General features: G+C 43.6%; 4 protein-coding genes across 11 annotated transcripts in view; 1 reads left to right on the forward strand and 3 right to left on the reverse strand.

The window, feature by feature from the left end:
• The window catches only part of afap1 (actin filament associated protein 1), a 90,377-nt gene extending 46,365 nt beyond the window's left edge, over positions 1-44,012 (forward strand). Inside the window, exons 4-18 of one of the 4 annotated variants that reach the window (XM_060939193.1) lie at positions 9,800-9,908; positions 10,803-11,014; positions 11,115-11,294; positions 16,844-16,936; positions 18,649-18,724; positions 27,292-27,441; positions 31,297-31,508; positions 31,589-31,734; positions 32,055-32,190; positions 32,505-32,696; positions 34,900-35,020; positions 38,203-38,367; positions 41,200-41,390; positions 42,208-42,372; positions 43,556-44,012. In XM_060939193.1, the coding sequence (XP_060795176.1) occupies positions 9,800-9,908; positions 10,803-11,014; positions 11,115-11,294; positions 16,844-16,936; positions 18,649-18,724; positions 27,292-27,441; positions 31,297-31,508; positions 31,589-31,734; positions 32,055-32,190; positions 32,505-32,696; positions 34,900-35,020; positions 38,203-38,367; positions 41,200-41,390; positions 42,208-42,372; positions 43,556-43,582 (2,175 nt within the window). In that variant the 3' untranslated portion in view covers positions 43,583-44,012. Of the gene's footprint in view, positions 1-9,799; positions 9,909-10,802; positions 11,015-11,114; positions 11,295-16,843; positions 16,937-18,648; positions 18,725-27,291; positions 27,442-31,296; positions 31,509-31,588; positions 31,735-32,054; positions 32,191-32,504; positions 32,697-34,899; positions 35,021-38,199; positions 38,368-41,199; positions 41,391-42,207; positions 42,373-43,555 lie in introns of all 4 variants that reach the window. The other 3 variants (XM_060939189.1, XM_060939191.1, XM_060939190.1) reach the window with 3 other exon arrangements.
• Positions 44,013-126,991: 82,979 nt separating this feature from the next.
• mkxa (mohawk homeobox a) lies at positions 126,992-213,751 on the reverse strand. 2 transcript variants are annotated; one of them, XM_060939195.1, is made up of 8 exons: positions 213,175-213,751; positions 212,929-213,072; positions 189,135-189,409; positions 185,587-185,746; positions 178,678-178,831; positions 172,803-173,132; positions 131,554-131,587; positions 126,992-127,842 (listed from the first exon to the last, which is right to left on the reverse strand). In XM_060939195.1, exons 3-8 carry the CDS (start codon positions 189,308-189,310, stop codon positions 127,647-127,649), a joined length of 1,050 nt encoding a protein of 349 aa, XP_060795178.1. In that variant the 5' UTR covers positions 189,311-189,409; positions 212,929-213,072; positions 213,175-213,751; the 3' UTR covers positions 126,992-127,646. The 2 variants fall into 2 exon arrangements, with proteins under 2 accessions (XP_060795178.1, XP_060795177.1); XM_060939194.1 differs by lacking the exons at positions 212,929-213,072; positions 213,175-213,751 and adding an exon at positions 189,972-190,250.
• Positions 213,752-219,856: 6,105 nt separating this feature from the next.
• odad2 (outer dynein arm docking complex subunit 2) lies at positions 219,857-398,400 on the reverse strand. Its single transcript, XM_060938718.1, has 19 exons — positions 398,174-398,400; positions 392,981-393,138; positions 392,356-392,503; positions 392,124-392,224; positions 384,383-384,519; positions 377,335-377,451; positions 362,081-362,271; positions 355,729-355,833; positions 355,103-355,253; positions 338,767-338,913; positions 338,462-338,671; positions 321,912-322,145; positions 313,974-314,084; positions 313,657-313,811; positions 292,201-292,443; positions 256,698-256,812; positions 244,555-244,743; positions 241,935-242,156; positions 219,857-220,063 (listed from the first exon to the last, which is right to left on the reverse strand). Exons 1-19 carry the CDS (start codon positions 398,398-398,400, stop codon positions 219,950-219,952), a joined length of 3,075 nt encoding a protein of 1,024 aa, XP_060794701.1. The 3' UTR covers positions 219,857-219,949.
• A 59,917-nt stretch (positions 398,401-458,317) lies between these two features.
• The window catches only part of mpp7a (MAGUK p55 scaffold protein 7a), a 314,814-nt gene continuing 196,415 nt past the window's right edge, over positions 458,318-576,716 (reverse strand). For all 4 annotated transcript variants that reach the window (XM_060939197.1, XM_060939196.1, XM_060939198.1 and 1 more), the window contains 11 exons: positions 548,397-548,478; positions 546,481-546,566; positions 546,240-546,314; positions 545,966-546,162; positions 542,644-542,705; positions 511,185-511,355; positions 493,505-493,585; positions 488,875-488,968; positions 481,302-481,410; positions 475,059-475,202; positions 458,318-462,221 (listed from right to left, as the gene is read on the reverse strand). In XM_060939197.1, the coding sequence (XP_060795180.1) occupies positions 462,042-462,221; positions 475,059-475,202; positions 481,302-481,410; positions 488,875-488,968; positions 493,505-493,585; positions 511,185-511,355; positions 542,644-542,705; positions 545,966-546,162; positions 546,240-546,314; positions 546,481-546,566; positions 548,397-548,478 (1,281 nt within the window). In that variant the 3' untranslated portion in view covers positions 458,318-462,041. The remainder of the gene's footprint in view (positions 462,222-475,058; positions 475,203-481,301; positions 481,411-488,874; positions 488,969-493,504; positions 493,586-511,184; positions 511,356-542,643; positions 542,706-545,965; positions 546,163-546,239; positions 546,315-546,480; positions 546,567-548,396; positions 548,479-576,716) is intronic.

Here is a 576,716-nt window from a genome sequence, read left to right on the forward strand (position 1 = left end):
TAACATAGCATGACATAACAGCTTGTGATAACATCGTGTAATGTAACATAACAACAAATAATATAACAGTATGTCATAATGTAATGTAACAGCATGTAACGTAACAACATGATAGCATGTCATAATAGAGAGTAATGTAACACATCATGACATAAAACATAGAGTAACATAGCATAATGTAACAAAAAAGTGTGACATAACAGTGTAATGTAACATAGCATAACATAACAGCATGCTATAACATAGTATAATTTCACATAATAATAATAATAAGTTAAATTTATATAGCGCCTTTCAAGAAACCCAAGGATGCTTTACAATAGTAGACAAAAAAAGAAAAATAAATAAATAAAAAATATTTTAAAAAAAAGTAACAAGTCCACCAAGTAGGGGTCAGGATGTAATTCCCGTGGTGTAGCAGCCACAGTCCCACCAAAAGGCGCACCAAAATGAGTCCCACATCTCCAGCACCGCCGCCGCGATGCCGTGGATCCACAAAGTGAGCAGAGAAGCTACGCCACGCAGAGCGCTGGTATGTCCCAAACCGCCTGCACAGCCGCCGCGACACCACCAAGCAACATCGCTCGGAACATCACGCCAAGTGTTAAAGCACAGAGCGCTGGACAACCACGATGTAAAATGAGCAACGAGCTCACTGCAGTCCACAGCTGGGAGCGCAGGCATCACCCACAGCGAACCAAGGCCTGGAGGGAACCGACGCCCAAAACTAGGTCCGGAGCTACACCACAACCGGTGGACAAAACATTCAAACAAACATCAAACTACACAAACACAAAGAAAAAAAATAGAAAAAGAAATAAAACAAAAAAGCTCTGGTGAGAAGTGGCAGCCAGAACGCGCACGACGTACTCTCAACCGGAAACTGAAACAAACAAAAAAAAAACATATTGTGACAAAACATAGAGAAACATCACATGTGGTAACAAAGAGTAATGTAACATAAGGGTGATATAACATAACAGCATGTCATAACATGGTGCAATGTAACATGTCATGATGATCACAACAGAGTAACAGAATAACAGTGTGACATAACATAGCATAATGTAACATAACTGTGAAATAACATAGCGTAATGTAGCATAACAGTGTGACATAACATGGCATAATGTAGCATAACAGTGTGACATAACATAATGTGACATAACATAGTGTAATATAGCATAACAGTGTGACATAACAGTGTAATGTAGCATAACAGTGTGACATAACAGTGTAATGTAACATAACAGTCTGACATAACAGAGTGTAATGTAACATAACAGTGTGACATAACAGAGTAATGTAGCATAACAGTGTGACATAACATAACGTAATGCAACATAACAGTGTGACATAACAGTGTAATGTAGCATAACAGTGTGACATAACATAGCGAAATGTAGCATAACAGTGTGACATAACGTAATGTAACATAACAGTGTGACATAACATAGCGTAATATAGCATAACAGTTTGACATAACATAGCGTAATATAGCATAACAGTGTGACATAACATAGTGTAATATAGCATAACAGTGTGACATAACATAGCGTAATGTAACATAACAGTGTGACATAACAGAGTAATGTAGCATAACAGTGTGACATAACATAACGTAATGCAACATAACAGTGTGACATAACAGCATAATGTAGCATAACAGTGTGACATAACATAGCGAAATGTAGCATAACAGTGTGACATATAATGTAATGTAACATAACAGTGTGACATAACATAGCGTAATATAGCATAACAGTGTGACATAACATAGTGTAATGTAACATAACAGTGTGACATAACATAGCATAATATAGCATAACAGTGTGACATAACATAGCGTAATGTAACATAACAGTGTGACATAACGTAATGTAACATAACAGTGTGACATAACAGTGTAATGTAGCATAACAGTGTGACATAACAGTGTGACATAACATAGCGAAATGTAGCATAACAGTGTGACATAACATAGCATAATGTAACATAACAGTGTGACATAACATAACATAATGTAACGTAACAGTGTGACATAACGTAGCGTAATGTAACATAAAAGTGTGACATAACATAACGTAATGTAAGGCCCTTGTCACACTCCAGCTCGCAACGGGTTTGCGAATACTTGGCAGTGAAAAATTGGTAGCATCGCTACCAATCGTATGATGCACGGCGAATGTTCTCTGAGCTTCGCGAGTTGTTTTTTGGCGTGTCTTCGCCTCATTAATGGCCAAAAATGTCACAAAAAATGTCAGTATATGCACTGAAATCTGGTGGTGATGTTTTCATCAGCAGACTAAGCAGTGAATACTCGCAGGTGGGTTTGGGAAAACTTTCCGAAGCTCAGGGAAGCTTCCATATGCTACCATATCGTAGCATAGCATAATATAAGATAGCGTAACATAACATAGCATGATATTACATAACAGTGTAATGTAACAATGTGAAATAACAACGTCACGTAATGTTACAGTGTAACGCAGTGTAATATAGCGAAACATAAGACCATATAACATAACGTAAGGAAGGAATAACACAGACTTTGCCATTATACGATAATAGCTCACGCAGCACATAATCCCTACAACCAACCAGCGCTAATGAAGAACAAAGCAATCAGTGTGTGTCGTACACATTGGATGAGCATCAGGACACACCCATTACTGACACGCCCGCCAGAAACATCACTAATCCTGTCTGCATGGCACTCACTTTTTACGAGCGCGCAGAATGAACTAGCGCATTAAATCTGACTGTTTAATCTAATTAACCTTTAGAAAAGACTTAACCAACTAAACGAGGATAAACGTTGGTGCCAGGTGGCGACTGTGATCTGCCCTCTGCTCTCTGAAAGTCAGAGTTTCCCTCTCCTCAAGGCAGGGGAAAATAACTAGCGTGTCTGTAAACCAAATGAAAGAAAAGGAAAGTATAGACAGAGTTTTCCATGTGAAAGCCGCAGCAGGAGGAGGGGGGGGGATTAATAGCATGTGTGAGTTAGCCTCGAGCGGGGCTTGATTGCATGAGCTCTGTGGAACAGCTGGACTCCGGTGTCATCATCACAGCAGCAGGTTGTCCCATGCGCCACATATAAACGTCCCGAACGCCAACGTTCTCCACACTGCTCAGCGAAAGCGCTTGGTCCTCTCTCACACACTCTCTCTCGCTATGAGCATGAGCTCCCAGTAACGTCGCTTTGAGTGAGTGCAGATGTTCTCTAACTGGCAGCAGGTGTCTGCTCTGAGTCACTTACCAGCAGAGATAATGAGGCCTATAACGGCGAGGTTCGGATGCCAAGCCGCGCCCTGCTCCACTATTCAACTTTAGTTCTCTCAGTACTTCCTGTATACACGCTACACAACTTGCTAGTGAACTGCATCCCGCCTGCAAGACTGTTCCTGTCGTTGTATTATCGTTCAATTCTGCCACAGTGTTGTTCACGGAATCCAGGGACACATGTCTGCCCGGGGGCATTTTGAGTTATTGACAGATGCAGAAAGTACAGTTTCTAAGCTTTCCAATGATGCCTTCCATGTGGAGATCTGACAATATTTGAAGAATGTGTGGCCTTTTGAAAGTGTATACTTCTTAAAACAGGAAAGGGAGAAAATCGCCCTCAAAGTTTTCCATCTCAGCTACTCTGGGTGCAGGACGGGCACATAATGGTGCTCATTTGCATGACATTAAGGAAAGCCCCACCCCCTACTAGCTAGCACGATGCTACTTTCATGTAAACAAAGATCACCACGTCAATTTTCCTTCCATGTAAAGTATGCCCAACACAATTATGAAGTACAAAAATAAGTCCTAAAGTATACTTTAACGTTTTGTGGTTGAAAAATTACTCACACCGTAAGAAAGAAAGATAGCACGATGATGACACAACTAACACAACGCTAGTTTCATGTAACCAAACCACAACACTCTCCGTTACATGCAAAAATAACCACACAGCCTTAGATTAATAAACTCACCCCATCAGAAAGATAAACGTCGCCTTGCACACACCAATGCCTCCGATGGAATATGTAGTCCTAGAACACTTCCTTTTGGATACGTTTTTTTTGCTAGAAATGGTTATCTCCGATGTAACTACCGTGCGTCTGTTTGCTTCGCAGTGTTTCAGCTCCTCTGCACTCTGTTTAGCTTGCTCCATATTCATTCAATGGTGAAATTACACGCCTGTATGCAGCTTAAGTAGCCATGAGCTCAGCTCGTATCATACAGCTGATTGGCGAAAAAAAAAAAAAAAGACTTAAATCATCATGTGAATGGCCCATATGGTAATTTACCCACACCCCCCAGCAGGCTACAGTCCCGACAAAAACGAGACAATTTGCAACAAAAATATGTATGCTTTTCCAACAAAACAATCTATTATCTGAAATACTGATTGCATTCTTCAAGATCTCAACTTGCACATGATGGAAAAAACTGAAAATCACAAATTTGGAAAAAAAAATGCTTCTTTTGCGATTTTCTCGGATTCGTTTTGGCCAACGTGTCCCTGGATTCCGTGAAGTGACGTCATCTGGTGTAGATTTACCTTCTACAACAGTGACAGTAAAGCGCTTGTTCAAATACGTTATCGTTTCTATAGTAACCGCTCATTCACATGGTTTCATCAAGCAGCCACTTCGCGTAATCTAAAAAAGATTTTAAAAAAAGTCTGGATGTAAAAATGCATGACACTGTATATTAATGCTTGCATTCTAATACGTTACCGTTTCTATAGTAACAGCTCGTTCACAGGGATGTACAGCGGACGCTTCACATCAGCAGATTAAAAAAAAAGTTTTGTTGACAGAACAACTAGCTGTTGTAACATTAAATGTAACCATAAATGGATAAAAAGTAAGACATCATTCTTTAAAAAATAAAAATTTGTAATTGGCAAATTGCTGTGGTGTAAGACGAGTAAAGCACCTAAGACGTGTTTGTTATCAGAAATTATCATCCATACACGACACTTTTTCGATGGAGTAAAAACACGTGTTCTATTCCCTTCTAGCAGGTTTCATTCATTTGGTTTGTTAGCATATCGCTTATCCTACGTATATTACATCACTCTACCCAATGGAGAATTAGCGTTGAATATGGTTTACGATATTGCACGGTTGTCAAGACAACATGACGTCACACGTCGGAGATGTAAAACTTCCACACTCGCGAGTGCGCGACTGGGACAATTTGTAAACAAACAAACATGGCCGCAAGATTTGCTTCATTAAATACGGAAGACTTTGAGAGAATTTTGAAAGAGAAAGACGCGTTGAACACCTGAAAGGAATGGGTATGTAAATTAATAATAATAATAATAATAATAATAATAACGTCTGGCTTTTTTCATTGTCTATCAGCTATATTCCATTCAGCTAGTATGAGCTTGAAGTCGTAACAATTATTTTTAAATTTTTACCCAATTTTACTTTTACATTAGTAACACAACCACAGAGTTACACCGCACGATCAGATGGTTCTTCATTTATTATTTGTTTGTTTATAATCTTCACTTATTGTTTTGGTTTGTTTATGCTCTTCTCTTACTTATTCCTTTATTACCTTCACTTAATTATTTGTTTGTTTGTTTATCTGTGATCATCATGTATTTATTTATTTATTTGTTTATTGTCCATGCAACTTATTATATTCATCTTTACTTAGTCTTTATTTACTTATCTTCACTTATTTATTTGTTTGTTTGTTTGTTTGTTTATCCATGTATTATCTTAACTTATCTTTATTTAGTATTTATTTACTACATTCTTCACATATTTATTTATTTATTTATTTATTTGGTTGGTTGGTTTTTCTTTTACAAGCTTCTATTTATTCCATTATTAACTTCACTTATTTGTTTGTTTGCTTGTTTGTTTATTATTTATCTATATATTATCCTAACTTATTACCTTCATCTTTCTTTAATATTTATTTACTTCTTATCTTCACTTATTTATTTATTTCCTTACTTACTTACCTACCTATTTATTTATTTATTTATTTATCCATGTATATACTCGTCTTGGAGTCAGTCAGTATCATGCTAGCTGAATGGACTCTATTTGATAGACCACTCAACGCCAGACAATATTATTTAAATAATCAACGTCTGGATGGTAACAGTAGCTCCGCCTCATCACACCAATACGTCGTTGATTATTTTCCTCTAGAGTGTGTTAGTCCTTATGTTTTCGCCGTCATGCTACGATTGACGGAGAAGGTAGTTACGTATATTCGTAATGTACGCTTTAATTTAACAATGCAGCGATTTTCAAGTTTTAAAAAAGCAAACAAAGCATGACAGGAAAAGAGAAGTTATGACAAAGTTATTCTGAAAAGCAATGCACAAATATCAAGCATGTCCAGAGTTAGCTTAATATTCATTTCTGTTATTGTGCTAGCTAGCTAGTTTACGAATTCATCATTCTTTTTTCCCTCAGTGCTGTTAATCATTTAATTTCTTAAACCCTATGGATTCGGTACTGGATCCAAAAGAACACGACTATAATTGACTTCCAGTAAACTTTTTTTGAATGCTGTTTTGGTCAGTTATATGCTTAGTAAAACTTTTGTAGTATTTATATACAGGGTGTTTAAAAAAATGTGATATTATTTGAGATGATATTATTTGAGATCCCAGAAACTCCATAGTCGAGGCAGATGAAACTGAACAGGCTTAATGTTGAGTGATATAAGATTTATTCCTCAAAATCTCATCTCATTCTCATCTCATTATCTGTAGCCGCTTTATCCTGTTCTACAGGGTCGCAGGCAAGCTGGAGCCTATCCCAGCTGACTACGGGCGAAAGGCGGGGTACACCCTGGACAAGTCGCCAGGTCATCACAGGGCTGACACATAGACACAGACAACCATTCACACTCACATTCACACCTACGCTCAATTTAGAGTCACCAGTTAACCTAACCTGCATGTCTTTGGACTGTGGGGGAAACCGGAGCACCCGGAGGAAACCCACGTGGACACGGGGAGAACATGCAAACTCCGCACAGAAAGGCCCTCGCCGGCCACGGGGCTCGAACCCGGACCTTCTTGCTGTGAGGCGACAGCGCTAACCACTACACCACCGTGCTGCCTCTTTGGATATTTTTACTCTTAAAAAAAAAAGGAGTAAACAACAGTATTAGAACATTTTATTCATGATAAAGTGCGTATCCAGTGTCTCCTGAAATCCAGCGATCCTTACGGTTACTCCTGACATCAGAACTCGTAATTACATCATATTGAACTTCTGTGAAATTAAGCTACAACGTGGGAAGAAAACACAAAGCCTCCATTTTTGTCTTTTTAAGAAACAATCCAGCCAGGAAGCATCGTCAAGAGATTCGTAAACCACAGTGTATTATTATGATGAGAGTTGTGATATTTATGACCGAGTGATTGTAGTTATTAACCTATTAGACTGGGCGCTTATTAATAACTCCAGAGTGAACAGAGCTATCAGTAATATAAACCTGGACCTACTGAGATCTGTTGGCAGACATTTCGAGAATAAGTGTGTGTGTGTGTGTGTGTGTGTGTGTGTGTGTGTGTGTGTGTGTGTGTGTGTGTGTGTGAGAATCTAATCCAGAAATGTCCATAAAATGTTTTGCACAACAAGGTTATTGTGAAAGAAAACAGAAGGCACAGAAAACATAGACTGAAGTCAGACACAAAACACCTTCAATAATTATTTTAAATGTTTTACCCAGTTTTACTTTTAGATTTTTAATGTAACCGGAGAGACGCCGCATCATCAGATACGGCTTCATTTATTAATGTATTACATTTACATATATATCTCCATGTATTAAATTATTGCTTTCATCTTTCCTGAGTATTTATTTCCTTCTTGTCTTAATGTATTCATTTATCTGCTTGTTATCTTTGTTTATTATTTATTTTGACTCATGCGTGACTTTAGCTGCAGTAAAACCCTCAGCTCATTTGCTCTCTCAGTCGTAAATATCATGAACTCCTGAGTGCCGGATGTGTTTATAACAGCAGTAACGAGATTACGGAGAATTACGGTGAAGTGATGTTCTGTAGACGTCACCAGATGGACATGGCTCCGTTATCTGATTGGCTGTTTGAGTTAAAAAATAAACATCATTTCATCACTGACATCATCATCATCACAAACCCTGACCCAGTTTAATTTATTTACAGTTCAGCTGATTAATGATGAAAAGTTTACGAGAAGACGTTAAGCTCAGATGAACTTTACTGATGCTGAAAGATCAGTTCACGCTGCTCGATCAAAACAAAATCGGGACTGAGATCGAGATCAGGCCTTTTGGACCGAGTCCAGTTTGAGGTGTCGGTACTTTGTGCTGTGAAAAAAAAAGGTACATTATCATTGTCTTACTTATCTCTCTCTCTCTCTCTCTCCCTCTCCCCATCCTTTCTCCCCCCTCTCTCTCTCCCCCACCTCCCTCTGCCCCCTCTCTCCCCCCTCTCTCCCCCCTACCCCCCCTCTCTCTCCCCCTCTATCTCCCTCTCCCCATCCTCTCTCCCCCTCTCTCTCTCCCCCTCTATCTCCCTCTCCCCATCCTCTCTCCCCCTCTCTCTCTCCCCCTCTATCTCCCTCTCCCCATCCTCTCGCCCCCCTCTCTCTCTCCCCCTCTATCTCCCTCTCCCCATCCTCTCTCCCCCTCTCTCTCTCCCCCTCTATCTCCCTCTCCCCATCCTCTCTCCCCCTCTCTCTCTCCCCCTCTATCTCCCTCTCCCCATCCTCTCTCCCCCTCTCTCTCTCCCCCTCTATCTCCCTCTCCCCATCCTCTCGCCCCCCTCTCTCTCTCCCCCTCTATCTCCCTCTCCCCATCCTCTCTCCCCCCCTCTCTCTCCCCCTCTATCTCCCTCTCCCCATCCTCTCGCCCCCCTCTCTCTCTCCCCCTCTATCTCCCTCTCCCCATCCTCTCTCCCCCTCTCTCTCTCTTTCTCTCCCCCTCTATCTCCCTCTCCCCATCCTCTCTCCCCCCTCTCTCTCTGTCTCTCTCCCCCTCTATCTCCCTCTCCCCATCCTCTCTCCCCCCTCTCTCTCTCCCCCTCTATCTCCCTCTCCCCATCCTCTCTCCCCCCCCCTCTCTCTCTCTCTTTCTCTCCCCCTCTATCTCCCTCTCCCCATCCTCTCTCCCCCCCTCTCTCTCTGTCTCTCTCCCCCTCTATCTCCCTCTCCCCATCCTCTCCCCCATCTCCCTCTCCCCCTCTCTCTCTCTCTCCCCCCTCTCTCCCCCCCTCTCTCTCTCTCCCTCTATCTCCCTCTCCCCATCCTCTCCCCCATCTCCCTCTCCCCCTCTCTCTCCCCCTCTCTCTCTCTCCCCCCTCTCTCTCCCCCCTCTCTCTCCCCCCCTCTCTCCCCCCTCTCTCCCCCCCATTTCCCTCTCCCCATCCTCTCTCCCCCCTCTATCTCCCTCTCCCCATCCTCTCTCCCCTCTCTCTCCCCCCCTCTATCTCCCTCTCCCCATCCTCTCTCCCCCTCTCTCTCCCCTCTATCTCCCTCTCCCCATCCTCTCTCCCCCTCTCTCTCCCCCCTCTATCTCCCTCTCCCCATCCTCTCTCCCCCTCTCTCTCTCCCCCTCTATCTCCCTCTCCCCATCCTCTCTCCCCCTCTCTCTCCCCTCTATCTCCCTCTCCCCATCCTCTCTCCCCCTCTCTCTCCCCCCCTCTATCTCCCTCTCCCCATCCTCTCTCCCCCTCTCTCTCCCCCCTCTCTATCTCCCTCTCCCCATCCTCTCTCCCCTCTCTCTTCCCCCCTCTCTCCCCATCCCTCTCTCCCTCCCCCTCTCTCTGCAGCCTCCTGATAACGGTCCTCCTCCTTTGCCCAGTTCCTCTCTTCCTGAAGGCTACTACGAGGAAGCCGTGCCTCTGGGTCCTGGGAAAGCTCCGGAATACATCACCTCCCGTGAGAATACACACACACACACGGAACTCTTAACACAAACCCTCTGAACAAAAGAACAGAGTTTACAGATCACAGATCTTTCAGATAGAAAAGTGTGTTTGTATTTCCCACGTGTGCATAAACATTACTGGTGCGTTCATGTGCTATGGGAATTATGGTAAATACCAAACGCCGACATGGAAAGCACACATGAACGCCCCCTCTTGTGGTATTTTCCACTGGGCAACTCGTAGAAAATTTTGATACACGAGTTGCCGAGATGAGATGAACTTTAACCTTTTCAACATGGCGGCGAGCGGTACAAGACTAGCTTATGAACCAAGAAAGAAGTGGTTTTCACCTACAGAAAGCTGACTCTCACCTTTTAAACGAGTCATGTTATGTATATTATATTATTATAATATGTATATTATAGCCTAATACAAAATATTCTGTGGCTGTCCAAAGAACGCCAACAATGATCTAGATACCGGCTACTCTCATTGTGGCTACAGCCAAATTTCCAAAAACTGCGTGGCATTCAATGTGTTAAGAAAATCTCTACTTGTCATGATCAGGAAATATTCAGCATTATTTACCTTTTGACTTTTGATAACTCCTATTCCTGCTGCAGCTGATGAACAAGGCAATCTATAATTGTTTTAGCCAAATAACAGGCCTGATTCTGATTCTGGTCCACCATCTTTAATTTGTCAACAACAACAAAAGTGAACACAACACACTGGTAAATACCACTTCCCAACTGGAAAATATCATCTTCCCATAGCACATGAACGCAGTATTAGTGTTGATCAGGAGTACACAGTGACGTGGCACATGAATGAATGAGCGAACAGCGTGTTATCCACTACAGCAGGGTCTCGTTTCAATCTGACTTCTCTTTTCTCATCTCAGAGTATGACTCGGACGCCATGAGCAGCTCGTACGAGTCGTACGACGAGGAAGAGGAGGATGGGAAGGGACAGAAGATGCGGCACCAGTGGCCCTCGGAGGAGGCGTCAATGGACTTAGTGAAGGACGCACGAATCTGCGCTTTCCTCCTGCGCAAGAAACGCTTTGGACAGTGGACCAAACTGCTCTGCGTCATCAAGGACAATAAACTCCTCGTGAGCATTAAAAAATAATGATCCTCTAGCATTAAATAAATCAGAAAACATCTCAAACTCTCTCTCTCTCTCTCTCTCTCTCTCTCTCCACGTGTCTCAGTGCTATAAATCCTCTAAAGACCAGACTCCTCAGATGGAGCTCCTGCTGTCCGGCTGCAGCATCACTCACATCCCCAAAGACAGCAAGAAGAAGAAGCACGAGCTGAAGATCGTCCACCAGGGAGCAGACGCTCTGGTGCTCGCCGTGCACAGCAAAGAGCAGGCCGAGGAGTGGCTCAAGGTAAAGACACCAAGAAAAAAATGTAACCAGTAACTCGCACGAGGGGAACTGAAACTTCAAACGTGAGGCGTTGGATGGGTTTGAAACGGGGAAACGCTGCCTCAGGAGGATCAAGACCTCTTGAGGCATCACGGACCGTTCAGAACTCATTTCCTGTCTTCTCACATGCCTTCAGACTGCCCCTTGTGAAGGTAGCATCGCTGTATCTGTACCCTTGATGCTGCCTGTTACCCATAAATCTGCGCGGCAGCTTCCTCAAGCGACGAAAAACTGAAAAGTGATATTTTGGGGCTTTTTTACTTATATTTTTGAAAAGTTACCAAGAAATAAATCTTGTGTCTGTAACCAAATTAATTTGATATGATTTGTGAGGCATCTCTTAGCCAACTAGCTTCCTCTCTGGTTCAGTTACACGGCGTCCTGACGTCACAAACGAGATCCTCAAACGTCATTCGAGAAGATGCCTTCAGCTGAAAGTCCTGCCTTCCTGGCCACTTTAATAGGAACGTGTTCTTGATTCGAAGAGCCCTGTTCTTGGCTGCAGGAGTGGAACCCACTGTGTTCTTCTGTTTTTCTGTTGCATGCTGAGATGCTTTTCTGCTCACCACGGTTGTAAAGAGTGATTATACGAGTTACTGTATCCTTCCTGGCAACAAAGCTCAAACCAATCTGGCCACCAGCCACTTAATTAGGAACACCCATACTGTACACCCACCTGCTGTTTTATTTTCTGCAGGTCTCTAATCAGCCGATCGCTTGATGCATCGAATCACACAAACACAAATCAAGAGCTTCAGTTATTGTTCACAATGTTCAAACATCAGAACGGGAAAAATTGTGATCTCACAAAGAAGTGTGACTTTCTTTCTTTCACCGTGGTATGGGTGTTGGTTTGAGCCAGATGAGTATGAGGTTTGGGTATTTCAGAAACTCCTGGGGTTTTCACACACAACAGTCTCTAGAGTTTACACAGGAAGGATGGCGCCAAAAACAGTGAGTGAGCGACAGTTCTGTGGATGGAAACAAACACCTTGTTGATGAGAGAGGTCAGAGGAAAATGGACAGATTCGAGGTGGTTTGAGATTTTTTGCCAGGAAGGATATAGCGACTCATATAATCACTCTTTACAACCGTGGTGAGCAGAAAAGCATCTCAGCATGCAACAGTAAAAGACAAGGACACATTGGGTTCCATTCCCATGAAGAACAGGAATCTTAGAATCAACAAGAAGTTGCTATTATTATTAGTGGCCGGGAAAAGGAATAAAACACTTTATTCCATGAAATAAGTGGAATAACGAATGATCCGTCTGCGAAACAAGTTCAGCTCCAGCAAGGTATCCTCAGCTTTTTTTTTTTTTGTAATGACGCCGAGTGTCTGTTCCTCATCTGCATGTGGTAATGAGGGTGTGTTTATTGATCTGTGGGTGTGAACGCCTCCCTTGGCACAATCCGTGTTTAGGAAAAAGGAAAACCCGGACACTTTGTGTATCGAAAGCATATTGGAGCAATAAACGTCAGCGCTTTTACAGTCCCACAGAAATCCATCCTGTGCGTCGCTGCGCTGTCGCGTTTCGTTGATATTTACGTATCCGGTGATCCACACCATCAGTGAGGACACGCATGTTCTCTGCACATCACTGCCCGTGGGTGTGTGAGTGTGCTGGGACGGAGCTTGCATGTTCTTCTCCACCCCTCCTTTGCTGTCGCCCTCAGTCTCTTTTGCAATGCACTACAACATAACCGCTTTCATATGAGAGCCATCAGGGGGAGGGTTCGCTGTCCGGAGGGAAACATTCTCACTCTTTAACAACAGAGTGCTTAAAATCACGCAGAAGTGAAGTCAGAGCCTCTGTAGAGGACGAAGCCGGGGTGGGGGTGGGCTTTAAAGTACTTTGGTACTTTATTGAAGCCAGTAAGTGTTCACTAATGTCCTGTTCATGGAAAATGTTACCCTTTCTTTTCTTTTCTTTTCCTGGTTCAGCTTTTTGTTCTGTTTACAGCTCCTCTGGTCCAGGGCTCTGCTCAGGAACATGGATTTCCTAACTTTCTTCTTCTTCTCCTTCTCTCTTTCTCTCTCTATATTTGTTCTTCCTGAAAGTGTCACCTCTCTCTCCTCTGGTTGATGTGGTAAGACGTTGCCGTGTGTGTTTGCTGTGTTTCTATAATGAGCTGCCGATTCAGAGCTGTGTACTGTAGATGTCTGCTCCTGCATTGTTTTGGTTTGCCTGGCTATTTACCACGTGTGTGTGTGTGTGTGTGTGTGTGTGTGTGTGTGTGTGTCAAAGAAAATGCTGACGCTAATCATCACCGTAGTTAAATGCTGATGAATTACATCCCAATTTGTCCATAAAAAGGCTTTTTATCATCAACTATGGTTCGTAGCTCTGTTAATTAGATTAGGTCCCCATGAAAGAGCCGTTACTATAGAAACCATACTGTACATTAATATAAGCTGTGCTATTGTAAAAGCTGCTGTTACGGAAAATTAAATTTCCAAAAACAAACGTTCGTTATTATCTGACAGTATTTACAGCATCTCAAGTTTTTAATACAGCTTCCTTTTCCAATTTGCCATCCACTGAAGTATATATTGAGTGCGTTTCCATAGAAACGGCTCCTTTCTGAGTCTAAGGTGATGAACATCTCTTAGGGTCTCAGAGACGTAATTTCGGTTAAAAAATAAATAAATGAACACAGTGCTGAAGGTGGTGCCAGTGATGTTCAGATCTGCTAAGAGGAGAAGTTCTCATCTCCCCAGAGTGGCGCCACGACCAATCAGGACAAAGGGGGCGTTTCTAATCACCTGGCAATGATTAGTATGAGTTTTAGCGGCGTGGCTAAACTATCCAAAGGGTTGTCATGGTAAACAGGTGTGTGCATTCAGTCTGCACTGTGACAAATTGCAGTTAGCGCTGTCGCCTCACAGCAAGAAGGTCCGGGTTCGAGCCCCGTGGCCGGCGAGGGCCTTTCTGTGCGGAGTTTGCATGTTCTCCCCGTGTCTGCGTGGGTTTCCTCCGGGTGCTCCGGTTTCCCCCACAGTCCAAAGACATGCAGGTTAGGTTAACTGGTGACTCTAAATTGAGCGTAGGTGTGAATGTGAGTGTGAATGGTTGTCTGTGTCTATGTGTCAGCCCTGCGATGACCTGGCGACTTGTCCAGGGTGTACCCCGCCTTTCGCCCGTAGTCAGCTGGGATAGGCTCCAGCTTGCCTGCAACCCTGTAGAACAGGATAAAGCGGCTACAGATAATGAGATGAGATATATATATATTTTTTCCTTTTTTTAAGTCTTGCAATTCTTGCATCTGGAGATTTTTTTTATCTTCCACAATTCCGTGATCAGAGAGAACCATCCCTATTGGCTAATCCAGTGACTCTAAGAAAGAAAGAAAGAAAGAAAGAAAGAAAGAAAGAAAGAAAGAAAGAAAGAAAGAAAGAACATGGAGAGCGTGGCCCTGTGCCTTTCCATTCTATAGACACGAAGCCAAAATTCTTCAGCCATCTTGTCAAAGCTGAAACCAGAGTCTGTGCAGTAGAGATGAGAGCCGAAGTCAGGTACACCTACTCCTTTGGTAGGCCCCGCCCCCTTCTCCAAATATCAAGGTCTGGCATATCCCCACGGCTGTCAATCACTTCATTCCTAAGTACAGCTGCGCCTTCTTGTAATACACTCGAATAATGAAAATAAACTGAAAAATAATTGTTGAAATGAAACGTAAAGATGCTTTAGATGAGAAAAGTGACGTGGAGAGCAGGCGATTTTGTTCGTCGAAACATATGAGGATGGGCGGAGCTAAAATCATACACCAGCCAGCCAGCAGGGGCGCTAGACCTGCGTTTACTTCACATTTTAGGGGCATTACACTGTCCATGTTTTCTCACCCAGGGATGACCCTGCTAAAAACACGCACACCTCCACGTCCATCTCCGTTTAGTTTAGCAACAATCTGGCCAGCTGTCTATAATGAGAAATGAATATTCACCTCATTAAACTGTATCTGTTTAATTAAACTGTGTTATAGGTGTAAGAAGTGAACGTGTGTGTGTGTGTGTGTGTGTGTGTGTTGACTGATGTAAAGTAAATACTTGTATATTCAGTGTAAGTCCTTTAAAGATAAAGAAGTGGTTCTGTGTTCGCTGCTCTGTCTGTGAGCAGCCATGTTGGTCTGATGTCACCCGCGGGACTCTGGGTCGAGGAGATCTTCCTGACTGTCTGAGTTGAAGGGCATCTGTGTGGCTTCTGGCTCTGTTCGTATGAAGTGAGGTTCTGACCGTGTGTGGATTTCTGTCTGAATGTGTCCTTCATGCAGACTGCAGGAGATCCACATGCTGCTGCATGGAGCAGCTCCGAGTGCATGACCTGCCGCTGCTGCTGTGTGTCGCATGCTGCAGTGGTGAAGCTGTTGGGCCGCTGTGAATAAGGCTTTCATTAGAGATTTGTTCCTCCTGTGTTTTTACTTTGTCTTCCACAGAAAAATAATAATCATAGGCACAAATAATCAGTTGAGTTGTTGTTTAAAGTGAAGTATTACGCAAAATTCATTATTTAAAAAAAAACCCTCGAAATCCATTATTAAACCCTTCATGATTAATTATTTAAAAATTCTAAGTTCTTTATTAAAAACCCTTGAAACTCATTATTTAAAAACTCAATAGTTATTGTTAAAAAACTTTGAAATTCATCCACTAATGAAATACAGTATTCAGTAATTTATTATTTTTATAAACCTTCAAAATCCATTATTTTTTAACAAAAAATAATAATTTCTTATTAAAATTACTTTGAAATCTGTTATTAAAAAAAGTTTCAAAATTCATTATCTTAAAAAACTCAGAAATCCATTATTTTTTTTAAAAAAACCTTCAAAATCCATTATTTTTTAACAAAAATTCAGAAATGTATTATTAAAAACACTTTCAAATCCATTATTAAAAATAATTTCAAAATCCATTATTTAAAAAAAAAACCCTTTGAAATCCATGATTTAAAAAAAAAAAAAAACCTTCAAAATCCATTATTATTTTTAATCGAAATTATTATTGATAACACTTTGGAATCCATTATTAAAAAGAATTTTGAAATCCATTATTAAAAACAACATGATAAAAAAATCTCAGAATTCATGATTAAAGAAAACTGTCAAAATGTATTATTAAAAAAGCAGACGAGTTTTTGTTTTGTTTTATTGGTTTGTTTTGTTTGTTTGTTTTTCATTACATCAGTGTTGTGTGCCTCACTGAGCTCCGACTGAGCACATAGAACTTGTTGTAATGGCAGCAACCAGCCTAAATAGCCAGGGTGCCAATACTTTTAGTCTTTGTGATGAGAAGGGGAATATTGAATGCAAACATTGTTAAAAGTAGCTATAAATCGTTCTCCATACCCTGAGTAGTGAGACTTTAGTGAGAATGTAGTGATCGTGTACAGTACATGCAGTGAGTAGGACTCGACTAAACGCTCATCACTACTCAGTACGATCCTGAGCAGCGTGTGTGTGTGTGTGTGTGTGATCCAGCCCCCTGAGTGTGTGTTCTGTTTTCTGTGTAAGGTGATGAGAGAGGTGTGTGCTCACGGGAACGGAGCAGTGGACTCTGACGGAGCCGTGTCCGGATCTTCCGTGAACAAAGCCGAGCTGGAAAAGGTAAATGTGAAGCATTTCATATACCTGAGTGTGATTGTGGATCCATACATTATACACATCATATACTGAATTATAAAATGCATGCCATACATGTGTGTCATGGTTTCCTTAAAAAAAACGTCTGACTGTTCCAAACTAATCTCAAATAATCTTAAAAATATTACTTTTAAATAAAGACAGTGCTGTTCTGCCTTCATTATTACTGTCTCTCTAAACAAACTCAACCTGATCGTTATGTTTTATTGTGTTTTAGTTCACTGGTGCACAAGTGTGTGTGTGTGTGTGTGTGTGTGTGTGTGTGTGTGTGTGAGAGAGAGAGAGAGAGAGAGAGAGAGTTCTACTGCTCTTTTAATACTTTTAATTACACACAACTCTTAAACTACCACAGTGTGTCAAAGCCATAATTATCCACACTTAATACCAAACAGATGCTCTTTAATCTTATCTCTGTAAAAAAAAAAAACACATTTAACTCATACACATGGTTGAACAAATTCAAGGAAAAAGTGTGTTAGTAAGGCGTCAAGCCACAATTAGCCGCAAAAACAGTTTAAGTATTTCTTTACATCGAGTAAACACATCTCTGAAACTTTACTGGACTGATGAACATTTGGGTTGAGGTGCGGTCAGAGTGAAGACCATAGCATGTGATTTATATCGTTTTTGTAGCATGTTGTAAAGTGGTACCATTTTGTCGTGTGTTGTAAAGCTCTCAGGTTTGTAGTATAATGTAAAGTTTTGTAGTATGTTGTAAAATTCCCAGGTTTTGTAGTTTGTTGTAAAATTCTCTAGTACACTGTATAGTTGTCATGTTTTGTACTGTTGTAAAGTTCTCAGGTTTGTAGTACGCTGTAACGTTTTGTAGTATGTTGTACAGTATGCTCTGAAGTTGTAATGTTTTGTAATATATTGTAAAGTTCCCAGGTTTGTAAAGTTGTAATAATGTGTAAAATGTTGAAGTATATTGTACAGTTGTAACATTTTGTAATATATTCCATAAATGTCTCACGTTTTGTAGTATGTTGTAAAGTTTTGTAGTATTGTGTAAAGTTCCCAGGTTTGTAGAGTTTTACTGTTATGTAGCATGTTATAAAGGTTTGTAGTAAATTGTAAAGTTGTAATGTTTTATACTATTCTATCAATGTCTCAGGTTTTGTGGTATACTGTAAAGTTTGGTAGTATGTTGTAAAATTCTTGGGTTTGTAGTGTGTTGTAAAGTTTGTCATATGTTGTATATTTCCTGCTTTTACAGTTTGTTATAAAGGTTTGTAGTATGTTGTGAAAGTCTCAGGTTTTGTAGTATGTGGTAACTTTTGTGGCATGTGGTAAAGGTGTAAGGCTTTTTAGTGTGTTTACAACTTTACAACATAATACAACAAATTTACAGCATATTGCAAAACTACACTCACTTTGGTAGTGGAAATTGTTACAAAAATAACTCTTAAAATGCATTCTGGTAATAATTCATTAACCGTTTATAAACATCGCTATAAACTATTTCGTAAAGCATTGTAACAATGTTCAACTGTACGAATATATCCATAGGTTATACCAGCCATCCTAGACAGTGTGACACCATCATGTGTTCTGTCATTTGTCACCCATCTGTATATTCACACTTTTTTTTTTAACACAGTTGAAAGCCACTGGCTGGGTGGTATTTATGTATCTGGATTTGACATTTTACACTTCTGGATTTTTGACTCTTGCAGAAGTTGTCCTGTGACAGACCGAGTTCTGATGGAGAGCCCAATCATGAAAATGGCATCTCAGATGGAAAAGATTCAGGTAAATCCCATTACATCAGTAAATGTGTCTATCCAGAATATAGAGTCATGTACAACATGCAGAAAACATTTCTATACTTTGTGTTTGTTGCACTCTGATGCAGTTTGCACTTTTGCTACTGTGTATTGTGCCGTTACACCGTGGTGTCTACTCGTAAAAAAGATTAAGGTTCTGCTATGTTGCTAAATCAATGCAACTAATTACATTACTAAGTGATATATATATTACACGTGTTGTATAATTATAAATGAAATTGCAGTCAAGCATCTTAAACAAATTTACAACATATTACATAACTTTGAAACTTCAAAATATACTACAAAACTCTACAAGCTTACAACATAGTACAAAACTTTACAGCATACTACAAAATCTTATACTCAAAAGGTGTAAATCTTTACAGTATATTCCAAAACTCTACAAGCTTACAACATAGTACAAAACTTTACAGCATACTACAAAACCTTATAGCATACTCAAAAGTGTAAAACTTTACAACATACTCCAAAACTCTACAACTTTACAACATAGTACAAGACTTTACAGCATACTACAAAACCTTATAGCATACTCAAAAGTGTAAAACTTTACAATATATTCAAAAACTGTACAACCTTACAACATAGCACAAAACTTTACAGTAAAATACAAGCCCTTATAATATAATATAAAACTGTATAACCTTATACCATAGTACATTTTACAGCATACTACAAAATATTACAAGTTTACAACATACTATAAATTGTTACAGCTTTACAACCTGCTACAAAACTTTACAGTATGCGATAAAATATTACAACTTTACAACTCACTAAATCTTACAACATACTACAAAACTTAAAACATAGTACAAAAACTTACAACATGCTACAAAATATTAAAACTTTACAACATACTACAAAATCTTACAACATGCAACAAAAATTACAACTTAATGCAAAATCTTACAACATGCTACGAAATCTTATAACTCGCTATAACACATTACAACATAATACAAAATCTTACATGTTGCAAAAAATTACAACTTTACAACACACTGCAAACTCTTCCAACTTTACAACATCCACCTAAACTTTTACAACTTACTAAAATAATGTTAAAACTTACTACAAAATCTTACAACTTCACGACATACTTTAAAACATTACAACTTTACAATATACCACAAACGTTACGACTTTTTATAACTTTACACTTTGCAGTGTGACAAACACACAGTATAGTAAAGACACCCCGGTCCTCACAAAAGTGGTGCAAGTGGTAACATCATTAGAAAAAGAGCCACAGGGCGGAAAATATTCACATGAACAGCCAAAAATAAAATTCTACCATTAACTGTTAGACCAAAAATAAAGTGTGCTGTCTGGAAAAAAAAAATGAGGAGTACGAACAGAGGGTGAAGAATCGCTGCTGAAAAACAGACGCACATCTCTATCTCAACCTGACAGAGCATTTAGAAGAGCAACTTACAGAAGTACTGTAGAGTCTGAGTTAAAAAAAAAACATATCCTCATGCGAGGTCATCACTTGGTCAGGGACTAAGAATAAATAAAGCTGGAACCCTATTAGAGGACGTGAGTCAAGATGAAAAAATATGATAAAGGATTATTATTATTATTATTATTATTATTATTATTATTATTTTAAAATAGAAGTCTCAAGTGCTTGGTGAAGAGGAAATGTGTTTGTTTGAAGTCTGAAGTTTTCTGGCCCAGCGTGCCTGGGGTGGTGCTTACAAGATGGTGGTAACAGCTCAGCTAGCTCTCCATGTTATTGTTTTGTTATTTTATGGTTAATTTGCACTATTTTTTTAATAAAACCATAAATAATCTGTCTATTCTGCACTTTACATTCCTGAACACTGTAAAGGCCAAATCATTACATCATAGGCATTTATCAGACGCTTTTATCCAGAGCAGCCCAGGGGTTCGGTGCCTTGCTCAAGGGTACTTCAGCCATTCCTGCTGGTCCAGGGACTCGAACTGGTGACCTTTTGGTCCCAAAGCTGCTTCTCTAACCATTAGGCCATGACTTCCCCAGATCATACTAACCCCTATGTACATACAATGGCAATAGAAATTGCTGAATGAGGAAGTGTGATGTATTCCAAGCCAAACTGCATCTAGGTGGAAATGCCATCTACATCATCATCTTCTTCTTTTGGCTGCTCCCGATTAGGGGTCCCCACAGCGGATCTTTCATCTCCATTATCTTCCGCATCCTTCTCTACCACACCTGCCACTTTCATGTCCTCTCTCACCACATCCATGTATCTCCTCTTTGGCCTTCCTCGTTTTCGTGTGCCTGGCAGCTCCATCCTCAACATTCTCCTTCCCACATGCTCTGCATCTCTTCTCAGGATGTGCCCATACCATCTCAGTCTCATCTCTCTTAGCTTCATTCCCAAGCTCTCCACATGTGCTGTCCCTCTGATGTGCTCGTTCCTTATCCTGTCCAACCTCCCATCGCAAACCTTAACATCCTCAACTCCACCACCTCCAACTTTGCCTCCTGTCTCTTCGTTAAGGGTACGGTCTCCAATCCATACATCACAGCTGGTCTCACTACTGTCTTATACATCTTACCTTTCACTTTTGCTGGGACTTTCCGATCACAAATGACTCCCGAAATCCTTCTCCAACTGCTCCACCCTGCCTGCACTCTCTTTCTCACCTCACTATCGCAGCCCCCATTTTCCTGCACAGTTGACCCCAGGTACTTGAATTCACCAACTTTCTTTACGTCTACTCCTTGCATCTTCACTACACTCTCACTCTCAGCTGCATGTTTACACTTAATGTTCAGAAGCATTGACATTCACTATAACGCTACAACAATTTAATATTAGCTGATCATCTGCTGTTTCTGGACTGAACTTGGAGTCTTGGAGTAAGTAACTCCTTCCTAGTGTTTGTTTGGCTTCTTGCACGTTGTCATTTAGTCGAAAACCCAGCATTTCTTTGGTCTGACCAGAAAGAGGTCATGTTCCTGGTGGACTTCACCACTGACTTGTTGCAATGCTGCTGAAATGTACTGGCTATGTGGCCACTCTTCATGTATCTTCTCAGTGATAGGGGTTATACGTTTACAACATCCTTAGTACCTGCCTGGTCCGGTTTGCAGTGCTTTATTTGTTTATTTATAGTTGACACCAGTTATGAACTCAAGCAATGTAGATAATATGAAGGAACTGTCAGAGCTGAAATTCACAGAGCGTACTGATACTGATGGCATTTCTACCTCTTTTCTTTCCCCACTTCTCTGGAGATGTAGTGGTATGGTTCATATTTAATTACAAGGGGAAAAAAAAGGCTTTCCAGTTTAGGCCATGAACACGTCAAGGTTTAAATCTGAATACAGATACAGATATTTGGTGCCGTAAATAGATACAGATACAGAAACGGGTACAGATACAGACAGTACCATTGCATTGACAAGTGTCAGTAACATGGACTGAGGTGTTAATGAAAGGCCTTGACTCTTGAGTGAGTGCTAGTTGAATAACAATAAAAATGTCAAGTTTACTCATTTTTACACAGCTGGGAGGGATCGTATGCCGTTCTGTGTTAATGCATGGTTGAACACCTACAACTGGGCCCAATGTTTAAAGAAGCAGCTTTGGGACCAAAAGGTTGCTGGTTTGATTCCCTGGACCAGCAGGAATGGCTGAAGTGCCCTTGAGCAAGGCACCGAACCCCCAACCGCTCCCAGGCTGCTCTGGGTATGTTGGATAAGAGCGTCTGCTACGGTAAATACCTGTGATATGATGTAATGTAATGTAATGATAGGGACCACGCCCATGATCTTCATTTCCATTACGTAGAGCACCTATTTGTGTTCCTGAGTCCTGGGCCAGCACTTACATAATTCTGCCATAAGTAACTAGTTTAGTCACAGCCAAGAGTCGAGCGAAAGCCTGTAAATCTTGTTTGTTTGTCCAACATTAAACCACCACCCTAAATTTAAACTATGTCATAAATCCTTGAGCCACTCTCCAGCCTGTCTCTTTAGTGAAATACTGTACATACGAGCTGATTTTGATGAACTCCATGTTCATTTGATTGGACTCGAACGCTTCGTCCTTTCTCCAGATGAGCGATGCCATAGACAAGACTGGGGGATGCTCTTTACAGAAGATAATTGGATTGTTTTTATCCAGTCTTCACTCAGGCGGGGATTAAACCTTCGTCTGTTTCAGGCCTGTGGAATTTCATCCTGTGGACTTTTGGGAAGAATTGTCTAATGGTGATGAATTCCAGTACAGTTAGATCTGTGCAGCTAGCATGATTTGTATGATTGATTTTCTTGTCTCGTAGCCACAAACCGATATTAATGCTGTATTATTTTTAAAGTGAGTGCAGATGAACGGCTACAAGTGGAGGGGATGGATCAAAAAACCAACCAGGAATTGTGCTGTTTTTAACTCTTTCACAGATGTGGGTAGAGTTTTGAAATCTTCCTGAGACCCTCTTTGTAAACTTCTGAATAGAACACGAACCAGCACCCTCTAGTTCATTTGATCACCGGCGTGCAACCTGGTAGTCGTTGTAACGTTATCTAACCAAAGAACTCACCCTGCAGCTTTATCTAATCTCACGTCTGTGAGTGTAATGACTGCTCCAGATGTGCCGACGTCACTCCGGTGCCCTGCCACCGCCCTCACTTTGACGAGGAAAAGAAGAAGGACAAGGAGGAGGCATAAAGAAACGGCTCACCGCATGGATTCATTCAATTAACCGCATTCTTTCCAGCTCGTGCAACTGCTCGGACCACGTGGAATCAAATTATTCTGATCTCTGGATTTTTCCCTCATGTTCAAACAGAGAGAAATGCAATAGACGTCCTATAAAAGAGGCTGAATTGCTTTTGCATCTGCGTCTCTGGTTTCTGCCCTCAGGCCTGGATCTGCTGCAGCGGCATCAGCGCACACATGAGCTTAGCTTTAATTAAAGAAGTCGCCAGCACAGATGTAATCATCTTCAGTCAAATGTCTCGATGGTTTCCGTGTCCCAGCCTCGTCCTCCTTCTTCTTCTCTATTTTTGTCTCCGTGCGCTCTCTCCAGCTATCTATTTTATTTTCTCTCAGGCAGCGAAGGACACGTTTTTCTCTAAAGTGTACCGTCAGAGAATTTACACCACAGTGCTGTTAAATCCCGGATTGTGATTGGTCAGAAGGGAAGGTGTTGATTAATTATCTATAACAGCAGCTCTGACAGTAGTGCAGCTGCTAATTAATGCGCTCGTTCGAACCCGTTATCGTTTCTATAGTAACAGCTCGTTCACAGGGACTTCACGATATTAATCTAATACTAACAAAGGAAAATGTTTAATCGTTGAAATGGTGATGTTTCCTTTAAGGAGGCATTTATTAAACATTTATGGAAGGAGTCTCCAGTGTCAGAACTTTGTAACAGTCAGAAGTAGCTCCACATAGTCACCAGCTCCATAGCCAAGAAAGCCCAGCAGCGTCTCTACTTCCTATGGAGGCTGAGGAAAACCCATCACCCGTCCTCACAGTATTCTACAGACGGACTGTTGAGAGCATTCTGAGCAGCTGCATCATGGTCTGTTTAGGAACTGCACCATCTCGGCTTGCAAGACCCTACGGCGGATAGTGAGGACAGCTGAGAAGATCATCAGAGTCTCTCTTCCCTCCATCGAGGACGTTTACACCACACGGAAAGCTACCGGCATCGTGGCCGACCCCACACACCCCTCACACAATCTCTTCACCTTCCTGCCGTCTGGAAAACGGTACCGAAGCATTCGGGCCTTCACAGCCAGACTCTGTAAGAGATTCTTCCCTCCGTCATGCCATCAGACTCCTCAACTCTGAGGGATCAGATTGATACTCACAGCAGGCTTGTAGTACTCGAATCCAGGACTCGGACTCGAGTCCGACTCGTGCCCTAATTTTAAAGACTCGTGACTCGACTTGGACTTGAGCACTGATGACTCGGATTTGGGCTCGGACTCGTGCATTAACTGCATTCGGACTCGCAAGCTGGAGACAAGGACTTGGATTTTTTTCTTTATTTTTTGAAACACGCCATAATAATTTGGCATAAGATATGTATATCTACTTTAATTTTGTACTAATTTTGTGCGAACGTGTCAGACCTGCGCGCCTTAGCGCATGCATCAGATAGACTCTGGCGCGTGCGCCGTAAACGACTCGCACCTGCACAGGATTAAGGCGCGATCAGTGCGCCGATATAAAAACTGTGAAAACACACTTACTTTGCGAAGTATTGAGTTGCTTTGCTGATACGTTACCGAGCCTTATTTCCTTGTTTGGGTTCCTGATCCCTGATTTCCTGTTTCTCGTCTTTGATCCTGCCGAGTCTACGATAGCCTGTTTGTGCCTCGCTCGACCGATCGCCTGTTTCACCGTTTTACGATTTTGCCTGCCGTTCTGAATTGTTTACCGTCTTCACTTGTATTAATAAACACACCTTCTGCACTTACATCCGTCTCCCAACCGTCTCTGACCGAATACTTCACACTCCCTGATAAAGAGACGCACATTCACCTGTTCAGGAACAAACTAATGTTAATGGCGCTGAAACAGACACCGTCACATGGTGCGGGTGGAGTCTGGTTCTCGGACTCGACTCAAAATTTTCTTTAATGACTCAGACTTGAACACTGGGGACTTGAGACTGGATTCAGACTCGAGGTTTAGTGACTCGATGACAACTCTGACTCACAGACTGTTGAACACAACACTCACACTGTAATCTGCACAGTGAAGAACAATAATGCACTATCACTTTTTGACAGTGTTTACAATACCTATCACATGCACAATGTTTACGTCTATTTATTTAGTTTATATGCGCTACCTCAAAACGCACACTCAACTCGCACTCCTTGTGCTCGTTGTCGTTTTTGCGCTGTCCTTCTTGTCCGTACTTTATGTTGTTTGTGTCGTTTATTGTCTGCAGCGTTGCACTCGCTGCACTTTTACCCTTGATGTTCTCATCTCATCTCATCTCATTATCTGTAGCCGCTTTATCCTGTTCTACAGGGTCGCAGGCGAGCTGGAGCCTATCCCAGCTGACTACGGGCGAAAGGCGGGGTACACCCTGGACAAGTCGCCAGGTCATCACAGGGCTGACACATAGACACAGACAACCATTCACACTCACATTCACACCTACGCTCAATTTAGAGTCACCAGTTAACCTAACCTGCATGTCTTTGGACTGTGGGGGAAACCGGAGCACCCGGAGGAAACCCACGCGGACACGGGGAGAACATGCAAACTCCGCACAGAAAGGCCCTCACCGGCCACGGGGCTCGAACCCGGACCTTCTTGCTGTGAGGCGACAGCGCTAACCACTACACCACCGTGCCGCCACCCTTGATGTTGGATTGTAGATTGTAGTCCTGTGATGTTTAATGTAGCACCATGGTCCTGGAGAAACGTTCTTTGGTTTTAACCATGTACTGTACCAACTGTATAGGGTTGAAATGACATAAAAAAGCCTTGACCTTGACGTAAAACTGTAAAGTTTAAGTTTTACAGCATCTTCAGGACAGAAGAGTCTACGGTGCCTGGTTTCTCGGTAACATTAGAAGCTGCGTTTTTGTTTGTTTGTTTAATCAGTGAGGGAACGACTGTTTATAGCTGCTATAACATAAGTGAGAGCAGGAGCTAACTTGTGGGTAGTTCTTCAGTAACGGAATTACATTCACAGCAAAATGTGGTAACTTCTTCTTTTTTAGTTGCAGTACTCAAGATAATGGTATTAAATACAAATTTCACACTGTATGGAGTCTTTTGACCTGAAAAAAGCATGGCTGTTTAACTCAAAACGCAAAATCTTTTCTGGGGAAAGAAAAGTCAGTAACAGAATTATGGTACGTCAGAAAAAAAAAAAAAAAACTGAAATTTAATTTCTTGAAATTCAAACCAAGATTTCTCGGAAGCGACGTTGCTGTAACTGGGGTGTGGTGATGATTTTTAAATCTGGTTTTCAGTACATTTTGACGTGGATTCCGTATTTTAGCGACGTCACTGAGCTGAGAAGTCAAGGTGATCGTAATCGTTTCATAATTCTGGCCTTTCTGCTGATGTCACAGACATTCCACAACATTAACTCTAACTATAAACTGATAAAAAAGCATTGTGTTTTAATAAATAAAACATGTAATTGTTGGTTTAAGAGGAAGAAAACATGCCATTAAAGGAAAATAATCAACTTTGGAGTGATACCCGGATCTCTGCTTCATTATTCCACTCTGTTGTTGATAATTTTCCTATAACAGCATGACGAGGCGTGTTTACGCCTTATAGAGATAGTATAGTATTCACAGAAAGTATGTTTTCCATTTAAACTTGTCCGGTTCCTCACCAGCGTTCAAATCAAACTGAACTGGAAATCACTTTCCGTTCAACACGTGTATCCTTACAAGATCAGAGGTGATTTAAAACCGAACAAAACTTCATAATGGATTCTATCACGCATCACAGTTCTAGCAATCGTGAATAAGACGTGAATAAGGAGTGCACTTGAGGCAGGAGCACTCACACACCCTGTGTGTTTTTGCCGCAGCGAAAGGGAAGAAGAGCTCGAAGACTGAACAGAAAGGCACAGTGGGGAAGGGAGCAGGGAAGAAAATCACCAAGATCATCAGCCTGGGGAAGAAGAAACCGTCCACGGATGAACAGACGTCATCGGCCGAGGAGGACGTCCCGACCAGCGGTAAGACCACAGATCATGATGATGATGATGATGATGATTTGAAATGAAAATGAAAGGGCTTTCTCAAATATCTCTCAAAAACATTGTTCTCTTTTTAACAAGCAGTTTATTTTATAGGAAGGTGTGTGGCAGATATTGAAGCCTAATAATAATTAGATAAACAATTTAACAAAGAAAAATGTATGAGCTTTTCTCTGATGAAGTTTTTACTATGATGAAGGAGTCTCCAGTGTCAGCGCTGACAGGACGCTTTACGGTTTCATACTGTAGGAACATGACAAGCTGCACCTTTTTTTTAAATAATAATATGAACAAAAGAAGAGAAAATAAAAAGAGATGAACGCTACCGTATGATGTGATAAATCGTCATGCAGATGTTCCACAATGTTAAATGTAACTACGAATAGATTTTTTTTTTTTTTTAAAGTAAGACATTGTTCTTTAATAAATAAAACATTGTAATATACACTCGCTGGCCACTTTATTAGGAACACCCATACATCCATCTGCTGTTTTATCGTCATCTCAAAGTGTGACTTTCTTTCTTCCTTTCACTGTGGTATGGGTGTTGGTTTGAGCCAGATGTGTACGAGGTTTGAGTATTTCAGAAACTGCTGATCTGATCTCCTGGGGTTTTCACACACAGCAGTCTCTAGAGTTTACACAGAATGGTGCGGAAAACAAAAAACATCGAGTGAGTGAGTGATGATAGTTCTGTGCGTGGAAAAAAAAAACCCAAACGCCTTGTTGATAAGAGAGGTCAGAGGAAAATGCAGATTGGGTCAACGTTTTTTTGTTTTTTTGCCAGGAAGGATACAGTAACTCATATAATCACTCTTTACAACCGTGGTGAGCAGAAAAGCATCTCAGCATGCAACAGCAGAACAGAAGAACACATTGGGTTCCACTCCTGCAGCCAAGAACAGGGATCTTAGACTACGTTCAGACTGCACCCTGAAACGACCCATATCCGATTTTTTTGCCCATATGCAACCTGTATCCGATTTGTTATTGACAATCTGAACAACACAGATCCGATTTTTTCACATGCGACCCAGGCCGCTTGGATATGTGGTCCAAATTCCGATGCATATCCATTATTTTCACATGCGACTGCAGTCTGACCGGACAGGTCGCATTTATGCGACCTACACGTCATCAACAAGAGACAAACGTCACTATTCTGCGTTGGCTAATCCCGCCTCTTTGGTGGAAAACAACAACATTTGTACAGTTTTCAGAATTTAAATAGACTTTTATAGAATTGATCAAGCTAATGGTGGATTTTGTAGGGACCTGGATGTTGATCTGTTAGCCTGATTAAATAAAACAGTTTCTATAACTGATTTATAACTTAAACCATCCTGTATTACAAGATTATAAGATTGTTCTGGAAATTTCCAGTAATTTGACACCTTTGGTCTCATTAGTCTGCTGCCCACATTAATCAGATTATTGTGCGAGTTCCGCCGTCGCCACAAAAACCACATCGCCAGGTCTCGCCTCATCTCCATCGCAAACTGCACTGGTGTTTCTGCACTTTGAGCCAGCGCTGAGAGAAGTTGCAGAATTCAGCTGGCTATAAACAATCTAAATGTTTATAGCCATTTATAAAAATGTAGAAAAAGTTTATTAATATGACGAAATAAATATGTGCAAATTATTAAGCCTGAATTAAGAGTTTGGTAATACAGCGGCCGTATCCCAAATGACTGCCTACTGAAGCTCGAGTGCACTATATAGAGTTTAAAAATCCATTACTTCCTAGTAACATGTAGTGCACTTATATAGAAATTAGAGAGACATTTAGGAGTCAGCCCTCGTTACCAGGCTACACGTTTTCATTTCAGTTCAGAAACAAAAACACACACGAGACCTCACACTTTAACACTAAGCAGATAATTAAACAAACAACAAAAAAAAAGAAATCATTAAACTTGAAGAGTGCGCTTTTTTTGGTTTACGTATTACGTGGATGTGCTTATTACGTGTCAATTTGCGCATGCGGGACACTTTTGGGTCGTTTTCCGTTCATATTGGAGATCGCATACAAGTCTCATATAATTGGTAATGTGAACGGTCTAACAAAAAAATCGGATTTCACAACAAATCGGATATGGGTCGTTTCAGGTTGCAGTCTGAACGGAGTGTTAGAATCAAGAACGAGTTCCTATTAAAGTGGCCACTGAGTGTAATTGTTGTGGTGTAAGAGGAATAAAACACTTGAGAACGTTCTGGTATAGTTTTTATTCTGTTTATTTATTCTTAAACATTTGCTCTCAGCTGCTGCTGTCAGAATGAATTTCAAACGCTATTTCAGTATCTATATCGATTTATAAGTCCAGTATATAACAGTGTTTTAGTTATTGTCCAGTGTAAGTCTGTTTAAACACACATTTTCTAAACTTTTTGTATAAATCACCTCTGTGCTGTTTAACGTAGGGAAATCAGTCGTAACGTTCCCAGCAGTTGTTGTTATTATTGTAGAGTGAATCACAGATGTTCTTTTGGACCTATCGAGCACTATATGAGCGCTGTGTAGGGATTAAAACACACCTACTGTATGTACAGTATGTAGTACAGTATTGGCCGTGCTGTCTGGGTCTGACGAGCTCACTGTCGATCTCATGTCCGTCACACTGGCGTTATGCGGATGTACACTACCGTTCAAAAGTTTGGGGTCACTTTGAAATGTCCTTATTTTTGAAAGAAAAGCACTGTTCTTTTCAATGAAGATCACTTTAAACTAATCAGAAATCCACTCTATACATTGCTAATGTGGTAAATGACTATTCTAGCTGCAAATGTCTGGTTTTTGGTGCAATATCTCCATAGGTGTATAGAGGCCCATTTCCAGCAACTCTCACTCCAGTGTTCTAATGGTACAATGTGTTTGCTCATTGCCTCAGAAGGCTAATGGATGATTAGAAAACCCTTGTACAATCATGTTAGCACAGCTGAAAACAGTTGAGCTCTTTAGAGAAGCTATAAAACTGACCTTCCTTTGAGCACATTGAGTTTCTGGAGCATCACATTTGTGGGGTTGATTAAATGCTCAAAATGGCCAGAAAAATGTCTCGACTATATTTTCTATTCATTTTACAACTTACGGTGGGAAATAAAAGTGTGACTTTTCATGGAAAACACAAAATTGTCTGGGTGACCCCAAACTTTTGAACGGTAGTGTATGCGGAAGAGGGTCGATAGCGCTGCTGTTCCTGAAGTGTGTTCCGCCGTCCTGTGACACGGCACGAGCAGCAGCTTGAAAAGATGTGTGTTTGGCTGATTTCATGTGTTTCAGATGAAGCACACGATAGCCTTCATCCTCCCCGGGTGTTTGGTAGCGGAGATATGATAGTGGAGTGCTGGCCTAATTTTAAATTTGGACTCAAATTAGGATGGAAAATGGTGATTGATTGATTGATTGATTGATTGATTGATTGATTGATTGATTGATTGATTGATTGATTGATTGATTGATTGATTGATTGATTGATTGATTGATGGGATGACAGGATTCAGCCTGGCTGTGTGTTGGAAAAAATAAAATGCTGCCTAAGGATGAGTTGAAAATGATTTTTTTTTTTCTCATGGATCCTGAGTCACTGAAGAAATGTAATCTTGAATTAATATCATTTTAAAAAAGAAGCATTAGTACAGACAAATAAATAATACATCTAGAACAAGAAATGAACAGTGTTCACCAGAAACGCTCTTAACGTTCACGCTGTGTGTGGACGGATAACAGTTTTCAGCAAATTGACATTTCTAAAAGAATAGCTAGCTTTTAAATACATGATGAAAAAAGTACTGAACTCTTGACATATGTATTTTCTCCCTCTCCGTGACTGCCAGGCTATCTGAACGTGCTGTCCAACAACCGCTGGAGAGAGAGGTGGTGTCGGCTGAAGGATAACCAGCTGTTGCTACATAAGGACCGGGAGGATCTGAAAACGCACATGGCCTCGCTGCCCCTGCGTGGGTGTGAGGTCATCCCCGGGCTCGACTCCAAACACCCGTTTGCTTTTAGGCTGCTGAGGAATGGACAGGAAGTGGCTGTGCTGGAGGTGAGAGCTCAGTTCTATCTGTTCTTCACTCTGCTGATGAGTTATAAGGGCTGACGTTAACCTGTGTGTGTGTGTGTCAGGCCTCGTCCTCTGAGAGTATGGGTCGGTGGTTGGGGGTGTTGCTGGCAGAGACGGGCTCTACGACAGACCCTGCCACTCTACACTACGACTACATCGACGTAGAGACCACCGCCAACGTCATCCAGCTGGCCAAGCAGTCCTTCTGGTGAGGAGCAGAACTCTGTCCCAAATCTCTCCGTTTGATTTATTATATTATACATCAGTTACACCGTTTATATTCCATCATACACACTCTATACGTGTAAAAGAGACTTACATTTTAAAACAGAAGTACATTTTGCTTTTTTCACGGGGGTATAAACTTTTGCACTCAGGGTTTCTAGCTCTGTAAGAGTTTGCATTATAACACCGAGGTATAAAATCAGTCAGATATTTTACATCTAAAATAGAAACTCCTGGTGTATAGTGTGTGTCTGAGTGTTCACACTCGTCCTGTTAGAACGTGACAGTGCTGTGTGTTCTCAGTTTCACCAGTAAGCGCGCCATTTCTCCCAACCCGTACCTGGATAACCCGGTGAACGGGTACGCCCGGCCCTCGGGCGTGGCCCTGCACTATGATGATGTTCCCTGCATTAACGGATCGGTATGGTTTCACACACATGTACGTGTTTTTGTTTTCTCTCTCTCTCTCTCTCTCTGTCTGTCTTTGTCGTTCTCTCTCTGTCTCTCTCTCTCTCACACACACACAGATACAAAAATCATAATTGTCTGCTGTCCTCTCCTCTCTCCCTCTCTTTCTTTGCCCTCTCTCCCAATTTCACTTCTCTTCCTTTCCTCTTTCCTTAATTTCTCCCCCTTCTCCTCTTTCTTTCTCTCTCTTTTTTCTCTTCCAATTTCACCTCTCTTCCCTTCCTCTCCCCTCACTCCTCTCCCCTCACTCCCTCTCTCCTCTCCCCTCGTCCTCTTGCCCCTCAGAAGGACCCACAGCCCGGTTCTCTCGAGGCTCACTATGAGAACACTGAGCTCTATGAGAACGTGCCTTCCCCCAAACTCGAGACTCGCTCCTCGTCCAAACCCAGCTGGCCACCAGCTTCCTCTGGCCATTACAAAACGCCCGTCTCTTCTTCCTCAGCTTCCTCTTCCTCCGCTGCTAACACTCCCTCTCAGGTGACTAACACACTCTCTCTGCTTTATAACACTTTATAACTGTCTCTGTTTCTATCGCTGTCTGCTCAGGAGACGTTCGGATACAGGACCTCGTTAAATAATCAGGACTCTTAAATGTTCATCCGAGAAGTTTTTGTTTTAATGTATTTACTAAAGGCAGGTGAGTGTTAGAGCAGTGCAGGGACGGGTTATCTATTGAGATACCATACCAGCATGGGCACAACAGAAAGGTCCAACAGAGCCCTCTGTGAGTGGGAGGGGCATACTCTGTCTTCCCTGTCAATCAGAACACCAGTAAGGAATGCTACACATTATACTAGTGCATCTCAAAAAATTAGAATACCATGAAAAAGTTCCTTTTTTTTCCATAATTTAATTCAAAAAGGTAAACTTTCATATATTCTATATTCATTACATGTAAAGTGAAATATTTAAAGCCTTTTTTGTTTTAATTTTGATGATTATGGCTTATAGCTCATGAAAATCAGAAATCCAGTATCTCAAATTATTAGAATATTCCCTAAGATCAATCAAAAAAAGGATTTACAATACAGAAATGTCCAACTTCTGAAAAGTATATTCATTTATACACTCAATACTTGGTTGGGGCTCCTTTACCATGAATTACTGTATCAGTGCGGTGTGGCATGGAGGTGATCAGTCTGTGGCACTGCTGAGGTGTTATTGAAGCCCAGGTTGCTTTGATAGTGGCCTTCAGCGTATCTGTATTTTTGGGTCGGGTGTTTCTCATCTTCCTCTTGACAATACCCCATAGATTCTCTATGGGGTTCAGGTCAGGCAAGTTGGCTGCCCAATCAGACACAGTAATATCATGGTCAGCAAACCATTTGGTAGTAGTTTTGGCACTGTGGGTAGGTGCCAAGTCCTGCTGGAAAAGGAAATCAGCATCTCCAAAAAGCTTGTCAGCAGATGGAAGCATGAAGTGCTCTAAAATCTCCTGGTAGATGGCTGTGTTGACTTAGGACTTGATAAAATACAGTGGACCAACACCAGCAGATGACATGGCACCCCAAATCATCACAGACTGTGGAAACTTCACACTGGGCTTCAAACACCTTGGATTCTATGCCTCTCCACTCTTCCTCCAGACTCTAGAACCGTGATTTCCAAATTAAATGCAAAATGTACTTTCATCTGAAAAGAGGACTTTGGACCACTGAGCAACAGTCCATGTCTTTCTCTCCTTAGCCCAGATAAGACACTTCTGACATTGTCTCTGGCTCAGGAGTAGCTTAATATTAGGAATGCGAAAGTTGTATCCCCTTTCTTGACGATGCCTGTTCGTGATGGGTCTTGATACACTGACACCAGCCTCAGTCCACTCCTTGTGAAGCTCTCCCAAGTTCTTGAATCAACTTTTCTTGACAATCCTCTCAAGACTGCGGCCATCCCTGTTGCTTGTGCACCTTTTCCAGCCACCCTTTTCAGCAATGACCTTTTGTGGCTTACCCTCCTTGTGGAGGGCATCAGTGATCATCTTCTGGACAACAGTCAAGTCAGCAGGTTTCCCCATGATTGTGGTTGTGCGTACTGAACTAGGCCGAGAGATACACTGTGTTCATACTGTTTTACTCAAACTCGAAATGAAATATTCTAATATTTTGAGATGGGTTTTTTTATGTTTTTGTACTGTATGCCATACTGATTAAAATTAAAAGAGAAAAATGCTTGAAACATTTTAGTTTATGTGTAATGAGTCTATAATATATAACATTTTCACTTTCTTAAATAACTGATGGAAAATATTGAACTTTTTCACAATATTCAAATTTTTTGAGATGCACTAGTAGAGCTCATAGAGTATGCAGAAGAGGGCAGATAGCGCTTTCCTCCGAGTGTGTTACGCTGCCCTGGGATGCAACATGAGCAGCAGGTTGAAAAAGTGCAATGTAAGCAAAAGCTAGTGGGTGGGCACTGGGAGAAATCCGGGGATAAATGCAGAATTAAGTTCGTTTAATAACTGGATTTTGATTAAGTGAAAGATTTTGGGTGATCCAGGGTGTGTTCCTGCCTCAAGCCCTGTGTTCCAAGATACTAAACATTCATTCGTCCATTCATTTGTTCATCTTCAGTAAACGCTTTATCCTGGTCAGGGTTGCAGTGGATCCGGAGTCTGTCTCCTGCTTGTTCTGAGGAAAAAAGGTTTTCTGAATGATCACTTACAGTTTTTATGTTCAATCAGATGAAGGGAAAGAAAGCCACGACTGTCAACGGTTTAGCTGCCAAACAGAAACTGGACAAGAACCAACCCAAGAAGACCAACGGAACCAACGGCTCTGTTCCAGTGAAACGCAACGATTCAAGTAAGTGAACAACATTCCTGAAGAATAAAAGAATAAAGATTGTTGTTAACGTCGAGGATATTTTGCTTACGCTTACCCCGAGCAGACTTCATGTCTCGGCGCGTGACCCCACTTATTCAACCAACGGCTTCTTTCTAGGAAAGCCTGTGTGGAAAAATGATAATTGCGGTTGTGGGTTAATGTTGTCAAGTGTAGTGTAACGCTGCTTAGTAAACTCACTCACCCTGAACTCACCACCAGAGACGGGCACTGAGTCACACGGCTCCACATCCGCATCCACACAAACACTCACAACTGTTCACGGGCCACTCAGTGGCCACGTTTATCACGACTCTCGTAAAAATACTCAGTCAGACTTTCTGTAAAACATATCACTCCAAAACAACAAACTCCTGCTCAAACGTCTGACGTGCTGCATTTTTAGTCCTGATATAAAAGGGACACGTCATTAAAGTTTGGTCACCCAAGTTAAACTTTTCAGAGAAGCACAGAGTGACGTCAAGCGAGCGAGGGGAAACGAACATGGAGGACAAAGAGCTGGGGAAATATGAGACTCGTTACTGTGTGATGTAACATTAAAGAGATTCACGAAGTGTTGAATCGTAATTATTTTATTAACGGTGCATAATACCTAATGTCACGTCTCACTTTAAAAGTAACTGCACACTATGGAATCAATTTTGTGCCAAAATGTTCATACAATACTTTTGAAATATCAAACAAAAATGACAAATCAAAATACTAAAAAAAAAAAAAAAAAAAAGTCATTTTTTTTAGACTGGCAAACAAATTATTCGTGTAATCGTGCAAAATATCAGTCTATTACTCTTCAGAAACCTTTTATTTTTGTTCCGCATTTTTCTCAGTTTTGTTTGACGTAATTTATTTTGGTTGCGATTCCAGCTTTCTCGTTTGCGCTCCCTGACTTTTTGCTTGCAGTTTTGGCACAAACTTCACGTGTGGGCGGGCTGTCCAGGAACGCATTCCCATTGGCTAACTTGTGTTTGACTGACAGCTACACTCAGCCATTCCCTACTCGGATTCTGGCGGACTGTTTGACGAGTAACCAACCCATTGACGGTAAACAAGGATCGAGTGGACTTCAGTGGCGACTAGGATACTGAATTTACACTTTGTTGAATTAATTCAGTATCATAGTCGCCACTGAAGTCCACTCCATCCTTGTTTACCGTCAATGGATCGGCCACTCGTCAAACAGTCCGCCAGAATCCGAGTAGGGAATGGCTGAGCGTAGCTGTCAGTCAAACACAAGTTAGCCAATGGGAATGCATTCCTGGACAGCCCGCCCACACGTGAAGTTTGTGCCAAAACTGCAAGCAAAAAGTCAGGGAGCGCAAACGAGAAAGCTGGAATCGCAACCAAAATAAATTACGCCAAACAAAACTGAGAAAGACGCGGAACAAAAATAAAAGGTTTCTGAAGAGTAATAGACTGATATTTTGCACAATTACACGAATAATTTGTTTGCCAGTCTAAAAAAAATTGACTTTTTTTTTTGTATTTTGATTTGTCGTTTTTGTTTGATATTTCAAAAGTAAATATGAATATTATAATGAATAAATATGAATATTTTGGCACAAAATTGATTCCATACACACTGTCACGTCACATGTGCAGTTCAAATCCCCCTGAGTTTCTTCCTCTGAAGATACAGTGAAGACAAATGACTCGAATATCGCAAAAAAAAAAGTTTACACGCTCGCATGAGGCGGGTTTTCAGACGATTTGAGAAAGCAATATTTTGCAAAATTGAAATGGAAACAAGTTTTTCGCATTTAAGTCACATGATATGACATGAAGAGGAACAAAACGAACGTAAATCACCGTGCTAACACTGATCAAGTTGGAGATTTGTCGCCATGTTTAATTGGAGGAATGACGATCGCAAGAGGAAAAGTCCAGTTTTAACTGGACCAGTCACATTTAAAAAAAAAAAAAAGCTTCTATTTTGCACAAAACTGCAATGGAAACCTGCCCAGTAAAAAAAATAATAATAATTAATTAATTTTTTTTTTAAAGCTTACAGACAGACTGTTTTTGCAAAAATAATAAATAAATAAATGCATGGGGGGGAAATGCCTGTGCTGTTTGGGTGGGAGGAGTATATTCTCTCTCCTTTGTCAATCACAGCACTGCACATTTATATGCACCTGTGAGCTCATGTATGTAGAAGAGGGTAGATAGCACTTTGCTATTCATGGCTTCACGCGTCTGACAGGAAAAGCACGATAGTCTTCACTTTCCCCGGCTGGTCATGTTTTCTGAATTTAAAATGAATTGTAGCACCAAAACAAATTGAAATCATATTTTATATAATGTTAGATTCGATGAACCCGTCCACACGAACTCAATCCACGGAATAAAATTTCAACTTTCTGTGCTTCGGCTGCAAAACTAAACTTAACAGTTCACAAGAAAGCACTGAAAATAAAAATGTGTACATTTAAAAGTTTTGGAAGCCATGGCCTAATGGTTAGAGAAGCAGCTTTGGGACCAAAAGGTTGCTGGTTCGATTCCCTGGACTAGCAGGAATGGTTGACGTGCCCTTGAGCAAGGCACCGAACCTCCAGCTGCTCCTCAGGCTGTTGTACGTCGCTCTGGATAAGAGTGTCTGCTAAATACCGTTGATGATGTAATATTTCAACCATGTGAAAAAAATCAAACATTCACCTGGTCGAAATCTCATCCGAGTCTGGTGCTCGATCCTTCAGATATTCTGCTGCTGAATTATTCAACAGTCTGGATTCTATAGTTATAAACTCTGTGTTTTAAATCATTTTGTCAAACTGTGGGTTCTGTATAAAACTAAAAATGTTCTAGATTAACTCTGAACTGTCCAACGTACTCAAACCTCGATGTTGTTATAATTTTCACACTATTTCTTAAAGTGTCAGTTGCCAATACAAATTATAAGTTTTAATATTTTTATCCTCATTATTATATTTTATTTTATTCGTTAGTATATATTTATATTATGCACAGCTTTCATGGATGTGTCAACTTTTGAAATGCTGTGCCTCAGAAAGATTATTATTATTATTATTATTATTATTAAAAGCAGCCTTATTCAGGAACTCGAGTGAAGCTCAACTTTGTGCAGTTTTAGAGGATAAAAGCTGGAAGTCTGAAGTGTTACTGTAAATATTTTTCCCAACCAGCAGGTGTGGATCAGTATAAATACGGGAAGAACCGAGTGGAAGCGGACGCGAAGAGGCTCCAGGCGAAAGAGGACGAGCTGATGAAAAGAAAGCAGGAGATTCGTAACCGTCTCATACAGCTGAAGAAAGACAGGAGAGACCTGCGCACGGCCATCGAGAACAGCACCGGTGAGGACAACAACCGGCATCACAGCCCGATTCAACAGGAGACAGGAAGTGGAAATGAACAAACAAACAAACAAACAAATAATATTAGCCTCTCAGAATGAAAGATAAATCCTAACAGTCTGTCAGGAGAATCTGTAAAATCCAAATCAATGCCTCCAGCGAGAGCATACTGTATACTATAGTGGCAAAAGTTTGTGCCCCCCCCCCACTATGATTTCTATATCAAGACAAAAGGAAATTATTTATATTTATCTACAAATTAGAACTGCGTGATGTTAAAAACACAAGGTCGGAGCAAGTCGAGAAGATATCCAGATATCCCGAGATATTAATTTCTTCCCAGGATGTAAAAGAGTAAACGGGCGTGGTTATGAAGGCAGTGATAAACGCTGGATGTACAAATTATTACAGAGCATTTATTTATTTATTTATTAATCTGCATTCAAAAATAAAATGTGGAATTAATTTGATATATACGTAAACTTTAACTATTTCTTTTCCCTTTGATAATGTAAGAGCGTCTGTATAAATTTGTCCTCTTTGCTTTATGCCTAAGGGGATGAAAACTTTTGCACTCAGCTATACATAAGTGAAAAATAATCTCAAATAAAAAGAACATGAATTGATCTATCCTGAAAATAAAAACAGTAGTGTCTAAACTTTTTTTTTTGTAATTTAAGTGACCATAACTGGCCTTGACGTTTTAATGTGATGTGATGTGATGTGAGCTGTTTCACAACCAGGGTTGTGTTTCTGAAGAACACCAGCTATCTCCTGCAGCTCCAGTACTGTATAAATACACTGGAGTTTCTTCTACCTTACTGTACAGGGACACGCCTACAGCCCCGCCTACAGCCCCGCCTACAGCCCCGCCTACAGCACTAATGTCTCTTATAAATATGTTTAAGAGTCAAACGCAGCCAGTTTTGACCTTGTGCTCATTTCATTTAATGTGATTTTAATTATTACACTTAGACTCTTTTCCTGGTTCAGTTCAGAATCATGTTGTAGCACTAACTCGGTTTTACTGTGGGACGTATTCAGTACTTTCACCCACTTTCAGTAGAAAGATATTTAAGTGGAAGTTACAGGTTTTTGCAAACTAAGTTCCTCTGACAGACAGGATCCTTCATCCGTCAGAAACGTCCTCTCGGGAAATCACTCCCCATATGATGAGGTTGTAAATTATTTTTGAAGAAAATATTTGTCTTTTTGAAGCAGAATACTGTATTCTGTTGTTGCACAAATTAAAACAAAAAACAAACAAAACAGTACTTGAGACAGAAGTGAGAGCCGTATCTGCAGCGGAGCTTCACATGCGGTTGAAATGTGAATCTGTCAGAAAGTGTCCTCTCCGGAAAACCACGAGGGTCATCACCACTGCAGGTGTTACTACAGTCACTGCAGTGTCCGCACATCGCTGCACAGGACGGGGAAATTTGTCTTTAACACACATCACAGACTTTTCAACAGTTTTTCACTTTGTATATCTGACTCTTGTGGACTGTAAGGAAGGTGGTCAGGGTTAGAAATTCACTCTACGCCTCTTCTTACCACAGTACCACGCCCAGTACCGCGCCCAGTACCACGCCCAGTACACGACCTGCAGCTCTGCACAGTTCATTTACAGCTCTAAGGGTTGATTTTTGGACTACTGTGGTCCTGAAAAGTTTCCCCTGATTGTGAAACAGCTCATATCCGACTCCATATCCCACCTCCTGACAATATTCCAGAAGGAGATAGAAATTCCCATAAACTCAGTTTCAGAAACTGTTGAGACAGTGAGGATCTGGAAAGTGAGAGTTCATTTTCATTATCTATCTATCTATCTATCTATCTATCTATCTATCTATCTATCTATCTATCTATCTATGTATTATACTGTACATACCAAATCCAAATCAACTTCCTGAAATATCACTAAAATACTCAAAACTATTCATATACATTTAATAATAATAATAATAATAACAATAATAATAATAATAATAATAATAATAATAATAATATTATTATTATTATTATTATTATTATTATTATTATTATTATAGATACATACAAATCCAAATCAACTTCCTGAAATATCACTTAAATACTCTAAACTATTAATATAAATTTAATAATAAGAAGAAGAAGAGGAATAGTAGTAGTAGTTGTTGTTGTTGTTGTTGTTGTAGTAGGTATTATTTATTTATTTAATCCATTTAATCCTATTTATTTATTTATTTATTTGTTTGTTTGTACATACCAAATCCAAATAAGTGTCCTCAGATTACACTAAAATACTCAAAATATTAATATACATTTTATAATAATAAGTAATAAGAATAGTAGTAGTTGTTGTTGTTGTTGTTGTAGGTATTATTTATTTACTTATTTATTTATATTATACATACCAAATCCAAATAAGTGTCGTCAGATTACACTAAAATACTCAAAACTATTAATATACATTTATTATTATTATTATTATTATTATTATTATTATTATTGTAGTAGCAGGTATTTTTTCCCAGCATTTTCGTGTCTCATTTTGCAAAATTTTTGTCAATTATTATGAAAATTCCCAAGACCTACCAGGATGAAAACCACACGATAATTTTGAGCTGGTGCTGGTACACGAGCGCCACCTAGAGGTCCTCAGGATTATTTTTTCCATCCCAGTGAGAGATGGTTCGTGTCCTCTGGGCAGAACCTCGGCATTGTGTATCAGGAACGCAGCACCAGAAAGTCAAATAGTTTGTCGGGGGGCTCAGGGAGCTGGGGGTGTGGTGATATCATGCAGCACAGTATAAGTGTTTATCAGGAACCTGGTTTTGTGTGTGTGCGTAGGTAAGCGCTCTCAGGCCTCGCTGACGGAGCGGCTGAAGAAAGTGGAGGAGGAGTGTAAGCTGAAAGAGGAGGAGCGGGTGAATTTGGAGCTGGAGCTGACGGAGGTGAAGGAGAGTCTGAAGAAGGCCCTGAGTGGAGGAGTCACCCTCGGACTGACCATCGAACCCAAGACCAGCAGCTCCAGTCCACAGGTCTGTACTGGCTTGAAAGTACAGATAATAATAATATATATTTATTTTTTCACGGTCCGGCTTCCATCAAATCCTGCGCTCTGATTGGCTGGCGAGTGGGTCTGTATCCTACAATACGGACCCCGGTTACGGACCTCTGGCGACTCGTTCGTTCACAACAACAACAAACATCATAGCATTTTTTGTCAACATTTATTTTCACATTTCTCAGGAGAACAGCATTAATTTTACAGCATGGATAGCGATAACGACAGTGTTCACAGCGAAAGCGAGTTTTACTCCCCTGAGGAAGAAGAAATAAAAGAAAACATTTCAGGAGAAAGCTAAAAACCTCTAACTGCTGCCAACGCCGAGCAAAAACATGGCTGAATCCTGAATGACTCCTATTTGTATAAATAGGGGACTAGATAGGCGGCAAAATGTAGTTTTTTTCCTGCCATGGAAGTGCACTTGTATACCGAGGAGGAAGCCATTTGCATTACAGCCGTGAATGAGGATTCAAAATGGCGGCTCGGCTCGGTTTTCCCTTTCGGGCGCTCTCGTTTTCTGTTAGAATTTGGTAAAGAAAAAAATAAATATATTATTTACCAGCTTAAGGTTGGTCCGTGTGGTGAAATACCGTGACCTCGGCCTTGAATACTGGGGTCAGTACTTTCAAGACCTCGGTCACGGTATTTCACCATACGGACCAACCTTAAGCTGGTAAATAACATATGTATTTAAAGTGTTGTGTATCGCTGGTGCAAAATCTGGATTGTTGTGTGTGTGTGTGTGTGTGTGTGTGTGTGTGTGTGTGTGTGTGTGTGTGTGTGTGAAGTCTCCAGTGCTGGTCAGGCGTACGGTGGATAACTCGCCCATCTCCAGCTGTGACACCAGCGACACTGAGACCTGCTCACTGCCAGTCAACAGCGCCTCCTTACTGCGACGCCAGGCACTGCAGAAAAACCCTCCAGTACGGGGCCACGTGCTCAGGAAGGCCAAGGTCACTTCTGTCTCTCTCTCTCTCTCTCGCTCTCTCACACACACACACACACACACACACACACACACACACACACACGCGTCATGCCCAGGAAATGACTGAAACATCTGCACTTTCACCCTCATTAAATACTCATTAAAATTCAGACATACATAAATATGCATGAGTATTCAGATGAGGGCGGGTCCATGTCCTGCTGCCATCTTTGTTCCAACAGTGAGGAAAGTGAGACAGTCAGACTGTGAAAACTCTTCACACGGTCTTTCCTCAACTGAGATACGTTTGTCTTTTACAGAAATAAAATTAGAGCATTCTAAAATCCTCCAAAAGGAAAAAAATGGAGAAAATCACATTTTAAGATTTAAATCCAATTCCACTGACACACTCCAGCACGCTGATTGTCTAAAACAGCCTTTCTCAACCGGGGTGCCGTCTGGCTTCGTTAGGGGTGCCGTTAAAAAATTATATATTCTAACAGTGAAATAAATAAAATGAATTAAAATTCCAAAAAATGATAGTTACACTAGTGGCGGCATGGTGGTGTAGTGGTTAGCGCTGTCGCCTCACAGCAAGAAGGTCCGGGTTCGAGCCCCGTGGCCGGCGAGGGCCTTTCTGTGTGGAGTTTGCATGTTCTCCCCGTGTCCGCGTGGGTTTCCTCCGGGTGCTCCGGTTTCCCCCACAGTCCAAAGACATGCAGGTTAGGTTAACTGGTGACTCTAAATTGACCGTAGGTGTGAATGGTTGTCTGTGTCTATGTGTCAGCCCTGTGATGACCTGGCGACTTGTCCAGGGTGTACCCCGCCTTTCGCCCGTAGTCAGCTGGGATAGGCTCCAGCTCGCCTGCGACCCTGTAGAAGGATAAAGCGGCTACAGATAATGAGATGAGATGAGATAGTTACACTAATGCAGATCATCGCTGCTTCATGCATCATCAAAATTTGTCTCACGGCCCCCTTTCCCATGTCACAGCGTGACTGCGTTTGTTTTATATGGGGGTGCCTTGAGAATTTGCATACTTCTGAAGGGTGCCGTGACTGAAAAAAGGTTGAGAAACGCTGGTCTAAAACATGCTCACACGTCTGATCTTAATCAGTGTATTACATTCTCCTGTGTGTGTGTGTGTGTGTGTGTGTGTGTGTGTGTGTGTGTGTGTGTTAATGGATGATTTATTTTTGTCTTGCAGGAATGGGAGATGAAATCCGGCACCTAAACTCTCACTTTCAGCTTCTTTATTATTGTTATAGTTTTTGTTTTCCTGTTTGTATTTATTTAAATTTGCATATAGAAGCGATCGAAAGCAAATCGATTGAAGCAGAGACACATCACGATGCAGAAAACATCTGAGTGTGAGGACAGGACAGGACAGGACAGGACAGGACAGGACAGGTCCCAGGAGCTCACCGTCCTGCAGTGAGTGTGAGTTACACCACTAAAGGGGCGTCATCGGGCGGAAACGGCTAGTTGTTGTTGTTGTTGCTGTTGTTGTTAGTTTTTTTTCCCGGTTGATCGTTCTGGGTTCTGCTAGAAACCACCATCTGATGTTTTAAAGAAAAAAGAAAAAAAAAACACTTTGAAAGTATTTATTTGTAAATGTTCAAGTGCAGGCCTTTCTCTGTGTGTTTGTGTTTATACTGTATTTAAAGCTTTATACAGCATTTTATTTGGCCTCATGCCAGGTCTTTATTTTTATTTTTTTTTTCCTTTGTTATTGAGGGGTTTTTTAATATAAAATTGAACCAAATGTACAAATAGCAATGAAAATCTGAGCTTTCGATCATTAGGGTGGTGTTTAATTTAACCACATGGAAGAGGACAGCACGGGCGGGGCAGCGGGGCGGGGCGGGGCAGCAGACAGGCCAAGGCAGTGGGGCGAAGCACTTTCTATAAAACAACTTACTTGGAAGAATTTTTAGAAACTTGTACCTTTTAAAGGAGCAGTTTGTAATCTTTAGAACCCCTGTTTAAAGCATGCAGCTGTTAAAACTCCTGTTCAGTAAAAAGGGTCACATGTAATGAATAACACCCTCCATGTTGTGCTGTTGTAGGAAAATCATCAGTGATGGGGTGGACTGATGAAGCAGGGTTACTGCTACAAGCCCAACATTGATTAGTTTCCTATAACAGCACGTCCTGAAGTGTTTTATAACCCTTACACCACAGCAGTACCAACACTAATATTGCTTTTTTAGAAGAACGACACTTCATACGTTTTTTATCCATTTATTGTTACATTTAATGCTGTGGAAACGAGTTCTCACTTCGCTCCTGTTCTCACGTTACAGCAGCTATAAACGCTCTTTCCCCTTTTACCAGCCCTTTCTTTTTTCTGTCCGTTGACGTAATAAGATTTTTAAAAAATTAAACATTAAAGCTCGTCACGTGACTGAGAATCTGTAAAGCGTAAAGGGTAAACTCCTCTGTGCTTAAAGTTCCAGCTTCACTTCTGACTGTTACACTGGAGACTCCTTCCTTCCAGAAACATTAAATTAACATAAGCATCTCTTTACTGGAAGAAAACGTCGTCATATCAGTGATACTTTTTTTTTTTGTTAAATCTGTTCATTATTAGTCGAGATATAAACTGTCAGAGCTGCTGCTATGGAAAATAAATAAATAAATAAATAAAGACCTTCTGACCAATCAGAATTCAACAGTCTAATGTGACCCTGTTTAGTGACGGGTTAAACACGTACATGTGTATGTGGGGGCGGAGCCAATTTCTGCACCACATGAAATGGAAACAAAACTAAAACATTGATTGTGTTGGTAATATCACAGTTTCTTTGTGTCCCTTTAAAAACGCGCGCGCACACACACACACACACACTTGTTGATTCCAAGATCCCTGTTCTTGGCTGCAGGAGTGGAACCCACTGTGGTGTTCTGTTTTTCTGTTGTATGCTGAGTTCCACCCACAGAACCGTCGCTCACTCACTCGATGATGTTTTTTGTTTTCCGCACCATCCTGTGTAAACTCTAGAGACTGTTGTGAGTGAAAACCCCAGGAGGAGATCAGCAGCTCCTGAAATACGCAAACCTCACACTCCAACACCCAGGGGTGTTCCTAATAAAATGACCTGTGAGTCACTTTACCAGTGGCTGGTGAGTCGTGGCACCTGCACACGTTTAAAGACACTTTAAAGAAAAAAAAAAAAGACAAACTGCACCTTTAAACACTATGAAAGCCCAGCATGTGACCTTGTTGCTATGGAGATGTTGTAGCGTTAAGATGGCTGTCCTCTGTCCCGTCCGTGTTGCTGTGCGCTCTTAAAGCAGGATGTACAGGATTCTCCCGTACGATGGTGTCAGAACTGTAGTGGGTTTTTTCTTTCACTGGTGCTTTTGTTTCAGTTCTTGCTTTTGCTCGTGAGTCTTAAACGCGCTGAGGTTACCCGAGCGACACTTGGTGCTTCGTATAGAAATCAGAAATAAGCGACTTGTAGAGACTACTGCCAGCGTACTCACATCCCAGGCACATTAGGATTATTCTCCACACAGCTGGTTTCTTGCGCTTTGCATTTTTTTTTAATTTAACAAACATATTTTAATCTGTTGAAGCTTGTGTAAATATACTCTGTTTGTGTGTTTGTTTGTGTGTTTGTTTGTTTCATTTTCACTGATGTCAGTCCCGTGAGTCTGCAGTCTGATTGTGTGAGGGGGAAAGAGTTCAGACTCTCAGAGGGATCTCAGTCTATTCGAGTCATGTTTCTTTCAGCCTTACAGACAAGAAAACGTGTTCTCTCTCTCTCTCTCTCTCTCTCTCTTGCTCTCCCTCCCTCTCTCTCTCCCCCTGTGTCTCTCCCTGTCTCTCTCTCGCTCTCCCTCCCTCTCTCGCCCTCCCTCCCTCTCTCTCTCCCCCTGTGTCTCTCCCTGTCTCTCTCTCGCTCTCCCTCCCTCTCTCGCCCTCCCTCCCTCTCTCTCTCCCCCTGTCTCCCTCCTTCTCTCTCTCCCCCCTGTCTCTCTCCCTGTCTCTCTCCCTGTCTCGCTCTCCCTCCCTCTCTCTCTCTCCCCCTGTCTCTCTCCCTCTCTCTCTCTCGCTCTCCCTCCCTCTCTCGCCCTCCCTCCCTCTCTCGCCCTCCCTCCCTCTCTCTCTCCCCCTGTCTCCCTCCCTCTCTCTCTCCCCCTGTCTCCCTCCTTCTCTCTCTCCCCCTGTCTCTCTCCCTGTCTCTCTCCCTGTCTCGCTCTCCCTCCCTCTCTCTCCCCCTGTCTCTCTCCCTCTCTCTCTCTCGCTCTCCCTCCCTCCCTCTCTCGCTCTCCCTCCCTCTCTCTCCCCCTGTCTCTCTCTCTCTCGCTCTCCCTCCCTCTCTCATTCTCCCTCCCTCTCTCTCTCCCCCTGTCTCTCTCCCTGTCTCTCTCTCTCTCCCTGTCTCTCTCCCTCTCTCTCTCTTGCTCTCCCTCCCTCATTCTCCCTCCCTCTCTCTCCCCCTGTCTCTCTCTCTTGCTCTCTCTCCCTCTCTCTCTCTTGCTCTCCCTCCCTCTCTCTCGCCCCCTGTCTCTCTCCCTCTCTCCCTCTCTCTCTTGCTCTCGCTCCCTCTCTCTCTCCCTGTGTCTCTCCCTCTCTCTCTCTCCCCCCCTCTGCCTCTGTCTCTCTCTGTCACTCTCCCTCCCTCTCTCTCCCGCTTCTCCCTCTCTCTCACTCACTCCCTCTCTCTCTCCCTCTGTCTCTCTCTCCCACTCTGTCTCTCTCTTGCTCTGTCTCTCCCTCTCTCTCTCCCCCTCCCTCCCGCTCTCTCCCCCTGCCTCTGTCTCTCTCTCTCCCTCTCTGTCACTCTCCATCCCTCTCTCTCTCCCCCCCTTTCTTTCTTTCTCCCTCTCTCTTTCTCCCTCTCTCTTTCTCCCTCTCTCTCTCACTCCCTCTCTCTCTCTCCCCTCTCTCTCCCTCTGTCTCTCTTGCTCTGTCTCTCTCTCTCTCTCTCTCCCACTGTCTCTCCCTCTCTCTCCCTCTCTCTCCCCCCTCCTTCTGTCTCTCTCTCTCGTTCTGTCTCTCTCCCTCTGTCTCTCCCTCTCTCTCCCTCTCTCTCCCCCCTCCTTCTGTCTCTCTCTCTCGTTCTGTCTCTCTCCCTCTCTCTCCCCCCTCCTTCTCTCTCTCTCTCTCTCTCTCTGAAATGTCTTTACTGTCCCTCAGTACGAGTCCAGCGTCTCTCCATCTCACCATCGCACGCATTAAGAGACCAATGATGTTATAAATGTGAACTGTAGTGAGTATTGTTTCAGTGGGAAGGGTCAGAGGTCAGGGTTCAGGGGTGGGTGGGTTCAGGATTTTTATTTTTTTTAAACAGCTTTGTTTTTTGCACCTTAAAGACTTTTTCTACTCTGTTGTTACTTTGCTTACTGACTGTTGCTGACTCGGCAACAAAAAAATGTTGTACACAGAAATAAAAACTGCATTCAAATGTGATGTGTTTGTGGGTTTTTTGGGGTTTTTTTTAATATCTGCACCACACACACACACACACACACACACACACACACACGTATACATACCTGTGAAAAGTTTGGACACGCCTTCAAATTCATGTTTTTTTATTTTTATTTATTGAACATCACTTCGTGTCTTACAGTAATGATGGACGTTGTTTCTCTTTATTTAGTTGTTCAGTTCTTGACGTAATACTCTCTGGATTACTACAGTTATGGAACAGGGTTATTTATTTATTCATTTAGTATGTTTATTATTTACTGTTTGATCTCAAATGCATTAAGAAGGTAAAAAGCTCATCCGCTAATTACCTTTTGACGATGCAGACCTGTTAATTAAAAAGCGTTCCAGGTGACTCCCTCAGGAAGCTGGTGAAGAGAACGCCAACAGTGTGCAAAGCGTCATCAAGAGAAACGCTGGATACGCTGAAGAATCTAATATATCAAACATTTTGATTTTTTTAACACTTTTTTGTTTACCACACAATCCCAGATGTTATTTCAGAGTTTTGATGTCGTCAGTTTTGTTCTACAGTGTATGAACACAGCGGCGCGCCGTTATAACACCGGAGTTGGGATCCAAAGAATCCGACCGTGTTATGAGTGAATCCGTGTCATAACAGTCTGGAAAATCTGGCAGGCTCAAGTAGAAAACATTCTATGAGATTTATTTTTTAGATAAACCAGTTCCCTGAAGATATCTGATGAAGAAATTGGAAGAGCTACGCTTGCTTTTACCGTGCTGATAACTCTTTTTAAATGTTGACTGTCAATGTAACAAATAATATGTAATAAAATATTTTGCGAGCGGCACGGTGGTAGAGCGGTTAGCACCGACACCTCACAGCAAGAAGGTTCTGGGTTCAAGTCCAGCAGCCGGCGAGGGCCTTTCTGTGCGGAGTTTGCATGTTGTCTGTGTGGGTTTCCTCCGGGTGCTCCGGTTTCCCCCACAGTCCAAAGACATGCAGGTTAGGTTAACTGGTGACTCTAAATTGGCCGTAGGTGTGAATGTGAGTGTGAATGGTTGTCTGTGTCTATGTGTCAGCCCTGTGATGACCTGGCGACTTGTCCAGGGTGTACCCCGCCTTTCGCCCGTAGTCAGCTGGGATAGGCTCCAGCCCGCCCGCGACCCTGTACAGGATAAGCGGTTACGGATAATGGATGGATGAAAAGCTGTGTCATTTAGATAATTAAATTCAGTGCTGTAGTCGAGTCACTAAACCTCCAGTCCCCAGTGTTCCAGTCCGAGTCATTAAAGAAAATTTTGAGTCGAGTCCGAGAACAAGACTCCATTTGGCGGTGTCTGTTGCTGCCTTTATATGAAAGCGTCTCTGCTACTGTGCCGGACTAACGTTCCTGCTCGACTGCCTCGTTTTAGTTAACAGGCTCCAGATAAAAAGCTTGTTCATCGCTCAGCAAGCCCCGCCCACTATCAACAGGGAAAATAACATGAGAGAGGGTTAACAGTAGCTAGTTCATCGCTCAGCAAGCAAGCCCCACCCACTATCAACAGAGCAATGATCATAGCATATCACTTCCTTCTCTGGGTGGAGTCTCGCCAAATGACGACTGAAGTTCGAGGTCATTCCCGTCGTCTCCTCGATAGTTCTTCTACATATGGAACACACAGCAGTGCATTTTTTCCCACTGCACGAGAAGTCTGTAGAAGCAAAGCAGACAATCCTAGCGGTGTCTCTCCAGGCGTTTTAGCGCTGTTAACATTAGTTTGTTCCTGAACATGACGTATGAACAGGTGAATGTGCATTCTCTTGCACAAAATTAGTATAAAAATGAATGCAGACATAAATATAAATATCTTATGCCAAATTATTATGGCATGTTACAAAAAATAAAGAAAAAATCCAATTTATGACTCCGAATGCAGTTAAGTCAAGTCACAAATCCTTAAAATTAGGGCACGAGTCAGACTCAAGTACTTCAAACCTGGTTAAATTTACTAGCTAGTTTTAAAAAAATCTTTAAAAAATGTAAAGGGTTGCTAAATTATTAGTAGTAACCAGGGCTTTGAACCGGAATTTTTTTCCTGTTGGTTCGTTCCGAACAGAAACGGAATTTTAACGTTTCTGGTTTTGGGTTCCACCATTAAATAGCCGTTCCCGAACCGGTTAGAACAAAAAAATTTCGTTCCCGGAACGGTTAATTACGTTCCCTGTCAGCTGTTTAACAAATGGCTATAAAATTATGTCTCTGTCTCATCCAGCTTAAGCCAAATGTAGGCTAATTCTATTACACCCTTCATTAAATAAGACAAGAAATAATTCAAAACAATTATTATTTCAAATGTTGGCGATTTGGATTCTCAGTATGTGTTCCCATCTACACAAACAGAAAAAGTGCCAAAAATGAAAGAGAATTCGTTTAGTGTGTTACCAAAGGCTAGTCAGGCCCTATAGAGGGCTACCGCATGACGTCACCGCGCCGCGAGATTTTGTTAGGCGCCATATTGGAAGACCAAGTACACATCTATGCAAGTACATACATACATAAAACAAACTACACCTGAAATGTAGCCAGGGCCGGTTCTGCCCTAATCTGGACCCGGGTGCAACATCGCGCAAACCCCCCCCCCAAAAAAACACCAGTCTAAATCAGGACAACCATCACATAACTATAACTATAAACATTTTAGATCAACTATTTTAACTAAATGGGCTATAATAAATAAGCCTGCAGGCAGCCACGGCGGGCTGCCTCAGAAAAGTAACCATTCAATGACAACTGAAAGCCTGCAGCCACGGCGGGCTGCCTCAGAAAAGCAACCATTTGTCCTACCTTAAAACTCGTTTTGCATTTTCTGCCTCCTTTTTTGTATTTTCGACCCTCCGTTTATTTTCTTTCCTTTTCTGAAAACCCGATTTGTGTCCAGACATTTTGTTCTGCTACCAACGAACTAACTCGTCAGGTCTCGTCTCTCGAGCCCGCGATGATTCCCGTGGGAAGGGCAACAATTGATACATTTTTACAAACAGCCAATAGGGAGGTTGCATCGTTCAGGCTCTTCTTTGCTCAGACACTCAGTAATGGAGACGTGATAGTAGTCCACCTTCCCGCTCTCTCCATTCAATCAGCGAACGTCACACAGGAAGTGAACCCCAGCGGGTCATAGAAACTTGCGCAGGAGAAGAATGACTATTTGTAGGCTACGGAAACTTTGAGGAACGAAATAAAAACCGGTATTAACCGGTTACCATTATTTTTAATAAGCGTTTCTGTTCCGGAACATAAAAAATAATAAAGTTTCTGGTTTCGTTTCTGTTCCATGTGAAATAGAAAAAGTTCCCGGTTTTCATTTTCGTTCCTTGAACCGGTTCAAAGCCCTGGTAGTAACTTTGGTTTTTGTTTGTTTGTTCTTTCCTCATTGCGAACGTTCTTGAGCATTTATTCTAAAATTGTTATTAATTGGGGTGGCACGGTGGTGTAGTGGTTAGCGCTGTCACCTCACAGCAAGAAGGTCCGGGTTTGAGCCCTGTGGCCGGCGAGGGCCTTTCTGTGCGGAGTTTGCATGTTCTCCCCGTGTCCGCGTGGGTTTCCTCCGGGTGCTCCGGTTTCCCCCACAGTCCAAAGACATGCAGGTTAGGTTAACTGGTGACTCTAAATTGAGCGTAGGTGTGAGTGTGAATGTGAATGGTTGTCTGTGTCTATGTGTCAGCCCTGTGATGACCTGGCGACTTGTCCAGGGTGTACCCCGCCTTTCACCCGTAGTCAGCTGGGATAGGATCCAGCTTGTCTGCGACCCTGTAGAACAGGATAAAGCGGCTAGAGTTAATGAGATGAGATGTTATTAATTGTTGTTCTTGATCTATTCATTTAATCAGATTGTGGGTTGCTCTGTGTTCCCTGAACGCTCTCTTTATGACTGTTGGATCAGACATCATGAAGCTTGTGTCAGGTTCTCGTCATCAGTTAGAAATATTTACCTTGTAGATAATGTTTTTTGACTTCCAGTAGATTTTTCGTTCCATACTTCGACTTTTATTTGAGTAAAATTTGAACACTGAAGCTATACGTTTACTTTTTCCACCTCTAAACTTATTAACATGACCTGAGTCACTATTTCATATCCATGTAATGACCAGAGAGCTCCACTAGGGGGCAGGTCAGAGCTGGAGCCTGGTCTCCATGTCCACCTGGTTAAAATGGTTAAAAATGTCCTGCTGCTGATCTGTGAAATGTGTTTATCAGCTTATTCGAGGTAACTCTGTGTTTTTCTGACATCACAGGAATGTAAACTTTTACTCAAACTGATAATCACGATTCGTTTTTGCATTAAAGTGTGACTCTCAGGCACAAAACATCATTTTACACACATCGCTAATGAGTGATAGGTGATAATAAATGTACATATTACTCCCCAAAAGGACTGATATGACGATGATGAAAATGAAATGACATGTTTTGATTTTATTTTCAATTCTGCATGTATACTTACTGTACGTGGGCAGAGAGTTAAAGCATATGCGCAGAACCACGGCCTCACTTTTGTTTATAAATGCCTTGAGACCTCAAGAATGGCGCAGGAATAGTTTTAAGTGCTAACAATAAATCTAATATAGTAATTTTTATGATTAAAGTCATTTATATCGGTAGCGGTCTGAGCAAATGACGTTGACGTCCATAACGTCACAGCAGGAAGTCTATCGGTCTCATCGCCATTTCCGCTATACTGAAACACAGCGCTGACTGCAACTCCGATCCTCCATTTTGAGCTAATTTATCGCCATGCCACGTAGATGTGTTGCTGGTGGGTGCAGCAACACAACAGAAGGTGGATTTATGTTGCATTCATGGCCCAAGAATGTTCAAACTGCAAAGATTTGGACGCGTTTTGTGAGAAATTCACAGATTTGGCGCCTACGAAGTGGTCTCTCCTCTGCTCTGCACATTTTACTGATGACTCGTACGAGACCTCTGATCTGTTGAAGAGCGTTGGCTATAAGCCCAGATTGAAAGAGGGTGCAGTATCAACAATTAAAGGAAAAGAAAACTACAAGAAAATGAAAGTAAGTTCAGTCGCACCGGTTTTCCCGGAGCGTGAGCCGAGCAGTAATGGCGGAGTACTCAGTATGGAGAAAATGGAGAATGAGTGGACCAGTCGTCTGATTTCTCCTCTGGATATGCTCACCTCAGCAGTAATATCTCGCCATTAAAGCAAGAACACAGACGGGTAAGATGCAACTCTCATTTGATTACATAACAACAACACTCGTTGTTTAGCTGCATTTAGATTAATACATGTAACTTGTATTGTTTGTTTAAGTTACCGGTATAAGATTATTTAATTTGCTTCAGAATGTGATTGTCTCAGTTCATCTGATTATTTAATGAGCCTTTTACGTTTTATCAGTGAAAATGTATGCATGTACATGTATGTTGCATAAGTTTTAACACCCATCCTGTTTTAATGAGAGTCACATGAGACTGTCAGCTCAATTCCATCCAATTCTCTAGACGGCTTTGTTCTCTGGCTTTATTTCGTAAGGTGGGGGCCTCCGTGGCTGACATGTTGCTATCGGATTCACTTTCTGACGGTTCGAACTGATACGGTTCTACATGTATAGCAGTAGCATGTACACACACTCCAATTTCAGGACTATCGCAGTCAGATGTATTACTATCTGAGGGATCCGAAGAATCTTCAATAAATCTGAACGAAGAGGCCACTGCAACCTCTCTCGCCTGCCGAGTCTGGCTTTGGTCTATAGCTGTAGAAGGCCTCGGCCTTAAAACCGGTTCCTGCTGTGACGTCATGCGCTCAGGGCTGGCTGGTTCAGCAGGGCAGCTCCAATGCCAACTTTGCAGTCAATTTTAACTCATCTCATCTCATCATATCTAGCCGCTTTATCCTGTTCTACAGGGTCGCAGGCAAGCTGGAGCCTATCCCAGCTGACTACGGGCGAAAGGCGGGGTACACCCTGGACAAGTCGCCAGGTCATCACAGGGCTGACACATAGACACAGACAACCATTCACACTCACATTCACACCTACGCTCAATTTAGAGTCACCAGTTAACCTAACCTGCATGTCTTTGGACTGTGGGGGAAACCGGAGCACCCGGAGGAAACCCACACGGACACGGGGAGAACATGCAAACTCCGCACAGAAAGGCCCTCGCCGGCCACGGGGCTCGAACCCGGACCTTCTTGCTGTGAGGCGACAGCGCTAACTACTACACCACCGTGCCACCCCAATTTTAACTCTCAAAAATATATTTTCTTAATTCCAATTTATGTAGCATACAAGAGTCAAGAATGGAGATACTATCCACTCAGAAATGCATTTTAAAATAAAAGTTCTGAGTATCTCCTTTAAAGTGCGTGTGATACAGATCTGGGAAAAGAACCAACACGTGGAGGTTTGCACTTGGACATATAGTTTATATTCTTCTTGAAAGAAAGTTTCTGTTGACTTCACAAATTGACTTCACTTACGGTACTTCAGTGTCCTTCATTTCCTCAGAAGACTTCTGTACTGAGACAACACGCACATTTTATCTCTTATTATATTTCATCATTTTCTACTGAATTTGTTGATGTTTATTTTTGTTATTCTGAGCACTCTTGCTTCTATCTATCTGAATTTTCACATTTAGCTTTGAAATTCTTTTGAGGGACCTCTCATGTCCCTCAAACCTGTTCCCTGAACACATGATTTGGAATACTGAACACGTCACAAGTTCAACAGGAAGGTGCATCACCAGAATTTCCCGTACAGCACGAGATGAAAATGAAGTTCTCTCATTTCTTTTTTCTTTTATTCTTAAAGACAAAGCTGCTACCTAAAATATAGCTTTGAACTACATTATTATTATTATTATTATTATTAATCTCGGGTCGGCACGGTGGTGTAGTGGTTAGCGCTGTCGCCTCACAGCAAGAAGGTCCGGGTTCGAGCCCCGTGGCCGGCGAGGGCCTTTCTGTGCGGAGTTTGCATGTTCTCCCCGTGTCCGCGTGGGTTTCCTCCGGGTGCTCCGGTTTCCCCCACAGTCCAAAGACATGCAGGTTAGGTTAACTGGTGACTCTAAATTGAGCGTAGGTGTGAATGTGAGTGTGAATGGTTGTCTGTGTCTATGTGTCAGCCCTGTGATGACCTGGCGACTTGTCCAGGGTGTACCCCGCCTCTTGCCCGTAGTCAGCTGGGATAGGCTCCGGCTTGCCTGCGACCCTGTAGAACAGGATAAAGCGGCTACAGATAATGAGATGAGATGAGATTTATGGAAGGAGTCTCCGGTGTCAGCGCTTTGTAGCAGCTGAATTTTTTTTAAAAAAACTTCAGGACAGATGAGTTTACACTCTGCGGTTTTTCAATAACATGACATTTTGTTTTGTTTTGTTTTTTTCTCCTTAATAAAAAAAAAAAAGCAGGCCAGCGAGGAAATGAATGTTTACAGCTCGTACAGTATGAGTAAGAATATGAACTGACTTGTTTCTTGGACTTTCCATAACATCAGATGTATCTACAAAAGGATTAATTGTATTCAGGTTAGTCGGGTCTCTGTGTGTAGAATATCGTGACACTGTGTTTAGCTGCTGATGAGCAGGACGATGGGAAGGAGGAGGGATGGGAGTGAACCCCCTGCTGGCCAAACAATTCACAAACCTGCTACAGAGAGAAAACACACAGCACCACTTCATTAGGAACACCCCTACATCCACCTGACGTTTGTTTTCAGCATCAAATCACGCAGATCCAAATCAAGAGCTTCGGTTAATGTTCACAATGTTCAAATATCAGAACGGGAAAAATTGTGATGTCATAAAGAAGTGTGACTTTCTTTCTTTCACTGTGGTATGGGTGTTGGTTCGAGCCAGATGAGTATGAGGTTTGAGTATTTCAGAAACTGCTGATCTCCTCCTGGGGTTTTCACACACAACCGTCTCTAGAGTTTACACAGAATGGTGCAGAAAACAAAAAACATCATCAAGTTAAGTGAGCAACAGTTCTGTGGGTGGGAAGTAAACAAGCGCCTTGTTGATAAGAGAGGGTCAGAGAGCAGAAAACGGACACATTTGAGATGGTCCAAGCTTCTTCTTTCTTTTTTTTTTTGCCAGGAAGGATATAGTAACTCATATAATCACTCTTTACAACCGTGGTGAGCAGAAAAGCATCTCAGCATGTAACAGAAGAAAGAAGAACACATTGGGTTCCACTCCTGCAGCCAAGAACAGGGATCTTAGACTCAACAACAAGTTCCTATTAAAGTGGCCGGTGAACACCTGTGGAGGAAAAAAAGAGTATCGGAGGAAGAATATACTTTGGTACGTGCTGTTTGAGGAAACTAGTTCAGAGTAAGTTCAGTAACTCTGCTTCATCATTTTTATTCCTGATTTAATGTATAGTACGTCAGTTAGTCTGTAAAATGTGAAAATTCATGCGTTAGAGATTACATTTTGGGATTAATTAAGCAAAAATACACATTTGCCTCATGCATTGACAAGTTTGTTCATTTTTGTTTACTGTAATGAGCAGTTGATTGGATATTATCAGTATGTTTGTACCAAATGACTTCCCTCCCTTTTCTGTGTAAAATACTTTGTGTTTGTAGACATCTCATCTCATTATCTGTAGCCGCTTTATCCTGTTCTACAGGGTCGCAGGCAAGCTGGAGCCTATCCCAGCTGACTACGGGCGAAAGGCGGGGTACACCCTGGACAAGTCGCCAGGTCATCACAGGGCTGACACATAGACACAGACAACCATTCACACTCACATTCACACCTACGCTCAATTTAGAGTCACCAGTTAACCTAACCTGCATGTCTTTGGACTGTGGGGGAAACCGGAGCACCCGGAGGAAACCCACGCGGACACGGGGAGAACATGCAAACTCCGCACAGAAAGGCCCTCGCCGGCCACGGGGCTCGAACCCGGACCTTCTTGCTGTGAGGCGACAGCGCTAACCACTACACCACCGTGCCACCTGTTTGTAGACATTAAAGAACAAAAATGGTGAAATGATGAATATCTCCCACCTTTTTTTTTTGGGACAGTTCCACCAGTAGAGGGCGGTATTCCTACACAGCTCCTGCCCACATGGATGGACTGGTTTGTGTGTGAGATATGAGACCAGGCTGTAACTGGAGCCTCCATATGTTAGACTCGATTTATTTTAATACGCAGTGATTTGGCTGTTCCAAAGTATTGAGTTTTATCATGTGAGAATTAATAACTGCGTGTGTTTTTGTAGACAGGACACAGCGGGTCGGGAACGTTTTCACTCGAGCTGTTAAAGAAGAGCTCAGGGTCAGACTGGGGAAGCTTTATAATCTTCACACCATGTGTCCTGATTAGTGTGTGTCCCTGTGTGTGGTGTAAATGTGCCATCACTGATGCACAACACGTAACACTTGACTGTTAATCTCAGAATAACGATGTGTTTAGCGAGTCCAGAGCTAATGGTTGGTGCTGTATTTTTGTTAGTGGGTGTATGTTACTCTGACGTTACATTAACATTAATGCTAGCGCAGTTTCAGTCCTGTTTGAGACGAGGAAAAGTTTTAAAGAATGACGCGACGATGAGCGACATCGCATTCTCGGCGCGGCTAGTTAGCGATAAAGCACTAAAGCGCCGCTGCATCGTTCTCTTTCTTTCAGTAGACACGCTGTAAATGAATAAAGCGAGGGTGGAATCTGACAGCGCCACGATCCATCCGTAGGTCATCAAACAGCATTGTGGGTAATGTAGGAAACCGTTCACCAAATTAAAAATAAACCAACCTTATCATTTTTTTCATAATAATACAATTTCATCTTGATTTTAATTCATTATCTTACAGAATAGCTGCTACTGGTATTTAACTTGACTTTACATTTCTTGTCTTCATGGAGGAATAATTTACACAGTAAGCTTGATTCCTAAATTGAGTCTTATTTAGTATTTACGCTCACTACTAAGTGTATAACTTAAAGCAAGACGGCCTTTCAATTTAATAAAATCGGTGAAATTTAGTTCCGTCTGAAATGTGGTGATTGTGATATCTGTTTATTTCTGTAATATCTCACAAAATATCAGGCCATTCTGTGGCTGGGAAGTTATTTAATTTGAGGGGATTAAAGCAAATAATGTGCATGAAATCGCTCGCTTCGCGCAGTCAAGCAGACAGAGGAAGTCCGTGTGCGCATGCGCAGGTTTACCTTCTTCTTCTTCTTTTGGGTTTTACAGCAGCTGGCATCCACAGTGTTGCATTACTGCCATCTACAGGTTTACCTTTGAGCGTGCACTGACAGTTCCATCATTCTGTCGCTAAACGAACAGCTGATCACACCGAGGTGCTCGCTGAGCGCCAATATTTATTAGTTTGGTCCTGCGTTTCCTTTCCTTCGTATAGAACATAACATCTTTTCTTCTCGCTTTCTTTCCATTACTGTAGTCGCTCTTTCACGTTTCATTCGCACACTCGCGTCCTCCATTTTTCTCTCCTGTTTCAAATTTGTATCCCACAATGCCTTGCGTGAACGGGGAAAGCCCACCACGGGATGTGATGCATGGCGTAGTATCTTGTATTGGGTCATGGTGAAGCAGGAAAAAATAGTGGAGAATTTAGGGCCACGTGGAGATAAATTCATTAATTGTTCTATTTTTTTCTTAAAAACTAATAAAATTGGACCTCTGTGATTCAAATTCAGTAGCTTTCAGTCACTAAACAAAAATAATTGGGTGTTGGGGAAATTCTTATGACCTACACTTGAAAAATCTGAAAGGCAGTACAGCTTTAATACTTCAAACTTCGAGAACCTGTGTAGTGTTGAATAAAGTGTTGTTTGAGATTTATCTACAGAAAAGCATGACGTAGAGAAGTGTCTTATGGAAATGAACAGAGAGCATGAAGCCTGGTGTTAGTTTTTAGTTTTTGGGTACTTTTTTTTTGTTTGAAACGTAATAATTTTTGAAAAAAAAAGAAGAATTATAACATAATACCATACTGTCTTTATTCAGACTCCATGTACATCAAGGAATACATCATTTACCCTTAAAAAAAAGACACTTTTAAATATTAATTAGGTAACTAAAAGTGCAACATTGGATATTAAATATTCAAATAGGGTTTTTTTATTCTTTATTAATAAATTAGTAAATATTGTGAAAATCTGACGAGCGTTTCTGTTGCCAGCTTTAATGTAAATATTGCTATTTATTTGTATTCATTAAAAGTCACTTCATGTCTTAAAGTAATGATGGTTGCTGTTTGTCTTTACTTAGTTGTTCAGTTCTTGGTGTAATACTGTATGGATTAATACAGTTGTGGATGGAATAGGGCTATTTTATTATTATTTGTATGTTTATTATTTACTGTTTGATCTCAAGCGCATTAAGAAGGCAAAAAACTCGTCCAATAATTACCTTTTATTAATTGGAAAGTATTCCAGATGACTGCATAGTGAAGCTGGTCAAGATAATGCCGATAGTGTACAAAGCGTCATCAAGGTAAACGCTGGATACACTGAAGAATCTAAAATATTTGTTTACGACATCATTCCAGATGTTATTCCATAGTTTTGATGGTTTCAGTAATGTAGAAAATGGTCACAGCATTCATTTTGAAAAACCTGTGAATGAGTAGAGTAGGGGTGTACAAACTTTTGGCTGGTACCGTATGGAAACAATGCTGTTTTAAAAGCAGGAAAACATACAGTATAATGTAGGCTGTAGAAATAAAAACCATGCTTAAAAAAAAAAAGAATCGTATGATGGAGACTTGAGTTGAGATGGAAGTGAGCAGCGAGAGCAGTGGAGATTTCCACTCCGATCCACGCGACGGTCGTGTCCGTCAGTATCTGCTGAGCTTCAACATAAACTTCAAACTGCATCTTGGACTGTTTCTCGACTTTCTTCCATATTTACAGTTCCTGTCTTTCAGCTGTCCTTTTCCCAGGCCAACCTGTCCGTCTGTCCCTCAGCCAAGCTTTCCATGGAACCGAAATGTCACAGACCTGCCAGTGTTTTGTCTTTTTTCGCCGTTTTTTTTTTTATTCCCGGAATATTCCAGAGCTTTTTCATACTGACACAGGGCGCTGCTTGGAAGCGCGATGGACATTTGCACCTTAAATCTTTGTCGGATTTTGGATAAGAAAAGAGCAGACTGAAATGCACACAGACACTTTTCATCTTTTAGAATAAATGCGAGTGGATTACTCCGAGCTTACACAAATCGGTCTTTTTATCACGTGTGCTGCGTTTTATTCCTGCGATGTCTTTCTGTGAGATCACAGCTCGCACATCACCTCTTGGTTAGGATGAAATAAGCAATGGTCCTTCTTATACTTGTCTGATTTAACCTTTAACCGAAGAAAGGTGACGAATTAAACTGAAAGGCACGTTAGTAAGGTCTCAAGGCATCATGAGTCACCAGAACGATCCATGAGCTCGGCGATACACGTCTCGGGAACTGTACAGGAGCAACAATGAACACCCTTCTTCCAAAAGACTTTCCCTCGCTTGGTGTTTTCATGACGGCGAATCTCAACTCCTATCTGAGACGTCGCTCCAAAATCTCCACTAAGTGGACTGATCTGGAGCGTGAAGGCCATAGCATGTGATTTACATCATTCTCATCCACCCTCAGCGTAGGATGGGGGCGGAGTCATACAGAAAGAGACCACGCCCATTAGAATGTCCAGCAGGATGAAGAGTCAGAAGAGCTTTGGATTGATTTGCAGTGTTGCTTCTCTTTAAGAGGACAAATTGAGACACACCATGCAAGCCGAAATAAATAAATAAATAAATAAATGCCCCCCTGTACCACGTATCAGAGTTTTCCTTTAATCTGTCAGGGGTCTGTATGTCGTTATATCGGTTTAAACGAAGGGTTTTATAGATTAGACTTTTCTGAGTCGTCTCCATGTGATCAGCACTAACTCGTGAGAGCGAGCGGAAAATATGTCCCAACCTACGAGGGATCTTATGATTCAATAAAACATTTTATGGAAAAAAATGGAACGAGGGAACGCTCTGAAACTATTTTTAGTTTGCAGGTTTGCTTGGAATGGAGTGGAGTGGAAGGATTTTTAACTATCAGTAAAATAATCACAAAAGAAGAACAGCACGTAGTTCAGAAACACAGTGTCCACAACACACATTCTCTCTCTCTCTCTCTCTCGGACTCTTTCACTTATTCTTTTCCACTTTTCTTTAACTGTTATAGTGTACAGAAACATATCTGAGTTTATGACGAAACATTTATAGAAGTTTGTTTTAGTACAGTTTCATCACTATCAGTGCTCGAGACAAACCAGGACAGAACGGTTCTTAAATATCATTTTCTTTTGAATGCTACAGATGCATTAAAGCTGCTCTCTGGTTCTAAAAGATGTTTTATTAAAGACGGTGTGTAAAGCAGTTAAACCTGGAGCTCAGGCCTGGAATTTCGTCATTTTAGGGGCAAGGCCACTTGGCCTTTTGTGCTGTCAATTTTTTGAGGGCACGAAGGCCAAAAGCCAGGGCACCAAGGCTATAAAATAAAACAATGATTTTAAGTTCACGTCTATAATGAATTTAATTTAAAGACTAATGACTCTTCTGGGGCGGCACGGTGGTGTAGTGGTCAGTGCTGTCGCCTCACAGCAAGAAGGTCCGGGTTCGAGCCCCGTGGCCGGCGAGGGCCTTTCTGTGCGGAGTTTGCATGTTCTCCCCGTGTCCGCGTGGGTTTCCTCCGGGTGCTCCGGTTTCCTCCACAGTCCAAAGACATGCAGGTTAGGTTAACTGGTGACTCTAAATTGAGCGTAGGTGTGAATGTGAGTGTGAATGGTTGTCTGTGTCTATGTGTCAGCCCTGTGATGACCTGGCGACTTGTCCAGGGTGAACCCCGCCTTTCGCCCGTAGTCAGCTGGGATAGGATCCAGCTCGCCTGCGACCCTGTAGAAGGATAAAGCGGCTAGAGATAATGAGATGAGATGAGATGACTCTTCTGAGGAAGATTGGAGCCTCAGTCGAAACTATCGAGCAGGTAAAGAAACATCTCCTACACTATTGTGTCTGAAGATAAGAAAATATTGAACACATCTAAACTTATCAATCCATCACTCACTTCAAAAATTGTAAAACTTATTAAACCTATATCCTCCCATAATTTTTGTTCAATTGACACCGAATGTGCGAGAGCATCTTCAGACTGTACTACTACGCAGATTTTTGATTAATCAAAATTGAGCCCGGAGTCCATCAAAATGTTTGACTGTAAATGGAACATATACTAGCATGCAGGCTACTGATTAACCCATAAGAGCCCAGACCGATTTCTCAATCAAGGAAAATTATTGAGGAAATAAAATGAACTAAATAGACGACAAAGAAAACATTTCTGACCTTTTATTTTTTAAAATAGCACTTTCATGTCTCAAGATCTGAAATATTAAGGCCCACTTTACACGGGGACGGTCTGAAACAAAAATGCAAAAGTCCGTTTTCGTTCTCACTTTTTTCCGCGTGTACACGACCGTTTTCAAGGAGGAAATCTGCGTCTATATGGTGACGCATAAATGTGTGGAATTCAATTGGATGTGCATGCCAGGCGGCTAGGTGGTGCTGTGAAAGACCTCCGCTATGTCTGCACGCATGCGCAACGTCTTCCGTCTTGTCTGATCTGCACATCTGCGCCGCGAAAACTTTGACTACTCTGGCTATGGTAAGTAAGAAAGTAAGTAAAAAAGTAAGAACATACTATACCCGCCTCTGTTCATTAACGGTATATGTGCAGATTCGGTATAGATGTTCGAAGGACTCCTGGACGTTTCTTAAAGCTGCCAGAGCAGCTTGAAGGTCCGTTGGATCGATGTAATCAGACATGCTCTTACTTTCTTACTTACTTTCTTACTTCCCGGGCCGGCATGTACAGTATATGACATGTATGACGTAAACGCGTACCCGACGTGAGCAGATCCGAGCAGAGTTTCGCGTATTGGGTAGTTTAGACGGATATGCAACGGGGGCTGTTTTTAACTTATCCACTCTGGAAGGCGTTTTCAATTTTTTTCCGTTTTTCAGCCTCGGAAACGCCGTCCCCGTGTGGACGAAAGGCACTTCCGATAAAATATTTAGTCGTTTTTACCCGACAGCGTCCTCGTGTAAACGGGCCCTTAATTGCAAATTTGCAGAACACTGCATTACACTGTTAACCCCAAAGTTCATTCTACGCAAACAGTTTGAGTAAATTCCACTTTTAAAGATTAGTTTTATTGCATTACTTAAACAGTATGAGTATATGAAGAGTATATGAGACAGTCATTGGGTTACTCATTTTTGTAATTTAAACAAACTTAAACTATCATGTTTTACCTCAGGCCGCAGTGCTGCCCTGCTGTGATTGGCTCAAAACTCAAGACAAGTCTGTGCTTGTCCGTTGACGGCTACGGAGGAAGTTGCGCCATTTTCTAATTTACACAGAGCAATTTAAGGTCTTTGCACTTTTGACAGCAAGTTAATTAGCATTTGTTAGCGGCTACAGTCGGTACTCGGCACGTTAAAAGTGGGTCAACGTTGTAACGACATAACGTTACTGTACAAGCAATGCTTATTTAACAGTAACAAACTTAAGCCCTATATGTTGAAATTCCTCTCTTATTCGCTCGTTAATTTATCACACAGTCTTATCTCAGTCAACTTCTTCCCTCCTTCTGTGAAAATTCAACGTCTCAGACACGGACACGAGTGGGCGGGAGATGTGTTTGATTAAGTCTCCTGATTGGCTGGTGATAGATTGGTGTCATTATAGCATGTCGGAGCGGTTCATGCCAGGCTCGAGTCCGATCCACCACTGATGAGTTGCCCAATAAGAATCCAGAATGTCATCAAAAGACGTATTTTTTTCTCAATAGACGCAGGTGACGTTAAAGCCTATTGGCAGTCACGAGGCAGACTACAAAACCGCAGGGCATCAAGGCCACTGTGGCCTTACGGCAGATATTTTTTTTCCAAGGGCACAAGGCCAAATTGAGAGGGCACGAGGGAAATTCCTGCCCTGCTGGAGATAAATAAAACCTCAAATCAGTACAAGGATCACAAGTGCCTGAGTACAGTCATGATCACGCGTTTCTCAATCCTTTCTCGATTCTTTAGTTAGTTTTTTTTTTTCTTTTTTAATTAAACTTTAATCCAATCTTAAAGCTGCTGTTTGCAGTGTTTAACAAGTGTTTCTGGACCTGTAACAATCATATAGTTTTAAGGAAACATTAGAAATCGTATCTGCACAGCTTATCTGTAAAAGTTTTGTTGACATTTTTTCTGGCCCTGAAATTAGCTCCACCCCCAGCTGAAACAGAGCCCAGCTGTCCCACTTTTTTTTGTTCTTGTTGTTGTTTTGTTTTGTTTTAAAGGCAACTACTGAGAGGTTGGGGTCAGATCGGGAAAGCAAAGGTTTATCAATGCTTTATTGCAAATGCAGTTCATTTTACAGACACCAGAGAATTCTGTACATGACACATTACATACTGCTGCTTTAATGAGAAATCTTTAAAGAATTTTGACTGACACTGGAGCAGTGGACAGTCTCTCTCTCTCTCTCTCTCTCCCTTTCTCTTGCTTTCTTCTCTCTCTCTCGCTTCCCTTTCTCTATCTTTCTTCTCTCTCTCTCTCTCCCTTTCTCTTGCTTCTCTTTCTTCCCTTTCTCTATCTTCTCTCTCTTTCTTCTCACTCTCTCTCTCTCTCTCTCTCTCCTTTCTCTTGCTTCTCTCTCTTCCCTTTCTCTCATCTTTCTTCTCTCACTCTCTCTCTCTCTCTCTCTCTCTGTGTGGATGAGGTCTGGCAGTCCCTGTCTGTACCCCTCAGGGTGTACGCCCAGGCCCGTACCCTGGTTGACCTATGGCATGAGGACCATGAGTACATCTTTCCTGGACTAAGCGTCAGACCTGCGACTGAAGAGTGTTGAGAGGAGGGAGGGCTGCTTCTGTCCCTGAAAACACCAGTGCTGGGCAATTTCAGCTCATGCGGGAAGAAGCAGCTCTACTACAGCTGTGTAAAGGTACTGAACTTCCGCTCTTTGGTCGAAGTCAGGGAGTCGAGGTGGACCTGGGTTTTTGCTCCAGAATGCACCCCTAAAGGCTGCTGGAGGACTCTGTACAAGCTGCCCATTGAGAAACAGACGGTTGACCTCCAGTGGAGGATCATACACGGAGCGATAGCCACAGACAGACACAGGGCTCACCTGGATCCCAGCACTGTCCCTTCTGTCACCAACAGGAAACCCTAGAGCACTTGTTGACCACTTGTCCTCGGCTAGCGGGGCTATTTAAGATACTGTGAGAGTGGGAGGAACATCTAGAGGAGAAATTTTCCGTCCCTCTGTTTGTCTTTGGGCCGAAATACACAGTCAGGAAAAGACAGACTCAGGTTTTAATTAATTTTTTAATTGGAACTTCAAAACTGGCAATGTGGAAGACCAGAAAGACTCAGATGCTGGGCCTGGGATGGACTGATGCGGTTCAGAGCCTGAAAGGTTTGGTTGCATCTCGTCTTAAGGTAGAACATGCTTTTTACAGACTAACCAATAACCTGGACACTTTTATAGATCTGTGGGGTTTTAGACAGGTTTTTTGTTCACCTGAAGAGGATGCTGCACTAACTCTCAACTTTTAATGTACAATTGTGTGTATGAGAGAACGTTTAATAGAGAAGGGTTTTTATGGACTGAGGCCCACTTTACACGGGGACGGTCTGAAACAAAAACGCAAAAGTCTGTTTTCGTTCTCACTTTTTTCCGCGTCTACACGACCGTTTTCAAGGAGGAAATCTGCGTCTATATGGTGACACATAAATGTGTGGAATTCAATTGGATGTGCATGCCAGGCGGCTAGGTGGTGCTGTGAAAGACCTCCGCTATGTCTGCACGCATGCGCAACGTCTTCCATCTTGTCTGATCTGCACATCTGCGCCGCAAAAACTTTGACTACTCTGGCTATGGTAAGTAAGAAAGTAAGTAAAAAAGTAAGAGCATACTATACCCGCCTCTGTTCATTAACAGTATATGTGCAGATTCGGTATAGATGTTCGAAGGACTCCTGGATGTTTATTAAAGCTGCCAGAGCAGCTTGAAGGTCCGTTGGATCGATGTAATCAGACATGCTCTTACTTTTTTACTTACTTTCTTACTTCCCGGGCTGGCATGTACAGTATATGACATACGTATGACGTAAACGCGTACCCGACGTGAGCAGATCCGAGCAGAGTTTGGCGTATTGGGTAGTTTAGACGGATATGCAACGGGGGCCGTTTTTAACTTATCCACTCTGGAAGGCGTTTTCAATTTTTTCCATTTTTCAGCCTCGGAAACGCCGTCCCCGTGTAGACGAAAGGCACTTCCGATAAAATATTTAGTCGTTTTTACCCGACAGCGTCCTCGTGTAAACGGGCCCTTAATTTGATGATTTTTCTAGCAATGACTTTTTATGTACCTTTTATTTTCTCCATTATTTTTTTTCTTGTGAAAGAAAATATACACATGGAACAATGGCGTAATTAAAGGTGTTTTTAAAAAGTTAAAAAAAAGTCTCTGTCTCCCCTTTCTCTGTGTTGCTTCTCTCTCGTCCCTTTCTCTATCTTTCTTCTCTCTCTCTCTCTGTCCCCCCCTTTCTCTTGCTTCTCTGTCTCTCTCTGTCCCTCTCTCTCTTCCGTCTCTCTTTCCCCTTTCTTTCTTTCTCTCTCTCCCTCTCTTCTCTCTCTCTCTCTCTTCTCTTACTCTCTCTCTCACTCTGTCCCTCTCTTCTCTCTCCTCTTTCCCTTTCTTCCCCCCCAGAGGTAGTATGAAGAAGAGCTGATAGAGTACCGTAAATCCAGCAGACTCGGGGACGGTGGGAGAGCGAGGGATGGAGCGGAGGAGTGCACCTGTCTGAGCTCACACGCCACTGCACTCATCCTCTTTTCACCAACAGAATAGTGAACCACTTCCTGTGTGTTCACACTGCACAGTTCCCCACTTCATCCCGCCTACTGTTGTGGTGAAAGTTATTAAAATGTCTTGGCACTTTACTGACATCACCATGTTCCCTAAATAATGACCCAGTCCTTTCGAGTTTATTCAGCACACTTGCCTGGTAAATACCTTGAAGTCAGAGACTGTAAAACAAACATGTTATCAAATATTATCCTGAATTGGAGGTATTTACGTTAAAAATTAGTGCTGTCAAGCGATTAAAATATTTAATCGTGATTAATGTCGCGACTGTCATAGTTAACTCGTGATTAATCGCAATTTAATCGCACATTTTTGTCACATAAAAAAACATTGTAATTCTCTTATCAGCATAAAAAAAGTGAATGGGCTTGCTTTGTACCAATGTTTTTTGTTTTTTTTTTTATTGCAAAGCATAACACGTCTTGACACAGCCACTGCAAAGTGAAACTTAAGCCGAGCACCGGCGCAAGGCTAGCAAGAGAACCATGAGTGAAATGATCTACTATTTGAGTTAGTCTACAACTAAAGAGAAATAGGTTACACAGTGACGGTAGGCTTGACATGCTTGATTATAATATAAAGTACACTATTATATTGTTTAAGTTGTTCATTGATAAATATTGCATTGAATCTGATCTTTACTGTTTCAGCTCACTTAACACATTTTGTACTTTTACACTTTCTGCCTGTTGATGCGTCGCACTGTCCAATCATCTCATCTCATCTCATTATCTCTAGCCGCTTTATCCTGTTCTACAGGGTCGCAGGCAAGCTGGAGCCTATCCCAGCTGACTACGGGCGAAAGGCGGGGTACACCCTGGACAAGTCGCCAGGTCATCACAGGGCTGACACATAGACACAGACAACCATTCACACTCACATTCACACCTACGCTCAATTTAGAGTCACCAGTTAACCTAACCTGCATGTCTTTGGACTGTGGGGGAAACCGGAGCACCCGGAGGAAACCCACGCGGACACGGGGAGAACATGCAAACTCCACACAGAAAGACCCTCGCCGGCCACGGGGCTCGAACCCGGACCTTCTTGCTGTGAGGCGACAGCGCTAACCACTACACCACTGTGCCGCCCGCTGTCCAATCAGAGGCGGCCAAATTTGCATATTACAGGAAGGATTTCTGGGATAGCATTGAGTTTACAGTTCAGAGGGATCTGGCTTCTTTAGACGCTGTCTTCTTAAAACTGAATAAATATTTAAAAAGAGCCAAATGAGCCAGTCTTTTGAACGGCTCTTTTCAAAGAACGGATCACAAAGATGCGGATCCCATCAAAGAGCCATAAATCCCATCTCTACTAGCGCGCCCTGCCCGCGCTGATTCTTTGGGCGAGGAGGGCAGAGGACTCTGGCTGTGCGGGGCGCGTTATTACAGTCTAGCTGCTGGGTTTCTAAGCAAAGTCTCTGTTCCAAGTTCCTGGCAGTTTCAAAAGCTGATGAAAAACCTACATCATGTCACAGAGCGTTAGGCCCAATCCCAATTCTAATTTCTACCCCTCCGCCTTCCCCTCCGCCTTCCCCTTGGCCCTTCCCCTTGAAACTGAGCTACAAGGGATAGGGCTTGAAATTCAACCCTTACGTATTGGGATAGCCCTTCAACGATCGCATACGTCATCGCGTACCTCCGTCAGCGTTTACGTTAGCAAAACGCGACCAAATGCGTCATTGGCTGCGACCAGCCGCTACAGTCAGAGCCAGAACCAGAAATCTCTGCTGGCAGGGTGTGATTTGTTAACTAACACCACTGAATGGGATATCTTTGGCGCTTCGTGCACCACATCCGACAGAATGAGGTGTCAGAACACTCATGTAAACAATAAAAGCGAGAATAACAGAACAAAACATACGCAGTCAAGCAACCGAAAACAATACTCACTCCCAAAGCTTTTTAGCAGCAGCTTGGATTTCAGAAATCGCTGCTCATTCTCAGCTCGAAAGCGAATCAAGCGGCGTGTTTCCTCTGGATAACAACTTAAAACACGTAAATAATGGAGAAAATACATTTATGATAATCTTTCGCCGCGGGAACCGCCATCTTTCTGAAATCCGCATGAAATCTCGCTGAAATCCGCATGGCATTGTGGGAAATCACTCAAACCCCTTCGTTCGGAGTCAGCTCCAGGAAAATCTCCGTTTGGAGGGGTACAGAAGCCCTACCCCTTCCCCTACCCCTCCGCGTTAACTGGGATTGGGATACCCCTACCCCTTCACGTGAACGCGCAAAATGGAGGGGAAGGGCCAAGGGGTTGGTCCAAGGGGTGAAATGGGATTCGGCCTTAATCTCGCGATAAAAAAATTATCGCCGTTAAAATTGAGTCAAGTTAACGCGTTAATAACGCGACATTTTTGACAGCACTATTAAAAATATAAACCTGCGTTTTCTGGGTCATGTGACTTTACGCTCCACCCGGCCGGGCCGTGATGAGCAGAGCAGGTGCACGTGCTCAGTGGCCGAGTGTCTCTCATGACTGTTGTTATGGAGCGAGAAAGTAAACACTGAAGTGAGGCCTTGAACGAGTGGCACATTTTTGGGCGAGAAAATAAAACCGATCCAACTGTGAATCCTTTTCACAGACGTGACCATGACCATCGAGTGGAATTATACGTACATATGTGTGTAAAATAAAGTCAGCTGATTTAGCTCGAGCTGATGTGCTTCACAATTATGTGCTTTCCACTGTGTGTTTTATTTTAAGTGTCTTTACGTCCCTGTGTGTGTGTTTCTCATTTGCAGAGTGTTAAATGCTCATCGGTGACACATTGACACACTGTTTGTTTGAACGAGACGTTGCTGGAACATAATTTTGTCCTCAGCAATTATTCACAATGTGCTCCTCTTTTCTCTCTTCATCTCTCTTTTCACTCGTCTCCTTCTCGCCATCTTGGACAGTCCATGGTTTTTTTTTTTGGTGTTTGTTTTAAATCTGCCTTTGCTTGAATCCCCTTCCCCATTTTTCCATCTCTTTCCTGTATTTCTATTATCCTGTCTTGCCTTTTTTTTTTGAATAATAGAATCATGAAACATTTTGGCCCTCTGCTTTCCTGAGTTTATTGACTTGGACTGCCTGGCGAAAAACATGTGGTTGAAGGGTTTATAAATCAAGCAGATTGGCACCGAAGATATTTTTTACCATGCATGTAAAGAAAAAAACAGAGTCTGGGAGAGGAAAAGAGTGAGGAAAGAAAAACGTGAATGTCTGCATGTCTTTACCTTAAACAGCCGTGCAGAACTTGTTGAATTCACGACTGAGTTTTTCATATTTTTCAGACACATTTCAGGCACAAGGTCGTCATGTTTTGGTGTTTTATCATTGTGTGTAAAATATTATAATTCCTTTTTTTCTGAGCTTGAACTCTATCAGTAGTAAGTGACAGCTGAAGGAAATGATAACGGATGAAGGTTTGCCTCCTGTGAGCCTTTAACATTTCCTGTTTATTTGTTTTCATGACTTTAATTTTTTTTTGAGATTTTAAATTTTATACAGTACTGTAGAAAATTCTTAGGCGCCTTATTTTTTTCATACAAACTTTGTTATAGATTTCTATTTTATGACTTCTACATTATCGAGTCAAAACATTTACAAAAACATTTTAGAATCCAAACGTTCGTATTTTCCCTGGCACAAAATTAAATGTTACAGAAAAATGTTTGTATCTGAGCAGCATATTCCATAAGAGCACACTTTTCAGATGAAAAAAGAAAACATAATGAAGGCTGCTGGGTTTTGGTGTAAAATGAAGAAGTGAGTGTGACAGTCAAAGTGTCCAGAAGAACTGTGGCTGGTTCTGTAAGATGCTCAGGAAAACCTACAGATCATTTCCACATAAAACTGACCTCACTGGACCTCAGACTGTTTTGTTTTTAAAGCAAAGGGTCGTCTCATCTCATTATCTCTAGCCACTTTATCCTGTTCTACAGGGTCGCAGGCGAGCTGGAGCCTATCCCAGCTGACTACGGGTGAAAGGCGGGGTACACCCTGGACAAGTCGCCAGGTCATCACAGGGCTGACACATAGACACAGACAACCATTCACACTCACATTCACACCTACGCTCAATTTAGAGTCACCAGTTAACCTAACCTGCATGTCTTTGGACTGTGGGGGAAACCGGAGCACCCGGAGGAAACCCACGCGGACACGGGGAGAACATGCAAACTCCGCACAGAAAGGCCCTCGCCGGCCACGGGGCTCGAACCCGGACCTTCTTGCTGTGAGGCGACAGCGCTAACCACTACACCACCATGCAGCCCGGTAAAGAATATATTTATTTTTTTCTTTACCAAATTCTAACAGAAAATGAGGGCGCCCGAAAGGGAAAACCGAGCCGCCATTTTGAATCCTCATTCACGGCTGTAATGCAAATAGCTTCCTCCTCGGTATACAAGTGCACTTCCATGGCAGGAAAAAAACTACATTTTGCTACCTATGTAGTCCCCTATTTATACAAATAGGAGTCATTCAGGATTCAGCCATGTTTTTGCTCGGCGTTAGCAACAGTTACAGGTTTTAGCTTTCTCCTGAAATGTTTTCTTTTATTTCTTCTTCCTCAGGGTAGTAAAACTCGCTTTCGCTGTGAACACTGTCGTTATCGATATCCATGCTGTAAAATTAATGCTGTTCTCCTGAGAAATGTGAAAATAAATGTTGACAAAAATTGCTACGATGTTTGTTGTTGTTGTGAACGAGCGAGTCGCCAGAGGTCCGTAACCGGGGTCCGTGCCGTAGGATACAGACCCGCTCGCCAGCCAATCAGAGCGCAGGATTTGATGGAAACCACACTGCGAAAAAAAAAAGGCAGGGTACACCCTGGACAAGTCGCCAGGTCATCACAGGGCTGACACATAGACACAGACAACCATTCACACTCACATTCACACCTACGCTCAATTTAGAGTCACCAGTTAACCTAACCTGCATGTCTTTGGACTGTGGGGGAAACCGGAGCACCCGGAGGAAACCCACGCGGACACGGGGAGAACATGCAAACTCCGCACAGAAAGGCCCTCGCCAGCCACGGGGCTCGAACCCGGACCGTCTTGCTGTGAGGCGACAGCGCTAACCACTACACCACCATGCCGCCCGGTAAAGAATATATTTATTTTTTTCTTTACCAAATTCTAACAGAAAATGAGGGCGCCCGAAAGGGAAAACCGAGCCGCCATTTTGAATCCTCATTCACGGCTGTAATGCAAATAGCTTCCTCCTCGGTATACAAGTGCACTTCCATGGCAGGAAAAAAACTACATTTTGCTGCCTATGTAGTCCCCTATTTATACAAATAGGAGTCATTCAGGATTCAGCCATGTTTTTGCTCGGCGTTAGCAACAGTTACAGGTTTTAGCTTTCTCCTGAAATGTTTTCTTTTATTTCTTCTTCCTCAGGGTAGTAAAACTCGCTTTCGCTGTGAACACTGTCGTTATCGCTATCCATGCTGTAAAATTAATGCTGTTCTCCTGAGAAATGTGAAAATAAATGTTGACAAAAATTGCTACGATGTTTGTTGTTGTTGTGAACGAGCGAGTCGCCAGAGGTCCGTAACCGGGGTCCGTGCCGTAGGATACAGACCCGCTCGCCAGCCAATCAGAGCGCAGGATTTGATGGAAACCACACTGCGAAAAAAAAAGGCAGGGTACACCCTGGACAAGTCGCCAGGTCATCACAGGGCTGACACATAGACACAGACAACCATTCACACTCACATTCACACCTACACTCAATTTAGAGTCACCAGTTAACCTAACCTGCATGTCTTTGGACTGTGGGGGAAACCGGAGCACCCGGAGGAAACCCACGCGGACACGGGGAGAACATGCAAACTCCGCACAGAAAGGCCCTCGCCAGCCACGGGGCTCGAACCCGGACCGTCTTGCTGTGAGGCGACAGCGCTAACCACTACACCACCATGCCGTCCGGTAAAGAATATATTTATTTTTTTCTTTACCAAATTCTAACAGAAAATGAGGGCGCCCGAAAGGGAAAACCGAGCCGCCATTTTGAATCCTCATTCATGGCTGTAATGCAAATAGCTTCCTCCTCGGTATACAAGTGCACTTCCATGGCAGGAAAAAAACTACATTTTGCTGCCTATGTAGTCCCCTATTTATACAAATAGGAGTCATTCAGGATTCAGCCATGTTTTTGCTCGGCGTTAGCAACAGTTACAGGTTTTAGCTTTCTCCTGAAATGTTTTCTTTTATTTCTTCTTCCTCAGGGTAGTAAAACTCGCTTTCGCTGTGAACACTGTCGTTATCGCTATCCATGCTGTAAAATTAATGCTGTTCTCCTGAGAAATGTGAAAATAAATGTTGACAAAAATTGCTACGATGTTTGTTGTTGTTGTGAACGAGCGAGTCGCCAGAGGTCCGTAACCGGGGTCCGTGCCGTAGGATACAGACCCGCTCGCCAGCCAATCAGAGCGCAGGATTTGATGGAAACCACACTGCGAAAAAAAAAAGGCAGGGTACACCCTGGACAAGTCGCCAGGTCATCACAGGGCTGACACATAGACACAGACAACCATTCACACTCACATTCACACCTACACTCAATTTAGAGTCACCAGTTAACCTAACCTGCATGTCTTTGGACTGTGGGGGAAACCGGAGCACCCGGAGGAAACCCACGCGGACACGGGGAGAACATGCAAACTCCGCACAGAAAGGCCCTCGCCAGCCACGGGGCTCGAACCCGGACCGTCTTGCTGTGAGGCGACAGCGCTAACCACTACACCACCATGCCGCCCGGTAAAGAATATATTTATTTTTTTCTTTACCAAATTCTAACAGAAAATGAGGGCGCCCGAAAGGGAAAACCGAGCCGCCATTTTGAATCCTCATTCATGGCTGTAATGCAAATAGCTTCCTCCTCGGTATACAAGTGCACTTCCATGGCAGGAAAAAAACTACATTTTGCTGCCTATGTAGTCCCCTATTTATACAAATAGGAGTCATTCAGGATTCAGCCATGTTTTTGCTCGGCGTTAGCAACAGTTACAGGTTTTAGCTTTCTCCTGAAATGTTTTCTTTTATTTCTTCTTCCTCAGGGTAGTAAAACTCGCTTTCGCTGTGAACACTGTCGTTATCGCTATCCATGCTGTAAAATTAATGCTGTTCTCCTGAGAAATGTGAAAATAAATGTTGACAAAAATTGCTACGATGTTTGTTGTTGTTGTGAACGAGCGAGTCGCCAGAGGTCCGTAACCGGGGTCCGTGCCGTAGGATACAGACCCGCTCGCCAGCCAATCAGAGCGCAGGATTTGATGGAAACCACACTGCGAAAAAAAAAAGGCAGGGTACACCCTGGACAAGTCGCCAGGTCATCACAGGGCTGACACATAGACACAGACAACCATTCACACTCACATTCACACCTACGCTCAATTTAGAGTCACCAGTTAACCTAACCTGCATGTCTTTGGACTGTGGGGGAAACCGGAGCACCCGGAGGAAACCCACGGGGAGAACATGCAAACTCCGCACAGAAAGGCCCTCGCCAGCCACGGGGCTCGAACCCGGACCGTCTTGCTGTGAGGCGACAGCGCTAACCACTACACCACCATGCCGCCCGGTAAAGAATATATTTATTTTTTTCTTTACCAAATTCTAACAGAAAATGAGGGCGCCCGAAAGGGAAAACCGAGCCGCCATTTTGAATCCTCATTCACGGCTGTAATGCAAATAGCTTCCTCCTCGGTATACAAGTGCACTTCCATGGCAGGAAAAAAACTACATTTTGCTGCCTATGTAGTCCCCTATTTATACAAATAGGAGTCATTCAGGATTCAGCCATGTTTTTGCTCGGCGTTAGCAACAGTTACAGGTTTTAGCTTTCTCCTGAAATGTTTTCTTTTATTTCTTCTTCCTCAGGGTAGTAAAACTCGCTTTCGCTGTGAACACTGTCGTTATCGCTATCCATGCTGTAAAATTAATGCTGTTCTCCTGAGAAATGTGAAAATAAATGTTGACAAAAATTGCTACGATGTTTGTTGTTGTTGTGAACGAGCGAGTCGCCAGAGGTCCGTAACCGGGGTCCGTGCCGTAGGATACAGACCCGCTCGCCAGCCAATCAGAGCGCAGGATTTGATGGAAACCACACTGCGAAAAAAAAAAGGCAGGGTACACCCTGGACAAGTCGCCAGGTCATCACAGGGCTGACACATAGACACAGACAACCATTCACACTCACATTCACACCTACGCTCAATTTAGAGTCACCAGTTAACCTAACCTGCATGTCTTTGGACTGTGGGGGAAACCGGAGCACCCGGAGGAAACCCACGCGGACACGGGGAGAACATGCAAACTCCGCACAGAAAGGCCCTCGCCGGCCACGGGGCTCGAACCCGGACCTTCTTGCTGTGAGGCGACAGCGCTAACCACTACGCCACCGTGATGCCCACACATAGACATATTGGTTTTAAATTCGACCTAAACATGATTATAGATGTTTGTGTCAACTTTTTACTCTATTATATTTCAAAAGCAAATGACTGTTTTTAGTCTGATAGAATGACCCTGTTTTTACTGAAACATTAACAGCACATGTGCATAATCAGTATTTTAAATTTCCCTGCTGTTCGATCACCAGAACGACTCTTCAGAACTGCGAGTCGGTTCCCGTTGTTCACCCGTTAGGAATGAATCAAAGATCCGATCCCGATGAGTCGACTCGCTCGTGAACGAAACACTGCTATTAACCTGTTACCTCATCAGAAAAGGCGCCAAAGGTGACTGGGTAAGAAAGTTGATTAAAAATGGTTATTATTAGTATTTTACTCTTTCCTACTGCTCATAAAACACGTCTAGATGGCGAAAAACTTAGTTAACGTCCATTAATTAGCTTTTCCACCGACATATTTTGTCCAAACGTCGTCTGACAAACTAGAGTAGATTAGCATCTGTGCTAACTAGATTAGACTAGCGTCTGTGCTAACCAGCGGCACCTGCACTGTACATTCAGTGCCGGAAATGAACTGCTGAATCATTAATTATGATTATTTTCATTATTAGGGTTTGTTGTTGTTTACAGTGCTCATTTTAATGCTTCAGAAACCTCTCCCTTCGGCCAACATTAGTTAAAGCAGGCGAGCCGCTTCCGGGGTCTGTGTGGCGAGCAGTCAGCAGAGGATGGCGAGCTCATTTACATATTCATTACCTCGACATGCTGATTTGCATAGCAAGCCGTTTTATTTGAAGAAGTTAGATTTTGAAAAGACACTTGGAATAAATTGAACGAGTTTTATGAGTATAGATACCATTTGTTACAGAAAGAGATTGTCTTTGGTCACAGCCCCAAAAAGTATTTATGTATTTTTTAACATATAATTTTTTAAATTAATAATAAACAATAAAGCAGTATTAGTGAGGAGTCAGGAAACCGACTCCAAGGAAAGCCTACAGATGGAATAACTGTATTTTATTTATTTTTTTCACCGTCCAGATTCTGCGCTCTGATTGGCTGGCGAACGGGTCCGTATTCTACGGTACAGACCCCAGTTACAGACCTCTGGCGACTCGCTCGTTCACTTTTTTTTTTTTTAAACTTGAATTTTTATTGGATTTTTTCATTCAAATACAATAATACACAAAAAACAAACAACAAAAAAGAAAAAAACCCTTCCATTAACAGCTTATAGATCCTTCCATTCGGTCACAATGCAACAATTCTGTCTTGTTCAGTTGTCATGACTAGACTCGCTCGTTCACAACAACAACAAGCACAGTAGCATTTTTTGTCAACATGTATTTTTTTAATAAGATTTATTTATAAGATTATCAAAAATCTGATAAATTTTAGCTAGCATTTAACAGGAGAATAGCATTAATTTTACAGCATGGATAGCGATAACGACAGTCTTCACAGCGAAAGCGAGTTTTACTACCCTGAGGAGGAAGAAATAAAAGAAAACATTTCAGGAGAAAGCTAAAACCTCTAACTGCTGCCAACGCCGAGCAAAAACATGGCTGAATCCTGAATGACTCCTATTTGTATAAATAGGGGACTAGATAGGCGGCAAAATGTAGTTTTTTTTTTTTTTTTCCTGCCATGGAAGTGCACTTGTATACCGAGGAGGAAACCATTTGCATTACAGCCGTGAATGAGGATTCAAAATGGCGGCTCGGCTCGGTTTTCCCTTTCGGGCGCTCTCATTTTTTGTTAGAATTAAAAAAAAAAAAAATATATATATATATATATATATATATATATATATATATATATATATATATATGGTGGCACGGTGGTGTAGTGGTTAGCGCTGTCGCCTCACAGCAAGAAGGTCCTGGGTTCAAGCCCCTGGGGCCGGCGAGGGCCTTTCTGTGTGGAGTTTGCATGTTCTCCCCGTGTCCGTGTGGGTTTCCTCCGGGTGCTCCGGTTTCCCCCACAGTCCAAAGACATGCAGGTTAGGTTAACTGGTGACTCTAAATTGACCGTGAGTGTGAATGGTTATCTGTGTCTATTGTCTATGTGTCAGCCCTGTGATGACCTGGCGACTTGTCCAGGGTGTACCCCGCCTTTCGCCCGTAGTCAGCTGGGATAGGCTCCAGCTTGCCTGCGACCCTGTAGAAGGATAAAGCGGCTAGAGATAATGAGATGATATATATATATATATATATATATATATATATAATTATTTACCAGCTTAAGGTCGGTCCGTATGGTGAAATACCGTGAGTGACCTCGGCCTTGAATACTGACCTCGGCCCAGAGGGCCTCGCTCAGTACTTTCAAGACCTCGGTCACGGTATTTCACCATACGGACCTCCCAGCTGGTAAATAACATATATTTACTGCAAATATCACCAAGAAGAGCACAAAAAAGTGTGATCAAAATGGTGATTAGTGATTGGAGGATTTGTTGGTCAGGTGGCCTGGCTAATGAAATTATTTGTCCAGCTGTGACATGGTTCACGATACAATACTATCAGAAACGATTGATTGACTCTCTGTTAACGCAGATGTAACGACAGACGCATTATTTATAAAAAAAAAAAATACACCATGGAACTATGGCACACAATCCATATTTCATAATGAACAGAATAATACTGAGAATATTTTAATATTGAAAGTTATTTATAATATAAATGTAAAACAGTTTGGTTTGTCCATATCCCAGGGTTCTAACGAGGCCTTTTCAATGTATCGGGCCAATACGCAATGTTTCCTTACCGCTACACCCATAGTATTGCTGACACACCTGTAAAATACACACCGTGAGGCGACACAGTGGTGTAGTGGTTATCACTGTCGCCTCACAGCAAGAAGGTTCTGGGTTCAAGCCCAGTGGCAGATGGGGGCCTTTCTGTGTGGAGCTTGCATGTTCTCCCCATGGGTTTCCTCCGGGTGCTCCAGTTTCCCCCACAGTCCAAAGATATGCAGGTTAGGTTAACATGGGGTAACCTTGGGCTGAAGTGCCCTTGAGCAAGGCACCTAACCCCAATTGCTCCCCGGCGCTGTAGCATAGCTGCCCACTGCTCTGTGTGTGTGTGTTCACTGTGCTTAAATGTATGTGTGATAAGTAAAGTTGTTCTTTTTCTTAAAAAAATTGCCACAACACTAATAAAAAGGCTTGTGAATCTTGAAAATGTGGTCTTTTAAAAAAAAAAAAAAATCTTGTTATCCTCATGCGACAGCGTGCTGCCATGCTAATGTTCTCCACTCGGTCATACTCCGCTCCTCGTCCATATAAGCGCCCAGTGCATCGCTGCCCGAGTTGTTCCATGTGGAGCTTGTCACTGATCATGTGAGTCCAGTTTACTTCCTTCCTTATGCTGTTTGTGAATGAAAACAAACCATAAGTGAGTTCGGCACTGTTGTAAAATTCTCCTGAAATATTTTACCACATTTGTGATGGTTAATGTGAACCATACAAAAGAAAAATACAGTGAAAGTCGGAATGAAATGAAGATTCACCACAGATATTTATTTTACTGAGGTATTTGATCGCCATTTCTCCAACTTCGATGAAGTCTAACAACAGTGTAGGAAATGGGTGCCCGCCCCACCGCTCGTTGCGGTCAGTTTGCAGCAAGGGCGGAATGAATTTATAAGTTGCCAGCCCCACGGGCGGTCCCTCTTTGAGGGGGTTCATCGTTCTCTCTATATTTCATCATATTGAAGGACTTCAAGACATTTTCACTAGATTCTGTTGGTTTGTTTACCGACGCGGGTGCGGCCATATTGTTTTCGCTTAGAAATGAAACGAGCGCTCTGATTGGCTGTTGCTTCGGAGGTTCAGCCAATCAGAGAGCTCGATACACACAGCTCAGTGAAGTCCACCCCAAGTCTCCCCAAGTCACGTCTATGTCTGTGACTTTGAAAACCAGCGTCCGACCACATGAGTTTTGTCAAAATATCACATAAAATTGATTATTAATTGTTCCAAATATCTGAAAATGTTGTATGACTATCTTGGGATAAAACCACCTGAACCAAAGACCTCTCAAAAACGAAAACAAACTGAAGAAGAGAGAAAGAAAGCACAACAAAAATATGATAAAGATAAGAGAAGGAGAACTGTTGTGGACAGTTGGAAGCAAGAGTTTGACTGGCTGGTATCCGATGACAACAAACAAACTATCTACTGTAAGGTGTGTAGAGCTGCATATGGGCCCTTGTCTAAACAAAATTACATGCATGATACAACATTACATGCATTGCCTCTTTTACAATTTTTCAAAAATTATGCGATATTACGGCGGATTATAGTTGAAATTGGGGCAGGCAACTTTTGAGCAGGGCAGGCAACTTTTCAGAGTTGCCTGCCCTGTGGTCTGGCTATTTTCCCTGAATTTCCTACACTGCTAACAATCTGTAATTAGATATTACGCCGTGGTTATTTTTACACACACCTACTGTACTCGACTTCCCCGGAATTTCATAAACAATAACACGTCTGGATCACTGAGGGGAATGAACTGGTTTTGTTGGAACTTTATTGACGTAACCAGGGATGTGATTTTTTTTTTCCGCGAATTCGCGGAATTCCGCTTTTTTCACCTCAAAACTTGAAAAAAAAAGTTTCCGATTTTTCCCTCAAATCCACATTCGTATCCTATTCGTTCCAACTTTGTTTGAAAGATGTCAGCCTCGGATTTGCATCTTTACGCCTCGATCACGGAGGCTGCCATCTTTCAACTCTTTGTTTGAAGCGAGCGCATTCATTGGTTGTTACAGAGCGATGGGCCAATCATATACCTCGTTTCATCTCATTGACGTAATTACGTCATTTACGCAATTACGTCATTGAGATGAAACGAGGTACGTGATTGGCCCATCGCTCTGGAACAACCAATGAATGCGCTTGTTAGATAGCTGTACGTAAGCTCGCTTCAAACAGAGTTGAAAGATGGCAGCCTCCGTGATCGAGCGTAAAGATGCAAATCGAGTTAAAGAAATCGACAGAATAGTGAAAAACAAGTTCCGCTGGGAATGGTTGGAGAAAGAGGTTGCTACAGACGTTGGACATGAGACTGTGAGACATTTGTTCAGCGATTCCGTTCTTTGGGGAGAGGGCAGAGGTCTCTGGCTGTCAAGTTTGGGGATACTGGGACCTCCCCTGCCCGAGCTACGAGCGTCCAAAGTCGGGCTGGAGCCTGGGATAGAAACGAAACCTAAGCGGAGCGCTGTGGCTCGCCTCGGGGCGAATTACGTCCCAAGGCGCGGGGCTAGCGGGCCCTGCCGCGCTGGTTCTTTGGGGTGTGAGTGAGAGTGTGTGTGTGTGTGTGTGTGTGTGTGTGTGAGAGAGCGAGCGTGAGGGAGAGCGAGCGTGAGGGAGAGCGAGCGTGAGGGAGAGCGAGCGCGCGAGCGAGAGTGAGCGAGTGTGTGTGTGTCAGAGTTGCATGTTGACCATTAAATTGGCTTGAATTTGTTAATCATGACAAGTTTTTTCTTGTGTGTTTGCTTGCCATTTTAGTACAATTTTTAAGTCAGAAAACCCCAAAACCCAGGAGCTTCGGGGGGCTTCCCCCCTTGTCCCCCCACCAGGGTGCTGCCCTGGACCAGCTGGGGGCCTGCGGCCCCCAGACCCCCGGCTAAAATTTTCAGATAATTTCACCAGCCCCAAATCACATCCCTGCGTAACTCTGGAGTAATTCCTATAAAAATGGTGATTTTCAACAAATATTCAACTCGTCCCATCGGACAGGCAGATGCGGATTTGACCAAACACTTGGTCGTCCCGGACAGTCGGACTACCCTTAATGTGGAGCCCTGGTGTCAGTGACTGGATCGAGTTCTCTCACTCTTCTTGAGCTATACATATATAATTTCTTAAACCCTTCTTTACTTCTTGTCTGTTCGTGAATATCCTTTCGTCTTTCTTTTTTGCAGATGGATGGATTTGTGTTCTTGCAGCATCTCAATGGGCTCGTTATCACGTACCACACACCATTGTTACAAGACGAGATGACAGCTGAGATTTGGGGATGCGATCAGGTTCCCCAGACTTCACTGAAGCTTGGCTGATCGTTTCAGCAGGGAACGTGGGCTGACAACAACTCGGGTAAGTTGATTACTTGGAGAGAGAGGAATATTTTTACAAGTGAAACACTTGTACTAGCAACACACACACACTGTTATATCAGTGTGTTTCAGTAGTGTGTAAGTGACCTGAATGGTTTCTAATAAATAAAACAGGAAAAAAGCGTTTCCACTGGAAATTGCTGAGGTAGAAGAACAATAGAACACTCCAGGTTTATCTAGGACTGCAGTACACCACCCTGCCTTGATTTATTTTCTTTTGATATCATGTCCCCAAGCATTTTATTCCTTCCTTAATATAACTTCAATACTATATATAACCTGGCAAGGTATAGCAGATACAGGAACGTGACACCTGACCAGAAGCAGAAAACCCCTGAGTGCTGGAGCAGATTGTCAGCGTTATTCTCCATTTTTACACCAAGTGTTACATATGATCTTTTAAAACCATCACAAGCATTCTGTTCTTATCCATGGATGTATATTGCGTTTGCGTTTTCTTTCTTTTTGTAAATGTTATTTAGTGATGTAAAGAACTTTTGCATAGCTGTAGGTGAAAAGCACTGTATATCAGAACTGTAACGGTAATGTACAGTTGCGGTCAGAATGTCATGGTAATATCGTGCTTTCAGTGGTTTCTTTGAACTGTTCTTTTGCTGTGACAGAATGATCTTACAACATACACCTGCAATAGGAAAAAAATAATAATTTGGTGCACAAGTTGAATTTATTTTGGGTTTTCTGAAATCAATACAGGACCAAAGTATCTTCTTGCCAAGGCCTTTTACCTTCCTGTTAGTGATGATCATTGACTACAGCTGGTAGCTTCTCTGTCCACAACATAAGAGCTTTTTTGATGACACACAGCACAGTGGGAAAGTCCAAGGAGCTCAGTGCAGATCTGAGAAAGAGGATCATAGGTTTACACACTCAGGAACATCTCCTGGAGCCATTTCTAAATAAATGCAGGTTCCAAGATCATCAGTTCAAACAGTTGTAAGTACAAGTTATTGGAGGTGTAGCTACTTTGCCAAGCTGCTTTGCTGGATAAAGACCCAAACTGTCCTCCTGAGCTGAGAGGAAGCTGGTTCGGATGGTCAGGAACAACCTGTGCGCAATTAAGTTTGCAGCTGACCACATGGACAAAGAAAAAGCCTTCAATAGGAATGTTTTATGGTCATATGAGACAAAGATTGAGTTGTTTGGCCACACAATGACTAGAGGTACAGAAGAGCGCTGTACTAGCTGTTAAGTGTGGTGGTGGTAGCATCAGGCTCTGGGGCTGTTTTCCTGCCAGTGGAACTGGTTCATTGCACAAAGTGGATGGAATAATGAAGAGCCTCAGAATTCTTCAGCACAAACCTCAAACCACAGAAACTTGGACACAATTCTGTGTTCCAACAGGACAATGACCCCAAAAGCGTCTGGTGAAGACGAAGCATTCTAATGGACATTTAACCAAATAGTAGATGGCTGTGTGCAGGGCTCGAAATTAACTTTTTTTCTTTGTGTCCCCCAGTGGTCCCGAATTCTGTGTTGTATTGTCCCGAATGGAAGCAATAGTGTCCCCATTTTTTTCCTCTCTGAAATAACCAGTGGTTAATATTATCATATGAAGTTACTATTATATTTGTAACTATGTGATTTTGAACCCTTTATATCATTTAAGACACAAGCGACACATGTCCTATACATCATCTACTTCAAAATTACAGTTATTGCATTTTCAGTTTATTAAACTTTGGCGATCTCACTGTATGAATAGATACCCGTTTATTTAAAGGGGCCAACTAGCTCATTCAGAAAATGTTTCAACTCCTTACATCTGCAGTACACTTTAGTTGAAAATAAGACCCCTTTTATGTTCATTTCATCTACTTATACCTTGAATATCTGTTGGCACTTATAAGGCCAACTTATAATTTTCACCATTACCGTTATCCATAGCCCTGTGATGACCTGGCGACTTGTCCAGGGTGTACCCCGCCTTTCGCCCGTAGTCAGCTGGGATAGGCTCCAGCTTGCCTGCGACCCTGTAGAACAGGATAAAGCGGCTACAGATAATGAGATGAGATGAGACCGTTATCCATTTTTATGAACTTTCCGTTATCCATTACCGTTATCCATTTTTATGAACTTTCCGTTACCCATTTTTATGAACTTTCCGTTATCCATTACCGTTATCCATTTTTATGAACTTTCCGTTATCCATTTTATGAACTTTCGCTGCCGAAACGTGGGTGCAAATGTTAGCAACATCAGCAGTTGTGCTGCTGACTGACTAAACTTTCTGAACTAGAAAGACACCAAGAAAACTCACTTATTCTGTTGAACGGTATCTTCCGTCAATATCATCCACATCATTCCTGTTGTATTTCATAACGTGTCTAACAGTGTTCATTCAGTTCATTCAGTTGCTAGCGTTGCCTGCAGACCAGGCGATGACACTTTGGATCCTGAAGGTCCCGGAGACGTTATGTCTGGGCTTTCAGTTTCTTCCCCGCGGTCGGTCCGCTTCAACCACTTAAGCATTTTTGTTCTGGCAAGAGTCGGCTCAGCGTGTGCGGTAGCAGTTCCATTCCAAGTCCATATAATGCGGACTCCGGCCGAAGATTCTAGAACAGAATGCGCTGCTCTGTAGCCTCCGGATGCAGGTGCATCGAAAGTGTAGCTACTATGTATTTTTCGCTGTTAACGTTTTAAAATTAAAATTGACAAATTAGGTAAATGTCTACGTATGTGTTACGGCTTTGTAAATAATATTAATGTAGAACTTTTTTTCTAGATCTATTTTTTTCCATTGTCCCGGGATTGTCCCAGATATGATAATTTTGTGTCCCGATGACATTTTTTATGGTCTCCGGGACGTCGGGACACCGTTAGTTTCGAGCGCTGGCTGTGTGTATGTTTTTGACCTTGGGTTGATTTCAGGAGACCCAAAGTAAATTAACTTGTGCACCAACTTCTTTTTTTTTTCTCTATTTTCCTTGTAAAGATGGATGTTGTACAATCATTTTGCCACAGAAAAAGAACCGTTCAAAGAAATCACTTAAAGCCTGATCTTACTGTGACATTCATGTCCCTGATGGCATTTATTATCTCTGTATGTGAATTTCTGACCTCAGCTGTATATTATTCCAGCTTTAAGAGAGAATTTGTTTATCAGGATTATGAAATTATAAAATAAATGCTGTGATGTGATGGTGCAGAGATACTTTAACCAACAGGATGTTTAGGTGTAATGTTTTCCCCCGCCCGGACAGAGTTTGCTGGTGGATATAGAAACGGGTTCTGGCCGTCCGGTTATGTTTTCGTTTCCAGGCCATATCGTTAAAACTACTGAAGATATCTTCATGAAACTCTTATACATATCAAGCAACATGTGAACTGGTGCCTTTTGCCATTTTGGATTTTTGAAAAAAAAAAATTTTTTTTTTCAAATTTTTACTTAAAAAATAGATTTTGACTTAGTTTCTAAGAGCGATGTTGGTTTCCGGAGCATATATCCAAAACTATTCATGATACGGATTTGACACTCGGTATACATGTTAACATGGTGATGTAGATTTGCATTTTCATACTAAAAAATTTGAGAAATTTTTATTTTTCATGTTTCCATGGAAACAATTTCAGACTCATTCTCTCAGGTTAGTCGTAGGGGCAGGTTTTGTTTCTGGAGCAGAACTTGAAAACTATGAGTGGTTTGGTCTTGGAAGTTGGTAAATGTGTTGATTCAGTAATGTATTTGTGCCTTTTGATACTAAGAAATGTGAGAAATGTTAAATTTTAGCTCCCCTGGACCAAAGGCCCGGTGGGTTTATGCCATGGGCTGCTGAGGTCAGTGTAAAGAGGTCGGGCTGGGTTCCTGCAGCAGAACTTGAAAAATGTGACAAATAATATCTGGAGACTTGGTATATAGTTGGTATACAGGGCGGGGGATATAGAATTCTCTGTCTTCTTGTTGCCTTGGTGAGGTGATGAGACATGAATTCATGTTAAGGAATTGCTACTAAATGCAGTGAAATGCCCACACGAGGGGGAAAAACATCTTCAGGGCTTTCACTGACATTTCAGCAACTTGTCAAACATCTGATATACTGTTTTGGTTTTGTCAGTTTCTTCATTATGAAAATTGTACCTCAGTAACAGCAGTGCTTTTATACATTATGTTGAAATAATAACAATATAGCTGGTTTTACTTTCAGTTCAAGTGATTATACATATAAAAGATCAGAAGGGCAAAATAACGTGTTTGTTAACATGTTAATGAATCAGTTTACAAACTAACGACTGTGTGTATGAGTGGACAGCATGGCAACACTGACTCCCGTTGAAGCCTAACATTTGATCAAAATGAAAATCGCCATCTGTGATAGTCTGTTAGGCCTGTCGCGATATTTGATATACCGACTTATTGTACGGTAAATTAAAATGAACTCAGTAATTTTGTTTACCGCGATTTTGGCATTTACGTGCTGTACATCTACATAGGGAAGTCGCTGAAGTATTAGCTTGACTGAATAAAACATGCTCTCTGTCAGAGGCGGGGCCTTCCAGCATGCAACAGTTATCCAGCCAGGGGATCCACTGAATGGGGAAAAGACAACAACACGTTGCTCCGTTGTACAGACCGTAGGCGTAGAATTGGGTTTGGACGTGTCCCTACCAATATCAAACAATGGCTCATATGTCCCTACCAATATTTCTGATTGAAGAAAAAAAAAATCACGCTCTGTGCGCGGTACACAAATGGTTACTGTAGGTTTCCACTGGGCGGAACCACAGAAAATTCACTCATGATTATTTGTTCTGTGGGCGTGGTCACGAAAACAGCAAGCAGTTAGGCTACTGTGTCAGTTAGCAAGTGCGGTTGCAGTGCAGTGACTGGCTGCCAGCTAGCAAACTAGCAAACTGTCCTTGAGGAATGTAACATTAGATTAGCTCGTCAAGTCAAGTTTATTTGTATAGCGCTTTTAACAATAAACATTGTCGCAAAGCAGCTTTACAGAATTTGAACGACTTAAAACATGAGCTAATTTTATCCCTAATCTATCCCCAATGAGCAAGCCTGTGGTGACGGTGGCAAGGAAAAACTCCCTCAGACGACATGAGGAAGAAACCTCGAGAGGAACCAGACTCAAAAGGGAACCCATCCTCATTTGGGCAACAACAGACAGCATGACTATAACATTAACAGTTTTAACATGAAGTCAGTTTCGTTGATGTTATAAACTCTTCATTGATGGAAACTTGAGTGCAAAACTGTTCATGATAACTGCAGTCCTAAAGTTAGCAAGTCAACTGTAGTCCCCAGCCATAAACGCATTACTGTAAGAGTCCAGAGCGTCCTCCAGGTGTGACTTTCAGCTGTCCACATGGGGCCGTCCTCCACAGGAGCGATGTGATGAGACTCCAACCAGACACAGGGCACCAGGATGGATCAGGCAGGTCCGAGGAGCAAAAGAGGTTCAGCATCTCGATCCCAGGACCAACATGTAACTCAGAGGGACAGATTTTTTTTTTTGGGGGGGGGACTTTTCTCTATAGAACCCTGTCACTCCCTCCCCTCCCCACTCTGGGCTCAAGAAGACAACAAAAGGGCAATAATATAACGACAACCAATCAGAATTCAGATACAACAACCAATCAGAATTCAGATACATTCTGTTGCCAAGTAAAATTGTAACTTTTCAACGTGTCAAAGTTCTCGAGCCCTCGTGCTGTTTTACCGTTCGATCAATCACATATCAGCTTAAACTGGCATTCTAAAACCAGTTACAGATCCCACAGAAGAGAGCGACTCCCCCTGCCAGCCTCGTGGAACGCAGTGTTTAAGGCTCCGGATGGGTTTTACTTCCATTTATGAGGGAAAGGAACATACACCCTCCCGACAGTCAGTGCGGTATTCGCTTGGAAAACACATTTGCAGATTGGTAGAATGAGTTCATCACCACATACAAGATTTGCAGTTAATCAAATGAATTGCATATTATTATTATTATTATTATTATTATTATTATTATTATTGATGAATTACTACAGTTCTGAACTTCAGATGTTAAAAGTCTGGCCTTTGGAGAGATGATGGAGACTCTTTTGGTGGAACACAACGGAGCAAAATATTGTGACCCTCTAATGTTGACCTGAAGTTGGCACCACTGGGGGTCGGCACTGGGTTTTTGTCCCCACCAGTGTTAATACCAAACCTACGCCCTTGCCTACATGTTATCTCGTTCTAATTGTTGTGACTTTTATCCAAATGACAGCTGGCAACACGTTGTTACTTTGCACGTTTTGTTTATCTGGGTACGAATCTTTGAGAAACTGGATTGGCAGAATGTTGCCTGTGAAGAAAAGAATGTCTTTGTTACCCTGTGCTGAGTTAATATTTACTTAAGTGCAATTTTCAAGAGCAGTAGATTGTGTTTTATTTATTGTTTTTGTTGTGAGTGGTTTTGTTTGATTGTTTTAGGTTATTTATTTATATAATTTTTACGTTCCACTGTTGAATTGAATAAGTTGACTTAAAGTTTACTGTTCTTTGAAAGGGTGTATTTGCATGATCATTATTATTTTACTAGTGGCATAAAATTGTCTTGAAAAGACGTCAACAATAATATAGTTTATCGCAATAATTTCTGAAACAATATATCGTCCAACAAAATTTGTTATGGTGACAGGCCTAGAGTCTGTGCAGTAGGTGGAAATTGTAGATAGCCTGTGCAATAAAGACCACTGAAGCCAGAGTCTACACAGTAGATTCACCCAGTCACACAGCCCATATTAGGCATGGACACGCCCCTTCTTCATGCTGGGACTGTGCACGGCGACAGACAAAATCTAATTTGATAAAATTAAAGGTTAAGAAGTAATTGTTTGTCTGAGCTTATTACTTCACAACTTGGTTCCAGTTTTAAAATATTGTCCTCAGCTCTGTGTTCATACAGTATATTTCAGAAATGCGTAATGCAGCATGCTGCTTGTGTTCTGTGTGAGACTTAAAGCATGCGTTTTATTCATATCAGCATTTAGAGAGTTTCTGAGGAATCAGGACTCACAGAAATGTGGTATGCATTTTCTCTATACATGTGGCTCTAATTACGGTGCAAACTGCAACGGATTGTAAAACAGTCTGGCGTCGTATAAACAGCGATAAGGTTTTGATAGTGTTTACACCCAAAACTTAAAATGCTAAGTAACATGATGTAATGAATGAAAGTGTCAGCTTCGCTTTCAGTTAAAGGTTCTGGTTTTGTGCCAAATTAAGCTTAATTTTATGGTTTAATGTAAGCAAAGTTTTTGCTAATTTGGTTGGCCGTAATCCAATTATAAATGTTATTCCCTGTTCGGAAATGATCATTCCTGCTCTGAAGTTAGTGACATTTGGATTGGGTTTTTTAAAGGGGTATAAATACATGGAATGTGATGAGGTATTGTTGAAGATGAGGCCTTTGATTTGATCCATGAGATGTAATAAAAACTTAATCAAGCGTGCATTCCGTCTTCTGTAAAACATAGTTTCTCTTTTTTATCAAATCAAGAGAGGCTACAGGGTTCACTAAAAAATAAAGCTTGTATAGTGTTGCATGCTGTTAGGTGAATGGTTAGTATATTAGTTCGTGCATAACAGCAATGGATACGGCCATCAGCAAGCACAAGCTGAAAGATTTCCCCCAATCATCAAGATCTGATCTTTGCGAGCACTTAGACTTCCCGGTAAGTTGCGACATTGACAGGAGCGAAATTTTACAGTGTGCCGATTTGCATTGAGGCATCATTTATATTGAATCAGATTCTGTGTATCGCTACCCTTTTGTTTTTTACACCCACTTTGTCCAAAATAGTGCTTGCGTTACCCCCTCCTGAGACCCTGTCATAGTGCAAATAAAATGTCACGATGATATTTTCCTCACTTCAAGCACAGATTTAAGTGTTACGTCTCAGGGGTTTATGAGTCCAAGCTGGGCCAGATCTTAGAACCTAAATGACTGTGTAACCGGTGCGGTGTTAAATCTGGCATGAACATTAAAGATTCCACGATGCATAAAGGCTCACAGGTTTAAAGATTTCATATCAAGACTGTTTCACATGTCCGTGCCGGGTATTGCATGTTCCAGAGATGATCTGATGCAGGATGACAGCATGTGCAAGATCACACCTACTGGAATGTGAACAATTTGGCACATCATGACAAAGTCAAATGTTGGACGGATCACACTGTCGGTGTGAGATCCTGCATCTGACATGTATGAGGCTATGCCTCCAGGTGGGGAGGTTCTTGGGTCCAAGCCCAGGCAGGAAGTCATAAAATTTAGAAACAAAAGCTGTACTATGAAGGGTGGCTGGCACGAGGAACCCAAACGGAGGAGAGGTAACACAGGGCTGCATTGCTGTTCAATCAGAAAGCAAGGCAGAGTCCTCATTAGTGTTTTACAAACATTACTGCTGGTGCTGATGATCACGCATCCTCAGCTGTTGGGTTTTATCCGTAGCTGCCTGGCAGATAAGCTGGATCAGTAGGATAGCAGATTCTCATTAACACGAGATCTCAATCGAATGCTAGAATGTTTTTAGGATTTATATAAAAATCTCATTGCCATCAGTAGATGAACTGATTCGATTTTTGAATTGATCCAAACAGGGTCAAGGTCACACTTACTTCAATATCTCAACACCACTGGCTTCAAGTTCAACTTGTTTATTTAGGGTTGCATCTAATGATTATTTTTGATAAGCAATTAATCTGTCACAGCACGAGAATATTATCGAGCTCTCATGTCAAGCAAACAAGACACTCAAACCAACGCAAGGTAATGGTATTATGTGCATCTTTTACTGTCTCACTTATCACGCATTTGTTTTTTGTTGTTGTTGCAATTGTCTCATCTGTATTTTGAACCCTGATTTATTAAATTATGAACAGACCTATTTAAAAATAAAGACAAAATAAATATCTGCTACCTGTTTCACTAAGTGAAACTCTCCAGTGTGAATTTTATTAGCTCATCTGGCCGACAGGTGATGAGTTTATGCCATCATGTGTTGCCTGTCATCATCCACATTTCACGAAAATCACAACTTCTCTCTCAATTCTTCACCGATTTTCATTCTTTTTGGCAGGAAGGTAGGTCTGCCTGGGGTGCATATGGGTCTGTCTCAGAAACTGGGTACTGTGGGGGTCCCCCACTAAATATACTCAGTCAATAAACTATACGGTTTTGAATGGTGATGTTGGTTTTAATTTGAAATAAAATGATGAAAGAAATAATACAGATATAAAACTAAATCTTTGATGTGAATACTCTATTCAGAATTTGGCAAAAATTCTGCAAATTTGTGGAAAAATGGCGGCTTGATCTGGGACATGACAAATGGTCGACTACATCGCATTCCCTTAAAAAGGTTGTAGTCCACTGAAAAGTCTACAGTTATCACTAATTGTATTTTAAGTTGTAACTTTATACACCTAAGGATTGGTGCACTCACAGAATAATCATAACCGTAATAAAACATCATGCAAAATATTTGATCACCGTTGTAACTCCATTTTCCGCAAAACCAATACGATCGCGTGTTTTTGATCTAAACGGAAAGCCTCAGGGTCGAGGTCACGACCTCACCCAAAGTAGTAACTTAAAATCACTACGCCGTATAAAAATTTAGTTATAAATCTGCGATTTTGTTTTTTAAACCGAAAGCTGAAAGTTAGGTATAGAACATGTTTCTTACAGAATATGTTACGATGGTAGCTGGTCTTGTATGAATTTCTGAGCTATAAAATGAGTTGTGGTCTATTTTTTACCGTAGCGTGTTATTTGTGTGCGGGGGAGGACACACATTAACAATTTGCATGTGTAGAATGGAATTTTCCACTCCAACAGTTAGAAGTTGATCGTGCTTCCGTTTGCGGTCTTTCTGTTACGCGGGTGATCTGTTCGGACGTTATCGCTGAAAAGGTGAGTTTTGACAGTTTTATTTTGGTTTAGTCTTGCAGTATAAGGCAATAGAATGTTTCTTTTTCATCTGACTTTCATATTTCGTAGTGTTTGCGTATTTTTGGCCAATATTTTGCAACCATGGTCAATTTAGATCGAACTTTTGGATAGAATCTACGGCTAGTCATTTTGCCCCGCCCCCGCCTCGCGCTCTGTCCGGTGCGGTAGTGATGTCCCGTTGCTCGCGCGCCGCAGCAGAGACCCGCGCGACCTTCAGCCGGTACAGTCGCTGTTCTTTTACCACCGCCGTTATTCTCATCTTTCCAGTGTGTTCTTGATTTTTCCATTGTGTCCTATTTCGCCATATCAAATCCCCAAAATGTATCATATTATTCATATTTAAGTGAATAATCAATTCAGTCACCATTGCTTGGGTTAAAAATGTCAAGTTATCAAAAAGAAGAAATTTATTCAGTATTTTCACTCATCTGTGAAGGAGGGCTTTAATTCTTCATGATGTAGTTATTTTATATGGAAATCAATTTTACAAAAGCATTTGAATTGTAATCAAAACATTTTTCCACAGTGGAGGCCAGATAAAGCAAGATACTATATTTATTCTTATTAAACACGACAAAAGAAATATTGAGTGTTAGGTAAATGCAAAAAAAAAAAAAAAAGTAAAATTAGAAAATTTATTTTTTGACCATAATGTCCCAAATGAGAGACCGGTTTCTGAGACGGACCCATCTAGCTTCTACCCACGTTTGCATAATTGCAATTAATAATGAAGTTATGGACTAATTAAGCCTTAATGCTCTCTGCTGCTGTATGGTCCCAGTCATCTCTGCTGATGGGGAACTCTCGCATGACGTCTGTCACGGCGCCTTTCTCGTCGCAGGGTTTGTTGTGCCTCGAACAGGACATGACTTCTTTAGTCTGAGCACGCCAGGCATCTCAGTCGGCAGTAAGTTGGTACCAGGAGGCTGGATCGAAGCCGAATGTCTTTAGGTCTTGCTTGACACAGTCCTTCCAGCGTTTTTTGGGTCTGCCTCTCTTTCCTTCAGCAAGTTCCCCGAACAACATCTGTTTTGGTATGCGGGTGTCCTCCATTCGACACACATGCCTGAGCCACCTTAGTCTGTTGTTGCTAACCATTGTTTCAGTGGTAGTGGTCTGGGCAAATTGTAGTACTTCTGTGTTGGTCTTTTTGTGCCACCATTTGATGTTGAGGATTTGACGTAGGGAGCGCTGGTGGAAGGCTTCTAGGCTGCGGCTCTGGTAAGCAAGAGTGGGCCATGTCTCACTGCCATAGAGTAGAGATGGAAGCACAATGGACTTGTATATAGTGAGTTTGGTTGATATTGAGAAACCTTGGTGGTTCCACACTCTTGAGCTGAGGGTGTGGAATGCTGCTGCGCCTCTTGATATACACCTCTTGATCTCTGAGTCCAGTGTCGAATCATCCGTTAGATCACCACCAAGGTATGTAAAGGTCTTAGCATGCTTGAGAGTGTAGTTGTCTATATTTATTGGAGGAGGGTCAGGGCGGTTGACATGCATCACCACTGTCTTTGGTTTGCTCACAGTTAATTGCAAGTGTTATTTAGTGTGGTTGCTGCATTCTGCAGAGATGTGGTGGTGGTATGCCATAGAAGCATCATCTGCATACAGGAAGTCATAGCCTTGAGGTAGTTGTCGACTTGGTCTTTAATCGACGTAGATTGAAGAGATTGCCATCGAGTTTGTATCTAAGGTTAACACCAAATTCGGGCATGGATTTGTGAGCATGGCGTAAGACAAATGTGAAGAACAGCACAAAGAGAGTAGGTCCCAATATGCAGCCCTGGCAGAGACCGTTGGATACCTCAAAATCCTCTGTGAGCTTACTGCTGACTGATACTCTAGCCTGCATACCATCATGAAAGCTTTGTATGATGTTAACAAGCTTCTGTGGTATATCAATCTTGAGCAGGAGATGATGCACAATCTCCCTGTTGACCATGTCAAAGGCCTTCACTAAGTCTGTGAAGATAATCTGAAGTTCTTGATGTTGTTCACGGCATTTCTCAAGAAGTTGGTGCAGAGCAAACATCATGTCATTGGTGGATCTACTTCCACGGAAGCTATATTGGGCCTCTGGTAGAAACTTCTCAACTGCAGGCCAGATCCTGTTGAGTATGACCTTGGCAAATAGTTTCCCTGTGATGGAAAGCAAGATAATGTCCTGGTAATTTCCGCATGTAAAGCAGCAATTTTTCTTGAACAAGGTTATGATGGTACCATCCTTGAAGTTTTGAGGCACATGCTCTTCTTGCCAGACTGCTAACAGCAGGTTTAAAAGTTCTTCTTGAAGGTCATTACCTTCAGCTTTTAGGACTTCAGCTGGGACGCAGTCTTGACCAGGGGCTTTGTTGGATGCCAGTCAGTTCAAGGTTTTCTTAAGCTCCTCTATGGTAGGTGGCTCTTCTAGTTCCGTAAGGGTTTCCTCTTGGGGGATGTCATCCAGTATGGATGGATTGATGTCACTATGCTGGTTGAGAAGGGTGGAGAAATGCTCTTTCCAGCGTTTAAGAATGTCATCCTTTTCAGTAAGAGGCTCACCCTCTGTACTGTTTATGGGCGCTAGACCAGTTGATCGCCAATTTGAGATGAACTTGATTGCCTCGAAGCTTTTTGGGCCATGGCGTTCTGCATACTGCTCAATTTCCTTAGTGCGGTCTAACCACCACTGGTTCTGCATAGCTCACAACTCCGTTTGGCACTTGTTTCTAAGAGCATGGTATCGCCGACGGTTTTCTGCAGGGTCATCCTGGAGAACTGCCTGGAAACTTGCATGTTTCTGTTTCAGCAGGTCCATGATCGCATTGTTGTTTTCATCAAACCAGTCTTTATGGCGTCTCTTTTGAAGGCCAACTGTGTCTTTAGTAGTGCTGTAGAGAACATCAAGCAGAGACTGGCAATGCTCATCAAGAGATGATGCATCAACTCTTTCCAGATTCTCTGAGATGTTGTTCTGAAGCTGCCCTTTTACTTTAGGTACTTTCAAGCGATTGATGTTAAGCCGCTTTGGACCAGGGTTATGCCTGCACTGGGTGGATTTGTGGAAGCATAGCTTAAATCTGGCGCAAACCATTTTATGGTCCGTCCAACAGTCAACGCTACGGCGAACACGCGAGTCTAGAATATCAGATTTATAGTGGTGCCGCACAATGATGTAATCTATTTGGTGCCATCTTTGTGACCTGGGGTGCTTCCATGTACCCTTGTGGATATCCGGGTGGCAGAACATGGTGTTGGTGATGATCAGGCCAAATCGGGTGCACAGCTTCAAGAGGACTAAACCTTGTTCATTGGCTACACCAAGAACATGGGGGCCAATGACATCTGGCCAGGCTGAGTTGTCGGATCCTACTCTGGCGTTAAAATCACCAAGCAGGAACAGCCGATCGCCAAGTGGAACAGTAGACAGTAGGTCTGAAAGCTGGTCATAAAATCGGGTTCTTTCCTCCAGTGGTCATTTGAAGGTCGGCGCGTATATACTGATTACTGTAGCATGGCAGATGTTGTCCAGCTTAATGTGCATTGATATCATCCTGGAGTTGGTCCCCTTCCAGTTTACAACTGATGGACGCAGGATAGACTTGATAGCAATAGCCACACCCTCAAACTTTGATCACTTGGTCGTCCAGAGTGGAGGAAGGTATAATTACCATCCACAAATTCGCCCTCATCCAGGATTTGACATCCACTCAAGCAGGCTACATCGATGTCAGAACGTTTCAGCTCAGCTGCTACCAGTGCAGATGTTTGTTCTGGTGCCTGTCATTTGGATGTTGTAGTTGCAGTGTCATTGTTCATACATTCCAAGCTACTAACTTCACCTGCTTCACGTAGTTGCGGGCTTGTCTGGGCAAATCAGAGCCATGGGGTCCTTGTGGCTTTGCCCTTGGTTCATCATGCTTGCTGTTAAGCTGCACAGACATGCCGTAGCAAGCTGATGTCTAAAAGTTCTTCTTTGAGAGTTCGTAGTGGGTGTAAAAAATCACAAGAGGTTGAATCACAACAAGCCTTAATGAGCAGTTCAACAAAAATTGCTTCTTCTCGGTTAATTACTCGCCGTTTTGGATTCTTTCTGGTAAATAGGTCGGTATTCCTAGGGTGGATATCGCTTCTACAGTGCCTTGCAAAAGTATTCATCCCCCTTGGTGTTTGTCCTGTTTTGCCGCATTACAAGCTGGAATTAAAATGGATTTTTGGAGGGTTAGCGCCATTTGATTTACACAACACTTTAAAGGTGAAAATTATTATTATTATTTTTTTTTTACTGTGACACAAACAAAAATTAAGATGAAAAAACAGAAATCTGGAGTGTGCATAAGTATTCACCCCCTTTCATATGAAACCCCTAAATAAGGGCTGGTCCAACCAATTCACTTCATAAGTCACAGAATCAGTTGATTTGATTAAGATCCACCTGTGAACAAAGTGTCACATGATGTCTGTATAAATCAACCTGTTCTGGAAGGACCCTGACTCTGCAACACTACTAAGCAAGCGACATGAAAACCAAGGAGCCTCCAAACAGGTCAGAGACAAAGTTGTGGAGAAGTATAGATCAGGGTTGGGTTATAAAAAAATATCCCAAACTTTGAATATCTCAGGGAGCTCCATTAAATCCATTATAGCAAAATGGAAAGAATATGACACCACGACGAACCTGACAAGAGAAGGCCCCGCCCACCAAAACTCACAGATCGGGCAAGGAGGGCATTAATTAGAGATGCAACAAAGACACCAACGATAACGCTGAGGGAGCTGCAAAGATCCATAGCGGAGATGGGAGTATCTGTCCATAGGACCACTTTAAGCTGTACACTCCACAGAGTGAGGCTTTATGGAAGAATGGGCAGAAAAAAAAGTAATTGCTTAAGAAACCACGTTTGGAGTTTGCCCAACAGCATGTGGCAGACTCCCCAAACACATGGAAGATTATTATCTGGTCAAATGGGAAATGCCATGTGTGGCGCAAACCCAACACCCTGAGAACACCATTCCTACAGTGAAGCCTGGTGGTGGCAGTATCATGCTGTGGGGATGTTTTTCATCTGCAGGGACAGGAAAGCTGGTCAGGACTGAAAGAAAGATGGATGGCACTAAATACAGGGCAATTCTGGAGGAAAACCTGTTTGAGTCGGCCAGAGGTTTGAGACTGGGACGAAGGTTTATGGTCCAGCAGGACAATGACCCTAAACATACTGCTAAAGCTATGCTGAAGTGGTTTAAAGGGAAACATTTAAATGTCTTGGAATGGCCCAATCAAAGCCCAGACCTCAATCCAATTGAGAATCTGTGGCATAACTTGAAGATTGCTGTACACCAACACAACCCATCTAACTTGAAGGAGTTGGAGCAGTTTTTCCTTGAGGAATGAGCAAAAATCCCAGTGGCTAGATGTGCTAAGCTAATAGAGACACACCCCAAGAGACTTGCAGCTGTAATTGTAGCAAAAGGTGGCTCTTTCAAGTATTGACCTAGGGGGTACTTAGGCACACTCCAGAGTTCTGTTTTTTCATCTTAATTTTTGTTTGTGTCACAATAAAAAAAAAAAGTGCACCTTTAAAGTGGTCGGCATGTTGCGTAAATCAAATGGTGCTAATCTTCCAAAAATCCATTTTAATTCCAGCTTTTAATGCGACAAAACAGGACAAACACCAAGGGGGATGAATACTTTTGCAAGACACTGTGTATATATAGCTTGTACCTGTATATAGATTGCAACATTTATTGTGCAAGGTGGCCCACTTTAGATCGTTCCTTCTGGCCTAGATGGAGCTGGAGTGAGCTGCGCCATCACTGACCGTCTTGTTTCACTTGCTGTGTGTGTGTGTGTGCTTTTTTTCCCGCTGGAATCAGGGAATCAACTCTCTTTAGGATCGACTTCAATGTGAATCAAAAGCAGGATGGAGACTTGATGCCTTGACACACAAGACCTTTTAGAAATGTATCCTCTGTATGCTAAGAATATCCAACCATTTATCAGCACTGCTGGGTCGGAAAAATAGTTTAACTTCTTACAAGCTGATTGGTTCAAATAGCATCGCTGCTTGCTGACCAGTTGGGTTTAGAAGTGAGAAAATGTAATCGTTCATTTGAGACCATGTTCATTTTCAACCCATCGAGTTGTCATATAATCTACTAGATTTAATGAAAGACGAGGAAAATTATACGTAGATGCAACCATAAATGTGTAATGCAGCTACAACACCGGATAAGGTTGGAAAACGCACTTCCACCACTTCTCACATTCCCACAAACAAATGATATTACTGAAATAAAAACACAAGGTGCATCACGAGGCCAGCAGGATGGACTTTTCTACAGAAGAGAAGGTTGGACAGTGTTCTATGTGCTCCACCTTTTCAGTCAAATGTGTTTTTATGAAGTGACGCATCCCACGCTAACTCCTCAATAATTAAGTGCTATTTTTATTATTGATTTGTCGATTAGTTCTTGCAGCCCTAGTTGTATTTTTCTTCTCTTGTTTAACAACCAGAGAAAGCATCACAGCTCATAGCCAAATGTTGGTCAAAATGTGGCTCTTTTGTCATTGAATGCGCTCCCTCAGGCACTTATTACAGTCCCAAATCAGAAAAAGTTGGGATGGTATGTTGAAATTGAAATTAAAACTGAAAACAATTATTTGTAAATAATCCTAGACCTCTATTTCACTCAACACAATACATCACACTATTTGTTTTACTTCATGATTTTTTTTTTTTTTTTATTAAATAAACACATTTCAAAAAAAGTTGGGACAGTAAAGCATCTCCCACTTTATAACGTTCCCATTCCTTCTCCCAACACTTAAAAGCTGTTTATGGACTGAAGACACCAAGTGATGAAGTGTTTCAGGTGTTATTTTGTCCCATTCTCCCTGTAAACAGGTCACAAGGTGTGTAACAGTATGGGGTCATATTTTTCATTTCTAAATTCTCCACACATTCTCTATTGGGGACAGAGAGGACGCGCCCTCTTTTTCCACAGCCACGCCTTTGTAACGTGTGCAGATTGTGGTTTTGCATTGTCTTGTTGAAATCTCCCTGGAAAAGACGTCGTCTTGAAGGCAGCAGATGTTGCTCCAAAATCTCACTGGACTTTTCTGGATTAATGCTCCATCACAGAGGTGTAAGTTACCTTTGCCAAGGGCACTGACCCAAGCCCATACCATGACACACCCTGGTAGGGATCGACCGATAATCGGCCTGGCCGATATATCGGGCCGATATTCTGCATTTTTAGGGTTATCGGTATCGGCCATAATTTCCACCGATATGCCGATAACATGCCTTTTTGCAGCCATTTCGTTCCTAACGCGACTGTCACTGCACGTCCTTTCCTGCACTCGCCTCTCTGAGTTCAAGAACACGGTCCCGCCCACCACAACATCTGATTTGTTTGGCACAAGAGATATAGCCAATCGACACGTGTAGCTAAACGCTGTGAACTGTTTCAAGGCGGCCGTACGGGCACTCGGGCAGAAGCGGCACAAGGGATACAGCCAATCAACACGCGTAGCTAAACGCTGTGAACTGTTTCAAGGCGGCCGTACGGGCACTCGGGCAGAAGCAGATCCCACTTCAAGGTAAGGACATGCTGCTTTTGCCGCAATAAGTCACAAACACACAAGTTGCAAAAGCACAACATCATTATATGTTTACATTCTTCATCTACTACTCGTTAAAATTGTCCATTTGCATCTGTGTAGCCAGGCAAACTTAGCTTACGGAAGGAAGCACTTGAATTAGCCTACAACCAACTAGTCTCGCTGAAACTACATGTAATGTTGTCCATAGTAAGCAGTCCCCAGCATAACGTAGGCTGCAGTCATTTTTAAATCCCCGTCTGGAAACGTTGTGAATGTGTCAGTAGTTCTACTCGAACAGTAGAATGACAGCCATACAGAGAGGTGGTCAAGGGAAGACGAAATAAAACGTAGTGTTTGTGTTCTGTAGGCTAGCGCAAGCCTACTGGTTATTTGTTATGGTGATGAGTAAACTTCATGACGTGACTCGTGCTCAGAAAGCGCATTGCACTTGTATACGTTAGGGAACTTTATAAAGCGCTATTTGAACATTTAAACACGCCAGGTGTGATATGGTGCTAGTAGGGTATGTAATAGTCTGGCTAACCCGACTTCAAAGCTCTGCGAGCCCTCGTGTTGCGTCACGCTTAGGATGGGCGGGCCCAGGCTAGCTATGCAATACTGTAGGGAGTTTGTCAGGACGCTTGTTGTGGGCTCAGTAATTAATTGTGTCGTGGATGCACACTTGCTTGGATAAACGCTAATGAACGAAATACATCAATTAAACTCTTGACTTAAATGTTCTTATGCTACTTCACATTGCGCTGTAATGTACTCCACTAGTATTTATAATTCTTGCGCAAGTGATTCTCCTCGCTAGCGCTTCTGATTCGGAAAGCGATATACTCTTAAAGGAGCAGCCGCTCCTTTTTTTTTTTTTTAAAAGATTTTTTTTTGGGCTTTTTGCACCTTTATTGGATAGGACAGTGTAGAGACAGGAAATGAGCGGGAGAGAGAGAGACGGGAAGGGATCGGGAAATGACCTCGGGCCGGAATCGAACCCGGGTCGCCCGCATTCATGGTATGGCGCCTTAACCACCTGAGCCACGACGCCCCCAGCAGCCGCTCCTTTTAACCAGAGCTTTTAACGCTCCGTTCTCACTTTCTCTATCCAGAATCCAGAGCGTATTTTCATTTATTTTCCACTGAAAATGGGGAGCTGTAATATAGTAGGGAGTGATTTATTTTTTTATTGGTGAATATTTATTTTATTTCTCATTTTATTCTAACTAATGTTTGACTTTATTGTACAAATGCTGCTGGCATCTCCCTGCACAAAATTTCATGTTCAATTTTACAATTAAACATACATTTCATGCATATGAAGGTCTGTGTCAGTGTGTGCTATGTTTAATTTCATGTGAATTATAATGTTTACATTTATCGGTTGCACATATCGGTTATTGGCATCCCAATTCCATAATAATCCGTATCGGCCCTGAAAAAAAACATATCGGTCGATCCCTACACCCTGGTTTTTGGACTTGCTCCTGGTGACAGTCTGGATGGTCCTTTTCGTCTTTGGTCTGGAGCACACGGCGTCCATTTCTTCCAAAAAAGACCTGGAACACTGATTTATCTGACCACAATACCTGTCCCCACTGTTGTGATGGTCCATCCCAGACGCCTCCAAGCCCAGAGAAGTCGATGGCGCTTCTGGGCACGGTTAACATAAGGCTTCCTTTTTGCACAGTAAAGTTTTAACTGGTGTTTGTGGATGTAATTCTGTATTGTAGCTTGATAAAGGTTTGTCAAAGTAATCCAGAGCCCATGTGGTTCTGTCAGCTGTAAGATGAATGACGGTTCTTGATGCCGTCTGAGGGATCGGAGATCACAGGGGTTCAGATTAGGCTTGAACCCTTTACACACCGAAATGCCTCCAGAGTCCTTGAATCATTTAATGATATGTACTGTAGAGGGTGAAATATCCAAATCCCTTTGTATCGTTCTGTGAGGAACATTTCAGTATTTTCCCCCACATTTGTAGACAAACTGGAGAGCCTCGGCCCATCTTTACTCGGCCTTTCCTAGATACTGATTTTGTACCAAATCATAATTGCAGTCACCTGTTGTCATCACCTGTTTCACATCACATCATTATTCAATTGTTTTACCTCATTACTCGCCCTAAATTTCCACCGTCCCGACTTTTTTTGGAATGTGTTGCAGGTCTGAAACGCAAGAATGGATATAAATTAACAAGTGAAGTTGACCAACAAAACACGTAATGGCTTGGGTTCATTCTGTCTGCAATGAAATACAAGTCAAAGTACATTTACAAATCGCTGCTTTCTTTTTTTATTTGCACTTTCCATGCCATCCCAATGTTTTTCTTATATGGGGTTGTAGAAAATGATTATGGCCATGTTGTCCCCTATACAGAGATTTATAAACTCATTTGTGTTCATTTCACTCTGCTAGTTAAGTCGCTAATCTCAGTTTAGCCTTGTCTGTTAGGTTTCCGGATTGGGCGTCACGTTGAAACTTCTGTTTGCCCAATGAGCTCCTTAATGGACTTATTATTTGTCCACCCTGCTTCCAGTTTGTTTCCACTGTGTCTTTGTACAGTAGATCTCATGAGAACTCGGCTGTCCTTCCAGTTCTCACTGTACTGTAACACTTGACATCCAGATTGTTCCCCTTTACCTCCTGACTACACTTGTAACATCAAGAGCTCCTAGACGTGAAGCTGTTAGAAAAAGGTTCTTTCGAGCAGCTCAACAGAAAAGCAGAAGAGAAAACAACATCTGCAATTCAATTTAATCAGGTTCACAAATAAACATGTAGAATTTGGTCAACAAATATGAAAAATGAACACGTCTGGTGCTTTTCCTTTCCGTGTCCATGGTTTCACAACACAGTGCACCGTCCCTCCTCAATAATAAAGCTCTTTTCCACCAGGAATGTTTACACGACTTTCACTGTCTTGTTTTAGAGCATAACGTTGTGGTTGTTCTGCGTTGCCATACCTTTTTTTTTTTTTTAAAACCATCAACATGCCAGGGTTGTCAAAATGTTCATGGTGAAGGGTTTTTGCAGGATTTTTTACCATGCAAAGACAGAAATCACCTCTTGGACAGCGTCTTGTAACTGTATCGAATCTTCTCATTTCCATGGTGTGATTGTATTCCATTTCGATGTAATTATGGAAAACCTGGCAACTGAGATGAGATAATTAGCTTAGAAAGCTGCGTCTCCAGTCCCTCTAATTGCTGGTCACGCTAACTAAGCTTTATTCCTCATTGTAGATGAATGTTACTTTTGCAATTTGATATGAAAACATTACGAAGATGCTGGAAATCCCCATAAATCTCTGTGTCATAGTCGGCGCGTACAAAACAGTTGTTTATGCAAAGCCCCGAGTTAAATGCCGTCGGGTTTTTTATAACCTGAGATAAGGAATTGAATCGGATGTAGGAAAGTTTGCAGTTTGGGCTGAACGGTCTAAACTAAGAGCGTTATCTCATGCTCCAGGCCTGATCCTGATCAGCATGCCGTCATGGCCTATGAACAGCTGGAATAGGTGAAATTCAAATAAACAGATATTCTCAGAGCTATAAATCTGTAGCATCTGACAAAATCTGGAGAGTGAGGTTTGGTGTTCCTTAAGGATCCATTCTCGGACCACTGCTTTTCCTCTTATATGTTGCCACTGGGTACAATTATTTGTAAAAAAAAATTCTAGGAAGGAACAGTGGAAAATAAAACAAGGGCAAGCCAGGTATTACACAGGAGACCTCATTGTACCTTTTAGCCGTGAGGCCGAAGGGCCAGAGTGCACGAGTAAAAGAGGATCAGTACGGCCATATTTAACTTTCATTACACAATTCCCAGACACGTCTCATGCGCTTTTATTCTCTTTTTATTGCTTTGGATAGGAGATAAGAAGCAGGAGCTGTGTTTTGTAGTTTAATGCATATGAAGATGTATTCAGCATTGATTCAATTACTTCAGGCGATCCATCATGCACTCCAGGAGCGAAACAGTGGAAGAACCGTAAAAGCTTCAATCTGACTCGCCTCCAGAGAAAATACTTCTGCTCCACGGTCGAGTCCCGATAAGAAGTCAGAACAATGTTTGACTGCCTGACAGAACCCTTCAAATAAGATAACAGAACTTTTTAAATGGATTGCGATTCTTTTGTTTGGACTCTTCTTCTCTGCTGATGTTTTAAAAGAATGACCCCATTTCCAATCTGTTATAGATAAAGACCATCTGTAGGTAGAGCAGCTCCTGAAAACAGACAGGAGGACTAATTCAGACCTTTCAAAACGTAAACACACACAGAGAACTGAATGAACGTGTAGGTATAGGGTTTGCCCTCGAGTCGAGTGTGTCCACAGGTGTTCAGATTTATGGCAGAGGGCATTGTCTGCCAAGTCCACTCCGTCTGCTCCACAGTACTCTCTCGCTGAAGCTCCTGCCTGCCAGCCCTTACACTACATGTCCTGCCAAGCCTTGATGAGACATTGCGGATTCCAAGAGAAAATACTGCACAAAAACTTTTTTTTTTAAAAAGTGTATGTGGGTTAGAAGTATTGAAACAGAGCACGACTGCACTGGCCTGCAGGATCAACATGAGCTGTCTTGATTTGCAGATGATAAACCCTATTTAGTCTGCTCTGTGAGCTCTAAACACATACAAACCTTAGTGTGATGTCGTGTAATTTCCTGAAATACACTCACCTTTACTACACTTTAATACATGGGTGTCAAACTCTGGCCCGCGGGCCAAATTTGGCCCGCAGTGTAATTATATTTGGCCCGCGAGGCAATCCCAAATGACTACTCGTCGGATTTGTGTATACAGTGCATTCACCGCTAATACTACAAATCCCATAATGCTCTGCTGTTGTTTTGGCGCGTCAATCAGGACAGGACCCAGAAACGCAGTAGGACGTCCAAACGTTCAACAACAAACGGACAGTTGCCATAGCGACTTCACGCTAGGGATGTTAACCGATGACCGTTTGACCGGTTGTTGACCGAATCAACGTCAACCGGTTAATTTTTTTTTTTTGGTTGTTGGTTAAAAAAAAAAAAAATCAATCGTTTTGAAGCTGCCAATTTTGGAGCGGAGAACCTGGAATTCTGTGTTGTAAACGCTTGGGGCATGCCATGCGGTGTAAAGGCCAATTTATGCTGACAACGCAGTCCTTGCAGATGGCGTCGCAGATGGCGTCTGCGTAGCCCCCCCACCTTCGCAGACGCTCTGCGCGCACCTCCCAAAAATTGTGAATACCGCAGAAGCCTCGCAGACGAGGGCTCTGATTGGTCCACTCCAGGTCCACTTTACATCCGCTGTACACGCACTTCCGCTTCCCTACTTTCCCGGTTTGTTTTTTTTTTTCACTACCGCCATTTTTAAAAACACGAGCGAAGATGGAGCAGCACGAAGAGCGGTTGATCGAGGAAGTGAGGAAGTACGTACATCTATACGACTCCAGTTCTAGTCATTATAAGTAACCAGAGGATAAACACTCCACTAACCACACCCACCAACTACTCCTAGCGATTTCGTGACTTCGCGCCCCCTTGCGTTGTAGCGGTGAATAACATCGCGCACGCCTGTTACTCCCTGCTCAATGATAAATTACAACTGTCTGCGAAAAGCTATCTGCGAAAGCCTTGTCGCAAGAGCATGCAGAGGCCCTAAGGACGACAGCTGACAAATCAGAAACACCCATTCGGTCATGTCCCGCCCTCCCGCCCCAGTTAAAGACAGCTGACAAATCAGAAACACCCATTCGGTCATGTCCCGCCCCAGTTGAACACAGCTGCCACTCGGCGAGAGAAAAGTGTAGACGCAGGCTTTTTAGCTTACAAATTACTATTCTGTTGTTGTTTTTTTAAATTATTATTAGAAGGCACATGGAGTTTAGTCCTGCCTTGGCCAGTGCATTCTGAAAGTATGTTTCGGTCTGTAGCCAACAATGCATGTTATTGCAGATCATATCTCTCCACACAAACTAAAGGCGCAGATGCCGACTTTTTCACGGCTGAATCGTGCAGATCCGATTTTTTTTTAAGGGGGGGGGGCGTTGGAGTGTCTGAATAATTTCATCAGAGTAAATTCTGTATTAAAATTACTAAATGTAACGTGCGCAGCTTTCTGATTTACTGTTTTCTTCTCATACTTCCTATGTTTCATGGACTGTAACGGCATTTGCTTATGTAGTAATTTTAATACAGAATTTACTCTGATGAAATTATTCAGACACTCCAACCCCCCCCCCCCCCCCCCAAAAAAAAAAAATCGGATCTGCACGATTCAGCCGTGAAAAAGGCGCATCCGCCAAAAGGCGCGCCGTTTGCATCCCTGTTTAAACTCATAGGTTAACCGACTGTAACCGGCTAATGAGGCTCGGTGGCCGGTCAAGATTTTTTTTTAGTTTTCGCCATCCCTACTTCACGCTACAACTTTCACCGTGCTACCCCTTCCCAAAAATGGCGAAAAGAAAGGCAGAAAACCGGAGCTTTCTGGACAGGTGGGAGGAAGAATACCTTCGCTCGATACTGAGGATTTCCTCAGCTCAGAGCCTGAGCCCAGACATTGATGAACTAGCATCCAAGAAGAGATGCCAGGTATCTGGCTTGGGCACATCAGATTAGATCAGTGTGTAGCAAACTGAGCAATAATTAACCTTTTCTTTATGCACTTTTTCTTGCTACTCCAAGGCATGGGCTTGAATGGTTGATTGATTTATTATTGTTGTTTTATTTTTAAAATTATTAGCCTGTGGAAAGAGTTTATTTTGATATTTAAATCAGAAGGCTGCAAATAGAAAAGAGGCATACGATTTTTATTTAAATTTCATTTAATACATTAATGCCATTGATGTGTTTTTTTTAAATTTGAAATTCGATTTAGCATGTCTGCACTATCGTTATATATTGTATAGTAATAAGCGTTGCTTGTTCCATATTCAATGTTAAAGCAAAACTTGTTTGGGTCCATATTAAAAGGTTCATTTGTTCAATGTTGGCCCGCGAAGTTTTAAATTTTGGCCCACTGTATATTTTAATTTGACACCCCTGCTTTAATAGGAACTTGTTGTTGATTCTAAGCTCCCTGCTCTTGGCTGCAGGAGTGGAACCCAGTGTGGTGGTCTGTTTTTCTGTTGCATGCTGAGCTGCTTTTCTGCTCACTACGGTTGTAAAGAGTGATTATATGAGGAGTTGTATCCTTCCTGGCAAAAAAGCTCGAACCAGTCTGTCCATTTTCCTCTGACCCTGTCCTTTCAACAAGGGGTTTGTTTCCACCCACAGACCTGTCGCTCGCTCACTCAGGGTTTTGTTTTTGCTTTTTTAATACTCCTGCTCTGAAGGAGGGGGGTATATTGGTTTACCTCTGTCTGTCCAAAACACACTTTTTCTCAGCAACCACAAATCGTAGCCACTTGGTACCAAACTTCAGCTTGGGGTTCTATATCGCGTTTATTGTTTTCAGGTCTGTCACACATCGACTTCCTGTTAACCGACTGAATGTATTTACGACACACACACACGGTGGATTTTGACGCTATTTCAAGAAGCAAAATGCTATTTCAGAATGACCGTTTAGCAGGATGCTGTTTGAAATCCCTGGGGAGAGACGCTGCTCTTTACTTACTTGTTTCAGGGTTCATTATTTGTTGAAGTCAAGATTCGTAATAAGTGTCCCAGGGTTTTTTCTAGAAAAATTTAGTATGAGGGCGCTCACCATGGCGAGGGAGCGAAGCGGGGGTGGTGCCGGTTGTCCGTCCGTCCTCTCCGCCGTGCGAAGCCTTTGAAAAATTGAGGCTACAATGGGACATTCTGAGGCTATCTGAGAGGGAAATTGTAACAAATTGTCAACATTGAAGAAGAAAGACGTAATCATCTTCTGCCCCGGACAGTCTTTGGCTTTCTTCCGTTTCGTGCCGCAGGATGACATCTTTAAATGCCCAAGTGTCAACAAAAACAACTCGCGAACTACTTCTGTCAAAAGCTCCCGCGCCGGTGGGTGAAGGGTCATTCAGTCTCGAGAAATCTCGCTCTACAAGTCAGCTGACCTTGTATGTAACCCATGTCAAATCTCGCGAGAGCAGCCGCAACAAGTAAACAACTAAACAACATGGCGCCTCAGTCTGGAAAACGCCAATTCGGATTGTTTTTGCACCGTCTGGCGGTGTATCTACTATGATTGGAATATTTTTGGAGTAATTATAACGTATTTGATGATCAGACACATTGTCACGTGGTGTTGCTGGGATGTTTTCACGGAGAAAAGATCGTTTTGAGAAAGACTGCATGTTGTGCAGTAGCATATACCGTAAGTGCATGGCCTAATGCCACTTTTCCACTACAGACGCGGCTGAGTCGGGCTGAGCCGTGCCGTGCTGAGTCGGGCTGAGCGGGGCTGTTGGAGTTGCATTTCGACGACAACCGCGCTGAACCGTGCTGGCTGGAAGTGGGTGGACACATTGGGTGGAGTTAGCGAAAGTGGGTGGACGTCAGGTGATGTCGTTAAGCAGCGCAAACAGTGACATCAGTGATCTTTTAAGCGGTAGTCTCACGACCCGGATAGTAAACAATAAACATGGAGGACATGGAGTCGTTAGTGTTGCTGGTCTTGGTGCTGTGGCTTGTTGTCACCGACAACGCGGACAGATACTGGCAAGAGCGTATAGATGAGGCGAGGCGCATAAGGCTTCAGAAATTCTCGTAATTCGTAATTATTCTTCTTCCGGGTTTGCGGTGTTTACAGATCCCAGCGCGCTCGCATGTGTGGGCATGTGAGGACACTCCTCCTCACCAATCAGTGCACAGGGGAGTGTCTGCTCACGCCCCCAACCTCACTCGGCTCAGTTTGGCTCGCTTCAGCCCCACTCCAAAACGGTGCGAGTTTTAGGGGCTAAGCAGGGCTGAAGCAAGCCGAGTCGTGCTGGTTTTTGGTAGTCGAAACGCGAGCCGTGTCGGGCTGAAGCGAGCTGAAGTGAGCTGAAAAAGGGTAGTGGAAAAGGGCCATAAGTGTGACTTGGGGTTCAATCGGCATTTCGGTAAGGGGGCGCACGCCGAGAGTAAGAGGGCGCAGCGCCCCTGTTCCCCGGTTTATACGAAAGCCTGTGTCCTATTCCTTCGATCGCTTGCATTCTGATGTAAGTGAGCAGTAGCTCACAGTTGATCTTGTTTGTTTTCTGTGTAAACTCTGGAGACTGTTGTGAGCGAAAACCCCAGGAGATCAGCCGTTTCTGAAATACTCAAACCAGCAGTCCATCTGGCTCAAACCAACACTCATGCCACAGTGACAGAAAGTCACATGTTCATTTTGAGATCACAGTTTTTCCCATTCTTTTTTTTTTTTTTTTAAAGATTTTTTTTGGGCTTTTTTCACCTTTATTGGATAGGACAGTGTAGAGACAGGACAGGAAATGAGCGGGAGAGAGACGGGGAGGGATCGGGAAATGACCTCGGGTCGGAATCGAACCTGGGTCCCTGGATTTATGGTATGGCGCCTTAGCCACCTGAGCCACGACGCCCCAGTTTTTCCCATTCTGATGTTTAAACACTGTGAACATTACGGTAAGTGAAGCTCTTGATTCGTATCTGCGTGATTTGGTGCCTTGTGATTTTATGCTGTCAAGCGATTGGCTGATTAGAGAACTGCATCAAACAGCAGGTGGACCTCATGGGTGTTCCTAATACAGTGGCCAGTGAGTGTGTCTGATTGTCCATCATGCGTTTCCAGTCTAAAATAGTAAACGGCAACAGTTTTATTACTGAGAACATTGATTTTAGTTATCAGTTCTTTTCTTTAGATTGGAAAAAAACAAACCATAAAACCAACAAATCGTAGGAATGTTTCGTTTTCTGGAGTCCACAGAAAGCTGCAGTAGGTTTTTATTCCCCCCCCCCCCTTTTTCTTTTTTCTTTTTGCATACTAGTAGGCCACACAACATAGAAATGAATATTTGTTCAAGTTATGGCATCAGCATGCGTTTATTATGTGGCTGACAAAGAAAGACGTGCAAAGACACTCTTGAGCGTTCTCGGAGCAGAAAGTCCAGCGTATGCGCTCATGGGATTTTAGCTGTCGGTATTGGTCTTAGTTAATTAGCACTGATAACTGCGCAGGAGCTGTGTAATGATGCTCATTAGCGAACACCAGTAATTCACGAAAGTGCATCATGAAGCAAAACCGGACAGTGAAGGCACTCCTGACCGTTCTCATAAAACCAGTACAAGCTGAATTTTATGTGTTTGTGGTGTTATAACTTCTATAAAACAGCAAAACACCCCCAGGTCAAGCTGACACCAGGAGAGAGAGAGAGAGAGAGAAGTTCGATGCTTGCTCTGGCAAAAGCGCAGTATATTGTGGCTTTGTGTACATGGCTGGGAATCGGAGGCTGGTTCAAGGAGTAGAAAAATCATTCCAGTGTTGTTGAACTCCACCTTCTTCACCTCTAGAGTCCTGATCTTGACGAGTGCACCTTTTAATACTGTATATACTGACGTTTTGGGAATTTCAACCACTTCATGTGTACATCTGAGATTAAAATAAAAGAGAATCAGAATTAACATAAGTCTAAGTTTTGTCAGGAACTTAAGCAATCATGAAAACTCCATCGGATGTTGGGTTTTGAGGTTATTCTGTAGTAATGCTCAGAAAAAAAATACGTTTTGATATAATCCTTCTTTACAGGTCAGTTGTCTGACGTCTACATGGCCTGTGTTTTCAGTTCACTTCAATTTTATTTGTACAGCGCTTTTAACAATAGACATCGTCATAAAGCAGCTTTACAGAAATAGATCAATTCTGGATATGTTTTTAAGCATATGAATTTGGGTTATAAAGTTATACCTAATGAGCAAGCCTGAGGCGGCTGCGGCAAAGGAAAAACTCCCTGAGAAGTCACGAGGAAGCAACCTTGAGAGGAACCAGACGCAAAAATTTCCACTGTTGATGCTCAAAGTCTTTTGGTGCACAAGGAGGGTAGGGGGGCACTGTGGCGTTTTTTTTTTTTTTTTAAATCATGTTCTAATTTGCATCATCATTAAAGTTATTTGTAAAATGTTAGTCTTGACATTTCCTTTTAGACCTATTTAACCTCCTAAGACCCAAGCTGTTTTTTTTACATGCATTTTTTATTTCTCTTTGCTATTTGGGCTTATTAGAACCTGATTAGAATAAAAACTAAGCATCATCTTTGAGAAGATGTACTTTTTGAGAAAAAGTATGTCCACATATGTGGATTCTTGTTCTGAATTTCTAAAAAGTGCTGTCCACGTATGTGACCGCTAGGCCCTAGGAGGTTAATTTTTGGGGTCAATATTTCCATCTCACTTGTCCAGGGCGTACCCCGCCTCTCGCCCGTAGTCAGCTGGGATAGGCTCCAGCTTGCCTGCGACCCTGTAGAACAGGATAAAGCGGCTACAGATAATGGATGGATGGATGGATGGATGGATGGATTTCCATCTCGGGCGGCACGGTGGTATAGTGGTTAGAAATTGGAAGAGCTACGATTGTTTTTACCGTGCTGATAACTCCTTTTTAAATGTTGACTGTCAATGTAACAAATAATATGTAATAAAATATTTTGCGAGCGGCACAGTGGTATAATGGTTAGCACTGTCGCCTCACAGCAAGAAGGTCCTGGGTTCGAGCCCCGTGGCCGGCGAGGGCCTTTCTGTGCGGAGTTTGCATGTTCTCCCCGTGTCCGCGTGGGTTTCCTCCGGGTGCTCCGGTTTCCCCCACAGTCCAAAGACATGCAGGTTAGGTTAACTGGTGACTCTAAATTGACCGTAGGTGTGAATGGTTGTGTGTCGCCCTGTGATGGTCTGGCGACTTGTCCAGGGTGTACCCCGCCTCCCACCCATAGTCAGCTGGGATAGGTTCCAGCTTGCCCGTGACCCTGCACAGGATAAGCGGCTAGAGATAATGGATGGATGGATACTGTATTTCCATCTCTTGTGTGTCAACCAAGTGCTATTTTTTTTTTTTTAACATTTTTGGTTGGAACTTTGGGTGGCATCCCTAATAAATAGGGTTGTAATGATAGCGCACTGCCACGCTATCACAGTTATCACATAGAGATGGTAATATCACTATGTTACACAAGCCTAATCACAAGTTGGCCTAGTGGTTAGCATGTCTGCCTCTTGACCGGGAGATCGCATGTTCTATTGGGTCATACCAAAGGCCATCATAAAAATACTGCCAGCAAAAATACGCTACAATACAGATGTGAATAGGGAATCGAACTATCGCGGTTATCCCCACTGTAATCCTCGCTGTAATAGGCGAGAGGCCGAGGGCTACCAGGGATCATTTTAATGCAGACATTGTGCAGTTTTACACACAAAAATGCCAAAAAGCATATTTATATATATTTGGGACCCACAAAAATTGCCAGTCTGGGGCCCAGAACGAAAAAGTCCTAGCTCTATCTCTGGGCTACTGAAGCTGGGATCGGCACCGCACGATGTGCCTTGATGCAAGCCTAGTTGCCAGGTCTTTAGCAGACACTCTGATCCAGAGCGTTGTACAGCATACCCAGATTAGCCTGGGGAGCAGTTGGGGGTGCCTTGCTCACTTCAGCCATTCCTGCTGGTCTAGGGAATCAAACCAGCAACCTTTTGGTCCCAGAGCTGCTTCTCTAACCATCTTTTACATGCAATCTGAGAACAAAACATCACCCATGATAGCCAAAAGGTTCCCTGAGAACTTGCTGACTTTTGGTCAAAGGTATAAAACATGACATGCTGCATTAGAAACTTTCTTTGATGAAGATAAGGACTACAGAGCGTCTCCCAGGAGTTCATACTGTACACTCATTCATCCATTTCCCTCTGACTGTATTAGTGCACTGAAGTATAGAACTAACTCGCTGTACTTTATTGCATTATGCTAGCCACCACTTTTTAGCCTCATGACTACAAAACACAGAACTGGAACGTTTACATACCCAGTGGGCTTGATGTAAATGTTATCATTAGTCCACCCAGGCAGTGCTCGAAACTAACGGTGTCCCGGGTACCATAAAAAATGTCATCGGGACACAAAATTATCATATCTGGGACAATCCCGGGACAATGGAAAAAAATAGATCTAGAAAAAAAAAGTTCTACATTAATATTATTTACAAAGCCGTAACACATACGTAGACATTCACCCAATTTGTCAATTTTAATTTTAAAACGTTAACAGCGAAAAATACATAGTAGCTACACTTTCGATGCACCTGCATCCGTAGGCTACAGAGCAGCGCATTCTGTTCTAGAATCTTCGGCCGGAGTCCGCATTATATGGGCTTGGAATGGAATTGCTACCGCACACGCTGCGCCGACTCTTGCCAGAACAAAAACGCTTAAGTGGTTGAAGCGGACCGACCGCGGGGAAGAAACTGAAAGCCCAGACATAACGTCTCCGGGACCTTCAGGATCCAAAGTGTCCTCGCCTGGTCTGCAGGCAACGCTAGCAACTGAATGAACTGAATGAGCACTGTTAGACACGTTATAAAATACAACAGGAATGATGTGGATGATATTGACGGAAGATACCGTTCAACAGAATAAGTGAGTTTTCTTGGTGTCTTTCTAGTTCAAAAAGTTTAGTCAGTCAGCAGCACAACTAGGCTCGGACCTGCCACTATGCTGATGTTGCTAACATTTGCACCCACGTTTCGGCAGCGAAAGTTCATAAAATGGATAACGGAAAGTTCATAAAATGGATAACGGAAAGTTCATAAAAAGGGATAACGGTAATGGTGAAAATTATAAGTTGGCCTTATAAATGCCAACAGATATTCAAGGTATAAGTAGATGAAATGAACATAAAAGGGGTCTTATTTTCAACTAAAGTGTACTGCAGATGTAAGGAGTTGAAACATTTTCTGAATGAGCTAGTTGGCCCCTTTAAATAAACGGGTATCTATTCATACAGTGAGATCGCCAAAGTTTAATAAACTGAAAATGCAATAACTGTAATTTTGAAGTAGATGATGTATAGGACATGTGTCGCTTGTGTCTTGTGACTTATTGTAAAAATGATATAAAGGGTTCAAAATCGCATAGTTACAAATATAATAGTAACTTCATATGATAATATTAACCACTGGTTATTTCAGAGAGGAAAAAAATGGGGACGCTATTGCTTCCATTCGGGACAATACAACACAGAATTCGGGACCACTGGGGGACACAAAGAAAAAAAGTTAATTTCGAGCCCTGCACCCAGGATGTTTGAGTTAACGCGGATTAAAGGTTAATGTTTCATGGTGCAGACGAGTCGTATTGTTACAATCATCAGGAAGTCTAACTTTCTTCTAACGGCTCTGGAAGCTGACGGAGCCAGACAATCTTACCTTTACAGGATAATCTTTGAGCATATAAAAGAATATCGACAAAGGTGGAACAGAATCGTTAAAAATGGCAAACAGAACATAGAGATGTGTGCGCGCACACGTACGGTACAGTGCACCGATGCAGAATGGTACATAGTGTGTGTATGTGAGTGATAAATGTGTGAGCAGGCTGCTACCTCGACGCACTCTTCTGTCTCTGAGCCAACCACATTCCTGCAGCAGCTGCCATCATCACCATCTGCACCACTGACGCTGTTCCACTACGTTCAGCCGAAGAATTTATTTAACTTTCGCTTTAGAAATATTAGACCGAGAAACACGGACTCTGAGGTTTGCGTCTGCCTTGCTCCTCTCTGCTCTTTTACAATTGATCATTATGCGCAGTGGTTTGGGGCTTCTGATTTGTGATGTTTTTCTGCTGTTCTTAATGCTCTTGTGGAACGCTGCGTGTGCCCTGGCATGGCCTGATCTGGCTGCCTGAAATGGACACGAAAGCCAGATATTTCTAGACACACTGCAAGGAGAGATAAAGCAGGGGGAAAAAAAGCTTAGCTTCCTATAAGAAAGATGTGACAGAACTTCTGGAGGAAAGAGTCAGGACAGCATAAATACACACACTGCTATGAAAACATACCATGGGGACATGCAGGAAAATAAATTTTTCACCCAAACTTAGATAGCATCTAGAACAAGATAGCGATTGATAGAATGGAGGCATTCCCGCCTATAAAAATACGTCTATGATTTTATGATTCGAGGTGATGACTTCTAGCTGGACAGTGACTGGCGTGGACGAGGGAAGTTCAGGACAGATGCATTTCTCATCTTTTTCTCCAAATCTCCAAAATGCATTCTTGCATGAGAGTTATGCTTTCTCTCTGTTTGCCTTGGTCGTGAAACATCCTTTTTCCAGTGGACTGAATGGCAATGTCCGTGTCTTTGATCAAACCCAGTTGGACAGCGAGTGCTTATCAGTCCATCTAAAGAAAGCCATTCTGTGTCCACTGTTTGTTTTTTATCCGCAGAAAACCCAGTTTCTAAGAGACGTAGCAAAACTTCACAAAAGGAAATGGTCTCGGTGATGGACGGCGCTCACGGTTGTACCTTTTTTTTTCTTCTTTCTTTGGGTGGCCTTAGTTTTCGGTGAATTCGGGTCTGATCTCACCACGTGTAAATCTGACACTGACCATGGTTACATGAATTAAAATGATTAGAGAAGTGATCCACTCTCAAGCCCAGCCATCCAGTGACATGATTGGTTAAACCTTCTCTACAGATGAAGCATAATGGCCTCAGTGTATGAATTCAAGCTCCGGTGACTCCCACAGCTGCATTAGTTTTATGCTTTTGTTCTACTTGTCGTATACAAGAAAGCAGCTTCACGGAATCCTCCAAAATATTCAGTGTCAAGCAAGCATACAGTTTTTCTTTAAATATACTGTATATAAAACAAACAAACACTATTAATGATAAAGGGATTATCTGTGACCTCCCTTTCAGCAAAAATAAAGTTGTGTAATCAGTCCACATATCTGTAAGAATGATATATAATCTATCCTGGATCCAGACCCAAGCGTTCAGGCCGACTGAGAAGACGCCCAAAGCTTGCGGTTAAATCTGCAGCTTTGTCTGTTAACACTTTCAGTAATTCATTACACTGTGAGAGTAAAATACATGATTATATCACAACGAGACATCAGGCGTGCTTTAGCAGAAGTCAGGGAAATGCAGCAGAAGAGAGAAAAGACAGAAACTGAGAAGAAAGAGGGGAGAGAGAGAGAGACAGACAGAAACGTCTGTCTAAACAGAAGAGTGAGATGAAGACAAAGCCAAGGAAAGAGAAAGAAGAGAGGAGCGAGACCAGTGGAGACAGAGTAGAACAGAGAAACAAAGACAAAACCGAGGAGGAGGACACAAAAACAGAATAGAGGAGAGATGGAGACAAAGCTGGAGAGAGAGAAAGATGGGAACAGAGTAGAAGAGAGGGAGAAAGCCGAGGAGAGAGACAGACAGAAACATAATAGAAGAGAGAGAGAGAGAGAGACAAAGACAAGGAAAGAGACAGATGGAAACAGAATAGGGGTGAAAGAGAGACAGAGACAGGCAGAAACAGAATAGGAAAGAGAGAGAGACAGACGGAATCAGAATAGAAGAGAGACAGACAAACAGAATAGGAGAGAAAGTGACAGAAAAGAAGGAAGAGAGAAGGTGAGCGAGAGAAAGCCAAGGAGAGAGACAGACAGAAAGAATAGGGGAGAGACAGAAAGGGGAAAGAGAGAGAGACAGAATAGAAGAGAGAGAGAGACAAAGCCAAGGAGACTGATGGAAACCGAATAGAAGAGAGGGACAGAATAGAAGAAAGAGAAAAAAGAGAGAGACAAAGACCAGGAGAGAGACTGACGGAAACAGAATAGAAGAGAGAGACTGACAGAAACAATAGAAGAAAGAGAGAGAGACAGACAGACAGAAACATAATAGAAAAAAGAGAAGAGAGAGAGAGAGAGAGACACAAAGACCAGGAAAGAGACAGACGGAAACAGAATGGGGGGGAGAGACAAGGAGAGAGACTGACGGAAACAGAATAGAAGAGAGAGAGACTGACAGAAACAGAATAGAAGAGAAAAAAAGAGAGAGACGGAAACAGAATGGGGGGAGAGACGAGGAGAGAGACTGAAGGAAACAATAGAAGAAAGAGAAAAGAGAGAGAGAGAGACACAAAGACCAGGAAAGAGACAGATGGAAACAGAATGGGGGGGAGAGACAAGGAGAGAGACTGATGGAAACAGAATAGAAGAGAGAGAGACTGACAGAAACAATAGAAGAAAGAGAGAGACAGACAGAAACAGAATAGAAGAAAGAGAAAAAAGAGAGAGACACAAAGACCAGGAAAGAGACAGACGGAAACAGAATGGGGAGAGAGACAGACGGAAACAGAATGGGGGGGAGAGACGAGGAGAGAGACTGACGGAAACAGAATGGGGGGAGAGACGAGGAGAGAGACTGACGGAAACAATAGAAGAGAGAGAGAGACTGACAGGAACAGTAGAAGAAAGAGGGAGACAGACAGACACAAATGGAAACAGAATAGAAGAAAAAGAGAGAACGAGAGAGACAGACGGACGGATGGAAACAGAGTAGGAGAGAGAGAGAGAGAAAGCTGAAGAGTGGGAGCGATGGAACCAGAGTAGAAGAGAGACGAAAAAAAATCTGAAAGAAGAAAAAGCAGATGAATTACAGCTTCCTGCATCCTTATTACAGAGAACACTTTGAAGACTTGGCATTCATATTGTCCCCTTTTCCCTGGCTATGAGTTTCTTCAGACTCCTCCTCGTCATCTTTCACAGCTTAGCATTGCAAACATCCAGCCATAACATCGCTCCTGTTGTACGGAGGTCTTGTTTTTGTTTACGCGAGCCTGTTTTCTGTTCTCGCTGATTGATTTCCTTTAATCGCACGGCTATCATTAGAAGATCACAAAGACCTACAGAAATCTCCCAAACTTGCTTATGTTTTTGTTCATGGAACCTTCAACATCACATTTGATTTCGTCACATCACTAGAACAAAAAATCCAAGCCCATGCAGAACACGTACTGATGGGAGGCGTGAGTAATGTGCTATCAGTCGCCCATCTAGGACTTTAATGTGTGTCTGTGGAAGCCATTCATTAGAAATGTTAATAATACATCAGGCTTATCGTCTGTGACCCAGACGATGGGCTCCATTAGTCCACATAAAAGATATTACAAGATTTATTAAAAATCCATATTGCTGTAAGCTCAGTTTGGGGGGGGGGAATTCCATGTGTGTGTTTGAACGGATCATCACTTGAACAGCATGAGGTTCTCCATCAGCACGGGTCAGTTTCATAGATGAGGAAAACGTTTTTTTTAATGTTTGCACGGCTCATAATCAACGCTCGGCTTGAGGAATGTGTGTCTCACAAACTGCGCATGGTCTGCTGCTAAATAATGACCTACTGGAGCATCTATGCAAGTCAACTAATTATTCCAATATGGAGCAGAAGGTAGATTTCATCATCACAAAGGAAATACCTTCTTTGTTCTTTGGTTTTGTCCTGCGTGTTTCTTACTGACGGTAACTTGGATTTCTTACTGTGCTCGAACCGAGGTCATGAGACAGAATTGAAGCCTTGTCAGATGCTGGGCCAAAGCATCATCTCGCTATGATCGTGCTTCCCAACTAGATGACACCGAGCTTCACGAGTGCTCCTCAGCGAAGACTGAGCTTCAGATCTGAATGGAGAGAAAAGAAAATAGCATGATGGAACATCGCTTAGGCTACAGTGGAAACATTTACTCAGTGCAAGTTTTTGCCAGTCCACTTATAGATGAGGAAAGAGTGCAGGACCTGATGATGGGCTTTGTCATGCAGGACGGTGGAGGTTCCCAGTAAGATGTCATGACTAGCCTGAACACGGGGACGTTTATTGAATTATATTGAAGCCAGCGTTGGCAGGTCCTTACTGGAGAGCCGGTTGATTACCATAACTACGTGATATTCGCAGAGTATGTAATTTTGCAATGCTTCTTTTGTCTTTTCTCCAGACAGCAAAGTACAGCTCGGTAAATTAGCCTCGGTAAATCTTTAATAGAAAAAAATAAAATGATTTGGTTGACAAGTCTTAACTTGTTTTTTTCTATCAAAGATGTGTGTTGTATAATCATTCTGCCACAGAAAAATAACATTTCAAAGAAATCACCGAAAGCCTGATATTGCCATGAAATTGTCTGTCTGGAAACTTCTGACTGCAAAGTTTTTATTTTTAGCTCATCCGGCTGTAGGCCAGGCCAGACCGGATGAGCTGCTGCGATCACGCGTCGTCCGTCCATCATTGTCCGTCCACAATTTACAAAAATCGCTACTCCTACAGGATTGATCGGATTTCGATCAAACTCGCATACAATGTTCCCCAGGTGGGTGTGCATAAAAGTTGTCGAGACGGTGGCGCCACATGTCATATTTACTGTATGATTTTATGGGTGTTTGAAAATTTTGGGTGACTCGTCACATTAAACGCTACTCTTCGTAAACTGTTGGGAAGTTTTCACTGAAACTCACCCAGAAGACTCTAAAGACATGTACCAGTTGTTCACCAGGTGGCGCCACCTGCCATGGATGAGGCTACACAGGGGTCACATGCAATTTCACGAAAATCGCTACTCCTCCTACAGGAGTGATCAGATTTTGATCAAACTCGTATGGAATGTTCCCCAGGCTGGTATGGATAAAATTTGTCAAGACGGTGGCGCCACCTGTCATATTTAACATTTTATTGGCGTCTGAAAATTTTGGGTGACTCATCACACCGAACATCATAAACTGCTAGGATGTTTTCACCGAAACTCGACCAGAAGACTCTAAAGACATCAACAAAAAGTGTTCACCAGGTGGCGCCACCTGCCACGGATGAGGCTACACAGGGGTCATATGCAATTTCACGAAAATCGCTGCTACTCCTACAGGACCAATCGGATTTTAAACTCGCACACAGCAACAGTGGCCGGTATGAGAGACTGCCTCATTGAGCCTATTTTTGTTGACTTTAAAGCTGTAGACACCACACTTTCTAACCGACATTTTAAATCGTCCAGCTTGCTCAGCATCACGAAAGATGGAAGCTGTCTGCTATTCCCAGTTCTATCATCAATCGTATGAAGCCTAACAGTATTTACATCTATAAGTTGCAGTCCATGACAGTGCTGCTCTCCATCAAATTACTGCCAGATGTGGACTGATTGTCATAAACATAAAGAAAAGTGGATTTCCGTAATTCAATACTGGTGCCTCGAACAAAAAGTTGACTTGCTATTTGAATGCCCGTGCATACCCCTAGCGGCTTGTTGGTTGTGATGTCATAATATCAGCATCCACCATTTGGTTAGCAACTCTTGGAATCGACCAAATTGAAGGAAGCCATCGGTTACAGGACCCTTTGTGGCTACTTCTTTCGAAGATAGATTAGTATGCAGAATATACAGCAAGGCTGCCTTCTCTTTGGCACAGTCTCTCTTGGATATTTGGTATGCTAGTTCATGGGCTTTGTGCAGATTTTGTGGGAAGCCAAGCAGAATGGTAGAGTCATTAACCAAAGAGGAAGGGGGTGAAGGGCAAAAATGATGGAGGCAAAAGAAGATTTGCAACCTAGTGGACAAGTACATGGAGAAGGATTTTGTAGTCGGTTGTGCGTTTTGGCATTAAATTATAAAGGCAAACTAGAAAGTCCAAAAAGTTAAAGTGTCTTTTAACATGTCTGAGCTGCTGCTTTCATCAGAGTTCAGGCAGCATGTAAGCCTGCGCTACTTATATCCACTCTGTAAATAGTACAATTCTGAAAAGGGATTTGACTGATTTGTTTGTTTAACTGGTCAAGTAGTAAACGTTCCTCTGTACACACGGAGCAGAGGCCATATGGGCATGACATCCAGTGTTCGTTTGGATGGAATTAAGAACTTATTACACACACATCTGTCTACCGTCTTTTTTTTCCTCCTTAAACTTCCATTATTATAGCTGCGGTTATATTTACGAAGCAGAATAAAGTATTATACTGGCACAGTGGGTAGCATTTTTACCTCGTAGCGCCAGCCTTCCTGGTTCAGTTTTGAGCTGGGGTTTGTGTCTGTGTGGAGTTACGCATGTTCTCCCAGTGTTCCCTTGGGTTCCCTCCAGCTTTTCCAGGTCTGAAAACATGCAGGTAGGTGGATTGACGACACTAAATAACCCCTAGGTGTGAGTGTGTGCGCGCGCATGGTGTGCTGTGTTGGACTGACATCATACCCGGTGAGAATTTTCACACCTTGTGCCCAGTGTTGCCACGATTGGCTGTGTGAACCTGACCAGGTTAAAGCGCTTATTGAAGATGAACCGGTTTTAGGCCCTTTAATGTTGGGGTATTACAGTATATCCACACACTTCTACGTCCAACATAATGCAAGCTTCTATAAAAACTACATACATGTCAGAGGCAAGGTGGCCAAGTGGTTAGAGCGCTTGACCACTAAGCGAACGGTCCCCGGTTCGAGCCTCGCCTCTGACGGTGATCTGGGGCTCGCCTCCTGTCCACCCAGCAGTGAATGGGGACCTGGTGGAAACACTGGGGAAGTTAAGGCGGCGAGGAAAGGAACTGGCCACCCTACCTCACCATGCCGACGGCCCAGGACAAGTGTGCTCTCTAACAGGCACTCCCCAGCGTACGAAATCGTATACGGGACTCTTTAACTTGACATACATGTCAGTTCAGCCAGATTCAGCAGCACCTCTACGGTATATCGCCAAAAGTATGTTGACACCTGACCATCACGCTCATGTGTTTTTTGAACCGTGGCCCTTTTTTTGCCGTCATAATACCCTCCACTCTTCTGGGAAGGCTTTCTACTAGTGTGGCTGTGGGGATTTCTGTCCGTTCAAACACAAGAGCACTAGTAAGATTAGGCATCGATGTCAGGCGAGGAGGCCTGGGGCAAATTCATCATCCCAGAGTTGTGCAGTGGGGTTGAGTTCAGTCAGGGCTCTGTGCAGGACACTTGAGATCACATCAACCTGTGCAATCCGTGTCTTTCTCGACTTTGCTTTATGCACAGGAGCATTGCCATGCTGGAACAGGTTTGGGCCTCTTGGTTCCAGTGAACGGAAATCTTAATATTACAGCATACAAAGTTGTCATATACAGTTGTATGCTTCCAGCGTTGTGGAAGCAGTGTAGGAAAGCTCCGTTATGGGTGTGATGGTCATGTGTCCATATACTTTTTGCCATATAGTGTAGTTGGACTCGCTTCACGCAGTCAAGCAGACAGAGGAAGTCCGTGTGCACACGCGCACGCTTACAGTACCTTAGTTGTCGTCTTCTTCTTTTGGGTTTTACGGCAGCTGGCATCCACAGTGTTGCATTACTGCCATCTACAGGTTTCCCTTTGAGCGTGCACTGACAGTTCCATCATTCTGTCGCTAAACGAACAGCTGATCACACCGAGGTGCTCGCTGAGCGCCCATATTTATTAGTTTGGTCTTGCGTTTCCTTTCCTTCGTATAGAACATAACGTCTTTTCTTCTCGCTTTCTTTCCGTTACTGTAGTCACACTCTCACGTTTCATTCGCACACTCACGCCCTCCATTTTTCTCTCCTGTTTCAAATTTGTATCCCACAATGAATACGCGAACGGGGAAAGCCCACCACGGGATGTGATGCATGGCATAGTATCTTGTATTGGGTCATGGTGAAGCAGGAAAAAATAGCGGAGAATTTCGGGCCACGTGGAGATAAATTCATTAACTGCTCTATTAAAAAATCTAATAAAATTGTACGTCTGTGATTCGAATTCAGTAGCTTTCGGTCACTAAACAAAAATAATTAGGTGTTGGGAAAATTCTTTTTATGACCTACATTTGAAAAATCTGAAAGGCAGTACAGCTTTAAGAAGGTTGGCGTAACCCTACATGCTGGTTTATCGTTTGATTCCAATATAAGCAACAACTCCTAGATCTGTATACCTGATGGTGAGAAACTAGCCAATAAGCGTATAACCTTTACAGTGAGCTCTGTAGGAGTTTTAAAATCCAGATTTAAAAAAAACCAAACAAACATGTTTAACTTGGTTTATTGATCATTACTGAGTCTTTGATCTTTGCTTTTCATGATTGTAGTAATTTTAATGGAAGTAACTCGTGAGTGATTGTAAATATTATTACACTGCAACCCCGCTATAACGAACTCTCTTACTACCAACTTTTGCATATAGTGAAATGTTTGTCCCCCCTGTCACTGAGCCGTGTGCTCCTCTTCCCCAGAGACAAACAGTACGTCAAGTCTGCAGTCAAGTTAACAATATGTGTTAACACCATAAAACAAAGGTTTAACGAGCTTCACTTAGGTCTCGATCACTAACAATTATCAACAACGGCGATCATTGACTTTGAAAAATCCCTTCAAAGGACTTTTTTTTTTTTTTAATGAGCTAAATGCAGTTTTCATTGAGTCTTTACTCTGTAAGAATTTTGTTGTGATGGTTACTTATAAGTGTAAGATACTCTCCGTCTGTCAGAAAATGCAGGTGATTGATAGATATAATCGCTGGAAGAGTTTTATTTAAGAACACACTCGCCAACAGATCCAAATCAGTCGTCAAAAATCAGAGTCGAGAAACAGGCAATGATCAAGCAAGGTTCCAAATTTGATATCAAAGGTGGAGGATATCAGGATATCAAAGGTGGAGAGAGGGCAAAATGCAAAACGGAGTCAGAAACCAGAGTATCAACACAGGGCTGCAAAAAGGCTTGGTAATGTGAGACACTCGGCACAACATGTATACTTCGCAAAGTCTGTGGCTACGTTTACATTACGTCGAATCAGCGGATCATCAGATTAACATTCTTAAAACGATTCGCGTTTACACTAAAACCGTTAGCCATGCACACAGCAACACCAATACACGGATACGCTCGGCTCCGCAGGCATCCTGCGCTCCAAATCACTCTGCCCTGAACAGCGAGTGCCCTCTGGAGGGTGCGCACTCCGGCCCTGCGCAGCTCACAGAGCGCGCGAGTGAAGCGCACAAGCAGTGATTCGGGACTGAGCCGCTGTGTGTGTGATCCCAGCGCATATCACTTACTACTTGCAAGTGGAAGGATGGCAAGCCTAAAGACAATCATAACTACACAATGGGCAGTATTTGCATCAGTATTTGCAGTATTTTCATACTTTTATACTCTTTAGTGAAAGGTGATACAAGGCGGAAGTCCGCGCCGTTTTTCAGCAGTCGCGTCACATGACCAACGCCAGCGAATCAGGAAGGTGGATGTCACAGTGACGTTGTCCAATGAGGACGCCAGCTAGAGCTCAGCACAGCGTATCCGCGTATCTCAATGTTTACACAGCACCGGAACGGATACGATCTAGATTGAATACGTGGACGCTGGCGGATTCCCGTTTCCTGGCTTTTCCAGGTGGTTTAATGTAAACGGACAGTGCATCCGCGAAGAAAACGAGACAGATACGGTCTAATGTAAACGTAGCCTGTGTGTTTAGACAGTCCTTATGAGCGTGACGCTGTGATTGCGCTCTAATCTGGAACAAGTGCATGGTAATTAGTCCTAATGGCACTGCATGCGTGTTTGTAAGTAGCAGTTCAAGGTATGCCGATGTGACACCGTTGAAGACAAACTTCATATCCTGGACTGTCTAAAGTATGGTGAGAAAGCAACGAATTTGTCTAAGGTACTGATGGTATCAAGAAAAATCCAATTTCAACTTTTAAAGCAAATGAAAAAGAGCTCCGAGACTTTGTCCATAGCTGCAATCAACATGACGGGCTGAAAACAAAGAAGCAGCTGCAAGTAAACGACAGCGAGTGTGATTTATTTCCTTTACTTCATAAATATGTAAGTGAATTAAGCGTAAATGTAACACAGTTGGTCTTGTTTTATGTCGGAGTGAGTGAGTGAGTGAGTGGTATGACAAGTGGCTCCGTTTCAGCATTATGAACTTTTCAGTATAGTGAACCATGTGGACGTCCCCAAGGGGTTTGTTATAGCGGAGTTGCTGCACTGTAGTGTATAGTCCAAAAAAAAGTCACAAAAAAGGGGTCACATCTTCAAATGTTTATTCATTGTTCAGTGAAAGTAAACATAGTTCCTGGGGAAGGAGGGGAGCAATAGAAAACCAGAGAATAAATGAGATATTATGCATTTGGTCATTGGATAAACATCCAGTCTCTGAAGAAACAAAAGGAAAAAATATATATATATTTATATATAACTTAACGATTTAAGAAAAATTAGGCCATCGTCGCCAGTTACTGTTTTTTTTTTTACAGTCCATAATAATTTAAAGATGTTATTATTAAGTATGAACGCAACAGTTGCCTTTTGTCCGTCATCACCTTTCGAAAGCAAATATTGTCCAGGGGAATAATTAAACCGGACCCGAAACAAATTACAGTACAAAAACTGGCAAATAAAAGGTTTGGGTTTAAAACTGATCCATTCTGGATGATGGATGTCTTTGCTTGCAACATCTTCCTTTCACCTTGGTCCATAAAGTTCATTATAGATTCAAAGCATCACAGAATTCCCTCCTGAATAAAGAGGGAGGATGTAGGCTTTCAAATAGTCTTCTGACTCAGAGGTGAGACACTCTTACCAGCAGCATCAGTGAATGGACTGGAATGTTAAATTTTACCAAAAAAAGAAGAAAAAAAAAAAAGGCATGCACGTTTGACTGTATCGTGTGTTTTCGAACACCAGCGTCTGTAGAGTTCCAGGCTGTGAAGTGACCGTGTGAAAAGCCTTGATCACCGGACGTGAGACGAAGTGCATGCGGCTTTTACAACTCGATCTCTTTGGCCGCCTCCCCATGACACTGGTCAGGTCTGTCAAACATAAGGCCAGAAGACATGAAGGAAAAAAAAAAAATACATGCAACAGTACCATAGGATATACATGTACACCTTTCTGATATACACACAACCTTCATCTTCTACTGCTGTCTTTCATAAAGTGGCCCTGCATCCGTACTGTCTGCATACTTTACGTAAACACGTATGGAGATTATTCCCGTTCAAGGCAGTACTGTATGATCTTAGTAAACAGCGTCTTTGCTATAACAGATAAATCACAAAACATTTATACTTTCATTCAGTCACAAACTGAAATAACACTGAAGTGGTGTTTCTTTTCAGAAAACATACATGTCTGTTTCTTACATCTTGTAAACATCAATTTGAGCCTTAATTCTCACCAGCTGCAGGTTTGTGTATAATGTGGGCCAAGATTTCTGCTTCTAAGCAGGAACATCTGAGAAGACAACACATTATTACAGTATAATACTAATAACAAGGTGAACGTCCCTTTTAGTCATGACTCTCACTGTTTGATAAAAGAAACCTCGCCAAACATTGAAACTCTGGAAATTTTAGTTTCAGAGAGAGACGTTGGTTTTCTGCATTGTGGCAAATTTTATGTCTGGAAATGGACTTGGGATTGGTCCATCTTTACGTAGAACTTGACTCGAGGGTTGCCATGTCTTTACTTGGAACCTGTTTTTGGACTTGTGCGTCTTCTGGACTTTACATGAAATTTGTCCTTCAGACTTGTCCAACTTGACTTGAGGCTTGTTAATCTGTACTTGGGATATGACACGAGACTTCTCTGTCTTTACTTGTCTCTTCACTGGTAAGTGACTGTGTGCTTCTGTTTTTAATTAGGACGACTTGAGACTTTCTGGACTTGGGAATTGTCCATCTTTACTTAGGATGTTATTTAGTGCTTGCCTGTTTTTAATTAGGATGGGACTTGAGAATTGTACTTCAGCCTTGGCAGTCTTCACTTGGGACCTTAGACTTTTTTTTTTTTGACTTGAGGCATGTCAGTCTTTATTCAGGATTAGACTATACTGGGGAAGTGACTTTGTGTTTATCTGTCTTTACTCTGGGCTTGTGAATTGTCTGTCTTTACTCAGGACTTGGGACTCACTTGTTACTTGGAAAATCATGTGTTGGGGCGGCACTGTTGCCTTACGGCAAGAAGGTTCTGGGTTCGAGCCCAGTGGCTGACGGGCCTTTCCGTGTGGAGTTTGCATGTTCTCGCCGTGGGTTTCCTCCACTAGGTTAACACAGGGTGGCCTCAGGCTGAAGTGCCGTTGAGCCAAGTTACTTAACCCCAACTGCTCCCGATGGGTTAAATGCAGAGGATGAATTTCACTGTGCTTGAGACAAATAAAGGCTTCTTCATCTGGTTCCACATCAACTACTGAATTTAACATTAAACACAAAGTAGTTTTCGTGTTTTGTCAGCTAGTTGCTAGAATGGGAGGACACCGTGTCGGTCAGAATAATAATGGCTGGTACATGTGATTGTTGAACAGTACCATGTGTGTCTGTAGGAATCAGGCTCACATTGCATTAAAGCACCACTACATTAAACAGTTGACGTGGACAGAACTTTCCCTGGTGTTGGCAGATGATGGATAAAGAGACTAAGCGGAAGGTCTAAGGCAGTTCGTCTTTTCTTCGAGGCACTTAAGGTGCTTTTGAATCTGCGTCCTGGAGCGTCCGAGAGCCTGGTTGGCTCTTAAATAGGAAATTTCATATAAATCCTAATGTGACGAATGGCAGTGTTGTTCAGCATTAGTTAGCAAGCATGGATTGTAATGATTTGATGTGCAGAAGCAAAACTACATGCTCAGTTATTGCTGATCCCTGTTGGAACAGCACTTTACATGCCAAAGTAGGTTAGTGTCTTATTATTTACATTTATTATTAGGCACTTACTTATTATTAAATGCAGAGTCTAAATTTTAAAGCATATCTGGCTAACTAAACTGTTCTGCCCTACTAAAGCCGAGGAAAAATGTTTAATATTTACTTGACGTTCAGCCAAATGTGAAGTCATTTAGATATGGGTACTGCATGGCAGTTATTTCCAAAAAGTGAAACAGTAAATCTTGACAAACTATGAAAACACAGATGCTGTATCGTAGGGCAACTCTAGCCAAGTCCAATCTCTCAATTCACAGAGGAAGCAATGCAATCCTGACGTACTGTACTACCTACTAGTTTAGAAAACTTGACTTCCGTAAAGCATAAACCGGGTCTTCACGTGCTCGCCTGCGTATCAGAGAGATTAAAAGCTGCAGCCACTAGGTCCACGCTGAATATTTCATGCACAGCGATGTTAAATGCTGATAAACTCTGACCTTACGTACAGAAATATTTTATACTCTATAAAATCTGGAAGACTGGGAAGGTCTGAATGCAACAGGAGAGCTAGCCATAATAGGGAAACTGGTCAATTGTCTAGAATAGCAATTTGAGACACAACGCTAGATTAGTCAGTTCTGGACACAGTTACAGAATATTTATTTTTGTATTTCTGAGGATGTGTATAAGCAACCGCAGGATACGTGCAGCAGCCATATTGCATAGACATTTATTAAAAAAAAAAAAAAAACGTTTTCAGTGTGTATTTATGAATGCTTGCTTATGCTGTGGGTAGAAAATGCTTTAGGATTATCTGAAAGGTCAATAACCTTGGAAGTAATGCTTAAGTTATTAAAGGAACACGTATCTGATAGGACGAGTTCAATCATGTAAACGTGACACGATTGATATATATAATGATAATTCTGAACGGTGGGCACTATATAAATATTGTGAAGCAAAAATACGTATAGAATCTTTGCAAAAACTCCAGGAGGGCATGTAAAAGATGTGCACTTTTTTTTTTTGTTAGTTTACACGAAGGCACTTTAGCATGATAGAATAGTTTCAGAGTATTAAAAAAAGACATCAAAATAAGTTAACAATGCAAAAGTGTCTCGTTCTGCAATACTGTCATCATCAACACTTATTATGAAAAGGACTTGTGCATCAAAAAAGGCACAAACAATGACGTGCTGCATTTCAGGGCACTCGACTTAAAGTACAAAAAAAAAAAAAAAAACCGTAAGTCTACTTCATATAAGTACAAAAAACAAAAATATGCAGATTCCAAACGTAAAGAAAGTCACGTTGTGTTGTTTTCCAGATGAGGAGGTTGCTAGTACTTGTGCATGATGGGCACTTTGACAGTTTTGATTTCAGCTATATGAGAAGATTTCTGGATGATGCAGCTGGTGGTGCCTGCAGGAGCACCGTCTTTAGGCTTGGCCAGGTTGGTCAGGGCCATAGCTGCATTGATCTCACGCCAGTACGTTTCATCTTTTCCACGTCCTTTTTCCTTCAGCATGACGCTGCTGTAGACACACACACACATTTCAATGGGTGTTAAACATGGGTCCTACACTTTGAATTATTTCAGCAGCTCAATGCAAAGTGTGTCTATTCCATACCATTGTCTCTACCAGTAATCTTACGCACAAAGGGTTGGTGTGGCTGCAGGCATTCGAGCCAAGCAGGAGCCACGTCTGATTCCACATGTTTAATCAATTCATCTTGGTGTCCTGCCAGTTTGGCTGGAATAAAAGCCTACAGCCTCATCGTTCCTTTGCAGATACAGTTGAAGACTTAAACGTCATGATTCTACATTAAATACTCCGAGTCGCTACATGTCATAATCCTCCTCGGTCTTGTTTTCCTACAGGTTATGACATGGAAAAGTTCGCCGCCTCCGTCGCCATGATTAAAAATCATGTGACTGCATTCCTGCATATTGATTGGCCAAAGCTTGGAACAGTGAACCTTACGGGCCATGCTGCTTTACCTATCAGTATCCCTGACTCAGTGTGCAGGAATGCAAATCACATGATTTTTCAATCGCACCGGCGGAGGAGACAAATTTTTCGGCTTGATTCAGGAAACCTGTATTGTTTTGTGATCAAACGGAGACCAACAGATTGTATGTGGAGTGGACTGCTCATGAATTACAGCTTTGGGATTTTTCTGTCTCATAACTTGTAGGAAAAGAAGACCAAGGAGGATTGTGACATGACTTGGGTTCAATATAGTTTGTAATTTTTTTTTTTTTTTTTATAAAACACAAAGATATGACTGCATAGGTATCTATCCCCAGTTCTCTGAAACACCTAAATTAGCTACAGTGCAACCAATTTGCTATCAGAAGTCAACCTGTGTGCAATTAAATTGTCACGTCATCCAACTATAAGTACATCTGCCGAGCTTCAGGAAAGTATTCCCAAACCCATCTGCGAGTATTCACCACCAAATTTCACTGCCTGCACTGAAATTTTTCGTGACATTTTTGGCCACTCATGAGGTGGAGACACACCAAAAAAAAAAAACAGCTCGTAAAGCTTGGAACATTCCACCGTGCATCACACGATTGGTGGCAAAGCTACCAATTTTTTATTGCCAAGTATTCGCAAACCCATCGCGAGCAGTAGTGAGACCATAGCCTTATAGAACAAACCTGAACCAACACCGTGATGATCACCACTGAGATATCAAAATTTAGGGAGAAACATGGATGCAAACGGCGTGCCTTTTGGCGGATGCCGCCTTTTTCACGGCTGTCTGGGGGACTTGTGTGAATCGTGCAGATCTGATGAGTTTTTTTTTTTGGGGGGGGGCGTTGGCGTGTCTGATTATAATTTCATCAAAGTAAATTCTGTATTAAAATTACTAAATAAGCAAATGCCGTTACAGTCCATGAAACAGGAAGTATAAGTATGAGAAGAAAACAGTAAATCAGAAAGCTGCGCACGTAAAGCCAATTACGTAACTTGCGTTGGACTGATGGAAATCCTTGCGCGTGAAGTGCAGCCAGCAGCAGATAATGGCACGCAGCCAATTGGCTTTACGTGTGCAGCTTTCTGATTTACTGTTTTCTTCTCATACTTCCCATGTTTCATGGACTGTAACGGCATTTACTTTGATGAAATTATAATCAGACACTCCAACGCCTGCCCCCCCCCCAAAAAAAAACAAAAAAACAACTCATCGGATCTGCACGATTCACACAAGTCCCCCAGACAGCCATGAAAAAGGCGGCATCCGCCAAAAGGCGCGCCGTTTGCATCCATGGAGAAAGATCTAGAAAAGGATCAATCAGGGCTTGATCATTTGAAGAAAAATTCCAAACTTTGAATATCCTGCAGAGTGACACCGAAATCCTTTATTAAAGATGGTGGTGGCACAGTGGTGTAGTAGTTAGCACTGTCCCCTCACAACAAGAAGGTTCTAGGTTTGAGCCCAGTGGCTGACAGGGGCCTTTCTGTGTGGAGTTTACATGTTCGGCTAATTGGTGACTCTAGTTTGACCGTAGGTGTGAATGGTTGTTTGTCTCTGTGTCAGCCCTGCGATGACCTGGCGGACTTGCCCGCGCCCCTGTGCAGGATAAGCAGTAATGGATGGATGTAAAGACAGCACAATCAAGAAACCAAGGGTAACTCTGAAGGAGCGCCACAGCTCCTAAATTGAAGGTTTTGGCCAACGTTTGACACAAACCCAACATTGCTCAGCATCCCTACAGAAGTATGGAGATGCTTTGTAAGGACTGGTAAACTTGCCAGGGTTGAGCAACATGGATGACACCAAATATTAGAGGAAAATCTTTACACCTGAGAGCTTCACGACCGAAAATCTGCAGCAAGACTTGATGGATGCTGTTCACCAGTGGTCTCCATCCACCTGACAGACCTTGTGCAATTTTGGCAAGAAGAGTGGGCAGATCCAGACATTAAGGGCAGTGGCAGCTCAGAAGGTCAGGGGTTCAAGCCCTAGCACTGCCACTGTTGAGCACTTAGGAAAAGGCTTTAACCCTATCTGCTCCAGGGGTGCCATTTCATGGCTGACCCTGTACTCTAACCCTAGGTTCCTAAGAAGCTGAGGTAGACATGACACAGACTTCTGCACCGTCAACCATTAGACATCTTGTGTAAAATCAATCAATCAATCAAAGACCATTTCAGTTCCAGGTTGTAACACTGGAAAAGTTAAAGGAGGGGAGATTGGAATGGAAAGCACATGAACAAATGACTGGTTTGGACCCAAATAGCTCTTCAAGGAAAACTTTGATTTTTAATCTGGGCCCTGTTTTCCCCATCTCTTTGGGTCCAAATATTTACTAGGGACCAAAACAATTGAAATCAGTCCAATATTGAGTTAGAACGTTATGACTGGCAACCATGAAAAGGCTATCCAATGTAATTCTATGGGGCAATCATCCATGTCAAAGTAAATCACTTGATTTTTGTCCGTAGTAAATATCTGGACCCAAAGAGACGGGAAAATGGGGCCCAGGTTTTTAAAAATAAATAAATAAATCCTGGAGTTTTCCTTTAAATTACAAAAAAATGAAAGACCCCAAAAACAGGTTATATGCATGGATAGGCTTGAATCCACGAGAATTTTGCTTTCAGTGGAGTTCAAGTCAGGAATTCTATCGTTTTTAAAGGCGACATACTTATATACACACACGTGACCCTTTTCTACAATTTGACGCGGTTTCCTGAGATCTTAAAGAAATGCCTATGACCCACTCTCTCTAAACAACCCTGCTCAAACCAGCCAATTTGAATGCCTGTTTCTTTAAATGATAGAGCCCCCCCAATAACATTGGCTCAGTAGCACGTTCCTCATGAATATTAATTTGCAAAGGCAGTTCTCTTCTCAAACTGTGAGACTCAGATGAGGGAGTGGCATAATTCTAATGAGCTCCACTTGTGACAGAGAGCAGAGCCAAATCTGAACGGCTTATTGAAATGTTTTTTGAAATCGGCAGCACAAAAAGAAACTGACTGAGTGTCTTATTTCAGACTGTGCGGGTTGGCAGGCACTCCGGATACCCAACTGTATGTGCAAAGGTTTAAAAAAAAAAAATGGAGGCTTTCCATACCATGTCCCCTTTAAACATGAGAGCAGATGGGTAGTTTGTTCATCATAACCATGGGCAATTTTGGAGAAAATTAACAACTATTAATGTCGGTGCTTAAATTGTACTAACAGTTCTAATACTAGCAGTGCAATCAGCAAAATATGCTACTTACTTGTCACATTTAGTTGATCCATGATCCACAGCCTCTGCAAACACAACATCAGAACAAAGCTAAGTGTTAAGTGCAGTTCACCTCAGGTTAATGGTGATGGATAGCATAATAAAAGTCATTTGGAGGATGTGTGTGTGGGACAGAGGGAGGAAAAGATGAAAGGTGTCGATGCAGAGAGGGGAAAAAAGACTATTGTTCAAACTTGGATTCTGAGAAGTTCATCACAGGAGACGCACCATATGGATTCATCTTCTACATGGACCAACAATAATAGCTGACTCCACCCACTGAGATTGACCAGTACAAGGTCTGACCGCTGGAACATATTTAATTTGTATACTTTTCCATAGCTTACTCTGTAGAGGACCAAACACTGAAAGGATGTATGGCTGAGGCTTTATCCACAGCTGTTCCAACGTCTCGCATCCCGAGCCGAAAAGGTCTGCTGAAAAATCCGAACGAGTCCTCTCTGGAGACCTCCGTTCTCGCCTTCTCATTCATCCCTTCTCTTTTCTCTTGGATCAGGACTGCAGCACAGCATTCGAATCCTGGCCAGACTCTGGAAGAGCCAAACAGCACCTAATCATCCCCAAAGCTTGGCTAGCACTGCTGCTAATCTCGTTCTTCTCCCCATTTCTCCTCCAAAAAGACGGCACATGTGCAGAGCCTGCGTCTGAGCGTACACCGATACCAGGCCAAGTCTCCCTCGGGTCAATATGAGGCTGATTACCAAATATCCTGTTGTTTCCAGTGCCTTAGAGGTCATGGTTTTACAGCATTGGGAAAGATTGTTGTAGCCAAAACACCTATTAACTAACCTCTCTAAATATCTCCACTTAAAAAATAAAAACAACAAGGTATAACAAGATATCTGGTGAACACTTGTACCGTACATTCCTCTGAAATCCTTGTTGAGATTTCCTGCTGCCTGGATGGAAACCTTTGATTCTCTTTCACACCGTCTCGCTTTGTCTTTCAGCAGGTGACTTAGTGACCGAGCTTGCATTCAGGTTCCAGTTTAAAAGCTCCGAGTCCAAGGATTGTTAACAACAATCATCATCAGCCGTTTTGTCTCCAAACCGTTGGAGAATTCAGAATCCTTTTCAAATCCTAGATAATCCAAACCATATTTTAGTATATATAAAAGGTTGCAAAATTAAACTCGTTCACGGTGCACTGAAGAGCAGTGCAAACATTAGCATCAGTTATGAGCTGGTTCTGAACAAAGACACTGTGTTCTAGTTTGGAGAAGAACGGTATTCAGGAGAGAGAGTGGGGACATACTGTAACAGACCACAGTCCACTCTACGCTCTCTCCAACAGCCTCAGCTCATCTCCATTCAAAACACTCATTTAAATACCGTGCTAGATCAACGTCTGTGAAGGACCTGAAGATAAATGAAGCTCTCAACTGAAAATAAACACGGGGCTCATAATTATCTAAAACGTCAGAGCATGTATAAACATTTTTGTTCTAACGCTTTAACTTTTCATCAGAATACAAACCCCTTTTCTACCCGTATTTGAATGGCAAGAAACTAATTGCCATTCTCGAAATCAGTAATAAGAAAAACTCCCTCCTGATGACACATCATGGCAGCGGAAGACTACCATTCATCTGCTTTCCTTTTGGGTTTGTGTATAAACATCCATCCGCAAAAGGGCTGTAAAGAAAGCTGCTGACTGATTCTCCAAAGGCGGCATGTTTATGTCTGCCAGGCGTTCTCTTACTACTGAATCTGACCGGTTCAGCACAGTGTTTGGCAGACGCCGCTATCCAGAGCAACTTACTGTACAGAAGGGTCGTGTAGTGTCCATCAGTGCCATATCCTCATGCTAAAACCCTGTTAGGAGTTAGTACAAATTACATGCTAATTTTATGGCAGAGTGCTTTGTTAAAGTCAGGGCTTTGAACCGGTTCAAGGAACGAAAACCGGGAACTTTTTCTATTTCACATGGAACAGAAACGCTTATTAAAAATAATGGTAACCGGTTAATACCGGTTTTTATTTCGTTCCTCAAAGTTTCCGTAGCCTACAAAAAAAAGTCATTCTTCTCCTGCGCGACGTTCGCTGACTGAATGGAGAGAGCGGGAGGGTGGACTACTATCACGTCTCCACGTCTTATTTAAGAGGTAAATATTGCAGTCTATCGTTATTCAAAAACGTCAATTTCAAACACGATATCAGTATATTTGTCCACGTTAATGAGAGGCTCGCGAACATTAAATGACGTTAACCTCTGTTAGCCTATCGATGCATAGGGCCTGACTAGCCTTTGGTAACACACTAAACGAATTCTCTTTCATTTTTGGCACTTTTTCTGTTTGTGTAGATGGGAAGACATACTGAGAATCCAAATCGCCAACATTTGAAATAATTGTTTTGAATTATTTCTTGTCTTATTTAATGAAGGTTGTAATAGAATTAGCCTACATTTGGCTTAAGCTGGATGAGACAGAGACATAATTTTATAGCCATTTGTTAAACAGCTGACAGGGAACGTAATTAACCGTTCCGGGAACGAAATTTTTTTGTTCTAACCGGTTCGGGAACGGCTATTTAATGGTGGAACCCAAAACCGGAAACGTTAAAATTCCGTTTCTGTTCGGAACGAACCAATAGGAAAAAAATTCTGGTTCAAAACCCTGATTAAAGTTAATTAAGACTTTGCTTTATTATCTCTCCATGATCAGCTGACTGTAGCACAAATGGCATTAAATTATTCCAGAAATGCCTGGAAGCAAATTTCACCTCAAAAACAAAAACAATGCAAGTGCAGTCCGCAGATCTTTGAGATTTTGCCTTAATTTATTTTATAGACAGACATTTTAAGCGTCATCTATCTGTTACAGGTCAAAAAATTTCAACCGAGGTGGATTATCTAAGATTCTTTAAAGGGATTTTCCATCACTTCCTCTCCGTCTACCTAATTAGCATTTTTTAAAAAATATCTTTTTTCATACTTACCTGGGATTCGAACTCAGAACCTTCTGATTCTTAACCCAACACTTTAACCACTAGCCCAGCAGTACAGTAATTGCAATGGAAGGAGCGATCTACATTTTGAATTAATGAATGATTCGAGTCTTATTACGTCAAATAGAAAGTCTTCCCTCAACCCGAGTCTCCTTAATACAAGTAGCAAATTGTGAACTGGGTTAAAAATTCTAAACAGGTTGAAAAATTCCACTCAACCTGTAACACGTCCAAAACAACGGCCAGGGTGGAATCGGATTTTACAAAGAGGAGATTTCTTGTCTTTTTTTTTTAAACTGAAGGGATCCCCTCATAAATCGAACCCATGTCAGCTCTCAAAAATTGACATTTGCAGCTCTCACACTGTACAGCCAAAATAAATTCAGTCGTTTCTCTTTCACTGAAACTGGACATCCAAAACCTGTTCTCCGTCAGAAACAAAACAATTCGCTTCGCAGTTTCACAGGCCATTTACAGCCCTTAAAATACTCATGATCATTTCTTTCTCTTTTTTTAAGGCATACTTTCCAAGCAGCCTTGACTAAGTTAGATGTTTCTGTATTCACAAAGACAATGTCATTTTTCAGCTATAAATAGCGAAATACAGTAGTAATAATTTATTATGCTGGCCAATGTACACTACCGTTCAAAAGTTTGGGGTCACTTTGAAATGTCCTTATTTTTGAAAGAAAAGCACTGTTCTTTTCAATGAAGATCACTTTAAACTAATCAGAAATCCACTCTATACATTGCTAATGTGCTAAATGACTATTCTAGCTGCAAATGTCTGGTTTTTGGTGCAATATCTCCATAGGTGTATAGAGGCCCGTTTCCAGCAACTAGGGGAGAGTGGGGAGGAGTGAGCCGCTTTTTTTATTTTTGGACCCCTAGCCAAAATAAAAGGGCTGAAGTTAAAATGATCCTATGCAAATGAAAGGTATTCAGAGTAGTTGCAACACGAACCAAGTTGTACAACTAATCGTGCAACCATCAGTTCTACAGATGGGAGAAAAAGCCTGTTAATTTTATGGCTCACTCCTCCCGATCTAAGGGAGGTGTGAACCACCCCATGGGGAGGACTGGACCACCGGCTTGAAATCATGAACAAATGACATTTGTCATGAAATACAAACTTTTATTTGAACTGTAACAAATGAAACGTATTAAAAAAAAAACAAATCAGACTGTAAAACTTGTAAAACAGTAAAGATATCAAAAAAATCTAAAATCTTAACAAAAAAAGTCCAGCTATTATAATTTTTTTTTTGTAGGAACACGTGTTTGCACAGCAGCATTACAGTCTATAAAACATAATTAAACCTGAGGCCTGTCTTTAGCCGAAACACCAAAATAATCTGAAATGAGATACTAGTAATGGGCACGCTTAGCCAAATAACCAACTAACCTGAAATTGGAACTCAAGGCTTCTTAAAGCCTACAACAGAAGTATAGGTACCTCGTATGCCATCCCAGCATACAAAAATGAACGTGTTAAAAGACCACATCAAACATGAACTGGTCTAAAGTACGTTTGATGCCAACGACTGGTTGGTAGGATTATTGGTAATCTGTGGATTATAGCCCCATACCTTAATTACATGTAAAAGTATTAGTACGGTAATGTATCACCATGACACAAGATTAGTTAAGGGAGGAGTGGGCCACTGAAGGGAGGAGTGAGCCTAGGCTCACTCCTCCCATGCACTGTGTGGCTCACTCCTCCCAAAACGACCCGCCATTGCTTCTGATGTCGACCTACATTTGAACGGAAGGATGTGGCCCAGGTTATGTCATCACACAATACCATAGTACATGCCTAATAAACAACAACAACAATGTGATTGTTATCTTGGTTTATTAGACAGTAGGATGAAAAAACATGTTAAGTGAAATATTTACTTACTACCTTGAATTTTAGACTTTTGTTCTCCTATTGTGAGCAGGGTGCCAGGCTTCCATCCACTGTGGGTTGAAGTCAGGGGAATTCCCTGGTGACTTCATATGACAAGTTAACTGGGATAAACCCTGGCTAAATTTAGAACAATTTTAAGTGGTTCACTTCTCCCCATGGTTCACTCCTCCCCACTCTCCCCTATCACTCCAGTGTTCTAATGGTACAATGTGTTTGCTCATTGCCTCAGAAGGCTAAAGGCCTCTGCATGCTTTTGCGACAAGGCTTTCGCAGATAGCTTTTCGCAGACAGTTGTAATTTATCGTTGAGCGGGGAGTAATAGGCGTGCGCGATGTTATTCACCGCTACAACGCAAGGGGGCGCGAAATCGCTAGGAGTAGTTGGTGGGTGTGGTTAGTGGAGTGTTTATCCTCCGGTTACTTATAATGACTAGAACTGGAGTCGTATAGATGTACGTACTTCCTCACTTCCTCGATCAACCGTGCTGCTCCATCTTCGCTCGTGTTTTTAAAAATGGCGGTCGTGAAAACAAAACAAACCGGGAAAGTAGGGAAGCGGAAGTGCGTGTACAGTGGATGCAGAGTGGACCAATCAGAGCCCTCTTGTCTGCGACGCTGTCTGCGAGGCTTCTGCGGTGGTCACAATTTTTGGGAGGTGCGCGCAGAGCGTCTGCGAAGGTGGGGGGGCTACGCAGACGCCATCTGCGAGGACTGCGTTGTCAGCATAAATTGGCCATAATGGATGATTAGAAAACCCTTGTAGAATCATGTTAGCACAGCTGAAAACAGTTGAGCTCTTTAGAGAAGCTATAAAACTGACCTTCCTTTGAGCAGATTGAGTTTCTGGAGCATCACATTTGTGGGGTCGATTAAATGCTCAAAATGGCCAGAAAAATGTCTCGACTATATTTTCGATTCATTTTACAACTTATGGTGGTAAATAAAAGTGTGATTTTTCATGGAAAACACAAAATTGTCTGGGTGACCCCAAACTTTTGAACGGTAGTGTATACCAGCACCAGGTAGTAAGAAGACTTTTATTAGGTTGTGACTGGAAAAGATCATTATGATTTTCTTCTCCACTAATTTGGCTCCTGGATCAGTAACACGGTCTGTATTTAGGACAGTAAATACCAAGTTTGCTGTCATTCATAAAACAAAGGAAGCATCGATACACCATTCTGCACTGCGCTGAGCATAAAGCCTGTGTTTCCAAATCATTAACACTTAGTGTGTAAAAGTAAATAGTCATTTATTAATACAATTACTTTTAAACTTGTCCTAATTCAGTCAGCCACACCTAGCATGCAATAAATTTGTAGTAGTTTTCAGGTAGAAGCCTATAGGCCCTTTTCCACTACCCTTTTTCAGCTCACTTCAGCTCGCTTCAGCTCACTTCAGCCCGACACGGCTCGCGTTTCGACTACCAAAAACCAGCACGACTCAGCTCGCTTCAGCCCTGCTTAGCCCCTAAAACTCGCACCGTTTTGGAGTGGGGCTGAAGCGAGCCGAGTGAGGCTGGGGGCGTGAGCAGACACTCCCCTGTGCACTGATTGGTGAGGAGGAGTGTCCTCACATGCCCCCACACGCCCCGCGAGCGCGCTGGGATCTGTAAACACTGCAAACCCGGAAGAAGAATTACGAATTACGAGAATTTCTGAAGCCTTATGCGCCTCGCCTCATCTATACGCTCTTGCCAGTATCTGTCCGCGTTGTCAGTGACAACAAGCCACAGCACCAAGACCAGCAACACTAACGACTCCATGTCCTCCATGTTTATTGTTTACTATTCGGGTCGTGAGACTACCGCTTAAAAGATCACTGATGTCACTGTTTGCGCTGCTTAACGACATCACCTGATGTCCACCCAATGTGTCCACCCACTTCCAGCCAGCACGGTTCAGCGCGGTTGTAGTCGAAATGCAACTCCAACAGCCCCGCTCAGCCCGACTCAGCACGGCACGGCTCAGCCCGACTCAGCCGCGTTTGTAGTGGAAAAGCGGCATAAGTGGACTATGCACTCATCATATGAGACAAAGAGTAAATAATTATATTAACTAATAGTTTGATCAGTGGCGAACCGTTACTATTAGAGCTGGGATTTGAGCTCAGACAAAACTTAGCCAGACACTAAAAAAGCAACAGGGCAAAGGATTTTGCAAGAGATTAGCGCCAGGGAGCTCCACTGCGTGTAGTTGTCGATGTTTATTAGTTAAGTAAGTTACATTGTTTTGGAGCTCACCATAGCTTGCAGATGTGCAGCTGAATTTTGATGACAGTGGGCTGACTCTGTTAGGTTAGTAAGGCAAACAAATCCAGCACATGCCCAGGCAGATGACTTGGTCTGTTGGGGAGGAACGGGCAACTCCAGCAATATAGCCTGTTTTTTTTTTTTTTTTTTTAAATAAATGGGTAGCATTGATAATTGTTGACTTTTAAATGCCTTTTAACAGTTTTTCCCTTTTCTCTGAAGTCCAGTGCTGGTCCCTTGTGCATTATAAGTTGTTTCCTCGCAAAAGCCCACCTTGAAAAAGGCAGCGCTATTAAGCTAGCCACATCCACCTCCTCTGCCATAGCTGCGGACGTAACGATCTTACTTCACTGCTGCGCTGACGGTGCCGGCTCACGTTGGCCTTCGAGAAGGCCTAGGGCGATACATTTTTGGTCCCTCCCACAAGTCAAAATCTGATTGGTTAATTAATTCATCCGTCACTTCCTACATAAACATACGCTGCCGTGGCCTTCTGTCCCGGCAGTGAAGTCCGAACCAATGAGTGAGCAGCTCTAAACTCTTCTCAGCCCAGACACAACAAACAGAACGATCTCATGCCCCTTTTCCACCAAAGCAGTTCCAGGGCTGGTTCGGGGCCAGTGCTTAGTTTGGAACCGGGTTTTCTGTTTCCACTGACAAAGAACTGGCTCTGGGGCCAGAAAAACCGGTTCCAGGCTAGCACCAACTCTCTGCTGGGCCAGAGGAAAGAACCGCTTACGTCAGCGGGGGGGCGGAGTTGTTAAGACCAACAACAATAACAAGACCGTGAAAGATCGCCATTTTTAAGCGACGAGAAGCCACAGCTGTACAAACGCGAAGTCATCCATTATTATTATTGTTGCTTCGATATTCGCACCAAGGTTTATGCAAACGTAGCGACGTAACTGACGTGACTTCCCTTAGCACCGCGAGCTATGGAAAAGCAAACTGGTTCTCAGCTGGCTCGCAAGTTGAACGTGTTGTGAACCAGCACTGGAACTGATTTGGTGGAAAAGGGTACTCAGTGGATAACTCGATTGTCATGTTTTCAGGACAGTAACCCTTTGATAGAAAATGAGGCCAAATTAGAAGAGAATAATTATAATGAAATTATAAAAGAACGAAAGAAATTAAATATGACATGTTTGGGCTTCTCTGAACCCCTAGAAGGCCCTGACGGTTCCACCCGGAGTTTGATCAGTAGTCTTGTGGAAGTCCAACCAATCACACACAGCAAACAATGACAACAGCTGGTTAAAAGATATGCAGGCTCGAGTTTATTTAATGTGCCCATCAATACGCACTCATTTCTACACTTTTGCCCTCCTATCAATGAGGGGGAAAAAAGGGCCATAAAAATTGAACACAGACTCTCTGTGCAATTTCCAAACTCTGTTGCCTAAAACATCTAAAACGGAGATTTTTCAAAACAGCAGCCATGCCAAAGAAATTACAAACTCGTCATAAATCACCTGACTCGCTCTTTTACTATTGTGCTGGTTCTGTCTTTCTTCTTTTCTGCAGCGCGTGTTCGTTGCTACTGGCTGCGAGTGTGTGTGTCAGCACTCGGGCTGCGTTATACGGACGCTGGGGGATTTGGAAGCTGCTCTGTAAACCTGCTGAGCGGGAGAAGAGAGATGGACCACGGTTTTTCGTTAAAGCAAGTCCAAAATGCTCATGCACTCTTACACCATCACCATGGGAGAGAGACTGAGGGAAAGATGAAGTGTGTGTGTGTGGGGGGGCATTTTAACAAATTTTACTAGCGGGACAATAATGTACATTTGTGACCCCAAAAACAACCTGCTCTGAACATTTCACCTAAACGAACAGCCACGCTTTCAGCCTCGTAGGACTGAAACAAACATTAGAAATCTTAAAAATTAAAAAGAAGAAAATAAGATCACCGGGACTGAACATCTGGGAACAGGCCTTATGGCCCATCATGGACCTACAGAAGTGAACATGACGACTCTGTGCATGTTCATCAGCACATGATTCGAGCCCATGATGCTGGCAGCACTGTTTATTCTTGTAGCTGTTTTTAAACCTCACACTGAATCCTGGATCAACACCGTGATGAAGTGACGCTGAAGATTCAGAGGAAGAGGCGAGTCAGCAATTACTCAAAGATGAAAAATGGACCAGTGTCTTACTCATACGGTATTTTTGTCTTCTAAACCCATAAAAAACAGATTTGAGAGCTTTACTGCCAACAGTCAAAATGGTGGTTCTTTTGAAACAGCAGACATTTCCAGGTACCTTTTTTTAAGTTGATATTAGCTTAATGACAGATATTCGGAATCGATCCGTGTCTCATCCACTGAATCTATATCGCTTTTGAAATAAATAAAACTTTTTTTTTTTTCCAATTTACAGTAAGTGGACAGTCTAGACCCTGAATATTATCGTTGGTCTATAGCCTAGATTTTAGGTGCATAATTTTGACCTTTTGTCTGTTTGACGTGAATGACAGAAGTGTCCAGGTTGGTAAATTTGTTTTTGTCCACATCATCCTCCGACTATCCTTTCCTTCTTAAGTTGTGATCTTGGAAAAACCTGTGGACGCTCGTGGCCGAGCATTTCTCTACATGGATTTGAGCCAGCTTACCGTAGCACATCACCATCATCTACCAACGACGCCAGCTTTCTGATGTCTTTCAGCTATTTTCTTGTTCAAACCCTCATTTTTCCCCCGATGGTGACCTTTGCGCGTGTGGATGAAAAGTTTTAAAAGGCCGCCTTTTAAAATATTTCATCTAAATGGGACAGAAGAAGCTTCAAAATTTGCATGCTTGCTTTACACGCAACAACCCGTGTTTTGATTTCAAAACAGATATGAATTTGAAGAATGGTGCACAGACTACAATCACTTGGAACTTCAAGAAGTGCATGAGCTCACACGGTACCAGGTGATCTCTGAGCAGTCACATACCTGTTCTTACCGTCAAGGCTGAGATGACATGGCATTAAGACTGGACTTGCCCAGGACTGGAAATGTACTCGCTCATACCCACCCATTCATCTTTCCAGGAGATCAGAGAGGAGTGGTGACTGGTGTAATCTGGACAGGATGTGGAGTCATAGTTGGGAATGTCTAAGTTTAAGCATTGAAAAATTGAGACGTACCTCAGTCCTGTCCAGTCCACTACTCTCTGACGTGAAGGGTCCAAATCTGACACCTTCTCAACTTAAGAATAAAAAAAACAGCGCGAAAGAAGCACACATTGGGCGTCGCCACAAAATAAGTCCGTGTCACAAAAGTGCATTATGAGATACAGCAATTTGAAACAGGAATGCGTCAAAAACGACAGTTTTTTTTTCTAATTTTGCCATAAATACATTGATTGTTTAGTACATTTAAAAATGTATCTGCCACCAAAACAGTACACTATTATATTCCAATATTACAACCTATAAATATGACTTTTTAGGCCAAATAAATGTGTGCTATGAATTAATTTCAGTTTACACATCACAGCGTTTACAGCTGATTTTCTCCAAACTTGACTTTCTGTTAAGATGATACCTTAAACATGTTCACTAATTTCTCTGCATTGACTGCACCAAATTTAACAAATAACCCCTTATTTTAAAGATAATTAATTTTTTTTTTTGACCAACTGGACTCATTTTGTGGTGACACGCCCCATATGATGTCATCTAAGGTACAGCTTTACAGATTAGTAGTACAGTAAGTGGGCAGGTAATGTCATATGAATTTAGTCATAACGTGAAGATTAACATTTATTTTCACTTGTTCCAATGATTTGTGCTATACTTATTAACTTGACCAAAAAAAGTTACAAGAGAACACTTGATTTATGGCTACATATAACTTGCTGTGATTACTATATTATTACTTTTGTAAGTAATTACTAATTGTTTCATTAGGAATGACGAAGGAAATGTGTGAAATTATTACATCTGAATTAATTGTTAGGTTTATAGCGCAATGAAATTATTATAAAGTTATTTACTGGCAATTACCTTTAATGCTTGCAAGAACATTCATATTTTTGGTGTAGTTATAATGTTTAACAGTTAATACACCATTTGATTAACCCTCTGGGGTCTGACGGTGTTTTCTGGCACTCTAATGATTATGGTATGCTCTGATTTTGTTGTCAATTTCAACAAATCTAAGCAGTATTTTCAAAGTCATGTGACGTTTTTGTATTCAGCACAAGTTCAGCTACAATAGTAGTCTGGATGTCATAATTGTACTTAAAAAAAAAAAACAGATAAATGATGGTGTTGTAAAAAGCAGTTTTAGAACTGTGCTGGAATGTGTGAAAAAAAACATGACCTTACCCATTGTGTCGAACCGTTTTGGTCACTTGAGGTGGTTCTGTTCAGTCTTAGGAATGGATCAAACACACAAACTTAAATCTGCTCCATTGATTTGGGGTAAAGGATTGGCAGTGGGAGGGGTATTCAGTGAGAAGGGTAAAAAAAAAATTCCATTCCATGAGAAGAGTGAAAACCCCTCCTACCGCCAACTCTTAATCCCCATCAGGTCAGGTTAGGTCATGTTTTGTTTTGTTTTTTTCCACACATTCTAACAGTTCTAAAACTGCTTTTTACAACACCTTCATTTATCTGGTATTTTACTTTATTTTGGTATTGGACTCGATTCAGTGAGTCTTGAAATTAACTCTCGCACTACAGTATTTTACTCAGTTCAGAGCCACAGTCAACTCTGTTACACAATTACTCTGTAATTTTGCTCCAACTCCAAATTTTACTCTTTAAACTCAAAATAGAGCAAAATTAACTAGTTTTGAGGAAAATACTTTTAACTCGGGGGATCGCTCAGTCATTTTTTGTGTCTCTGCACTACAGCGCACAAATCAACTGATCTGCTCATCAGAAATAGAAGAAATATTTACACTTACTCGAGTTGATCTTCGACTGGATTGAGTCAAAGTTTAAAAAAAAAACAAAAAAACTCATCATCAGCGTCGCAGTTGTCAAGCCGTCCTGAATCATCCGAAGCGCATAGAATCCGCGTGCCATCTCGCAACAGGTTTTACCTCCAAACTACGTCTGACAAATTTGATCCTGTTTACAGTCGGTGTCCCCACCGCAAAAGAGAAACCAACCGCAACCGAAAGAGTGAAAGTGATCATCATGTCGTTACCATGGGAACAGTCTTTTATGAACGTGTAAGTGGGCGCTCAGCGCTCCGACTCTGGTGTGACTGAGGAAGGCGACAAGTTTTAGGTTTCATCTAATTTAGGTAATTTAAAAACTATAATATTTGGCAGTGGACACATAGGAAAGTGTAAAGTTTGTCAATATGTTTATCGTACTAGTATGATTTTAAAAAACTCCAAAGATATTTATCTAAATACATGAACTACTCATTCTAAACCTGTCTGGCTTCGCCAGCGAAGCTCTCGACCCCAAAGGGTTAACAGTGTTCCTGCTACATTTAAAACAGACACATCATGCATAAGTACAATTTGCTACCATACAGTAACATTACCATGCCATTATATATTTATTATGTTTTTCTTTTTGTAAAGTGCCACTTTAACAGATGGGACTCAGAAGCAGGGAATATTCAGACTCCGGTTTTTCCCTCTGGTCTTCCATTAAGTGGGAATTCCAGTTATTGCCAATATCACCGAGTCTCTGAAACTACTACCAGGTTTCTCTCGACACCACATTCCAGGAGCTCAATGTGACTCACTGTTTTTACATTTTTTTTTAAACATGCTCACATCCTTCACTATTCAAATAAAGAAGGAAAAATGTGGAAGATACCTTCAGCAGACAGACACTCATTTTTTACTTGATGCGAGTGTTTAAAAAAACAACGCTCTGTGTTCTTTAATAATGCCAGGAAGCGTCTGTGAATGAAGTTAAGATGTTGGCTTTTGCCCATCACTTCTCCGCTGCCAAGTTGTCGTGCCAACCTGCTCCACCCACGATCAATCTCTCCAGCTCGCACCTTTTTTTCTCATCCATTCTCTGTCCGGTTAACCCCACCTTTCATTCTGTCTTTCTCATTTTCGCCAGAATCGACGACTCCTGGCCTTTTTTTCCCTCTATGGCCTTGTTTCCATTTTTTCCCTCCAGACTGCCTCACTTCCTCACTCATCCCACCACTTCTTTTTCTGCCGCATCTCTCTTCAACTCTTTTGTTTCCTTTTAATCTGTCTGTAGTCATTTCCAAACTAATCGGTCTCTTATTCTTTCTACCCTTTTCTTCCCCTCGTTCCTTTGTTTCTCTCTGTCTTCCTCTCATCATGTTGGCTTTATTACAAGAGCGAAGACTGCGGTCGCGGTAATGACACTCGGGCTTATCAATAACGACTCTGAGCACACAGAGAGAAGTCACGACCTCAGTCTCGGGACAGTTTGGACCGCATTCGGACAACAAACCACAAGGCTCTACAAGACTACAGACCCCAGAACAGTGCCCACACGACATTTTCTGAAGATGTTTATATAAAAATGTATGTGATCTGTCACACCCAGTCAAAAACTCAACGCTGTCTGGTTTCTGTAGCTCTAAATTGTGCCGCCTTGTCCTCGTTTAATCCTGCAGAGGCCCGCTCTCGACACATTCATCTCTCCTGTCTTTAACCGTGTCGACGGCGGTGACATGTTCTGGGCTCTGGCGTTTGCTGGAAAGCACCAAGCGCAAGCAAACAGTGGCAGCATTGTGAGGGAAAGAGAAAAGAAAAGAGCAAAGGAAATTGCAGATTTGCCCTGGTGCGAATATTGATCTCTCTGTCTCTCAGTGGCTTTTAGAATAAAGAACATGCAGGGCTTATGGGAATGAAGATTTGCTTTTAGATTTATTTAAGGAAGAATTACAGCCCTCATCCACTAAATACACATGCAGTACGTGCTCTCTGTATTGTGGGTGTCAGGACGCATTTCACTGTTAATTTGGAATTCAGGAAGGCAAAGGATCCACAATCTTTTTAATTAACTCCTGTAATTCTGTCAATAATAACCTTTTGGCTAAAGGACCCACGCTGCTTTAGAAAGGACGAAAAGGTTTGACAGAAATTAGAGATCACTTTATGCCAGTCTGAGTCCAATCCCAGGCTCCTACAGCTTTTCTAACATGGACACTAAAAGGTACGGTAGGTCTCTGGCCATTCAGGCTTATTGTTGAATTTGTTAGTACGGTAGAAGCCATAGTGAAAGTCCCACCACTCTGAGCCGCACAATAAGAGCAAGGGCTCGTCAATAAATTAAGTTGCTTGTATTCATTCCAAGCTTGAAATTTTATTCAGGACATTGTAGGTTTAAAAAAAAAAAGTTCCGGCTCGTACAGCTTTTCTAACATGGACACTAAAAGGTACGGTAGGTCTCTGGCCATTCAGGCTTATTGTTGAATTTGTTAGTACGGTAGAAACCATAGTGAAAGTCCCACCACTCTGAGCTGCACAATAAGAGCAAGGGCTCGTCAATAAATTAAGTTGCTTGTATTCATTCCAAGCTTGAAATTTTATTCAGGACATTGTAGGTTTAAAAAAAAAAAAAGTTGCAGGGTAATATTCTGAGGAAGGAAAAAAATAACCTCAATTTCCAAGTTGTACAAGTTTTTTTTTTTTTTTTCCCATGCAAATTGATGACTTTATAATCTTGGAGAATAGCTGAGGTCTCTCCCCACCAATAAATGTACAATTTTAGTCTTAGAAATTCTGAGGGCTTCCCCCCCAGAACATTACCCCCACCCGCCTCAGGTCAGTATTATTATTATTTTAACCCACAGTGGTCCTCATCCCTCATATGCCATTGTCAGTTCATTCTTTTTCTTTTTTAAACAAATGCATACTTAAAATTCTGCCAATATAACTGTCATTTTCAAACTTGACATTAGCGAAAAATGTCTAAAAATAGGTTGAAAATTATACAAGATTTTCACTTACAGAGATGTCATTTTGCAGTGTCTACTGTAATTGCAAATGTGTGACTTAAATCAGTAAAAAAAAAAAAAAATGGGCTGAATTGGGAGCTCTACAGTATATGGTTTATGCAAACAGGTTGCTGAATGAACAGATTTCTGATTGGAACTGAATAAGAAAACACGTTTGGTCGAAGGCTCGTTTGTCAGCTGTGGGCCTGCTGTGTCTGCGTATAGGACAAAACAGGACAGGAAATGCATTTAAAAAAAATACAAAACTTTATGTATAGTTATTTATCTGAACCAAAAAAAGGGCTTAATTTATTCCCTCTGAAAAGCATGGGTCTCTGCTACAAAATGCAGTTTAAAGTTAACATCACCTAACAATCCCTAAATGATAAATACTGCGACACGTGTCTTAATTAAAGAAGTAACTTAAAAGCTGTACCGCCTTTTTGCAAGTGTAGGTCATGAAAAGAGTTTTCCCGACACCCAGTTATTTTTGTTTAGTGACCAAAAGCTACTGAATTCAAATCACAGACTTAGAATTTTTTAAATAGAACAATTAATGACTTTATCTCCACGTGGCACGAAATTCTCCGCTATTTTTTCCTGCTTCACCATGACCCAATACAAGATACTATGTCATGTGTCACGTGGTGGGCTTTCCCCGTTCACGCAAGGCATTGTGGGATACAAATTTGAAACAGGAGAGAAAAATGGAGGACGCGAGTGTGCGAATGAAACGTGAAAGAGCGACTACAGTAACGGAAAGAAAGTGAGAAGAAAAAATGTTATGTTCTATACGAAGGAAAGGAAACGCAGGACCAAACTAATAAATATGGGCGCTCAGCGAGCACCTCGGTGTGATCAGCTGTTCGTTTAGCGACAGAATGATGGAACTGTCAGTGCACGCTCAAAGGGAAACCTGTAGATGGCAGTAATGCAACACTGTGGATGCCAGCTGCCGTAAAACCCAAAAGAAGAAGAAGGTAAACCTGCGCATGCGCACACGGACTTCCTCTGTCTGCTTGACTGCATGAAGCGAGCGATTTCATGCACATTATTTGCTTTAATCCCCTCAAATTAAATAACTTCCCAGCCACAGAATGGCCTGATATTTTGTGAGATATTACAGAAATAAACAGATATCACACATTTCAGACGGAACTAAATTTCATCGATTTTATGAACTGGAAAGGCCGTCTCGCTTTACTGCATGAGGATGAACTGAAGATGAGGGATCTTGGGTCATCTCCAAAATGTTAAATCTGGCTTTTAAGATGATTAATGTGCTGAACAGTTTTCAGTACATTTTGCAGTGGGGTTGCGGAGTCCGTCCCAGGAAAACTGGGCGCAAAACAGGGATAGACCCTGGATGGGACACCAGTTCGTTGCAGGATGCCGTGTGCATACACAGTATGAGGGAAGCTAAGGACAGCTACAGGAGAAAGGTGGAGCAGAAGCTGAAGGAGAACAGCATGAGGGAGGTCTGGGAAGGTGTGAAAACCATCACAGGCCACAATACAAAGACCAGAGTCGTTGAGGGGACAGTGGAGAGGGCGAACGAGTTGAATGACTTCTTCAACCGGTTCGACCAGCCCACGTCCCCCCCCTCCCCCTCACTGCAGCCATCTCTCCTTCCTCCCTCAATACACCTCCCCCCAGTCATCGCAGCAGCCCCCTCCTCCCCCACCTCAACACAGACTCCTCCATGCATTACTGCAGACCAGGTCAGAGGTCAACTGAGGAAGCTTCACCCCAGGAAAGCAGCAGGCCCGGACAAGGTGTGTCCCCAATTACTGAAGACCTGCGCTGCTGAACTGGGTGAACCACTAAAACGCATTTTCAACCTCAGCCTGCAGCTGGGGAGAGTGCCAACCCTCTGGAAGACATCATGTATTGTTCCAGTTCCCAAAAAGAATCGGCCCAGTGAGCTGAACGACTTCTGACCCGTGGCACTCACTTCACATCTGATGAATACGTTGGAGCGGCTCTTCCTCAGCCTCCTCAGACCCCAAGTGCAACATGCCCAGGACTGTCTGCAGTTTGCGTACCGGGCAGGTGTTGGTGTGGAAGACGCCATCCTCTACCTGCTACACCTAGCCCACTCGCATCTGGATAAGGGAAATGGCACAGTGAGGATCCTCTTCTTAGACTTCTCGAGTGCCTTCAACACCATCCAGCCCCTACTGCTTCAGGACAAACTGAACAGGATGCGAGTGGACCCCTGCCTGGTCACCTGGATCTCCAGCTACCTCACCAACAGGCCGCAGTACATCAGGCTGAAGGACATCACGTCTGACACTGTGATTAGCAGCACCGGAGCACCCCAGGGAACGGTGCTGGCCCCTCTTCTCTTCACCCTGTACACCGCAGACTTCTGCTACAACTCGGAGCTGTGTCACATTCAGAAGTTCGCTGATGACACAGCCATCGTTGGGTGTATCAGTGACGACAGAGAGGAGGAGTATAGGCACCTGGTGAGGGACTTTGCTGTGTGGTGCAACAGGAACCATCTGCAGCTCAACACCTCAAAGACCAAGGAGCTGGTCATTGACTTTGGGAGGTCCAGACCAAGGTCACGACCAGTTCTGATCGAGGGAGTCGAGGTGGAGGCTGTGGATTCCTACAAGTACCTCGGGCTGTGGCTGGACAGCAAGCTGGACTGGACTTGCAACACCAATCACTTATACAGGAAGGGACAGAGCAGGCTGTACTTCCTTAGGAGGCTGCGGTCCTTTAACATCTGCAAGAAACTCCTGTGGATGTTCTATCAGTCTGTGGTTGCCAATGTCCTGTTTTACACCGTGGTGTGCTGGGGGGGCAGCACATCCAAGGAGGACACATCCAGACTGGACAAACTGATCAGGCGGGCCGGCTCTGTGGTTGGCATGAAGCTGGACTCTCTGGTGAAGGTGGCAGAGGTCTATGGACAAACTAATGAGCATCATGGGTGATGCCAGTCACCCTCTTGCACACCGTCATCAGCAACCAGAGGAGCCTGTTCAGTGACAGAATGCTCCTTCCCAAGTGCAGGATGAACAGACTCAAAAACTCCTTTGTCCCTCACGCCATCAGACTGTACAACTCCTCTCTGGGGGGGAGGAGGGGTAACAGGAGGGCAGAGGATGGGAAGGAGCAGTAGCCTAGCCTGACAATAAGCAATACCGGACAATGTGCAATACCTCTCCTGCTGGTTCCCCCTTCCCCATATCTTTTCTTTTTATATTTGTATACTTCTAGATAAATAAATTTTTTTTCTCTATTTTCTATTCTCTATTTATCCGGTAATGATGCTGCCAGGAATCTTAATTTCCCTGAGGGAACCCTCCCAAAGGGATCAATAAAGTTTAATCTAATCTAATCTAGTACCACACTCATTCTAACCGAAAGGCAGTTGAGAATAACTAGTGTCCCCCTCTGAGTTGCATGTCGATCCTGAGACACCAGTGACGCTGAACCTCTTCTGCTCCTCGGACCTGCCTGATCCATCCTGATGCCCTACTTCTGGCTGGAGTCTCATCACATCGCTCCGGTGGAGGACGGCCCCATATGGACAGTTGAAAGTCGCGCTTGGAAGACGCTCTGGACACTTACAGTAATACATTAATGTCTGAGGACTACAGTTGTCATGAACAGTTTTATACTCAAGTCTCCATCAATGAAGAGTTTATAACATCAGCCAAACAGACTTCCTGTTAATGAATTTCCTGGTTACACAAGTGAGTTATTTATAATCACACTATCTGTTATCACCCAGATGAGGATGGGTTCCCTTTGGAGTCTGGTTTTCCTCATGCCATCTGAGGGAGTTTTTCCTTGCCACAGTCGCCACACGCTTGCTCATTGGGGATAGATTAGCTTATGTTTAAAGCCTTTAATTTCCTGTAAAGTTGCTTTGCGACAACGTCTATTGTTAAAAGCGCGATACAAATAAACTTGACTTCCATATTTTTTGGGAAACGGGAGGAAATCCCCACGCGGCAATCCGAGCTCACGATCGACCCTGAAGCTGTGAGGTGGCAGCAACACTGCCTGCCCACTGCCCCATCATGCCTCTGTGCCCGTTATAAATAGCAGAGCATGTTATTAACAGCCACGAACTTCTCATCGCTTCAGCATGTCAGGATTCCTCCACGACACGCAATGACATCCATTTCAGATCCATGCAGATCACAGGCTTTGCCAGTGCGGTCACAGGCTGAAGAGAAGTTAATGTGGAAAGATCGGAGAATAATAAGTGGATTTGAGCTTTTTAAACATCCTCTCATCTTGGTGTTTATCAGCGACAGTAAACATACTAATCAGCATCGCGCACACCATGCCATGACCGCATACTTTCAAACTGGCAGGAAATGACAACACAAACTCACTTATAATCCAAGTATAAGTGCAGCTGCTGAACTCGGTCAGTAAACATTTATGTAAAGCATCTAGTTTTTGGATTTGTAGAACACTTTAATGAATTCCTCAATCCAAAATTGCTTGTAACTGAAAATCTAAATCTGGATAATGCATACTCGTACCTTGAGGAATGGCACTGTTTTTCTTTACTAAACCCAAGTAAATACCGTATTTTTCGGACTATAAGTCGCACTTTTTTTCATGGTTCAGCTGGCCATGCGACTTATACTCCGGTGCGACGCATATATGTTTTTTTTTTTTCACCGCGGAATAACTGGAGCTGATGCCGAGTCTGACGACAGCCACGCAGAAGAAGAGGAATTCAATGGATTTGCAGTGAACTCGTCAGCTTGATGAACTTGATTGACCTGTGTTTTATTATTAATGATAGGCCTATAGTTATTTAAATAAGTTATGTAATGATTTTCGGCCTATAGGCTATTGAATAACTTGATGTTACGGTACATATTCAGCCAGTTTTTCTCTGGGCTATTATAAATGATTTTGTTTTGCATTTTTAAAAATAACTCTCCTTCCAAGATGAACTTTATTCTTCGTCTCTGATGTTATGGTGTTAATGGGGTGAATAACGTTTAATGTTTTTATCTGATATGACGTTAACTGGCAGGCGCACTTTCTGCCTGTTTTTTTCTCTGAGCGGTTGTTGTTGTTTTTACTACCGTACCTGTCTTTGGAGATGATATACCTGTAGCCTACTTGGCCTCTGATTTGATGAAATAAAATTCGACAGAAATGAAGAATGACACTCCTCGATGATGACTACAGCTTTAATAACAAAGAGCCATGGGGCGATAATAAGCCCTACCGGTAAAAATATTCTAAAAGAAAACTGATTAATGCATCAGTAATAGGCTACTAATATTGGTTATAATAATAATATAGGCTGTTAGTAATAACGATAGTGATAGTATTAAAGATAGTAGTAGATATTTAAAATAATCAGACTAGGCTACTTACAGGGCAAAGGGCGCGTTATCACTGCTCAGCTGTTCGTTTATTAAATAAACAATGCAGTCGCGCAGTAACCACGCGCCGCTTATCAGATACAATCACACATTCTATGGATAGAATAACCCTTCAAAAAAGTGCAACGTATATATGTTTTTTTCGTCTTCATAATGCATTTTTTGGCTGATGCGACTTAAACTCCGGAGCGACGTATAGTCCGGAAAATACGGTAAATGCTTTTTACCGTTGGAAGGTCGGACCGCAAGTACAGGTTTGGTAAGACCTTTAGTCATATCTCCTTCAACTTCATGTTGTCGGATTGTCATGGTTTTAATTTTAGAAGTGTTACCAAGTTGTTGTTCTACATCTGTTAAGCATTTTGAGTGAGTATGGAGTAAACAGGTTGTAGAGAAACCCAGTTAACCCTGACTGTCACACAAGTGTGTGTGTGCACGTACTCTCACTAAGGCCCTCTCTAGCCATCTTCAATGACAATCTGGAGCGTTAGATTAGCGTTGTAGACGGGTCACTGTTATTGGTGCAGGAATAAGGCCGTATCACAGCCATCAGTACGTGCAGACTTCAAACAGCAGCCTAATGCTACCAGGAGAGCAGCTCATGACTCAGCCAGATATCTGTACACACTCTGGTCTGAGAACATGAGACAAAGACAGAGAGAGGCACAGAGTCATGTTGAAAGCATTTTCCCTGATGTGTTATCACTTAAATCCCTTTCAGACTGTACACAGGTAACGCTAAATCTCTGGCACATCACGAGCCCGATACGGTGCCAGCTCCACTCGAGCTTGGTGCAGTTCAGCCGTGGAGAAACCTTGGAGTGATTAGAAGTAAACAACTTCATAATCACAGTCTTCTAATTAGTAATCTTCTCCTGAGCCAAATGGAAACGCTTTGTGTCTGTGGTAATCTAGTGTGAGTGCATCTCATCATCTGTTCACTTTTTTTTTCTTTCACAGGACAGAACAGTACAACGACACGGTGCAGTTAGGAAAACCGAACCCAGAACTCTGCATACCCTGGTCAAGTACCTGTGTCTGTTTCCCATCACGTAATGGTACCCGAGACGGTAGGAGTTCTCTGGAGGTTGTGAGGTGGTTACGTCATTTCCCAAGTGACGCTTGTGTTAAAAGCAGAGACGACACTAGAGAGCTTCAAGGTCTGCTTTAACTTTTACTCACTATTCAACCAGGAGTAATCTGACCAAATTAAACCGACCCTGTGGAGGTGCAGGAAAATGAGTTTGCCTCTGTTAGTGTTTATACAGATCATCTAGGGACCTTGATCAACTTCCTGGGTTCCTGAAAACGTTCCTGATTACCTGACAAAAGTTCCTGGATTCTGGAAAAGGTGCCCACAGTGACAATGTATCTACAGTTCCTGATAACGAGCACGGGTTTGATAAAAAGGTTTCTGCAGTTGAGACACACAATAGTTCCTGGGTTCTTGAAAACAACTGTGCAGCATGACAGTTCTCAGGTTCTGGGACCTTAAAGAATTCCAACAGTGGAAACACACCCAAGGTCCCAGGGTTCAGGAAATACGTGTAAGGTTTGTAGAAAAAAAAAAAATAGTGTGTTTCCGGTAACATGAAATACTAAAATAAGGTCGGTAGGTAGGAAAGGTTTTTTTTTTCTTAATTTTTTTTTATTTTGTTCGAAAAAATTAACACAAGTAAACATCTTACAAAATAGTATTTTGGCACAGAATCCTTTATACCACACATCATAATAAAATAAGTGTTTTAAATCTTTAAACGAATAAAAAAAAATATCGCGAGAGTTCGAGTTATGATCTACGGAAGCGATATTTCATGATATTTTCATGTAATAACATGAAAATAACGTCCTAGGCTACTTCCATTAAAAGCAGACGGCCTCACTTGGAAAAGATCAAATTTGCTATAAGGTGCTCAGACAAATTTCAATCTGTTTGGGAACCCTTTCTATCATACTTTAGTGGTCTCCGAGAGCTCCCACAGGCATTGCAATAAATTAAAAGATTCTATGGGTTTAGCCTTACAACTTGAGCACACACAAAGGTACACTTTGTTTGTTGGCCATAAAGACCTTTGAAGTCAGTTTGTCCCTTGATTAAACTATTTATTTACTGTTTTAATTTGTTTATTTTGACATCTACCTAGGTCTACCAAACATAAAACTAAGGTCTGTTATTGTTATTGGTATGGTTTCTGTTATTTTATTATCACTATTATTTTGGTCCAGTCGGGGTGGGGGGAGGGAAGGGAGGGGGGTGGTTTTGAATGTGTTCAAAAAAAAGTAAAAAAAAAAAAAAGAAAAATCTTTTGTAACCATGGTGATGATTTATCGCTGCTATCTCTGATTTTTCAATAAAAAGATATATATAAAAAAAAAAGCAGACGGCCTAGCCTAGCCTACTGTAGAACTTGGGTCGAGCAAAAACATGGCTGAATGACTCCTATTTGTATAAATAGGGGACTACATAGGCGGCAAAATGTAGTGTTTTTCCCTGCCATGGAAGTGCACTTGTATACCGAGGAGGAAGCCATTTGCATTACAGCCTTGAATGAGGATTCAAAATGGCAGCTCGGCTCAGTTTTCCTTCCTCCTTCAGTATATAAGTGCGCTTCCATGTTTATGCAGGAGGGCTGATAGAAGTGGCGAAACATTTTACTTTTTATCGTTTCTTTCACAACTTGAATGTGTTGAAACAAAAAATTATGACAAACTAACGCCGCTTACACTAAAATATCGAGGGAAATTTGTAATAAAAACTTTACGGTCGGCAATTTCGACGCGGAAATTCTCGATCGGTCGGGTTACCGGAAACACACAATTTTTTTTTATTTGGCCTTAGGTTCCTGAAAACACTCCTGCAGTAAAATAGCCAAGTTCCTGAAAAGGTTTCAGCAATGGAAATGCATCTAAGGTTCCCGAGCTTTTGGGAGGAAGGGAAGAAAAAAAAAATTCCTGAAATGATTCCCACAGTGGAAACGCATATTAAGATCCTGGAAAAGTTTCCTGCAGAAGACTGTGGGTCTTGAAAAGGTTCCTGTAGTGCAAGTATGCAGAAAAGTACCCAGGTTCTTGAAAATTAAATGTTTTTAGCAATGGAAACGCACCTAAGCTTCCTGAAAACCCGTATAAAGTTTCTGAAAAGCTTCCTGGGTTCCTGACAAAAAGTTCCCAGATTCTGGAAAAGCTGCCTGCAATGGCGATGTATCTCCAGTTCCTGATAACGAGCATGGGTTTGATTTAAAAAAAAAAAAAATCTTCTGCAGTGGAGACACACAAAGTTCCTGGGTGCTGCAAAAGTTCTTGCAGTGCAGGTGTGCAGAAAAGTAGCCAAGAGCCTGAAAAGTCGTCAGTGATGGAAATACACCTAAAGGTTCCTGGGTTCCTAAAAAATGTTCCCGATTTCGTGACAAGGTGTCTACAGTGGCAATGTATCTAAAGTTCTTGATGATGTTCCTGGATTCCTGCAAAGGTTCCTGCTGTAGAAATCATCAGAGGAAAAGCAGAGCGCCTCGACAGTAATGATGGCTGATCTCACACTTCCTCCTGAAGCCCTGGCTTGCGGAAGGTTCCTGTACTGAGGCTCGGGCGAGCTCACCTGCACTGGCCTGAGCTGAGAGCTTGGCTACTCTGTGTGCTGGCTGTCACCAAACCGCTGCGATCTACCAGAAGAGACTTTTAAAGTGTTTTCTCTTTTTATGTCTGAGTGAAACTCGACTCTGGTATTCAATAAGTGACTGGCACGTATGGGTCTCCGAGGTCTTGTCAGACATTACTGTTTTTATTTAACATATTTCTGCCTCCAGTCTCTGCTTAATGTCGACCGACCTTGGGAAAGAAAAAAAGAGAACCTCTTTTCATGTTGTAAAACACATCACATTCTTGGTTAAGTAAAAAAAAAAAAGTCCTACGGTGCACAAGTGAGAGCCGGAGAAATGAGAAAACCCTGCTGGAAACTCAAGCGATATTAATGCAGGATATTATGTTATGGCCTTCTTTTCTGTTTTCTTTCTTCCCAATTCTCATCACAGCTCATAAAGCCGGCATTTATTTCTCTATTTAACTTTAAGGCAAGAAAGGGAATTCCTAATAACGGAAAAATGATTCTGAATTTCAAATGAAGCAAAAATCGCAAGACAATAAGAGTAATTGCGCCAGTCGTTTCATTTCAAACGAATCACTCTCGTTAAGACCTAACGGTGCTCTATAAATAGTGTGCTTTTTATCGAGGAAAATCGCTCACTGCTGTTGGCTCAAACGGACGTCCCATCAATATTTCTGGCCACTAAATAATGATGGATGGACGAAGCCATTATGATTCATTTACACATAACAGGTGGCGAATGGCAACGCTTAAATCTCAGACTCCCCAAGAAGCCATTTTACGCAAGGGGTCAGTTTCAGCTACTAAATTTCCTTTTAAGAAAATCGCAGAGTGCTTTTACACATCTGTCTTCCATCTGAAGCATTTCATTCTTCCTCAAGCATGATGGTATTTATAATGACGTCCACCGTATTAACTCGCACATTCATGGAAATTCAAACACACATAACGTGTTCTGGTGACGAGTAAAAGCAGAGGGTAAACATCACATCTCCAGTACGATCCACACGACACCAGGGTTTAGAACATTTCCCCGTGAACAGTCCTCGAACTGGACGATGCAGATCAGACAGGACGTCCTGAAATCTACCGCGCATAAAAGATAAACACCGAGCGAAATTCCAACAATTTAATATCCCGTTAAAGTGCCATTTAAAAGAAAATCCCTGGCATGTACTCTGGAATTCTCCTGCTCCTTGTTTTCAATGACATTCCCACCAGGGTTCTCTTTTCGTTTTATTTCATATGTATTTTTTTCCTCTTCATACAGTGGCCTTTAAATTTCCTCCATATGGTGCATTCAGTTAAGCTGGATACACTGACCGAGCTTTCAGCTTTGCAAACGTAAAAGGTTTAAAAATGGAATTAGTATGCCGTTTCAGATCTTTTTAAATCATTGGGAAGACATTTGCCAAGTGGTGCAGCAGGTGAAGTGGCAACACTACAGATTCCCATTTCTGTTCCTGAACTCAGGTTATCTCACTAATACCCTGTCCACACTAGGGATTTTGTACCGATACGAAACTACTTTCGTACCGCAACACCTGTCCACACTAGCAACTATACCGGCAGGGTTTTTTCTAGAAAAATTTAGTATGAGGGCGCTCACCATGGCGAGGGAGCGAAGCGGGGGGGGGGGTGCCGGTTGTCCCCCCCCGCTGTGCAAAGCCTTTGAAAAATGCTCCAATGGGACATTCTGAGGCTATCTGAGAGGGAAATTGTAGCAAATTGTCTGTCAACATTGAAAAAGAAAGAAGTAATCTTCTTCTGCCCCGGACAGTCTTTGGCTTTCTTCCGCTTCGTGCCGCGGGATGACATCTTTAAATGCCCAAGTGTCAACAAAAAACAACTCGCAAACAACTTCTGTCAAAAGCTCCCGCGCTGCTGGGTGAAAGGTCATTCAGTCTCGAGAAATCTCGCTCTACAAGTCAGCTGACCTTGTATGTAACCCATGTCAAATCTCGCGAGAGCAGCCGCGACAAGTAAACAACATGGCGCCTCGGTCTGGAAAACGCCAATTCGGATTGTTTTTGCACCGTCTGGCGGTGTATCTACTATGATTGGAATACTTTTGGAGCAATTATAATGTATTTGATGATCAGACACATTGTCACGTGGTGTTGCTGGGATGTTTTCACGGAGTCGGTAAGGGGGTGCACGCCGAGAGTAAGAGGGCGCAGCGCCCCTGTTCCCCCGTTTAGACGAAAGCCTGATACCGGTACTGTAGCGGTATAACTGTATCGGTACGAAACCCACAAATGTATGGGTTTCGTACCGGTACAGTATCGGTACTGTAGTGCTTCGCTGTAGTGTGGACAGATGAAGCGGTTCTGTATCGATACAAATAATGCGCATGCGCAATGAACCATTCCTACGTCTTCCGGGTTATTCATACAATACAATACGCACGCGCTTTCCAGCTGTAAATAAAACGTCAAAATGGCTCAAAACGACCGTGGAGCTACATGGCGCAAAGACGAAGTAATGTGTTTGTTGGAGCTTTGGGGAGACGAGCGATGCCAGGAACAGTGGAGGGGTACACGTCGAAATATCGACGTGTACAGACAACTGTCGAGTGATCTCCGCCGCTTCATGGGCGAAGATGCGGCCGGTCGCACTCCGGAGCAGTGCCGACAGACTGTACATTGACAACAAAAAGCGCACACGCTGTTTCATCCGCCATATTCTCGGAAGGAAGTTACTCGGTAACCACGGAAACATTTCGCGCACGCGCATTTCAACTACCGTTAAAGAAAACCGCAAACATTTCTCGCTAGTGTGGACAGATGCACTAAACTGTACCGGTATACTTTGTATCGATACAGTTATACCACTTTCGTACCGGTATAAGTGTGAACACAGCATAAGTTTCATGTGTTCATGTCGTGTCTATGCAGGTTTTCGCCAGTTCTGTGGTTTGGTTTTCTTCTCGCCTCTCACCAACACGCCCCCAAGTGTGAAAGAACTTGGTGTGGATGGTGTATTCTCACCTCGTGCCCAGTGATCCTGGGATTGGTGGGGTGGTGATTTTTTTTTTTCTACTTCTATAAAGCTGATTAGGACGGAGCTAAAAACATGGTTCCAGTTGGCCCCCTGAAATTGTTGAACCTTTTGGGGTCGACAGCTTCTCCGGTGACGCTCGGCAGGTTTAGAATGAGTAGGTCATGTGTTTCGGGGTTTTTTTTATTCATACAAGCATGATAAACATGTTGACAGAAACTTTACACTCTCCTGTGTCCATGGCCAAATATTATATTTTTAAATTACTTAAATTAGAAGAAACATAAAACCTGTCACCTTCCTCAGTCAGCGCGCTGAGCACCCACTTACAGTACGCATTCATAAAAGACTATTCCCATGGTAACGACATGATAATCGCTTTCACTCTTTCGGTTTCTCTTTTGCAGTGCGAATGCCCACCGTGAACAGGATAAAATCTGTCAGCTATAGTTTAGGCCCCCTGTTTGGAGGTCAGAGCGATTTTATGCTCAGGAGGCGCTTCAATTCAGTCGGTCTTGAGAACCGCGACACCGATGATGAGCCGAGTCATTTTGAACTTGGACTCGATCCAGCCAAAGATCAACTCGAGTAAGTGTAAATATTTCTTCTCCTCCTTATGAGCAGATGGGTTGATGTGCGTGCGCTGTAGTGCATAATCTCTGCATGCTTCTGGAGTAAATAAAATGTGGACCGTCACTTGTTTGCTCTCGCTTCATCTTTGTCTTTTTCCGGCGCTCTAATGATTATGGTACGGTATGCTCCGATGCTGTTGTCAATTTCAACAAATCTAAGCAGTTTCTCGATTATGTTCATCGTGTCTTATATTAGATTTGGTTAGTTTTTTTCTTTTTTATCAGACATCTAGTTTTAGGTTTGTTTACCTGACATGTTTCGACGTACGTAACTGTCGTCTTCCTCAGAGTGTCACCGGATGTTGTTGGTGACGCATCTTATCAGCTGATGTTTCCAAAGGCGTGGCCTTCCTGTCTGGTTTGACAGGTCGGTCACGCCTTCTACTGTCTGTTCGTCCCCTGCAAAATGGCAATCCAGGAAACATCAGCTGATAAGATGCGTCACCAACAACATCCGGTGACACTCTGAGGAAGACGACAGTTACGTACGTCGAAACATGTCAGGTAAACAAACCTAAAACTAGATGTCTGATAAAAAAGAAAAAAACTAACCAAATCTAAGCAGTATTTTCAAAGCCATGTGACGTTTTTGTATTCAGCACAAGTTCAGCTACAATAAAATCTCTGTAGTCTGGATGTCATGATTGATTGTACTTTAAAAAAAAAAAAAAAAAGATAAATGAAGGTGCTGTAAAAATCAGTTTTAGAACGTGTGGAAAAACATGACCTTACCCATTGGGACTTGACCTGAGGGGATTTAAGGCTACATCCACACGACAACGGCAACGAGATGTTATTTAAAAAATTATCCAAAAAAAAAAAAAAAATTGTCCAAATGGGCAACTATCAGTAAAATATCAGGTCCATATGGCAACGCAATGCTTGCTGAAAACAATGCAATACACATGCCACACCTCTAGGGGCGCTGTAAGACGGTCCCTTCAGAGACACCAGAACAATAGAAGTAAGGACGCATGCGCATAAACTATTATGCGCGAGACTTCATATTAGCCACAAAGTCAGAAAAATCTGTTCGTAAAATTACGTTAGGGCGGCACGGTGGTGTAGTGGTTAGCGCTGTCGCCTCACAGCAAGAAGGTCCTGGGTTCGAGCCCCGGGGCCGGCGAGGGCCTTTCTGTGTGGAGTTTGCATGTTCTCCCCGTGTCCGCGTGGGTTTCCTCCGGGTGCTCCGGTTTCCCCCACAGTCCAAAGACATGCAGGTTAGGTTAACTGGTGACTCTAAATTGAGCGTAGGTGTGAATGTGAGTGTGAATGGTTGTCTGTGTCTATGTGTCAGCCCTGTGATGACCTGGCGACTTGTCCAGGGTGTACCCCGCCTTTCGCCCGTAGTCAGCTGGGATAGGCTCCAGCTCGCCTGCGACCCTGTAGAAGGATAAAGCGGCTAGAGATAATGAGATGAGATGAAATTACGTTATAATGACCAAATACAATGAAAAGTATTTTTCCAGTCTCACCTGTGAAAGGTAATCCCATGTGATCGCGTTTGGACGGCAAACCTGTTGGTACAGTTAAACGCAGCACATGAATGAGGCATCTTTATTCTCCGCTTTGACCCATCCAATATGGCGGCGAGGATGACGTATGATTCTACGCGGAAGGCGGCGTCTTTAATGGTCCGGAATAAATTGAATGCTACATGTTGATGGATTAATTTGTTGTTCTACGCCCTTTTTGAGGAATGTATTGTAGGACTTAAACCAACATCTGAAGAGGTGAGATCGCTCCTTTTTTTCCCTATTTTTGCTGGCGGGATTGACTCTGCCCTAAGGGCTATTCTTTCTCTCTCTCTCTCTCTCTCTCTCTCTCTCTCACTTTGCACCATTACACAATAAATATTCACAGTGAAAATATTTTGTAAGCGCGTTTCATGAACCAAGTTATAGGATTTGTTGACAACTCGCATCGAGTTCATTACACTTCTACCCGGCGTGAAGCACTCACAGTCATGTGGTTGTGACGTCATCGTAAACAAATCCGTTCTACTCATCCAGACGACTTCGCAACGGCACCGTTGCCAGATCTTTCCACTCTGGAACCCGTTCTCAAAAGATTGCGTTTTGGGCACCCAAAACGCCGGTGCCGTGTGGACGCCAGGCTGAAACGATAAACAATTGTATCAGATTCACCTGAATCCGTTGCCATGTGGACAGGGCCTAAGAGTCGGCAGTGGGAGGGGTTTTCACTTTTCTCGCTGAATAACCCTTTATCCCAAAACAATACTGTAGGATATCCAAATCAGTGGAGCAGATTTAAGTTTTTGTGCTGGATCCATTCCTCAGACTGAACAGAACCACCTCAAGTGACCAAAAACGGTAATTTTTTTTTTTCAATCAGTAATTGAAAAATCACAAAAAATAAAATTGACAAGAACTAGTTAGTTATCTAGCTCTGCTACTACTAATATATATTAGTGCACTAGACTGGCTAATGTAATACATCATAATTTAAATAATGCAAATGAAATGTAAACCACTCCCACCAGTATTCCAAATCTCTGTGTTCTTGGTGAACATTCGGTATTCTCAGATCTGTTTATTTCTTGTTTACAGACACTCAGCAGATCTTGGAGTCTACAAGGGTGAGTCAATCCAGACACTTAAGTATTAAAAACAAAATGGAGATTATGTTTATTTAAAAAAAATAATAATAGATTTGGGACAGTTTATATTCCCATAAATTAATTTCACCCAATCAGGTTTGAGATTCCATCAGAGGTTCGACGTGGCCCTGAGAGTAACCGACTTCCTGTGGAGCCGAAGCGAGCTTTGTGCAGTTTGATATTTTATCAACTAAAACTTGAAAGTATTTTCTCCTCCACCTCCATTCTGTGGTGTAATCTTTTCTGGTGAATTGAGGATTTGTTAGGAATTAAAGTCTGCAGCCTCAAGTTACCATTTATAGTATTATTTATTAAACTTAAATTCTGGGGAAAAACATTTAAGGATTTTTTCTTTTCTCCTCCAGTTGGGACAGGTCATCTTGTTACAGGTTTTTTTCTTATGGTTCACAAATTTAAAAATGTGGGCGTGTCCCTGCATGAGGATTAATCTTCTTTCATTCCTTCTTGAGAATGGAACTGTTTTGTCGAGTCAGGTTTTGGGTAAACGGACATTTTTCTCTCGCTGTACCAGCATCGTGTGTTCATACGGGACAGGACTTGATCATAAATAAAAATTAAACATGTCGGATCAAGCGAGGGATTTTATTTTTGTCCCATGTCTCCCTGAAAAAAAAAAATAATGAGAGAAAAAGTGATCCCGAAGGTGAGTATATGTGACGAGCTGAGAGACTGATGTTGTGGTAAGTAAATACAACCCCAATTCCAAAAAAGTTGGGACAAAGTACAAATTGTAAATAAAAACGGAATGCAATAATTTACAAATCTCAAAAACCGATATTGTATTCACATAGACAACATATCAAATGTCGAAAGTGAGACATTTTGAAATTTCATGCCAAATTATTGGCTCATTTGAAATTTCATGACAGCAACACATCTCAAAAAAGTTGGGACGGGGCAATAAGAGGCTGGAAAAGTTAAAGGGACAAAAAAGGAACAGCTGAAGGACCAAATTGCAACTCATTAGGTCAATTGGCAATAGGTCATTAACATGACTGGGTATAAAAAGAGCATCTTGGAGTGGCAGCGGCTCTCAGAAGTAAAGATGGGAAGAGGATCACCAATCCCCCTAATTCTGCGCCGACAAATAGTGGAGCAATATCAGAAAGGAGTTCGACAGTGTAAAATTGCAAAGAGTTTGAACATATCATCATCTACAGTGCATAATATCATCAAAAGATTCAGAGAATCTGGAAGAATCTCTGTGCGTAAGGGTCAAGGCCGGAAAACCATACTGGGTGCCCGTGATCTTCGGGCCCTTAGACAGCACTGCATCACATACAAAGAATCTCACACAGTCTACAAAAGCTGTCCCAAGTCTCCCCCTGCTCTCCTCTACTTTAGTGACACCTATTCACAATAAACAATACGGTTTATTTTTTGGTGGTTGTGGAGGAAATAATGTTTCACTCAGCCTTGTACATCATGACGATTTTGCTGCTGCTGTTTTCACCCGGGCAAATCCACAGAACTGCAGATAGAAGAGCATCCCTTACCCGTTGCACTGCGTTACAGTGAAGCGCTAGAGCTCACACTAGCTGGCTCTGTGACGAAGCGAACACGAGAGCTCTGCGCTAACACAGCTCGCAGACAGAGACACAGCGGAGGATGGAGAAAGCCACACTGTTCACGTCTGAAACTTAAGCCTCCTGCTGTAATCGTCTGAATGCCTGCAGTATGAAAATCCTCTGGAATGCAGCGAGAGAGAGAATGCGATATCTTTAAAGGAAATGATGCAAGTCCCTGAAGCTGAACACATCTCCTGTTCTCCTCATCACACCAGGAGTAAATAGTGAACTTAATGTTCATTTAATATTCTAGCATTTTCTCTCTCAGCTGGCCGTGTGGATCGAGCAGGTGTCTCGCCAGCTCTCACTGTGGAAATATTTTTCCGTTGCGTCGTGTTCACACGCTCGGCGTTCAACAAACTATTAACGTGATCAAGCTTGAGCTCTCAGAAGGTCACAGAGAAATCAATCATCACATTTTATTCAACGCTGGATCAAAGTCTGGTGAACAAGCGTCACTAGACGTGTCAGACCCATTATTTCAGATTAGTTTTCTTAATTACAGTTAAGTAGAGATGCTGATAATTTATCTAGTTTAAATATTCACTTAATGTAGCTTTATATACACACACAGCTTAGCAATATTTTGTGTTTTTTATATCATTATTAGGATATCATTTGTATTCTTATTTTATGTACGATATTTTAAATGCATTTGATCGTATATGCAGGAAAAATCCACTATATAAGTAATAAACATTATTATTGCTATTAATAGCTCAGTCATTGCTTCGAGGTGGATCTCATCAAAAATTTTAAAAATGATACATCAAAGAACCGATTAATTTCTCAATCACTATTCATTGGTTCATCATTAGCCTTTGCGTCATCGTAATTATTTTGTTAATAGCACAGTGTAAAACATTTCAGAATTACTTTTCTACCCTCGTACCCAGATGACCTAATGAACGTCTCTGCAGCTTGATCAGATCATCAGCGCTCACCACGGTTCAGGCTCCACGTCCGAGCAGAATTTCACATTCTTTCTGTTTCCCCAAGATAACGCAAACCACATTTTGTGACGAACTGAACCTGAGCAGCAGGGTCTCGCTCACACCATAGCGGAGACGTTATTATCGGTTCTGAGCTGCTCTCGGAACAAAGACACCGTGTTCTGATGTGGAGGACAACAGGCTGCCTTAAAGACAGGAAACGCACACGGTGTAGACAGCCACAGTATACCATACACACTTCAGCAACCTCAGATCAACGTCCATTAATGACCTGAGGATAAATTGATCTCTCAACTGAAAATAAGCACGTAGTGATCAGTGCATGATGGTCCTTCCTCACTGCCTTTCTTTCTTTGCATGTACATGATAAAGTACACTACCGTTCAAAAGTTTGGGGTCACTTTGAAATGTCCTTATTTTTGAAAGAAAAGCACTGTTCTTTTCAATGAAGATCACTTTAAACTAATCAGAAATCCACTCTATACATTGCTAATGTGCTAAATGTGTGGTTTTTGGTGCAATATCTCCATAGGTGTATAGAGGCCCATTTCCAGCAACTCTCACTCCAGTGTTCTAATGGTACAATGTGTTTGCTCATTGCCTCAGAAGGCTAATGGATGATTAGAAAACCCTTGTACAATCATGTTAGCACAGCTGAAAACAGTTGAGCTCTTTAGAGAAGCTATAAAACTGACCTTCCTTTGAGCAGATTGAGTTTCTGGAGCATCACATTTGTGGGGTCGATTAAATGCTCAAAATGGCCAGAAAAATGTCTCGACTATATTTTCTATTCATTTTACAACTTATGGTGGGAAATAAAAGTGTGACTTTTCATGGAAAACACAAAATTGTCTGGGTGACCCCAAACTTTTGAATGGTAGTGTATGGATGTTATACGAGCAGTGGAAGCTCAGAGGTTGGCGTTCGAGCTGTCGGATCTCGAGACTATTGACTGATTGAGTTTAAATCCTGGCACTGCCACTGCTGGGTCTTTATCGATGATTGTAACCTAACTTGCTCATAACCCTGAAGGCTGATGATACACAGGGCGACTTTCTGGGCAGTGTTGCTGGGCGATTACGCGTCGACACGTTCCCATTGAGATTGGGCAACGTCATTTCTATCTGAACTAGTTCAAGCTTTCGTTACCTCCAGGTTGGATTACTGTAATGCCTTACTGTCTGGATGGTCCAATAAGTGCATAAACAAGCTCCAGTTAGTTCAAAATGCAGCAGCAAGAGTCCTTACTAGAACTAGAAAATATGACCCCATCACCCCTGTCTTATCCACACTGCATTGGCTCCCAATCAAATTTCGTATTGATTATAAAATACTACTGTTGACCTTTAAAGCACTGAATGGTCTCGCACCACAGTACCTGAGTGAACTTCTGCTCCTCTATGACCTGCCACGCCTACTTAGATCAAAAGGTGCAGGCTATCTGCTGGTACCTCGTATAGTGAAGGCTATATCAGGGGGCGGAGCCTTTTCTTACAAAGCCCCACAGTTATGGAACAGCCTTCCAAGTAGTGTTCGGGAATCAGACACAGTCTCAGTGTTTAAGTCTCAGCTGAAAACATACCTGTTTAGTCAAGCCTTGTGTTAATGGTGTTTGAGGTAAAGGAGTAGATCTGGAGGGTCCTCAGACAGAGTGTTTTGGTAAACTGGGATGTATGGATGCTGTCAGTCCCCACTCGCTCGCTCACTCGAGTTTGTTGACGGTGTAGTAGCTGCTGCTTTATGTCCCGGGGCCCCTCATGCCTGTGTTACCTTCCGGCTCTCCCCTTTTAGTTATGCTGTCATAGCTAGTTGCCGGAGTCCCTGCTTGTACTCAGTGCAATATGTATACTGTTCCTACTCATCAGGTGACACTGGGCATACCTAACAACCTGTGTTTTCTCTCTCTTCCTCCTCCCCCCATCTGTCCCTCTGAGTTACATGTTGGTCCTGGGATCGAGATGCTGAACCTCTTCTGCTCCTCGGACCTGCCTGATCCATCCTGGTGCCCTGTGTCTGGTTGGAGTCTCATCACATCGCTCCTGTGGAGGACGGCCCCATGTGGACAGTTGGGTGTCACGCCTGGAGGACGCTCTGGACTCTTACAGTAATGCTTTTATGGTTGAGGACTGCAGTTGTCATGAACAGTTTTGCACTCAAGTTTCCATCAGTGAAGAGTTTATAACATCAACGAAGCTGACTTCATGTTAAAGTTGTTAATGTTATAGTCATGCTGTCTGTTGTTGCCCAAATGAGGATGGGTTCCCTTTTGAGTCTGGTTCCTCTTGAGGTTTCCTCATGTCGTCTGAGGGAGTTTTTCCTTGCCACCGTCGCCACAGGCTTGCTCATTGGGGATAGATTAGGGATAAAATTAGCTCATGTTTTAAGTCGTTCAAATTCTGTAAAGCTGCTTTGCGACAATGTTTATTGTTAAAAGCGCTATACAAATAAACCTGACTGAACGATTTTGATTGTTCTGGGCAATTTTTTAAGATCATCCAATCAGAGTACTAGCAGCAAATCACATGACCACCTGAGTGAGAGCTTCTGAAATTTAACAAAAGATGGCAGCGGAGCGAAGAAAAAAAAAAAAAGGCCAACGTATATCTTTTTATGGCGGTAAGTTGTTCTGTGTAAACCCAAAGTGCTGAATTTACCTCATCAAATGTTTATAAAACCAACAGACATCTATATTTTTTTTTCCAGCTAAGTGTAAACTGCTGTTAGCTACAGTAACTAGTGGTGGTTTTTGCCAACAAAGCTAGTGATAACTTTGAGCTAACTATGTCTGGATAACGTTAGCTCTCTTACGTCAAGTTAAAAGTGATGGACAGCTCATGATTTCTTTTTTTTTTGAGAGTTGTAACAGAGATTGTGGAACTTATTGTCTGATTTAATTCACATACGGAGCACGACTGCTTGTGAACCCGAGGGCGAAACAGTACAAACTTCAGGAGCTCTGCCACGCCCTTTTCCTCCTCAGCAGCGTCTCCTGCTCCATGTCCTTTTTTCGTTGAGATGAGAATTAAACGACGATGTTTTTGTGATGTGTCAGTTATTAGTTTTAGCATCTGTGATTTGAGGCTACTAGCATTTTTAAAGAGATTTAAAAAGGTGTTTAACAGAATGTGGTTATTTTGACTTACAAATGTTCAAATTCTCTTTTGACCAGGAGTGATTGATACTTGAGCCAATTAAAGGCTGAAGCCGAGACAAAAGTGACGCTGCAAATGTTTCAGTGTCCATCTTTGCGGTGTGTCTGTCTGTCTCTCCCTGGCAATAGATTTGCTGTTATCTGATTGGTTATTGCCCCGTGTATCATCAGCCTTAGCCCTCGCTTCATCTCTACATAAAGATGTAGTGGTGCTTTAGTCCTTTACTTAAGCAGATCAGCTTTCACATCATCATCTCGTAGATCGCAGACTAGCCGAGTCTCTGCAGTAACTCGCCGTTGTAGAGCTGCATTGCATCCTGGGACTTTGACCAACGTCTCCACGAGCCCTATGCTGGATTTCTCATTATGATGCGAGCATTGCCAGAAAACAGTGGGTGAGAAAAGAAACTCTTATGCTTTTGTTTTTTGAAGCTAACAATCACATTTATAAAAAAAAAAGTCCCCCCCCCCCCAGACATATTTGTATATTAAAATATTTAATGTTTTTTTTTAATGTCACTGGATAGAAGTGCAAAAGGTTTTTCTAGAAGGCTAAAACATCACCCCAGGGTAGAGGAAGGCTGCGGAGTTTGTCACGTTTGCACTGAACGATGCGGACACGTTGCATGCTGGGAGCTGTGGGTTCCTCTGTGGCTCAGGTGCAAAACTACAAAACGAAACGTCTCACACTCAACATGGCTGAGAGTTAGAGAAGACCATTTACACCAGGTAGGACGGAAACAAGGTTTATTTTTAGCAGCAAAATAAACATTGTGTTTTAAAGCTGACTTATCCTCTCATAATATTCTCAAAATTTTAACACGTGAAGACCAGGCTATGCAAGACGTAAAAATAAAGTGCCCTTTTTAATCTTGTGCAGAACAAATGCTTCTTTAAAGATTACTCAGGAGTTAGGACATTTTAAATATAAAAGATTGAAGAAAAAAAAAAATCAGTCACTGTTTTGGTATTCCAAGTCAAAAACTTTCCAATTCAACAATCGTTTAAAAATGTTCATAAAATAATTCCATATTTTGAGAAAAGTAATCATTTTTAAATGAACTGACGAATTTAACCTCAGAGAAAAAGTTATTTTAAAAAAGTCAGAATTTTGAGATAAATCAGACCTTTGAGAAGTCAAACATGAGAGAAGTTAATATTTTAAGTAGGCAGACGTGTGAGATAATAAACCAGTTTTGAGACGAGTCAGAAGTTTGAGATAAATGATAATTTTGAGAAAAGTCAGACATGAGATACTGAGTCAATATTCTGAGAGATAAATCCAATTATTGAGAAGTCAGAGTTTCAATATATTGCTGCTGTCAAAATTATGTTATGCAAGTTTTTTTTTTTTTTGTTTATAGCTGGTGGAAATGGCCTTCCATATATAGAGCACACACATGAGCAGAGCGAGTGCTACTGTAACGCACAGAGTAACTACCGTCACCAAGCACGACTCTCACAGCACGCACCGCGAGACGCTACACGAACTCTCTGACCCCAACACACGCCTTCTCCGGCCTTGACAGCTATCTCCTGTTCAGAGCACCGCGGCCGGTGTGAAGGCGTGTAACTCGAGACAGTGTTGTGTCTCTGTCTCCACTCCTCAGATTAGACAAGACAGACAGAGATAAGGAGAAAAAGATGTTTAAGAGAAAGTAAGAGCGCAAGACGATGAGTGGGTGAGGAAGGACTGATATCAGTGTGAGGTCTGTAACGCTGCAAGACAAAATATGAACTTACATAACCTTAAACAGCTGTAGGTCGATTTGTAGAAAAACACGTGCTCGTTTCAAACATGAACCTACTCAATACACACGCACACACGACGTCTCAAATATCACAAGGATAAACTCAGCAACAAATCACACCAGCTGCATTAATAACCGTCTCAGAGTCCTCATAAGGATAGGTGTGCGCGCGCGCACATTTAGACAACATTAGGTCAAAACGCTGAGAAAATGGAACCATTATTACCAGAGTACATCTGTGATTTTCGTCCTGTCTGAATCATTAATGCAAATCTTTACAAAATGTGTGTGTTGGTGTCAGAAAACATTCCACCGTAATTTACACACTAGAACGTCTCTCGAGTATTATACATACACACACCGACCCGACGTGTTGGTAAAGATCCACTTTTATGCTGTGGGAAATGACTTTTCATGATATTTCTGAAGTATGTTGATGTTCTAGGAAGCGCATGCTGTACTGATTTAGGCCCAAACCAAGCCAAAATTACTGACTGAGCTCAAAAACACCAAACCATAAAACATCGAAAACGTCCAAAACAGACTTCTCAGAAGAGTGACACTTCTTGTGGTCTGAACCAAGTTATTGTTTTGGGAACATGTGTACGCACTTAGAAAAATTTTCACAAATTTAGAGTTCTTCAGTTGGCTGTCTGCTGTTGGAGGAGAATGCTTAAAACTGAACGGTTCCTCATCAGAAGGTTCTCCAAGTAGAACCATTTAGAAGGATCAGAATCCTTAATTAACTAACATTTTTTACCAAGAGTTTACCAAGCTGATGTTGACAGGTTCTAAGCATTAAGAAGAAAATGATGACAAATAATTTGAAGCTCGTACTACTGTACACATTTGGAGTCGTGTAGTGGTTAGCACTGTCGCCTCACAGCAAGAAGGCTCCGGGTTCGAACCTCATGGCCGAGTAGGGCCCTTTCGGTGTGGAGTTTGCATGTTCTCCTTGTGTCTGTGTGGGTTTCCTCAGAGTGCTGTGGTTCCCCCACAGTCCAAAGACATGCAGTTGGGCTAACTGGCTACTCTATATTGTCTGTTGATCAAGCTTGGAGAAGGATGGGCTCCACCAAGTTTAAATGCCCTAGACACACCAGTGACGGACTGTTAAAATGTGCCCTTACAGCCCTTGCTTGCAAAGAAGTTGTTTTACTTGGCGTACTTTCTGATAATAGGGTTCTTCATACAACCTTTAAGGTTTCCTCAAGAGGGAAAACCAAAGAATTCTAAACGACTCCATGTACGGTATATTCATATGCACATGCAGCCTATCAATTATTAACCCCAACTTGTACAAACACAAACCCTACAATAAGATCAGTGCAAACAAATTGCATTAAAAAAGATGGATCCATGCCTATACAGCTCTTCTAGTAACGGACATCCAGAAAACCTAGTTTGGGTGTCGAGTTCAGATTCCACCACCAAAACACCAACTAGCCTGACCCTTGAACCCCAAGCCCTTAACCCAGAACTACTCACAGACTGACCGTAGCTTCTTCACAACCTTCAGGACATTTAAAAAAAACACTGTAGTGTGGAGATGTACTGTATACATCTGACAGTAATGGCTTGATTTTTCTTCCTGGTAGCTCCTGGAAAACTGAAAATGGCTGCATCATCAGAAAAAAAAGAATCAGTGTCTAACGATGTCTTCAAGCGAATCAATCAAAGACCAGTTCTAGATATGACACCGTTATTTCAGTCAACACAAGAGAATCACCAACCTTGGAAGAAGGATAATGGCACACGCTCTTCCAAGATCTGTAAAACCACAGCACCACACTGAACAGCTGCATGGAGTAGAAGCACTAACTGCTCTTTCCTGCATCTATGACAGTCATTAATAATTAGACAAAGTTGCTCGGACGGACTCCTTTCTCGGATTCCTGGTCAAGGATACTTGTAACTTATGACTTGCCAACTTATGATGGAGCGAAACTAGGAGATTTTTCAACCAACTACTCCACAAACGGCAATGTCTGCTATGTATGGCGGTTTAAGAGAGATCAAGCTGTCTTGATTCCGTCTTGCCCCTGGATGAGGGAGTGAGGCTGATGGCTGCACAACTCTCCCTCACTCTAATCCAAGTCACGGCTTCAAATTCAGGTCCTGTGGCGATGGGCAAGTGGTGAAGCAGCAGGTGTGGAAACACTGGAAGCTGTGGTCACGAACCTGCATACAGGTGCCCCAGGGCATGGGGTCAGTCTCTGCTGGAACGAAGCAGCAGTGGAGTTCGGCAGCCCCCTGGGTGTCTGAGCAGCCCTGTTTAGGATTCGCTCTGCTCACCTCCATGGAGGAAGGAGCTAGAAAAGGTGCCTCAAACATAGCCTGCTTCACCTCACCCTGACCAGCACACTGCGGCTGGCGGGGATCCCTCAAATACAACAAAAAGATCATGAAGGTCCTCAACCTTGGCACGTGGAACGTCGACATGTGGATGTACTGTACCTTCAAAGCCCAGACCGGCCTCAGTCACCTCTGGACCCACAACCGCCACCCACCAAATTGAAGTCATGGTCATCTTTGACCCCGAAGGACGAGCATCATCAAGAGAGATCATCTACAACATGCACTAATTTTTTTGGCCATGTTTCAACGAAATTTTCAGCAAATTAATTGTTGGTCAAGACACATCTTTAAAAGTAGAGAACTCAAGTCTGTCCTAATTTTGGGAAAACGAAGACCAAAGATGGCTCTCTTGCCCCTTTTCCACCAAAGCAGTTCCAGGGCTGGTTCGGGGCCAGTGCTTAGTTTGGAACCGGGTTTTCTGTTTCCACTGACAAAGAACTGGCTCTGGGGCCAGAAAAACCGGTTCCAGGCTAGCACCAACTCTCTGCTGGGCCAGAGGAAAGAACCGCTTACGTCAGCGGGAGGGGGCGGAGTTGTTAAGACCAACAACAATAAGACCGCGAAAGATCGCCATTTTTAAGCGACGAGAAGCAGCAGCTATACAAACGCAAAGTCATCCATTATTATTGTTGTTGTTGTTGCTGCTGCTTCTTCCGCGTTGTTTTTGCTTCGATATTCGCGCCAAGGTTTATGCAGACGTAGCGACGTAACTGACGTATACAATGACGTAATGACGTATACAGCGACGTAATGACGTGGCTCCCCTTAGCACTGCGAGCTATGGAAAAGCAAACTGGTTCTCAGCTGGCTCGCAAGTTGAACGAGTTGTGAACCAGCACCAGCCCTGGCCCCGAACCAGCCCTGGAACTGATTTGGTGGAAAAGGTGCATCAGTCTCACTGAAAATAAACATGTGATCATCACCGACTTCCTAGGTCAATTTGGCCAATTACTTACGGTCCCCTAATATTGAAGCCCTTTGCATGGAAAGGGCTGCCATTTAAATCTCATAGTTGCCGTTTTATTTCAAATACCGTACGTTTGAATGCCGAAAAGAAAGGACAAACCTACAGCATCTACCCAACAAAACACCAACCTCAGAGGCAACACGTGCACCGCTGACGTTCCACAGTCAGACCACACTTCCATACAGCTACACCCAGAGAAGACATCTGTGATTATGGCTCACCTGTACGGTAGACGAAGTTGGCCTCTGTTTCTGAGCAGGACGGCGAAAGGAGATCCTCGTCATATTCGTTGGAGCTGAAGGAGCCAGAGTGGTTCCTTCTACGGGCGTCTGTCACACCGTTGGCCACCATCACGTGGCGCAGCGAGTCGTTCAGGTAGCGGTGTAGCAGGCTGCTCTTGTATTTTGGTGGAGACACATAGTCCTCAGCCAGCGAGGCATCTGCGGCCGCCCGAAGGCCCGCCCCCATGCCGCTGCCCTCTTTTTTGATGACGCTCTGGTACATGGGCTTGCTGAACTCACCCGTCTGGGCTCGAGCAGCTGGGTCACCATCTGAGGATGGCAGAGAGAAGGGGAACCCAAGTGGTACAGTGTTTAAGCATCAAGTACTGTAGCAACAACAGTCAGAAATAAATGTGTTAATGTAATCATCAAGGAAAGGATGGTAGGATGGAGCATTCAACAATTAATACTACAAAAAATAAAAATTTTTTAAAAAATGGGGACTGAAAAGATTAGGAATTTTAGGAAAGATAACTTCAGTTAAATGAGGGGTTCCTCAAGAGTTCTGCAGATAGCTAGATGTTCTTGAACTTCATAGGGTTCAACTTGAACTATGTATGGTACTTGATGGGATTTTTCTATCCGTGTAGTTTTCTGAAAGGGATTTGATAGAGAAATCCACCAGTTCACAGTTCTACATAGATCCTTTAGGGACTCCCCCAGAGGGACAGACTGAATAACCCTTCAGGGTTCCCCCCCCCAATGATGTAGCTTTCTAAAGGCTTCAATTTGAAATCTGTTATAAAAGAGAACCCTACCAATTCAAGGTTCTAGATTTCCAAGAGTGTAGCTTTCTAAAAGGGTTTCAAGGTTCAACTTAAATGAGAAACCCAACAGTGCAGTGTTATCTCTAGCTGCTATAAGGGTTCCCCCAGTGATGAACCATTACAGTGCTAGATGGAACAGGTCTCTAATAATGTAGCTTTTTATAGGGGTTCAATCTGAACTCTTTATAAAAGAGAAACCCACCAGTCCAGGATGCTACATACAGTAGATCCTTTAAAGGTTTCCCCAGTGGGACAAACTGAAGAACTCTTGAGAGTTCTAGATGGGTCCTTTGTCTACAGGTGTAGCCTTCTCTGGAGCTTCAATTTGAAAGCATTTGTCAAAACAGTGGAGATTTTTTCCCCCCTTTTTAAAAAATTTAATTCAGTCTGAATAAGAACCCCACCAATTCAATGTTCTACACAGACCCTTTAAGGGTTGTCCCAGATAGATGAAAGAAATCTTTCACATGCCAGATGGAACCTCATCCTCCAAGGGTGTATCTTTCTAAAATGTCTTGAACTTGAATCAGAAGTTCAGGTCTCTGATTAGATGCTTGAAAGGTTTTCCCAGTGGGACAAACTGAAGAACCAATTTTTTTTTTTTTTGGTCTAAAGGTGGAAACTTTTATAAGGGGTTCAACCCATTACCCCCAACCCCCTAATGATCGAAGAAACCCTTACAACACTAGATAAACATCATTTTTTTAGAAAGCTGTACCCTTAGAAAGGTGTTCAACTTGATATCTTTTGTAAAAGAGAAAGCCCTCAGTTCCAGGTTCTACATACGGTACAGTGGTGCTTGAAAGTTTGTGAACCTTTTAGAATTGTCAATATTTCGACATAAACATGACCTAAAACAATCAGATTTTCACACAAATCCTCAAAGTAGATAAAGAGAATCAAATTAGACAAAGGACACAAAAAAATATTGTAACTGGCAATTTATTTACCTTGGAAAGTTATCCAACATTACATATCCATGAGTAGGAAAACTATGTGAACCTCTAGGATTAGCAGTTAATTTGAAGGTGAAATGAGGTGGGGTTTACATTAGACCGTATCAGCGGATCATCAGATTAACGTTTTTAAAACGATTTGCGTGCACACAGCAACACCAATACACGGATACGCTCGGCTCCGCAGGCATCCTGCGCTCCAAATCACTCCGCCCTGAACAGCGAGTGCCCTCTGGAGGGTGCGCACTCTGGCCCTGCGCAGCTCACAGAGCGCACGAGTGAAGCGCACGAGCAGTGATTCGGGACTGAGCCGCTGTGTGTGTGATCCCAGCGCATATCACTTACCACTTGCAAGTGGAAGGATGGCAAGCCTAAAGACAATCATAACTACACAATGGGCAGTATTTGCATCAGTATTTGCAGTATTTTCATACTTTTATACTTTTTAATGAAAGGTGATACAAGGCGGAAGTCCGCGCCGTTTTTCAGCAGTCGCGTCACATGACCAACGCCAGCGAATCAGGAAGGTGGATGTCACAGTGACGTTGTCCAATGACGACGCCAGCTAGAGCTCAGCACAGCGTATCCGCGTATTCTCAATGTTTACACAGCACCGGACCAGACACGATCTGGATTGAATACGTGCATGCTGGCGGATTCCCGTTTCCCGGCGTTTCCAGGCGTTTTAATGTAAACGGACAGTGCAGCCGCGAAGAAAACGAAACAGATACGGTCTAATGTAAACTTGGCCTGAGAGTCAGGTGTTTAGCTAAGCAATTGGATGACAGTCAGGTGTGAGTGGGTTCTGTGGTTTATTTAAAGAATAGGGATCTATCAAAGTCTGATTGTGGACAAATGGGGGAAATTGAAGACCATTATTACCCTCGTCAGGAGTTTTCAAACAAGGATCGCTCCAAGGGTAAGGCGTATTATCGTCCATGAGGTCACAAAGGAACCCAGGGTAACTTCTAAACAACTAAAGGCCTGTCTCACATTGGCTAATGTTCACGAGTCCACGGTCAGGAGAACTGAATACTGAACAACAATGGTGTACATGTCAGGGTTGGAAGGAGAAAGCTACTGCTCTCCAAAAAGAACACTGTTTCCAGTCTGACAGCCAGAAGGCTATTGGAAGGCTATTTGTGGACGGACGAGAACAAAATATAACTTTTTTGTTTGTTTGTTTACACGAGAAGGGTTATGTCTGGAGAAAGGAAAACACTGCATTCCAGCATGATCTCATCTGTGAAACATGGTGGTGGTAGTATCATGGTCTGTGGCCGTTTTGCTGCATCTGGACCAGGATGATTTGCTGTCATTGATGGCGCAATGAATTCTGAATTGTTCCAGCAAATTATAAAATAAAATATCAGGACATCTGTCTGTGATGTGAATCTCAAGAGAAAATCTGTCCTGCAGCAGAGCAACGATCCAAAGCACAGTCGTCGTTCTACCAAAGATGGTTAAAGAATTGTAAAGTTAATGTTTTGGAATGGCCAAGTCAAAGTCCTGACCTTAATCCAATAGAAATGTGAGGAAACACGCCAACATCCCACAGAGCTGAAGCTGCTCTGTACAAAAGAACGGGCTGAACTTCCTCCACACTGATGTTCAGGGTCATCTGATCAACAGTTACAGGAAACGTTTATATCCTGCCCTGAAAGCAAAGGTTCACATACTTTTGCCACTCGCTGATGTGTAATATTGGATCATTTTCCTCATCCAAGCATAATATTTTGTCTCATTTCTTTAACTGGGTTCTCTTTATCTACTTTTAGGACTTGTGTGACGAGCTAATGTTGTTTTAGGTCACATTTATGCAGAAATATAGAAAATTCTAAAGGGTTCACAAACTTTCAAGCACCACTGTAGATCCCTTCAGGGTTCCCACAGAGAGACAAACCGAAGAATGCTTCAGTGCGCTAGATGGAATCGCTCCTATTCTCATCATGCAGCTTTCTAAAGAGTGCAATTTGAAATCTTTTGTGAAAGAGAAATAAAGCAGCTCAGGGTTTGACATGGATTCTTTCAGGGTTCCTTTCTGGACGGAACCTCTTTCTCCTAGAGTGCACTCACACCCTGAAACAGTCAGAGACATTTTTGCGTGGATTAGATCGTGCGGAATTAAAACCATCTGGATTAGCTTGTGCCGAATTAAAACGAAAAGTCCACACGTGGAGGACACGCTGTAAGTGAGACAGACAAGCAGGACACGGTGCTGAAAGACCGAGTGCCTCCAGCGAGGCCGAGTCAGAACCAGACCAAAGCACAGATCACTTCCATGCCAGGTCTCCTACGGCCTTTGTTTGGGACACAACACCATGTCGTCCTGCCAGAACCCAATTATAATCCCAGCCTCTGCTTATCAGAACCACATGCACATATCAGAGCTCCTCAAACAGCAGCTTTATGCAGCTCCTCAACGAGCAGCTCCAAGAGCCTGGGTTCAACGGAACCACACTGGAGAGTACACGTGTCCTGTCCTGTTTGTCCAGAGTCCAGTAAAATGTAGCGATTTCCCATGATTCAACTCAAGCAGCTCGTGTCCAAGAACCAGCAGAACTTAAAGTATTCCCTGAACATGTCAGAATAAATCATTTAAAAATAATCACTGGATTATAATTGATATGAAAATATTTTATATTTAATGCATGCCAAAGGAACACAGGAACTTTTCCACACAGGCACCATCATGGACTAAATTCGCTTAGTTTTAATATTAAAAAACAAACATAAATAAATAAATAAAAATATCACTCCAGGCCATGATAAATCTGAAGATCTCCTCGTAGGAAGAGCGATAGGAAAAGTTCAGCTCCTATTCCTACCTGCATGTTCATGCTTGAATTCTTTGGGATAGAAATACGTCACGGATGGAACTACAAGAGTTGTGCCGTGTTCTTTTTACCTCGGAAGTCAGAGCTGGGAATGACGTCACACCCAAATTGCCGTGTTCCAGCACAAGTTGGAAAACCAAGGTTAGCCACTGTTAGCAATACGAGTCGTGCGATATTTTGTACACATTAATATGTATATAATGAGACACAAATGACACTGAAGTGTATTCATACATGTCAACCTATACAGAATATACGGATTTGATTCAATAAACGTAGTATACGGGCGTATAAATAAAGTTACACGGATTCTTTAAAAAAACTTCAATATTTATTTAGAGCTATAATCAATTCCCACGATGATAAAAGAGCGCATAACATTTACAAACGTACTGTACAACACACACAGCCAGTAAAGAGTCTTATGAAATCGTGCGTTATCTTGTGTTAGCGAGACTTCGTTCCACTTTTGATCATGCGCACACCGCATTGTGAGAATCCCGCCAACCGTGAAGTCATAGACATATAAACATAGACGCCGCATTCTGCGTAGAATCATACGTCATCCTCGCCGCCATATTGGATGTGGCAAAGTGGAGATTCTTCAACCGTCTCTGGTATAGCGTCTAGACAGTAGCCGAGAATAAAGATGCCTCATTCATGTGCTGCGTTTAACTGTACCAACAGATTTACCGTCCAAACGAGATCACATGGGATTACCTTTCACAGGCGAGACTGGAAAAATAATTTTCATTGTGTTTGGTCATTATAACGTAATTTTACGAACAGATTTTCCTGACTTTGTGGCTAATATGAAGTCTCGCGCATAATAGCCGCTCGGTGAAACCTGTCTCCAAACAACGAAGTATTTCCTTCGTAACTACGCTGAGAACACTTTGTGTTTTTGTCAAACATTGGAGCTTTGTATTCATTCTGAAGGTTTATTGTTATTAATATTGAATAAAAAGTAACTGGGATATATCATTGTTAATTATCATTCAAATTTGCATCATACGGATTTTGGAGGTTGGTTATACAGGTTTGATTGACCAAAGGTTGACATGTATGTGTATTACTGCAGATTTGTACTGCTGATGAGTGGAGCAGCCATCTTGGATTTTGAGGCCGGGGTTGGGGAGGCGCTTCTGACTTCCAGTTGAAATTCCGACTTCCCAGTTCAAATGGAACACACCGTTATTTTTGTGTGTGTGAGATGCGTGTGTGTGTGAGAGAGAGAGAGAGAGAGAGTCCACACCTTCTGAGCAGGAGTCATCACTGCTGATGCTGAGCCTTTCAGCGTTGCCCTGTACGTATTTGTTGTAGAGTTTAATCCTGAGAGCCCAGCTGAGGTCCGGCTGCCGCACCGTGTTCTTCAACCGCCGTCGTGCATTCGCAAACCAGTTAGACACCTGATCATCACAGAGAGAGATTTATTCAAGTACCATGTTGACATTATCATATGACTCTTTGCAGTCACCAGCGCTCAGATTAATGTGTGTGGAGTTTCTGTGCATGCTCTCCACAGCTCCCAGCTTCATCCAGGTTCTCGGGTTTCCTCCCACATCCCAAAAACATGACAGTAGGCGGATCAACGACACTACATTACACCTAGTTGTGAATGTCCGTGCCCATGGTGCCCTGCACTGGACTGGTGTCCCATCCATGGTGCCCCTCTCACACACACACACACACACACACACACACACACACACACTCCCCAGGACAGACTCTGGATCCACTGCGTCCTTGACCAGGAAAAATTACATCACGACATCTGATATCATACCAGCCATCATAACAATCACTGACAATTATACACCACCAAAAACAGGCAGGTCTTTCAGTCCATCACGTCTCCAAGTCCCTCAAGCAGCACTGCCAATAAACATCTCACCAGAAGTCACTACTGGTTCTCTGAAACGTCACTAAAAGCCGCTAGATTGCATCATTCACAAAATCGGTGAAAGGTGATTTTTGATGTTGCTCAACAATGAGAACAGAGGTTGCAAAAGTTGTGGAAAGTCGCCAAATATGTTGCAAGATCGCATTTTTAGTCACTAGAGAAGGGAAAAATGTCGCTAAATCAAGTGACAGTCATTAAATCGTCAATGAAGTAAGCACGCGTATCGGAGGAGATAAAATAGAAGGTAGATAAATAAATGTTAACACTGTCATAGTTTTATACATGCGTATAGATTTTCCAGTTGGATTACATCATTCAGCTCGCTGGCTTTAGACATGGAGATTGTTCAGTGTTAGTTTTTTTTTTTTAATAGGACTCAGGAATCAATCTGAATGTCCACAAATGCATACAAATCAAAACGATCCACACACTGCTTTATTCATGAAATGTTTAAAAAGGTCACTGAATGTCATTTATCACACACCAAACTCCCAGTGAACGCCACAAACTCCTCGATCCTCCGTTAACGCTTCTCCGATGGAGACACAGACTGAGACACTGGGTGCTTATTCTGGCCTCCACTGTCCCCTGCCTCATAACAATCCTTCTCTTTGTCCACATGCTGTCTGTCTTCATGCAATAAAAGGCGCTATTTGACCTGGCCTTCTCCATTTCATAGAGACCAGAGGCCATTAGATGTTATACTAGAATAACTTTTCATGCCCAATAGACTTCAAGTGACTTATGACAGGCCTTGCACTGGGACCCTTCTTCATGCTAAAGTACTTATTCCTGCTATGTCCTGAACTTTCTGATCTTAGCTTTATTTAGAGATCATATTCTGCTTCAAAAAAAAAAAAGGAAAAAGAAAAAGGCGCATACTAGACAGCCTTCAGCTTTAATCGGCGAGATGGAAGGCAGTGGCGTGTAGAGAAAACAAATGATGCAGTGTGAAGCGGGTCTGGACGTGGTACGGGATCAAGGATCGCTAAAAAGCGCACGGCCTCCAAACATTAGTCAATTGGCGCTGAACTGGAACGCAGTGAAAAACACCACAGATTTCTCAGAGCTTTTTGTCAGCATGAATCTAGATCCGAGTGAGTGTTAACACGTGGTATGACATATTTGCTAAGCTTCCTGATGTGTGCTGCATCTATCCTGGAGCAGTGTGAACAGTGGTGTTACCGGATCTGCGTCACAAACTATCTGAAATTCAAATTCTCACACACCCTGTAATAAACTCCAAAATCCATTCCGTGATCAAGCTTGTTGTAAATTATAAGGATTAAAATGCTCAAGTGTCGTGCCGTGATGGGAAAATAACCAACGAAAGGTGGTGTGATTGATGTAACTGTCACTATTACCAGCCGAAAATTAATTATTTTCCCCTAACAGCATGACTTGAAGTGTTTTATTCCGCTTATGCTACAGCAACATGCAATTACAATTTTTAGTTTATTAAATTAAAGAATGACAATGCAGTTTTAACCATTTATATAATATTTATTTATTTAATATAATATATAGCAACAGTTGTTCCCTCACCAGCTTCACTTTTTTCTTTCTTGAATTTAAAACAAAAAGCCCACAGCGTGTTGAGTCACTGAAAAAACAACAAAGAAGAATAAACTCCTCTGTCCTGAAGATGTATAACTTAAAGTTACAGCTTTAACTCTGACTGTTACGAAGCACTGATGCTCGTATGACAGCGTATTAGGACCATTTTAGGGAAGAAAGTGCGGAGCTGAGTCACGGAGTAACATTTAGAGAAAAAACTCAGAATTTCCAAGATTAAAGTCGTAAATTTACAAGAAAAAACAAAACAAAAACAACTCTATTCTGAGACAATTGCATGCTTCCTGGCTGCAGTGCACTCTGAGAAATGGAGTTAATCTCTCTCAGCACTTTGTTACTTTTTATTGCACACTTACAGAGGAAAGACCCCATTTCCTATAATTCTTGACTCAGCCGTGGCATCGGTGTTGTGATAACATTAATCTGACCTTGCAACCTGAATCAGTCTGTTTTTTAAACAAAAATGCACCAAATATTTCAAACGGGAGACAGATCTAGACTGCAGTAGGCCAGTTTAGCACCCAGACTCTTACTACGGAGCTATGCAGTTTTAATATGTGCAGAAAGCGGTTTGGCGTTGTCTTTCTTGTTGAAAGAAGGAATGGTTTTCTGAAGTGTTTCTGAGCCCATACAGTGATTTCCACTACAGACACGTGTCTGCTTTTAATGCAGTGTCTCCTGAGGGCCTGAAGATCACAGACATCCAATGTCAGTGTTCAGCCTTGTCTCTTGCGTACAGAGATTTCTCCAGATTCTCTGAATCTTTTAATGATATTATGGACCATAGATGATGTGATCCACAAATTCTTTGCAGTTTTACATTGAGAATGTTCCGTTATTCTTAAATTGTTGCACTGTTTGCCCACGCAGTCTTTCACAGAGCGGTGAACCCCGCCCCATCTTTACTTCTGAGAGACTCCGCCTCTCTGCGATGCTCTTTTTATACCCATCATCTTACTGATCTGTTGACAATTAACCTAATTAGGTTTTTCTTTTAGCATTACACAAGTTTTTGTTGCCCCGTACAAATATTTTTCAAAAAAAAAAAATTCTCAGTTTCAACATTCGATATGTTGTCTTTGTCCTACTTTCAACAAAATATCGAGTTTCCATGATTTGCAAATTCCGTTTTTATTTACATTTTATACAGCGTCCCAACATTTTTGGAATGACACTTTAGATTTTGATTAAAGCCATGCAGTTTCTCTAAACATTCTAAAATTCGTGTTGTTACTTGTCTCACATTATTACTGATATAATCATAAATAATGAACAGCTAGGAGAATTAATAAATCAACTCCTGCACAATGAGTAAACTGTATTGAGAAAAAGTAGGCGATTATTTTTATTTCCATTCCACATGAGTGTGTTCCCTCGTAACCACAAGCTGCGTAGATTTGTATATATTTACCACAAACACTGATAGAAGTCATCGAGCCTGGTGGTAAACCCGACAGTGTATTAAATCAAGCTAAAAGACTGAAAGCAGGTCTGCGAGCAGATTTCTGACCATCCAGAGACAAAGATCCAAATATGACCTGTGTGTCTGTGCACGTTATTAACCCTGATAGAGATACGCAAGTCCACACACATCTGCTAACACTCACGCCTGCTGCATATTAATACCACATTAAACCGTCTGAGGTCGAGCAGAGCCACAGCGCCTCATTTTCACGCTGAGCTTTGTGTTTGTGTGTGTTGTGTAATCAGTGAAATACGCACAATTTAACACAGATTGGGTCACTGGGAGTTTTTAGAGAATGACAAAAGACTCTAAAGCTCTGAAGTGATGATCAACTGAACACAAACTCCAGCACACACACACACATTATACAGCCGTAATATCAAAAAGTGTGAAATACACACTGTATAACGACACTCGCTCAGAAATCACTTCCTATAAATCCTGGATTCATAATGCATTATAACCACAACTATGATGCGTAATAAAGCTTAAATAGCACAAAGCCTCATATTTACACGCATATACAGTAAGCATGAATATCACATCACTTGCAGTGAGGTGACATAATGCATTATATCTCTTCATAACACAATGCCTTATAAAGACTTAAGGTCATGTTATGAATAATCATTCATCACGTTATAATGCCTTCACTTATGATATTAATAAAAATGCAGTGCAGTTTATAATTATGATCATAAATTGTTAAAAGAATGTATTATACAGTAAGTGATGCTTATAGCGCGTTATAACATCTCACAGTGCACTAAGAAAAGCAGGGCTTGGTGATGTAATCAGGGATGAGAATTTTCCGCGGATCTGCGGAATTCCGAGTTTTTCCCGCTGAAAATGTCATTTTTGTGAAACGTGTAAATCCGTTGAGAAAATTTCGGGGGGTTGGGGTCGGCGCGAGGCGAAGCTTGTGGTGGCACAAGCAGGCAGGACTGACTGACCGACCGACCGCCCACCAGCATCTTTCGGCAGCGCTCATCGCAAAATTAGTTGCAGCTGTGATAACGGAAATCGTCATTGCTTTCTTCGACATTTATGCTAACGACAACTCACGACGATTTCCGGCAACGTTTTGGCACTAGTTTCATCTCACTTCTACAATTCATGGAGGAACAAGCTACACGTACACGGTTTTGATCACTTCTTAAGTTCTAGTTATTTTGGCTAGTTTTCAAAGTTACTTCGCCAATATGGCGAAAGTTTTGAACCACAAAAATGAGGATCGCGCCAGGGAAATTGATAAATCGAACGGGATAAAGAACTGTTTCCGATGGGCATGGCTCGATAGTAGCGTTACTGTGCAGATAGGGACACAAACTGACGACGTGCCTGACGGAACATATCCGAAAAGTGGACGTGCCGGGAAAGGTTCTGTGTATTCTGTGCTCAGATACGATCAATTATGGAAACAGAGGAGCTAGAAACACCCAGGAGCACATCGAAACAAAAAAGCACAAAGGTACGTTTTACTTAAATTGTCAAAGATAGAGTCAGGAGGAATCTAATATCGTTACGGTTACCTCCATTATCGCTCACGATATATATATATATATATATATATATATATATATATATATATATATAAATAAATGATATCTGTAGGGATTTGTTATCTTAAAGTTTATAAACATTTTAAACCATCATTGAATTTGAAAACATTCATATATATATATATATATATATATATTAGTGCTGTCAAAAATGTCGCGTTATTAACGCATTAACTTGACTCAATTTTAACGGTGATAATTTTTTTATCGCGAGATTAACGCTCTGTGACATGATGCCACGCCCCACACAGTCAGAGTCCTCTGCCCTCCCCCAAAGAGCCACGGTGCTCGGCTTAGGTTTCGTTTTCCCATCGGCAGCTCCAGCCCCACTTTGCAGTGGCTGTGACAAGATGTGTTATGGTCTGCAATAAAAAAAAAAAAAAAACATTGGTACAACCAGTGTTCGAACTATGCCGATATTTTCGGGGGGTCCCTTTTTTTCCCTTGGGGGGTGCTTGCGCTTGTCTCAGAGCGCGGATCTCCATCGCGCGCTCACTTCAGATATGCAAATGCTTCCCGTTACACACGATTGCTATGTCAATAAACATCATTTTGCCAATATTTTAGAGACCCCCCAACATTTCCCAAATCATGTTTTCAAGGGATCTCATGTCTGTTTCAGGGGATCTCGGATCCCCCGAGTACCCCTGTAGTTCGAACGGTGAGCAAGCCCATTCACTTTTTTATGCTGATAAGAGAATTACATGGTTTTTCATGTGACAAAAATGTGCGATTAAATTGCGATTAATCGCGAGTTAACTATGACAGTTGCGACATTAATCGCGATTAAATATTTTAATCGCTTGACAGCACTAATATATATATATATATATATATATATATAAATAATGTGGGAAAGTTGGCAGACATTTCAGATTTTTTTTAAATGTCCCATTTAAATGTAATGAATCACGTTAATTTATAATGTGTAATGAAGATAGCTATGAAATAAAATGCATTTTCACGTATGTGCGTGCGCACGCAGTGCCTTACGAATGCATAACATGATAGGAATGTGTTCATAGTCAAACTTCACATCTATAGTGCATTATAAAAGCATGTACTGTATAACAACTCTTTAAATCATTAAACTCCTTTACAGTGCGTTATGTAGTGTATATAATAATAATGCTGAATATAAAAAGTGTTCATAAGAAGCTTAAAACCCGTGCGTATGATTTCCTAACAGGGTTTAAAACGCACGTCTGTCCCGAGGTGCTTTATTCCTCTTATACCACAGCGACTTGCCTGTGCTAGGAAATATTTTTGATGAACTAATGACACATTTTATCCATTTACAGCTGCGTTTCATTTTACGGAGAAACCGTAGCAGAGTAAACGCACGCTTCTGTCCTGAAGATGTCGGAAAACGTAAAGTTACAGCTTTACAAAACGCCGACACTGGAGACTCCTTCCATTAACATCTCCTCAGAAGAAGAGATCTTTAATCTGTTAATGTTGAGCGTCCATATAAAGAGTGCATTCATATAGACCCGCGCTGCTCTTACAGGAAATCAATCAGCACCTGAAGACCAATCAGAATCCGACATGTGTGTGTGTAAACAGATTTATTTATTATTTATGCTTTACAGGTAACTATACCGTACGTCCAAGCTGTTATACTAAGTGTGTGTTTGGGGGGTTTGTACACTCCCTCACCTGCACCAGCGTCATCTGGGAGCCGAGCGCGAGGAGGATCTTCTCCGTTTTGGTGGGATAGGGATTGTCACGGTGTTTATAGAGCCACTGTTTGAGCGGTCGAGCCATGTCCTGAAGAGCCTGACGCTTATGACGAACTTTCCCTCCGCTCTGACGAGACCTGGGCGAGGAAAACATCCCATAATATCCGACATCACTGTTAAATTGGTTTATTACACAACACAGAGCAGCACAAATCGACAAAAACCTCATTACACTTTAATTAATTCCTTGTTCGGTTATCACACTGGACCTAAACAGGTTATTTCAGTTCATTTAGTGAAGGGGTCTTAATTAGGTTGATCAAACAAACAAACAATAACATGAAGCATGATTTGCAGTTGTGTATCAACGGGTCAGCTTTTTAATCCTGGACGCCTCGCACCTTCAGACAACATTTTCTATCTAGTTTTATTAAAACTGCAGTTAAATTCAAGTGGAAGTGATTTGCCCAGGTTATTGTTGTTGTTTGTTCATTCAATTAAACTCATTAGTGCATTCAGGCTTATAAAGATAATTACGTCATAGTAACAAACAACTCGAATAACTTTCAGAAGTAGGAGGAGCGATACACTCCGATCACGGGTCGATTCATGATCCTGGAGTCACGATTTCAATTTGAATGAAGAAAAATTATTAACTAAAAAAATAAAAAAAAACCCACCACATTTCTGAATCATAAACAATGTACATTCTTGTCTGTACAGCACTAATTAAAAATGGACGTGAACAGATGTTTAATATCGTAAACAAAGTGGTTCGCCGTATCTGAACTATAAATCCATCAGCGTATAAATTCTCCCCTTACTGCGATTGAATAAACAGTGGAGATGAATCTTTACACCCCCGATCAGCAGGTAAACGCCGTCATAAATAAAAGAGAGTTCGGGGAATAATGTGGATTCTTGGAGGCCTGGAGGTTCCCCGGTTCCTCTCTCAACAGCAAGAAACGATTTCGTTTAAACACAAAGAAATCCAATGTTCTCTTTATATTAAATGAGGGCGTTTAAAAAAACGTCGTGAATAATCAGAAACCCGATGCTTTCGTCTCGTCGTTCCTAACTCGGTGTGATCTGTTAATTCTGATCTCCTCAGGGTTGCACCGAGTTGTGAGATGAGAACTGAGAGCTTCCCGGCACAGCCGTCCTAATGAACTCCTCCGAGTCACTCTGCGACATTAATGCTTTCTTTTCATGCGTGCGTACTGAAACAGAAGCCCACGTCAGAACAGCTCACCCGGATACCTGCCACACAGGTGTGATGTTTTGTACGTCGCTCTGGAGACGATCTCCAGCCAGAGAAACGGCCTGAAACTGAATTAATTCATGATCGTAATCCGGGTATACTGGATAACGCTCGGAGAGGTTTATTCCTGGTCCAGGTTGTCGTTGATCAGAAGTGAATAATGACTTTATAGTAAGAACGTTGATGACGGTTGTGATTTTCATCAGTGGAACAAAATTAAACACGTCCTGGCTGTGCGTGTATAAATATTCAACATCTTTAAATTAAAGCCAGGACGCTGTTCAGTTTAAAGCTGGTGGAGCGAGCGTGCGTCTGCGTTATGAAGCTGTCAGGCCGGTCGGAGCTCAGACGCGGTTCTGAAAGGAGGTCCAGGGACCAGCAGGAGCGTCTCAGATTATTAATGTCACTCCAGCATCGGAGACTCATCACCGAATTGAATAAAACACAAAAACTGGACAAGAAATTGAAATGATTTTAAACATGGGCATCGATTAAACATTTTGTTAAGTCCACAACATAATTAAATAATTTAAAAAATACTTCTGGAGGTTCAGCAGTTTGTCTGTGAAAGACCCACGAGATTTAACGGAGTTAATGAGCAGGAGCAGAAATCCGTCTGTCGAGATTTTGCTCCTTAAATGACCGAAAAACAAACAAACCAGCATCATATTGTTTGTTTGTCTATGGATTTATTTTTAGAAGAAGGATTCTGCAATGTGGTGCGTCACCATTCGGTTTTCTTTTCACCCAGGAGAACATAAATGAAATTTATCATCATCATCTGCATTTTTACTAAAACACAGCGCTGTTAATGCGACGACGCGACGCGACCCAGCGACATTCGAACAGCAGGTTTTGTGGTTTGAAATGTTCAGGAATAAAAACCACTTTGTATTATTTTCCCTGATATTAATTTATAAAATAAACCCGCGCTCCACTTATACGACAGGGATTTTTTTTCTTCCCGAGCCTGCTGGTTTTTGCACTAAGCTACCCCACAAACAAACAGGGAACGCCTCGGCATTTCCAGAGAATGCTGCACCGTAAATATTTCCTGTATTAAACTGATCTCAGCTCGTCGTGAAGATTACTACACACGCAGATCTCGACCTGTAAGCACAGAGACTTCCTTCTACCAGGTGATGGTTTGAACCTGTAGATGTCACTATGGCACCGCGCTGTCCGTCCACTCATCTTTCACCGAAAACCTCCACTGCACGTGTAACACATTTCCTGGAGCCCAAATCCTCCAAGATCATGTTCGGCAAAATAATATTTTGCTTGTAACTCATATGTATGAACAAGCTGAAAAAGAAGCGCTTGCCCTTTCTGTTCTCAGTATCAGTGACCCACGCACACACGGCTCATGTTTGTATTAATTTCCTTCATTAACTCTGATCTGCCCCTGGAGCTTTCACCGCTGGACGTGTCGAAATGCGCACACCGCTGAACAGCGTGTCGAAGTGCGTGACGTGTAATGACACCTGGTGGAGATCTATCTGCTCCTGTCCTGTAGAACACGAAGCATTTGCGACGCGACATACGAAACACAGAGTAAATATGCTAAGACACGGTTAAACGGCGATGGATCCGGAGGATACGGGGGTTAAAGTAAAAGTTTTCACTCCCTCATGATAAAAGGGGCTTTGATCGACTGGGCCATGTTTGTTTATTAGAAACAGGCAAGTGCGTCATGTTGTTTTTTTTTTTTTGAATATGCCACTGAGAGGAGATTCTAAGGATGCCAACAAGGCCAAGTTGGTTTAATTTGTGCATGACCTTGGTGTTAGGGAATTGTCCCCTCCTCCCCTCCAAGACGAGGTATTTTCATTTAAGGTCCAATTCAAAGCACAAATCAGTTCCACAAATCTACAGTGTCTCAGCGTCTCACTGAAGGACAACTGAGATTAAACACACACACACACCCGTCCGCAGGCTGTTTAAACTCTTATTTAGGCGTGATGTTTAAATAAACACATCACATCCTGAGGATTAACTCTCAGACCTGCATGTCATCATGACGAGCCACAAATAAAGGACCTGAGATTTCTCCTGATCTCAAGTCCGTCAGGAGAGAGGACGGCGTCCGTCGAGTCTGTTAACCAAATCATCACTTCTACACCTTTTCCTACAGATCGACTGATTCGTGCAAAAGTGCGAAGATGTACGGGTACAAGTCTTGATTTAATTTAAGTTTTTTTTTTTTTTAAAAACTCCAGACCTATTTGCATTGCTGACCCGTAGCAGTTGTCCCCGGGACTCACCCTGGTCTCCTGTGCCTCATCACAGAGCTGTCAGTGATCTGGTGGCTCCTGGAGAGGAGATCCGCATGCTGCTCGTCAATCACCTCCAGATAATTCCGGCTGCTCCTCTCCACCTCGCTGCCCTTCTCCTCAAACAACACGGGGCTGCTCAGCTTATTAAACACCACGGGGTTCATCTCGGCTCCAGCAGTCCTCGTCCTTTAAAGAGTCCCGTGTGTGTGCGTGTCCTGCGTAAAAGGCGTCTGAAACACAGCTCCGTTACGCGCAGTCTGGATCTGCGGAGAGACAAAGCGCACAGGATCAACTTCAGCACACACACACACAGGAGATTTTTTTTTTTTTATGTTTCAGAGAACCTGCTCTGATCAAAACCCTGCTGCGGAGAATAAAGTGTGTGAGACCTACCGTACCACAACATTTCCACACTGTGTCCACGCGAGATCTCACAGCACACACAGTCAGGAACCTGAACATGTCCTAACCGGACCATCAGGTGTGTGTGAGATGTGATTCAGTGCTCCTGAATTTTTTTTTTTAAAGTTTCAGAACACGTTGAGGAAAAAAGTTCAGCTTGGTTTTGGTACTGAGAGTGTATCCTGGTCTCTCTCTCTCTCATGGCACTTTATTTACACTGGCTCTCTGTTCATCACAAAGCAAACACCAGAAGTGTAAAATGGACGCCAGTGAAAATTCATTCCCAGTTAATAATAAAACTACAAACAGAGGAGCTGCTAAAGGAGGAGAAGGAGAAGGTCCCTGGAGGATTTTAAGACTCCAGCACTCTTGTGTTTTGATCAGTTTAACTCTGTTTGGTGTTTAAAAGTGATCCATACTCACAGAGAGCGCGCAGTTTCCCACAGACGCGGAATAACAGACGGAATATAATCCACATGTAGAGCGCAGGAAGAGTCACCAAAACTAAAGCGGAAAATAACAACAACTTCTTTAAAAATAAACCGCTCGAGCTGGTTCACCTAATGTGCATCACCTGTGCAGTGGCGTGCGTCCTCGTGCGTCCGTGCGGAGGAAATCTGGTCGGCAAGTTCCCGTTCCATTCCATTCCATTCCACCCCTCTCTCTCTCTCTCTCTCTCTCTGTACACAGAGCCGCTCCGAGCCAAGCGCGCGCTCTCCTGCCTGTGCGCTTTATCCGCGCGCGCCCCGGAACATGAATACCGCAGCCGTGTCGTGTTTCCCGGCCCGCGCGCTCACACGGTGAACATAAGGCGCATGCGTTATGCCGTTACTCACAGCCCTGCTGGAGGAAGAGGAGGAGATGATGATGACCGACACGCAGGAGAAGCGCGAGACCGAGTGCGCGTTTGTTTGTTTTAAATCCGAAACCACACAAAGCCAAACTAAATACTGTGTCAAAATAGTGCAGCGTCAGGGGCAGCGCGCACACATGCGAGAGAGAGAGAGAGAGTTCCATCGCCATCATCACCAATCCCTGTTTTTAATCTCCTGCATGTCAGAGATTTGACTGAGTTAAAGTTACATCTTGATTTCAGTCTCCATAAAATCTGCCACAGTGTCCGAGAACTTTTCTTCCCCAAAATTCTTTAAAGCGACACCATCCGAACTGCCACGGCATTAAAGGAGCACAGGGGTCTGATTATACCAGGGTCAGACTGCAACAGAGTTTATATTGAACAGTTATTCCCCGAAATCGAGTCGTACAGGAGCTGATCGCCGACGAGGCGCGTAGCACCGAGTTCTCAATAATCCGTGTATGGCGAGGTGGAGCGGAATAACTGTTTTATTCGATCCACATTCACTGGATTTTTGAGAAACGGAGCATTTTTATCTTTATTTTTTTGCAAATTCGATAAATAAAAACTTTATACAAAACGTCCGACAACATCATTTCCACTTAGAATGTAAACAAACCGGCGAAATGACAGGAGCAATTTGTGAAAAATGTGATAATAATAATTCTTGAAAAAGATACGCTCTTACCATCAAATAATTTTATTCCTTTTTTTTTGTATTTTTGGGGTTTTGTTTTCGAGTAGAGTTTTTTATTTCGTCCTCAGTTGCTTCAGTAACGCGCACCACCATTTGGTTTTTCTTCTTCTTTCGGGTTTTTTGGCGGTTGGGAAACCAACTTAAAGGTGCATTACTGCCACACACTGGGCTGGAGTGTGGAACAGGCGCTACTGGGGGGAAAAACAATATTCTTTTAGCTATTTCTTTTAAATACTTGATAAAGTGATGTATCTGACTTGATGCACACCACCATTTTGTTTTTCTCTCCTCACCGTATATGAGCTGATATCCTAGTAGTAGAGTCACCAATCAGAGCACGCGATTGCTCATATCCACTGAATGTGGATAGAATAAACTTAATTTTTTTCGCGGTCCAGTTTCCATCAAATCCTGCGCTCTGATTGGCTGGCGAGCGGGTCTGTATCCTATGATACGGACCCCGGTTACGGACCTCTGGCGACTCGCTCATTCACAACAACAACAAACATCGTAGCAATTTTTGTCAACATTTATTTTCGCATTTCTCAGGAGAACAGCATTAATTTTACAGCATGGATAGCGATAACGACAGTGTTCACAGCGAAAGCGAGTTTTACTACCCTGAGGAAGAAGAAATTAAAGAAAACATTTCAGGAGAAAGCTAAAACCTGTAACTGTTGCTAACGCCGAGCAGAAACATGGCTGAATCCTGAATGACTCCTATTTGTATAAATAGGGGACTACATAGGCGGCAAAATGTAGTTTTTTTCCTGCCATGGAAGTGCACTTGTATACCGAGGAGGAAGCCATTTGCATTACAGCCTCGTTTTCTGTTAGAATTTGGTAAAGAAAAAAATAAATATATTATTTACCAGCTTAAGGTCGGTCCGTATGGTGAAATACCGTGACCTCGGCCCAGAGGGCCTCACTCAGTACTTTCAAGACCTCGGTCACGGTATTTCACCATACGGACCTCCCAGCTGGGAAATAACACACATGCGCATATATATATATATATATATATATATATATATATACGGTATATATATATATATTTTTTTTTTACACAGATACGAGTGTGTTACTGGGAAATACACCACTCATATTGTTCATCCGAGCTCCATCCGGGACATGGAGAACCAAAACCGTGACATAAATCTCTATCTGTCACTCGTGAGGAAATCGATGATAAATTTGTTTTGATAAATTTGGGGACTTTTTGTTTGTGTTGATATAATAAAAATAAAATCATACGTTGGCTTGAAGTTTATCTTCTCGTGTCGATAAACTCACATTTTTCATACGAAATACATCGCGGGTCTGAGCGACATATTTAAATAATATTGGCTGGCGTTGAGTGGTCTATCAGATATATTCCATTCAGCGAGCATGATACTAAACGAGTCGAAGACGAGGAGCTGAATGGAATATATCTGATATACCATGAAAAAAGCCAGCAATTATTATTATTATTATAAATACACATTCCTTTCGGGTGTTCAACGCGTCTTTCTCTTTCAAAATTCTCTCAAAATCTTCTGTATTTAACAAAGCAAACCTGGCGGCCATGTTTGTTTACAAATTGTTCCAGTTGCTCACTCGCTAGCGCAGAAGTTTTACGTGTCCAACGTGTGACGTCACGTTGTCTTGACAACCGTGCAATATCGCAAACCATATTCAACGCTCATTCTCCATTGGGTAGAGCGACGTAATACACGTAGGATAAGCGATACGCTAACAATATTGCATGCTATCGAACCAAATGAATGAAACCTGCTAGAAGGGAATAGAACACGTTTTTATTCCATCGAAAAAGTGTCCTGTATGGATAATAATTCCCGATATTTCACTCCGATGATGTCACTCCCAGTGTTTTCCTACTGCGTTGTCATAATAGCGAACCGGTTCACAATTAAAATTCTTTTGATTAACTTGTGTATTTTCTTCGTGGATGTGTCCATATAATATAAAGAACATTACACGGTGGTGCGAAGATATGAAGTTTATCTTCTCATGTTGAAAATATTTTCCCTCGTTTGTGATATATACTGTACATTCACCACTCGAAAATAAACTTCATATCTTCGTGCACCCCTGTAATATCCGCTATATACTTATTCATACATATTTCTTTCTCTTTCTTTCATGATGGCCACCCCATGTCAGATTAGACCATCACAGTGCGGTAAATTCTTGCTGTGTCTCAGATGGCACATTGGCAACATTTATGTGTCTTTTTACACCAAACCCACCAGTTTAATCCCCATTCCCTGACTGATGAAGGTCAACACACTTCTCCCTCACTGGGTTTGCGTGTCTCTTATCTTTCCCATGTTGATGTTGAGGGAATTTGGCCTCTGTGTCGCCTCATATTTGTTCCCCAGTTAATCAGGAAGTCACGGATTACAGTTTGAAAGTTTCTACACACTCGAGCATGGACAGTTTACACGGGAAACACGCTTCAGGTACATTGTGTTCATGATCATTTCCAGGGGGCCAATACTAGTGGAGGGCAGTGTACTGTACCTTTTACCTGGTAAGGTGTTCAAATAATGGCAGTCCAAATATATAGCTTAAATCATTTTTAAGGGTAGCAACTGAACAAATGCTCTGATGATAAACAAAGACAAATCCATCACATGCGGTAGTCACAGGGCTGTAAAAAGCTCGTCTAGTCATTTTATTCTGTGGGCTCTCTGCCTGTACACGCCTTGCGCATGACCGGAGTCTTCTACAAGGCTAGTAAATGGCCTAAAGCTAGCGAGCTGGTCAACGTCTGAGGTGGGGTTTACATTAGACCGTATCAGCGGATCATCAGATTAACGTTTTTAAAACGATTAGCGTGCACACAGCAACGCCAATACACGGATACGCTCGGCTCCGCAGGCATCCTGCGCTCCAAATCACTCCGCCCTGAACAGCGAGTGCCCTCTGGAGGGTGCGCACTCCGGCCCTGTGCAGCTCACAGAGCACGCGAGTGAAGCGCACGAGCAGTGATTCGGGACTGAGCCGCTGTGTGTGTGATCCCAGCGCAGATCACTTACCACTTGCAAGTGGAAGGATGGCAAGCCTAAAGACAATCATAACTACACAATGGGCAGTATTTGCATCAGTATTTGCAGTATTTTCATACTTTTATACTCTTTAATGAAAGGTGATACAAGGCGGAAGTCCGTGCCGTTTTTCAGCAGTCGCGTCACATGAACAACGCCAGCGAATCAGGAAGGTGGATGTCACAGTGACGTTGTCCAATGACGACACCAGCTAGAGCTCAGCACAGCGTATCCACGTATTCTCAATGTTTACACAGCACCGGACCAGACACGATCTGGATTGAATACGTGGACCCTGGCGGATTCGCGTTTCCAGGCGTTTTAATGTAAACGGACAGTGCAGCCGCGAAGAAAACGAGACAGATACGGTCTAATGTAAACTTGGCCTGAGAGTTATAACTATCACTGCGTTCACTGTTTACATTCGTCGTAATATTAGGCGTTTTCTTACATGTGAATGAAACATGAGGTAATTGGATATGCCATGACCATACTGCACTAAGCTCCTCCCCCAGTGGTGTCTCTCACAGACTCGTCCTCCAGCAGGGGTCAGGCAGTGCGCGTTCATGGGTTTTGGAGGGAGGGCTGAATGGAAGGGGGTGGGATTTATCACTTGGATACTTTTAAGATCTTGCTGATTTCTCCAAAATTACCTTTAATTCTCATCTCATCTCATTATCTGTAGCCGCTTTATCCTTCTACAGGGTCGCAGGCAAGCTGGAGCCTATCCCAGCTGACTACGGGCGAAAGGCGGGGTACACCCTGGACAAGTCACCAGGTCATCACAGGGCTGACACATAGACACAGACAACCATTCACACTCACATTCACACCTACGCTCAATTTAGAGTCACCAGTTAACCTAACCTGCATGTCTTTGGACTGTGGGGGAAACCGAAGCACCCGGAGGAAACCCATGCAGACACGGGGAGAACATGCAAACTCCGCACAGAAAGGCCCTCGCCGGCCCCGGGGCTCGAACCCAGGACCTTCTTGCTGTGAGGCGACAGCGCTAACCACTACACCACCGTGCCGCCCACCTTTAATTCTGACACAGATTTTAAAATCCAGCCTCAGGACCATTACTGCAGAATGGATTATTATAATAAGGACAGAGGGTTCTGCAGAACCAGGCTTAGCAACCTGCACTCTCAGAAAAAGGGTACTAAATGGGACTTTTCCTTATCAGTACGAGTGCGCAGAAAGGAACTGGCCACCCTACCACTGTAATTCTGGCAGTCAACCAAAAACATGATTCTCCTCAAGCCTGGTTCAGCAGTGACGATGACAACGATTGTCCTCTCGCTGCTCGTTTCTGTTTAAACGCTCGGTGATTCCGGTGATTCGGCGGTAAATCCAACTGTCACTTCCAGAAAACTGACTCACTCCGAGTGATGAGTCGTTCAGGGAACAAATCGACTCTTTGAGTCGGTTCTCATTCTCATTATCTGTAGCCGCTTTATCCTCTTCTACAGGGTTGCAGGCATACCTGTCAACCCTCCCGTTTTTCCCGGGAAATCCCTTATTTTGACTTATTTCCCGCTGTCTTCCCGTTTTTTTATTTTCCCGAAAATATCCCGTATTTTCACATTATATAAAAGTCCCGTATTTTCACAATATAAAAAAGTCAGTAGGTCCAGAATTCATGACGCGCCTCTGACAGGAGTTTACAGCAGGAAGTCGGGCCATGAATTCACGTCCCCGCCCTCTCAGGCATCAGTAATTACAGAACTCCGTCCGGAGGCGAGGCTGAACAAGTGATTAGGTCCAGTGTTGCCAGATTGGGCGGTTTCCCGTGCATTTTGGCGGGTTTTGAACATAATTTGGGCTGGAAAACGTCAGCAGTATCTGGCAACACTGATTAGGTCTGAGGTGAAGATGGCGATGCTAATAGCTAAGAAAAGCATTAGCCTCTCTTTCTTTGATGATTTCAACAAGTGCGTGGCTGGAATGTTCCCAGACTCTTCCATCGCAAAGAAATTTTCCATGGGGGAAACGAAAGCCTCCCAAATAATCAAAGGTAAGCTACACATGTTTACATTAAGTATGTCCTGGCTAAGACCTCATAAATAGCCTAGTGTAAACTAATTGGTGTATTAACTGTTTTATCCACTCATTGTCTATTTTATTTTCTATCTGAAACTTACCCATTTTACATCACTCTTGGTTTAATATCTTATATTACTCTTTATCTATCTATCTATCTATCTATCTATCTATCTATCTATCTATCTATCTATCTATCTATCTATCTATCTAGTGTTCCGAGGCCATGACTATGATAAAACCATAATAAATTGCAATGGAATTGAATTTATTGACTGGTTATATAATGACCTTTCTTATTTTAACATAAGATACGTATTTTAGCCCTTAATTTGGGAAATAACTGGTACCACTGAAAGCAAATAAAAATAAATGTATAGTTTATTCACAAATGCACTCTATAAACCATAAGCATATTGAGTTTGTGTCTTGGCTATCACCAACATGCACCAGAGTACAGGAAATCACAAATACTAGATAGAAAATTGCCCCCCATTCAACTACACACCCACTTTTGGTGAAGGGTATGACTTTCCAAAATTTTCCTTTATTTTGAGTTAAAAATCTGGGAAATATCCCTTTTTTTCAAACCTCAAAGTTGACAGGTATGGTTGCAGGCAAGCTGGAGCCTATCCCAGCTGACTACGGGCGAAAGGCGGGGTACACCCTGGACAAGTCGCCAGACCATCACAGGGCTGACACATAGACACAGACAACCATTCACACTCACATTCACACCTACGCTCAATTTAGAGTCACCAGTTAACCTAACCTGCATGTCTTTGGACTGTGGGGGAAACCGGAGCACCCGGAGGAAACCCACGCGGACACGGGGAGAACATGCAAACTCCGCACAGAAAGGCCCTCGCCGGCCACGGGGCTCGAACCCGGACCTTCTTGCTGTGAGGCGACAGCGCTAACCACTACACCACCGTGCCGCCCTGAGTCGGTTCTTTTTAGATTAATTTGAAATTGCAAAACTAAACAATGATCTGCGTCTCCACACAGCTGGATGGGGATACAAACTTCGTCTTTAGTCCGTTTGTAACTGCGATTGGTTTGGGAATTGCTCGACTCCATCATATAAACGTGGAGAAGTTCAACAAGGAAAAGCACTCGAGAAGAACTGACGACTGAATTTACCACGAAGCGGTTTTGTTCGGATGATAACTGACCCGGACGAACGCTACCATGCACGTGTAAACTCTCCAGCTTACCACTGATTGTGTTTACATGGTAAGCGGGAACAGGTTTCACCTGGAACAAGATGTTCCTGAACAAGTTGTAAAGTGGAGCAAGTTGCACCCACCGGGTCAAATTGTTCTGGAACAAATCGTGTTTAGATGGGCACTTGAGCCAGGGCAACTTGTTCCAGCCCAAGTTCCTGTGTAAAAGCAGCTTTTGAGATATTGACTTGGACAGAGATAATAAACCTAATCACCAACCCATTGTGGATGCACAGTGATGGTTAAAATCCCAGACCTGGTCCAGAACGTCAGATCTGAAATCTGATCCAGAGGTAATCCATGAAGCTGAGACAGCTGTGTAAATGTTTCCACCTCGCTTTGAGTTTGACAGCAGGAGGAAATCGTGATGCGTTTCACATCATATCTGTGTTGGAGGTAAATCACATCTTTCCTCTCTCTGCGTTTAGTCCACACCCCTGTAGGTTCCCCTTGACCCAACGTTCCACTATGAAGGATGTGATAATTACACGAGCTAAATCAGGTCTATTATAGAATGAAATATGAAAAAACTGGAACCTCAGGATTGAACAGGACCTAAAGCAGAAGAAAGGAATAAATCACTCTGTGTTGTGCTGTTGTTGGAAAACAATCAATCGGTAACTGCATGGTGTGTACTGGAGATAAGTGGAGACACTGTTATCACTCGAAAGCTGATTATTTTCCTTCATGTTGTGTTTTATTCCTCTTACACCACAGCAATTTGCCAATGATTACACTTTAAAGCGAGACGGCCTTTCGATTTCATAAAATGGGTGAAATTTAGTTCCGTCTGAAATGTGGTGATTGTGATATATGATTATTTCTGCAATATCTCACAAAATATCAGGCCATTCTGTTCTGTGGCTGGGAAGTTATTTAATTTGAGGGGATTAAAGCAAATAATGTGCATGAAATCACTCGCTTCACACAGTCGAGCAGACAGAGGAAGTCCGTGTGCGCATGCGCAGGTTTACCTTCTTCTTCTTTTGGGTTTTACAGTAGCTGGCATCCACAGTGTTGCATTACTGCCATCTACAGGTTTCCCTTTGAGCGTGCACTGACAGTTCCATCATTCTGTCGCTAAACGAACAGCTGATCACACCGAGGTGCTCGCTGAGCGCCCATATTTATTAGTTTGGTCCTGCGTTTCCTTTCCTTCGTATAGAACATAACGTCTTTTCTTCTCGCTTTCTTTCCGTTACTGTAGTCGCTCTTTCACGTTTCATTTGCACACTCGCATCCTCCATTTTTCTCTCTTGTTTCAAATTTGTATCCCACAATGCCTTGCGTGAATGGGGAAAGCCTACCACGGGATGCATGACGTAGTATCTTGTATTGCGTCATGGTGAAGCAGGAAAAAATAGCGGAGAATTTCAGGCCACGTGGAGATAAATTCATTATTTGTTCTATTTAATAAAATAATAAAATTGTAAGTCTGTGATTTGACTTCAGTAGCTTTCGGTCACTAAACAAAAATAACTGGGCGTCGGGAAAATTCTTTTTATGACCTACACTTGCAAAATCTGAAAGGCAGTACAGCTTTAATATTTCCCCCCCCCCCAAGACTGATGACTTTTTTATCTGTTTGCTGTTACGCTGAACGTCTGAGATGAGTCAGTTATCACTCACTTTTTTTTAGCCTCTTTTTCGCTCTCTTCACATTAAAAAAAAGCAGCATGTCATGTTAACGAGAAATTGCAAAGATTTTCCCTGACACTGGAGACTCCTTCCTTAAATGTTAGTTTTTTTTAAAAATCTGTTCCTTATTCGACCTCTTTATTAGACTATTAAATTATATCCAGCGTTGACTGTACAAGTCCCTGTGACTGAGCCGTTACTATAGAAACGATAATGTATTAGAAAGAGTGCATTAATATAATCCTGCATTACTGTCAGATCTGCTGTTACAGAAAACTAATCAACACCTTCTGACCAATCAGAATCCAACAGCGCTGTCGTATGCACATGCATGTGTGTGTATGTGTATATATATATACTGGGTGCGATTTGCTGGGGGGGATGGTGGGGATCATCCCCCCCTCTGGTTTTTATCTCTGCAGAAAAAAAATCCTCGGGGACAACCCCGTCAATAAAACAAACAAACCAAAAAAAAAGTTGACATGACAGGCATGTTGTGACACAGTTTTCTATGGTCTACATTGCACTCACTTTCAAAATGACCCGAAGTGACAGCTTTGATGTTCGCGAACGTGTAGGGTTGCCAACCGTCCCGTATTGGGCGGGACATCCTGTTTTTTGGGTAATTTTAATTTGTCCCGTCAGGGAGAGATCCTGCCCCTCACTCCAATGCTGTGGTGTAAATCGCATAATTGCCGTGAGAAGCGCTATTACTGCGAGTCGCGGTCATCTGCGATTTAAAACCATTCACTGTTGCCATATCCTGAATTTTTAAGCTATACTGACAAAATAGGCATCAAATTAAACTAGAGCAGATGGTGCAGCCAGTGGCTACAGCCTAACTGTTCGATAAGGATAGCAGATAGCTTAAAAAAACCTTCCGAAACAGGATAGACCTCAGCCTATAGAAGGGGAGCTTTTCTGCCTCACTCCTGCCTTTGTGAGGTCTTTCTCTCTTCTTCTTCTGCTATGAAGCATTGCAGAAGGTTCTTAGGGTTTTCAAATGGACAATTAAGCAAATATCAGGGTTTTACAGCTACAGCAAATCATTTTTCAGTTTATGACATTGCCTTCATAAATATGGCCTGATGAATTATTTGGCCAAAGTTTAAAAGAGAAAAATGAGACAATAATATTAGAATTGTTTGTTATTTTGCATTAAGTTACTTAAAAATATCCATTAATTGGTCTATTAATTTTTAAAAGCTCTATTTTAGAAATGAATTTGTAGTGGCCTACATTTGAAACCCTCACCTAAAGGCGATTCGGTACTGTAACTATTTTGGGGCGCTGGGGTGCGTGTACAGGGCCTGTACCGGTACTTGTCCGCACCCGGAACAAAGTGTCCCTCATTTGGATATGAGAAAGTTGGCAACCCTACGAACATCCCCAGCAAATAGATACATTGTAGATAATCAGAGTGTGAACGTGGATTTAGCGCCATGAATCACATCCTTACTGATGAGCGCAACAGAATGACTGTATCCACACTGACAGCCTTCTTTTCCTCGCTGTCAATGGGCCAGACGTGCGTTCCTTCCCTGCTGAGAAATTCGCAGAAATGTGGATTAAAGAAGGGTGAAACGCAGCGGAGAGCGCACCGACGGGAAAGCAGAAAAGGCCACATCAGAGCAAACTGTTCATTTAGTATTCATGTATTTTAGTGATTTTCGAGTCACTGTCCATTTAATCCGGAGGGAGAGAAACATCACAGCAACGCGACAAGCAATACAAACTTTGTTGTGTGTTAGTGTTCGTGTATTTAGTCAGAGAGATAGGAAGATGAATTTACTATCTCTGGTTTAGTGTTCGTTTTCATTTAGTGTTATTCATTTGATATCATCGGATGTTATTGAGCTGTTAGCCTATTGTTACCTTAATTTTGTGACGTTTCATGATAAAAAAAAAAACCCATCCCCCCTTCTGGTTTTTTGACAAATATCGCACCCTATATATATATATAAAATTAATTTTTTTTTCAAGAATTTTAAAATCCTAAGCTTGGATCATTTCCGTCAGAATAAAACAAGACCCAAAACACACGGGTTTGAAGTCGGAATTCCCTTCTCTGACCAAAAATGCCTGTCACTAAGATAGAAAATCCCTCAAGAGCTAACTTTTACTGTCTTAACATTTTGAAAGCAACCATCAATCCACTGAACAATCTAAATCCACCCCAAACATCGTTACCGCAGCCTGCAATTACATTCTATTCCAGTAGAGTTTAAGAACAACACGAAACCGATAAAATCCAATTAATTATATCAACACCATATGTGATGCTTTATCTGGAGATCAGGCGTGTGGAGGGAAAAAACGATGATTCTGGAAACCTCTCATTTTCCGAAATTACGCTGCGTGCTGATTGGAGAGGTGAAATGACTAAGTAAAGAGGCGCATACACGCTTTCCTCACGCCCCATGTAATTGGCGCGTTGCTTTTTTATTTGTGTTTATTTTTGCCAATTTAATGAAGAAAACATCAGACGCATGACTCACGCTCGTCCTGAATTCAAATTTTGGGAGAGAGGGGGAAAAAAAAAGAATGAAGAGACCACTAAGTACCCCTGTTTTTATGCCCTGTTCTCTGGATTCTCTGGGTGGCTACACGACAGTGGTGTCCACGGTGTCAGGACCCGTCCTCACGTGACCCGCGACGGGGAACAGAACGACCGGTTCCTTTAACAACTGAAAAAAACTCGGTTAACTCCACTGTGGTGGTGCGCTGAAGGCAGACAGTTTATCGATGGAGGTTATGGAAGTATGCATACAAAGGTGTGAAGCGAGCTGTTCTTGACAAATGTAGCGTCTCACACAGAAACACACAGAGTTTATTGCACAGTAAGCCAAGCACACTGTCTGTACTCTGTGTTCCTCAGTGGCTGTTCTCGGGTTATCTCTTGAAAAACACGTCTGAGCTCCTGTTGTGTTGGAGCAGGAACGAGTTCATAAACACCATCAGGAATCAGTCTATAACTCTTTCACTCATCTGCAGCGTGTGTGTGCGGTACATGGTATTACTCATTAAGCTCTGCGTCATCACTCGCGATGTTCTCATGCTGGTTTATGTGCACTTCTGCCTTAACAGTGTTTTCTTACCAGCGACAATTAAGTGTTTATGTGAAATAAATAAAGCGCCGTTTACAGGACGAGATTTAACACCAACGTAAAGGGTGGATTCAATTAAACAGCTAAATTCAAGCTACATAAACTTTAAATATGGATTAACGAATCTCTCCTCCGATTTATAAACTTTAAACTGGGATTAATTAAGACTTAAAGAGCGACAGATTCTCCAGAGTCCACGCCGTGAACATCATCATCACTTTCAACAGTTTGAGTGCAAGCTGGAAAGAATATCCCACAATCCCTCAAATAAAGGCTGCTTTTAATTATGTAAATTAATCTTACCCGTCAGTCCTGGGTATGACTTTAAACTGCAACCAGTGGTGAGGCTCAGGTCCAGGACGACTTCAGTACTGGGGAAAGTGGAGTTACCCCTTAATCCCCATTGCTCCCAGGTCCGCTCTGACCCGGAGTGGTAGCACCTGCCTGGGTTCCAGCTATGGGTTAAACAGTCCATCATCCATAAGGTGCTGGCAGCAGGGAGCTTTTTGGTGCAGTGTGGCAGATGAACCCAACAGGGTCAATGGCGCACCACCTGATGGCATGCGGAAGAGCCACTCAAATGGCCAACGGATGGCGTCACTGCGGGGAAACTTCCATACCCGTCAGATCTGTGGCACTTTTGTGCACCGCTTGGCATCAGGTCTGGAGGTCCAGAGAGACAACACGATGGGGCCACGACATTGTTTGTGCAAGGCGTTCATTAGGAGAGGAGATCAGCCACCACTGCTGGCGACTCTGTCACAGGGCTCGCGGCCCATCTGCGCATCCTAATGAAGCCGTCGTCATCGCTAACGATGGACAGCCGACACACACAAATTAATCTTCATCCTGAAAGAGTAATTATGTATTATACTGTACATATATGAAGGAAGAGGATTAAAGTTAGTCAAACTCTAACGACTAAATCTTGGCTCATCAGTGAAGAAAGTTGGAGTTAGCACTGTTAGCATTCTGAAGTGCATTATTAGCTCATCCGGCCAACAGGTGATGAGTTTAATGCCGTATTGTGTTGTTCGTCGTCGTTCACACTTCTTCTCTCTCAATTCTTCACTGATTTTTATTCTTTTTGGCAGGAAGGTGGGTCTGCCTGAAGTGCATATAGCGCCTACCCTAATTTAATAATAATAAAATAATAATAAGTTTAATTTATATAGCGCCTTTCAAGAAACCCAAGGACGCTTTACAATTATAGACAAAGAAAATAAATAAATAAATAAAGGGGGAAAAAAATAATAAAAAGTAAAAAGTCCACCACGTAGGGGTCAGGATGTAATTCCCGTGGTGAAGCAGCCACCATCCCACCAAAAGGCGCACGAAAACAAGTCCCACATCTCCAGCACAGCCGCCGTGACGCCGCCAGCCACATCGCCCGAACACCACGCCGTGGATCCACAAAGCGAGCAGAGAAGCTCCGCCACGCAGAGCGCTGGTGTGTCCCAAACCGCCTGCACAGCCGCCACGACGCCACCGAGCAACATCGCTCGGAACATCACGCCAAGCGTTCAAGCACAGAGCGCCGGACAACCACGAATGTTAAATGAGCAACGAGCTCACTGCAGTCCACAGCTGGGAGCGCAGGCATCGCCTACAGCGAACCAAGGCCTGGAAGGAACCGACACCCAAAACTGGGTTCGGAGCTACACCACAACCGGCAGACAAAACACTCAAACATCAAACTACACAAACACACAGAGAAAAAAAAAAGAAAATTGAAAAAGAAAGAAAAAAAATATATATACAAAAAGCTCTGGTGAGAAGCGGCAGCCAGAATGCGCACGACGTACTCTCAACCGGAAACGGAAACGTTTAATTAATTTGCATAATTGCAATTAATAATGACAATATGGAGTAATTAATCAATTCCTAATGAGCAGTTTCCACACAAATCACTTCTTCTCGGTCAATTCCTCGCCATTTTGGATTCTTTCTGGTAAATAGGTCGGGATTCCTAGGGTGGATATCGCTTCTATATATAACCTGTATATAGCTTGCAACATTTATAGCACAAGGTGACTCACGCTAGATCGTTCCTTCTGGACTAGACGGGGCTGGAGTGAGCTACGCCGTCACTGACCGTCTCGTTATAACTATAACAGCACTTCCACAAGTGTCTTTATTTCTCTTATACCACAGCGAGTCACCAATGATTAAAACTGTTTATTTATTAAACAACATGACGGAAAAAAATGCAAACAAATTGACTGAGACCATAATATTACACACTATAGTCTCGCTGTCACAACAGAAGGACTCTGAGGTGCGCTCTGGACAGCACGCGCTCCAAACTGACTCACACGCGCCGGGAATGACGCACACCTATACGGGATCAAGGCGCAATCAGCGCGCCTATATAAGGACTCAGAATGCAGACTTACTTTGCGAAGTATTGTGTTGTTGTGACACATTACAAGAGGGCCGTGTTTCCTGACTGATTTCTGTTTCCTGTCCCTCATTTTTGACCCTGCTTCTGTCTACGGAATCCGCCTGTCGATTTGGATTGTTTGCCTGTTTGCACTTTTCTTTATAATAAAGATCTTCTGCACTTACGTCCGTCTCCAACCATCCCCGACGCACTACTTCACCCTGCAGACACGAGTACAGCATGAACTTGTACACCTCTGCTGTGCTCACGGAAAATGACATCACGCACGATGGCGTTATGGCGGCCTCCCTGACAAACAACAGTCCTGGCTATTTTCATCACTTTAGTGGTTATATCGTTAAGAACAAATTCAACATGCAGCTTTTTTTTTTTTTTAAATCTTTTTTTGGGGGGGGCTTTTTTCACCTTTATTGGATAGGACAGTGTAGAGACAGGACAGGAAATGAGCGGGAGAGAGAGACGGGGAGGGATCGGGAAATGACCTCGGGTCGGAATTGAACCCAGGTCCCCGGATTTATGGTATGGCGCCTTAGCCACCTGAGCCACGACACCCCCAGCTTTTTTTTTTTTTTAAATAAAGGACGGACATAAAGACAGACTTTTAGCTCAATTTGTTTATTTGTGGTATATTTCCTTTAACTTCCAGTGAAATATGATTAAAAGAGCTAAGCTTACGTGTACTACTGAATATTAAACATTTACATTTGTCTATATTTAAAGTCAAAAGATTGTCGCCTTGAGATTGTCATTACCGTCAATAGTTCCTATTCTCACTTACGTTATAGCAGCTATAAACACTCGTTCCTGGAAAGATTCCCGATTTAAACGTCACGTCCGAGTGTTACACAGCGCTGACGCTGGAGACTCCTTCCATAAACGTTACACACACACATTTCTCCTTCCAGAAAACTTTACTCATATAAACGTGATTCGTGTTAGAGTTAAAACTAGTGTTAGAGCGCGGATGTTCTCGAACCTTAACATTTCCTAACCAATCAGAATCGAGAATCCAGCAGCTCTGGGGTACAGAGGGCAGATCCAGCGATCTATCTTTATTTATTTGTCAGATCTGTTACACCATTTCACTCATTTTTCCGACAGCGTTTTCAAGAAGTGCTGTACATGTGCTAAATTTCGGCCTGTTTTTCCTGTGCTGCCAGTAATACAGTCTCTCTCTCTCTCTGCAAATGGGGTCAAAGGGTGCTCATTTCCTGTAATTACTGCCATGTCTACACCTCTTCTCATTAAAAAAACTCAAAGAATCCTTGATTGCCACCTTTATTTTTTCTTTTTCTCCCCCCCGGAGTTTTTATACCTCCCTCGTTTAAAGTGACATTTACGCACCAGCCGCACGCCTTTAATGGGGACGGCAGGAGAAAGTGAAGGTTACACTCTGAGGGCCACTTATTTTTAAAAGAGCCACAGATTTGTTAAAATCGTTGGCCTCGTCGCGGCAAAACCAGAGCCGGCGCTGATATCCTGTCGGACACGCCGCGAGGAGACTTTGGCGCGTGTTGCCTCCTCTTTCCGCTTCCCTGAAGTTTGCATGTTTGTGTTTGGGCTGGAGTAATCCGCCGCTCCTCTCTGCAGCTCGCTCCCCGAGTGGACGGATTGGCTTTCACGGCTGCGGAGTTCGTGAGCTTCCGCGTTAGCAGGCGGGTTTAGTTTGAGCCCAGAGCTGAGTCACAGGACAAAAACCCGGGAGGGGCGGGGCTTATTCATCCTCCTCACTTAGAACCTGGAGAGCCACAGATTAACAATCCTCACTGAAAACTTTAATTACAGCGCATTCTCTCTCTCTCTATCTCTCTCTCCATCTCATTCTCTTTCCATCTCTCTCTCATTCTCTTTCTCTCTCATTCCCTTTCTCTTTCCATCTCTCTCATTCTCTTTCCATCTCTCTTATTCCCTTTCCATCTCTCTCTCTCATTCTCTTTCTCATTCACTCTCTCATTCTCTTTCCATCTCTCTCTCACATTCTCTCTCTCATTCTCTTTCCATATCTCTCTCTCATTCCCTTTCCATCTCTCTCTCTCTCATTCCCTTTCCATATCTCTCTCTCATTCTCTTTCCATCTTTTTTTCACCCTTTCCATCTGTCTCTCACACATTCTTTTTCCATGTCTTTTACACCGTCTTGCTCTTTCCATCTTTCTCTTTCTCACACATTCTCTTTTACACTGTCTTGCTCTTTTCATCTTTCTCTCTCTTTCTTCCTTCATCTCCCTCTCTCATTCTCTTTCCATCTCTCTCTCATTCTCTTTCCATCTCTCTCTTGCTCTCTTCCTCCATCTCTCTCGCTCTCTTCCTCCATCTCTCTCGCTCTCTTCCTCCATCTCTCTTGTTCCATTTCCATCTCTGTCTCTCATTCTCTTTCCATATCTCTCTCATTCTCTTTCCATCTCTTTTTCACCCTTTCTTGCTCTTTCCATCTCTCTCTCTCACACACTCTTTCATATCTCTTTTACACCGTCTTGCTCTTTCCATCTTTCTCTCACTCTCTCTTCCTTCATCTCCCTCTCTCGTTCTCTTTCCATCTCTCTCTCATTCTCTTTCCATCTCTCTCTTGCTCTCTTCCTCCATCTCTCTTGTTCCATTTCCATCTCTCTCTGTCTCACATTCTCTTTCCATCTCTCTCATTCTCTTTCCATCTCTCTCATTCTCTTTCCATCTCTCTCATTCTCTTTCCATCTCTCTCTCTCTCATTCTCTTTTCATCTCTAATTCTCTTTCCATCTCTGTCTCGTTCTCTTTCCATCTCTCTCTCATTCTTTTTCCATCTCTTTTTCACCCTTTCTTGCTCTTTCCATCTCTCTCTCACACATTCTTTTTCCATATCTCTTTTTCACCGTCTTGCTCTTTCCATCTCTCTCGTTCCCTTTCCATCTCTCTCTTTCTCACACATTCTCTTTTACACCGTCTTGCTCTTTCCATCTTCCTCTCTTGTTCTCTTTCCATCTCTCTGTTCCTCTCTCTTTCCATCTTGCTCTCTCTCTCACTCTTTCCAGCTCCCTCTCTCGCTCAATCTTTCTCTCTGTCTCTCTTTCCATCTCTCAGTCTCTCTCTCTCTCTCTAATGTCCCATGCAACCTGTAAAAATAGAAGGAAAAAGTCAAGATAATCCTCAACACTCAGTCATCTCTCTTTTTCTTTCTTTTTTTTTGGACTCTCCTCCCGAATCCCATCCGAAACCCCTCCTGTTCGTGCTGATGAACACATCCTGATGGAAGCTCAACAATAATATGATGATTGGTTCAGCGCCACGGAGCAGGAGCGAGACGGAAAGCCGTTCCTGTGTGATCTGCGAATAGCGGCGTGTCTTTTATTCAGAGAGGTATAGAGAGAGCGTGTGGAAGGTATTGAACGTTAATCCGTGCCAAACTGAAATCCGACGTAACGCTCTCCCGTGTCGGCCCCTCGTATGAGTCGTCTAGACAGTGAGGTTCATCCCATCCTGAGCCGCATGCCTGAGTCTGAAATAAAGAAAGTGAAAAGAGATATTTTACTCATCTTGGCGTCTGTGTGGCTAAAACGATTCCCGCGAACTGAACAGTGTGAAATCACGCAACACATCACGACTGGCAGCTTTGCGCGCGCGCGTTAGTTTTCATCCTGGAATAAACTGTATAACGTACACAGCATGGCCGCATCAGAACCAGTGCAGGCTTCATTAACATCTCATAAGGAACAGAATTCTCAATTCTGATTGGTCAGATGTTGATTAACTGTAACGGCAGTGTTATTGTTTCTATAGCAACAGCTCATACACAGGGACTGTACAGCGGTCACTCCACATAAAAACATTTTACAAAGAAAATATAATCGCTGATGCAGTCAAGTTTTCTACAAGGCGATGTTTATTTGATATTTATGGAAGGAGTCTCCAGTGTCGGTGCGTTATAACAGTCAGAGGTGAAGCTGGAACTTTAACATCGAGACGGACGAGTTTGCAGTTTCTCTCCGACACGACGAGCCGCAGGAGAGGAAATCTGAGCAGCTGCTGAGGTCACATTCAGAACATCAACCAGAACACAAAGCAACTTGTTTCATGGATGTTTCGTAACGTTAAACGTAACCGTAAATGGTTAAAAACTGTTGTTCTTTAATAAAAATAAAAGCACTTGGGGATGTGCAGCTGTTGAACAATTATTCGCTGAAGGTGAGGTGAATATCAGTGAATCATAAGCAGTGATGGGAATAACGGCGTTAGAAATAAACAGCGTTACTTTTTTTAGTAACGAGTAATCTAACTAATTACTTTTTACATCGTTATAACGCCGTTCCCGTTACTTACAATAAAATGCTCTGCGTTACTTTATTAAAGCTGTTTTCATCTGGCACGCTGCTCGTTCAGCCTTTCTTTACTCTGCTTTAGTGTGGGGCGGGGAGACGCGAGACAACGGCACAGTCAGCCAGAGTAGATTTGGACAACATACGTAGGTAGGCTCCGCCTACTGCGCTTTCACATTGGAAATACAGCATTACTTGAAATAAAAGGCAAAAATGTGTACGTGCAATGCACAGTATGTCGAGGAACAAAGCGTTTGTCCTCGTCAGTGGCCAGTAATTAGTAACAATTTTAATAACTACAAAAATATATTACATTTGATATATGTCTTATCTCACATTGTCCCACAAAAATATTAATATAGTGTAGATAACATTACTAACTGGTTCTGTTAAGTGTCCATTTCAGTCATTAAACACATTTAACATTCACTTTTATTGTGATTACACTAATTGAATTTGATTTTGTTTTTTTGGGGGGGCGGGAACAAAATGTAATGTAATAATTACTTTCCCTGGTAATTAGTTACTTTTATGACAAAGTAACTCCGTTACTAACTCAGTTACTTTTTGGGAAAAGTAACTAGTAACTATAACTAATTACTTTTTGAAAGTAACGTGCCCAACACTGATCATAAGCGAGATGATGTCGAGGTGGATAACTGATTTAGTATAAATACACAGGTGATTATTTTATTCATATTCACTGGATATGAGCAATCGTGCGCTCTGATTGGCTACTCTACTACTAGGCTATTAGCTCATATACCGTGAGTAGAGAAAAACAAAAATGGCGGAGCGCGTTGCTGAACCAACCGAGGACGAAATAAAAACTCAAAAAGTACAAAAAAAAGCAACAAAATATGGAATAAAAGTATTTGATGGTAAGAATGTACTTAAAAAAAAAAATTAAAGCATTATCATCATCACCACATTTTTCACAAATTGCTGCTGTCATTTCGCCGGTTTGTTTACATTCTAAGCGGAAATTATTTTGTCGGATTTGCAAAAAATAAAAATAAAAATGCTCCGTTTCTCAAAATCCAGTGAACGTCGATAGACTAAAACAGTTATTCCACTCAATCTCGTCGTACATGACTTATAGACAACTTGGTGCTACGCGACTCGTCACCTATCAGCTCATGGACGACTCGATTTCGTGGAATAAATATTTCAAAAAACAAGAAAAAAAATCCTATTAAAAATCTTTTTTTTCAAACTTCAAAATCTTCATGTAAATGTAATAACCTTGCGGCGCAGACTCGTGCCACTTATCAACGCCGACTCACATAAAACCCTTTGTTTTGAAATCGATAAAATAAATCCCAACCCCACCTTCACTTTAAATAGTTTTAGACCAAACTTCAGAGCGTCTTTAGCGCTTTTATTCAGGAACAGCATTCTTTCATCATCTGTAATTCTCCCTCACTTACAGTGACGAAGCGATCGGACGCCGTTTTGCCGAGTCGCTCGAGGTGGTTATCGAGAAACAGTCTGAATCTCTCGACCAATCAGAGCGCACGATTTCCTATAATCACCTGCGTGTCGATACTATTGGGAATTAATCACCATCAGGGTGGTATGAGTAACTCTGCTTCGTCACACCACCCCATCGGTGATTAGTTTTCAGTAACAGCACGGCACGGCGTTTTATTCCTAAGCACGTAAGCAAGCTTCTTATTTACATTTTATGGATGGGAAAGTCAGAATTAATTAGAGCTAATAAAACCACGGTGCAAGAGAGAGAGAGAATAAGTGCAAGAGATAGAGAGACAAAATCAAACAACACTAAGTGTGTGTAGGTGCCGAGTGTGTGAGATTAGAAAACTGGTGAGATATGGGGGTGGAGTGAGAGCTCTTGGGCCCTGATCAGTTTAATAATAATAATAATAATAAGTTACGGTTTGCCTAAGCTCGTGTGTGTGTGTTTAATGACTACGATGCAGCGTGCTCTTTTTGGAGTTTAGTAACACACCGCCCTCTCTGACTCTGGTGAGGAAAAGCCACTTCTGATATTTGGACCAGATTTTTACTAGCCGTGAGCTTTTTTATAAAATATTTCAACCCTATTGAGGAGCTGTGGGATCCTGCCACATTAAAAAAAAAACAACATGTTTTTATTTTCAGGACTAATCATGTGCTAGCGCGCACACAAAATCTTAAAATCGAAGAGGAAAGCATTCACTCTTGGATTCGTTCTTCCAACACGTTCTTGATGAGGATGAAAGATGAGACTCTTACACTGCAAAAAATAAAAATCTTAGGAAGTTTATTTGTCTATTTTCAAGTCAAAACATCTCGCCACCCTTATTATAAGACATAATTGTCCAACAAGCAAAACCTCATTTAGCTAGAAAGGCTAGTTTTTAGACAGTCCATCTTGAAAATCTTGTCTAGACAAAATGTCGTGAAAAAGTCTTGTTTGGAGCACCTTTGAAAATAAAACAAGGGTTTTTTAAAACAAGTAAGACATTCTGGACATTTGTCAAATGCGGTTCATCTTGTTTCAAGAAAAAAAAAACCCAAAGTACCGTATGCTTGTTTTGGGAATAAATGAACTTTACTGAAATCTTTGAATCTAGTGCCCCTAAAATGCACTGTCGTGGCTCAGGTGGATAGGGCGCCATACCATAAATCCAGGGACCCGGGTTCGATTCCGACCTGAGGTCATTTCCCAATCTCTCTCCCGCTCATTTCCTGTCTCTACACTGTCCTATCCAATAAAGGTGGAAAAGGCCCAAAAAAATCTTTAAAAAAAAAATGGCTAAATGTAAGAAGTACGATCTTGTTATAAGAACTATTTTGATTATTTTGAGTTAATCAGATCTCGCATAATAAGTTCCCCAATCTTATTTTGGAATTATTTCATCTAAAAACAGGTTAGATTTTTCATCTTACTTTAAGAAATCTTACCAAGTCAAATTTGACTCGTTCCATTGGCAGATTTTTTTTCACCTGATTCAAGCAAGTATGCTTTGTTTTAATCTTTTATTTCTTATTTTTGAAAGGCCATTTTTTGCAATGTAAAGTTGGCTCTGTATCAAGTCGGGCCGTCTTCTTTCCTTCTCTTTCACTTTTTTAAATTTACAATTCAGGTTTCGTATTTATATCAAGGTTATTCATATTTCTCGTCTTCATCTCGTCTCGTCTTCTTCCGCTTGCTGTCCCGGAGGCAGCAGTCTAAGCATGGAAGCCCAAACTTCCCTTTCCCCAGACGCCTCGGCCAGCTCCTCGGGAAGAACACCGAGGCGTTCCCAGGCCAGCCGAGAGACATAGTCCCTCCAGCGTGTCCTGGGTCTTCCCCGGGGCCTCCTCCCGGGGGGGCATGCCTGGAACACCTCCCCAGGGTGGCGTCCAGGAGGCATCCGAAAGAGATGCCCGAGCCACCTCAGCTGATTCCTCTCGATGTGGAGGAGCAGCGGCTCTACTCCGAGCTCCTCCCGAGTGACTGTGCTTCTCACCCTATCTCTAAGGGAGCGCCCAGCCACCCTGCGAAGGAAACTCATTTCGGCCGCTTGTATCCGCGATCTTGTTCTTTCGGTCATTACCCAAAGCTCATGACCATAGGTGAGAGTCGGAACGTAGATCGACCGGTAAATTGAGAGCTTCGCCTTTTGGCTCAGCTCCTTCTTCACCACGACGGACCGGTAAAGCGACCGCATCACTGCAGAGGCTGCACCGATCCACCTGTCGATCTCACGCTCCATCCTTCCCTCACTCGTGAACAAGATCCCGAGATACTTAAACTCCTCCGCTTGAGGCAGGACTTCTCCACCAACCTGGAGAGGGCAAGCCACCCTTTTCCGGTCGAGAACCATGGCCTCGGACTTGGAGGTGCTGATTCTCATCCCAGCCGCTTCACACTCGACTGCAAACCGCCCCCGTGCATGCTGGAGGTCATATTTCTTTCAAATGGAAATATATTTATGAGCCTAGATGATTTGTCACATGAACTCAGTAACTTAAAAAACATTTAAATTATAAGCATCATTTTGAATCGAATTACATTTTGAATAAAACTAGTGAAAGTTTTTGGAAAATAATGATTGTTTTAAGATTTTTAGCACACCTTTGCTACTTCCCCCAACTCTCACCCCAAGTCAGGTGGGATTGGCTGCAGTTTCTCCTGTGATCCTGAAGGATAAGCGGTATCGATGATGGATGGATGGATGGATGGATGGATGGACTGATGTTGCTGGTTCAGGTTCTGTAACTGAAAACACAGACAAAGCTGTAACTTTACTGATAGTTTGATTTTTTTTTTGTTTGTTTATAGCTGCTATAATGTAAGTAAGTGAGAAGGTAAAGGAGCTACCCAGCCATAGCAAAAACATCCCCGTCTGTACAACTCGTCTTCTTCTCCTGGCATCTTCTCCCACGTCTCTGTGGGGTCGATGGATTTGACAAGTCTCTTCCGTCCTGCATGATTGTTCACTTCTTGTCCAAACAAGTCTTTTTCTCTTAACTCCATTCGAATACTTTCTAACCATCTTTGTTTCAGTCTTCCTCTTTTTCTTTTTCCTTCCACCTCCATGTCAATCTTCTCCCAACATACTCCTCATCACATGACCATACCACTACAACCTCCTTTCCTGTACTTTCTCGGATATCTTCCCCACTTTCGTTGTCCCTCGTGTAATTTTTCGTTTCTAAACCTGTCTCTTCTCGCCACTCTGCACATCCACATTTCCATGGTATCCAGCTTCTTCTCACGAACCTTCTTCACAGGCCATGTTTCTGCTGAATACAGCATCGCTGGTCTAACCACTGTCCTTTCACGCTCGCACTTATTCTCCGGTCACACAACACTCCTGACACTCTTTTCCAATTTCTCTTGTCTGTACAACTGGTTCCATGATGCAGTACACAAGAGGAAAGTTCACGAATCCAGATTTCCCAGTACACTCTCAGATTTGTGATAAAAGGGGACGATAAGAGAGAAGCCAGCAGTCACTGGGAAAATGGAAAAGAGTTGCAGGATGACCTGAAAGCAGCAGCAGCTACAGGTACAGAGAGGACAATAAACTAATAATAATAATAATAATAATAATTGTAGCACAATTTTCTCATTTATTAGATCTCACACTAAAAAAGTAGCTCATGTCTCAAGGCAAGCAGACAAATCAGAACTCTTTTGGAACAATATATAGACAGTAAGTTCTGTGCAAAAGTCTGAGGCACGTAAAGAAATTCTGTCGAACAAAAAGAACTTAAAAAAATAATGAAATGAAATGGTCCAACATTAAAAAAATCCTATAAACAGTAATCAGTAAGCCATAATAAATGAAAAAAGTCAATATTTGGTGTAAGATGACCCTTTGCTTTAAAATAATATTTTTTTTTTTTTCACGGTCCGGTTTCCATCAAATCCTGCGCTCTGATTGGCTGGCGAGCGGGTCTGTATCCTACGGTACGGACCCCGGTTACGGACCTCTGGCGACTCGCTCGTTCACAACAACAACAAACATAGTAGCATTTTTTGTCAACATTTATCTTTTTTTAATAAGATTTATTTATAAGATTATCAAAAATCTGATAAATTTTTGCCAGCATTTCTCAGGAGAATAGCATTAATTTTACAGCATGGATAGCGATAACGACAGTGTTCACAGCGAAAGCGAGTTTTACTCCCCTGAGGAAGAAGAAATAAAAGAAAACATTTCAGGAGAAAGCTAAAAACCTCTAACTGTTGCTAACGCCGAGCAAAAACATGGCTGAATCCTGAATGACTCCTATTTGTATAAATAGGGGACTACATAGGCGGCAAAATGTAGTTTTTTTCCTGCCATGGAAGTGCACTTGTATACCGAGGAGGAAGCCATTTGCATTACAGCCATGAATGAGGATTCAAAATGGCGGCTCGGCTCGGTTTTCCCTTTCGAGCACTCTTGTTTTCTGTTAGAATTTGGTAAAGAAAAAAATAAATATATTATTTACCAGCTTAAGGTCGGTCCGTATGGTGAAATACCGTGAGTGACCTCGGCCTTGAATACTGACCTCGGCCCAGAGGGCCTCGCTCAGTACTTTCAAGACCTCGGTCACGGTATTTCACCATACGGACCTCCCAGCTGGTAAATAACACACACATATATATATATATATATATATCCGTCTCAGGTCCAGTGAGTGCAGTTTTATGCGGAAATGATCTGTAGGTTTTCCTGAGCATCTTATGCCTCGGTCACAACCGGCCGTACATGCTCCTACGGCCGGTCTACGTGCAAAAAACGCAAGAAATGCACGGAGGGCGCGCGTGCGACGTGCTGATTTTCAAGCCATAGACCGGCCGCAGAGGTTCTTTGTCATGTCAAACAAACTCTACGGGCGCTTACGGTTTTTTCAGGTTGCAAGACAAACTTACGGCCAACGTGCGTCTTTCTCCACGAACAAAAAAACCGCAGCGATTTGGGAAACGCCAAAAATCGCACAGCCAAAAAATCGTACGTCCGGTTGTAACCTAGGCTTTACAGAACCAGCCACAATTCTTCTGGACACTTTGACTGTCACACTCACTTCTTCATTTTACACCAAAACCCAGCAGCCTTCATTATGTTTTCTTTTTTCATGTGAAAAGTGCGCTCTTGAAAAGTGTAATACGCTGCTCAGGTACATTTTTTTTTTCTGTAACATTTAATTTTGTGCTGGGAAAAACCCTGAACATTTGGAACTCTAAAATGTTTTTGTAATGAATTGAAAATAGAAATCTATAACAAAGTTTGTACGAAAAAAATAATAGAGGGCCTAAGACTTTTGTACAGTACTGTACATATATAAACACACACACACACACACACAGGTCAGACGAAATAAAAACACAAAACCTCTTTGGTAATAATTCATCTCGTCATGTTTGGAGAAAGAAGGCTTGCGCGCATGTTGCATGTTTAGGTGCTGTGGAGAACCGAGAGCGAGCAGACAGCGAGCAGACAAACCATCGTGTTAACGTTCGCAGTCCCGATGACTAAAACATGCCCACACACTCCACTCAGCATCTCATAAATTCCTGTCCTTCAGTCAAACATGCTACATTTGTTTGATGATGGTAGTTAGGCATGTCCTTCCAGTCACTAACCTCAAAACAGAGAAGTGAAGAGAGACAAAGAACAAATGAGAGAGAGAGACGAGACGAGGGAGGAATATAACATCTGTGCTGACTGTTTTGAAAGCGTCTGATTTATTGTACAGTCAGAATCATATTCACTGGAAATGATTTGCAGTGATTTACTTTCGGATCTGTACTGCTTAAACAAGATATTTTCAGTCCAGGAAATGAAAACACTACCGAAACTGTTGCTATATTCAGACAGGGTTATACATTTCTTTGGACAGACTTGAAAACAACACACTTAGCATCGATGGAGAGTCTTTAAAGCCAAAAAAAAAAACAAAAAGCAACACGGCGTCCCACAAGGTTCTGTTTTAGGCCCCCTGGTTTATTCTCTAATTATGGACATGCAATTTGCGAACTTAATGTTAGCTTTCAGTTTTATGCTAATAATACACTCTCCTTATCAGCTTGGCCTCATTCAGGACTCGGCACTCAGCAGCACCGCGACGCTAAATGGAACACTGTAAAAGCTGTAAAAAGTTTGGACGAAGAGAAACTTACGTCTCCTAAGTTCCGCGAACAGGAACCCTGACGTTTGGTGCGAAGTCTTGCCGCAGCAGGGTTGCTGATTGCAGCCTGTAAAACTAAAAGCTACAGTTAGGAAAATTCAGTTACTGGTCTATCATTTAATGATTTGGGAGGTGGTTTATTTTCAATACAGCTGACGCTGGCATGGTTTAGAGTGCGTGTGTGTGTGGGGTGGATCAGCTCCAGCAGTATTATTGGAAAAGATCAGTGATTGGTTGTTGGGAACAGTCAGTACATTCACATGCACACTAATATTCCACATTCATTATTATTATTCCCAATATGACAATATTGGGAATTTGATACAGGTCGTGTAAACAGCACAGTCCACTTGGATATTCAGAATTTGGCCTTATTCCAAGTTTAGCCTTTTCCGATTGAGTGAGTTGTGCTGATATTGGGGTTTTCGGAGCATTCTTTGGACACGGATACAGCACATTTGGAATATGCGCCTCAGTGGAGGTTTTTATGGCAGTTTGCGACACACAGCCTCTTACCTGTTTACACTCAGTGCGGTGTGTCGCACACAAACCAAGTAGACAGAGAATGCACAGCTGCAGGGAAATGTTAATTAGCCATGTAAGAATAATGTAAGCCATGTCCTTACATGTAAGAATATTGTCTTTTTTAGAATAAGGACAAAAAAATGATTTTTTTGCACATTTAATTGTAGTCACTGGATATCAGTGGTTGGTTGTTGGGAACAGTGGTGACAGGTGATTGGGAACATTGGTGACCAGTGATTGGCTGTTGGGAACAATGGTGATCAGTGGTTGGTTTTTGGGAACAACGGTGGTCAGTCATTGGTTGTTGGGAACAATGAACAGTGGTTGGTTGTTGGGAACAATGGTGATCAGCAGGGGCGCAGATACGTTTTTTGAACTGGGGGGGACAAAGCTGCCAGCAAACCAACCCCAACCCCACCCTGTGTTGAAATTATGGCAGGGAACGCCAGATTAAACATTAAAACTGCCTTCTGAGCACTGTATCTACAGGCTACCACCGGAAGAAAGAGGCTACCATCTCTACTCCGTACGATTTTACTTTCACTACGACATTACTTTGAACAGACTATCAAAAAATTGCAAGGTGATATGATAAAGTAAGGCACAGTTTACTTACAGTCGTTGTTTTTTGAAAAAACGATACAATCGTTTTTTGCCTTTTCGGTTTGGCACCCTTCATCATGCCGTGTTGGGGTCCTGAACTAGGAGCCGTCCCCGATATGCCTGTCAAACTTGTTGTGGGTAACCATAGCAACCAAGCTCGAGCTCGCAACCTGTGCAGTCTGCGCAGCTCAACCAACTGAATATTAGCCTTTGTTTTGTTTTATGTGAGTTGTTGCAACTATGTCTGTACTGCTGTGCACCTCAATAAACCGAATGGTAATTAGTCTTTTGATTTTTCCGTGAGGTTTGCCTTATGCAAAGAAAGACAGCATAGACGTTTTTTCCTCCCTATAAGTGGGGGGGACCGAGCGAGGTGAATTTAAATACGGGTGGGACGAATCCCACCCGTCCCCCCCTCTATCTGCGCCCGTGGTGATCAGTGGTTGGTTATTGAACATTGATTGGTTGTTGGGAACAATGGTGACCAGTGGTTGTTTTTTGGGAACACTGGTGATCAGTCATTAGTTGCTGTCTTCACACACTAACGGTGAGTCATGTGATCCTGCCCTCTCAACTCTCATAACCTGCAGCTGTGATGTGAGCTGTAAAGCTGCATCAGGTCCAGGACGGTCACCAACTTGTGCTCAAAAAATCACCGGATTTGTTTCTAGAAGTGAAATACAGGTTGGTTGTTTGGCTCCAGTTTTAACCTTCACTGTGATTGAACAATAAAGGCGTGTCTAATGGAGTGCGCTGCATTAAAACTGCATTAAATACTCGACTGAGAACGAGTCACCACCCAATTAAAAGTGCTCCGTGGTGGTTTCATGGTGATCCCTTTGCAGTGATGAACAGACCAGAAGGGTGCCAATACATTAAAGAACTCCAGTCAGGAAGTGCCTATTCCTGTGTGTGGTATGGGGACTGAATGATGGCTCCATGTTATATCAGTATTTGTTGGAGATATATCCGAGTCCATTCTTCACAGTTTCCATTTGGGGTTTTATTTATTCTACACGCGTTATGTTTACTGCAGTCTGTTCTGGGAAAGCAGGGACACTGTGGACGCGTGATGGACGCGCACAGATCGTCAGGGTGGAGTTTTCTGTGTGGTGTGGAGATGCTCTACCTGGCCTTCGACTGTGTGGACATTCAGGAGCTTCCATCACTCTACTTCAACTAACGACGCTGTGATACTGTAACATGCTCATCTGCTCGACTCCTCACGGTTAAGGTCACAGTTAAGGTCACGCTCGCTGGTGTTTGGGTTGTGCTGCGGTGTTTCTCTGAAGGAAATCGTGCTCATGCACAACAACAGTGAAGGAGTTTATGAGCAGCAGTTAAAAATGAACAAGAACATCTCTAGAACACACCCAGCACACACACACACACACGCAAAAGTGTGTTTATGTGCTACTGGAGCTGCTTATGTGTCTCACCCTGTGTGAACAAGGCATGTGAGCCGGGGGGGATTTAATTGAGACAGGGAGGAGTAGAACAAGAAAAAGAGAAAACAAGAGAGGGAGAAAGACAGAGGGAAACTGAACTGAGAGAGAAGTAGAGTGAGACAGAAAGAGAGAAACAGAGCGAGAGACAGAAAAAAAGAGAAATGGTGAGAATGACAGAGAAGCAGAGAGAAATAATGAGAGAGACCGAGGAATGGAGAGAATAAGAGTGAAATAAAAGAGATTGAGAGACAGTGATAAACAGCGAAAAAGAGAAACAGGGGAAAGAGAGATGAATTGAATTGAGAGAGAAGTAGAGCAAGACAGAGAAAAACATTATGAGAGACCGAGTGAGAGAAAAAGAGAAATAATGAGAGAGAGAGAAGAAAATAGTAATGGAGAGAATGAGAAAACAGAAACAGAATGAGAGAGGCAGAGTAAGGGAGACAGAACCAGAGAGATAAAGTCTGTGTGTAAGAGGAATGAACATTAGGAGACAAACCTAAAAGAACAGAACACACTCTCTCTCTCTCTCTCTCTCCACTCAGACACTCTGCAATCAATCAGCTACGATATTTTTGTAAATGAGACTCAAACCACATCCAGATGTTCGCTGATGTCACACAGAGGTGCTGATGTGGTTGAACACACAGTGGCACTTCCTGCTATCTGTACACAAGAAAATGAGCAAGTCCTGGTGTGTGTGTGTGTGTGTGTGTTTCAGATTAAAGAAAGAACTGAACCCTTGATACGATCACAAGCTGCAGAAGTGTTCAATTTTATTTATTCACTCCAACGAGGCGACACTGAAAGATGAATATTTTCACATCAGTCAGATTTATCCATTCACAGCTCGCGCTGTAGCGGCTCTGCAGGAACAGACGCGCGTGCTGGTGTTTATTACCCGTACCTGGCCTTGTCATAGGCCAGCGCCAGGCGCCGGATGTTCGCCACACAGCTGGCTGCCGCCTCCTGCAGCGCCTCGTCTGTCGATCCCATCATGCGGAGGAGGGGCTGCGACACAAACCGACATGTCAGAACCATAACCGCTGCTTCCTCATAGCACACATCACACACGCAGCACTACACTAAAGCCCTGGGGTTCTGTATCGACGTTTACACCACGGCGCTGCTGAATTCTGGATTCTGATTGGTCAGAAGGCGGCGATTCATTTTCTCTAACCACAGATTACAGGATTATATTAAATGTGCTTGCTCTAATGCTGTCGTTTCCGTAGTAACAGCTCATTCACAGGGACGAAAGCGTGCGTAATTATTGATGTGAATATTTCTGTAAGACGAGGCTTATTTAACATTTACAGAAGGAGTCTCCGGGAGCAGTCAGAGGTAAAGCTGGAACTTCAAGTTTTTAGATATTTTAAAGACAGAAGGGAGAAAGAACAATCCTCAGGATGTGCGGTTGGAGGAAAGTGATCAACGTTTGGGCAAAATTTTGTCTAATAATCTACAAGGATTAAGGCCCGGTCCCACAATACCGATAACTATAAATAAATCGGTCCCCTGCAGTTTATGTGGTCGGCGCTCACACCAGAGTGATAACGATCCCTGTAGCCCATGCCCGGGTTTATCCGTATCGCTGAGGTCGCTTCTGGACCTGATCCCATAAACATCTGACCAATCAGGTAATCGTTTACATGTGACGTTGTCTGAGCACGTGCTGTTTTTCCCCGGGCGTCTTTGTACATCCTTGTTGCATCACGAAGTCACGGAAAAGAGAAACTATAAAACACAAAGCACGGATCTTTTATTCATGGATGGATGTGTGATATTCTTCTGCGAAATATCAATCGTAAATTAATAAAGTAAATCAAAGTCCTTCTTGCACCGTTCAATGGTGCGCTTGGCGGCGCTGATCTCCGTTTCGTAGCCCTCGGCCTCTCGCCTATATTACATCGCTAGGGTTACAGTAGGGGCGTGTCCTCTGGTAACCGCGAGAGTTTGACTCCACACTCGCATCTGTATTGCAGCGTGCCTTGCCAGATGGCAGTAGGCACCATTTTCATGATGGTCTTTGGTATGACCTGACCGTGAGTAGAACTCGCAATCTCCCGATCGAGAGGCGGACCACGTGGTTTTAGACTTCTTAATTTCTTATCCAATTTATATGAAATCTGTAACAAATCTATAATATCCTGAAACGTCCGTGACCGATCCGCAAATTATTAGCATCCGTGACGCGTCCGTATTAAAATCCGTAACCACTCTGTATTTTTATCCTTTTTTATTATATTTCTGTAATCCGTGACCTATCCGTATTTTATCAACCACTGGAGTGTGTACATGGGTTGTTTTGAAGTCCGAGCTGTACAGTACGACCCGGAATAATGTGCTACTACTTGGAAAAAACTTCCATGACAATTCCTAAGTTGCATGCGTTTATTTCCCCGAGTGTCAGGACCGAGTGATATTATAGTCGGGATTATATTCGTGGTGTTTCTGCTCCAGACGGGAACTAAACTCAGCCAGAGGTAGCTGTAGTTATATGGTAGGTATAGTTAGAGTTATCAGTGTTGTGGAACCGGGCCCTTATTCAAGTGCATTACGGCTTCTCCATGTGTGTGTGTGTAAAAATGCCTTCTACACACACACTCTACAAGCGTCTAAATTTATTCCAAACAAGCATATTACACGCTCAGTGAGTGTGTATAAATATTTCTCAAACCTCTGACCTTCCTTTTTTTGGTCCTTGTGTAATAATGGATAATTTATAGCAGTAAAAATAGCCTCCCTTTAAAAGCTATAAAATATAAAAGGGAAAGCGGTGGCTAGCGGTAAGTAGCTACAGTAAGTGAACATCTTGATGTTGACAATATACCAATTACACATTGTAATGTTTTCTATTTCCATCCAGCAGCTGCATTAATGTCCAGGATTAAAAACACCAACAACAAAACAAACCATCCCTGACTCCGCGCCTTTCGAAGCGCACGAGTCAAATCGGACCCTTCCATTTTGGCATGATTATAAGCCGTGCGTGTTTGATCGCTCCTCTCCACACCCGGCCAGCTAAACTCCAGAAGAGACCACTTTCCGGAACAGTCTGGCTACGTAAAATAACACATTAAAAGCTTTTGCTTTTTACTGTGCAGAAACGGTTACTTATTATACTGTCAGATGATGTGAACGTTAAAGGAGACGAGTGGGTGCCAATGCCACACTGTGGCTATGCAACATGGCACGGTATAATATACTTGTCTTTCGTTCTTATTTGCATGCGCGGTGAGGAGAGGAGGCCGTGCTCACGGATCTAAATAAACACAAATTACTGAAAAAAGCAACACTGGCACCACAGACCTTTTAAATGTCATCGTCTACACAGGCCCAGTGGCAGGCAGCAGATTGTGGTGAAATACAAACTCTCTCTTCATTCTTCTTGACCTTTTCATGACCCGAACGACTGTTTTCCCCCCAAAGGTCGATAACCTTAGATGGATTTTCACTGGAGGATCCTTTTCAGGAATTTGGATGCATTTTCAGTGCAGGATTCCCCCCCCAGCTTTTTAATCGGCATGGAGAACGTGGAAGAAATTTTTCAGAAATAAATTTAAAAACTTCAAGTGCAGGAATACCATGAGAATTTTTTTTTTTAGAAAACTAGGTACATGGGTACTTTTCTGCACACTGCAGGAACTTCTTAAGGAACCTACGAGGAAAAAAAAAAAATCAGGAACTTGGACCTGTGGATCCGTTTATGAATCAGAGACTGCACGTGTAAATATGTGTAGTGTGTGAAATACAGTGCTTTTATCATCTCTATTTCTTTTTTTGGGATCAGTAAAATCCATCCTTCCATCCCATCATCGCACTGATCCATCCCATCAACCCATTCCATCCAAACTTCCCATCCGATCATTCTTCCATCCACCCTATCCACCGATCCCACTATTTCCATCCTTCTTATCAAATCCCAGTCATCCTACCAATCATCCTATCCTATACATCCCAACAATCCCTACCACCCATCAATCCATCCCACCATCCATACTATTCTATACATCCATCCATATCATCTATCCATCCTACATATCCATCAAAGGTTAATCCATCCAATCCATCCCACCACTCATACAATCCTATACATCCATCTCAAAGGTCAATCCATCCAATCCCTATCACCCAGCTATCCATTCCACCATTCATACTATCCTATACATCCATTCATATCGTCTGTCTATCCTACTTATCTGTCCAATCCATCTCAAAGGTTGATCCATCCAATCCATGCCACCCATCCCACCACTCATACCATCCTATACGTCCATCTCAAAGGTCAATCCATCTGATCCCTATCACCCATCCATCCATCCCACTTTTCATATCATCCTCTCTCTCTCTCTGCATATATATATATATATATATATATATATATATATATATATATATATATATAAAAATGTGTGGGACATGACATTCCACCGAATGGGTGCCATTTGCTTGTTGTACCACTCCCAAATTAAACTTAATTTGTTATATCTTTTCAACACTGATTATAATAACACACATATTTAACTATTCAAAATGTGTATTGGTCAACCTCAGGCTACGTTATTTATTTTTTAACAAGGCTTGGAAGTCAAAGATGGCTGCATACTCTTTATATGAGTAACAGGACTGAAAGTAACAGGACTGAGTTTTTAGCCTAGGATTAGCTAATACATATATATATATATATATATATATATATATATATATACACATACACACACACACACACACATACATACATACCATCTAGCCATCCATCCAACCCATCTCAAAAGGTCAATCCATTCAATCCCTATCACCCACCCAGCCATCCATCCCACCATTCATACCATCCTATCCATCTCTCATCTACCCATCCTACCTATCCATCCAATCCATGCCACCCATCCATCCTACCATCCTGTCCATCCATCTCATCTACCCATCCTACCTATCCATCCAATCCATGCCATCCATCCATCCATCCATCCATCCTACCATTCATACCATCCTATCCATCCATCTCAAAGGTTGATCCATCCCATCCATGCAACCCATACATCCAACACTCTATCCATCTATCTTCCCATCCCATCCTATTGATACCATCATTCCCATCCCATCATTCCCACACTCTTCTTGCCCAATCCCAAGCAGGAAATTTTAATCTGACTTTGCCTGAATCAGTGTCACCACTGTATTCGGTCCTTGAGGAGATTTAGTGTACACTATCAAATCAGGTTCTGTCTTTAATCTGAGAATCAAGAAATAACATTTTCACACAGCTGTTCTAGAACCTACGACAGGCTTTCTATAAACATCTCTATACCCACACACACTATAAGATTTGAAATAGCCGTCTCAGGAGGCCTGATTCGTTCATGAAATCAGTCGTGTTATAGCTGACTGGTTGATGAATCCTGCAGGGAATGAGAAACTCCATGTGTTTGTGTGTATGTAATTGAGAGCTTCTGTGCTCTGTGTTATCTTTGCGTTCACGTCATTCGTGTGAGGGCAAGGCTCGGGGCTGAACTCTGACTGCTTCTGCGTTAGGCACACATTCGCTGAGCTGCTGCACGCATTTATGCGGTCGACACGGTGCCAAGGCAGAGAGAGAGGTGAGACATTCCCAGAATTCCCTGCTCAAAGATAAATAGTGAAAGGAAAGCGTAAGCGTTGGAAGTCAAATCTTCTATCTTGTGAGCCTGAACCAGATTCCTGGATTTAATCAAGAGAAAATAATAGACTTGAGCCGGGAACTTTTTTGGGCTGCTTTATTTAGAAACGCTACTGCCAGCTTCTTTGTGTCTGCTCCGAAGCACTGTGGATCGGTTAACGGTTTCAGCTGGAGTCATTTCCAGATCGAGTGTAAAATAGCATCGAGAGCATGTCAGAGAGGCAATCGGACGTGAACACACGAGGCTGCGGAGACGTGCCGGCCAGCTCAGACAGGCTTCTTTTGTGAGTGGCTGGAGGATGCCAGGGCCTGCGTGCCAGCGTTCAGAGTGTGTTATTCAGCCGGAGCCAAACAGGGGGCTCCCTCAGCGGGTCGCTCGGGGCCTCTCCAGAACACACGACTTATACAACACAAACACAACACCTCTTCTGATCTTATTTCCCTTATCTCCTCCGTCTTGTGTTTGCTGGAGTTGGCTGAAAGAGCCTGACCTCTGTGTAAATGCAGACATGTTTCCCCAAGCCCTGTGTGAACATGTGTGCACACACACACACACACACACACACACACACACACACATTCTGTCACGCATAGAGGTGTCATGGTGTTAAGTGCGAGGGTGGTATGTTGCTGTTTCCTGGAGAGAGGGGCTTAAATCGCTCTAAAGCCTTCTGGGGTACACCTGAGAGCCATTAGGGCAACTTCCCATACTCGAGCCCTCATCACTCTGTACAAGCCTGCAGTCAACACCCTTACACTCCATCCCCCTCTCCTCTCCATACCTCCTTTACTGCTCCCTTCAGCACAGCTCTGCTATTTTTAACTCCCTTCAGGACCGTAGCCCCGCCTACACAGCCCACACGCCTTATACATTTCTACTGCAAGAACCTTTTCAGAAACCTTTCAAGGAACAGAGGAACCTTTGCAGGAATTTCCGCAGTTTCACTGCAGGATTTTTTTCATGAAGCTAACAACTTTTTCTGGAACCCAGGTGGGCTTCTGGTACAGCAAGGAAAATATATATATATTAGTGCTGTCAAAAATGTCGCGTTATTAACACGTTAACTTGACTCAATTTTAACGGCGATAATTTTTTTATCGCGAGATTAACGCTCTGTGACATGATGCCACGCCCCGCACAGCCAGAGTCCTCTGCCCTCCCCCGAAGAGCCACGGTGCTCGGCTTAGGTTTCGTTTTCCCATTGGCGGCTCCAGCCCCACTTTGCAGTGGCTGTGACAAGACGTGTTATGCTCTGCAATAAAAAAAAAAAACATTGGTACAACCAGTGTTCGAACTATGCCGATATTTTCGAGGGGTCCCTTTTTTTTCCCTTGGGGGGGTGCTTGCGCTTGTCTCAGAGTGCGGATCTCCATCGCGCGCTCACTTCGGATATGCAAATGCTTCCTGTTACACACGATTGCTATGTCAATAAACATCATTTTGCCAATATTTTAGAGACCCCCCAACATTTCCCAAATCATGTTTTCAAGGGATCTCATGTCTGTTTCAGGGGATCTCGGCTCCTCCGTGTACCCCCGTAGTTCGAACGGTGAGCAAGCCCATTCACTTTTTTATGCTGATAAGAGAATTACATGGTTTTTCATGTGACAAAAATGTGCGATTAAATTGCGATTAATCGCGAGTTAACTATGACAGTCGCGACATTAATTATGATTAAATATTTTAATCGCTTGACAGCACTAATATATATATATATATATATATATATATATATATATATATATATATAAGGAACCCAGGAACTTTAGATTGCTTTCACTCTTAGGACCTTTTCAGAAATCTAGGAGTTTTTCCAGGAACCTGAACTTTGTGCACTGAAGAAAGAAAACAAACCAAAATTATGCTCTCTGGGTGGGAGGGGCATACTCTCTCTCCCCTGTCAATCATAATTACATTAGTCAATTGTGGGCATCTGTGAGCTTATGTATGTGGAGGAGGGGAGACAGCGCTTTCGTTAGCGTGCGATATAGCTGGTTGGTGGGTGGGATTTAGCAGGTGACCGAATGGGGGATAACATTTTGGAAATTAACAACATGCAGATGTCCTCTGGCATTGCTTAATATATCAACAGCTGGATAACTAACTAAGGCCAAGTTTACATTAGACCGTATCTGTCTCGTTTTCTTCGCGGATGCACTGTCCGTTTACATTAAAACGCCCGGAAACGCCGGGAAACGGGAATCCGCCAGCGTCCACGTATTCAATCCAGATCGTGTCTGGTCCGGTGCTGTGTAAACATCGAGAATACGCTGTGCTGAGCTCTAGCTGGCGTCGTCATTGGACAACGTCACTGTGACATCCACCTTCCTGATTCGCTGGCGTTGGTCATGTGACGCGACTGCTGAAAAACGGCGCGGACTTCCGCCTTGTATCACCTTTCATTAAAGAGTATAAAAGTATGAAAATACTGCAAATACTGATGCAAATACTGCCCATTGTGTAGTTATGATGGTCTTTAGGCTTGCCATCCTTCCACTTGCAAGTGGTAAGTGATATGCGCTGGGATCACACACACAGCGGCTCAGTCCCGAATCACAGCTCGTGCGCTTCACTCGCGCGCTCTGTGAGCTGCGCAGGCAGGGCCGGAGTGCGCACCCTCCAGAGGGCACTCACTGTCCAGGGCGGAGTGATTTGGAGCGCAGGATGCCTGCGGAGCCGAGCGTATCCGTGTATTGGCGTTGCTGTGTGCACGCGAATCGTGTATTGGTGTTGCTGTGTGCACACTAATCGTTTTAAAAACGTTAATCTGATGATCCGCTGATACGGTCTAATGTAAACCCCACCTAAAATAGCTAACTAACTAGCTGTACAACTAGCTAGACACAAACTACATGGATGTTCTTTGGCTATTTTGGCTACATAAATAATTAGTGAGATAACTAGCCAGAGGGGGAAAACAAAAAACACCCAAACACTGAGATGCAATACTTACTATCGGACAAAAACCATATGCAGATGACCTCTAGTTTTTGGCCATACAAATAGCTAGCTACAAAACTAGCCAGATAAAAAGATTTAGATATCCAGAACTGTTACCCAACCAAGGAACCACCGAGGAACCTTTTGTTTTTCTCTTTCTAAAAATGTAGACGTTCTCCTGTAAAATGGTACACACATGTGGACACACCTGAGAAGCTCCACATTCCTCATTCCTCTCAGTGTGAGAGAGAGAGAGGATCGTAAACAGCCCGAGTGTGTGTTAGTGTGTCATCTGTTCTTCATAATCCAACAGTCTGAACCTGCTCTCCACTCAGCATGAGCAAGAGAAACAACACAGAACCTGAACATGCCTCATGCTTTACATCGACTCTGTGTCTAGCCATCGCCATCCATCTCTCTCTCTCTCTCTCATAACGAAAGCCTGTTTTGAGTTCTCAACATGAACACAACAGTGAAAACAAACAGACTCTGAAAAACAGAAGTAGTATCAACGTTCAGAAGTTCGCAAGGCAGCGCTGGGCCTCTGCAATCTTTTTCTCATTAATTCTTTCAAACCACCACAAAATACACAGCAGAACACAGGATCTGGCAACCGGCACTGCTGAAATCCCCTCACATGGAAATGCCTGAGCATTACCATCTGCATTGTGTAATTTACTTCCATTCAATTCCCTAAAAAAATGCTTTGGTTCTATTCTACAGAACGTTGAGTGAAGCTGTCTCTGAGGATTTATGGGTTGAGCAAATAATCTGCAGCGCCGCAGTAGCAACAGGCGGAGAACTTGTTTCTGTGCTCCATCTGAATGAAACCGAGAGATTCCAATTACTTCATATAAATATGACAAATTTCATTCAAACGTTCGAATATTTTTCATTCCAGCTTTTACAAACTAAATGAGCTTCTGAGTGTAGAGTAAATGGGGCTTCTAGAAAGCTTTTCTTGTTTTCTAAAAACTAAAATCAGAACATGATTTCATGACATGTTTACAGCCTGGAGTCAAAACCAAAATGTCAAAAACACTGTAGTCAGACTGGAGCTTCCTCAGACAAGCCCAGAGTTTCCTGTGTCCAGCCAGAGGCTTTCTACATCAAGCATAAGGCTTCCTCCTTCTAACATGAGGCTTAGTACAGCTCCATGTACCTGGAGTTTCATTCTCCCAACTGAGGGCTTGATCTTTTGGCCTTCCTCAACCTGGCCCAAGGTTTCTTCACTCTGACCTGGGACTTCTTCCCTCCATGGTTTAAGCCATGCACCCCAGTAGTTCCTCTGTCTGGCCCAAGGTTCATCCTGGGGCTTCATCTGTCCAGCCCACAGCATAATCCATCTGTCCAGCATGGGGCTTGTACTGTCTATCCCAGGGCTTCTTCTGTCCAGCATAGGCTTCAACCTGGGGCTTCTTCTGTCCAGCATGGGCTTCAACCTGGGGTTTCTTCTGTCCAGCATGGGCTTCAACCTGGGGCTTCTTTTGTCCATCACAGGGCTTCAACCTGGGGCTTCTTCTGTCCATCACAGGGCTTCAACCTGGGGCTTCTTTTGTCCATCACAGGGCTTCAACCTGGGGCTTCTTCTGTCCATCACAGGGCTTCAACCTGGGGCTTCTTCTGTCCATCACAGGGCTTCAACCTGGGGCTTCTTCTGTCCAGCATGGGCTTCAACCTGGGCTTCTTCTGTCCAGCATGGGCTTCAACCTGGGGCTTCTTCTGTCCAGCATGGGCTTCAACCTGGGCTTCTTCTGTCCAGCATGGGCTTCAACCTGGGGCTTCTTCTGTCCATCACAGGGCTTCAACCTGGGGCTTCTTCTATCCTACATGGGGCTATTTCTATGGGTCCCACAGCTTGCTTCATCCAATCTGGGGATTCATTTGCCCAGGCTTGTGCTTCCTCCATCCAGCCTATCCATCCACCCTGAGGCTTAAACTGTCTGGTCCGGCGTTTCCTCTGTCTGGCAGGACTTCCTGGGTATTGTCTTATCCATATTACTTCTCAATATCCTAACCATTGTACTGTACATTTTATTGTAATAAAAGCAATGTGCAAAGTGTGCCTTCAGCATTGACCATAGTTCTGAAAAATCCTTTTAATTAACGGTTCAGCAGAAAAAGCACCGGGCACAAATAAAACACTTTTATGAAAAAAAAAAAGGACTAACAGTCTGCTTTTGAACATACAGACGCTCGTAAAAATATAATACTGGGCTGAACCGATCGTTCGACGTGCTTTCATATTTTTATGAAATATTCTAATAAATATTACAAGTTCCTTTCTTGGTTGGAATAAATAGTGTACAAAATATTGTACGAGGGCCGTATTTGTTGCTTGTAAAGCCGATGAGGACAGGAGCAAAGCTCAGACTGGTCTCTAATGGCTTTTCCAGGGTAAAATACTTTCTTCTCAACGCTTAATTTCCTCTGCTCAAGTGTAGGGGACTGGGTTCTACACCATTAACACCAGGCAGCAAGAGTTAGTGTCTGAACACACGTCTCAGATAGAGCCCAGCATGCAGACAGAGACAGACACACAGAGAGAGAGAGATTATTATGACTTAAGCTGCTACATGTTCTTCGTGAAAGCTTCGAGATTTGAAATACGGCTACAATAATATCAGGAGACAGTCCTGAGTTTTACACCCCTTCATAAATTAGACTGGAGCGCAGACATCGTTCCCTGATAAACGCTCTCCAAACCCATTTACAACGTTTGGAAATATTGTTTTAACACGTTTTCTGCCACACTGACGCATATATCATGTGTAAAATGCAGACAAGTGGACTTGCCCTCCCTCGTGCTCTCGGTGATGTGTCCTGGGGCGAGTCAGGTATACTGGAGGCGAAGACAAATTGAACTGAGTGTGTGTGTGTGTGTGCTATAGAGTGAAAATGCGCGAGTACAATAAGTGTAATTGTTAGTAATGGTGCAGTACTGGTGCAAAATCTATGTATATGCACACACCACTGAACTGAATAAATGCATGGATAAATTGGACAGAAAAATAAATAAATAAATAAACAAATAAATAAATAAACTGAGCTTAATGACTTTTGCAAATTGGACTTTACTCCTTTGGAACAGCCGATGTTGAGCCCGGTCTCTAATTACGGGCTGTGCTAAACCACAGCAGCACATCAGCCTGGTGCTCGCCATTAAAGCAAAAAGAACATGGGAAAAAACGACTTGGCTGCAACGTTGCGACCGCGTTCGTAATTTATCCGCCTGTTCCTATTGGGGAAGCGTTTTACCACGCCGTGTTTGCAAACACTTTTCTCATGTGAAAATATTTAACAGTGGAAATGCTGAAGTTATACATCTGCTACTAAACAGTGGAGCACAACACCACTCTGTCTGGATTGAAACCCAAAGTGGGTGTGGCCTATTTTTAAAAATTAACTATGAACCCGACCACTCTACCTCCGGAAACACTGAAAAAACCCGTCTGGATTAGAAATGATGGCAGCGTTTAGGTCCGAGTTTCTCAACCTGAGCTACGCTTCAGCCTCATCTGAAGCCACCGTGACCCTGACCAGGCAGGTACGAAGGATGCATCACACAGCCACATTTTATTTAGATATATAATTCATATTTTATTATGAGATATTTCCATCATATTCTGATTTTCTTTTTTTGAAACATTTTATTAATTGGTTTTGCAACTGTGATATTTACATGAAGATAAAGATAAATCAAGATACATTATTTTAGATAATACGCAATATAAATTTGTTTAGCTTTAGATATTTTATGTTTTGTATCCGAGGGCTTGCTAGTAGCCTGTAAGTGTGTGAGTTTTTTTTTTTTCGTTTCCGTTTCCGGTTGAGAGTACATCGTGCGCATTCTGGCTGCCGCTTCTCACCAGAGCTTTTTTTTTTTTAATTTTATTTTCTTTCTTTTTCAATTTTCATTTTTTGTTTTTTGTGTGTGTGTTTGTGTGGTTTGATGTTTGTTTGAGTGTTTTGTCTGCCAGTTGTGGTGTAGCTCCGGACCCAGTTTTGGGCGTCGGTTCCCTCCAGGCCTTGGTTTGCTGTGGGCGATGCCTGCGCTCCCAGCTGTGGATTGCAGTGAGCTCGTTGCTCATTTTACATTCGTGGTTGTCCGGCGCTCTGTGCTTTAACGCTTGGCGTGATGTTCCAAGCGATGTTGCTCGGTGGCGTCGCGGCGGCTGTGCAGGCGGTTTGGGACACACCAGCGCTCTGCATGGCGGAGCTTCTCTGCTCGCTTTGTGGATCCACGGCGTGGTGTTCGAGCGATGTGGCTGACGGCGTCACGGCGGCTGTGCTGGAGATGTGGGACTCGTTTTCATGCGCCTTTTGGTGGGACTGTGGCTGCTACACCACGGGAATTACATCTTGACCTCTACTTGGTGGACTTTTTACTTTTATTTTTTATTATTATTTATTCATTTATTTATTTATTTTTATTGTTTTTTTTTTCTTTGTTTATAATTGTAAAGCGTCCTTGGGTTTCTTGAAAGGCGCTATATAAATCTAACTTATTATTATTATTATTGTATCGGAATTTTAATATACGTTTTGTAATTTACCTATTTATTATCTCATCCGGCCGACAGGTGATGATCTTATAGCATCATGCGTCGTCTGCCCAGCGTTCATCTGGTGTCGTCTACATTTCATGAAAATCACTTCTCCTCTCTCAGTTCTTCACTGATTTTTATTCTTTTTGGCAGGAAGGTGGGTCTGCCTGGGGTGCATATGGCTTCTACCCACATTTGCATAATTGCAATTAATAATGAAGATATGGAGTAATTAATCAATCCCTAACGAGCAGTTTCTACACAAATCGCTTCTTCTCCCTCAGTTCTTCACTGATTTTGATTCTTTCTGGCATGAAGGTAGGGGAACCGAGGGTGCATAGAACTTCTACACAGATTTGCTTCATTACAATTATTAATGAAGTTATGGACTAATTAAGCCTTAATGAGTTCAACAAAAATCGCTTCTTCTCAGTCAGTTCCTCACCATTCTGGATTCTTTCTGGTAAATAGGTCGGTATTCCGAGGGTGGATATCGCTTCTATATATAACCTGTATATAGTGTATATAGCTTACAACATTTATTGTGCAAGGTGGCCCACTTTAGATCGTTCCTTCTGGACTAGACGGGGCCGGAGTGAGCTACGCCGTTATTGGTGGTTTCGTTAACGTCTGTAATCATATTTAAATTTTTTTTTAAGATTTTTTTTGGGCTTTTTTCACCTTTATTGGATAGAACAGTGTAGAGACAGGAAATGAGCGGGAGAGAGAGAGAGACGGGGAGGGATCGGGAAATGGCCTCGGGTCGGAATCAAACCCGGGTCCCCAGATTTATGGTATGGCGCCTTATCCACCTGAGCCACGACGCCCCCAATCATATTTAAATGTTAATCTGTGCAAAATAAGTATTAAATTATTATTATAGTGCCAAACGTCTAGGAAAATAATCGAAGCAGTCTTTCAAATATTCGTCTTTTCAGCTTTTACACACTAAAGGAGCTTCTGAGTGTAGAGTACATGGAGCTTCTAGAATGCCATGTTTTCTAAAAACTAAAATCAGACCATGGTTTCATGGCAAGTTTCGAGCCTGGGATCAAAACCAAGATGTTAAAAACACTGTAGTCAAAAACATGTGACCTTTTGTCCTGCTTGGAGCTTCTTCTGACCAACCTAGGGCTTCCATCATCCAGCCTGGGGCTCCATCTGTCCAATATGGGGCTTCCTCCCCAATCCAGATTTAACCCACTGCATCCCTGACCAGGCTGTTCCTAAGGATGCATTACACACTTCACGTTAACACGTGGCCTTTCTTTGCTCACTGAGCTTCATATCCGAATGCTCACTCAACCGTGCATGAAAGTAAAAACCAACTTGTGTTGCGCGAGATCCTAGTCCTGATGCACACCTCCGGTCTCAACCAGATGCTCTGTGAAACCAGATTTATATCTGTTTAAAATACATTAACACACAATGGCACCAGTGTTCATGTCTCAGCTGAAGGCATCTAAGAATAAACCTCACTCACTGCTGACATTTATACACACAGAAGCACCCAGTGACCCGACAGTATATAATGCATAGCTACACAATCCAGCATGTTTATTTATTCACATCTGCACTGTTCTGCGTATTGGTTAACACGTCCTCGTACTATACTTACGCTATACTGTTTTTCCATATATTTATAGCAGTTTGGGAAAAGTGGTAGCACAGTGGTTAACGTTCTAAGCTCGTGATTGGAAGATTGGACAATTCTGGGTTCAAATCCCAGGAGTTCTACCCTCAGCTGCTCAGCTCTATACTTTGTATCCTGTAAGTCATTATATACAAATAGGGAAGCACTTTAGTGACTGATGGGTTAACAACACCACCACCACTACATACAGTAAGTTCTGTGCAGAAGTCTTAGACGCATGCAAAGAAATGCTGTGGACCAAAAATGGCTTAAAAAATAATGAAATGTTTCAAGATTTAAAAAAAAAATACTATCAACAGTAATCAGTAAGCTATAATAAATTAAGCAAAGTCGATATTTGGTGCGAGATGAAATTCCCTTTGCTTCAAAAAAAAAAAGTGTTCTCAGGCCCAGTGAGGTCAGTTTTATGCGGAAATGAGCTGTAGGTTTTACTGAGCATCTTACAGAACCAGCCGCAGTTCCTCTGGACACTGTCACACTCGCTTCTTCATTTTACACCAAAAGTTTTCCAGTAGCCTTCATTGTTACCCCTTTTCCACCAAAGCAGTTCCAGGGCTGGTTCGGGGCCAGTGCTTAGTTTGGAACCGGGTTTTCTGTTTCCACTGACAAAGAACTGGCTCTGGGGCCAGAAAAAACGGTTCCAGGCTAGCACCAACTCTCTTACCCCTTTTCCACCAAATCAGTTCCAGTGCTGGTGCTGGTTCACACCTCGTTCAACTTGCGAGCCAGCTGAGAACCAGTTTGCTTTTCCATAGCTCGCGGTGCTAAGGGAAGCCACGTCAGTTACGTCGCTGTATACATCAGTTACGTCGCTACGTTTGCATAAACCTTGGCGCGAATATCGAAGCAAAAACAACACGGAAGAAGCAGCAGCAGCAACAACAACAATAATAATAATGGATGACTTCGCGTTTGTACAGCTGCGGCTTCTCGTCGCTTAAAAATGGCGATCTTTCGCGGTCTTGTTATTGTTGTTGGTCTTAACAACTCCGCCCCCCCGCTGACGTAAGCGGTTCTTTCCTCTGGCCCAGCAGAGAGTTGGTGCTAGCCTGGAACCGGTTTTTCTGGCCCCAGAGCCAGTTCTTTGTCAGTGGAAACAGAAAACCCGGTTCCAAACTAAGCACTGGCCCCGAACCAGCCCTGGAACTGCTTTGGTGGAAAAGGGGCATGTGTTTTTTCATCTGAAAAGTGCTCTCTTATGGAATATGCTGCTTTAATTTTGCGCTGGAAAACGAACGTTTGGAACTCTAAAATGTTTTTGTCATGTTTTGACTCGAAGTCTGTATGAAAAAAAGTAGGGGGCCAAGACTTTTGCACAGTACTGTATATTTAACAGTTATTCCACAAAATCGAGTCGTACATGAGCTGATAGCGCTATAATCCACGTACAACGAGATTGAGTGGAATAACCGTTTTATTCGATCCACAGTCACTGGATTTTGAGAAACGGAACTTTTTTTTTTATTGCAAATTCATTAATTAAAAACTTTATACAAAACGTACAACAAAATAATTTCCGCTTAGAATGTAAACAAACCGGCAAAATGACAGGCGCAATTTGTGAAAAATGCAATAATAATAATAATTCTTGAAAATTAAAAAAATAATAAAATACTTCTATTCCATATTTTGTTGCTTTTTGTTTTTTGTTTTTTTTTTGGGGGGGGGGGGGGGGGGGGGTTGTTTTCAAGTAGAGTTTTTCTTTCATCCTCGGTTGGTTCAGCAAAATGCGCCGCCATTTTTGTTTTTCTCTACTCATGGTATATGAGCTGATATCCTAGTAGTAGAGTAGCCAATCAGAGTGTGCGATTGCTCATATCCAGTGAATGTGGCTAGAATAACACTAATTATGCATATAAAACATGTTAATAATACAGTAATAGGTATGTAATAACTAAAGTCCTCATTACAGCGCAAATGACATATTTAGGAGTAAAATATTTGTTCTTTCATATTATTAATGGGGCAGCACGGTGGTGTAGTGGTTAGCACTGTCGCCTCACAGCAAGAAGGTCCGGGTTCGAGCCCCGTGGCCGGCGAGGGCCTTTCTGTGCGGAGTTTGCATGTTCTCCCCGTGTCCGTGTGGGTTTCCTCCGGGTGCTCCGGTTTCCCCCACAGTCCAAAGACATGCAGGTTAGGTTAACTGGTGACTCTAAATTGACCGTAGGTGTGAATGTGAGTGTGAATGGTTGTCTGTGTCTATGTGTCAGCCCTGTGATGACCTGGCGACTTGTCCAGGGTGTACCCCGCCTTTCGCCCGTAGTCAGCTGGGATAGGCTCCAGCTCGCCTGCGACCCTGTAGAACAGGATAAAGCGGCTACAGATAATGAGATGAGATATTATTAATGACACTACCCAATTTAAATGCCTATTGAGGTATTTCACCTGACGTCACAGGGTCACGTGACGCCCCGGTATCCGCCATTTTGGACGGCAAGCTAGCTAATGTCAACAACAGTAGCTGGTATGTTACTGTAGCAATGTTTACGTTCAGTCATTTGGATGACTGTTAAAACCTTTCAGCCTCAAGTTTTTCCTTTACTGTATTTACTAGTTTACTGAGCTAGCACGCGCTGGCTCCCGGCTTGCCAGCTAGCGCGCGTTGGCTCAGTAAACCAGTAAATCCAGTAAAGGAAAAACTTGAGGCTGAAAGGTTTTAACAGTCATCCAAATGACTGAACGTAAACATTGCTACAGTAACATACCAGCTATGATGTTGTTGACATTAGCTAGTGCTAACAGCTAGTTGCTAATACACTGCTACAGCACAGACACCGACCCTAATAATACAGTTCTTGGTCATTGCCTGGTAACAGCAAATTTATAACGGGCCATGTCTCAACAGACTAAGAAGTTATTTCAATGACATTTAATAACATTTTGTTTATCCTGAGGACCGAAAGTAAATGAAAATGTGAACAAACCTTAGCTGTAATAAGATGGCGACCACCGGCTCCAGGGACGACCCGCTGATGTAGGCATGTTACCCAGCCTGACATAAAATATTTGTAGGCATCCAAACTCTTATACGCTTTCAGATCAATACCTGTGTATGGCGATGGGTTTTTAACGACATAGGTATACAGATCATGTGGGCCGAAGTCAGGTAAAGACGAGGGCTTCGTGTACTTCCGTACGTCAGTGAACAATCCTGGTGGAAGCAGGTAAACGTCGTTCTCTAAGCCTGCTAACCTCAATTTTTGCAAATACCTCTCCCTCTGCTCGCCCTGTAAATGCCCTACGTCGCTGGATAGTGAAGGTGTTTTCTGCATCTCGCTCCTTTTTCTTTTATGTTTTTCGTTTGTCACCTTCCTCGCATTCAAACTGATTTGAGCCGTGACGTCCAAAATGGCAGCATCACATGACTTGGTCACATGAGTGAAATACCTCAATAGGGTATATGTGGTAAAATACTAATTTGTTTCTTTCCCCTAAAAATTTCACTCTTTTTACTTGCTCTGGTGAAATATTAAAGACGGTGCATCGTGTTAATCAATGCTGAGGAACATTTTCTCAAAAAAAAAAAAAAATCAGCATTTATGGCTAAATATAACTTCTGTACTATAAAGTTCTGTCCAGGATCGTCAAATAAATAAAGTAATGGCACTGAGGATGAAAATATTTCAGCACGAATCCCCTGCTGACATGATGGAATTGAGCGTCTGAGTGGCGCGTCTCAGAGATTCACGCATGTATTACTGACTAATTATTATAACATGCAGCGGTGCTTTCTACAAAGCCTTCAGTCTTACATTTACACACACTGGCATACACATCCCACAAATCCTAAAGCTTTTCTTCGTGCCAGGTTTTTGCCCAGCAGTGCCTATAAACCCTCTGCGTGTTCGTACATGACGTACAGAACATTACACGGTTTACAGCCTCGTGCTTGTTACTGGAGAACTCGTATTAATATTTATATGGCATCCAGACATCGCAGCCGCTTCAAATAGCTGTCACTCAGAGGTTAAGCGTCTCGCGACTTTGCGTTCTTACAGCCTTCTGAGATCCAGACACACACCACGCTGCCATTCCACCCTGTCCCGCTCCAGGCGCTCGCTTAGCAACCGTTCCCCAAGCGACAGCGTTTGCGTGCTCTTCTGCCCTGGCATCCTGGGAGCGGTGGGACTGGCGGAGAAAAGCGGCACTCAGCACACACAAACTTCTGTTTGCTCAGCCCAATTCCCATGACGGTTAGAAAACGCGCTCACGCTTCCGCTGGACGGGAAAGAAAACGAAGCCTTGTTCTGTCTGCCCTCGTCGCTCCACAAGGCCTCTGAAAACAGTTTGCAGCCTTTCGAGATTTATTAGTGATGTTTTCACACGTCACAAAAAAAAAAAAAAAAAATAGTAGTAGTAGTAGTAGTGGGAGGGGGGGCTGGAACAGTTCTCTAGAGAGGCCCAGGCTGGAAATAACATATATATGTGTGTGTGTGTGTGTGTGTAGTAAATGTCACACAGTAGCTACACTTCAGTAAAGGTTAACATGCTGCAGTCCTTGTTGATGGAAATGAACAGAAAGTCAGAAATGAGTTTAAATAAATCAAACAAAAAGCCGCCACAACAGAATAATAATAAAAAACAACAACGCAATAAGTGTGTGATACTAAACAACATAAATTAGACAATATTTAACAGTTATTCCACAAAATCAAGTCGTACATGAGCTGAGAGCCGACGAGGCGCGTAGCACCGAGATTGAGTGGAATAACTGTTTTATTCTCTCCACAGTCACTGGATTTTGAAACGCAGCATTTTTATTGTTTGCCAATTTGATAAATAAAAACTTTATACAAAATGTCCGACAAAATCATTTCCCCTCAGAATGTAAACAAACCGGTGAAATGACAGGAGCAATTTGTGAAAAATGCAATAATTTTTGAAAAAAAAAAAAGATACGTTCTTACCATCAAATACTTTTAATCGATATTTTGTTGCTTTTTTTTGTATTTTGTTTTCAAGTAGAGTTTTTATTTCATCCTCAGTTGGTTCAGTAACATCTCATCTCATCTCATCTCATCTCATTATCTCTAGCCGCTTTATCCTGTTCTACAGGGTTGCAGGCGAGCTGGATCCTATCCCAGCTGACTACGGGCGAAAGGCAGGGTTCACCCTGGACAAGTCGCCAGGTCATCACAGGGCTGACACATAGACACAGACAACCATTCACACTCACACTCACACCTACGGTCAATTTAGAGTCACCAGTTAACCTAACCTGCATGTCTTTGGACTGTGGGGGAAACCGGAGCACCCGGAGGAAACCCACGCGGACACGGGGAGAACATGCAAACTCCGCACAGAAAGGCCCTCGCCGGCCACGGGGCTCAAACCCAGGACCTTCTTGCTGTGAGGCGACAGCGCTAACCACTACACCACTGTGCCGCCTTGGTTCAGTGTAACACTCCACCATTTTCTTCTTCTTTAGGGTTTTTTTGACAGTGGGCAAACCAACTTAAAGGTGCAATACTGCCACCGAGTGGGCTGGAGTGTGGAACAGGAAAAACTGTGTGTGTGTGTGTGGGGGGGGACAGGGGGATAGACGGACAGATATTCTTTTATATTTAGCTATTTCTGTTTCTTTTAAGTGTTTATAACAAAGTGATATATCTGATTTGATGCGAGCTGCCATTTTGTTTTTCTCTACTCACGGTATATGAGCTGATATCCTAGTAGTAGAGTAGCCAATCAGAGTGCACGACTGCTCATTCAGTGAATGTGGATAGAATAATATCCAATATTGTAGACGCTGGTTATCGGGGCAGCATGGATTATTCATATAGTACCAATCAAAAGTTTGTACACCCCTGCTCTACTCATTCACAGGTTTTTCTGTATTTTCTACACTGTAGAACAATACTGAAGACATCAAAACTCTGAATTAGTATCTGGAACATATCTGACGCTTTGCACACTACTGACATTACCTTACCCAGCTTCATGAGGGAGTCACCTGGAATACTTTCCAATTAACAGGTGCACCTTGCCAAAAGGTAATTAGTGGACAAGTTTCTTGCCTTCTTAACGCATTCGAAATAATCAAACAGTAAATAAACATACAGGACAGAGTTACATTTAATGTTGTGGAACGTCTGTGAAACTAGTTAGTTCCTGTTCTCACTTACATTATAGCAGCTATAAACGGTCGTTCCATCACCAGCTGTTAAGACAAAAAAAAAAAAAACGCAGCTCCTCATGTTACTGAGAAACTGTGAACATAAAAACTGTTCAAAGTGCTGACACTGGAGACTCCTTTAAATATTACCTCATAGAAAACTTCATCACATCAATGATCACACACTTTTATTTGATATACAGCGCGCGCACACCTTTTTATAGCGTGGAGTGCCCACCATACAGCTCTTGCTATAGAACAGATAGCATATTAGAACGAGTGCACGCTTTCTCATTCAAGAATTTAACCGTGCTGTATAAAAGCGACTGCATCACCCCGAAAAACAAAATATGTCGAGAAATTGCAGCAAAATAATAATTTACACTTTCCTTTCTTCATCGCTGTTATATGTGACACCTCACCGAATCCAGGGACGCATGTCGGCCGAAACGAATCCGAGATAATCGCAAAAGAAGCATTTTTTTTTTTAAATTTGTGATTTTCGTTTTTTTTTTCCCATCATGTGCAAGTTGAGATCTTGAAGAATGCAATCAGTATTTCAGATAATAGATTGTTTTGTTGGAAAAGCATACATTTTTTGTTGCAAATTGTCTCGTTTTTGTCAGGACTGTAGCCTGCTGGGGGGTGTGGGTAAATTACCATATGGGCCATTCACATGATGATTTAAGTCTTTTGTTTTTTTTTTTTTCTGCCAATCAGCTGTATGATACGAGCTGAGCTCGTGGCTACTTAAGCTGCATACAGGTGTGTGATTTCACTATGGAATGAGTTACTAAACAGAGCGCAGAGGAGCTGAAACACCGCAAAGCAAACAGACACTCGGTATTTACATCGGAGATAACCATTTCTAGCAAAAAAAAAACGCAACCAAAAGGAAGTGTTCTAGGACTACATTATTCTATCGGAGGCATTGGTGTGTGCAAGGCGACGTTTCTCTTTCTGATGGGGTGAGTTTATTAATCTAAGGCTGTGTGGTTATTTTTGCATGTAACGGAGAGTGTTGTGGTTTGGTTACATGAAACTAGCGTTGTGTTAGTTGTGTCATCATCGTGCTATCTTTCTTTCTTACGGTGTGAGTAATTTTTCAACCACAAAACGTTAAAGTATACTTTAGGACTTATTTGTGTACTTCATAATTGTGTTGGGCATACTTTGCATGGAAGGAAAATTGACGTGGTGATCTTTGTTTACATGAAAGTAGCATCGTAGGGGGTAGGGTTTTCCTTAATGTCATGCAAATGAGCACCATTATGTGCCCGCCCTACACCCAGAGTAGCTGAGATGGAAAACTTTGAGGGCGATTTTTTCCCTTTTCTGTTTTAAGAAGTATACACTTTCAAAAGGCCACACGTTCTTCAAATATTGTCAGATCTCCACATGGAAGGCATCATTGGAAAGCTTAGAAACTGTCCTTTCTGAATCTGTCAATAACTCAAAATGCCCCCGGGCCGACATGTGTCCCTGGATAACGTTATCTGACACATATTTGTAAATTGTGAAGTGAAACATCTGAAGGAATCACACTGATGTTTCACTGATTTTATCTGAAAATACTCTAACGAGCTGTGAACTAATTTAATAATACAATTATAAACCTTTATAGCAAATTAAAGCATTTAAAAACCAGAAATAAATAAAGAAAAGAATAAAAGTGCATTAATGCTGTAATAATAATAATAACAATAATAAATGTGAGGTCAGTGTCGTTTTTAGGTTTTATTAATTGGTAATGGATGCATTATTTATTGGTAATCTGTTTCAGATCTTTTTAGGCTTCAAAAATCTAGTGTGATGTCACTCTTTCAACTTTTTTAAACAAACAAAAACAGCAAGCAAACAAACGACTGCACGTCAATTACGTCCTGGCTGCTGAGAAAATAAAATTCAAGTTTAATTAGGACTAAATAACTGTGTGTGATCCTCCAGGTGTGGGAGGGTGCTGTACCTTGACCACGCCACTCTGGTGCATGGTGACGCAGTTGTCGTCGTCTCTGGAGAGCTGGTAGAGGGCCTCAGCTGTGGCGCGGTGCACCTCCGGGTCTTTCGAGTGCAGGTAGCGCACTAGAGGAGCCACGGCTCGGGCCTCGCCGAACGCCGTGCGGTTCGAACCCCACGCGCAGCAGCGAGCGATGGCCTCGGACAGATACCTCCGCAACTTATCATCCGTCTGCAGCCGGAGGCAAAAAACAGTAGCACGCGTCCCGTCAGAGCTCATCAGAAGTTGGACAAGAACTCGAGTAATAAATGAGAACGCAGGTTGTATCTGAGCTCACACTGCAGTCTGATCAGAACGTTAATTAATTTCCCATAACAGCAGCTCTGACAGTAGTGAAGCTACAAGCCTCAGTAAATGCACCTGTACGTTAATACATTATCGTTTCCATAGTAACCATTTGTGCAGTGGACATTTCCACATAATCTCAGACTAATAAGAAACTAATAATAAAGATGTCTGATTGATGAAACGGTGAAGCTTTCTTCTTCTTCTTCTGATGTTGTTTAACATGAGCACGTTAATGGAAAGATCTCCAGCAGCAGTAACTTCTCAGACCCGAGGAGTTTACGCTGCGGGGCTTCTCAGGAACAAGAGCAGCTGTGTGGGCTTTTATTTTAATCTCATTCACATCAAGGGAGAGAGAATGAGAGAGAGTCTGGCGAGGGAACAAATGTTTATGGCTGTTGTAACAGAAGGGATTTTTTGTGGATATTCCATAACTTTAAATACAACTATAAACGGATAAAATGTACAACATGTCAGTCTTTAATTAATACAGTAATAAAGCAGAAGGGGATGCGTGCGCTAATCTAACCCTTCTTTCTAGTAATGTGTACGTCTCATATGACCTTAACATACAGGGAAGGAAAAGGAATAGTGGAAGGAAAGGAAAAAGTGGAAGGTAAAGTGGAAGGAAAGGAAAAGTGGAAGAAAAGGAAAAGGAATAGTGGAAGGAAAGGAAAAAGTGGAAGGTAAAGTGGAAAGAAAGGAAAAGTGGAAGAAAAGGAAAGTGGAAGGAAAGGAAAAGGAATAGTGGAAGGAAAGGAAAAGTGGAAGGAAAGGAAAAGGAATAGTGGAAGGAAAGGAAAAGTGGAAGGAAAGGAAAAGTGGAAGGAAAGGAAAGTGGAAGTAAAGGAAAAGTGGAAGGAAAGGAAAAGGAAACGCGGATGGTAAAGTGGAAGGAAAGGAAAAGTGGAAGGAAAAGTGGAAGGAAAGGAAAAGTGGAAGGAAAAGTGGAAGGAAAGGAAAAGTGGAGAGAAAAATGGAAGGAAAGGTAAAGTGGAAGGAAAGGAAAAAGTGGAAGGTAAAGTGGAAGGAAAGGAAAAGTGGAAGAAAAGGAAAAGTGGAAGAAAAGGAAAAGTGGAAGGAAATTAAAAGGAATAGTGGAAGGAAAGGAAAAAGTGGAAGGAAAGGAAAAGTGGAAGGAAAGGAAAAGTGGAAGGAAAGGAAAAGGAAACGCGGATGGTAAAGTGGAAGGAAAGGAAAAGTGGAGGGAAAAGTGGAAGGAAAGGAAAAGGAAATGCGGATGGTAAAGTGGAAGGAAAGGAAAAGTGGAAGGAAAAGTGGAAGGAAAGGAAAAGTGGAGGGAAAAGTGGAAGGAAAGGAAAAGTGGAGGGAAAAGTGGAAGGGAAGGTAAAGTGGAAGGAAAGGAAAAGTGGAAGAAAAGGAAAAGTGGAAGGAAATGAAAAGGAATAGTGGAAGGAAAGGAAAAAGTGGAAGGAAAGGAAAAGTGGAAGGAAAGGAAAAGTGGAAGGAAAGGAAAAGGAAACGCGGATGGTAAAGTGGAAGGAAAGGAAAAGTGGAAGGAAAAGTGGAAGGAAAGGAAAAGTGGAGGGAAAAGTGGAAGGAAAGGAAAAGTGGAAGGAAAGGAAAAGTGGAAGGTAAAGTGGAAGGAAAGGAAAAGGAAACACGGAAGGTGAGTGGAAGAAAAGGAAAAGTGGAAGGAAAGTGGAAGAAAAGGAAAAGTGGAAGGAAAGTGGAAGAAAAGGAAAAGTGGAAGGTAAAGTGGAAGGAAAGGAAAATGAAACACGGAAGGTAAAGTGGAAGGAAAGTTGAAGGAAAGGAAAAGTGGAAGGAAAGGAAAAGCAAAATGAACAGAAAGGAAAGGTTATGGAAAAGTGGAAGGAGAGAAAGTGTAAGTATAAATGGATAAACAGTCTGACGTTTCTCTTGAATGAATAAAAAGTGGAACGTGAGGGGGTTGCCTGAACCGCCATCGAATATAATCCCTCATTTCACTCGTGCGTACGGCTCACACAGCATTAAACTCCATTTCACACACGTCACCTTCACCCTGTTTGGCTCAAATTCCAAAATCTGGTCAGTTCACCTGCTGGTTACACCGAGATTTCCAGCTGTACCCTCCAACCCAAAAACACCCACCGAGTGACAGAGGCATAAAAACCGGTGATAAAAGAAAGAAAACACAACAGCGCGTGAATAATCAGCTCCAGGGTCGGAACAGTAACTCCACTTCATCACACCGGTCCACCGCTGATTAGTTTCCTACGACAGCATCACTCTGAGTGGGATTGCTTATGTAGCAGTGTGAGGGTGTGTTAAAGCTCACTGTGTTGGTGAGGCTGGAGAGCATCGGCACGACTCCGTGCTCAGTGATCACAGCCAGGTTCTCCTCATCTCTGGCGATTTTGGAGATGGCTGCACACACACTGGCCAGCACCTCCACATTCGGGGAGTTCAGGAGATTAACAATCAGCTCCAAACCACCGACGAAGGAACGCACCATCTCCCCAGCATCCTGAAACACACACACACACAGGAAAAAAATCAGATAATCTCTGAGGTTGTAAAGTGATAAATTTGTGAGAAAAAAAAGTCTGAAATTTACAAGAAACAAAACTTGGAAAAATAGGGAGATATATATATATATATATATATATATTTTTTTTTTTTTAAGAAACCAGATCATTTCACTTTGTAAAGTTGGATCAACGTCATTACACAATAGATGTCACGGCTGAGTTACAGGAACTTTAGGAGGAGAGTTGGATACAAAACTATTTAAGTTTTCTCATCTCATTATCTGTAGCCGCTTATCCTGTTCTACAGGGTCGCAGGCAAGCTGGAGCCTATCCCAGCTGACTACGGGCGAAAGGCGGGGTACACCCTGGACAAGTCGCCAGGTCATCACAGGGCTGACACATAGGCCAAGTTTACGTATCTGTCTCGTTTTCTTCGCGGATGCACTGTCCGTTTACATTAAACCGCCGGGAAACGGGAATCCGCCAGGGTCCACGTATTCAATCCAGATCGTGTCTGGTCCGGTGCTGTGTAAACATTGAGAATACGCGGATACGCTGTGCTGAGCTCTAGCTGGCGTCGTCATTGAACAACGTCACTGTGACATCCACCTTCCTGATTCGCTGGCGTTGGTCATGTGACGCGACTGCTGAAAAACGGCACGGACCTCCGCCTTGTATCACCTTTCATTAAAGAGTATAAAAGTATGAAAATACTGCAAATACTGATGCAAATACTGCCCATTGTGTAGTTATGATTGTCTTTAGGCTTGCCATCCTTCCACTTGCAAGTGGTAAGTGATCTGCGCTGGGATCACACACACAGCGGCTCAGTCCCGAATCACTGCTCGTGCGCTCCACTCGCGCGCTCTGTGAGCTGCGCAGGGCCGGAGTGCGCACCCTCCAGAGGGCACTCGCTGTTCAGGGCGGAGTGATTTGGAGCGCAGGATGCCTGCAGAGCCGAGCGTATCCGTGTATTGGCGTTGCTGTGTGCACACTAATCGTTTTAAAAACGTTAATCTAATGATCCGTGGATACGGTCTAATGTAAACCCCACCATAGACACAGACAACCATTCACACTCACATTCACACCTACGGTCAATTTAGAGTCACCAGTTAACCTAACCTGCATGTCTTTGGACTGTGGGGGAAACCGGAGCACCCGGAGGAAACCCACGCGGACACGGGGAGAACATGCAAACTCCGCACAGAAAGGCCCTCGCCGGCCACGGGGCTCGAACCCAGAACCTTCTTGCTGTGAGGCGACAGCGCTAACCACTACACCACCGTGCCACCACTATTTAAGTTTTGTTTGTTGTAAACTCAACTCTCTTTCCATCTCGTAAATTCGAGACACTCTTTCCATCTTGTAAATTCGAGACACTCTCTTTCCATCTCGTAAATTCGAGACACTCTCTTTCCATCTTGTAAATTCGAGACACTCTCTTTCCATCTCGTAAATTCGAGACACTCTTTCCATCTTGTAAATTCGAGACACTCTCTTTCCATCTCGTAAATTCGAGACACTCTCTTTCCATCTCGTAAATTCGAGACACACTCTTTCCATCTCGTAAATTCGAGACACTCTCTTTCCAGCTCGTAAATTCAACTCTTTCCATCTCATAAAATCGAGACTCTCTCTTTCCATCTCGTAAATTCGAGACACTCTCTTTCCAGCTCGTAAATTCAACTCTTTCCATCTCATAAAATCGAGACTCTCTCTTACCATCTCGTAAATTCGACTCTCCTTTTCCATGTCATAAATTAGACTGTCTCTTTCCATCTTGTAAATTTAAGACTCCCTCTCTCCATCCCATAAATTCACTTCTGTCTCTCCATCTCGTAAATCCAACTCTCTATTTCCATCTCGTAAATCCGACTCTCTCTTTCCATCTCGTAAATTGGAGACTCTCTCTTTCCATCTCGTAAATCGGAGACTCTCTCTTTCCATCTCATAAAATCGAGACTCTCTCTTTCCATCTCGTAAATTCGAGACACTCTCTTTCCAGCTCGTAAATTCAACTCTTTCCATCTCATAAAATCGAGACTCTCTCTTACCATCTCGTAAATTCGACTCTCCTTTTCCATGTCATAAATTAGACTGTCTCTTTCCATCTTGTAAATTTAAGACTCCCTCTCTCCATCCCATAAATTCACTTCTGTCTCTCCATCACGTAAATCCGACTCTCTCTTTCCATCTCGTAAATTGGAGACTCTCTCTTTCCATCTCGTAAATCGGAGACTCTCTCTTTCCATCTCGTAAATCCGAGACTCTCTCTTTCCATCTCGTAAATCGGAGACTCTCTCTTTCCATCTCGTAAATCGGAGACTCTCTCTTTCCATCTCGTAAATCCGAGACACTCTCTTTCCATCTCATAAATCCGAGACACTCTCTTTCCATCTCGTAAATTCGAGACACACTCCATCTCGTAAATTCGAGACACTCTCTTTCCATCTCGTAACTTCCTCTCTCTTTCCATCTCGTAAATTCGAGACACTCTTTCCATCTCGTAAATTCGAGACTCTCTCTTTCCATCTCGTAAATCGGAGACTCTCTCTTTCCATCTCGTAAATCGGAGACTCTCTCTTTCCATCTCGTAAATCCGAGACACTCTCTTTCCATCTCATAAATCCGAGACACTCTCTTTCCATCTCGTAAATTCGAGACACACTCCATCTCGTAAATTCGAGACACTCTCTTTCCATCTCGTAACTTCCTCTCTCTTTCCATCTCGTAAATTCGAGACACTCTTTCCATCTCGTAAATTCGAGACTCTCTCTTACCATCTCGTAAATCCGAGACTCTCCCTTTCCATCTCGTAAATCCGAGACACTCTCTTTCCATCTCGTAAATCCGAGACACTCTCTTTCCATCTCGTAAATCCGAGACACTCTCTTTCCATCTCGTAAATTCGAGACACTCTCTTTCCATCTCGTAAATTCGAGACACTCTCTTTCCATCTCGTAAATTCGAGACACTCTCTTTCCATCTCGTAAATTCGAGACACTCTCTTTCCATCTCGTAAATCCGAGACACTCTCTTTCCATCTCGTAAATCCGAGACACACTCTTTCCATCTCGTAAATCCGAGACACACTCTTTCCATCTCGTAAATTCGAGACACACTCTTTCCATCTCGTAAATTCGACTCTCTCTCTTTCCATCTCGTAAATTCGACTCTCTCTTTCCATCTCGTAAATTCGAGACACTCTCTTTCCATCTCGTAAATCTGAGACACTCTCTTTCCATCTCGTAAATTCGAGACACTCTCTTTCCATCTCGTAAATTCGAGAGACACTCCATCTCGTAAATTTGAGACACTCTCTTTCCATCTCGTAAATTCGAGACACTCTCTTTCCATCTCGTAAATCCGAGACACACTCTTTCCATCTCGTAAATCCGAGACACACTCTTTCCATCTCGTAAATCCGAGACACACTCTTTCCATCTCGTAAATCCGAGACACACTCTTTCCATCTCGTAAATCCGAGACACACTCTTTCCATCTCTTAAATTCGAGAGACACTCCATCTCGTAAATTCGAGACACTCTCTTTCCATCTCGTAAATTCGAGACACTCTCTTTCCATCTCGTAAATTCGAGACTCTCTCTTTCCATCTCTTAACTTCGACTCTCTCTTTCCATCTCGCAAATTCGAGACTCTCTCTTACTATCTCGTAAATTTGACTCTCCTTTTCCATGTCATAAATTTGACTGTCTCTTTCCATCTTCTAAATTTAAGACTCCCTCTCTCCATCCCGTAAATTCGCTTCTCTCTTTCCATCTCGTAAATTCGAGACACTCTCTTTCCAGCTCGTAAATTCGAGAGACACTCTCTTTCCAGCTCGTAAATTCGAGAGACACTCCATCTCGTAAATTCGAGACACTCCATCTCGTAAATTCGAGACACTCTTTCCATCTCGTAAATCCGAGACACTCTTTCCATCTCGTAAATCCGAGACACTCTCTTTCCATCTCGTAAATCCGAGACACTCTCTTTCCATCTCGTAAATCCGAGACACTCTCTTTCCATCTCGTAAATCCGAGACACTCTCTTTCCATCTCGTAAATTCGAGACTCTCTCTTACCATCTCTTAAACTCGACTCTCTTTTTCCACCTCCTAAATTCGAGACACACTCCAATTCGTAAATCCGAGACACTCTCTTTCCATCTCGTAAATCCGAGACACTCTCTTTCCAGCTCGTAAATTCGAGAGACACTCCATCTCGTAAATTCGAGACACTCCATCTCGTAAATTCGAGACACTCTTTCCATCTCGTAAATCCGAGACACTCTTTCCATCTCGTAAATCCGAGACACTCTCTTTCCATCTCGTAAATCCGAGACACACTCTTTCCATCTCGTAAATCCGAGACACACTCTTTCCATCTCGTAAATCCGAGACACACTCTTTCCATCTCGTAAATTCGAGACACACTGTTTCCATCTCGTAAATCCGAGACACTCTCTTTCCATCTCGTAAATCCGAGACACACTCTTTCCATCTCGTAAATCCGAGACACTCTCTTTCCATCTCGTAAATCCGAGACACTCTCTTTCCATCTCGTAAATCCGAGACACACTCTTTCCATCTCGTAAATCCGAGACACTCTCTTTCCATCTCGTAAATTCGAGACACACTCTTTCCATCTCGTAAATTCGAGACACTCTCCATCTCGTAAATTCGAGACACACCATCTCGTAAATTCGAGACACACTCCAATTCGTAAATCCGAGACACACTCTTTCCATCTCGTAAATCCGAGACACTCTCTTTCCATCTCGTAAATCCGAGACACTCTCTTTCCATCTCGTAAATCCGAGACACACTCTTTCCATCTCGTAAATCCGAGACACACTCTTTCCATCTCGTAAATCCGAGACACACTCTTTCCATCTCGTAAATCCGAGACACACTCTTTCCATCTCGTAAATTCGAGACACACTCTTTCCATCTCGTAAATCCGAGACACTCTCTTTCCATCTCGTAAATCCGAGACACACTCTTTCCATCTCGTAAATCCGAGACACTCTCTTTCCATCTCGTAAATCCGAGACACTCTCTTTCCATCTCGTAAATTCGAGACACACCATCTCGTAAATTCGAGACACTCTCTTTCCATCTCCTAAATTCGAGACACACTCCAATTCGTAAATCCGAGACACACTCTTTCCATCTCGTAAATCCGAGACACTCTCTTTCCATCTCGTAAATCCGAGACACACTCTTTCCATCTCGTAAATCCGAGACACACTCTTTCCATCTCGTAAATCCGAGACACACTCTTTCCATCTCGTAAATCCGAGACACACTCTTTCCATCTCGTAAATCCGAGACACACTCTTTCCATCTCGTAAATCCGAGACACTCTCTTTCCATCTCGTAAATCCGAGACACTCTCTTTCCATCTCGTAAATCCGAGACACACTCTTTCCATCTCGTAAATCCGAGACACACTCTTTCCATCTCGTAAATCCGAGACACTCTCTTTCCATCTCGTAAATTCGAGACACACTCTTTCCATCTCGTAAATCCGAGACACACTCTTTCCATCTCGTAAATCCGAGACACTCTCTTTCCATCTCGTAAATTCGAGACACTCTTTCCATCTCGTAAATTCGAGACACACCATCTCGTAAATTCGAGACACTCTCTTTCCACCTCCTAAATTCGAGACACACTCCAATTCGTAAATCCGAGACACTCTCTTTCCATCTCGTAAATCCGAGACACTCTCTTTCCATCTCGTAAATCCGAGACACACTCTTTCCATCTCGTAAATCCGAGACACACTCTTTCCATCTCGTAAATCCGAGACACACTCTTTCCATCTCGTAAATCCGAGACACACTCTTTCCATCTCGTAAATCCGAGACACTCTCTTTCCATCTCGTAAATCCGAGACACTCTCTTTCCATCTCGTAAATCCGAGACAAACTCTTTCCATCTCGTAAATCCGAGACACACTCTTTCCATCTCGTAAATCCGAGACACACACTTTCCATCTCGTAAATCCGAGACACACTCTTTCCATCTCGTAAATCCGAGACACTCTCTTTCCATCTCGTAAATCCGAGACACTCTCTTTCCATCTCGTAAATCCGAGACACTATCTTTCCATCTCGTAAATCCGAGACACACTCTTTCCATCTCGTAAATCCGAGACACTCTCTTTCCATCTCGTAAATTCGAGACACTCTCTTTCCATCTCGTAAATTCGAGAGACACTCCATCTCGTAAATTTGAGACACTCTCTTTCCATCTCGTAAATTCGAGACACTCTTTCCATCTCGTAACTTCGACACTCTTTCCATCTCGTAAATCCGAGACACTCTCTTTCCATCTCGTAAATTCGAGACACACTCTTTCCATCTCGTAAATTCGAGACACTCTCTTTCCATCTCGTAAATTCGAGACACACCATCTCGTAAATTCGAGACACACTCCAATTCGTAAATTCGAGACACACTCTTTCCATCTCGTAAATCCGAGACACTCTCTTTCCATCTCGTAAATCCGAGACACTCTCTTTCCATCTCGTAAATCCGAGACACACTCTTTCCATCTCGTAAATCCGAGACACACTCTTTCCATCTCGTAAATCCGAGACACACTCTTTCCATCTCGTAAATCCGAGACACTCTCTTTCCATCTCGTAAATCCGAGACACTCTCTTTCCATCTTGTAAATTCGAGACACACCATCTCGTAAATTCGAGACACTCTCTTTCCATCTCCTAAATTCGAGACACACTCCAATTCGTAAATCCGAGACACACCATCTCGTAAATCCGAGACACTCTCTTTCCATCTCGTAAATCCGAGACACACTCTTTCCATCTCGTAAATCCGAGACACACTCTTTCCATCTCGTAAATCCGAGACACACTCTTTCCATCTCGTAAATCCGAGACACTCTCTTTCCATCTCGTAAATCCGAGACACACTCTTTCCATCTCGTAAATCCGAGACACTCTCTTTCCATCTCGTAAATCCGAGACACTCTCTTTCCATCTCGTAAATCCGAGACACTCTCTTTCCATCTCGTAAATCCGAGACACTCTCTTTCCATCTCGTAAATCCGAGACACTCTCTTTCCATCTCGTAAATCCGAGACACTCTCTTTCCATCTCGTAAATCCGAGACACTCTCTTTCCATCTCGTAAATTCGAGACTCTCTCTTACCATCTCTTAAACTCGACTCTCTTTTTCCATGTCGTAAATTCGACTCTCCTTTTCCATGTCGTAAATTCGACTGTCTCTTTCCATCTTGTAAATTTAAGACTCCCTGTCTCATCCCATAAATTCACTTCTGTCTCTCCATCTCATAAATTTGGCTCTCTCTCTCCAGCTCGTAAATTCGACTCCCTCTTTCCATCTCGTAAATCCGACTCCCTCTTTCCATCTCGTAAATCCGACTCCCTCTTTCCATGTTGTAAATTCGAGACTTTAATCTCGGAAATTGATTTTTTTCTCATCAGTTTACTATTTTAATCTTGGAAATTACTTTTTTCCTGGAGTATTACCTGCCCTCCTCCAGCGCCACAATATTTTATTTTATTTACTTATACCTACAATGGCCCTAATATGCCATCTTAGATTTCTGTTTAAGTAAATAGTTTAGGAAAAAAAAAAAGTGTGTTGTATCTGGTCTGGAAGTGAAAACTGCAAATGAGGAGTCTCTGCCAGTCTGAGACACACAGCAGCTTATACTGAAGGCATGAGGACAACCACAGCGGAAGAATGGGCACGCACGCACGCACACATGCACGCACGCACGCACACGGCTTCCATGGCTACTATTCAGACACTCGGCTCTTTCTGTGGTGCCGGTAACATGCAGTAAACTGACATGGCACAAGTCTGTTTCCAGTAATTAGAAAATAGCAGTGAGACACCTTTAATGACAGCACAGAGACGTGTAATTATGGCCTGGGTACTGCATGGTGCGACACTGAAACACAAGGGCGTCTGCCAAACGCTATAAATGTATATGTAAAGCAAATATAAATACAATTCTATTATAAATAAATGAACAATTTTGTAAACATGGTGTGCAGAAGGCGAGGGCTCGAGTCAATAAACACACAATGCTATTTAACCTCAGATTCATCTCAAAGTGATGATACACAGGGCGACTTTTTGGGCAATGTTGCCGGCAACGGGCAACCAGGTGAGACACAGGGCAACTAATTAGGGCAAAAGACAATCAGATAAGAGCAAATCTGTTTCCAGGGAGAGACAGACACCACAAAGATGGACACTGAAACATCTGCAGCGTCACTTTTGTCTCGACTTCAGCCTTTATTTATTTCGCTCAAGTGTGCATCACTTCTGGAAAAAACTGAATAGATACTCAAGTCAAAAAATAATTTGCCATTATTTTAATATGTATATACATGGTCAAAATAACCACATTATTCTGTTAAACACTTTTTAAATCTCTCTAAAATGCTAGTAGCCTCCAATTACAGACGCTAGAACTAATAAAAACCTCATGGTTTAATTCTCATCTCAGCAAAAAAGACAAAAGGACATGGAGCAGGAGATGCTGATGATGATGAAAAGGGCGTGGCAGAGCTCCTGAAAGGCTTGCTTTCTTTTTTAGATCCTGAAGTTTGTACTGTTTCGCCCCCGGGTTCCACAAGTCATCGTGCTCTGGATGTGAATTAGATCAGACGATAAGTTCGAGAATCTCTATTACAACTCTCTCTCAAAAAAAAAAAAAAGAGCTTCATCACTTTTAACTTGATGTAAGAGAACTAACGTTATCCCTATATAGCTAGTAATAACTTCCAGCTATGTTAGCAAAAACCACCGCTAGTTAGCCAAATCCCATTCAATCTTTATGGAGTGGTGGTTAGCTAACGACAATTTGCACTTAGTTGAAAAAAAGAATGTCTTATTTACAACCTGAGCATAAAAATAGATGTCTGTTGGTTTTGTAAACATCTGATGAGGTAAATTCACCACTCTGGGTTTGCACAGAACAACTTACCGCCATAAAAAGAGACAAGTTGTGTCTCTTCGGAGACGCCGCCATCTTTGTTGAAAATTTCAGAAGCTCTCAGGTGGTCGTGTGATTCGCTGCTAGCACTCTGATTGGATGATCTTAAAAAGTTGCCGAAAACGATCAAAATTGTTCAGATAGAAATGACGTTGCCCAATCTCAGTGGGAACGTGTCGAAGCGTGATCACCTAGCAACACTGCCCAGAAAGTTGCCCTGTGTATCATCAGCCTTCACTGTGACTGCAGTCAGTCATGAACACCGTGGAAAATACTCACTTCTGATTGGCTGGCAGGTGTGCGCTGGTTCTCAAAGATAATAGGTTAATATAAGAACCATAGGTGTAGCTCTGGCGGCTTAGTGTGTGTCTGTCGCCTCACAGCAAGAAGGTCCGGGTTCGAGCCCCGTGGCCGGCGAGGGCCTTTCTGTGTGGAGTTTGCATGTTCTCCCCGTGTCCGCGTGGGTTTCCTCCGGGTGCTCCGGTTTCCCCCACAGTCCAAAGACATGCAGGTTAGGTTAACTGGTGACTCTAAATTGACCGTAGGTGTGAATGTGAGTGTGAATGGTTGTCTGTGTCTATGGTGGGGTTTACATTAGACCGTATCAGCGGATCATCAGATTAACGTTTTTAAAACGATTAGCGTGCACACAGCAACGCCAATACACGATTCGCGTGCACACAGCAACGCCAATACACGGATACGCTCGGCTCCGCAGGCATCCTGCGCTCCAAATCACTCCGCCCTGAACAGCGAGCGCCCTCTGGAGGGTGCGCACTCCGGCCCTGCGCAGCTCACAGAGCGCGCGAGTGAAGCGCACGAGCAGTGATTCGGGACTGAGCCGCTGTGTGTTTGATCCCAGCGCATATCGGGCATGCGCATCACTTACCACTTGCAAGTGGAAGGATGGCAAGCCTAAAGACAATCATAACTACACAATGAGCAGTATTTGCATCAGTATTTGCAGTATTTTCATACTTTTATACTCTTTAATGAAAGGTGATACAAGGCGAAGTCCGCGCCGTTTTTCAGCAGTCGCGTCACATGACCAACGCCAGCGAATCAGGAAGGTGGATGTCACAGTGACGTTGTCCAATGACAACGCCAGCTAGAGCTCAGCACAGCGTATCCGCGTATTCTCAATGTTTACACAGCACCGGACCAGACATGATCTGGATTGAATACGTGGACCCTGGCGGATTCCCGTTTCCCGGTGGTTTAATGTAAACGGACAGTGCATCCACGAAGAAAACGAGACAGATACGGTCTAATGTAAACTTGGCCTATGTGTCGGCCCTGTGATGACCTGGCAACTTGTCCAGGATCTACCCCGCCTTTCGCCCGTAGTCAGCTGGGATAGGCTCCAGCTTGCCTGTGACCCTGTAGAACAGGATAAAGCGGCTACAGATAATGAGATGAGAGGTGTAGCTCTTTTCAAATATACACTACACTAACCACTGGCCATGATCAGGGTACAAGCCAGAAAACGACTACATAATGAAAGGAGAAGATAAAGGAAAGGAAGGAAAAGGAGAGCGTGAGAGGGGGAAAAAAAAAACAGAAAAAGCCATCTGTATATAAGTGCCTGCATTAATTCTTGAAAAGTTCTTTGGGTATTTTTATTTCCAGACTTGTGCATGAACCCTGGATAATCGCAATTATTTTACTAGCGAGAACCAGCATCTGTGGCAGATTGAATGTTTTCCTGTACTGGATGGAGAGAGCGAGCGGGCAGGTGAGGACAGCAGCAGAAAGGAGGGAGAGAAAGAGAGAGGGAGGAAAGGAGGGCAGCCTTTGTTAGAAGTCATGCCAAAGGATGAGCCTGACGTTTGGTGAATCTGGGCTCGAGAGAGCAGAGGAGCAGGAAATGGCAACACGGGAATACTGATGAATCCAGGCAGAGAGAGAACAAGAGGTAAAGGAGAGACGGAGGAAGCGTGTTCGAGTCACCAGCTGCGGCGGGTCACTAAGAATTCCTTTCAAATCCCCTCTCACGAAAACATCTCCAACCGGCACACATTAGCACACGCAGCACGCAGCACTGACAGAGTGAGTGAGGTGCGATAAAAAGAGACAAAGACGAGTACAACACTTCCACGTTGTAAAAATCAAGTGCATCATGAAAGAATTATGAGTAAAAAGCCAAGCGAGAAAAGGAAAATTAGTGAAGACTGAAAGAAACAGGCAGAACAGAGAAGAAAAAAGAAAAGAAACGGAGACAAAAGACTTGTCTACCTGCATAATCTGGAAAAATTCACACAAATTGGAAGTGATGTGAAAGTAAAAAACAGACTTGACATAATCAAGCTGCTTGACTCACGGCTACTGCCTGTAAAATTACAGATGCTAATTGTGCGTGACGATTATTTTTAGATTAAACGTGGCTTTCGTTAAGGCCTGATCACGAAACAGTGCATTATAACGATGTGTTCTGCAGCGTTTCCCCATGCTGTTCATCCAGCACGCTTCTCCTGAACCTGCCCTGGAGCTGCTAACTCAAGCCACATGGGGCTCGGCTGTGTGGTTCATCCACGTCTCCATTTATTTGTCTTGTTCCCGTCACTAAACTTCCCAAGTCACCTAAAACATTGCTGCTGTAAATGTCAGAAAAACACTGTCAAACTCAGTTAGGACTCCTTCTTCAGCAGTTTCTTAAATCCTCAATCTGAACTGCACTGGTTTTTTAATTGTCAGTACTGACGGGGTGTGTGGGCGGGGCGGAGGTCAGAAACAACAGATGTTGCATCTACATGCATATTTAGATCGTGTACAGATTACCGTTTGTGTGTCGTGCTATATTTCAGATTTAGCCGGGGAACAGTGGAGCATTAAAACGTGGATTTCTTTTGCCTTCAATACTGTATGCAACGAGCACAAAATTTTCCATAATATTAGATAATAACTGTGTGTGAGGACAATAAAACACACTTGACATGACTGTACCTTTGCATTCTCTATACAGGGACAGATTGCCCAAGCAGCACTGGCCTGGACCACGGGGTTCGGGTTCTTCAGCAAGGACCAGAGCAGACGCACTCCATCCAAACGATCGATGATCCTGAGGGTGAGAGGAAGATTGGGTGTGTGAGAGAAAGCACAGCACTTTGTTGCAAAGTGCAGCCGTATGAAGAAGGAGACAAGTGTGTAAAAACAGTGTGATGTTTATTAAAGGTGCTTTGTTCACACACGGCCCTGGCTCTTTGAACGGGAAACAAACAGCGGCTCGGACCGTTCCACGCAACAATATTCCGGCCAATCAGCAACAGCTGGTGGGGCGATCATGGTCGTGCAGAGGACAGGGGAAAAGGTGGAGGAAAGCGAGGCAGTCGCTGGACAATAAACTGGACTACATCCGACTCCAGCAGACTACTCATCAGGCGATTATTCAGCTAGACGGACTCACCTCGTTTCATGAAAACAGAAATGTCTCTCATCGCTTTATTCATACTAGGACTGTGTGCGTTCAAGTTTCTGACTGCAAAGTTGAATTCTGGGCAAAATGTTCTATTTCTGTGACTGTTGACGTTTCGAGATGTTGCGCTGCTACACACACACCCCGTGTATCCTGTGTGAGAATTTTTTTTTAATCTCGGAAAAACAAAGTGTCCTGCATTTTACGATTCCGGAGATTGTCGAAGCAAGTGAACAGCAATATCACATGACCACCGTGGGGCACGTTTGACCTACTTTTAACCAAAACAAGTCGGCGTGGGCAAACATGTCAGACTCTGCCCTCCCACCAGCTAAAAGCCAGCAGAAAAGAAAAGGAAAGTAGGAAAGCGAATCAGCTAAAAAGTGCGCCAGAAGTGATGGACAGCCAAAAAAAAAAAAATTTTTCATGAAGGGACAGATCGACCGCTAGAATCAACTGAAGGATGAAACAGGAGCGAAATCTGACGAAGAATTTGCAGCGCTTGTCTCGGATCGGTGAGTCAGAGTATGGAGTTTTACACCTAATGTTCTGATCTTACTGAAGGCCAATTTATGCTGACAACGCAGTCCTCGCAGACGGTGTCGCAGATAGCGTCTGCGTAGCCCCCCCACCTTCGCAGACGCTCTGCGCACACCTCCCCAAAATTGTGACCACCGCAGAAGCCTCGCAGACAGCGTCGCAGACAAGAGGGCTCTGATTGGTCCACTCTACATCCGCCGTACACGCACTTCCGCTTCCCTACTTTCCCGGTTTGGTTTGTTTTCACGACCGCCATTTTTAAAAACACGAGCGAAGATGGAGCAGCACGAAGAGCGGTTGATCGAGGAAGTGAGGAAGTACGTACATCTATACGACTCCAGTTCTAGTCATTATAAGTAACCGGAGGATAAACACTCCACTAACCACACCCACCAACTACTCCTAGCGATTTCGTGACTTCGCGCCCCCTTGCGTTGTAACGGTGAATAACATCGCGCACGCCTATTACTCCCCGCTCAACGATAAATTACAACTGTCTGCGAAAAGCTATCTGCGAAAGCCTTGTCGCAAAAGCATGCAGAGGCCTTGAGAAAGAAACGAGAACACAAAAGCAGTCGCAGAGAACGTATATATACGTCCTTTGTTTCACGGATCTATTTGTGAATGACGATCACAAATTACACCCCTGCGACTCAAAACTCTCCGAGGTCGATACAGAGTCACGATGCTTTCCGCGTGTCGCCATCTTGGTGTGACGCAGTTCCATAGTTATGCTAATTAGTTAAAGCTCCTTGTTTTTGTAGGGCCGTACTGTTCACTTCAAGGGGGAGCAAAACGGTCCCAAAACGGAGAAAAGTGATCCTCAAGGCATCTAAACGATCACATCTCGTCCACGTGATATTGTTCTTGCGGGGCAGAGGAAAATGCCATGCACAATAAAAACATTTCGGATGAACTTTGCAATCAGCATCTTTAACGGTTTCATTTTAACAGATTTTTTTTTTTTACTTTAACTGTTGCCCTATTTAGTAATTATTGTACAGTCTTGCGATGTTTGCACATGTGCACTTTACGTAGTCTGGTGTATTCTCACTCGGGTACGGTTGAAATGACAAAGCCGCTTGGTATTTGTTCGTACAACAGTTGCAAAGGGTTTTATAGCCACATAGAACTAAAAACACAAATTTGCTACGACAGTGGCGTGATTTGGATTGATGCATGAATCGAAATGCTATGCTCAGTAACATTACCATCCTTGTTAGCTTCGCGATAAACCTACGGTCCTCTCTTCACTCACTGTAGTTTTTATAAAGCAACCTAAACAACTACCTTTTTATTGTTTGAATGACGTGTTATCGTCATGTTTTACATTATAAAGTTTGTTTTGGGGCGGCACGGTGGTGGAGCGTTTAGCACCGTGGCCTCACAGCAAGAAGGTTCTGGGTTTGAGCCCCGTGGCCGGCGAGGGCCTTTCTGTGCGGAGTTTGCATGTTCTCCCCGTGTCCGCGTGGGTTTCCTCCGGGTGCTCCGGTTTCCCCCACAGTCCAAAGACATGCAGGTTAGGTTAACTGGTGACTCTAAATTGAGCGTAGGTGTGAATGTGAATGGTTGTCTGTGTCTATGTGTCAGCCCTGTGATGACCTGGCGACTTGTCCAGGGTGTACCCCGCCTTTCGCCCGTAGTCAGCTGGGATAGGCTCCAGCTTGCCTGCGACCCTGCACAGGATGAGCGGCTACAGAAAATGGATGGATGGATGGATGGATGGATGGATGTTTTGCTTCAGCTATGAAAAAGAAATTCACTGGATTCCACCGTGTTTCTCTTTTGGTCAGCTAGGCTAGTTGTCAGCATCATTGCCTTGGCGATGCACATCCACAAATTTGGAGCTTCTAAAGTGGCACTGAAGGGAGGTGTGTACTTGTTTGCCTGTTTAGAAAGACTGAACAAAACGTGAAACCAGACCTCCTCACACTCTGAATCATGCAGGAAAGAGGAATTTGTGACACTTGGAGTCTTTTATTCAATAAAAGGAGCTCTGATGGCTTTCCCGTCACAGATTCATACACTGCTATAGAACAGGACAAGACACATGATCAGTGTCTCACCTGACTAAAAGCCACCCCACAGGAAATTTGTTCCCATTAGGAGATCCGTTTAGATATTTATAGCTACAGCAGGCCACGGACAAACATGCACACAGACGGCTTGCTGGGCAACTCAGATCTCGTTGCCTACACACAGGAGGGAAAAAAAACTCAGGGAAGGTCCTCTTTCCAAATCAAACAGCCGTACAGACAAGCCTCTCTATATTTCACTGGTTTGCTTTAAACGCAGGCTGTATTTCACACAGCGGACACCGCTCTACTGAAGGCCGTAGTCAGGCTATGGGAAGCTGAGCAGAATGGCTCCTCAGTGCGGCCTGTTTGTTAAATATAAATAACACGTAACCTGTTTCCCATGTGTGTGTCGACCGACAAGGCCGACATTCAATGCTGTCATGATTGCTAAACCACTCTGTGATTGGGGGGTTCTTTTGCGCCTGTGGACTTGGGGTCCTGTACTGGGCAGAGAGAATCCAGAGACTCGCTTCGCCTCTGCAACTTATAAATCACCCCCTGAGTCATGATAACAAATAAAGCCCTGAGGGAGCCCTGAGTGGAGCACTGAGTGGAGCGCTGAGGGGAGCCCTGAGTGGAGGCCTGAGGGGAGCGCTGAGGGGAGCCCTGAGTGGAGCGCTGAGGGGAGCCCTGAGGAGAGCGCTGAGTGGAGCCCTGAGGGAGCACTGAGTGGAGCCCTGAGGGGAGCGCTGAGGGGAGCCCTGAGGAGAGCGCTGAGTGGAGCCCTGAGGGAGCGCTGAGTGGAGCGCTGAGTGGAGCGCTGAGTGGAGCCCTGAGGGGAGCGCTGAGGGGAGCCCTGAGGGGAGCCCTGAGGGGAGCGCTGAGGGGAGCCCTGAGGGGAGCGCTGAGTGGAGCCCTGAGGGGAGCCCTGAGGGGAGCGCTGAGGGGAGGCTTGAGGGAGCCCTGAGTGGAGCGCTGAATGGAGCCCTGAGTGGAGCCTTGAGGGAGCCCTGAGTGGAGCCTTGAGGGAGCCCTGAGTGGAGCCTTGAGGACGCCCTGAGGGGAGCGCTGAGTGGAGCCCTGAGGAGATCCTTGAGGGAGCCCTGAGGGGAGCGCTGAGTGGAGCCCTGAGTGGAGGCCTGAGGGGAGCCCTGAGTGGAGCGCTGAGTGGAGGCTTGAGGGAGCCCTGAGGGGAGTGCTGAGTGGAGCCTTGAGGAAGCCCTGAGGGGAGCGCTGAGTGGAGCCCTGAGGGGATCCTTGAGGGAGCCCTGAGGGGAGCGCTGAGTGGAGCCCTGAGGGGATCCTTGAGGGAGCCCTGAGGGGAGCGCTGAGTGGAGCCCTGAGGGGATCCTTGAGGGAGCCCTGAGGAGAGTGCTGAGGGGAGCCCTGAGTGGAGGGCTGAGGGGATCCTTGAGGGAGCCCTGAGGGGAGCACTGAGTGGAACCCTGAGGGGAGCGCTGAGGGGAGCCCTGAGTGGAGCGCTGAGGGAAGCGCTAAATCCCTGCATTTACAGCACCGAGTTGGGTACGATGAGATCTCAACAGGTTTAATGGGCTGTGTAGGTGAAAAAAGCCAAGACAACGTGAAGGATTTACAAACATGGAGGACAGCGAGTCTGGAAGGTGTGCGGATTTACCTGAGGAGTTACAGGACATGAGATTTATAGGCATGCTCCATTTAAGTGCAAAATATTTACATGAATTTTTAAAACTGCATTTTAATGCAACCTTTAAAGCACAAAGTCTTCCGTACGCGGCAATTTATAATAATTTGCAAAAAAGTTGAGGAAGAGAAGTCATGGTAAGGGGAGTGAACACCGACCGCCTCTCTCTCTCAGTGCGGACACCAGCCTCCTCTCTCTCTCTCTCTCTCTCTCTCAGTACGGACACCAGCCTCCTCTGTCTCTCTCTCTCTCAGTGCGGACACCAGCCTCCTCTCTCTCTCTCTCTCTCTCTCAGTACGGACACCAGCCTCCTCTCTCTCTCTCTTTCAGTGCTGACACCAACACCAGCCTCCTCTCTCTCTCTCTTTCAGTGCTGACACCAACACCAGCCTCCTCTCTCTCTCTCTCTCTCTCAGTGTGGACACCAGCCTCCTCTCTCTCTCTCTCTCTCTCTCTCTCAGTGCAGACACCAGCCTCCTCTCTCTCTCTCTCTCTCAGTGCGGACACCAGCCTCCTCTCTCTCTCTCTCTCTCTCTCTCTCTCTCTCAGTGTGGACACCAGCCTCCTCTCTCTCTCTCTCTCTCTCTCTCTCAGTGCGGACACCAGCCTCCTCTCTCTCTCTCTCTCAGTGCGGACACCAGCCTCCTCTCTCTCTCTCTCTCTCTCTCTCTCTCAGTGCGGACACCAGCCTCCTCTCTCTCTCTCAGTGCGGACACCAGCCTCCTCTCTCTCTCTCAGTGCGGACACCAGCCTCCTCTCTCTCTCTCAGTGCTGACACCAACACCAGCCTCCTCTCTCTCTCTTTCAGTGCTGACACCAACACCAGCCTCCTCTCTCTCTCTCTTTCAGTGCTGACACCAACACCAGCCTCCTCTCTCTCTCTCTCTCTCTCAGTGTGGACACCAGCCTCCTCTCTCTCTCTCTCTCTCTCTCAGTGCGGACACCAGCCTCCTCTCTCTCTCTCTCTCAGTGCGGACACCAGCCTCCTCTCTCTCTCTCTCTCAGTGCGGACACCAGCCTCCTCTCTCTCTCTCTCTCTCTCAGTGCGGACACCAGCCTCCTCTCTCTCTCTCTCTCAGTGCGGACACCAGCCTCCTCTCTCTCTCTCTCTCAGTGCGGACACCAGCCTCCTCTCTCTCTCTCAGTGCGGACACCAGCCTCCTCTCTCTCTCTCTCTCAGTGCGGACACCAGCCTCCTCTCTCTCTCTCAGTGCGGACACCAGCCTCCTCTCTCTCTCTCAGTGCGGACACCAGCCTCCTCTCTCTCTCTCTCTCTTTCAGTGCTGACACCAACACCGGCCTCCTCTCTCTCTCTCTCTCTCTCTCAGTGCGGACACCAGCCGCCTCTCTCTCTCTCTCTCTCTCTCTCTCTCTTTACTTTAACTTTAACCTGGTACAACATGTACAGGGACCGACCCACTCTCGTGGTCATACTCTTGACCTCGTCATCACAAAGGGTCTTACTGTTTCTTATACTGTTGTTGACCTGGCCTTATCCGATCATTTCTGTGTTTTCTTTGAAGTTTCTATGTCTCCTCACATTCAGAATAGCTCAACAACTATAGGTAGGAGGGTCATAAACGACAACACGTGTTCTTTTTGAGCAAGCTCTCTCACAGAACTCAACCAAAATGTCAGACTCTGTAGATGATTTACTGGAATTTTTTAATTTAAATATGACCCAAATTATGGATGATATTGCTCCATTCAAAATCAAAAGAGTCAATGATAAGCAGAAAGCACCATGGAAGCAGTACCCGGCTGTTAAACTGCTAAAGAGAGAATGTAGAAAGACTGAAAGAAAATGGCACAAATCTAAACTTCACATCCATTATCAAATCCATAAAGAGATGCTTTGTAATTATAATTATGAAATTCGTAAAGCAAGACAGTCTTTCTTCTCCAACATCATCAGCAGGAATATGAACAATGCCCGTGTGCTATTTTCAACAGTAGAGAAGCTAACTAATCCCTCACCACAATTAGCACCTGAACTTCTATCAGTTAATAAATGCAATGAGTTTGCATCTTTTTTCAAAGGTAAAATTTCTCATAATATATCTCAGTTGCAAAAAATTGAAAAACTGCAATCACCAATGACACAGATAGATAACTTCAACACAATGTCAGAATTTTGTTTAATTGATTATGAGACTCTTGAAAAAACTGTACAAAATCTCAGTTCTTCAACATCTGAACTGGACATTCTGCCCACCAACTTTTTTAAGTCTGTTCTTCATCTTATAATTACAGATGTGCTTCAAATTATAAATACATCCTTGGAGACTGGTGTTGTTCCTGTGTCCCTGAAAAAAGCTGTTGTAAAGCCCCTTCTTAAAAAAAATAATCTGGATCCTTCAGTGTTAAATAACTACAGGCCAATATCAAATCTACCATTCATCGGGAAAATCCTGGAAAAAATTGTCTTCAATCAATTAACTGCCTTATTGATATCAAACAGCCGTTTTGATAATTTTCAGTCAGGATTTCATGCCAATCATAGCACTGAAACAGCGCTGATTAAAGTTATAAATGACATATGTCTGAATACTGATGCAGGCAAAACATCGGTCCTGGTATTACTGGACCTCAGTGCAGCTTTTGATACTGTTGATCACAACATACTGCTATATCGACTTGAACACTGGGTTGGATTGACTGGTAAAGTTATCAATTGGTTAAAATCATACTTAAAAGATAGAAGCTTCTTTGTTACCCTGGGAAATTGTTCCTCAACGTCAATGCCCTTGACCTGTGGTGTCCCCCAGGGGTCGATTCTTGGACCATTACTTTTCAACCTTTATATGCTCCCACTTGGGCAAATTATCAATAAAAATTCAATTTTGTATCACTGCTATGCAGATGATACCCAAATTTATTTTGCTCTATCACCTAATGATTATGCCCCCCTTGAATGTCTCTACCAGAGCATCGATCAAATCAATAGCTGGATGTCACAAAATTTTCTTCAGTTGAACACAGATAAAACAGAAGTAATTCTATTTGGAAAAAAAGATGAAAGACTCAGGATTACCACTATTCTTGACACAAAAGGGATTAAAACTAAAGAAATGGTTAAAAATCTTGGTGTTTTCATTGACAGCGAGCTAAACTTTGACAGTCACATGAAAGCAATCACTAAAACGGCATTTTATCACCTAAAAAACATTTCCAAACTAAGAGGACTTATGTCAAAAAATGATCTGGAAAAACTAATACATGCCTTCCTCTCTAGTAGGGTTGATTACTGCAATGGCCTTTTCACAGGCCTGCCAAAAAAGACCATCAAACGACTTCAGCTGGTTCAAAATGCAGCGGCGAGGGTTCTCACACGAACAAAAAGAACAGAGCACATTACTCCAATTCTAAGGTCCCTTCACTGGCTTCCAGTAAGCTACAGAATTGACTTTAAAGTATTGCTGCTGTGGGGGCGTCGTGGCTCAGGTGGATAAGGCGCCATACCATAAATCTGGGGACCCAGGTTCGATTCCGACCCGAGGTCATTTCCCGATCCCTCCCCGTCTCTCTCTCCCACTTATTTCCTGTCTCTACACTGTCCTATCCAATAAAGGTGAAAAAAGCCCAAAAAATATCTTTAAAAAAAAAAAGTATTGCTGCTGGTGTATAAATCTCTAAATGGTACAGCGCCCAATTACCTCTCTGATATGTTGCAGCGGCCTAACCCAATCAGATCTACCAGATCGCAACAGAAAAATTTACTATTAAAACCACTTGTTAAAACAAAGTGTGGTGAAGCAGCTTTTAGCTACTATGCAATGCAGCTTTGGAACCAACTGCCAGAGGACATTAAAAATGCTCCTGCTGTTGGCAGCTAAAAAAATCTAGGTTAAAGACCAAGCTGTTCTCAGATGCTTTCTGTTAAATAATTAATATTTTTACATTTTTTATAATCTTTACTTTCTCTGCATGTTTTAAATTTACTTTAACTTTATTCTATTTTATTCTGCTGGTTTCTTTTTCTCCTTTTTCTTTTTGGCATTTGATTATTTTATTTCTACTATTGTTTAATTCTTATTTTCTTTTAATTCTTTTAATTAATTGTTTTAGATTAAAAATAAAATTATTTTATGTAATTTTATTTCTCTATTGTTTACTGTTTTTGTTTTTGCTTCTGTAAAGCACATTGAACTGCCATTGTGTATGAAATGTGCTATATAAATAAACTTGCCTTGCCTTTCTCTCTCAGTGTGGACACCAGCCTCCTCTCTCTCTCTCTCTCAGTGTGGACACCAGCCTCCTCTCTCTCTCTCTCTCAGTGTGGACACCAGCCTCCTCTCTCTCTCTCTCTCTCTCTCTCTAAGTGCGGACACCAGCCTCCTCTCTCTCTCTCTCTCTCTCTCTCAGTGTGGACACCAGCCTCCTCTCTCTCTCTCTCTCTCTCTCTCTCTCTCAGTGTGGACACCAGCCTCCTCTCTCTCTCTCAGTGTGGACACCAGCCTCCTCTCTCTCTCTCAGTGTGGACACCAGCCTCCTCTCTCTCTCTCTCTCTCTCTCTCTCTCAGTGTGGACACCAGCCTCCTCTCTCTCTCTCAGTGCGGACACCAGCCTCCTCTCTCTCTCTCTCTCAGTGTGGACACCAGCCTCCTCTCTCTCTCTCTCTCTTTAAGTGCGGACACCAGCCTCCTCTCTCTCTCTCAGTGTGGACACCAGCCTCCTCTCTCTCTCTCTCTCTCTCTCAGTGTGGACACCAGCCTCCTCTCTCTCTCTCAGTGTGGACACCAGCCTCCTCTCTCTCTCTCAGTGCGGACACCAGCCTCCTCTCTCTCTCTCAGTGTGGACACCAGCCTCCTCTCTCTCTCTCAGTGCGGACACCAGCCTCCTCTCTCTCTCTCTCTCTCTCTCTCTCTAAGTGCGGACACCAGCCTCCTCTCTCTCTCTCTCTCTCTCTCTCAGTGTGGACACCAGCCTCCTCTCTCTCTCTCAGTGCGGACACCAGCCTCCTCTCTCTCTCTCAGTGTGGACACCAGCCTCCTCTCTCTCTCTCTCAGTGTGGACACCAGCCTCCTCTCTCTCTCTCTCTCTCTCAGTGCGGACACCAGCCTCCTCTCTCTCTCTCTCTCTCTCTCTCTCTCAGTGTGGACACCAGCCTCCTCTCTCTCTCTCTCTCTCTCTCTCAGTGCAGACACCAGCCTCCTCTCTCTCTCTCTCTCTCTCTCTCTCAGTGTGGACACCAGCCTCCTCTCGCTCTCTATCTCTCTCTCTCAGTGCGGACACCAGCCTCCTCTCGCTCTCTCTCTCTCTCAGTGCAGACACCAGCCTCCTCTCTCTCTCTCTCTCTCTCTCTCTCTCAGTGTGGACACCAGCCTCCTCTCTCTCTCTCTCTCTCTCAGTGCGGACACCAGCCTCCTCTCTCTCTCTCTCTCTCTCTCTCAGTGTGGACACCAGCCTCCTCTCTCTCTCTCTCTCTCTCTCTCTCAGTGCAGACACCAGCCTCCTCTCTCTCTCTCTCTCTCTCTCTCTCTCAGTGTGGACACCAGCCTCCTCTCGCTCTCTATCTCTCTCTCTCAGTGCGGACACCAGCCTCCTCTCGCTCTCTCTCTCTCTCAGTGCAGACACCAGCCTCCTCTCTCTCTCTCTCTCTCTCTCTCTCTCTCTCTCTCTCTCTCTCAGTGCGGACACCAGCCTCCTCTCTCTCTCTTTCTCTCTCTCTCTCTCTCTCTCTCTCAGTGCGGACACCAGCCTCCTCTCTCTCTCTCTCTCTCTCTCTCTCAGTGCGGACACCAGCCTCCTCTCTCTAACTCTCTCTCTCTCTCTCAGTGCGGACACCAGCCTCCTCTCTCTCTCTCAGTGCGGACACCAGCCTCCTCTCTCTCTCTCTCTCTCTCTCTCTCTCAGTGCGGACACCAGCCTCCTCTCTCTCTCTCTCAGTGTGGACACCAGCCTCCTCTCTCTCTCTCTCTCTCTCAGTGCGGACACCAGCCTCCTCTCTCTCTCTCAGTGCGGACACCAGCCTCCTCTCTCACTCTCTCTCAGTGCGGACACCAGCCTCCTCTCTCTCTCTCTCTCTCTCTCAGTGCGGACACCAGCCTCCTCTCTCACTCTCTCTCTCTCAGTGCGGACACCAGCCTCCTCTCTCACTCTCTCTCTCTCTCTCAGTGCGGACACCAGCCTCCTCTCTCACTCTCTCTCTCTCTCTCAGTGTGGACACCAGCCTCCTCTCTCTCTCTCACTCTCTCTCAGTGCGGACACCAGCCTCCTCTCTCTCTCTCTCTCTAAGTGCGGACACCAGCCTCCTCTCTCTCTCTCAGTGTGGACACCAGCCTCCTCTCTCTCTCTCAGTTTGGACACCAGCCTCCTCTCTCTCTCTCAGTTTGGACACCAGCCTCCTCTCTCTCTCTCTCTCTCTCTCTCTCTCAGTGTGGACACCAGCCTCCTCTCTCTCTCTCTCTGTGTGGACACCAGCCTCCTCTCTCTCTCTCTCTCTCTCAGTGTGGACACCAGCCTCCTCTCTCTCTCTCTCTCTCTCTCTCTCTCTCTCAGTGTGGACACCAGCCTCCTCTCTCTCTCTCTCAGTGTGGACACCAGCCTCCTCTCTCTCTCTCTCTCTCTCTCTCTCTCAGTGCGGACACCAGCCTCCTCTCTCTCTCTCTCTCTCTCAGTGCGGACACCAGCCTCCTCTCTCTCTCTCTCTCTCAGTGTGGACACCAGCCTCCTCTCTCTCTCTCTCTCTCTCTCTCTGTGTGGACACCAGCCTCCTCTCTCTCTCTCTCTCTCTGTGTGGACACCAGCCTCCTCTCTCTCTCTCTCTCTCTCTCTCTCAGTGTGGACACCAGCCTCCTCTCTCTCTCTCTCAGTGTGGACACCAGCCTCCTCTCTCTCTCTCTCTCTCTCAGTGCGGACACCAGCCTCCTCTCTCTCTCTCTCTCTCTCTCTCTCAGTGTGGACACCAGCCTCCTCTCTCTCTCTCTCTCTCTCTCAGTGCAGACACCAGCCTCCTCTCTCTCTCTCTCTCTCTCTCTCTCTCTCTCTCAGTGTGGACACCAGCCTCCTCTCGCTCTCTATCTCTCTCTCTCAGTGCGGACACCAGCCTCCTCTCGCTCTCTCTCTCTCTCAGTGCAGACACCAGCCTCCTCTCTCTCTCTCTCTCTCTCTCTCTCTCTCTCTCAGTGCGGACACCAGCCTCCTCTCTCTCTCTTTCTCTCTCTCTCTCTCTCTCTCAGTGCGGACACCAGCCTCCTCTCTCTCTCTCTCTCTCTCTCTCTCTCAGTGCGGACACCAGCCTCCTCTCTCTAACTCTCTCTCTCTCTCTCAGTGCGGACACCAGCCTCCTCTCTCTCTCTCAGTGCGGACACCAGCCTCCTCTCTCTCTCTCTCTCTCTCTCTCTCTCTCTCAGTGTGGACACCAGCCTCCTCTCTCTCTCTCTCAGTGTGGACACCAGCCTCCTCTCTCTCTCTCTCTCTCTCAGTGCGGACACCAGCCTCCTCTCTCTCTCTCAGTGCGGACACCAGCCTCCTCTCTCACTCTCTCTCAGTGTGGACACCAGCCTCCTCTCTCTCTCTCTCTCTCTCTCAGTGCGGACACCAGCCTCCTCTCTCACTCTCTCTCTCTCAGTGCGGACACCAGCCTCCTCTCTCACTCTCTCTCTCTCTCTCAGTGCGGACACCAGCCTCCTCTCTCACTCTCTCTCTCTCTCTCAGTGTGGACACCAGCCTCCTCTCTCTCTCTCACTCTCTCTCAGTGCGGACACCAGCCTCCTCTCTCTCTCTCTCTCTAAGTGCGGACACCAGCCTCCTCTCTCTCTCTCAGTGTGGACACCAGCCTCCTCTCTCTCTCTCAGTTTGGACACCAGCCTCCTCTCTCTCTCTCAGTTTGGACACCAGCCTCCTCTCTCTCTCTCTCTCTCTCTCTCTCTCAGTGTGGACACCAGCCTCCTCTCTCTCTCTCTCTGTGTGGACACCAGCCTCCTCTCTCTCTCTCTCTCTCTCAGTGTGGACACCAGCCTCCTCTCTCTCTCTCTCTCTCTCTCTCTCTCTCAGTGTGGACACCAGCCTCCTCTCTCTCTCTCTCTCAGTGTGGACACCAGCCTCCTCTCTCTCTCTCTCTCTCTCTCTCTCTCAGTGCGGACACCAGCCTCCTCTCTCTCTCTCTCTCTCTCAGTGCGGACACCAGCCTCCTCTCTCTCTCTCTCTCTCAGTGTGGACACCAGCCTCCTCTCTCTCTCTCTCTCTCTCTCTCTCTGTGTGGACACCAGCCTCCTCTCTCTCTCTCTCTCTCTGTGTGGACACCAGCCTCCTCTCTCTCTCTCTCTCTCTCTCTCTCTCAGTGTGGACACCAGCCTCCTCTCTCTCTCTCTCTCTCTCAGTGCAGACACCAGCCTCCTCTCTCTCTCTCTCTCTCTCTCTCAGTGCGGACACCAGCCTCCTCTCTCTATCTCTCTCTCTCTCTCTCTCAGTGCGGACACCAGCCTCCTCTCTCTATCTCTCTCTCTCAGTGCGGACACCAGCCTCCTCTCGCTCTCTATCTCTCTCTCAGTACGGACACCAGCCTCCTCTCTCTCTCTCAGTGTGGACACCAGCCTCCTCTCTCTCTCTCACTCAGTGTGGACACCAGCCTCCTCTCACTCTCTCTCTCTCTCTCTCAGTGCGGACACCAGCCTCCTCTCTCTCTCTCTCTCTCTCTCTCTCTCTCAGTGCGGACACCAGCCTCCTTTCTCTCTCTCTCTCTCTCTCTCAGTGCAGACACCAGCATCCTCTCGCTCTCTATCTCTCTCTCAGTACGGACACCAGCCTCCTCTCTCTCTCTCTCTCTCTCTCTCAGTGTGGACACCAGCCTCCTCTCTCTCTCTCTCTCTCTCTCACTGCGGACACCAGCCTCCTCTCTCTCTCTCCAAGTGCGGACACCAGCCTCCTCTCTCTCTCTCAGTGCGGACACCAGCCTCCTCTCTCTCTCTCAGTGCGGACACCAGCCTCCTCTCTCTCTCTCTTTCAGTGCGGACACCAACACCAGCTTCCTCTCACTCTCTCTCTCTCAGTGCAGACACCAGCCTCCTCTCTCTCTCTCAGTGCAGACACCAGCCTCCTCTCTCTCTCTCAGTGCGGACACCAGCCTCCTCACTCTCTCTCTCTCAGTGCGGACACCAGCCTCCTCACTCTCTCTCTCTCAGTGCAGACACCAGCCTCCTCTCTCTCTCTCTCTCTCTCAGTGTGGACACCAGCCTCCTCTCGCTCTCTATCTCTCTCTCTCAGTGCGGACACCAGCCTCCTCTCGCTCTCTCTCTCTCTCAGTGCAGACACCAGCCTCCTCTCTCTCTCTCTCTCTCTCTCTCTCTCTCAGTGCGGACACCAGCCTCCTCTCTCTTTCTCTCTCTCTCTCTCTCTCTCAGTGCGGACACCAGCCTCCTCTCTCTCTCTCTCTCTCTCAGTGCGGACACCAGCCTCCTCTCTCTAACTCTCTCTCTCTCTCTCTCAGTGCGGACACCAGCCTCCTCTCTCTCTCTCAGTGCGGACACCAGCCTCCTCTCTCTCTCTCTCTCTCTCTCTCTCTCTCTCTGTGTGGACACCAGCCTCCTCTCTCTCTCTCTCTCTCTCTCTCTCTCAGTGCGGACACCAGCCTCCTCTCTCTCTCTCGTTCTCTAAGTACGGACACCAGCCTCCTCTCTCTCTCTCTCTCAGTGCGGACACCAGCCTCCTCTCTCTCTCTCTCAGTGTGGACACCAGCCTCCTCTCTCTCTCTCGTTCTCTAAGTGCGGACACCAGCCTCCTCTCTCTCTCTCTCAGTGCGGACACCAGCCTCCTCTCTCTCTCTCTCAGTGCGGACACCAGCCTCCTCTCTCTCTCTCTCTCTCTCAGTGCGGACACCAGCCTCCTCTCTCTCTCTCAGTGTGGACACCAGCCTCCTCTCTCTCTCTCTCTCTCTCTCTCTCTCTCTCAGTGCGGACACCAGCCTCCTCTCTCTCTCTCTCTCTCTAAGTGCGGACACCAGCCTCCTCTCTCTCTCTCTCAGTGTGGACACCAGCCTCCTCTCTCTCTCTCTCTCTCTCAGTGCGGACACCAGCCTCCTCTCTCTCTCTCTTTCAGTGCGGACACCAACACCAGCTTCCCCTCTCTCTCTCTCTCTCTCTCTCTCTCTCTCTCAGTGCGGACACCAGCCTCCTCTCTCTCTCTCAGTGCGGACACCAGCCTCCTCTCTCTCTCTCTCTCTCTCAGTGCGGACACCAGCCTCCTCTCTCTCTCTCAGTGTGGACACCAGCCTCCTCTCTCTCTCTCTCTCTCTCTCTCTCTCTCTCAGTGCGGACACCAGCCTCCTCTCTCTCTCTCTCTCTCTAAGTGCGGACACCAGCCTCCTCTCTCTCTCTCTCAGTGTGGACACCAGCCTCCTCTCTCTCTCTCTCTCTCTCAGTGCGGACACCAGCCTCCTCTCTCTCTCTCTTTCAGTGCGGACACCAACACCAGCTTCCCCTCTCTCTCTCTCTCTCTCTCTCTCTCTCTCTCAGTGCAGACACCAGCCTCCTCTCTCTCTCTCTCTCTCTCAGTGCGGACACCAGCCTCCTCTCTCTCTCTCTCTCTCTCTCTCTAAGTGCGGACACCAGCCTCCTCTCTCTCTCTCTTTCTCTAAGTGCGGACACCAGCCTCCTCTCTCTCTCTCTTTCTCTAAGTGCGGACACCAGGCTCCTCTCTCTCTCTCAGTGCAGACACCAGCCTCCTCTCTCTCTCTCTCTCAGTGCGGACACCAGCCTCCTCTCTCTCTCTCTCTCTCTCTCTCAGTGCAGACACCAGCCTCCTCTCTCTCTCTCACTCTCTCTCAGTGTGGACACCAGCCTCCTCTCTCTCTCTCTCTCTCTCAGTGCGGACACCAGCCTCCTCTCTCTCTCTCTCTCTCTTTCAGTGCGGACACCAACACCAGCTTCCTCTCTCTCTCTCTCTCTCTCTCTCTCAGTGTGGACACCGGCCTCCTCTCTCTCTCTCTCTCTCTCAGTGCCGACACCAACACCAGCCTCCTCTCTCTCTCTCTCTCTCTCTCTTTCAGTGCGGACACCAGCCTCCTCTCTCTCTCTCTCTCTCTCTGTGTGGACACCAGCCTCCTCTCTCTCTCTCTCTCTCTCTCTGTGCGGACACGAGCCTCCTCTCTCTCTTTCTCTAAGTTCGGACACCAGCCTCCTCTCTCTCTCTCTCTCTTTCTCTAAGTGCGGACACCAGCCTCCTCTCTCTCTCTCTCTCTCTCTCTAAGTGCGGACACCAGCCTCCTCTCTCTCTCTCTCTCTCTCTCTCTCTCTCTCTCAGTGTGGACACCAGCCTCCTCTCTCTCTCTCTCTCTCTCTCTCAGTGCGGACACCAGCCTCCTCTCTCTCTCTCTCTCTCTCTCTCTCTCTCTAAGTGCAGACACCAGCCTCCTCTCTCTCTCTCTCTCTCTCTCTCTCTCTAAGTGCGGACACCAGCCTCCTCTCTCTCTCTCTCTCTCTCTCTCTCAGTGCGGACACCAGCCTCCTCTCTCTCTCTCTAAGTGCAGACACCAGCCTCCTCTCTCTCTCTCTCTCTCTATCAGTACGGACACCAGCCTCCTCTCTCTCTCTCTCTCTCTCTCTCAGTGCAGACACCAGCCTCCTCTCTCTCTCTCTATCAGTACGGACACCAGCCTCCTCTCTCTCTCTCTCTCTCTCTCTCTCTCAGTGCAGACACCAGCCTCCTCTCTCTCTCTCAGTGCGGACACCAGCCTCCTCTCTCTCTCTCTCTCTCTCTCTCTCAGTGCGGACACCAGCCTCCTCTCTCTCTCTCTCTCTCTCTCTCTTTCAGTGCGGACACTAGCTTCCTCTCTCTCTCTCTCTCTTTCTCTAAGTGCGGACACCAGCCTCCTCTCTCTCTCTCTCTCTCTCTCTCTCTCTCTAAGTGCAGACACCAGCCTCCTCTCTCTCTCTCTCTCTCTATCAGTACGGACACCAGCCTCCTCTCTCTCTCTCTCTCTCTCTCTCAGTGCAGACACCAGCCTCCTCTCTCTCTCTCTCTCTATCAGTACGGACACCAGCCTCCTCTCTCTCTCTCTCTCTCTCTCTCTCTCTCTCAGTGCAGACACCAGCCTCCTCTCTCTCTCTCAGTGCGGACACCAGCCTCCTCTCTCTCTCTCTCTCTCTCTCTCTCAGTGCGGACACCAGCCTCCTCTCTCTCTCTCTCTCTCTCTCTCTTTCAGTGCGGACACTAGCTTCCTCTCTCTCTCTCTCTCTCAGTGCGGACACCAGCCTCCTCTCTCTCTCTCTCTTTCTCTAAGTGCGGACACCAGCCTCCTCTCTCTCTCTCTCTCTCTTTCTCTAAGTGCGGACACCAGCCTCCTCTCTCTCTCTCAGTGCGGACACCAGCTTCCTCTCTCTCTCTCTCTCTCTCTCTCTCTCAGTGCGGACACCAGCCTCCTCTCTCTCTCTCTCTCTCTCTCTCTCAGTGCGGACACCAGCCTCCTCTCTCTCTCTCTAAGTGCAGACACCAGCCTCCTCTCTCTCTCTCAGTGCGGACACCAGCTTCCTCTCTCTCTCTCTCTCTCTCTCTCAGTGCGGACACCAGCCTCCTCTCTCTCTCTCTAAGTGCAGACACCAGCCTCCTCTCTCTCTCTCTCTCTCTCTCTCTCTAAGTGCGGACACCAGCCTCCTCTCTCTCTCTCTCTCTCTCTCTCTCTCAGTGCGGACACCAGCCTCCTCTCTCTCTCTCTAAGTGCAGACACCAGCCTCCTCTCTCTCTCTCTCTCTATCAGTACGGACACCAGCCTCCTCTCTCTCTCTCTCTCTCAGTGCAGACACCAGCCTCCTCTCTCTCTCTCTATCAGTACGGACACCAGCCTCCTCTCTCTCTCTCTCTCTCTCTCTCTCTCAGTGCAGACACCAGCCTCCTCTCTCTCTCTCAGTGCGGACACCAGCCTCCTCTCTCTCTCTCTCTCTCTCTCAGTGCGGACACCAGCCTCCTCTCTCTCTCTCTCTCTCTCTCAGTGCGGACACCAGCTTCCTCTCTCTCTCTCTCTCTCTCTCAGTGCGGACACCAGCCTCCTCTCTCTCTCTCTCTCTCTCTCAGTGCGGACACCAGCCTCCTCTCTCTCTCTCTCTCTCTCTCTCTCTCAGTGCGGACACCAGCCTCCTCTCTCTCTCTCTCTCTCTCAGTGCGGACACCAGCCTCCTCTCTCTCTCTCTCTCTCTCTCTCAGTGCGGACACCAGCCTTCTCTCTCTCTCTCTCTATCAGTACGGACACCAGCCTCCTCTCTCTCTCTCTCTCTCTCTCTCTCTCAGTGCAGACACCAGCCTCCTCTCTCTCTCTCTCTCTCTCTCAGTGCAGACACCAGCCTCCTCTCTCTCTCTCTATCAGTACGGACACCAGCCTCCTCTCTCTCTCTCTCTCTCTCTCTCTCTCTCTCTCAGTGCGGACACCAGCCTCCTCTCTCTCTCTCTCTCTCTCAGTGCGGACACCAGCCTTCTCTCTCTCTCTCTCTCAGTGCGGACACCAGCCTCCTCTCTCTCTCTCTATCAGTACGGACACCAGCCTCCTCTCTCTCTCTCTCTCTCTCAGTGCAGACACCAGCCTCCTCTCTCTCTCTCTCTCTCTCTCTCAGTGCAGACACCAGCCTCCTCTCTCTCTCTCTATCAGTATGGACACCAGCCTCCTCTCTCTCTCTCTCTCTCTCTCTCTCTCTCAGTGTGGACACCAGCCTCCTCTCTCTCTCTCTCTCTCTCTCTCAGTGCAGACACCAGCCTCCTCTCTCTCTCTCTCTCTCTAAGTGCGGACACCAGCCTCCTCTCTCTCTCTCTCTCTTTCTCTAAGTGCGGACACCAGCCTCCTCTCTCTCTCTCTCTTTCTCTAAGTGCGGACACCAGCCTCCTCTCTCTCTCTCAGTGTGGGCACCAGCCTCCTCTCTCTCTCTCTCTCTCTCTCTCTCAGTGCAGACACCAGCCTCCTCTCTCTCTCTCTCTCTAAGTGCGGACACCAGCCTCCTCTCTCTCTCTCTCTCTCTCTCTCTCTCTCAGTGCGGACACCAGCCTCCTCTCTCTCTCTCTCTCTCTAAGTGCGGACACCAGCCTCCTCTCTCTCTCTCTCTCTTTCTCTAAGTGCGGACACCAGCCTCCTCTCTCTCTCTCTCTTTCTCTAAGTGCGGACACCAGCCTCCTCTCTCTCTCTCTCTCTCTCTCTCTCAGTGCGGACACCAGCCTCCTCTCTCTCTCTCTCTCTCTCTCAGTGTGGGCACCAGCCTCCTCTCTCTCTCTCTCTCTCTTTCAGTGCGGACACTAGCTTCCTCTCTCTCTCTCTCAGTGCGGACACCAGCCTCCTCTCTCTCTCTCTCTCTTTCTCTAAGTGCGGACACCAGCCTCCTCTCTCTCTCTCTTTCTCTAAGTGCGGACACCAGCCTCCTCTCTCTCTCTCTTTCTCTAAGTGCGGACACCAGCATCCTCTCTCTCTCTCTCTCTCTCTCTCTCTCTCTCTCTCTCTCTCTCAGTGCAGACACCAGCCTCCTCTCTCTCTCTCTCTCTCTAAGTGCGGACACCAGCCTCCTCTCTCTCTCTCTCTCTTTCTCTAAGTGCGGACACCAGCCTCCTCTCTCTCTCTCTCTCTTTCTCTAAGTGCGGACACCAGCCTCCTCTCTCTCTCTCTCTTTCTCTAAGTGCGGACACCAGCCTCCTCTCTCTCTCTCAGTGTGGGCACCAGCCTCCTCTCTCTCTCTCTCTCTCTCTCTCTCTCAGTGCAGACACCAGCCTCCTCTCTCTCTCTCTCTCTCTCTCTAAGTGCGGACACCAGCCTCCTCTCTCTCTCTCTCTCTCTCTCTCAGTGCGGACACCAGCCTCCTCTCTCTCTCTCTCTCTCTAAGTGCGGACACCAGCCTCCTCTCTCTCTCTCTCTCTTTCTCTAAGTGCGGACACCAGCCTCCTCTCTCTCTCTCTCTTTCTCTAAGTGCGGACACCAGCCTCCTCTCTCTCTCTCTCTCTCTCTCTCTCAGTGCGGACACCAGCCTCCTCTCTCTCTCTCTCTCTCTCTCTCAGTGTGGGCACCAGCCTCCTCTCTCTCTCTCTCTCTCTTTCAGTGCGGACACTAGCTTCCTCTCTCTCTCTCTCAGTGCGGACACCAGCCTCCTCTCTCTCTCTCAGTGCGGACACCAGCTTCCTCTCTCTCTCTCTCTCTCTCTCTCTCAGTGCGGACACCAGCTTCCTCTCTCTCTCTCTCTCTCTCTCTCTCAGTGCGGACACCAGCCTCCTCTCTCTCTCTCAGTGCGGACACCAGCCTTCTCTCTCTCTCTCTCTCTCTCTCTCTCTCAGTGCGGACACCAGCCTCCTCTCTCTCTCTCTCTCTCTCAGTGCGGACACCAGCTTCCTCTCTCTCTCTCTCTCTCTCTCAGTGCGGACACCAGCTTCCTCTCTCTCTCTCTCTCTCTCTCTCTCTCAGTGCGGACACCAGCCTCCTCTCTCTCTCTCAGTGCGGACACCAGCCTTCTCTCTCTCTCTCTCTCTCTCTCAGTGTGGACACCAGCCTCCTCTCTCTCTCTCTCTCTCTCTCTCTCTCTCTCTCAGTGTGGACACCAGCCTCCTCTCTCTCTCTCTCTCTCTCTCTCTCTCTCTCAGTGTGGACACCAGCCTCCTCTCTCTCTCTCTCAGTGTGGACACCAGCCTCCTCTCTCTCTCTCTCTCAGTGCGGACACCAGCCTCCTCTCTCTCTCTTTCTCTCTCTCTCTCAGTGTGGACACCAGCCTCCTCTCTCTCTCTCTCTCTCAGTGTGGACACCAGCCTCCTCTCTCTCTCTCTCTCTCTCTCTCTCTCTCTCAGTGTGGACACCAGCCTCCTCTCTCTCTCTCTCTCTCTCTCAGTGTGGACACCAGCCTCCTCTCTCTCTCTCTCTCTCAGTGCTGACACCAACACCAGCCTCCCCTCTCTCTCTCTCTCTTTCAGTGCTGACACCAACACCAGCTTCCTCTCTCTCTCTCTCTCTCTCTCAGTGCAGACACCAGCTTCCTCTCTCTCTCTCTCTCTCTCTCTCTCTCTCTCTCAGTGCAGACACCAGCCTCCTCTCTCTCTCTCTCTCTCTCAGTGCTGACACCAGCCTCCTCTCTCTCTCTCTCTCTCTCTCTCAGTGCAGACACCAGCTTCCTCTCTCTCTCTCTCTCTCTCTCAGTGCAGACACCAGCCTCCTCTCTCTCTCTCTCTCTCTCAGTGCTGACACCAACACCAGCCTCCTCTCTCTCTCTCTCTCTCTCTCTCAGTGCGGACACCAGCCTCCTCTCACTCTCTCTCTATCAGTACGGACACCAGCCTCCTCTCTCTCTCTCTCTCTCTCTCTCTCTCAGTGCGGACACCAGCCTCCTCTCTCTCTCTCTCTCTCTCTCAGTGCGGACACCAGCCTCCTCTCTCTCTCTCTCTCTCTCTCAGTGCAGACACCAGCCTCCTCTCTCTCTCTCTATCAGTACGGACACCAGCCTCCTCTCTCTCTCTCTCTCTCTCATTCTCTCAGTCCGGACACCAGCCTCCTCTCTCTCTCTCTCTCTCTCTCAGTGCGGACACCAGCCTCCTCTCTCTCTCTCTCTCAGTGCAGACACCAGCCTCCTCTCTCTCTCTCTCTCTCTCTCTCTCTCTCTCTATCAGTTCGGACACCAGCCTCCTCTCTCTCTCTCTCTCTCTCTCTCTCTCTCATTCTCGCAGTCCGGACACCAGCCTCCTCTCTCTCTCTCTCTTTCTCTAAATGCGGACACCAGCCTCCTCTCTCTCTCTCTAAGTGCGGACACCAGCCTCCTCTCTCTCTCTCTCTCTCTCTCTCTCAGTGTGGACACCAGCCTCCTCTCTCTCTCTCTCTCTCTCTCTCTCTCTCAGTACGGACACCAGCCTCCTCTCTCTCTCTCTCTCTCTCTCAGTGCGGACACCAGCCTCCTCTCTCTCTCAGTACGGACACCAGCCTCCTCTCTCTCTCTCTCTCTCTCTCTCTCTCAGTGCTGACACCAACACCAGCCTCCCCTCTCTCTCTCTCTCTCTCTCTCAGTGCTGACACCAACACCGGCCTCCCCTCTCTCTCTCTCTCTCTCTCTCTCTCAGTGCTGACACCAACACCAGCCTCCCCTCTCTCTCTCTCTCTCTCTCTCAGTGCCGACACCAACACCGGCCTCCTCTCTCTCTCTCTCTCTCTCTCTCTCTCAGTGCTGACACCAACACCAGCCTCCTCTCTCTCTCTCTCTCTGTCTCTCTCTCTCTCTCTCAGTGCTGACACCAACACCGGCCTCCTCTCTCTCTCTCTCTCTCTCTCTCTCTTTCAGTGCTGACACCAACACCAGCCTCCTCTCTCTCTCTCTCTCTCTCTCTCAGTGCCGACACCAACACCAACCTCCTCTCTCTCTCTCTCTCTCTCTCTCAGTGCCGACACCAACACCGGCCTCCCCTCTCTCTCTCTCTCTTTCAGTGCCGACACCAACACCGGCCTCCCCTCTCTCTCTCTTTCAGTGCCGACACTGGCCTCCCCTCTCTCTCTTTCAGTGCCGACACCAACACCGGCCTCCCCTCTCTCTCTTTCAGTGCCGACACCAACATCGGCCTCCTCTCTCTCTCTCTCTCTCTTTCTCTTCCAGTGCCGACACCTACACCGGCCTCCCCTCTCTCTCTTTCGGTGCCGACACCAACACTGGCCTCCTCTCTCTCTCTCTCTCTTCCAGTGCCGACACCAACACCGGCCTCCCCTCTCTCTCTCTCTCTCTCTCTCTCTTCCAGTGCCGACACCAACACCGGCCTCCCCTCTCTCTCTCTCTCTTTCAGTGCCGACACCAACACCAGCCTCCTCTCTCTCTCTCTCTCTCTCTTCCAGTGCCGACACCAACACCGGCCTCCCCTCTCTCTCTCTCTCTCTCTTCCAGTGCCGACACCAACACCGGCCTCCCCTCTCTCTCTCTCTCTCTTTCAGTGCCGACACCAACACCGGCCTCCCCTCTCTCTCTCTCTCTCTCTTTCAGTGCCGACACCAACACCGGCCTCCCCTCTCTCTCTCTCTCTCTTTCAGTGCCGACACCAACACCGGCCTCCCCTCTCTCTCTCTTTCAGTGCCGACACCAACACCGGCCTCCCCTCTCTCTCTCTCTCTCTCTTTCAGTGCCGACACCAACACCGGCCTCCCCTCTCTCTCTCTCTCTTTCAGTGCCGACACCAACACCGGCCTCCCCTCTCTCTCTCTTTCAGTGCCGACACCAACACCAGCCTCCTCTCTCTCTCTCTTTCAGTGCCGACACCAACACCAGCCTCCCCTCTCTCTCTCTCTTCCAGTGCCGACACCAACACCGGCCTCCCCTCTCTCTCTTTCGGTGCCGACACCAACACCAGCCTCCTCTCTCTCTCTCTTTCAGTGCCGACACCAACACCGGCCTCCCCCCTCTCTCTCTCTCTCTCTTCCAGTGCCGACACCAACACCGGCCTCCCCTCTCTCTCTTTCGGTGCCGACACCAACACTGGCCTCCTCTCTCTCTCTCTCTTTCAGTGCCGACACCAACACCAGCCTCCTCTCTCTCTCTCTCTCTCTCTCTTCCAGTGCCGACACCAACACCGGCCTCCCCTCTCTCTCTCTCTCTCTTTCAGTGCCGACACCAACACCGGCCTCCCCTCTCTCTCTCTCTCTCTCTCTCTTTCAGTGCCGACACCAACACCAGCCTCCTCTCTCTCTCCTTTCAGTGCCAACACCAACACTGGCCTCCTCTCTCTCTCTCTCTTTCAGTGCTGACACCAACACCGGCCTCCCCTCTCTCTCTCTCTCTCTTCCAGTGCCGACACCAACACCAGCCTCCCCTCTCTCTCTCTCTCTCTCTTTCAGTGCCGACACCAACACCGGCCTCCCCTCTCTCTCTCTCTCTCTCTTTCAGTGCCGACACCAACACCGGCCTCCCCTCTCTCTCTCTCTCTCTTTCAGTGCCGACACCAACACCGGCCTCCCCTCTCTCTCTCTCTTTCAGTGCCGACACCAACACCGGCCTCCCCTCTCTCTCTCTTTCAGTGCCGACACCAACACCGGCCTCCCCTCTCTCTCTCTCTCTCTCTCTCTCTTTCAGTGCCGACACCAACACCGGCCTCCCCTCTCTCTCTCTTTCAGTGCCGACACCAACACCGGCCTCCCCTCTCTCTCTCTTTCAGTGCCGACACCAACACCAGCCTCCTCTCTCTCTCTCTTTCAGTGCCGACACCAACACCAGCCTCCCCTCTCTCTCTCTCTTCCAGTGCCGACACCAACACCGGCCTCCCCTCTCTCTCTTTCGGTGCCGACACCAACACCAGCCTCCTCTCTCTCTCTCTCTCTCTTTCAGTGCCGACACCAACACCGGCCTCCCCCCTCTCTCTCTCTCTCTTCCAGTGCCGACACCAACACCGGCCTCCCCTCTCTCTCTTTCGGTGCCGACACCAACACCAGCCTCCTCTCTCTCTCTCTTTCAGTGCCGACACCAACACCGGCCTCCCCCCTCTCTCTCTCTCTCTCTTCCAGTGCCGACACCAACACCGGCCTCCCCTCTCTCTCTTTCGGTGCCGACACCAACACTGGCCTCCTCTCTCTCTCTCTCTTCCAGTGCCGACACCAACACCGGCCTCCCCTCTCTCTCTCTCTCTCTCTTTCAGTGCCGACACCAACACCGGCCTCCCCTCTCTCTCTCTCTCTCTCTTCCAGTGCCGACACCAACACCGGCCTCCCCTCTCTCTCTTTCGGTGCCGACACCAACACCAGCCTCCTCTCTCTCTCTCTTTCAGTGCCGACACCAACACCGGCCTCCCCCCTCTCTCTCTCTCTCTTCCAGTGCCGACACCAACACCGGCCTCCCCTCTCTCTCTTTCGGTGCCGACACCAACACCAGCCTCCCCTCTCTCTCTCTCTTCCAGTGCCGACACCAACACCGGCCTCCCCTCTCTCTCTTTCGGTGCCGACACCAACACCAGCCTCCTCTCTCTCTCTCTCTTTCAGTGCCGACACCAACACCGGCCTCCCCCCTCTCTCTCTCTCTCTCTTCCAGTGCCGACACCAACACCGGCCTCCCCTCTCTCTCTTTCGGTGCCGACACCAACACTGGCCTCCTCTCTCTCTCTCTCTTTCAGTGCCGACACCAACACCAGCCTCCTCTCTCTCTCTCTCTCTCTCTCTCTCTTCCAGTGCCGACACCAACACCGGCCCCCCCTCTCTCTCTCTCTCTCTTTCAGTGCCGACACCAACACCGGCCTCCCCTCTCTCTCTCTCTTTCAGTGCCGACACCAACACCAGCCTCCTCTCTCTCTCCTTTCAGTGCCAACACCAACACTGGCCTCCTCTCTCTCTCTCTCTTTCAGTGCTGACACCAACACCGGCCTCCCCTCTCTCTCTCTCTTCCAGTGCCGACACCAACACCGGCCTCCCCTCTCTCTCTCTCTCTCTTTCAGTGCCGACACCAACACCGGCCTCCCCTCTCTCTCTCTCTTTCAGTGCCGACACCAACACCGGCCTCCCCTCTCTCTCTCTCTCTCTTTCAGTGCCGACACCAACACCGGCCTCCCCTCTCTCTCTCTCTCTCTTTCAGTGCCGACACCAACACCGGCCTCCCCTCTCTCTCTCTCTTTCAGTGCCGACACCAACACCGGCCTCCCCTCTCTCTCTCTCTCTCTCTTTCAGTGCCGACACCAACACCGGCCTCCCCTCTCTCTCTCTCTCTTTCAGTGCCGACACCAACACCGGCCTCCCCTCTCTCTCTCTTTCAGTGCCGACACCAACACCAGCCTCCTCTCTCTCTCTCTTTCAGTGCCGACACCAACACCAGCCTCCCCTCTCTCTCTCTCTTCCAGTGCCGACACCAACACCGGCCTCCCCTCTCTCTCTTTCGGTGCCGACACCAACACCAGCCTCCTCTCTCTCTCTCTCTTCCAGTGCCGACACCAACACCGGCCTCCCCTCTCTCTCTTTCGGTGCCGACACCAACACCGGCCTCCCCTCTCTCTCTCTCTCTCTTTCAGTGCCGACACCAACACCGGCCTCCCCTCTCTCTCTCTTTCAGTGCCGACACCAACACCGGCCTCCCCTCTCTCTCTCTCTCTCTCTTTCAGTGCCGACACCAACACCGGCCTCCCCTCTCTCTCTCTCTCTTTCAGTGCCGACACCAACACCGGCCTCCCCTCTCTCTCTCTTTCAGTGCCGACACCAACACCAGCCTCCTCTCTCTCTCTCTTTCAGTGCCGACACCAACACCAGCCTCCCCTCTCTCTCTCTCTTCCAGTGCCGACACCAACACCGGCCTCCCCTCTCTCTCTTTCGGTGCCGACACCAACACCAGCCTCCTCTCTCTCTCTCTTTCAGTGCCGACACCAACACCGGCCTCCCCCCTCTCTCTCTCTCTCTCTTCCAGTGCCGACACCAACACCGGCCTCCCCTCTCTCTCTTTCGGTGCCGACACCAACACTGGCCTCCTCTCTCTCTCTCTCTTTCAGTGCCGACACCAACACCAGCCTCCTCTCTCTCTCTCTCTCTCTCTCTTCCAGTGCCGACACCAACACCGGCCTCCCCTCTCTCTCTCTCTCTCTTTCAGTGCCGACACCAACACCGGCCTCCCCTCTCTCTCTCTCTCTCTCTCTCTTTCAGTGCCGACACCAACACCAGCCTCCTCTCTCTCTCCTTTCAGTGCCAACACCAACACTGGCCTCCTCTCTCTCTCTCTCTTTCAGTGCTGACACCAACACCGGCCTCCCCTCTCTCTCTCTCTCTCTTCCAGTGCCGACACCAACACCAGCCTCCCCTCTCTCTCTCTCTCTCTCTTTCAGTGCCGACACCAACACCGGCCTCCCCTCTCTCTCTCTCTCTCTCTTTCAGTGCCGACACCAACACCGGCCTCCCCTCTCTCTCTCTCTCTCTTTCAGTGCCGACACCAACACCGGCCTCCCCTCTCTCTCTCTCTTTCAGTGCCGACACCAACACCGGCCTCCCCTCTCTCTCTCTTTCAGTGCCGACACCAACACCGGCCTCCCCTCTCTCTCTCTCTCTCTCTCTCTCTTTCAGTGCCGACACCAACACCGGCCTCCCCTCTCTCTCTCTTTCAGTGCCGACACCAACACCGGCCTCCCCTCTCTCTCTCTTTCAGTGCCGACACCAACACCAGCCTCCTCTCTCTCTCTCTTTCAGTGCCGACACCAACACCAGCCTCCCCTCTCTCTCTCTCTTCCAGTGCCGACACCAACACCGGCCTCCCCTCTCTCTCTTTCGGTGCCGACACCAACACCAGCCTCCTCTCTCTCTCTCTCTCTCTTTCAGTGCCGACACCAACACCGGCCTCCCCCCTCTCTCTCTCTCTCTTCCAGTGCCGACACCAACACCGGCCTCCCCTCTCTCTCTTTCGGTGCCGACACCAACACCAGCCTCCTCTCTCTCTCTCTTTCAGTGCCGACACCAACACCGGCCTCCCCCCTCTCTCTCTCTCTCTCTTCCAGTGCCGACACCAACACCGGCCTCCCCTCTCTCTCTTTCGGTGCCGACACCAACACTGGCCTCCTCTCTCTCTCTCTCTTCCAGTGCCGACACCAACACCGGCCTCCCCTCTCTCTCTCTCTCTCTCTTTCAGTGCCGACACCAACACCGGCCTCCCCTCTCTCTCTCTCTCTCTCTTCCAGTGCCGACACCAACACCGGCCTCCCCTCTCTCTCTTTCGGTGCCGACACCAACACCAGCCTCCTCTCTCTCTCTCTTTCAGTGCCGACACCAACACCGGCCTCCCCCCTCTCTCTCTCTCTCTTCCAGTGCCGACACCAACACCGGCCTCCCCTCTCTCTCTTTCGGTGCCGACACCAACACCAGCCTCCCCTCTCTCTCTCTCTTCCAGTGCCGACACCAACACCGGCCTCCCCTCTCTCTCTTTCGGTGCCGACACCAACACCAGCCTCCTCTCTCTCTCTCTCTTTCAGTGCCGACACCAACACCGGCCTCCCCCCTCTCTCTCTCTCTCTCTTCCAGTGCCGACACCAACACCGGCCTCCCCTCTCTCTCTTTCGGTGCCGACACCAACACTGGCCTCCTCTCTCTCTCTCTCTTTCAGTGCCGACACCAACACCAGCCTCCTCTCTCTCTCTCTCTCTCTCTCTCTCTTCCAGTGCCGACACCAACACCGGCCCCCCCTCTCTCTCTCTCTCTCTTTCAGTGCCGACACCAACACCGGCCTCCCCTCTCTCTCTCTCTTTCAGTGCCGACACCAACACCAGCCTCCTCTCTCTCTCCTTTCAGTGCCAACACCAACACTGGCCTCCTCTCTCTCTCTCTCTTTCAGTGCTGACACCAACACCGGCCTCCCCTCTCTCTCTCTCTTCCAGTGCCGACACCAACACCGGCCTCCCCTCTCTCTCTCTCTCTCTTTCAGTGCCGACACCAACACCGGCCTCCCCTCTCTCTCTCTCTTTCAGTGCCGACACCAACACCGGCCTCCCCTCTCTCTCTCTCTCTCTTTCAGTGCCGACACCAACACCGGCCTCCCCTCTCTCTCTCTCTCTCTTTCAGTGCCGACACCAACACCGGCCTCCCCTCTCTCTCTCTCTTTCAGTGCCGACACCAACACCGGCCTCCCCTCTCTCTCTCTCTCTCTCTTTCAGTGCCGACACCAACACCGGCCTCCCCTCTCTCTCTCTCTCTTTCAGTGCCGACACCAACACCGGCCTCCCCTCTCTCTCTCTTTCAGTGCCGACACCAACACCAGCCTCCTCTCTCTCTCTCTTTCAGTGCCGACACCAACACCAGCCTCCCCTCTCTCTCTCTCTTCCAGTGCCGACACCAACACCGGCCTCCCCTCTCTCTCTTTCGGTGCCGACACCAACACCAGCCTCCTCTCTCTCTCTCTCTTCCAGTGCCGACACCAACACCGGCCTCCCCTCTCTCTCTTTCGGTGCCGACACCAACACTGGCCTCCTCTCTCTCTCTCTCTTCCAGTGCCGACACCAACACCGGCCTCCCCTCTCTCTCTCTCTCTCTCTCTTTCGGGGCCGACACCAACACTGGCCTCCCCTCTCTCTCTCTCTCTCTCTCTCTTTCAGTGCCGACACCAACACCAGCCTCCTCTCTCTCTCTCTCTCTCTCAGTGCCGACACCAACACCGGCCTCCTCTCTCTCTCTCAGTGCCGACACCAACACCAGCCTCCTCTCTCTCTCTCTCTCTCTCTCTCTCTCAGTGCCGACACCAACACTGGCCTCCTCTCTCTCTCTCTCTCTCTCTCAGTGCCGACACCAACACCAGCCTCCTCTCTCTCTCAGTGCCGACACCAACACCAGCCTCCTCTCTCTCTCAGTGCCGACACCAACACCAGCCTCCTCTCTCTCTCAGTGCGGACACCAGCCTCCTCTCTCTCTCAGTGCCGACACCAACACTGGCCTCCTCTCTCTCTCTCAGTGCCGACACCAACACCGGCCTCCTCTCTCTCTCTCTCTCTCTCAGTGCCGACACCAACACCAGCCTCCTCTCTCTCTCTCTTTCAGTGCCGACACCAACACCAGCCTCCTCTCTCTCTCTCAGTGCCGACACCAACACCAGCCTCCTCTCTCTCTCTCTCTCTCAGTGCCGACACCAACACTGGCCTCCTCTCTCTCTCTCTCTCTCTCTCAGTGCCGACACCAACACCAGCCTCCTCTCTCTCTCTCTTTCAGTGCTGACACCAACACCAGCCTCCTCTCTCTCTCTCAGTGCCGACACCAACACCAGCCTCCTCTCTCTCTCTCTCTCTCTCAGTGCCGACACCAACACTGGCCTCCTCTCTCTCTCTCTCTCTCAGTGCCGACACCAACACCAGCCTCCTCTCTCTCTCTCTCTCTCTCTCTCTCAGTGCCGACACCAACACCAGCCTCCTCTCTCTCTCTCTTTCAGTGCTGACACAGACGCTGGCCTCCTCTCTCTCACTTGGTGCTGACACTGATGCCGGCCTCCTTTCTCTCTCTCGGTGCCACTGCCGATGTAGGCTTCCTCTCTCTCTCTCTCTCTCGGTGCCAATGCCGATGTAGGCTTCCTCTCTCAGTGTGGATGCCAACACTGTTGGTGTGGACATTCTCAGTGTGGACAGTCTCTGCTTAATGTCCTACACAGACGTGACCATGCTGGTCTGCAACAGGAAACAATCATATAGCAGCTATTCTAATTACTCAAACTCCACCACTGCGCTCTCAAAATACGCCACAAGACAAAAAGCAAAAATGTGTGTGGGAGGCAAATAAAGGCTTTCTGTCCACAACCAAGTGTAAATGTAAAAAATAAAGAGCCAATCCTAAATATACGTGACTGGGACATGTTGCTTAGGAGGTGATGTATTTTTTTCTGGAGCCCAACGCTCCTTGTTGCTCTCACTCAAACGCAGAGAGTGACCTTATTTCTTCAAAAACAAGCCCTGTGGATTTTTACTACACCACTGTGGTCGCATACGTCCATAAACATATTATTCTTTTAGACAATCTCTGGTTACGCTTGCCTAACTGAGACGGCTCGAACATAAAGCTCCATATTTGTGTCCAGCCTTAATTAGGAATAGGACTGGAGTCTATAATAGTCTTGTAAAAGTAATAAGATTCAGATGGTGCAAAACACAGTGGAACACATTGGGTCATGTGCTGTGCTACTAGAGAAATTCCCAGAGAATCACATGGCACTCGAGCGCAGTTAAACACGACGGCTTTGTTTTATCCGCGCAGACTTTTCTTTTGTGTTACGTTGTTAAACGCGATCCATTACAACGTACAAACTAATGAATTCCTCCAGGGTACAAGAATGACGTACAATTAACAAGACTCAAATTTGCTCATGCAAAATTTCCACTAAGTTTTGAATTCAATTTCATTTGTATAGCAGTTTTAGCAAAAAAGCATCGTAACTAAGCAGCTCAAAGGCGGTTTGACTCAGCAATCTGAGCAAATTGTATGAAATGATCCCAATAACATTTATTTCTATAACAGACTGATGATGATGATGATGGTGTTTTCTCCATGTCAGATTATACGATGAAAATCCTTCAACAACAGATCAGCTATTAAAAAAAAAAAAGACTAAGTTCTGCTGACGACACGGATCGGGAAATCAGCTAGTTAGTGATGCGCGGGTTGACCCATAACCTGCTGGTCCTGCGGGTTTGGGTAAACTTGCTCGAAGAACATCATGAGTTCGGATGATGGTGGGGTCAAAAACTCTCTCTTACTCTCGGATATGGATTCCATACCTATACAGGGTGAAGTTGACAGTTTGTGGGTGGCTATTTATGGAATCAATTTTGTGCCAAAATGTTCATAAAATACTTTTGAAATATCAAACAAAAACGACAAATCAAAATACAAAAAAACAAAAAAAAAATTTTTAAAAAGTCAATTTTTTTTTTAGACTGGCAAACAAATTATTCGTGTAATCGTACAAAATATCAGTCTATTACTCTTCAGAAACCTTTTATTTTTGTTCCGCGTCTTTCTCAGTTTTGTTTGGCGTAATTTATTTTGGTTGCGATTCCAGCTTTCTCGTTTGCGCTCCCTGACTTTTTGCTTGCAGTTTGGGCACAAACTTCACGTGTGGGCGGGCTGTCCAGGAACGCATTCCCATTGGCTAACTTGTGTTTGACTGACAGCTACGCTCAGCCATTCCCTACTCGGATTCTGGCGGACTGTCTGACGAGTGACCGATCCATTGACGGTAAACAAGGATCGAGTGGACTTGTGTACTACTGCGACACACACAACACATCTGTCCCGCACTTACACTTTGTTGAATTAATTCAGTATCATAGTCGCCACTGAAGTCCAGTCGATCCTTGTTTACCGTCAATGGATCGGTCACTCGTCAAACAGTCCGCCAGAATCCGAGTAGGGAATGGCTGAGCGTAGCTGTCAGTCAAACACAAGTTAGCCAATGGGAATGCGTTCCTGGACAGCCCACCCACACGTGAAGTTTGTGCCAAAACTGCAAGCAAAAAGTCAGGGAGCGCAAACGAGAAAGCTGGAATCGCAACCAAAATAAATTACGTCAAACAAAACTGAGAAAGACGCAGAACAAAAATAAAAGGTTTCTGAAGAGTAATAGACTGATATTTTGCACGATTACACGAATTGTTTGCCAGTCTAAAAAAACTGATTTTTTTTTTTTGAATTTTGATTTATCATTTTTGTTTGATATTTCAAAAGTAGGGGGCGGCACGGTGGTGTAGTGGTTAGCGCTGTCGCCTCACAGCAAGAAGGTCCTGGGTTCGAGCCCCGTGGCCGGCGAGGGCCTTTCTGTGCGGAGTTTGCATGTTCTCCCCGTGTCCGCGTGGGTTTCCTCCGGGTGCTCCGGTTTCCCCCACAGTCCAAAGACATGCAGGTTAGGGTAACTGGTGACTCTAAATTGAGCGTAGGTGTGAATGTGAGTGTGAATGGTTGTCTGTGTCTATGTGTCAGCCCTGTGATGACCTGGCGACTTGTCCAGGGTGTACCCCGCCTTTCGCCCGTAGTCAGCTGGGATAGGATCCAGCTCGCCTGCAACCCTGTAGAAGGATAAAGCGGCTACAGATAATGAGATGAGATTTCAAAAGTATTCTATGAACATTTTGGCACAAAATTGATTCCATAGTTATTTAACACATTTTTTTTTGCAGATGTGGACAGTACAGTTATTATCCAAAAAAAAAACACCCTTGACCTGTACGACACCTTATGCAGAAAAGATAAACGCAAACATTCTTCCAAGTACGTATGAAAAAATATAATAAGGATATTTTTCTGTTCATTAGCCTGTTTTGCTGATGTTTGGCCATTGCCACTCCCGTACTTCTAGCTGTCCATCCTGTTGGTGGCTTTTAGATGAGCATCATACGGAGATGATGAATTTTTTCCCCTCTCACATTGCCAGAACTTTCTCGTTGGCCATTTTGTTTGGAATGGCACTAAATCAACCCTCAGTCAGTGCGTTTACATGCACATAGAGAGAATCGAATTTCTGCCGTTGCTCGACTGAAATCGAAGTTCTAAATGCCATGTATACACCTTAATTCGGCTGAAATTGAACCGAACTTGATTTCTCGGAATCGAGCTACACGACCTAGATTATGCGATTTCTGCCGAGCTACTTAGTGCATGTAAACCCTATCGAGCTACGTATTCGAGCTACTTACTTCAGCACTGCCCCTTCCGGAAGTGACGAGTGACGAGACCACAAGCGGGAAACACAGCCTCGGTCGGCATGACAACGAATCATGACAACGGCATGAATCTTTTCTTTTTGTGGCATTGTTTGCACTGTTAAAATTTAGCTCACTTACTGTATCACCAAATACATCTGTACAGCTGTTGCATAGCTGTGAATTGTGTACATAAACAAGTCATTGTATTTGTGTGTGTGTGTGTGTGTGTGTGTGTGTGTATATATATGTCCAACATCTGAAGAATATCAATAAAAACAAAGCAATTGAACTTTTTGTGTGTTTATTAAGACATAAGTTAAATTGTAAGCAAAAAAATATATATATTTTTTTGTAAGCAAAAAATGGACTTTAGAAAAATATACAATTGTGCAAAATAAGTTGTCTTACAAAACAGTGGTCTGCGCAGGACAGTTTGTAGCCATACAGTCTGTTAGAGCAAGCCTAACAGCTTGAGCACAGAACTTGTGAACACGGAACTGCCAGTGTTGCCAGATTGGGCGGTTTTAAGTGCATTTTGGCGGATTTGAACATGTTTTGGGCTGGAAAACGTCAGCAGTATCTGGCAACACTGCTGAGAACTTTGTTTATACTCTTGAATAGCTCTTCTTCATGACGACAACCGGAAGTGTACCAACACGATGGGGCGTGTAGCGCCACCTGTGGCTCGGGTGCACAATGTACCTCACACAATAGCTCAATTTCCTTGTGTGCATGTAGGATTGGATTTCTCTGGCACCCCTGCTGGGACCTTCAGCTCGATGACCGACAGCAGCTCGATTTGGGTGTGCATGTAAACGTTGTCAGTGAGTGCGTCACGTTATGCGTTCTCAGACCGCCATTTTCACCGCCAACACCAATATGCAATTTTTGTTTGTAACGGGAAGTCATAGAGTGTAAACCCGTCTGAAGAGAAATCTGGAAAATAATGGTGTCGGCAAATTGAAGGATGAGCGCAGAAGCGGATAAGTTCTGACAGCGAAGCACTGAGGTTCTCCAGGAATAAACCGGAAGTACTGTATATCAGACCTGATGCGCTGTGGTGTTTCTCATGTTTACCCGGCTATAAAACATATTCATGGGTCCCTTGTTCAATCCTGACCGTAGGTTACTGACTGTTCTCCCAGTGCCTGTGTGGGTTTCTTCCAAGTTCTCAGATTTCCTCCCACCTCCTAAAACATGCTGGTAAGTAGATTGGAGGGCGGATTCCCACCATGCATCCAGTTTTCCTGGGATATGCTCTAGATTCTCCGGATCTTCAGTGGATGCTGAAGATGAATGAATGAATGAATATATGCGTCCCTGGGATAAGCATTTCTGCCAACTACAAATCCCTAACTTATTCAATTCATTTGTTTAGATGAAAGCTTTCAAAATGTTGTCTGGGGGGGCAGGGGACGGTAGTTTGTCGTCAACAGAAAAAGAAGCGAAAAGGAAAAATACATGGTCCTCTGATCGCAGATGGCAGGAACACAACACTGGTTAAAGCTAGAAGCATGAGGCTACACCCTTGTGGAACACCTGCAACCTCTTCAAGGAAATCACTTCCTTACCATTAACAAAATCAACAAGAAATTAGTAAAACAAGAACAGAATGAATTTCCATGAGTCATGTCTTGAGCATCCTTCAGTTTCTTTTAAACCTTTCTGTTCTTTATTGATCCTCATCAAGTTTAACTAAATTCACGGGATTGGATGTGCACATGGTGGACCAAAGGTATTCTCGGTGCTTGTCCGTGTCCTGCTCTCTGTTCCAGTTTCGTGTGGCTGGGCCCTGACCGCTGGTGCCAACTTTGTGCTGCAGCTTACACAAAATGACCACAGTGAAACAATCAAGGCCTCCGCCCTGGCCACAAATATGAAGAGATCAGCAGGTAGCATAAACAGAAAACCCTGAGCTCTGTCATTAAAGCACTGAGCCATGAGGGTTTCCACACTGGACCTGTCAGGTCTTGGATGGGACACAGACATCAGGCTGGTCAGGGCCCTCTGGGGACCCTTTGGATCGGTCGCTGCTGCAGTCAACACGCTGGGAAGAACAATATTGTGCCTTACTAAAACCAAACGATAACAGGGATGTTTACAGACGTCCTTGGGCGAGCTGAGATGGAGATATTCTGCACTGTACGCTGCTGAAGCATTGTTCAAAGAGCATTTTAAATCCAATAAGGAGCGGAACTTGGCTTACAGTATGAAATTGGTGGCAACAGCATATTTCAGCCAGAGCAACATTGTGGTTTCCTCTAAGCCCTAACCAAGCCAAGGGCAGAGGAGCCATTTTAAAGTTGGCTCGTTGGATGGGTGCTGCTGCCAGCAATGTAAGCCTGTATGCTACTGTCAGAAAACGCTCGACTTAAAATCTATTCTGGGCTGTGGCTAGTAAACGCTCTAATATGGTACATCACAGCAGAGGTCATGTTGACCTAGAGCGGTTCTGTACCCTTCCCTTCTTCACCAAGCTGTAGAGAGATGATCAGCAGCGAGAGTTTAAAATCAAGACCGTGAGCACTTTGGTTCAAAGAGAAACCTTTTCCAACTTAGAACATTGTGCACTTTTGAAAGAATCACATTTATGAAATCTCGAAAGGAGCAAAGTGAAATCTACAAAAAAAAACAAATAAATAGAAATTACTCATGGGCCCCAGAGCTAGATCTAGATCAAGACTCTGGAATGTCCACCATAATGAAGAACATGCTACAGCGAACTGTAATGGTTCCCACCCATTGAGCTATGAGCTATTTTCAAGAAGCTTGAGGACTTACGCCATGTTTTCTGGATCCATAGCACAGGCTCCTACAGCCCTGGTGACATTGACTAGCAGAGCCTGGTTGGTTCCAGTGAGCAGGCTGACCAGGGGCGGGATGCCGCCGCTCTTTCGGATGGTGGTGCGGTTGATCGGTCTTTGGGCGCATTCTCCTAGAGCCCCCACCACGTTGACCAACACCTCTTCGGGCTGATCTGACAGCAAAGCCACCAGCATCTGCAGTGCCTTGTACTCCTCAAATCTGCGAGACACAGCAAGAGGAACATGAATAAAAATATTTGAAGTTCCAAATTATTTTATTTGACCCTTTGTTCACCTCTTGTTCCCACTGCATGTCATGAAGGTGCGAAGTGCAAAAGTGGTTGACTGTGGGTGAGTTCGGAGTGCTACTGGAAGTTTTACTGTACGCCATTCCTAAAATGATCGTTTTATCACACTACGTCATCATGGACTGCGAAAACAGCATGTTTTATTCCTTGCTCATTCTTGTCTACTGAATTTATAACCGAGCCAGTCACGATCAAAACAGCTTTAAATATTAAAACGCTACATCATCATCATTCTGAAGTTAACTTTAAAATGCCAAATTGGTCTCCAAGCTGAAAGGAAATAAAACCCTCTCTTTATCTCGCAGCTTGATTGTAAAACCTCACGAGTGCATGGTAGGAAGTTGACAGTGAACAGATAGGTGACTGCAGCACTGTATTGTTTCCCACACTTCTCACTACACGCTTACTCTCAATGACTGTCATTTTCTGCGGCTTGGAGCAGGAGAAAGAGTGTTCTCGCTGCAAAGTTGGCTCCGTTTGCCAAGATCTGTACAGTGGCAAACTACAGTAAACATTTAAAACGGGTATGCTGCGGTCACGGAGAGCCTCGACAAACCTCTGATGTACGATTAAGTTATACAAGTCTTTTTTATTCACAGTTACGGTTTCTGGCATCCTCATCCTGAAGGAGATCGAAGAGTGTGTCCAAGGTCACTTGGTTTTGGTTGTAGTCCAGAAAAAGTTTTCATGCAAGTAAAACAGTAATTTTTTTTTTTTAACCTTTATTTTACCAGGAGAGAAGACCCATTGAGATTAATAATCTCTTTTACAAGGGCGTCCTGGCCAAGAGGCAGCACAGGTTACAAAATTAAAATTACAATTTACAGGAGTCTAATTAAAAGGAAAAAATAATCATTTAAAACAGTTAGAAATCAGGGACGCCGTCTCAAGTGCTCTCAGTCTGGAGTTAAAATCGCTCAATGGAATAAGTTCTTTTATTTTTAGGTCCTTTTGCAGCTTGTTCCAGGTGGTGGGGGCAGAGAAAACAAAAGCTTTTTTTCCCTGCTCTGTGCGGACGGACGGACGGGACAGAGAGCAGCAAACGATCATTGGAGCGCAGGCCATAAGAGTCAAGTGCTGTGTTCACACTTATACCGGTACGAAAGTGGTATAACTGTATCGATACAAAGTATACCGGTACAGTTTAGTGCATCTGTCCACACTAGCGAGAAATGTTTGCGGTTTTCTTTCACGGTAGTTGAAATGCGCGTGCGCGAAATGTTTCCGTGGTTACCGAGTAACTTCCTTCCGAGAATATTATGGCATCCGTTATTTCGAGATCTCGAGAAAACAAAACAATTGTTTCGTGATCTCAGCTGGATCACTGTATCTCCGTCGGTAGAGACGAAGCCGGGCCAGTCTTCTGCGGAGGTGCCGCGGACTAATTTTGAAATTATCCCTTATTAAAAGACTTAAAGGTGGAGTACGAGATTTTTTTCAGGAGTATTTTTTACCATATTGCTTGAAAAGCTCCTCACATCCATGTTGCAAGCAGTACAATAGAAGGTTTGACCCAAAAACGAAATATTTTAATCCAGTCTACAGTGTAAAATAAAGGAAAAACGCCATCCAATCATATCGAGGTAATCACCTCAAAATGATTGGATACTGACACGTCAATCAATCAGACTGAAGCCCGCGACCCCAAACCCTCACCGCCCCACCCCCGCCCCTACCCTTGCCCGTACAGTATGCGCAGGGACCACTCCAGCCATTTCAAAGCAATGGATACACAATGTAGGTTTTGCTAAGTTAGCATGATTTGCAAAGTTAGCTGACACGGATTGTTATACTAACGCGTATAGTCGTATTACGTCCTTGATGGTAGTTTTTCCATGGTATTTATTTCATGCATACAAACGATTTGTTAGCTTAGCTGTATGTGGCACAAACGATAACTCTTATTTATTGTTTTCTTAGTTATGAAGGCATGGCACAAGCCAGTTCGACACCAATGAAGCATGGGTTTTTGAAACCACCTCCTCCTCCCGTATCCACTATTCGTTCGGATTCACTCTCAGGCTCTGACCTGTAAGTACCGTTATGTTCACATAAACATGGTTTTGGCGACATGGTTTGGAGGCGCGGGTAGGGAGGGGGGTGGAGACGCGGGGGGAGGAGGGGTGGAGACGCGGGGGGTGGGAGCATCAAAATATGGCTTGCGGGAACCGTTATTCCAAAATCTTGTACTGTACTCCACCTTTAATGCAATCTCTCCGTGTCCACCCCTGATCAAAATATTGCCTTATTAGGTGATCGATTATTCCAGACATTCTAATGACCAAAGTTGCGTCTATACAGAATGAGAAACAGCCCCAAAGTCAGCATATCACAAGTCTCTTGGCGCACCTGAATGAACCATTTCTCAGCTGTTTGCTCGAGATCATGAAATAATTGTTTTGTTTTCTCGAGATCTCGAATTAGTTGTGTTGTTTTCTCGAGATCCTGAATTAATTATATCGTTATCTCGGGATAACAAGGTGAATAATAAAAAAAAGGATTATATGAAGGGCCTCTCTCGGCTTCCGTACGGATGAAACAACGTGTGTGCGCTTTTTGTTGTCAATGTACAGTCTGTATTTCTGGTGGTCATTTATTCAGTCGAATCGTATAAAACGCGCGAGGCAGTTGAGAAAGAAACAAACGAATCTCCGTTCTTCACTATTTTATTCAGTGAAGACATCGATTGAGGTGTGTGACTTTGCGCATGCGCATTATATTTGTATCGATACAGAGCCGCTTCATCTGTCCACACTACAGCGAAGCGCTACAGTACCGATACTGTACCGGTACGAAACCCATACATTTGTGGGTTTTGTACCGATACAGTTATACCGCTACAGTACCGGTATAGTTGCTAGTGTGGACAGGTGTTGCGGTACGAAAGTAGTTTCATATCGGTACAAAATCCCTAGTGTGGACAGGGTAAAGGTTCCTCAGTGTGATTAGGTTACTGATATAGGGTGGCAGTAGTCCAAGTATTGCCTTGTATATACAGTGGGGCAAAAAAGTATTTAGTCAGCCACCAACTGTGCAAGTTCTCCCACTTAAAAAGATGAGAGAGGTCTGTAAATTTCATCATAGGTACACTTCAACTATGAGAGACAGAATGGGGGGAAAGAATCCAGGAAATCACATTGTAGGATTTTTAATGAATTAATTGGTAAATTCCTTGGTAAAATAAGTATTTGGTCACCTACAAACAAGCAAGATTTCTGGCTCTCACAGACCTGTAACAACTTCTTTAAGAGGCTCCTCTGTCCTCCACTCGTTACCTGTATTAATGGCACCTGTTTGAACTCGTTATCAGTATAAAAGACACCTGTCCACAACCTCAAACGGTCACACTCCAAACTCCACTATGGCCAAGACCAAAGAGCTGTCAAAGGACACCAGAAACAAAATTGTAGACCTGCACCAGGCTGGGAAGACTGAATCTGCAATAGGTAAGCAGCTTGGTGTGAAGAAATCAACTGTGGGAGCAATTATTAGAAAATGGAAGACATACAAGACCACTGATAATCTCCCTCGATCTGGGGCTCCACGCAAGATCTCACCCCGTGGGGTCAAAATGATCACAAGAACGGTGAGCAAAAATCCCAGAACCACACGGGAGGACCTAGTGAATGACCTGCAGAGAGCTGGGACCAAAGTAACAAAGGCTACCGTCAGTAACACACTACGCCACCAGGGACTCAAATCCTGCAGTGCCAGACGTGTCCCCCTGCTTAAGCCAGTACATGTCCAGGCCTGTCTGAAGTTTGCTAGAGAGCATTTGGATGATCCAGAAGAGGATTGGGAGAATGTCATATGGTCCGATGAAACCAAAATAGAACTTTTTGGTAAAAAACTCAACTTGTCGTGTTTGGAGGAGAAAGAATGCTGAGTTGCATCCAAAGAACACCATACCTACTGTGAAGCATGGGGGTGGAAACATCATGCTTTGGGGCTGTTTTTCTGCAAAGGGACCAGGACGACTGATCCGTGTAAAGGAAAGAATGAATGGGGCCATGTATCGTGAGATTTTGAGTGAAAACCTCCTTCCATCAGCAAGGGCATTGAAGATGAAACGTGGCTGGGTCTTTCAGCATGACAATGATCCCAAACACACCGCCCGGGCAACGAAGGAGTGGCTTCGTAAGAAGCATTTCAAGGTCCTGGAGTGGCCTAGCCAGTCTCCAGATCTCAACCCCATAGAAAATCTTTGGAGGGAGTTGAAAGTCCGTGTTGCCCAGCGACAGCCCCAAAACATCACTGCTCTAGAGGAGATCTGCATGGAGGAATGGGCCAAAATACCAGCAACAGTGTGTGAAAACCTTGTGAAGACTTACAGAAAATGTTTGACCTCTGTCATTGCCAACAAAGGGTATATAACAAAGTATTGAGATGAACTTTTGTTATTGACCAAATACTTATTTTCCACCATAATTTGCAAATAAATTCTTTAAAAATCAGACAATGTGATTTCCTGGATTTTTTTTCTCATTCTGTCTCTCATAGTTGAAGTGTACCTATGATGAAAATTACAGGCCTCTCTCATCTTTTTAAGTGGGAGAACTTGCACAATTGGTGACTGACTAAATACTTTTTTGCCCCACTGTAAAGGTATACCAGTGAGTCAGCCTCCTGGTAGACAGTGATGGCCATCTGACTCGGGAATATAGTTCGCAGTGATGGGTCAAGGCCCTATAATTAGTGATGAACCTCAGGGCAGCATGATACACAGAGTCAATCTTACTCAGGCATTGAGCTGAAGCGTTCATGTACAACAAGTCTCCATAGTCTAAAATAGATAAACAGGTTGCAGCGACAAGGCGCTTCTTAACATCAAAAGAAAAACAAAATGTATTTCTAAATAAAATCCCAGCTTCAGTTTAAGTTTCTTAACAAGATTTTCAATGTGGGCTTTGAATGTCAGGGTGTCATCAAGCAGGATACCAAGATATTTATACGAGTGGACCACCTCTATTTCATTTCCCTCAAGAGTGAATACTGTGGGGATGTTTAACAGTCCCTTCCTTCACTTTGAAAACAACATTTGTTTAGTAATGAAGAGGACAAGTGCGGAAACTAGATCTACTCAAAAAAACATGCTTAACAGTTGGTACAACGTTCCTCTGAGCTGGAGAGTAATATGCACATCTGTATTAGTGCTTGATGAATGGCGTTAAAAACATGTGTTTGTGGTAAAACCAACACTACCACAATATGAACCAGTGTTCGAGTTGTAGCTCCAAACAGCGGGATGAAGAGCGACCAGTCACTTTATTTAATCCTTTCAAACTTGCTAAGTGCTTCCCAGTGGACCTTCTGACCTTCTAACAGCCCTTATGATCAATTGTGTTAGAGCGGCTTCGATGACGACTGCTTTAGCAACAATATTTTTCCAGAAAACAAATCAAACTGGCAGGTGCTTGCTGACATGGGCAAGGTAAATCACAAATCAGGGCAAAACGAGGGGTTGTGGTGATTTATGATCTTCTCAAGACGAGCCACAAACCAGGATTTTTAGTCTTTGTTTGAATTAGTTTTCTATGAAATTCAGCAGTCCTGTATCAAGACTATAGACTGTAAAACAGTGGCGGCTGGTAGTCTTTCAAACGGGAGGCTGGTCGTTTACGATATTTCCAGATTTTAAAAGAAAAAACATCAATTTTGCCCATACTCTTGCCTCTGATCTGGCTGATTGTTGGCAGGGTCACAAACTGTGAAATAACAGGTTCTTTTGGCCCATTAGCCTACTGTCCAATATACATGATGGTGGTGTTGGAGGGGTATATTTTAGCATTTTATATTTTAAAATTGTGGCATGTTGTTTAAAAATTGATCATTATTGAAAGCAGCTCTTTGTCAGGAACCTCAGCAGTAACAGCAGAGTGTTCTGGAATAGGCACAAGCACTGACCTTGGGGAGCCAAACATAGAGCTGGGTGCCACACATTTCATTCAATGACACTTTCCCTATATTTTACTTATTTTGACTGAGAAATGTTTTATTGACAATTTTGATAACCCTTCACTTTTAATCCAGGTCTGTAGTGTGAAATGTTCTCGGCTGTGTTTTTTTTTTTAATTGTTTTCCAAATTGTACCTGTGTTTAATTCATCTCATCTCATCTCATTATCTCTAGCCACTTTATCCTTCTACAGGGTCGCAGGCAAGCCGGAGCCTATCCCAGCTGACTACGGGCGAAAGGTGGGGTACACCCTGGACAAGTCGCCAGGTCATCACAGGGCTGACACATAGACACAGACAACCATTCACACTCACATTCACACCTACGCTCAATTTAGAGTCACCAGTTAACCTAACCTGCATGTCTTTGGACTGTGGGGGAAACCGGAGCACCCGGAGGAAACCCACGCGGACACGGGGAGAACATGCAAACTCCGCACAGAAAGGCCCTCGCCGGCCCCGGGGCTCGAACCCAGGACCTTCTTGCTGTGAGGCGACAGCGCTAACCACTACACCACCGTGACGCCCTGTGTTTAATTCATATCCAGAAAATATATATTCCAATATAATATACTCAGCATAAACATTTTAAATAGATTCTATATTTTTGGTCCATCCATGACATATTACTAAAGTAGCCTATTTACTGTTGTTGATGTGGGTCACTTGCTGTTAGCCAATTCACTTTCTCGTACCAGGAGAGCTGAAAGGAACGAGTATTATTCCCTACCTTTTTCACCAAGTCAATTTGAGGCGTTGGTCTACCCTGCTCTTTAATTTTAATTTTTTCCTCGAAAGGAAGACTGGCAAATGGCTTCGCCAAAATTAAATCAGCAATGCTTGGCATCCGTGCGCAGCTTTCTTGCTAGCTGACTAGCCCCCTCAAGTTCAAGTTCAGTCACTCAAATAAACAAAATTTCTGGAACTAAGATAGCAAACTTGACAACACTATATTTACACTTTATTTACAATGAAAATATATACAAACTAAAAAAGCTGGTAGAAACCGTATGTAATGAATGAAATCAAAATGTAAACTGATCTCTTACAATACACCACAGCACTTGCGAATCCGCATGGGACTGAACTGAGATTCACCGCTGCCTGTCTATACTTGAAACGAGCTGTCAATCAAAGAAAATATCCGGCTGCTTTCACCAATCACCAGTCTCCTCGCGGAAAGCTTTGCCATGTCCCTCCCACTGTGAGGCTGGGAGTCCGTGGGCGGGCGTTTTCGCAGTATTTGTCCAATAACCGTCTTGCATTTTGATATTGAAAAGCGCATAGCTCCCAAATGCCATTGAAGTGCACTGAGGCTGGGCTGCATCGCGCTGTCACGAGGGGGAAAAACTCACGCACACATTAAAGTTATAACGGATTGATTTCGCACTGTAGTTGGGTTGAGCACATATATTTCTATGATTCTGGATCTGAAATAGCAATGTTATAAGGTCGGCTATAACATAAGCCTAGCGCAATTCATCCTACACGATGTTCGTCATTTTTAGAGGAGGCTGAGCCTCCCTCGTTGTCTTAGAGCAATCGCCCGTGCTGTAAAAATAACGGACAAAGCCTCCATGGCATCACTCACAGGATTTCTGAAGAACAGGTTTGAAGCTCAAATAAGGAGGCCACAGGCGTCACCATCTTGGCAGCACTTGACTCCGTCTAACTCCCAGCTAGTCCACAAATGGAGAAAGGGGCGGGGATAGTGAAGCCTGGTCACTGGAATAGTACAGCTGGAACACGCCTACTAACCTCAAAGTTAACAAGCTAGCTATGCAAACTAGCCAACAAGCTACTGGCTGAACTAAAATAAGCCACTTTTTCGCTCTTGGATGAAAATAGGCAAGGCTCCATAAAATATTTATTCTGAGGTAATGCCAGCTAGCGGCTAATGATACGACACAAATCCAGCTGTCACTGAAATTGCCCCACCCCCCCACACAGAGTTCTCTTGAAGGGGGAAACTAGCTGTAGAGACCGAAAGCGTTTTTTGTACCAGGCTGTAAGTTGTTTTCGCTGTAAAAGTTGGACATTTCAACATGGGGGTCTATGGAAATTGACTCGCTTTTGGAGCCAGCCTCAAGTGGCCATTCGAGGAACTGCAGATTTTATCACTTCTGCATTGGCTTCACTTTTCAGGACCGGAGGTTACTGCTGGATCGAGACATTTGCTCTCGTCATTGTTCTTCAGAAGCTCACTGATGGAACAGACAGACACAGCCATTTTTCTCAAGGGTTCTTTGGATGGATCTGGTTTATCTAGATTCCTCAAGAGGTTCTACTTGGAGCCTATTGAAAAGGAAATGCTGCGTTACAGGGTTCTAGCTCCCAAAAGGGAGAAAACCTAAAACCTTTTATTTCTTTATTTTTTTTAAAGTGAAATTAATAAAGAAAAGGGGTCGTGTGTGAACATAAACCGGAGTCAAAATCGTGGGAATAAATTATTAGGTGGAATAGTGTGTAAAGAGAAGCCAGGAAAGAGGAAGATCTTTCTGCGTGACTGTTCAATAATGCTCCGACATCTTTTCTGAGGCCACAGATTTCACCCATCAGCACAATGAAGTGATGACAGAAAGAAAAAGAACAGGAGACGTCTGAAAATTGGAGCGATTCAGAAACAGGGCTGTTGGCTGGTCATCGAACCCCAAGAGTGTGGCGTAAATACAGAGATGATGTACAGTTGCGGTCAAAAGTTTACAGACATGAACATGAACATCAAAAATATACATACAGCCACCTAATATTTGGTTAAATGTCCTTTGGAATGCTTCACCTTCACCAGACGCTTTTAATCCGCATCGACAATCTTCTGGCAGAATTCTGGTTGGATATCTGGCCGCACTTCTTGGCAAAATCGGTAGAGCTCGGTTAAATGTGTGCGTTTCCTGGCACGGACCTGACTTTTAAGGACAGTCCAAATATTTTCAACAGGGTTGAGGTCAGAACTTGTTTTAAGCTTAATGTTCCCCTGCTTTATCCTCCACAACCAGCTCTGACAGGTGTTTGGGGTCATTGTCCACAATTTGTCATACCAAATTATGTCCAAGTTTCTGATGGTTTGAGGTTGTGCTGAAGAATTCTGAGGCTCTTCATTATTCCATCCACTTTCTGCAATGAACCAGTTCCAGTGGCAGGAAAACAGCCCCAGAGCCCGATGCTACCACCACAGTGTTTAACAGTTGGTACAGTGTATTTGTGGTCAAACAACTCAATCTATGTCTCATCTGACCATAAAACCTTAGTTGTGCTTGAAGGCATCGATTTTGGAGCAGGGGCTCCTTGCTTGGGCAGAAGCCTTTCAGGCCATGGCAATGAAAACTCACTCGATAGTAGACTTCCAGTTCATGGCAGGCCTGTGTCTTGGTTGTTCCTGACCACCTAAACCAGTTTCCTCTCAGCTGAGGGCGACAGTTTGGGTCTTCTTCCAGCAAAGTGGCTTGGCAAAGTGGCTACATGTCCAATAACTTGTACTTGTGTATAGTTATTAGAACTGATGATCTTGGAATCTGTACTTTTTTTTTAGAAATGGCTCCAGGAGATGTTCCTGAGTGTGTAAATCTATGATCCTCTTTCTCAGATCTGCACTGAGCTCCTTGGACTTTCCCACTGTACTATATGTTGGTCAATCCAATGAGTGCGGTCAGAAAAGTCTTTTTATGTTGTGCACAGAGAAGCTACCCGCTGTAGTCAATCATTATCACTAACAGGAAGTTAAGAGGCCTTGGTTTTGGCAAGTTAAGATATTTTTGATCTTTCAGCACCACTGAATTAATAATCAAAGAGTGTGTTTGTATATTTTTGACTCTATGTATAATTTTGACCCTGTGCTGATTTCAGAAAATCAAAAATAAATTAAAATGTGCACCAAATTCTTTTTTTTTCCTATTAAAGATATTGAACAATCATCCTGCGTGACATTCATGTCCATGATGAGTCTACAACAAAGTTTTAAAGTCAACATGACGTCACTTGAATCCATCCACGACAGAAAGAACACGTAGTCCATACAGTGCGTAAACACAACTGATCTCTCGCTCGCACAATGTTCCACTTTTACTCTCAGCTACCTCACTGGTTGCGGATTATTATTCGTTCCGTTTGTATCAAGGCTCGCACTTGTCGTATGAAATCTTTTGGCAAGCAACCATCTTTAAAGGAGAACTGAAGGCAATTTTTTTTATCATCAAAATTCTATTTCTCTCGTTTTATTAAACATCGCAATGCATTTTTGATCGCTATTTTGTCGCTGCTATAGCAAGTTCTGAGTGTTTGAAATATGCTCTGTAATATATCAGTCCGTATGTCAAAGCAATGGCCGTAAACGAGATTCACTGAGACCTGTGCGAGACATCGTAGGACGGAAGTAAAACGTGCAACGGAAATCAAAGTGACCAACATCTGCCAACGTTGTCAAAAGACGCGCGCGCCCTCTTTCGAACGCTGACGTAATCAAGCCGGAAGTTTTGTTTGTTTTGATAGCGATCAGGAAAGTTTGAAAAAAGTAGGCAGTAATCGCCATTTAAACTCGTTTTTGTGCAATACTTCGTTTGGAAAACAGTTTTCAAAATCGCGGCACCGACACCTGGCTGACGCTTCACGTTTCGAAGTCTCGCACAAGTCTCGTGAAGATCGCGTAGATAAGCGCCGCCTGCTGCAGACCAAACGAACTAAATTCAACACGGCTAAAACCCGAACAGGCCGATAAGTATAATATTTAATTGCAATTAGTTGCCGATATGAGTCACGATATAAGGTTACTAAAACCGAAAACTTAATTGAATTAAGAAATAAAGCAAGTTTAAAAATGACTTCAGTTCTCCTTTAACTATTGGAGGAATTCAACCGCATTAAAACCTCATACAAATTTAGCCTTAAAATCTCAACCAAACAACCTGACAACACGAACTCGGTCCTATTTCATTAAAAATTATTTGTATAGCGGCCTGTGAAAACTCTGCAAAGCTGAATTTTGAGATTATCTGTCGTTCTGAAAGCTGCCCGTCTATCAGGAGTTTTATAATAACTGTGAATCCCAGTAAATTACCATTTAAAGGCTGGAGTAAACCAGTGCGTCAGTTATCCTGTTCTGCTTTTAGTTTCCACTTCTGTCTCGTTTCCCCTGATTAGTTTCCCTAGTCATCGTGTCTGTGAAGGTTCTCGGTCATCCAGGCCATCGTAAACCGTAGGTGCTGAAGAAGGCAACTGGACTTGCTTGAAATCCTTGAAGACGTTTGACCTCTGATCTGAAACGCTTCTTCAGTTCTGTCTGACTAGTGGGGAGTTCCAGGGATTTATCCTCCAGTGGACCAAAAGCAACCCTGAAGGCCAATTTATGCTGACAACCCAGTCCTCGCAGATGGCGTCGCAGATGGCGTCTGCGAAGCCCCCCCTCCTTCGCAGACGCTCTGCACGCACCTCCCAAAAATTGTGACCACCGCAGACAGCCTCGCAGACAGCGTCGCAGACAAGAGGGCTCTGATTGGTCCACTCTACATCCGCTGTACACGCACTTCCACTTCCCTACTTTCCCGGTTTGGTTTGTTTTCACGACCGCCATTTTTAAAAACACGAGCGAAGATGGAGCAGCACGAAGAGCGGTTGATCGAGGAAGTGAGGAAGTACGGACATCTATACGACTCCAGTTCTAGTCATTATAAGTAACCGGAGGATAAACACTCCACTAACCACACCCACCAACTACTCCTAGCGATTTCGCGACTTCGCACCCCCTTGCGTTGTGGCGGTGAATAACATTGCGCACGCCTATTACTCCCCGCTCAACGATAAATTACAACTGTCTGCGAAAGCCCTGTCGCAAGAGCATGCAGAGGCCTTAAGGAGAGTCGTTGAGGTCACGTGGGTCGTTGACCCTCTCAGCCATCCTGACTAACAACCTACAGGATGGCTGAGAGGGTCAACGACCCACGTGACCTCAACGACTCTCCTTAGGGTTGCTTTTGGTCCACTGGAGGATAAATCCCTGGAACTCCCCACTAGTCAGACAGAACTGAAGAAGCGTTTCAGATGAGAGGTCAAACGTCTTCAAGGATTTCAAGCAAGTCCAGCTGCCTAGTCATCGCTTCTCTTTATGATGAATGATTGCTCATCTTTATCTCCATCTGTCCGTGTCTCTGTTCAACCCCAGACTCTGATTACTGGCAACACTTTAATAAACGATGTGGTGAGTACACATCACAGCTTCCCTCTGTCAGTGCGTGTCATGGTTGCTGATACTGTTTTGGCGTTTTATGTTTTGTTTATAAACCCATGTGCACTTTTGTTAGGATTTGTGTCGTCTTTGCGTTTCCTCTCTATCGCATTGTAATCTTGTGTGCCTGTTTCAAATTAGTTCCTGATGAGTTTGTATATTTAAGTCACTCTGTGTCTTTGTGTTGTTGTGAAGTCTCATTCAGTTAACGTGCTTTTTCCAGCCAGGGTTTCCCCATCGTCCTGGTTGTGACCCGTGTTTACGTTTGCGATTATGGATAGTCCGTGCTGCCTGCCTGTTAAAGTGCTGATGACACGTTTTTGACATCTTTGGCGATGTTTTATAACATAAAAAGTAATTCCCGATGATCCATATATTAATTCACGAAGGCGCCTATTTTACAAGTTCTGATAAAAAACGCGGCTATTTGGGCAAATTTGACGGGGCTGCAGCACCCAGGAGACGAAAGAGGAGGAGGAGCTATATGACGTCAGCGAAAGAATCTTCCTCCTAACTTACCAGTTTGTTGTTGATGCGACAGGTGTTCAGTTTATCATTATTAGTATTTTTATTAGACGTTATTATATATATAGTTATTATGCCTTCGCGTTGTGTTGCCGGCTTTTGCTCCAAAACCCACAAGGATGGGGTAAGTTTATTCAAGTTTCCCAGAGATCCCGAGCTGCATGCGAAGTGGGTGAAGCAAGTCAGGCGCACTCGTGACAAGTGGGAGCCCTCACCAACATCCGTCCTGTGCTCTGAACACTTCGATTTGGATTGTTTTGACACCCTTCCCAGCTTAAAAGAATCTCTTGGGTGTTCAGTTCAGCACAAACATGTGTTACTACCATCAGCAGTGCCTACACAGTGTTGCCAGATTGGGAGGTTTCCCGCCCAGTTGGGCGGTTTCAAGTGCATTTTTTGGTGGGTTTTGAACATATTTTGGGCTGGAAAACGTCAGCAGTATCTGTTGCCAGATACTGCTGAAGTTTTCCAGCCCAAACTATGTTCAAAACCCACCAAAATGCACTTGAAACCGCCCAACTGGGCGGGAAACCTCCCAATCTGGCAACACTGCCAGTATTCCGGAGGGGGTCTACTAGTAGCTATGCCGGATCCAAAGACAGTCCTCCTGTCAGAACATGTGTTGTGAAACGACATAAGATAAAGGTACGTAGAGCTATAGATTCTACATGATAATCATAAATGTAATCATACAGTCGGCGTGATATCAGTCATGTATTTGCTTGTGAAAGCTTGCGGCTTTAATGTAACTGCCACCTAGCAACGAGAGGCAAAGGGTAAAGAGGGTAGGCTATCATAGATTCTATTCGGAAGAGATCAACACAATTCTAGACTCCCAGAAGAGGAAGAGCTAGCACTAGAGAGTTCACCGGTGTTTTCATGCGCTATTTCCATTGAGTAGAACCGCCAGTGAACCGCAGCGTGTTCTTCCGCTGATGTCACAACATGGCCGCGAGCCACGGACCCAGTTTTCTTGCGCTGTGCAATTAAAAGTTGGATATTCGCGTAACAACAGCTTCTTTTCACGTAATTATAACAGAAATTGAACATGTTTGCCATGTTGTATAGTTTATTTAAGAAATTGCATAGAGTCATGTTCGTGTCATCAGCCCTTTAACCGGCCTCCTGTGTGGAGTATGGATGATGATGAGCCGCGACATTGTACGGAAACTGAACCTGGTAGCATTATGAAGATATAGATGAAGATACCGCACATCTTCTGTAGCGTTTTTCGCATGATGAATTACGGTGTAGCGTTGCTCTCAAAACAAAGCCTACGGATATCGTTATATTCTTTCACCATCAATCTCGTCTCATTCTGAAGTGTCATTAATCACATAAACGTCTAACATGTTCGCTTCCAAATCGGAGCAAATCCTTTCCCCAGAGCCGAACCCACACCGCCACGCTCCTGCTTCCCAAACACCTCTGCTGCTTCGTTTCCCTCTACCCTCGTCCATACTGGCCGCTTGCTCTCACGTCTCCATCACTCAAACAAAGACATGCTGTCTGTTTTTGGCAGCTTGGGCTGTCTGTCTGTCTGACCTGCTTATGTACTCGAGTGAGAGAAAACCAGAAGGGGGGAATGTTCCTTGGAATTACAGCTGCTCGAAAGTGTAAAACGCGTTCCAAACCGATCTTTGTCACGAAATACAACTCGGGCTGTGATTGATGTTGAAGTGGGCACTGCGGTGCTCTCAAACCCAGATGGCCCAGTGAAAAGTTCCGTTAAGTGTGTGACAAAAACAGTTTTGTCATTTTATTACAACCGCAGCCAGCGTACGACCTTGACGTTTTTATACGCCGTACGAGTCAGTCACCCCAATAGAGCTGAAATTAAACGTGTATTAAAATAGTCGGAGCGGCATCACGCTGCTTTTCCTCTCGAGTATGAAATTCACCTTCGTTCACACCCAACCGTGTCAGTGATCCAAGAGAACTTCTGCGCTCTTACTTATGCACTCGTTTTCCTTGCTGCATTCCACTTTATCATATCCAGCACATAATTGGTCGCTAATTGGAGGTATTTTTGAAGCTTGCAAATGCAGCACCATCAATTGTAGCTAGCATGCGATTATTAGCCTCATTATTATAATGACTTTTATTATTATTGCTGGCGCTGTGTGCTAACAGAGCTGTGAGTCATTAGGTATGGTTGGCCGTGACTGGTTCTCTCGCCTCGCCAGGACGCGGTGCCCAGCCTCGGCTGTGTTGTTCCTCTGGCGCTCGCTCTTTCCCTCGCTGCTGCGTTTCATGCTAATAGAGCTTGTGGAGTGAGTCAGGTGTGAGGTGCGAGCCAAAGCCTTGAAACACATTAGTCAAGCTTTTAGAGGTGGTAGTCGGGTTATAAATACCACAAGATATCCTTTGTGGGTAAAACTGTTTGAGTTGTACTTCTATTATAATTCATTCTGTAATTATTTTAACTTTTAGGAAACGTTCAGGAATTCTGCGGCAGTGCATTTGCAAGGTTAACCATCAATCTCTGTATGAATATTTTTCGGCTACTACTATTAACTAGCGTTAGCATGATTTACATCACGGCACTGTTGAGTTCCGGATTCGGATTGGTCAGAAGGTGTTGATTCGTTTTCTCAAACAGCAGCTCTGACAGGAGCACAGCTGCAAATCACACGTCTATATTAATGAAACCGTTTTAATACGTTATCATTTCTGTAGTAACAGCTCATTCACAGGGAATTGTACGACGTATGATTGATAATAAATAAACAGAAAACAGATTTTTTTTTTAAAAGTCAGATTTTTTCTTTAAACGAATAAAAGCAATCGTTGATGTGGTGAAGTTCTGACCTGTAGTTCGTGAGTAGTGAACAAGGATCAGTTTTGATTCTGATAAGCCTTGCTCGTGGAGCCATGATCATAACTGTGGTTGCCATTAGCAACAAGAGATTTTTCTTGCGTTTTTCTTTTGCCCAAGTCCTTTGAGATTTTTCATGTTTTAGTAAGGAGGTGCCTCGCATGGGACTCTCGGTCCCGTTCATGCTGACCCTTCTGGACCTTCCGGGGTTTTTTTTTTTCCTTTTCTTTGTTGGTTTTGTTTCATTTGCATGTCTTGTAGTTCTGTCATTTGAAGGCCAATCAAGCTGTTTAAAAAAAAAATAATAAAAGTAGCATAATCATTGGAACATATTTGTGGTATAAAAGGAATAAAGCAGCACGATGTACTGTTATAGGAAAACGAGACCGTCAATCATGGCATAGCTCACTCCGGCCCCGTCCAGTCCAGAAGGAATGATCTAAAGTGAGCCACCTTGCACAATAAACGTTGTAAGCTATATACACTATATACAGGTTATATATAGAAGCGATATCCGCCCTAGGAATCCCGACCTATTTACCGGTACCAGACAGAATCCAAAACGGTGAGGAACTGACCAAGAAGAAGCGATTTTTGTTGAACTGCTCGTTAAGGCTTAATCAGTCCATAACTTCATTAATAATTATAATGAAGCAAATCTGGGTAGAAGTTCTATGCACCCTTCATGCCAGAAAGAATCAAAATCGGTGAAGAACTGAAGGAGAAGCAGCGATTTTCGTGAAACGTGGACGACGGACGGACAACACATGACGGTGTGAACTGTCGGCTGGACGAGCTAATAATCAACCCTGGGATGGTAACAATAACCTTGTTAGTTCTCCTGTCCAAGAACTATTTAGTTCCATCCTTCTCATCTCATCTCATTATCTCTAGCCGCTTTATCCTTCTACAGGGTCGCAGGCAAGCTGGAGCCTATCCCAGCTGACTACGGGCGAAAGGCGGGGTACACCCTGGACAAGTCGCCAGGTCATCACAGGGCTGACACATAGACACAGACAACCATTCACACTCACATTCACACCTACGGTCAATTTAGAGTCACCAGTTAACCTAACCTGCATGTCTTTGGACTGTGGGGGAAACCGGAGCACCCGGAGGAAACCCACGCGGACACGGGGAGAACATGCAAACTCCGCACAGAAAGGCCCTCGCCGGCCACGGGGCTCGAACCCAGGACCTTCTTGCTGTGAGGCGACAGCGCTAACCACTACACCACCGTGCCACCCTAGTTCCATCCTTATCGCTGTCAATTCCAAATAAAATCCACATTGCGGTCGTCTCCGTTTCAGTATTCCTCAGGGTTCTCTGGTTTCCTCCACCTGCAGGTGAACTGGCTCCAGTAAATTTGCAGAGGTGCGAGATGCCGTGCTAACGACCCCGGGACCACGTCCTGGGTGTATCCTGACCCAGACTAAATATTTATACAAACGTACTCCGAGCTTTAGCTGTATCTAAACCTTGCATTTGATCTAAAATTGAGTTTAGCAGCTAGTTAGTTAAAAAAAAAAAAAAAAACGTGTTTATGTAAATTAGTCACCAAGGAAGAATGCTGAAATGAGCGCATTTAAAACCGCAACTGAGAAACGCGAGTGTGTTTCTGTTAACGTGACATTAAGTGAATTGATGATGGCACAGGCTTTAATTTGGAAAGAGCTTAATGTGATATAAATGCATGATAAGGTCCTGTTAGATTTGAGTTATGAGAGAGAGCGAGAGAGAGAGAGAGAGAGAGCGAGCTAGCTACCGGGCCACTGCAGACACGAGCCTCCCTGTGCATTCCTCCTCCCAAACAACTCCATTTTCTGTCTGGGACACGGCCAGACAGTAGAACCGTCCACAGATCCAAATCTATCAAAACGCCATAAAAATCCAAAAACACTCTTATCATAAACTAAAAATGTGAGGCTGCTTTATCAGATCCTTGGCCTCAGCCTTGTAAAAATAAAACTGTAATTTATAGGCAGGTAATAGAGGAATAAAATGATGCATATTTGAACCCTGTATACGACACGCGTACCACATGACAACATAAATACAGCTAAATCATTTTTATACGAGAGTACCTTTGTGACGGAAAACACTTGCCAGGTCATGGTTCCAAGATTTTTTTTTTTTTTTTATTCATGAGGGGAAAAAATTACTTCAGAAACGTCCCGCGCCAGAAAAATTACAACAGGAAAGCCTCCAGGATCGTCATCATGCTTGATGAGGGAAATGGAATGGAGGCTGACGTCCTGCACATGCGGTACGCCGTCGTGACAAACGATTTAAAAGCTCGCACCCGGGCTGTTAAAGCACGCGCGACTGAAGGGCAAATAGTCTCCGCTAATTCTCTTGACGAACTCATCACCACGCTTCGCTTCATCTTAGCCTACTCTTTCGCTAATGGCGTGGGCGTAAAAAGAGTAAACACATTCCTCTGGTGAGCAGTCACCATAAAAGATCAGAGTGTAGAAAAATGTTTGCAGTTGGTTGGAATAATGACTTCTGGATGTCCTCGGTGCAGAGAGGGATGAGACGGGGGAGGGGATGGGGGAACAGTGCTGAGCGGTGGAAAAAGTGAGCGAACAAACGAGATGATTCGTAAAGACATGACATGTGTGATTGCACATCCTCCGCGTCCTCACGGCATGAGTCGCAGACGACAGCAATGATCTGGTGGTTCCTCGTATCAAGAGAAGCTCAGGGTGGAAGAACGCGAGCCTATGCAGGTCCCAGGTTGTGGAATACCTCACCATGAGAACTTAAGTCATGTGTAAATGTTAACAACTTCAAGAAACAACTGAAAACCTTCTTATTTAAATCACAGTACGCTTCTTAGATTCTGACTTGTTTATGATTTTTTAAATGTATTTTTATTCTGGAGTGATTTTAGACTTCAAGTATTATTATTTCATCTGGCTGACAGGTGATGACTTTATGCCATCATGTGTTTTCCGTCGTCCGTCCGGCGTGAAGATTTAATTCCGATCGGAATGAAAAAAGATTTCAGATTTCATTCCGATCCCACGCCTTCCTCTACGTTTATAACCCAACCCTGTGGATTCTCAATCCAGAGACGCCTTTAACAACAAAATAAATCCCAAGGACCCTCTCAGGACGGATTTATTTCTTTAAATTATTCAAATAATATTTGAAGGCTTTCTTTCTATTACTGAACTTTCCACTGATGGGACACATTAGTTCCGAGTTCTCTTTTACCCCTTTTCCACCAAATCAGTTCCAGGGCTGGTTCGGGGCCAGTGCTGGTGCTGGTTCACAACTCGTTCAACTTGCAAGCCAGCTGAGAACCAGTTTGCTTTTCCATAGCTCGCGGTGCTAAGGGAAGCCATGTCATTACGTCGCTGTATACGTCAGTTACGTCGCTACGTTTGCATAAACCTTGGCGCGAATATTGAAGCAAAAACAACACGGAAGAAGCAACAACAACAATAATAATAATGGATGACTTCGCGTTTGTACAGCTGCTGCTTCTCGTCGCTTAAAAATGGCGATCTTTCGCGGTCTTGTTATTGTTGTTGGCAGTGGCGGCTGCTGGTTTTTAAAACGGGAAGCCCATTTTACGCATTCATCGTAAAACCTGTAGGCCGGATATCCAAGCATAGAAAGGTGTGCCCCATTAGCATAGTGAACTAGACAACCCTACCTAGTGGCAGAAAGTATTTTTGCTTGTACATTTCATGTTATAGTCTGGCTTGCCAGGCTAGTGCCTCATATCCTTAATCAAAAATATCAAACATCCAAAAATCACTGGCTATTCAACGAAGAGCCTTGAACATCATACCCTGATATGCAACACAGAGTCTTTAACACAACACCCAGCTGTGCAACACATCCTTGAACATCTTCTGCAACACAGTCTGGAAATTCATAACCAGGTAGGCTATGCAACACACAGAACCTTGAATATTATACCCAGGTATAACCTATAACACAGAGCCCACCATTCTCTTAACATTACTGAACAATATACACACTTCACATTCATGAACATGAACACTATTTATACACAAATTCTGCCCTCCGCTCCTTTTCCAGAAAATGGTCTGTGACCCTGTCATACCAGCTGGTTGTGCTTTCCAGAGACTTCACCAGTTTCTGTTAGCAGCTAGCACTGCAGATCCCAATAAGGCTCAAGCTAGCCTACAACCAGATTGAACTACAAATGAAATAAACGAGTGAATTCGCGAATGATCAAACTGATAGAATGGATGAAAGTTAACGGAGCACAACGAGTAATATTTACATTTATTTACAGAGTAATGTACAGAGACATCAGTGAGAAGAACCGTTTATATGAAAAGAAATTCAGACAGCACTTAGTGCAGTCGTGTGCCATTCTCGACATCCGCTAGGGACTGACTGATCATACTTCCGTGTTCCTCGCCGAAGTACCGCCCTCCTCATGTCTTTCAAACACTACCTCCAATAATCCTTTATCAGCCCGGCTTCTTGTCCCTCCCACTGTCTCGTTTAGTCCCAGAGAAGCCTGGCTTCCCTGGAAGTGACGATTTTGTTGATTTTAACCAATAACAACTAGCCGAAATTGGCTGTTCAGAGCTGTCTCGTAGACTGCAACGGATACCCGGCTGCCAGTCAGTGTTGCCAGATACTGCTGACGTTTTCCATCCCAAAATATGTTCAAAACCCGCCAAAATGCACTTAAAACCGCCCAATCTGGCAACACTGCTGCCAGTCCATAGAGCCCATTGAAATAAGAAAGGTTACAGCCTGGCAGCAAAGGTGATTCTCGTAGCGAACTGCAAGTTCGTCAGACATCACTCAAATAAGTTACAGGATAGTTATGAACATAAATACAATCTTGGGCATATATTATGCTATGCAAGTTATTGTTTTAATGAGAATTCAACGTCGTAGACGCCGCAGTTTGGGGAGAGAATTTTAGGGGAAGCTCGGCTTCCCTTGTTGTCTCTGAGAAATCGCCCCTGGTTGTTGGTCTTAACAACTCCGCCCCCCCGCTGACGTAAGCGGGTCTTTCCTCTGGCCCAGCAGAGAGTTGGTGCTAGCCTGGAACCGGTTTTTCTGGCCCCAGAGCCAGTTCTTTGTCAGTGGAAACAGAAAACCCGGTTCCAAACTAAGCACTGGCCCCGAACCAGCCCTGGAACTGCTTTGGTGGAAAAGGGGCATCTGGTGCTCGGTCCACTGGCTGTACTTCAATGACCAAGGACCTTATCTACTGAGCGAACGGCAGCGTTAATGTTTCATCACCTGAGGCGAAAGTCACTCGAGGAGCCTCGCTGTCTCGACACTGATCCATGTTCATGCTAACATCAGTGAGGAAAATAATCACTTCATGATTCGCTAACTGGTCTTCTGGTCTGGTGGATTTCTCTTAATTAACATCACTTTATTCATTTGTACAGAGTGTGTATGTGCTCTTCTCTGTTTTGATGATGAGACGGCGCAGGAGCATTGTGAATGTTTCAGTATCTGATGAACTGAGTTGTGCAAATGACTACAAAGTTGGATTAAACTTATTTTTTGATGTTGTTGACACTCAAACAATTTCTTTATCTTGTACAAACCACATAACGCACATTCTACAATCTATAACACTAAAACGCAGGCGTACTTGGCGACGTTCTCCATGCTGATGGAACATTTCCAGATGGCGCCGGTGGCGGCGGCGAGCAGTTCCTTGTTCCCGGCGTGTTCCAGCAAAGTGACCAGTGACTGCAGGCCGTTGTATTCCCGCACTAGGTCCCGCGTCTGCTTTTCCTCGGCACACTAAACACACACACAAGCTTCAAATCAGCCCCAAGCTGATGAGATACACGTGTCCGCTATTTATTTCAAACCTTTGTGACAAAGAGGCCGCGTGCAGCTGGAAAAGCACTTTAGCGGTGCTGAAAGGCCATTGGTCACAGTGCTCAGCAGCTCAAAGGTTACCTTGAAGATGGCACTCGCGCAGTGCATCTGAAGCTCCCGGTTGTCACAGCTGAGGTTCTTCACTAAATCCTTGACCATTCCCTCGCTCTGTATGGCAATCCTGTAGCTCCTCTGCCCAAGAGAACGAAAGAGCATCCTTCAGCATGCAGCTCTCGCATTTCACATAACATGACCGTTATTTCAACTACAGCTTTTGAAGGATTTCTAATAAGATTTTCAGTTATGTCTACATTAGCAATGACTTTCAGAACGAGTACGAGTTTTTTTACGTTCGTCGATACCAATGCTGAAACAAGTAGCCTAATCAATCAAGAGCATCGCCAAACACTGTTTAGCTCTGTTGATGTTTCCCTGGTTTAAAAATTCACCATGAAAAGCACACACATACGGGTTAGGCTCACAGACTCGTTCTTTAAATGCTAGCGAGTTGATTTTAAATGTATTAGCTAGCTACTTTAGTTACCCTGAACTGATTTGGGGTATGTTTTCATTTTCATTGCGTCTGAATCTACAAGCTTTGTATTTTTATTGTGTTTAGTACATTAATGCAATAATGTGCACTAGGAGTTACGGTACGAGGTATCACCTGGACCAGATTGTATCATCAGATTTTTTTTTTAGGATTACGAGTAAATGAGTACGGTATTAGACTGATATCAGAGACCATTATCGGTATCAATAGGGGTGTTCACACGGCAACATTTACTCCGGTGTAGCGCTGGGGCTGCCCCGGTAGAGCGTTCACACGGTACAAAGTTATACCGGTGTAGCCCCTGAAAGCTGCTTAAACCGGTGCAAATCTAACCCTGCTCGGGAGGTGGTTTAAGAAATTTACTCCGGAGTAAATGCTAGTTTGCGGGGCAGCACCAATATAAAATGGGCCGTCTGAACGCTACAGGGGTAGACTCGCTACGCATGAGGAGAGTTGATTACATACGGGCATTGCATAATTTGCATCCTGGTATTTTGCGCTTCCAAAATGGCGAATATCAACAACAACAGAACTGCGTGTCTTCCAGTGTTGCCAGATTGGGCGGTTTTAAGTGCATTTTGGCGGATTTGAACATATTTTGGGCTGGAAAACGTCAGCAGTATCTGGCAACACTGGTGTCTTCATCCACGTTGTTTTCCCGGCGCTTGGTGATGCCATGACAACCGGGAAAAGGAAGTACATTTTCACGCATGCGCATATTTCATTTCCGCATTATTACTATCGTATAGCACGGTCGCAAAAACTGCCGTGTGAACGCAAGTGGGGCTGCACCGGTGCTAACACGCTTCTCTCTAGTAAGCAGGTTTGTGACGTGTGAACGTTCCACAAAATTTACACCGGTGTAAGATATGTCGCAACAAAATACATCGGTGCAGCATCGATGCAAATATGTGCCGTGTGAACACCCCTAAAGCATCTCGAGTTTACATACACTGAGATTTTTGCATTCTGCATTTGTATAAATGCATGTAAAGGTTTGTATGGTTAGAGAAGCAGCTTTGGGATCAAGAGGTCACTGGTTTGATTCCATGGACCAGCAGGAATGGTTGAAGTGCCCTTGAGCAAGGCACCAAACCCCCAACTGCTCCCCAGGCTGCTCTGGGTAATGTGTACATCATTCTGGATAACAGCGTCTGCTAAATGCCATGAATGTAATGCAGTATTGTAGTCGACTCACTAAACCTTGAGTCTGAGTCCAGGCTCAAGTCCCCAGTGTTCAAGTCCGAGTCAAGTCCAAGTCATTAAAGAAAATTTCGAGTCAAGTCCACTATTGATCCAAGTCGAGTCTGACACAAGCCCCGTCCACTATCAACAGGGCAAATAAGATGAAAGAGGGTTAACACTAGCTAGTTCATCGGTCAGCAAGCAAGCCCTGCCCACTATCAACAGAGCAATGAACATAGCGTGTCACTTCCTTCTCTGGGTGGAGTCTTACCAAATGACGATTGAAATTCGAGGTTGTCCCCATTGTTGCCTCGATAGTTCTTCTACATATGGAACACATTAGGGCTGTAACGATACACCCAACTCACGATTCGATTCGTATCGCGATTTTTGACCCACGATTCGATACGCCCACGATTTTTTTAAAAATGTTTTTTTTAAGTAGTAAATTTGACTTAACATTTACTTACTTACATTAACTATTTAATAACAAATAATTCAGACCACTGCAGAGAATGAGTAATATGTATGCAAAAATGAACAAATGTATATCCAAAGATTGTTTTATTTCTCAAAATAATACTGTTGAGCCGGAAGCTCTGTTTTTTTCGGTTCTGAAAAAGTCATTTTTCCAAATCGTGTAAATCCGTTAAGATTTTTTTTGGGGGGGGGGCTCTCTCACTCTCATAGGGCCAATGATTTTCTGTGATCGCGGAAAACAGATGGAAATTACGGAATTTTTATGGTGAAACATTGCTCGCGTGTCAAAATGTAACTGCCGCAGAAGGCTTCCACCCAAGCAGACATGCCTTCAGTGTTGCCAGATATTGCTAACGTTTTCCACCCCAAAATATGTTCAAAACCAGCCAAAAAGCACCTAAACCCGCCCAATCTGGCAACACTGCATGCCTTTCCGGTCAAGTGATTGTGATTGGCTTGTGGCACACCTAGCCAGCCAATGAGCTGCTTGTTTACAGATTCGCTCCCCGCGTCGCAACCAGAATGGCGAGCGCTTAAAAGAAATGAATGCTCTGCCAGTGGCGAGTGTGGACGTTGCGTGACTCGCAGAAGATTGTCGCAGGTCGGCGAAAAAACGACTTACTAATAGATATAAAAAAATAAAAGTAATTTAAGTAAGTTTAAAATGTAATTTAAATAAAAAGTAAAGTATTCATAAATTGAAGTTTGGAAGCGCCTCTGTTTTTAGGCTGAGGAGAAGTTTGAAAGGGTGTACTGCGATTCTGCCTTCTTGTATCGCGATACGGATCGTGGCTCTGCGTATCGCGATTTCGATACGCATATTGTTACAGCCCTAGAACACATAGCAGTGCATTTTTTTCCCACTGAACGAAAAGTCTGTAGAAGCAAAGCGGACAATCCTAGGGACGTCTCTCCAGGCATTTTAGCGCCGTTAACGTTAGTTTGTTCCTGAACATGACGTATGAACAGGTGAATGTGCATTCTCTTGCACAAAATTCATGTAGATATAAATATCTTGTGCCAAATTATTAGGGCAGGTTACAAAAAATAAAGGAAAAAAAAATCAGAGTCCTCGTCTCCAACTTACGACTCCGAATGCAGTTAACGCACGAGTCCGAGTCCAAGTCTAAGTCTGCGTCATCAGTGCTCAAGTCCAAGTCAAGTCACGAGTCCTTAAAACTAAGGCACAAGTCAGACTCGAGTCCAAGTACTGGACTCGAGTACTACAAGCCTGATGTAATGTAATGTAAAGATGTTTTGATCGTTACGCCACCGTAAGATGAACACTTTACTTAATCCCTGTATCATAAAGGCCTTATACACTGGATATGACACGAAATTGCGATGTGAAAAACGCGTGTGAAATTTTCCCACACAGAGCTTGATACAAATTTTTAAAAAATATTCCTTTTCTATTTCATTCCATTACAGGCCTTTAGCAGGCGCTCTTATCCAGAGCAACATACAACATACCTAGAGCAGCCTGGGGAGCAGTTGGGGGTTCGGTGCCTTGTTCAAGGATACTTCAGCCATTCTTGCTAGTCCAGGGAATCAAACCAGTGACCTTTTGGCAACCAAAGTTGCTTCTCTAACCATTAAGCACATGGCTTCCCCCATTCCTGACCATTAGGGTCATGAATTTTTAGGTCATGGCTTCTCTGTTCTCGTTCAAGAGTTTTCTATTAAAATCAAACTTTATCATACACTCAAGTGGGTCTTACAAAAAATACTAATAACAGTAAATACAAATATACGTAATCAGTTTGTTGGAAAACAGTCCAATATTAAAAATCATCCTTCATAACCAATCCATACCATCCTAGCTGCATTGCAAATCTCCATATTTGCTAAATCCACATTGATTCCAGGTTGAATAGATCTGGAGCTTTAGATACAGAGACCTGCTGATCAAGTTGAAGCTGTACCACGACAGGTTCTGACAATATTTTGGGCTGACTGTAAAGGAGTTCGAGGCTCTCTCATGCTCGTTTCATGCTGGTTTTGTGCCGTGACGATCTGTAATGTCCCGAGTCATTGATGGAGTTGTCTAGCAGTGAAGAAGTCATCATAATTACAGACACTCAAGAGTTTTGGAATGGAGATGAAAGCAAGGAGAGTTTCATAACCTTGTTCAAGAGTTGAAGCTGTACCACGACAGGTTGTGACAATATTTCGGGATGACTGTGGAGGAGTTTGAGGCTCTCTCAGGTATCCAGGAAGCTACATATGAACTAGAGCGCTCATTGATCCTGAACATGTGGTAGAGTGTCTGACATAAGACATTATATTTTGGTGACTCAATTATGAAAAGATACGAGATAATTCTTGTACACAGATGAACACCCCCTTCCTTCACAGGTGGATGTAAACGACTGACTGTTGCAACACTTTTACCAGGCAAGCCAGTCAGCTCATATAACCTCGCCTGATTCGATATCCCTCTGAAAACCCATTTGAACCCTCAGGTGATCATTTGCGTGTGAGAAATTTTGCAACAAATGTGACTGATCTGAATTTAATTTCCATCGCACCTAATTTTATTCTTGGTATGTAAAGACTAATAAAACATATTTAATGATGTGTGATTTCAGTTGCCAAGGGTGAGCAGCGCCGGGGAAAGGGTGGGGCTATTGGTAGCCCCTCAGTTCAGCACGCTAATATTGGAGTTCTCCCCAGTAAATGAGAGGGTCATTTCCCTGCACCTACGGGTTGGGGAATGGTTTCTGACTGTCATTTGCGCTTATGCGCCAAATGGTAGTTCAGATTATCCAGCCTTCTTGGAGTCCTTGAATGGGGTATTAGACAGTGCACCATGAGGGGACTCCATTGTTTTACTGGGGGACTTCAACGCTCATGTAGGCAATGACAGTGAGACCTGGTGGGGTGTGACTGGGAGGAACGGCCTGCCCAATCTGAACCCTGCCAGATCTTCAACTGCCACCTCCGGCAGAGCTTCAACTGCATACTGGGGGAGGATAGGGACCACTGAGTCTGAGTGGACCATGTTCCATACCTCCATTGCTGAGGTGGCTGTGCGGAGCTGCGGCTGCAAGGTTGTTGGTGCCTGTCGTGGCGGTAATCCCCAAGCCCGGTGGTGGACACCTGCGGTGAGAGGAGCCGTCAAGCTGAAGGGGTCCTATCGGGCTTGGTTAGCCCGTGGGTCTCCAGAGGCAGCTGAGAGGTACCGACGGGCCAAGCGGAACGTGGCTCTGGCAGTCGCTGAAGCAAAAACTCGGGTGTGGGAGTTGTTCAGTGAGACCATGGAAAGTGACTTTTGGTCAGCCTTGAAGAGATTCTGGCAAACTGTCCGGTGGCTCAGGAAGGGGAAGCAGTGCTCTGTTCCGACTGTTTACAGTGGGGATGGAGTGCTGTTGACCTCAACTGGAGACATCGTCTGGCGGTGGAAGGAATACTTCGAGGATCTCCTCAATCCCACCTTCATGTCGTCCGAGGAGGATGCAGAGTCTGAGGGCACTTGGGAGGACTGGCCCACCACAGGGGCTGAGGTTGCTAAGGTGGTTGAAAAGCTCCTCGGTGGCCAGGCTCCAGGAGTGGATTAGATTCGTCCTGAGTTCCTGAAGGCGCTGGATGTTGTTGGGCTGTCTTGGCTGACACACCTCTTCAACATTGCGTGGAGGTCGGGGACAGTGCCTCTGGATTGGCAGACGGGGGTGGTGGTCCCCCTTTTTAAAAAAAGGGGACCGGAGAGTGTGTTCCAACTATAGGGGGATCACACTTCTCAGCCTCCCCGGGAAAGCCTATGCTGGGGTGCTGGAGAGGAGAGTCCGCTCAATAGTCAAACCTTGGATTCAGGAAGAACAATGCGGTTTTTGTCCTGGTCATGGAACACTAGACCAGCTATTTACCCTTGCAAGCGTATTGGAGGGTGCATAGGAGTTTGCCCAACTGGTCTACATGCGTTTTGTGGACCTGGAGAAGGCTTACGACTGTGTCCCTCATGGTGCCCTGTGGAGGGTGCTTCGGGAGTATGGGGTTCAGGGCCCACTGCTGCGGCCCATTCAGACCCTGTATGACTGGAGCAGGAGTTTGGTTTGCATTGCCAGCAGTAAGTCAGACTTGTTCCCGATGCATGTGGGACTCCACCAGGGCTGCCCTTTGTCACCAGTTCTGTTCATAACTTTTATGGACAGAATTTCTAGGCGCAGCCAAGGGGCGGAGGGTGCCCGGTTTGGTGGCATCAGGATTGCGTCTCTGCTTTTTGTGGATGATGTGGTCCTGTTGGCGTCATCAATCTGTGACCTACAGCATGAGCTGGGACAGTTTGCAGCAGAGTGTGAAGCGGCTGGGATGAGGATCGGCACCTCCAAGTCCCTGGCCATGGCACTCAGCCGGAAACGGGTGGAGTGCCTACTTCAGGTTGAGGGGAGTTGCTACCTTAAGGGGAGGAGTTTAAGTAAGTATCTCGGGGTCTTGTTCACAAGTGAGGGTGGGGGGAGCAGGAGTTGGACAGATGGATCGGGGCAGCATCAGCAGCGATGCGGACGCTAAACTGGTCTTTTGTGGTAAAGAGAGAGCTGAGCCAAAAGGCAAAGCTCTCAATTTACTGGTCCATCTACGTTTCCACCCTCACCTATGCTCACAAGCTATGGGTAGTGACCGAAAGAATGAGATCGCAGATACAAATGGTCAAAATGAGTTTTCTCTGCAGGGTGGCTGGGCTCTCCCTTAGAGAGAGAGTGAGAAGCTTGATCATTTGAAAGACTCAGAGTAGAACCACTGCTCCTCCACATCAAAATGAGTCAGTTGAGGTGGTTCGAGCACCTTGTCAGGATGCCCCCTGGACACCTCCAAGGGGAGGTTTTCTGGGCATGCACCACCAGGAGGAGACCCCCAGGGTAGACCCAGGACATGTTGGAGAAATTACATCTCTCAGCTGGCCTGGGAACGCTTCGGTATTCCCCTGGAAGAGCTGGTGAAGGTGGCCGGGGAGACGGAAGTCTGGGTTGCTCTGCTCAGACTGCTACCCCCACAACCCGGATAAGCAGCAGAAAATGGATGGATGGATGATTTCATGCAAATATTTGATCGGAAGGTTCAGATTTGTTGTGCAACGTACTTAAGACTGGGCGGCACGGTGGTGTAGTGGTTAGCACTGTGGCCTCACAGCAAGAAGGTCCTGGGTTCGAGACCAGCGGCCGGCGAGGGCCTTTCTGTGCGGAGTTTGCATGTTCTCCCCGTGTCCACGTGGGTTTCCTCCGGGTGCTCCGGTTTCCCCCACAGTCCAAAGACATGCAGGTTAGGTTAACTGGTGACTCTAAATTGAGCGTAGGTGTGAATGTGAGTGTGAATGGTTGTTTGTCTCTGTGTCAGCCCTGTGATGATCTGGCAACTTGTCCAGGGCATACCCCGCCTCTCGCCCGTAGTCAGCTGGGATAGACTCCAGCTTGCCAGCAACCCTGTACAGGACAAGCAGCTACAGATAATGGATGGATGGATGGATGGATGGATGGATGGATGGATAGGTACTTAAGACTGACAAAACAATGCCTTAAATGCCAAAGTTTTCACACCCTTACATTGGACTGATGAACTGCAAGTCTATTTTGAAATCTAAGAACTCTAAGAGGTTAGAAGAATAAAAAGCACTGTTCAATCATCATTCAAATGAGTGTTCTTTGTGACCATGGTGTTAAACTCCTTCATGGCCATCTATCATATCATTATCATGCTTGTGCCACTGGATATAAACAGGACATGTTTATGACATGGTTATGTCAGTCTTATGATGCAGATTTTGAGTACATTGTTAGCAATGAGAGTTTAAGTCCTCGGAACCAGACCTCAGAGGCGCACTCCTGCAGCGTGCCCACCACGGGGATGAGCATGTTCTTCTGGGGGGATTTGAGCAGGCGGGCGAGCAGAGGGATCCCGCCGGCTTTCCAGATGGCCTTCTTGTTTCTGCTGCTCTTACTGCAGCTCCACAGAGCCAGAGCACCGCAGCGTGCCATCTCCACATCCTTCTCCTGCTCCGCACTCAGCGTCATCGAGTTAGGAACGCAGTCCAGCAGCTCCACCTGACAGGGTCACACACACACACACACACACACACACACACACACACACACACACACACACACAGTCAGTCCTCACAAGTCCTTAACATCACACTTTACACCAGCAAACATTTCACCTGTCCGAGAACCCTGAGGGACCTTAAGCATTTTCATTTAAGACCCCATCAATCAGGCTGCAAACCAGCAGCAATCTACGAAAAAAAGAACCCCACACACATAAGATGGAGGATGGAGTGCTGCTTTTTCAATGAGTAAATATAAAGAGCTTTGTGAAAATTCAAATCCAAGATAGTTACATCAAGCCTTTGGAGAGAAAATGTGGACGATAAGGCGATAGATGCTTTCAGACCAGCAGAACTTATTCATAGTTCTTAGAACTGTTGGGAGGAAGGATGACATCCCCCCATTTTTTGTGTGTCTGCAGTGCAGGAACTGAGAACAATCAGATCTTAGAATGCTGTTTTCAGGGACTCTTCTTAAGCACATACTTCAAGGTAGGCACTCTCTCAACACAAGTGGAACCATGTGTGACGCAAGTGCACAATGATCAGTCCAGACGCAAGTGTACGTTGATTGGTTGAACATGAACCAATGTAGCACCAACAACCGCCATTTTTAAAATGAGTGTTTAAAAAAAAAAAAAAAAGCATTAACCATGTAAGCAACAGCTCTTAACATTAGCATTAAAAAATGGAAAACATGACCAAATGGACCAAAAGTGAAGCCCAGGCTTTGTTGAGCCTATATACGATGAGGAAAATACAATGTGAGTTTGACATATCTAAGCGAAATATAAAAAGAGGTATCCTATGGGTACATGTGACTACTGCTTATAAATAAAATTGTTTTCTGATACAATGTCCATACAGTAAATATATACGTTATCAAGTATACTAGCCTCATCTCTTGCAAGCATCACCAAGCTGTGAGCAGCATCAGGGCTTTGTTCAAATACAGTGCTGTGAACTAGATCCATTTTCAAAATAGTCAGAAATCACTTGTTCATGAATTGTCTTAGGCTACATCCACACGACAACGGCAACGAGATTTTTTTTTTAAATATCGCGTCCACATGGCCAACGGATCAGTAAAATATCAGGTTCATATGGCAACGCAACGCTTGCTGAAAACGATGCAATACACATGCCACACCTCTACGTGCGCTGTAAGACAGTCCCATCGGAGACACCAGAACAATAGAAGTAGACACATGCGCATAAACCCCTTCTTCTGTAGCATCAGCCACAAAGTTTTGATTATTAATCAGTAGCGTAAAACGAAAGACGCGGAAAGAGGAATGAATGGGGGTAGATGGAAGCCGGTACGCCAACATTCTGATATCCTCCAGAATTCTTTAATTGTCCGGAATAAATTGAATGCTACACGTTGATGGATTACTTTGTTCTTCTACGCCCTTTTTGAGGAATGTATCTCATCTCTCATCTCATTATCTCTAGCCGCTTTATCCTTCTACAGGGTCGCAGGCAAGCTGGAGCCTATCCCAGCTGACTATGGGCGAAAGGCGGGGTACACCCTGGACAAGTCGTCATAGGGCTGACACATAGACACAGACAACCATTCACACTCACATTCACACCTACGGTCAATTTAGAGTCACTAGTTAACCTAACCTGCATGTCTTTGGACTGTGGGGGAAACCGGAGCACCCGGAGGAAACCCACGCGGACACGGGGAGAACATGCAAACTCCACACAGAAAGGCCCTCGCCGGCCACGGGGCTCGAACCCAGGACCTTCTTGCTGTGAGGCGACAGCGCTAACCACTACACCACCGTGCCGCCTGAGGAATGTATTGTCGGACTTAAACCAACATCTGAAGAGGTGAGATCGCTCCTTTTTTTTTTTTTCCTATTTTTGCTGGCGGGATTGTTTTTGTTTTTGGAAAGCGCACGAGCGGTGCACGGTTTGGTTATACTCCGTACTTCCACAGTGTTTGGACTAAAGACTCTGCCCTAAGGGCTATTCTCTCACTCTCTCTCTCTCTCTCTCTCTCTCACTCTCTCTCTCTTTGCACCATTACACAATAAATATTCACAGTGAAAATATTTTGTAAGCGTGTTTCATGAACCAAGTTATAGGATTTGTTGACAACTCACATTGAGTTCGTTACACTTCTACCCGGCGTGAAGCACTGACAGTCATGTGGTTGTGGCGTCATCATAAACAAATCCGTTCTACTCATCCAGACGACTTCGCAACGGGGCCGTTGCCAGATTTTTTCACTCTGGAACCCGTTCTCAAAAGATTTCGTTTTGGGGCACCCAAAACGCCGGTGCCGTGTGGACGCCAGGCCGAAACGATAAACAATTTTATCAGATTCACCTGAATCCGTTGCCGTGTGGACAGGGCCTTAGAAGCGTTATTTAGTACTAATGAGCACGTTTTGTTTCTCAAGATTAAAGACTCAAAAATAAAATAAAAAAATTAAAGAGAATAGTTTGACCAATTATACTTTTACTCTTAGTTTTCACATTTGTCAAAGAATATATCAGAAATTTATTTTTAAAAAATGATTTCATCAAAAAACATAAGGTAAGTACTCATTACAACTCTTGTTGAATGGCTGGAATTCTTAGCCTGCCAAAAAGCTCAAAAAAACAAAAACCCAACTTACAAAACCTTTCATTTGACCTTTCAGAAGAACCAAACAAAAGCTGTGATAATCAAAAGGCAAATTTTCTTAAAACAAACACCACTTACGTGATATCGAATCAGTAGGCTTGGCGAACCACGAGGTGAATTTCGTTTGTCTTTTTATCTGCCGATTATCTTCTGATACTACGAAGTTATAACGAGGTTTTTCTTATTTCATTTCTGGTTCTGACTGGTTCCGAAGTTTATCAAGAAGTATAACAGGTAATCGAACTTGATCAGGATAAGTGCTCCCGTCTTCCGAACTCCGCTCAAGCTTCAAAGCCAATGATTCCCAACTTGAATCAGACTTCAAAGCTCATGGCTAAAAATTCTATGCCGACTTCAAGGCGTATGACCCTTAACTCAACTTGGACTTCTTATTCACTGCCCTGTGGCTCATTACCTTGAATTGCATGCATTAAACTATCAGTTACGGCCAAATATTTTCTTTGTCAAAATCAAGACTTCTTAAACTTGTAAATACTGATACATGGGGAAGCCGTGGCCTAAAGGTTAAAGGAGATACGCAGAACCTTTATTTTTAAATGCATTTCTGAGTGGATAGTATCTCCATCCTTGACCCTCGTATGCTGCATAAATGGGAATAAAAAATATATATTTTTGAGAGTTAAAATCGATCGCAAAGTTGGCATTGGAGCTGCCCCGCTGAGCCAGCCAGCCCTGAGTGCGTGATGTCACAGTGGGAACAGGTTTTATGGCCGAGGCCTTTGACAGCTATAGACCAAGGTCATATAAATAAAAACTTATGGTGAAAGTAAGAAATAGCGTTACCAAATTGCTCAACTAAGACTGATTTGACTTTATTGATTGTGGTTTGACTCTCATTAAAACAGGATGGGTGTTATAATTTATGTAACATACATGTACATGCATGCATTTTCACTGATAAAACATAAAAGGCTAATTAAATAATCAGATGAACTGAGACAATCACATTCTGAAGCAAATTAAATAATCTTATACCGGTAACTTAAACACACAATACAAGTTGCATGTATTAATCTAAATGCAGGTAAACACAACGAGTGGTGTTGTTTTGTACCCAAATGAGAGTCGGAGCTTACCCATCTGTGTTCTCGTTTCTTGAAGGCCGATCTTGTGGCAGATTGCTTTGAAACAATCTGACTTTCAGTTCTTCGTTCATTCGCTTCTTCCACGTAAGGGCGAGAAATTGCTGCTGAGGTGAGCATATCCAGCGGAGAAATCAGACGGTTGGTCCACACATTCTCCATTTTCTCCATACTGAGTACTCCGCCATTACTGCTCGGCTCAGGCAATTACTAAAACCCGGGACGGGACGTCACCGGGTTTAGCAACAACCGCGGGGAGGTCACTGCCCGAGCGATAATATGTCACGTCCCATTCCGTCCCGGGTTTTAGCAACAACCCTCGGCTCACACTCCAGGAGAACTGGTGCAACTGAACTTACTTTCCTTTTCTTGTAGTTTTATGTAATTGTTGGTACTGCACCCTCTTTCAATATGGGCCAACGCTCCTCAACAGATCAGAAGTCTCGTACGAGTCTTCAGTAAAATGCGCAGAGCAGAGGAGAGACCACTGCATAGGCGCCCAATGTGCCCGTGAACTTCTCGCAAAACGCGTCCAAATCTTTGCAGTTTGAACATTCTTGGGCCATGAATGCAACGTAAATCCACCTTCTGTTGTGTTGCTGCACCCGCCAGCAACACATCTACGTGGCATGGCGATAAATTAGCTCAAAATGGAGGATTGGAGTTGCAGTCAGCTCTGTGTTTTAGTATAGCGGAAATGGCGATGAGACCGATAGACTTCCTACTGCGACGTCATGGACGTCAAGGTCATTCACTCAGACCGCTACCTATATAAATCACTTTAATCGTAAAAACTACTATATTAGATTTATTGTTAACACTTAAAACTATTCCTGTGCCATTCTTGAGGTCTCAAGGCATTTATAAACAAAAAGTGAGGCCATGGTTCTGCGCATATGCTTTAAAGAAGCCACTTCGGGACCAAAAGGTCACTGGCTCGATTCCCTTGAGCAAGGCACCTAACCCCCAAATGCTCCCCAGGCTGCTCTCGGTATGTTGTAAGTCGCTCTGGATAAGAGCGTCTGCTAAATGCCTGTAATATGTCGTCATGTAACATTCTTTATCCTTTTCCACAAGTATCATTTAAGACACAGGAAGGCAACACTGGGGCTCCAGAGTGGGAACTCAGAGTGGACTCTGAACCAACAACTCACGACTTGACTCAGACTCATAAAAGCCAAGTCATAAACAAGTCTGGTGGAAACTGCTGAAATGCTGGACATTAGTGGCGATGGGGCATAGCAACGAAGAAGAAAAAAAACCCAGCATGACTGTGGTGCATTATGTGTACTTTTGTTCTAATGAGATTACACAGGAAAAAGCTTACTATTCTGGCCACCTTTGGCAGCGCTTTAAAACATTTGTGAGCCAGGATTCAATTTACATACTTGGAAGACAAAATCCTACTGTGCAACCATGCAAATTTGGCTGGGCATTTTGTTCCTACAATTCCAAAGACACGACTGTAAAATCATATCCATTTGTGTAAGTGGTGATAACGTGAAATCTGTGATGGGATGGATGAGAGATGAAGGTTGAAAGCAAGCCGAATGAAGGGGTTAAGTGATCGCTGAAGTGGACAGTGGGCTTTGAGCTGCACTGATTACTCACATACTGATTTCTGGTTTGTGGTTTATAATAGCTAGTTTTTTTGTTTTTTGCCTGAAAATCTGCTGGCCAACACACAAGCATAGAGACAACGAGTGTAATTAAAAAAATATGTAATGTCTACCCACTGAGTCTGTCCATGTGTACAGCAGTGACCTACATAGGAGTGTATACACTGTGTTTCGCTAACAGTGTATGGGGTGTCCAGGGTGGGGTATCTACCTCTGGTCTGGGAGCAGTCATACTCCATTTTGGAGTAGCTCCTCCACCTTTGGTCTCCTCCTGTGGCTCCAAGGAGCTGTAATTTGAGCAGCAGCCACACCACAGGCCGCAGCTAAACCAGGCTGAGAGTAAACGATGGGCCATCTGCCCTTGGGTGATTAGGTTTGTCTACCTTAACATGTGAAGTCTGGACTTCAGTGGACTGTGCAAAAGAAACGACAATGTGGTTCAACAGGCAGAAAGGTGATACACCACCAACACACTCAGTGCGTTTACATGCACATAGAGAGAATCGAATTTCTGCCGTTGCTCGACTGAAATCGAAGTTCAAAATGCCATGTATACACCTTAATTCGGCTGAAATTGAACCGAACTTGATTTCTCGGAATCGAGCTACACGACCTAGATTATGCGATTTCTGCCGAGCTACTTAGTGCATGTAAACCCTATCGAGCTACGTATTCGATCTACTTACTTCAGCACTGCCCCTTCCGGAAGAGACGAGTGACGAGACCACAAGGGAAACACAACAGCCTCGGTCGGCATGACAACGGCATGAATCTTTTCTTTTTGTGGCATTGTTTGCACTGTTAAAATTTAGCTCACTTACTGTATCACCAAATACATCTGTACAGCTGTTGCATAGCTGTGAATTGTGTACATAAACAAGTCATTGTATTTGTGTGTGTGTGTGTATATATATATATATATATATATATATATATATATATATATATATATCTCCAACATCTGAAGAATGTCAATAAAAGCAAAACAATTGAACTTGTGTGTTTATTAAGACATAAGTTAAATTGTAAGCAAAAAAAAAATATTTTTTTGTAAGCAAAAAATGGACTTTAGAAAAATATTATTGTGCAAAATAAGTTGTCTTACAAAACAGTGGTCTGCGCCGGACAGTTTGTAGCCATACAGTCTGTTAGAGCAAGCCTAACAGCTTGAACACGGAACTGCCAGTGTTGCCAGATTGGGGGGTTTTAAGTGCATTTTAGCGGGTTTGAACATGTTTTGGGCTGGAATACGTCAGCAGTATCTGGCAACACTATAGCTCTTCTTCATGACGACAACCGGAAGTGTACCAACACGATGGGGTGTGTAGCGCCACGTGTGGCTCGGGTGCACAATGCACCTTGCACAACAGCCCGATTTCACTTGTGCATGTAGGATTGGATTTCTCTGGCACCCCTGCTGGGACCCTTTGCTCGATTACCGACAGCAGCTCGATTTGGACGTGCATGTAAACGTACTGACTGTGGAACATGTAGAGCAGGGGTGGGGAACATCCAGCCTTGGGGTTGTATATGGCCCATGAGAGCGTTTGATCCAGCCCACAAGATGATTCATAATTACTCACACGCAAAAAAAAAAAAAAGAATTCCGAAAAAAATGAGACTGCAATTAATAAAATAGGCGAGTGGTTGTCTTTGTTCTGAACCCCACATGAGCAGAGCGTGGTCATGCGCGGTCATGTCACATCATTTACCAGGCATAGACAGACTGTTAAATGATTTCACCAAAACGCACCATGGCGAGTATGAAGAAGAGAAAGGTAGATGCAGAATGTCGCGCTTTTCAGAAAAAAATGGACAAACAATTATTTTTTCATAGAAGTAAAAAGCAAACCAGTTTGCTTAGTTCGTGGGGACGCCCTTGCAGTGATGAAAAAGGCTAATCTGGAGCATCATTACAGCACCAAACATGCCAAGCTGGACGAGCTGAAAGGACAAGTGCGTGTGGATAAAATTAATGCTCTTCGGTGGAGTTTGGGCGCCCAACAAGCAACATTCACACGACCTCAAGGTAACTAAGAAAATGTTACACAGGCTAGTTTTGTGGTAAGTGAGCTAATCGCTAAGAAACTGAAACCAAATTCAGAAGGGGAGTTTGTGAAGGAGTGCCTTGTCGCTACCGTGGAACTGCTCGCACCAGACAAAGTGAAACTTTTCCAAAGTGTCAGTTTGTCTCGAAGAACGTCTCAGATCGGATTACTGACATGGCACAAGACGTTGAGAAAACACTGAAGGATACCACGAGGGATTTTCAGTTTTTCTATTTAGCCTGTGATGGGACAACAGACATCACAAATACTGCCCAACTCGCCATTTTTGTGCGTGGGATTACAGCTGAGTTTGATACGCAGGAGGAAATGCTGTCTTTGCAAGCCATGCATGGCACTACCAAAGGTGAGGATTTGTTTCAGCAAGTTGTTTTGGCTATGAACAAATTTGACCTGCAGTTTGACAAGCTACAGTAAGTGGACTGGCTACAGACGGAGCCCCAGCCATGGTTGGTGCGCAGAAAGGAATGACTGCATTGGTTAAAAAAGAAATGAGTCGTCTCAGTATGGATCCAAATGAGTTGGTTGTGTGCCACTGTATCATACACCAAGAGAGCCTGTGTGCACATTCCCTGAAGCTCAATAATGTGATGACTACTGTTGTTTCCACCATCAACTTCATTAAAAGCAGAGGACTTAACAACCGCCAGTTTAAAGTGTTACTGAGTGAGCTTGAGTCAGAGTATGGAGACCTGGTTTACCATTGTGAGGTGCGGTGGCTGAGTCGTGCAGATATGCTTGCACGCTTCTACAACTTGAGGGAAGAAGTAAAGCAGGTCATGGAGATGAAGGGCAAACCAGTCGTAGCAAGTGGCTGTGTGATTTGGGCTTCATGGTGGACATTACCAAGTACCTCTCAGAACTGAATGTTAAGCTCCAAGGACCCAACCAGCTTTTCAACTCACTGTTTTCAAATGTGAAATCATTTGAAGCTAAACTGAAGCTGTGGCAAGTGCAACTGGAAAGGGGAAACTCCGTGCACTTTCCTACTTTGCAAGAACAAAAACCTGCTGTGACATCTGAGTATGCTGAGGAGTGTGCAAAACTACTCCAGGCCTTTGGAGAGAGGTTCCAGCTGATGAGAAGTTACGAGAAGGACCTGAACATATTTGCAACACCATTCAATGTGGAACCAGCTGACGTGCCTGACAACCTACAGCACGAAATCATTGAGCTGCAAAGCAACGAAAGCTCAAAGCTAGGTACAACAACCTTCCTCTGCTTGAGTTCTACAAACTGTATGTGCATCTGGAGGATTTTCCCCACTCTGAGGAGACATGCACTGAAGTTTGCATCACTGTTTGGGACAACCAACTGCTGTGAGCAGTTCTTCTCAAAACTGACCCTTGCAAAGAATCGGTTCCGCTCAAGACTGACTGACCCAAACCTGGAAAACCAGCTGCGAGTAGCATCGTCATCTATACCATCTGACATCAGACGCCTCGCCAAAGAGAAGCAGTTCCAGCCTTCACATTCGGTCGGCCAGATATAATAATAATTGGTAAAATATATACAACCCCGATTCCAAAAAAGTTGGGACAAAGTACAAATTGTAAATAAAAACGGAATGCAATAATTTACAAATCTCAAAAACTGATATTGTATTCACAATAGGACATAGACAACATATCAAATGTCGAAGGTGAGACATTTTGAAATTTCATGCCAAATATTGGCTCATTTGAAATTTCATGACAGCAACACATCTCAAAAAAGTTGGGACAGGGGCAATAAGAGGCTGGAAAAGTTAAAGGTACAAAAAAAGAACAGCTGGAGGACCAAATTGCAACTCATTAGATCAATTGGCAATAGGTCATTAACATGACTGGGTATAAAAAGAGCATCTTGGAGTGGCAGCGGCTCTCAGAAGTAAAGATGGGAAGAGGATCACCAATCCCCCTAATTCTGCGCCGACAAATAGTGGAGCAATATCAGAAAGGAGTTCGACAGTGTAAAATTGCAGAGAGTTTGAACATATCATCATCTACAGTGCATAATATCATCAAAAGATTCAGAGAATCTGGAAGAATCTCTGTGCGTAAGGGTCAAGGCCGGAAAACCATACTGGGTGCCCGTGATCTTCGGGCCCTTAGACGGCACTGCATCACATACAGGCATGTTTCTGTATTGGAAATCACAAAATGGGCTCAGGAATATTTCCAGAGAACATTACCTGCGAACACAATTCACCGTGCCATCCGCCGTTGCCAGCTAAAACTCTATAGTTCAAAGAAGAAGCCGTATCCAAACATGATCCAGAAGCGCAGACGTCTTCTCTGGGCCAAGGCTCATTTAAAATGGACTGTGGCAAAGTGGAAAACTGTTCTGTGGTCAGACGAATCAAAATTTGAAGTTCTTTATGGAAATCAGGGACGCCGTGTCATTCGGACTAAAGAGGAGAAGGACGACCCAAGTTGTTATCGGCGCTCGGTTCAGAAGCCTGCATCTCTGATGGTATGGGGTTGCATTAGTGCGTGTGGCATGGGCAGCTTACACATCTGGAAAGACACCATCAATGCTGAAAGGTATATCCAGGTTCTAGAGCAACATATGCTCCCATCCAGACGACGTCTCTTTCAGGGAAGACCTTGCATTTTCCAGCATGACAATGCCAAACCACATACTGCATCAATTACAGCATCATGGCTGCGTAGAAGAAGGGTCCGGGTACTGAACTGGCCAGCCTGCAGTCCAGATCTTTCACCCATAGAAAACATCTGGCGCATCATAAAACGGAAGATACGACAAAAAAGACCTAAGACAGTTGAGCAACTAGAATCCTACATTAGACAAGAATGGGTTAACATTCCTATCCCTAAACTTGAGCAACTTGTCTCCTCAGTCCCCAGACGTTTACAGACTGTTGTAAAGAGAAAAGGGGATGTCTCACAGTGGGAAACATGGCCTTGTCCCAACTTTTTTGAGATGTGTTGTTGTCATGAAATTTAAAATCACCTCATTTTTCTCTTTAAATGATACATTTTCTCAGTTTAAACATTTGATATGTCATCTATGTTCTATTCTGAATAAAATATGGAATTTTGAAACTTCCACATCATTGCATTCCGTTTTTATTTACAATTTGTACTTTGTCCCAACTTTTTTGGAATCGGGGTTGTATTGTAGCATCTTCATTACATAAAATGCTCAGTGCGCTTTACATCAGTCCATATAAAATCAATAAGAACACAAGACTAAAAACAGAGCATTAAAACAACAAGAGGTGGATAAAATTTAAAAAGAAAATGGGAAGATTAAAAAGGGATAAAACAAAGTTACACCAATAAAGTTGCTTTTTTTGAATAGCATGGAAGAAAGCTAAAATAAATGGACTGCATCTTCAAATTTTCAGCAGAGGTTATGGGTTAAAAAATTTAGTTTGGCCCCCACAGGATTTTTTAAAACTTGAAAGGGCCCTTGATAGGAAAAAGGTTCCCCACCCCGATGTAGAGTATAGCAAGACACAGAAGATGCCCTGGTCATCCACTGCACCTCCAGCCGTCTGGACCTCGTAGTGCCACTGGCTCTTGGTGGAGCACAGGACAAGAAAGTGAGGCTGACACCAGACAACTCCATCCATCCATTTTCTTCCGCTTATCCGAAGTCGGGTCACAGTGGCAGCAGGCTAAGCAGGGTATTCCAGACGTCCCTCTCCCCGGCAATGCTTTCCAGTTCCTCCTGGGGGATCCCAAGGTGCTCCCAGGCCAGATGAGATATAACCTCTCCAGTGAGTTCTGGGTTTACCCCGAGGTCTCCTCCCAGTTGGACGTGCCCAGAAAACCTCCAAAGCAAGGCGCCCAGGAGGCATCCTAATCAGATGCCCGAACCACCTCAGCTGACTCCTTTCGACATGAAGGAGCAGCGACTTGACTCTGAGATCCCTCCGGATGTCTGAGCTCCTCACTTATAACTCTCCATTACTTAAATCCAAGTCATCATGTTCGGATGAACAACAGTCAACAGTAATCATTCTGTCCACATTCACTGGGTATGAGCAATCGTGCGCCCTGATTGGCTACTCTACTACTAGGCTATCAGCTCATATAGATAGTTTTCACATGACGTCACAGAGTCGGGGATTCCCTGGTGGCGGCCATCTTGTAGGGCTAGCTTATCGTACGGGTCACTGAGCACACATTGTAACGCGCGAGTTACATTTATTTATATAGTATTTACATTTATAGTTACATTATTACTATTTAAAGCTAGCAATGGTGCACACCTGTTGTATTCACGGCTGTCGTAATAGGTCAGATGATGACGTCAAGCGGAGCTTTTATGGAATTCCCACTGTACGGGAGCACGAAGGCAAGCAAACAAAGAAACTCAGCATACAAAGGAGAAATCTATGGCTTGCAAGAATCAACCGCAAGGATTTTCAGCCTTCCAAACACAGCAAAGTCTGCTCCGATCATTTTATAAGTGGTAAGTTGTTTAAATAAACAATCAATTGTGTAACAAGCCTACATACCAATTAATTATATTACAAAGTTTATACTGACATGGTACTGTAATACCACTAATGGATGTAAAATTTGTCTTAAATCAACTCGATATTATACACACATATATTTATATGCAGTGTTGAGAGCTCTAAAACTCCAATGTGTACATACCTTGGCTGTAATTAGGACACGGCTCTCACTTGTTTTTGGTGGACTTCACGGACCCAGCCACAGACAAAATAATTGTATGACTCCAGCGACTTGTATGCTTTGAGGTTGTCAAGTGTGTAGGCGCTTTTACTATTCACGAAATAGTTCACAATGTCAGGGTACGATACGGATGGCAGCCCTGCATAATCACTTGAAAATGCTTCTTTGTCCACTTCGTAGGGGTCATTTCCCCCAATCAAGGCCAGTTTGGCTGCATACCGTTGTCGTGAGATGTCGTCCAATGTATCCATATACTTCCGTTTGCTTGATTTTGCCGACATTGATCTTTATTTTAGAAAACTGACTATATAACTTAATAAATTCGTCCGAGATAACGTAATGGCGATGGTCCGTTTTGTTTGCCCTGCAAGATGGCGGCTGGGGGGCGTTCCCCGGAATGCCGTGACGTCAGTGAAAACTATCTATACCGTGAGTAGAGAAAAACAAAATGGCAGAGTGTGTTGCTGAACCAACCGAGGATGAAATAAAACCTCTACTCGAAAACAACAGCCAAAAAATTATCAAGTATTTAAAAGAAACGGAAATAGCCAAAAGAATATCATTTTTCATTTATTCCACACTCCAGCCCAGTCAGTGGCAGTAACGCAGCTTTAAGTTGGTTTGCCAACCACCAAACAAACCCTAAAGAAGACGAAAACCCCAAAAAATACACACAAAGGCAACAAAATATGGAATGAAAGTATTTGATGGTAAGAATGTATATTTTTTTATTTATCAAGAATTAATACCGCATTTTTCACAAACTGCTCCTGTTGTTTCGCCGGTTTGTTTACATTCTAAGCAGAAATTATTTTGTCGGATGTTTTTGTATAAAGTTTTTATTGATAAAATTTGCAAAAAATAAAAATGCTCCGTTTCTCAAAATCCAGTGAATGTGGATGGAATAAAACAGTTATTCCACTCAATCTTGCCATACACGGACTATAGACAACTCGGTGCTACGCTATCAGCTCATGTACGACTTGATTTTGTGGAATAACTGTCACGAGTTTCATACTGACAGTCGAGCAGAAATAAAAAATTGTCTGGAATGCTAACATTTTCCTCAGATGTGTTGTTAAATTAGTATGAAAATTCTCTGTATAACTATAATTACATTATAATGACACTTAGCACTGACCGCTAGCACAGTGACCTAATGATTAAGGCCGATGTTTTGGCTAGCTATTGCATAGCTGTTAATAACCTTTAAGGGGGAAAAAGAAACATTCAAGTTATAGTTGCTGTAAATGATAAAAATGTAAAAAAAAAAAAATGGAAATACACAGTCCTGTGCAAAAGTCTTAGGCACATGTAAAGCGATGCTGTCGACGAAAAATGGCTTAAAAATAATGAAATGAAATGTTTCGACGTTAAAAAATAAGTACTCTTTGGGTCCATGTGGCTACTGCTGATAAATAAAATAGTTTTCTGATCCCATGTCCATACAGTAAATATCGCATATACGGTATACATGCAATGATACTCGCTTCATCTCTTACAAACATCACCGAGCTGTGAGCAGCATCAGGGCTTGGCGTATTTTGGTTACCAATTTTGTTTCCTGTGTTTTATTCAAAATACAGAGCTGTGAACTTGATCGATTTTCAAAATAGTAAGAAATCGCTTGTTCATGAATTGTCTTAGAAGCATTATTTAGTACTAATGAGCACATTTTGTTTCACAAGTGTAGTCTAAAGACTTGAAAATAAAAAATAAAATTAAAAAATTAAAGCGAATAGCAGAAGTTTGATATCGGCTTTTCAATCTATCTGCCAAAAAGCTAAAAAAAAACCCTTTCATTTGACCTTTCAGAAGGACCAAACAAAAGCTCTGATAAGCAAAAGGTACATTTTCTTAAAATAAACACCACTTACGCAATATCGAATTGGTAGCCTCGGCGAACCACAAGGTGAATTTCGTTTATCTTTTTATCTGCCAATTATCTTCCGATACTACGAAGTTATAACGAGGTTTCTCTTATTTCGTTTCTGGTTCTGATTTGTTGAGAAGTTGATCAAGAAGTAGAACGGGTAATCGAACTCGATCAGGATAAGTGCTGACTGGTTACGAAGTTTCGCTATTGTTACACTCATTCTTACAACATGATGACATCATGGCTACTGCCTCGCTTCGTCTCTAGTACCCCTTTTCCACCAAATCAGTTCCAGTGCTGGTTTGGGGCCAGTGCTGGTGCTGGTTCACAACTTGTTCAACTTGCGAGCCAGCTGAGAACCAGTTTGCTTTTCCATCGCTCGCGGTGCTAAGGGAAGCCATGTCATTACGTCGCTGTATACGTCAGTTACGTTGCTGTATACGTCAGTTACGTCGCTACATTTGCATAAACCTTGGCACGAATATCGAAGCAAAAACAACGTGGAAGCAGCAGCAGCAGCAACAACAACAACAATAATAATAATAATAATAATGGATGACTTCGCGTTTGTATAGCTGCGGCTTCTCGTCACTTAAAAATGGCGATCTTTCGCGGTCTTGTTATTGTTGTTGGTCTTAACAACTCCGCCCCCCCGCTGACGTAAGCGGTTCTTTCCTCTGGCCCAGCGGAGAGTTGGTGCTAGCCTGGAACCGGTTTTTCTGGCCCCAGAGCCAGTTCTTTGTCAGTGGAAACAGAAAACCCGGTTCCAAACTAAGCGCTGGCCCCGAACCAGCCCTGGAACTGCTTTGGTGGAAAAGGGGCATATGAGGCGGTAGCCACAAAAAAAAAAAATACTATAAACAGTAATCAGTGAACCATAATAAATGAAACAAAGTCAGTATTTGGTGTGAGCCGACCCTTTGCTTTAAAAAAAAAAAAAAAAAAAAACAGTCTGAGGTCCAGTGAGTGCAGTTTTATACGGGAAGGAAATGATCTGTAGGTTTTACTGAGCGTCTTACAGAACCAGCCGCAGTTCTTCTGGACACTTTGACTGTCACACTCGCGTCTTCATTTTACACCAAAACCCAGCAGCCTTCATTATGTTTTCTTTTTTAATTTGAAAAGTGCTCGCTTATGGAATATGCTGCTCAGATATAAACAAACCTTTTTTGTTTTCTTCCCCTGTAACATTTAATTTTGTGCTGGAAAAAAAAAACAACGTTTGGAACTCTAAAATGTTTCTTTAATGTTTTGACTCGATAATGTAGAAGTCATAAAATAGAAATCTATAACAAAGTTTGTATAAAAAAATATATAGGGTGCCTAAGACTTTTGCACAGTACTGTACATCCGTTCAAAAGTTTGGGGTCACCCAGACAATTTTGTGTTTTCCATGAAAAGTCACACTTTTATTTACCACCATAAGTTGTAAAATGAATAGAAAATATAGTCGAGACATTTTTCTGGCCATTTTGAGCATTTAATCGACCCCACAAATGTGATGCTCCAGAAACTCAATCTGCTCAAAGGAAGGTCAGTTTTATAGCTTCTCTAAAGAGCTCAACTGTTTTCAGCTGTGCTAACATGATTGTACAAGGGTTTTCTAATCATCCATTAGCCTTCTGAGGCAATGAGCAAACACATTGTACCATTAGAACACTGGAGTGAGAGTTGCTGGAAATGGGCCTCTATACACCTATGGAGATATTGCACCAAAAACCACACATTTGCAGCTAGAATAGTCATTTAGCACATTAGCAATGTATAGAGTGGATTTCTGATTAGTTTAAAGTGATCTTCATTGAAAAGAACAGTGCTTTTCTTTCAAAAATAAGGACATTTCAAAGTGACCCCAAACTTTTGAACGGTAGTGTACATTTTAAAAAAATATTCTGGTGTAACACACACACACACACCTTGAGTCACGGTGAGTGTAAGTTTGCATGATGTTCTATGACAGAAATCGATTTTCAGACTCCGTCATATTAAACGTTAAAGACCCGTGCAGTGATGTAACTCTGGCAACGTACTAATACAGCATTACATATGTGCACTTCAGAGGTGGTCTGATCCTTCAGGTTGGAAACGCCGGCTCCGTCTGCATCTGGACTCGTGTAAATATACAGATTAGCGCAGGCTGTGAGCTTGTAATCACGGCGAGCGTCACTCTGTCAATAAACACGCGCGTCAGGCTGAGGGGTCGGCCCGACATTTGATCCGTTTTTACCTGAAGAGCCTGACCTTTGATGTTGGCGAGTGTGTGAAGTCTATACCGCTGTACTACGTGTGTGTGGGACAGAGATGTTTATTTTATTTCTGCACCCCTCACTGTAGCCCTACTGGGTTACCACTCACGAGTCTCTGGATGCCGCCGTACTGGCGTACGGTCCGGCGTGCTCGTCTGAACTTGGCCACGTTGGCGATGGTTTCGGCTGCCAGGCCCTTCAGCTGTTTATCAGGAGAGTCCAGGATGGACACCATGCTCTGCAGTCCCCCAAAATCGGCGATGGATCGTCTGATCTGAGAGCTGTGACTGATTTCCTTCAGGATCTTCAGGGAACCGATCTGAGACATAAAGGTCACACCGAGCATAACGGGTCATCATCATTAAAGCTAACTAAACTCTCTGCTACTTTTTATTTTTCCCTGTAAAAACTCACTTTACACTTGACCTCATTGGTGTCCAGCAGGTTGAGGAGGACCTCCAGCCCCCCCAGGTCTCTGATGGCCAGCTGAGACGCCTCCTGAGCCAGGTTACAGTCTCGCATTAAGCACAGAGCGAGCACTGTGACCGTCTGATTACCTTCCTGTACACACACACACACACACACACACACACACACACACACACACACACACAAAACCCAGAATGAATAATTATTAAATAATTAAAAAGAAAGACAAAGAAATGGATACAGAGAAAGACAGACAGAAAAAGGGTGTGTATGAAGCAGTGTATGAAGGCACGTTCACACACACACACATTTTCACACGTGTGTGTGTATGTAATTAATGAGTGATGACCCCAAATCATAAAACTTTTGCTGTAATAAACACAGTAGTGTTATTTGTTTGGACCTGTGACAGTGTTTCTCCGACTCTTGCTTTAGCCAGCTGTGTCGTTCAGGAGAAAAGTGGACAGATGTGCTGAAATGGAACATCTGCACGTTTCACATGAGCAGCTCTCAGTTTGACCCGAGCTGGATACAGCGTACAGTTTGTGGACTGAGCTGCTGGAACATCAGCAACATTAGTGGAGCTTTGAAATGAGACACTGTAGTCCTCTCATCAAATCCAGTGGTGAGTCAACAATCACTCTGTCTCTCTCTCTCTCTCTCTCTCTCTCATAATGATGGACAGAAAAGGAGAGCATGGAAGACACAATACAGTAGGTAAATGAGCTCCATTCCACAGTGAATCAGCAAGCCAAGACACACACACACACGAAGAAGAAAGAAAGAAAGACAAACACAAAAAGGAACATGTTGGTGAAATGAGATGATGATACATTAGGAGCAGAAGAAGGTGTTCAGAGATAAGAGGAGAGGAGTTGAGATGTTCAGATGTGCTTACTGAAATGGAAGGAGAAAGGGAGAGAAATAAAATGGAGACAGACAGAGAGAGAGAGACAGGGCACATGTGTTCTCCATATTACGATCCTGGACTAAATGTGAACCAGTAGCAGCAGTGAATCCGCTGTGCCATTCTCTCCTTCTTCAAAGCGTTCGGCGGTTTAACATCGCAAACTTGTAAAAACAGCGCTCGGTTTACAGCCGATACCGCCGGCTTGCAGAAAAGAGGGGGGGAAAGGAGCGAGGGATCATATGCTTTCGTTTTTGCCTGCTTTGGTCTCAAAGAGCTGAGGACATTCTTTAAAACTAGAACAACATCTGAAGGTCTTTTATAGCGCGAGACTCGGACGCTACTGTGCTCCCATACACACATGTTCCAGAGATGTGATCCACAACCCATCTCCATCTCTCTCTCACACACTCCTGAGAACATGACTATCTTCCTGAAGCTACCTCACAGCATGTGCAGTGTGTTTTACTGCGCTTCTCATCAGGAAAAACACACACAGATGTGTTAAGCTGGTCTCGATGCACACGTTCAGTCAAAAGCAGTCAGTCAGTCTTATCTTCTGGGCATTAAAAAGCCCGGTTTGAAGTATTTATACCAAGTGTCGTTCATTTTAATGACTGCTGTTATTTGCTGGTGAAGCTTCTGAGGAAAGACAGAAAGAAATAAAAAGAAAGGAAAAGAGAGAGAAAACGTTTTAAGGCTTGAGCAGTAAGAGATCGGATATTGTCCTTCAGCTGTAAAAGAGACACGAGACGACGAAACGATGTCGATTCGCCTCTACTTCTTCTCACAACGGTCTCAAAATCCATCTCAATCACATCACCCTTTTCTAACCGGGGTTGTGGCTGAGTTCAGAATGAACCAATCACGTTCAATCTCATGTTTAAAGGTAATTATCATGCATCTGTCATCAGTGACATTATTCTGATTAACCCCAAATAAAGACCAGCTGTTTCTGTCGGATTTTCTTGACATCTTGTTGGTTTCGTCTGAAGCTGCGGTCCGCATAGAGCTTACAAAGCATGTATGGTATCTCGCTTGTTGAAAGATATGGACCAGGGGAGGGGTACAAAATTTCCAAAACATTAGATGTACCATGGAACACAGTGAAGGCCATCATCAACAAGCAGAAAAAAAAGAAAAAAAAATGGGGCGCCAGCGTGACATCACTAAGAACAGGACGTCCCTCTACAATTTACAAAAGAACAAGATAAAAATTCACCAGAGAGGCTGCTAGGAGACCTACAGCAACATTAAAGGAGCTGCAGGAACATCTGACAAGTCCTGATTACACGTGACAACAATCTCTCGTATTCTTCACATGTCTGGGCTCTGGGGTAGGGTGGCTAGACGGAAGAAAAAACATCCAAGAAAAACATCCAAGCCCAACTAAATAACCTCAAACCATGTGGCAAAATGTGTTATGGTCTGTTGGGACCAATCCCATAAGGTGTAATACTCCCATAAATCCAACAGGTATATTTGCACATCACCAAAAGAACACCATGAAGCATGGTGGTGGCAGCATCATGCTTTAGTGCTGCTTTTCTTCAGCCAAAACTGGAGCGAATCATGAAAAGCTAAAAATACCAGTTGCGGAAGATAAGTGAAGGAGAGCATCAGGAAAGATTTGTGACAGAAGGTTGCCAAGACAGTAGTAAGAGCAGCAATGTTGTATAGTTTGGAGACAAAAAGACAGGACGCTGAACTGGAGAGAGCAGAGCTGAAGATGTTGAGTTGTTCACTGGATAAGACAAAGTTGGACAGGATTAGAAATGAGAATATTAAAGGGACAGGACGTGAAGGACGGCTTGGAGACAAAGTGAGAGAGGGGAGATTGAGATGGTTTGGACACGTACAGAGGCGAGATCCAGGGTATATTGGGAAAAGAATGCTGGAGATGGAGTTGCCAGATAAAAGGAAAAGAGGAAGAGCAAAGATGAGATTTATGGATGTGGTGAAGGAGGACATGGTCCAGGTTGGTGTGACAGAAGAAGATATGGAGGACAGGAGGAGATGGAGGGACATTATCTGCTGTGGTGACCCCTAACAAGAACAACCAGAAGAAGAAGAAGAACCAGAACCAGTCGGTTTTAGTGCAAAACATTCCGGTGAATTTCACCTTTCAGCCTGACAATGACCCCCCAAAAACGCACACATCCAAATCAACCAGAAGATGAAGTTTTTGAACGGCCTAGCCACAACTCAAACCTGAATCCAAATGAAAATCCATGGGGTGTGCGTGCACAGGAGATGCCCTCACAATATGATGGCTCTATAATGTTTTTAGAAGAAAGATTGAGTAAATATTGCCAAGTTGAGATGTCTCATGTTTACAGACTCTTACAATAACACTGAGTGGTGTCTCATCTCATTATCTCTAGCCGCTTTATCCTGTTCTACAGGGTCGCATGCAAGCTGGAGCCTATCCCAGCTGACTACGGGCGAAAGGCGGGGTACACCCTGGACAAGTCGCCAGGTCATCACAGGGCTGACACATAGACACAGACAACCATTCACACTCACATTCACACCTACGCTCAATTTAGAGTCACCAGTTAACCTAACCTGCATGTCTTTGGACTGTGGGGGAAACCGGAGCACCCGGAGGAAACCCACGCGGACACGGGGAGAACATGCAAACTCCGCACAGAAAGGCCCTCGCCGGCCACGGGGCTCGAACCCAGACCTTCTTGCTGTGAGGCGACAGCGCTAACCACTACACCACCGTGACACCACTGAGTGGTGTAATAAAATCAAAAAGGTGCTTCAACAAGGTATTAGTTTAGGCGTGTGGGCACTTCTGCAGCAAGGTGTTTCCTCACCCTTTCTGATCACTTTATTTGTACACTTTACAATCTCACAAAGGTGGGGAAAATTCTGACATGATTTATCTTGGGTTCATTTTTTTTTTTAAACTTCACAAAAACCTGCCATTTGCACGGGGGTGTGTAAACTTTTTTATATCCACTATCGTCTCAAAATCTTCAACATTATCTCAAAATGACCTCAAAGTTATTTTAATATTGTCTTAAATCAATCTCAAAGTTTCAAATCCATCTTAGAATCATCTCAAACCCACTTTGAATACTTCTCAAAATCTCAAACACGGTTTCATATGACCACAAAGTCATCTCAGCATGGTCTCAAAATCATCTTCAGTTCATCTCAAATAATCTCAACATTAAACCACCAAAAACATCACCACGGCTCAACGACCTGGTGTTTTTCATCAAACTCGAAACAATTAAACAGACCATTACAAGAGCAACTAAAAACCTTTTGAGTTCAGATCCCCCAATAAGTGATTTTGAACGCATTCAAACTGATTTAAATGAGTGTATATTACACTTCCTGAAATGGTCTAGGAGATCTAACCAGCCTTAAAACTGCACAAACATCACACTCTGTTTCAATATTTTATTTTACTCTTCTACTTCCTTTGAATCTTATGAGACTCTCTGTTTGATTGACATGCATTTATTTACTTTTCCACCAGCATGTATTCATGAACCAACATGGCAATTTGTACTCCATTCTGTTTGTCTGTCTGGGTGTACCTGATAGGCAGTGTGGGGTGGGAGGGTATTCTAGGTTCTATGGGGTAAAAGCCAAATATTCGTATTTTGAATGTATTTGAATGATATTTACAATTAAAAAAAACATCATAACCTCAAATTGTCTCACAAATCTTCTCAAGATCACCTTCACATAGTCACTTCAAAATCTTTTCAAAATAATTGACAGCCTCAAATTGTCTCAAAATAATCTCAACATGGTCTCAAAATTACCTCAGATGTCTAAAATTGTCTCAAAATCACCTAAACAGTCTTAAATTGCCTGAAAATAATCTAAAATTTGTCTCAAAATAACCACACATCAAAATAATTTCAACGTAGTCTGAGTATTTCAAAACCACTTCAACAGTCTCAAATTGCCTCAATGCAGTCTCAAAATTGCCTGTCTCATAAATGACTCAGTACAGTCGCAAATCGCCTCAATACAGTCACAAAATCGCCTCAAAATCGCTTTAGTCTCAAAACTGACTGAAATTGACTCAGTACAGTCTCAAAATCACCTCAATACATTCTCAAAATTGCCTCAATCAAAAATCACCTCAATACAGTCTCAAAATCGCCTCAATCAAAAATTGCCTGAATAGTTTCAATATTCCCTCAATCAAAAAAAAAAAAAAATCACCTCAATGCAGTCTCAAGATCACTCCAATAGTCTCAAAATAGCCTCAATAAAAATTAAAATCACCTCAATACAGTCTCAATATCCCCTCAATCAAAAATTGCCTCAATACAGTCTCAAAATTACTTCAATCAAAAATCGCCTCAATAGTCTCAAAATTGTATCAACATCGCCTCAATACATTCTCAAAATCGCCTCAATCAAAAATCGCCTCAATGCAGTCTCAAAATTGCCTCAATCAAAAATTGCTTGAATAGTTTCAATATTACCTCAATAAAAAAAAATCGCCTCAATGCAGTCTCAAGATCACTCCAATAATCTCAAAATCGCCTCAATAAAAATTAAAATCACCTCAATACAGTCTCAATATCCCCTCAATCAAAAATTGCCTCAATACAGTCTCAAAATTGATTCAATACAGTCTTGCTTGCCTCAATCAAAAATCGCCTCAATACAGTCTCAAAATTGTATCAACATCGCCTCAATACATTCTCAAAATCGCCTCAATCAAAAATCACCTCAATACAGTCTCAAAATCGCCTCAATGCAGTCTCAAAATTGCCTTAATCAAAAATTGCCTGAATAGTTTCAATATTCCCTCAATCAAAAAAAAAAAAAAAATCGCCTCAATACAGTCTCAAGATCACTCCAATAGTCTCAAAATCGCCTCAATAAAAATTAAAATCGCCTCAATACAGTCTCAATATCCCCTCAATCAAAATTTGCCTCAATACAGTCTCAAATCGCCTCACATTCATACTGAGGTGGAGTGAGAGAAAGAGTCAATGAAAGAGAGAGAGTGTGACAGACAGACAGATGGGGGGGATCAGGCATGGTGTGCATGAAGATGGAAATGAATCAGATTGATGAGTCTATTCCCTCCATCTTTATTCTATAATTGTGATGATGGACTGAGACAGTGCGAGGGTAAAGGGGGAAAAAGAAAGACAAAAAGGACCATGAGAGGCAGAGCTAAAGATTCAGAAGAATAAAAAGAAAGAAGAGAAAGTGGCTCTTGGCGTTTAAAGTGAGCTGATGGTGGCACAACACTCACATTAAAGCGAGCTCATGAAGGTGATTTAGAGAACAGCTCATATTATTTATCCTCAATTATACAGCTTCCAACTCTCCTGTGCTAGATAAAGACTCCTGTATAAACACACACACAGAGAGAGAGAGAGAGAGAGAGAGAGAGAGAGAGAGAGAGAGAGAGAGAGAGAGAGAGAAATCAAAACTGGACCAGAGAGACAGACAGAGAAAGAGAAATAGAGAGAGGTATCACGTTTAATGGAAGATATTAACCTGATCTAAAACAGCAGCATCCATGTGGTTTTACTAACATCTCTGTCTCTCTCTCTCTCACACACACACACACACACACACACACACACACACACAAAGAAGCAAGAAAAAGTTAACTGTTGGTGTTCCAACAGCCGCTCAAACATTTCTTTAGTCAGTGAAGAAGGAAGACTTTACTCTAAAGCTCTACTTTTCACATCAGTGCTCGGAGGCTTCTCTGACTAATCCCCTCTTTACGAGCAGATTATAAACACAGGTGTATTTATACTGAGATCACATGACACTTTAATCACACACGGGCTGATTAAACACTCCATTCGACTAATTATGTGACTTCTGATGAGATCTGGTTATACCACATCTATTACAGGGGTCTGTGAAGGTCCAATTACATAAAAATTTCTGACGTACAGAGGTCTGGATAAGTGACTGACGTGAATGAACATCGACAACAGTTAAGTTTTAATGCTTAACCATTAGTAGTTATTTTGTGGATATACTGTAAATAAGACGATTTGAAAACTGCATCACAGCGTTCTCAAAATCACTTCAAAATCTTCATAACGTTCTCAAAATTGCCTCAAAGGTCTCAAAATCACCTCAAAATTGCCTCAAAGGTCTCAAAGTCACCATCAACGGTCTCAAAATCACCTGAAAATTGCCTCAAAGGTCTTGAAATCACCTCAAAAGTCTCAAAAATCACCTCAAAGGTCTCAAAATCACCTGAAACTAAGGTCTCAAAATCACCTCAAAGGACTCAAAAATCACCTCAAAATTGCCTCAAGGGTCTGAAAATCACCTCAAAATTGCCTGAAAAGTCTTAAAAATCACCTCAACGGTCTGAAAAGTCTTAAAAATTGCCTCAGCGGTCTGAAAATCACCTCAAAATTGCCTGAAAAGTCTTAAAAATCACCTCAAAGGTCTCAAAATTGCCTCAAAAATCACCTCAAAGGTCTCAAAAATCACCTCAAAATTGCCTCAACGGTCTGAAAATCACCTCAAAATTGCCTGAAAAGTCTTAAAAATCACCTCAACGGTCTGAAAAGTCTTAAAAATTGCCTCAACGGTCTGAAAATCACCTCAAAATTGCCTGAAAAGTCTCAAAAATCACCTCAAAGGTCTCAAAATTGCCTCAAAAATTACCTCAAAAGTCTCAAAAATCACCTCAAAATCTAGTGAGATTAGTGTCAATCTCTCAATCACCTCAAAATCACCTAAAAATATTTTCAACAAAATCTTCTCTGTAGCCTCAGAATTCTCAAAATCAAAATTGTTTAAAGATGGCTTCAAAATCATCTCACCTGTAAATTGCTTTAAAGTGCCATTCCACCATTGGATGTATTCTTTGGCATAAAATACAATATATTTTGACAACATGTATAAATGGTATCACTAGATAGAGAAATCTTTTAGCTTCAAAATGATATATCAAACATAATTTTTTGACAACGACAAGTATATTAATTTTGCGACCAAAGTCACCTACCCTTTTAATTTCCGCGTGTGATGTCATCGGCAGGTTCCCCTTCTTGTGTACCACATGACGTGGCACATATTATCAGCAATGGCGGATAGAACGCGATAAAAATAATACCAATAAATCTAGCTAATACCAATAAATCTAGCTAACTGAAAGATTAACTCAATTTTTCGCAATTTTTTTGGCCCCCATATACGAGGAGAAATGACTCTCTCACTTTGGGGGTTTCCTGGTCTAAAAATAGACCGACACGTGGTACACAAGAAGGGGAACCTGCCGATGACATCACGTTTCACTACCGCGCGGAAATTAAAAGGGTAGGTGACTTTGGTCGCAAAATTAATATACTTGTCGTTGTCAAAAAATTATGTTCGATATATCATTTTGAAGCTAAAAGATTTCTCTGTCTAGTCATGGTGTCATAAAATATATTGTATTTTATGCCAAAGAATACATCCAATGGTGGAATGGCACTTTAAGATCTCAAAAATCACCGACAGAGTCGTAAACAGTCATCAAAACTGACTCAAAGTCTGTAAAACCATCTCAAAATCACCTCAAACTAAGGTCTCAAAATTGCCTCAAAAGTCTCAAAAATCACCTCAAAAGTCTCAAAATCACCTCAAAATTGCTTCAAATGTCTCAAAATCACCTCAAGTCTCAAAAATCACCTCAAAATCGCCTCAAAAATCACCTGAAAATTCTCAAAAATCACCTCAAAGGTTTCAAAATTGCCTCAAAATCTAGTGAGATTAGTGTCAATCTCTCAATCACCTCAAAATCTTCGCAATACCCTTAGAATTATCTAAAAAAAAACCTGTTTAAAGATGGCTTCAAAATCGTCTCACCTGTAAATTGCTTTAAGATCTCAAAAATCACCGACAGAGTCGTAAACAGTCATCAAAACTGACTCAAAGTCTGTAAAATCATCTCAAAATCACCTCAAACTAAGGTCTCAAAATTGCCTCAAAAGTCTCAAAAATCACCTCAAAAGTCTCAATCACCTCAAAATTGCTTCAAATGTCTCAAAATCACCTCAAGTCTCAAAAATCACCTCAAAATCGCCTCAAATGTCTCAAAAATCACCTGAAAATTCTCAAAAATCACCTCAAAGGTCTCAAAATTGCCTCAAAATCTAGTGAGATTAGTGTCAATCTCTCAATCACCTCAATCTTCTCAATACCCTTAGAATTATCTAAAAAAAAAACCTGTTTAAAGATGGCTTCAAAATCGTCTCACCTGTAAATTGCTTTAAGATCTCAAAAATCACCGACAGAGTCGTAAACAGTCATCAAAACTGACTCAGTCTGTAAAATCATCTCAAAAGTGCCTTCAGCTAAATAACTGGCAAATGCATATGTTTGGCACCAACAGAGGATCTGCTACAGAAACCTCAGTGAAAATGTAAATCATGGTGTGGGTTTTTTATTTTAATTTATTTTATTTAACAGGTTCATCAACTCTGATACAGGATTTTTTTTTTTTCCACCTTAATCCTCTGGAATACTTTCTGGCACCGTGGTCGATGCCAATTTGTTAATAATTCTGCATAGTACATTATTATATTTATAATATTTTCCCTCACTTCAGAATGATGGAGTATTTAGTGTAGAATCATGACATAATCCCGTTTCAGTTCCAGGTTTTAACACCTTCAAAACGCCCAAATGGTCAAGTGGGAGTGAAGCCACTGACGGCCGGCTGCAGTACTCAGTCTGACCAGTAGAGGGGGTTAAAACGCATGACAGTTCACAGGTAAGCTCACAGCCAGGCAGATTCACTCATTAATCTTTCACTTTTCAGCCTCATGAGCTGCACGTTTCAATCCGAGTTGACAACAATCCTCCTCTGAAATATCCACAGAACTGACACAACTGAAACCGTTCCTGTTTTATGGACAGCGATGGCGGCGTAACCGAGCTGTGCGATTTTGCTGCAACGAGATACGTGCTAATTAAAGGTTCGTTTCCTGAGCAAAACACACCGACTACACCGAGCTGTCAGTTTAAGTGGGTCACCAATAAAAATCTGCTAATCACCCTCGCAGAAAGCGTGCATTCTTTTTCATCGCACACGAGCGTTTAGGCCGGCGATGATTAGCGGCTTTAGAGGCGATTAACGAGGACTGTGGGGGGAAGCGTCTGGCAGCAGTGAAAAACATTTTTGTATGAAACACTGTTTCGTTGCCATCTAATCTCTGATCCGAGCTAATGAGGCAACTCAGCTGGAACTAACAAAACAAATAGACTGTGGTTTCCTCCGCGGTGTGTACACACGCGTGGTTACGGAGCTGCGTGTGAACATGTGTGTGTGTGTGTTTACATTTCGAATCTTGCTCTCTGAGCCACCGGTACAACAAATGCATGTTGTGTAGCGTGTTATATTAATTCCACAGGATTAAGACGTGTCGTTTCTAAATTTAAGGCTGTGAAAATATCAGCATGAACGGGCGCAGTCAGCAAAATAAACGAGCTTCTTTGCTCATGAACGGGCGCCGCTATTAAATACGAACACACAGGTCAGATAATTTATGTAACACTCCACAGAGCATGTAATCTCCTTAAAAAGGAGAGAGAACAAAAAAAATTCGAGAGAGATGTTTAGTTTGGCGACGTTGTGTTTCAGCTTCTGATGGTAAGGACATAATAATTGCGCTACTGGATAAACGTCATAAAGAAAGAACTCTGGAGTTTCCAGACAGATAGGCCGCTTTATCAACACTCGGGTATAATCAGCGCATCATTTAAATGGATCAGACTTCACATTTTTACCCAAATAAGTCTTTGCATATGCTTATCTGAGACTAACCGCAGCGCTCATTAAACCCACATGATAAATGGCTCATTTTGGGTAATTTACATTCATTACACCGAGGTTCTGCTCGGCTAAAAATATCTACGACAAAACTCTGCCTGGCTGTTTTCTTTCCAATGATTCAGTGCTCGTTGTACTGGAGATGATCCTGTTCAAGATCCACTTCAAACACACACACTGGATGTGCTTATGGTGCTAAAACAACACTTTTTTTCTTTGCTTTATCTGCTTTAATGCCATGGTTTTATCTGGCCATTTTAGGAGGCTAGGAAATAATTCGGAGATTATATGTTCATAAATTTTTCTCCCTCATGTCTGATTTAAGTTTGGAACTAAACTCCTGCAAAAACAACCTTCATCTTATTTGATGAGGTCTGATATGTAGAAAAGTCAGGTGTGACATCATGCAGTTGGAGAAAAGGGATCTGAGAAAGGCCTGGCGTGAACAAACCACATCAGTAACGCAGCTGCTGATTAGATATACAATATTCCTCACACTCATCATCCTATATGGAGGGGATTACTGGAAATCGTGCGCTCTGATTGGTCGAGAGATTCAGACAATTTCTCGATAATCACCTTGAGCAACTCGGCAAAATTGCGGCCAATTGCTTCATCGCTGTAAGTGCGGAAGAATTACAAATGATGAAAGAAAATGCTGTTCCTAAATAAAAGCACTAAAGATGCTCCGAGGTTTGGTCTAAAACTATTCAAAGGGACGGTGGGATTGTGATTTATTTTATGGATTTCATGTGACTCGGCGTAGATAAGTGACAAGTCTGCGCCACGCCTTTATTAGACCTCGAACAAAACAAGCCAGAGTCCGACACAGTGCGGCGATTTCCCTGTTTAAAGACACCGAACTGTATTTACACAGCCAACTGATTTTATTTTCCATTTTTCTCAAAGAACAACGCCAACATGTCATTGTTATCTGTTTATAGTTCCACTTAATGTCATAGAATCAAATAGACATGTAACGATTAACCCAATTCACGATATTTGGCTCACAATTCGACTTGATTCATTACATTTTAAAAAAATAATAATAAAGCCAAATTACCAAAACAATTTGCACCATTTATTTTCCGATTCTTTATTTACTTAAATATTCCTTTTGTGAAATAAAAAAAAAAACACTTGTTTTCTTTGCTTAATAACCAAAAACAATTATTTCCCCACATTTGTAAAAGTTGGAGTAAAATATAAAATCACCTATTAACTAAAATATTCATTTTATTAAAAACGAAAAAGATAATAAATATTATTATATGGCACGAGCTACTTCCGGTAAAATCATGCACTCTGATTGGTTCCTCAGCGGGTGGTATTTTCCCATAATGCCTGTAGGCGATTACGGACTTTCTTTCCAAGGGGCTGGCTTTCAATGTTGAAAACAAACAAACAAACAAACAAACAAACAAAACGACAAGAAAAATGAATTGGAAATCAGAATGGAATAAAAAAATGGCTGAAACACAAAAGACAAACAAGAGTCAGTGAGTTATTCAAGAAATGAGCAACGACGAGCGTTCAGAAACCGCTAACCGCTAACAGAAATTCAGTTTTGAAACCGCTAGCCGTTTATTCAGTCAGATATTTTCCTGTAAAGACCTCACGCTCAGTTTTTCTTAATAAACTCATGAACATTTGTACTCCCTCCATTTGTTTCTCTTTTCTTGATCTTTCAGCAGTCTGTAAAAAGAGAAGAGCTCTGATTTCTTGTTAAAGGACATGGGACATGAAACATAAATGCACGCTATATCAGTTTCTTTCCATTAAAAATATGAATTAATTGCATCAACAAATACAAAATCATCTATTAAATTCAGCAAAATCGTTATATTCGTGATGATTATATGGCATTTCTGCTCGACTTCCGATATGCATTTTTTGAAACCGGAAGAGCCGCTGTCACGTGATCATACGTCACAAAAACTTTCGGGCACAGCACAAGCGGGTAGATGAATGGAGAAGTGGATGACAAGAAAATTGTTTTTATAGTCTTTAACGTACATTGGACATCATGGTGTATTGTGCTGCTTATGGTTGCAATAATTCCAATGGGAAATGCCCTGGAGTAAGTTTTTTTGCATTCCCCAAGGACCCGAAGCTGAGGAAAGTGTGGGCTCACCTGCGCATGCGCAGTAGACTTCGCGCATGCGCAGTAGGCTTGGTAGGACAACTTTACAGAACACCTGTTGAAAAAAACTTTGCACCTACTGTTTCCCACAAACTGTGTTCGGACCATTTCACTGAGGATTCTTTCAACATTAATACTCAGGTACTGAGCGATATTAATTCATGAAACATGAAACAGGAAGCATAAGGATGAGAAAAAAAAAACAGTTCAAATCGGGAAGCCGCGCACACCTGCGCCAGGCTGCACAAATGCGCGCAGCTTCCCGACCCAAACCGCCTCTCTCTCATCCTTACACTTCATGCCTCATGCTCCATTAACCAACATCGCTATTTTTTTTTAAAAATCGGATCTGCGCGATTCAGCCGTGAAAAAGGCGGCATCCGCCAAAAGGCGCGCTGTTTGCATCCCTGCACGGAGGCCAGGGGACAGGGCAGGAATATTTTTGTTGATATGAGTGATCCAGTGCGATTTCGCGACCCCCCTGTTGAAGACCTCTGCGCTAAGCGTCTGAAAGCCGAGGTAAGGATTAGTATTATAATTTTGGGTGTATCAATTATTGATTATCATAATTCTGACTCGTTTCGCCATTTTGAATGTTTTCATCTCGGACTCTGGAAGCATTGTATCTCAATCAATCTCGAAAAATATCAGCAAAAAAAAAACTAGCTTGCAACGGACTTTAGCTAGATCTATGATGAACTTTCAATGTATGATACAAAAATAATACTTCTTTCAACAGATCATTAGCCTTTGAGCAGAATTGTTTTTAACTTACCGGGAAGTGTTATCGAGCCGACCGCTTTCAGTTTCATGGGGATTGAATGAACTCTCACTCTCAGAATCATCTGACCCGTCAGAGTAAAGACAAGATCCATGTTCATGTGAATTTCCAGCTATTGGTTCGAATTGATAGGGTCTAACTTCACACCTCTGTGAAACATCGGGAATATCACTGTCGATGGTGTCCATTTCGGTAGCCTGTTTACATTAGATTCCCAAGCGCTGGCTCCTTGGAAAGTTTTTGTGACATCACGGGTCACGTGACCACCTAGCTCATTAACGAATCCTTGTTTTATGCTGATGTATAAAAAAACTTGAATAATGTGATGATTTTCACATTTTTGACGCCCTGCAGTGATTTAGATGGCATTTCTTATGTCCTTTATACATAATTATGCCCAGAAAAAATCCATGTCCCATATCCTTTAAATCTATTTATAGTCAATCACACAGCAGCTCTTTCCCTCTATGTTATTTGTGTTTTCGCGGCATTAGAGCTGTGCTACTTCCACCTACAGTGAAGTCGCGTGTATTCCTGCTATTGTATGTTATTGCGCCCTCTGCTGTCCAAACAAAGAATTTTCAACAGAGGAAAAACTAAGTTATCAGTTAATAAAGGAATGACATTTAACGCATGTATAAGACCAGCTCTGATCTACGCATCGCAAACATGGGCACTAAATCAGAGACTAGAGCGAGTATTATTAAGAGCAGAGAGAAGAACGTTACGATACATGGCAGGAGTACGGCTCAGAGATGGTACAAGTAGTGAAGAAGAAGCAGCTCAGTGCGGTGTGACACAGATCAAATATTGCTGGTGAAGAGATTGAGATGGTTTGGTGGGCGGTGCGGTACGGTGGTGCAGTGGTCATCACTGTCGCCTCACAGCAAAAAGGTTCTGGGTTTGAACCCCACAGCCAATGGGCACCTGTGTGTGTGTGTGTGTGTGTGTGTGTGGAGTCTGCATGTTCTCCCTGTATCTGTGTGGGTTTCCTCCAGGTGCTCCGGTTTCCCCCACAGTCCAAAGACATGCAGATTCGGTAAAATCCCCAGCCACTGGGGTTGCACAAGCCAGTGCATACTTAGTGCCAGTCCCAAGCCTGGACAGACTGGAGAGAGTCACGTCAGGAAGGGAATCCGGCGTAAAACCCTACACCAAATCAAATATGCAGAACAGACAGAAAGAAATCGAAAGAAGATGATGATGATTGAGATGGTTTGGTCACGTCAGAAGAAGATGAGGCACTTGGTAGAGTTTATAGATTAGAAGTTGATGGCGTAAGGAATCATGGAAGGCCAAGGAAGACCTGGAAAAGATGCATCGAAGAAGATCTAGAAGAAGGAGTTAAATGGTGTTGAAGATGGTTTAGATCAAAGAATTAAACATCTGACCCCCTGAACTGGGGGAAAAACCTGGCAATAAAAGGAAGAGGACAGTGGAAAAAATAAGATTAAGCAGTCAAACGATATACCGTTACATGCTTATTGTAGAACATTCTTAAAACAAGTTAGTTCCTGCTCTCACTTGTATTATAGCAGCTATAAACAGTCAGTTTCTTCACCTCTGACTGCTACAAAGCGCTGACACTGGAGACTCCTTCCATCAACGGTAAACACGCGTGCTTCTCCTGACAGAAAACTTCACCATGTTAACGATGTCTTAAACGAGCCGTTACTACATTATTAGAAATGATAATGTATTAATACAGAACAAAGGCGTTAATATAAACCTGTGATTCGTAGCTGCAGTACCGTCTGCGCTGCTGTAATGGAAAATTACTGACCAATCAGAATCGAGAACTCAACAACGCAAAGCTGTGAGATAAAATAAGCTAAAAAATAAGAAGCATTGAAGTCAGAACAGATTTTTTTTTCTTTGACTCTTTCCTGTCAGGAATATCTGTACACATTATCCACGCAGGCATGACGAGGTCATTCTCAGCACCTCAATATGGACCATAACCCCCCCGCGCCGGGCCCCGGCTCTCCGTACGACTCTGTAATACTTTGCACCTGTGTCTTGTTAGCTTCACCCGAGTCTTGTTTGTAATTAGGCAGTGTGTATATATAGTTCCTGTGGGTTTCTCCAGTTCTTTGTGAGGTCTTGTTGGTGTTAGCGCTTTGCCCTTTGCCTGCATGCCACACTAAATCCTCCCTCTTTATTCTCTGGGTTTGTCTTGTGTTTTTAGAAGTTGCCTTGTTTGGAATTTTAAGGGTTTTTTTAAGTCTTCCAAAAAAGTACCATGGAGGTCCTTCATATGATTTTAGCTTTATTTATGGTGTTACGTTGCCAACGCTCTTACAAACCGGTTCTTTACAGGTCTCTTTATGGATCCGTCAGCCTACGCTGACATGAGAAAGAGAAAGGCAATCGTTTGAGATTCCCAGAACGGAGACATCTGATTATGAATTTCTTTCAATGAGACATGATGTGGTAAAGTGACGGATCTAAACACTCCAGTGAATTCCTGGACCCGACCCAACACTGCAGTGTTCACGGAGAGCTAAACAGACCCCGCCCACAAGAGACAAACCGCAAGTGACAGAAGAACTTGCTGAGTAATGAGCGCATCTTCAGTGCTCTCTTCCTGACTTCCTGTTTGAAAAGGAAATACATCAGATCACAGCTCTCGAGCCTTTACATGATGAAGTGAACTGGGTTTGTTACTTTACTGGGTTAAAGTAGGTGTGTGTGTACCTTTAGGTACTTGACTAGTTTCTGAATGTGCCAGTACTCTGAGGGAACATCAGCGTGATTGTCTCCTTGTCTCTCAGTCTGATCATCATCCTCCTCGCTCTCAGACGAGCTCGCACTAAAACCTTCAGCTCCTGTTCCTCCACCTGGACTCCTGTTACACACACACACAGGGTGCCAATAATTATGAATGTCACTAGATGAAAGACAGACAGACTGATTAAGAAAGAGGGATAGAGAGAGAGAAAGAAAGAAAGAGACGAAAATATAAAGAAAAGAAGACAGACAAAAGGAAAAGAAAAAGAGACAGACAAAAGGAAAAAGAAAGAAAGGACAGAAAGAAAAAAGAGAACAGACAAACAAAAGGAAAAAAGAAAAGTAAAGAAAGAAAGAAAGAAAGAAAGAAAGAAAGAAAGAAAGAAAGAAAGAAAGAAAGAAAGAAAGAAAGAAACAGAAGGGACAGAATGAAAAAAGAACAAAGAAAAGAAAGGACAGACAAACAAAGAAAAAAGAAAGAAAAATAAATAAGTAAATAAAGGACAGACAGACAAAAAGAAAAAAAAAGAAATGGTCATCTCTCACACACACACAGATCTTCTGTAGGCGTGGTCTTTGGGTGTTTCACTTACACTTTGAGGGACGAAGCGTGGCCTGGAGGCGGAGATCCAGAAACATTCCCTTTCTTCCTGCTCTCTGATTTGGGAGATTTTTTCCGACTCTCTCGGACTCTCTCACTGCGTACAGAGTTAATGCAGTCATAAAGCACCGAGTGTGTGTGTGTGTGTGTACTGAGGTTCAGCATTAATAAGATCAATAATGTTAAAGAGAAACCGTTCCATAATAACCACGTGCATTAGAGCGAATGTTTGTTCCGTCCTCAGTGGAAACAGAAGAATTAAAGCGTGAACACGTTCACGTGAAGGTGAGACGTGAGCAGGAACAGACGTGAACACAGTATCAGCTCAGTTCTGCTCATCAGTACACCTGGGCAGGTGGTTAAGGATCAACATAAAAGAGACGGTACAGTCCGGAAGGGGCGATGATACGGATCCGGGTACTGGAACTGTTTATGGAATTGTTCCAGTCAGACAGTTTCTCTTATTCACTTTAAAAGGAAAACACGGGGCTGGTGAAGAAACGGTTCATATCTGAGACAACACAAGTGAGAAAGAGTTTCACAGACGTTCCACACCATGACAGGTAACTATAAATGGATAAATACAACACGTTATTCTTTAATCAATAACACGATGTAATGGCCATCAAACCACTGTGACACAAGAGCTCAAGGAAGAAAGATGGGCAAACAGATAGAGAGAGACAGAAAGAAAGACAAATACAGACAGAAAGAAATAAGGTTTCTTACAAGGACTAGCTGTTACAATCCCTAATGAATCAGCTTGACACTTGCCTTGAGTGGATCAGGTCGACATGTCCTCTTGGTTGGGTTGAGCTTGGGAGTGACCACTTAGTGATGTTTTTCCAATGTGACACATCTTCAGTTGTGCACCGCAACCTCATTGGGTGTTTCGGCCATTTATCATAACACACCCTCAGTTGTGGCAGGCCCACCGCAGGCTGATCAGACCTGGGTGTGTGCCGCATGGAACTAAGTGCTCATTTAGCTCCCCACACTGGCACTTTTCTTCTCAGCCACAGCCAGTGACTGCACTTCTCAGCGACTGAAGCGAGTTCCTTGATGATCTTCCTCTGGGTCTGCCCTCTGATTCCCACTTCCTTCAGAAATCTTACTGTGGAGCTGGCAATGAAGCCCCTGCAGCCCACCTTCACAGTCCAGCCCCGATCCTCTGCTTCAGCTCCCAGGTTGGCATAGCGCAGCTTTTTTCTTTCATATGCCTCATCAACGGCATCTTCCCAGGGGACCGTCAGCTCAACTATGAAGACACGGCGGCAGGAGTTGGACCAGAGCACCAGATCTGGACGCAGATTGGTCACAGCAATTTCCGACAGGAAAGTAATCCTCTGGCTTAGGTCGACCCACATTTCCCAGTCTCTCGCTGCATTTAGTTGGCTGGAATCTGAGGGTTCGATCTTGGTCAGCTGCTTCTGGCCTTCCTGAACAAAGATCGTTTTCTGTGGGAAAGTACCCTGGGCAACTGGTGGGATGGCATTGATCATAACTCTCTTGTGCTCAATTGCAGAGGCTAAATATTTCAGTACTTCAGTGTGCCGCCAGGTGTATCTTCCTTGGGTCAGGCAGATCTTATAACCCACTAAGATGTGTTTGAAGGTTGCCGGGGCCACACACGGGGGACACGCTGGATCCTCTCCAAGCCAGAGATGTAGGTTTGCTGGAGAGGGGAGAACATCGTAAGTTGCTCTGATGATGAAACTCAGCCTGTTCGCCTCCATGTTCCACATCTCATCCACCGGCCTTGCTGTGCTTGGGAGACTGCTCTGGCACACCTAGCTGCTTCCTCCTGTTGTCGCACCTCCTCCACCACCATGTGCCGTCGTTCAGTTGGAGTCACCTTTTGCCATGTGGGTGCAATTGTTCCTAATCCGAAGCCTCCTCTGCCATATTGGACGTGTCCCACGATGTCCCGGTGTCTAAGAGCAGCCTGTGCATCTCCCACTGCATTGTGTGGCTTCCACTTCTTCCCTGTTGCCAGGGTGGGAGCAGTGCCTCGTACCAAAGGATCCCGGGACTCGGTAAGGGTCAACTACTGCCATGCTTTGGCACATTTGTACTCCTCCACCAGGCTTGAGATAGGCATGGAGAGGGCTCCATTCCCATACAGTCCCACGCTGCTCAGGCATCTTGGCAGCCCAAGCCACTTCCTCAGCTGGGCATTCACCAGTCTCTCGGCATGGGATAATCCAACTTTGTAGATGGTAATGGGCCACATGAGACGGGGCAGGAGACCAAACTGGAAACACCACACCTTCAACTTCCCTGGAAGACCAGTGCTGTTGATTTGGTTCAGGCCATGCATTGTACTGTATCCTGCCTAAGTTGTTCCACTTGTTCAGCATCTTTGAGGGCTGCATTGTATCAATGTCCAAGGCTTTTGATGGGTTTCTCCAGGATCATTGGTATTGGCTCCCCGCTGATGCAGAACCTCTCATTGGAGAGTTGGCCTTTAACGATGGAGATGCTGCGGCATTTACTGGATTTAATCTTCATTTGAGCCCAGCTGATGTTTTCCTGGAGTTTGTTCAGCAGACGTTTGGTGCACGGCTTTGTTGTTGTTAAAGTCGTCAGGTCATCCATATATGTCCTGACTGGAGGAAGACGCAGCCCATTCTCCAAACATTCACCTCCACCCACCCACCCACCGTGACGCTCGGATGATCATCTCCATTGCCATAGTGAAAGCCAGGGGAGAAATCGTGCAGCCCGCCATTATTCCAGTCTCCAGGTGTTGCCAGGCAGTGGTGCTGTCCTGTGTTGTGACACAGAACTGGAGGTCTTGGAAGTAAGCCTTGACCAGCTTTGCTATGCTCTCAGAGACATGGAAGAACTTAAACACCGTTCAGAGTATTTCGTGTGGCACTGACCCAAAGGCATTGGCAAGATCTAAGAAAACCACATGCAGGTCTTTCTTTTCCTTCTTGGCCATTTGTACCTGGTGCCAGATGATGCTTGCATGTTCCAGGCATCCTGAAAAGCCACTTATGCCGGCCTTCTGTACTGAGATATCAACGAGGTTGTTTTTCACCAGGAAGGCTGAAAGCCTTTGGGCCACAACACTGAAGAACGTTTTCCCTTCCACATTCAGGAGACTGATCTGGCGGAACTGGTTGAGGAGTTTTTTTTCCTTGGGAATCAAGATCCCTCCTGCCCTTCGCCATGCCTTTGGTATGATGCCTTTATTCCAAGCCACCTTCATTTGGCACCAGAGGTACTTCAGGACACCAGGAGGTGTTCTTATAGACCTTATAGGTAACACCGTTAGGCCCAGGGGCTGATGCCGATCTCGCCCGCTTTACTGTGTTCTCTATTTCACTCCAAGTAGGGGGCCTTGTTTCCATCTGATGTGCTGGTGGTTGGATTGGTGGCATGTCATCTGGGATAGTAGCGGGCACATGCCTCTGATTGTTGGAATAGATCTTTTCCAGGTTCTCCTCCAGCTCCCTTATGGGTACTTTTAGGGTCCCTGTTTTCTCCTTGACAAAGAGGCCTTTAGCAAACTTGTATGGATCTTTGTAGAAAGCAGCCCTCGATTGCTCCTTCTTCTTACGTTGCTTCCTTAAGCACTCTGCTCTCCGCAGCGTTGCTAGGCACTGCTTGATGTCATTCTGGAGTGCCTCAAGACCATTCTTTTCCATGTCTGTGGCTTTCTTCCACTGCTTCCTCAGTTGCCTTTCCTCCTTCACAAGCCTCTCGATTTCCTGGTGCCTTCTGGACTTGCACCGAGTTGATGGTTCCTTTGTTGTTCTTGGGTTCTTGCTCCTCACCCCGAATCTCTCTACCCCATAGCTGTAGATGATCTCTCCCAACTTCTCCAGTCTCCTTTCCACATCTTCTTTCAGACCTTCTAGGAGCTGGACAAGGTCTGTGTCGATGGTTATCCATTCTTTTCTCTGGCAGGATGTAGGCCACAGGATCTGAGGCTTACGCCCATCCATCCTCCATTCTACAGCTGGTTGTGGCTGGGTGGGCTCTGGGCTTGGGACAAATGGTGGACTTGTGCTAGACTGAGCTTCCTTTGGGGTTCTGATACCCTGTGGACTGTGGTGCTTTGTCCTGCCACTGGGCTTCACTGGACTTATTTTTCTTACCTCTAAGGAAGTACTTGTCAATGCGAGGCCCCTTGTTAAACTCTCTCAGGCACTTTTTCCTGCCATGATGGATCTTGAGACCCTTCTCTGATGTTATCTTTTTCCAGCCACAAATACAGCTTTGTAGTGAGTGACCCTCCTGTACTATTGCTCCATCAACTGCCATGCCGATCATTGGATTCATTGTCGTTTCCGTTCCATGGTCTGTTACCAGGTGGTCCGCCAATGAGTCATCTTGTACCCCTGCTCTCGCTGACTCAGGGGGTATTCTCCTTTTTGAAGTTTTCGTAGCCATAGTTGGGTGAATCCATGCCACTGTGTAGTGGTGGATTCTGCCAACATGGGTAGCTAACCCATGTTAGCCCCGATGGGGTCTATTCCCTCCTGCCAGCAGTCTCTCCAGGCTGTCACCAGGTCTTTCCCCGGTTGTCGGCTGCCCTTTCACAGCGGTCACTGGTTTAATCCAGATATTCAGGTTTCTTACAAGGACTAGCTGTTACAATACCTCAGCGTTTCTCAACCCTTTTTCAGTCACGGCACCCTTCAGAAGTATGCAAATTCTCAAGGCACCCCCATATAAAATATACGCAGTCACACCGACCCCGGCAGTGACGTTGTGACATGAGAAAGGGGGCCGTGAGACAAATTTTGATGATGCACAAGGCGGCGATGATCTGCATTAGTGTGACTATTGTTTTTTGGAATTTTAATTCAATGTTAGAATATATAATTTTTTTGACGGTACCCCTAATGAAGCCAGACGGCACCCCAGGGTGTCGCGGCGCCCCGGTTGAGAAAGGCTGCAATACCTAACAGTTTCTCTTATTCACTTTAAAAGGAAAACACGGGGCTGGTGAAGAAACGGTTCATATCTGAGACAACACAAGTGAGAAAGAGTTTCACAGACGTTCCACACCATGACAGGTAACTATAAATGGATAAAAAATACAACACGTTATTCTTTAATCAATAATACGATGTAATGGCCATCAAACCACTGTGACAAGAGATCAAGGAAGAAAGATGGGCAAACAGATAGAGAGAGACAGAAAGAAAGCGAGAGAAAGACAAATAGAGACAGAGAGACAGAAAGAAATACAGAAAGACAGACCGAGACTGAAAGTCAAAGAAAGAAAGAAAGAAAGAAAGAAAGAAAGAAAGAAAGAAAGAAAGAAAGAAAGAAGAGGCAAAGAGAGAGACAGACAGAAAGGAAGAAAGAAGAGACAGACAAAGAAAAAGAGAACATGATTGCTCAAGAAAGAAAGAAAGAAAGAAAGAAAACGTGATTGCTCAAGACAGAAAGAAAGATGGATAAAGACGGAGAGAGACAAAAGAAAGATAAAAATCAATGAAGGAAAATGAAAGAAAGAAATAAACAGAACAGTGTACCAGACATCAAACTCCTGTGGTGTACGAGGAGTAAAAGACTCAGGGACTTTGTGCTGTTACAGGAAATGAGTTAAGGTCTGTGTGTGTGTGTGTGTGTGTGTGTGTGTGTGTAACAGTAACTCTGCTTCATCACACCATCTCATCGTTCATTATTTTCCTGTAACAGCACGACACGCAGGAGTTTATTCCCTCTTAATAAAGTGAAGGCTCCTCAAAACCAGAAGACCGGACACTTCATTACCCTCAGCGTTACCCCCCCAACATTACCCCCCCAGCGTTACCCCCCCAACATTACCCCCCCAACATTACCCCCCCAACGTTACCCCCCTCAGCGTTACCCCCCCAACATTACCCCCCCAGCGTTACCCCCTCAGCGTTACCCCCCCAACATTACCCCCCCAGCGTTACCCCCCCCAGCGTTACCCCCTCAGCGTTACCCCCCCAACATTACCCCCCCAGCGTTACCCCCTCAGCGTTACCCCCTCAGCGTTACCCCCCCAACATTACCCCCCCAGCATTACCCCCTCAATGTTACCCCCCCCCCAGCGTTACCCCCCTCAGCGTTAACGCGTTAACCTCCCCAGCACCAGCATATACACACAGAGGGGTTTGAAACGGTTTGACTTTTATTTATTCATTTAAAAGATGGAGTGATGGAGCAGGCAGCTGGAAGTGTTCATGTCTCTGCTGGATCTATCTGTGGATGGAGGAACGTGTGATGTATCAGGAACTGCTTTATCAGCTGACAGCAGTGGCGTGGCGTGGCACCCCCCCCCCACACACACACACACACAGGAATCACCCATCAGCCCCTGGCCATTTCTAACAGTGGCGACTGTCACTCACTCCTGAGGGGACGTCACACCGAGGTTCTTCCACGTCGAAGAAGGTTCTAAGCGCTTGTTCTGTTGTCTCGGCTTCCCGTACACATTCTTTTCCTGACGCTCGTAAGGTCTCAGGGTTTGGCCTGCTTCCTCCAGATCAACGGCTTCCACATGTGGGATTTTTCGAGTGGTCTGAGGTTCTTCTTTAAAGTCCTGTCGAGGGGTTTAAGACATGAGAGCGTTTAAAAGAAAAGAAAGAAACCTGTCTTAATTTGCACTGAAACGCAAGCTGTAAAACCTACAATAAACTGGTCTTGTAAAATTATACAGAGTGGGGCTGTTAAAAAGAGCTCTTCCTCTTCTCTGAGGACGGAGCGCGAGTGTGATAGTGCTCAACGGCATATTTTCCAGCCTACATCTGACACGCTGACATTTTATTTCTTTATACTTATGCCACACACTTGTGTCTGAGCGAGCGAGGTAGTGAGTAAGGCTACATCCACACGACAACGGCAACGAGATTTTATTAAAAAAAATATCACGTCCACATGGGCAACGGATCAGTAAAATATCAGGTACATATGGCAACGCAACGCTTGCTGAAAACGATCCAATACACATGCCACACCTCTACGTGCACTGTAAGACGGTCCCATCGGAGACACCAGAACAATAGAAGAAGTAGGACGCATGCACATAAACCCCTTCTTCTACCCGGTGTGAAGCACTCACAGGAACAAACACACAACAACAAGAAGAAGAAGATGGCTGCGACTACGCGAGGAAATCGTGCCTTCTGTGTGTACAAATTAGGTTTATTAGTGTGCATAGTTTTATATAACTTAATTTTCTTATTGTGTGTGAACATTTTGAAAAGCAGTCTTATCCAATAAAAAAAAAGAAATTAAAGAAATGGTTCAGTTACTTGTTTATTTAAAAGAAAAGCTGTATACAAAAGTGAATGCAATGCAGTGGTTCATACAAAACAGCGAGAGTGCTGCTTGTTCTAGTCATGTGGTTGTGACGTCATCGTAAACAAATCCGTTCTACTCATCCAGACGACTTCGCAACGGCGCCGTTGCCAGATTTTTCCACTCTGGAACCCGTTCTCAAAAAATATTGTTGTGGGGCACCCAAAACGCCGGTGCCATGTGGACGCCAGGCCGAAACGATAAACAATTTTATCAGATTCACCTGAATCCGTTGCCGTGTGGACAGCCTCGAAGTGAGTGAGGTAGTGGCCAAGTGAGGGAGGTAGTGAGCAAGTGAGGTCATGAGGTAGTGAGCAAGTGAGTGAGTGAAGTAGTGAGCAAATGAGCAGTAGTGAGTGAGAGAGCAAGGTATTGAGGTAATGAGTAAACGAGGTAGTAAGTGAGGTAGCACGCAAATGAGGTGGTGAGTGAGCGAGCGAGGTAGGTAGTGAGCGAGTCTGGCTCTGCTTGTTCCTGCTGAGATGTATATTATAAAAGAATTAAATCACACCGATGAGTTTGCATCACTCAAACTTTTCTGCGTGGAATAACAATACGCTCTTTATTTGAGTGACGGAAAAAAAAAACCCACGTTTTCAAGGTTAGTGTGCTTTCGAGAGCTTGTAATTGGCTGAACAATATGAAACATTTATTGTTTCTGTACATTCCTCACTGCAGCCTGGCAGTTTGGCACGTGGTGAGTGGAGTCTTTGTTGCAATGCCACTCACTCGCTGCTGATTTTATTTTAATCTCTCTCCCTCTTTTACTACCCCGTGCCACATTGCCAACAGGGTGCACATGAATTGTTTGCAGCAGGGGTGTTTTTAATCACAGGCGTTTTGCGATGCAGAAAATAGCCTCCATTCTTCCAGCATTTTATGCTTCTTTTCCATTCTGATGACATAGCGAGCGAGTTGAAAAGAGATTTTTTTTGAAGGAATTGAAGGGTCTGAATGAGACACAGAAAACCAAGATGGTAGCTCACGTACATCTGCAGTGTATTTCTGTCGTGCCAAGGCCGCCCTGTTCTTTCCACAACCGTGTGTGTCATAAAAAGCCTAAAGTGGCCCCGGGCCTGAAAGCACCATCTACACACTTGGTCCGGCTACAAATTTTGCTCCGGTCGTTTTAAATTTTATTCATTGTACCTGTAACATGCGAGAAGGAACGGTCATGATTTTTAGTAAATCCCTTTAAAAAAAAAACCAGAATGCATTTCTCATCTGAGCCGATTTGAAAAATGCTACTGCCTTTTTTTTTTAATTCCTGTTTTGCCGGTGTGTGTTGAGTGAACTCTAGTCGTTTCCATCATCATGGCTGGAAAATGAGAAAAGCAGACGGAGGCAGAGGCGGATTCGCAGCTGTCAGGCCTGCGCTAGCTGTCAGAGCAGACGCCTCTTTTCGACAGCTCCTGACAGTTCCTTGGGCACGTAATGGAGTGACATGGAAAAAGAGTGGCAGCATGCGAGCCTGAAAAGAAGAAGCAGAGCACAGCGAGTGTTTAAACGATACCCGGATCGCCATCGGTAATATAAACAGCGTGCTAATCAAAAGCTTTACACAACAAACACGCGGCTCACGTCAGCGACGGACTGATTGCTTTTCCTTTACGAGAGCCTCCTCTTTACCGCGGTTTTGACCGAGTGTCTGATTTAATAAAAAGAATAAAAATGCAGCCGTGTGCTGGGAAGCCGATAGGTTCGGAGATAGATATGGCGTGTTGTCTTTGGCTGGGTGGAGGCACTGACTCGGAGGAGAAGCGCGCTGTGCAATCAGGGGCTGAGTGTGAGCTGGATGACAAAAGCGTGCCGGAGCAGACTTATTACCGCGAGCCGGGCTCAGATCCAGAGGAAACGAGTCTCTGGGGTGAAGCGCATTATTCTATTCACTTTGCAGCAGCCGCTATCACAACTCTCAGTAGCTTTATTCGAGTACAATCGATGAGTCTGTCTGCGTGCTTCTGGAGACGTTCAGGAAAGTGTCATCTTGGGACATGAGGAGCAATTAGAAAAATGAGTAAAAGAGCAGAAACTAGAGATAACACGATACTGCTTTTTTTCTTTTCGCCAATACGGAAACCTTGACTATCAGCCAATACCGAGACCCATGTGGGGTTTTTTTTCCTTTCTTTAAAAACGACTAAGGTTTAAAATGAAGCACATGCCTTTTTATTCAGTCTTTTAATATGCAAAATATTTCCAGTTGCAAAAAAAAAAAAATCATCTTTTCTTCAAAAAGCGTCGTTTATTGCGAAGTATTTCCACACTGCTGACATGGAACAACTGTTTTATTCTATCCACATTCACTGGATTTTGAGAAACAGAGCATTTTTATTTTTTGAAAATTCGATCAATGAAAACTTTATACAAAGTGTTCGACAAAATCGTTTCCGCTTAGAATGTAAACAAACCGGCGAAATGACGGGAGCAATTTGTGAAAAATGCGATAATAATAATAATCCTTGAAAAATAAAAAATATATATACGTTCTTACCATCAAATACTTTCATTCCATATTTTGTTGCTTTTTTTAGGGTTTTGTTTTCGAGTAGAGTTTTTATTTCGTCCTCGGTTGGACTAAATAAAACACGCTACGCCATTTTGTTTCTCTACTCACGGTATACGAGCTGATATCCTAGTAGTAGAGTAGCCAATCAGAGTGTGCGATTGCTCATATCCAGTGAATGTGGACTGAATAATTAAGAATTATTCCATGAATTCGAGTCGGACATGAGCTGATGGTTGACGAGACATGTAGCACCGAGTTGTCTATAAGCCATGTACAATGAGATTGAGTGGAATAACCATTTTATTCTATCCACGGTCACTGGATTTTAAGAAACGGAGCATTATTATTTTTTTGCAAATCCAATAAATAAAAACTCTATACAAAACGTCCGACAAAATAATTTCCGCTTAGACGGACTCCTTAAAAACCTATCGATGGCGACACATATTGACTTTAGTGTTGTTTTTTTTGTAGAAAGTGCCGTCTTGCTGTCGTGCCGAGGTATAGAATAGTTTGACATTTATTTAACTCTTTCTTGGACATTTCAGTTCTGTAATTTTCAAACTTTTGAGCTTTTGAACTGGTGTAAAAAAAAAAAAAATCAACACATTTTATTGCTTAAAGATAAAGAATGTAAACTAGATCGAGACTGTGACTAAAGTCACAGTAATTTGCGCTAGCTGTTACAAACCGGGACGTCTGGTCACCGTACCCTATAGACCCAGAACGGTAAGAGATAAAGAAGGATGCTTAGTGAGGAAAAGTTGCGTCCTGCCGCCCTGAACAAAATTTAAAAAACTGATTTAAAAAATCATGAAAATTGACAGAGTTCTAAGTGATTGAATCATTCCGGTTTGGTGATCCTGATCAGCACCAAAAGTCATAGCAGTGTAATTCAGCCCAGAGGTATTCTTCATGTGAAATTTGGTGATGATTGGTTAAAATCTGAGGGAGAAATAGCATCCTAAAAAGGTTAGTAGAAGAAAAAGAAGAAGAAAGATCCTGAGTGAGTGGAACAATCTGCGCCAGCATTGTGAGCGCTAATTAACAAACCGGCGAAATGGCAGGAGAAATTTGTGAAAAATGCTATAATAATAATAATTCTTGAAAAATAAAAAAAAAGAGATGCTCTTACCATTAAATACTTTCAATCCATATTTTGTTGCTTTTTTGTGGTTTTGTTTTCGAGTACAGTTTTTATTTCGTCCTCGGTTGCTTCAGCAACACGCGCCGCCATTTTGTTTTTCTCTACTCACGGTACATGAGCTGATATCCTAGTAGTTGAGTAGCCAATCAGAGCATGCGAGTGCTCATATCCAGTGAATGTCGATAGAATAATCTCTGATATTTGCTCAGGATCAGATCAAATTTGCTCTTTTTTTCTCCGAGCCAATATTTGCTGCTCGTATCAGCCTGATGGCGACCCTGGGTATCGAATTGATGCCATTTCCCATAGAGATATTATTCATTCATTCATCTTCAGTCAGTGCTTTAATCTGATCAGGGCTGCCGTGGACACGCTCACACCTCAGGCAACTTAGCATAGCCGATCCACCTACGTGTGTGTTTTTGGGAAGTCAGAGAAAACTGAAGAACCCAGAAGGAACCAGGCTGGACATGGAGACAAGATATGAAACTCCACACAGAGAGAAACCAGGATCTCGGCTCAGGATTAAACCACGGCTGAGAGATGGATCATCATCAGCTACCTGAGAAGAACATATCTCCTAGATTTGGATTTGAGGGGGGGACTATTTATATCCTGTCTGCCAATCATTCTCAGCTTGTTGCTCTCATGGCTGAGTTTCCGTCACTGGCATCGTAAAAAATTATGAACACTTGGACAGCATTTTTACACACACACACAAGCACACGTCCGACTGCCTGGCATTCTCACCTCAGACAATAATAAAGCCTTTCTATTCGGTGGCAAAGCCAAAGCTGCTCCCACACGCCTGGTGTTATTGCCATGTTTTCAGCCTCAGTCACAAACACAAGCAGAAAATGTACGACTCTATATTTACGTGCCATATCAGGCAGACAAAAAGCCATTCATTCTGCTGCTAGAACAATAATAACAGCCTTCTGAAGGTTCCACTTGTGTGTGACGACCACAACAAGCCAACCTGACGCGTCCAAACGCTCGCTGCTGTCGAGATCACAAAGCTCCTGTTAAAATAAAAAAAAATAAAAACAGTTCTCAGTCTCGCGCACTTGCTTTCTCTCTTAGCGATGATGCTATCAGACGATCAGTTCCTCAGAGCCAAGAGGGAATCGAGGTGAGCGCAGCTACTGAGCAAACACTCCTTCAAACTCACTGAATAAATCTGCTGGACGCCAGGGCGGTTTTACTTGGAGGACTCTATCGCTTCTGTAATCCTGGGATAAATTTAAACGTGGCTCAGTCGCCGGATTAGCGCAGAAACAGTGGTGGAGGGGAAAAGAAGAGAGAGAGAGAGAAAAATAAACATTCCAGGGTTTCTATTCTCCTGTTGTACTGTGTGAGCAACATATGTTATCAGTATATAATAACCGTCTAAGTGAAATCAGACTCTGCAGATCAGATTTCTGATCACGCCTGATGAAGTTCTGGTACAGAGCTGACGGCTAAACGAAGCTCGATGGACGCAAGAATCAGCAGAACCGGGGTTTTCTCGTGCTCGTGCGTTCCATCATTGACGATTGAACAGTTTCAGAGTTCTCAAACTTTACTCTAGGCCTGATTGTGTTTAAAGATACGGTACTAGTCAAAAGTTTGTACACCCCTACTCTACTCATTCATAGGTGTTTCTGGATTGTGACTATTTTCTACAACACTGAAGACATCAAAACTACGAAATAACATCTGGAATTATTCTATCCACGTTTACTGGATATGAGCAATCACGCGCTCTGATTGGCTACTCTGCTGCTAGGTTATTAGCTCATATACCGTGAGTAGAGAAAAACAAAATGGCGGAGCGCATCAAGTCAGCTACATCACTTTATCATCAAGTATTTAAAAGAAACAGAAATAGCGCAAAAGCATATAGTTTTTTTTCCCCCTCCCACAATAATCCGGCTGTTAAGCAAAAAAAAAAAAACCACGGAATTGTTCGTTTTGTGACAGAAGCATGAAATTTGGGACACTAGCTCAAGTTCATCTCATCTCATTATCTGTAGCTGCTTTATCCTGTTCTACAGGGTCGCAGGCGAGCTGGATCCTATCCCAGCTGACTACGGGCGAAAGGCGGGGTTCACCCTGGACAAGTCGCCAGGTCATCACAGGGCTGACACATAGACACAGACAACCATTCACACTCACATTCACACCTACGCTCAATTTAGAGTCACCAGTTAACCTAACCTGCATGTCTTTGGACTGTGGGGGAAACCGGAGCACCCGGAGGAAACCCACGCGGACACGGGGAGAACATGCAAACTCCGCACAGAAAGGCCCTCGCCGGCCACGGGGCTCGAACCCGGACCTTCTTGCTGTGAGGCGACAGCGCTAACCACTACACCACCGTGCCACCCACTAGCTCAAGTTGATGTATATAATAATTCTAGATATGGGGCCATTTGATTCATTGTGGTTGCAAGAAAGGGTGTTTGGGTCGATGTATGAAGGCTAATCTTCAGTCTATAGCGTTATGCTTCTGTGGTGGAGACTGTAATCAATATTGACGGGAGGTATTTTTTTTTCAATATTTTGACATCACATGATCATATGAATCCATATTAACAGCTAAAACCCCTGGAGTTCCAACAGGCCCCAAAGTACCTTGGCGTACGCCTGGACAGGACTTTGTCGTATAAACAACATCTCGAGGAAGTGAGGGCCAAAGTAACCTCAAGGGTCTCGCTTATCCGTCGCCTCGCTGGTACGACCTAGGGTGCCTCCGCAAAGGTATTACGTATCTCCACACAAGCCCTCGTCTTTTCTGCTGCCGAGTACTGTGCCCCAACCTGGAGCAGAAGCCCACACACCAAGATGGTGGATGCGGCCATTAACAACGCCCTGAGGATCATAACTGGCGGCTTGAAACCCACCCCCGTGTCCTACCTGCCAGTCCTAGCAGGAATTGCGCCAGCCAGCCTACAGCGAGAGGCTGCCACCCTCGCCCTGGCAAGGAAAGCCCAGGAATATGATTGGCGCCTCCTCCATCACACCACAACCATGGCAACACCTCCAAGCAGACTCAAATCCCGCCACCCATACAACTTGGCGGCCCAAGAGATGCTCACTTCTATCCCGGAGGACCTGTCAACTAAAGCCTGGCTGGCGGCGGCATGGAAGCAGGAATGGGAGTCGGCAGGTCAGACATGTATACACCACTACATCCAGGATCCTGGAGATGACGCTGAAGGAGAAGACCTACCTCGCCGGCAATGGACTCTCCTGAATTGCCTACGCACCGGGGTTGGCTGCTTCAAAGCCTCTATGAAGAAGTGGGGCCTAACAGACAGTGCAGCGTGTGAGTGCGGGGAGCCTGAGCAGACTACCAACCACAATCACCGCTTGTCCCCTGTATAGACCACCTTCAGAGGAGGGCCTCTTCCGAGTGGGACCTGAGACGAGGGCATGGCTACACGACACAAAGCTGGACATATGATGACGATACACGAAAGAGAGAGAACAGCTAAAACTTTATCTCGACAATATCTCCTGTTCCACACTCCAGCCCAGTTGGTGGCAGTAATGCACCTTTAAGTTGGTTTGCCAACCGCCAAAAAAATCCTAAAGAAGTAGTTTATTTGTACGGCGCTTTTAACAACAGATACTGTCACAAAGCAGCTTTACAGAAAATTAAAGACTTTAAACATGAGCTAATTTTATCCGTAATTCATCCGCGCTGATCAAGCCTGTGGCGACGGTGGTGAGGAAAAACCCCCTCAGACGGCGTGAGGAAGAAATCTCAAAAGGAACCCGACTCCAAAGGGAACCCATCCTCATCTGGGTGATAACAGACAGCGTGATTATAAATAACTCGCTTCTATAACTGTCTCCGATAGAGTCAAAGTGTGTAACCAGGAAATTCATGATAGTTTAACAGGAAGTCTGTTTGGTTGAAGTTATAAACTGTTCATTAATTGATGGACACTTGAGTGCAAAACTGTTCATGACAACCGCAGTCCTAAAGTTAGCAAGTCAACTGTAGTTCTCAGGACATAAAAGCGTTACTCTAAATGTCCAGAGCGTCTTCCAAGTGAGACTTTTGACCGTCTGTACGGGGTCGTCCTCCACAGGAGCGATGTGATGAGACTCCAGCCAGACGTAGGGCATCAGGATGGATCAGGCAAGAAGAATAACAAAACGGCAGCGCGTGTTGCTGAACCAACCGAGGACGAAATAAAAACTCTACTCCAAAACAAAACCCCAAAAAATGCACACAAAAAAAAGCGCAATGAAAGTATTTGATGGTAAGATCATATCTTTTTTTATTTTTCAAGAATTATTATTATTGCATTTTTCACAAATTGCTCCTGTCATTTCACCAGTTTGTTTACATCTCATCTCATCATCTGTAGCCGCTTTATCCTGTTCTACAGGGTCGCAGGCGAGCTGGATCCTATCCCAGCTGACTACGGGCGAAAGGCGGGGTACACCCTGGACAAGTCGCCAGGTCATCACAGGGCTGACACATAGACACAGACAACCATTCACACTCACATTCACACCTACGCTCAATTTAGAGTCACCAGTTAACCTAACCTGCATGTCTTTGGACTGTGGGGGAAACCGGAGCACCCGGAGGAAACCCACGCGGACACGGGGAGAACATGCAAACTCCACACAGAAAGGCCCTCGCCGGCCCCGGGGCTCGAACCCAGGACCTTCTTGCTGTGAGGCGACAGCGCTAACCACTACACCACTGTGCCGCCCAGTTTTTTTACATTCTAAGCGGAAATGATTTTGTCGGACATTTTGTAGAAAAAATTGTATTTATCGAGTTTGCAAAATGCTGTGTTTCTCAAAATCCAGTGAATGTGGATAGAACAAAACAGTTATTCCACTCAATCTCGGTGCTACGCGCCTCGTCGGCTATCAGCTCACGTACGACTCGATTTCGTGGAATAACTGTTAATAATTCAATTAGTAAAGAATGCAAAATAATAGCTAAAATAGCACTCATGTACTTCTTATTTCACGAAAGACAATTTGCATTCATTTTAAATTAAAATGAAAGAGAAGCGGCGCAGGTCACGTTCGTCTCCCGGCAGCTCCAGGGTTCGATCCTGAACTCGTCACTGTCTGTGTTGAGTTTCTCACGTTCTTGTCGGGGGTTTTCTTTGGGTTCTCCTCTTCTAAAACCATGACAAGTGGATTGGTGTGTGTATGCGAGTGTGTGAGGTGTCCTGTGATGGTTGTGACATCACATCCAGGGCCAGCGTTCCCAGGATTCTCTGCGAGCCCGATCAGGACTGAAGACGGGATAAGTGAGTCTCTGGGAGACGTGCACAATTTTGTTGCAGACTTTCGAAGAAAGAGAGAAAAAAAAGCCATCGTGTGTTTTATTCAGCGATTTCTCCAATTTTGAAGGGTGCTGATAATTTCAGAGCTGACTTTTTTTTTTTTAAATATAAATATGTGCTGAAATATCACCGCCATAATTTACCAAGAGCATGAAGAGGAAGCTGTGTGTGATCGAGTTTCCATTAAGGTCGCTCAGGACAGAGTTATGTTGGTGATAAAAGGTCCGACGGCCGGCGTAAAGCATGGGGCTGGATCTGAAGGTGTGTTTTAAAGAGAAGAAAAAGAAAAGAAAAGTGCGTGTTGGACACGAGCCTGTGTTTACATCGACGGGAAGGCATTTATTGCCCTCTGCTACCTTAAAAAGCCGAGATCTGAGCCTCGCCGCCGAGGCCGATTTAGAAACTGACCATCATCGAAATGTGAAAATATATTTCGCTATAATCCTCCTGCTACATCATTTCATGTACAAAGATCTTTTTGTAAATATTTGGCCCTGTAAACGTCGTCGGTCTGCCACTCGAAATGATGTTTTTCCAACAAATAGTCACCGGTGAGAAATCCTGGATAAATTTTCCGACTGCTAAACACATTTTTCCCCCCCTCCGCAGCTTGAAGTCATTATTGACGACTGATTTGTTAATTTATAAAGTCACTAAAGCGGGAAGCAGCACTACTGAATAAATCAGCCACACTTCAAAAGTGTATTCAGAAGAGGGATTTTATTATTTTTTTTCAGTAAAAGGGGGCTTGAGTAACTGGCGCATTCTCGCATTCTTTCACACTGCAGTGATGTGAAAAACAGCACAGCGACAGAAATAAGAGGAGAAGCGCTCTCTCTCTCTCTCTCTGTGTACAGACAGACACTATCTCACAGTGAAGTGTAGAGCAGACGCTGATGTCCTCCACTCCTCTCGTCAGCTGTGATTAATCTCAGAGCGCATATTTCACACTGCAGCCACAGGAGTGACCGTGTGTGAAGATGCGACTCAGCTTCTGAGCTCTGTGTGTGTGCGTGTCTCTCTCTCTCTCTCTCTCTGTTTCTCGTTTGATGTTCTGTCATCCATCTTGACGAGGGAGTGTGAGATGGTTCTTCTCTGGCCCTGATTCCTGATTGGTTGTGTGTGTGTGTATCTGATGAAGTTGGCTAACTTGCACGATGATGTCATGCGTCTTGATGGCCACGGAGGGCTCATAATCTCCCCCTGTGGTACACTTCTGCTCTCGCACAAACCTCCCACAATGCACCACGTCTGGAGGGACGGTGCTCGCCTTGTCATAACGTCATTACTCTTTCCTTGCTTCAGGTACTCGGCCTCTGAGAGTCGATCGATTATTCTACTGATTCACGAGCAACAGAAGTCAGTCGTGTAGGATAGCTTTTTAAAATAAGTTCAGACTCAAATAACATAAATAGCTGAACATTAATAAATTAATAAGCCATGCCAAAACAACTGGAACTCAGTGACTGGGATACTCGTTAGGGTGCATCAGTCGCCGTCACTTTCATAAAATCTGATGCATTTTTGTTTGGGTGTTCCTTTTTCACCAATAAAGACATCCTGTAAAATTTTTTGACAAAAAACGCTAATTTTATGTTTTCGCGTAAGGTTTGAATCACAATGTTGGTGATTTCTTGTGAGCCAGAGATCATGTTAAGAACCTTCGCAAGGGATTGAGAAGCATTAATGTGATTCATAATACATTTGTATTGTTTAAACGTAGTTGAACAATGATTCAGTGAACAGCTAAAACTCAAACTGTGCTTGATAATATATTTAGAATATGGACTAAAAATGTGGATCTAAGATATTTGGTATACTCTATAAGGTGCCATAATGTTTCATGAAAAGTGATCGAAATTTTGTCATAAAATAGCAGCTTTTTCCATAACTTTGAGCTCCTGGTGCCACCATTAAACTTTTGAATTTTGTCAAAATATTTCACCCAGTGTGTTTTCTTACCAAAAGGAACATAAAAACAAAAATGCATCATGATCGGAGGAACTTTTCATTTTTAGGGGGCAACTGATGCACCCTAATACTCGTATACAGTACAACTTCTTTTAAACGTTTTCTTCCCTGCTCTCTTCACACACTCATAATAATAATAAGTCAAATTATTTGTTTTCTATAAAAACACATACATATATATATATATATATATATATATATATATATATATATATATATATATATAAAACACATTATAAAACATTCAAAAGGCATTATACACATTATTTTATAATTAACAGTTATTTCACGAAACCGAGTTGTACATGAGCTGAGAGTAGGGGTGGGCGATATATCGAGATTTGCGATATATCGATATGTTTTATGAACACGAAAAAGATTTTGGCATATCGTATATATCGAGATAATGTTCTAAATTAATATGATTTCGCCACTGTGCTTAATTTCCTTCACTGTGCTATGGTGCTGCCCGCCCCGCCTCCTTCATGTGTTTGTACCCCCTCCCCTCGCGTGTAGGCGGCGTGTTAACTCATTCAACATGGCGGCGCCCACAGAAAGCCCGGAGGCGGCAGAACTCGTACCAAAAAAAGGACAAATGGCTCCATTATATGGAGATATTCTGGTTTTAAACCGTCGGACGAACAACAGAAAGAGGTCTACTGCCGGAAATGCAAGAAATTGGTGGCAACCAAAGCGTCGAGCACCACGAACCTGTTCAACCATTTACAGGTACGCCACAAACTTTTGTACGAGGAGTGTGCCAGGCTGAGAGTTAATGCGGTGAGATGAGTTTGAGTTTTGTTTTTAAGGAAAAGGAAGGCAATATGTATTATTTCTATAAGTCAAATTATTATTTATGAAATGAGGTTTTTTTTTTGTTATCTTAAATGTTTAAGACGCACTTTATAAGAACTGCCTACCCTCAGGTTTTATGTTTGTAATTAAAATAAGGCAATATACTACTTCCTTGGTTTGATAATTCATGTTAAAAATGGTGCACAAGCACTTTGTTATTAGTACCTGTCTACCTCTAGGCACTTGGCTGCCTACCTGTTTGCACTTCAATAAAAAAAACACCTTGCTGAATTAGGTGTGTCTGTTTTTTGGGGGTTGTTTTTCCTGCATAGATATCGAGATATATATCGTATATCGAGATATAGCAAAAATATATCGAGATATTTTTTTCTCCATATCGCCCAGCCCTAGCTGAGAGCTGACGAGGCGCGTAGCACCGAGATTGAGTGGAGTGACTGTTTAATTCTCTCCACATTCACTGGATTTTGAGAAAACAGAGCACTTTTAATTTTTGCAAATTCGATAAATAAAAATTTTGATACAAAACGTCCGACAAAATCATTTACGCTTAGAATGTAAACAAACCGGCAAAATGAGAGGAGCAATTTGTGAAAAATGCAATAATAATTCTTGAAAAGAAAATTTTAAAGATACATTTGTACTATCAAATACTTTACACATTTTGCTTTTTTTTTTTGTATTTTTGGCGTTTTCTTCTTCTTTAGAGTCTTTTTTTTTTTTTTTACAGTTGGTAAACCAACTTAAAGGTGCGTTACCGCCACCGACTGGGCTGGAGCGTGGAACAGGAGCGCTATATTCTTTTAGCCATTTCTGTTTCTTTTAAATACTTGATCATTTTTGGGGTTTTGTTTCAGAGTAGTTTTTAATTTCATCCTCGGTTGGTTCAGTAACACGCTCTGCCATTTTGTTTTTCTCTACTCGTGGTATATGAGCTGATATCCTAGTAGTAGAGTAGCCAATCAGAGCACAAATCCAGTGACTGTGGATAGAATGATTACTGTTATTCATGCCAATCTGTAGCGTTGTTTATACAGGACCAGTCAAACGTTTTGACATGCTGACCCATTACTATGAATGAGTAGGTGTGTCCAAACTTCTGACAGGTACTATCAGAACGTTTTAACTGTTTAAAAAAAAAAAAAATACATATTATAGGCAAAAACTTACAACGTAACATATTATATCCCAATTAAACTGTAGGTTCTCATAACACACTCTGCCAAGCGGGATTTAGTGATCGCATTAAAGATATGACCTTCAGTAGGGTGCATCAGTTGCCCCCTAAAAATGAAAAGTTCCTCCGATCATGATGCATTTTTGTTTTTATGTTCCTTTTGGTAAGAAAACACACTGGGTGAAATATTTTGACAAAATTCAAAAGTTTAATGGCGGCACCAGGAGCTCAAAGTTATGGAAAAAGCTGCTATTTTATGACAAAATTTCGATCACTTTTCATGAAACATTATGGCACCTTATAGAGTATACCAAATATCTTAGATACACATTTTTAGTCCATATTCTAAATATATTATCAAGCACAGTTTGAGTTTTAGCTGTTCATTGAATCATTGTCCAACTACTTTTAAACAATACAAATGTATTATGAATCACATTAATGCTTCTCAATCCCTTGCAAAGGTTCTTAACATGATCTCTGGCTCACAAGAAATCACCAACATTGTGATTCAAACCTTACGCGAAAACATAAAATAAGCGTTTTTTGGCAAAAAACGAACCTCATGGTGCCACCATTAGACTTTTGAATATGGTCAAAAAATTTTACAGGATGTCTTTATTGGTGAAAAGGAACACCCAAACAAAAACGCATCAGATTTTATGAAAGTGACGGTAACTGATGCACCCTAACCTTCAGCTACAATTAATTTATCATTTGCATACATTTACATATTAATAAGTCTACCGTTTTATATGCTGGTGGACATAATGACTACGTTATCGGTTTTTATTCCACAGTGATGATGTGATTGGTCAGAAGGTGTGATTCGTTTCCCATTTCCTGTAACAGCAGCTAAGGTTTATTAGTAATACGTTATCGTTTCTATAGCGACAGCATGTTAACTGTATGGCGGACGAGCCACGGATGGACTAAAACACATCTCTAATCGTTCAGTTTGTGACTTTTCAATCAGGAAACGTTGACTTAACATTAACTATTGTGGGAGGAGTTTACACTTTGGGGCTTTTCATGTGCTTTTTAAAAGTAAATTAACTTCAAGATAGGAAGAAAAAAAAAGGAGAGAGGCTGGTGAGGGAGTGACTGTTTATATCTGCTATAATGTAAGTGAGAACAGGAAATTATTGCTTTCATGGACGTTCAACAACATTAAGTACTTTCTTATACATTTAATTAAAAATTTGATGCATTTTTTAATAAGTTTTTTAAAAAACCAGACATTTTTAAAACCCTTTTATGGAAAATGCTTTGGAAACATGTGCTTTGAAAGACTTGCACTCGATGACATGAGAAGATCAGAAAGTTGCAAAGCAAGAAATCCACTTCCTTTCGCTTCGTCTGGTTTCTAAAGGCATTACCTGCTCCCTGGTGTCCTCAGCAAAGTGAGGAGACGTGTTCTTAAGAAGCGTGACCAGATCTCTGTACACTTCACTTTTTCTGTCATAAGCGTCCTCGTCTCTGTCATGACCGATGCCCTGGGAAAAGCAAAACACAGACAGACGAGAGAAGAACCGGAGAACAGTGAGAATAATCAGCTCTTTGCAGCGAGAGGTCGCATGCTGCATTGGATACCAGAGGTGGACAAAGTTCCCGACTTCATTACTTAAGTCAAAGTTCAGATCCCACTGATCAAATGTTACTCCAGTACAAGTGAAAGTTGTCCAGTCAAATTTTGAATCAAGTTAAAGTACTTGCTTTTAAAAATACTTAAGTATTAAAAGAGCAATTCCAGCGTTATGGACGTGACACTTGAACTCAAAATGGCAACAAATGACCCAGTGCATGTTTTATTGTCTCCCAGTATTTAAACAGGTGTTGCATATTTTAAGGCTGTACCATACTGGAGAAGTGATAGAACAAGAACAATTCCCATAGTACATCTAGGGCATGCCAGAAAACGCCAATAAAAGATGCGTTATGGACGTGACAGAAAAAGTATCACTTTTCTTGGGTGACTGTACATTTTTATCAAACTCTGTTAAATTGTAAACCTAATGTCGAAAAGGAGATATCCGTTTGATAGAGGGGTCCAAGGTGAATATTAAAAAATCTTTGTTTAAAATATTTTGTATTTCATGCAGAGTTTCGGAAGGAAAAGTCAGCGTTATGGATGTGACGAAATTCCGTTATGGATGTGACGCGTCTGAAATGGACATGGCATATGTTTAGAAAATCAGCAATTTAACCACCATAACCCTTTGAAAAACTCTCTAAATATCAGCTAAAACTATCAAAGTTCTTAAATAATATTTAGGATGGCTATTGTTTTGCTGTTTTGTGGATTTTAGCATACATTTCTGTGGCTTGTGGCAATAATATAGAATTGTACATGATCAAAGTTGATTTTAGCTTGGGTTTTACATTATAAGAAAGAAAGACTGACAGTGACATATTAGGTTGGTTACAAATTGGTTCAACTTATTCACATCTGTAAAATACAGGCCTAGGTGATATCTCTGGGAGTGGTTTTGATGTTTTACATGTTGCTTTATTTTTGCATGGTGAGGTTGACATTTACATGGAATTGCCCAAAAGTACATTTTCTATTAACGCACTGTTGTATTTTTGCCACAACGCTTACAAAACCTAACGCCGTTACCAAAGACAGAAATGTGAATTCAGAAAATGAACGCATGCTGTGCATCATGGTGGTTTAACGTTAAGCTAGCTAGTCAGCGAAGCGCCACCTGACATGCTAGCAAATGCTTTCAAACTCGAAATCATATTGCGTAGCTAACGCTACTAGAAAAGAAAGATTTCTACATTTTGTTCATTTGGCAAGATTATGCGAAAACATATTTCTGAAAGGACTTCAGATAAGTTAACATTATTCATGTTAGCGTAACGCCGTGTTTACTTGCTAACTAACAGTGTCCAAGTTAACTAGCTATGTGTTAATGTTAGCTGTGGACAAGGCTACGGCAACTTGGCGGACAAATCCATAGAAAGTCATTTAACAAACCAGACTGCATAGCTACGTATGTTTGCAACGTTATCGCTAGCTCTAAAAGCACACACAACTTGCTTCCGCAGGTTGGACGGCGAGTTTTTGTAGGCCGTGATGTGGTTCGTTTTCGGCAAGCAAAGCGAACATTTAAAACGAAACGAATCTTTAATCCGTACAGAAAACTGAAACATGGGTTCTAGGTAAAGCCATGAGTGCGTGCGTTCTCCAGAAGAACCACCTCCTTCCATTCTGCCATCAACTCATCGTGTTCAAATAACGCTGCTGAGAAATCACTGAACTTGATTTTATCCAGTCTGTGGACGTGACGTGACCCGAGTGATAGTAACGAGGACCTTGACAGAAATGTAGTGGAGTGAAAAGTACGATATTTGCCTTTCAAATGTAGTGAAGTTAAAGTCATAAGCTTCCAAAAAAAAATAAAAAATACTCAAGTAAAGTACAGATACTTAAGTACAGTACTCAAGTAAATGTACTTCGTGACTGTCCACCTCTGTTGGATACCACAAAGCAACATGAGGGTGCATCAGTTGCCCCCTAAAAATGAAAAGTTCCTCCGATCATGATGCATTTTTGTTTTTATGTTCCTTTTGGTAAGAAAACACACTGGGTGAAATAGTTTGACAAAATTCAAAAGTTTAATGGTGGCACCAGGAGCTCAAAGTTGTGGAAAAAGCTGCTATTTTATGACAAAATTTCAATCACTTTTCATGAAACATTATGGCACCTTATAGAGTATACCAAATATCTTAGATACACATTTTTAGTCCATATTCTAAATATATTATCAAGCACAGTTTGAGTTTTAGCTGTTCATTGAATCATTGTTCAACTACTTTTAAACAATACAAATGTATTATGAATCACATTAATGCTTCTCAATCCCTTGCAAAGGTTCTTAACATGATCTCTGGCTCACAAGAAATCACCAACATTGTGATTCAAACCTTACGCGAAAACATAAAATAAGCGTTTTTTGGCAAAAAATGAACCTCACAGTGCCACCATTAGACTTTTGAATATGGTCAAAACATTTTACAGAATGTCTTTATTGGTGAAAAGGAACACCCAAACAAAAACGCATCAGATTTTATGAAAGTGACGGCGACTGATGCACCCTAAGCAACACCATACTGGAGAGCAAGTGTTCAGGTAAACAGAATGAGTGTTCTTGTCTCGGTCATGACCGATGCCCTGGGAAAAGCCTAAAAGTTTAAAGTCCAAGGTTAGTTTTGGCTCGTTTTTACAGGAAAAAAAAAAAAAAAAACTATTTCATCGTGAAGGCATTGAGTTTCAACGGCCGGCGTTTGGATCTCCGCGGCCAAATAACATGGCGCCTTTGCAAGGTGTGTACGCCAAAAAAACCTTGTCGAAGCACTTATGATTCCAACAGCTCAAACAAAGCAGCTCCATCATAAAAGTTTACAAGGTATAGAGTTGTTTTTTTTTAAGGTTTGGCTCCATCTCGAAGACGTAAACGAACAATATTACCACGATGATAACACGAAGCTCAGCTTCCTGCCTCCTCTCAGCTCTTTCCCATTATGCCTATACAGTATGTGACAAAGGCTTCGGATTCGAAAAATCTCATCGGAAATTTTCTGTAATGTGATTTTTACCGGCAACAAAATCTGAGAATCACCAGACTTCACTTTTATGAAGTTTTAATCTCACTCGGCGAGATAACGCATACGCATTACTGATACGGATACTTGTAAACATTTGCGCTGCTATAGCGATGCAATTCTTTCAGTCTAAAAAGATCGTTTTTCTCAGTGAATAAAAACAAGAACGTGGGATAAAATGATTAATGAGCCATCGATGCGCTGTAATAAGTACGCGTTATCACCGCGGTTACTTGTTTGTTTATATCTTCAAGATGGAGCCAAACCTTTCAAAAACAACTATATACCTTGCAAACTTTTATTATAGAGCTGTTGGAATTAAAATAAGTGCTTTGACAAGGTTTTTTTTTTTATGTAAATACAGTGGTGCTTGAAAGTTTGTGAACCCTTTAGAATTTTCTATATTTCTGCATAAATATGACCTAAAACATCATCAGATTTTCACACAAGTCCTAAAAGTAGATAAAGAGAACCCAGTTAAACAAATGAGACAAAAATATTATACTTGGTCATTTATTTATTGAGGAAAATGATCCAATATTACATATCTGTGAGTGGCAAAAGTATGTGAACCTTTGCTTTCAGTATCTGGTGTGACCCCCTTGTGCAGCAATAACTGCAACTAAACGTTTGCGGTAACTGTTGATCAGTCCTGCACACCGGCTTGGAGGAATTTTAGCCCGTTCCTCCGTACAGAACAGCTTCAACTCTGGGATGTTGGTGGGTTTCCTCACATGAACTGCTCGCTTCAGGTCCTTCCACAACATTTCCATTGGATTAAGGTCAGGACTTTGACTTGGCCATTCCAAAACATTAACTTCATTCTTCTTTAACCATTCTTTGGTAGAACGACTTGTGTGCTTAGGGTCGTTGTCTTGCTGTATGACCCACCTTCTCTTGAGATTCAGTTCATGGACAGATGTCCTGACATTTTCCTTTAGAATTCGCTGGTATAATTCAGAATTCATTGTTCCATTAATGATGGCAAGCCGTCCTGGCCCAGATGCAGCAAAACAGGCCCAAACCATGATCCTACCACCACCATGTTTCACAGATGGGATAAGGTTCTTATGCTGGAATGCAGTGTTTTCCTTTCTCCAAACATAACACTTCTCATTTAAACCAAAAAGTTCTATTTTGGTCTCATCCATCCACAAAACATTTTTCCAATAGCCTTCTGGCTTGTCCACATGATCTTTAGCAAACTGCAGACGAGCAGCAATGTTCTTTTTGGAGAGCGGTGGCTTTCTCCTTGCAACCCTGCCATGCACACCATTGTTGTTCAGTGTTTTCCTGATGGTGGACACATGAACATTAACGTTAGCCAATGTGAGAGAGGCCTTCAGTTGCTTAGAAGTTACCCTGGGGTCCTTTGTGACCTTGCCGACTATTACACGCCTTGCTCTTGGAGTGATCTTTGTTGGTCGACCACTCCGGAGGAAGGTAACAATGGTTTTGACTTTCCTCCATTTGTACACAATCTGTCTGACTGTGGATTGGTGGAGTCCAAACTCTTTAGAGATGGTTTTGTAACCTTTTCCAGCCTGATGAGCATCAATAACACTTTTGCTGAGGTCCTCAGAAATCTCCTTTGTTCGTGCCATGATGCACTTCCACAAACATGTGTTGTGAAGATCAGACTTTGATAGATCCCTGTTCTTTAAATAAAACAGGGTGCCCACTCACACCTGATTGTCATCCCATTGATTGAAAACACCTGACTCTAATTTCACCTTCAAATTAACTGCTAATCCTCAAGGTTCACATACTTTTGCCACTCACAGATATGTAATATTGGATCATTTTCCTCAATAAATAAATGACCAAGTATAATATTTTTGTCTCATTTGTTTAACTGGGTTCTCTTTATCTACTTTTAGGACTTCTGTGAAAATCTGATGATGTTTTCGGTCATATTTATGCAGAAATATAGAAAATTCTAAAGGGTTCACAAACTTTCAAGCACCACTGTACCTTGCAAAGTCGCCATGTTTGTTGTTTGGCCCCTAGGGTGCATCAGTTGCCGTCACTTTCATAAAATCTGATGCATTTTTGTTTGGGTGTTCCTTTTCACCAATAAAGACATCCTGTAAAATGTTTTGCCAAAAAACGCTTATTTTATGTTTTCGCGTAAGGTTTGAATCACAATGTTGGTGATTTCTTGTGAGCCAGAGATCATGTTAAGAACCTTTGCAAGGGATTGAGAAGCATTAATGTGATTCATAATACATTTGTATTGTTTAAAAGTAGTTGAACAATGATTCAGTGAACAGCTAAAACTCAAACTGTGCTTGATAATATATTTAGAATATGGACTAAAAATGTGGATCTAAGATATTTGGTATACTCTATAAGGTGCCATAATGTTTCATGAAAAGTGATCGAAATTGTCATAAAATAGCAGCTTTTTCCATAACTTTGAGCTCCTGGTGCCACCATTAAACTTCTGAATTTTGTCAAAATATTTCACCCAGTGTGTTTTCTTACCAAAAGGAACATAAAAACAAAAATGCATCATGATCGGAGGAACTTTTCATTTATAGGGGGCAACTGATGCACCCTACTGGCCCCGAAGATCCAAACACTATCCGTTGAAAGTCAGCGCCTTCACGATAAAGTCATTTTGTCCTGCAAACTTAGAAAACTACGCTGAAAATTCTTCGAGAAAAAGAGATGAAGCGCTATAAACTGCTGAAACTTGTGCTTGACCTTGTCGAGGGTTCTGTTTAGCTGAAAGTTTGCTCTCCGGTATGGCGTTGCTAAAGGGTATCCAAGCACGTGACGGAGGTGCTACAGCGAACATGTTTACCGTCACAGTGCGAGAGAGCTTTTGTAAAAAGAATTAGCGCCGTAACGCACGACGCACAACCGGTTTGAAGAGTACCGCTGATCACAGCTCCTTACAATCAACATTGCTGTGACACCGAGCGTTTAAAACCGCGACATGAAGCCAGAGTGAAGAAAGTGTAGCGTATTCAATTCTCTCTAACTTACTAAATGAGAAGTTATGATTTATAAATGTTCGTTTATACATGACGTTCGAACACCACACTCAGAGGAAAGCGCTATCGGCCCTCTTCCACATACATTAGCTCAAAGTAATGAGCGCCAATGACATTTTGCATTTGTACTCGTGAACTTGTGATCTCTGGAAGATGGAGTGCTTTTCTATCGATAAAGTAACTTGGTCACGAGTGCGCCCCCCCACCACCACCATTCATTTACCAGAGAATGAGAGAAATCAGCATCCTACAACCCAAAAAAGTCACTCAACATGCATTTTGGAACACTATTGGTGCGGAGATTGTCGTATACCGAATTTAACCAAGAAGATATGAGGCTGTGGTTAAGTACTATTTTAATTAGCCTGTTGACAAATACTGCTAGCTTGAATCAACATTCTGAGCTAGCTAACTAGTTCATTATACGTTTGGGTTCAATTCTGCTTTGTACCTTTTTTTTTTTTTTTAAACACTGATAGATAGCTAACATACAATTTACTGTTTTTTCATGCTAGCTTGGAGGAAGCAATGCCTCCATTGTCACACTCGCTGCAGTGGATAATCTCACCGGGATACTCAGTGTTTTTCGTACGTTTAGTTCGATTCAATAAACATTGTCGCAAAGTCGTTAAAAACGACTTTGCGACAATGTTTATTGAATCGAACTAAACGTACAAAAATGCATTTCTCCAGTAGGCTAAATGTGCCGTCATGTTACGGTGACATCTTCAAATATCCAGGTGTCCATGATGTACTGTTTATACACTCGAACACCCCGTTCTGGCTTTAACCGTAGAGCGACTGCATTCCTCACCGCGTTGAGGAACACTCCGTCTGTGCTGCACGTGATGAAGAGCGAGCCAATATCGCAGGTCTCAATGACGAGATAAGCCATCTCTCCGTGCACCTGCCTCCATGGAGGTGAGCGGCAGCCGTTGCTGAACTCGTAATCTGCAAAGCGAGCCAGAAAAACACAAGATGAAGATCTCGAAAATTTGTTCCATCTACTCTGCTATATGTAAATATATAAGCTCCAAAAGAAGAGGAAACGTTTTAAAATTTGGGAGTCGTTATTGATCTGGTTTGATTTGACTGTCCTTCTCTAAACCCAACCCTGCACAAGAAATTTTCCTCTCTGTACGTCTTCATTTATCGTTGTAAATATTAAAATGCTGAATAATTTGCAGACTGAAAGCCATTATATATTAAAAAAAAAGATAAAGTCAAAGGTAAATAAAGAAAATGCTTAACGGTTAAACGGGTGGAACTGAATAAGATTTGAATGATTTTTCCCCCCCTCATCGACCCCACCCATGTACATAAAGCTCCGCCCCCAAAACTTTCGTTGGCTTTACTAGCGTTAACATTAATAAGGACTGTCATCACGTTCACACGCACTCGGACATTCAACTGCTTATTAAGTTACAATTCTACAAACATACAATTTCTCCTTATAACGAGTTAAGAAGGATCCTGGGGGCGTGTCTAGAAATGACTGACAAGCAGTTAATCTAAAACATGTATTCCGGACCAAAGACAGGTTTCCAAACTCCCCCCCAGTTACGTAGCACAAGGCTTAGAACGAGACCATCAATGACGGCGTAGCTCACTCCTGCTCCGTCTATTCCAGAAGGAACGATCTAAAGTGAGCCACCTTACACAATAAATGTTGCAAACTATATAAAAGTTATACAGTGGTGCTTGAAAGTTTGTGAACCCTTTAGAATTTTCTATATTTCTGCATAAATATGACCTAAAACATCATCAGATTTTCACACAAGTCCTAAAAGTAGATAAAGAGAACCCAGTTAAACAAATGAGAAGAAAATATGTGACCCCTCACCGAATCCAGGGACGCATGTCGGCCGAAACGAATCAGAGATAATCGCAAAAGAAGCTTTTTTTTTCGAAATTTGTGATTTTTGTTTTTTTCCATCATATGCAAGTTGAGATCTTGAAGAATGCAATCAGTATTTCAGATAATAGATTGTTTTGTTGGAAAAGCATACATTTTTTGTTGCAAATTGTCTCGTTTTTGTCAGGACTGTAGCCTGCTGGGGGGTGTGGGTAAATTACCATATGGGCCATTCACATGATGATTTAAGTCTTTTTTTTTTTTTTCGCGAATCAGCTGTATGATACGAGCTGAGCGCATGGCTACTTAGCTGCATACAGGCGTGTAATTTCACTATGGAATGAGTTACTAAACAGAGCGCAGAGGAGCTGAAACACCGCGAAGCAAACAGACACTCGGTATTTACATCGGAGATCACCATTTCTAGCAAAAAAAAACCCGCAACCTCGTTTTCCAGATTGAATGGAATACTTGAATGATCGGATGATACACGGACCGTTCTAGGATTACATTCCATCGGAGGCATTGGTGTGTGCAAGGCGCCGTTTCTCTTTCTGATGGGGTGAGTTTATTAATCTAAGGCTGTGTGGTTATTTTTGCATGTAACGGAGAGTGTTGTGGTTTGGTTAAGCCTAGGTCACAACCGGACGTACGATTTTTTTGGCCGTGTGATTTTTGGCGTTTCCCAAATCGCTGCGCTTTTTTTTTTTTCACGGAGAAAGACGCGCGTTGGCAGTAAGTTTGTCTTGCAACCTGAAAAAAACGTAAGCGCCCGTAGAGTTTGTTTGACATGACAAAGAACCTCTGCGGCCGGTCTGCGGCTCGAAAATCAGCACGTCACACGCGCGCTCTCGTGCTTTTCACACAGGCGCTCTCGTGCGTTTCATGCGCGCTCCGTGCGTTTCTTGCGTTTTTTGCATGTAGACCGGCTGTAGGAGCGCGTACTGTACGGCCGGTTGTGACCGAGGCTTTACATGAAACTAGTGTTGTCTTAGTTGTGTCATCATCGTGCTATCTTTCTTTCTAACGGTGTAATTTTTCAAACACAAAACGTTAAAGTATACTTTAGGACTTATTTTTGTACTTCATAATTGTGTTGGGCATACTTTGCATGGAAGGAAAATTGACGTGGCGATCTTTGTTTACATGAAAGTAGCATCGTGCTAGCTCGTAGGGGGTAGGGCTTTCCTAAATGTCATGCAAATGAGCAGCATTATGTGCCCGCCCTGCACCCAGAGTAGCTGAGATGGAAAACTTTGAGGGCGATTTTCTCCCTTTCCTGTTTTAAGAAGTATACACTTTCAAAAGGCCACACATTCTTCAAATGTTGTCAGATCTCCACATGGAAGGCATCATTGGAAAGCTTAGAAATTGTACTTTCTGAATCTGTCAATAACTCAAAATCCCCCCGGGCCGACATGTGTCCCTGGATTCTGTGATCTGCCACATATTATACTTGGTCATTTATTTATTGAGGAAAATGATCCACTATTACATATCTGTGAGTGGCAAAAGTAAGTGAACCTTTGCTTTCAGTATCTGGTGTGACCCCCTTGTGCAGCAATAACTGCAACTAAACGTTTGCGGTAACTGTTGATCAGTCCTGCACACCGGCTTGGAGGAATTTTAGCCCGTTCCTCCGTACAGAACAGCTTCAACTCTGGGATGTTGGTGGGTTTCCTCACATGAACTGCTCGCTTCAGGTCCTTCCACAACATTTCCATTGGATTAAGGTCAGGACTTTGACTTGGCCATTCCAAAACATTAACTTTATTCTTCTTTAACCATTCTTTGGTAGAACGACTTGTGTGCTTAGGGTCGTTGTCTTGCTGCATGACCCACCTTCTCTTGAGATTCAGTTCATGGACAGATGTCCTGACATTTTCCTTTAGAATTCGCTGATATAATTCAGAATTCATTGCTCCATCAATGATGGCAAGCCGTCCTGGCCCAGATGCAGCAAAACAGGCCCAAACCATGATACTACCACCACCATGTTTCACAGATGGGATAAGGTTCTTATGCTGGAATGCAGTGTCTTCCTTTCTCCAAATATAACGCTTCTCATTTAAACCAAAAAGTTCTATTTTGGTCTCATCCATCCACAAAACATTTTTCCAGTAGCCTTCTGGCTTGTCCATGTGACCTTTAGCAAACTGCAGACGAGCAGCAATGTTCTTTTTGGAGAGCAGTGGCTTTCTCCTTGCAACCCTGCCATGCACACCATTGTTGTTCAGTGTTCTCCTGACGGTGGACTCATGAACATTAGCCAATGTGAGAGAGGCCTTCAGTTGCTTAGAAGTTACCCTGGTGCCCTTTGTGACCTTGCCGACTATTACATGCCTTGCTCTTGGAGTGATCTTTGTTGGTCTTGAATTTCTTCCATTTGTACACAATCTGACTGTGGATTGGTGGAGTCCAAACTCTTTAGAGATGGTTTTGTAACCTTTTCCAGCCTGATGAGCATCAACAACGCTTTTTCTGAGGTCCTCAGTAATCTCCTTTGATACACTTCCACAAACATGTGTTGTGAAGATCGGACTTTGATAGATCCCTGTTCTTTAAATAAAACAGGGTGCCCACTCACACCTGATTGTCATCCCATTGATTGAAAACACCTGACTCTAATTTCACCTTCAAATTAACTGCTAATCCTAGAGGTTCACATACTTTTGCCACTCACATATGTAATATTGGCTCATTTTCCTCAATAAATAAATGACCAAGTATAATATTTTCTTCTCATTTGTTTAACTGGGTTCTCTTTATCTACTTTTAGGACTTGTGTGAAAATCTGATGATGTTTTAAATTTAGGTCATATTTATGCAGAAATATAGAAAATTCTAAAAGGTTCACAAACTTTCAAGCACCACTGTAGTAACACCCACAAAACTCCATACAAAAATGTCAAATGCACAGACGACACCACTTTGGGAAATTTTAACTGACTACTGATCCGTGGGCGAAGGAAAAGGGCAGAAGTCGAACAATGTAACAGCACAAATGGCAGAAAAGGTGAAAAAGATCTGCGCTGTACCCAGATGATGAAAAGCTTTAATTTTGAGTGTGTACAGGCTCTTCTGTATCGTGTGTTTATGCTAGAAAAGTATCATTTGGATGTTGAAGGTAATAATATTGTAAGGATTGAACACTTCAAATCTGCTGGCTCTCTGTCACTGCAAGTTCGAGACGTTATGCTAACCTGCGAACGAGCTAACAGTTTAGCCGTATGGACAGTTTCTATCATTCAACAACACTGTAAATTAATCGAGAGGCTTAGTTCTGTCCTGGTGATTGATGCAACCAGTCAGAGTCTCTGATTTTAGAAGCATCAGTGGAGGAAAACAGTGAGTTAGAGAAGAAACCTTATTGATAGAGATGGAAACAGGTTTTTGTTATTACTGTTGGTAACCCACTACACAAGACACGCCCACTCCCATCCTCCAGTGCACTCACATAAACCTGCAATAGTCAGTATAATAATATGGAATATTTATATAGAAAAGATGACAAATAATAATTTAAATCATTGGCAATGCATTACGTCGGTTGTTAGCTCATCCAGCCGACAGGTGATGAGTTTATGCCATCATGCGTCATCTGTCCATCGTCGTCCACATTTCATGACAATCACTTCTCTCTCAGTTCTTCACTGATCTTTATTCTTTTTGGCAGGAAGGTAGGTCTGCCTGGGGTGCGTAAGGCTTCTATCCAAATTTGCATAATTGCAATTAGTAATGAAGATATTAATCAATCCCTAACGAGCAGTTTCCACACAAATCGCTTCTTCTCCCTCAGTTTTGATTCTTTCTGCCATGAAGGTAGGAGAACCTAGGGTGCATAGAACTTCTACACAGATTTGCTTCATTACAATTAATAATGAAGTTACGGACCAATTAAGCCTTAATGAGCAGTTCAACAAAAATAGTTTCTTCTCAGTCAATTCCTCGCTGTTTTGGATTCTTTCTGGCAAATAGGTTGGGATTCCTAGGGTGTATACAGTGGTGTTTGAAAGTTTGTGAACCCTTTAGAATTTTCTATATTTCTGCATAAATATGACCTAAAACATCATCAGATTTTCACACAAGTCTTAAAAGCAGATAAAGAGAACCCAGTTAAACAAATGAGACAAAAATATTATACTTGGTCATTTATTTATTGAGGAAAATCATCCAATATTACATATCTGTGAGTGGCAAAAGTATGTGAACCTCTAGGATTAGCAGTTAATTTGAAGGTGAAATTAGAGTCAGGTGTTTTCAATCAATGGGATGACAATCAGGTGTGAGTGGGCACCCTGTTTTATTTAAAGAACAGGGATCTATCAAAGTCTGATCTTCACAACACATGTTTGTGGAAGTGTATCAAAGGAGATTTCTGAGGACCTCAGAAAAACCGTTGTTGATGCTCATCAGGCTGGAAAAGGTTACAAAACCATCTCTAAAGAGTTTGGACTCCACCAATCCACAGTCAGACAGATTGTGTACAAATGGAGGAAATTCAAGACCACTGTTACCCTCCCCAGGAGTGGTCGACCAACAAAGATCACGCCAAGAGCAAGGCGTGTAATAGTCGGCGAGGTCACAAAGGACCCCAGGGTAACTTCTAGCAACTGAAGGCCTCTCTCACATTGGCTAACGTTAATGTTCATGAGTCCACCATCAGGAGAACACTGAACAACAATGGTGTGCATGGCAGGGTTGCAAGGAGAAAGCCACTGCTCTCCAAAAAGAACATTGCTGCTCGTCTGCAGTTTGCTAAAGATCACGTGGACAAGCCAGAAGGTTATTGGAAAAATGTTTTGTGGACGGATGAGACCAAAATAGAACTTTTTGGTTTAAATGAGAAGTGTTATGTTTGGAGAAAGGAAAACACTGCATTCCAGCATAAGAACCTTATCCCATCTGTGAAACATGGTGGTGGTGGTATCATGGTTTGGGCCTGTTTTGCTGCATCTGGGTCAGGACGGCTTGCCATCATTGATGGAACAATGAATTCTGAATTATACCAGCGAATTCTAAAGGAAAATGTCAGGACATCTGTCCATGAACTGAATCTCAAGAGAAGGTGGGTCATGCAGCAAGACAACGACCCTAAGCACACAAGTCGTTCTACCAAAGAATGGTTAAAGAAGAATAAAGTTAATGTTTTGGAATGGCCAAGTCAAAGTCCTGACCTTAATCCAGTGGAAATGTTGTGGAAGGACCTGAAGTGAGCAGTTCATGTGAGGAAACCCACCAACATCCCAGAGTTGAAGCTGTTCTGTACGGAGGAACGGGCTAAAATTCCTCCAAGCCGGTGTGCAGGACTGATCAACAGTTACCGCAAACGTTTAGTTGCAGTTATTGCTGCACAAGGGGGTCACACCAGATACTGAAAGCAAAGGTTCACATACTTTTGCCACTCACAGATATGTAATATTGGATCATTTCCCTCAATAAATAAATCTCATTCATCTCATTATCTCTAGCCGCTTTATCCTTCTACAGGGTCGCAGGCAAGCTGGAGCCTATCCCAGCTGACTACGGGCGAAAGGCGGGGTTCACCCTGGACAAGTCGCCAGGTCATCACAGGGCTGACACATAGACACAGACAACCATTCACACTCACATTCACACCTACGGTCAATTTAGAGTCACCAGTTAACCTAACCTGCATGTCTTTGGACTGTGGGGGAAACCGGAGCACCCGGAGGAAACCCACGCGGACACGGGGAGAACATGCAAACTCCACACAGAAAGGCCCTTGCCGGCCCCGGGGCTCGAACCCAGGACCTTCTTGCTGTGAGGCGACAGCGCTAACCACTACACCACCGTGCCGCCCCAATAAATAAATGACCAAGTATAATATTTTTGTCTCATTTGTTTAACTGGGTTCTCTTTATCTACTTTTAGGACTTGTGTGAAAATCTGATGATGTTTTAGGTCATACTTATGCAGAAATATAGAAAATTCTAAAGGGTTCACAAACTTTCAAGCACCACTGTACATGCAAATGAGTTGTGTTGCTATGTTGGGAACACAATTTGCACTTTATTCTTATAAGGATGTTATATTGGATCGGGGGAAAAAAAAAAAAAGTTTGCTTTCCTGAGTAAAAAGTATGTCAAGTATCACATGCAGAGCTACCAGAGAGAGACCATAGATGTGATTTATTGGCTTGACAAACTGCCATGTGATGGTTGGTGCTGTGCTACTCAGCAGGTATGATGTGTGTGTGCAGTAAAGCGTTCATCTTCGGAGGCTGAAAATAGGGAAAATAGGTGCAGAGGGCAGTGGATCCCTGCTGCTGAGCTGCCACCGAGTATAACTGATGGCTCAGCGTGGAGCTGCTGCACACAGCCCTGATTTCACCCCCAAATAAATCACTATCTCCAAACGTTCGTCCAACAGAAGAAGCAGCTTCTAATTTGTCGCCAGTGTTTGGGGACACGGTATTTAAACGAGTGTGTGTTGAATGCCTTTGAAGAATCTCTTTGTAAACTCAAACGTGATGCTTGTAATGGTTTGAAGATGCTTGACCGCAGGCATTATAACAGTCAAGGACATCCAGTGTTTCCATGGCACCGTGAGGATAAGCAGAGTGTGAGAGAAACGCACGTCCAAAACAGGTGATTTGAAATTATGTGAGTGACGGGAGGGAGGGAAGGAAGAGATGGAATGGATGAGAAGAGAAAGAGAGGGGGAGGATAATGCGAACCTGATGTGTAGTGCACAGATTTCAGCCGTTTCTTCTCTCCACACAAACCCTGCAGCATTTCGACTTCACGTTTTACAGCGGTGGGACTCAGTCTGACGTCCCTGAGCACGCACGCACGCACACACACACAGACAGATCATTCAGCATAACTAATAGCAGATGTAATCTTCACTGATGTTCCTATGTGTATGGATGCATCGCCGTGTGCATCTCTGAGGTGTTCGGGTCATACTGTGAGAAGTGCTGGACGGCGCTGTCGAGTAGCTGCGTCTCCAACTGCTGCAGGACAAGCTGGAGTCGGTTTCTGCGCTCGGATGATTCCCGTCCTTCCTCTGTGGCAAATTTCAGCCCAAGGATTTTCCTGGCAGGGTCTCTGTTAGCTGCACAAACACAAGATAATTAGATTTACCAAGCACGTTTAAAAAACGCTCATGTATATAACATGAGAAATACCCAAGGTATGCATTTATAATAAAAAGAACAGTGGCCCTAACATAGAACCTTGAGGAACCCTGTAGATGAAAGCAAATTGCCAACATTAGGTAAAGTGGTACTGTAAAACAGTCCTGTTTTGGAGGATAATCAAGAGTGAGATGTTTATTTAAGATATACTGTATGGAACGACTCTTTATAACTAACTTGTTTTGTGGACATTCCACAACATTACAGTAAATGTAGCTATAAACAGATAAGACGTAGAATGTTCCATTCTTCTTTAATTAAAAAAAATTCCTTTGCAAATTACTGTAGTGTCAGAGGAAGGAGGAATAAAACACTTTGAGATGTGTATATAGAGCAGATAAAAATTACAATTCCTGAAATCAGAGTATGTAAATATCTCGGTGTCCTATGCGTACCTTCTAAACAAGCCTGCACCTCCTTGAGTTTTTGGTCATCAGCGAGCAGCAGAAGCTTGGACAGCTGGCTGAAGCTGCGTACGGAGATGTCAGGAGGAGTCATGTGGAGCAGCGGGTTTCCATCAGCGTCAGTTTCCTGGGACTCCACCAAAGAGTCACTGACGAACAGGAACGAAAGCATGAATAAACCCAGCATATGATTGTTGGTCTTCAAGACACGAGCTTTTTAATACTTAAACTAAAGTATTAGTAACTCCGTGATTTAAAGTGCTGATGACACGTTTTTGACATCTTTGGCGATGTTTTATAACATAAAAAGTAATTCCTGATGATCCATATATTAATTCACGAAGGCGCCTATTTTACAAGTTATGATAAAAAACGCGGCTATTTGGGCAAATTTGATGGGGCTGCAGCACCCAGGAGACGAAGGAGGAGCTATATGACGTCAGCGAAAGAATCTTCCTCCTCACTTACCAGTTTGTTGTTGATGCGACAGGTGTTCAGTTTATCATTATTCGTATTTTTATTAGACATCATACATTATATATATATATATATATATATATATATATACACACACACACATTATATATATATATATATATATATATATATATATATATATATATATATATGCCTTCGCGTTGTGTTGCCGGCTTTTGCTCCAAAACCCACAAGGATGGGGTGAGTTTATTCAAGTTTCCCAGAGATCCCGAGCTGCATGCGAAGTGGGTGAAGCAAGTCAGGCGCACTCGTGACAAGTGGGAGCCCTCACCAACATCCGTCCTGTGCTCTGAACACTTCGATTTGGATTGTTTTGACACCCTTCCCAGCTTAAAAGAATCTCTTGGGTGTTCAGTTCAGCACAAACATGTGTTACTACCATCAGCAGTGCCTACACAGTGTTGCCAGATTGGGAGGTTTCCCGCCCAGTTGGGAGGTTTCAAGTGCATTTTTTGGTGGGTTTTGAACATATTTTGGGCTGGAAAACGTCAGCAGTATCAGATACTGCTGAAGTTTTCCAGCCCAAAATATGTTCAAAACCCACCAAAATGCACTTAAAACCGCCCAACTGGGCGGGAAACCTCCCAATCTGGCAACACTGCCAGTATTCCGGAGGGGGTCTACTAGTAGCTATGCCGGATCCAAAGACAGTCCTCCTGTCAGAACATATGTTGTGAAACGACATAAGATAAAGGTACGTAGAGCTATAGATTCTACATGATAATCATAAATGTAATCATAAAGTCGGCGTGATATCAGTCATGTATTTGCTTGTGAAAGCTTGCGGCTTTCATGTAACTGCCGCCTAGCAACGAGAGGCAAAGGGTAAAGAGGGTAGGCTATCATAGATTCTATTCGGAAGAGATCAACACAATTCTAGACTCCCAGAAGAGGAAGCGCTAGCACTAGAGTTCACCGGCGTTTTCATGCGCCATTTCCATTGAGTAGAACAGCCAGTGAACCGCAGCGTGTTCTTCCGCTGACGTCACAACATGGCCGCGAGCCACGGACCCAGTTTTCTTGCGCTGTGCAATTAAAAGTTGGATATTCGCGTAACAACAGCTTCTTTTCATGTAATTATAACAGAAATCTAACATGTTTGCCATGTTGTATAGTTTATTTAAGAAATTGCATAGAGTCATGTTCGTGTCATCAGCCCTTTAAGAGCCAAAAGATGTTTAACTTACAATACGAGTGAATATTTTAGAGCAGGTTCCCAACCTTCGTCCTGGAGAAACCCAGTGTTCTCCATATTTCAGTGCTCAAAACTCTCCTGATTCAACCAATCTGCTAATTAACACTAATCTGGAGGTGACGTGGGTGTGTTCGAGCACGAGGACAGGGAAATAAGTCACTTAATATTTTACTGAAATCATTAAATAATGTAGGCCTACTAAATCACCCAACTTCTAAACAAACAAGGTCCAGGTCCATAACAAGGTCAAACAAATACACAGGTCCTCCAATTTATGTGTTGCTCTTTATGGCTGATATTGTGTTACTGCTGCACTTGAGGGAACATGCAGACTGCCAGGGAGAAGAACAGAACATTGTGATTCTGTGGCAGTGTTTTAGTGCCTCCCTAAAGCCAACATTTCTGAGCAAATTACGTAAAAGAGCATCGGTTTCAGCTCTCTGAGGCTCAAAACACTTCTAGGAACCTGTGGTGGATGCAGAACGTTTTAGACAGCTGGCATCAGAAGTTTACAAAAAAAAAAAAAAAAAATGGTGCACAAGTCATAATTTATTTTGGGCTTTCTGAAATCAAGACAGGATCAAAAATATACATACACCCACTCAGATTATTAATTCAGCAGTGCCTAAAGTTCCAAAATGTCTTAACTTCCCAAGGCCAAGGCTTCTTAACTTCCTGTTAGTGATGAACTACAGCTGGTAGCTTCTCTGTGCACAACAGAAAAAGGATTTGTTTTGACCACGCTCATTCGATTGACCAACACACAATACAATGGGGAAAGTCCAAGGAGCTCAGTGCAGATCTGAGAAAGAGGATCATGGACTTGCACACTCGGGAACGTCTCCTGGAGCCATTTCTAAATACCTGCAGATTCCAAGAACATCAGTTTGAATATCTGTATACATGTTGCTGTATACAGCCAAGTTCAAAATCATCATATATTAAAAAAACATATCAGTTTCAACATTTGATATATGTTTTCTTTGTCTCATCTCATCTCATTATCTCTAGCCGCTTTATCCTTCTACAGGGTCGCAGGCGAGCTGGAGCCTATCCCAGCTGACTACGGGCGAAAGGCGGGGTACACCCTGGACAAGTCGCCAGGTCATCACAGGGCTGACACATAGACACAGACAACCATTCACACTCACATTCACACCTACGCTCAATTTAGAGTCACCAGTTAACCTAACCTGCATGTCTTTGGACTGTGGGGGAAACCGGAGCACCCGGAGGAAACCCACGCGGACACGGGGAGAACATGCAAACTCCGCACAGAAAGGCCCTCGCCGGCCACGGGGCTCGAACCTGGACCTTCTTGCTGTGAGGCGACAGCGCTAACCACTACACCACCGTGCCGCCCTGTTTTCTTTGTATTATTTTCAATTAAATATAAGGTTTCAATGATTTTATTTACTTTTTATACAGTGTCCCAACTTTTTGGAATTGTGGTTGTAGATTTACAAGAAATCAGAGCTCTCTTTTTACAGGCTGGTGAAAGATAAACATAAGAGAAGCAAATGGAGGCAGAACAAATATTTATTTAAAAAAAAGTTTATTCAGAAAAGGGCTATTAACTTTTTCATTTTTAATAAAAGTACATTTAGTTAATAGACTATTATATTTTACACCAATCATTATAAATGTGAGTAAATAATTATTGTTGGTTATTAAAAAAAAAAAGTGAAAAAAGGGTTTTTTTTGTGGGTTTTTTTTTTTTATTTATTTAACAAAAATGTCGCGAATCAAATCAAATTGTGAATTGGGTGAATCGTTACATGGCAAGACACAAGTACAAGTTATTGGGAGGTGTTGCCACTTTACTGGAAGAAGACCCAAACGGTCACCCTCAGCTGAGAAGAAATTGGAAAGGATGGCCAGGAACAACCCAGGAACCACCAAGGTGCAAACCTTCCATGAACTGGAAGCTGCTGGAACACCAACGTCACTGTCTACAGTCAAACATGTATTGTATCACCACGGACTGAGAAACTGATATCCAAGAAAGATGTCCCTGCTCCAAAATCAACACCTTCAAGCTCAACTAAAGTTTGCAGCTGACCACATGGACAAAGAAAAAGCCTTCTGGACCAAAGTTTTGTGGTCAGTTCAAAGACATGCAGATTAGGTAAAATACCCAGCCACTGGGTTTGTACAAGACAGTTCATACTTAGTGCTGGTCCCAAGCCCGGATAGATTTGAAGGCCCAGTGTGAGATTAGCGTGAGCTAAATTGGTTATTAACCTTCTGCAAATAAATAAATAAAAGACAGATGAGACCAAGACTGAGTTGTCTTGCCAGAATGATCAGAGGTGAAGTTGAAGCATTCAACCCTTCAACCCCAAGAACACTGGACTAACTGTTAAGCACGGTTAAACAAAATGGACGGAATAATAAAGCAGGACTAGCTCAGAATTATTCAGCGTAACCTCAAACCATCAGAAACTTGGACACAACCGAGTGCTCCAGCAGGACAACGACCCCAAACACACATCAGAGCTGGTTGTGGAGGATAAAGCAAGCTAACATTAAGCTGAAAACAAGTCCTGACCTCAACCCTATTGAAAATATTTGGATTGTGCTTTCAAGTCAGGCCTGTGCCAGGAAACACAAATTTAATTCAACTCTACTAATTCAGCCAAGAAGTGCGGTCAGATATCCAACCAGAATTCTGCACGAGCTCCTTGATGGAGACCAAAAGCGTTTGGTGAAGGTGAAACAGATATTTAACCAAATATTAGATGGATGGATGTATATTTTTGACACCGTGCTGATTTCAGGAAACCCAAGATAAGTTAAAACCTGTGCACCGTACTCTTTTTTTATTATTAAAGATGGATGTTGTACAATCATTCTGCCACAAAAAAAACCTTTCCAAGAAAATCACTGAAAGCCCGATATTGCCACGGCATTCATGTCCACGATGAGTGTCTGTGAACTTCTGACCTCAACTGAGACGGCTAAAGAGTGTTCGAGAATGTCCTTTCCATACAGTCATTATGTCCAGATTCATGTGCATATGTGAGCTATCTTTACAAAAGGACAACCACCATAGCTGTGTTTGTCATGCACTAGATACTAATATTACAGTTTATTATTTTTATTCTGATGAAATGCATCTGGAACATCATTTTGCACAATGTGGTACTCCTATTATATCCCCCTGCCTTGAATTTATGACGAAATCTCAGCAGATGTGAATTTTTAAGACACGTTTTGCCCAAAACTGGGATTAAGCAAAGAAGCACATGACTTTTTTTTATATATATATTTTTATGTCATGTTTCAATGTTACATTACCTTCTGCACAATTTTTAAACCCTGCTTTTTTATTTATTTGTCATTATTTCTAACTTTTTGCATGTGTCAGTAAAGTTTTTGAAATTTCTTGTACCTTTAGTTAGGAATCCTGTGTAACTAAGTGTAGCGCCAAACTGCTGCACATTGCATGCAATACTTTTGGAGTCATTTGTATCCAGGTGTCAACCTACGTGACGTTGTATTCGGCGTGGAAATCAGAAGGTTGCAGAGTGCTCTTCCACTGCAGAGGCTCGGTAAACGGCAGCGTGGCATTGTGTGGGTGTTTGGTGCTCAACTGCTCCACGAAGCGGACGATGAGTTTCAGTAAAGCTTCGTTCAACGGCGTATCCTTCAGCTCGGAGACCTCGGAGTGGTCAGGTCTGCTCCACTGAAGTGTTCGTGTGAGAGCCACGCCCATCGTCACAATGGAGAACTCTGTCGTAAAAATAAAACTGAAAGAAAAGATTCACCCTGAGTAACTTGCATTGTAATCACAACTCTCGAGTCAAGTTTTCCCCGTGATTGTGGTTACATGGACTGAACCAGACCGAGAGATACATGGGATTTAGACGGTTTTACTCAAACTCAGAATGTTCTAATAATTTGAGAAAGGGAAAACCGAGCCGAGCCGCCATTTTGAATCCTCATTCACGGCTGTAATGCAAATGGCTTCCTCCTCGGTATACAAGTGCACTTCCATGGAAGGAAAAAAACTACATTTTGCCGCCTATGTAGTCCCCTATTTATACAAATAGGAGTCATTCAGGATTCAGCCATGTTTTTGCTTGGCGTTAGCAAGTTAGAGGTTTTTAGCTTTCTCCTGAAATGTTTTCTTTTATTTCTTCTTCCTCAGGGGAGTAAAACTCGCTTTCGCTGTGAACACTGTCGTTATCGCTATCCATGCTGTAAAATTAATGCTGTTCTCCTGAGAAATGCTGGCAAAAATTTATAAGATTTTTGATAATCTTATAAATAAATCTTATTAAAAAAAAGATAAATGTTGACAAAAAATGCTACTATGTTTGTTGTTGTTGTGAACGAGCAAGTCGCCAGAGGTCCGTAACCGGGGTCCGTGCCGTAGGATACAGACCTGCTCGCCAGCCAATCAGAGCGCAGGATTTGATGGAAACCGGACCGTGAAAAAATACATATATATTATTTACCAGCTGAGAGGTCCATATTGTGAAATACTGTGACCAAGGTCAGTATTCAAGGCCGAGGTCATGGCATTTCATGATGCGGACCGACCTTAAGCTGGTAAATAATATATTTATTTTTTTCTTTACCAAATTATAACAGAAAACGAGAGCGCCCGAAAGGGAAAACAAAGCCAAGGCAAGCCGGCATTTTGAATCCTCGTTCACCGCTGTAATGCAAATGGCTTCCTCCTCGGTATACAAGTGCACTTCCATGGCAGGAAAAAAACTACATTTTGCCGCCTATGTAGTCCCCTATTTATACAAATAGGAGTCATTCAGGATTCAGCCGTGTTTTTGCTCGGCGTTAGCAACAGTTACAGGTTTTTAGCTTTCTCCTGAAATGTTTTCTTTTATTTCTTCTTCCTCAGGGGAGTAAAACTCGCTTTCGCTGTGAACACTGTCGTTATCGCTATCCATGCTGTAAAATTAATGCTGTTCTCCTGAGGAATGCGAAAATAAATGTTGACAAAAATTTGCTACTATGTTGTGAACGAGCGAGTCGCCAAAGGGGTCCGGATCATAGGATTCCGGACCGCTTGTGATCCAATCAGAGTGCACGATTTGATGGAAATCGGCCTGCAAAAAAAATAAAGGGATTTATGTCACGGTTTTGGTTCTCCATGTCCCGGATGGAGCTCGTATGAAAAATACGAGTGACGTATTTCTCAGTAAAACAGTCGCGTCCATATAATATATATCAATCATTCTGGGACTTTGAGTCTGCCATTTTCACCAACATGGCCACTAATTCTTTGCCGTCTCTCTCATTAATATGTCGTCACTGGAGAGTGGTAAGTGACACGAAAAGCTCTGTAATGTCTGAGACTAACCCGAATTACCCTCATGCAATAACAGTGTCCCCCTGTGACATCATCAGAGCACACAACCTCCAACTTTACACAGGGGAGAATGAAAATCCAGCACCAACCAACACATCAGCAGCAGACTCACTCCACACATCACCACTAATCCAGCTTAAACATCTGGAATGTGTTTCAGAGTGGAGTTTTCCTTTAATTTAACACCATTCTCAAAGCTCTAAAGCCCCTGAGCTCCATAAGAATGCTGGATATTCTTTTAGAGATGAGTAAATAGTGGTTAAAGTAACTTTCTGCTGTATTTAGTGAGTCTTGTGGTCTCCTCTGAGTCCCAGTTCTGCCCTGACTCTCTCCTCACACTGTCATTACACTGAGGGCTGCCTGCGGGTTCAACCGGGGAAATGGTACGGTCCGTTGTAGGGGGGGTTGAGAGGTAGGATAATCTATAAGCACCTTTCGTGAGCATTTGAATAAATATATTTTAAGGACTACTCAAATTTCTACAACGAGTCTCTTTAAAAATATATTTGTTTTTAGATTCTTTGGGTGGATTACATCTCTTTAATTCGTGGTATCAGGACCTCCCCCCCCCCCAGGAAAGTCCTGTTGCCCGTTTCCAATCTCGCTAACTAATGTTTACATTAAATTATTCAGCGACGCCATTTTACACAGCTAACATTTTCAACTACAATAATTATCAACCCACTTTTTATGTATTTAACATTTTTTTTTAACTCTTTTATGACTCACCCAGGTAAAATACGCGTCTTATACGCAGTAAAACTGTATAAATGTGAGATGCTAAGCTCGTTTGCTTCAGCCGCTCGAGCGGTCCCTGAGTAACTGTCTGGTAACCATGGTGACGAGTTCACGCGCACACTGCAGCTGCTAAGAGACAATCAAACAACCTATAGCCGACAGGGTCAAAAAGGCTCCGTTTGGGGAAAAAAAAGCGTTACAGAATTAATTCCTGCTTTCCTCCATAAACTGAAATATACACTACCGTTCAAAAGTTTGGGGTCACCCAGACAATTTTGTGTTTTCCATAAAAAGTCACACTTTTATTTACCACCATAAGTTGTAAAATGAATAGAAAATATAGTCAAGACATTTCATTTTTCTGGCCATTTTGAGCATTTAATCGACCCCACAAATGTGATGCTCCAGAAACTCAATCTGCTCAAAGGAAGGTCAGTTTTATAGCTTCTCTAAAGAGCTCAACTGTTTTCAGCTGCGCTAACATGATTGTACAAGGGTTTTCTAATCATCCATTAGCCTTCTGAGGCAATGAGCAAACACATTGTACCATTAGAACACTGGAGTGAGAGTTGCTGGAAATGGGCCTCTATACACCTATGGAGATATTGCACCAAAAACCACACATTTGCAGCTAGAACAGTCTCATCTCATCTCATTATCTCTAGCCGCTTTATCCTGTCCTACAGGGTCGCAGGCGAGCTGGAGCCTATCCCAGCTGACTACGGGTGAAAGGCGGGGTACACCCTGGACAAGTCGCCAGGTCATCACAGGGCTGACACATAGACACAGACAACCATTCACACTCACATTCACACCTACGCTCAATTTAGAGTCACCAGTTAACCTAACCTGCATGTCTTTGGACTGTGGGGGAAACCGGAGCACCCGGAGGAAACCCACGCGGACAACATGCAAACTCCGCACAGAAAGGCCCTCGCCGGCCACAGGGCTCGAACCCGGACCTTCTTGCTGTGAGGCGACACCACTAACCACTACACCACCGTGCCGCCCGCTAGAATAGTCATTTAGCACATTAGCAATGTATAGAGTGGATTTCTGATTAGTTTAAAGTGATCTTCATTGAAAAGAACAGTGCTTTTCTTTCAAAAATAAGGACATTTCAAAGTGACCCCAAACTTTTGAACGGTAGTGTACATTGTGGAAGTCATGACCTAATGGTTAGAGAAACAGTTTTGGGACCAAAAGATTAGAGATTAGATAAGATAAGATGAGATGAGATAAAACTTTATTGATCCCTTTGGGAGGGCTCCCTCAGGGAAATTAAGATTCCAGCAGCATCATTACAGATAAACAGAGAAAAGAAATAGAGGAAAATTTCTAGATAAATTAAAATACATTAAGTATTTACATATACAAATATAAAAGAATAAGATATGGGGAAGAGAGGATGGGGGAAGGGGGGGGGGGGCGGCATTAGAGATACTGCACTTTATATTGCACATTATATTGCACATTGTCCGGTATTGCTTATTGTCAGGCTAGGCTACTGCTCCTTCCCGTCCTCTGTCCTCCTGTTACCCCTCCTCCCCCCAGAGAGGAGTTGTACAGTCTGATGACGTGAGTGACAAAGGAGTTTTTGAGTCTGTTCATCCTGCACTTGGGAAGGAGCATTCTGTCACTGAACAGGCTCCTCTGGTTGCTGATGACGGTGTGCAGAGGGTGACTGGCATCGTCCATGATGTTAAGTAGTTTGTCCATAGTCCTCTTCTCTGCCACCGTCACCGGTTGCCAGTTCAATTCCCTGAACCAGCAGGAACGGCTGAAGTGCCCTTGAGCAAGGCGCTGAACCCCCAGGTTGTATGTTGCTCTGGATAAGAGTGTCTGCTAAATGCCTGTAATGTAATTTAGCGTATAACACGGTGGTGTAAGTGGTTAGCACGGTCGCCTCACAGCAAGAAGGTTCTGGGTTCGAGGCCTTTCTGTGCGGAGTTTGCATGTTCTCCCCGTGTCCGCGTGGGTTTCCTCCGGGTGCTCCAGTTTCCCCCACAGTTCAAAGACATGGTTAGGTTAATATGGGACGGCCTTGGGCGGAGATGCCCTTGAGCGAGGCACCGAACTCCCAACTGCTCCCAGGACGCTGTTAGCGTGGCTGCCCACTGCTCTGGGTATGTGTGTGTGTGTGTGTGTGTTCACTGCTTCAGATGGGTTAAATGCAGAGAGGAATTTCACAAGTGTGATGAATAAAGTTGTGCTTATAATGTAAAAGAATGCATTATTATTTTTCTTGATGTGGTATATTGGTTTTAAAAGTTGTTATCGCCAGGGTGGTTGTGACTGAGGTTTTGCCCTCTCAGGCCCACTTTACACGGGGACGGTCTGAAACAAAAACGCAAAAGTCCATTTTCGTTCTCACTTTTTTCCGCGTCTACACGACCGTTTTCAAGGAGGAAATCTGCGTCTATATGGTGACGCATAAATGTGTGGAATTCAATTGGATGTGCATGCCAGGCGACTAGGTGGTGCTGTGAAAGACCTCCGCTATATCTGCACGCATGCGCAACGTCTTCCGTCTTGTCTGATCTGCACATCTGCGCCGCGAAAACTTTGACTACTCTGGCTATGGCTACTCGTGAGATTAAGAAAAACTTCATCTGGACAGACGAGGAGGTGGAACTTTGTGCAGATTCGGTATAGATGTTCGAAGGACTCCTGGACGTTTATTAAAGCTGCCAGAGCAGCTTGAAGGTCCGTTGGATCGATGTAATCAGACATGCTCTTACTTTCTTACTTACTTTCTTACTTCCCGGGCTGGCATGTACAGTATATGCAGTGTTGCCAGATTGGGCGGTTTTAAGTGCATTTTGGCAGGTTTTGAACATATTTTGGGCTGGAAAACATCAGCAGTATCTGGCAACATTGAGCATATGACATATGTATGACGTAAACGCGTACCCGACGTGAGCAGATCCGAGCAGAGTTTCGCGTATTGGGTAGTTTAGACGGATATGCAATGGGGGCTGTTTTTAACTTATCCACTCTGGAAGGCGTTTTCAATTTTTTCCGTTTTTCAGCCTCGGAAACGCCGTCCCCGTGGAGACGAAAGGCACTTCCGATAAAATATTTAGTCGTTTTTACCCGACAGCGTCCTCGTGTAAACGGGCTCTCAGCCTATAAAATGCCCCAGTGGCTCAGCGCAAAATATAGCCTCTGACAACCAAGTCCAACTCCTGGCCTTCACGTGGCAGAACCAGTTCATACCAACAGGAGAAGGAGTGAAAAGCAGATCACTGGCGCCTTAAAACCAGTTGTTGCTGTTTATGGTTTTGATTCCATCCACTGTCTCCTCGTGTGTGTTTTCCTTTGCTCGTTTTGACCCCCCGGTGAGTAAATCTTTAGAACACAGCTCCCTAGATGCTGTGAGTTCTAGGTTGGTGTTAGGAAGGGCTTCCAGCTGTAAACCCTTGCCTCATTAGAGTCATAGTAGTAGTTTGTAGAAGTGTTAGTGAGAACAGGAGCGTCATCGACGGTAGGGCGGATGTCAGACGTGAGCACCACCAGATCATCATCAAGTGACCACGTCAAACCTTTCGGATATCAATACCGAATATTGGCACTATGAGAGGCAGAGGTAGTGAGTTGGTTAAGTATTTCTAGAAGGAAAATGGATCTCTGTTGTCTCCAAAAGACAAGATGGAGGGGTGGATGGGCCTGTAAGATTAGTAGAAAAGCCTCCAGGTATAAGTTCTAGGCCTTCTGTCGGTTCTATCAGTTGCATCATTCGTTCTTAGGACAAACAACGGCAAACGTCTTTGGTGAATCTTCTCCAACCAACACGGTCTTGGGCAGCTTTCCTGATCTCTTCTCATGTTCATTACACCACAGCTGAGATATGGACTCGCTGAATTGGAACTTTGGTCTTCCTCTTGATGTGGTCCCGTGAGTTGGAGAGTATAAAGCATACTTTAACTTTGACACCAGATCTTTTGTGGGTCTCCATAGGGAATGGTCAAGGAAGTGTAGCTGATGATCGATGACGTAGAGACACTTTGACTCTGTTCACTTGTAAACTTCTTCATTGGACACATGGTCTTCATTCTTGATCCTCCTTATGAGCAGTCCTACTCCTCCAGCTCTGGCTTTTGAAGCTGAGCTGAACAGAAATATGAACACTTGATCATCACTTCACTGTTGGTCAAGAACTTCTTATGTTGTCCATCTGTGTTCTTAGATACCAATGATATCAACTGCTGAGATATCTCAGGTTGGAAAAGCGTTCGAGTACTGGAGATGGAAAAGGAGATATCCTTGGTATTGATCTTATCTTTTCTTCGTCCATCAGCCTCCTGAGTCCCAGAGTTTGCCAGGTTCTCCAGAAACTTTCATTTGTGCTGCAGAAGGAACTCGACTTGTGGTTTAATTTCACTTTGGCTTTTGTAATCATGGCTGATCAGCAGAGACAGGGATTTGAAGTCAACTGCGAGCCATCTCACACTTCACTGACTTATCTGCAGATCTTGTTACCCAGAGTGCGCCAGCAGAAGGTCTTGAGACCTTCATCTGCACCCCAAAATATATTCATATCTTCACGTTCAATAATTTGAATCTAAAACAACTTCTCCATAAACTAAAACGTGAAAACCTCCATGTTTGATAAACAGAAACACGTCCACGCTTGGCCAGAGAAGACTGTTCACATTTTCAAAAACGCGTTAATTTCGTTCAGGACTTGGAGCAAACGTAGCACCATCAGAGAGTCCGGCGAGCTCATAAAAACACTCGGAACGGTGAGCAATATTTAGATTTAGTTTTCGATTTACTTTGTAAAAGTTTCTCATTTCAGCGCAAGATCTTTCTTCATTAGCACAGGAAGTGAAATCAGTTGTTTTGATCATTATATACCAACTGCTGCGAAGAGAAAGTGTTTACGCAGGACCCTGAGCGCACTCAGCAACGTCAGTGATGCATTAGTTCATCAGGGAAGAAAAGATGTTTTATATTCGCTTAATCAAATCTGTCCAACAAGATGGAATACAGGTACCACCAAATCCATCCCAGATAAACGTAGCCCTAGACAAGGCCGTGTAATTAGAGGGAAAGAGCTGTTTTTCTCCTTTCAGATAGAGAAAGAAAGAAAATAAGCAGTAGTGTAAGGCTTTGATCTGGTCTTGAGGATTTCTGCACTCGGTTTCCTGAGTCATAGTGCTCCATTTCAGAGCCCAAAGCCACAGCGGTCGTTAATGCAGGCGTACAACTAATGATGCAAATGTTCACCGAACAGCATGTCTGTGTGTGCACACGTGTGTGTGTGTGTGTGTGTGTGTGTGTGTACACCCAGACTTTGATTTACACTCATAGTCCAGACATGTTTTCATTCGACTTTGCAAAACCCCACTCTTTTATCCCCGGCTGAGCGAGCGCTGTGTAAATCAGTCCTGTTGATCTTATTGTAAGGCAGTTTTCTGGCCCGAGCCGAGCTGTTTGGAAAGATGGCGATGTGGAAAAGAGCGCCAGCAAAAGATACCGTCAAAGTCAATAAAACGACTGACTGATACCGAGGCTGGAGCTCATCACTCTTCAGCCTCCATTCAGCAATTTACAGTACAGACAAACGCTTCTTTTCCTTTCCTTTCCATTCCATTCAGCACGGATATAAAGAACACAAGTGTGGTTCATTACCCATACAGAGCACTGCACAGTCTCCATGTATATCCAGTATATACAGCGGAGTGCAAAGTTTACACACCCAGACAAGGATGAAAGTTGCTTATTTTTTTTTAGCAACTAGACGATGGGTTTGCTTTCCTGGTCATGACGTCAGAGAAATGGTCGAATAAGATGTGTTATAATATTAATAGTGGGAAAAAAAACAATAAAAGCAGTACCACCAGTTTAAAAAGTTTGCACCTCAATTGTTATTTCCCTCCATTTTGGAAATTTTACTTCTTGATATCAAGAAGTAATTGAACCCACATCTTGTGCAATATTTAAACAAGCCTGTCAATAACGGCGTAGTCCACTCGGGTCCCGTCTAGTCCAGAAGGAACGATCTAAAGTGGGCCACCTTGCGCAATAAATGTTGCAAGCGATATATAGAAGCGATATCCACCCTAGGAATCCCGACCTATTTACCAGAAAGAATCCAAAACGGCGAGGAATTGACTGAGAAGAAGTGATTTTTGTTGAACTTTAAGACATTAAGGCTTAATTAGTCCATAACTTCATTAATAATTGTAATGAAGCAAATCTGGGTAGAAGTTCTATGCACCCTACTGTACTGTAGGTTCCCCTACCTTCATGCCAGAAAGAATCAAAATCGGTGAAGAACTGAGGGAGAAGAAGCGATTTTCGTGAAACGTGGACGACGACGACGGACAACACATGACGGCATTAAACTCATCACCTGTCAGAATAGAGAATAGTCATAATACAGAAAAACACATGAATGAGTAGAGTAGGGGTATACAAACTTTTGATTGGTATTATATGAGTAATCCATGCTGTCCTGATACCCAAAGTCAAAGGTATTTAAATAATATTGGCCGGCTTTTTTTTTCATGGTATATCAGATACATTCCATTCAGCTAGCATGATACTGAACGAGTCGAAGACGAGTAGCTGAATGGAATAGATCTGATAGACCATGACAAAAAGCCAGACAATATTATTATTATTATTATTATTATTATAATACGTACACATTCCTTGCAGGTGTTCAACGCGTGTTTCTCTTTCAAAATTCTCTCAAAATCTTCCGTATTTAACGAAGCAAACCTGGTGGACATGTTTGGTTGTTTAGAAATTGTCCCGGTCGCTCACTTGCTAGTGCAGAAGTTTTACGTCTCTGATGTGTGATGTCATGTTGTCTTGACAACCGTGCAATATCGTAAACCATATCCAACGCTCATTCTCCATTGGGTAGAGTGACGTACAGTAATACACGTAAGATAAGCGATATTGCATGCTATCGAACCAAATTAATGAAACCTGCTAGAAGGGAATAGAACACGTTTTTATTCCATGGAAAAGTGTCCTGTATGGATAATAATGATATTTATTTTATGGTTATTTCAGTTTCACTTTCCTCAAGTGTATATTATGTGAATGTCTGTATATTCGTACGTCTTTCATGTTTGTAAATCTTGACTCTTTTATCTGAGGACCGTTTTTGTAAATTTCGTTGTGTATCTTACAAAAACACAATTTCGTTGTGTATCTTACACAACAACAATAAAGCAATCTTGAGTCTTAAATGTGTTACGCTGTCTTGTAGAACGACGCCAATGTTGATTTTAGATATAAATTGTAAACCAGAAGAAGACCAAACCCCCCCCAAAAAAAAAACATGGGGCAGAGCTTCTTCTGATGCAGATTAGAATGGAAATACGCAAAAAAATAAATGACTGCATCAACTTGATCCGTAACAAAACATCCATTAGTTTTCGTATATTAGTCACATTTATGTATTTGAGTATATTTGTGTTATCTTTCACCAAAAAAAAAAAAATCAATAAATATTGCTAGGAACAGTCAATCACAGAATCCTATTAAATACCGGTATACTCTCAGATATGGGCATCACAGGTAAAGCACACTCCTGGATTGAATCCTATCTCACAGAGAGGTCATTCAAAGTGTCCTGATTAGGGCACAGATCTGAACCGCACCTCTTTGTCACAGGGGTGCCCCAAGGATCAGTGCTGGGGCCCCTCCTGTTTGCCATGTATACCACCTCATTGGGCCAGATCATCCACTCACATGGCTTCTCATATCACTGCTATGCTGATGATACCCAGCTTTATCTTTCATTCCCACCTGACGACCATATGGTCTCAGCGCGAATCTCAGATCGTCTCTCTGATATATCTGCATGGATGAAAGACCATCACCTCCAGCTAAACCTCTCAAAAACTGAACTACTGGTCTTCCCTGCCAAGCCAACCATACATCATAACATCTGTATCAAGACTGACTCCTTACCTCTTGCTCCTACTAAAGTAGCAAGGAACTTAGGTGTCATGATTGATGATCAGCTGACCTTCAAAGATCATGTTGGCTCTGTAGCCCGGTCTTGCCACTTTGCATTATTTAATATAAGGAAGATTAGACCATATTTAACCCAACAGGCCACCCAACTGCTGGTACAAACAATGGTCATCTCCCACCTTGACTACTGCAATGCCCTTCTAACAGGCCTCCCAGCCTGTGTTGTGAAGCCACTTCAGATGGTCCAGAATGCAGCGGCGCGCCTGGTCTTCAATCAGCCCAAAAGGGCACATGTGACCCCTCTGTTAATTGAATTACATTGGTTACCTCTGGCTGCACGCATCAAATTCAAATCACTAATGCTAGCCTACAAAGTGCTTACTGGGTCTGCACCTACTTACTTGAGTGCTCTAATAAAGGCTAAGGTTTCTCTTTCTCAACTCTGGATATCAAAAGAACGCCGTTTGGCAGTTCCAGCACCGCGCACAAGACAATCCAGACTCTTTTCATGTGTCGTCCCACGCTGGTGGAATGACCTACCGAGCGCTACCAGAGCAGGGGCGTCCCTGTCTGTCTTCAAGAAACTCTTCAGACCCAGCTCTTCAGAGAACACCTCCTGTCCTGCACTTAGACTTTACACCCCCCCTCCCCTCCACTGCACTCATTTTGCACTTGATTCCACTTTTGCACTCACACTCTAAAGCTCCCTTTAGTGATATTTCTTTTAAGACTGCTTCTATGTAGCTTGATTGTTGATTCTCTTTTTGTAAGTCGCTTTGGATAAAAGCGTCTGCTAAATGCATAAATGTAAATGTAAAGGAATACTACTTCCGACATCGGTGGGTTTGGCCGTCTAGACGGGTTTTCCCGTAACCTAAAAGTCAAATTAAGCCAAGTGGCGACCAGTCAAATGTGGTAACCAGTGATCTCATTACTTCCTAGAGCGGTGAAAAACATAACTCGTTTGTTTGACGATTAGTAACAAAAAACAAGTTGGTCTTGCAAAATTTTTTAAACTGAGCGGTGACAAAAGCGATAATGAAACAATTACGAAAGATACGGCCAAAGAAGTGGAAAGGTGCGAGTATGAACCACGCGCAAAGAAAGCCAAGGTGACTCGTGTATTTCGTCAAGAATGGCTCGCTTGTTTAAATGGCTGCGATATGACAATTCAGGAATGACCCGTGACATTCGTACGAAAGCTAAACCACAAAATCCTTTCCCAGTCTCACCTGGGTGTTGGAGTTGTGCGGTATCTGTGCCATTTCTGCATCTAAAATGATTAGTATTTCTGAGTTTTGCTCGAATACTAAGCTGAAAGAATCAATAGATATGTTACGTTCATTATGTCTTCTTATTAAATCAAATCATTAGTTTTCTTTTGTTTCAGACATGTACAAGTTTTTTTCCTTTACCTGACATGTTTCGACGAAGTAACAACAGACGGTTGTAACACTCAACAATTGACTGATCACCTCAACTCCATAGACCACACCGGCATCATAAAATTCACGCACGAAGAGGAAACAGAAAAATCAATAGCGTTTTTGGACATAAAAATTCACCACACAGATGACGGAGACATCAAAATAACAATCTACAGAAAGCCGACACGCACTGATCAATATCTGCTCTGGATGTCCGAACACCCCATCGCACACAAACTGTCAGTTGTCAGACGACTCTACGAATGTGCAGCAATCATAACCGATCCCACAGAACGCACAACAGAAGAACAACACATACGGCAAGCTCTGATCACGTCAATATCCACCATGGGCCATACACAAAGGCGCACAACAAGTGAAAACAAAAGAAAAGACATAGACAAAAAAAGGAAGAAAACAGACAATCCAAAAACAGGAAAGCAAAGCAGTAGTGACTCTACCATATGTCAGAGGAGTTACAGAACGAATCCAAAGAGCCATGAAAAAACACAACATACAAACACCCGTGAAACCACACACCAAACTACAACAGCTACTAGTTCACCCTAAGGACAAAATCGACCAATACAATAAATGCAATGTCATATATGAAATACCATGCCAGTCATGCAATAAAACCTACATTGGGGAGACAGGAAGGAGTTTTAGTACAACCCCGATTCCAAAAAAGTTGGGACAAAGTACAAATTGTAAATAAAAATGGAATGCAATGATGTGGAAGTTTCAAAATTCCATATTTTATTCAGAATAGAACATAGATGACATATCAAATGTTTAAACTGAGAAAATGTATCATTTAAAGAGAAAAATGAGGTGATTTTAAATTTCATGACAACAACACATCTCAAAAAAGTTGGGACAAGGCCATGTTTCCCACTGTGAGACATCCCCTTTTCTCTTTACAACAGTCTGTAAACGTCTGGGGACTGAGGAGACAAGTTGCTCAAGTTTAGGGATAGGAATGTTAACCCATTCTTGTCTAATGTAGGATTCTAGTTGCTCAACTGTCTTAGGTCTTTTTTGTCGTATCTTCCGTTTTATGATGCGCCAAATGTTTTCTATGGGTGAAAGATCTGGACTGCAGGCTGGCCAGTTCAGTACCCGGACCCTTCTTCTACGCAGCCATGATGCTGTAATTGATGCAGTATGTGGTTTGGCATTGTCATGTTGGAAAATGCAAGGTCTTCCCTGAAAGAGACGTCGTCTGGATGGGAGCATATGTTGCTCTAGAACCTGGATATACCTTTCAGCATTGATGGTGTCTTTCCAGATGTGTAAGCTGCCCATGCCACATGCACTAATGCAACCCCATACCATCAGAGATGCAGGCTTCTGAACTGAGCGCCGATAACAACTTGGGTCGTCCTTCTCCTCTTTAGTCCGAATGACACGGCGTCCCTGATTTCCATAAAGAACAAATTTTGATTCGCCTGACCACAGAACAGTTTTCCACTTTGCCACAGTCCATTTTAAATGAGCCTTGGCCCAGAGAAGACGTCTGCGCTTCTGGATCATGTTTAGATACGGCTTCTTCTTTGAACTATAGAGTTTTAGCTGGCAGCGGCGGATGGCACGGTGAATTGTGTTCACAGATAATGTTCTCTGGAAATATTCCTGAGCCCATTTTGTGATTTCCAATACAGAAGCATGCCTGTACGTGCTGCAGTGCCTTCTAAGGGCCCGAAGATCGCGGGCACCCAGTATGGTTTTCCGGCCTTGACCCTTACGCACAGAGATTCTTCCAGATTCTCTGAATCTTTTGATGATATTATGCACTGTAGATGATATGTTCAAACTCTTTGCAATTTTACACTGTCGAACTCCTTTCTGATATTGCTCCACTATTTGTCGGTGCAGAATTAGGGGGATTGGTGATCCTCTTCCCATCTTTACTTCTGAGAGCCGCTGCCACTCCAAGATGCTCTTTTTATACCCAGTCATGTTAATGACCTATTGCCAGTTGACCTAACGAGTTGCAATTTGGTCCTCCAGCTGTTCCTTTTTTGTACCTTTAACTTTTCCAGCCTCTTATTGCCCCTGTCCCAACTTTTTTGAGATGTGTTGCTGTCATGAAATTTCAAATGAGCCAATATTTGGCATGAAATTTCAAAATGTCTCACTTTCGACATTTGATATGTTGTCTATGTTCTATTGTGAATACAATATCAGTTTTTGAGATTTGTAAATTATTTCATTCCGTTTTTATTTACAATTTGTACTTTGTCCCAACTTTTTTGGAATCGGGGTTGTACATGAAAAAAGGAACATAAAAAGGAATGTGAAAAAGAAACAGAACAGAGACAAACAAGAGCAATAAAAGAAAAAGCCATGCAAGAGAACCTCAAATCAGCAATAACGGACCACTGCAGAAGGGAAAATCATATAATGGACTGGGACAATGCTCAGATCATACAGCAAGAGAACAACAGACACCACCGTTGGATTAAGGAGTCAATAGAAATCAGAAAGCGTAGCCCAAGAACAATAAACAGGGATGAGGGGGCGTACATGCTCTCCCACACCTGGAGCGCCGTCCTGAGCGGGCAACACTGACAGCGGGAGGTGTGACCGACCTGTCAATATTGACAGGGAGGCCACGCCTCCGTAACATTAGCTGATTATAAAGGCACGTCACACACCAACATCCGGGTGACCCTCTGATGAAGACGGAAGTTACACCGTCGAAACATGTCAGGTAAAGGAAAAAACTTTTACATGTCTGTAACAAAAGAAAACTAATGATTTGAAAGAATCAAGTTTATACAGTGGTGTTTTTCAGAAGTTAGAAATTGAAATAAAAGAAACAAACAACTCTAGATTTTTCCACTCTTCGTTCAATATAATTAAATAATAATGCAGAATAAACTTCTGGGATCATGACTCTCAAATGAAAATGTCTAGGGGGAACCCTGAAGGGGGTACAAACTTTTGCACTTACCTCTATAAGCGATAGTATTTAAACAGTAATCAATTCTTATCAAGGGGCCTGATTTGTGCCAAGAAAGATAAAATCCCCCACCCTGTTAAACCATTAAAACCAACCTGGAATACGGACAAAAGATTAGTGAAGGACTCAAGGGGTTTTTTTATGCTTGGAAATTGAATTGTGATGCTACCATCAGCATGTTTCAGCAAAATTAACTCTCTATTCTCATTTCCATTGAAATTATTGAAAAAAAAATGTCTTGTACGGGTCCATTTTTGTTCCTCAGGATACAAGCAATGAAAAAGTTACCTGAAAAAAGGTACAACAGTGGTGCTTAAAGCGAGACGGCCTTTCAATTTCATAAAATGGGTGAAATTTAGTTCCGTCTGAAATGTGGTGATTGTGATATCTGTTTATTTCTGTAATATCTCACAAAATATCAGGCCATTCTGTTCTGTGGCTGGGAAGTTATTTAATTTAAGGGGATTAAAGCAAATTATGTGCATGAAATCGCTCGCTTCGCGCAGTCGAGCAGACAGAGGAAGTCCGTGTGCGCATGTGCAGGTTTACCTTCTTCTTCTTTTGGGTTTTACGGCAGCTGGCATCCACAGTGTTGCATTACTGCCATCTACAGGTTTCCCTTTGAGCGTGCACTGACAGTTCCATCATTCTGTCGCTACACGAACAGCTGATCACACCGAGGTGCTCGCTGAGCGCCCATATTTATTAGTTTGGTCCTGCATTTCCTTTCCTTCGTATATAACATAACGTCTTTTCTTCTCGCTTTCTTTCCGTTACTGTAGTCGCTCTTTCACATTTCATTCGCACACTCGCGCCCTCCATTTTTCTCTCCTGTTTCAAATTTGTATCCCACAATGCCTTGCGTGAACGGGGAAAGCCCACCATGTGATGTGATGCATGACGTAGTATCTTGTATCGCGTCATGGTGAAGCAGGAAAAAGTAGCGGAGAATTTCGGGCCACGTGGAGATAAAGTCGTTAATTGTTCTGTTTAAAAAAAAACTAATAAAATTGGAAGTCTGTGATTCGAATTCAGTAGCTTTTGGGCACTAAATAAAAATAATTGGGTGTCGGGGAAAATTCTTTTTATGACCTACACTTGAAAAATCTGAAAGGCGGTCTACCTTTAAGGTCTCTGATAATGAACCTTAGAAGAACGATCCAATCATCTGCGTTCTCCTTTAAATAAGAGCACTGATTAGCTTGAAGAGCTTGAGGACTGAGAGTGTGATGGACGCAACGCTCCAGAGTCCCGAAGTCAGAACAGAAAGGAGGAGTAAAAAGAGTGAGGAGAGAATAAAAGGAAATCTGATTTGCGGTGAGCTGTAATTAGCAGCACTAACTTGTCAGGAGAGGTTTTAGAGCTGTGATCTGGTCCACCAGAGTTTTCTCCAAGCAGGCTGTGGTCAGAAGCACCTGCTCACATTTCCTCTCTCCTCCATCACCGCCTCTCACTCGCACTCGACTCAACAAACAAACGAAGCACCTGGAACGTTCAGGACTGAACCACCGATTGAGTGATTGTGGTGTGGGAGATTTACAGCACATACACACACTGCGTTAAAAACACAGAGGCCGTGAGTGCATCCATCCACAGTGGTCTCCAAACAGGAAGTGAAACAGAGGAGCACGGAGGGAGTCGTGAAGAGGGAAAGAAGAACAAGAAGAAGGGCTTGAAATCGAGCTGATTGATCGTAACGAACACCTGTGAAGCTCATCACACTCGTTAAAGCTCAGAAACGGAGTGTGTGAGAGAGATGAGGCAGATGGAGAGGAAGGTTTAACACGGAGAGAAACACGACGTCCTGCACATGTCCGTCTTTAATAGGGGGCTCGCAGCTGCAGAGGTCTGCATGTTCCTCCATGTTCCTCCACACACAGCTTTTTAAAGACACGCTTATGAGACAGGCAGCAGAAGATTTACTCGCTATGAACAAGATCGTCGACGACCTCATGATCTCTTTCAGCTGCCTCACGTCTCTCTTTCAACCGGAGCTTAAAATGGGATTTCCAGAGATGGAGAGATGTTTTTTTTTGATGTTTAAGGTGAAAACATGACCACGTTCTCAACACGGATATCGATCGTTGAAATGGAAATGCGATGAGAAGAAATGCTTAATGGTTTCATTTAAAGGGGAACTGAAGTCATTTTTAAACGTGCTTTATTTCTTAATTAACGTGTTATTCGATTACGTTTTGGGTTTTAGTAACCTTATATCGTGACTTGTATTGGCAACTAATTGGAATTAAATATTATACTTATCGGCCTATTCGGTTTTTAGCCGTGTTGAATTTAGTTCGTTTGGTCCACGGCAGGCGTTGCTTATCCGCGCGATCTTCACGAGACTTGTGCGAGACTTCGAAATGTGACGTGTCAGCCAGGTGTCAGTGCCGCCATTTTGAAAACCGTTTTCCAAACGAAGTATTGCACAAAAACGAGTTTAAATGACGATTACTGCCTACTTTTTTCAAACTCTCCTGATCGCTATCAAAACAAACAAAACTTCCGGCTTGATTACGTCAGCATTCGAAAGAGGGCGCACGCGTCTTTTGACAATGTTGGCAGATGTTGGTCGCTTTGATTTCCGCTGTATGTTTTACTTCCGTCCTACGATGTCTCGCACAGGTCTCAACGAATCTCGTTTATGGCCATTGCTTTGACATACTGTATGGACTGATATATTACAGAGCATATTTCAAACACTCATAACTTGCTATAGCAGCGACAAAATAGCGATCAGAAATGCATTCCGATATTTAATAAAATGAGAGAAATAGAATTTTTATTAAAAATGTGCCTTCAGTTCCCCTTTAACTCACTTTAGTTGAGTGAAGATTCCTTTTCAGTTTTTTTCCCCCATTTATCAGTTTAAAAGTAATATTTAAAAATTTCATCCGATTCCTTCCTTATGGAACAAGAGTGCTCTGAGAGCACAGTATCCCCCGCTGGCAACTCGGCCATAACTCTGGTAAAATGTGACTGAATTGAACGAAATTGCAATACCGTACGTGTATTACTGACATATAACAAAGAATCCTGCCAAGTTTTGTGAAATTCCTCCAAAAATTGCGAGGGAAGTTGATTTCAGAAAGCAAGCACACCTTGATGAAATTGCCAAAGTACAAGTTTGTTAATAATCGAGGGCGTAACTCTGGGAAAATTTGCCCAAATTAAACGAAATTTCAATCTGCGTATAACTGTCATATAACAAAGCCTTTTGCCAAGTTTGGTGAAATTCCTCCACAAATTGTGAGAAGAGTTGATTTCAGAAGAACGTACACCCTCATGAAATTGTCAAAGTACAAGTTATTTAATCAAGGCTCAAAACTCTGGGAAAATTTTCACAAACCAAATTAAAAGTATAATATGTGTATTACCGTCATATAACAAAGAATCCTGCCAAGTTTTGTGAAATTCCTCCAAAAATTGTGAGAGGAGTTGATTTCAGAAAGTGAGAACCCTTCCCGGGCGGCACGGTGGTGTAGTGGTTAGCGCTGTCGCCTCACAGCAAGAAGGTCCTGGGTTCGAACCCCGGGTCCGGCGAGGGCCTTTCTGTGTGGAGTTTGCATGTTCTCCCCGTGTCCGCGTGGGTTTCCTCCGGGTGCTCCGGTTTCCCCCACAGTCCAAAGACATGCAGGTTAGGTTAACTGGTGCCTCTAAATTGAGCGTAGGTGTGAATGTGAGTGTGAATGGTTGTCTGTGTCTATGTGTCAGCCCTGTGATGACCTGGCGACTTGTCCAGGGTGTACCCCGCCTTTCACCCGTAGTCAGCTGGGATAGGCTCCAGCTTGCCTGTGACCCTGTAGAAGGATAAAGCGGCTAGAGATAATGAGATGAGATGAGAACCCTTCCCAGGACGGATGGACATAACGACATCATCCCCCTTTGGGCCTTTCGGCCAGCGGGGGATAAAAAAAAATTTGAAAAATTTTTAAATCTCAAATCACATTTCACATGCAATGACAAATCCAGTTCCCCCATGTTGGGAGGGGAAAAGAAACCACAGCCAGGCTGAACATGTAACTGAAGGAAAAAAAAATGTAATCATGTTAAAAATAAATGATTCATGTGAGATTATTACATTGAAAATGAAAATAATATTCAACTGAGTAAGATTTATGAAATTATTATTATTTTTAAAATAGCTAGACAGAGATGATCACTCACTGATCAAAAACACACAAATGAGTCATTCGGGAGCCGAGAGTCGACTCCTATCAGTGAGCTGAGTCAAATGATATGACTCACTGATTCCTTTTGTTTCTTCCCTCTGCTTTATTTTTTAAACACTTTTTTGAAAATGTACAAAACCAATATGGCATCATGTTATCATCCTATTAAATATCAGGAAGGACAAAGAAATTATCAACGGGAACAATCTGGTAAAAATCTACAATAAAACAACTAATAATACAAAACTGAAACGTTGTACGTCGCTCTGGATGAGAGTGTCTGCTAAATGCCATGTAATGTCGTGAAAATACATCATGTAGGAATGCGTCTGTGAAGATTCTCAGTCATCCAGGTCATCGTAAACCGTAGGTGCTAAAAAAGGCGACTGGACTTGTTTGAAATCCTTGAAGACGTTTGACCTTTCATCCAAAAGGCTTCTTCAGTCCTGTCTGACTAGTGGGGAGTTCCAGGGATTTATCCTCTAATGGACCAAAAGCAACCCGAAGGAGAGTCGTTAAGGTACCTGGGACCCAGCAACACTCTGGGGCAGAAGTTGGTCCGCCCGAAGGACAGGATACCCACGCAAACAGAACAATGTAGTGTATGCAATTCAATGCAGTGAGGAATGCAAGGAGCTGTATATAGAGAGCGTGCACGTGACATCACAAGGTCACGTGATATTTGTTTATCTGCCATCTTGGACGGCATGGCCGCACATAGAACTTAGACGAACCCGTTCTAATTATCAAGTGCGTGGGAGTAGATCTTTCGAGAATGGTTATATCTTGTTCAGCATTTGGTTGTACCAATAGACCGGGCCAAAAGGAGGGCCCGTCGTTTTATAGATTCCCCGCAGACGAGGAGAGACACGCAAAATGGGTGTCCGCTGTGCGAAGAGAAAACTGGAACCCCAGTTCTATCAGCCAAATTTGTAGTGAACACTTCATATCACATGGATGTGTAATATTAATGTTCTTAATAAAATATGTATACAAATGCATAACTTGTTTATAAAGTTCTTCCTATCAGATTGTGTAAAGTACTGAAAAAGAATATGTATGTTATTTTAGGCACATAGAGGTGCAAGAAAAAATTGTTTAATTTGTTTGAATATAGAAGCTGGACATATCTGTGACCCCTATACATTTACAACCCCGATTCCAAAAAAGTTGGGACAAGGTACAAATTGTAAATAAAAACGGAATGCAATGATGTGGAAGTTTCAAAATTCCATATTTTATTCAGAATAGAACATAGATGACATATCAAATGTTTAAACTGAGAAAATGTATCATTTAAAGAGAAAAATTAGGTGATTTTAAATTTCATGACAACAACACATCTCAAAAAAGTTGGGACAAGGCCATGTTTCCCACTGTGAGACATCCCCTTTTCTCTTTACAACAGTCTGTAAACGTCTGGGGACTGAGGAGACAAGTTGCTCAAGTTTAGGGATAGGAATGTTAACCCATTCTTGTCTAATGTAGGATTCTAGTTGCTCAACTGTCTTAGGTCTTTTTTGTCGTATCTTCCATTTTATGACGCGCCAAATGTTTTCTATGGGTGAAAGATCTGGACTGCAGGCTGGCCAGTTCAGTACCCGGACCCTTCTTCTACGCAGCCATGATGCTGTAATTGATGCAGTATGTGGTTTGGCATTGTCATGTTGGAAAATGCAAGGTCTTCCCTGAAAGAGACGTCGTCTGGATGGGAGCATATGTTGCTCTAGAACCTGGATATACCTTTCAGCATTGATGGTGTCTGTCCAGATGTGTAAGCTGCCCATGCCACACGCACTAATGCAACCCCATACCATCAGAGATGCAGGCTTCTGAACTGAGCGCTGATAACAACTCGGGTCGTCCTTCTCCTCTTCAGTCCGAATGACACGGCGTCCCTGATTTCCATAAAGAACTTCACATTTTGATTCGTCTGACCACAGAACAGTTTTCCACTTTGCCACAGTCCATTTTAAATGAGCCTTGGCCCAGAGAAGACGTCTGCGCTTCTGGATCGTGTTTAGATACGCCTTCTTCTTTGAACTATAGAGTTTTAGCTGGCAACGGCGGATGGCACGGTGAATTGTGTTCACAGATAATGTTCTCTGGAAATATTCCTGAGCCCATTTTGTGATTTCCAATACAGAAGCATGCCTGTATGTGATGCAGTGCCGTCTAAGAGCCCGAAGATCACGGGCGCCCAGTATGGTTTTCCGGTCTTGACCCTTACGCACAGAGATTCTTCCAGATTCTCTGAATCTTTTGATGATATTATGCACTGTAGATGATGATATGTTCAAACTCTTTGCAATTTTACACTGTCGAACTCCTTTCTGATATTGCTCCACTATTTGTCGGTGCAGAATTAGGGGGATTGGTGATCCTCTTCCCATCTTTACTTCTGAGAGCCGCTGCCACTCCAAGATGCTCTTTTTATACCCAGTCATGTTAATGACCTATTGCCAATTGACCTAATGAGTTGCAATTTGGTCCTCCAGCTGTTCCTTTTTTGTACCTTTAACTTTTCCAGCCTCTTATTGCCCCTGTCCCAACTTTTTTGAGATGTGTTGCTGTCATGAAATTTCAAATGAGCCAATATTTGGCATGAAATTTCAAAATGTCTCACTTTCGACATTTGATATGTTGTCTATGTTCTATTGTGAATACAATATCAGTTTTTGAGATTTGTAAATTATTGCATTCCATTTTTATTTACAATTTGTACTTTGTCCCAACTTTTTTGGAATCGGGGTTGTATATCTGATCTTGAATAATAATTCTGCACAGATAAAGATAGCGGTGATTTGTGATATTTTTTTTTCAGACAAAAACATACATATTTACACCCCTGTCATTATCTGGAACTGAGTTTAGATTTCGAACATTCTTACGATAAAACGTCCTGCATAGTCTCTTTATGATAAACGTTTTAATGCCATTTACCCGTGAGGTTATCAAGTAGACATTCTTCTTCGGAACCTTCCAGAGGTATAGTTGGGATACCCATCCCGCAACAAAATATTTATAAGCTTCCAGGCTCTTGTAAGCTTTGAGGGCTTTGCCAGTGTAATGCAATTCACGATTAACGAGAAAATTGTAAATGTCGTGGTAGGCCAGATCGGGCAAATTGCCGGCACCGCAGCTCCGAATTTCCCTGAACAAGGATTGCGGCAAGTTGTACGGATCTGCAATCCCCAACCTGGAACACTTTTCCACGTAACGCTGCCTCACGTCACCTTCAAGATGCTGAACAAACTTCGACAAGTTATCGCGCGATGTAGATGGGGTATTTTCCGAATTTTCTTGGGGATTACTTCTTGGATCCATTACGCTCGCGCAAGGTAAACAATCCTGAAGCCGTCCAATATGGTGGAGTAAACACGGATGGGTCACGTGACTGCACATCCTCTATAGGGGAAACGAAACAACCGCTTCACAAGCGCATGGCTCAACACAGGAGAGCCAGTTCCTCAGGCCAGGACTCTACAGTCTATCTTCATCTCAATCACAAACGACACTCGTTTGCAGGATTGTAATGTATGCATTCTAGCCAGAGAAGACCGGTTGTGTGAAAGAGAAGTAAAAGAAGCCATCTTCGTCAACCTGGAATGACCATCACTCAACAGACGAGGTGGTCTAAGGCTACATCCACACGACAACGGCAACGAGATTTTATTAAAAAAAATATCGCATCCACATGGGCAACGGATCAGTAAAATATCAGGTACATATGGCAACGCAACGCTTGCTGAAAACGATGCAATACACATGCCACACCTCTACGTGCGCAGTAAGACGGTCCCATCGGAGACACCAGAACAATAGAAGAAGTAGGACGCATGCGCATAAACCCCTTCTTCTACCCGGCGTGAAGCACTCACAGGAACAAACACACAACAACAAGAAGAAGATGGCTGCGACTACGCGAGGAAATCGTGCCTTCCGTGTGTACAAATTAGTTTTATTAGTGTGCATAGTTTTATGTAACTTAATTTTCTTATTGTGTGTGAACATTTTGAAAAGCATTTTTATATAATTTATATAACTTTTTATATTGTGTGTGAACATTTTGAAAAGCAGTCTTATCCAATAAAAAAATGAAATTCAAGAAATGGTTCAGTTACTTGTTTATTTAAAAGAAAAGCTGTATACAAAAGTGAATGCAATGCAGTGGTTCATACAAAACAGCGAGAGTGCTGCTTGTTCTAGTCATGTGGTTGTGACGTCATCGTAAACAAATCCGTTCTACTCATCCAGACGACTTCGCAACGGTGCCGTTGCCAGATTTTTCCACTCTGGAACCCGTTCTCAAAAAATATTGTTGTGGGGCACCCAAAACGCCGGTGCCGTGTGGACGCCAGGCTGAAACGATAAACAATTTTATCAGATTCACCTGAATCCATTGCCGTGTGGACAGGGCCTAAGACACCACTTATCAGCCACCTACAGTGCAGTCCTTGGCACACTTCCCAGAAAACTGAATACACATCCACACCAAAACTCAGCTGACTTCAACGACTCACATGATGGCAGAGAGAGAGAGAGACACGACCCACAGGATCACCCTCATGACCCTCTATGGAGCACTTGCATGTGACGTCACAGCCGATCCAGATTGTGACAGACACCATCGTGTCGGTCAAACACCATATTCCGCCTTCTACTTCTACTTTTACGTCTACCTTTTCTTCTGGAAAACCCTACTATATACAATTCTACTACAACGGCTGCGGCTACAAGCTCTCCCTACCTGTGCATGTTTTATGTTTTTTGTGTGTATTTTTGCGTGTTGTTCGTCTGTACCGGACTTCAATATCCACTACAACCGTATGGACTTACTGGACATTGGTTTCCAGCAGAAAATGACGGTTTGTAGCGATTTCCATCGCATGCACAACATTCCGGACGAGATAGCGAGACCAGCGGGGTCTCCGTGGATTGTTATCGGAAGCAAAGCGAAGGAGGCGGCCGGGAACGGAAGCAAAAACGAGGCTGCAGGCAGAGCCGGCCTGTTGACTAAGCTCAGAAAACAGCTACTCAAATCTCCACTGCCAAGCCTCTACCTCTCCAACGCCAGAGCCATGTAAACAAGATGGACGATTTGGAATTACAGCTGGAATTACCTTATTCTATTCTATAATCGGCTGGTCAGTGCTATACTCAATACTTAAGTGACTTACCCATCCAATGAGGATTCTTGTTTACAAGATGCCACATCTGAGTCGCTGACAAATCCTGAATTTCTGTAAAGATAACTGTCCAGAGATTTATAAGCACGCAGTGCTTCACCACTGAACAGCGAGGGAAAGTTAATGAGGTAATCATACACGTCCGGGTATTCCGCTGGCAGTTCAAAATCCGGTCGTGAAAACTCCGTCCGGTAAGCCATAAGGGTCACAAATCTGTAGATCGTTTATTTTAGACATATATCTAGTTATCTGTTCATTAGAAAAATGAGCCGTGTAGTCCGTCGGTTGAAATTGATCCATTCTGTACACGAGTGCAGCAGTATTCAGCGGTGTTTTTGACCGACAAGATGGCGGTTGTGTACTTTCCGGTCACGTGACTGCAAGATCTCTATAGGCTGCTAACACCATTCACACCTGGCCTCCAGTGACCCTAACACCTACAGGATGACTCAACAACCCATGTGACCTTAATGACTCTTCTTATGGTCGCTTTTGGTCCACTCGAGGATAAATACCTGTAATAATGAACAAATTAAGGATAGATTAAATTGATTGATTTACAAGTCCGACTTGTGCCCTAATTTTAAGAACTCGTGACTTGACTTGGACTTGAGCACTGACCGAGTGCTGGACTCGAGTACTACAAGCCTGGTACAAGCCACAAGGTACTCTTTCGATGTTTCTAATGAGGGTTTTTTCATGTCCTGGCAGATCAGCTGGTTTGGAGATCATTTTGCGGGTCACTTGGGTGGTCCGTATTGCTCATCAAATACATTTATAATTGTGTTACGTTCGACTAGAGCTTGTAACTCGGCATTTCCGACTTTCAATTTGGACAGACCAAAGAAAAAACATTCCCTCGATTAGGAATTCCTACTAAGGAAGTCGGAAGGGTATCGTCAACCGAGGTGGCTTCAAATCAAAATGGCCACTCAGACCACGAACAGGAAGTAACACACCACTTCAGGACTTTAAAAGAGTTTACAGGTGTGTTTACTTTTGATTAATCGTACGCTAGTTGAATCTATAGTACATACAACACTAACGGTCTTTTTTGTGCGTGAAAGTTAATACATCATAAACCCACGAGCTTGAAAATGTCATAATTCTGACTTCAGACGTCCTCCCTTCCTTCTGAGTTCAATCGAATGCAGCAATTCTTCACACCATGTTTGTGCAGGAAGTCCGACAGCACGCACTCTGGTTTCGGCACATTAAGTGATGGTTTTCATCGCTGTGACGTACAGAAATATTCAATTTAGCGTCAATGATCTCAGGTTTCAATCCCTGAAGCTGTCGACTCGCTTTGACTCATTCTGCAATACGGGGCGATAAATCAGAGCTAAACGTTTCAACCAGATTCACAAATTTTTACTGAAATATTGAGCTTATTTCATCTTGTGCACTTGTCGCAGTATAAACACAGTGACTTTTTTTTAAATATATTTTTAAAATTTAAAAGCATGCAGGCTTTATTTATTTAAAGAGAAGTGAGCTGTTGATTCTGGGATTTGGTCAACCAGAACTAGATAAAATACGAGCTGCACCAGAATCTCCATCTTTTTGGTTTTTTCTTCACTTTTCTAAAATAACAGCCATAACTTTCACGTCCACGTGCACCTAACAAACACGAGTGCCCAAACCCAGAGCCAGTGTTTGAGAAGCAATCATCCAAAGCTAAACACAAATCACCGGGCCGAGTGCTCGCGATGGAGCCGCGCTATAAACCAGAGGCAATAAAGTCAATTATTTCTGTACTAAACTTTCTCTCTGTGCTGTGAAAACAACATCAGATACGACTGAAAATGTTTGCTCTGTAACAATGAGCGTTGCTGCTCGGGCTACTCGTAGACGCAGAACCTGCAATTGTGGCTTTTGAGTTCAAGTGTGTGTGTGTTTCAAGTCGATCAGTGCCTGTGCTTTCTTTGGAGCAGAAGTCCGTTGAATACAGATGTTTAAAATAAGAGATTTATGAAACTCTGGATTTATTGAAAGCCCAATAACGGTTCTTTGTAACCATGTATACTTGAGAGCGTGGTTCTGTTTTTGTTTGCTTTTGTTGGCTTTTCATTCCAATATGACCAAATATGGGAACAAGCTGATCTTTCATGGCCACAACAGACAACTAAAACCGTGCATTGATGAAAGTTGTATCATGACAATTTAATATTTCCAGCCATGTTTCAAGCTCTAAAATGCCATCAATTTATTACTTTCTGCTCGCTGCTACTCGTATACTGTAGAGTCGACAAAATGAACATCTCATCTCATTATCTCTAGCCGCTTTATCCTGTTCTACAGGGACGCAGGCAAGCTGGAGCCTATCCCAGCTGACTACGGGCGAAAGGCGGGGTTCACCCTGGACAAGTCGCCAGGTCATCACAGGGCTGACACATAGACACAGACAACCATTCACACTCACATTCACACCTACGGTCAATTTAGAGTCACCAGTTAACCTAACCTGCATGTCTTTGGACTGTGGGGGAAACCGGAGCACCCGGAGGAAACCCACGCGGACACGGGGAGAACATGCAAACTCCACACAGAAAGGCCCTCGCCGGCCACGGGGATCGAACCCGGACCTTCTTGCTGTGAGGCGACAGCGCTAACCACTACACCACCGTGCCGCCCTCAAAATGAACATCAAAACATTAAATGATAACGGTTTCAAGTTACGTCCCAGTTCATTTTGACAAAAAGATTTGTATAACAGTGTTTATTTTTTTTTGCCGTCCAAATCCTGCGCTCTGATTGGCTGGCGAGCGGGTCTGTATCCTACGGTACGGACCCTGGTTATGGACCTCTGGCGACTCGCTCATTCACAACAACAACAAGCATAGTAGCATTTTTTGTCACACATCTTTTTTTTTAATAAGATTTATTTATAAGATTATCAAAAATCTTATAAATTTTCGCCAGCATTTCTCAGGAGAACAGCATTAATTTTACAGCATGGATAGCGATAACGGCAGTGTTCACAGCGAAAGCAAGTTTTACTCCCCTGAGGAAGAAGAAATAAAAGAAAACATTTCAGGAGAAAGCTAAAAACCTCTAACTGTTGCTAACACCGAGCAAAAACATGGCTGAATCCTGAATGACTCCTATTTGTATAAATAGGGGACTACATAGGCGGCAAAATGTAGTTTTTTTCCTGCCATGGAAGTGCACTTGTATACCGAGGAGGAAGCCATTTGCATTACAGCCGTGAACGAGGATTCAAAATGGCGGCTCGGCTCGGTTTTCCCTTTCGAGGGCTCTCGTTTTCTGTTAGAATTTGGTAAAGAAAAAAATAAATATATTATTTACCAGCTTAAGGTCGGTCCGTATGATGAAATACCGTGAGTGATCTCAGCCTTGAATACTGACCTCGGCCCAGAGGGCCTTGCTCAGTACTTTCAAGACCTCGGTCACGGTATTTCACCATACGGACCTCCCAGCTGCTAAATAACATATATATTACATAGATATGAGTGTTTTACTGAGAAATACGCCACTCATTTTTCATCCAAGCTATTGGATGTTAAGTTAAGACCAACCAAGTTAAGACCAACAACAATAGCAAGAGTGTGAAAGATCGCCATTTTTAAGCGACGAGAAGCAGCAGCTGTACAAACGCGAAGTCATCCATTATTATTGTTGTTGCTTCGATGTTCGCGCCAAGGTTTATGCAAACGCAGCGACGTAACTGACGTATACAGTGACGTAACTGACGTGGCTCTGCTTAGCACTGCGAGCTATGGAAAAGCAAACTGGTTCTCAGCTGGCTCGCAAGTTGAACGAGGTGTGAACCAGCACCAGCACTGGCCCCGAACCAGCCCTGGAACTGATTTGGTGGAAAAGGGGTAAACGAGGCTGTAGCTCATACCGGCCAATATGCCCATAGAACCGTAAATACGACATGTGGCGCCACCATCTTGACGACTTTTATGCACAGCACCCACCTGGGGAACATTGTATGCGAGTTTGATCGAAATCCGATCAATCCTGTAGGAGTAGCAGCGATTTTTGTAAAGTGTAGTCGAATGATGACGACGGACAATGCGTGATTGCATAAACTCATCTGGCCAGGCCAACAGCTGGGTGAGCTAAAAAGGTTTGGAGTCACAGAAATTTAGAATTGTCCCTTTTTACTTTGTTTTTTTTTCCTTAACAAGTTTGGGAATCCCTGATTTGATGATACTTCATGATCTATAATGTCTTCACAGTTAATTTTTGTCTACAACAGTAGACAAAATTAATTTCAAAACATTAAAACGTGACCAGATTTTCCAAAACACAGTGCCAGCTAATGTTGACAAACACTGATGTTTATGAAGCTTATTGTTTATTAGTTTATGAACCACTGATATTATGAACCTTAATAGTGTAATCACAATGGTGTACCGGTAATTAGGGACATTGTAGGTTAAAAAAATATACGAAGCTGAAGTAGGGGGGAATATTTGGAGAAATTAACCACAATTTCTGAGATTAGTCAAATTTACAAGAAAAAAAATCTGATTCTCTGAGATTATAAAGTTATACAGTGCACTCTAAGAAAATAATTACTGTACCTTTAAATAATTACTGTACCTTTAGAGGTACAACGGCTTTCACTGGGGCAGCACCCTCAAAGGTACTTATTTGTACCCTTTATATACTGCTAGGGAACATGTACGGCCCATTCTATAATTGCGGTACATTTCAAGTGTTGAACCTGCCAGTCATCATCAACTCTGTTATCGTCAAACTGGGCAATCCATTAACAGAATTGACGATAACAGGAGTTGACATTTTCCCACCATTTTGTGTCTTAACTCCACATGCTAGCCTCAAACTCGCTACCACACGGCATGTATAACAATAGAACGTGATGGATTTTAAGTGCATCGTTTAAAAAAAAAAAAAAAACAGCAAGAGATTCACTCCAGTGTCACTATAACAGAGTTGACGAATAATTAATCTACTGCTGGTGTAAAATCCTCAACATTTTGTTCAAATTAACGAGTGAAGAAACAGAACATACCTCACTGCCTCTCTGAAGTTTCCCGCCAGAGGAAGTGACATCACTCGGTGCAGGGGTCATACCACATATTATTAAAAGTCTTTGTGGATTTTTTGCGTTTTTATAACAGAGTTGACAAGAACATTGGGACGGATAACTGAAGTTTCACATCATACAGAAAACAGAGTTTCTATACAACTGATTTCATAACAGTGAATAGAATAAGCTCCAAAAACAGACTGTTAGACTGAATCACTTCCTGTTTATTGGAGTTGAATGGATGAATCAGGAGTCGAAGACAGCCGATAATGTGGGGGGAGGGGTGGGAGTCATTTCAAGTTTTATGGATAAATTGGGTCTAAAATGTACATCGAGCATCACTGTTGGTGAAAGTTTGTCATAATTTGCATTACTGTTCAAAACTCATTCAATAAAGATTTATTTTGTGGAAAATAACAAAAGGTTTATCATCTCGGAGACGCAAAATGGACCCCAAATTCTAGAATGAACCAGATATGTATATTTTTGTCCCGAAAAAAAGCTAAACACAGTTACCTTGGGGTTCAGAAATGAGCCCTAGGCGGTATATTAGCGTAGATTGTACCTTGGGGTTCAGAAATGAGCCCTAGGCGGTATATTAGCTTAGATTGTACCTTGGGGTCCAGAAATGAGCCCTAGGCGGTATATTAGCGTAGATTGTACCTTGGGGTCCAGAAATGAGCCCTAGGCGGTATATTAGCGTAGATTGTACCTTGGGGTCCAGAAATGAGCCCTAGGCGGTATATTAGTGTAGATTGTACCTTGGGGTCCAGAAATGAGCCTGTAACACTCCCTACGTGTGGGTGGAGCACTGAGGACGGCAGGACAGAGATCAGGTTTGGGAAAAGGCTTTATTGCCACACTTTTCAGTGAACAATCGTTACGGTGACTAGACAGACACACACACCCAGCCAGCGTCTAGTCCGGATCTCCCCCTCTGCTCTCACTCTCCCTCCTTAAATAGGGCGCGGTCACTGGGAAGACACACACAAACACAGGTTAATTGTTCTCAGGTGTCGTGATTCTGCCACTTACCTTCCCTGACTCCGCCCTCCTGTCACCGACCGGCGCTTGACCACGCCCCCGCTGCCACATACCCCCACCGCCCGACTCAGGCCGGGCGGCCGTCCGGCCTGCAGCCGACTCCCCCCCCCCTTGACGGGAGAGGAAGTCCGCCACGACCATCTGCGCCCCCGGCCTGTGGACCACCTTGAAATTAAAGGGTTGGAGCGCCAGATACCAACGGGTGATCCGCGCGTTGGCATCTTTCATGCGGTGGAGCCACTGGAGGGGCGCGTGGTCCGAACAGAGGGTGAAAGAGCGCCCCAGCAGGTAGTACCGGAGGGCGAGGACCGCCCATTTGATCGCCAGGCACTCCTTTTCAATCGTGCTGTAGCGCCCCTCACGCACTGACAGCTTCCGGCTGATGTATAAGACCGGGCGATCCTCCCCCTCCACCTGCTGGGACAAAACGGCCCCCAGCCCTCTGTCCGACGCATCCGTCTGTAACATAAAAGGGAGAGAGAAGTCAGGGGAGTGTAAAAGTGGCCCCCCACACAGTGCAGCCTTTACCTCCGAGAAAGCCCGCTGGCACTGCTCCGTCCACTGGACCGGATCTGGCGCCCCCTTTTTAGTGAGGTCAGTCAGCGGGCTGGTGACGTCCGAATAATTAGGTATAAACCTACGATAGTAGCCAGCCAGCCCCAGGAACTGTCTCACCCCCTTTTTGGTCTTGGGCCTCGGGCAGGCCGCAATCGCTGCGGTCTTATTAATTTGGGGACGCACCTGCCCGTTGCCCAAGTGGAAGCCCAGATACCGTACTTCCACCCGCCCAATCGCACACTTCTTTGGGTTGGCAGTGAGCCCCGCCCGTCTCAGCGACCTAAGGACGGCCCTCAGGTGTTGCAGGTGCCGCTGCCAGTCGTTACTATAAACGATAATGTCGTCCAGGTAGGCGGCCGCATAGGTGGCGTGGGGCCGGAGGACCCGGTCCATCAGCCGCTGAAACGTAGCGGGCGCCCCAAACAGCCCAAACGGAAGTGTGACGAACTGGTGTAAGCCAAACGGTGTGGAAAAGGCCGTTTTCTCCCGGGATAATGGAGTCAAGGGGATCTGCCAATATCCCTTCGTTAAATCCAGTGTCGAGTAGAAGCGAGCCGTGCCTAGTCGATCGAGCAGCTCATCAATACGAGGCATTGGGTACGCGTCAAATTTAGACACCGCGTTGACTTTTCTATAGTCCACACAGAACCGGACCGAGCCGTCGGCCTTGGGAACCAAGACCACCGGGCTGCTCCAGTCGCTGTGGGACTCCTCGACGATGCCCATTTCGAGCATGGCCTGAAGTTCTTCCCGAACCACCTTTTTTTTGTGTTCGGGTAGTCTATAAGGGCGGCTACGCACTACCACCCCCGGGGGTGTCTCTATGTGGTGTTCTATGAGGTTAGTGCGACCGGGCAGGGGCGAGAACACATCCGAAAACTCGGCCTGCAACTGGGCGACCTCCGTGAGCTGGGTCGGGGAGAGGTGGTCTCCACAGGGGACCGGAGAGGTACGTGATGCCAAACTCTCTTTTTGAACCTCCGGCCCCAGCTCCGCCTTCTCCGGAACTACCGACACCAACGCCACGGGGACCTCCTCGTTCCAGAGTTTGAGCAGATTGAGGTGGTAAATCTGTGGCGCCCCACCCCTGTCTGTTCGCCTCACCTCATAGTCGACGTCCCCGACTCGCCGTGTGACCTCAAAGGGTCCTTGCCACTTGGCGATTAATTTGGAGCTCGACGTGGGCAAGAGTACGAGTACTTTATCTCCCGGTGTGAACTCTCTAAGGCACGTACCCTTGTTGTACAGGCGGGCTTGCCGTTCCTGGGCCTGCCGCAAGTTCTCCTGAGTTAGGTGGGTGAGCGTGTGGAGTTTTGCGCGCAGGTCCATAACGTACTGAATTTCATTCTTACTTTGTGAAGGTCCCTCCTCCCAATTTTCCCGCAGCACGTCCAGGATGCCGCGCGGCTTACGCCCATATAATAATTCGAACGGGGAGAACCCCGTGGAGGCTTGAGGGACCTCTCGCACTGAGAACAGCAAGGGTTCGAGCCACTTATCCCAATTACGTGCGTCCTCACTTACGAATTTCTTAATGATATTTTTGAGGGTGCGGTTGAACCGTTCTACTAAACCGTCCGTTTGTGGGTGATATACACTGGTGCGGATCGGCTTAATCCCCAATAACCCATACAGTTCACGCAGTGTTCGTGACATAAACGTAGTGCCTTGATCAGTCAGAATCTCTTTCGGGATTCCAACTCGGGAGATGACGCGGAAGAGTGCCTCTGCAATACTGCGTGCTGAGATATTGCGCAGAGGCACTGCTTCCGGGTATCGCGTTGCATAGTCCACTAGAACTAATATAAAGCGGTACCCTCGTGCTGACCGATCTAATGGCCCGACGAGATCCATCCCAATTCTTTCAAACGGGGTCTCGATTAACGGTAGAGGGCGCAATGGCGCTTTTGGAATGGCCGCTGGATTTACTAACTGGCATTCGCGGCATGCCGTACACCACCTACGGACATCGCCGCGAATCCCCGGCCAATAGAAACGGGCCATTATTCGGGCTAGTGTTTTATCCTGCCCTAAGTGTCCAGCCATGGGATTAAAGTGAGCCGCCTGGAATACCAATTCCCGGCGGCTTTTTGGAATCAAAAGCTGCGTGACTCGCTCCTTAGTTTGAGTGTCCTGCGTCACTCGGTATAATCTATCCTTCATAATCGCGAAGTAGGGGAAGGACGGGGTGGCGTTCGGCTGGAGCGTTTGACCATCGATTACTCTCACTTGGTCAAACGCATGCCGCAGAGTCTCGTCTCGCGACTGCTCTAATGGGAAATCCGTGAGGGAATCCCCAATAGAGAGAGGAGGGGCCGGCGGCTCCTCACTCTGACGCGGAGATGACGTAGACGGCTCTGTGACAGCTGCTCCCGCCAAAGCGACACCGGGACCTCCCCCTGTCAAATGGCAGGACCCACTCTCGACTAGGCGTGTCATTAAACCCCGAAATCCCGGCCAATCCGTCCCCAAAATTAACGAGTGGGTAAGGCGAGGATTAACCGCCGCCTTCACTATAAATTTTTCCCCTCTGAAAATAATGTGGACCGACACCAAAGGGTAGCTGTGAACATCCCCGTGCACACACAACACCTTCACCCCCTGTGCTCCCCCCAATGCCTCGTTTTGAACCAGGCTTTGGCGAATTGAGGTCTGATTACAACCAGAATCCACCAACGCCTGATATGTAGCCCCTTGGATACTCACCGGTATGCGATACGCTCCGGCCCGATCGAGGGCGGCCTCTGGCGCGTCGGGGATCCGAACCACCGCGCCCACTTCCATTGCTGTGCACTGCTCATGAAGGTGGCCCGGCTCCCCGCAGCGCCAGCAAACCGGCCCGGGCTTTCCCTCTGCACCGGTGATCTGGGGCTCACTCACCTGAGATGGGGGAGAGACAGACACAGAAGGGAGACACGGGAGGGCACCGCGGGTGCGGCGGGCCGGCTGGGGTGGAGCCGGCCCCCGCCTCCGCGGTGGGGGAATGGGGCAGGGACGGGACACAGGAGGAGAGGGAGAGAGAGAGAGAGAAGAGGAGAGAAGAGACGATGCCATCTGCTGTCCTGCCGCCGGGACAGCCGCCAGATGATCCTCCGCCAGCTCGACTGCCTGATCCAGCGACGCCGGGCGGTGGCACTGGACCCACTCCGCGGTTCCGGCTGGTAAGCGGGCGACGAACTGTTCCAGTACCACCTGGTCGACGATTCCCTCGGCGTCGCGATTGTTGGCCCTCAGCCACCGCCAGCAGGCGTCCCGGAGCTGCTGGCCGAACGCGAACGGCCGGCCGACTTCCTCCAGTTGCAGCGCGCGGAAGCGCTGGCGCTGTTGCTCCGGTGTGCGCCCCACGCGCTGGAGGACGGCCCGGCGGAGGTCCGCGTAGGCCAGCCGGCGGTCGGCGGGGAGCTGTAGCGCGGCCAGCTGCGCCTCTCCCGTGAGCAGGGGGAGGAGGCGCGCCGCGCGCTGCTCGATCGGCCACCCCGAGGCTTCGGCGACCTGTTCGAACAACGTGATGAACGCCTCGGGGTCGTCCTGCGGGCCCATCTTGGTGACAATGAGGGGAGACGGGCCCGCGGCCGGAGCGCTGGTGGACCCCGCCGACGCGAGAAGATGCCGGAACGCCTCGCGATCTTCCTGCTGGGCCAGCACCAGGGCTTCGAAGCGCTGCTCCTGCTCCTTTCGGAGAGTGACGAGTGCCTGGTGCTGGCTTTGCTGAGCCGTGGCGAGGGCGTGGACCAGATCGGTGAACGGGGAGGATTCCATGGGGCTGCTGGTTTGGTGCTCCACGTCCCGGGTTTCAGCACCACTGTAACACTCCCTACGTGTGGGTGGAGCACTGAGGACGGCAGGACAGAGATCAGGTTTGGGAAAAGGCTTTATTGCCACACTTTTCAGTGAACAATCGTTACGGTGACTAGACAGACACACACACCCAGCCAGCGTCTAGTCCGGATCTCCCCCTCTGCTCTCACTCTCCCTCCTTAAATAGGGCGCGGTCACTGGGAAGACACACACAAACACAGGTTAATTGTTCTCAGGTGTCGTGATTCTGCCACTTACCTTCCCTGACTCCGCCCTCCTGTCACCGACCGGCGCTTGACCACGCCCCCGCTGCCACAGAGCCCTAGGCGGTATATTAGCTTAGATTGTACCTTGGGGTCCAGAAATGAGCCCTAGGCGGTATATTAGCGTAGATTGTACCTTGGGGTCCAGAAATGAGCCCTAGGCGGTATATTAGTGTAGATTGTACCTTGGGGTCCAGAAATGAGCCCTAGGCGGTATATTAGCGTAGATTGTACCTTGGGGTTCAGAAATGAGCCCTAGGCGGTATATTAGCTTAGATTGTACCTTGGGGTCCAGAAATGAGCCCTAGGCGGTATATTAGCTTAGATTGTACCTTGGGGTCCAGAAATGAGCCCTAGGCGGTATATTAGCGTAGATTGTACCTTGGGGTCCAGAAATGAGCCCTAGGCGGTATATTAGTGTAGATTGTACCTTGGGGTCAAGAAATGAGCCCTAGGCGGTATATTAGTGTAGATTGTACCTTGGGGTTCAGAAATGAGCCCTAGGCGGTATATTAGCGTAGATTGTACCTTGGGGTCAAGGAATGAGCCCTAGGCGGTATATTAGTGTAGATTGTACCTTGGGGTTCAGAAATGAGCCCTAGGCGGTATATTAGTGTAGATTGTACCTTGGGGTTCAGAAATGAGCCCTAGGCGGTATATTAGTGTAGATTGTACCTTGGGGTTCAGAAATGAGCCCTAGGCGGTATATTAGTGTAGATTGTACCTTGGGGTTCAGAAATGAGCCCTAGGCGGTATATTAGTGTAGATTGTACCTTGGGGTCCAGAAATGAGCCCTAGGCGGTATATTAGTGTAGATTGTACCTTGGGGTCCAGAAATGAGCCCTAGGCGGTATATTAGCTTAGATTGTACCTTGGGGTCCAGAAATGAGCCCTAGGCGGTATATTAGCGTAGATTGTACCTTGGGGTCCAGAAATGAGCCCTAGGCGGTATATTAGCGTAGATTGTACCTTGGGGTCCAGAAATGAGCCCTAGGCGGTATATTAGCGTAGATTGTACCTTGGGGTTCAGAAATGAGCCCTAGGCGGTATATTAGCTTAGATTGTACCTTGGGGTCCAGAAATGAGCCCTAGGCGGTATATTAGCTTAGATTGTACCTTGGGGTCCAGAAATGAGCCCTAGGCGGTATATTAGCGTAGATTGTACCTTGGGGTCCAGAAATGAGCCCTAGGCGGTATATTAGTGTAGATTGTACCTTGGGGTCAAGAAATGAGCCCTAGGCGGTATATTAGTGTAGATTGTACCTTGGGGTTCAGAAATGAGCCCTAGGCGGTATATTAGCGTAGATTGTACCTTGGGGTCAAGGAATGAGCCCTAGGCGGTATATTAGTGTAGATTGTACCTTGGGGTTCAGAAATGAGCCCTAGGCGGTATATTAGTGTAGATTGTACCTTGGGGTTCAGAAATGAGCCCTAGGCGGTATATTAGCGTAGATTGTACCTTGGGGTCCAGAAATGAGCCCTAGGCGGTATATTAGCGTAGATTGTACCTTGGGGTTCAGAAATGAGCCCTAGGCGGTATATTAGTGTAGATTGTACCTTGGGGTTCAGAAATGAGCCCTAGGCGGTATATTAGTGTAGATTGTACCTTGGGGTTCAGAAATGAGCCCTAGGCGGTATATTAGCTTAGACTGTACCTTGGGGTCCAGAAATGAGCCCTAGGCGGTATATTAGCTTAGATTGTACCTTGGGGTCCAGAAATGAGCCCTAGGCGGTATATTAGCGTAGATTGTACCTTGGGGTCCAGAAATGAGCCCTAGGCGGTATATTAGTGTAGATTGTACCTTGGGGTCAAGAAATGAGCCCTAGGCGGTATATTAGTGTAGATTGTACCTTGGGGTTCAGAAATGAGCCCTAGGCGGTATATTAGCGTAGATTGTACCTTGGGGTCAAGGAATGAGCCCTAGGCGGTATATTAGTGTAGATTGTACCTTGGGGTTCAGAAATGAGCCCTAGGCGGTATATTAGTGTAGATTGTACCTTGGGGTTCAGAAATGAGCCCTAGGCGGTATATTAGCGTAGATTGTACCTTGGGGTCCAGAAATGAGCCCTAGGCGGTATATTAGCGTAGATTGTACCTTGGGGTTCAGAAATGAGCCCTAGGCGGTATATTAGCGTAGATTGTACCTTGGGGTCCAGAAATGAGCCCTAGGCGGTATATTAGCGTAGATTGTACCTTGGGGTCCAGAAATGAGCCCTAGGTGGTATATTAGCGTAGATTGTACCTTGGGGTTCAGAAATGAGCCCTAGGCGGTATATTAGCGTAGATTGTACCTTGGGGTCCAGAAATGAGCCCTAGGCGGTATATTAGCGTAGATTGTACCTTGGGGTTCAGAAATGAGCCCTACGCGGTATATTAGTGTAGATTGTACCTTGGGGTCCAGAAATGAGCCCTAGGCGGTATATTAGCGTAGATTGTACCTTGGGGTTCAGAAATGAGCCCTACGCGGTATATTAGTGTAGATTGTACCTTGGGGTCCAGAAATGAGCCCTAGGCGGTATATTAGTGTAGATTGTACCTTGGGGTCCAGAAATGAACTCCTACTGAACCCCTATTTCTAACAGTGTGGTGCTTGAAAGGTTCTGAGATATTCTCCGAGACAACAAGCACATGCTTCCAGCTGCAGTGCATTCTGGGAAATGTAGTTAAACTTCACTGAGCACTTTATTCTTTAGATTTATATTGCATGATCGATGAGGAAAGACTGCGCTTCCGATAACTCTGGGCTCAGCCGTGGCGTCTGTGGTGTGATACGACCTTGCCAAGTGAAGTGATCGGGTTCATTTACAACAAAAAACCCCACCATTTTCTAAGGTTTTTTTTTGTGTGTGTGTGTCATAAATTTATGATCTTTTAATCTCAGTTTGAGGTTTGTTTGATTTTTTTTTTTCTCTTGGAATAGTATCTCCTCCCTCAGTGCCGTATTTCTTTTTTTTATACCTACAGTGGCCCTAATATGACATTGTACATAATACAGCATTCACTATCAATAAAAATTTAACAATATGATTTTCGAAAATAAATGCCACATAAAAATGATGACTGCATCAGTTCCCTTGGATCCGTCCATTATTTAACGCGCTCTTCTTGCGGATGTGGATACGTGCATGTACTTCTCATCTCTAATTGTCTATGGCCTTAATCCAGTCTACATATGGCTGCGTTTCCCACGTGGCCCGTCTTACACCCACGCGCTCTGCCCTCCTGCTGATAGCCGTTACATCTTAGATTTCAAAGCTGGTCAAAATGCTTGAGCTAAAACGCAGATCTGAGCTCGCTCTTGCACTCGCTCTTACCCTCGCTCTCCTCTACCCCTCTCTAATTATTATTATTATGAAAGAAAGCGAGGCCTGGGGGGAACCCGGGAGCTCGTCTGGGTTTGGCACCGTCCGCAGTAGTAAGGCATCAGGAGCTTTTTAATACAGTTTGACTTTTGGTTTATTATTTCTGTGGGTACATCAGAGGCTCGCTCTTTCTCTGCCTTACTGGTCCATTCACAGATGTGTACAGCTGAGTTTATCTGACCATCACGTGCTGTAGAGGTGATTTTCCAGACTTGCGTTAAGAGCCACATCATGATATTTTAGTAAAATCCAAGATGACTCTTGATTTAAGTCTGTAAAACCTGCTCACTGGAGTCTTTGGATCAGGAGATGTAAATAGAGAAAGTATTCAGAGACATTCAGACCTTCTCACTTTGGTACAACACAAATGAAGTTGATCAACCTGCAAAACTACTCCATAAACGATCAAAATCAAAAATGTAAACATGTTTTGAAAGTGAGAACAAGTGTGCCAAAGCGCATCCCATCCGAGCCATCTCCAGTGAGATGTTTCTACAACCTGCAGGGAAGAAGGCATGAAGTTAAAGGAATGATCCATAGATGTCTTTGACAGGATTGGGTAGTGACACTCCTTCTTTCAGCTGTTCCTGTTAGGTCCCTCCATCTCCTCCTGTCCTCTGTATCTTATGTCACACCAACCATCCTCATGCCCTCCTTCACCACATCCATAAATCTCATCTTTGGTCTTCCTCTTTTCCTTCTACCTGGCAACGCCGTCTCCAGTGTTCTTTTCCCAATATATCCTGGATCTCTCCATCCAACCATCTCAATCTTACCCCATCACTTTGTCTCCAAGCCATCCTACGTGCCCTGTCCCTCTAATATTCTCATTTCTAATCCTGTCCAACTTTTTCACTCCCAATGATCATCTCAACATCTTCAGCTCTCCTCCCGCCAGTTCAGCCTCCTGTCTTTTTCTCTTCAAACCATACACCATCACTGCTCTTACTACTGTCTTGGCAACCTTCTGTCACAAATCACTCCTGACAGCCTCCTCTCCTCCATCCATTCCAACCTGCTCGCACTCTTTTCTTCACTTCTCCTCCATACTCACCATTAATTTGTCCAGTTGACCCCAGATGCATTTTCTGGATAAGCTCAGATTGTAAGGAGAACACAGTAATTTTTAGGAATCACAGATCTACAGAAGGTTCAATGTATAATCTGACAGGGAGGATTGTGTCGTGGCACTGACGTAAAATATTTCCACGAAACCCAAAGATCTGAGTGGTTCCATCATTCTTGGGCTGACTTTAGTCTGTACGTTTTGTGAGCCTGAATGAAAATGCACATCATGAAAGAATTCCTTGGTGGTGAGTCGAGATCAGTGACTGATTTGGTGCCAACGCGACCAAAAACATCCTGAAGTTCTCTCAACATGAGTTTATTATTATTATTATCAATCTGAAATCTAAAGTCTGAGTGCTGGTGCTACGATACTTATCTAAAAGCCACCAATAGGATGACTGGATGACGCCAAACTCAAATCTTACTTCCTCAAGCTTGCTTTGAAGACCGTTGGTGTTTGTGCATTTTCTGGATAAGCCCAGATCATGAGAACGTAGCAATTTTTATTAATCACAGGTCTAGAGAATGTTCATCATATAATCTGACTGATTGATCGATTATTCTCCCTATCAATCAATCATCACACAGTCTGTTACAGAATTCAGCCTTGATTTCATCTTGTTTCATCTTCAGTGTGATAGGTGATGGAGCTCAAAAGGCTACGGGTATCACACAGTCTAAAACCAGGTTTTAGTAGTTCAGAGCAACAAAGACACTATTTGGAGCTCGAGACAAACCAAGCAAAGGAGGAGAAGAGCTTTAATCAGGGAGCTGACTGAGAACCTGAAGATCGCTCTGACAGAACTTCAAAGCTGCTGTGTGAAGATTGGAGAACCTGCCAGAAGAAGAACCCTCACCATTCAGAGGTGAGGTGATCAGTAAAAAAGTGCATGACCACTCGCTTGGAGTTTGCCAAAAATCTCTGGTCTGAAAGTTGAGGAACCAAGGTGCTGCTCACCACCTGGTCAATTTAATCCTTGAAGCTTGGTGGTGGCAGCATCATGCTCTATAGATGAAGAGATGGATGGACTTTATTGGTCTCCAATAGGAAGTGTGTGGATGTGCAGGTTTTCAGGATTTGAGGCGTGTACGAATGGATCAAATGTACAGGAAAAAAAAAAACCTTCTCATGAGCTATGATTCAAACTGTACCTCAGATTGAGGTAAGGTTCAATCAATTTCTAACACACTAATTAATGCTAACTCTGAAAATGTGTCCTCACATGCCCCAGTTAGTGCCTAGTTTCAAAAATAGTCGCACAGTGAGTGTCACAGGTTCATCCAACCTGCCAGACGTTCTGCTGAGAGAAACAGGAGAAGATCCTGAAGTCGTGGTGTACCAAGCAACAAACCTGAAAAGAGTTTGAAATCTTGGTGGCGGCATCATCATGCTCTATGGATGGATGGATGGGCGGATTTTATTTATCTCCAATGGAAGATTTGAAGATGTTTATCAGGATCAGGGACTGGGCAGGTTTTCAGGATTTGAGGTGTATATTAACGGATCAAATGTACAGGGGAAAAAAAACCCTTCTCATGAGCTGTGATTCAAACTGTTCCTCAGATTGAGGTGAGGTTTGATCAATTTCTAATGCACTAAAAAACAGCTGAGGCACCTCTGGACAAGTGTCCTCATGTTCCGCAGTCAATGCAGAGTTTTAAAAGTCGTAGCACAGTGAGGTTCACAAGTTGATCCAACCTGCCAGATCTTCAGAGGTTCTGTTGAGAGGAACAAGAGAAGATCCTGAAGTTGTGATGTACCAAGCAACAAACCTGAAAAGCCACTAAAGGAAAAATCCTCCCTGAAACACATTAACATTTATTTTGAAACATCGGTCATGTGTTTTGGGGAGTCTGGAGCAGTGGCGGCTGGTAGCCTTTCAAACAGGGGAGGCTGGTCGGTTACGATATTTCCAGATTTTAAAAGAAAAAACACATCAATTTTGCCCATACTCTTGCCTCTGATCTGGCTGATTGTTGGCAGGGTCACAAACTGTGAAACAACAGGTTCTTTTGGCCCATTAGCCTACTGTCCAATATACATGATGGTGGTGTTGGGGGGGGTATATTTTAACATTTTATATTTTAAAATTGTGGCATGTTGTTTAAAAATGGATCATTATTGAAAGCAGCTCTTTGTCAGGAACCTCAGCAGTAACAGCAGAGTGTTCTGGAATAGGCACAAGCACTGACCTTGGGGAGCCAAACATAGAGCTGGGTGCCACACATTTCATTCAATGACACTTTCCCTATATTTTACTTATTTTGACTGAGAAATGTTTTATTGACAATTTTGATAACCCTTCACTTTTAATCCAGGTCTGTAGTGTGAAATGTTCTCGGCTGTGTTTTTGTTTAAAAATCTTTTCCAAATTGTAGCTGTGTTTAATTCATATCCAGAGAAATATATATTCCGATATAATATACTCAGCATAAACATTTTAAATAGATTCTATATTTTTGGTCCATTCATGACATGTTACTAAAGTAGCCTATTTACTGTTGTTGATGTGGGTCACTTGCTGTTAGCCAATTCACTTTCTCGTACCAGGAGAGCTGAAAGGAACGAGTATTATTCCCTACCTTTTTCACCAAGTCAATTTGAGGCGTTGGTCTACCCTGCTCTTTAATTTTTATTTTTTCCTCGAAAGGAAGACTGGCAAATGGCTTCGCCAAAATCAAATCAGCAATGCTTGGCATCCATGCGCAGCTTTCTTGCTAGCTGACTAGCCCCCTCAAGTTCAAGTTCAGTCACTCAAATAAACAAAATTTCTGGAACTAAGATAGCAAACTTGACAACACTATATTTACACTTTATTTACAATGAAAATATATACAAACTAAAAAAAGCTGGTAGAAACCGTATGTAATGAATGAAATCGAAATGTAAGCCGATCTCTTACAATACACCACAGCACTTGCGAATCCGCATGGGACTGAACTGAGATTCACCGCTGCCTGTCTATATTTGAAACGAGCTGTCAATCAAAGAAAATATCCGGCCGCTTTCACCAATCACCAGTCTCCTCGCGGAAAGCTTTGCCATGTCCCTCCCATGTGAGGCTGGGAGTCCGGTGGGCGGGCATTTTCGCAGTATTTGTCCAATAACCGTCTTGCATTTTGAGATTGAAAAGCGCATAGCTCCCAAATGCCGTTGAAGTCCACTGAGGCTGGGCTGCATCGCGCTGTCACAAGGGGGAAAAACTCACGCACACATTAGGCGAACTGGGGAAAGTTATAACGGAATGATTTCGCACTGTAGTTGGGTTGAGCACATATATTTCTATGATTCTGGATCTGAAATAGCAATGTTATAAGGTCGGCTATAACATAAGCCTAGCGCAATTCATCCTACACGATGTTCGTCATTTTTAGAGGAGGCTGAGCCTCCCTCGTTGTCTTAGAGCAATCGCCCGTGGTCTGGAGATACCGTGCTTGAAGGCGCTGTATTTTTGTTCATTGTGTGAGAAGATAGAACAACAACAATGTTACTGCTAGCACAGTCCTGATGATTGTTCAGGGATCGATGGTTATTTTTCGGTTCTTACTTGTACAAATGATCTGGAAGCTATATATAGAACATTATAATAATGACAATAACAACAGCTTAAGCTGTTGCCTTGGGAAAAGTTTAAGTCACTGAGAAACCTAGAGGCGATGAGATCCTGAGAGCTTGGGGACACGATGTAGAAGCAATGGAGACATTTGTATGAATGCTGGTCTCAAAGTCCCAGAATGCAATGCAGCCATATGGCACCGAGTGATGGTGGAGACTCGGCTCGGCTAGTTAGCGTTCTATGTAATGACTAGCATGATTACTACAATGATCGCTGTGGTATTAGTGTAAACGTTGACGCTTTTGTAGCTGATCTGTACAGAAGAAAGGACTAAAGTGCCGCTGCATCGCTGTCTCTAGCTAGAGTGGGAAAAGTGGATTTGGAATTTCATTAGAACGTAATGCTAAAGACTGAAAGACAGAATGGAGAGAGAGAGAAGTGTGTGTGTGAGGTTTGATGGAGGATCGCTTAGCAATGATTTAACGCTATGGCACAATGGAAAAGCACTTTAGCGTTACCCAAGACAGTCCTGGAGTTTCCTGACATGACGAACACCAGGACGCAGAGTAATGGCGGCTCTCTGATCAAAGCAGCTCCTCCGTCCACTCGCTCCACAGCTCCTTAACCTCCGACTCATAACAACCCTAAAGCGGGCGGAGCTTAAAGCATGTTTCAGTGCTAAGAACAACTGATCTTGTAACAGTTTATCTACCCAATCTTTATTCTAAAGTCACTTTAGGTTGTGTTCAGCTGGTTGAGCTGCTTTTATCTGCACTTAGTCACCGAAAACTGTCATTAAATTACCACGAAAGGTTTATTTAAGTGAGGAATAAAACACTGTTGTGCTTTTAAGGAATATTATATCACATTACAGGAACTTATCCAGAGCGACATAAAACATACCCAGAGCAGTCTGGGGAGCAGTCGGGGGATCGGTGCCTTGCTCAAGGGCACTTCAGACATTCCTGCTGGTCCAGGGACTCGAACCAGTGAACTTTTGGTCCCAAAGCTGCTTCTCTAAAGCCATGCCATACAATCAATCAATGAGAGCATGCTGTGGTGACACGGTGTTACTGTTCCCAGCCTGACATTTATTAATTCTCTCTAACAGCACATGTCTGGAGTGTTTTAATCATCATCTTATACAACAGCACTTTGCCGGCCACTTTAATAGGAACTTCTTGTTGATTCTAAGATTTCTGTTCTTGGCTGCAGGAGTGGAACCCAGTGTGGTGTTCTTTTTGCTGTCGCATACTGAGATGCTTTTCTGCTCACCACGGTTGTAAAGAGTGATTATATGGGTTACTATATCCTTCCTGGCAAAAAAGCTCGAACCACCTTGAATCTGTCCATTTTCCTCTGACCTCTCTTATCAAACAAGGCGTTTGTTTCCACTCACAGAACTGTCGCTCACTCACTCGTTGCTCATTTTCCGCACCATTCTGTGTAAACTCGAGAGACTGTTGTGTGTGAAAACGCCAAGAGATCAGCAGTTTCTGAAATACTCAAACCTCATACTCATCTGGCTCGAACCAACACCCATACCACAGTGAAAGAAAGAAAGTCACACTTTACTGTGAGATCACAATTTTTCCCGTTCTGATGTTTGAACATTGTGAACATTAACTGAAGCTCTTGATTTGGATCTGATGCATCGTGCTGGTGTCGAGGGATCGGCTGATTACAGAACTGCATAAAACAGAACAGCAGGTGGATGAGGGAAAGGCATGACCTAATGGTTAGACAAGCAGCTTTAGGGCCATAAGGTTGGACCAGCAGGAATGGCTGAAGTGCCCTTGAATAAGGCACCTAACTCCTAATTGCTCCCCAGTATGCTGCTCTGGGTATGTTGTACGTCGCTTTGGATAAATGGCTAAATGCCATTAATGTAATGTGTTCCAAATAAAGCGGCCAGTGAGTGTAGTTACATTAACGTTAATGTGATGGGAAGCCCATGAAACAAGTTAGCTCCTGTTCTCACTTGCATATCAGCTAAAAACGACAAAACATTGAAAGTCTAAATTCTGCGATGGCACTAAATACACGACATTGATGTCGACGTTGCGTCACACGTTAGCAGTTGATCCTAAGTAGAGCCCTGCACTCCCGCGGGAGTCCCGCGGGACCCGACGCAAAGCAGTGCGGCGCAGGACAAATTTTGAAGGCTCATTGCGGGCGTGGGCGGGAGGGCACGGGAGAGGTGATAAGCTGCAGTCCCGCTAACTAAAAACGTGTTTAAAATAAAATGTATAAATTATGAATTTATGTCTATCGTATATACGGTAATTTGTGCTGGATATTTTATTTGGCATTAATAAAAACATTTTAAGATGCCTAAATTTGCGGATGTGGTCTAATCTCGCGTACGTTTCCGATTCCTTTCCGCTCTTCCGTGTTTGAGATCTCCGATCATGGCAGAAGAGCAGAGCTCCTCTAGTGAAGCTCACAGTGCTTCAGAAGTAAGTGCTGCTTTAAAAAGAGGTACATTGCTTGAAACGCACCCCTGAACGCGAGCTGTAGATATTTATGCTCAAATCCACTCAAAGTAGGGGGCGGGGCACCATCACGCTGTGTCTTTAAATTATATTAATTTCTTGTAGGCCTACTTGTATTTCCTAGAATGTAAATGTGAGTGACATATAAGCTATGTGCAATGTACAATATTCTTAATATCCACTGTAGATTTTGGTAGGTGCGTTGGGTATCTCTGTAAAGCCTCAGTTGCACATGCCGCCTGGCAACGCGCACCCTCGCTACGTGCGCTAGGTAAAGGATCGGTCAGTGGAGAGCTCAGCTAAGCTCAGCATGTTTAATTCCCCAAGCCAATGACAAGAACTTTCGTGAGAAATAACGCGAACGTCTGCATCATGCGGGATTTGCGGGCGGGGGCGGGACTGAAAATCATAATTCTTTGCGGGAGCGGGACTGCACAATGCGGGAGCGCGCGGGAGCGGACTGAAAATTCTGTCCCGCACAGATCTCTAATCCTAAGTGCAAGTTTTGCTGTACAGAATCACATCTGAGGTAAAATGTGAATATTCTTGACACTTTTGTCTCCAATTAAAGGCAGTCTGTATTTAAAAGCAAACAAACCAAAAAAATCCAACATTTGCAGCTACATGCTAGCTAGCTAAACCATTAGCTAAGACATGATATCTTGCTTGATATCTCTCCTTCCACACAGTGTGTGTCTGATGCATTTATTTTGTCCACTCTGTCGCACCATGAGCTCAACGTTGAATGACCGAATCAGAAGTTGCTAGGCAACAGGAAATCATGGATGCTAGGCATGCGTTTAGCTTGCTAGCTAGAGAGCTAGTAGCTGTTTAAAAACGGAGTAAAGGTGAAGGAACAACGAAAACGAGACAAACAAGGAAATCAATATTTCCTTCAGATTTGTTGACTCCGTTTTATACCTAATTAAAATCATGCTGTAATTTCACAGCACACCTTCCACATCAGGGGCGGCACAGTGGTGTAGTGGTTAGCGCTGTCGCCTCACAGCAAGAAGGTCCGGGTTCGAGCCCCGTAGCCGGCGAGGGCCTTTCTGTGCGGAGTTTGCATGTTCTCCCCATGTCCGCGTGGGTTTCCTCCGGGTGCTCCGGTTTCCCCCACAGTCCAAAGACATGCAGGTTAGGTTAACTGGTGACTCTAAATTGAGCGTAGGTGTGAATGTGAGTGTGAATGGTTGTCTGTGTCTATGTGTCAGCCCTGTGATGACCTGGCGACTTGTCCAGGGTGTACCCCGCCTTTCGCCCGTAGTCAGCTGGGATAGGATCCAGCTCGCCTGCAACCCTGTAGAACAGGATAAAGCGGCTAGAGATAATGAGATGAGACCTTCCGCATCAAACGCTAATCCTGTGGAGAAACAAAAAAACATCAAACTTCGTATCTGAGCTCATTAACTTGGTCAAATATGTCAAAAGTAAACATCACCACACAACAAGCTAGCTCTTCTATTCCTTGATAGTGTTAGCAGAGTTGCAAATTCTGTGAAATGTGACACGGCTAATTTGAGCGAGTTGTGGATTTGGTCAAATAATTAAAAAAAAAAAAAAAAGTGAGAAAGGTTTATTTTTTCCCAGTGTTATAGCTTTGTGCTTGCTAGCTGCAGGCGACGTCTCATTATTTCCTCAGCCGTGTTAAAATTGAGGAGACGCAGTCACGGTTGCGGCTAGCTAACAGTGTGACGTGCGTGCTTTACCTCAGCGTCTACAGTGGACGCTAGTCATGTGCTAAATCACTTTGTGTCTCTCATATGCGCATTTTAGTGCGTGTTTAAAAACATATTGAGGATGAGATCTACTATCCAGACATGCATAAAAGCAAAATCATTATGGAGGAGGAAATTCACTTATTGCTAACAGCTAACAGTGGAAAACCTCAATGTCAGAAGCGTTAAATAAGCTAATATTCCTTCAGGGATGATGAATTAGGGGTTAAAAAAAAAGTGAGGCTTTAATATCAGTCAAAGAAGAAACCTCTGTTTGCACGCTTGACCTTCTGGATCACGTGTGACGCTGAACTAGCTGTGTGCGCGGACTTGTTCTGGCTAGGTAATTAGCACTGCTGATTCCGAGAGCTAAAGGGCTCCTCTGAGAGCAGGGAGCGAAAGTTTAAGAAAACAGGACCTGCGCAGACGTTAGCAATCGATTAGCTGGATGCTCTCAAGTCGAATTGAAATCACTCTGAAACACGCGTCCTGCGATTTCCTCCAGCTCTCCGTCACACGGCGCTCATCACTCTGACTTTCACTACAGATTTATCATCACACTGCGAATATTAACACACTGCAACGAGTCCATTCATCAGCTCTTCCCACACGGCGTGTGTTTCCAGAGCGAGAGCGCTCCGTGTGTGCGTTTGTTTATTTAATTTTGAGGACCAGTCAAAAGTTTGTACACCCCTACTCTACTCATTCATAGGTTTTTCTTTATTGTGACTCTCTTCTACAATACTGAAGATGTCAAAACTAGCAAATAACATCTGGAACAGCTGTAGTAAACAAAAAAAGGGTTTGATATTTTAGATTCTTCAGCGTATCCAGCGTTTACCTTGATGACACTTTGTACACTATTGTCATCATCTTAACCAGCTTCATGAGGGAGTCACCTGGAAGGCTTTTCAATTTACAGGTGTCTCTCGTCAAAAGGTAATCAGTGGACGAGTTTCTTGCCTTCTTCATGTGTTTGAGATCATTGCATTAATTACGTTACCAGTGTTTAGCAGACGCTCTTATCCAGAGCGACATGCAACATACAGTACCCTGGGGAGCAGTTGGGGGTTTGGTATCTTGATCAAGGGCACTTCAGCCATTCCTGCTGGTCCAGGGAATTGAACTGGCGACCGTTTAGTCCCAAAGCTGCTTCTCTAACCGTTAAATCAAACATGCATAAATGCTGGATTAGAAGGCGGGTACAAACTTTGGACTGGGAATAATCACAAATATTACACATTTAAGGCCTTGATGATAATCTACTACTACAACCCCGATTCCAAAAAAGTTGGGACAAAGTACAAATTGTAAATAAAAATGGAATGCAATGATGTGGAAGTTTCAAAATTTCATATTTTATTCAGAATAGACCATAGATGACATATCAAATGTTTAAACTGAGAAAATGTATCATTTAAAGAGAAAAATGAGGTGATTTTAAATTTCATGACAACAACACATCTCAAAAAAGTTGGGACAAGGCCATGTTTCCCACTGTGAGACATCCCCTTTTCTCTTTACAACAGTCTGTAAACGTCTGGGGACTGAGGAGACAAGTTGCTCAAGTTTAGGGATAGGAATGTTAACCCATTCTTGTCTAACGTAGGATTCTAGTTGCTCAACTGTCTTCGGTCTTTTTTTTCGTATCTTCCGTTTTATGATGCGCCAAATGTTTTCTATGGGTGAAAGATCTGGACTGCAGGCTGGCCAGTTCAGTACCCGGACCCTTCTTCTACGCAGCCATGATGCTGTAATTGATGCAGTATGTGGTTTGGCATTGTCATGTTGGAAAATGCAAGGTCTTCCCTGAAAGAGACGTCGTCTGGATGGGAGCATATGTTGCTCTAGAACCTGGATATACCTTTCAGCATTGATGGTGTCTTTCCAGATGTGTAAGCTGCCCATGCCACACGCACTAATGCAACCCCATACCATCAGAGATGCAGGCTTCTGAACTGAGCGCTGATAACAACTCGGGTCGTCCTTCTCCTCTTTAGTCCGAATGACACGGCGTCCCTGATTTCCATAAAGAACTTCACATTTTGATTCGTCTGACCACAGAACAGTTTTCTACTTTGCCACAGTCCATTTTAAATGAGCCTTGGCCCAGAGAAGCCGTCTGCGCTTCTGGATCATGTTTAGATACGGCTTCTTCTTTGAACTATAGAGTTTTAGCTGGCAACGGCGGATGGCTCGGTGAATTGTGTTCACAGATAATGTTCTCTGGAAATATTCCTGAGCCCATTTTGTGATTTCCAATACAGAAGCATGCCTGTATGTGATGCAGTGCCGTCTAAGGGCCCGAAGATCACGGGCACCCAGTATGGTTTTCCAGCTTTGACCCTTACGCACAGAGATTCTTCCAGATTCTCTGAATCTTTTGATGATATTATGCACTGTAGATGATGATATGCTCAAACTCTTTGCAATTTTACACTGTCGAACTCCTTTCTGATATTGCTCCACTATTTGTCGGCGCAGAATTAGGGGGATTGGTGATCCTCTTCCCATCTTTACTTCTGAGAGCCGCTGCCACTCCAAGATGCTCTTTTTATACCCAGTCATGTTAATGACCTATTGCCAATTGACCTAATGAGTTGCAATTTGGTCCTCCAGCTGTTCCTTTTTTGCACCTTTAACTTTTCCAGCCTCTTATTGCCCCTGTCCCAACTTTTTTGAGATGTGTTGCTGTCATGAAATTTCAAATGAGCCAATATTTGGCATGAAATTTCAAAATGTCTCACTTTCGACATTTGATATGTTGTCTATGTTCTATTGTGAATACAATATCAGTTTTTGAGATTTGTAAATTATTGCATTCCGTTTTTATTTACAATTTGTACTTTGTCCCAACTTTTTTGGAATTGGGATTGTACTACTACTACTAATAATAATATAAAAATATCTGAGATTTAAAAAAAGCACAAAGTGTTTGCACATAATTTTTCAAAATTAATTATATGCTATTTTTATTTTACTTTTTTTTTTAACTTGTATGGGGGAATTTCTTTGAAAAATGCATTTTTAACTTTTCTGTTTTTTTTTAATTTATTTATTTTATTCATTTTTGAAAACTTTTTTTTAAGAGTTTTTTTAAAGCAATTTCACAATACGACTTTTTTACATTTCTTTTTCAGAATAAAAAGAAAAAAAGTACTATTTTTCACTTTTTTAAAAAGTATTTTACAATATTGCTTTTCCTTGTACTTTTTTTTTTTTTAAATGCTATTTTCCTTTAGGATTCCTGTAACTTTTAAAGGGGCAAAATAAAAGTTTCATTAAAAAGTGTAATAAAATGTCAGCTTCTTGATTGCACTGTTTTGTGAAGAGGGGGAAATTTGTCATGGGGATGAAAAAGTGTTCTCACACTGCGCTTTTTTGCATCAATTCTTTTGTTAGACTTAATGGGATAATTTTTTCCTGATGTGTTTCTCCTTTATTAATTTCAACTTCAGTTTTTTCCGCTCTTGTGCAGGACGGGGAAATGAAAAGTGAGGGAAAAAAAACATAAAAGTGAAACGTATATAAACTAAAATAAAGGAGTAAAAAGAGGTGTGATGAAAGAGCGGCCTTGAAAATCACCACTTCATGACAAAAAAAAGCTGCATTATTTCCTGCGTGCAATCAGAGACATGTTTAATCATCACACTCGTGATGGTTATCGTTTCTTCTCCCTCTTCTGTATCGTCCTCCTGAATGTTTCCTCTTTTCTCTGGTTATACGAGAAAAACAGTACAAGCGTGCGAGAGAGAACGTGACGTGCGCCATTTTTCTTTCGTTCTCTTTCGCACGATCTTCCTGTTTTTCTCATATAACTGGAGAAAGAAATAAAATAATCAAGAGAACGAGAGAGAGAGAGAGAGAAGGAAATGTGGAAATAAGCAAGTGATTTAAAGAGCGATAAGTGAGGGACGAATGGAGAGACGGAGAAATAAAAACAAAAGCAGGTCTGAAGAGGGAAGTGTGAGGCCAGGCCCCGGCTCCGGTGCAGAATGATTGCGTTCCTCAGGGGTCTCTTCAAGAGGAATATCAAACTTCAGTGCCGTGGAGACCCCTTAACCTTGCTGCTCCACCCACGCACCCACCTCCAGCTCCTCTCTGCAGAAGCCATCCTCTCTCCATCAGGACGCGGAGGAGCCGAGAGCCGCCACCGGACCACGCCGAGATCTACATCTGAACGGAGAGAGGAGCTTTTAATCTGACGGGGGGGGAGTCGCACTCATTTCCTGCTTTACTCCTCATGTTAAAACATGAGTTTATGGAAGAAGAAGAAGAAGAAGAATGGACACTAAGCAGATCATTTTAAAAATAAAAATTAATTTGGATTAAACACAGAAACCATCATTAGGATGAACAAGTTTGGTGATGTCATACACCAGGACAGGGTCTAGACGAGAGAGGGGGAGAGAGACAGACAGACAGAGAGATGCAGCAAGAAAGAGGATACTGAAACTGAACAGAGAGGGAGCAGACAGACAGGTCGATAGGTAGAGAAAGAGGGCAGGAGAGAGAGACACAGACACACAGCAAGACAGGGAGACAGACAGACAGATAAAGATAGATGGACGAGGAGATAGACAGAGAGAGATGCAGAAAGAAAGTGAGAGAGACAGAGAGGGCACTGAAACTGAACAGACAGGGCAGACAGAGAGAGAAAGACAGATGAGAGACAGACAGAGAGATAGGGAAACAGACAGACAGGGGGAGACACAGAGAGGGACAGAGAGAGAGAGAGAGAGGGCACTGAAACTGAACAGAGAGGGGGCAGACAGACAGGTCAGTAGGTAGAGAGAGGGTGGGAGAGACAGAGAGACAAAAATGCACACAGACAGAGAGAGATGCAGAAAGAAAGTGAGAGAGACAGAGAGGGCACTGAAACTGAACAGACAGGGCAGACAGACAGGCTGGTAGGTAGAGAGAGAAAGACAGAGATGAGAGACAGACAGAGAGATAGGGAAACGGACAGACAGGGGGAGACACAGAGAGAGCGAGAAACAGAGAGGGACAGAGAGAGAGGGCACTGAAACTGAACAGAGAGGGGGCAGACAGACAGGTCAGTAGGTATTGAGAGGGCAGGCAGGCAGACAGACAGACAAGTGGGGAGAGAGAGAAGGGAAGAGAGAGGAGAGACAGATAGTTGGAGCGAGACACACATACAGAGAAACAGACAGACAGGCCAGAGAGAGATAAAGAGGGAGACGTATAGAGTGATACAGAGAAGTACATGTATAGAGTGAGACAGACACACAGAAATACCACGTTTGAGTTCAAATCCAGAAATGGCCGTCACAAAACACCAATTTTGCATCTTGTGGCGAAGTCGTAACTTCCTGGCAGAGGCAACCAGCGCTTGATTTAAAACACCCTGATAGTTTACAGGATCCATTACTGCATCAGTTTTCACAGCTCCACATCTCCAATAATCCACCTCCGTATCAGACGCGGGGTTCGATGGGTTTCCCCCAGAAGGTGATATTGATGTTTGTGACTGAGGGTGTATTCAGACCAGGATAGCTCGATAGTTCACTTGCTTTGGTCCGAACCAAATGTTTTTTTTATTTTTTCATTTTGGTGCGGTTCGCTTTCACACTGTACATTTTAGTAAGCGGACCAAAATCTGTCAACAAAGCCACGCGCCCTGAGGCCGTTCAGCTATTGGTCAGAGACGACACGCGCACAAAGCGTTAAGTTCAAAAGTAGTCATGGAGGCTTTCCGTGCTGTTATTCTTTTTAATGTCATCAAAGCTATATGTTTTTTCCAGTTTTTACCGTTTTCACAATTGTGCGATTCCTATGCTGTTGTACAAGTAATTTATCAACGACGACGACAAAGGGCAAGGCGGCTACGGAGGATAGCGCTGATGAGCGCACATCATGTTGTGACAGTTCTGGCTCTTCACGCAATAGATGAATTTCTTTTTTGCGTCGCTAGTACCGCCACTTTTTGAAAGAATGTCCCTGATTTTAATGTAGGTCTGACGGAGTTTCTTCACTTTTAGCCGACATTGTTCTGGGGAGCGCGTGAACCCCTTCTCCTTCATTTTCTCACTGAATACAGCAAACACGTCGGCATTTTTGTGTGTTCTCTCCAAAAGCTCAGATATGTGGACATCTGCCCAGATATCCACAAGGGTGCGCGTTTCTTCCTCGGCCCACGTTTGCCCCCTACTCATTTTTTGTACTCTGTAGTCTAGCCTACCACTGGTCTGAATGACTGAACGACTGTTGTAAGGTTCCCTTGACAACCGAAACAGTGTTTGCACTTTGCGGTGGAGTGTCAAGACTCTGTTTCCCATAATGCTCGACAAACGACAGAAGCTCCCGAGGTACAAAAAAGCAAAACTGTCGGATTAGGTCCGGTCTGCTTTCACACCTCCAAAAGGTCCGCACCAGGGTTCCTTTGGTCCGGACCGAGTCCGACCTTGCAGCTCGGTCTCGGTCCGCTTGTTTGGTCCGGACCAGAGTTCGGTGGTTTGTATTCAGACCAACCCAAAAGGTCCGGACCAAGGGAAATTTGGTTCGTTTGGTCCGGACCAAACAACGTAGGTGTGAATACGCCATAAAGCTTCCTGCGGTTTCTCTATCAGGAAGGGCTTCTTTACCCACACTCTTCCAAACGGCGTTTAAGGACGTGGCAATCAAACCTGTAATTCTGAAACTGATGTGAAACGGTGGTTATTTTCTTTCTTTTTAAAAAAAAAATCTATCCGTTACTTGACTCGTCCCTATTCTCGTACAGATGATGAAGCGGTTATCTGAGAAGTCCGTGATGAAGGGCTGTGCTCTCACAACCTGCTCACATCACAGAAAGAAAAATAAACTCGAGGGGAAGCGAGTACAGTTTGGTTCGGGAGAGAAAAGCGAGACAGATTGTGAAAGAGCGTTGGACGTTTCAGCTGCGAGATCAGTGAGACGGCGAGTTAGAACGGACATTGGAGCTTTCGTAAGAAGCTTCTAGCAGAGAGACGCTGAGGGAAAGTGACACGGCGTGGACTAAAGCGATCCTTCTAACCGTTAACGCTTCATGTTTTCATATTCGTGCTCACGTCAGGAAGCCATCTTACTTATATCAGAATTAGATCACAGTGCGGTCAAATACTTGAATCTGATTGGTCAGAAGGTGTGTGTTATTTTTCGTCTAACAGCACATCTGTAACAAACATTAATATTAATACTCTCCATCTGATTATGTTAATCTGAGAGCGAGGTCTGTTACTCCGCCCCCTAATGCTACATGAGCAGCAGTTTGAAAAGATACGCTCAGCTGGTGTCACGTGCCTTCGAGGACATCTCTGATGGACTTCACTCTCACTGGATGGCAGCTGTTTTGGAGTTGAGATGATCGTTCTGTGTTGTCCAGGAATTTCGAGTTGAAGGGCGTTTTCTTAGGTTTTTCCCGATTTGGAGGTTAGAAATGACAAGTTATGACCTTTATTCAAATGCAACAATAGGTTGCATTCAGTCACATGATGTTTGCTCGCGAGTTTACTTCTGGTGAATGAAGTGGTGGTCAGGCAAACCGATTTGGGCACCTCGTGAAACCGTCTCTGACTATTTTCGCAGTTTCGAGGCCGATGCACGGTCAAAATACCATCAGAAAGTTGGCTATGGGATAGATCCTTACACACTGACAAAGAAGGATTTTTCCGACGAGTTGGAAAATTATCCATCTGTTGAGTTCCCCGACATCTCAAAGTACCTGGTGCTGCTGGTAGACATCATCCTACACGGACACACAGATGAAAACCTGGAAGAGCATGGAGGAGGAGAACAACCTTTTCATGTGGCTGGGTTAAAGATCTGGGAATCAGGACACTACAAGATAAACCCTGTATCATTTTTGCCTGGGTAAGGAGGAATTTCTGGGCTTTTTGTACGCGTCTTTGGGATGGACGCTACAAGTTTTAGTATCGGGCGTAAACAAACCACAGCTGCTCGATTCTCAATCCTCCCTGCTCTTCTCTTCCAGCTAAATAAATCATTCACAAAGATCCACAGAAACCCCTTTAAAGACGTGGGGATTGGTCAAACAGGACGGAGAAGTTATCACGGCTTGCTGTAACCGCATGGCTGGGGAAGCGGTGTCGTGATGTTAACTCACTCGTGAGCTCTGCTTTTGTGTTTATGTGGATCCTCTCAATTATCTTCTCTCTATTTCAGTGTCAGAGCCCAATCAAGGGTCCCGTAACCCTACCCGGGGTCGTGGGGGCTCCGCTTGAGTGAGTGTTTCACCAGACTTCTCCACTGTTACCCCTTTTCCACCAAAGCAGTTCCAGGGCTGGTTCGGGTCCAGTGCTGGTGCTGGTTCACAACTCGTTCAACTTGCGAGCCAGCTGAGAACCAGTTTGCGTTTCCATAGCTCGCGGTGCTGAGGGGAGCCATGTCATTACGTCGCTGTATACGTCAGTTACGTCGCTGCGTTTGCATAAACCTTGGCGCAAATATCGAAGCAAAAACAACACGGAAGAAGCAGCAGCAACAACAACAATAATAATAATAATGGATGACTTTGCGTTTGTACAGCTGCTGCTTCTTGTCGCTTAAAAATGGCGATCTTTCGCGGTCTTGTTGTTGTTGGTCTTAACAACTCCGCCCCCCCCGCTGACGTAAGCGGTTCTTTCCTCTGGCCCAGCAGAGAGTCGGTGCTAGCCTGGAACCGGTTTTTCTGGCCCCAGAGCCAGTTCTTTGTCAGTGGAAACAGAAAACCCGGTTCCAAACTAAGCACTGGCCCCGAACCAGCCCTGGAACTGCTTTGGTGGAAAAGGGGCATGTGTGCAGTCTTGGGCAATTCTTAGTGTTTCTGCAAAGGTCTTCTTAGTCCATTCACTGATGCTGTCTGCCCACTCTTTTCTTTGTCTGCCCCGCCTCCTTGCTCCATTGACTGTTCCTTGAAGGACAGTCCTTGACAGCCCATGTGATCTCGTTATGCGTCCATACCAATTTAACTTTCTTCTTTTCATGTGTTGTTTGATGGTTTGATCATGGTGCTCGGGATCAAACCGTAAACAAAAACACATCCGAGGACTGAAGTGTCTCCTGAACTTCCTTCAAAACATCACCAAATAACAGAAAATGGTGAGAAAAGCCAGTGATTTGCGAATCCAAACGAAATAAATCAGAGGAATTTAAAAACCTTTCAAAAAGTGATCAGTGCAAACTCGAGCATTCTTTGACTCGGCAGTGAAAGTTTCAAGAGCCAACTTTCTTGTCTTCTTTGAGTAAAATCCTTTGCTCCTTCACAGAGAACCTGGAAGAAACTTCTACCAGTTTCACGGTTTGTTTGATTCAAGCAGTGCAACACAATGCAAGCGTAGGGCATTTTAACGACTAGCGAGGCGCCCCAGCGATACTAACGCTTTGTGAACAGTGAGCTAAGCTGACCACCACTTCCTGTCTCACATATCTAATGAGGCGGATGCGACATCGGATGGAACCCACCGTTATAGCTGTCTATTGCTATATTCGCTCCATTATAAACCAGCTCTCATGTCATTCATTCATTCATTCTAATAGCATGAAACAAATAACTGAGTGACGGAGACACACAGGGAACAGGAAGCACAGTGTGTGTGTGTGTGTGTGTGTGTGTGTGTGTTATGGCGGACGTTTAAACTGCTTGTATGTGACCTGTGTAAGACCTGTCCTGGAGGACTGTACATGGCCGTGCTCTGGCTCCTGCTTCATCCTGGCAGCTCATCAAGCGCCAAAAGTGACACACACACACACACACACACCCCGAGCCCTGTCCCACTTCACCTGAATGTCTGTGTCACATCTGAATTTGCCATCAACATCCCCAAACACACAAAAACAGGATTTTTAGCCACTTAATTGGGGACTGATGTGTGTGCAGAAGGCCAAAGCACTGAGTACTCCGTCGTCCAGATCTCCCGTCCTGCTGGAAGGGGATTAGCTCATGTTCAGTGAGTCACGATCAATACATAACTCCAAAAAACAGTAAGTGAATCAACAGAACAGACTTTAACCAAGTGCTCAGAAGGAAATCAGTTTAATTATTTATCCATGCATGGCTGCATTTCTTTTTATTACACCGCTCCGTGTGTCTACGTGTGTGTGTGTGTGTGTGTGTGTGTGTGTGTGTGTGTGTGTGTGTGTGTGTGTGAGAGAGAGAGAGAGAGAGAGAGAGAGAGAGAGAGAGAGAGAGAATAAAAATGATAAATGTGAAGGTGCTCAATTCAGATGGAATAGTTTATCAGTAAAGAAGGAGTGAGTGAGAGTGAGAGAGAGAGAGAGAGAGAGACATGGGGGAGAGAGACAGACAGATATGAGGGAAAGAGAGACAGACAGATATGAGGGAAAGAGAGAGACATGGGGAGAGAGAGACAGACATGGGGGAGAGAGAGGGACAGACATGGGGAGAGAGACATTGGGAGAGAGAGACAGACATGGGGAGAGAGAGGGACAGACATGGGGGAGAGAGAGGGACAGAGACAGACATTGGGAGAGAGACATGGGGAGAGAGAGACATGGGAGAGGGACAGAGACAGACATTGAGAGAGAGACATGGGGAGAGAGAGACAGACAGATAGACATGGGGAGAGAGAGGGACAGAGAGAGACATTGGGAGAGAGAGAGACAGACATGGGGGAGAGAGAGGGACAGAGACAGACATTGGGAGAGAGACATGGGGAGAGAGAGAGACATGGGAGAGGGACAGAGACAGACATTGAGTGAGAGAGAGAGAGAGAGAGAGAGAGAGAGACATGGGGAGAGAGAGACAGACAGATAGACATGGGGAGAGAGAGGGACAGAGAGAGACATTGGAAGAGAGACATGGGGAGAGAGAGGGACAGAGACAGACATTGGGAGAGAGAGCGACAGACATGGGGGAGAGAGAGAGAGAGAGACATGGGGAAGAGAGAGAGGAACAGAGACAGACATGGGGAGAGAGAAGGACATTGGGAGAGAGAGCAACAGACACGGGGGAAGAGAGAGAGGGACAGAGACACAGGGAGAGAGGAGAACATTGGGGAGAGAGAGAGAGCGATAGACAGACACTGGGAGAGACAGAGTGATGTGGAGAGAGCGAGACACATGAAGAGAGAGAGAGATAAAACTGATGCTGCACCAGCAGAGATTAAACTTTAATCTGGATTCAGTTCGTCACTGATTAAATTCAGTTCATCCAGTTTTTACATTTAATAATTAAATAAAAACATTAAGAACATAAAATCACTTTTCTTTCGAACTCATGCACTGCAAAAAAAAAAGGTGTATATATATATATATATATATATATATATATATATATATATAAAAAGTTGAGTCTATATTAAAGATATTTTATCTTTTTTTGAAATGTTTTGTATAAAGTTATTTATTGAATTTGCAAAAATAAAAGTAAAAATGCCCCGTTTCTCAAAATCCAGTGAAAAACAATTATACCAGCTCATGTCCGACTCAATTTTGTGGAATAACTGTTAAATATACTCGCAATATATAATAATATAATATAAATTAGTGCATTAACTATCATTTTAGCTACAGAAACTTCAAGTGAGGCGAGCTCCATCACCTTAAAGCTAATTTACACCAGAACTGTTTGTGAGGCGGTTTTTCCCAGTTGTCGGTCTGACGTCTGTATTTTGTTACGAACAGAATTCCACTGGAATCAAATCAGTGCAGCAGTTCAGAGCGATGTCACTTTCAGCATGGATTACGTCTGTAATAATAAAACACTTCGGGTTTACTTTTGAGTGCACTAGTGGGACGCAGTAGAAAAAACACACACTCACACACAAAAAACCCAACCACTGTATCTCATATTTTGTCCCATTAAAACATTGTGTTCCAGGACTCGGGAATCTCGTCTCTGCGACCCTGACGTCTCTGCGTCACTGCTTGTACCCTGAAGTCGTGACGATGTGAAAAGTGAAATAAAATGCTATCAAAAGTACGTGAGCATGTGCATGATTTATTTCCTGCTCTTGAAATGTCTGGCGCAGGCGTCCCGTCCCCAACACGTCTCCTCAGGTGTTCATCTCGCGTCTCGTGAAGTTTAACCGTTTATATCCCGTTACCTTGGTGATGCCACTTTAGTTGTCGATACAGATCTCAGGTCCGTCACTTCAGTCAGTGTTTAAATGCACGAGTCTGCTGTTGGATTCCTGAGTCCTGAAAATCACGCTTCAGAAATGTTGGCAGTGCAAACCGACACACACACACACGCCTACGTCTTGCTCACGGCATCAACTCTTTTAGCGATCAACAAAATCAGTTATTATAGTTTTGGGAACATTTCTGACAAGTGTCACTGCTGTCATTTTAAATAACTGACAATTAACTTAACCGCAAGCTAGTTAACTAGCATTCTAGCTAAAGTTAGTGGCATGATGCTAGCTAGCATGGCAGAAGAAAACAACATAACACGACACGCATCAACATTCACATTTGCATATTCATGGTATATTTAAAGTAATTTCTTTACAAACGTATTTGCAACCTTTATAATATTAATTCTTGAAATTTTCGTTTTAAATAGGGTGACCAGATTTCCCTAGTCTGAAACCGGGACACTTTTGCGCGCGACCATGCTCGTGCACGCACACCTTTTTTTTACGTAAACGTGACACTCAGAGAGGTGCTCTTATCATTTTGTTGAAGCTCACATTTATCAACATCTCACATGAAATAAAACAAACAGGCATTTTGTTATCTAGTAGCATAGTGGTATACAGATCAGTTAAATTATGGTCAGACAACAGATGTTGTAATGGCTGAGAATAGGCCAGGCTATGTCCATAGGCCAAATTTAAACTGATTTATTTCACCTGTTTGTGAGAACACCAAGAAGAATGCATATGCACATGTAGGCTATACGTATCTCTAAAATTGTATGCACTATAGCATGAACTTAAAAAGTAGATATGTGACCTCAACATAGCCTAGGTCAGAATCAACCTTACTAACCATTCCCCACAACTGAATGAATAAAGCAAGAAGATGTGGACAAAAGTGAACACTTTAATGGAAGGTGCAACAAGCTGTTCAACACAGCAATATGGCCAAACTGTCAGAATGGTGTGTTAAACAGAAACAAAAAAAGAGACAAGTGATTTGAGAATATATACTACGGAAGCCGAGAGAGGCCCTTCATATAATCCTTTTTTATTCACCTTGTTATCCCGAGATAACGACATAATTAATTCAGGATCTCGAAAAAACAAAACCATTATTTTGAGATCTCGAGAAAACAAAACAATTATTTCATGATCTCGAGTAAACAGCTGAGAAATGGTTCATTCAGGAACGCCAAGAGACTTGTGATATGCTGACTTTGGGGCTGTTTCTCATTCTGTATAGACGCAACTTTGGTCATTAGAATGTCTGGAATAATCGATCACCTAATAAGGCAATATTTTGATCAGGGGTTGACACAGGGAGAGATTGCATTAAGTCTTTTAATAAGGGATCATTTCAAAATTAGTCCGCGGCACCTCCGCAGAAGACTGGCCCGGCTTCGTCTCTACCGACGGAGATACAGTGATCCAGCCGAGATCATGAAATAATTGTTTTGTTATCTCGAGATCTCGGAATAACGGTTTTGTTTTCTCGAGATCTCTAATTAGTTGTGTTGTTTTCTCGAGATCCTGAATTAATTATGTCGTTATCTCGGGATAAGGTGAATGAAAAAAGATTATATGAAGGGCCTCTCGCGGCTTCCGTAAATATACACTCAAACAAAACAGCAGTAAAGGAGGAGAGGGGCGACAGCCCGAGGAAAGCCCCCACAGGAGCGCACAGCATTTGCAGCATAGGCTACCCAACTCAGTACAAGAACAAAGCACTTACAGTGTGTGCAGTTGGCTTCGTGCGCATTGTTCTGCACCTCTCGGAGGAAGGGGTAGGTGCCCTGTAAATCTTTGGAAAAGGTACATTTTCTTTTCGGCATAATTGCTGCGGCATTACTGCTGCTAGCTGCTAGACAAAGAACATTCACGCCAGTTAATGTTTATTTTATTGTTGCATGGCAACCCGTTCTGTTGTCTGGAATAATGTGGCTAAATAAACACCCATGCCACAGGGCCAGGGGGCGGTAACCAGGAAAGTTTGCGATTCCTGTCAATTCATCAAAATAGTAAATGCAGACATTTCTCCGCTAATGATTCCCAAGCTGCTCAGTCGCAAATGTCGCGAGTGGCGAAAACCGGGACATATCCGTGTCCCGACAGACTTTTGTCGGGACTTGGGACACACAACCCCAAATCGGGACTGTCCTGGTAAAACCGGGACGTCTGGTCGCCCTAGAAAATATTCCTGAACTCCAAAGCATAACGTTGAAACAGCGTTACTGTTATAGAAAGGTGTTTCTGATTTAATAGATTTGAGAGTTTGGGGATTTTTTTTTTTCCCCTCGTAAAAACAACCCTTTTATATAAAAAGCGATGTGGTTAGAGTTCCAGTACCTGCAAACGGTTAACAGAAGTAGTAAGTAACTGCGATCTAAGCTAGCTAGCTAATCTTAACAAAAACTGAATGATATCGCGGTAGTCATGGTAACGTTAGATATTTGACAAATTCGGCTTCTGTTAAATTCATCTTTAGCTAAACGACGACGCAAATCAAGACTGGAATGCGAAATAGTTTACTAGCTTCCTAGCTAGGTTTGCCGATGTTAGAAATATTATCGAACTGAGACGGCAGGATGATGTGGCGAGGGTCTAATTTGCATATTTACTGGTAGCATTCTAACAGGAGAAATACAGTAAGTTATTTAAGAGACCAACCTCATGGTGAAAGTACATACTGTATGTGCAATATTTACTTTCACCATTATGTTCGTCTCTAAATAACTGGCCGTATTTCTACCGTTCGAGGCTCTCGATTTTGTTTGCTCCATTCCCCTTATGTCACTTACAGCATTTCTGCTGTTCTTCTATTAAACACTGTTTTTCGGCATTTATTTCTTGCACGGTTCTTATTACATACAAGTTTTTTTTTTTTTTTTCTTCCCCCTTGAGCTTGTATTGTTGTATTTTAACTTATACTGTATTGTTATGGCACAAGAATTTCCCTCGGGATTAATCAAGTTTTATCGTATATCATGCATATTCACACATCTTCGCGTTTTTAATGAGGGTAAATGTGTAAATTAGATTTTTATAATGCATTTGTAATGCAAAGTAGTTAAACAGACTACGGCTATGCAATTCAAGGGAAATATGTAATTTATTCTATCTACATTCACTGGATATGAGCAATCGTGTGCTCTGATTGGCTACTCTACTACTAGGATATCGGCTCATATACTGTGAGTAGAGTAAAACAAAATGGCGGAGTGTGCTGCTGAAGCAACCGAGGACGAAATAAAAACAAAACCCACAAAAAATACAAAAGCAACAAAATATAGAATAAAAGTATTTGATGGTAAGAGCGTATCTTTAAAAAAATATATATTTCAAGAATTATTATTATTATTATTAGCATTTTTCACAAATTGCTCCGGTCATTTCGCCAGTTTGTTTACATTCTAAGCGGAAACGATTTTGTCAGACGTTTTGTATAAAAAGGTTTTATTTATCGAATTTGCAAAAAAAATAAAATGCTCCGTTTCTCAAAATCCAGTGAATGTGGATCGATTATAATATAAAATCTTGAATTTTATCATTTAAACACCAATATTCATGAACATTGTGCAAATAAAATGACAATACTATAAAACCCCAAATGCAAACAAACATCGTGGCTGAATATTACTTTTAATATTAAACCAGATTTCTGAATCTGTGTTAAATTAAAATAAAAATATTTTAAAAAGTATAAATGTGTTTCTTGGGCGTGGAAGGAAAAGAGGAAACCTGAGGCAGTTTTATTGTTTAATGACGTGTAGATAGCGTACCTGTAATAACAGCAAAGCTGTTCCTCTTCCTGCAAATGTCTCGACAGACAGGAAGAACAGACTGAAAGCAGAATCACGTGATATTTATAAATAGAAATATAAATCCATCACCCGCTTGCTGTCCAGAATACATTTCTGATCCTAAGGAGAACCTCGGCACTAAACCCAGACCGCTGCTCGAGAGAAGTCAGGATATTGCTTTTGTTTATAAAAAAAGTACACAAACCCCAGAAATTTATTAAAATATATTACTTTTCTAGTTAAATATAACAACACCAGAGGAGATTGTTCTTCAGTGTTGTGTTAAAAAAAAACCCCCAAGATTTAAGACTACTCAAAATTAAAAAAAAATGTAAAATCAGCCCACAGGGGTTAAAAAAAAAAAAAAAAACCTCATCCCTTTGGTGTTTATAAATTAAAGTTAAAATCACACGCTGCCCAACCGCCTGACTGGCTGTCAAGTAAACACACACTTCGACAGCTGCCGCTAAACGATCCCATGTTTAACGACATTTTGAGTGTAATTAGACACTTCGCTCCGAGTCCAGCCATGCTGACCAAGTACACACAAAAACAAACCTAAAATTCCTTCTTTTAGTGTTGCAGGAGCCTATAAAAGCGTTCGAGAGCCGTTAAAAATCCCCGCAAGCCGCCGCCCCTCCCCCCAACCTCCCGACTGTCCCGTCACCAGATTTAGGCTAAATGAAAGCTCGGTCAGCAGTCACGCTTCGCAAAACAACGTCTCCTTTGTCCTGGTTCTCGTCTTTATTTTTAAACGTGCCGTCGCAGGTTTATTTTCTGCCCCCTGTATCCGTCCATCGTGGCGTCCCCTCAGGAGTGCGTCCAGCTGACTGGAACCCAGTGCGTCTCCGTCTCCAGCTTCCTCAGAGCCTGTTTGAGCTCGCCGAATGCACATGCCAGGTCGTCGTTCACAAGCACCAGGTCGAAGAGATGACTGTACTGGTTCTCCATCAGCTGAGCGGTGCTGATCATCTCCTGGAAGTCTTCTTCCTGATGGAAGAAACATGAAACAGTTCAGAAGATGTGACTGGAGAGAAATTTACCCTGACTGATCACGTCACGACCACTACAATGGCACAGCACGGAAAATTACCCATCAACCACCACTCTAAAATCATCTGCTCTTGGGAAGAGCTTCCACAGCCATTCCCTGAAACTTTAAAGCTGTACCGCCTTTCAGATTTTTCAAGTGTAGGTCATGAAAAGAATTTTCCCCGACATGCAATTATTTTTGTTTAGTGACCGAAAGCTACTGAATTCAAATCACGTACTTCCAATTTTATTCATTTTTAAAGGTCCCATGGCATGAAATTTTCACTTTCTGAGGTTTTTTAACGTTAAAATGAGTTCCTCTGACCTTCTTAAGTCACCCCAGTGGCTAGAAATTTCATAATGTGTAAACCAAACTATGCCCAACATTTGAGAATGGCGCGTCAAAACGGCGCGTTGATAAACTCTTCCTGTTACTACGTCAGCAAGGGAGATGATCCCCACGCCCCCACTCTGGATTCCCACCCACTGTATGGATTGCCCGCCCAGTTGTAGTGAGGAGACCATAGAGGGAGGACACAACAACATGGCATCACCTAAGCGAGCGAAACATGGAAGTTGCGCTGTACATGGATGTGACAACACAGAAAGGAGTCTGTTTTTACTGCCGACGGGAGAGCCCCTGAAGACGCAGTGGCTTCATTTTATTTACTCCAATAATACGCCGTCGAGTCTACCTAAGACGGTGTATGTTTGTCGGAAGCATTTTCCTGATGAATGTTTCCACAACTTGGGACAGTACAGGGCAGGTTTTGCACATCAACTGTCACTGAAGCCTGGGTCCGTACCAAGCATCCCTGCCGCATCAGCCACAAACACCGAACAAGTAAGTGTATAACTGTTAAGTCGTTTTGCCGTGTTTTAAAATCGGTGCCACGTTAGCCTTGCAATGGCTACATTAGCTGTGCAGCTAACCGCTTCCTGCAGTTAGCCAGGTACTCTGCGCTACAAAACCAAAAAGCATGCAGCATGCTCTGTTATAATAGCCAATCAAAACAGTTTTTACAAAGACACCCACATTCTTTTTTTAAGTCACTCATTCATTTTATTTGTTTGTTTGTTCAGTAAAAACCCAAACATTTGTTGAATTTATTTTATTTCCTCGCGTCGCACCTTAATGACGTCAGCGCGCGGTATTTTTCCCTTCGCGGTTTGTTCCTTCTCTCTCGCCATAGTAAGACACCCACATCCGCTTGTTCTGACCCGCTGGAGGTAGCGTCACAGTGCTGTTAGCCAATCAGAGATAACACGTTTACATGTCATGAATATTAATGATAAGACCCGCCCCCACCCTCTACCCTTCCCCGCCTCCTGCTTCTCATAAGCCAAACGACGCACTCGGAAAAGCGCTGAAATGGGGCTTTCTCCCAGGAGGCTATATCTACGTGCCGAGGGTTCATTTCGAGAAAGGCTGCGGATATAACATCCGGAAACCTCCACGAGCCCGTTTAAAGCATCAACAAACCACCATGCCATGGGACCTTTAAAAAACAGAACAATTAATGAATTTATCTCCAAGTGGCCTGAAATTCTCAGCTATTTTTTCCTGCTTCACCATGACCCAATACAAGATACTACATCATGCATCACGTGGTGGGCTTTCCCCGTTCACGCAAGGCATTGTGGGATACAAATTTGAAACAGGAGAGAAAAATGGAGGACGCGAGTGTGCAAATGAAACGTGAAAGAACGGAAAGAAAGCGAGAAGAAGAAAAGACGTTATGTTCTATACGAAGGAAAGGAGACGCAGGACCAAACTAATAAATATGGGCGCTCAGCGAGCACCTCGGTGTGATCAGCTGTTCGTTTAGCGACAGAATGATGGAACTGTCAGTGCACGCTCAAAGGTAAACCTGTAGATGGCAGTAATGCAACACTGTGGATGCCAGCTGCCGTAAAACCCAGAAGAAGAAGAAGGTAAACCTGCGCATGCGCACACGGACTTCCTCTGTCTGCTTGACTGCGCCAAGCAAGCGATTTCATGCACATTATTTGCTTTAATCCTCTCAAATTGAATAACTTCCCAGCCACAGAACAGAATGGCCTGATATTTTGTGAGATATTACAGAAATAAACAGATATCACAATCACCACATTTCAGGCGGAACCAAATTTCACCAATTTTATGAAATCGAAAGGCCGTCTCGCTTTAATTTGCGCTAGCAGCACTTGGCGCAAATTGTTACTCTCTCAGGATCTTTCTACTTTATTATTTTTCTTCTAACATTTTTTAGGATGCTATTTCTCCCTCAGTTTTCAACCAATCACCACCAAATTTCACATGAAGAATCCCTCTGGGCTGAATTATGTTGCAATGACTTTTGGTGCTGATCTGGATCACTAATCCGGAATGATCCATGAAAAACGGGATTTTTTTTTTCCAATCACTTACAACTCAGTCAATTTTCATGATTTTTTCAATCAGTTTTTTGTTTTTAAATTTTGTTCAGGATGGCAGGGCGCAACTTTTCCCTCACTAAGGGTCATTCTCTATCCCTTACCGTTCTGGATCTATAGGGTCCGGTGACTGTCACACCCGCGTGCGCTGGCTGACTCTAATGACTCACACCGGCACTGGATTAAGGTGCAATCAGCGCGCCTATATAAGGACTCTGAATGCACACTCACATTGTGAAGTATTGAGTTGTTTAGACATATTACCAAGCCGTGCGCGGTTTTGATTTCCTGGTTTCCGAATTCCTAGTTCCTGTTCCGAGTCCTTTGATTCCACCCGTGTCTGCAACTATGATATTCTGTTTGCGCCTCGCCCGACCTACTGCTCGTTACCGTTTCCTATTTATGCCCGCTGATTTGGACTGTCTGATCATCTTATTCTTAATAAATATCTTCTGCACTTACATCCGTCTCCAACCATCGCTGACAGTGACCAGACGTCCTGGTTTGTAACAGCTAGCGCAAATTACTGTGACTTTAGTCGCGGTCTCTGTCTAGTTTGATTTGGCGTTACAGTAATGTGACTACCAAGACAAGACCAGAGTGCATCAAGACTGAGACAAGACCAAGACTTTGAAGGGCTGAGATCAAGTCAAGACCAGGACCAGACCCGTGTGTGTGAAGGGGGTGGGGGAGGGGTGACAGCCATTAACAGGAAGAAAAAATTTCAAATTAGCAGTGAGTCATGTTATTGGTTGCATTTGCAGCAGGAAGTTTTGCATCCAATCACAGTAACGATGTTCACAAATAAATCAGATAACACACAGGCAAGTTAGTGAAATCCCCCCTGCAGTTGTGATCTTGACTGGTCTTGAAATAAAATCTTGAGTCCTATGTGTCTGAGACCGAGACGAGACCGAGTAAAAATGCGGTCGATTCCTAGACGAGACCAAGACCTTCAAAACGTGGTCTTGAGTTCTACAGCACTATGTTACAGATTGTGCGTGTTAACTTGGGTGCCATTACTTTTAGGCAACTTTAAGGCCCACTTTACATGGGGACAGTCTGAAACAAAAACGCAAAAGTCCGTTTTCGTTCTCACTTTTTTCCGCGTCTACACGACCGTTTTCAAGGAGGAAATCTGCGTCTACGGTATACGGTGACGCATAAATGTGTGGAATTCAATTGGATGTGCATGCCAGGCGGCTAGGTGGTGCTGTGAAAGACCTCCGCTATGTCTGCACGCATGTGCAACGTCTTCCGTCTTGTCTGATCTGCACATCTGCGCCGCGAAAACTTTGACTACTCTGGCTATGGTAAGTAAGAAAGTAAGTAAAAAAGTAAGAGCGTACTATACCCGCCTCTGTTCATTAACGGTATATGTGCAGATTCGGTATAGATGTTCGAAGGACTCCTGGACGTTTATTAAAGCTGCCAGAGCAGCTTGAAGGTCCGTTAGATCGATGTAATCAGACATGCTCTTACTTTTTTACTTACTTTCTTACTTCCCGGGCCGGCATGTACAGTATATGACATATGTATGACGTAAACGCGTACCCGACGTGAGCAGATCCGAGCAGAGTTTGGCGTATTGGGTAGTTTAGACGGATATGCAACGGGGGCCGTTTTTAACTTATCCACTCTGGAAGGCGTTTTCAATTTTTTCCGTTTTTCAGCCTCGGAAACGCCGTCCCCGTGTAGACAAAAGGCACTTCCGATAAAATATTTAGTCGTTTTTACCCGACAGCATCCTCGTGTAAACGGGCCCTAAAATTCCCACTGCTGAACAAGTTTCATTCTTTATGATTTTCTTCTGCAAGTTCTTTGTCAGATTTTGCGCCTGTTTCATCCTTCAGTTGATTCCAGTCATCGGCTGGTCCCTTCACGACAACCTTTTGGTTTCTGCCGTGCTCTCTAGCTGATTCGTGTTCATATTTGCCTTTTCTGTTCCGCTGGAGGGAGAGCCGAGTCCACTGTGTTTGCCCACGCTGACGTGTTTTGCTTGAAAGTAGTTTGGTTCAAACACGCCCCACGGTGGTCACGTGATATTGTTGCTTGCTTTGGTGATCTCTGGAATTGTAAAATGCGGAACGTTTTTTATCTCGGCAAAACATTTACACACAGGATACACTGTGTGTGTGTGTGTGTGTGTGTGCAGCAGCGAAACATCTCCATCGAAGCCCCAACAGCTATAGAAAGAACATTTTACCCAGAATTCGACTTTGCAGTCAGAACCTTTAAACGAAATTTACTTTCCAAGATATTATATTTTTCTTCGAGTCGGAAGAATTTGCTTATCTCATCTGTAGCCAGTGCTTAATTTGTGAAGTGGGAAGTCCCGGGCCGGAACGCAGGAGGTGGGTGGATCCGGCGACTCAAAAAAAAAAAAAAAAAAGGCGGGGGGCGGTTTGCTATAACTTTACGCACACATGCCTATTGCATGACATGTATTGCAACAGCACCAGTTATCAAATCCTGGACAACAATGGACAACGCTCAGAATGTTCTCCAAACGGGCACTCAAGTTCACGCTCACTCTCCACACATACGGTACGTTAAGGCAGGGGTCGGGAACCTTTTTGGCTGAGAGAGCCATGAAAGCCACATAATTTCAAATACATTTTCGTGAGAGCCATATATACGGTAAAAAGTGACGCTGAATACAACTAAAATGCATTTTTACTGGGCATCGGTCCAGATAGCCCCACCGCCATCACCAGTCTCATCTTCCCGATCCTCATTCCCTCTGACGGTTGCAGTTGGTGCGCTAACACTTCTAGCTTCACTGCCATCATCATCCTTCTCGTCTTCTTTTTGATCGTTCCCGCGGACTGGTACACTTGCAGCAGGTGCTGGTGCAGTGTCACTGTGTCCAACGTCGTCCATTTTAGGTCGTTTAGGATCCGGCTGTCCTGGGACTTTGAAAAATTTTAGTAAGCTTTCTTGTTTTTTTGCCATTTTTTCCACAGCGCAAGCTAACGGCTACAAAAAACCCGGTGTTCTATTGAGCAGAAGTATACACCCCATGTCCCCCCCTCCCTTCCCCTTTCGTATAGATTTTGTGGATGTCATAGGAGAGAAATCAACAACAGATATCAAAATCAAAACCGAATACTAAACACATTTTTATTTGCTTATTTATTTAATTTATTGTTTGATTTTTCTTTCCCTTTGTGATGGTCACGGAGGTGATCTGATCCATTTAAACAGCTGCCGGATCACCGAATGAAATGAAAATAGCTGCCGGATCCGACGACGGAGGTTCCGGATCTTGTTCCGTCTCAAATTAAGCCCTGTCTGTAGCACTTTAAGTTGGACTGTGAAGAACAATGTAGAAGCGTCTGAGCAGTCTGGATTCGTGACCTCAAAGAGTCCAGGAGCAGCAAAACAAAAACCTGCAGATCTTCATCATCATCATCGTCAATATTTCTTAGCCTGCAATAGAAAACCGCGGCCATTTCATTTTAGTCCCAATTTAACACTCGAACAAATTCAGCCCCAGATCCTGCACATCTTCACGTTACGCCGCCGCCGCTGCCGGTGCCGTCGATGATCCCGGAGCCTGGCAGAACTCGAGCTGTGGAATTTTCATGCACTCCTTCAGAACGCATAATAAAAAAACCTGCTCAATAAAAGTTGCTTAAAAGGCAGAAATGCAGAAAATATGTCCTTGCGATGGATAAAAGGATAACGGTGGTGTTTAATGCTTTACTGAAGCGGGTCCTGTTATAGTTTGAGGTCTGGATGTGAAACGGTTGAAATGAGAGGTGCTGGAAAATGATGAGGCTCACCACACTTTTACAGCGCTGCACATCTGAATGCATAATGGATTCAAAACCACATTAGACGATTAACAACCCAGACGCATTAAATATACCGTCCTCTCAGCCTCCAGCCTGTACAAACACAACACTGTGGAACGGCTCCAGGGCTGAAGATGAGTCCTACAGATACACGCTTTAAAACCTTTTTCCAGTTTTTCACGTCCACTGCTTGGTCAGTGCTCAGCGTGGTGACCGATAGCCCGACCGGTGGTGTATCTCAGGCCTGGCGTCCGGTCTACACGGACTCGCCGACCGCGGACCCAACCCAACCCCGCCTCCCTTCACTCGCACTTCGATCTTGTGGCTCGGAGTTTAGTGTTTGTGTGGCCAGGTTTTAGTGCGAGTCTCCGAGAACATGGCATGGTTTGAGCGGCTTTACTGATTTAGCACAGGTTTTTTTACTAGCTGAAAACCCCGGAGCCACAGATGAGTGAGAGATGTGGGGTTACATCCTGCCAAAGGCGTAAAGAGAGAAACGGAGAACGCGTTCAGACAGACAGTGGGTCGTTTTTGCCAAGCGGAGTATCGAGGGGGGAAAAAAAAAATTGAACGGCCGTAAAGTAAACCAATGGTGTGTGGCCAGTCCTGGACTGCAATCATCTCTCATTCCTCGCCACTCGCCACCACCATATCTCTCCTCCTGGCTCGCCGACATCTCTCTTCACCGAGCAAATGATTAGTTTCGTTCGGTTTTTTAAACCCGATGTGTTATTCTCTGCCAATTTCAACCCTGTTATCATGGTCAGACGGCTACTTCGAAACTTTAGAGCGTTGTTGAAGAACCTCGAGGTGTTTACGACCCGAGGTACAAGGATGATACGCTACAGTCTTTTTATTGACTTTAAGAAAAGCTGATGATGTCGAACTGAAGATGTAGCTCCTCCTCTTCACCAAACGACGACATAATGTACGTGTTGTGTGTTACGTTACATGAGGTTATCAGTGTCACTTTTCTTCAATTTTAATAATAATAATCACCACCACCTTTAAGGTCATTGCACTACTTGAACTCGACAACATTATTTAAAAAAAAAAAAAGGACCAAGATTTAGGACGCGAGCGCTAGCATGAACATCTTCACGCTAGCATCAATCCAATAGACAGATGTAATGAAACAACTACGATAAAAAAAAAGGAGTATTCTTGTAAAAGGAAGCGCTTTATAGGGGTGTTCACACGGCACATATTTGCATCGATGTATTTTGTTGCGATATATCTTACACCGGTGTAAATTTTGTGGAGCGTTCACACGTCACAAACCTGCTTACTAGAGAGAAGCGTGTTCGCACCGGTGCAGCCCCACTTGCGTTCACACGGCAGTTTTTGCGACCGTGCTATACGATAGTAATAATGCGGAAATGAAATATGCGCACGCGTGAAAATGGACTTCCTTTTCCCGGTTGTCATGGCATCACCAAGCACCGGGAAAACAACGTGGATGAAGACACCAGTGTTGCCAGATACTGCTGACGTTTTCCAGCCTAAAATATGTTCAAATCCACCAAAATGCACTTAAAACCGCCCAATCTGGCAACACTGGAAGACACGCAGTTCTGTTGTTGTTGATATTCGCCATTTTGGAAGCGCAAAATACCAGGATGCAAATTATGCAATGCCCGTATGTAATCAGCTCTCGTCACGCGTAGCGAGTCTACCCCTGTAGCGTTCAGACGCTCCATTTTATATCGGTGCTGCCCCGCAAACTAGCATTTACTCCGGAGTAAATTTCTTAAACCACCTCCCGAGCAGGGTTAGATTTGCACCGGTTTAAGCAGCTTTCAGGGGCGACACCGCTATAACTTTGTACCGTGTGAACGCTCTACCGGGGCAGCCCCGGCGCTACACCGGAGTAAACGTTGCCGTGTGAACACCCCTATAATGCACTTTTGTGACACGGACTTATTTTGTGGCGACGCCCAATGTGTGCTTCTTTCGCTCTGTTTTTTATTCTTAAGTTGAGGTGTCAGATTTGGACCCTTCACGTCGGAGAGTAGTGGACTGGACAGGACTGAGGTACGTCTCAATTTTTCGATGCTTAAACTTGCACTACGTTCAGACTGCACCCTGAAACGACCCATATCCGATTTTTTTGCGACCTGTATCCGATTTGTTATTGACAATCTGAACGACACAGATCCAATTTTTTTCACATGCGACCCAGGCCGCTTGGATATGTGGTCCTAATTCCGATGCATATCCGTTATTTTCACATGCAACTGCAGTCTGACCGGACAGGCCGCATTCATGCGACCTACACGTCATCAACAAGAGACAAACGTCACTATTCTGCGTTGGCTAATCCCGCCTCTTTGGTGGAAAACAACAACATTTGTACAGTTTTCAGAATTTAAATAGACTTTTATAGAATTGATCAAGCTAATGGTGGATTTGGTAGGGACCTGGATGTTGATCTGTTAGCCTGATTAAATAAAACAGTTTCTATAACTGATTTATAACTTAAACCATCCTGTATTACAAGATAAGATTGTTCTGGAAATTTCCAGTAATTTGACACCTTCGGTCTCATTAGTCTGCTGCCCACATTAATCAGATTATTGTGTGAGTTCCGCCGCCGCCACAAAAACCACATCGCCAGGTCTCGCCTCGTCTCCATGCTTTACTTGCAAACTTGAAGAATGCGCTTTTTTTTTTGTTTACGTATTACGTAGATGTGCTTCTTACGTGTCAATTTGCGCATGCGGGACACTTTTGGGTCGTTTTCCGTTCATATTGGAGATCGCATACAAGTCTCATATAATTGGTAATGTGAACGGCCTAACAAAAAAATCGGATTTCACAACAAATCGGATATGGGTCGTTTCAGGTTGCAGTCTGAACGGAGTGTTAGACATTCCTGACTATGACTCCACATCCTGTCCAGATTACACCAGTCACCACTCCTCTCTGATCTCCACATGGCAACATTATTTAAAAAAAAAAAAAAGGACCAAGATTTAGGACGCAAGCGCTAGCATGAACATCTTCACGCTAGCATCAATCCAATAGACAGATGTAATGAAACAACTACGATAAAAAAGTAGCATTCTTGTAAAAGGAAGCGCTTTATGTCCGATTCATCACTTCAGAATTTTAACATTTGATTCACGTGATATAGCGAACGTTTTATTTTCACAAAATTTGTTAGTTGTGTTTTTGAATTTTGTCAAGTAGATTTGAAAAAACAAAACAAAACACAGCCTCATTGAACACGCTTCTTAGGAGGACGGAGGTTTTCCTCAATGTTTTTTTCATCTTTCCATCCGTCCATCTTTCTCCATCAGGCGCTTGATGGAAAAAAAAAAATTATTGATTCCTATAAAGCGCACCTGCCCTGTGCATTAAACCCATTTAAAAAGGACAGACACGGTTCAGGAAAAGGTTCCTGCTTTTATAATCCCAAAGTCACTTAACCCCCGATCAGGTTTTTTCTTCTCTTCTCTTCTCTTCTGCAGCTCTGCTCTGCGTCACCGTTGAAATTCGATGTTGGTGTTGGCACGCCATTGGCGTTTACATGCCGGACAATAAAAGGTATTTTTAATCGTTTGTATTTGATGATACTTGGGGTGATGAAACATCAAGGACTTCTGAAATGGAAAATAAAAAATAACAGCGAGAGAGCAAAAGATGACGGATGAAAAATGACATCGATGTTATACAAGCGGGATTAAAATGCGGAACAATGCAGCAGAAGTCTGGCGACGGTGGAACAATGAGAGGCCTGTTTTCTCTGCGTGACGCTCTCCCAGCTTTATTGCTCTACCAGACCGGGTGAAGGTATTTCTCTGGGAAAGAGATACAGCGGCGTTCAGGATCGAGTACGCGCGACACTCGCATCAAACAAGGGGTTTCTTTCAGTGCGGGAAGACGACGGACGTGTGCGATTTTAAGGCCGCCAGCGTCGGTGAGATGAGAGATCTCCTCTCCTCTGAAGACCACATGCTTCGCTCCGTGTGTGTGTGTTTATTGACGGTCAAAGCTAGTTTACAAGGCTAGGACCTCTGAACACACCCCTGTTAGCGGGGTTTAACGTGATGTCACGGTATCCCACAGAAACCAGGGTTCAGCTCGGATGCAGGAGCTGCTCTCTCATCTGGGAAAGCTATCAGACTTCCTAATCGTTCACATCTCTCGCACACACACACGCGTAAACCAGTGAAGTGTGTGCTCGTGCTAATTGCTTTAATGTGTCTCATGTGGATGGAGTACGAGTTCAGATTCATATCACATTACTGCTCCAGAGCAGGACAGGGACGGACACACACACACACACACACACACACACACACACTTTCCAACAGACGCAGTGGACCAAACTCGTGCGCTGAAGTAAATAACGAGGACAGACAAAATTATATAAATAATTACCAGAACAAGGAGAAAATACAAAGGAAAAAATTTAATAAAAGAGAAAAATGCAATTCAGCTCAAATAAATAAATACAGATAAATAAATACATTTAATTGAAGCAATTGATAAACTGTAAACAAATGTGTCTCTTAAAAATTGCTTTATTAATTTATTTTAAAGAAAAAAGGGAAAAAGTAAATCAAGAAAAGAAAAAAAAAGATAAAGAAAAAGGAAATTAATGACAATGTAAGTGAGAAATGTAAAGAAATATATATATATTTTTTCGCAGTCCAAATCCCGCACTCTGATTGGCTGGCGAGCGGGTCTGTATCCTACGGTACGGACCCCAGTTACAGACCCTCTGGCGACTCGCTCGTTCACAACAACAACAAGCATAGTAGCAATTTTTGTCAACATTTATTTTCGCATTTCTCAGGAGAACAGCATTAATTTTACAGCATGGATAGCGATAACGACAGTGTTCACAGCGAAAGCGAGTTTTACTCCCCTGAGGAAGAAGAAATAAAAGAAAACATTTCAGGAGAAAGCTAAAAACCTCTAACTGCTGCCAACGCCGAGCAAAAACATGGCTGAATCCTGAATGACTCCTATTTGTATAAATAGGGGACTAGATAGGTATGGAATCAATTTTGTGCCAAAATGTTCATATAATACTTTTGAAATGTCAAACAAAAACGACAAATCAAAATACAAAAAAACAAAAAAAAGTCAATTTTTTTAGACTGGCAAACAAATTATTCATGTAATGGTGCAAAATATCAGTCTATTACTCTTCAGAAACCTTTTATTTTTGTTCCGCGTCTTTCTCAGTTTTGTTTGACGTAATTTATTTTGGTTGCGATTCCAGCTTTCTCGTTTGCGCTCCCTGACTTTTTGCTTGCAGTTTGGGCACAAACTTCACGTGTGGGTGGGCTGTCCAGGAATGCATTCCCATTGGCTAACTTGTGTTTGACTGACAGCTACGCTCAGCCATTCCCTACTCGGATTCTGGCGGACTGTTTGACGAGTGAGCGATCCATTGCCGGTAAACAAGGATCGAGTGGACTTCAGTGGCGACTATGATACTGAATTTCGCCACTGAAGTCCACTCGATCCTTGTTTACCGTCAATGGATCGCTCACTCGTCAAACAGTCCGCCAGAATCCGAGTAGGGAATGGCTGAGCGTAGCTGTCAGTCAAACACAAGTTAGCCAATGGGAATGCATTCCTGGACAGCCCACCCACACGTGAAGTTTGTGCCCAAACTGCAAGCAAAAAGTCAGGGAGCGCAAACGAGAAAGCTGGAATCGCAACCAAAATAAATTACGTCAAACAAAACTGAGAAAGACGCGGAACAAAAATAAAAGGTTTCTGAAGAGTAATAGACTGATATTTTGCACGATTACATGAATAATTCGTTTGCCAGTCTAAAAAAATTGACCTTTTTTTGTATTTTGATTTGTCGTTTTTGTTTGATATTTCAAAAGTATTGCATGACATGGAAGTGCACTTGTATACCGAGGAGGAAGCCATTTGCATTACAGCCGTGAATGAGGATTCAAAACGGCGGCTTGGCTCGGTTTTCCCTTTCGGGCACTCTCGTTTTCTGTTAGAATTTGGTAAAGAAAAAAAATATATTATTTACCAGCTTAAGGTCGGTCCGGATGGTGAAATACCGTGACCATATATATATATATATAAAAACATTATGGTCTATCTTTTCACAATTTAGTGATTCTGATGGCTTTTGCATTTTCCTTCACTGTTATTTATTTATTTATTTATCTTAATGAAAACAACTTTTGTTCTACATTTAATAACGAAAGCTCGTGATATCTTGGGACTTTATAAAAACTTGAACCGACTCTTAAACACTGATTATTTTACTCTGATAATATCAGTGACGTCGAAACCTCAGCTTATGATATCGCTAGCTTTCATTTTTAAATATTTTATTTCCTTGATTTTGTGATTGCTTTATTCAATATTTACGCCTGGCATCGCCGCCGTCAACAAACAAGCTGCTTTATCGTCGTATGTGTGTTTTGCAGGAAGTCGTACTGTGGTTAAAAATAACTTTTGAAGATGCACTGTATGTGAAATATATATGAAGATAAAGCTCATGTTAAAACCACCCACTGTTGAGATGCTCATGACCCGGTGAGTGAGGTGAGGAACCCGGGCCGTGCGAAGAGACAGAACGGCGTCTCACCGTTAAGGGTTTGGACGAATCCTTGTCTCCTTTTGCCGAGATGATTTTAGCGTTCTTCCTGGTCTCTCTCAAACGCTCGACGGACGGAGGCTTGACGAACACCACGTAGGGCTTGAACTCAGCCGTGCGAAGGAGTTTCAGGGACTGAGAGAAAGACAGAGGTCGGGGGGGAAGAAGAAGAAATAATAATCAAAACACCATCAATCACAGCATCATAATGGAGGCTGATATGGATCCTACTGTCCAGTATTGTCATTAGTCATGATTACATTTACAGACATAACAGAGCGGATCATTCACACTGAGCGGTGAACTAACGTGACACGGAGAAAAGAGGAAAGCTCGTTACTCTCCTCCTGCTTTATCCAGCGTGAGACGGGAAACGAAGACACAAAGAATCAGAAAACACATGAAGCAGGCTGAAGTAGAAAGCTAACAGAAACGCTGGCACCATCTTCTGTCTCTCTCTGACAGGGAGATGAGAAACAGCTCCGGACCACCGACGCTCACCAAGCTCACACAGATCCGTCCTGGGATTGGTTTCGAGGTTTTTTTTTTGTGTGTGTGGTTCAGATCAGATGGATGAAGCTGTGATGACACGATGAGGCTAAAGCTTAAAAAAAAAAAAAAACCTGTGCATCTTTCTTCTTCGTTCCTCTCTTCTCAATAGAACATCTCAGAAAATAAAAACCGTAGTCTCTATGGCAACTCAAGATCTAAACATGGTTTAAAACAACACAACAACACATGTAACATGGATCATCATCATCATCATCATCTCACCAATCAGGACAAAAACCAGAAAAACGTAGAGAGGAGTGAAGACCAACGTCCTCAGGCAAATAATCAGATATCAGAGAGAACATCCTGGATATCGGGTCATGTGACGCGGCACAGATCGGAGACGGGTTTGGAAATGCGCTTTAGGAACCGGATTTTATTTAGAGACAAAAAAGACCTGACTGTTTTATTCTTTTGTGAGGACTGACTGCATTATATTTACAAAGGAAGTGATTTTTGTGGGAGAGTTTCAGTCACAGACCCTGAATGTTTTAAAGCTGAGGAGTTTTAAAATAAAATCCTGTCTGTATGACCGTGTATTAGGGTCATTCTAGGTAAGAAAAAAAATATATATGGGTCTGTCTCAGAAACTGGGTACTGTGGGGGTCCCCCACTAAATATACTCAGTCAATAAACTATACGGTTTTGAATGGTGATGTTGGTTTTAATTTGAAATAAAATGATGAAAGAAATAATACAGATATAAAACTAAATCTTTGATGTGAATATTCAGAATTTGGCAAAAATTCTGCAAATTTGTGGAAAAATGGCGGCTTGATCTGGGACATGATAAACGGTCGACTCCATCGCATTCCCTTAAAAAGGTTGTAGTCCACTGAAAAGTCTACAGTTATCACTAATTGTATTTTAAGTTGTAACTTTATACACCTAAGGATTGGTGCGCTCACAGAATAATCATAACCGTAATAAAACATCACGCAAAATATTTGATCACCGTCATAACTCCATTTTCCGCAAAACCAATACGATCGTGTGTTTTGATCTAAACGGAAAGCCTCAGGGTCAAGGTCACGACCTCACCAAAAGTAGGAACTTAAAATCACTACGCCGTATAAAAATTTAGTTATAATCTGCGATTTTGTTTTTTAAAACGAAAGCTGAAAGTTAGGTATGGAATATGTTTCTTACAGAATATGTTACGATGGTAGCTGGTCTTGTATGAATTTCTGAGCTATAAAATGAGTCGTGGTCTATTTTTTACCGTAGCATGTTATGTGTGTGCGGGGAAGGACACACATTAACAATTTTGCATGTGTAGAATGGAATTTTCCACTCCAGCAGTTAGAAGTTGATCGTGCTTCCATTTGCGGTCTTTTTGTTACGCGGGTGATCTGTTCGGACATTTTGTTTTAGTCTTGCAGTATAAGGCAATAGAATGTTTCTTTTTCATCTTACTTTCAGATTTCGTAGTGTTTGCGTATTTTTGGCCAATATTTTGCAACCGTGGTCAATTTAGATCGAACTTTTGATAGAATCTATGGCCAGTCATTTTGCCCCGCCCCCGCCTCGCGCTCTGTCCGGTGCAGTAGTGATGTCCCGTTGCTCGCGCGCCGCAGCAGAGACCCGCGCGACCTTCAGCCGGTACAGTTGCTGTTCTTTTACCGCCGCCGTTATTCTCATCTTTCCGGTGTGTTCTTGATTTTTCCATTGTGTCCTATTTCGCCGTATCAAATACCCAAACTGTATCATATTATTCATATTTAAGTGAATAATCAATTCAGTCACCATAGCTTGGCATTTTTAACCCAAGCAATCAAAAAGAGGAAATTTATTCAGTATGTTCACTCATCTGTGAAGGAGGGCTTTAATTCTTCATGATGGAGTTATTTTATATGGAAATCAGTTTTACAAAAGCATTTGAATTGTAATCAAAAAATTTTCCACAGTGGAGGCCAGATAAAGCAAGATACTATATTTATTCTTATTAAACACGACAAAAGAAACATTGAGTGTTAGGTAAATGCAAAAAAAAAAAAAAAAGTAAAATTAGAAAATTTATTTTTTGACCAAATGAGAGGACAGTTTCTGAGACGGACCCATATAAATTATCGAGCTGGGTGGGATATATATATATATATATATATATATATATATATATATATATATATATATATTTTTTTTTTTTTGGGGGGGGGGGGACTATTTCCAAGATTATAGTCATAAATTTATGAGGAAAAAAACCTCAGATATCCTACGAGATTGAAAAGTCATAAATTTGCAAGAAAAAAAAGTTACAAATACACTAGAAAAAAAAATCTACGAGAAAGTCACAATTTTACAAGACAAAAACACCCCACAATTTACGAGACCCCCCCCCCCCCCCCCCAAAAAAAAAAAAAAAAAAAAAACACCCCAAAATTTGGCTAAATGAAAAGAATCTATGCACTGAATATAATGGAAAGTTGCTCTTACATAAAAAAAGACAGATAAACAAACCTGTGCGGCGGTTTATAGAGTCATCCCCCAGTGCATCCAGGAAGCACAACAGTCACATGCTTCCTGGCTGCAGTGCATTCTGGGAAATGCAGTTGAAAATCTCTTCTATTCTTTTATACTGCACAATCGAGGAGGAAAGACTGCGTTTCCTAGAAACCCTTGGCCCAGTCATGTCGTCTGGGAAGCGATATGGTTCCTTGACCCCAAAACCCCCAAAACACGATTTTTACGAGTTTTGTTTCTCATAAACTTGTGCCTTTAATCTCATAGATTCACAACATTCTTGATTTTTTTTCCTCGAAACACCCTGGTCCTCCCCTGGCTCTGGAATTGTTTCCCTTATGATGGCTCTAATACACCGTTGTATGGACGGGTCTGTGTCGGAAAAGAAAAAAAAAACGTATCGTGCCATCTCTATTATTTATCACGTTTTGTTTAAAACCTGCACTGAAAGTTTACACCACTTATCACGTGACAGAATGATGGGAACGCTGAAAATCTGAACACAAACAGGTGAACGGTTGATGAACACAAATTCAGTTTCATTCATCATCTGTCTATTTGAGCACGAATGGACGAGTAGTTAATAAAATGTGGTGATTTGAATTACAACCCCGATTCCAAAAAAGTTGGGACAAAGCACAAATTGTAAATAAAAACGGAATGCAATGATGTGGAAGTTTCAAAATTCCATATTTTATTCAGAATAGAACATAGATGACATATCAAATGTTTAAACTGAGAAAATGTATCATTTAAAGAGAAAAATTAGGTGATTTTAAATTTCATGACAACAACACATCTCAAAAAAGTTGGGACAAGGCCATGTTTCCCACTGTGAGACATCCCCTTTTCTCTTTACAACAGTCTGTAAACATCTGGGGACTGAGGAGACAAGTTGCTCAAGTTTAGGGATAGGAATGTTAACCCATTCTTGTCTAATGTAGGATTCTAGTTGCTCAACTGTCTTAGGTCTTTTTTGTCGTATCTTACGTTTTATGATGCGCCAAATGTTTTCTATGGGTGAAAGATCTGGACTGCAGGCTGGCCAGTTCAGTACCCGGACCCTTCTTCTACGCAGCCATGATGCTGTAATTGATGCAGTATGTGGTTTGGCATTGTCATGTTGGAAAATGCAAGGTCTTCCCTGAAAGAGACGTCGTCTGGACGGGAGCATATGCTGCTCTAGAACCTGGATATACCTTTCAGATGGTGTCTGTCCAGATGTGTAAGCTGCCCATGCCACACGCACTAATGCAACCCCATACCATCAGAGATGCAGGCTTCTGAACTGAGCGCTGATGATAACTTGGGTCGTCCTTCTCCTCTTTAGTCCGAATGACACGGCGTCCCTGATTTCCATAAAGAACTTCACATTTTGATTCGTCTGACCACAGAACAGTTTTCCACTTTGCCACAGTCCATTTTAAATGAGCCTTGGCCCAGAGAAGACGTCTGCGCTTCTGGATCGTGTTTAGATACGGCTTCTTCTTTGAACTATAGAGTTTTAGCTGGCAACGGCGGATGGCACGGTGAATTGTGTTCACAGATAATGTTCTCTGGAAATATTCCTGAGCCCATTTTGTGGTTTCCAATACAGAAGCATGCCTGTATGTGATGCAGTGCCGTCTAAGGGCCCGAAGATCACGGGCACCCAGTATGGTTTTCCGGCCTTGACCCTTACGCACAGAGATTCTTCCAGATTCTCTGAATCTTTTGATGATATTATGCACTGTAGATGATGATATGTTCAAACTCTTTGCAATTTTACACTGTCGAACTCCTTTCTGATATTGCTCCACTATTTGTCGGCGCAGAATTAGGGGGATTGGTGATCCTCTTCCCATCTTTACTTCTGAGAGCCACTGCCACTCCAAGATGCTCTTTTTATACCCAGTCATGTTAATGACCTATTGCCAATTGACCTAATGAGTTGCAATTTGGTCCTCCAGCTGTTCCTTTTTTGTACCTTTAACTTTTCCAGCCTCTTATTGCCCCTGTCCCAACTTTTTTGAGATGTGTTGCTGTCATGAAATTTCAAATGAGCCAATATTTGGCATGAAATTTCAAAATGTCTCACTTTCGACATTTGATATGTTGTCTATGTTCTATTGTGAATACAATATCAGTTTTTGAGATTTGTAAATTATTGCATTCCGTTTTTATTTACAATTTGTACTTTGTCCCAACTTTTTTGGAATCGGGGTTGCAAATAAAAAAATAAATAAAAAGCCAAAAACCATCATGAAGCACTGTTGGGGTCATAAAGTCTCAGAGCTGAAACTTGGCCTGGGATCATGCTGATGGGGACAGACCTGAGAGCGTGAAGGAGCAAAGGAAAAAAAAAAGAAAAGAAAAAAAAAGGTGTGTGTGTGTGTTTGTGTGAGAGACCATTTTGAAACCTACATTTTGAGGGGCTAAAATTAAAATATATTAATTATACTACTTGAGAAAAATTACATTTGATAAAATGCAGCTATAGAGCATGTCCACACTGCAAAAAATGATCTCTTGTTGAGAGAAAATATCTTTAATATGGGTGAATTTATCTATTATTTCTTATTAGAAGTTTACTAGAACTCAAAGATAAGATTTAGCTTACTTTGAGACGCTTTTACTAATTTCAAGCCTTAAATTTTCTTATTCTATTGGCAGATAATTTTGCTTCTTTCTAGAATTGAATGCTTAAAATGAGCAAAATTATCTGCCAATAGAATAAGAAAATTTAAGGCTTGAAATTAGTAAAAGCGTCTCAAAGTAAGCTAAATCTTATCTTTGAGTTCTAGTAAACTTCTAATAAGAAATAATAGATAAATTCACCCATATTAGATATTTTCTCTCAACAAGAGATCATTTTTTGCAGTGCAGATCTGGGTTTCTGTTAAACTGCGACGAGTACGTGCTATTGGTTATACATTAATTTTCATGCTTGGTGCCAATACTTTTTCACACCAAGCAGAATGAGTGAGGTTTAGAAGGATGAATGTCTGATGGTGTGTGTGTGGAATGTGGAAGTGTAAATATGTGAGACAGGATGACGTGAGAGGAAAAGATGAATGGGATTTGAGCTGAGAGAGGAAAGAGAGGGCGCCGGGTGTGGAACAAAGGAGCAAAATATTACCTGTAGGTTTAAAAAATGTCTAGTGGAAGTGTGTTTTGAGTCAGAGTGTGTGTGTGTGTGTGTGTGTGTGTGTGTGTGTGTGTGTGTGTGTGTGTGTCACTTACATGAGGCTGCACATCCAGAAGGCACACCTTGTTTTTGGCGATAACTGAGCGGATTGAGTCGAGGCTCGTCCCGTAGTAATTTCCCTTATACTCACCGTATTCAATAAACCTGAAAACACACACACACACACACACACACACACACACACACACCATCAACGTAACTAATAATTAATTATAACCATTACAACACATCACCATAGCAACAACTGTAACTATGGAAGACAAAGCACCATCATCATCTTATTCTCTAAATCAGAACCAGTGACGACTTTAAATCCACGTTTACACTCATAAGAACGGATTTAAGAATCTACAGCCCGCATTTTTTTTTTTTTTAAAGAAAAGTTGGGATATTTTCCAAAATGCAATAAAAATCTGTGATTTGTGAATTCATGTGCACCTTTATTTAAAGTGCTGATGACACGTTTTTGACATCTTTGGTGATGTTTTATAACATAAAAAGTAATTCCCGATGATCCATATATTAATTCACGAAGGCGCCTATTTTACAAGTTATGATAAAAAACGCGGCTATTTGGGCAAATTTGACGGGGCTGCAGCACCCAGGAGACGAAGGAGGAGGAGGAGCTATATGACGTCAGCGAAAGAATCTTCCTCCTCACTTACCAGTTTGTTGTTGATGCGGCAGGTGTTCAGTTTATCATTATTAGTATTTTTATTAGACATTATACATTTTATATATATTAGTGCTGTCAAAAATGTCGCATTATTAACGCGTTAACTCGATTCAATTTTAACGGCAATCATTTTTTTATCGCGAGATTAACGCTCTGTGACATGATGCCACGCCCCCGTTTTCCCATCGGCGGCTCCAGCCCCACTTTGCAGTGGCTGTGACAAGACGTGTTATGCTCTGCAATTAAAAAAAAAAAAACATTGGTACCACCAGTGTTCGAACTATGCCGATATTTTCGGGGGGGGTCCCTTTATTCCCTTGGGGGAGGGGTGCTTGCGCTTGTCTCAGAGCGCGGCTCTCCATCGCGCGCTCACTTCGGATATGCAAATGCTTCCCGTTACACACGATTGCTATATCAATAAACATCATTTTGCCAATATTTTAGAGACCCCCCAACATTTCCCAAATCATGTTTTCAAGGGATCTCATGTCTGTTTCAGGGGATCTCGGATCCCCCGAGTACCCCCGTAGTTCCAACGGTGAGCAAGCCCATTCACTTTTTTATGCTGATAAGAGAATTACAATGGTTTTTCATGTGACAAAAATGTGCGATTAATCGCGATTAATCGCGATTTAACTATGACAGTCGCGACATTAATCGCGATTAAATATTTTAATCGCTTGACAGCACTAATATATATAAGTTATTATGCCTTCGCGTTGTGTTGCCGGCTTTTGCTCCAAAACCCACAAGGATGGGGTGAGTTTATTCAAGTTTCCCAGAGATCCCGAGCTGCATGCGAAGTGGGTGAAGCAAGTCAGGCGCACTCGTGACAAGTGGGAGCCCTCACCAACATCCGTCCTGTGCTCTGAACACTTCGATTTGGATTGTTTTGACACCCTTCCCAGCTTAAAGGAATCTCTTGGGTGTTCAGTTCAGCACAAACGTGTGTTACTACCATCAGCAGTGCCTACGGTATTCCGGAGGGGGTCTACTAGTAGCTACGCCGGATCCAGCAGTCGCCTGGGACAAGCCGACTCCTCCAAACACAGTCCTCCTGTCAGAACACGTGTTGAGAAACGACATAAGATAAAGGTACGTAGAGCTATAGAGTGCTCCGACATGATGCTAAAAATAGTAACCATGCGGTCTGCGCGGCCATCTTGGAAGTGACTCGCTCCAGAGCGCTCATAGAGTACACATCATAGAGTACACGTTCATGATAATCATAAATGTAATCATAAAGTCGGCGTGATATCAGTCATGTATTTGCTTGTGAAAGCTTGCGGCTTTCATGTAACTGCCGCCTAGCAACGAGAGGCAAAGGGTAAAGAGGGTAGGCTATCATAGATTCTATTCGGAAGAGATCAACACATGATTGCTTAAAAATGAGGTATTTTAACAATTTGCATCTGTTTTGTGATTATCGTGACACTTGTGTGTTCTATAGAACTGTACGTCTCATCAGCACATCGAGGATCTTCCACCGGAGGCTTTAGCAAGCACTCGTAGCAACACTACACTTTACCCTTTGCCATGTGTTGTTAGGGAACGGTAGCAAGTACCCCGATGACCGACTTCAAGAATATGTAGAAAAAAATTTAGAAATTATCCTTTCCAAGAGTCATTTGAGCTTAGTGTATTGCATTTCCATTTATATTGTAGGTTCTTGCTGATGTTTTTGCGGAGTATGACGCAGCTGCTGAATCAGAAGCTGCAGAGTTTGTATGTACTAGTTGTGAACATTCACATTATTATCAATCTCATTTATTTCAAATCAGATAAAATCATGCCATCATGATCACTGCTTAAAGTACCAGTATTTGGTTGTTGAAGAGCTAGCACTAGAGAGTTCACCAGCGTTTTCATGCGCCATTTCCATCGAGCAGAACAGCCAGTGAACCGCAGCGTGTTCTTCCGCTGACGTCACAACATGGCCGCGAGGCACGGACCCAGTTTTCTTGCGCTGTGCAACTAAAAGTTGGATATTCGCGTAACAACAGCTTCTTTTCACGTAATTATAACAGAAATCTAACATGTTTGCCATGTTGTATAGTTTATTTAAGAAATTGCATAGAGTCATGTTCGTGTCATCAGCACTTTAAGTGATAAACGTACAAAGAGTTTACTGACCAATTTAACTGTATTTTAACTATTATGCTTCTGAGCGTGTGTAACGACGTCTCGGTGGAGTTTACGGATGTTAACGGAGAGATAAATACAATGTGTGTATTACAAGTTGCTTACGATGTTTTACAACACAGAGAGACATACTTTAAAAAAAATAAAATCCTCCTGCTAAAATCTCACCCTCGCTTACATTCTTCACCACAACGCTATTCCAGACTCTCTGGCACATCGGCCCTTTATATAACCTTCTGTGTTACACTTTAAATCAATAACACCTGCTGTCCCAGAGCACGGGCCGTCCCCCAACGCCGAGCACGACGCTCACTTCCTGTAAATTCATATCATACATACATAAACAAAAAAAAAAAAAAGGTTTCCAGCACACCGTCATTCCTTCTCCACCTCACTCGCTCTGATCGGTGTCACCAAACACCAGCGTGTATTTTTAGCAGATAGGTTTGAGAGAGAGAGAGAGAGAGAGAGAGAGAGAAATAGCTCAGAGACAACGAATGTGGAAAGAATCTGTAAATGACAAACCCGGACGTGGTATGCTGTAGTGAAGGAACAGCAGGGAAATCTGTTAATGTTCAGTTACGCAACGAGGAGGAAAAAATTTGCTCTCTATTTTAGAAACTTAAGCGTGAGCTGCAATTTAACGCTTAATTCTGTAACTGTATGAGCAGGAAGACGGTTTCGGGTCATTAAAAGAGGCAGAAGACTATAATCTCCCCCCGAGTGACCCCATTAACCACATTTCAGAGCTTTTCATGCTCTAGGACTGTAAAGAGAACAACATTAGAGTAGTGCGGGGGATACGGCGGATATGACGGAACATGACTGATATAATGAGTGTGACTGATATGGTGGATATGACAGGCATGACTGATATGGCAGACATGACTGATCTGGTGGACATGACATAGCAGATATGACTGATGTGGCGGATATGACTGATATCGTGGGCGCGACATTGCAGATATGACTGATATGGCGGGTGTGAGTGACATGGCGGAAATGACTGATATGGTGGATATGACCAATATGGTGGATGTGACTGATATGGTGGACGTGACATAGCAGATATGACTGATGTGGCGGATATGACTGATATCGTGGGCGCGACATTGCAGATATGACTGATATGGCGGGTGTGAGTGATATGGTGGATATGACAGGTGTGACTGATATGGCAGACATGACTGATCTGGTGGACGTGACATAGATATGACTGATGTGGCAGATATGACTGATATCGTGGGCGCGACATTGCAGATATGACTGATATGGCGGGTGTGAGTGACATGGCGGAAATGACTGATATGGTGGATATGACCAATATGGTGGATGTGACTGATCTGGTGGACGTGACATAGCAGATATGACTGATGTGGCGGATATGACTGATATCGTAGGTGCGACATTGCAGATATGACTGATATGGCGGGTGTGAGTGATATGGCGGAAATGACTGATATGGTGGATATGACCAATATGGCGGACGTGACTGATATGGCGGACGTGACTGATATGGCGGACGTGACTGATATGGCTGACATGACTGATATGGCGGACATGACTGATATGGCGGACGTGGCATAGCAGATATGACTGACATGGCGGGCGTGACTGATATTTCGGATATGACTGATATGATGGGCGTGACTGATATTTCGGATATGACTGACATGGCGGGTGTGACGAGTGTGTCCATATATGAACATCAGAATTAGGTTTCCTAACCACATGGACATGGATAAGAATTCAATTAAAAGAAAGTGTCTCCTCTTATCCACTTCACTCCTTCATTCCCAGTAAAACTATTTTCATCCAGTGAAAACGCGTCTTTCCGAAGCAGACGGTAAACGAACAAGGTTTCTGCAGCAGCCTCCCGTCACTGCACTCCATCAGGGTGATGAATTCCGTCTGTAAAGGAAACTCAGGACTTCTGTTTCGGGACGAGAACCACAGCAGGATTCTTTCAGACGTTACATGACGTGCATCACAATATTTCAGTTTGACAACAAGACTCTCTCCATTCAATCCCTCCATCTCTCTCTCTCTCCCCATTCAATTCCTCCATCTCTCTCTCTTCATTCAATCCCTCCATCTCTCTCTCCCCATTCAATTCCTCTCTCTCTCTCCCCATTCAATTCCTCCATCTCTCTCTCTTCATTCAATCCCTCCATCTCTCTCTCCCCATTCAATTCCTCTATCTCTCTCTCTCCCCATTCAATTCCTCCATCTCTCTCTCTTCATTCAATCCCTCCATCTCTCTCTCCCCATTCAATCCCTCCATCTCTCTCTCTCCCCATTCAATTCCTCCATCTCTCTCTCTTCATTCAATCCCTCCATCTCTCTCTCTCCCCATTCAATTCCTCTATCTCTCTCCCCATTCAATTCCTCCATCTCTCTCTCTTCATTCAATCCCTCCATATCTCTCTCTCTCTCCATTCAATTCCTCTCTCTCCATTCAATCCCTCCACCTCTCTCTCCATTCAATCCCTCCACCTCTCTCTCCATTCAATCCCTCCACCTCTCTCTCCCCATTCAATCCCTCCACCTCTCTCTCCCCATTCAATCCCTCCATCTCTCTCTCCATTCAATCCCTCCATCTCTCTCTCCATTCAATCCCTCCATCTCTCTCCCCATTCAATCCCTCCATCCCTCTCTCCCCATTCAATCCCTCCATCCCTCTCTCCCCATTCAATCCCTCCATCCCTCTCTCCCCATTCAATCCCTCCATATCTCTCTCGCCATTCAATCCCTCCATATCTCTCTCTCTCTCGCCATTCAATCCCTCCATCTCTCTCTCTCCATTCAATCCCTCCATCCCTCTCCCCATTCAATCCCTCCATCTCTCTCTCTCTCCATTCAATCCCTCCACTGTCCCTCTCTCCATTCAATCCCTCCATCTCTCTCTCCATTAAGTCCCTCCCTTTCTCTCTCTCTCTCCATTCAATCCCTCCATCTCTCTCTCTCCATTAAGTCCCTCCCTTTCTCTCTCTCTCTCTCTCCATTCAATCCCTCCATCTCTCGCTCCATTAAGTCCCTCCCTTTCTCTCTCTCTCTCTCTCCATTCAATCCCTCCCTCTCTCCCTTGAGTCAATCCCTCACTCTACTCTGATTCACATATTTCTTCGCCATGTACTCTCTCTCGCTCTCTCTCATGTGGTCCGTGTCTGGTTTATAAAACTGATCCAGACAGGACCCCGGACTGAAACCCGTGTGAAATTTCTCCTCACTAATCGAGCGTGTGTTTTAGGTGAGAGTTCTTTCAGAGTTTAGTGGAAGACGCATCGACTCTCTGGACAAAAATAAACCCATCACAGCTCCTGTAAAGGGCGGCGAGTTCACGATGGGGTTAAACTCACTGTTCCAAAGCGCCGACGCTGGAGACTCCTGAACACGAACAGGAAATAAACGTCGAACAGGAAACATCACCACAGCAACGATTACACATTGGCTTTAATTTATTACATCATTATTAGTCTTAATTTATGTACATCACGTGATGATGGAAATCGCCGTACGAGTCCCTGTGAACGAGACGTTACTATGGAAACGATAACGTATCAGAACGAATGCGTTAATATAAGCGTGTGATCTGTAGATGGAGTAGCGTCCGGGCTGCTGTTCGAGAAAATTAATCAATCACTGAGTGACATTAACGTGAAGATGATGGATGTGATGAATGTGGATGGCAGTTTTACAGGATGGAGGATTTTTATCATCATTTTCTCGCGTCCCTGCTCCGTTTATTTCCCGATCTCACACTTATATAAATGAACTGGTCGTTATGTGATATCCCGTCTCTTTGTGTTGCTTCTAAAGCAATCTCAAGTTAAATATATTGATCTCCTGCGAAAGCGGGCTCGTCCAGCGGTCCGCGCCTGGTCCCGTGCACTGAGTCATCGCAGCGAGCCCGTCTCATGCCAAGTCTGTTTTGTTGGGTGCTAAGAAGAGGTTCTTTACTGTTAATGTGACATTTACGGTAACCGAGCATTCCACAAAATATCTGTTTTCTGGGAAGCTCGTTTAAAAGCGGCGGGTGCGGAGCGAGTTTAGAGCCGTGTGGCGTTTGTTGTGTTGAAGGGTGGTGTGTAGACTGGATGTCAGGGTGGAGGCTGACTCTGAGGTTTCGGGTTAATTTGGGCTAATCTGTTTTTAGCCCCGGAGTGGGGTTTTCCTTGGGAATGCCGACGACGCTGGTGTTTCGCATGAGTGTGTGTTGCTGGCACGCCCTGCAGCGGGTATTGATCACACAATATACCTTCTATCGCTTTGATTCCTGATTCACACTTCGAGTGATGTGTGTTACAAATAACGACAAACTGCTGTGTGTCATTTTCCAGCACGAAACCCATACACACTCCTGCGCAGGACAGACACTCGATCCTGTCTCCCTTGGTGTTGTTTTATTTTCTGATGAGAGCCTGTGGAAAGACATCCATCAGCAGCTCATCCATACACATCAGCCTGTGATCCACAGGACACAAGCCATCGAGTCTCTCTCTCCAACACACGGCTTGTCAACAAGTTCTCACTCTCACATACAGTAAGTATAGGAGGATAAGGAAACACTGCCAAACACACACACACACACACACAATCACATGGCATGGAATAACAGCCCTGAAGTGAAAGCCAGTGAAAATCAATCACGCCGTCTACCAGCATGCACACAGAACCGCTTCCAGCACAGCGCCGCTGGATTCTGGACTCTGATTGGTCGGAATGTGTCGGTTAGTTTTCTGTACCAGCAGCTCGGAGATCAGTGCAGCGACATGATGATGAAGACTCACTTGCTGTTGAGGATGTCCATTTCAAACAGGTGTTTAGTGATGAAGTGATACTCCACACCATCACTCTCCTGATTCCTCTTCACTCGAGATGTGTCTGAGAGAGAGAGAATGACAGTGAGACAGAGAAAGAAAGAGAGAGATGTACAGTGACAGTCAGTCAGGGAGAGTGAGACACAGACATACACAGAGAGAATGAGGCAGAGGAACAGAAAGAGAGAGAGAGAGGTATACAAAGACAGACAGAGAGAGAGAGATACAATGAGAGACAGATAGAAGGGAGACGAGAGAGACAGGCAGGTATACAGAGACAGACAGGAGAGAGAGAAAGATACAAAGAGAGACAAACAAAAGGAGAAGGGGAGAGAGAATGACAGTGAGACAGACAGAAGGAAGACGAGCGAGAGAGAGAGACAGACAGACAGGTATACAAAGAGACAGAAGGGAGGGGAAGAGAGAGAATGACAGTGAGACAGACAGGTATACAAAGAGAGACAAACAGAAGGGAGAGAGATACAAAGAAAGACAGAAGGGAGAGAGAGAAAGAATTACAGTGAGGTATATCAAGAGAGACAGACAGAAGGGAGGGAGAGAGAGAGAGAAAGAGAGATGTACAGAGACAGTCAGTCAGGGAGAGTGAGACACAGACAAAGAGAGAGGCAGAGAGAGAGATACAAAGACAGACAGGAGAGAGAGAGAGAGAGAGAGAGAGAGAGAGAGAGAGAGAGAGAGAAAATGCACAGAGACAGTCAGTCAAGGAGAGTGAGACACAGACAAAGTGAAAGGCAGACACAGTGAGGCAGAGGGACAGAGTCAGAGAGAGAGAGAGACAGAAGGGAGACAAGCAAGAAAGACAGACAGGTATACAAAGAGACAGAAGGGGGGAGAGAGAGAGAGAATGACAGTGAGACAGACAGGTATACAAAGAGAGACAAACAGAAGAGAGAGATACAAAAAAGACATAAGGGAGAGAGAGAGAGAAAGAATGACAGTGAGGTATATCAAGACAGACAGAAGGGAGACAGAGAGAGGGAGAGAGAGAGAGAGGGGGAGAGATGTACAGAGACAGTCAGTCAGACAAAGAGAGAGCGAGAGAGGCAGAGGGACAGAGTCAGTGAGATACAAAGACAGACAATAGGAGAGAGAGATGTACAGAGACAGTCAGTTAAGGAGAGTGAGACACAGACAAAGAGAAAGGCACAGTGAGGCAGAGGGACAGAGTCAGAGAGAGAGAGAGACAGGTATACAAAGACAGACGGAGAGAGAGATACAATGAGAGACAGATAGATGAGAGAGAGAGACAGTGACAGGTATACAAAGAAACAGACAGAAGGGAGGGAGGGAGAGAGAAAATGACAGTGAGACAGACAGATATACAAAGAAACAGACAGAAAGGGGAGAAAGAGAGAGAGATACAAAGAGACAGACAGAAGGGAGGGAGGGAGAGAGAGAGTTATAAGACCATTTCCTTACATAAATATAATAGCATACACTCTATAGAGCCTACATTACCTAAACACAGCCGAGTGCAAAAGTTAGTGCACCCTTTACAGAATACATGGAAACTCTATAAAAGTGAAGTTCACTGAAACTCGTTCGCTCTCCCTCAGGAAACGGTTTAAACTCTCATCTCACAAACACGCGGCGAGAAATGTGGACACAATAAAAGTCCAATTTTATATAATGATATTCACAAATAATGCTATATAGCCCCGCCCCCAATTCAGGAGCCAATTATATAGCTCCACCCCCAAACCAGGAGGCGCATCTTAAATTTGAATGATGCCTTTGTTTGTTTGTTTTTATGTTTCCATGAGAAACACATCAGCTCAGTAAACACCACAAAACAGAAATAAATCCCCGCAGGACTCGCGCTCAGTCTATCAGCGGGAAGAGCTACACAGCCCATGTCACTGTTGATGTTTTTACAGAGCAGTAAAGCCGCTGTGCTGGTGCTCACACACACACACACACACTACAGTAAGAGGAGCAGCTCGGACTGGGACTCTGCTCCAGCGCTCATTAAGCCCTCAGTGCTGTGTGTCTGGGCTCGCTCGGCTGTAAAGCGGTGCCGTTAAAGCGGGCCGCACGTGCCAGGCTCCAGACGGTTTAGTAGGGGTTAAAGGTCACTGCGCAGAGTGTTTAACGAGAGCTGGAGAGGTCAGGGGTCACCATGGTACACTCCTCAAGACAAACTGTTCGAGCAGCAGTCCCAAAACAAACTATTAAACTTTTTACACCGTTCCAATGAGCTTAAACCCAGAACCTTCATTCCTCCACCCCACCCCACCCCTCCCCCCTCCAAAAACTGACATTTTGGTCTTTAATGAATAAAAACTAAACTAACTGCTGTGGTATAAAAGGAATAAAACATATCCAGGACATGCTGATCAGGGAAAATCATCATCTTCTGGGTGGCAACAGTAGCTCTGCTTCATCACACCACATGGCTGTTGATTAGTTTCCTATAACAGCAGGACGCGTAATGTTTCACTCCATGAGTGAGAATCACAATATCAGTTCAAGCCTAAAAAAATCATGATTACCATTTCATCAGGAATCGTGCAGTCCTGAAAAGAGAGAGAGATGGAAAGAGAATGAAAGAGGGGGAGAAAGAGAACAAAGAAAAGAGATGAGAACAAGAAAAGAGAGAAGGAAAGACGATGAGAGACAGAGAGAGATGAAAAGAGAACAAGAAGGGAGAGAGAGATGAAAAGAGAACGAAAGAGAGATGGAAAGAACGAGAGAGAGCAAGAGAGAGATTAAAAGAGAACAAAGAGAGAGATGAAAAGAGAATGAAAGAGAGATGGAAAGAAAGAGAGCGAGATGAAAAGAGAACAAGGAGAGAGATGGAAAGAACAAGACAGATATGGAAAGAAAATGAAAGGGTGAAAGAACAAAAGAGATGAGAACAAGAAAAGAGAGAAGGAAAGAAAATGAGAGACAGAGAGAGATGAAAAAAGAATGAAAGAGAGAGAGATGGAAAGAACAAGACAGAGATATGGAAAGAGAATGAAAGAGAGAGAGGGATGAAAAGAGACCAAGAAGAGAGAGATGGAAAGAACAAGAAGGGAGAGAGAGATGAAAAGAGAATGAAAGAGCGCGAGAGATTAAAAGAGAACAAGAAGAGAAAGTGAGATGGAAAGAGAATGAGAGAGATGGAAAGAACAAGAGATGAAAAGAGAACAAGAAGAGAGAGATAGAAAGGAGAATAAGAAAGAGAGAGATGGAAAGAATAAGACAGAGAGAGAGAGTTGGGCTGATGGTTAAATGCGTGTGATTAGACGAGTCCGCTGCAGGTATCGGAGGTTGTAATTCCAGCCGTGACCGCAGTGGACGGACGATGCCTGCTCTGATCGAGTGAACGTCTCACGCACCAGCTCTGGGGCCGAGGAAATGATTCTGCTGCGGGTAAAGAACATGAAATTCGTTCTACAAATACGGAAAACCAGGAACGGATCCGGATCAGAACGTGCACAGCCTCCGCACTCAGACATACGGCACGTACCTCATCTCATTCTGCCATTAAAACCTCTTCCTTTACGGTTTAACACAATCCCGGAATTACAAAGAACAGGACAGAACTGTGACGTGAACTCCGACACTCGCATGGACCAGACGCTAATTTCCTTGCACTGAACACTAGAGGGCAGTGTGTATATTATACACCATTACACCAAACAGAACCGGGTGGAGCCGAGGCGTAAAGGGAAGAAGTGCTGATGTGTTCAGTGTTCACGCCGTGAGCCGCCATGTTGATATGACGTCAGGTGGACACCGTCCTGACCCTCCGAGTTTAGAAAGCGTTCGGTTTTTTAAACTCGAGAACTCTGTTTTCAGACGAATGTGTCAAAAACCTTGCAACCCTGACAGGCCCCTATGGCGTAATCGGAATGAAACACTTCAGGTCATTCCGTTATCGTAAAATAATCAGCTTCGCGGTTGGAACGGTGACGCAAATCGATTATTTCCACTACCAGCAGAAGGTGGAGTGATTTATTCCTGGATTACACCAATCTGAGAACGTGTTAAACAGTTGGAAATCTACGAGAAGATTGTAACAAACGCTTTCCAGGAACGAATGAGTGACGGAATGCTGTGAAAGATGTAAATGAGAGCTCGGTTGTGTAACACACACGATTCGCGAGGTCACGACTGTGAGCAATTAGGGAGCGTGAACGCTTCAAGCTCAGGATGAGGTTTTAATCCCGGAGTCAGAATCAGACGCATCCATTACAGCCGAACCCTGTGCAGCTACGTCCCACGGTTCTATCAGCACTGACGATTTTTATTTCTGGCCACTGTGTAATACTCATACTCCCGAGTTTTCATCCATCTCTCTCTCTCTCTCTCTCTCTCTCTGTGTGTATAAATCAGAGCCCGACTCATTTGTCCCAACATGATGCATGTCTCCAAAGAATGCGTTTTTGGATGCTGAGAGAGAGAGAGAGAGAGAGAGAGAGAGAGAGAGAGAGAGAGAGAGAGAGAGAGAGAGGGGGGGGAGAGACAGCTGCAGATGGATCAGTATTAAATGTACATATTTTATTTTGGACATGAAAAGCTTTCTTCATTCCCTCGCTCTTTGGTGTGTGTGTGTGTGTGTGTGTGTGTGTGTGTGTGTGTGTGGACTTACGAGGGATGGTGACGCTGAAGTGCTGCGGGTCAGATATTAACAGCTTCCTCTTCAGTTCATTCAAACCCACACCTGTAGGACCTGCAGAGAGAGAGATTAATATTAGAGAGAAATTAATGCTGTACAGACTCGTTCATGTGATACAGACAGACTTGTTAACGCTACAGAGAACCATCAACACTACAGAGAACCATCAACACTACAGAGAACCGTCATCAACGTCGTACAGACTCGTTAACGCTACAGAGAACCATCAGCAACACCGTACAGACTTGTTAATGCTACAGAAAACCATCAACGCTACAGAGAACCATCAACGCTGTACAGACTCGTTCACGCTACAGAGAACCATCAACACCGTACAGACTAGTTCATGCTACAGAGAACCGTCAACACCGTACAGACTAGTTCATGCTACAGAGAACTGTCAACGCTGTACAGACTCGTTCACGCTACAGAGAACCATCAATGCCGTACAGACTCATTCACGCTACAGAGAACCATCAACACCATACAGACTCATTCATGCTACAGAGAACCATCAATGCCATACAGACTCGTTCACGCTACAGAGAACCGTCAACGCCGTACAGACTCGTTAATGCTACAGAGAACCGTCAACGCCATACAGACTCGTTCATGCTACAGAGAACTGTCAACGCTGTACAGACTCGTTCACGCTACAGAGAACCATCAACACCGTACAGACTAGTTCATGCTACAGAGAACCGTCAACACCATACAGACTAGTTCATGCTACAGAGAACTGTCAACGCTGTACAGACTCGTTCACGCTACAGAGAACCATCAATGCCGTACAGACTCATTCACGCTACAGAGAACCATCAATGCCGTACAGACTCATTCACGCTACAGAGAACCATCAACACCATACAGACTCATTCATGCTACAGAGAACCATCAATGCCATACAGACTCGTTCACGCTACAGAGAACCGTCGCCGTACAGACTCGTTAATGCTACAGAGAACCGTCAACGCCATACAGACTCGTTCATGCTACAGAGAACTGTCAACGCTGTACAGACTCGTTCACGCTACAGAGAACCATCAACACCGTACAGACTAGTTCATGCTACAGAGAACCGTCAACACCGTACAGACTAGTTCATGCTACAGAGAACCGTCAACACCGTACAGACTAGTTCACGCTACAGAGAACCGTCAACACCGTACAGACTAGTTCATACTACAGAGAACCGTCAACACCGTACAGACTCGTTCACGCTACAGAGAACCGTCAACACCGTACAGACTAGTTCATGCTACAGAGAACTGTCAACACCGTACAGACTCGTTCATGCTACAGAGAACTGTCAACGCTGTACAGACTCGTTCACGCTACAGAGAACCATCAACACCGTACAGACTAGTTCATGCTACAGAGAACCGTCAACACCGTACAGACTAGTTCATGCTACAGAGAACTGTCAACACCGTACAGACTAGTTCATGCTACAGAGAACTGTCAACGCTGTACAGACTCGTTCACGCTACAGAGAACCATCAATGCCGTACAGACTCATTCACGCTACAGAGAACCATCAATGCCGTACAGACTCATTCACGCTACAGAGAACCATCAATGCCGTACAGACTCATTCACGCTACAGAGAACCATCAACACCATACAGACTCGTTCACGCCACAGAGAACCGTCGCCGTACAGACTCGTTAATGCTACAGAGAACCGTCAATGCCGTACAGACTCGTTCATGCTACAGAGAACTGTCAACGCTGTACAGACTCGTTCACGCTACAGAGAACCGTCAATGCCGTACAGACTCGTTCACACTACAGAGAACCATCAACACCGTACAGACTAGTTCATACTACAGAGAACCGTCAACGCTGTACAGACTAGTTCATGCTACAGAGAACTGTCAACACCGTACAGACTAGTTCATGCTACAGAGAACTGTCAACGCTGTACAGACTCGTTCACGCTACAGAGAACCATCAATGCCGTACAGACTCATTCACGCTACAGAGAACCATCAACACCATACAGACTCATTCATGCTACAGAGAACCATCAATGCCATACAGACTCGTTCACGCTACAGAGAACCGTCAACGCCGTACAGACTCGTTCATGCTACAGAGAACTGTCAACGCTGTACAGACTCGTTCACGCTACAGAGAACTGTCAACACCGTACAGACTAGTTCATACTACAGAGAACCGTCAACACCGTACAGACTCGTTCACGCTACAGAGAACCGTCAACACCGTACAGACTAGTTCATGCTACAGAGAACTGTCAATGCTGTACAGACTCGTTCACGCTACAGAGAACCATCAATGCCGTACAGACTCATTCATGCTACAGAGAACCATCAACACCATACAGACTCGTTCATGCTACAGAGAACCATCAATGCCATACAGACTCGTTCACGCTACAGAGAACCATCAACACCATACAGATTCGTTAATGCTAGAGAACCATCAACGCCGTACAGACTCGTTAATGCTACAGAGAACCGTCAACGCCGTACAGACTCGTTCACACTACAGAGAACCATCAACACCATACAGATTCGTTAATGCTAGAGAACCATCAACGCCGTACAGACTCGTTCACGCTACAGAGAACCATCAATGCCATACAGATTCGTTAATGCTAGAGAACCATCAACGCCATACAGACTCATTAATGCTACAGAGAACTGTCAACGCCATACAGACTCGTTCACACTACAGAGAACTATCAATGCCATACAGACTCGTTCATGCTACGGAGAACCATCAACGCCATACAGATTCGTTAATGCCAGAGAACCATCAACGCCGTACAGACTCGTTAATGCTACAGAGAACCGTCAACGCCATACAGACTCGTTCACACTACAGAGAACCATCAACACCATACAGATTCGTTAATGCGAGAGAACCATCAACGCCGTACAGACTCGTTCACGCTACAGAGAACCATCAATGCCATACAGATTCGTTAATGCTAGAGAACCATCAACGCCATACAGACTCGTTAATGCTAGAGAACCATCAACGCCATACAGACTTGTTCACGCTACAGAGAACCGTCAACGCCGTACAGACTCGTTAATGCTACAGAGAACCGTCAACGCCGTACAGACTCGTTCACACTACAGAGAACCATCAACACCATACAGATTCGTTAATGCTAGAGAACCATCAACGCCGTACAGACTCGTTCACGCTACAGAGAACCATCAATGCCATACAGATTCGTTAATGCTAGAGAACCATCAACGCCATACAGACTCGTTAATGCTAGAGAACCATCAATGCCATACAGACTTGTTCACGCTATGGAGAGTTCTGTAACCCTGGAGCAAACACAATCAGTATCTGACAAGATTTCATCAGAACACACACGCACACCATTAACCCACGATATACTCTGCACACAGCTCTGGAAAAAAATTAAGAGACCACTTCAATTTTTTTTTTTTACAAATCAGCATCTCTATGTATGGCAGCCATTTCATTCCAGTGTCTGTGCTGGAACTCCAACACAAGCCCGCCTCATTTTACTTCATGAGGTTCTGATGAGGTGATCATCTGAACCAAATCTTATTTAACGAGGTAAAGTATAAAAACCACTGCTGTGGTCAGCACCATCCTTTGGCAATAGGACCAGTTTGGATGGCAACAACAGTGCTAGCAGAACTTTAAATTTAACTGCAATACAAAACTATCTATTCATCATGCCAAAAGAGTTAAAAAGAAAAGTTTTGAGTCAGAAAAAGAAAGGTTCAATTCTGGCTTTACTGGCAGAGGGATACAAATTGCTTCCATCCTCAAAATTTCAAAGACGGCAGTTCATCGTAAGAACAAGGTCAAGCAGCAGACATCGGGGACAACAAAGTCACAGACTGGCGGAGGGTGAAAACGGCTCTCCACTGACCGGGATGATCGTCAACTCCTTTGAATGTCACTCAACAACTGTAGGATGACATCAAAAGGAATGGCAAATGGCAGCTGGGGTTAAGTGCACACCAAAGACGGGTCAAAACAGGCTCCTTCGGGTGGGGTTCAAGTCATGCAAACCTAGAAAAAAAGCCCTTCGTCAATGAGAACCAAAGCAGAGCCAGGCTGAGGTTTGCTGAAGACCGTAAGGATTGGACCATAGCGTGAGTGACTGCAGTAAGGTCATCTTCTCTGATGGTCGTCTAATGGTTGTACAGAGGCCTGGAGAGGCCTACAAGCCACAGCATCTCACACCCATTGAGAAATCTGGTTGAGGATCGGTGATGACCTGGGGGTGCTTTAGCAAGGCTGGACTGGGGCAGGTTTTTGTTTGTGAAGGACATACGAGCCATCAAGGTATATACAAGGTTCTCCTGGAAGAAAACGTCCTTCGTTCTGCTCTGACAATGTTCCCGAACTCTGAGGATTGGGTTTTCTAGCAGGACAATACTCCAATGCCACACAGCCAGGTCAATCAGGGTGGGGATGGAGGACCACAAGATCAAGACCCTGTCATGGCCAGCCCAATCCCCAGACCTGAACCCCATTGAAAACCTCTGGAATGTGATCAAGAGGAAGAGGGATGGTCACAAGCCGTCAAACAAAGCTGAGCTGATGGAATTTTTGCACCGGGAGGGACATAAAGTCACCAAAGAGCAACGTGAAAGACTGGTGGAGAGCATGGGAAGATGCAGGAAATGTGCCTGTGATTAAATATCAGGGTTATTCCATCAAATATTGATTTCTGAACTCACCAAGTCCAAACGTTAGTATTGTGCTGTTTAAAATTGAATATGATCTTGATTTCTGTGCGTTATTCAAGGTCTGAAAACACGTCATCTTTTTTGTTATTTTGACCAGTCGTCATTTTCTGCAATTAAATGCTCTAAAGTGATGATATTTTTATGTGGAATTTAGGGGAAATGTTTTCAGGATTTTATGGAATAAAACAAAAATGTTCATGTTTCTCAAACACAACTATAAATAGTAAAACCAGAGAAACTGATAACTTTGCAGGGGTCTCTTAATCTTTTTTTTTTCCCCAGAGCCGTATGTTTATTAGAAGTACCAGAGTTCATCAGCTGATCACTAAACTGTGTGAATACCGTATTTTTCGGACTATAAGTCGCACTTTTTTTCATGGTTCGGCTGGCAATGCGACTTATACTCCGGTGCGACGTATATATGTTTTTTTTTTTTTTTTCACCGCGGAATAACTGGAGCTCATGCTGAGTCTGACGACAGCCACGCAGAAGAAGAGGAAACGGCGCTTCGTCTGCCGCTGGAGTTGGCAGAGTTGTTCAGAAGCGACACCGAGGATGAGGAATTCAATGGATTTGCTGATTTGGAGTGAAATCATCAGCTTGATAAACTTGATTGACCTGTGTTTTATTATTAATGATAGGCCTATAGTTATTTAAATAAGTTATGTAGTGATTTTAGGCAGTGCTTAATTTGTGAAGTGGGAGGTCCCGGAACGCAGGAGGTGGGTGGGTCCGGCGACTCAAAAAAAAAAAAAAAGGCGGGGGATGGTTTACTATAACTTTACGCACATGCGCTTATTGTGTGTGTAAAATAATAATAATATCAGACATTATGATCTTAGAAAACGCTTTAGTGACAAACAGTTACAGACAGTAATATGTCGTGATATTACATTATAAAATATTAATTTTTATTAGTCTATATATTAAATTATATATTACATTTATCTTCTAAAATAACAGACTGTACTCATCACAACCGGTTTATTTCACCATTGGAGATCAGATCACACAAGACATGAGTTAAATGACTCATTTTAAGGATTTAAGTAGGGGATTTAAAAGCGGTGGTTGTTGTTTTTTTCACTAGACGGTTGTTTTTACTACCGTACCTGTCTTTGGAGATGATATACCTATAGCCTACTTGACCTCTGATTTGATGAAATAAAATTCGACAAAAATGAAGAATGACTCTCCTCGATGATGACTACAGCTTTAATAACACAGATGAAAGAGCCAGGGGGCGATAATAAGCCCTACCGGTAAAAATATTCTAAAAGCAAACTGATTAATGCATCAGTAATAGGCTACTAATATTAGTTATAATAATAATATAGGCTATTAGTAATAACGATAGTGATAGTATTAAAGATAGCAGTAGATATTTAAAATAATCAGACTAGGCTACTTACAGGGCAAAGGGCGCGTTATCACTGCTCAGCTGTTCGTTTATTAAATAAACAATGCAGTCGCGCAGTAACCACGCGCCGCTTATCAGATACAATCACAGATTCTATGGAAAGAATAACCCTTCAAAAAAGTGCGACTTGTAGTCCGGTGCGACGTATATATGTTTTTTTCGTCTTCATAATGCATTTTTTGGCTGATGCGACTTAAACTCCGGAGCGACGTATAGTCCGGAAAATACGGTAACTTGCAATCTGAGAGAGGATTAAAATACAATCTAATCACATCTGAATATTAATGTATTTTATTTTTTTCGAGGTCTGGTTTCCATCAAATCCTGCGCTCTGATTGGCTGGCGAGCGGGTCCGTATCCTACAATACGGACCCTGGTTACGGACCTCTGGCGACTCGCTCATTCACAACAACAACAACAACAAAAAACATCGTAGCAATTTTTGTCAACATTTATTTTCGCATTTCTCAGGAGAATAGCATTAATTTTACAGCATGGATAGCGATAATGACAGTGTTCACAGCGAAAGCGAGTTTTACTACCCTGAGGAGGAAGAAATAAAAGAAAACATTTCAGGAGAAAGCTAAAAACCTCTAACTGCTGCTAACGCCGAGCAAAAACATGGCTGAATCCTGAATGACTCCTATTTGTATAAATAGGGGACTACATAGGCAGCAAAATGTAGTTTTTTTTCCTGCCATGGAAGTGCACTTGTATACCGAGGAGGAAGCCATTTGCATTACAGCCGTGAATGAGGATTCAAAATGGCGGCTCGGCTCGGTTTTCCCTTTCGGGCGCTCTCGTTTTCTGTTAGAATTTGGTAAAGAAAAAAATAAATATATTATTTACCAGCTTAAGGTCGGTCCGTATGGTGAAATACCGTGAGTGACCTCGGCCTTGAATACTGACCTCGGCCCAGAGGGCCTCGCTCAGTACTTTCAAGACCTTGGTCACGGTATTTCACCATACGGACCTCCCAGCTGGGAAATAACACACACATATATATAACAGAACAATAATATATAAATGTGTAATATAATGAAGTTCTTCGACGAAACCGAGTTGTACATGTGACGAGGCGTGTAGCACCGAGATTGAGTGGAATAACTGTTTTACTCGATCCACATTCACTGGATTTTGAGAAAACGGAGCATTTTTATTTTTTTCAAAATTCGATAAATAAAAACTTTATACAAAACGTCCGACAAAATCATTTCCGCTTAGAATGTAAACAAACCGGCGAAATGACAGGAGCAATTTGTGAAAAATGCAAAAAAAATTATTACTGAAAAAAAAACCCCAATAAAAATCAAATACTTTCATTTCATATTTTGTTGCTTTTTTGGGATTTTGTTTTTGAGTAGAGTTTTTATTTTGTACTCGGTTGGTTCAGCGACACGCTCCGCCATTTTCTTCTTCTTCTTTTGGGTTATTTTGACGGTTGGCAAACCAACTTAAAGGTGCAATACTGCCACCGACTGGGCTGGAGTGCGGAACAGGAGATTTTTTTTGGGGGGGGGGGGGGGATGATGATTATATTCTTTTAGCTACTTCTATTTCTTTAAATACCTGATAAAGTGATTTATCTGACTTGATGCACTCCGCATCAAGTTCAGCGACATGCTCCGCCATTTTGTTTTGTTGATATCCTAGTAGTAGAGTAGCCAATCAGAGCGTGCGACTGATCATATCCAGTGAATGTGGACAGAATAAAACTTAATATTTATGCATACTTGACTGCGCTGCTTCTTTTGTTTTTCTCCATTTGTTCTTTACTTTCTTACCTTTATCATCACTCCCTCTTCCTTTCCTTATTTTTTGTCACTTTCTTCCCTTCCTTTTTCTTGTACCCTTCCCTTCCTCGCCCTTCTTTTCTCTTCTTCAGCTCTCTCTTCTTTCTTGTTTTCATTCTCCATTTCCTGAATCGGATTCTCTTTTTCTTGGTTTTCTTTCTCTCCTCTCCCTTTCTTTCTTTCCTTTCTCCCCTTCCATCTCCCTTCCCTCCATTCTTGTCCTTTTCCCTACTTTTCTTTCTTCTCTTTCTGGACCTTGTCTCTCTCTTTTGCTTTCTCGCTGCATCTCTCCATCTTCTTCGTCTCCCTCTTTCTTCTTTTCAAATTTATTCCGTTATTTCCATTTTCATAAAGTGCTTTCTTGAACTTTTGCTCTTTTCTCTCCACTTCGTCTCAGAATCTCTCTCTCACTCTCTGGATATACAGCATGTTGAGGTGTTCATTGTCTTGTAGTTCAGCTGTGTGTGTGTGTGTGTGTGTGTGTGTGTGTGTGTGTGTGTGTGTGTTTTAATCTGATAATGAGTTCAGCAGAGACACAGTCAGCCTTAAACTGCTCATCACTCTACACACACACACACACACACACCCCTCTACCACTTAAACCCGATCCAACACAGGCTCACACACCTCTCTGTCTATCATTTACATCTTTTTCCCTTTATTTACATAGCAGTGAGGTTTAACAAGCTAGAAACGGGCTACATTTTCACTATACACTCACTGGCCACTTTATTAGGAACACCCTCACACGCACGTGCTGTTTTCCGCAGTTGTGTAATCAGCCGATCCCTCGCCAGCAGCACGGTGCATCAAATCACGCAGATCCAAATCAAGAGCTTCAGTTAATGTTCACGATGTTCAAACATCAGAACGGGAAAAATTGTGATCTCACAGTGAAGTGTGACTTTCTTTCTTTCTTTCTTTCTTTCTTTCTTGCACTGTGGTATGGGTGTTGGTTCGAGCCAGATGAGTGTGAGGTTTGAGTGAGTATTTCAGAAGCTGCTGATCTCCTCCTGGGGTTTTCACACACAACAGTCTGTAGAGTTTACACAGAATGGTGCAGAAAACAAAAAACACTGAGTGAGCGACAGTTCTGTGGGTGGAAACAAACGCCTTGTTGATAAGAGAGGGTCAGAGATCACAAAATGGCCAGACTGGTTTGAGCTTTTTTGCCAGGAAGGATATAGTAACTCATATAATCACTCTTTACAACCATAGTGAGCAGAAAAGCATCTCAGCATGCAACAGAAAAATAGAAGAACACACTGGGTTCCACTCCTGCAGCCAAGAACAGGGATCTTAGAACCAACAACAAGTTCCTATTAAAGTGGCCGGCGAGTGTGAATATATTGGGAAAATAATAATAATGACCATTTTTACTGAATGCTTTCTGATTTAGTCTGTGTGTGTGTTTGAGACACGATCGTCTTAATAACCAGTGTATGTATCCGTGCACACACACACATACACACATACACCTTGGTGCATGCTGCAGCAGCAGTAAAAGTGTCAGTGTTGATCAGGTCTCTCATTAGCAGGAGAGCTCTTTAACAGCAGACGTGTAATCACTTCCAGCCCGAGCACCACACCGTGTTATAATGCACGGTGTAATGTTCAGTGTTTCAGCATGAGACCTGTTGCGTTAGCAATATGTTTTCACACACAGTTCATGCGTGTTCATTCAGGGACACATTCTCAACGCGTTTTCTTCGCCCAGAGCGTCTAATTTGAGCAGGACAGAGTTTCTGCAGCTTGAACCGATCTTTCAGTGACTTCAAATCCAATTCAAAATGTCAAAAGTCTGCAGTTTTGTCTACCGAGGCTCAACAATCGCTAGCGATGGATCCGTTGAACCGGGACGGGCATACAGACCCGGCAAAGACTCTGCCGCCTTCAACTCACTGAACAGAATCTGGTACAACAAGATCACCACAATAAAGACTTGCGCTGGATTACCTCCTCCCCTCCCCCCTGATTTCCCTCCTCAAGTCCCGTGTTTAAAGTGTACCTGTGTTGTAGTTGTGCTTATGCAAAGGTTTTTTAAATGTTCCCACACTGTACTCCTGACAGGAGCATAGTGGGGGGGGGGGGGGGGGGGGGGGGGGGGGGGGGGGGTTCTTTTTTTTTTTCCTTATCTCTCCTCATGTTGTGTTTCCTTTTTATCTTCATCCCTGTCTTCCTGTCCTGTCTACCCTTTGTCAATTGTATGTTGTATATGTACGGACAGGTTGACGGCTAATTTCGCTGGTACATGTGACTAGTGACAATAAAGGGCATCATCATCTGTGTGTTGCATTTCTGGTTTTGACTTTGTTTTGTGTATTTGGACTCCGCCTTTCGTATTTGCCTCCGCCATTCTGTTTGTGCCTCGTGTGACCGCTGCCCGTTTCATGATCCTACCTTTCTTTGTCTTATGTTTTTGTCCTGTTTATAAATAAACACTCTTCCTGTAATTACAACCCCGATTCCAAAAAAGTTGGGACAAAGTACAAATTGTAAATAAAAACGGAATGCAATAATTTTCAAATCTCAAAAACTGATATTGTATTCACAATAGAACATAGACAACATATCAGATGTCGAAAGTGAGACATTTTGAAATTTCATGCCAAATATTGGCTCATTTGAAATTTCATGACAGCAACACATCTCAAAAAAGTTGGGACAGGGGCAATAAGAGGCTGGAAAAGTTAAAGGTACAAAAAAGGAACAGCTGGAGGACCAAATTGCAACTCATTAGGTCAATTGGCAACAGGTCATTAACATGACTGGGTATAAAAAGAGCATCTTGGAGTGGCAGCGGCTCTCAGAAGTAAAGATGGGAAGAGGATCACCAATCCCCCTAATTCTGTGCCGACAAATAGTGGAGCAATATCAGAAAGGAGTTCGACAGTGTAAAATTGCAAAGAGTTTGAACATATCATCATCTACAGTGCATAACATCATCAAAAGATTCAGAGAATCTGGAAGAATCTCTGTGCGTAAGGGTCAAGGCCGGAAAACCATACTGGATGCCCGTGATCTTCGGGCCCTTAGACGGCACTGCATCACATACAGGCATGCTTCTGTATTGGAAATCACAAAATGGGCTCAGGAATATTTCCAGAGAACATTATCTGTGAACACAATTCACCGTGCCATCCGCCGTTGCCAGCTAAAACTCTATAGTTCAAAGAAGAAGCCGTATCTAAACATGATCCAGAAGCGCAGACGTCTTCTCTGGGCCAAGGCTCATTTAAAATGGACTGTGGCAAAGTGGAAAACTGTTCTGTGGTCAGACGAATCAAAATTTGAAGTTCTTTATGGAAATCAGGGACGCCGTGTCATTCGGACTAAAGAGGAGAAGGACGACCCAAGTTGTTATCAGCGCTCAGTTCAGAAGCCTGCATCTCTGATGGTATGGGGTTGCATTAGTGCATGTGGCATGGGCAGCTTACACATCTGGAAAGACACCATCAATGCTGAAAGGTATATCCAGGTTCTAGAGCAACATATGCTCCCATCCAGACGACGTCTCTTTCAGGGAAGACCTTGCATTTTCCAACATGACAATGCCAAACCACATACTGCATCAATTACAGCATCATGGCTGCGTAGAAGAAGGGTCCGGGTACTGAACTGGCCAGCCTGCAGTCCAGATCTTTCACCCATAGAAAACATTTGGCGCATCATAAAACGGAAGATACGACAAAAAAGACCTAAGACAGTTGAGCAACTAGAATCCTACATTAGACAAGAATGGGTTAACATTCCTATCCCTAAACTTGAGCAACTTGTCTCCTCAGTCCCCAGACGTTTACAGACTGTTGTAAAGAGAAAAGGGGATGTCTCACAGTGGGAAACATGGCCTTGTCCCAACTTTTTTGAGATGTGTTGTTGTCATGAAATTTAAAATCACCTAATTTTTCTCTTTAAATGATACATTTTCTCAGTTTAAACATTTGATATGTCATCTATGTTCTATTCTGAATAAAATATGGAATTTTGAAACTTCCACATCATTGCATTCCGTTTTTATTTACAATTTGTACTTTGTCCCAACTTTTTTGGAATCAGGGTTGTACATCCATCATTCCCCTGCTTACACACATGCTGAGCCGTGCGCTCCTCTTCCCCCCAGAGACAAGCAATAAGTAATCAAGTCCGCAGGCGAGTTAATAATACGTGTTAATGCCGTAAAACAAAGGCTTAACGAGCCTCGCTTAGGTATCGATCACTAACAATTATCGAGAACGGTGATCAATAGAAGGATAAAAGGATGAAATGACAGCTGATACTGCTAAACCTAACTAGTTAAAGTGCACCATCAGCGTTTTTTATACCCCTGCCCCGCCCAGCGTGACATAAATGACATCGGTGATTTGTGACACATGAATGAACTGAATGGTGAAGATTTAGAAAACAGAGCGAGTCAGTGTGTGGACATCGACAACGAATGATACCTCCGTCATTTCCGTAACAGACGAAGAAATCAATCATCGCCTCCGTTCGTGATCCTTTAACTCAGTCAGTGACCCGGGAGGAGAAACTCGTGATCAGGAGACCGTGCCGAACATTTCGAAGAATATAACGCGAGTGTTTGGTGTGACGACTGGGTCCATTTCAGTATAATGAGCTTTTCAGACCAGTGGCGGCTGCTGGTTTTTAAAACAGGGGAAACCCATTTTACGCATTCATCGTAAAACCTGTAGGCCGGATATCAAAGCATAGAAAGGTGTGCCCCATTAGCATAGTGAACTAGACAACCCCACCTAGTGGCAGAAAGTATTTTTGCTTGTACATTTCATGTTATAGTCTGGCTTGCCAGGCTAGTGCCTCATATCCTTAATCAAAAATATCAAACATCCAAAAATCACTGGCTATTCAACGAAGAGCCTTGAACATCATACCCTGATATGCAACACAGAGTCTTTAACACAACACCCAGCTGTGCAACACATCCTTGAACATCTTCTGCAACACAGTCTGGAAATTCATAACCAGGTAGGCTATGCAACACACAGAACCTTGAATATTATACCCAGGTATAACCTATAACACAGAGCCCACCATTCTCTTAACATTACTGAACAATATACACACTTCACATTCATGAACATTATATGATGCACACTATTTATACGAGCACCTTCATGGATGGCATGTTCCACCCTGACCCTCCCCAGACAGCCAAGTCTTGCACATGAAGTGACATGCTCATTGCTCGTTTCATGCCTTTTGCAAGCCCTTTTGAAATTCACCAGGTCCCCAAACCCATCTTTTGACCAAACTAAATTTCCCTGAGAGGGCTTCATCAAAAGATATGGCCAACAGTACATTTTATTAGTCACAGGAGACCCAGTCAACCAGTTCACATTTTCATACCAAGACACCTGAAAAGACCTGTTATGACCTGCTGATTTTTGAATGAGATTAAGCTTGGGCTTTGGTCTGCCTTGCTCTTTAATTCTCACTTTCTCCTCATATGGCAGAGTGTCAAAACGTTTTGACAAAAGCATGTCCACGACGTTTGCCATTATAGCAGATAGATACCAGCTGTTAGCAGCTAGCACTGCAGATCCCAATAAGGTTCAAGCTAGCCTACAACCACGGTGATTGAACTACAGATGAAATAAACGAGTGAATTCGCGAATGATCAAACTGATAGAATGGACGAAAGTTAACGGAGCACAACGAGTAATATTTACATTTATTTACAGAGTAATGTACAGAGACATCAATGAGAAGAAACGTTTATATGAAAAGAAATTCGGACAGCACTTTGGCACACGACTACACTTTCTCGACATCCACTAGGGACTGACTGATCATGCTTACCGTGTTCCTCGCCGAAGTACAGCGACCGCCCTTCTCATGTCTTTCAAACACCACCTCCAATAATCCTTTATCAGCCCGGCTTCTGGCCCTCCCAATGTCTCGTTTACCCCCAGAGATACCCGGCTTCCCCGGAAGTGATGATTTTAACCAATAACAACTAGCCGAAATTGGCTGTTCAGAGCCGTCTCGTAGACTGCAACGGATACCCGGCTGCCAGTCCATAGAGCCCATTGAAATAAGAAAGGTTACAGCCTGGCAGCAAAGGTGATTCTCGTAGCGAACTACAAGTTCGTCAGACGTCACTCAAATAAGTTACAGGATGACATAGGGATAGTTATGAACGTAAATACAATCTTGGGCATATATTACGTTATGCAAGTTATTGTTTTAATGAGAATTCAACGTCGTAGACGCCGCAGTTTGGGGAGAGAATTTTAGGGGAAGCTCGGCTTCCCTTGCTGTCTCTGAGAAATCGCCCGTTTCAGACGTCCCCCAAGGAGTTTGTTAACGTGGGGTTGCAGCGTACTTGTATACGCAAGTCCGGTTTGAGCCATGTTGACCACTCAAAGATTCCGAGTAGGAATTCTGAATGGAGTGGCGTTCCCTTTGCTTTCGGTCACGGTTGTTGTGCAAGTCATCGCATTTTCCCAATCCTTATACGTCCTTTGCACTGCATCCTGGTGTCACTACTGTTCTAACCGGAGTCCCATACCGTCTACATTATTATTCATTATACCGGTAAATTCCCCTCAGCCTCAAATTAAAGGCGTTGAACAAAACAGATCACTTGCCCTGTTAAATAATCAGGTTTCAGCTAAGACACGATGGAGGTCCCACTTATCATGTGGATGTGTACGTGTGTGTTTATGCTGGCTCTGGGATTAACACGTCTCCAAACAGATAAGATCCTTACTCTTCTGGACGTTTGTTTGAAACGGAGCCACTGACACATGCGTCTCTGAGGCTGGAGGGGAAGCAGAGAGGAATACGGTTGATTTTATTTAACCCCGTTGTCCGGAGTCAGCGTTAAACACCTTCGCGAGATGCTGGAAGTTAAAAATGTCAAAGGATTTGATTCAGATGAATGAGTTTCATTCGAACTTAAAAACAGAGAAACTTCCAGGCCAAGAAAAGCTCAGAGTCGACATCACGTTGGAAGAGAAAGCCAGAACAAAGAAAGAAGAGAGAGAGAGAGAGAGAGAGAGACTGACAAGAGCAGAAGGGAAAAAAACCCCAGGAAGTTATTTCACTAATGGTTCAGAATTTAAAAATAATGTCGACATGCTGAATGAATGAGTGAAAGAGAAAGGGAGACAAAAATACATTCATCATAAAATGAAATGAGAAGAAAGACATGAACAATAATAGAGAGCAAGAAAGAAAAATAAGGGAGGATGGGGGAGAAGAAAATACGGAGCAGGAAAAGCAAGAAGGTTCATCTCACGGGACAGAAAAACAAGCTGAAATAAAAACAGAGCAAAACACGCAGCAGACTGATGGCAGGGTCTTTGCTTCGTCAGCGCTGAGACTGTCCATGACACTGTCCTCCAAATTACGAGAGCTAATTGAAAATATTTGCATTAGCTTGACTGCAATAGCAGAGGCCTAATTGGGCCATCGTGATGAGAGAAAAAAACATGCAGAGCACACGTACGCTTTGTGATGAAGTCCATGCACTGCGTTTAATTCACCGGCCTAGACGGTGTATCACCACGACCCGACGCTAAATAAAGACTAAAACAGTCCCACAGTCACGGACTATTTTATTTGTCAGAGGTAAAACATATGGCACGATGGACTTTCTGCTGGGAAAGGAGCAGAAATGGCTACCTTCTGCATTACGTTATCATTTATACAGCATAAAAACACGAGCAGAAATTAGTGCGCTCCGAGAGCTCAGATCTCCGCCGACTCTTCTACGGTGTGCAAATTTACAAATGCGACCACTGGATAGATTTCCAAATCTATTAGAATCATGTCCCTACATGTGGAGCCCAGAGGATTACTGATCCCTGTGGATATGGAGGCATCGTATTTCTACACTGGCTACGTTTCGTCACTCATGAACTTTACTGGACTTTAAGATGTATCGCGTGTAAATGGTTGAGCGCAGACTTCCACCACGGACAAATGTCGTATCTCGTAACGGTAGCCAAAGAGAAAATTCACGGATCCGGTCCGAAATGGAAGCAGTTCTTTCTTGACCCGTGCTCCACCCTTCCACCAAGTTTCATGGAAATCGGGTTGGTAGGTTTTGCGCAATCGTGCTTACGGTCAGACAGAGAAACAAACCGCGTGGAAAAAATAGCCTCCTCGGTGGAGGTAGACAGGTAACAGTAACTCCGCCCTTTGTTCATCACACCGGCCTTGTTGTTTATTTTCCTTTAACAGAGCAATACTGACGTGTTTTATTCTTTAGAGGTCATTTAATAAGATGAATAAGACTGGGCTTTCCCCAAAGCGCGGGTACGTGGCGCTCCGCTGCGCTGTCGGACATCAGCACCGCGCTCTCACTTGCGCGCGCACAAATAAATCAATCAATCAATGCTTACCATAGGGGTTTTGACCTCTCCATTCAACACTGAGTCACGCTGAATATCTCATCTCATCTCTAGTCGCTTTATCCTGTTCTACAGAGTCGCAGGCGAGCTGGAGCCTATCCCAGCTGACTACGGGCGAAAGGCGGGGTTCACCCTGGACAAGTCGCCAGGTCATCACAGGGCTGACACATAGACACAGACAACCATTCACACTCACATTCACACCTACGCTCAATTTAGAGCCACCAGTTAACCTAACCTGCATGTCTTTGGACTGTGGGGGAAACCGGAGCACCCGGAGGAAACCCACACGGACACGGGGAGAACATGCAAACTCCGCACAGAAAGGCCCTCGCCGGCCACGGGGCTCGAACCCGGACCTTCTTGCTGTGAGACGACAGTGCTAACCACTACACCACCGTGCCGCCCTAATTTTGGTAAATTTAAAAAAAAAAAAACCTGATGTCTTTAGTTTTGTTCAAAATGATTTGCACGCCCAAAAACGCAGCAAAACCTTCCCATACTGAACAATAACAACTAACTCGTCTGAATGAACCACTACAAGCGTGCCTCCCGTCACTGCAACGTAGTTACCGTTGCTATAGGGTCACGTGACGGCGCAAAGCCTCTATACCATAAAGTGAACAATGCAGAGTACTTATCGCACCTAAATATCTCTTATTCCCCTCTGAAAATGAGTAATAACGACAGAAATAGGAAGGCATTGTAATATATACCGTAGGTTTGGACGATCCTGGAACCCAGAAGCGAAAATAAAGCGTTTCGCTGCGTGCACTGACTGCCAATCGGAACCATACATACCGGTACAACTACGTTCTCGGCGCTGGTCACTAGATGGCGCTGTTGAGTGATTTGATCTCGATTCCGTCCCTGACATCCCGGAATTGGAAAATGAAGAGGCGTGCTGCAAAGTGTTTTCCTTTCAAATCTCATGTCGCCCCTTGCATATTTGACAAGTTGAAAAAACAGCAAATTTAATAAAATGTTGAATTGTGCCTAAATCAGCGCGAGATGCCACCAGGATGCACCATTTGAAGTCTCTAATTTCAAGTTTTCCAAGGGCAGCACGTCCCCGGACCCCCCAGCAGCCTTCAGGGCCCTCAGGGCCGGGCCAGCCCTGACGGGCTCCGCATCAGTAGCGCCGCTTTGATGTTTTTTCTGGGGAAAGCCCTGATAAGGTATACTAATAAATGTAATGCGATTCAATAATATTGCGGGGTGTCTCGAGTGAATCAGGTCAATTATACAATTTCTAATGAAACAAAAAGTATTTAGTTAAACAGGTGTTTGCGTAAATCGTTTGTAGGCAGGGTTTAATGGATTAAAAGTACGCAGCAGCAGCACTTACCGACCAGGATGACGAGTCTGTGCTTGGCTCCATGAGCTCTGCAGTACGGCGCCACTTCTTCATACGTGGGGACGTCAGCGGTGTCGTACTGCTCGCTCTTTTTACACTCGTACATGGACTTGTTCCTCTTCTTTCCTCTTCTGCTGAGACGGAAGCTCCTCCGTAAACGAGCTAAAAACGCAACGCAGACAGACAGACAGACAGACAGAACAAATAAAAAAAGAGTAGAGGTTAGGACTGCTGACCATACCGGCTCACTGTCTGTGCACTCTCCATCCATGACATCACTTCCCTTTCCTGTGGCTCTCCATAACGAGGCCAGCGCAGACCCATGTCTGCTTGCGTATGCAAAATCTGACACCGCAATTAGCTTCTGGTTTTTCACATTCGCATATTTGTGTCTTTCTGAAGCAGACGGAGTGAAATGGAGGGAAGAATCCTCAGGCTCTGGCGCTGCAGGAGGGAGCCCCGGTCGGGTCGGGTCGGGTCGAGTCGAGTCCTCCGAACAGGAGCGGTTACAGCTGATGGGTTTTCATGCGCTGAAGGTCATCAGCAACGCCGCCACAGAAACTTCCCGTCTGATTATCCTGGCGAGCTATTCGGTCCCGCGTTTTAACCGCGCCGAAACACATTTGAGCCGCCCCATTTCTTATTTGTGACAGACGCTAGTTAGTAGGAGCGCCGTACCAAACCAAAGACACCTAATATTCCACTGCTGCATCCATTGCCCCAGCGTGCTCTTCTCCTTTTGTTTTCTTAAGTGATTAATGGACGCATGGATATGATGCAGGATACCAGAGATTAAGTGAGTATGAAAATTATGGGCTGAGCCAGTAAGGGCGAGAGAGACGTACCTGATTTATTCGCTATAATCGATTCTACAGTGCCCGCTACAGAGCTGCACAGATGTGTCGCTGCTGAGAGATCCCTCCGTTCCTTACAGCTTGTTCACTTAATAGGGTCACTTAATGATACAATGGGATACAAATGAAACACGCCATAAGTCAAACCCGTCCCTGTTGTACCAGTCTGTATATACACATGTATATACCGTACGCAAACCTCTGCCCGGAGTATAAAATTACACTGGACAGACTTTTGTTCCCCTCGAGTTAACCTGCGAGTTGCAGTGCTTGTGCCAGCTAAACCCATAATTTAATGAAATCTAATTTGCTTTGGAAAAACTATGTGGATTAAAGAGCCAAAACTGGAGCTGCGGCATCTAACGGCAACACACGGATGGCCAGTTTGACTGAAATCCCCCCAAGGACCGCGTGCGAGTTCATAATCATGTCTTTTGGCATATATATATATAAAATGTATAAAACGGCCCAAAGGCTCTGACGTGAAGAATCTCTGTTTCTCCAGTTCAGGGCAGGTGTGTAGGTGCTTGATCACAACCAGTCAGGACAAATTCCTGCTCTTCATTCGAAGGGACCTCATAAATCCAACCTTTCAAAATCATTTAAAGCCTTACAGACGTCCCGGTCGAGAACAGCCAGAGCGCTGCCCTCTGTTTCGATGTGGCGAAATAAATCAAGGCTTGGATTGAAAGTTCCCCCGAACCTCCTGTTCCTTAAATTAGATGGAAATGAATTCATTCCAGAATGAGAGGGGAAAAATCTTTTGGTATTCTGGACATGGTTACGGAACATTAATTCCAATTTCTCTCTCCTCTTTTCTCCAAAGAATGCGTCTTGGTAAGACAAATCACAAGGGATGACAGGAAGCATACTGGCAAAGCGAGTCCATCCGAAATAGCTTCTACTTCTAGTAACAGGTATAAATATGGAAAACAGACATGGACCGAGCAACGTTTTCCAGTTTCTGGTGCTGAACATGGTGAATAATGGCTGGAACATGTAGCCATGTCCACACCACGCTCCCAGACCTGCACCGCCTAATGGCTGATTAATTGGCGCAATGGAACTTACAATTACTGACTCGCAGCTCACAAATCAAACCGGCCCTTCCAACAAGAGAAGAAAAAAAAAAAAACAGCTTATTAAAGCCTCTCCATTCAGTGTAAATATAGTGTACACTCGCCACTGCGCCTCCCAAATTTCCAGAGCACGGTCAGGAGGAGCTGCTGCGGCCTGTGGATGCAGGGGATCTCGAAAAGAGGCCCTCAGACACTATAAATACCGAGATGAGAGACAGAAAGGAGAGAAATGACGCCAAGAACTTAAATATCAACATTTATTAAAAAAAAAAAAGTAGTAGTGCAAAGATATACTGTATGAAGCAAGGTTAAGAAGAGCCTTGTTGAAATCGTGTCACGGGTTTGTCCTTGATCCGTCCCAACATCCCTTTAGGACAGGAATGCTAATCCTAATACGTCAGTAGGACAAAACGCACACATACCACCGAGTAACAAACTGCTTTTGGGACCGTGTACCCTAAGTAAAGACATACCTGTCTGCTTAGAATCAGAAAACAGACACTGTATTTCTTTCTCAGCATATGGAAACATGGAAACAGACCCCTCCCTCCTTCCCGACAATCTAATTTAATTTCTTACTTATCCCATGTTGTACCGATTTGTCTAAGTAACACAGGAACATGGACGGATTCAAGTATTCCTCTTGTTTAGGCCGTACAAGATTTTCCAGGTGAAAGAGGGAAAAAAAAACCTTGGACACATTCAAGTGACTTTGTGCATTGTTTGAATTTTAGGGAAAGTCTTTTTTTTTTTTTTTAAACGCGAGTGCAATTTTTCCTTATAAGGGCATCAGCTTATTCCTTCCACGTCCCAACCTGGTTAAAGTAGGACTCTGTTAAGTAAAGCAAGAAACAGGAAAAATCGCTTCAATGCGGCTGGAGCTCTTACCAGCCACTGTTGTTGTGTGAGAGTTTGAAATCCGATCAATCCTGTAGGAGGCGTAGCGATTGTTGTGAAATTGCATATGACCCCTGGGTAGCCACATCCATGGCAGGCGGCGCCACCTGGTGAACAGTTCTTGTTGATGTCTTTAGAGTCTTCTGGGTGAGTTTCAGTGAAAACATCCAAGCAGTTTACGAACAGTAGGCCTAGTGTTTGGTGTAATGAGTCACCCAAAAATTTCAAACGCCCATAAAATCGCAAATATGACAGGTGGCGCCACCGTCTTGACAAATTTTATCCATACCAACCTGGGGAACATTATATGCGAGCTTAATCGAAATCTGATCAATCCTGTACGAAGGGTACCGATTTTCATGAAATTGCACGCGACCCCTCTGTAGCCTCATCCATGGTAGGTGGCACCACCTGGTGAACAACTCCTGCTGGAATACGTCTTTAGAGTCTTCTGGGTGAGTTTCAGTGAAAACGGCCAGCAGTTTACGAAGAGTAGCGTTTAATGTGACGAGTCACCCGAAAATTTCAGACGCCCAAGTGGCGCCACCGTCTCGACAATTTTTATGCACACCCACCCGGGGAACATTATATGCGAGCTTAATCGAAATCTGATCAATTCTGTCAGAGGAGTAGCGAATTTTGTAAATTGTGGACGGACGGACAACACACGATCGCATAAGCTCATCCGGCCTGGCCCGCGTCCGGATGGGCTAAAAATCAAGAACACCAGGTTGGTGTGATGAAGTGAACCGTTTTCTGTTCAACGTTGACGAGGCCAAAAGGACATCAGCTTGTCATGTTAGAGAAATCACAAACCCAGTGCCAGAAAACAAAGTTCCAGCTCTGCCTCTGACACTGGAGACTCCTTCCATAAATGTTAAACGAACGTTTTTAACCCGTTTATGTGGAGCATCTGCTCTATCGCTCACTGTGAATGAGTCAGGGGTGCGGTTATAGAAAACAGCCTTCTGACCAATCAGAATTCAACAGCACCGGGGATTGTATGGCGTATGGTGTATAGATAATCTGAACGCTCTGGCATGCGTCATTCAGGATCTCTCACCCCCTCGTTTACAGACATCTGCGGAAGATGTTACGGAAAGCCGACAGGCCCCTGGAGGAGAGTCAGAGAGACCCCCAGCATCAAACCGTTTCCGGAGGAACTCTCCATTTAGTGCACGTACAAAGACCTCTGATCTCCAAGTGCGCATGTTAACTGGATTCAGGATTATTGTATCCATTTCCCTCAGGGACAACAATCTTTTATGCTTACCCCAACCCCAGTGACCCCTTCCCATATTCTGCATTTATGAGCGACCCTATTTCCTGCAGCAGGACGAGGAAAGAGAAAGAAAAGCCGGATCACAATCACAGATGCCTTTTTTTTTTTCTTGAAGGAAAACGACAACTATTTAGTAGAGCTATTTGAAATATGTATTGGACAATACTCTGAATCAAGCTGTACTGTGGAGGAATTGGTGTCTGGGGAGCGACACTGTAGAAGCCGTTTTCCATTGAAGTGCATATGTGGAAAGTGCTTTTCTGCCCAAACGATACAGGCTCGGTTACTCACGCTCCCGTCGACTAAGGAGAAAGAGACAGCTTGTGTCATGGAGCAGTATTTGTTTTTCCTCTCTGTCCTATCCCAGAGCTCGTCAGACAAAGGAATGTCAAGGCAGGAATGTTAGCTAATGCATCAGGGGAAACACACACAGACAGAGTTGTTGAGCTGCCAGCTGGGATCATTAGTACGTTTGTGCTTTGAGCTGTGCCAAATGGGATCATAGAGGAGGAGGAAGGCCAAAACTGCTACTCCGATTTTCCTCATCACCCACCTGCTCAATCCATCATAAAGCCATGTGTGATCACACCTACAGACCGGTCTGTCTTTACAAGAACCCAGAGCATTATCTGAGCAAGATCTGACCTTCACTGACCACTGCTGCTGGAAAGCTTCAGGCACTTGACCAGGCTGAATGTGCTCCACTACAGAGCCATTCAACCGAGCCACTTGCTACATAAACATATAAAGAAATAACGATTACCATATACACGCACAAGCGCACTGAATGCACCAAAACAGCTTCTTTTCAACAAAGGGAGAAGCCATGGCCTAATGGTTACGGAAGCAGCTTTTGGACCAGAAGGTCGCTGGTTCGATTCCCTGGATCAGCAGGAATGGCTGGAGTGCCCTTGAGCAACCCGTGACCAACTGCTCCCCAGGCTGCTCTGGGAACATTGTACGTCGCTCTGGATAAGTGTCTGCTAAATGCCATTAATGTAAAGATTCAAGCCTTTTCCAGTAACAGAGGGCAAGAAGTTCTTTTTAATCCAAGGTCATCTCCATATCCTGGCTGAAGTACGCCAGTTCACAAAGCTCTAGAATCGGAGAAGCTTGGCTTCTGGTTAACGAGTGCAGAAAATCCTTGGCGTCAGGTCACACTTTGTTTAGAAGTAACTTAAACCGGACATACTGTATATAAGGGACAAAGGTCTGGCAACTTCATTTCCTAGGTACGTGTGAGAGATGGAGTCGTGATTTCAATGACAAGTGATACGACTTTTCAAATCCATGCAAATTAGGGCTGTGGTATGCCGAATGTGTGTGTTATGGTACTGGTCTCAAGACCACTTTCTGAAGGTCTCGGAATCGACTGCGTTTTACTCTGTCTTGTCTCGGTCTTGGACATGGAGACTCGGGATTTTATTTCAAGACCGGTCAAGACCACAACTGCAGGGATTTCAGTAAGTTGACTGTGTATTGTCGGATTTATTTGATAACATCGTTACTGTGACCGGATGTAAAATTTCCTGCTTGAGATGCAACCAATAACGTGACTCATTGCTAATTAGAAATTTTTCTTCCTGTTAATCGCCGTCACCCCTCCCCCCACCGGTCTGGTCTTGACTCGGTCTCGCCTTACCTTGGTCTTGACTTGATCTTAACCCCTCAAAGTCTTGGTCTCGATACACTTTTGGCCCTTTTTCACTACCCTTTTTCAGCTCACTTCAGCTCGCTTCAGCCCGACACGGCTCGCATTTCGACTACCAAAAAACAGCACGACTCAGATCGCTTCAGCCCTGCTTAGCCCCTAAAACTCGCACGGTTTTGGAGTGGGGCTGAAGCGAGCCAAACCGAGCCGAGTGGGGCTAGGGGCGTGAGGAGACACTCCCCTGTGCACTGATTGGTGAAGAGGAGTGTCCTCACATGCCCACACACGCCCCGCGAGCACGCTGGGATCTGTAAACACCGTAAACCCGGAAGAATAATAATTACGAATTATGAGAATTTCTGAAGCCTTATGCGCCTCGCCTCATCTATACGCTCTTGCCAGTATCTGTTGGCGTTGTCGGTGACAACAAGCCACAGCACCAAGACCAGCAACACTAACGACTCCATATCCTCCATGTTTATTGTTTACTATCCGGGTCGTGAGACTACCGCTTAAAAGATCACTGATGTCACTGTTTGCACCGCCTAACGACATCACGTGACGTCCACCCAATTTCGCTAACTTCACCCAATGTGTCCACCCACTTCCAGCCAGCACGGTTCAGCGCGGTTGTAGTCGAAATGCAACTCCAACAGCCCCACTCAGCTCGACTCAGCACGGCACGGCTCAGCCCGACTCAGCCGCGTTTGTAGTGGAAAAGCGGCATTTGTTCTTGGTCATGACTTGGTCTCGGTGGTCTTGACAACAACAACAGCAGTATACATTAAAGCACCAAATGATTGGCTCAAATGATTCCTCGGACCAGACCTCTACTCAAATGTGGTCCGATATTTCTTTGGCTCCCTGCTCAACTATACAGTAGTAGTTCCCTGCAATTAGTTCCAATTTACTGTTTGGTTAGTAAAAATGAAAGGAAAACTTGTAACAATGGTTTAATCTTATCCTGTCATACTGTACATGCCTTCTCATTGAAAAGGGTATTGAACCATTATGAAGAAAAATAAAGGTTGGCATGATGTAGCAGAGATCACTGGTGCCTCTGGTGTATGTACCTAGTACAGATAGATGGCTTACTTTGCTAATCTGCTAATGAACTTGTGATATGGAGAGAGAGTGGGAGAGAGAGAGGAACAAAAACCCACAATCCACAACCAATAACAATAGCAGTTGCTACATGCCCTCAAGAACATCTACCAAAACAGGCAGTGGTGGCTCAGGTACTGGACGACTGATCAGAAGGTTACAGGTTCAAATCCCAGCACTACAAAGCAAAGTCCATGAGGAAGGCCCTTATCCCTAAACTACTAATTCAATAAATGAAATACCTTTTATTTCTGCAAGTCCGTCTGGATAAGGGCGTCTGCCAAATGCTATAAAACGGAAGCGATAAACTGCATGTGAAATGAGAGACTCATCACTAACTAGCATGAAAGTGGAGCCAGACTATGATTACTACAGAACCAAAAAGGACTGATGCAGAGCGAGAGACAAGAACTTCAGCCCAACCTTCAGGCCATGGCTACCCCATGTTAAACCTAACCGCATGTCTTTGGACTGTGAGGGAAACCCAAGCAAACATGGGGAGAACATGCAAAGTCCACACAGAAAGGCCCCCGTTGGCCACTGGGTTTGAACCCAGAACCTTCTTGCTGTGAGGCGACAGTGCTAACCACTACACCACCATGCTGCTCACAAACATGATGTAAACATGACCACCTCCGTGTTTGACATTTGGCAGGGAGAGGGGGGACTGATCCAGCTTTATGCTGACCAGAACACCCCAGAGTCAATGAAGAGGTCCACAGATTCCACCAGAACATTGGCCATTATTTCTCTCTGGGAGGGTTAATGGGTATTTGAAGGAATTTCCAGCACATTCCCAAGGTACCCATGATCACAGATTTAGCTGCCTGGTTGCTACCATTGACAGTAATGCTAATGGCTAATCCTGAACAACATGAAACATCTCAGATCCTTCAAACACATGGTTGAAGTTGTTGACTTTATGGTGGCAATAAATACAGCAAAATAATTCTGATTTCTGGTCTATGTTTGTGATGTAAGGAGACACGCCCACGTTCGAGACTGGAACGGTTCCACTTTTGCTCCCATTGAGATGAATTACACGGCTCTATCTTGGTGTATTCCAAGATCTTTAATAGACCTCTTTGGGTAGTTAAGGGTTCTTCGCTTTCGCATTCTACTTGAAACTACTATTGTATCCATAAACATTTAAAGGCTCCCTGGAAGACACAAACTGAAGAAGAAAATAATCTAGTAAGGCAAATAACTGTTTATAGCTGATAGAAGTGATGCCTTCTTTTGCGTCCATCCATAAATGGATAAAAAGTATTGCTGGTATAGTGCTGTGGTACAAGAGAAATAAAACGTTTCATGGTGCCACTCCGGTGGTGTAGTGGTTAGCGCTGTCGCCTCACAGCAAGAAGGTCCTGGGTTCGAGCCCCGGGGCCGGCGAGGGCCTTTCTGTGTGGAGTTTGCATGTTCTCCCCGTGTCCGCGTGGGTTTCCTCCGGGTGCTCCGGTTTCCCCCACAGTCCAAAGACATGCAGGTTAGGTTAACTGGTGACTCTAAATTGACCGTAGGTGTGAATGTGAGTGTGAATGGTTGTCTGTGTCTATGTGTCAGCCCTGTGATGACCTGGCGACTTGTCCAGGGTGTACCCCGCCTTTCGCCCGTAGTCAGCTGGGATAGGCTCCAGCTTGCCTGCGACCCTGTAGAAGGATAAAGCGGCTAGAGATAATGTGATGTGATGTGATGGTGCCACTCCATCCAGTGTCCATACCCAAGAAAGATCTCTCTCTCTCTCGGAGAAATTCTTCAGTCTGCTTACGTTGCATCTAAAAAGGCTCATAATTTATTATTTCTCAGGAGACCCAGAAGCCTCGGTTCCTCTATACCTGCTTAGAGGACTCCTGTGTGTAGAGGAGATAAGTTCTCAAATTGAGCATTTTTATGTCAGTGTAAAAAAAATAAATAATAATAGTAAAAAAAATAGCAGGCTCAATTTTTCCATAACTCCATCCTTAATAGGAGTCTGGGGGCTGATGGCTTTTCCAGGCTTTACCTCTCCTCCCCGACTGTTTTCATCTGCTTTTGTTTTCCGCCTCTTTCTGTCCGAGTCTGCTGCAGAGTCTGTGTTGCAGCCGGATGTTTAGAGACGAGGTGCTGTGGAATGACTTTAGCTGTAAGAAGTGCTTCTGAGAGGCGTCTTGCTCCGACGGTGCGGTGTAGAGTTTCTTCTCAGCTTCCTGGGGCACATTCATGATGATGGATCACATGGAATGCTAATCCTGATCTGTTATGACCAGACAAGGAGTAAAGAAGGAATAGCGTAGGATGTCGAGAGCTGGCTACAGAGATTGGGGGGGGTTGACATCTTGTTCTCTGTGGATCGCAAATACAGGAGGAGATCCAATTACAACTAGACCTAGATGCTAAATCAAAAGTCCTTTTAAGGATTGTCTGTTAAAAATATTTTATATTTAACGGAGAGGAGCAACAGAGGGTCTTCAAGAGAGCAACAGATCAAATCCTACCTTCATAAACCATCTCTTGTTTGAAAGTGAAACACCATTTTCATCCACAGTTGACTAGGTGGTATTGCATTGTGATCTCCTACGCCGTGTAGCAAAAGGGGTGGAGCCATGAGAGCTATGGTGTAAATTTTGCTGGACAAACAGCAAGAATGCAGGTTCATCAAAGATGCAAATGAAAATGTTCATCAATCAAATCAACTTGAGATGTTACTGCCTTACAAAAAATAAGAAACCATGTACTCGTGTACAGTGTATAGTATAAAACAGGGGCTCCAAACTTTTGTTAGCTGAACTCCTTCAACCGAAACTACTTGCCTAAACTTAAAGTGAAACTTTTGTCATAAAAAAGTTGCCATGTACATTAAAATCTCTACTATTTTGTTGCATTTTCATCATTAAAATGTGTAAAATACCCCTTTGTTGAGAAACCCTGTATAAAGTACACAATGCACCATTTGGGGTGCAGCTAAATGTTAGCTTATTTTTTAAAGACTTTTTGGTGACTTTTTGATTTTCAGTTAAATACAAAACAAATTAGCAAATCACATCAACCTTTTTTTTCTAATGGATACCAAAAACTGTTGGAAAACAAGTGTACACAAATATGACTGCAAATCAACAAGTAAGATCATTCACTTTGTTTTAATGTGATGAAGTGACCATCCTTTGTTCTATTGCTGAGGTTTGATAACCATCGTCCCAACCGTAACCGCAGTCATCGTGGTTACGACCACTGTGCCAACTGTAACCACGGTCATCATCCCAACCGTAACTGCGGTCATCAAGGTGACGATCATTGTCCCAACTGTAACCACGGTCATCATCCCAATCGTTACCATGATCATTGTGGTTACAACCATTGTCCCAACCATAACCGCAGTCATCATCCCAACCGTAACTGTGGTCATCAAGGTGACTATCATTGTCCCAACTCTAACCACGGTGATCATTCCAATCATTACTATGATCATCATGGTTACAACCATTGTCCCAACCATAACCGCAGTCATCATCCCAACCGTAACTGCGGTCATCAAGGTGACGATCATTGTCCCAACTGTAACCATGGTCATCATCCCAATTGTTACCATGATCATCGTGGTTACAACCATTGTCCCAACCATAACCGCAGTCATCATCCCAACCGCAACTGTGGTCATCAAGGTGATGATCATTGTCCCAACTGTAACCACGGTCATCATCCCATGATCATCGTGGTTACAACCATTGTCCCAACCATAACCGCAGTCATCATCCCAACCGTAACTGCGGTCATCAAGGTGACAATCATTGTTCCAACTGTAACCACGGTCATCATCCCAATCGTTACCATGATCATTGTGGTTACAACCATTGTCCCAACCATAACCGCAGTCATCATCCCAACTGTAACTGTGGTCATCGAGGTGACTATCATTGTCCCAACTGTAACCACGGTCATCATCCCAATCATTACCATGATCATCGTGGTTACAACCATTGTCCCAATCATAACCGCAGTCATCATCCCAACCGTAACTGTGGTCATCAAGGTGACGATCATTGTCCCAACTGTAACCACGGTCATCATTCCAATCGTTACCATGATCATCGTGGTTACAACCATAACCGCAGTCATCATCCCAACTGTAACTGTGGTCATCAAGGTGACGATCATTGTCTCAACTGTAACCACGGTCATCATTCCAATTGTTACCATGGTCATTGTCCCAACCGTTGTCCCACCTGTAACCATGGTAATCATCTTAATCGTTACGATGGTCATCATGGTTACAACCATGGTCCAAACCACAGTCACCAAGGTGACAATCATCGTCCCAACCGTAACCACAGTCATCGTCCCAACCACTGTCCCACCCGAAACCATGGTCATCATGGTTACGACCAGTGTCCCAACCATAACCGCAGTCATCAAGGTGACAATCATTGTCCCAACCGTAACCACAGTCATCGTCCCAACCACTGTCCCACCCGAAACCACGGTCATCGTCCCAACTGTAAGCATGGTCATTGTCCCAACCATTACCATGGTCATCGTAGTTATGACCATCATCTTAATCATAACCGTAGTCATCATCCCAACTGTAACTGTGGTCATCAAGTTGACGACCATTGTCCCAACCGTAACCATAATCATCATTTCAACCATAACCGTGATCATCGTGCTGATGACTATTGTAACAACTGTAACCAGTCATCATGGTTACATCCATTGTCCCAACCATAACCACAGTTAGGAAGGCAGTGGTTATTATAAACAGATTAAAAAAATAATAATACACCAGTGGCTGGTGTCGCCTATAAGCTACCTTTCCAATATGGATAAGAGTGAGAAGTTCAGTCTTGCGGTCTTCCTCGGCTCTTCCATTCTTACACTTTCTCCGTTTTTAACAGGTATTTACATCTAAGGCCAGATGTTTCTGGACTCAGAACAGATGGAGGTACTGCCTCATGCCTGTCATTCACCCAACCTGTAGTGTTATATCAAGTTCTCGGATCACCTTGTTTGTAGTGGAAAAGAAGTCTGGTCATGGACTCCACCTGCTGCCTCGATCTTTTGTGTACGAACTAGTTAAACGTTGGTTCATAACGGATGCTTCCAATCTTACTGGCGGCAAATATTTTTTCCAAACCAATCAGGAGCCACACCTGACTCCACCTGGTCAATCAGTTCATCTTGGCCTTCATTGGACTATCTGCTCTGGCTCCTGGAAAAGGGCCACACCGGCCCTTTATGGACAGGACAGGACCCTGTTCGATGCTATATACATGATGAATGAAGACAGAGTATGTGGAGGAGTGAACGTTTCCGTCCGCCACGTACACGCAATTCCCACCTCGCTCCAGATACACACAGGTGCAAACTGTGGTGAGAGCCGAGCAAAAGTTCAGAGATGGGACCACAGGGGAAACGCACTGGTGTCCCTAGCACCCAAACACCCACATTCATCCCACCATCTGAAACCTGAGCAGCACACAGAAAACATCTGCACAGTTCATGACAGCACAGCTATGAGCACACCAGGCTTAAATCACATTAGCAGAGCACTGGCAGGCCTGCTGAAGAGGAGTTTTGTTTTAAGGGGTGCGTGTTTTTCCCCCCACAAAACCTCTCCCGTTACCCAGTGTGTGTCAAGTGTGGCAGAAAGAAAGAAAGACTTGCTCTCGGGCTAGCCTGGCTGCGACTGAGGTCAGGAGGCGGGTAATGAAAAGGCACAAAGTAGGAAAAGGGAGGGGATCACAGCGCTAAAAAGCTTTGACCCCTACAGGATGACCGCGGCTGATTGAGCTTGGCAGATTGAACAGTGTGGGGTTATTTATAAACTCTGGGCACACTACATGTCCTGTTAAATCAAACGATTTTGGAATTACTTCTTTTTTTTTTTTTAAAGACTGAATGACCTCACAGAGAGCAAGAGCCTACACAAACACACTGGTCTCTACGGTAGAGAAGGAGCACGAGATGACGCCTGGGCCGAGCAGAGAGAGAGAGAAACTTGGGCAGGGTTGATGAGGCAGACGCTGAATTCTAGATTGGAGAAGGGAAGAAAGCCCTGTTGGGATGGTGTTAGTTTCTCAGCGTCATGCAATTGCAATTAACGCAAGACAACCTTGTTTAAAAGCAGACCAACCTGGACGTGACCTCATGACTGTGTTATGACTTTATTAAAATCAGCGAGACTCTAGGACAAGGCTTTTTACCAGCTGTAGCTGTGGTCAAGTTAATCAACTTGCACGATCATGCTCTTTCCACTGACTTTATTTTCATTTCTGACAAGCTCTCGGAGGATACGCTCCACAGGAAACACACGTTTGAAAGCATTTATTTTGTATTTTCAGTAAGTATTCTGTAGAAACGTGTACTGTCGGTGGCACAGGAAGATGCGGTCATGATGTAACACAGAACGATGGTGTGAAATTAGAAAGTGGAAACGAAGCAGACATGGAATAAGCGGTGAGGTGGGCACAACATGATGAGGGAGGAGCCTGGAATGAGAAGGCTTTCATGGTGGAGATCTGTAAATGGGCAGCATCGGTGAGAGGTTTTTCACCAAAATTTTAGAAGCTGGTGCTTAAAGGTAGTCTGCCTTTCAGATGTTTCAAGCATAGGTCATAAAAAGAATTTTCCCCGACATCCGATTATTATTGTTTCGTGACCGAAAGCTACTGAATTCGAATCAATGACTTACAATTTTATTATTTTTTCGTGGCCCGAAATTCTCTGCTATTTTTTCCTGCTTCACCATGACCCAATACAAGATACTACGTCATGCATCGCATCACATCACGTGGTGGGCTTTCCCCGTTGACGCAAGGCATTGTGGGATACAGATTTGAAACAGGAGAGAAAAATGGAGGATGTGTGTGCGAGAAATGTGAACCGTGAAAGACCGACTACAGTAACGGAAAGCGAGAAGAAGAAAAGACGTTATGTTATATACGAAGGAAAGGAAACGCAGGACCAAACTAATAAATATGGGCGCTCAGCGAGCACCTCGGTGTGATCAGCTGTTCATTTAGCGACAGAATGATGGAACTGTCAGTGCACGCTCAAAGGGAAACCTGTAGATGGCAGTAATGCGACACTGTGGATGCCAGCTGCCGTAAAACCCAAAAGAAGAAGAAGGTAAACCTGCGGCTGGACCTATCAGACTAAACCAAATTTAATGAAATAGGCCCAAGAGATTTTGTTGTATCGGTTTCTTACAGCTCTATGAACTCTTCTTTTTTCCAGATCAGGCCTGATGGGATGGGACACTGTACTATCACCTTTTTTGTACTCAAAGAAATGATCCAGGTGGTCTTTCAGTCACACTTCCTTCACCTGGACTTCCACTAGCTAGACACTGGCATCTCTACAAACACACCCCGGCCTTTGGTCCTGAACTCGACAAGGACAAAATGTGCCTTAAACCAGATGTGCTGCCTCCAGATGGGTCAGAGGATGAAGAGGTGCAGGTAGACAAAGGAAAAGGAGGACAGAGTCGGGGTGATGGATGTGGTCGAGGACGTGGGCGTGGCCACAGAAGCGAAAGTGGTCTCCGGTATGGCCGTAGCCACGGCAGAGGGGTTGAAGCAGGGGGTCTTTTGTTCTTATACATGAACTCGACAACATTTTCAACCCTTTGAACTGTAGACTGAGGGGGAAATAGACCACTTGCATGTGACGTCACAGCCGATCCAGATTGTAAACAGACGTCATCTTGTCGGTCAAACGCCATATTTCCGCCTTCTACTTCTACCTTTTCTTCTGGAAAACCCTACTATATACAATTCTACTACGTCAACTCCACTGAAAATCAATAAAACATAAGACGAGTGGAATCCTGTGTCCGAGTCCTTCCCTTTCAAGTGTGGGAAACCCATGATGCTCACATACACTTGACAGTAGGCTGCCACGGGACCCTGAAAGGCGTGCAAAATGGATTGCTGCTATCAGTTATACCATATATACAGTAATAGTGATAGACTACTGATACTTGATCTAACTGAGAATATAAAATATTCAACCATAATAGTGGATATGGTGGCACATGATGGGGATGCTGCGGCTACAAGCTCTCCCTACCTGTGCACGTTTATGTTTTTTGTGTGTATTTTTGCGTGTTGTTCGTCTGTACCGGACTTCAATATCCACTACAACTGTATGGACTTACTGGACATTGGTTTCCAGCAGAAAATGACGGTTTGTAGCGATTCCCATCGCATGCACAACATTCCGGACGAGATAGCAAGACCAGCTGGGTCTCCGTGGATTGTTATCGGGTCTGGCAGGCGAAGGAGGCGGCGTCGGGAGAGGAAGCAAAAGCGAGGCTGCAGGCAGAGCCGGCCTGTTGACTAAGCTCAGAAAACAGCCACTCAAATCTCCACTGCCAAGCCTCTACCTCTCCAACGCCAGATCCATGGTAAACAAGACGGATGATTTGGAATTACAGCTGGAATTACCTTATTCTATTCTATAATCGGCTGCTCAGTGCTATACTAGATACTACTGATATATCTAGTATCAGTACTAGTACTCAGTACTTAAGTGACTTACCCGTCCAATGAGGATTGTTATTTTCTTGTTTACAAGATGCCACATCTGAGTCGCTGACAAATCCTGAATTTCTGTAAAGATAACTGTCCAGAGATTTATAAGCACGCAGTGCTTCACCACTGAACAGCGAGGGAAAGTTAATGAGGTAATTATACACGTCTGGGTATTCCACCTCTGGCAGTTCAATATCCACTGACACGGTCGTGAAAACTACATCCGGTAATCAATAAGGGTCACTAATCTGTAGGTCGTTTATTTTAGACATATATCTAGTTATCTGTTCATTAGAAAAATGAGCCGTGTAGTCTGTCGGTTATATTCAGCTGTGTTGTTGACCGACAAGATGGCGGCTGTTTACATTCCAGCCGGGATTCGGTCACGTGACTGCAAGAGGTCTATACACTGACAATACAAGGGGAAAAATCCTGTGAAAAAAAAATTGTGGTGTGTACGTCTGTGAAGCCATAATAAACGCATGCCCCAAATCTCATTTTAATATCTTTTTTTTTAAACATGCATTGCTAATGAGTTTATCTCGTAAACTTTCCAAGCAGATTTCTTCATTTATGAATTTTCATAAAAAGTAAAATCTGATTATTTCCAATGGCCATATCTTAGAGTTATATTGGTGAAATTTCTTGATCTATGAATCACTGGAAAGATTTTGTAACGGCCTTTCATGAACACTTGACCCATGTGGTTGGTTTTGTAATGGAGGGTCACTTATACAGGTTTAGGGTTTTTTAGCTGAAGGTTTACTGAGTTGAATAACCAGAAGCAAGTAAACAATATAATCATCTTTTTTAACTTTTTTTTTTACTCAGATTTTCTGCTTAATTTATTCATGGTTAATTCCCGCCCACCAGACAGCCCTCTCCATCACATGACAGCTGCCAACCATGGGCACGCAACACCATCCAACCACATCTTTTCAAATTGCTGCTAATGCAGTGTCAGGGGCGGCGTAACGCACTCCGAGGAAAGAGCTATCCGCCCACTTCCACATGCTTCAGCTTACAGACTCCCATGATTGGCTAGCGTCACCTCCCTTATAGAAAAACCACATGAACTTCACGTGATCACATGTGGAATACATGGTATCAGATTCTGGAACGTGTTACCATGTAGAGCACATGTGGAAAACATTCCCACATGTGATTCACATAAAACTGGGCCAAAACCACATGTTTCCCATGTGCAAAACACATTTTCCACATGTGAGAAATCACATGTGAAGTTCATGTGGTTTTTCTGTAAGGGCTGAGATTGACAGGGGCGAGAGAGCCAGAGTATTTGACCCCTCTCGGAGTCCGTGGCCAGTTTTGCTCTCTTGATCTCCCGTCATCGTTGGGATTTGAACTTGCGAGCTCCAGATGATCGACGAGATAATCTTGTGTTGGTGATGAGCTCTGGGTAAAGTCTGTGATTGGTCATTTGCCATGTCAAGTTGCACAGTTCATCTCATCTCATCATCTGTAGCTGCTTTATCCTGTTCTACAGGGTCGTGGGCGGGCTGGATCCTATCCCAGCTGACTACGGGCGAAAGGCGGGGTACACCCTGGACAAGTCGCCAGGTCATCACAGGGCTGACACATAGACACAGACAACCATTCACACTCACATTCACACCTACGGTCAATTTAGAGTCACCAGTTAACCTAACCTGCATGTCTTTGGACTGTGGGGGAAACCGGAGCACCCGGAGGAAACCCACGCGGACAACATGCAAACTCCGCACAGAAAGGCCCTCGCCGGCCACGGGGCTCGAACCCAGGACCTTCTTGCTGTGAGGCGACAGCGCTAACCACTACACCACTGAAGTTGCACAGTTTATTTTAAAAAAAATGCTAGAAATCTAGGGTTCTTGATGCTGATCTAGACAACACTGAATCGGAAGAGTTGGGAAAAAAAGGGATTTTGGTGGGAATTTTCTTCGGAGGTGGAGAGGAAAAGTTGCAGAACTGCACAAAAACGTATTTAGAATAACACCTGTGAAGTGTAGTATTAAAAACCTAATGGTGTTTGAAGACAAATGAAAGGATCTAGATCTAGAAAGGACACACACACATACACACGGTTGTCCTTCACATGCCCTGAAGCTCAAGGGCACATGACGTGACTGCTGTGTGTGCAAGAACCGTTGTGATGAAAAGGCTCCGAGTGTGACATGGTCATGATGGAAAGCAGAAGGAAGCGAGAGCCTGAGACCGGGCTCTGAAATGTCCCAACGGCGGGCGCTGACCACAACAAGAGCCGGCCGAACCGCCACCACATCGGCGTGGAACTCGCCCAAGTCCTTTAACTGTCATACGTCTAACTTATACAAAGAGCTATTTAGGCTGAGCACGCTGGCAGCACACAGCAAAACCATAAACTACAGTCGTTTATGACTAGAATATGAAGGATGAGTGCAAAACTGCCTGTTTGGCTTTCACTCATCCTGTTCTTCAGAATATCTCGAGAACAGCCTTCTCTCATTACACTGATACACTCATTTCTGCTCAGCACACGACTTTCAGAGCCTCGAGATCCGAAACAGATCTCTACTGTCACAGAAGGAACATTTATCAGCTCCTGATGAAAATGTTTGGATTTAGACCGAAGCCACAAGAGGAGCAAAAGACGAGTGCAAAATAATCTCCGTGCTGCTAGAGATTCCCGGGACGAGTCGGAGCCGAGCCATCACGGCAGCACACGGACAGAAGCGAAGAAGAATTTTAAATGATGAATAAATCGTTTGGTGATTAAACGCTGTAAATTTTATACATGACGTCACGACACTTCCAATGTAGAGTGCATTTAAATAAGTGTAAAATCTCACATGCAAACAATTAAAGGGATATGAAGGCAAGAGAAAGCGGTATTCCATCTGAAAATAACTACAAAAATAAGACTGCACGATAACAGCTAAAAACGATCATTATTTTGGACAATTATTCGTCTTTATCTATTTCACAGGTGAAGAATATTGTTTTTAGTGATATTTATTTTCATTTTCTTCCAAAAGTTGTTCGGTTTCGGACAAAATTTTAACCGCTGGTAGCCACGGACAATGGAAGCTCACTGACCTTGACCTATTTTTTCAAGGTCACACAGCAAATGTGTGTTTTGTTGAAAATGTCATTTCATTTATTACAGTATCTACTAAAGGTATAAGGATTTCCCCCTAGATTTGATATTAAAAAAAAAAAATCAATGATGAGCTCATTTCCTGCGCAAAACCCTTCGATGCCAGTCAAGCGGAAAGTGACGTGTTCTGGACCGCGGTCAAAAACAGTTTGCTTCCTAAATAGCCCAAACCACAACATGTTCAAAAATACCACTGGTGCCAAAAGCTGTCATTTGCTCTGGACCAGTGCAGGTTCTTCTTTGCTGAAGCCGTCTTTATCAGTTTTAAAAAAATATATATATAATTTAAATTTTTTTTTCGAGGTCCGGTTTCCATCAAATCCTGCGCTCTGATTGGCTGGCGAGCGGGTCTGTATCCTACAATACGGACCCTGGTTACGGACCTCTGGCGACTCGCTCGTTCACAACAACAAAAAAACATCGTAGCAATTTTTGTCAACATTTATTTTCGCATTCCTCAGGAGAACAGCATTAATTTTACAGCATGGATAGCGATAACGACAGTGTTCACAGCGAAAGCGAGTTTTACTACCCTGAGGAAGAAGAAATAAAAGAAAACATTTCAGGAGAAAGCTAAAACCTGTAACTGTTGCTAACGCCGAGCAAAAACATGGCTGAATCCTGAATGACTCCTATTTGTATAAATAGGGGACTACATAGGCAGCAAAATGTAGTTTTTTTCCTGCCATGGAAGTGCACTTGTATACCGAGGAGGAAGCCATTTGCATTACAGCCGTAAATGAGGATTCAAAATGGCGGCTCGGCTCGGTTTTCCCTTTCGGGTGCTCTCGTTTTCTGTTAGAATTTGGTAAAGAAAAAAATAAATATATTATTTACCAGCTTAAGGTCGGTCCGTATGGTGAAATGCCGTGAGTGACCTCGGCCTTGAATACTGATCTTGGCCCAGAGGGCCTCGCTCAGTACTTTCAAGACCTCGGTCACGGTATTTCACCATACGGACCTCCCAGCTGGGAAATAACATTTTGCGCATTCGTAAAAATTGTCAATATAGCCATTTCACCATGAGATATTGACTTTGGCTTATAATATGCTATAGTAAACTACCCCAAATATATACCCATTCTCCAAGAATCAACTGTCAACTTTAACCTTTGACCTGCTTTCCGAGGTCAGGGAGGTCATTTTCAGTTTTTAATGCACTAATTTCGTCAGCTGCTTACATGTACAGATACTTTAGGGAGTAAGCACAATCTTCAGTGCATAGTGTAATGGAAATATGGATGGATGGAAATGGATTGTTGCTCAGTGCGAGGCAAACGGTGCTAGGTGAATGTCGCGAGGCTGTTAACGTTATCAGTTTGCATATGAAATAGATGAAGACTCGAACTTGTCAGTGACAATTTCAGACTTCTAGTTTAGCTATTATTTTTTTATAATTACACTTAATTCTGTATTCTTTTACATATACAAATCTTCCAGTTAAATAAGACCGATTATTAGGCTACATCCATAGGACAACGGCAACAAGATATATATATATTTTTTTTAAATATCGCGTCCACATGGGCAACGGATCAGTAAAATATCAGGTACATATGGCAACGCAACGCTTGCTGAAAACGATGCAGTACACATGCCACACCTCTACGTGCGCTGTAAGACGGTCCCATCGGAGACACCAGAACAATAGAAGAAGTAGACGCATGCGCATAAACCCCTTCTTCTACCCGGCGTGAAGCACTCACAGGAACAAACACACAACAACAAGAAGAAGAAGATGGCTGCGACTACGCGAGGAAATCGTGCCTTCTGTGTGTACAAATTAGTTTTATTAGTGTGCATAGTTTTATATAACTTAATTTTCTTATTGTGTGTGAACATTTTGAAAAGCAGTCTTATCCAATAAAAAAAGAAATTCAAGAAATGGTTCAGTTACTTGTTTATTTAAAAGAAAAGCTGTATACAAAAGTGAATGCAATGCAGTGGTTCATACAAAACAGCGAGAGTGCTGCTTGTTCTAGTCATGTGGTTGTGACGTCATCGTAAACAAATCCGTTCTACTCATCCAGACGACTTCGCAACGGCGCCGTTGCCAGATTTTTCCACTCTGGAACCCATTCTCAAAAAATATCGTTTTGGGGCACCCAAAACTCCGGTGCCGTGTGGACGCCAGGCCGAAACGATAAAAAAATTTATCAGATTCACCTGAATCCGTTGCCGTGTGGACAGGGCCTTAGTCGCACGCTTACACCTTAAGGAAAATAAATCAGTGACCGGATGGTGTGATGAAGTTCCTGTTCCCACCCCAAAGTTGTTTATTTTCCTCACAGCACATCCCAAAAAGTGTTTTATTCCTCTTATACAACATCCAAGTTTCCAATGATTACAATTTCCAACTTCCACTAAGGCCAAATGCCTGGATCAGATCCGTGACTCGAAGCTGCACCAAAATGTAACGGGCTCTTCTTCGGTTCATGCTACACCAGTCCACCAAATCTCACAGAAATCGGGTCAGTAGTTTTTACACAATCCTGCTTACAGGCAAACAAACCGCACCAAAAGAATAACCCAATCGGTAGAGGTAACGATCACAGAAAAACGCTTTTTATGTTTAACATCGTGAAATAATGACCATGAGTAGCTTCAGGTCCTGTCCTCATTTAGATATCGATCGTTCTGTCATCAGTCTCTCTCTTCCTTAGACAAGAAGCTCATGAGCCGAATAGCAAACGTCAGCCAAGCTCTCTGATACGGCTGCTGATTATTTTTAACTGAGCAATCACAATTAAAACGCAATTATTTATACTAATGAATCCTGTATGAGAGAAAAAGGCTATTGCATAAAAATGGGAAAAAAAAGGCATTATAATCCAACTACAGACTGTGTAGCAGATTGGAGTCACACAGGGAAAACCATAAAACGCCCATGAACACATCACAGACATGACACAATGAGCGTAATATTCAGTTTATAGGCTGTAATAAAGAGCCAGAGTGAAGGAGCGGGCTTTACGTCCAACACCTTACGCTCGTGTATGACTCACAATGCAATGATGCACAATCGCCGGATAATGGCACACTTTTACAACAGGCACACTCGCCGAGCAACAGCCATGACGTGGAATTGATCCCTGAGGTGGGGTGGAAAAGGCACAATCGCACTTTTACTGTAAGAAACGCTCCAAGGTTCAAGACCCGAGAGCTTGCGTAAATGCACAAGCTTCCCTGATCGGTGAAATTTTCACACATGCTGCTGTAGGAAAAAACAAAAGGATAAAAAATAATAAGTGAACAGACATGTCTGCTATGCTGGGCATCATCCGGGAAGTTTTCCTTATAAGGACGTTAAACGTACACAATTAAAGGTCCAGTCAGTCAGTCAGTCATCGATTCTAATCCAGTGATCTCATCACGGTTCGCTAGCTGTCCGTTCTGTGCGCGTAATCTGGCGTTTGTACACCGCTCTGAATCTGTAAAGAGAAAACAAACGAGAAAACGGCTCGGACTGAACCACACAACCCTATTCCCTAACCCTACACAACCCTATAGAGAGCGTGCACGTGATGTCACGAGGTCACGTGATATTTGTTTATCTGCCATCTTGGACGGCATGGCCACGCATAGAACTTAGACGAACCCGTTCTAATTATCAAGTGTGTGGGAGTAGATCTTTCGAGAATGGTTATATCTTGTTCAGCATTTGGTTGTACCAATAGAGATCTTGCAGTCACGTGACCGGAATGTAAACAGCCGCCATCTTGTCGGTAAAAAACACAGCTGAATACTGCTGCACTCGTGTACAAAATGGATCAATTTCAACCGACGGACTACACGGCTCATTTTTCTAATGAACAGATAATTAGATATATGTCTAAAATAAACGACCTACAGATTAGTGACCCTTATCGATTACCGGACGTAGTTTTCACGACCGTGTCAGTGGATTTTGAACTGCCAGAGGTGGAATACCCAGACGTGTATAATTACCTCATTAACTTTCCCTCGCTGTTCAGTGGTGAAGCACTGCGTGCTTATAAATCTCTGGACAGTTATCTTTACAGAAATTCAGGATTTGTCAGCAACTCAGATGTGGCATCTTGTAAACAAGAAAATAATCCTCATTGGACGGGTAAGTCACTTAAGTATTACTAGTACTGATACTAGATATATCAGTAGTATCTAGTATAGCACTGACCAGCCGATTACAGAATAGAATAGAATAAGGTAATTCCAGCTGTAATTCCAAATCGTCCGTCTTGTTTACCATGGATCTGGCGTTGGAGAGGTAGAGGCTTGGCAGTGGAGGTTTGAGTGGCTGTTTTCTGAGCTTAGTCAACAGGCCGGCTCTGCCTGCAGCCTCGCTTTTGCTTCCTCTCCCGACGCCGTCTCCTTCGCCTGCCAGACCCGATAACAATCCACGGAGACCCCGCTGGTCTCGCTATCTCGTCCGGAATGTTGTGCATGCGATGGAAATCGCTACAAACCGTCATTTTCTGCTGGAAACCAATGTCCAGTAAGTCCATACGGTTGTAGTGGATATTGAAGTCCGGTACAGACGAACAACATGCAAAAATACACACAAATAACAAAAAACGTGCACAGGTAGGGCGAGCTTGTAGCCACAGCCGTTGTAGTAGAATTGTATATAGCAGGGTTTTCCAGAAGAAAAGGTAGAAGTAGAAGGCGGAAATATGGCGTTTGACCGACAAGATGGCGTCTGTTACAATCTGGATCGGCTGTGACATCACATGCAAGATCTCTATAGACCGGGCCAAAAGGAGGGCCTGTCATTTTATAGATTCCCCGCAGACGAGGAGAGACGCGCAAAATGGGTGTCCGCTGTGCGAAGAGAAAACTGGAACCCCAGTTCTACCAGCCGAATTTGTAGTGAACACTTCATATCAGGTAGGTGTAATCTTCTAATTCAGTACTCCTAGTACATCTGTTCAGTTGATTTTCGGATTGAATGATAACTGCATACTTAGAAACTAGACAGTACAGTGTTTGTGTCCGTCAGTCTGCTTGATCTCTAACGTTTAAAATGGCTATGCCTAGCCCTACTACCCTGGCCTAGTCTATGACAATGTTTTATCTTTTTGGCTCATATATGCCTTTGAAAGGCCAATCCATAGTAGGGATGGCGAAAACTAAAAAAAAATCTTGACCGACCACCGAGCCTCATTAGCCGGTTAAAGTCGGTTAACCTATGAGTTTAAACAGGGATGCAAACGGCGGATGCCGCCTTTTTCACGGCTGAATCATGCAGATCCGATTTTTTTTTCGCATTTTTTGCACATTTGCGCAGCTTCCGCGAAAATGTGCGCAGCTTTCTGATTTACTGTTTTCTTCTCATATCTGGAACTGAGTTTAGATTTCGAACATTCTTACGATAAAACGTCCTGCATAGTCTCTTTATGATAAACGTCTTAATGCCACTTACCCGTGAGGTTATCAAGTAGACATTCTTCTTCGGAACCTTCCAGAGGTATAGTTGGGATACCCATCCCGCAACAAAATATTTATAAGCTTCCAGGCTCTTGTAAGCTTTGAGGGCTTTGCCAGTGTAACACGATTCACGATTAACGAGAAAACTGTAAATGTCGTGGTAGGCCAGATCGGGCAAATCGCCGGCACCGCAGCTCCGAATTTCCCTGAACAAGGATTGCGGCAAGTTGTACAGATCTGCAATCCCCAACCTGGAACACTTTTCCACGTAACGCTGCCTCACGTCACCTTCAAGATGCTGAACAAACTTAGACAAGTTATCGCGCGATGTACGGTAGATGGGGTATTTTCCGAATTTTCTTGGGGATTACTCCTTGGATCCATTACGCTCGCGCAAGGTAAACAATCCTGAAGCCGTCCAATATGGCGGAGTAAACACGGATGGGTCACGTGACTGCACATCCTCTACAGGTCAGGAGGAAAGGAAGGGGGAGGGGAGAGGAAATGTGGGTATTGTTAGTGTCGTTGCCTTGGCAATGCGTGTCCATGGATCTGGGGGGGGGGCGGAGCTTCTGAAGGAGCACTGAAGAGAGGTGTGTATTTGTTTGTGTGTGTTGAACTCAAATTCTCTCTCCAGAATCGATGACTCCTTCTAGAAAATAAATCTTTAACGCACCTGAGCGAGAGACGTAACCGAATTTAAACCGATTATTATGAACATGTAACGTCTTCTAAACAAATGGGCATGAATAACAAACAAACATGAAAAACAGACCTGAATAAGAGGCACACTACTGTTTTGGGGTGTTCGGTTTGCTTGTTTTCCTTTAAGAAAGCATGATAGAATATTCTCCATTAGATGACCTTTGAACCCGAGACGTGCATTGGGAGCAGAACCCTAAGGGACGCATCACAATTTTTTTATTATTGGATAGGACAGTGTAGAGACAGGAAATGAGCGGGAGAGAGAGGGAAATGACCTCGGGCCGGAATCGAACCCGGGTCCCCGGATTTATGGTATGGCGCCTTATCCACCTGAGCCACGACGCCCCCGTATCACAATTTTAAAAAAGATCAGATATGAACCTTGCAGGACAAAGAAAGACCTGCATGCTGTATCGCATCTACAGCGGCGGCTAAGCCAAACGCCTGCTAATGCTAGACGGGTCTGGAGCAAGCCCCTCCCCCCCAGAAAATTTTGAAATGTAAATGCTTTTTTTTTTATTATTACTGACCATTTCCCTGTAAAACACTTGCAAAATCTGTATGAAATTTCCCTCCAGACGTGTGCGTGGGCTTGGCTTTCTCAGTTCCCCTCTGTAGTACGCTGCCTGGCTCTGCAACATAACTGCATACGCTACGGCATGGTCACGTGGTCTGGCTCAGCCAATCAGCGTGCGAGAATCAATCATCAAATATGGCGTCGCTTCTGATTATGACCCAAGTTGAAGACAATTTTGTGGTGAAATAATTGGATTTGCAGCAAATTCTGGGCAGCGGAGACGATATAAATCGCTTGAACACTGAAAGGCAAAGGTTGATTTGTTTTTTCTGGGACTGAGTAGCTGGCGCAGACCGTGTGTGTAGGCGGAGAAAACCTCCGGTCGCTGGTGCTTGTGGACATCTCTGGCCTGGTCAGGGTGACGGTGGTTAAATGACGCTACTACCGTAGCTTGCTTATATTTTGGGGAACAAAAACATCGAAATGATTTCATGGTCTAATTAAACAGTCCAGCACTTCTCTTTAGTTGAGATCAGTTATGCACTGGAGCGATGTAGCTGAGCTTGAGGAACTGTGGGTCAAAATTCATACCCTGTCCACACTAGGGATTTTGTACCGATACGAAACTACTTTCATACCGCAACACCTGTCCACACTAGCAACTATACCGGTACTGTAGCGGTATAACTGTATCGGTACGAAACCCACAAACGTATAGGTGTCGTACCGGTACAGTATCGGTACTGTAGCGCTTCGCTGTAGTGTGGACAGATGAAGCGGCTCTGTATCGATACAAATATAATGCGCATGCGCAAAGTCACACCAAAATCGATGTCTTCGCTGAATAAAATAGTGAAGAACGGAGATTCGTTTGTTTCTTTCTCAACTGCCTCGCGCGTTTTATACAATTCGACTGAATAAATGACCACCAGAAATACAGACTGTACATTGACAACAAAAAGCACACACGCGTTGTTTCATCCGCCGGAAAGAAGTTACTCGGTAACCACGGAAACATTTCGCGCACGCGCATTTCAACTACCGTGAAAGAAAACCGCAAACATTTCTCGCTAGTGTGGACAGATGCACTAAACTGTACCGGTATACTTTGTATCGATACAGTTATACCACTTTCGTACCGGTATAAGTGTGAACACAGCATCAGTGTCATGGTTTAGGCCACGCCCACTATGGGTTTACATTACACTGCAAACTGTGAACCATTTATTTTTACACAATAGACTTATCCTCAATTTTAATTCCAGCTGCACAGATCGGCGTTTTGCACCCTCAAAAGTCTTAATAAATCGTCCTCAGGTTTGGGGGCGGGGTCACGTACGAGCGAAAGACGCTTTAATCGCGTCTGAGGGTACCTGGACACTCTAAACACTACAGACGCTGCGTGATAAGTCCGCGACTGACTTGGATAACGTTTGTAATTAACCAAGTCACGGTTGCTACAGTAACTCTTAAGGCCAATTTATGCTGACAACGCAGTCCTCGCAGATGGTGTCTGCGAAGCCCCCCCCTTCGCAGACGCTCTGCGCGCACCTCCCAAAAATTGTGACCACCGCAGACAGCGTCACAGACAAGAGGGCTCTGATTGGTCCACTCTACATCCGCTGTACACGCACTTCCGCTTCCCTACTTTCCCGGTTTGGTTTGTTTTCACGACCGCCATTTTTAAAAACACGAGCGAAGATGGAGCAGCACGAAGAGCGGTTGATCGAGGAAGTGAGGAAGTACGTACATCTATACGACTCCAGTTCTAGTCATTATAAGTAACCGGAGGATAAACACTCCACTAACCACACCCACCAACTACTCCTAGCGATTTCGCGACTTTGCGCCCCCTTGCGTTGTGGCGGTGAATAACATCGCGCACGCCTATTACTCCCCGCTCAACGATAAACTACAACTGTCTGCGAAAAGCTATCTGCGAAAGCCTTATCGCAAGAGCATGCAGAGGCCTTAAGAGACGACTACGTGGAAAATCATGAATAAATACCGTACGAATTTGGTTTAAAGGCAACGTTTTCGGCGAGTCGTCACAGGAAGTACGTTCAAAACAGGTAAGATGAGAAGAAAGAGGTGGAATAAGAGGAAGGAGGAGATTCAAGAGTTGATGTGAAATTGTGGTGCGTGTGTGTACTGGCTGAATCGTTTCAATGATAGGGGAACATTTGGAGCCACTTTAAACGCTTCCTCACAGTCATGTGTTCCCAATTCCACAAAATAAGCTCAAATCAAAACTCTACATGTAACCCACATCTTTCCTTTATCTCTCTCTCTCTCTCTCTCTCACACACACACGGAACAGGGACAGCTCAGTCAAAACAACTGTCACAGAGAATCACAGGACTAGATAAGCGGCGCTAACGAGCGTTAACGATAACTGCTTCCTGTCCCACCATTTACACCAGTGTGTCAGCGAGAGAGCAGCTCAAAGCCCAAGCACTTTAACGACCGTCGTGTTTCACACGTGAGGCTGCAGACGTCCCGTGCAGAGAGACGACAGTTTAAAGTGGAAACAGCTTCTCTGGCACGCAGATGCACAGATAAAGAGGAGAAAAATGGAGAGAGAAAGAAAGAGACATGAAACAAAGCATATATATATATATATATATATATATATATATATATATATATATATATATATATGTGACGCCTCACCGAATCCAGGGACGCATGTCGGCCGAAACGAATCCGAGATAATCGCAAAAGGAGCATTTTTTTTTCGAAATTTGTGATTTTCGTTTTTTTCCATCATGTGCAAGTTGGGGGCGGCACGGTGGTGTAGTGGTTAGCGCTGTCGCCTCACAGCAAGAAGGTCCTGGGTTCGAGCCCCGGGGCCGGCGAGGGCCTTTCTGTGTGGAGTTTGCATGTTCTCCCCGTGTCCGCGTGGGTTTCCTCCGGGTGCTCCGGTTTCCCCCACAGTCCAAAGACATGCAGGTTAGGTTAACTGGTGACTCTAAATTGACCGTAGGTGTGAATGTGAGTGTGAATGGTTGTCTGTGTCTATGTGTCAGCCCTGTGATGACCTGGCGACTTGTCCAGGGTGTACCCCGCCTTTCGCCCGTAGTCAGCTGGGATAGGCTCCAGCTTGCCTGCGACCCTGTAGAAGGATAAAGCGGCTAGAGATAATGAATGAATGAATGAATGAATGTGCAAGTTGAGATCTTGAAGAATGCAATCAGTATTTCAGATAATAGATTGTTTTGTTGGAAAAGCATACATTTTTTGTTGCAAATTGTCTCGTTTTTGTCAGGACTGTAGCCTGCTGGGGGGTGTGGGTAAATTACCATATGGGCCATTCACATGATGATTTAAGTCTTTTGTTTTGTTTTTTTCGCGAATCAGCTGTATGATACGAGTTGAGCTTGTGGCTACTTAGCTGCATACAGGCGTGTGATTTCACTATGGAATGAGGAAGCTAAACAGAGCGCAGAGGAGCTGAAACACCGCGAAGCAAACAGACACTCGGTATTTACATCGGAGATCACCATTTCTAGCAAAAAAAAAACCGCAACCTCGTTTTCCAGATTGAATACACGGACCATTCTAGGATTACATTCCATCGGAGGCACTGGTGTGTGCAAGGCGCCGTTTCTCTTTCTGATGGGGTGAGTTTATTAATCTAAGGCTGTGTGGTTATTTTTGCATGTAACGGAGAGTGTTGTGGTTTGGTTAAGCCTAGGTCACAACCGGACGTACGATTTTTTGGCCGTGCGATTTTTGCCGTTTCCCCAAATCGCTGCGGTTTTTTTTTTTTGTTCACGGAGAAAGATGCGCGTTGGCCGTAAGTTTGTCTTGCAACCTGAAAAAAACGTAAGTGCCCGTAGAGTTTGTTTGACATGACAATGAACCTCTGCGGCCGGTCTGCGGCTCGAAAATCAGCACGTCACACGCGCGCTCTCGTGCGTTTCTTGCGTTTTTTGCGTGTAGACCGTTCGTAGGAGCACGCACTGTACGGCCGGTTGTGACCGAGGCTTTACATGAAACTAGTGTTGTGTTAGTTGTGTCATCATCGTGCTATCTTTCTTTCTTACGGTGTGAGTAATTTTTCAACCACAAAACGTTAAAGTATACTTTAGGACTTATTTTTGTACTTCATAATTGTGTTGGGCATACTTTGCATGGAAGGAAAATTGAAGTGGTGATCTTTGTTTACATGAAAGTAGCATCGTGCTAGCTAGTAGGGGGTGGGGCTTTCCTTAATGTCATGCAAATGAGCACCATTATGTGCCCGCCCTGCACCCAGAGTAGCTGAGATGGAAAACTTTGAGGGCGATTTTTTCCCTTTTCTGTTTTAAGAAGTATACACTTTCAAAAGGCCACACATTCTTCAAATGTTGTCAGATCTCCACATGGAAGGCATCATTGGAAAGCTTAGAAACTGTACTTTCTGAATCTGTCAATAACTCAAAATGCCCCCTGGCAGACACGTGTCCCTGGATAACGTTATCTGACACATATATTTATTGTTACGTTTTTATCTGTGTATACTGTGGCTTGTGCTTGGGATTTTTTTAAAATTCTATTTTATGTTGTACAGTGTCTTTTTCTTTTCACGACGTCTGATAACTTGCTCCTGTAACGCAATTTCCCAGCTTGGGATCAATCAAGGAAATCCATCATTCAGTGAAAGTGTGATCAGCGTGGAGAAAATCAAACTAACGGTACAGAGTTGGCACTTTATTACTGCTTGCTTTTTGATTTTTTTAAACTTAACCAAACTTAACTTTTTTTTTTTAAATATGAAAAACACGGGCGGCACGGTGGTGTAGTGGTCAGTGCTGTCGCCTCACAGCAAGAAGGTCCTGGGTTCGAGCCCCGTGGCCGGCGAGGGCCTTTCTGTGCGGAGTTTGCATGTTCTCCCCGTGTCCGCGTGGGTTTCCTCCGGGTGCTCCGGTTTCCCCCACAGTCCAAAGACATGCAGGTTAGGTTAACTGGTGACTCTAAATTGAGCGTAGGTGTGAATGTGAGTGTGAATGGTTGTCTGTGTCTATGTGTCGCCCTGTGATGACCTGGCGACTTGTCCAGGGTGAACCCCGCCTTTCACCCGTAGTCAGCTGGGATAGGCTCCAGCTCGCCTGCGACCCTGTAGAACAGGATAAAGCAGCTAGAGATAATGAGATATGAAAAACACCTTACAAAAAAAAAATCCAGCCAATCAATCAAATTCAAGAATCCACCAGCACTCGGGACAAACAACTAAAACCCATTTCCCGTTACTGTTGCATGTTGGGGTTAAATGTGAGTCAAGGGCCATGATGTCATCCCATTTGGAAACCATGGCCTAATGTTTCGAGAAGCAACTTTGGAACCAAAAGGTTGTTGGTTTGATTCCCTGGACCAGCAGGAATGGGTCCTGCTGTGGGTGTGTCAGGGTCCTGTTGTACATCGCTCTGGATAATGTAATTTAGTCCCTTTAAAAAAAGAAAAAAGTAGGCGGGGCCTAGTAGGGGCATGACATCTCATCGAACAGAAATCCAGGTTCCTGCAGTCGCTCTTTCACCTCCAGCTGCTCGGACTGCATCCCGCCTCATTGCAAGTCGACGGAAACGTTTCAGACGTGCGCGTGCGGTTTTTAAATGAACTCGACTATGCGAATACGACAGCGTTCTCGATCGCACCTCGGGGTGGTCCTGGAAAACTCATCAATCCCAACGCCTCGATGGCAGCCATGTCAGCTTTTTCTCAGCGCTGTTGTCTGGCACGCAAGACGGAAGAATCAAGAAACAAAACAAAAAAAAACGTGGGTGGAGATATGGAATGAGGGCCAAGCTCATGGCAGCTCTCAGTGTGCGTGCGTGTGTGTGCGCGTGACAGAAGCATGTCGCATGCGTGTACGGTATGTGTGACACGATGGTGAACACTAAGTGGTGCCATGTGCACGACTCAGCACGAGAAACGCACAACACAAAGCGAATAAACAAACGCCGGTGTCCATGTGTGGAGTAAAATATCTTTAAACATCTAGATTTTCTCTCCCAAACTCAATCAACCTTCTACCATCATAAAACCCGAGCCGGATAATCAGGATTAACGTTCTACACCAGGGAAATTCAACTAAAATGTAGAACGTTACATCCAGTTCCATGAACTTTTTCGTTTACGAAGGTCCTGAGCACGAGAACATGGGATAACGGTCTCCTCTGAGACTGGAACCATTAATGAGTCGCCAGAAATAAATAGCAAGTTTGTGTTTCACATTAACACTTTTGACTGTGTGTGTCTGTGTGTGTGTCTGTGTGTGTGTGTGTGTGTGTGTGTGTGTGTGTGTGTGTGTGTGTGTGTGTATACACTTACATGGTTTGCGAGAGATCTTCTGAGGCTGTGTGTCGAACGTCGGCTGTCGGATAGCAAACCTCCTAACAGACGAGACACAGAGAGAGAGAGAGAGAGAGAGAGAGAGAGATTTAAAGAAAAAAGGAGTGTAATCTTTGGCATGGTGTTGTTTTCTGGAAGGAGTCTCCAGTGCCAGCGGTCAGAGGGAAAACTAACATACAAGCTGCTGCTGTTTACACGTAGCTGCGAGAACTTTCTTCATCAACATTCCACAACATTAAAGGGATAAAACCATGTTGTGTCATTCTTCCAAAAATTGTACTCGCTGGCAAATCGCTGTAGCGTAAGCGGAATAAAGCACTAGAGAACGTGCCGTTCTAGGAAACTAATCAACTCTGCAGTAGTAACCGTACAGTAACTCCGCTTCATCACACCAGCCTGTTGTTGATTAGTTTCCAATAACAGTATAACATGAAGTGTTTTATTCCTGACATAACGTACATTACACTCGCACAGACACTGGATTTAAACTCAATCCTTCTTTCTTACAACAAAGTTTCTTTCTCAAGGACATTTCACAGCAGTTGCTCAGCTTCCACACAGGACGGGGACACACACACACACACACACACACACACACACGGTCCACTTTGTACAGAGCATCACTGATGTGTGATTTTCCATGCACAGAGCATCCAAAGGGGATCAAACCAGTGCTATCATTTTCTGTCATTACTCATCCTGCAGCAGACAGCCACGGAAATCCAGAGTATTTTGGCAAAGAGGGAGAGCCCTCGCATCAGAGAGAGAGAGAGAGGGAGAGAGAGAGGGAGATAGAGAGAGGGTGCGAGAGAGACAGAGAGAGAGAGAGAGAGAGAGAAACAGACAGAGCGAGAGAGAGAGACAGAGTGAGACAGTGAGAGAGGGAGACAGAGAGAGAGGGAGAGAGACACAGAGAGAGAGACAGAGAGGGAGCAAGAGACAGACAGAGAGGGAGTGAGAGAGAGACAGAGAGAGCAAGACAGCAAGAGAGAGACAGAGCAAGAGAGAGGGAGCGAGAGAGAGAGAGAAAAACAGAGAAAGGGAGTGAGAGACAGAGAGAGTGAGAAAGACAGAGGAAGCGAGAGAGAGGGAGACAGAAAGAGAGGGAGCGAGAGAGTGAGACAGAGAGAAAGACAGAGGGAGCAATAGAGAGGGAGAGAGAGACAGAGAGGGAGTGAGAGACAGACAGAGAGAGAGGGAGTGAGAGACAGTGAGAAAGAGAGGGAGTGAGAGACAGAGAGGGAGCAAGAGAGAGAGGGAGTCAGAGTGAGACAGAGAGGGAGACAGAGAGACAGAGAGGGAGCGAGAGAGACAGAGAGAGGGAGTGAGAGAGGGGGAGAGAGAGAGGGAGCGAGAGAGAGAGACAGAGAGAGGGAGAGCGAGAGAGGGAGAGCGAGAGAGAGAGAGGGAGGGAGCGAGAGAGAGAGAGAGACAGAGAGAGGGAGTGAGAGAGAAAGCAAGACAGCAAGAGAGAGACAGAGAGAGAGGGAGAGACAGAGCAAGAGAGGGGGCGAGAGAGGGAGCAAGAGAGACAGAGAGAGGAGAGAGACAGAGAGGGAGCAAGAGAGAGACAGAGAGAAAGCAAGAGAGAGACAAACAGAGAGGGAGCAAGAGAGAGAGAGGGAGACAGAGAGAGGGAGTGAGAGAGACAGAGAGCAAAAGAGAGACAGAGAGAGAGCAAGAGAGAAAGGGAGTGAGAGAGAGGGGTGAGAGAGAGACAGAGAGAACAAGAGAGACAGAGAGGGAGTGAGAGAGTGAGAGAGGGAACGAGAGAAAGAGAGGGAGACAGAGAGAGCAAGACAGCAAGAGAGAGACAGACAGAGAGAGGGAGCGAGCGAGAGAGAGACAGACAGAGCAAGAAAGAGGGAGGGGGGAGCGAGAGGCACACACACACAGAGAGACTGTCCTTTCATATAGAAAACAAACACATCACCTATCTCATGAGGGTGGGCGCGCCCCCTTTCACAGGTCACATCATAAACTAATAAACGTCACTATGAGGGGAAAAAAAAAAGGAGTGCACACACACACACACACACCCTTCTCTGATCTGCGCGCACACACTTCTTTATTTGAATCTTTTACAGTTTTACAATGGTTTATATAAAATAATCTAATACATTATTTTGGGGCTCTGTGTCCTGTTTTCACAACTGAACACTTGTTCAGAGAGAGAGAGAGAAAGAACAAGCAAGGGGAATAATATAGGAAAATAAGAAGAAAAATAAAGTAAGGAGAATAAGCAAAAATGAAGGAATGAAAATTAAAGTGGAGCAAAAAGTAACAAATAGAAAGAGGAAAAACTGCAGAAGGAAAAGCAAATATGAAATTAATTTAGAAATAAATGGAGGTATGAAACAAGGGATAAAAAACACAAAGAAAGGGAATGAAAGAAGGAAAAGGAAATAAGGAGAAAGGTGAAAAAGAAGGGAAAGAAAGAAGAAAGGCACAGAAGCGTCATTCCCCATCAAATCAACTAAATTTCGAACATTTCCCATCCAAAAATACTTTTTTGAATTTTTAAACAAATTTTAGTGTTTTGATCCTTAAAAGTGGATTTAAAAAAAAAAAACAATTAAATTCAATGAAACAAAAGATGCATTTACAATTTTCACATTAATTACTCTACAGAACCTTTTCTCCCAGCACACAGAAAACCAGATTTACGCCTTGGAAAAGACGCTAAATTTAACAATTTCATTCTGGAAGAGTGTTGGTGCTGGAGTTGGTTTATTCTGGGCGTGTCATCAATAGGACGCTGCAAATGCCTGAAGACTGAGAAGTTCATTCCTGACCAGGATATGAGAAGAAAAGAATATAGAATAATCTTTTATAAAGAGTAATGGCTTTTAAAAATGCACTTGTGATTTGTAAAACTGTGGGGTTCCCCCTCCCCCCATTTCTGGGCCATTGCCATTGGTACGTACGACACTGAAAGGTATTTAAAGTGCCAGAGTCTTGAAGTGCACCAACATGTCTATCCACAAAACCAAAATAAGGGATGTGGGGACGTGGTGTCCTTTTCAAAATCCCAAACTCACTCGAAAATGAGAAGCAAAGTTGATAAACTTGGCCCACTTCAACGAAATGGTGTGAAGCTCCAGAAAATCAACCTGTAAAAGCTTTAATATTTTTGGCTTTCATCATGTGTGTATACATTTGTAATAACGGAGGTGAAAGAAAGACTAAAAGGGGGGAAGGAATGAAAGGAAGGAAGGAAGGTATGTAGATGATATATAGTGCACTTTATATGTGGTTTGGGTCACGGCAGAAGGAGCGAGGTCATGGATGAAACACCTACCTCTCCTGGAAGTGTTTAGAGGGGATGAGTCCGGCACGAGAGTTGGCGCCGCCGTCGACTTTGGCCTGCCACCACGTAGGGTCCTCCTGACACATGACCCGCAGAACATCACCCTTCTTAAAGGCCAAACCTGCCTCCTTACAGGGAATCGCTTTGTCCTCCTCCGGGTCGTAATCAAACAGAGCCTTCATGTACACCTTAGAGAGAAAATCAGATTATCAATCTGCATATGCATGTATGTAGTGTGTCTCCAGGTGTGGTGCTGTGGAGTTACCTTGGGCTCACTGGCTGAACTTTCTGTCTCTGGACCCGGTACCACTTTAAATGTAATGGCACCCTCAGACTGGGACTGCAAATCAAACCAAAAAGCATGACCTCACCATCTATGTCAATAACCCACAATCAATTCAGCTCACACATTATTTATTCCCTTCGTACAAAACCCAACCCAACCATGCAGGTAACCACACCACAGACACACATTTCTCTCTCTCTCTTTCTCTCTCATACGGTACCAGAATCTGAATGATGTCCTCTGGTTTCTTGCCCTCCACTGGGATGCCATTGACCTCCTTCAGCTCATCTCCCAGGTGGATCAGCCCTGCATACGAGAAGGCAAAATGGGTAGAAATATATATATTATGAAATACAGAGAGAAGATTTGAACATATTATACAGTGTGTAAACATATAAACTTGTCAGAATTTGGTCCACTTCAACTGCTCTAATATCCAGCTTTTGGTATTTTGGTAAGATCAGGAGGATGATGATGTTTCGACTTGTGAAGATTTATCAGCAGTTCTTTGTTGTGAATTCTTATACTCTCCTAAGAACAGACACTGTAAAACAAGTCTCTCTTTCAGTGGGGAAGCTGTACTCCAGTGTTGATTTGGTGATGAAATGTAAGAAATGATGATTAATCTTTTTTCTATAACAAAATAACTCATCAAAAGGTGAAGGCAACTGCACAAAGGTCATTCATCAAAGGCAAGAGGGTGAAGAAGTCTGGGTAAAGGAGATTCTGTGAAGGCAAATGATCAAGACCAAGTGGGCAAAGCAGACCAGGTGGAGTAGACTCCGTGAAGGTAAGCAATCAAAGGCAAGTGGGCAAAGGAGACAAGGTGGAGGGGACTCCGTGAAGGTAAGCAATCAAAGGCAAGTGGGCAAAGGAGACCAGGTGGAGGAGACTCCGTGAAGGTAAGCGATCAAAGGCAAGTGAGCAAAGGAGACCAGGTGGAGGAGACTCCGTGAAGGTAAGCGATCAAAGGCAAGTGGGCAAAGAAGACCAGGTGGAGGAGACTCCGTTAAGGTAAGCGATCAAAGGCAAGTGAGCAGAGGAGACTCCGTGAAGGTAAGCGATCAAAGGCAAGTGGGCAAAGGAGACCAGGTGGAGGAGACTCCGTGAAGCTAAGCGATCAAAGGCAAGTGAGCAGAGGAGACTCCGTGAAGGTAAGCGATCAAAGGCAAGTGGGCAAAGGAGACCAGGTGGAGGAGACTCCGTGAAGGTAAGCGATCAAAGGCAAGTGAGCAAAGGAGACCAGGTGGAGGAGACTCCGTGAAGGTAAGCAATCAAAGGCAAGTGGGCAAAGGAGACCAGGTGGAGGAGACTCCGTGAAGGTAAGCGATCAAAGGCAAGTGGGCAAAGGAGACCAGGTGGAGGAGACTCCGTGAAGGTAAGCGATCAAAGGCAAGTGGGCAAAGGAGACCAGGTGGAAGAGACTCCATGAAGGCAAGCGATCAAGGGCAAGTGGGCAAAGAAGACTGGGTGGATGAGACCTGCCAGAGGCAACTTAGCAGAGGTAATTAGGTGGAGGAGACCAGGCAAAGGACAGAGGAAACCTGCCAGTGGAGACTTGGCAGAGAAGTTTGGGTGGAGGAGACCAGAGAAAGGAGACTGGGCAAAGGAAAAAAAATGAGCAGAAGAAGTGACTAGGTAGGGGAAACTGGGCAAATGAAGACTGGATTAAATGGACTGGGCAAAAGAGCCTGGACCAAGGAGACTGGGCAGGGACAAATAAGCAGAGGTGACTGGACCTTGGAGAAGGGGACTGGGCAAAGGTGAGTGAGCAAAGACAGCACACACAGAAGGGAGTACAAAGGCAACTCTGCAAAGGGCAACAGAATTATGGTGACTGGACAAGGAGACAGTACAGAGGAGCCTGGACCAAGGCAACTGGACAAAGACATATGGACCAAGGAGTCTGGACTACTGGGCAAAACGCAAGTGGTAGAAGATAACCGGGAGAAGCCGAACATCACACAGATGGGATAAAAAACAGACTACTGTAAATGAAGAACCAGTCAGTAAATACCCACAGTTCTGTTGTACAGAGTATGCAAGTATCTAACCACTTCCCTCCGGGAGAAAAAAACAAAAAACAAAAAAACAGCTGATTGGTTGGTGGAATCAGTACGAGCAGATATAACTCACCACTCCTGTCTGCTGCTCCTCCCTTCATGATGCGAGCGATGGTGACAGCTCCGTTTTTTTCATTTTTTTTAATGGTGGCCCCCTGTTCAAACACAGTGCCAAGAATAAAACATGTGACATGATGAAATAGTCAATTAACAATCGCACAATCATTCCTATGGAAAACTTCTCACACGTCCCCTTTACGTCACTGTTCCAGATTTTAATTATATACATACAGTTAGGTCCATATATATTTGGACACTGACACAAATTTTGTTTTTTTACCTGTTTACTGAAACATATTCAAGTTATAGTTATATAATGGACATGGACATAAAGTCCAGACTTTCAGCTTTCATTTGAGGGTATCCACATTAAAACTGGATGAAGGGTTTAGGAGTTTCAGCTCCTTAACATGTCCCACCCTGTTTTTAAAGGGACCAAAAGTAATTGGACAATTGACTCAAAGGCTATTTCATGGGCAGGTGTGGGCAATTCCTTCGTTATGTCATTCTCAATTAAGCAGATAAAAGGCCTGGAGTTGATTTGAGGTGTGGTGCTTGCATTTGGAAGATTTTGCTGTGAAGAAAACATGCGGTCAAAGGAGCTCTCCATGCAGGTGAAACAAGCCATCCTTAAGCTGCGAAAACAGAAAAAAAAAAAATCCGAGAAATTGCTATAATATTAGGCGTGGCAAAATCTACAATTTGGTACATCCTGAGAAAGAAAGAAAGCACTGGTGAACTCATCAATGCAAAAAGACCTGGACACTCACAGAAGACAACAGTAGTGGATGATCGCAGAATAATTTCCATGGTGAAGAGAAACCCCTTCACAATAGCCAACCAAGTGAACAACACTCTCCAAGAGGTAGGCGTATCAATATCCAAATCTACCATAAAGAGAAGACTGTGTGAAAGTAAATACAGAGGGTTCACTGCACGGTGCAAGCCACTCATAAGCCTCAAGAATAAAAAGGCTAGATTGGACTTTGCTAAAAAAAACATCTAAAAAAGCCAGCACAGTTCTGGAAGAACATTCTTTGGACAGATGAAACCAAGATCAACCTCTACCAGAATGATGGAAAGAAAAAAAGTATGGCGAAGGCGTGGTACAGCTCATGATCCAAAGCATACCACATCATCTGTAAAACACGGCGGAGGCAGTGTGATGGCTTGGGCATGCATGGCTGCCAGTGACACTGGGTCACTAGTGTTTATTGATGATGTGACACAGGACAGAAGCAGCCAGATGAATTCTGAGGTATTCAGAGACATACTGTGTGCTCAAATCCAGCCAAACTGATTGGTCGGCGTTTCATAATACAGATGGACAATGACCCAGAACATAAAGCCAAAGCAACCCAGGAGTTTATTAAAGCAAAGAAGTGGAATATTCTTGAATGGCCAAGTCAGTCACCTGATCTCAACCCAATTGAGCATGCATTTCACTTGTTAAAGACTAAACTTCAGACAGAAAGGCCCACAAACAAACAGCAACTGAAAACCGCTGCAGTAAAGGCCTGGCAGAGCATTAAAAAGGAGGAAACACAGCGTCTGGTGATGTCCATGAGTTCAAGACTTCAGGCAGTCATTGCCAACAAAGGGTTTTCAACCAAGTTTTAGAAATGAACATTTTATTTACAATTATTTAATTTGTCCAATTACTTTTGAGCCCCTGAAATGAAGGGATTATGTTTAAAAAAATGCTTTAGTTCCTCACATTTTTATGCAATCATTTTGTTCAACCCACTGAATTAAAGCTGAAAGTCTGAACTTCAACTGCATCTGAAGTGTTTTGTTCACAATTCATTGTGGTAACGTACAGAACCAAAATTAGAAAAATGTTGCCTCTGTCCAAATATTTATGGACCTAACTGTACTTGCGATTTATACACTTTTACAATCCAATAAGATCAGGACCCAGAAATCAGGGTTGCCAGAGTGGCAACTGTTTCCTAATCCAACCCCCAGTTTAAAATGGACTTCAACTCTTCTTAAACTGTGGATAAATCATGTCTAAGCGGCATTTTACTGATTATATCCATTCATATTATCTAACACCACTGTTAAATTCTCAAATTTGATTGCTCAGAAGCCATTTACCGAGAACTGACTCGGCAGAAGTCATTAAACGTAACTATACATTGATAAAAAGTATGACGAGTCATTAAATAAATAAAAACTTGCAACTGCTGGCACATTGCTGCAGTATTAAAGGAATAAAAACCACTGAGACATGTCGATATAGGAAAACAGTTGTGGAAACCGTTACTGCTTCATCACCTCACCTTGTTGATCATTTGAGTCAAACAGAACATCTCAAAGTGTTTTATTCCTTACAGAAATAACAAACGACACAAACACAGCTCATTTATGAGGAGCAGGAGCTCATCATCCTTCTTTCTGTCCATCATCATTATGTCAACATCACCAAATCTGTTTTTTCTTAAATCCTTGGATCCATGATACGGGATGTGGTTGCTATGGTCACAAACAGCTGTGTGTGAAGTCGCAGTAGAGGATGGCTGCAATTCAAGAGCAGGTTTCTGATTAAAACAATATTGTCTGAATTGCACGCACACACACACACACACATGCGGAGGGTTTCTGCACTGTATCACCAGCCAGCTGACATCACTGTTTTGGTGCGCTGCCTCTAATGATTTTGTAATGTCATTTTGATGAGGATAAGTGCATTTCCTCAAGGTCCTTCGCTAGCAGTTAAACGCTGCCTCTCTGATCGAAAGTGCAGCCCGCTTGATGTCTGAATGGTTCGTCCTAATCAAATAAATGGGCCAATTACGTGACCCGAGGTCCTTGGTGGAAGGAGGGTGATCGGTCGGTAGCCTCGAGAGGTGACAGGACCGTCAGCTGGCATCAATGAGGTCATTAAAGAGAGATGAAGAAAAGCAGAGGGAGTGCCAGAGAAGAAAAATGGAAGGGAAAAAAAAAAGAGGTTTGCTGATTGTTGAGATCTTTTATATTTTTGGATGATGGAAGAGAAAAAAAAAAACATTAATAGCAAAAAATAAAACGTGTTTTTTTTTAACATGACTAAAAATGGCCGAAGATCATTTCTACACATTTGTCCTTTGTAGAAATGGCAGGATCTCTGGGCATAAATAAACTGAAGAGTTAAAACAATGAAAAGAATTAATGTTAGATGGCGGCAACGAAACCATTCTCCTCTCCTAAATACCCTTGGAAGCTTTAATTGGATTTAAAACAAGCAAGCAAACCAACAATCCCTGAAGCACTTCATAAAAATAATCCCACGCCTAAAAACATGATTTACCAAACGCACATCTTTCACATGCGGTGCAAACGGCAAACGTCATACAGTGAAAATAGAATTATTTTATTACACTTTATAACACAAAATACAAATCAAGTCTCGCTATAGAAGCATTTACGGCTCCAACTCCAATCTTTTCCACCTGTTTGCTACAGTTCATGATTTTTTTTTCTTCCCTCAGATACACAATTCACTGTTTTTGCTGATATTGACCCAGTATCGATCCTGTGTATGGGATCTGTGCCATCTCCAGTTGAGCCGCCCCACCACCATGGCAAAGAGTCAAATAAACCACTTCATACAAGCTCAAACAGAGGAAACGGGATAAATAAACCTCCCAAACGCTGACATTCTGGCACGTATTAATGCCAAGTGAGTTAATGAGGGTCACGTCAACCCTGACCGAGTTTATGATCAAGTGAAAAAAAAAAAAAAACTTTATTTGTCTCGCATGCGCGCGCGCACACACAATCACACAGAGTCTGACATGCAGTGAAATGCTTACTGCAACGCTCCGTAGGTCGTGAGGATAGCTAGGGGAGCGGTTAAAAAAAAAAAAGGAGTAAAATAGAATGTAATAAATAGAGTAAAAAGTAAGAATGTGAATATACACAATATGAATAAATATATTGGGTTGAAATGTACAACCCCGATTCCAAAAAAGTTGGGACAAAGTACAAATTGTAAATAAAAACGGAATGCAATAATTTACAAATCTCAAAAACTGATCTTGTATTCACAATAGAACATAGACAACATATCAAATGTCGAAAGTGAGACATTTTGAAATTTCATGCCAAATATTGGCTCATTTGAAATTTCATGACAGCAACACATCTCAAAAAAGTTGGGACAGGGGCAATAAGAGGCTGGAAAAGTTAAAGGGACAAAAAAGGAACAGCTGGAGGACCAAATTGCAACTCATTAGGTCAATTGGCAATAGGTCATTAACATGACTGGGTATAAAAAGAGCATCTTGGAGTGGCAGCGGCTCTCAGAAGTAAAGATGGGAAGAGGATCACCAATCCCCCTAATTCTGCGCCGACAAATAGTGGAGCAATATCAGAAAGGAGTTCGACAGTGTAAAATTGCAAAGAGTTTGAACACATCATCATCTACAGTGCATAATATCATCAAAAGATTCAGAGAATCTGGAAGAATCTCTGTGCGTAAGGGTCAAGGCCGGAAACCCATACTGGGTGGCCGTGATCTTCGGGCCCTTAGACGGCACTGCATCACATACAGGCATGCTTCTGTATTGGAAATCACAAAATGGGCTCAGGAATATTTCCAGAGAACATTATCTGTGAACACAATTCACCGTGCCATCCGCCGTTGCCAGCTAAAACTCTATAGTTCAAAGAAGAAGCCATATCTAAACATGATCCAGAAGCGCAGACGTCTTCTCTGGGCCAAGGCTCATTTAAAATGGACTGTGGCAAAGTGGAAAACTGTTCTGTGGTCAGACGAATCAAAATTTGAAGTTCTTTCTGAAAATCATGGACGCCGTGTCATTCGGACTAAAGAGGAGAAGGACGACCCGAGTTGTTATCGGCGCTCAGTTCAGAAGCCTGCATCTCTGATGGTATGGGGTTGCATTAGTGCGTGTGGCATGGGCAGCTTACACATCTGGAAAGACACCATCAATGCTGAAAGGTATATCCAGGTTCTAGAGCAACATATGCTCCCATCCAGACGACGTCTCTTTCAGGGAAGACCTTGCATTTTCCAACATGACAATGCCAAACCACATACTGCATCAATTACAGCATCATGGCTGCGTAGAAGAAGGGTCCGGGTACTGAACTGGCCAGCCTGCAGTCCAGATCTTTCACCCATAGAAAACATTTGGCGCATCATAAAACGGAAGATACGACAAAAAAGACCTAAGACAGTTGAGCAGCTAGAACCCTACATTAGACAAGAATGGGTTAACATTCCTATCCCTAAACTTGAGCAACTTGTCTCCTCAGTCCCCAGACGTTTACAGACTGTTGTAAAGAGAAAAGGGGATGTCTCACAGTGGGAAACATGGCCTTGTCCCAACTTTTTTGAGATGTGTTGTTGTCATGAAATTTAAAATCACCTAATTTTTCTCTTTAAATGATACATTTTCTCAGTTTAAACATTTGATATGTCATCTATGTTCTATTCTGAATAAAATATGGAATTTTGAAACTTCCACATCATTGCATTCCATTTTTATTTACAATTTGTACTTTGTCCCAACTTTTTTGGAATCGGGGTTGTAAATTGCACCATAATTAGGTTGCAATTAAATGCATCACCTTGAGGGAAACTTCAGCTAATATTTCTCTTCTACTCTCTCACTGAAATGCACATCAAGATGCTATAGCAATCATCATCATCATCATCCACGCAGCTGATTTAGCACGAGTTTTAGACCGGATGCCCTTCCTGACGCAACCGTCCCCATTTATCTGGGCTTGGGACTGGCACTAAGAACGCACTGGCCTTGGTGTGCACCTCAGTGGCTGGATTCATGCGACAACAATAATCTAAAAGTGCACAAATTTAAAAACTAATTTAAGTTAAACGCTTTCCTGAATTTAAAATAAAAAAATAATAAATTATCCTGGGCGGCACGGTGGTGTAGTGGTTAGCGCTGTCGCCTCACAGCAAGAAGGTCCGGGTTCGAGCCCCGTGGCCGGCGAGGGCCTTTCTGTGCGGAGTTTGCATGTTCTCCCCGTGTCCGCGTGGGTTTCCCCCACAGTCCAAAGACATGCAGGTTAGGTTAACTGGTGACTCTAAATTGACCGTAGGTGTGAATGTGAGTGTGAATGGTTGTCTGTGTCTATGTGTCAGCCCTGTGATGACCTGGCGACTTGTCCAGGGTGAACCCCGCCTTTCGCCCGTAGTCAGCTGGGATAGGCTCCAGCTCGCCTGCGACCCTGTAGAACAGGATAAAGCGGCTACAGATAATGAGATGAGATAACATTTAAGCAAATAATGGAGATTGTTCAGCGAGTTGGTCGTTACTGCGAAATAAACCCCGATACGGTGATGCACAGGCATCCTGAATCACCCTGAAGGGGTTTATTTCACAACAATGAGCGACTAGTTGTACGTTATCCTGCTTATTACATGGCTACTTACTACAGAAAGCAATAATCTGAGACAAAATATTAATTTCCTAATGATTTTTGTTGTTACTGCTAATGACTGTCTGTTCTACAGAAATAACAGAGCGCTGAATGCTGCAATGGACCAATCCGAACCGAGTATTCAAATGAGCTGGGTAATAATTCAAATTAAATCCTGAAATCGAAAGATTGACGGGCAAAAAAAGTTGTGAACGTAAATTACATCCACTATGTCTTGTATGTCCGTTGCCGCGTCAACTGTGTTTACATCCTCGACATGAGTGCAGCCATTACTGCCGCCTGTGTTGCCAGATTGTGTTTACATCCTCGACATGAATGCAGCCATTACTGCCACCTGTGTTGCCAGATTGCGCGTTTTCCCGCCCAATCTGGGCGGTTTTAAGTGCATTTTGGCGGGTTTTGAACATATTTTGGCCTGTAAAACGTCAGCAGTATCTGGCAACATATTTTTTACTTAATACAAGAAATCAATGGATGCCAACATTTTTGCCAAAATGGTATTTTATTTTCCATTGTTTCGGCAGCTTCAGCATCATACTGTGAGATTCTGTTCAAATTGTTTTTTTCTTCTATGAAGCCTGAGCCATTTATTTTATTAGTTTATAATTATTGTGTAATTTAGTCTTCAGGAGAGACTGCCTGCACACAGTACTAGTATTAATAGTTTTTTTTTTTTCTTACATGAAAGCTGAGGCATTTATATTATATTTTAAGGTAACTTCATGTTGTGCTGTGAGGTTCTCTGCACTAACTTTTGAACCAACAGGTGCATTTGGATAAGTAAAGCCTATTTTTCTGCATTTTTGTAGTCCTGGTAATCTTTTATATTGGTAAAGATGTTTATAGGACCATTTCTCAGTGTCTGTTTTTTTAATCAATAGTTTTTCAGTAATAACTTAATATTTAACATATCACTCAATTTTAAACAACCCCCGCGCCTCCCCCATAGTCTCCAAAATTTCTGTGGGAAACACTGGCGTGCGTAACAACGCTGATCAAGCTTAAGCTAGACGACCCGCCTCAAATACCCGTCCCGGGTAAATGTTATCCCAATTTTAGATGGCCTGTTCCAAACCATCCCGCCCCGTGAAAAATTCGTACTTGCATATCTCTCTTTATATCTCTCTCTATATCTCTCTCTATATCTCTCTATCTATCTATCCCTGCATGCTTTGCGTGCATTATGTCTGCCGCTGGCAGACATTTTACCATTTTGCACCCTGCTGTAAATTATTTGTACCCTGCTATTCTCCCAAACTTTGAAGCCCCTGGAGATCTGGTTTAATTTAAATCATTATTCCTATACGAATGATTATTGAACTGAAGAGGGAAAGTTAACAACCTCACATCTAATTAAACAAATTAATTAAGCAAACTATAAAAAGCCGTGATTAATGTTTCCGTGAGCTATTAATCAGATGCAGGTCTGAGCCACATTAAACAATAAATTATATCTATTTTTGTAAACGACGGAACATAGCAGATAGATGTTTGTTTTAAATCTGGGGCCGTAAATTGAATCACAAGCGTCCCAGCCAGGACTTGCGATTATTATTTTTTAATTTGTTTCAGCAGTGATCAAATTTAAACCATAAACTTACAGATGTTATACACTCACTGGCCACTTTAATAGGAACTTGTTCTTGATTCTAAAATTCCTGTTCTTCACAGGACTGGAACCCAATGTGTTCTTCTATTTTTCTGCTGCATGCTGAGATGCTTTTCTGTTCACCATGGTTGTAAAGAGTGATTATACAAGTTACTATATCCTTCCTGGCAAAAAAGCTGTTGTTTTTGGTGTTTGTTTCCATCCACAGAACTGTCGCTTTCTCTCTCACTCGATGTTTTTTGTTTTCCGCACCATTCACTGTCATGCGTGAAAACCCCAGGAGGAGATCAGCAGCTTCTGAAATACTCAAACCTCATACTCATCTGGCTCGAACCAACACCCATACCACAGTGAAAAAAAGAAAGTCCCGCTTTGACATCACAATTTTTCCCGTTCTGATGTTTGAACACTGTGAACATGAACTGCAGGGGCTTCAAAGTTTGGGAGAATAGCAGGGTACAAATAATTTACAGCAGGGTGCAAAATGGTAAAATGTCTGCCAGCGGCAGACATAATGCACGCAAAGCGTGCAGGGATAGACAGATAGAGAGATAGAGAGACAGATGCAAGTACGAATTTTTCATGGGGCGGGATGGTTTGGAACAGGCCATCTAAAATTGGGATAACATTTACCCGGGACGGGTATTTGAGGCGGGTCGTCTAGCTTAAGCTTGATTAGCGTTGTTACGCACGCCAGTGTTTCCCACAGAAATTTTGGAGACTATGGGGGAGGCGCGGGGGTTGTTTAAAATTGAGTGATATGTTAAATATTAAGTTATTACTGAAAAACTATTGATTAAAAAAACAGACACTGAGAAATGGTCCTATAAACAACTTTACCAATATAAAAGATTACCAGGACTACAAAAATGCAGAAAAATCGGCTTTACTTATCCAAATGCACCTGTTGGTTCAAAAGTTAAAGTGCAGAGAACCTCACAGCACAACATGAAGTTACCTTAAAATATAATATAAATGCCTCAGCTTTCATGTAAGAAAATAAAACTATTAATACTAGTACTGTGTGCAGGCAGTCTCTCCTGAAGACTAAATTAAACAATAATTATAAACTAATAAAATAAATGGCTCAGGCTTCATAGAAGAAAAAAAACAATTTGAACAGAATCTCACAGTATGATGCTGAAGCTGCCGAAACAATGGAAAATAAAATACCATTTTGGCAAAAACGTTGGCATCCATTAATTTCTTGTATTAAGTAAAAAAATATGTTGCCAGATACTGCTGACGTTTTACAGCCCAAAATATGTTCAAAACCCGCCAAAATGCACTTAAAACCGCCCAATCTGGCAGCACAGGTGGCAGTAATGGCTGCACTCGTGTCGAGGATGTAAACACAGTTGACGCGCCAACAGACATACATGACATAGTGGATGTAATTTACGTTCACAACTTTTTCTGCTGTCAGAAATATTTAATATTAAATTTTGTGACTCGACTGACAATAGCCGGCGGCATAACAAGCCATAGCCGGCGATTTGCCGCCGGTGACCGGCTACTTTTGAGACCGCTGGAACTGAAGCTCTTGATTTGTATCTGCGTGATTTGACGCATCGTGCTGCTGTCGAGGGATCGACTGATTACACAACTGCGGAAAACAGCAGGTGGATGTAGGGGTGTTCCTAATAATGTGGCTGGCGAGTGTAGACGTTATAGCTGTGATCGCTGGTATACTGACTTGACTTAAAGAGGCTGAATATACAGCGTTCAAATCGGAACTGTGCAACAGTTCAGGAATTGAAGGTTTTAATAAATAATGGCTGTAATTAATGAAAAAACAGGATCTGATTGTTACTTTAACACTAGCTTTAAAAAAAAAAAAAAATCAAGAACTGTATGTGTTTTGTAAAAGACCACTCTGTAAGCTATAAGATATAAATCAGTGATTTTGTGGAAGTTCGCTACAGAAATGAAACATATACAGCCTGTTAAATCTCGTGTTCACTCCACCGCCACACTTCTGAATCATCTCCATGATTAACAGCCGAGTCCCGAACGGGACCCGAGTCACCTCACCGCACCTTTAATCTGTTAACAACTTTATGAGCTTGTTGAGTGCGCTCGAGGCCGAGCAGCGGCGTCTATTCCCTCACCGCCACGCTGCCTCAGACATGATGGATGGCCTCCAATCACAGGCGCTGATGAGGGTGCTATGCTACACTACGCTAGGCTAACTAACCAAAGCAGTCACACAGGGTGCCATTTAACCATCACAAACTTAAAACACACGCATGCGTTAAAAAAAAAAAAAACTGATTCGGATGGAACGGTTTTGCACTGGCACAAATATCAAGTGTTTTTTGGGGGGGTATAAATGAGATAGAGATGTACGGAATATGAGCGAATGACTAAATTATACTGGGGGCGGGAGACACCAAAGTGCCGAAACAGAATGGGAGATGGAGAGAGAAGGAGAAAATGAGGTGGAATCAGAGGCCGTGGCAGCCCAAATTACTCATCAGTAAGGCGATCCTGAGCGGCCGGTTGCAGTGGTGATCAGGGCCATGTGCACGCATGCCAACACATAAATGCTTATGACTGTTATTGCAGCAGCTGCCAAAAGCAGATCGGTTAATCTGTACGGAGCACAGAGAGACGGGGAGCGTGAGCCGCTCTATCAGCCCCAACCGATGGCCTCACACACTCGAAACCCAAGCTGACATAAATTTCATAAATAATTACCAGCAGATATTTCCTAACCTGGCATTGTGTACTGGTAGAAGTGCAATACCAGAAAAAAAAAGAGAGAGAGAGAGGCAGAGAGAGAGAGAGGCACGTTTTGGCACTTGACACGGAAATGAGTGGAAGTGATCGGAGACTTGGTGCATTATTGAGAATAAGTGGTTTTATGGTGGCCGAAAGAGGTCATAACACTTCCAAATTAAGACAACAGGAGCAAATGCCGAAAACACATGCATCAATTTAACAAGACATACTTGCATCTTGAAAAGTCTTGCAATGGCTACTTCCGCTGTGTCGTGGCTACTTGCAGTACATTCCTGTTTTTGAAGCGGACACGTTCTCAAATCAAATTGGTGCACGTGCTGTGGGCTGTATTCATCTGTGTTGCAGTCGTTTTCTCAATTTGCAAGACGTCTTGTGATGCAACTATGTGTTGTCTGCATTTTCTAGAGTCTTAATTTGAAATTGTTGTAAAGGTTTTCGGCTTTACACGAACCTCACAATCATGCCGCTTTTCCACTACCAACGCGGCTGAGTTGGGCTGAGCCGTGCCGTGCTGAGTCGGGCTGAGTGGGGCTGTTGGAGTTGCATTTCGACTACAACCGTGCTGGCTGGAAGTGGGTGGACACATTGGGTGGAGTTAGCGAAAGTGGGTGGACGTCACGTGATGTCGTTAGGCGGCGCAAACAGTGACATCAGTGAGCTTTTAAGCGGTAGTCTCACGACCCGGATGGTAAACAATAAACATGGAGGACATGGAGTCGTTAGTGTTGCTGGTCTTGGTGCTGTGGCTTGTTGTCACCGACAATGCCAACAGATACTGGCAAGAGCGTATAGATGAGGCGAGACGCATAAGGCTTCAGAAATTCTCATAATTCGTAATTCTTCTTCTTCCGGGTTTACGGTGTTTACAGATCCCAGCGTGCTCGCGGGGCGTGTGTGGGCATGTGAGGACACTCCTCCTCACCAATCAGTGCACAGGGGAGTGTCTCCTCACGCCCCTAGCCCCACTCGGCACGGTTTGGCTTGCTTCAGCCCCACTCCAAAACCGTGCGAGTTTTGGAGTAGGGCTGAAGCGAGCCGAGTCGTGCTGTTCTGAGGTAGTCGAAACGCGAGCCGTGTCGGGCTGAAGTGAGCTGAAAAAGGGTAGTGGAAAAGGGCCATAAGTGACTCAAAATGAGCGATTCCAGAATAAGTGACTTGAGGGTAACTAATTTGAGACTCAAGCCTGATTCAGGTTAAGTCATGAGACTTGACGTGGACTTGAGAATAAGTGACTTGATACTCAACATGGACTTGGGGTTAAGTAACTTGAGGCTTGACAATAGTGACTTGAGATTCAATTTGGCCTTCAGAATATTGACTTGAGTATAAGTAACAAGACTCGATATGGACCTGAGAATCAGTGACCTGAGGTTAAATGGCAGGAGATTTGATGTGGACTTGAGGATATATCACTCGAGAAACGGCGTGGACTCTAAGATTAGTGACTTGAGACTCGACTTGGCCTGGAGTGCAAGTGCCTTGAGACCTAACGTCAACCAGAGGGGAACACAAGACTCAACATGGACATGAGAATCAGTGACCCGAGACTTGATAAGGACTATGGATTTGAGTTAAAGAAAGATTTAATGTGGACTTCAGAGTAAGTGACTTGATACTCAACATGGACTTGGGGTTAAGTAACTTGAGAATAATAAGGACAACTAACTTGAGACTATCTGGACTGGAGGTTAAGTAGCAAAACTCGATATGGACCTGAGAACCAATGACTTGAGGTTAAATGGTGCAAGACTTGACGTGAACTTAAGGATAAGTCACTTGAGACATGGCATGGACTCTAGAATTAGTGACTCGAGACTCGACTTGGCCTGTCTTGAGACCTGACATAGACTGGAGGGTAAAGTAACAAGACTCAATATGGACTTGAGAACCAGAACGTCAAGGACGTAGGAGCTCATCTGGCCTGCCATCAAAACAACCATGACGACCAAATCATCAGACAGAACTGAAATGCGACGATGTGAGAGAGGACCAACCTCCACGACAAACTGTTTACAACAGGAAAATCAACAAAGGACTAAATTTTGTTCCTCGAGGGAAGACTGACCCAAAACATCGATCAGAAATAAGTTTGCATGATAAATGAGAGAGGAGATACACAATTTTAGTCAGAAGCCTGGAAAATGTGTTAATTTGGCCTAATTAGACACTTGATAGCAAAAAATGTGACAAAACAAAGACCAAGATTTGTGCGGAGTGATGAGTTCTTTCAAACAAAACAATCGGAACAGAAATCTGTGGGGAACTGACGGAGGAGATACGATTTAATTGAATTGTGGAAGACGGATGCCATGCCATGCCATGGTAACAGCTCGTTGGACTTATGGACAGATGAACCAATAAGTGATGAGACTTGACATGGATTTGAAGATTAACAATTTGAGTCTCGATGTGGTTTTGAGGTTAAATAACAACATTCAACATGGACTTGAGTCTCAGTGTGGATTTGACGAAGTAACTTCAGATTGGACCTGGCTCTGAGAATAACTGACTTGAGACTCGATATGTACTTTCTTGGGCTTATGGAGGGAAGCACTTCACACTTCCAGAGGGTCACGTAAAGGACAACAAAACGGAAGCAATTTGAGTTGTGATGATAAAAATAATATCTCCTTACCTTTTGTAGGACACTACAAAAGGATATTTTGGATAAATCAGTGCTCATAATACAACCAGACACACACACACACACACACTCGCTTTAACCCTTTAGTCTGGTAGCGTCGTCATTTAATGTTTAAAAAAAGAAAACTGCTTGTCACAAGTGCTGAAAGTGCAAACGAGCCCTAAACGAATGAGAATGAATCAGAAGGAGAGGAAGAAGCAAGCAGAGGTCTGGGATAAAACACTCCATTTCATCTCTCATGTCTCCTGTAATACAGCTTATAGGGCCAGACACCCTCATTATGCGCTCACTGTGAAAACATACTTAACAGTGTTTCCTCCGAGCCACAGACGGGTCTGCGAGTCTGTCTGTCCGTGTGTCCTCTGCATGAACTGGAACACATGTTGCAGAATTGCGTATGGTGTGAGTGCCCGTTCCTTTAAACCGTCAGCTTGTACTGTGTATCCTGAGCGTGTGCATGAATAAATTAATCAGCAGTTGCACCAAAACAGCCTATCTGTAGTAAAGCTGCCTTTAAGTATTTGTTAAGTCTGTTTTCATTGCAGTTAACTGACCAAGAAAACAGCACTTTCACATGTCGGCTCCTATTCCTTTAACGACATCAGGAACTGCCTTCACAGGACAACCGCACACTTCACTACACAAAGAGCTCAGTGTATAGGCGTGTGGGTGTGTGTAGACCCTAGTACCACCTAAATTGCCTGTAACGTTATCCAGGAGAACACGGAAACGCAGAAATACGGACAGCTGGGAATTCCAGGTCGGGAGGAGGAAGGAAGGAATCATCAGGAAATGATGGCGAGATCAGAGCCTTTCATTTATGTGATCGATGACATTTAAGAAGTCCGACCAAGTAGACTGCAGTAATTTTCATGTCATTCACCAAACTGCAGAACAGACAAGTCATGAAAACTGTGGATTAACTTGGATTTAAGTCTATCACGAGCTCTTGAGGCATACGAGACTTTACGAAGAACCTTAAAGATTTTGGACTTGGATGTAAAGATGATGACATAACGTCTTTTTTAACGATGGCCAAACAGCTTACGATTTGGTGAACAAAGGTGTCCGTCATATATAAATCTCCATGTTTGAAATGAAAATCAGGTGAACTACAACCTTGGCCAGTTTTTAGCATATCCAAGAATAAACAGGGGGACAAAAAAAAAAAAAAACCAGACAAATTGTGTAAACATGGTGACTGGGACTAGAGGGGGACTAATCTCAACATGGACTGGAGGAGTGAAAAGACTGAAATGACTTGGAATTGTGTGACTCAATTGTGTGACGTGGGTTTGAGGAGAAGACTTGATGTGAACTTGGCTTGGACTAATGACTCAACTTGGACTGGAGAAGCAGTGGCTCGAGACACGACTTGGACTTTGAGGAGAAGCGACTCCAGATTTGAGAATCAACTTCAACTCAAGTGAGTTGAGACTTGATTTGGACTTGAGTGCTGGACTTGAGGGAAGGTGTCTGCAGATGATTGGACTGGAGGGTAGGTCATTTGAGATAATGTGGATCAAGGCTAAATAACTTGAGTCTTGACTTCAACTTCAGGATAAGTAACTTCAGAAAGTTTGGCCTAGAATAAGTGACCGGAGGTACTTTCAGACCAAACAGTTCTTGGGACGCATTGAGAGGAACCACCCACTGGGGGTCTCCCCCAAGAACAACATAACTTCAAGGGCTTTTTGTTGATTTGCATTTGCACCACCAGCAGGAACACTGAAGTGATGTCTAAGCAAACAAATTTCCTGTTGACATGACAAAATCGTGCTGCACTTCCTCTGTCACATATATAAGCATGGACTTCACCACCTTTCCATTTGTCTTTTTTTCCCCAGTTTTGAACACTAACGTGACGAGCTCCTGTTTACACGGCTAACGTTTCACAAATTTTTAAAAATGCCAGTTGCCCGTGTTGCACTGGCTCATGTTCAACCAATCGACATATACTTATGTCTGGACCAATCACTGTAAACTTGTATCACTCATGGTTCCTCTTGTGCTAGGAGAGTACCTACCCTGAAATCTAAGAACTATGATCACTCCCAGTTCCTGCAGTGCAGACACACACACAAGAAAGGAAACTTCCTGCAACAGTTTAAAGAATGATGAAAAGTTCCTCTGGTCTGAAAGCACCTTTGGACTGGAGGGTAACTGACCAGAGATTTGGCTTTCACTTGAGACTAAGTGACCAGAAACTCAAGACTGACTGAATGGTACATAAGTGAGACTCAATTTGAAGGTAAGGAACTAGAGATTTGACTTGGACTTAAGGTGTCAAGTGATTGAGATCACTTGGACTTGAGGTTAAGTACCTGGAACCTCAAGCTTGACTGAAAGGTAGGAACCAAGACTCAACTTGAGACTTGGTTTGTATTCGAGGACAAATGACTTGAGACTCAACATGGCCTTGAAGGGGCAAATAACTTGAGACTCACGAGTAACTTCGAGACTCACCTTGGACTTGGGAAATGGTGACTTGACTGAAGGGCCAAAAGGGAGCCATACTGTCCTCTTACAGCAACATTATCATTCACTGATATAAAACAAACCTAGAACTAAAAGTGGGAATTGTTTTGAACTCACTTGCAAAGGAATACGGTCAAAAACGTTCAGGTGCCTTTGGATTTGGAGGAATTTCCTTGAACTCAAGTGTTCAGTGCTGGTTCTCTTTATGTGCAAGATGGAGGATCCAGACACCCGAGCTGAGCTGTCAGGTTAATGATGGATCCTCATTCCGTGGACGGCTCTATTTCGGAAAAACACTAACACGTGTGATGCGTTCTTTCGCTGTAATCTAATTTGTGCCTCTATTCATTCCTCTCAGAAGACAATACAATGCGTGTTCGAAAGCTTGTGGATTTCTTTTAAAAATAGACTACGGTAAAAATAAATATCCGTTCCAATTCGATTCAAGAGAACAATTTAAGCAGAATTGCTCCATTACAGGATCTATACGCTAAAGTTATGCCAGCTTTTACAGCGAGGTTTGATTTCACACTAATCTGAAAGCCACATGACATACAACCCACGTACAACCACGACCTTTCAATTCCCATGTCAAACTATTACGAACCTATTACATGGCGTTCAATCTATTAGCCAACACATCATGTATTAAAGTGTGGAGTTACACACGCAGTCTGTAGAAATAATCAAGAACAGCTTTTAACAAAGCTTAGTGTCATCAACAAATGGTCTCGGAGGGAAATTAGAACAATGTGAAGCATTGCATTTCAGGACGTCTGAAGTCTTACTCGTGGTTTCAGCATGACATTTTAGCTCAAAACCACATTTTTCCCCCCCCCCCAAGTCATAATTCTTGTTCTGGCTGTCATGTCTCGGTTGAAACTTGGTCCGCTAACCCTGCACCGATTTCACCTGACTCGGGAAAGTCAGCCGCCAGAGGAACTCGATGCTCTACGACATTATACGTAATCGGTCGACGAGGTTTTAACGTTCACGTTACTGAGAAACTGAGGTGACCTGAAGGCAAGGTTCTGTGCAGAATCTGACACCAGAACATCAAATTAAACTGGAATTAAGGAACCACATGGATTCCTTTAACACAGCTTAACTTTAAACTACAGATAAGTGCGTTTAATAAGGTGCTGGAATTATAGCAGGTCAACCTCGATCAATTTCCTTATGTGTACGACTGCTGATATGGTGAAGTTCTCTTGAAGGTATATTTATGGAAGGAGTCTCCAGTGCCAGTGCTGTGTAAATGCTCTAACTAACTTTTCCAGCATCTTTAAGACTTTGCGATTTCCCCGTCAGTGAGGTGTTAGTAAGGAAACGATAACAGAGTATACAAACAAGGGCATTAAAGGCGTCGTGTGGTAATTTCAGCAATCGGGCTATATCATGTGTCAAAATGTCGGGTTTGGTGGGTTATTCAAGCCCCTCGGTTTCCCGCGATCTCAGTGTCACGATGCGCCCGCTACAAGCATTTAAAGTTGATGCGCACAGCCAAATTTAGGCAGCCAGCCGTTAACTAGGCCAACTTATGTGCGACGTCATACCAGTAACCTCCCTTGGGTGATGCCGGCCTGTCGCCATGTTTTCTCTATAGCGTGCGTTTACCAGAGTTGTTTACATTGCGGATTTTGTGGATAGTTTTGAACACTCAAAACACGATGAAATGATGTATTAATATTCTGTGATACAAAATGCCTAATCGGTGTATTGTGTTTGGCTGTAACAACGAACACTGAACACTATTTGTGACTGTTATCAATGGATCTGATTTCAAGGTCATGGCTAGGTATTGATAGAAAAAAAATATTTTTTAAAAACACATGTTTTAAGTGTGTCTATGTATCAATCATTAATTGTACAAAATGATTTTCATACATTTATGTATTTGTCATATCTTTCTTTGTCACATGAAGTGTTGTCTTGATAACATATGTGGCACATAATTTTAGCAAATGGATGACAAGATTAATTGAAAGATTTATGCCACAGAGCTGCCTTTAACTAATAATTATCACTTATTACTGACGATTGTACGTTTACTAAACAATACAATACAAAGCTCAATACTCCCAGCCTATAACATACTGAATATCAAGTTAAAATCAACCGCAATAAAAGGAAAATGATGAAAACTGGAATATCAAGGGGTCTACTGTATCAGAAGGCCCACTGCATTTCGTGAGATCGCAAGCTGTCAAGTTGCTAGAATTCAATCTTTCTAGCTATACTTTCACCCCTACAGCTATCAGTATTACACATAATCATAGATTAATCACACAGCATTCTAATTCAACTGAAAATGGTCTTTAAAAATACACACAAGTAGTGATTTAGTCAGAGAAACCAACCAAAACAAGTCTTCAAGTCGCCGGTCTTCTTCATTCTCGTCTTCGTTTCTGTCGTCGTCAGAACTGTCCTCATTTTCTTCTGAAGATGAGCGCTCAGGTTCAAATCTGTAAGGCTGGATACCACCAGGACATTCAGCTGTCAAAATCTCTACTTGTGGGCCATTTTCTTCTTCTGTATCGGTAAAATCAAAGCTAATTTCCTCAGCATCGCTCCTGTTTTCTGGTGTGTCCGCCGTTGCAACTGCACCGAGTGGTTACTGGTATGACGTCACGCAGCTGTTCCATTGACCGAGAGGGGGCGCTGCGAACGCGGGAAATTTCAAGTGATGGGCATGATCAAATAAGGACCGATTACAACCGCGGGAAGCTTTTGAAAAATCGACGGTCAATTTATTTCGAATCTCGAAAGCATTCTGGTGCAGAATAATGCGACTTTTATCGCCACTGCGTGACGCCTTTAATATAAACCTGCGAAGTGCAACTGCGCTACTGTCAGAGCTGCTGCTACAGAAAATCAATCAACACCTTTTGACCAATCAGAGTCCAGAATTCATCTTGTTGTGTCGCTGCTGTAATAGACTGGTGTCTCATAAGGCAGGACTTTCAAGTGAAGGTATCTTCTAAGGAAGTTGTTCATTTCAGATGATCTTTGAGGATCGTGTTTACAGTAACATGATGTTAGGATGTTGTGTAACCAAACCAGAGAGGTAGCTAGTTGGCAAACAGATGCCTCACAAATCATAAAAAGAAAGAACAACTTTATTCATCACACACTTGTGAAATTTCCTCTCTGCATTTAACCCATCTGAAGCAGTGAACACACACATGCACACATACCCTGGGCAGCCATGCTAACAGCGCCCGGGGAGCAGTTGGGAGTTCGGTGCCTCGCTCAAGGGCACCTCAGCCCAAGGCCGTCCCATATTAACCTAACCACATGTCTTTGGGGGAAACCGGAGCACCCGGAGGAAACCCACGTGGACACGGGGAGAACATGCAAACTCCGCACAGAAAGGTCCTCGCCGGCCGCTGGGTTCGAACCCAGAACCTTCTTGCTGTGAGGCGACAGCGCTAACCACTACACCACCGTGCCGCCCAGTACACAGCAACCCTGCTATAACATCCAAATAGTTTGTTATACCAAAAAGTTTGTGATACTGAAATGGACCCAGTCGTCACACCACTCACTCACGTTATATGCAAAATTTTAGGCACATTAAAATTCCTTATCATGAGTTTCTCCTTGGGGCGGCACGGTGGTGTAGTGGTTAGCGCTGTCGCCTCACAGCAAGAAGGTCCGGGTTCGAGCCCCGTGGCCGGCGAGGGCCTTTCTGTGCGGAGTTTGCATGTTCTCCCCGTGTCCGCGTGGGTTTCCTCCGGGTGCTCCGGTTTCCCCCACAGTCCAAAGACATGCAGGTTAGGTTAACTGGTGACTCTAAATTGAGCGTAGGTGTGAATGTGAGTGTGAATGGTTGTCTGTGTCTATGTGTCAGCCCTGTGATGACCTGGCGACTTGTCCAGGGTGTACCCCGCCTTTCGCCCGTAGTCAGCTGGGATAGGCTCCAGCTCGCCTGCGACCCTGTAGAACAGGATAAAGCGGCTAGAGATAACGAGATGAGATGAGTTTCTCCTTCCGAGTCACTATCGCACTTCACTAACTGAGTTAAAGGATCACGAACGGCGGCGATGATTGATTTCTTCATCTGTTATGGAAATGACGGAGGTTATCGGTGCATCGTTGTCAATGTCCACCCACTGTCTCGCTCGGTTTTCTAAATCTTCACCATTCATTCACGTGTTGCAAATCACCAATGTCATTTATGTCGTATCACGGGGCTGGGCGGAGGGTATAAAAATGCTGCCGGTGCACTTTAACTAGGTGTTAAGTTTAGCGCTATCAGCAGTCATTTTGTCGATCCTGTGATCACCATTCTCGATAATCGTTAGTGATCGACACCTAAGCGAGGCTTGTTAAGCCTTTGTTTTATGGCATTAACGCGTATTGTTAACTCGACTGAGGACTCGATTACTTATTCTAAGGGAAGAGGAGCGCACGGCTCAGTGTGTAAGCAGGTGAATGATGAATGTAACTGTAGGAAGAGTGTTTATTTACAAACAGGCAGGCAAACGGGTCAAAAACATAAGACCGGTTAAGATTCAAAGATTCTTTATTGTCAACTACTATATATCCAGGACATATAGGAGAATCGAAATGCCGTTTGTCTCTCACCTTACTTGTAAAAAAACAAAGATTACACGCACAAAAAAAAAAAAAAAAGAAAAAACAATATACATGTAGATAATATAGATAAAAAATTAAGAAAAACAATATATATAAATATAGATAAAAAATACACTCAAATCAAACAAGGAATGTGTTACAGACCAGGGGTAGGGGGTAGGTAGTGGACAGAGTTCAGCATCCTGACAGCCTGGTGGATGAAGCTGTTTAGCAGTCTTGTGGAGCGGGCCCGGAGGCTCCGGTACCTTTTCCCTGAGGGCAGGAGGCTGAAGAGTGAGTGTGAAGGGTGGGAGGTATCACCAGCGATGCTGATGGCTCTGCGGGTGAGACGGGAGTGATAGATGTCTGTAAGGGAAGGCTGAGGGGTACCGATGATCTTGCTGGCCATGTTCACTATGCTTTGCAGAGTCTTCCAGCAGGAGGCACTGCAGCCTCCGTACCACACAGTGATACAGCCAGTGAGGACACTCTCAATGGTGCCCCTGTAGAATGAGCACATGATGGGGGGGGTGGGACTCGTGCACTCTTCAGTTTGCGGAGGAAACAGAGGCGAGTTTGAGCCTTCTTGGCCAGCGATGCAGTGTTGTTGGACCAGGAGAGGTCCTCAGTGATGTGCACCCCTAGGAATTTGGTGCTGCTCACCCTCTCCACTGCAGCACCATCGATGGTCAGAGGGGGATGCTGTGAGTGACCTCTCCTGAAGTCGACTACAATCTCTTTGGTCTTCTCCACGTTCAGGAAGAGATTGTTGTCTTTACTCCACTCAACCAGTTGGCTCACCTCATTCCTGCAGTTGGCTTCATCGTTGTTAGTGATGAGGCCCACCACAGCCGTGTCATCTGCAAACTTGATGATGTGGTTGGTGCTGTAGATTGGTACACAGTCATGGGTCAGCAGGGTGAAGAGCAGCGGGCTGAGCACACACCCTTGTGGGGCTCCTGTGCTTAGCATGATGGTCCTGAAGGTGTTACTGCCGACCCACACGTTCTGTGGCTTCCCTGTAAGAAAGTCCAGCACCCAGTTACAAAGAGAGGTGTTGAGTCCCAAACATCCGAGTTTTTGTATTAGCTGCTGTGGAATGATTGTGTTGAATGCCGAACTGTAACCCAGGAACAGCATTCGCACATAGGTGTTCTTTGAGTCCAGGTGAGTGAGGGTTGGGTGTAGAGCAGCGGAGATAGTGTCCTCGATGAACCTGTTTGACCTATATGCAAACTGGAGCGGGTCATGAGAGGGAGGGAGGATGGACTTGATGTTCTGCATGACCATTCACTCAAAGCACTTCATGATGATGGAAGTCAGTGCTACGGGCCGATAGTCGTTATAGTTAGATGGGAGGGGCTTCTTTGACACTGGTATTCTGGTTGTAGCTTTGAAACACGTGGGGACAACAGCTTGGTTCAGGGAGATGTTAAAGATGTCAGCGAGGACATCCCTGAGCTCCATGGCACAGTCCTTCAGAACACGACCAGGTATGTTGTCTGGTCCAGCTGCCTTACGTGGGTTGATCCTGGAGAGGGTCCTCTCCACGCTGGCTGGATCCAGACATATGGCCTGTTCATCCGGGGGAGGAGTGGTCTTCTGTGCTGGTGTGTTGTTTTGTGTTTCAAAGCATCCAAAGAAGTCATTTAGGCAGTTTAAGCAATGTGATGTCACTCTCACAGGTCTGTGGTGGGGGTTTGTAGTTTGTGAGGGTTTGAATGCCACGCCAGAGAGGCTGTGCATCTCTGGTGTTGCTGAAGTGTCTAGATATTTTATTGCTGTACTGACGTTTTGCCTCCCTGATACCGCAGGACAGGTTGGCTCTGGCTGTTGTTAGACCTGCGGTGTCACTGGCCCTAAAGGCTGCGTCTCGAGCCCGCAGAAGCCTGTGAACTTCTCTTGTCAGCCAAGGTTTCTGGTTAGCACAAACAATGATGGTTTTGCAGTGAGTGACATCAGTGCATTTAGCAATGTATGATGTGACGACCTCAGTGTATTCCTCTAAGTCTATGTGATCGTTGTAAGAGGCTGCTTCTAACGGTGTTAGCGGTGGGAGGGATGTAAACAGCGACGAGCAGAATTGATGTAAACTCCCTCAGTAGGTAGAAGGGTCGACACTTGACGATGATAAACTCCGCCAGCGGAGAACAGTGTTTGTGCACAACAGTAGCATTCCGGCACCAAGCATCGCTGATGTAAAAACACACACTCCCCTGCCGCGAGTCTTGCCTCCTTCCATAAAAGCTTGGTCAGCGCGGTAGCATGTTAGCCCAGCTAGCTGGATAGCAGAGTCCGGGATGTTGTTATTCAGCCAGGATTCCGTAAAGATGAAAACACAGCAATCCCTCGCATCATGTAGCGCAGATCCCATGAGTTCTATGTGATCAATTTTGTTGTCTAGTGAGTGTACATTGGCCAGAATGAGGGATGGTATCGCGGGTCTGTGCGGGCTAGCGGCTAGCCTAGCGCGGTGCTTGCCACGCTTCTGTTTCCTCTCACACTGTTTCCGGCACCTCCTCTCTGGGTGAGACACAACAGGCGAGTCCGGTGGTGATGTAGTCTGGCGGAGAAGACCCAGGCCTCGAAGTTCCTCAATGACTTTCTGGTCCAAGACAAGACATTTGGTCATATTTCCTATCGCTAGAAATATGACCAAACAACAGAACGGCGGAGGCAAAGACAAAAGGCAGAGTCCAAATACACAAAACAAAGTCAAAACCAGAAAGGTAACACACAGATATAAGGCTTGGTAATGTGAGACACTTGGTACAGCACGTATACTTCACCAAGTCTGTATGTTTAAACAGGGTTTATAAGTGCGCTGTGATTGCACTCTAATCTGGAACAGGTGCATGGTAATTAATCCTAATGGTCCTGCATGCTCTGAGTTCCAACATGACACCGCGAAGATTTTTTTTGAAGACTCCAACTCGTTGCCGTTAAACGCAGGGACACAAACTTAATTCATTATATGCGAAAGTTCATCGCAAAAGAGTTCGTTATAGCAGCAATGCAGTGTATTTAGTTGGTCACATGCTTATACTATAGTACAATGCTTATTTCTTGGTAACTTTTCAAAAATCTAAGCGAAAAAAGCCCAAAAAACATACAGTACATCTGTATACGAAATCATTTTACTGTCATGCTCGGTCTGCCATCTTTCTTTCTTTTTTTCATCGCTTGACTGATCTGCTGCACAGACTCATGGGTAACAGGCAGCATCAAGGATACATCAATGTTGCCTTTAACAGAGTTTGATCAGTTTCTAATGGTCCTTGATGCCTCGCTGTCTTGTTACACACCTTCCTGAGACACTACCCCCCTCCCCAATTCCAATTCAAACGCACCCACTGTCTTGCTTGTCTTTAATGCTGTGGAACATCAACAAGACAAGTTAGTTCCTGTCCTCATTTACATTACAGCAGCTAAAAATCAGTCGTTCCTCGACTAGCCTGTCTTTTTTTTCCCCACCCCCGTAAGACAAACGTTACCAAGAAACCACAAACCGTTACTATAGAAACAATGACGTTAACATGAATACAAACCCCATCACCTGAATTATAGTCAATTATACCATATTACCTCCTGACCAATCAGATTCAAGAATTCAACAGTGTTGTGGTATACATTATGAATTTTCTAATATTAAAACATTAAGTATTATGATTTATCTTCAGATGTCAGTGTTTGTAAAACCTCTTACTTACGAGACATTACAGTGCCTTGCAAAAGTATTCATACCCCTTGAACTTTTTCACATTTTTCCACCTTACAACCACGAACTTAAAAGTTTTTTATTGAGATTTTATGTGATAGACCAACACAGAGTAGCACAGAATTGTGAAGTGAAACGAAAATGATAAATGGTCTTCAAAATTTTAAACAAATAAAAATCTGAAAAATGTGGTGTGCATTAGTATTCAGCCCCCTGTACTCTGATACCTCTAAATACAATCCAGTGCAATCAATTGCCTTCAGAAGTCATCTAATTAGTTAATAGAGTCCTACTGTGTGTAATTTACTCTCAGCATAAATACACTTGTTCTGTGAAGGCCTCGGTGGTTTGTTAAGAACACTGAAGAACAAACAGCATCATGAAGACCAAAGAACTCACCAGACAGGTCAGGGATAAAGTTCTGGAGAAGTTTAAAGCAGGGTTAGGTTATAAAAAAAAAAATATCCCAAGCTCTGAGCATCTCAAGAAGCACTGTTCAATCCATCATTCAAAAATGGAAAAAGTATGGCACAACTGCAAACCTACCAAGACATGGCCGTCCACCTAAACTGACAGAGCGAGCAAGGAGAGCACTGGTCAGAGAAGCAGCCAAGAGGCCCATGATCACTCTGGAGGAGCTGCAGAAATCCACAGCTCAGGTGGGAGAATCTGTGCACAGGACAACTATAAGTCGTACACTCCACAAATCTGGCCTTTTTGGAAGAGTGGCAAGAAGAAAGCCATTGTTGAAAGACAGCCATAAGAAGCCATGTAGGGGACACAGCAAACATGTGGAAGAAGGTGCTTTGGTCAGATGAGACCAAAGTTGAACTTTTTGGCCTAAATGCAAAGCGCTATGTGTGGCTTTCACTGCTCATCACCCTGCACACACCATCCCCACTGTGAAACATGGTGGTGGCAGCATCATGCTATGGGGATGCTTTTCTTCAGCAGGGACAGGGAAGCTGGTCAGAGTTGATGGGAAGATGGATGGATCTAAATACAGGGCAATCCTGGAAGAAAACCTGTTGGAGGCTGCAAAAGACTTGAGACTGGGAAGGAGATTCACCTTCCAGCAAGACAATGACCCTAAACATACAGCCAGAGCTACAATGGAATGGTTTACATCAAAGAATATTCATGTGTTAGAATGGCCCAGTCAAAGTCCAGACCTAAATCCCATTGAGCATCTGTGGCAAGACTTGAAAATTGCTGTTCACAGACGCTCTCCATCCAATCTGGCTGAGCTTGAGCTATTTTGCAAAGAAGAATGGGCAAAAATTTCAGCGTCTAGATGTGCAAAGCTGGTAGAGACATACTGTACCACAAAAGACTTGCAGCTGTAATTGCAGCAAAAGGTGGCTCTACAAAGTATTGCCGCAGGGGGGCTGAATACTAATGCACATCACATTTTTCAGATTTGTTTAAAATTTTGAAGACCATTTATCATTTTCGTTTCACTTCACAATTCTGTGCTACTCTGTGTTGGTCTATCACATAAAATCTCAATAAAAAACTTTTAAGTTCGTGGTTGTAAGGTGGAAAAATGTGAAAAAGTTCAAGGGGTATGAATACTTTTGCAAGGCACTGTAAACTAGTTTTGTATCCATTTTTTCCTTCGATCATTTGTCGGATAATAAATACCTTTTACAATGTTGGATTTCTAAGCCTAGAGTAACCCTTGTTGGCGTTTTGCTAGCTAAAGCTCGAATTATATTCTAATTACAGAGTGCGTAAAGTTCATCGTGAAGATGTGTATAATAGCAGTAAGCCACTCAAGCGTGCATTGCATCTACTAGTGATTAATTAAAAGTGTAAAGCTGTCTGTAGGCATGACGTGAAGCAAAATAAAACCCTCTGACCTGTGATTAAATCACAGCAACCACGTCCTGGAATGGATTATTGCTTTTATAGAAACTGCGAGAACAAAAAAATTACTCTGATAAAATCCAGTGTGCAATAAACAATTCTTCAGCCATGCAATGCGGGCTCTTTGCGGTAAGCTTCGGTACCTCCGTGAAGCTCCACACCATGTGATGAGAGGGTGAAAAATATTTGCACTCGTTTGCACGGAAAATAAACACGTGCTTCATTAACGGGGTGCACTGCGTGATGTCACATGTCAAGAAAATAACGTAAGCACATTTGTTTATTTTGCGTGCACAAACGAACTGAAACTCTCTTATTCACGTTCTCATCGCATGGGGTGCCAAGGTTACAGGGGTAGCTTTGGTTGCTAAGCAACCTGACTGGTAATGAATAGAGGACTCTGAAGACAAAAACAACTTCTGTATTGTTTTAAAATTTGGAACATTAATTACTACACTGTGGCTCAGCCAATCAGATTTTAGCACTGAAGATAACCTATAAAAATATAAATATATTTTTTCTTTAACCACCGTATCGCCTCACAGCTGCTGCAGCACAGTGGGTGGTTAAGTGGTTGAGCCACATGCTGCATTACAGCTGCTGAACACTTTCCCAAACCGGGTGCCAGACTGGTACAGGGACTAAACACCACTGACGGGTTGGCGGTTACGGGCACCAGGACCTGGCAGCAGGCAGCCTGTGCACTGCTCTGCATCCTGGCGCACAGCGCGATGGGAGAAACACACGGCTCGGGTTTAGATTTAAAAACTCAAGGCAGGTCGGAGCCAGACGCTCTCAAACCGGATCGGATTTTACTCACAGTCAGGCTGCAGAGAGACACGGTACAGGACGGGGGCGGGGCGGTACAGGATGGGGGCGGGGCAGGGCAGGAGGACGCAGGGCCCGTTTCTCCTTCACCCCTTCTTTCTTCCCTACCACCTTTCTTCCTCCCTTTACTCTCTTCTTCCCTTCTTTATCCCCACCCTCATTCCATCCTTTCGTCTTCCTTCCAACCCCCATTCCATTCCACCCTTATTCCTTTCCTTCTTCCCTACTACCCATCTTCCTTCCCTTCTTTCTCTCCTTACTCTCTTCTTCCCTTATTTCTTCCCACCCTTATTCCCTTTTTTCTTCCTCCCCTTCTAACTTCTTGCTTCACTTCTACCCTTTTCCCTCATTCCTTTCCACCCTTATTCCCTTCTTTCTTCCAACCCCCATTCCATTCCACCCTTATTCCTTTCCTTCTTCCCTACTACCCATCTTCCTTCCCTTCTTTCTCTCCTTACTCTCTTCTTCCCTTATTTCTTCCCACCCTCATTCCCTTCCACCCTTATTCCCTTCTTTCTTCCTCCCCTTCTACCTTCTTGCTTCACTTCTACCCTTTTCCCTCATTCCTTTCCACCCTTATTCCCTTCTTTCTTCCAACCCCCATTCCATTCCACCCTTATTCCTTTCCTTCTTCCCTACTACCCATCTTCCTTCCCTTCTTTCTCTCCTTACTCTCTTCTTCCCTTATTTCTTCCCACCCTCATTCCCTTCCACCCTTATTCCCTTCTTTCTTCCTCCCCTTCTACCTTCTTGCTTCACTTCTACCCTTTTCCCTCATTCCTTTCCACCCTTCCACCCTTCTTTCTTCCAACCCCCATTCCTTTCCTTCTTCCCTACTACTACAATATCACCTTGTCACTTTAACTACAATGTCACTCTAATCATATTGTCATTTTAATTTTATCCACGCTTCATTTTATTTATTTGCCATATTTTATCTGCTGCCTTTTTCCCCCACCCATTTTTGTGATTTTATTCTTTCTGTGATTTTATTTTCTTGCTCTTTTTTTTTTTTTAATGTACCGCTCTTCGCCCTTCTAATTGCCCTTCAGGGATAAATAAAGTTTTGCCTGATCTGGTCTGATCTGATACTACCCATCTTCCTTCCCTTCTTTCTCTCCTCATTCCCTTCCACCCTTATTTCTTCCCACCCTTATTCCCTTCTTTCTTCCTCCCCTTCTACCCTTTTTCCCTCATTCCTTTCCACCTTTATTCCCTTCTTTCCTCCCCTTAGTACCTTCTTTATTCCCTTCCACCCTTATTCCCTTCTTTCTTCCTCCCCTTCTATCCTTCCTCTTTTCTTTCTTCCCTTATTTCCTTCCACCCTTATTCCCTTCTTTCCTCCCTCCTACATTTCTTCCTCCCCACCCTCATTCCCTTCTTTCTTCCTACCCTTCTTCCTTTCCACCCCTTCTTCCCTTATTCCTTTCTTTCTTCCCTTCAA

Source organism: Neoarius graeffei, chromosome 14 (genome assembly GCF_027579695.1).
Source record: "Neoarius graeffei isolate fNeoGra1 chromosome 14, fNeoGra1.pri, whole genome shotgun sequence".
Lineage (NCBI taxonomy): Eukaryota > Metazoa > Chordata > Actinopteri > Siluriformes > Ariidae > Neoarius > Neoarius graeffei.

Excerpts from the sequence above, each read along its gene's own strand:
- odad2 (XM_060938718.1), bottom strand. The coding sequence starts at position 398,400 with ATGGGCGTGGCTCTCACACGAACACTTCAGTGGAGCAGACCTGACCAC. Across the intron at positions 377,452-384,382 it reads ACGGAGTGTTCCTCAACGCG|GGCATCGGTCATGACAGAGA; the intron begins GTGAGGAATGCA and ends TGCTTTTCCCAG. Across the intron at positions 292,444-313,656 it reads AGCATGGAGAACGTCGCCAA|ATTTGAGGAGTACAAGGCAC; the intron begins GTACGCCTGCGT and ends TGTGTCTCGCAG.
- mkxa (XM_060939195.1), bottom strand. The coding sequence starts at position 189,310 with ATGAACCCCGTGGTGTTTAATAAGCTGAGCAGCCCCGTGTTGTTTGAG. Across the intron at positions 185,747-189,134 it reads ATGAGGCACAGGAGACCAGG|GTCTCGTCAGAGCGGAGGGA; the intron begins GTGAGTCCCGGG and ends TTCCTCGCCCAG. Across the intron at positions 131,588-172,802 it reads CAACTTCGTCTACCGTACAG|AGGCTGTGGATCATGGATCA; the intron begins GTGAGCCATAAT and ends TTGTGTTTGCAG.